Source organism: Mixophyes fleayi, chromosome 8, assembly GCF_038048845.1.
Source record: "Mixophyes fleayi isolate aMixFle1 chromosome 8, aMixFle1.hap1, whole genome shotgun sequence".
Lineage (NCBI taxonomy): Eukaryota > Metazoa > Chordata > Amphibia > Anura > Limnodynastidae > Mixophyes > Mixophyes fleayi.
Genome location: NC_134409.1, coordinates 59,377,372 through 59,857,622, shown reverse-complemented (window position 1 = coordinate 59,857,622; position 480,251 = coordinate 59,377,372). Strand labels below are relative to the sequence as shown.

Here is a 480,251-nt window from a genome sequence, read left to right as displayed (position 1 = left end):
ACAAAGGGTATGTCACCAACCCCTGCAGACTATGCTTTGGAAGATGAAGACGAGGAAATCGCCATCACCCTGAGCACACGGCCGAGACAGTGAAACTGAGAATTGCTCAAGAAATCAGATATGGTTCATTTAATCGCTCCACCTGTTCCTTGGATAACTGTGGTAATTCTACAGCTAATACATGGCAACGAGCGCTGACACCCCCCCAGAAAGCGTGCATTTATCAGACCAAGACCAATCCAGGGTGCTTCGGTGGGTTGGAGATTGTGAACCAAGTGAAAAACAATGTATGTGGTCACCCGTAAGAGAGACAAGCAATTGAAAGAATGATTGAAAGCAAACTTCAGAAGAGTAAATCCGCCAGGTATCCAAAAACTGGCTGTGATCACTCTGACATGAGTTTATCGGATCTTGTTCCAGACAATGCACTAAAAAGAGGCATTGAAATTCACAGCAAAAAGCAAGGTCATCACTGAGCTTCGAATCAGCCCCTGTTCCCCAAAAATTATAATATAGTTAGGTACCTTTGACGTACAGTGCAGATTACAAACACTTTGTGCAATACTGATGAAGAAGCAGCAAAGTGGAACGTTTGAGTAATACATATACACGTCTATTTAGACATCTATACTTATATTACTCCTGCAAACAACGTGGTTCTTTGTTAATAAAACTGTTGTCTTTATACCGTTCAAAAAAATAAAAAATCATCCTCCACCATTCTTTGGATGTTGATAGTTGATAGTAGGATCAGGTGTAGTTACAGCAGAGGTGTCACTAATTTTGTTCAATTCTTTTACAGTAGACAAAACCAGGGGGTAAATGTATCAAGTGTACATCATACTCACACAATATTAATTCATCACCACTGGAATCCACCGTTACAGAAGTCTCAGTATTTTGAAGTAATTGGCGGGAAAGGCATTCCTTGTGGAAATTGTAGTTCATTTTTATGAGCATCAACATTTACACATTTTGAGTAAGTAGCCTCCTACGCCGATCACTGACAAGGGTTCCGGCTGTGCTAAAAACTCTCTTTCCAAGTACACACTGGAGGGTGGGCAGCTTAGTCAGTGCAAAACGAGTTGGTACATGGATCTCCAAATGCCCATTTTTCCTCCCAGTATGTAAAGGGACTGTCTGATGTGTCTATTTCTATGCTTTTGTGAAAATAATCCTCCACCATTCATTGGATGTTAATAGTAAGATCAGGTGGAGTTATGGCAGATGTGTCACGTATTTTGGTTAATTCTTTTAGGCCAGACCATATGTCAAAAAGTTGTGCTGAGTCATCTGAATCATCCCTGGATCTCTTGGGAAAGCTAAGTTTTTTTATAGCAGCAGTTGACTGAGAAATTGAAGGAGGAGACGCCGTCCTGGCACGTAACACTTGAGCTTGCTCACCAGGAGCTCCTTGCATCTCTTCAGATTCGGTTTAGTTGGAAACAAAGAGAAGACATAGCTCTTAAGCCTAGGATCAAGCAAAGTCGCCAAAATGTAGTGATTTGATTTCAAGACTTTGATAACTCTTGGATCCTTGCGAAGCGAATAAAGTACTTGATCTACAAGTCCGACATACTTAGCGTAATTGCTTTGTTTAATCTCCTGCTTCAGTTTCTCAAGCTGCTTTTCCAAAAGTCTATTTAAGGGACTCATTTGGCTTAAGCTACAAGTGTCTGAACTCACTTCACAGGTGACTACTTCGAATGGCTTCAGCACGTTGCACAACAGGGAAAGTATTTACCACTGCGCTTGAGTAAAATACATCCCTCTTCCTTTCCCAATGTCATGGCTTGTGGTAGGCGTGGAAGTCTTTTCGCTGTTCCTCCATCCTCAAAAGCATATACAGGGTGGAATTCCACCTTGTTACCAACTCTTGCTTCAGTTGGTTGCAGGGCAAATTAAATTGCTCTTGTAGCTGCCTCAATCTCCTACATGCTGTTGCCGAATGCTGGAAATGTCCAGATATTTTACAGGCCACAAAGAGCATCTCCTGCATGTCCCTGTCATTTTTTTTTTTTTTTAAAAAGCCCTGCACCACCAAAGTTTATTGTGTTAGCAAAACATGGAATGTGATGGAATTCACCTAGCTGTTATGCTCTCACAATATTGATAGCTTTATCAGAATGACATACCTGAGAAGAGTCCAAGCGGGATAAGCCACGTTGCAATGACATCCCTTAGTTTTTGTAACATATTATCAGCTGTATGCCTACACAGAGTAGCCTGCCCCTTCAAAATTTGACATCCTTGGGTACATGCTGCTGCTGTTCTGGCTGGTGAAGGTGAATCACCAATCCAGTGGGCTGTCACAGTCATATAATCTTTAGTTTGCCCAGTTCTGCTTGTTCACATATCTGTGGTTAAGTGTACTGTGGGTAGAATGGTATTTTGTAGCCCAATAATTACATTTTTACACACCTTCTGTTGGAGGTGAGGAATAGCTTTTCTAGTAAAATGGTGTCACGATCGAATTTGGTAATGGGGACACAAGACCTCAAGTAACTTTTTTAAACCAGCTGCATTGTAGTAGATATTGGACGTAGATCTAATACTAGCATAGTCGCCATGGCGTCTGTCAACCACTTTGTGACTGGGTGACAGCTTTAATACTTGCTTCAACTTGCAAAGGATTATTTAACAGTTAATTGTTGTAAACTACTAGTAGACTTCTTCTTGGTCTGCTTCTGGGATGAAGATCCACCTCCAGCAGCAGCAGCAGCAGCAGCAGAAGTGGGGCTAATGCTCAAAAATTCTTCTGAGGAATCCTGGATAGTTGAGGAGTCATCTAGCTTTATCAACTTGGATGCAGGACTAACTCCGATCGCTACTGAGGATATTGATGAGGAAGTTGTTGTGGGTGTAGATTGCAGGCATCGGGATCTAGCAGAGAGAAGGGACCTAGCTGATGCTGGACTGCTTGTTGTTATTTTTTAGCATAAGTTTACGATTTCCCAAAAACTTGAAATTAACTTGCTTCAAATGGCATAACATGGATTAGGTTCCTTGATGGTTAAGGTCCCTACCTCTACTGACTGTGGATTTACAAATGCAACAAATGGCTAGACAACTGTTGTCAGGATTTAGGTAGTAATAATTCCACACATAAGAGGTGGATTTTTTGGCCTTCTTCCTATCACGTGCAAGAACTGCTTCCACTGGTGCAGGACTTACACAAACAACATCATCCTCATCAACATCCTCATTAGCTCCCTCATCAGCTACACAAATATCCCCCTCATCCCGATACAATTCCAAAGTGGCATCCTTAATTTGTGTATCACCGGTTACACTTGGGCTGATCAAGCACTAATCTGCATAAATGCTGAAAGGGGCCTTCTTTATGGGCATACTAACAGAAAGGTCAGTCTTACACATAGCACTCGTGGATAGGCTCTCCTCGGGGATTTGTGTCATTTCTGAATCTGAACATACATTTTCCTTTAATGCTTACTGTATTCTTCCAGCTCGGCTTTTACACATAAAAGTATTTGAACACCACTTTTGGAGTCAGAATGACAAGGTCTTGCTTGGTCATGACTGACATTACAAGAAGATGCCTCAGTGACAGTTGCAGAACTAGCACTCATAGAGTTAGGCGAAGGCCTCACTCTTTCCTTGCCACTGTGTGTGTGTGTTGAATGGCATGTTGGCAATTTTATTTTTTCTGCACTTAACTTTGCTTGGATTACAGTTTTTCTCTTTACCAAGGTATAAGGTGTTTTTTTACACTTTTGTTTCCCTGACTTAAAAACACTATGCACTTTGACATAGGCTTTAGGAGATGACGTAGAGGGATTACTATCATCATGACTGGTGCCAACAGCTGCTTTGTGCTCCTGGTCCTCTGTGTACAGCTGTGAATCCATTTTGATAACACAGTAAAATGTGACTGCAGATTTTGAAGAACACTGCCAGCCCTTTTATTTCTATTTCAGCAATGACAATTAGCAATGTTGCAATGGAGCTCTCCTGTTTGTGTGTTAGCTTTTTAATACAGTACAATGTGACTGGAGATTAAGAACAAGACTGCCAGCCTTATTATTTCTATTTCAGCAATGAAAATTAGCAATGGAGCTCTCCTGTTTGTGTGTTAGCTTTTTAATACAGTACAATGTGACTGCAGATTTAGAACAAGACTGCCTGTCACGGTTGGCTAACTGGAAATTGATCCTTAGGCTCTGCTGAACGTGGCTAGGCCCAACCAAAGGTGCGGAGTCTAACAGGCAGGTGGTTTTCACCAGGAACCCCTGCAAGGTGGTATGGTCTGAGCGGCAACAAACCTGCAGGTCATGGTTACGCGAGTGAATGAACAGCACAACGATGTGTGGGAGCCAGGTGAAGCAGCTAGGCACAATGGAACCCACAGATAAGTGGTCTAGATACAGGAACAACAATAATATATGCTGATGGTCAGCAGCCAAAGAGTCACTAGGAGAATAGATGCTCTCCAGAATAACAATGAGAGAACAGAAGCTGTCACAATGGTGTACTCAGGAGTAGAGAGTAGAGGTACTGGAACAGTGTAAGTTAAACACTAGACATAAGCTGAGAGCACACTAAAAAAAGCGGAGGTAACTCAGGACAACAGCTGATGAGTCATCGATGTAGTAGCATCTCTTGGAGGTAGCAGTGAGAGAACAGAGTCTGTCATGATGAAGTACTCTGGAGATGGTAATGGAAGTAGTGGAACAGCAATAGTTCAACACGGCAACAGACTGAGAGCAGACTGGAGTAGCGGAGGTAACTCGTAGTAACAGCTGATGAGTCACAAAGTTAGTAGCGGCTCTGAGTGGTAGCGATGAGAGAACTGGAGCTGTCACAATGAAGTACACTGGAGATGGTAATAGAGGTACTGGAGCAGCGATAGTTCAACATGGCCAGAGACTGAGAGCAGACTGGAGTAGCCGAGATAACTTGTGGTAACAGCTGATGAGTCACAGATGTGGTAGCGGCTCTCAGTGGTAGTGATGAGAGAACTGGAGCTATCACAATGAAGTACACTGGAGATGGTAAGGGAGGTACTGGAGCAGCGATGGTTCAAAACAGGCCACGAACTGAGAGCAGGATGGAATAGCGGAGGCCACTCGGAATAACAGCTGATGAGTCACAGGTGTAGTAGTGGTTTTGAGTGGAAGCGATGAGAGAACCGGAGCTGTCATGATGAAGTACACTGGAGATGGTAATAGAGGTACTGGAGCAGCGATGGTTCAACACAGGCCACGAACTGAGAGCAGGCTGGAATTGCGGAGGCAACACGGAATAACAGCTGATAAGTCATAGGTGTACTAGCGGCTCTGAGTGGTAGCAATGAGAGAACCGGAGCTGTCACGATGAAGAACACTGGAGATGATAAGAGAGGTACTGGAGCAGCGATGGTTCAACACAGGCCACGAACTGAGAGCAGGCTGAAATACACGCAAACCACAAGGAGAACCGGAACCAGAACCACAGGCTGCAGGAAGTGAGCTTGAAGAACAGGCATCAGACAGGTGAATTCAGGAGGTTTAAATAGTGCTCCAGAAATGCTTAGCCAATGAAAAGAGGGAGGAGGCCCTGAAGTGCAATAGACTTGCACCTGCGCAGAACTGATAATAGCTGAATGAAAGAATGAAGAGTGTCTGACGCTGAAACATGCCAGTTTCCAGATCAATGGAATGCAGGTAACGAGACAGGCCCTATTTGCGGGATTAGAGCATTACACTTCCAGGCCTATTATTTCTATTTCATCAAAGACAATTAGCAATGGAGTAATGGAGCTCTCCTGTTTGTGTGTTAGCTTTATAACACAGTACAATTTGACCGCAGATTTAGAACAAGACTGCCAGCCCTGTTATTTCTAGCTCTAACACTGCTCAAATGCACTAGAGACTGCAAAGAAGTGTGCTACCCCTTCTGTGAATACAAAACTCGCGAGATCCAACAACGTAACAATGATGTTTTACCTCATCTTCAATTCCGAGGGAGCGAAAGTAACGAGCCAGCCCGGCTCGGTACTTGGATATGCTAAGTTCGAGTGGGCTCCCTTCTCGGAGAACTGAGCCTGAGCAATTTTTATATATATATACACGAAATTGTAAAATATTAATTAATACATAAAACACACTTCATACTGCACTTCATCTCTTTCCTGATCTTGCAGCGTAGACTGTTGTTCTCTTTTGCTTGTTCTTGGAGCATTGTCGGTTGGCTGGCTGCTGGAAACTTGGAGTCCTGCATGTAAAATGTGCTAAAATTGTATTATAGTGCAAAATTTTAAAAAACCCTGAATGATTCAAACACATCATTCCATTTTTACCATATAAAACAACCCCCTAGTACAGATATAGACAATAAAATATATGAAAACTTTTTACAATCATATACTAACATCTACCAGCCCTGACTGTCTAGTATTGAACATTCTAGTCACTGCCACACAATACAGAGATCATGCCCCCCACAAGCTTTTTCATCAGCTTCACCCGCCAGCCACTACATCCCCCCAGCCATTTTTATCATCCCCCACCAGAAAGTTTATGACCTTTACCATCCATTTCATCAACCACCCCCTCATTTGCTCACCCCCAGTGAATTCAGTAACCCTCCCTAGCCAATTCTTCACCCCCCATAGTCAATTCATTAACACCCTCAAAAAAATGATTAACCTCCCCAGTAAATTCATTAACCCTCCCACCAGCCAATTCATCAGGCCCCATAATCAATTCATTAACTCCCCTCAATCACTTCATTAACCCGTTCCAGTCAATTCATTTGCCACCCCTCAGTCACTTCATTAACACCCCCTCAGTTTCTTCATTAACCCCCCTCCCAGTCACTTAATTAGCCCCCCCAATCAAATCATTAAACCCCCTAGTCAAATCATTAACCCCCCAGTAACTTCATTAAACCCCCAGTCCCTTCATTACCCCCCTTCCAGCACTTCATTACCCCCCCGTTAAATCATTAAACCCTCCAGTCACTTAATTACCCCCCTTTACAGTCACTTCATTACCCCCCTTAGTCACTTTATTAACCCTCCCCTTTCAGTCACTTCATTAACCCCCTCCCAGTCACTTAATTAACCCCTACCAGTCACTTCATTAATCCCACTAGTCACTTCATTAACCACCCACTAGATACTTCCTTAACCCCCCCAGTCATCTCCCTCCTCCTCCCCCTGATATTTAACAAATAGGACTTACCTTGAGTCCGGCACTTCTGTCTTCTCGACAGGCAGCTAACAGCACATCCCCTGCTGTTAGCTGCCCTATCAGTGCAGCAAGTGTGATCATGTGATCATTGCACATGACCACACTAAGCTTAGCACCGCAGCTGCACTGACAGGGCAGCTAACAGCATTGGATTTGCTGTCAGTTGCCTGCATCAGTGTAATTAGATATACTGACAGTCGGACCGCCCCCTTAAGGCCAGGGGCGTCCCGATCACGGAAGAGGCAGAGCCAGACATTTTAGATAGTAATGTTTGTTTGTTTTTTTAAAAAAAGCTTGCTAATTGTGCCGGCGCTGCACCCCCTAGGGACCCATGGCCCCAGGCTGCAGTCTGATCAGCCTAATGGTTGATCAGGCCCTGACTGCATATCACCATTTCTGGTAATAGTAGTTTAAACTGGAGACCTTCCAGTCTCATGTCAATACTTATATACACAGTGCAGACCCACATCCTCTGGTGACTAGCAGTATATAATGAAGACTCCATTCACTGGTGATACCACAAGCTGAATAGCATAATGAATCCAGAGAAAGCAACGTTCAACATAAATCGATTAAACTCCAAAGAAAGAATAGAGATATCCCACAACACACCACAAAATATAGTTTATGAGTATTTTCCCGGCATCCACTTCTCCCTATTTTTTCCTCTCATATTGCTATGATCTCTCCCAATGTTTCCATACTTGTTTTAAACATATGAGTGAAACTGGGAAAAATTTATATATTTATATTGTGTATAATAAATAAAGATTGCCCAAAATTACCTTATTAAACATCTTAGTACTTACTGAGCTTCATTGTATGTGCTGATACTCTGGACCTTAATCAACTCTAATCCAAGAAAAATAATAAAGAAAGCATTTGATCACATCTTTATTTCACATTAAATCTCCCACAATATTTCACAACAGTTTCACAATTACAGAATTTTGGTTAGTTGGAACTCAGCCAATCAGATACAAAAGAATTGTTTGACAATGTCTGCCCTTTAATTTATTATAGCTTATAATTCCAGGTAGGGGTAGGTAGGTACTACCCTAGTCTCAAACCACCAGAATGACACCATGTACAGTCATACAGTCATGGACAAAAGTTTTGAGAATGACACAAGTATTGGTTTTCACAAAGTTTGCTGCTTCAGTGTTTTTAGAACTTTTTGTCAGATGTTGCTATGGTATACTGAAATAAACTTACAAGAATTTCATAAGTGTCAAAGGCTTTTATTGACAATTATATTAAGTTTATGCAAAGAGTCAATATTTGCAGGGCTGACCCTTCTTTTTGAAGACCTCTGTAATTCACCCTGGCATGCTGTCAATCAACTTCTGGGACACATACTGAATGATGGCCGCCCATTCTTGACTAATCAATGTTTGGAGTTTGTCAGAATTTGTAGATTTTTGTTTGTCTACCCACCTCTTTAGATTTGACCACATGTTTTCAAATGGGATTAAGGTCTTGCGAGCGAGCTCACTCCCTTGGCTGAGAAGCAACTCCACACATGAAGCATTTTTCCAGATGCCCCAAACAATCTGAAAGAGGATTCAGCAGTCTGTCCCTGATGTTATTACTAGAGAGAAGTGGCTTCTTTGCTGGCCTTCTTGACATCAGGCCATCCTTGAAAAGTTTTCACATCATTGTGCGTGCAGATGCACTTACACCTGCCTGCTGCCATTCCTGAGCAAGCTCTGCACTGGTGGGATTGGGCTCACTCACAATTTTGCCTAAGAACACAACCAAGAATAAAGAATGGCACCAAAACATCCTCCAAGAGCTACTTCTCCCAACCATCCATGTTTGGTGACAAACAATGCCTTTTCCAGCATGATGGAGCACCTTGCCATAAGGAAAAAGTGATAACTAAGTAACTCGGTGATCAAAACATCTACATTTTCAGTCCATGGCCAGAAACTCCCCAGACCTTAATCCCATTGAGAACTTGTGGGCAATCCTCAAGAGGCGAGTGGACAAACAAAAACCCACAAATTCTGTCAAATTCCAAGCATTGATTAGGCAAGAATGGGCGGCCATCAGTCAGTATGTGGAAAAGAAGTTATTTGACAGCATGCCAGGGTGAATTGCAGAGGTCTTCAAAAAGAATGGTCAACACTGCAAATATTGACTCTTTGCATAAACTTGATGTAATTGCCAATAAAAACCTTTCACACTTATGAAATGCTTGTAATTTTACTATAGTATACCATAGCAACATCTGGAAAAAACACTGAAGTAGCGAACTTTGTGAAAACCAATATTTGTGTCATTCTCAAAAATTTTGGCCATGACTATATAGTCGTATATAGGATTGTTTTCATTATAACATTCTGTTGTGCTGAGGTGTTCCTGCAATGGATACAATGTATATGGTGCTGTTTGTGGAAATATAATGTGGTGTCTCTTTTGACCAGTGATCACATTTTAATAAGAGACACAAATCATGTTTAGCAGTCACACAGAGGTTAACCACTTCTGTATTGCAGCTTAGTTAAAAACATCTTAGCATTCCCTTTTTTATTGTTTTCAAAACTTAAAAAATAGTTTCGTACAACACAGATAACTCCTTTAGTATCCAGAATATTGGGAAACACACAATGAAGCAATACTTTTTCAATAATTTGCTTTTTACAAAGACCTGTCTAATAAAATACTTCTTTTTTTTTTTCCTCATTGCACTCTGGAACCTAAAACATGTTTGCAGGTTTTGCAATGCTTCCACAGAAAGGGTAAAAAGAAACAGTCCTTTTCATATTATCACAAAGCAAAGTTTAATTTAAGCAACCCCCTGTTTACCTTGTTGTCCAAACAAAAGAGATGCTATCTCCAGTAGGAGTGTTTAGAAATATTCACTATCCAAATCTTCTATGTGGGATAAGCAGCAGGACTTCAGAGGAAAGAAAGCACCTCCCATTATTTGCATTCCTTAACACAGATTTCGAAATAATTCCCGCAAGGGGGAAGTTAATTCAGAGATTAAAAACAAGTCCAGTCTGTGGTCTAAAACACTTTAGCACAAACTGAATCAGAAGGAGTAACCAGAGCACAGGAACAAATGCACGGTTAATGATATTCTAAAATGTCTTGGATTTTAGTGGAATTTCTCATCCTGCTTACAGCTGCTTTATACTGTACTGCAGCACCAGCAGATGAAGGTAAGACATGCAGAAACATGTGTTTTAATAGCTATTTTATCTTTAGTGAACAATTCTTTTAAAGAACAAAAGTTTCCAACTTTTTAATAACTAATAGATCACAGTCAGTAATCATTTGCAAAGCATATTTCTGGTGGTTAGATAAAAAGTTCCATATGTTTTTGTGTCCTGTTAGAACAACTAGAGTTAGGAAAAATATCTAGTCACTAAATAAAGTGGAGGGGGGGATACTGATAATGGGATTTTGGTGAATACTGGAATCATATGTTCCTCCTATGTCACAACTATTTCACTATATATAAAGAAAGAGAGAGAAAGCGAGAGAGATAGTTATTTGTTGTGTATATGTATTATGCATATATATACAGAGAGAAAGAGAGCTTTTGTGTACACACACAAACACACAGACACAGACACAGACACAGACACACACACACACACACACACACACACACACCATAGCTTTCCATTCTGCCTTCTGCCTGCTCTGAGTACCGGATGCCAGAATGGATATCTAACTATGTTACCATCCATTCTGCTGGAATAGGGCTCTGGGTACCATAGCTATACATTCTGGGTGCCAGAATGGGGGTCTGAGCTACTTAACCATAAAATTTGCCTCTCGGAATGGATGTCCGGGCTACTTAACTATCCATTCTGGGTGCCGGAATGAATGCCTGTGTCCCTAAGCCATCCATTCCCGTTGCTGGAAAGAGGCTCTGAGTACCATAGCTATACATTTGGGGCAGAGGCGGAATTAGCGAGCTGTGGGTCCTGGTGCAGGGAGGAGGGGAGGAGGCAATCAGGGCCCCTGACCCTCTGCGTCTGCCATGCAGCGAGACCCACTATCTCAATGGACACCGGTGCCCTGCACCTGCCGTATCAGTGGTAGTTCTGCCACTGATTCCAGGTGACAGAATGGATGTCTGAGATATTTATTTATCCATTCTGTGTGCCAGAATGGATCTGCGAGTACTTTAACCATCCATTCCGGCTGCCGTATTGGGCCTCTGAGTACCTTTTTCATCTATTCCGGGTGCCGTAGTAAGGTTTTGTGTATATTAATCTTCCATCCTGGGTGCCAGAATATAGTTTTGTTTATATTAACCATACATTCTAACTGACATTTACAGCAAATTAATTTAACTAGAGTGCTTGGAGGAACTGCTTTTGTAACAAATAACCAATATCAGAAATATATCACTTTTATTTAGTAGTAGCTGGAGGTATGGGATATTACAGGGTTACCAAAACTTAAACACAGGAATAAAATACAAACATCAGTACATGTGTAACAATGACATTCTTTGCAGACCAAGAGACTATGCAGTTATTGTAAATTAAGGGGGTCATGCAGAGTTGAATGCAAAAAAAGTGTATCTTATGCTTTTAAAAAACATAGGCAACTTTGGCGTACATTCGCCCCACATTTCAAAGTCAGGGATCTGTTCTGCACTATATAGTACACAAATTGTGTATGTTTTCATTAGATACGCTTAAAGAATATCCTACTTAACAGACGTGGGATGCACTTTTAGCGTATCCTACACCATGGTGATACAACTGGTGGAATAATGTTTTAGTTAACTGCACAACAAAAATTGTATGCTTTTTTGTGTAAATTTGTGTAAGTTTGCTGTTGTCACTATTAGCACTTTTGTGATAAAATTCAGGTATAAATAAAAAAATTGGATGTAGCAATGTGGTCTGGATGGTGTTTGCTCACAGTAGATAACTATATTTCTGTGAAATCACTGACCTGGATGAATTAACAAAAGGCTTTATAATAATGTTTGTGGCAGCTGATTTATAAGTTTATCTACATGTTTCAAATATCAATTTAAAAATATTATAGTTCTTGCATAATGCTTATATTACCACAGAATAGTATATTCCTTTTCCTGTCTAAGGTGAGAAATATCACCAAAGCACTTCCCAGTAAGCAAATGCTGATAATAGTAAAGTAAAGCTTATTAGTGCATATTATTGTTTACATATAGCAGTATGTATAGTGCTACGGAGCATGATGATGCTATATTATATATGAGGGAGGTAGGGGGCTTGAAGTTAAGGGGTCATTCCATGCCAAATCATCACAGTTTCCAACCCGACTATCTCAGATTTTTCTGAAATTTGGTAGGATGGTAGACAACATAAAGTAACTGTCATATGTAAAAATTTTAACCCTCAGTGATACATGGTGTTCAGGTAACAGGGTTGCAAACATGACAAAAAAATTTACATTTATGCTTGCCAGGTCAATAAAACTAATCATAACTTTGCTTCTATTTGTGGTAGAACTTTCATGTTAGTATTGTTTTGAAGCAAAGGGACATTAGTTTTCATAAAAAATAGTTTTATATTTAAATATTGACTTCTACATTTCACATGATTTGAGCTTTGATCTTGAATATCTAAAAAGTGTATGTTTAATTTTTTTGTACATACATTATGTTAAGTAGTTAAATGCAATCTCTCTTTGGTATAAGTTTCATTTTGGGAAGCCTCAAGAGTAGGGCATGGGTGCACCTTGTGGGAACAAGCACAGCAGGAGGTAGAAAGTATAATTATTGAATGAATTAGTGAGATTGTGGACAGTGTGGCTTCAACTACTGTCGGGCAGAAACTGTCTAATGTCAATGACCATTCATAAAGCTTCATGCACATTATGTTCTTGAAGATGGGTACAAAGCATAGTTATCAGACCCAGACTATGACTCAGATCTGTAACATGTCTGAATGTACCTTCACTGTCTCTAATTGTGGTAAGACTGCTGACATTACTGTTGGTTTATAAGTGCCCATTAATGTTTGCACATTACTGCACAGTGCTACTACTGTCTTTTTACTGGACATTACTGTTTGCATGGCATATTATGGGACATTACTGTTTGCATGGCATATTACTGGACATTACTGTTTGCATGGCATATTACTGGACATTACTGTTTGCATGGCATATTACTGGACATTACTGTTTGCATGGCATATTACGGGACATTACTGTTAGAATATTACAGGGCATCTCTATTTTTGGCAAATTATTCCACATAAATGTTAGCATCTTACTGAACATTGACATGGCTAGCATATTACTATTATTATTATTATTATTATTATTATTATTATTATTATTGTTATTATTATTTATTATTTGTTTATAGCCACCAAATCCCACAGGGTCATACAGTGCAGAATTAGAACATGGTACATAAAACATAGAGGTCCAACAAACAAAATACAGGACAAGCAAAAGCAAAATGAAGAACATCCAAAAAGCATACATTACCAAGAAATTAAACATACTATGTTATAGACAAGGTATACAACAAGCATAAAGCATTGTACAAAACTTACAAAAGGCACAATAAAAGGATGCACAGGAAAAGACAAGAGGTGAGAGGGCTCTGCTTATGGAGCTTACAATCTAATGGGGTACAGTAAAGCTAAAGTAAGAGGGGGGTGAAATTAGGTAGGAGATTGGTAGACTTTGATATACAGGGGGATTTTTAAGAAGTGTCTAGAACTTTGGAGGCTATGCGAGATTCTGATTGGTCATGGAAGTATTTTCCATTGGTTTGGAGTGGCGCAGGAGAAGTCTTGGAAGCATGAGTGGGAAGTTGAAACACTAATCATCGACAAAGTGTAGAGGGCAGTGGGGAGTTTGAAGTGGATAAGATCAGTGATGTATTGGAAAATAGGATGAGGGCTTAGTAGGTGAGGGGGCGATGGTGAGTAGTTTCATTTGAATTTGGCAGGGAACAGGCAACCAGTGTAAGGAGGCAGAAGTGGAGCTGCAAAAGAGGATGGATTGAAGTGGGGAGAAATGGGTAAAAAAAAAGGCCAGTCACAAGGAGATTACAATAGTCAAGAGGGGAATGGGAACAAGGGAATTGTTGATAGTTTTGATAGAGGCAAGGATGAGAAGGGGTCATATCCTGGTGAAGTTTCAAAGTTGGAAGCAACTGGCTTGGGAGAGATCTGGATATTAGGGAATGAGAAACAGTGTGAAGTCAACAGCGACATTTAGGCAGTGGATATAAGCAATAGAGAGATTCTAGTTTTGCCCACAGTGAATCTAGAAGGAGGGAAGATAATGAGCTTAGTCCATGCGGTGATGGCAGAGAAACAGCTGGACATGAGGGCAATGTGCTAGAGGAGAGGGTAGTCAATGGTGTCCTAAGCAGTTGAGAGTTCCAGGAATATGAGTATGTTTAATTTATTGGTAATTTATGCTTTTAGGATATACTGCACTTTGCTTTTGTTTGTTCTGTATTTTGTTTGTTGGGCCTCTATGTTTTATGGACCATGCTCTAATTCTGCACTGTATGAACCTGCGGGATTTGGTGGCTACAAATAAATAATAATAATAATAATAATTATTATTATGTAATGCCCCCTAGTGGTGTTCTAGTAAAACCCTGCACTTCAGTGAATACAGGAGGGGTCACCTAGAGGGTAAGCTAGAAGTTTATAAAAAGTTACATAAACTGGTTACCATGGTGATAACCCAGCCCAGCCTGTGAGACTGAGTGAGAGGAAGGAGGGGCTGTGATTAAGGGGGGATAGAGAGAGAGAGAAGAGACAGAGGAGAGAAGAGATGTAGCTGGGGACCTGGGGTGGAAGCTCCCAGGCTCCCCCAGCATTGCCTGGCTGTCTGAGCGTGGTGACTGAGCCAGGGCAAGGAATGTGTGCCCTGGATGAAGGGGAGAACTCCATGCCACTATAGATAACCCAAGAGAGAGGGGGACACTTCGCATGGAAGAGGCCCTGGAGTGAGGGCTGCTACAAGAGGCAAGGTAGCTGTAGTGTCAGATCCTGAGGCTGAGAGTACACAGAGTGACGTGTCAGAGCACAGGAGACATCATTCCCGCAGAGGAGGGATGAGCTGCAGTTGAGAGGTATACAGCGTGTGTCAGAGCTGCATGGAGAAGAAGCTGCCTGCCTATTAGCATCCATGTGAGTGCCCCTGCAGAGGAGGGTGATCTGCAGTGAGTATGGAGTGTAAGAGACCTATGATTTATGTTATTTAACATCTGGATAACATTAAGAACTGTGCAGGAGGAGTAATAAGATATTTGCAACCATATTCGTATTGCTCATTAAGAACTGTGCTGGAGAGAGTAAGGAGATGTATATATTTTTCTTTATTGCTGCAACCATTATGATTATCGTGCTGGAGGAAGAGGAGTGTAAATAAAAGTTCAGTTTATCATAGAGATGGTCTGGCGCCCAAATTATTGTGACTTCTATTACACTGCACCAAAGTGACATCCCCTGTGTCCCACTAACTACAAAGAAACACCTGCATGTGCAGGGACCCCCTGATCATTTACACCCATGCCCATCAGCTAGCCAGGGCTTGAGAAGGAGGTGCACTGTGTACCCTTTGCACCCCACAATACACACAGTGACAGGGGGTTACAATTATAATAAAAATATGTTAGGTGTCGATGTCCAGTAAGATGCTAACATTTATGAAAATAATATGCCAATATAAACAGGCTATTTTATTTGTCTGGAACTGAATGGGATGATGGCAATTGGCTAGTAACTGGAGAAAGAAAGAGACAAGGTTTTTTAAAATATGTAAGATGTGTGTGTGTTTGTGTATGTATGTGCCTGCCAGTGACAGCTTGTTGATTCTCCACCTCACAACTACAGCTGTAAATGACAGACTTCAGGTCCAGGAACAATTTACTCTACATTCAAAGCTGAATGCTGTTTATACAATGCAATATCACTGCAGTGCTCATAGATTGTGCCTGAAACTGATAATATAAAATTCCAGGTCCAGTAAATATTTACATTTCTTTTTTTATTATAGCATAATATTATCAAACATTTCAATAGGTCCTATTTTGGACCCAGATTCTCACCTTGCAGCTCCTAAATGGGATGGGAAAATAAATTAAACCAGAACACACACACAAACATACCTACAGATTAGAGCATACTTGCCCACTCTACTGGAATTGCCGGGAGAGAATTTGGGGAGTCCTCCCGGACTGCCGGAAGAGCAGGCAATCTCCCTGATCCTTGGGAAGGGGGCATGGCGACGTCATTGCGTCACCATAGCCCAGCCCCCTACTATAAAATGGTGAAACTCACGGCATTGAATAGTGCGGGCGACCCTTAATAGTGTGATCACGTCATTAAGTCCCGTCCCCGCTATTCAATGCCACGAATTTAGGCATTTTATAGTAGGAGGCGAAGCTATGGTGACACAATGATGTCACCATGCCCCCTTTTACCCCCTTTCACATGACCTGTCCTCCGGTACTTCCAGAGGAGACAGGTTATAAAAGTTGACAAGTATGGATTAGAGTCAATTTTTGTCAGCAGCTAAATATCTTACCTGGAGGGTGGGAAGTAACCAGAGGAAACCTATGCAAATACAGAGAACATAGAAAAACCAAACAGATAGGGCCCTGGTTGAGAAACAAATTCATGAACCCAGTGTTGTGAGGCAGAAATGCTAACTAATAATAGATGGCACAATATATGTATTTTACATGTAAGCCTACCCTAGCACAAGTCTAGGAGAGCCCTTGTCAACATTCAGTATATAAATCGCTTTATGTTCCTTTTAATTAATTATTTCTTTGAATTTTCTGCAAAAGATCATTTCAGGCAGAGTAATATCAACACATGAGGTACGGAATAATTAACTTGGCAGGATCTAGTATATATGGCCCTATGTTTGTGTACGTATGTTTTTTATAACTGGAACTTATGAAAAGGATACATCCCCATAAAAAGTTTTTCTTTTGTTAGAAAGCCAGGATACATGAATGGCATAGTAATGTACTGAAAATACAAAATAATGAAAGTATGTACTATATAACATATGTAGTATATAATATATATAATAAATTTGTCCGCACGTACATACTGTGGTAGAATTACAACTTATGAATTGGTGTTTTTTTACCACAATTGTGTAAGTGCTTGTACATGAGAACATCCCTATTTTTGTTGTTGTCTGATTGTTTTATTAATTATTAACTACTCATTAAGCCTTATTTCTCTTATTTTGGTTGCTGTTTTCAAGTTATATGTCAAAATAAGAGTATTAAAACAATTATTATGCTCATGTCTACTGCGTATCTGCTGTTGTTTGCAGTGTGTTTCACATGTATCTTGTAGTGATGTATCTGACCACAAAGTGATTCTGGAATCTGATTTTGAACTTAATTAACAGCTATTTGAACACATATGAAATCCAGGGATGGTTTTAACTTTCAGAGACATGTGGTCCTATGCTGCCATCTTGTGGCAATGCATATCTTAACTTCTTAAAGATACCGGTTACTTAGGGCCCTTTCACAAATGCACAAAAAAATGCAGATCTAGGCTAAACATGCAGTTTATAAAGATGCATTAAATACGTGTGATGGGCAGATACATATATTTTGAGATGTATGCTTATTTTTTAAACTCTGTAATGGTAAGTGCCCAAATCCTATTTTTCAAGGACACATTTTAAAACACTCATATTTTACAGTGATGATTAATGCACGTTTTCATTATATAGTCTTCCAGGGGCAACAGAGAGGAGTAAACAAATGAAGAACATTTCTTATAGCAACAAAAAGGGCACTTCTTGGGCACATTTAAGGAGTTGATGCAGTCTCAAAAGGAGTGATGTTGCCATTTAAATAAATGCACCTTTGTTTGCATGACAAATGCACAACATTTACATGCACATAATTTAAAGATAAACATAGAAATGAATGTGGGAATTTTTACCCATGATAACTTTTGCACCTGTTTTAAAATCTTAAATATGTTTTATATGTTTTATTTAACATATAAGTCAAATTTTCTGACACGACTTTTCTTACGACATCCTTAAATGTAGAGAAGGAGAACCCATATAGTGAAGCATTCACATTTGTTAACCAAGAAAAGTCAGCCTTTGCAGCAAAATACACTAATCTTCTATCCACACCAATAACTTCTTTTAAATCACCAAATTTCGGATAAAAAATTAGAGGGCTACCATTAGACATAAATGTAATGTTGTGCCTAGTCCAGGATGCAAAGGATCTATGTTTTTTCTATCCAGCAGGAAAGCTTGGCTATTCCAGAGCGGTTTTATTTTAGCAGGGTTGTTTATCAATTGGTTTACTGCATGTTATAATGTTCAAGGTAAAGTAAGTTGTAGGTGGAAGTTGCAGGCATGGTGGTCTCTGTTTGAGAGAGGCCCAGAATAATGAATATGGTTGGTGGATTCCTTCTAAATTGGCCTTAACATCTACCCATAATCTGGTGTGTGAGATTGAGAAATGAGCACAGATTATATTAAAGAGTCAGTAAGATAGTATTTTATATAGTGATAAGACTTAAGTCACCCTCTTTGTAATGTTTGTGTTATTTTGAATCCTGGCAGCCAAGGCGTCCATCATAAGAACAAAAAAAAGGGGAGACAAATGGCATTCTCTGTAGTACAATTGATGAATTGTTCCATTTGTTAAAACAAATGCTATTGCTATTGCACAGCTATTGCATAAAGGAACTGTCCACTAAAGCCCATTTGTTTCAAAAGGCCATCATATTATATCAAAGGTTTTTTAAGGCAGCTCCATGGCAGGAGTTGTTTTATATTGTAGATAATACATTTATTACATGCCACCATCCTCAAAATGTTCAAACAAGAAAGACATTTTACTCAAATACATAAATAATTTAGCTGAATGGGAAGTTGCTTAAGATGTTAACTATAATAACAACAGGACTCATTTAGAGTTAGGAGCAAAGTAAAATAAAGGTGTACATTTGCTCCTGGACAAACCATGTTGCAATGCAAGGGGTACAAAGCATTTATTGTTTTTGGATGCAGGTAAAATACTGTCTTGTACTTGCATGTAGCACCAGGGCCGGATTTACCGCTAGGCAACCTAGGCACCTGCCTAGGGCCTGGCGGCTCTCGGGGGGCACAGCTGGGGGGGACAGGATCAATTAAAAAAAAAAATGAAAAAAAAAATTCGGCCCCTCCCCCGACTCGCGGCACCCCCCCCCCCCCCCGCACCAGTCGCGGGGGGGGGGATGCCGCGAGTCGGGGGAGGGGGGGGGTCGGGTGCCGTGAATCGGGGGAGGGGGGGTCGGGTGCCGCGAATCGGGTCCCAGCAGCCTCTTCTCCTCTCAGTGTCTCAGTGATAGAGAGAGGAGGAGAGGCTGCCGGGACCCGACGAGCGATCACGTGACTCTTTCTTTTTTTTTTACATCTGGACTGACGGAGGAGGAGCAGCGCGCAATAGAAAGGTAAGTAAAACAAGGGACAGAAGTGGTGATGGTCTTCGGTCGCACTGGTTTTCGTAAAACTGTCAAATTAATCTCTCAAAGTTATTGGTGGCCTACTCTACACTTTGATGTCAAAGATTTTGTAGCCTCATGCAATATATGCACCCAACATAAGTCCTCTCACCAGTCTCCCTCCGCTATTACCGCTACCAACTCCGATTAAACTGTGGACCCATATCAGTATGAAGTTCATTACGGACCTTCCGCCCAGCAAGAAGTTCAACACCAACTGGGTAGTGGTGGACCGATTTTCTCAAATGACCCATCCCTCTCTCCTGTCTTCCTTCCTCTCCAGGTTTGGCGTTGCATTTCATCAAAGAGATTTTCCACCTACATGGCTGTTCAGCTGAAATAGTTTCGGACCGAGAGATTCGATTTGATTCAAAATTTTGTGTAAACTTCTCGGGATTCGGTTAAACCTGTCCTCCTTGCATCATCCTCAATCAAATGGACAAACTGAAAGAGTCAATCAGGACTTGGAGACCTTTCTCAGAATGTTTTCATCGTCCATCAGGATAATTGGACTGATCTTCTACCAACTGGCCGTATTTGGCCATAACAATGCCTTTCACGAATCCACATCTGCTTCAACCCTTCTCAGTTGTCTATGGGCTTCATCCATCTCTTCCCAATTTCTTTGCCTTCATTCCCACCCAGGTGAATGCCATCAATTCCTTGCATCAAAGATTCACTACTATTTGGACCCAAGTGAGGAGTTATCTCAAGAAATCTTCTAACTGCTACAAACTCTGCAGAGACAAGAAGCATCGGGCAGAGCCCGAGTTAAAAGTTGCAGAAATCAGCAAAGGATGATAGAACATATTCCCCCATTATGTGAAGGAACCTGTCCAAACCCACTGTCTGCCAAGGTTGAGCAAAAGCCATAGTATATCCCAAAGGAAATAGAGGATATTTCCAGAGTGGCATAAGTGGGGAAGGATAGGGAGCCAATTCAAACATTTATTTAGTTTATCCCATGTCTCCAAAGTTAAACAAACAGAGGGGACAGTATAAGCTGAGGCTGGTCTCTGATGCTCCTATGAATCCAAGGCAAAAATCTCACCTCCAGGTCTTCTGAAATTGCTTCCTCAATATCAACCCTTTTCTTGACTCTGGATCTGGTCAGTCAATAGATGAGATGACTCAATTGGGTAGTGTTATAATATTCGCTAAACAGTGGTAGGCCTAGACCACCATTACTTTTGGGTTTAGCTGGGCAGTTTCAACTGAGTCTAGGTTTATTGCTGTTCCTAACAAATTTGCTGCATATGGATTGGAGGGAGCAGAGAAACAATTCTGGAACATTCATTGTTAAAGTTTGAAATAGATACAGCAGCCTAGGCAACACATTCATTTTAATAGTGTTAATCCTCCCGAACCACAAATGTACAGGGACTTCCAAGCATGCAGGTCACATTTAATGAGAGACAGCAAAGAAGGATAATTAGCTTGAAAAAGTTGTTCATAAGTTTTGGTAATTGGAACTTCTAGCTATCCTATCGCTAGGGGAGGCCAATGAAAGTCAAAATTGATTTCCAATACCTTCTTAATATTAGGAGGTATGTGGAGGGTAAGCACCTCGTTTGGAGTTGTTCACGTTATAGAGATTGAGCCAAATTTCTGATGTCCCACAATTATTAGGGAGGCAAGGAAAAGATTAATAGAACACCATCTGCAAAAACTGAAATGTTATATTGTCTGCTCTTAATCTGGATTCTCTTCGCATCCCTGTTCAGTTGAACTCTAGCGGCAAGTGGTTCAATGCATAAATAATAGATAAGGTTGGAAAGAGGGCAGCTTTGTATAGTTCCAATTTTTTATACCAAACACTGAGAAATGAAAGCCATTTGTCAAGACTGCAGAGGATGGAGTTTGGTACAAAGCCTGAATAGCTTGAAGACAATTTTCAAACCAAATTTTTTGAATGTCTGGAACATAAAAGACTAGAAGAGCCTATTAAAGGCTTTTTATGTATTTAATACCAGTATCACTGAAGGAATTTTGGCGTGGTTGATGTAAGAAAAGTCAACTATCCAACTATCCTTCTGGTATTGTCAAGAGCTTGTCTTCTGGGGCCAGAACCAACTTGGCCTGGAAAAATAAGATGAGTCAGATGAGTATTCAGACTGTTTGCTAAGATCTTAGCAAATGGCTTGATTGATGTCCATGTTTAGCGAGGAGATGGGACGATAGTTGACATAAACTGTGGGTTCCTTGTTAGATTTGGGGATTAGTATGATGGTGGAGCGCATAGTGTCCTGGAGGAGCTTTCCACCGTGGAGAACCAAATTAAAGTAGAGAGCAGGTGGGGAAGCAAAATATACGAGAAGGTTCTGTAGTACAATATGGTGAAGCCATAAGGAATGGGAGCCTTAGAGGGTGTCTGAGCCTTAAGAGCCTCTTTCACCTCATCTGCAGTTGTATCTGAATTCATTTTAGCTGCCAAAGTTCTATCTAATTTAGGCAAATTGCAACTATTTAGGTACTGTTGTATAACAGCATGTGAGGAATGTGAGAGGCATCTTTTTGTAAATTATATAGAGAGAGATTCATAAAAATGGTGGAAGGATTCGTTACTGACCATTGGATCATAAATAATTTTCCCCCTCGTGTTCCGTACAGCCTTGATAACTTGCACAGCCCGGTTAGCTTTCAAGTTGTTTGCAAGCATAGAATACGATTTATTACCTTTTTTTAATAAAATGTCTGGTTTAACCAGCGGAGAGAACGTTCAGCTTTTTCTGCCAGGAGTGATTGAATTTCACCCCTAACAGAAAGGAGTTGCTTGTAAGCCAAATCCAAGTGAATCTACTTATGTGTATGCTCAAGCTGCTGCATTCATACATGTGTCTGCTGTTTCTTGCAAAACAAAACATATTTAATAATATTTCCCCTACTTGTGGGCTTTCCAAACAGTGGAGAATAAGGAATCAGAATGTCAAAATGTTCTTGAATTTGGGCCGATAACTGCTTTTTAAGTTGAGGAATTTTAAGCAAGGAGTAGTTTAGCCTCCAGGAGTACGACCTCCAAATTTGTTTAAGAAAGCAAATGTAGCCTTTACCATAGAGTGGTCAGACCAAGGGATAGGGAGAATATCAGTTTGTGTAAGTAATTGAATAGTCTTACTGCAGCCCATGAGCATGTCAATTCTAGCGTAAGATGGGAATGTAAAAGAAAAGTATAATCCTGAGACTAGAAATTATGGGTCCTCCAGGAGTCAAATAGACCAGCCCCAACCATATGTTTCAGTAGCGCTTTAGAATGCGCTATAATGGAGGAGCTTTGTCTTAAGCCTAACTTACCCAACTCTGCTGACAAGATAGTATTAAAATCTCCTCCTACCAGGAGAAACCTTTTTGAATTTTATGCAGTACTGTGAATGAATGTGTAAAAAAAAAAACCTGTCCCAAGTTGGGGCGTATAGATTCACCAAAGTAAAAATTTGGTGTCCTACCTGACCCACTAGCATAATGAAGCATCCCTCATGATCCAGAGTACAGGTGGTAAGCTGAATGGGTACTGAATTGCGGATCATGATGGCAACACCATTGCTCTTGGCGGGCAGTGGTATTTTCCACTATAGGAAATCTTTGGGAAGACAAGGAAGGATGGTCTCTGTGTCTAAAATGTGTAGCCTGTAAAAATTGGAATTTAAATTCTTAACAGTTCTATGCAAAAGCAATATTTTTGGGGGAGTGTTAAGTCCCTTGGCATTAAGGGAGACAAAGGTGAGGGACATGGTTCACCATGGGAGAAATTAAGAGTCTTACAAAAGAGAAATAGAGAGAAAAGAGAGACAAACAATGCTATGAGTACAGGGAATGGACTGGAGTGAGGAGGTAGGTAGCGAAAGAAATGGTCAACTAACTTCTCAAAGAAGGAGGAGTGGCCACTGAGGTTGAGTCCACGGATTGAGCAGGGAGCTGGCCTGTTTGAGTAAGTTGGTGTGGGAAGGCAAACTGGTGTAGCTACAATTGTAACTATATAATGAGACGCTGGAGACAAGTCAGTCTCCAATCTCATAGTTCCCAAATTAGAGGGCTCAAGGCCGGGCAAGCAGACTTGGACCAACCCACCTGGAAACACAGAATAAAGTATAGCAAAAGCACCATATAACATAACAGTAAATCAACACAGAATTTTAGAGTGGATAATCACAGCAAATTATACAAAAAATGGAAATATTTCATTACTAACTCAGTTCTTACACTGTCACATCCAGTTTGACTTACTGGTCGTCTCTCGGCGTCCGATTTTCAGTGCTTCTCTGCTGGACACTGCATTCCCAATATGCTGGAACGCACAGACTTCCTTTATGGCATAACATGTGATTCAAAAAAAGTGTGGAATTCAACTAACGCATCCATAAAGGACTTCAAAGGGGACGTGACAGGTTAAGAACTGAGTTAGTTATAGTGAGTAGGGACAACTTGCCCCACATGTTCAGGCAGCATTCTCTGTATCTGGTGTTCCATTGCCAACACTCTGCCTGGTGCACTACCTCTATAGTAAGGGCATTTTTTAATGCTACAACATATCCTAGAGCTTTGCATTTTTTTTATATTCATATTTTACAACCTTCCTATTTACCTTTTCTGTTCCTGCTGCGCATACCTTTTAGGGATTGGTATTCATTGTAATACTGTTTCTATGACATCAATTTTTTTAGGAGTCCACTCTCATATTCTATTATTAGAAGAGATGCTCACTGACCCCCGTGTTTTGGTTTTGTTTTTGTTTTTGGATCTGGATTACTGCCGTGTTTTGGTTTTGCAAAACCGCCATTGCATGTTTTGGTTTTGGTTTTGGTTTTGTTTGGTTTTGTTTTGCTATTTTGTTGGAAAATCAATGTTTTTGGGCCTAAAATAACCAAATTTAGTGCTCCACCTGTTTCTTGGATAAGTAATGTAATTGTAAAGCTAATAAATTATCAAAAAAACATTTTAATTCCTGGTAGGTAGGCCTTCATTAATTCTACACACAAGCCAGATTGTCTTCATCTCAATCTATGCATATTGGCAATGCACCCATCGTCTTTGGGTGTATATTACACCCTACAATTATAGTTAAATATGTATAGAAATGGACAAAGGCAGTTTGGTTTCTGTCTCTGTAGGCCCCCCTCCACTTGTAGAAAATACAAAAAAAATCAGCCGTTATAGACTGTACAATATTAATTGAAATGGACAAAGGCAGTTTGGGGTCAGTCTGTGTATGACACCCTACCCATAATGAGAAATTGCCAAAACAGCAACCTTTCAACACGGTACGTGATATGTAAATGCCTCAAGTCCCTTTCCTCTTTGGGTGTAGATTGCACCCTAGACTTAAATAGAAAGTTTTAAAAAGATGTTATCGTCATCATCTGGAGCTTCATCCTCATCCTCATCAGTGTGTACGTCATCATCACAGACTATCAATTCATCGCCGCTTGAATCCGCCATTAGAGAACAATCAGTGCTTGGATGTCTTGGATGGTGAAGACCTTCCTCGTAGAAGATGTAGTTCATTTTTATAAACATCATTTTCTCCACATTTTTGGGAAGTAACCTTCTGCGGCGATCACTGACTAAGTTCCTGGCTGTGCTGAACACTCATTCAGAGTACACACTGGAGGGTGGGCAGCTTAGGTATTGCAAAGCAAGTTTGCACATGGGTTTCCAAATGGCCTGCTTTTCCTCCCAGTAAGGAAAGAGACTGTCTGACATTTCCATATCAATTACCTCTTGAAAATAATCCTCCACCATCCTTTGCATGTTTATACTCGTATTGGATGGAGTTATGGGCAAGGTGACACATTTTTTTCAAAAAATCTTCAAACCAGCCCAGATGTTAAATTGTTCTGGTCTGCCCCCTGCGTCTTCCCTGCTTCTTTTTGGAATTTAAATTTTTTGCGAGCAGCAGTTGCTTGAGAAAGTGAAGGAGGACACATCGGCAAGCCGAGGCCCAGTTCAGCGTGCCAACTTGCTGAGCAATAGCTCCTTGCAAAAGTTCACATCTCGCTCATTTGCAAGCAAAGACTCAATGTAGGTTTTAAACCTTGGATCAAGCACAGTGGCCAAAACGTACTGATCCGAGTTCAAGATCTTAATAACTCGAGGATCATTGTGAAGGGAATTAAGTACTTGATTGACAAGGCCAACATACTTACCTGAATTGCTTGCTTTCATTTCCTCCTTCAGTTTCTCAAGCTGCTTTTCCAATAGTCTAATTAAAGGAATGACTTGGCTCAAACTAGCAGAATCTGCACTCACTTCACACGTCACAACTTCAAATGGTTTCAGCACCTTGCACAGCACTGAAAGGATTCCCCACTGTGCAAGACTGAAATACATCCACCCTCCTTTCCCAATGTCATGGCTTGTGCAATACGCTTGGATGGCTTTGCGCTGTTCTTCCATCCTCTGAAGCATGTACAGGGTGGAATTCCACTCAGTTACCACCTCTTGCTTAAGTTGGTGGCAGGGCAAGTTAAACTGCTCTTGGAGCTGCTGCAATCTCCTACATGCTGTGGCAGAATGCCTGAAAAGGCTTGAAATTTTACGGCCCACCGAAAGCATCTCCTGCACCTCACGGTTATTTCTTAGGAAGCTCTGCACCACCAAGTTGATGGTGTGAGCAAAACAGGGAATGTGCTGGAAATCACCCAGCTGTAATGCTCGCACTATATTGTTGGCGTTATCAGAAATGACATATCCTGGGGAGAGTCCAAGTGGTATAAGCCATGTATCAATCACATCTCTTAGTTTGCGTAACAAATTGTCAGCTGTATGCCTGTTAGTGAAGCCGGTGATACAAAGAGTGGCCTGCCTGTGACAAATGTTATGTAGTGGTGTAAATGCTGCTGCTGTTCCTGCTGGTGAAGGTGAATGACCAAACCAGGTGGCTGTCACAGTCATATAGTATTTGGTTTGCCCACTTCCACTTGTCCACATATCTGTGGTTAAGTGGACAGTGGGCAGAATGGCATTTTTCAGCGCAATCTCTACATTTATACACACTTTTTGGTATAGTTGTGGAATAGCTTTACGGGAAAAATTGTGTCGCAATGGAATTCTGTAACACGGACACAAATCCTCAATTAACTGTGAAAAACCAGCTGCGTTTTTTGTGGATATTGGACACAGATCTAACACTAACATTGCAGCCATGGCGTCTGTGATTCGCTTGGCGACTGGGTGACTGCTGTCATATTTGGTTCCCCTAGCAAATGATTGTTTCACAGTTAATTGCTGAAATGTAGGACTGCTCATTTTCTTGGCCTGCCTCTGGGCTGACGATTCACCCCCAGCAGCAGCAACAGCAGCAGCAGTGGGACTAACGCTTTCTTCAGAGGAATCAATTATAGTGCAGGAGTCATCAAGCCTTAATAAGTGGGATGCAGAGCTAACTCCGAGCGCCACTTAAGATATTGATGAGGATGGTGTGGTGGGTGTATTTTGTAGCCATCGGGATGTCGGTGACCGGAGGGTCCTAGCTGATGATGGAGTGCTTGTAATTTTTTTGGAAGAACTTTCAGCTTTTTACCAACATTTTGCCATGAACTCTCATTAAATGGCGTAAACTAGACGAGGTTCCAAGATGGTTAAGGTCCCTCCCTCGACTGACTGTGCTACAAATGGCTATACAATTGTTGTCTGGATTTGGGTAGAAATAATTCCACACATAAGAAGTGGATTTTTTTGTTTTATAGCCAGGCATGACAATGGCCTTTTTCTTGCCACGTGCCAGAACTGCTGCCACTGGTGCAGGACTTACACAAACAACCTCATCCTCATCAACATCCTCATTAGCGCCCTCGTCGCCTACACAAATCTCCCCCTCATCATCTTCTAATTCCAAAGTGGTATCCTCAATTTGTGTATCACCAGCTACACTCGGGCTGTTCAGGCACACATCAGCAGAACTGCTGAAAGGAACCTTCTTTATGGGTACACTAATAAAATGCTCACGATTAGACATACCCTGTTGGATGGACTCTCCACAGGGATTGTTGTCATTTCTGATTCAGAGCATACATTATCCTCTAATGCCTTACTGTTTTCTTGCAGCTCGACTTTCACACATAACAGTAGTTGGGCACCACTTTTAGACTGCAAATTACTTGGTCTTGCTTGGTCACGATGAGTGACCGTACAAGAAGAAGGCTCTGTAACATTTTTGGATCTGCCACTAATAGAAAAAGGCGAAGGCCTCATTCTTTCTTTGCCACTGCGTATGTAGAATGTCATGTTGGCAATTTTTTTTTATCAGCAGTTAACTTTTTGGTGTGTGTTTTTTTCCCAGATTTAAAAAGACTATGTACTTTTACATCGCCTTTCCCAGATGATGTACTGGGAACACTACCATCAGGACTGGTGACAGAACCTGGTTGCAGATTCTGCTCATATGTGTACTGCTTTGAATCCATTTTAATGTGCCCAAATCAATTGCAGTGCAAAATAATGTATTAGATAGATATTGCTGACAAAGATGACTTTTTTTGACAGCCCGGAAAGTAGTTATAAAACACTGCGGAGTATTGCACACCCCAAATCAATTGCAGTGCAAAATAATGTATTACATAGATATTGCTGACAAAGATGACTTTTTTTGACTGCCAGAAAAGTAGTTATAAATCACTGCGGAGTATTGCACACCCCAAATCAATTGCAGTGCAAAATAATGTATTAGATAGATGTTGCTGACAAAGATGATTTTTTTTGTGACAGCCAGAACAATTTAGTGTAAAACACGGCAGAATATGAAACACCCCAAAAGCACTCGGAGTACCCACAAAAGAAAAAAAACCTCCTGTATCCTCCTCTATTACTGCTCTAATATTTGCAAATGCTATTAATATTGTAATTGTAGAGATTAGGACAGAAACAGTTATGTGTACACTACTTGCTCTGTCCCTGCGCTAATATAGCCTGTGAGCTAACCCAGCTCTCTCCCTCTGTCAAATGGCGTTGGGTTGCTGTGGAGGCTGCTATTTATGCTTTTCAAATCTCGCGAGAACCGAGCTCCGAAATACGAATATGTCACGATGATGTTTTCCCTCGATTTTGATTCCGAATGGGCGGGAGAGTATCGAGCCTGCTCGGCTCAGTACTCGGATAGGCTAAATTCGGTAGGATTCGGATCTCGGGGAACCGAGTCCGCCCATCTCTAATTATTAGTCTCCTTTTTGGGCTCCTTCTGTGTTTTATGTTTTAATATAATCAATATGCAAACATAAATCACCACGACATATAGGTCGCTGAATAAATATATCTCACTTTGAAGTTGGGCACTGTGCTTTAATTAAATGAGTTTCACTGAATAAATACTTTTGAGAGACAAACAGTTGCTGATGAGTTAATTAGACCATCAAACTAACTGCTGCTGAAACAGATTATCTAGACAAATCAATCACTATAGACTTTTAGTGCAATTATAGGCTCCCGAATTTCGGGGAGTCCTCATACACTCCCGGAAGAATGGGCAAAGCCAAAATTCACAGCAGTGAATGGAGGGACGGGGCTTAATCGCTTCATTAAGCTCCGTCCCTCAATTCAATGCCGTGAATTTTACCCACTGTCACATGACTGAAATCTTAAAAGTTGGCATGTAGGGGTAAATTGTAGTCCACAGGTTAAAGCAAAGTTTTACAATCAGTACTCAATCTCTCCCAGCAATTGTAGAGTTAAACAACTTGCAATTCTCTCCCAAGTCACCATTTTAGGCAGTTTCACAATAGAATCAAACTTCTGATGCAATATAGACAAACTCTTATGACAAATGATTTCACTTAAATGTCCCTTGCAGACTGTGTCAGCTTGCAGATAAACTTTAAATACAGCAGATTTGGCTGGAATAAACTCTTCCTTCAGACATCAGCATCACCTTTCAATAGCAATATTATAGTCCTGGTCAGAGGTTTTAATGACACAGTTTGATGTCCTCTCTCAATAGCAATATTACAGTCCCGGTCAGAAGTTTTAGTGATATAGTTTGATGTCTCACGTAAATAACTTGAACACAGCTAAGCAAAATAAATCATAAACTTATCTGTCTTCATATGAGTCTTGCTGACATCTCATGGGCAGAGGAAGTTAGATCTTTTCCTGTACTCAAAAGATACTTCCTGCTGGGCTGGCTTTTACATCTGGCTTTTACACACTTTAGTTGAAAACATCATTCAGGCAATAGTTCAGCAACAACTCTCAATGGCTCTTTGTGGTAAGATCCTTCATTATCCCAGCTAACAGTCATGCATAACTTCACAGCAAACATCTACGCCTCTAGCAGTCTGTTTTTGGCTCTCCTCCCCTTTCCCCCAAGAATTCCCTGGAGCCTTCTATTACATTCTGGCAACAAAATGCCCATTTTTTTGGGGCTTTTGCAACTTGTTGTGGTATCTAACTGTCTCTGCATTCTTCTAGTGCAGTCTGGGTCTCTAGTAAGCATACTGGGGTTGAAATTTACAGTTTCTCTGCCCCAAAATGGCCAACACAATTTGCATTGAACTTCCCAGAGGCACTATGGGGAACTGTAGCTTTCTGCATGAGTGCATTCAGTAATTTACCTGTGATTTGCAGGGTATTACATCAGGTGTTGGTGATCTACCGACTCAGGAACATTGTGAACTCTGCTGGTCATTCCAGCGCTCCCTATTTTCAAGATCTTCAGCCTTTTCCTTAAAGAACACCAACTCTCTATGTAGGTCGTCAATATCCTGCGTTGCTTCACGCAGCATGTTAGTGTATTAGTCCACTTTGTGCTCTTTAGATGTGTTTCTTTAAGTCAGCAGTGCGATTTCACCTCACAAATCTTTTTTGGAATTCAACGGTGAATGAGTTCTGAAGGGTCACCATCATAGCTTGGATAGCAGCCAATGCATCCGTAATAGCCATTGACGCTGCAGATGATGCATTAGGAGAGGAGGCAGGGGAAGCGATGGGCACAGGAATGTCCTATCTTGTCATATGTTGAAGTATCCCCAGTTGCGTTCCCCTTTTACTTTCGGAATTATTTTTCTGCATGGTGGTGACAGATGAGCAATTGATGCTTTGTAACAAAAGTGTTTCCGGATGGGCTGAGCAAGGTAGAGTTAGCTTCTAAGCATGTACAAAGGATGACATATATTTCTTGTGCTGGGGCTAGTGCAGAAGACAGAAACAAAGGTAGCAGTGTAGGAAAAGTTACATTTCACACATTGAGTTTCCGTTGACACTTGGTGGCGCTGTTACATCAAGGAGCAAGTTGTAATTCCCCTGAATGGAGCACAGTTTAGCAGTTTGTGAGGTTGTCACAGTTTTGTTGGGAAGTTTTGAAGCCCTATATCATCAAAACACTGTGGTAGCAATCAAAGTAGAGTCTATAGTCAGGTGTGTGCTCTGTCCAGTATGAGGCAGAACCAGTGCCATGAAGATAAAGACTAGAAATAGGCCATACAGTCTGGAAAATGGGGCCCACGAGGCAAAAACCAGACATGTCTATGCCACAGGGTGTAGGGGAAAGAATAGTGAAAAGTCATGTTACTCTGTAAATTTACTCATGGCGCACTGGAAGTCCTGGCTCCTGCTATATACAAGTAAGCCTGTTAGGTACAGAAGACTAAATACCACTATGGGACTCTGCTGAGGTTTGTCCCAGGATGCACAGGGGTGGGTAAGTAACCAAGTAGACTGCAGAGAGGGTGATAGAAATGCAACAGTGACACTCCTGGCAGGGGATCACAGTGGTGTAAACATGCCCGGTAGCAGGTTGTCCGCGGGTTAGTGCCCGATGGTGAGGTGGGCAGAAGTATCCCAGTCACAAGTTGTGTGGCCCACAAATGGAGACTCCTGCTGATGAGGCCTGCACCAGAACTCCATCAGAGAGGAGATGTGAAACACAGCTAGCGGAGCGGTGAAACACTAACAGATTGTCTGGGTTCTCGGGACAACCCAGACAATAAGTGAAGTACCGCAGGTAGCAGTTGCAGCGTCAATAAGCGATGTCTATCTGTAGGGAAGGGAGGGCTAACACTGGCGGAGTCCCTGGCATACAAGCCCAAATCCGGATCACCAGAAACAATGGTCACAAGGCCAGAGAGAGGACAAGAACTCCTCACAGGTAGTTCCACAAGCTGGCAGTGCGTCACAAGTGTGTCCAATAGCAGGGACAACATGGTATAACTCATATGGCCTGTCCAAAAGTTAGCAAGCCACTGGGTGCCCAAAGCCATTTGTCTGCTTAAGATGGCTACCAAGTCACACACCCTATGGATTTTATTTTAATCGTTAGGTTAATAAACTCACACAATTGAATTCTCATGGACCTTGGAAAGCAAGGCCTACTGTAGATGCCAACATTTATAAATAATTAGCAGGGTTACTTTGCATTAATGTGTAATTTGCAGTCCAAACAGACCTTGGTGCATCTGGCAAATTCTCCATAATTACATGTTTTCTGAATATAATTGTAACATCATGTCCTTTAATAAATATGAATTTACAAAACTCTGAGTTTAAAAGATACTGAATCCCACACTATAAAATAGGAGACATTTTGTCAGAAATAGGGACATTTCCAATGATGCCACCAATGTTTGGGCTGAATTAAGAAAGTGTTTTTTTTATTTCTAATGGTAATTACTTCAACCTTATTGCACCAGTGTTTGGGCTAAATTAAGATAGTGCTTTTTTATTTCTAATGGTATACTGTCCTTTCACTGTTTGCTTGTTTAAACCTTTTGATGCTAGTGGTTTTTGGGGGAGTTTATTGAGGGCTTGATTGAAGAACACTGATCACATGTGTTTGTTAACCATATATATTCATTGTAGAATGGCTGCAAGCCAGTGATGGCTGCATAGTTAGTGTGTATAGTTCTAAGTGTATAGTTACAAATGTAATAAAATAAAAACATTTAAATAGCATAATTTGGAGTTATACAGGTGGTAAACAGGAAGAAACAGGAGAAGAACATTCTGCCTATTACCACAGCTACACAAGGACAACAGTCAGTATTCACCTTAAACTCCATAACCTACACCTGAGGGTAAATGTATCATAACCCGGTTTTCTCAACTTGATGGATTCGGCGTCTTTGCAGCTTAAATTTAAAGCGGCGCTGCCTTGTAAAGGGAAACTTCCCTTTACAAGGCAGCGCCGCTTTAAATTTAAGCTGCGAAGACGCCGATCTCCCGCGAGTTGAGAAAACCGGGGTATGATACATTTACCCTGATGTTTCCATCTCTCTCTGGCTACAAGCTTCACACTACAAGAACACTGTTTTGAAGTCTGCTCTTATTTACTACTTAGTTCATGAAAGTTTGTTTCATCTGTCAGTTTATTTTCCCTGCAAAATCCCCTCTGTTTAACCAGCCTACTCCAGTTTTTGCTCAGCCACTCCCTACCCATGCTACACCTATTTCAGTCCCCTATCTCATCATTGTACTCTCAATTCTACTCAAGGCTTTGTCTGCCATCACAAGTAAGAAGAAATGATACTGACTTTCAACCACTCTCCTCTCTCATGACTCTGCAAGAACTCAGCCACTCAGTCACCTGTTCTTTATTACTCTCAATTCAACACTTCCACCCACTCCCCCACATGGCTCCCTACATCATCACTCTATACTGTCCAGACATCCATGAATAAACTACATTTGCTGCAGCCTAGCTCTGCATTACTTCTCTGATTACACAGGACATTGCAATTAGGTAATTCCTTTGATTCCCTCATTTTTGCTATTTTACTCATAAATCCCAATGCTGGCCAAAATATTTTTCTTTCTCTCTTTTCATGGCATTATCTTTAGGACTATATCATCCCTCACCCATCCTGCGACACACACCTCTGTCCACATTGACCCTTCATTACTTCATGCACCTCTAGTTAACACTCATGAACTCTTTTCCTATTTAAATTAAATAACTTTAATAGCCTCACCCTGTCGACAGAAACTAAAAGGACACACATCTTACAATCATCTTTCTTACCTTTCTTCCTCCCTGCTTCTATTAGCTGGTGATATATCACCTAATCCAGGTCCCCCTCACTTTTCCCACATGCATATATCTGAACACTACAGAAATCCAGCAAACCTCAAATGCATCACCTGTCTCCCCTCTCTTCCAAAGTCCTTTAAATGTTCCCTTTGGAATGCACGCTCTGTTTGTAACAAACTTACCTCCGTACACGATCTCTTCCTCTCAAACAACCTAAACCTTCTAGCAATAACAGAAACATGGCTCATGCAATCAGACACTGCCTCACCTGCAGCCCTTTCATATGGTGGTTTTCATTTCACCCACACCCCCAGACCGGGAGGCAGACAAGGAGGTGAGGTTGGACTACTTCTCTCCCCACAGTGCAAGTTCACAGTTCTACCAAATGTCCCATCACTCACGTTCACATCTTTTGAAGTACATGAAGTTAGGATTTTTAACCTGTTCTCTATGCGTGTTGCTGTCATCTATCGCCCCCCTGGACCACATCAACAATTTCTTCAACACTTCTCATCGTGGCCCCTCACTTCTTATCCTCTGACATCCCCACCATCATCATGGGTGATTTCAACATCCCTATTTGTAATCCACATTCCAATGCTGCTTCAAAACTACTCTCTCTAACACCCTCACTTGACCTCTCCCAGTGGCTTGAATCCACTACTCATCAGGATGGTTACTGTCTTGATCTTGTTTTCTCTAGACTGTGCTCAGTTTCTAATTTCCTTAACACTCCTTTCCCACTTTTGGATCATCACCTTATTAGCTACTCGCTCACCACCAGTCATTTACCCTCCCTAGTGTCAAACTCTTCCAAGCCTCCTCACAACCACAGGAATATCAACTCTATTGATCTTCAACAGTTTTCCACCTCTCTCAAACACCTTCTCTCCCCAATTTCTACATTCTCCTCCCCTGATTGGACAGTACCCCATTTTCTCCAAACCCTATCAACTGCCCTTGATCAAGTGGCTCCAGTGACACTACATACTCAACATAGACTTTGTTGCCAACCGTGGCACACTAAAGTAACACAAACTCTACAAAAAATTTCTTGGAAAGCAGAACGTCACTGGCGTAAAACTTGTACCTCTAATGATTTCATCACATATACTGGTATCTACCACTCATATATAAATCCTCTGGACACTGCAAAGCAAACATACTTCCAACCTCTCATCTATTCTCAGGCTTCTATCCCCAAATGCTTTTTTAACACATTTAAATCTCTTCTGAATCCTCCCATCCCAAGTCCCATTAGTGCCCAGGATCTTGCTTCCTATTTCAAATACAAAATAGATAAGCTCAGACTTGGAATTATATCATCTCCCTTGACAAGCAATCGGCTCAATTCCTTTGTAGCACCCTCTGACACTCTCTCTTCATTTGATCCCACAAATGAAGAGGAAGTTTCTACTCTCTTCTCATCTTCCTACTCTACCTCCTGTCCTCTTGATCCCATTCCCTAACAAATTAGTAGGTCCCTGTATCCTGTGCTCATTCCCCCTCTAACTAAAATCTGTAATCTATCTCTTTCTACTGATATTTTTCCATCACTATTCAAGCATGCAGTGATTACTCCCATTTTAAAAAAACAAAATTTTGACCCAAACTCTCTCTCAAATTACTGCCCCATCTCTCAGCTCCCATGCCCCTCCAAGTTACTCAAGAGCCTACACTCGCCTCACACACTTTCTTACAGCAAACAACCTATCGGATCCTCTTCAGTCAGGCTTTCGCTCTCAACACTCCACAGAGACTGCGCTGACCAAGGTTGTCAATGATTTGATCACAGCAAAAAGTAACAACCATTACTCTCTTCTAATTCTCCTGAATCTTTCTACTGCATTTGACACTGTTGACTACTCTCTCCTCATACAAATGCTACAATCCCTAGGTCTTGAAGGCACTGTCCTGTCCTGGTTCATATCCTACCTATCTAATTACTCTTTCAGTGTTAATTTCTCCGGAACAACCTCCACTTTGTTTCCTTTATCAGATGGAGTACCACAAGGCTCAGTCCTAAGTCCTCTGCTATTCTCCATCTACACCACTTCTCCAGGAAAACTAATAAGCTCCTTTGGATTCAGTATCATCTCTATGCGGACGATACACAAATTTATCTTTCCTTTCCTGATCTCTCACCATCTATGTTTTCTCGCTATACTGACTGTCTTTCTGCCATTTCATCTTGGATGTCTTTTCGCCAACTCAAACTCAATCTTTCAAAAACAGAATTAATAATATTTCCACCCAAAACAGAAGCTTCCTCTCTGAAATTTCTATTTCTATTGATAACATGACCATAAATCCCACCTCGCAAGCTCGCTGCCTAGGTGTGATCCTTGACTCACAACTATCATTTATTCCCCACATTGACTCTATATCTAAATCATGTTACATACATCTAAAGAACATTTCCAGAATACGCACATATCTCACACAAGACACCGCAAAAACCTTAAGGCGGGGCCAAAATGACCCTATTTGCCACAAATCGCGTCATTAAGGCTCCCATCTTGCCCACTTTACTAGGAAGAGGTACCTGCTCTCCCAGGAGTCCAGGAGACCTACCTGGATTTTGGGAATCTCCTGGACATTCCCCGGAGAGTTGGCAAGTATGAATTAGGGACAGTTGGCACATCATAGGAATATTTGTCTATCTCTTGGGATTGAAATGCACTCTAGTGGCTGCAGAGCAAAGTGGACTCCAAGCAAAACAATGAAATGGTGTGTGATGATGTGGCAGCTGGTAACAGCAAACTCATTATGTACACTCATCATCTCCTGCTAATTTCTACAAGCCCTTAACATGCCAGACTGCAAGCCATACATTTCAGTTATGATATTAACTATTAATAAAAGGTGTTGAATTTAATTATTCATATTGATATGTTAAAAACCTTTACCACTGGAACTTTATGGGAGGCTACTTTCAAGTTTAGTGCACTAATGATTCTATGTACATACCTATATTCTTGCATTGTTTTAATACGAAAACACCCAATTTACTCATCGTTGTTTATTGAAATATGAGTTATGTAATACAAAAATATATTATAAATGAAATCATAAACAAATTATAAAGCAGATGGTCTCCAAAATGACTATTCAGGCCTAAATCACTGGTGTAGAGTTTGCTAAATGCAGTTTAGTAATATTAGTAAGATGTCATATTACATACATATAGCACAAAATATTTTTAGACTAATGGTGTGATCTGGCATCCATTGCCAATTGCATTGGTGTGCTATCTATCTGACAGTATCATGCTCCATCTACACTGCCAATTTCAGTAAATATACTGACTATAGGCCATGGCCAATTTCCTCTGCTCTGGTGGTCTTGTCTAATAAAAGGGAGCCCCTTGATCTGCATACGCACTGCCTATTACCATAGAAAAGGCAGCACACTTCAATATAAACAACACAGATCTCCCCACTTCTGCTCAGGTTAGTGACACATGTCATTTATTTTTTACCAAACCCACCCCTGACTCCTTCTTTCACCCATATTTTCATATCTCACATGTGACTCTTGCCCCCCTTCCTCTGTCTGTTTCGGTCTATCATCTCCCCCAATATCTGTTTCCTCTTTGTGTTTTTTACTCTAATGTTGCATATGTACATCTCCTCTGTCTCCAAGGGCTAGATTTACTAAGCTGCGGGTTTGAAAAAGTGGAGATGTTGCCTATAGCAACCAATCAGATTCTAGCTTTCATTTATTTAGTACCTTCTACAAAATGATAGCTAGAATCTGATTGGTTGCTATAGGCAACATCCCCACTTTTTCAAACCCGCCGCTTAGTAAATCTAGCCCCAAATGTTTGTTTCTTTCTGACCCCTTTGTGTTTGTGTACAGAGGAACACATCTTCTTTTATTTTAAAAAATAGATTACATTTAATTTTTTTTTTTTAAAAAAACAACATGTAAAAATCTGCATTCATTTAAAAAAAATACTTTATTGAATGAATTAAACATTTTTAAATGATACTATATAACAGCACTGAACCCCCCCTTTAGAAATCCTTTGTTTGCCCGGGAATTGGGAATCCAGATCCAAGGGGAGTTCATAACCTATGTCTCCAATTTGAAGTGCAAAACCCTTTTTTGGTTAGCATTGCCCTTTTTTGCACTGAAAACACTGTGGGGCCTATTTATCAACATATTAGCCATCGAAAACTGGAGTTTCCAGGGGATTAAAGCATAGAAATAGTAAAAAGGCTATTTATTAATAAAGGACCACAGATGACATCTAAGACATTGGAGATATCGACTATGGACCCAGCCTCTACAATTGCAAATTGCGATCACTTTACTATAAATTATAAGCTGGGACAGGCTCCCTGGAGCCAATGTTCCAGCTGATCAATTTTAAGAAATTGCCAAATTAATTTGTTTCTTATCATTGCAATAAGAAATGAAAATTAACGTGAGAAATTTAAGTTTGATCATAAATAGACCCCTGTATAGTACATTCTCTCAGGCAGGATCAACAATGAATGTGCTTAACACAGGCTTAGAATCTCTTCTTACTCTATAGCACACAGCAAGCTAGGTGCTATTCTTTATTTCTCAACTTATTAATTTGATTCCTTTTCTTTTCACAAAATTGTGTTCACCCAATAAAAATAAAACAATCAGGACTCCAATTATGAACTAAAATTCAGAACATAAATTATGTACAGTTCACCTAATTACCTTACAAGTTTTAGATATTTGTCCATGGACATTTGGGATTCTGAAAATGTACCTATTTTGCAATATTGATTTGCTACACATTAAGGACCTGATGAATCTTTGAACGCAACCTGCATGCAAGTTGTGTTCTTTAAAACTAGCACAGAACTTGACCGCACGTGTGTCAATATTCAAATCCAAGCAGGTCTCAAGCTACGTCTCCATTTGAATCTGGGCATAGCAGTTCTGTTCCTACACAGTAGTCAGATGTTAACAGATAGCACAAATTGCAGGATATGCACATGCATATGTGCAATATAAATGCATGCAAAATGTTGTAAAAGAAATTAACATATTTGTTTTAAAGACCTTTTTATTACCCTTTTTTTGTTTAACATTAAGTATATAAATCAGCTTGTTCTTAATGAATACTGTACATTCAATGCATTTGTATAGTCAATCTTCCTTGCATACACATTTTCTTTGCTATCTGGTGGCACACATACTTGTAGCTAATAGTTCAAACACTATGCCGTGACAGTCATCATTATCAGTCAATACTTATTCCTGTCCTGCAACAGTTGAAAATGAGAAGGCTAAAAAACATGTGCTTGAGAGAACCACAAACCTTAAATCGTCCACATCTGTGTTGGCACAACCTTATTGTACATTGCCTACGTCCTTCCCGCGTTCAGACTCCAAAGTCATAGGCAGTCAAAGTGTCATTTCAGGGCCATCTTTTCCACTGGGCACGATGGGCAGGTGCCCAGGGGCTCCACGGGCAAGGGGCCACATAGGCAGGGCTCTTAATTAGAATAAATAATATATATATATATATATATATATATATATATATATTTAGTTATATATATATATATATATATATATATATATATATATATATATATATATATATATCTATATCTATATCTATAACTATATCTATATATCTATCTATCTTTCTCTCTCTCTCTCTCTCTCTCTATATATATATATGTATGTATGTATATATATATATATATATATATATATAGGTAGGGGCCCCGGTGCACTGCTTTGTCCGGGGGCTCATAATGTTGTTAAGATGGCCCTATGTCATTTGCTTTCAGATATGAACTGCATGTCATTGCATTCACTGGCGTGAGCTTTCTGAGCATTTCAGAGCTATTTCACGCAAGATACGGCACGCAAAGGATCTTACGTGAATCAGACCAAAAATTTTCTCTTCTATATCATTAGATGCAATTCTTCCATCTATTCTTATATTCTAGACTTTATACATTAATATTTGTTGAAGAACTTTAATTATAAAAAAATATATAATCAAATTGAGAACATAACGTGTCCACACCGACAGTAACTGGAAGCTATTTTTAAATGTTGGAAAATATGCAGAGACCTACTGTTTTATGTGAGACAAATTAAACAAGATCTTGATGTGGTTTGGGCAGATCATGGGAGGAGCTTTATTGTGTCCTGATTTTGTTTCTTGAAAGGATGGGAGATATGCAGCAGCGTAAATGTTCTTGTGGTGGAATGCAGTTTTGTCTTTATTATATTGATGTTATGCATTTTTCGGATATTGATGTTGTCTATATATAGCCTACACATGTTATTGCTGCTATTACCATCTTAGAAGAGTTAAAAAGAAAAAAACTAACTTCATAGATATCAATCAGAGCAGAGGCTCTAACATGCTACAAGTAAGTACTATGCAACATGCTGAAAAGGATGGTCATTCAAGCCATAAAATTAAACCAATGAAATTTGTTCATTCAAATGTTAAGTCATATTTAATTTCAAAACAACTCATGGAAGTGACTGTTATTCTACTTGCTTTCTTACATTTAGGATGTGGACACCCGGGTAGTATGATGGAAGCAGCATTAGATGGTGACTGGACTGCAAACAGATATCCCAGTGGTAAAACTGCAACTTATTCTTGCCGCCCTGGATATAGTCGTCTTGGAACCATTAGAAAGGTGTGCATTGAGGGACAATGGGATTTTGTCGGTACAAAGGGACAATGTAAAAGTAAGTATGTTTGTCAAATACAATGTAACACTATGAATTGTACATATAATAGTTATTGCAATAACAGAAGTGCGCTGAGATAAGACAGGTCAACAAGTCCAGAATCCCTTGTAATATAATTCATAATGACAGTTATCTATGAACTATAGTTAAACAAAGGAGAACTATTTCATCAGAGAATTCTCCTCTTAGCCATTAATGCCTTTCTCCAAGTTAAAGGTGGGGATTCCTCTCTAGGATCTTCCACCATTCCTTGGTAAATGCTCTGGTATCCAAATGCAGCTCAAGCTCTAAAAGTGGTAAAAATACTGTAAATAAAAGTAGCAGCTGATTTAACAGGTGTTCTGTGCATCCAATAAGATGATGCCTTCAGTCACAATGCTTCATTGACAACTGTTCAATCTCTATATGGTTAGCATATCTTCTAGTCTCCTGTTGGTATCAACAACAATAGGTGTTCAAGCAGTCATATAGAGGTAATTGCTGGGTGTTCTGAAACCTCATCTTTTCTGCTATCAGACAGTCATCTTTTTGCTATAGGGCAATAGTGTCATTTTGACAAATTTTTAGTAAACCTTCTTCCTCTAAAGTTTCAGAACTGTTCTGTTAATTGAAAAATCCTTGCATTGTATTTTGATGTATACAAATGATTATAATTTGCATATAATTGTGTTATACAGGACACTGGGAATTATTTTTGATGTGGACATTTGTAACTAGGTGCATTTATTTTTAGTAGGTCGACACCCATATTCTCTATTTTCATGGTCTATTTGATCAGCAAAGAGAAAAACATCACCTCTAAGAACCACCTACAGTTACATTTGGAAATCTAATTTCATTAACTTAAACTTAAACTTAAACTTTTACTTTTTCCCCCCCAAATCCTGCTCATTTGACTCTGATTGAGGTTTTATAATGATCTAGGTATCCTTGTAGATCTTAGACCTCTATATGAGGGAGAAGTATATTTCTGGGTAAACAAGAGAGACAAGTATATTTCCAGTTTCGGAAATATTACATAGTTGCCTACTCTCCCGGAATGTCTGGGAGACTCCTGAATTTCTGGGAGTCCGGGAGAGCAGAGCAACCTCCCTGTTCCTGGCCCGTACGACTAGTTGGCTGGTAGGGACAGGGCATAGTGAGGTGCTACAAAATAATGACAGTAACAATTGGTGACAGAGCTGGCACTAACAGTTCTACAAAAGTCAACCTTGCAAGGTCTCTATATAGTCTCTCTTTTTTTTCCCGAATATGTATCTTCCACAAATTCCAGAAGTTTTGTGACAATCCAAATGGTTGCAAATTTCAGATATTCCTCATCACGATTAAGGTCATATAGGAAACATAGAAAAAAAGAACCATATCATAGCGCAATATGTAACATATAATTTGGCAAATGATCGCTAAAAGGTCCCAAAGGTCCAGTGTGGGTGAGTGATATTAATAACAACACCACGTGATGAGAATCTTTCAATCCCCTATAGGGTATACACTTACAAGATTTCGATCTTTAATCAGCATATAATCATATGATAACATAGATGTCCTCATCGGATCACATCCTTCTGTCGGATCTCTTTATAACTGGTGCTCAAAAGAAAAGTAAGAGTCCATGGTGCATTATCTCACAAAACTAACTTTTATTGCACCAGACAATATAAAAACAAGATACAAATACAATTACAAAATGAAAATACAATTCCAAAATAAAAATAAAAATATCCAGATTATCCCGACCAGACAGAAACACCAGTCAAGCTGGACTCTTACTGGATATCAAATGTAAAAGCGCGTGTAAAAAGGGACTCTCACTTTTCTTTTGAGCACCAGTTATAAAGAGATCCGTCAGAAGAATGTGATCCGATGAGGACATCTATGTTATCATATGATTATATGCTGATTAAAGATCTAAATCTTGTAAGTGTATACCCTATAGGGGATTGAAAGATTCTCATCATGTGGTGTTGTTATTAATATCACTCACCCACACTGGACCTTTGGGACCTTTTAGCAATCATTTGGCAAAATTATATGTTACATATTGCGCTATGATATGGTTCTTTTTTTCTATGTTTCCTATATGACCTTAATCGTGATGAGGAATATCTGAAATTTGCAACCATTTGGATTGTCACAAAACTTCTGGAATTTGTGGAAGATACATATTCGGGAAAAAAAAGAGAGACTATATAGAGACCTTGCAAGGTTGACTTTTGGAGAACTGTTAGCGCCAGCTCTGCCACCAATTGTTACTGTCATTATTTTCTAGCTTTGCACATTATATGTGGAACGTGTGTGTGATTAGAGGGCTGCTTTCAGTTTGCCTGCGCAGTTATACCAATTGCTTTGTTTTATAGTGACGTGCTACACCCGTCATCTCGGCCCCACCCCACTATAAAAGGCCAAACTGACTGTGACACATTAGGGGGCGGGGTCAAGTGACATGTACGGTTTGGCCACGCCACCAAAAATCGCCAGCGAGATCTCCCCTCCCAGAAGAAAGATCTTAAAAGTTGGCATATATGAAATATTATCTTCACTCCCTCCTATTTGGTGTCTGAATGCTACCAAATTTTGTGATCCAGAAGAGAAATCTCTATTCTTCTGAGTAAATGAAATTCAGTAAACCAAGGAGCAGAAAATGTGGATTTTGGGGTTTCCAATCATTTTTTTACCTACCCCTGAGCAGTTGTGTGTGTGTGTGTGCTCTAATATGTTGTATATTTTAGGCAAAAAAAATTGTATAGTTGAGTAATAAACACAGTTTTGGTCTACCTTTCCACCCCTGTTTACATGATATGTACTGCAAGTGGCCTTTCTCTGTTTTAAAGGTGATTTTAATATGCAATAAGATAAAACATAAATATCATTCTTAATTGGTCATTTAATCTTATGCTATAATAAAGAGAGAGAGAGAGAGAGAGTTTCTCTGGATTCTATTAATAAAAAAATACTGTATATAGTTAAGTGTAACCAAATGATGTTGTTGATGACATATATGTATACATTCAGTCATTAATGGAACCTGGCGGTTCGTTAATGATGGTGATGATGTTCGGATCCTACCCAGCACTACCTCGGCACTACCTAGCCCAGAGATGTGGAGTCTAACGAGGCAGATGGTTTTTACCAAGGACCCCCACAAAGGAGGTATGCAATATGCGGCCTCAGCCCCGCAGGTCGCGGTCCTATGGGTGAGTGCCAGATGAGACCCGTAGAGAAAACTCAGAGGCTGGGAAAAGGTGATGATCGAAAAGAGACTGGAGAAGGCCTCATGGAAACCACTGAAGGCAGCTGCAGACCTGCTAGACACAAGGAGCGATAGTCTGTGTCAGTTATGGAGACCACTGGATAGCTGAAGAGTTGCTGGAGACAAGGAACAGTGGTCTGCAGTAGATGTGGAAACCAGTGTGGTTAGCTACAGAGTTGCTGGAGACATTGAGCGATACTCTGTGGTCCAAGGAGCAGGAGAGCAGAGGGAGCCATGTCTGAATGCTGGAATGAGTTGACTCAAAGGACAGGCACCTCACCTGTGGATCAGCTGCCTTAAATATCCTGAGGATAATTAGTCTCCCAATGATTGGGAGGAGGAGGTGATAATAGTCGGATCTGCACATGCACAGACCCGGAAAGCAAACTGACAGCATCAGGGGGAGCTGCCGTGCTATGGACCCGGCAGGAGGTTCAGGAAGCGTAGGCAGGTGAGTGCGCCAGGACCAAGGCATTTGGTCTGTGTGACACAGAGTCAGTTTCAAATAAATTAAGTTTGAGTAAGTAATAAAAAACATTTTAGATGGAGACTCACATGATAAATCGTAGCTTGGTTTGGATAGCAAACAGTTTGAACTCTGTTCTATGTCAAGTCCCATGATTTATATAGGGTTTCAGAGTTCTTGCGATGCTGTATCTCTGTCCACTACGTGTCCTTTAGAAATGGCTACATGTGTGCATTTGTTGTTATTCTTCCGGGAGCATGGATGGCTCTGTACCGGACAAATTGTAACAATGAGTGTGGGATTGCTGTTTTAAAGTCAATTTACATATGCCTGAGGAAGCCAGCAAATTATGGTAAAGAACTTAGTTGGAAAAACATTTCTTCACACATTCAGTATAAGAATAAGCCGCTACTATACATCCACAAAGACGCTACTAATTTCACTGCAATGCATTGCTAAGCAGCATAGACAACACAATAGCTGAATTGCACTCTTTGAAACAGCTATCCCACACTCATTGTTTAAGTTGGTTCAGGTGAGAGACAATGTTTTGCTAACCATGGCAATTTCTGTCAGATGCAACCAAGACAAATTCAATGAAATACTACAGGAACAACTGATCTTTATATCGGATTACGCACAATCACTTTCATAGCTGGCAGGTTAATTAAGTCTGACAATGATTTTAATGTGATTGACTATCTCTGATCACAGCTACAGAACCAATATGAAAGGATGTGCACACTTATGCAACCAGTGCAGGTTTTTATTTTCAAATTTTACTAAAAATTGTCTGTTTCATTTGAATGTTGTTAATTGTAATGTCAGTATAAATTAGAAATGCTCAGGCTTGGTTCTTCGAGAATCGAGCCCACCCAAACATCGCCGATCCAAGTACCGGACCAACCCGGCTCGGTACTTTCGCACTCCCTTGGAACTAAAAATGAGGCAAAATGTCATTGTTGCGTCGTCGGATCTCACGAGTTTTGGATTCTCTTAGTACCACCCTCCACGGCGATCCAGCGTTATTTCATAGAGAGACACGGAAGGGGTAGCACAGTTCTTGGCCGTCTCTAGTGCAGTTGGGCAGCGTCATATCTAAAACAGAAAGACGAGGGGGTAGCAGTTTTCTTAAAAGTCTCCAGTGACATTGTACTATGTTATATAGCTCACACAGAAACAGGAGAGGTCCATTGCTCCATTGCTAATTGTCATTGCTGAAATAGAAATAAACCTGTCAGTGTTATTCAAAATCTGCAGTCACATTGTGCTGTGCCATAGCTCACCCAGAAATAGGAGAGGAGGCGGTGTTTAATGCTGAAACAGAAATTCAAATATTAGGGCTGGCAGTATTTTTAAAAGTCTCCAGTGACAGTTTACTGTGTCATAGCTCATACAGAAACAGGAGAGGTGGCAGTGTCCTTGTCACTCTCTAATCTCCAGTCACATTGTTCTTGTCACTCTCCAGTCTTCAGTAACATTGTTCTTGTCACTCTTCAGTGTCAGTCATGATGATACTAAATCCTCTACGTCATGTGCTAAAGCCTATTTTCAAGTGCACAGTAGTTTTAAGTCATTGAAACAAAAATGTGAAAAAAAATCTTGTACCTTTTTGAAAAGAAAAAAAACACCTCTCAAAGGTGAACGTTTACTGTAGAAAAACATAAAATTGGCAACATGCCATTCTTCCCAAAATATTAATAAGCATACCAGCATCAGCTAGCTCCCTTCTCTCAGCTAGATCCCAGCACCTGCAATCTACACTGTCATCATCCTCACCCTCAGCAGTGTGTACATCATCCTCACACAATACTAATTCATCTCCACTGGAATCCATCATTACAGAAGTCTATGTACTTTGATGTAATTGCCGGTAATGGTCTTCTCCGTGGATTTATAGTTCATTTTACACCATAGTTGTCACAATTTTTGGACATTTCTTTAGACCCGACCAAACGTCAAAATGTTGTGCTGACTCATCTGCATCACCACTGGGTGTTTTGGAAAGCTAAGTTTTTTTCCTAGCAGCTAAAGAAACTGAGGGAGGATGAGTCATTGTCAGTAGCCGCGGCGGCCGCGGGCACCGCCGCGACTCTCACCTCTCTCCTCCGGACGTCACGGCCGTCGCTATGGCGACCGGGACGTCACTTCCGGATTTGACCTGACCGTTGCCAGGGCAACGGCCGGACGCCAACAGGGGTAGCGCTGTGTCCCGGCAGCTGGGGACAGCCGGGCGCATGCGCGGGAGAGCTCTCAAGCCTGCGGGTTAATTACTTGTCTGTATCTGAACTGGCCATATGATTCTAATCTGGGCTCTGATTGGTTGATGCTAGTATTTAGGGCAGTGAGGTCTGCAGCCTCACTGCCGGTTATAGAGTTCTGTCCTCAGTTCTGCTGCCTGCTTGTTCTATCCCTGCTTGGCTTTTGTTACCTTTGATTGACTCCCGTGTATGACCTTTGCTTGTTCCTGGACCATTGAACCTTCGCTTCTGACCCTGACCATTTGCCTAAATTCCGGATTTTGCTCCTTTGCTTGTGCACCTGACCTTTCGCTTGTCCCTGGATTCTGTACCTGTGCTTGTGACCTTTGACCTTGGATCTCCTCCTCACTACTGTCTGCCAATCACTCCACTCCTGGGTTCACCTTTAAGTCAGTATACGTTACTCGACCCTTGGTCGGCCCGCAGCCAAGTCTGTCCCCACCACTAGGGGCTCCAGCGAACACCGGGCCTTCAGAGTAGTCCCCAAGTTTCATTGTACTGGCTTGGGAGTTTCTAACATTATAACTGGCCAAGGAAGATTGGTATTATATGGCCATGGACAACGATGAACCGAACCTGTCTCCAGCCCAGACCCTGGCGAATCAGATACAGGCGATTTCCCAAGTTGTGCAGAATTTATCCCAGCGCTTGGCAGTCCAAGAGGGGGCTTCCAGAGACCTACAGCTTCAGCAAGTCCCTGCTGGTGACACACCAGAGCCTAAAATGAACTTGCCTGACCAATTCTTTGGAAGCAGGTCAACCTTCTGTAATTTTAAAGAGAGCTGCAAGTTGTACTTCCACCTGAAACCACGCTCCTCTGGTTCGGAACAACAAAGGGTAGGCATCATTATCTCTTTACTCCAGGGCGATCCTCAGTCTTGGGCCTTTTCCTTGCCTTCAACAAGCCCAGCCTTGCAGTCCGTGGATGCTTTTTTCCAAGCTCTGGGGTTACTGTACGATGACCCAGACAGGGTGGCCTCAGCTGAGTCTCATCTTCGAGCATTGAGGCAAGGACGTCGCTCCGCAGAAGAATATTGTGCGGAATTCCGGCGATGGTCCACCGATAGTGCCTGGAACGATCCAGCACTGCGAAGTCAATTTCGCTTAGGACTTACCGAGCAGATTAAGGATTCCCTAGTCCAGTATCTGGTATCCGACTTACTGGAGGAGTTGATGCAACTCGTCATAAAAATTGATCGTCGGATCAGAGAAAGGAAGACTGAACGGGAGTCTTCTGTTCCTATGGACTTATTCTCTAGCTCCGGTACCACTTTGTCCGATTCCTCTGAACCCATGCATTTGGGCGCTTACCGCTTGCCTACGGAGGAATGCTCCAGAAGACGCTCACTAGGCCTGTGTATGTATTGTGGTCAACCAGGCCACTTAGTACGTTCTTGTCCCAATAATCCAGGAAACTCCAAAGCCTAAGTGCAGGTGAAGAGGAGCGCTTAGGTCTTCAGATTATCTCTTCAGAAAATTCTTTATTAGTCCCTGGACATCTAGCTTTACGTGGAAAATCCACGGATCTGACAGCTTTTCTTGATAGTGGTGCGACCGGTAATTTCCTGGATATACATTTGGCTCGGACGCTTGATATTCCGCATATCAAGCTAGGATCAAGTATCACCACATGTTGTTTGGATGGTAACCCCTTGCCTGGGGGAAGGATTCTCGCTAGGACTCCAATGGTTCGGTTGTCTGTAGGAGCCCTCCATACGGAGGAACTCTCCTTCTCTCTTATTACCTGTCCCTCTGCTCCTTTGATACTGGGGTATCCCTGGCTTCGCAGTCATAATCCCCTTATTGACTGGAAAAGTGGAGAGATTATCCGCTGGAGTTCCGAGTGTTCTACGTTTTGCTTGACCTTGCCGCTTAGAATCCTACAGCCTAGTTCAGACTTGTTGCCGGTACCCTACCAGGACTTCAGTGATGCGTTCTGCAAAAAGAAAGCTGATTCACTTCCACCACACCGAGAATATGACTGCGCAATTGATTTAGTCCCAGGTTCCAAGTTGCCCAAAGGGCGTTTATACTCCTTGTCCATTCCGGAAACTCAGGCCATGGAGCTGTACGTAGAGGAAAACCTGAAGAAGGGATTCATTCGCCCTTCTAAATCTCCCGTAGGCGCAGGTTGCTTTTTCGTGTCAAAAAAAGATGGCAGTCTTAGACCTTGCATTGATTTCCCTGGACTGAATAACATCACAATTAAGAATATGTACCCGTTAACGTTGATTTCTGTTCTGTTTGATCAATTAAAATCAGCCACTATATTTTCGAAGATTGACCTCAGAGGGGCTTACAATCTTATTCGAATCAAGAAGGGGGATTTGTGGAAGACCGCCTTAAATACTCAGTCGGGACATTACGAATATCTCGTAATGCCATTCGGGCTATGCAACGCTCCGGCGGTCTTCCAGGACCTGATCAACAATGTTTTACGATAGTTCCTGGGTAAAACAGTGGTTGTTTATTTGGACGATATTTTAATCTATTCCGAGTCTTTACCTCAGCACTGTCAGCATGTTCGCCAGGTTCTACTGAAATTACAGGAACATCATCTATATGCAAAGAGGGAGAAATGCGAATTTGAGGTGTCCACAGTGTCGTTCCTGGGGTACATCATCTCCTCATCAGGATTCGCAATGGACCCTGCCAAAGTTCAGGCAATCCAGGATTGGGTCCTCCCTACTAATCTGAAGGCGATCGAGAGATTCCTTGGGTTCGTTAATTATTATGGTAGATTTATTGACTCATTCTCCTCGTTAGTGGCTCCTATCACTGCCCTCACCCGAAAAGGAGCTAACCCAGCAAAGTGGTCTTCGGAAGCATTGGCAAGTTTCTCAGCACTCAAAGCTGCTTTCATTTCTGCTCCAGTGCTGAGACATCCTGACCCAGAACTTCCGTTCATTATAGAGGTGGACGCTTCGGATGTCGGTGCTGGCGCCATCCTTTCACAGAAACACCCACGAAGCAAAAAGTTATATCATTGTGCCTTTTTCTCTAGAAAATTTCTGTCTGCCGAATGTAATTATGATGTCGGAAAATGTGAATTGTTGGCCATTAAGTTGGCATTGGAGGAATGGCGACATTGGTTAGAGGGAGCTACTCATACCATTACCATCTTCACGGACCATAAAAACCTCCAATACATCCAGACCGCTAAAACTCTGAATCCCAGACAGGCCCGCTGGGCTTTATTCTTCACCAGATTCAAGTTCATTATTACATTTCGTCCAGGTTCTAAAAATACTAAGGCCAATTCATTGTCCCGAAGTTTTTGGCCCATCATCCTCAGTCTCCTGACCCATTGCCTATTGTTCCTGCATCTGCTGTTTATCTCGGACTCACCCAGGATCTAGGAGCAACTATCTGAAATTTCCAGAGAATCGCTCCAGTTCAGACACCGGTCAACAGATTATTTGTCCCGGTGCACTTAAGGAAATCTGTCCTCATGGAAGGTCACAACAACCGCTCTTCTGGTCATCCGGGAATTCGTAGGACTATCGAAGTTCTTTCTCGTTGGCTTTGGTGGCCCACCTTATCAGACGATGTGGAGAATTATGTTCGGGCTTGTCCTGAGTGTGCTAGAAATAAATCTGATAGGAACCGTCCTTCTGGGCTATTGTTACCCTTGCCGGCGCCAAGCAGGCCTTGGACCCATCTGTCGATGGATTTCATTGTTGACCTACCAGTATCCGCAGGACATAACACCATCCTGGTAGTCGTGGATCGGTTTAGTAAGATGGCACATTTCATATCATTGCCCAAGTTACCTGATGCCAGAACCTTGGCCACCTTGTTTTTGACGCATATTTTTCGTCTCCATGGGATTCTCGAAGATATCGTCTCAGATCGAGTATCCCAGTTTATTGCCCGGTTTTGGAAAGCCTTTTGTAACTCCATCGGGATCTCTATCAGTCTGTCCTCGGCGTATCACCCCCAGTCGAATGGACAGACAGAGAGGACTAACCAGGCTCTAGAACAGTTTCTGCGCATCTACGTGTCTAAATTCCACGACAACTGGTCCTCTCTCTTGCCCTGGGCAAAATTTGCGTACGACAATTCCTGCCATTCCGCTATACATACATCCCCGTTCTTTTGCTACCTTGGGTTTCACCCGAAATCAAACTTGTTCTCTACTACCATTACCTGTGGGGATTTCGGAACACCAGCTTTTACTGCCAAGTTAAGGTCTGTCTGGAAAAAGGTACACTCTGCATTAGGGCAAGCTTCCCAAAAATCTAAAGTCCTCGCTGACCGCCATCGTAGACCATGTTCATTGAAAGTGGGGGATCGGGTTTTGTTATCCACACGGAACATCAGGTTGCGGCAACCTTGCAGGAAGTTAGGGCCCCGATACATTGGACCATTCCTAATTGAAAAAAAAATGAATCCTGTGGCATTTAGGTTAAAACTACCAACTTCCTTAAAAATACCTGAGACTTTTCATTGTTCGCTTCTGAAGAGAGTCGCTGCTCCCAGCAAGTTTAATCGGCCTCTCCCTAACAGGCCTAGGCCTCTGATGGTGAACGGGGGCCACAAATATATTATCGAAAGAATCCTTGACTCCAAGAAGGTTCAAGGCCAAGTTCAATTCCTCGTACATTGGAAGGGTTATGGTCCTGAGGAGCGTTCTTGGATACCGCAGAGGCGCCTTCACGCTGGAAGGCTCATCAAAGAGTTTTTTAAAAAGTTTCCCACGAAACCTGGATGTCGGGGTTTCTTGACCCCTCCTCAAGGGGGGGTACTGTCAGTAGTCGCGGCGGCCACGGGCACCGCCGCGACTCTCACCTTTCTCCTCCGGACGCCACGGCTGTCGCTATGGCGACCGGGACGTCACTTCCGGATTTGACCTGACCAGGGCAACGGCCGGACTAAGGGACGTCATTGGAGAATGGCTTATCTTGTTTGGACTTTCCTGATGAATTGTCATTTATGAATAGCCACCAATATTGTGAGAGCATTAGAGCTGGGTGAAATCCATCACATTCCCTGTTTTGTTCACACATCCGCTTTTTGAAAAATGACAGGAACGTGCAAGAGGTGCTGTCTGTGGCCCCAAAAATTTCATGACATTCTGCAACAGCATGTAGGAAATTGCAGCAGCTGCAAGACCAATTAATTTTGGCCTGCCACCAACTAAAGCAAGAGGTGGTAACAAGATGGAATTCCACACTTTATATGCTTGTGAGGACGGAGGAACAGCGAAAAGCCATCCGCGCTTACTCCACAAGCAATGACATTGGGAAGTGAGGGGGAATGTATTTTAATCCAGCGCAGTGGAGAATACTTTCTGTGTTGTTCAAGTTGCTGATATGATTGCAAGTTGTAACTTGTGAACGGAGTTCAGACACTGATAGCTTGAGCAAAGTTTTCCCTTAATTAGACTTTTGGAAAAGCACCTTGAAGAAATAAAGGAGATGAAACAAAGAAATTACGCTAAGTATGTCGGTCTTGTAGATGAAGTATTTTAATTGCTTCTAAAGGATCTAAGAGTTATCAACTTCTGGAAATCGTATAACTACATTTTGGTGACTATGCTTGATCCTAGGTTTAAAAGCTATGTCTTCTTCTTATTTCCCACTGTACCAAATCACAAGAGATGCAATGCGCTCTTAGTGAGCAAGTCGACAACTGAAATGGTACCTGACACGACGGCGTCGCCTCCTTCAGTTTCCCAGGCTACTGCTGCTAGAAAAAAACTAAGCTTTTCTAAGAGACCCAAGGATAATGCAGATGACTCAGCAGAACATTCAGAACATTTTGACATTTGGTCTGGTCTATAAGAATTGCCCAAAAATCGTGACAGCTCTGTCGTAAAATGAACTACAAATTCCACGAGGAAGGCCTTTACTGACATTTAGATCGAAGTACATAGACTTCTGTAATGCTGGATTCCAGCAACACACTGATGAGGGTGAGGATGATGACAATGTAGATTGCAGGTGCTGGGATCTGGCTGAGAGAAGAAAGCTAGCTGATGCTGGTGCTGGAATGCTTATTAATATTTGGATATAATGTTGGCAATTTTATGTTTTTCTACAGTAAAATTTCACCTTTATTAAAGATGTGTGTCTTTCTTTAAAAAGGTAAAAGCTTTTTTTTATACAATTTTGTTTTTGACATTTATGTTACAGAAACTTCTGCAATGGGGGTTTCCTGCGTGGTTGAGTTATTATTGTGTTAGGATGAAGTTTGTTTTCATTCATCATTTCAATTGCTTCTCTCTTGTACATGTGACCACATACTTTGTTATTCACTGGGTTCACCATCTCCAACCCGCCAGGGTACCCCGGAATGGTCTTGGTCTGATGAACACACGCACCCCAGGGGGGTTAGCGCTCGTCACCATGTATTAGCTGTAGAATTACCACAGTTATCCAAGGAACGGTTGGAGCAATCAAAGGAACCATAACTGATTTAATAAGCCATTCTCAGTTTCACTGTACCGGCCGTGTGCTCTGGGTAACGGTGATCTCCTTGTCTTCATCTTCCAAAGCTTAGTCTGCAGGGGTCGGTGACACACCCATTTGTTTTATAAGGTCTTAGCTGTTATTTAAACTGGATATATTATCGTCCTGCCTCAGGACCTCCTCTGTACTATTGTTTTGAAGCGCAGTGTATTTCTCGTGTACAAGCTCTCTTAAATCGGCGATCTCATCCGAAGGGTCACATTTTAACTTAAGTACGGTCTAGTCAACTGCGTCTATATATTGGTTTAAATCTCTGTTCAATGCAGCATATTCCAACATGACAGATTCCATGCTGCCCATATGTTCCATGTCACAGTCTGTCTAAAGCAGATCTAATGCCACTCCAGTTGTAATATCCATTTCTGTGTCTACATAATTTTGGCCGTTCTTCAGGGATGAGAAGGAGGTATCAACAGAGAAGAAGGAGATTAAAGATGCAGCACGAGCAGACATGGTTTAATAATGTAGAGTTCATTGACAGCACTGTGGCAGCTAAGCTATTGGTAGCTTGTTTTGTGGGGGCCCAAACAAACCAGGCACTTCAGCCACAAAAGTGGCACTGCTTGTCGCTGGAGTGCTGTCTTTGTTAAACTGCACATGTCCTTTTCAATATCTTACATAAGGGAGGGTGGGAGGGCCCAAGGACAATTCCATCTTGCACCACTTTTCTTTTCTGCCACTGCTGTGTGGTAATGTTTCCTAGCTGTGCTATGAACTGTCGTGTGTTTGTGTCATTTATATGTCGCATAGCATCCAGCCAGGTCGCTGGAGTCTTTGTCTGAAAGTGTATGAAAATAATATTGTGACCTGTGAGGTGATCAAAATTGACTGCAAATGACTGGAAATTAGTGTTATTGAGGTTAATAATAACTTAGAAAGAAAGAAAAGCAAAATTATGTGATAGCATATTTTAGCTATTTTTCTAAAAAATACAAATCCAAAACCAAAACATGCGAGGGGGATTTTGCCAAAAACAAAACACGAACTTAATTCAGATCCAAAACCAAAACCAAATTCAAAACACGGGGGTCAGTGAACATCTCTAGCATGTATAGACTTTTAATATCCACTATGCCACATAAATAGTGAAGCACTAAAAAGATTATTTTCCCAAATGCATTTATTTTCCCAATAGCCAAAAAAGATTGGCCATCCTCAGAGAAGTCGGTCTCCCCATCGATACCCCAACATATTGTCTGTTTAATGTATTCCCAAACATAAAATCCTGTTTCAATACTATTTATTGATTATAAGGATCCTGATAGAATCTTTGTTGAATTGCAAGAAGTGCGACACACAAAGCTCCAATGGGTACGCTTGTTCATCTACTTGTCCATCTAGCAAATTTCAAGGTGCCCACCAACTTCAAAGTTTTTGTAAATGCCCCTGAAAAATCATTCTGCATTTAACTTGGAGAGAAACATCACTTCAAAGTCCAGCCTGCTAACAGTTTAGGACCTCACCATGTGCATCTCAATTTTATTGCATTGCAAAGGTAATGCATTTTTAACATATTTTTTCATGTTACCATAATGTAATTCCTGAAACTATTGATACTTTTTGCTTGTAGTACCAGTACTGGTTGCTTAACAGAATCCTAATGCGCATAAGCAGTGATTGTTTCTTAAGATTCAACGCACAATATAGATGCACCCGAAGCGAAGACAATCATCATCATTAACTTCTTTCTTGGCCAAGTTGAATGAATGGCCCAGGGAATAAGTTGATAATGATGACTTGTGTCTGCATCTGCCTTTTCATTTACGAATTGGACCCAGCCGTGTCACCCCAGGGTTCCAACAGTAATTTAAGTGATTTTTGAAAACCCTTGCAAAGCCTTAATTCTGTGTTGTGTATTAAAAAATAAGACTTATTAAAAATACAATATCACTATAACATTAAGTTGTTCATAATATCTTGGGACACTGCTAGCTTTTAAAGATTTGGAAATTATTTTACAGACCCAGTGATGAAGTGCACAAAAAAAATATATAGAAAGTGTCACGAGCCGCGGTGGTACTCACAGCCGTCGTGGCTTGCTTCCTGCGCTCCATGGCGTCCCGGCCTTCACCTTGACGACCGGGATGTCACTTCCGCCCAGCACCCGAACGTTGCTAAGGCAACGGTCAGACGCTCCTTCAGCGCGGCGTCCCGACAGTATAGAGAGCCGGGCGCGCACGCGCATTCAGTAGATTATTTATTGGATTCAGCCTGTGGGCTGAATTAGCAGGCATTAGCCTGCAAGTGTGTATACTTCAGGGGCAAGCCCTGATTGGCCCCTCTGTGTATTTAAGGCAGTGAGGTCTGCAGCCTCTGGGGATCAGGGCCAGCAGCCTAACAGAAAGTACCAAAACATGGGGCACAGCACTAAATGGGCCAATTCAATTCAGTGCAATGAGGGGGATATTTTGAATATCTGAAAACAGCTTTCCATTTGTTGAGTTTGGCAAGCAGGAATGTTAGACAATAAACTAAAATATTGGATAATATGTCCTCCCAACTCATCCACCAGCCAAGGTGCTTCCTTGTCATAATGAGAACTAGGGCCAATGCACCTACCATGGGAGGGGTCAACCAAAAAACTGACCACCCGCCCACATTGTAAAGTGGTAGGACTCTTCAAATGTTTTCCCACATTGGCTGCTTAAGATTGGCTAATAGTTAAAGGAAATTCCTGTCAATTCAGGTCACAGTCATTTTGTGATAGGCATTCAAGCAGTTGTGTTGGTCTTTATATTTTTTTCCCTCACATTGTATTGCAAACTGACAAAATCATTTCACATTCATTTACAAGGACATAAGCATTTCCCATCATATTATGATGAACCAAAGTGATGATTTTATTTTAGATTCAATTAGTGAACAAGGGGTTTCTTTGAGTATTTTATGCAATAAAGCTGTATTTTAAAAATGTGTTGACAACTCTGACAGTAAGTACAAGCACTTATAACTCACGCATTTCAAACGTGATCATGTGTGTCTATGGAGATTAACACAATGCCAGTGGCAAAGGGTCCTTAATGCTGCATAACCAGTGGGAGAACTAGCACGGAGACAAAAAAACACTATAAATAAAACCTAGCCCATAGATCTTGTACAAACAAAATTATACTCAAAGAAAAGAGTGAAAGCAATATAGGCTAAATAACTGGATTCACGGTGACAGAGCCATGCACATGCAATGATGCCAATAAAATATATCCCTAAATTGTATTTAGTAGAACACATAATCAGTACAATCCATCACATTATACATCTTCAAACAGCAATGAAAGAGTGCTATAACATTTTTTTTTCATTTGTAATGTTTAGAGAAATCTTGTGGACATCCAGGCGATATCCCTTTTGGAACATTTGAGCTGAAAGCCGAAGACGAGTTTGTGTTTGGAGCTATTGTTGAATATTCTTGTGATGAAGGGTGAGTCTATATGGGTCATCTATATAAGTATTCAAAATCTATTTTGAGCAGATAAGCAGCAAAGAGACATAAAATTTGCTTTCCCACTAACTATTCCTACAGACAATCAAAGGCAGTAATTATTACACAACATGGAGAGAAAAACACATAGCAACTCCTCACTTCTTCAAATTTTTCTCCCACTATGTTAATTTAAAGAAAGAAGTGTGAGAATGGTCCGCACAATAGTGTATAAATGTTTTATTACAAATGTAACAAAAATGGTTTAAAAGAGTACATTAAAAGCAAGGTACTGCTTATCTGATAAGACTGCTGGTTGCTGTATGTTTAAACCAGACAATGGCTATGGTAGCCCCAGCTGGCAAGGAAAATAAATGATGGATCCAAGCCTCACTTTAGATTTCATCCAAGCCTTGACCTGAGAAATTTCAAAACCACGCCTGACACTTTGTCACTCAGGATTTCATTAAGGCGAGTTTGAGTCATACTTGCCTACTTTTTGGACATTTGCAGCTTGAATACTTTTAGTTCTTTTGATTTATATGAACAATAGGAAATCACTCAGTTTTAGTCTAAAAAAACTGTGCTCTGCCATATATCACAATAGTTAACTTGTTTTTTTAATCATACTTCTCGCGCAGGATTATGTGCATTCAGCAAAATGTTATTTTGGGGCTGAAGTTATTTTTCCTTTTAGTCATTTATTGATATCCATAAATGTATTTTTGATTTATCATGATTAACTGTACCTTTCAGCACCTATGTTTTCATGAGTATGTGTTGGAGATAGATTTTTTTACATTTGTATATTTTTTCAATATATTTTTTTTCTTTTTTTTAATTAGTTTTTTTTTTTCACATAGATTGCTTATATGATGGAAATCAAGTATATTTCTATATCTTGCAAATAGGAAAACATATATGGTAAGGGGATGTAAAAGGCTAAAACATGCCCTGTGATGTAAAATTTATAGGGCTAAAAGACCTTTTTACGAGTAGAACCCTATTTCGGTGATAAGTTGGATATTTTATAGCCGCTTATCACCAGCATACAACTGTCCAGGCTATACTGGCCCTGCGTGGTAAAGGTAAACATCTTACTTCACTGGGCCAGTCTCTAGGTGAGCCAGGCTCATGCATGCGCAGTGGAACTGAAAGCCCAGATATGGGCTTCAGTTCCACTAATAAAAAAAGCTAAATCATTGTATAATTTGGATTATCTTTATTTTAAAAATTAAAACAATTATTTTTAAATATTTAATTTTAAAAAATGTTTTGTTCTAAGAAAAAAATGTTTTTAAGAATTTTGATCTGTTATTGTCATCATTTGATAACATAACAGGTATTGCACAACATTACCTTTTAAATAGCTCCCTTAAGCAAATTCTTACCACCTGCGGGGGTTATCCAGTAAGAATACTCTTATACAGCCAGCCTGCTTTGCATGGGGAAGCCTTCTCCAGAGAAATCCAGCAAAAGCTATCTTCAGTGTCACTCAGTGATAGCTATCATTAGCCTAAAGACTTTAGGGCCTATTTATTTATGGCCGCATATGTCCCCCGTTAACTATCATTCCTTATCGCAAAGATAATGGATGGCCATGTATTAAAAAATCATTCCGGGACAGCATATCCGATAGGAGGCTGTCCTGGTAATGATTTTCCTTACCTGTTAACAAATAATCCTGACCCAGTGTCTGTATTGCACATGCGCGACCTTAGGATTGCGTATGCCAAAGCCATTTTGCTATAGTAACAGGAGGGGAGAGCAATAAGGCTGCTGTGAGAGATTTGGGGATCCTTCTACTGCTATGTTCTCCCCATAGGGTAGAACAGCCAACGGACTCAAGTTCCAAAAAACTAGCTTTTTTGCAGCTTGTTATATTGCCGCACACCACAGTTCCCATTGACAATTATGGGGACTGCCGTCTAATGCGAAACGTAGCCTAATGCTGGGGAAATTTGTGATATCTCCTTTCTTAGGCATTTGTTAGATAGCTTTGTAACTTAAAAATGCCTAAACCATGCAGAAAAAGCTGTTTCTGCATGGTTTATGGCTTAATAAATAGTGCCCATTGACCTATAGATAGAAGGCCTATCTCCGGAGAGAACACCCTTTTCACTGTTAATAGCCTTTTTCTCCCTGTAATTGAACCCTCAGTCATAATTGCCTGCTTTACTATTTGAGTGAGACCTCGTGGACTCCTGAGAGAGCAACAAATTCTGCCACAAGAGAGCTTGCCTGTCTGCAGGTATGTGATGTTGCACATCACATCATAAAGCCACGCCTACATCAGGGAACATCGAAAGAAAGCAGAAAAAAAATGTACACATTTGCCCCTTAATAATGTAAATGGTATCTTTTTATACCTGCCCTTGGATCTCCCAGAGTACAGATTAAAGGGTCTATTTATCAAGACACAGCTATTTTGAAGATTTTCTATCGCTTCCTATCACATCAATAGAAAATCTTTTATCAATAAAATGTCACGTGGGCAACTAAGCTATGCTCAGCTTCCCGATGACACTAGCTGGCAGTGGTAAGAGGAGTCTTACTGTTCAACAGGCCAGTCTTGGGTCAATCTGCACTTGCATACTGAAACAGGAAGAACACACTTGAGCTTCCAGTTCCAGATTAAAAACAAAAACATAAATAATAATTATGTTCTTCATTTTAAAAAAGGAAAAATACTTTAAATAATAAAGCATATTTTATTGGGGGGAGCGTCTGCTATTGCCATCCTGAGATGAAGATAGCCATAGGAGTTCAGCTACCGCTATCCATGTTAAATAGGGTTTCCCATGTTTTGCATGGGGAAGCTTCACCGGACAGACCCAGTGAAATTAATCGTCAATGAAAGCTATCATAGTGCATAGTGCTTGTTTAATAGGGAGAAGGCCTAAATCTAGAAAAAAAACACTAATTTTCACATATTTACAGTTTTCCCTTACTTGATAAATTTACTCCTTATTTCTATAATGAAAGCTTGTTTTATTTATGCTTATTAGCTTTCTTTATCACAGGGCTTGTCAAATTTCTTCGAATCTAGATGCTAGCCTAGAAAATGTATCAGCCAGGAAAAAATTTTAAACATAAAGACCACAGAAAGAAAATACAGCTCTATTTAACCACTATCAAAAGAAAAAACATAAAAAATACAATCAGTAAGGCTCACTTTTATATAACCAGTTTTAATATAAATCAAAGGCAAAAACAATATATCTTTAAAAATGTAATTCATGGAATATAATAAAACAATGAGCTACAACAATTGCATTATTATTATTCTTTATTTACAGAGGAACAGTTTCTTTGAATTAATGTGTTAATAATTATTAATATCTATGGGTGTTGAGTCTCGGGTCAAATAAATATGTTTTCAAAATTTTCGAATATATTTTATTTTTGTCTTCAGATTCCACAGTAATGCCCAAAGAGCAATTGATCTTAGCAAATAACGATAGAGAATGATTTATTCCTATAGAAGGATGGATTCCTTTACTTGACTCTATTAATATATTGATTTGATTCAACCAGTCACAAGCTACAGGAGTAATTGCAGAGTGTTGAAAAAGAATGAATGAATTACATTCACAGGAAAGGTAGTGGATAAGTGGAATAGTCTCCCATGAGAGGTGGTAGAGGCTGATACAGTAGAGCAATTGAAACATGCTTGGAACAGCAATAAAGATATTCTTAAAATGAAATAAGAATTAGGATGGCCAGTGGTAGAATTAATATAGTTAGTCATTGCTAAAACTAAATAGATGAAGGTGGCCTGCACCTTCATCTATTTACTATGCACTGATCGTTGGGTAAAGTATTCACAGGGAGTCAAGAGTAGTGCATTCAAACAACTTGTTTTACTATAAGTGCTTTTCATGGTACGAGTAGGTAGATTTGACTGAATAGACATTAGTATGTGCCATAATGCTGCTCTTGTGAATCAAACAAGGAGACTCCTTACGCATATATATTTGCAAGTATGTAAATATGTAATGTAAAAAATATGTCATGTATTGGTCATTTGTGGATGGCGTGCTCAGATCGATTTGATTCTCTGGTACATTTTTGAGAGGTATTTCAGCTCTATATCACTCAATTTTGGCAAATGATCTGACCTCGGCACCCTTCTGCATTTCTAACAGCACGTGTTAGGGTTGCCCCCTCTCACCACTCATAATTGTTCTCATAATAGAACACTTGGCCGCCAGGATACATGCTAAGCATGAGATATCTGGCATACACGGAGGCTCCACATAGCACAAAATAGCATTATATGCTGATGATGTAGTCTTGACCATCGCTAACCTGACTACGTATATCACTTCCCTTGAAGCTTGATATACACAGCTTGACCTACAGTCATGGGCAAAAGTTTTGAGAATGACACAAGTATTAGTTTTCACAAAGTTTGCTGCTTCAGTATTTTTAGACCTTTTTGTAAGATGTTGCTATGGTATACTGAAGTAAAATTACAAGCATGTGTCAAAGGCTTTTATTGACAATTACAATAAGTTTATGCAAAGAGTCAATATTTGCAGTGTTGACCCTTCTTTTTGAAGACCACTGCAATTCGCCCTGGCATGCTATCAATTAACTTCTGGGCCACATATTCACTGATGGCTGACCATTCTTGCCTAATCAATACTTGGCGTTTGTCAGAATTTGTAGGTTTTTGTTTGCCCACCCACCTCTTGAGGATTGACCACAAGTTGTCAATGGGGAGTTTCCTGGCCATGGACCCAAATTTCAATGTTTTCATCCCTGAGCCACTTAGTTATCACTTTTGCCTTATGTCAAGGTGCTCCATCATGCTGGAAAAGGCATTGTTCGTCACCAAACTGTTCTTGGATGGTTGGGAGAAGTAGCTCTTGGAGGATGTTTTGGTGTCATTCTTTATTCATGGCTGTGTTCTTATGCTAAATTGTGAGTGAGCCCACTCCCTTGGCTGAGAAACAACACCACACATGAATGGTCTCAGGATGCTTTACTGTTGGCATGACACAGGACTGATTGTAGCGCTCACCTTTCCTTCTCCGGACAAGCATTTTTCCAGATGTCCCAAACAATCAGAAAGGGGATTCAACAGAGAAAATGACTTTATCCCAGTCCTCAGCAGTTCAATCCCTGTACCTTTTGCAGAAGATCAGTCTGTCCCTGATGTTTTTCCAGGAGAGAAGAGGCTCCTTTGCTGGTCTTCTTGACACCAGGCCATCCTCCAAAAGTCTTCGCCTCACTGTGCATGCAGATGCACTCACATCTGCCTGCTGCCATTCCTGACCAAGCTCTGCACTGGTTTTGCCCCGATCCCGCAGCTGAATCAACTTTAGGAGATGGTCCCTGCACTTGCTGGACATTCTTGGGCACCCTGAAGCCTTCTTCACAACTATTGAACCTCTCTCCTTTAAGTTCTTGATGATCCGATAAATTATTGATTTAGGTGCAATCTCACAAGAAACAATATCCTTGCCTGTGAAGCCATTTTCCTGCAAAGCAATGATGACTGCACATGTTTCCTTGCAGGTAACCTTGGTTAACAGAGGAAGAACGTGTTAGGTTTCAAGGTTACCTTAGTCAGTATTTACGCCGGCCTTCCTAGGGCGCGGAGTCTAACGGCCCTCCCGGTCTTCTCCAAGAACCGCCGCAAGGCAGGGTGGGTTTTGCTGCCGGAGAACCGCAGGTCGCGGCCCCCAGGTTACCCTACTGACGTAAGGAGAGAGTTCTATGAGATGGACATGTAGGGGCACGGTCAGATCCACAGAAGAATAGATAACTGAAGTCACTAACCGTATATTCAGAAGGTAGTAGTCTGGAGTAGAGACTGGTGGAATGCAGGAGTCAATCCACGGTACAGCCCCAGGAGCAGAAGCGTAGTCCAGAATAGCCGGTTCGGTACACAGAGATCCGTCCGTTAATGCAGTACCAGGGATAAGGCAGAAGAATGGTCTGGAGAATAGCTGGTTCGGTACACAGAGATCCGTCCGTTAATGCAGTGCCAGGGATAAGGCAGAAGAATAGTCTGGAGAATAGCTGGTTCGGTACACAGAGATCTGTCCGTTATGCAGTACCAGGGATTAGGCAGTAGAATGGTCTGGAGGATAGCCGGTTCGGTACACAGAGATCTGTCCGTTATGCAGTACCAGGGGTTAGGCAGTAGAATGGTCTGAAGGAGAGCTGGTTCGGTACACAGAGATCTGTCCGTTATGCAGTGCCAGGGATTAGGCAGTAGGATGGTCTGAAGGAGAGCTGGTTCGGTACACAGAGATCAACAGTCACAAAGGAGAACACCAGGGAAGTCAAAGCACAGGAAGTGCAGCCAGATACAGGTAACACGTTGCTCTGACACCTACAGTGTGTCAGAGCAGTCCTGAAGTAGGAGTTTGAATTCCCCGCCCAGATCAGCTGACCTGCCGCCGGGACCTACCCGGAAGTGCGGCAGTACAGAACGAAGGAGCGGCGCTGACACAGGTAAGCGCCGTGACAGTACCCCCCCCATTAGGGATGGCCACCGGACAGCCTATAAGGTTTCTGAGGGAATTTGGCATGGAATTTTCTTAACAGTACTGGAGCATGTAGATCACGTGCCGGAATCCATGAATGCTCCTCTGGTCCGTAGCCTTTCCAATCAACCAAGAATTATAGAGAACCTCTGGAAATGCGAGAATTTAGAATTTCCTTGACCTCGAATTCATGATCTTGCGTAGAGACAGCGGCAGGAGGTCTCTTGGAAGAGGAAAATTTATTAATGACAAGTGGCTTGAGGAGGGAAATGTGAAACACGTTGGGAATCCTTAAAGTAGGAGGCAACTTTAATCTGAAAGCTACTGGATTAATAACTTCCAAGATCTTGAAGGGTCCAATGAAACGGGGAGCGAATTTCCTAGAAGGAACCAACAGGCGAAGGTTCCGCGTAGATAGCCATACCTTATCGCCAGGAGAAAGTAATGGGGAAGGTCTTCTTTTCTTATCAAACGCCTTTTTGCTGGTGGCAGTGGCGTGAAGTAGGTTACGTTTGATTATACCCCACCTGGACGAGAAGTCTGACCACATGGAATCTACAGCAGGAATTCCGGATGTAGGCAAATCATTAAAAGGAGGAACTCTAGGATGAAAGCCTTGGAGAGCAAAAAAAGGGGAAACCAATGTAGAGTCATGAGAATTATTATTGTGAGCAAATTCTGCCCAAGGTAACAAATCAACCCAGTCGTCATGTTTAGCTGAAATGAAGCATCTGAGGAATTTTTCGAGCTCTTGATTAGTCCTCTCAGTTAGACCATTGCTTTGGGGGTGGTATGCAGAGGAAAAATTCAGTTTGATTCCACAAACACGAGAAAAGGCTCTCCAAAATCTTGCAACAAACTGTGTTCCACGGTCTGAAACGATGACCTCTGGGCAACCATGGAGACGGAATATTTCCTTTATAAAAAGTTGTGCCAGCACCGGAGCAGATGGAAGGCCTTTTAGAGGTACGAAATGAGCAGCCCGTGAGAAACGGTCTGTGACTACCCAAACCACGGAAAAGCCTCTTGAAGAGGGTAAATCAGTGATAAAGTCCATGGAGAGATGACTCCATGGATGATCCGGAATGGGTAAAGGCTGTAACAATCCATAGGAGGCTTGCCGAGGTACTTTGTTCTGAGCGCAGGTGGAACAAGCCGTAACGAACTCCCGAACATCAGAGTGAATAGATGGCCACCAGTAATTACGGGAGACAAAATCCAGAGTCTTCTTGATCCCAGCATGACCAGAGAACCGAGAGGCGTGAGCCCACTTGAGGAGTCTTGATCGAAGATGAGAAGAAACAAAGGTCTTCCCGGGAGGAATCACTAGATGAGCAGGGGTGGTGGCCAGTATACATTTCGAGCCCAGGATGGGTCTAGGAGTATCCTCTATAGTATCAGTGGCATCAAAGGATCGGGAAAGAGCATCCGCTTTCTTGTTCTTAGATCCTGGTCTAAAGGTGATGATCATATCAAACCGGGAGAAAAACAGGGACCATCTGGCTTGCCGAGGGTTTAAACAAGAAGCTGTTTGTAAATATAGAAGGTTCTTGTGATCTGTAAAAATCGTGATAGGAAACCTAGTTCCTTCCAAATGATGTCTCCATGCTTCTAAGGCTAATTTGATGGCCAGGAGTTCCCTATCTCCGATGCCATAATTCTTCTCGGCAACAGAAAGTTTACGGGAAAAGAAACCACAAGGAGATAATCTTCCACCAGAGTCCTTCTGTGACAAGATAGCCCCCACTCCCACAGAGGATGCATCGACCTCCAGAAAGAAAGGAAAGGTAGGATCTGGTTGATGGAGGATAGGAGCTGTCGTGAATGCTTTCTTTAGGGAAGAGAAGGCCTTTTCTGCCTCAGGAGGCCAAAGTTTAGTATTGATAGCTTTCTTAGTTAGTGCAGTAATGGGTGCGATCACTGAAGAAAAGCCTTTAATAAAATGCAGATAGTAATTGGCAAAGCCTATGAAACGTTGGATTGCTTTCAGACCTATCGGCTGAGGCCATTCAGAAACTGCCTTAACTTTCTCGGAATCCATGCATAGCCCAGATCCAGAGATCACGTGTCCAAGAAAGGGAATATGACTTTTTTCAAAGATGCATTTATCCAAATTACAAAACAGTTGATGTACCCGAAAGCGTTCAAGCACCAAGGAAACATGATGGCGATGCAACACGATGTCAGGAGAGAATATCAGGATATCATCCAGGTAAATCACCACGAACTGGTAGAGAAAATCTTGAAAAATTTCGTTGATGAAGTTTTGAAACACTGCGGGGGCATTACATAACCCGAAGGGCATAACTAAATATTCAAAGTGTCCATCATGGGTATTGAACGCAGTTTTCCATTCATCCCCTTGTTTAATACGGATCAAATTGTAGGCACCCTTCAAGTCTAATTTGGAAAAAATAACTGCGCCTTTTATTCTATCAAATAGCTCTGAAATCAATGGTAACGGGTACTTGTTCTTCACAGTAATGGCATTCAGCCCACGATAATCTATACATGGACGTAGACCCCCGTCTTTCTTTTTAACGAAGAAAAAGCCGGCCCCTGCAGGGGAGGATGATTTCCAAATAAAGCCTCTTTCTAGGTTCTCTTCTATGTATTTAGACATGGAGTTGGACTCTGGTAGTGATAGCGAAAAAACGCGTCCTCTGGGTGGTATTTTGTCGGGTAAAAGCTCAATAGAACAATCCCACGGTCTATGGGGAGGTAATTTGGAGGCAATTTGGAGGCCTCCTTTTCGCAAAACACATCCGAGAATGAACGGTATTGGAGAGGAATACCAGTGGACTTAAATAATGATGCAGCTTCATTCTTGGTGAACTTATTGATTCTGGGAAGGCAACGAGAATGACAGGCCGGACCCCAGGCAAGAACTTCTGGCTTATGCCAATCTAATGTAGGGGAATGAAGTTGGAGCCACGGAAGACCAAGAATGAGAGGATTAATAGCCTCTGGAATGACCAACAAGGAAATAGATTCAGTATGCAGGGCTCCTATGCGAAGAGAGAGCTTGATGGTACGTTTCTTGAGTGATCCTCCACTAATGCGATTTCCATCAATGGCTGTGATAGCAATCGGGGGATCCAGGGGAAGGGTAGGTAAGGACAACTTCTCCACTATGTCAGCTCTTATGAAATTCCCTGCTGCTCCGGAGTCAATGAGTGCTGGAAGAGAAAGCTGTTTGTCAAAGGATTGTAACAGAACCTGAATAGAAAAACTAGAATCAACAGGAGAGGAAATACGTACACCTAACTTGGCCTCTCCATCGTTAGTTAGGTTCGGTCGTTTCCCGGACGCTTAAGACAATTGTTTAGCAAATGACCAGGTTCTCCGCAGAAGAGACATAAACGATTTTTGAACCGTCTTTCCCTCTCTTCTTGAGAAAGGCGAGCTCTTCCCAACTGCATGGGCTCTTCCTCAGACATCACCGGACTCTGAAAACGTGGGACCAGACGAAAAGGAGAACGACGAGAACTCTCTTTCTCCTGAGAGCGCTCATGGAATCTAATGTCAATCTGGTTACATAGAGAGACCAAAGCATCCAGAGAAGTTGGAAGTTCACGACCTGCCAATTCGTCTTTAATGCGGTCGGTCAAACCCTGCCAGAAGGTTGCTACCAGGGCCTCATTATTCCAATGTAACTCAGCCGCCATAGTGCGAAATTAAAGAGCATACTGGCCTATGGTCATAGAGCCTTGACGCAGACGAAGGATGCCAGAGGCAGCGCTGGAAACTCTTCCTGGTTCATCAAAGACATGTCTGAAAGCCTCCAGGAAGGTGGAACAGTTATGTAGCGAAGGATCATTGTGTTCCCATAGGGGAGATGCCCAGGCAAGAGCTTGACCGGTAAGTAACGAAATAATATACGCTACTTTAGCTTTTTCAGTAGGGAAGTTCCCTGGCTGGAGTTCGAACTGGATATCACACTGATTTAAAAATCCACGGCAGGCCTTGGGGTCCCCATCGAATTTCGGGGGATTAGGGATGCGAAGTTGGGAATTCGCCGGGAGAGGAGCGGCACCACCCCCCTGGGCAGGAGCAGGTTGAGGGGGAATCGGTGGTGGATCAGGTACCGCTGCCTGGACTGCCTGAGCTGACACCGCCCCCTGCAGTGTGTCCAGGCGAGCAGACATGCTCTGAAGAAACTGAAGTAACTGTGCCTGGTTCTTGTCCTGTTCCTCTACCCGGGTAGCTAAGTGTTCCATTAACTCCCTGGTTGAGGGGTTCCCGGATCCGTCCATCAGATAGATATATGGGTCAGAGCAAACTGTTAGGTTTCAAGGTTACCTTAGTCAGTATTTACGCCGGCCTTCCTAGGGCGCGGAGTCTAACGGCCCTCCCGGTCTTCTCCAAGAACCGCCGCAAGGCAGGGTGGGTTTTGCTGCCGGAGAACCGCAGGTCGCGGCCCCCAGGTTAGCCTACTGATGTAAGGAGAGAGTTCTATGAGATGGACATGTAGCGGCACGGTCAGATCCACAGAAGAATAGATAACTGAAGTCACTAACCGTATATTCAGAAGGTAGTAGTCTGGAGTAGAGACTGGTGGAATGCAGGAGTCAATCCACGGTACAGCCCCAGGAGCAGAAGCGTAGTCCAGAATAGCCGGTTCGGTACACAGAGATCCGTCCGTTAATGCAGTACCAGGGATAAGGCAGAAGAATGGTCTGGAGAATAGCTGGTTCGGTACACAGAGATCCGTCCGTTAATGCAGTGCCAGGGATAAGGCAGAAGAATAGTCTGGAGAATAGCTGGTTCGGTACACAGAGATCTGTCCGTTATGCAGTACCAGGGATTAGGCAGTAGAATGGTCTGGAGGATAGCCGGTTCGGTACACAGAGATCTGTCCGTTATGCAGTACCAGGGGTTAGGCAGTAGAATGGTCTGAAGGAGAGCTGGTTCGGTACACAGAGATCAACAGTCACAAAGGAGAACACCAGGGAAGTCAAAGCACAGGAAGTGCAGCCAGATACAGGTAACACGTTGCTCTTACACCTACAGTGTGTCAGAGCAGTCCTGAAGTAGGAGTTTGAATTCCCCGCCCAGATCAGCTGACCTGCCGCCGGGACCTACCCGGAAGTGCGGCAGTACAGAACGAAGGAGCGGCGCTGACACAGGTAAGCGCCGTGACAGAACGATGATTTCAAGCGCACCACCCTCCTTTTAAAGCAGGGTTGTCCAGCACGCCTGTAAATGTGGCCCAGAAGGAGTTTTGGTTGTGGCAAGGGGGCAGCACTGTTAATGGAAAAAAGAATCCTGCAAAAAAAAATAAAGAGAAACTACTTACCTTGAGGTCACGCGGTCACGTCAGCTGGTACTCCGGATCCCTCCCTTGTCTCCTCCTCCGTGCGGTACTCGCAGTGAATGTCGGGCGTGATGTCATCACGCCCAACATCCATTGCGGAGCGCAACACAGAGGAGAAACCTGCGCGAGAAGAACAATCAGCAGCACAGAATTGGAGAAAAGAAGTGAAGAGGACAGGAGAACAAGCCAATTAAAAGGTAAGTTAAGGGGGATTTTTTTTTTAGTATTTCAAGGGACGCTGACAAGTGAATAAAAGTCACCTGGTCCTGGAGCATCATGGATCTTATCTCCCTGCTACATACTTCTACTTGTATTACTAATGGGGCATTATATATTATTCTCTTTGGCCCATTATAAGTTGTTATCCCTTAACTAACATAGTGGTGTATTAGCAAAACAGGTCACAATTTAGGGTCACAGTGGTGTATATGTCAGGTACCGCAGGCCTGGTCAGGGCGCCCTGATATACAATGCCTGGCATAAATGCCCTTTATTGATATTGCATCGAAACAATACAAAAAGTGATTATAGTATAATAACTAGAGAGGATTTTTTGAACAGGGCGATTGAAAGGTAAGTATAGGGGGATTTGAAAAAAAGTGATTATATATATATATATATATATATATATATATATATATATATATATATATATCACTTTTTTTCTCATATATATATATGTTAACTATGTTTTCTATGGTTTTTTGGATGATCAGCTATCGTTATTGTTAGTGTATCTTATGTGCGGCCCAAACCAACTCGTCGTATTCCAATGTGGCCCAGGGAAGCTAAAAGGTTGGACACCCCTGTTTTAAAGCTTCCAGCCTGTTATTCTAACTTAATCAGCATGACAGAGTAATCTTCAGCTTTGTCCTCATCAACACTCTCACCTGTGTTAACGAGAGAATCACTGACCTGATGTCAGCTGGTCCTTTTGTGGCAGGGCTGAAATGCAGTGGAAATGTTGTTTTTGGGATAAAGTTCATTGTCATGACAAAGAGGGACTTTGAAATTAATTTCAATTCATCTGATCACTCTTCATGACATTCTGGAGTATATGCGAATTGCCATCATAAAAACTGAGGCAGCAGACTTTGTGAAAAATAATATTTGTGTCATTCTCAAAACGTTTGGCCATGACTGTATATGGCTATTTCTTAGGCTATATAGTGAATCCTGATAAATGGGAGGTACAGGATTTTTATGTCCCCTGTTTGGACAAATCAGTCTGTTCCCATTCATTTGTATTGTCAAAAATTAAATACCTGGGAGTTTACATTACTAAATAATACCATCAGTTTTTCCAAGCTAACATTCCCCGCATTCTCTCCCAAATAATATTGGACCTTACTATGTGGTCACATCACTGTAATCTCCTGGATAGGCCATATCAATATGGTCAAAATGAATATACTTCCCAGACTTTTATACCCTTTCCAGACCTTGCCCATCTACATTCTACCTAATGTTTTCAAATTTCTTCAATTTCATACCTCCCGCTTCATCTCCTCTGGTAAATGGCCTCAGATTCACATTAAGCTTCTTCAGAAGTTTTTACCTGGGATGTGGGCTGGGCATCCCCAAATTTCATTGATACTATCTCTCTGCTCAGCTAGCTCAGTGGGTCTCATGGTGTGGTTCTGAATCCTCTAGAGTTTAGATACGTATTGAGGTTGAGGGTTTGAAATTACTATCAGCGGCCTTATTCTTTGCCCCACACAAGCTTGCCGTCCAAAGCGGAGTACTCCTCTGTATGTAAACCAGACAGTTCCAATTTGGCAATAGTTGGCTTTCCCACACAAGTTAGTATGTAACTCACATTGATGCAGATTTAGCTGACAAACATTTGTCTTGACAAGACAATGCAATTGAATTTGAAAGTCCACATTCTGAGAAATTAAGAGACAGAATTTGGCACATTGGTCATCCAACCAGCAGTCAGTTCACAGTTGGCAGCACTAGCAGTATGCTGAAAAAAGGCATTACAATGAGTTTTAAAAAAAAACCTAAATAAAGGGACATTTAGGCACCAGAATGTCCTAGAATTAAGGTTTCAGAAGATTCTTTGTGAAAAGTGGAGCAGCCAAAATCATGCAAGATAGCATTGTCCTTGGGGCCACTCACCCACCCATCTGTTGAAAAGGACAGGCACATATTTTAACAAACCAAACACTCTAGCGACAGGGCCTGCCACTGTTGTGGCTTAAGTGCTTAATTTGTTTGGGCTCCCACAAAAGCCAACATTTTGCTTGTTGGTTGCTCAACTGGAGAATTGATAGGGATGTTAACAAATGCATCATGGCAAATCATCACCCTCATCATCATCCTCATCAAAGATGACTACATCAATTACATTTTCCCTTGAAAATAGAAGAAACACCATGTAAATATCCATTAGGCAGCATGTGTGACACATTGGAGAGGGTCAGCAGCAAATACATTGGAGAGGGTCAGCGGCACATACATTGTAGAGGGTCAGCAGCAAATACATTGCAGAGGGTCAGCAGCAAGTACATTGCAGAGGGTCAGCAGCAATACATTTCAGAGGGTCAGCAGCAAATACATTGCAGAGGGTCAGCAGCAAATACATTGGAAAGGGTCAGCAGCAAAGCAATAGAGAGGGTCTGCAGCAATATATAGGAGAGGGGACAGCAGCGGCAGTATCTGAGCTCATTAGATGGACAGTGTCGGCATCAATAGATATTATTTAACAGATGATGAGACAATAAGGGCACAACGGTAAATGGTGCAAGATGGCATTGTACTTGCGGCCACCCAAATGGGCGATATATACATGTGTTCGACAGCTATAGGACTGACATAATATGCTTGGTGAGCATCAGAATAGACAGGGTTGTAAAGTCAATAACATAATGACATTGATAGTATTATTAGGAAAACAATTGAAACGTAGACAGTATTTATTAGGTTGACAATTCAAATGTAGACTATATTATCCCTAACACTATCCCTGTACCTAACCCTGTCCCTATCCTTAGACCTGTTCCTATCCCTGCCTCAAACTTTATATCCCTTTCCCTAACCCTGTCCTTATCCATATCCCTAGCCCTATCCCTGTAAAAATACTCTACATTTGAATTGTCCACCTAATCATACTATCTACCATGTGAACTGGCAACCTAATAATACTGATGACACCTGAATTGTCGACTATACAAGCTGATAGACCAAGGCCAAAAAGTAAAATTGTGCAGGATGGATTTGTCCTTGGGCCCACCCATATGTTAAAAAGGACATGCACATAGTTTAACAAACCAAGCCCTTCAGTGACAGGCGCTGCCACTTTTGATTTGTTTGGGCCCCCTACAGAACAGAACATTTTTGTAGATGGTTGATAAACTGGAAAGAATAGATAGTATGTTTTTCCTCTCTTTTCTTTTTTTAACAAATTACTAATGGTCATTTGGCTAGCAGTGGTCATCTTCCTCTATGCTGATGACAATGTCATCACACTCATCATCATCATCCTCATCACTGATGTCAAGATCATCATAAAACAATATTAGTCATCCCCACTGGAATCTAACAATACAGATTCTGTTTGTAAATAGCGGCAAGAATGGTATTACTCATACAATTTATAGTTTTGATGAACACCAATTTTTCTACATTATTGGGAAGTAGTCTCCTCCGACGATCACTCACAACATTCCTACCTGCACTAGACACTCTTTCCGAGTACAGACTGGAGGGTGGGCAGCTTAAGTACACCATAAGCATACAAGGGGCTCCAAATTTTCCTTTTTCTTCCCCAAATTTCGAAGGGACTGTCTATGATTCTAAGTTCTAATTTATCATTAAGGTTATCCTCCACCATTCTACTAAGACAAGGTGTATCCAAATGAAACAAATTAGAGGTGCCAATACATTTGGGGAATGCTTTTAAGCCTGCCAAGATGTCATAAACGTTTACATTTTTGTGCTGCTGTGCTATTGACTCATAATCAGTGTGACTATCAGAAGAGGGAAGTTTATCTGGCAGCTGCATTTGGAGGAGTAGCTGAAGCACAGATCGTGTCAGGTGCGACTGCAGATAACAGCTTGCTCACAAGGAGCTGTTTACATCTGTTAAGATTTGTGTCATTTTGAAAGAAAGACATTACATATGACTTAAACCTAGGATCACCATGGTTGCCAAAATTAGATCCTATTTCAAGATGCTGAAACCCTTGGATCCTGGAGAAGTGAATAAAGTACTTCATCCACAAGGCCATCATACTTTGAGGAATCGCTAAGTTTCATTTCCTCCTTCAGCTTCTCCAGCTTTTTTTCCAGTAGGTTGATTAGGGGTACGGCTTGACACAGGCTGGCATTGTCTGAGCTCACTTAAGTTGTTACCAATTTCAATTTTAAAGGATTTCAGTAGCTTGCATAAAAGAGTAAAGATTCTCCAAATCTGATGGCGTAAGTTAACGTGTCCCCCATCTACCAATCTCATGGTTTGCTGTGTAGGTCTTGATGGCTTGTTGCTGTTCCTCTGGTTGCTGAAGAATATAAAGTGTGGAATTCTACCTTGTAACCTCTTACTTAATTTGGTGGCATGGCAGATGACTTTTTTTTGTAGCCACTACATGCGGTCACTGAATGTCTAAAATGCCCAAAAATGTTATGGGCCATGAACAGCATCTCTCATTTTTTTAAGAAACTCTGCACTACCAAGTTTATTGTGTGTGTAAAGCATGGTACATTTTGAAATTCACCAAGTCGTAATGCATCCACAATGTTGGCTCTGTTATCGGCTATACGGAATCCTGAGGAGAGTCTTAGCAGGGTGAGCCATTTTTTTATGACATTCCTGAGTTTTTTCAAAAGATTGACACCAGTATATTTGGTTGTGAAACCAGCAATACACAGAGTAGCTTGCCTGTGAATGACTTGGCATTAAGTGGTAGGTCTACTATGCAGAAAGAATGAAGTGGATGATGCTGAAGCTACCGGTGCTGCTGCTGCTGATGGCGATACACTGACCCAGTGGGCTGATGCAGTCAAATAGTCTTTGTTTTGACCAGGACCACTTGTCCACATATCCATAGTTAAGTGGACTTTCAGTACAACGGTATTTTTTAGGGACTGAATGACTTTATGCTTAACTCCACAGTACAGCTGATGAATTAATATTCTGGAGAAATGGAATCAAGATGGAATTGGATAATGTGGGCACATGACCTCAACTAATCATCTAAAACCTGATGCATTGATTGCGGAAATTGGACACACATCCAATGTTAACATAACTGTCATGGCTTTAGTGATCTGCTGTGCAACAGGATGCTGGCTGTCATACCTGTTTTCTCTTGCAAACACTTGCTTCACAGACAATTGTGTAAAATGCTTAGTCGACTTGCTCACCTTCTGTATAGATTTCTCACCCAACCCACCCCCAGCAGTAAAAGCTGTAGAGTGCAAGGATGTGTCTTGGGAATCATGGATTGTGTTAGGTGAATCATTTTGAATTTGATAATTGAATGCTGGAATACTAACTAATAATGAGGAGATTGATGATGTAGGTGTTGACACCGGTAATGATTGCAAGTGTCTATCCATTTGGATGGTAGCCTATGGTAGGCTGCTTGCTACTATACATAATATGCCTTGTTTGGAAAAACAACTTTAATTAACCCACTGCAAATGATGTAAGAGGGAGGAGGTGCCTGGATGATCAACATCCCTTCCTTTACTTATTTTGGCCTACAAATGCCTTGACAAATGTTGTATGGGTTTGGATAAAAATAGTTCCAAACAGAAGAGGTGTTTTTTTCATATTATGCCCTAGCATGATAATGCACTTGGGCATCTGCTGATGGTAACACTGGTGGCTGCCTTACTTCAACACAATCATCATCATCCTCCTCATTATCTCATCCATGTACAATACATTAATTTTCATATCCAAAATTATCCCCCTCAGTCTCTTGCACATTTGTAATTTCTATCGTAGCTTCCTCAATTTTTAGGTGTAAATCATCATTAATACTGATACTATTACTACCCGTCTTCACATTTCCAAATGGTTGAAGGCTTTTCGGAGGATGCTGCTCCTTTTTTCTGGAGATTGTTGTTTTTTGGAATTTCCTGAGTACCACCTAATATTATTATTATTGTCATCACAGATTTGTAAGGCGTCACAATGCTCTACAGTGCCGTACAGTAGGGAAAACAGGACATATATAAAACAGGGACATACATAAAACAAGTACATACATGACAGACAAAATAAATACAGACATGAAAACAAAGCGTATGGAGGACCTTTGTGTATTCCGGGTATGTTTTTAAGGTGGAATCTAAAGGACTGGGAGAGAGTCTAGGGGGTAAATGTATCAAGGTACGATTTTTTCAGCATATTACAATTGCGGCAAATAATTTTAGTCAAAATTTTCTCAAATGTATCAAGCTGCGATAACTCAAGAGGCAAAATCCACCGGAGGAATCAGAACTCAGGATTGCTTGGGGAGCAATACACTGCAGTAACACAGAAGAGTCAAAGAAGCCAGGGATCAAAGCACGACAATCCACCATGAGTCAGGGGGTCACAGGAAGCGTTGCCAAAATGGAGGTACAAGTAGAGGTCAAAACCAGGAGATTAATCAAGGATAACACACAGAAGAACCAACAGATGTAAAAGCAACAGATGAACTGGCAAGAGGTGCTGGAGGAAGCAGTTATTAATAAGCCAGGGACAAGTGCTAAGCATCCCAGAGTAACAAGCTTAACTCTGGCAGGTAGGAGAGCAGTCCAAGTGCCACAGTGGCCACTTTGGTGGAACAGTGGTACTGCAGGCTGGATACATATACTGACAAAGCCCAAAAAAATTATTGGCAGACAGGAGCTGCAGGAGGCAAACAGCATCCACAAGGGAGATGCTGCAGAGCAACCAGAGGCAGATTGTGACAGGGTGTCATCAACATAGAGGTGGTACTGGAGGCCGAATGAGCAAATTAGTGCCCCTAGAGAAGAGGTGTACAATAAAAACGTAAAGGGCCAAGAACAGAGCCTTGTGGGACACCTACAGATAGTGGGAGTGGAGGGGAGGATGTGCCAGAGGTGCAGTTCAATAGGTAGGAAGTAAACCAGGAAAAAACTGTGTCATGAAGGCCAATGAAGTGAAGGGTGTGTAGGAGTAGAGGGTGATCAACAGTGTCAAAAGCAGCAGAGGGGTCCAGGAGAATGAGTATAGAGAAATGACCCTTAGACTTTGCAGTAAGTAGATCATCAATCACTTTTGTGAGAGCAAGTTTCTGTAGAATGTTGGGGACGGAAGCCTGATTGCAGAGATTTCAGAATGGAGTGGGAGGAGAGAAAGTGAGACAGGCTTTTGTACACTAATCGCTAAAGTAGTTTTGAGGCAAAGGAGAGGAGAGAAATAGGGTGGTAGTTGGAGAGAGAGGCTGGATTGAGAGAGGTTTCTTTAGAATTGGTGAGATGAGCGCATGTTTAAAGGAGGATGGAAATGTGCCAGTGGAGAGAGACAGGTTGAAGAGGTGAGTAAGAAGTGGGCATCCAGTGGAGGAGAGGGAGCAGAGAAGTTGGAACGGAATAGGGTCGAGGGGTGAGGTTGTAGGGTAAGATAATGAATTGAGTGTAGAGACTTTGTCTTCAGTTTCTGGAGAGAATGAATAAAGGGTGGATTGGGGATTGTATACTTGATAAGCGGCTCTGGGTGACAAAATGCCCAGTGGACTGGTGCCTGATTTTGCTGATGGGAGACTTGGGTGGCAGTACTGAGGGTTTAGCAGGGGACATCCTGGGATGAGAGTCTTTTAGGAAGGGTCTAGCAAAAGCAGGTGAACAGTTCAGTCTCTTATTCTTAGCATTATGATGACTTTGCAGGGCACAGTATTTAAAGTGTCCATCTATTGCAGCAGTGAAGACAGCCCAGAGTCCAACAATGGCACTACAGCATCCGAGCAGAATCCCAGCCCACCTTCTCATCACTTTTCTTCCTCCAGTTCACAGCATCCTGATATCATTGTAATGAATGCAGAGGACCTCAAAGCTGCTGAACCTTCTGGCCCCAATCTATTTTAGGTCAACCCATGTCTGCTTCTTTCAACTGCCTGCACTGGTTGTTTCGCCAGTGAATCAATCTATTGTATTGCTCTTCAGTGTTTCTCTTTCATGCATATATATTTTCAGAGTGCAAGGGAAGTGCATGACATCACTGTTACACATTTTCATCTCTATGAAGGCTTTTCACTAGAGGCCGGCAAAGAGGTTTTACTTCAATATATTATGTCTGTCTGAACTGGGTGTCAACTTTGAAGTATTTTAGAAAGGATTTTCTGAAATTGGGCGAGAAAACATAGCACATCCATTTGCAACATATTGAATATAAGAGCATACAATGGAACTTAATGGCATTTTTATTTATTATATGACAAAATTTGGTCCATTTTCTAGGTATCGGATGGTGAGCAGACAGAAAAAACGAGAATGCACTGCTACTGGCTGGAGCAATTTCCCTCCTCACTGTGAAGGTAAAAATAATACAGAAAACAAAGACTATAAACGGCAAGTGCATAAATGCAGGCTAGCAGCACAAATGTTTTGTGATGGCCCACAAACAAAAAAAGAAACAGGCACCGATCTAAAAAAACAGAATGTGAGGGCACTATTTTCAAGGCAGATAATTTGGTGCATTTCCACCTTTTAAATGACATACAAATACATCAAAATTATGTTAATTACTGTAACACTGAAGAAAGTAATACTTCAATTAGCTTAGCTAATTTGCAATATTCTAAAATGTATACATGAGGTTTGTTACTGATCGGTACATCTCTGTTGTCACAGAATATAGACAACACTTGTTCAAAAGGCACACTAATATGGCATCTTTCATGAATTTCCTCTCAGGAGTATAGATGGATTAATTTCTTCACGAGGTTGTTTGTGCATCAATGATGACAATCATTTTCAAATTTTGCAGGGAAACATCCCTTCTTCTTGTAACCCTAGTGCAGTTTAGAGGAAGTAATATGGTAAAGGTAGATCCACTTACTGACAGTCAGAATTTTCAGTGCCTCCTTTTAGGTATCTTTTCAGAATATCTATTGCCAGGCATCCATTCCCAAACTAGGAATACTCCTGTCTGTCTCACCCAAAATAAGAATAAAAATTTGTATGGGGGATAAAACAGTATGGCACATCTAGGAGTTGTATATCTCTTCTGGAAGTAGTGTGTGTGTGTATATATATATAATATGTAGATTAAATGTATTTTGTTTTTTAGTTCAGCGTTGCCCGCCAGTTGAAGTTACAGACAAGGTTAATGTGTTATCCACTTCATACGATGAGGAGTATTCTGTTGGCCAAGTAGTTAGATTTGAATGCAAGGACCCGAAACAAAAGCTGGAAGGCCCTTCTGAGATTTTCTGCAAATCAGAAGGAGAGTGGAATTTGAATCCACCAATATGCGTAGGTAAGATGCACTTTAAGTGAAGCCGTAAATAGCCTAAAAAAATGCCATATGTTCAAATGTGATAATAGAAAAAAACATCTCTTTATATAAAAGGTATTTATGATAGGTTTTTCATAAGTACTTAACCTTGTGCACACTTGCCCATTTTACATTCTTTGAATTGTTATGAATAATTATACTGTGCAGTTTCAGGATATAAAAAGGCACCAGCTTTTTGTGGGAACAGTTGGTTAGTAAAACTTTAACTATTAATGCCAGTCTGCTTATCAGTTCTCAGAAAACCGTTTTCACTAAGGAGTAAAGCCGTGTGTGGGAAACTTCCAACGGAGCATCAACTGTTAGCTGGTTCTTAACCTTTTATGCAATCATATCAAGGTTCCAGGCATCAGAGCTTTATGCAAATCAGTATTTTTGTGATGATGGCCCCTCCTGATGTGTTTGTCTCATATGTCCTGTCATCTGCTGACCACACTTTACAAAAAAAATCAGTGCAGATGGAAGCCTACTTCACATTTACTTTTTCTATTATTTTTATTTTGGCTATTGGATTGCTTGATAATCTTAGTTATATCATTGTGATGTCATAAAACACTGCCAATATGAGGGGTAGAGCAATATTAGTACAGGACATACTCAATCTAGAGCTTGCATCTCAACTTGTTAATTAACATTATCTGTAGTACCACTATGCTCTTACCCATACTTGCCAACTCTCGCGGAATGTCCGGGAGACTCCACTAAATGACGCGATTCGCGGTGAATCGCATCATTCTTGCCCCGCCCCCGTGACAAAACTGAATTTTCTCCGCAGGGGGCGGGGCCAAAATGACGCGATTTGACCCACCCCGCCCCTCCCGCCCTCCAGTCATGCCCATCTCCCGGAAACAGATTAGAGAAAGTAGGTAAGTATGCTCTTACCAGATCTTGAGTAAGATTTATCTTAGGGGGAAAAGTGTAAATAATTGAGCTTACCTTGGCCAAAATATTTTTTGTAACTTTGTCTCTATATAATGCACATAAAAAATAAAAAATATATAAAATTCAACTGGATAAACTAAAAAACATTGAAACATTAATCCTAGTAAAACAGGCATCTCAAAATTCTAAAATCTGGTCTAGTCAAGAGACTGATCTGGAACAAATAAAGCAAAAATATTTAAAGAGGTCTCTTGGATTCCAATATGCAAAACCCATCTGACATGTCAAAGATAGAAAGTTACTGCTTCCTGTATCTCGGTTACTCTAATGCCTTTTTGCAGTTAAGTTATATGATCTAGCCCAGTGTTGGCTAACCTGTGACACTCCAGGTGTTGTGAAACTACAAGTCCCAGCATGCTTTACCAATATATAGCAGCTTATTGCTGGAAAGGTATACTGGGACTTGTAGTTTCACAACACCTGGAGTGTTACAGGTTAGCCAACACTGATCTAGCCTGACCAAAAATCTATCTAGCACTCACTTTAAAAATATCAAAAACAGGGATGCTGCCACCGCTAGTGGTTAGTTAAAGAGCCAATGCTCTTAAAAGGCTTTCAGTTTATTCCAAGTATGCCAAAATGCAATAAAACCCAATTTAATAAAAAATGTATGGTCAGTGAAACACTACTTGCAAAACTATAATGTTATAAAGACCAAGACTTTATTTTATTAAACAAAACATGTTATTATAATGCAACTTCATATAAGAATAATTTGTCACACTGCTAACTGGTAAAACAGATATGAAAAATTGACATACCTGTTGAAGTCGTATAATTGGATGAACGAAAGTATATTGGTTTAATATTGGTTTGCCGTGCGTATTGCGAAGCGTACGCCACGTGTTACGTGGCATGACGCGATCGCACGGTAAAATACGCACGCACACACTCGCATTACAACAGTTAGTTATTTATATAATTTCATATTGGTTCTGTTACACTGTAATTCAGGAGCAGATAGTATTCGGTTTATTATTAGTCTATATATATATATATATATATATATATATATATATATATATATATATATAGTGATTATATGTACATTGTAGTGTTATTAAAGGTTTAGGTAATAGGAAAGGTGTCATGCCTGATATCATATTGAAGCCCTAATCATCAGCAGCTGTCCGGTGCAGTCGGCGAAGAGATCGCACATTGCATACTTTAGTTATTGATATTAGAGAGTAAACCTTTGTATGATACTGGCTATGAAAAGGAGCAGACCCCCTGGAGAGAAGACCCCCACCTTTGGATTCCTTAGATTGAATCAACCTATTACCTGTCTGGCCTGGACCCACCCAACGTCTGGACCTATAGAAACAATCTACGTCATCTCTATTGTTCACAATGAAACACTGACTGTATATATATTAGCTGCATCTCACTGGGGCCTCAGTCAACTCTGACACAATATTCTATACAGAATATTGTCCATCGGGTCCCGTGGGTGCGCAGCGTGCGCAAGCGATTGCATTGGTATGTACTTATCTTTTGGTATTGGCTGTGCTGTACTGTACTTTATCATAATATAATAATGCATTGAAATTGTTGACTATTTACATCTGCTAAAAATAAATCACTTTGTGCTTTGGACACACATTCAATTGATTGGGCAATGCTTATTTTAAAACGATAGAATCACTTTAATATACCACAGTATTATTATTATTATTATTATTATTATTATTAATAAAAAAAAACATTTATTGGGGAATGGCTTACCGGCCAAGATAGATGCTGCTTCTTTTCGGAACTCCGCTGCTGATCTATGGACATAGTCCACCATCTGCTCCATCCTGGAACTTCATCTCCTGCAATTACTCTCCTGCTGGTGAAGCAATTCAGTTGTATGAAGAGGGGAGTCATGCGACCTTCTAGGGGCCGATTTCCTCTAGGAAGCCTAGAGTGACGCAAACTCACAGTCCTTGTGTCCCCTTTCTCACCACTGTGCCCACCGCTCCAAGCCTCCGACTTCACCTCTCCATAAACTGTAGCTCTACTTACACTGACCATCAACAACTGGGATTGTGAGGCTCCACTCCATTTCGGCGTGAGAGGATCGCACTTCTCTGACCTCGGTCTGCAGCCTGTAAGACGCACTGTTCCACTGACAACCTGCCTGGCACCAGCTCCTCTGTTGCAATAGGACAGTGGTGTGTGCAGGCATGCCGCCTGGCATCCCATCCGGAGCTGTCGTTGAACCTTCGGCAAGTAACTACAGACACATCTACGCAGTGGCTTTATCCGCTTCTTTCCCCTAACATCTGCAGGCTGGTACTGTTACATCTTCTACTATCCAGCTCAGCTGTTTCCCTGCTACCTGCAGAATCCTCATTGCCCTACTCATTGCAGGTACTGTATGATTTTGGTTCCCCCTGACACAAGCTGCTCCCCATTGTCTCTACCTGATACCCCCTGCAGTGGCCCCAAACATCATTAACACTTCCTACCTCTCAGGTTGTATGTGTGGCACTGACCTCTATGACCCACAAGGAGGGGATATCTGGACCCCTGTCCTTACTAACGCCTCTGTGTCACCTGGCATATTAGAACTACTGACTTGCTCATTGACACTGGGGGTCTCCCTAAGCTAGTTCCAACTGAGAGACTGATGAAGTTCTCTATATTTATCCTCTGTGTATTTGTAATCTTCTTCTCAATTTCCTGTGCCTCAGGGGCCCTTTCTCCCATGAGGCCGCCAGAGGTTCTTGGAGATATTCTCACATTTTCCCAAGTTTCCACAAGTTATACATTGCAATACCCAGTGACTTGCCACTTGATGACATGTGATCTGATCGGACATTGTCCCACCACGCCTTGAATGACTTCTTGTTAACTTACCATTGAGCCTGCCTTCCACCAAACTCGTGTTTTGATTCTATTGCATACCTGCTCACCCTACAATACTTCTAATCTCCAGTCATCTAGACGCTTCTTTTCCCAATTGTAAAGCGCAACAGAGTTTTCTGGCGCTATATAAATAAATGATGATGCTGATGATGCACTATCAGACCTTCTACAACTGCGGCTGCCGTGGCTCCTAAAGAAAAATTCAAGCCCTCCAAACCTGCTTCATCTATTCAATTCTTCAAATCACAATTACCCGCTGGACTTTCTAGAGCAAAGTCCTCTGCGAAAATTGTGTTAGTCACTCTCCGAACTCACCCGCATCTTAAGAACTTGCAGCTTATGCTTGCCTCATTTAAATCGGAACATAAGATGCTCCATATGGGAAAACAACTTGGAAATTACTGCTCTTGGTGAAGCACCCACATTAAAGACACATTGGAACTCGACCTGATCACATCTCATGAGAGGCTTGAAAACCAAGTTAATTCATGGACAGATAAGATAGCAGACATGGAGGATCATTCCAAATGGAACAACATTAACATATGTGATATCCCGAAATCTGTCTCCTCCTCTAAACTGTCTGATTTTGTGACGGAGCTCTTACATAAGTTTCTCCATGCAGCTTCAGTTCATAATCTACTTAATGACCATATCCATAGGCTACCTAACCTGACATCTGGCCTTTGAGCAGCTCCTTATAACACGCTCATGTAAATACATTTCTTTCATATTAATGAAAGCATTCTGAGAGCAGCCAGAGCATCAGATTTCCTTTGTGATATTCAAATCTTCACTGATTTTTCTGCTGTCACCAAAGCCAAGCAGAGATCCTATCATGCCATTATGAAGACATTGGGGGGCAATGAGAATGTGTATCCATGGGTTTTTCCAGTTAAACTTATCATCCAACAGAACAACTCTTTTCATATCATGTCATATCTGCAGTGGAGGGTGGTCTTCATCATTTTAAGTCCTGGAACATCATGATCCCCACAATGGATCCAGACCCCTGGCCCATATCCGTAGTGAATGGTCGAGAGTGGCTGGGGACTGAATAAATGGCGTCCGGACTTATTCCACCTGTTTCTTACTCTTACCCTCTTTGTTGACCACTACTTATTTTAAATTTGCTTTCCCCTATAACTTTTATTGTACTAGAAGATGGGACTGCGGTTGTGCATTCTACTGCTGCCTCCAGGTCTGCTGTCATGTTTTTGTGGGGGTTTCTAATCAGCAATCAAACTGTTTCCTGTTCTACATATATGTTCACCTATGTATTTCTAACAATGTTTGTGTTTCATTTGGATTTCTCAGGTATTACATTTACAACATTCCTGTTGTTCTTTATTTTGACTTGTTAGTTCACTATAGAGGTTGTAGATTGATTTACATGGCATAGCTTTTAGCTTTTTGGTTTCATATCTGGTATGATTGACGGCTCTCCATGTTTGAGCCACCCCAGGATACGTATTTTGCTGTTTTTTCCTCATATACTCTAACCCTATGCTTTAGGTTATTTTAGTTTTTCTATCCCTGGTTGCTGTCACCATCAGGCACTCATTCCCTGCATCATGCCCGAGACATTCTATTAGGTATACCATATGCTCTTTTTATTTCCTTCTGACCTCAAGATTGTATGATTAAATTTCTTTCCTTAAATGCAACAGGTTTGAACTCCCCTAACAAATGTTGGTTAGCTCTGGCATCTTTACATCAACATAGAGCAGAATTTTATTGAACCAATTAAAATGATTACAAACAAAGTGTTCCCATGAATTAACCTGAATTTAACTTGTAGCGAAATATTAGAAATAAGTGTTGAAAAAGATAGACTGATAAAAAAAAATGGCATAAAATGGCAGATATGCCGCCAAGCCGCTCTGTGTTGTTAGTTGGTAAATATATTATTTTATATAAACATCAATATGTGACTTCTTATTATGTGTCTATTGAAGTCCTTAAGCTGTAACCAACATGTTAGCACAAATAAAGATGTATAAACCACCTAATTAGTCCATGGTTGTTGTTTTAATTCCAAACATAAATTGTATTAGTGGAATATTGTCAAAATTGTCCCATGGACTATCTTAGAAAGTATGCTCCTAGGAAAATATAAATATATAGGCAATGGCTAGTATCTTATTATCACTGGTAGTAATACATAGTGTTTAGACCTAAATTTACATGGGAGAGTATACAAGACAAAAAATACATTGCTATTGCTCTAAGTGTATAGAATCGCTTGCATATAATTATTGCAAATGTATTCGGGCCACTATAAAAATGATGAGAAAACGTACATTTTCTCATCGCTTTTATAGTGGCCTGAATACATATTGCAATAATCTGCCGTAGAATAGGCATTTGTATGCCTCTTTAATTATATTACCTTATTTGGTGGAATGTTTAACATTTATTAACTAGAGCTTTCTATTTAATATCAGGAATAACTTCTGTGCCAATAATATTCATTATAATATTAATCACATAGTCATATCCGTTTGATGTATGATACTTATTAGGAGCTGATTAATACTGTATTACCTCCATTGTGGTACTTACCTGTTTATTACATACAAACAACAGATTCCTCAATCCTGATTGTTGCTTTTTTCTTTTATTTGGAGTCATTGTTTTGATCTACTTACAAGGGTCTTAGTCTTATCCAATCGGGAGACAGGTTTGTGGGGGAAGATCTTTCCCCAGCCATTGATTGGTCTATCGTTGCATCAATCCTTGGTGATGCCTCTGTATTTGGTGGCATTTGATTGGCTAATTACTGGCTAAAAACAGAACTATGTTTTTTCATCATCTTTATAGTGGCCCGAATACATTTTGCAATAATCTTCCGTAAAATAGGTTAGTATTTGCATCCCTTTTTTAGTTATATTACCTTACTCGGTGGAATGGTCAACATTTATTGACTAGGGCTGTCTAATTTATATTAGGAATAACTTTTGTACCTATAATATTCATTCTAATATTTACCACACATTGACATCTATTTGATGTATGATACTCACTAGGAGCTTATTAATACTGTAATACTCCTATTGTGGTACTGTAACAGATTCTGGATACTTCTACTACTAACCTTGATTAGCGCTGGCTTACCTGAGGTGCGGAGTCTAACGATCTCCCCGGTGTTCACCAAGAACCGCCGCAAGGCGGGGTGGGCTTCGCTGCCAGGAGTCGCAGGTCGCGGTCCTCAGGTTCGCCCCAAAATGTAGTACAGCGGAGTGGAGCGGAGGTAGCGGAGTCAGACAAGCCGGTTCGGTACACAGGAATGGAGTCAGGCAGAATCAGAAGGCAACTCGGAGTCAACAAGCCAGGTTCGGTACACGGGTCACAAGAACAGAAGAATGGTCAGCAAGCCGGGTCGGTACACAGGGATAGGAGAGCCAGGGTAGTCAAACAGGCAGAGATCAGCACACAGGAAGACACAGGAGACTGGAAGACACAGCAATCCACGAAATGCAGGAGCCAGGAACAGGTAAGTGTTGCTCTGACACTCAGCGAGTGTCAGAGTGAGGTTTTTATCCTGACAAGGATTCAAAAATCCCTGCCTCTAGGTTGAGGTCATGTGACCGCCTCCGGGTGCGGTCACGTGGTCCTGAATGCGGAAGTGCGGCTCCCGGAGCGGCGGTTAAGTCCATTACAGGTACTTACCCGTTTGCATAATAATAACAACAGATTGTTGTTTTTTATTTAGAGTCATTGTTCTCATCTATTTACAAGGGTTTTAGCCTTATCCAATCGGGAAACAGGTCTGTGTGGGAGAACCTTTCACCAACTACTGATTGGCCAATCGTTGCATCAATCTTTGGTGATGCCTCCGTATTTGGTGGAATCTAATTGGCTAATTACTGGTGATGTCTTTGTTTGGGGGCGTTCCCACTCTATAAAAGAAAAGTCAGTTCATGCTTTCGGCTTGCCTGGTTAAAGCGAGTATGGGAAACGCATGTCGGCGTTCACCTTGCTGTGTTCTAATTAGATAGCCTGAAGCTGCTACTATTAACATCATATAAATATTAGATGGGGACTGAATCACAATTTATAAAGGGAGATAGAAGCTTTATTTAGAATAAATGTCTTGTAATGTTAATCCTAGATTGCTTCATTGCTATGTAGCTCAGGGAGACAGAGAACTTGCAATTATTATATACAAGACATTCTATACACCTTTGAGCAATAGCAATGTATTTTTTGTCTTGTACACTCTCCTATCTGAATTTCAGTCTAAACCCTATATATTAGGGATAATTAGATACTAGCCATTTCCTATATATTTACATTTTCCTAGGAGCATACTTTCTGAGCTAGTATGTCCATGGGACAATTATGTCAATATTTCACTAATACAATCTATGTTTTGAATTAAAACAACAACCATGGACTAATTAGGTGGTTTATACATCATTAGTTGTGCTAACATGTTTGTTACAGCTTAATGACTTCAATAGACACATAATAAGAAGTCACAAATTGATGTTTATATAACATAATTTATTTACCAACTAACAACACAGCGCGGCTTGGCTGCATATCTGCCATTTTATGACATTTTTTTTTATCAGTTTATCTTTTTCAACACTTATTTTTAATATTTCGCTACAAGTTAAATTCAGGTTAATTCTTGGGAACACTTTGAGTGTAATCATTTTAATTGGTTCAATAAAATTTATGTTTTAATATGAATTCAACCATTATTAATTACAGAGTGTCCCAATTAAACATATTTTTCCTTCTTTGTACTCCTTGTTGTTCATACTCAAAAATCCATCAACAGGCTTTGGCAGAAATGTTATGTGACAGATAACAGTGCTAGCAAGCTACTGGCTAGGAAATTAAGGGGTCAAACAGCCCAAAACTGGATTAAACATCTTATTGACGATAAGGATACGAGTGTCTCTAACCTGCAGAATATAGCAACCGTATTTGCTACCTTGCATTGTGCCACTCAATTAGCTCTTAACACCCAGTGGACACAACTTGAGATCCAAAATGTCATAAAAACACTTCCACAAGATAAGATGCCTGGTTTCGATGGCTATATTAATAACTTCTACCTTCCAAACAGAATGGATCCTGATTCTTGAGCGGGTGTATAATGCTGGTACAGAAAGGGGGAGCTTTCCGCCAGAAATGCTAGAATCATGTATTGTCACTATCCCCAAGGCAGATAAAGACCCAACGTCCTGCAATAATTATAAGCATATTGCCTTTCTTAACTCAGACATAAAGATCTATGCTAAACTCTTAGCGAACAGGCTAAATCCTGTCTTCACTCATTCACTTGTTGCAGGTCGACTTCATGTTGGGTTTGCAAGCATCCTTCAACATGAGACGAGTGACTAATATTATTTAACAAATTACTAAGGATCAAGGGGAAAAACTAGCATTTTGTCTAAATGCAGAAATAGTGTTCAATAGACAAAAATGGGAGCATATGCGGCACATACTGTTCCTTATTGACTTTTGAAATTATTTCCTGAACTCTATTCTAGCCTTGTATGGTGGCCCCTTGGCTAGGGTCTATAACAATGCTTTTTCTGTCCTACAAGTTCCAGATTACCAACGTTACTAAGCAGGGGTGCCCCCTTTCCCCCCTCAGTTTCCATCTTGCTATCGAACCCCTAGAAGAAAAGATAGGCTACCCCACACTTGCCATGTAACAACTTTGGGTATCACCTCACACAAATTATGTTTCTTTGCTGACGATGTTGATTGAAGACTTCTTTCTATAAACTGAACACTACAAACTCTGACGCTCTTTTGATTATTTTCTCAGAGAGACTTTTAACTCGTCTCAAGACCAACTTTACCTACTTATACATGTCTACTGCGCTGTCTTATTTGGGTATAATAATCACGTCCCACCTGGACACACTGTTTGATTCCAAATATTCTCCCTTGCTACTACAACTTTCAAGCCTTACTAAAATATGAATGTACTATAAGGTTGGATAAGCTTGTCACTTGTAAAGCGAGTTTACTTCCTAAAATGGTGCATCTATTTTGGACATTGCCTTTTCTTTTGCTCAAAATTTATTTAAGCAAACATCATACCATCATATGCTCCTATGTTTGGAAAGGCAAAGTCCGTATTGACTATAAACATATGACCCTTGAGAAAAGTTGGGGGGTCTTCTATTCCAGATCTGGCCAAGTACCAGGAGGTTTGTCTCTTATCACAATTGAGAGACTGTTATCTTCCTACTTGCCACAAACTCTAGGTTGACTTAGAGAGAGCTCTTAATTACTCCTTCCGTATTGTACACCTCTTATGGGTTCCCAACACCTGGTCACCTCACAACTCCACTCCTCCAAAGCCTACTAGAGACTCATTAGCTGTTTGGGATAAAGTCACGGATGCCTGTAAGGAAGAATCTCTCCCCACATCCAACCTAAGGTTGAAAGCGCTGACCAAGCTTATCTCAACCTCTCCTTATAGTCCACTAAAGGTGATTTCACTCTCATACATCTTTATAATACCGAGGGTTTTAAGTCTTTCACACAGCTCAGGGACCAGTTGCAACTCCCGGCCCGTGATTTCTTCAAATTCGACATTGGCTTTTCCACCAACTTTGTCTCCATGAAATCCCCCCCTCTTTCCCTGCTCTTAGCTAAATTGACAAAAGGTGACAACAGAGTGTGTGTTACCTTTTACTACAAGTTTCTGACTTCTGTAGATAATTCCCTGAAATCCCCTGACCAACTACAGTGGGAACTAGACCTTTGCCAGGACTTTACTATAGCTCAATTGGAGTCCATATACCTGTCCGCCCTTCGTATGTCTCGATGTTTGAACCACACTGAGATATTGATTAAATTGTTGCTTAGGCTATACTTGACACTTTTACACTCAAAGTTCAACTGGCATAACTGTGGTGGATTGGTGATATTTTCCATATATTTTGGAGTTGCCTAGCTGCTCAGTCTTTATGGACAGAAATTTTTACCCTAGCTGAGGATGTTTTCCACTATACACTTCATCTCTCCCCTGAATCGGCACTCTTCCAACACTTCCCTCCCCATATCCCATCCTGTCACAGATATGTGATTGGCCATAACTTCTTTGCTACTTGAGCCTCCATAGCACAATCATGGAAGGCTTCCACATTCCTATCCCTACACAAAATATCTCCAAGGTCCAGTTTAATGTCAAGCCCTACTCCACTGTTGTGTTTTCTCCGTTAAAGGTAATGTGGTTTAGCTGGCACAAGTACATAACTGACAAAAAGAGATGCCTTCATTATCATTCACCCTTAGGGATATCCCCACCTTAGTTTCAATTGCTTGATTCTCCAACATTTATGCCTGACTATCTTTTCTTGGTCCTAATTTGTGCCTTTTTGTTTTTCTATGTTTCGGTTTTCATTGGTGGAATTGTCTATTATGCATTGTGTGTTTTATTGTATTCATTCACTACTATGTACCCCCATCCCTTGGTCCTTTTTCTGTCCCTTTCTCCTTGTTGTTTTCTATTCCTCCATAATTGAAAAACTTTAATAAAGACCATTGATGACAAAACATTTATATGTGTAAAACTCCTTTTCCCCAGCTAGGGTGTACTAGTTTGTGTGTGTCCTGTTTGCAAATGGACTTTATAACTTGTATTCAGTATCATGGAGTGCCTTCACCTTTGTCTTCGTGGGGTCATGTCCTGGAGTTAGCAACACCAAAGAGAGGCTAAAAAACCCTTCACCCCCCTACACGGGACCACAAGCACACTAAGATTCTAATGTAGAAAATGCTTCAGAATCCTAGTGTTCTAAAATATGTGTAATTGTATATAATTTATAGTTTAAAGGGTCATGTAATGTAAAAAGGTTAATCAAATAGTAAAACATATTTTGTAGCATAAAAAGCTTCGGAATATGTTGCACTATAGGCATAACTGTTATTATTATTATTAATAATAATATAGTACATCTCTTCAATTATCTTATCTCGGGTAACCAAAAGATTTTACCAGAGTACAGTATTTGCTAGCTTATATTGCACGTCTTTTTTCATGGGCAGCAATATATAGTCAGATCAGTAACCTACAGGCTAAAGAAAAATCTGAAAAAACGTCCAGGGGTGGAACACATCATTACTGGGCCCTGCGCATGCTCAGAAGAGCAGAACGGGGCTCTAGGGAGAGGGGGATTGGATTGCCGGGTCCTTTAGCAGCTGCACACCCTGCAGTGGTGGTAGTTCCGTCAGTGAGCACAGCACATTTTGTAATACAAAAATGTGATTATTTGTCCTCATTATTTTTCCTCAGATGCCTACACATTGGAGCACACACCCATTTTGCTTTTTGATGTTCCTATGCACAAGTATATTCCATACCTCCCAGCATTGTCCCTGTGCTAATTGGGACATGTATGTACACCATTGTAAAGCTGTGGTTGGCAGACAAAAAGGGGACATGATCATTCCACATTGGTGTTGTGGCTACAACATGTGATTAGGTGCCACACCCCCCAGGGGTGAAGCTAGTACTCCCAAAGCGCTAGGCTGTATTGAACCCTTACCCTAAAATGATACTTGCCTTGTATATGCAACACCAGCTAACCATGGAGTGGTACATACTTGTCAATAGTCCCAGAAGTTGGAAGAAAGGTCAGTGGTTTGGGACAGTTGTAGGTATTACTTTGCACAGAAATGTGCATGCTGGCAAAGTAAAGATGTCTCCTCAAAGTAAAGCATATTAACACATTTAGCCAACCCCTTAAATTCAATTCTTATTTTTCCACCTAAAATAATTTTCATTGGAACATTATTTATGTTTTAATTTTTACTAAATATGATAATGATACTTAGGGCCCTGTTTCAAGTGTCACAACTATACATTTTCTCATACATATTAATTTATTTTCATTGGTTTCAGAGCCACCAAGATTAATTTGGGGCCCCGCTATAGCGACTTTCTGGACCTCCCTACACACACATAGAAGGAGAAGTGATGTACGGCAGCGCAGTTGAAAGGGGACACATAGTGATGGGGGCATGGCCAACATGGGCTGTGGCTGCGCCTCTTTACACATGACATTATGGGGGAATTCAATTAGCCGCAAAACATCTCCGAAACGTCTGTGAGACCCGTCTCGGCGAAGATTTTGACAGAAATTTCTACCGCAATTGTGGGCAATGTGTGCGGTGCGATGTCTGCGTGCCACATTGCTGTTATTGCAACTTTCACAACCTGGTACTGGCATCTTGTATGAATCCTGGAATGTTGGGACTGGTTTAGAAAATGTACATGAAATATGGAAAACAATTAGTGAGCACAATACACAACACAGATCACACAGTATATATATAGTTAATATAACATGCAAAATATGCTTGTTAAAATTTATCACAGATATCTATATGTTTAGAAATGGTCAGATAATGAAACACAATTGTAGCTGTATTAGAGGTTGTAGAGCCTCTAGGGGCTCTACAACCCCATACAAAGATAAATACACAATAAAATTAAGAGACACTCAAAAAAATATTAAAATCCAAACTAATTAATTCATAAAGTAACAATATCGGGGAGGTTCAATTTCCGGCAAAGTGTCTCGGGGACGTTCCTGAGACAACTAATTGAATCTCCCCCATGTCTCACAATACAAAAAATTATTAATAAATAAATAATATATATATATATATATATATATATACATATATATATATATATATATATATATATATATATATATATATATATGGATTTGCAGTATATAACACATACATTGTAATGATACATGACATTGAACACACCACCCCCACGGCCACATTACAAACCCCCTGGCACATCATACTGCCCAACACATCATAAGCCCCCCCCGACACATCATATTCCTCCCCCAGACAAATCGTATCCCGCCCCAAGACACATCATAAGCCCCCCAGCCCAGCATAGTTACCTTAGCTGAGCTGGAACTCAGTGTGTTGGCAGAGCTGAGGCTCCTCCTCCTCCTTGTTCTCCAGGCTGCTGGGACAGTGTGTGATGTTACACACTGTCCAAGGACTGGGAGCTGCTGACAGCTGTCAGCTCGCTCTCTCTCCCTTATCACCCCTCCCCTTAAAAAAGTCACAGGTGCAGGCGCCACCTGCTGGGGATTTTTTTTTTTTAAATAACTTTACAAAAAATTGTTTACAAGACTGTGCGGGGTCCAGGCCCCTGATTGGCTTACATGTGCATTTTAATGTGCTTCCACTATTAAATGCATCTAGATGGTACAAATTGTACAAAGTAGTTGCTGATTACTGATCATTGACAGCTCTGAAGTTGTGAAATAAAATTCATTCCCCATGATTAGACAAGTTCTATGAATAGCTTACCTGCTAAAAAAGAAGTACCTCAATTAATGTGCAATCCCCACTTCTTGACGTGTCCTTGAATATGGTGTCTTCCAAATCTCTTTTTGTATTATTACTGCAGCTATCCTCTATGACAGTGTTTCCCAACCCTTGTTCTCAAGTACCCCAACAGTACAGGTTTTCTAGGTCACAAGTGAAATAATTATACCACCTGTGGATCTTTCAAAATGTGTCAGTCAGTAATCAGTATACCTGTGCTCCAGAAAAGGGATATGGAAAGCATGCTCTGTTACAGGTACTTGAGGACTAGGGTTGGGAAACACTACTCTATGAGATGCCCATGTTGTGCTAGTTCCTCCTTTAAAATGAAAAATCAATACCATCATAGTATACTGACCTGTATATCTGTCTGTAGAAAGAGGTGAAGCCTTGTAAAGATGGGTGAAAGACATGTTAAAAGAAGGCGAAACATCTTCTGCTGCACCCAACATCTTCTCCTTAATAAATGGTCTCCAACATTGTTATAGCATCCCTATTATTAAACACCTTTAATTTTGGATTAGTATAGGGCAGTGAGGGACAATGTGAAAAAGCTGGAGGCCACACAGAGGAAAGAGGAAGAATACACTCCCTCCTTCTCTGGGTATGCAGCATGACCTCCCTGTACTTTAAAATGATTTGACAAACAACTTCCAGCTTGCTTCAAGGGACATGTAACACAGGTGTTTCTCTGCTTGTTAGCATTAGAGTAACCATTTTGTGTGTTAATGGTTCTCAGTTCTGTATTTATACATAGCGCACAGAGAAGCAGAAACAGTTATCATAAGATGGGTTAAACTATTCTAGGTCTCAATTAAGGACCATACTCTAAAGACCTTGGGCCTGATTCATTAAGGATCTTAAATGAAGAGGTATCTTATTTCAGTCTCCTGGACAAAACCATGTTACTATGCAAGGGGTGCAAACTAGTTTTCTGTTTTGCACATAAGTTAAATACTGACTGTTTTTTCATGTAGCACACAAAAATCAACTTTAAATTTCAGTGTACAAATAAGCTATCAAGTATTTGTGTGTTACATGAAAAAAAAGTCAGTATTTAACTTATGTGCAAAACAGAAAACTAGTTTGCACCCCTTGCATAGTAACATGGTTTTGTCCAGGAGACTGAAATAAGATACCTCTTCATTTAAGATCCTTAATGAATCAGGCCCCTTGTTTGCAAACAAAAAGACTGTTTTAATAACAAGCAATGGAGTAAGGTTTCACACATGCCTAATAGAATCAAAGGTTATAACCTTCTGTGAAAGAGCTGACAGTTAAGAAATCAACAATTAATCAGCAATGGGAAAGAGCAAGGATAGGATAGAAATAGATGTTTTAAGGTATCAATCTCTCTTATCGCTACTGAATGTACTTGTTGCATAGAGGAGTTTTATCTACCAATTTATATACTTTTTTTTTTTTTTTTACAAAGAAATTACTTGTAGTCCACCAGTGATCAATAAAGGAAAGGTGAGCAAACTGAAACTAACTAACTACAAAGAGAATGAACTCATACAATTTACATGCGACAGTGGATACAAAGCATCAAGAAATGGAGAAACTACTTGTACTAAAGCTGGCTGGAGCCCTACACCCTCTTGTGACGGTTGGTATTTCCACATATTTCATCTTCAAAACATCATTTGTTTACTAGTCACTTGTAAACTATAATGTGATCTTATGTTGTATGTGCTGAGCTGTTTCATTTGTACTATTGGTTATGTGCTAAAATGATATAAGTTTTACATTTAATTTGTACATCAGCAGCAGCAGCATAAAAAACAATACAGGGTAAAACAGGCAAAGAGGTAAGTGGACCCTGCTCGCAAGCTTACAATCTATGTCTATATATGAAAGATTGGTACAAATCAAAGTCAGCTATCAAGTTAGATGTACAAACTTTGTTGTTTAGTGTAAAGATGCATTAATCAAATCTATTGCTATATGTACCAGCATTCCCAGTTGGAAAACTGGAATATTTTTGCTGATGTAATGATTCAACCAGACCGTGCACAGGTCTTACCAAGACACAACCCAAATGAGAAGGCTACAGCTTACTGCATTCAAAAGTATGCTGCTATGCATGCACAATACAAAAATGGGTACACATGGACCTCTCTGACCTGAAAACAATTACAATAAATGTTGGCACTGTACTGTATTACAACTAATAAATATATTAATGTGTGCTAAATCTGTTGAGTGGCAAATCATCTTTCACAGCCAGGCTAAATCAATTTTCATAATTTAGCTTTGAATAAAGCAAAATATAATTATTGAAGGAATTTTGTGTAAATTTTTTTGCCGCAGGTTTCATATTCATTGCTCATATAAAGTTAAATATAGTAAACATGGTATAACATGTATTAACCATGTGATATAGGACATTTGATGCATTGTTATCCAAATAAAAAATGAAGATAGGAAAAAAAGAGATTTTTTTTATAATCAAGTTAAATTAAACGTCTGTGGAGCAGGTCATTGGTAAAAAAAAACACATGCGATGTGTTAGGATTATTGGTGGCAAATTATTTAGGTTAAAGATGGGGTTAGCATCTTAATTTGATCTTTAAATGTCCACTATACCCCCTAAAATTTAAATGTTCAGACATGAACATAAATACATTATTTAGCGTTAATCTGATTTTTTTTTCATTGCAGTTTTTAGACAGTTGAAGATCTTTCCACATCTTTAGCACATTGTCCTTATAGATCAAAAAGCTGGAACTATAGACATTTCAGCTGTGGTTATGTTACTGGCCTTGTCTCTGTGTGTGCATCCACCATTCAACACAGTGCACTTTTGTAGTACAAGTCTACAAAGCTGACAATCATTGTCTGATTAGTTATGAAACACCTCCCATCGAATATGCTGCAGAGGGGTGAAAGTGGATATATTTACTTTAATATAAACTCTTGTTTCAGGTATTTTACTTATATTATTCAGTTCAGGAATTTCAAATGTATTGGTGTCAAATAATGGTTTTACTTGCTAGAAAAAAAAATGTAATTTAAAAGTAAGTATATTAAAACATAATTTAAGTCAGTGGTAATGTTTTTTTATTTTAATAATAATTAACATGGTATACAGTCCTGTGCTTCGCCTTCTACATGGTTACAGTGGTCCTGAATGATGTGTTATATCTGTATATTTCACATTAGGGAAAATATTATCTATTGCATTGCAGTTAAAAACATGTCCAACAAAACAAACTGTATACAGATTTGGAGAATATATGTAGAATTCCATGCAACATAAAAACAAGAGCATTAGTTGAATTGATCCATAATAAAGGATAGAAGATATAAAATGAAGATATGAATGTATGGCATCTACTGTATGATGTTTTTACAATCCAATATATCTTATGTCAAGCTCTGAATGTCAAAAAGATGGCCTTCAATCCTTAGCTATGGTACTGAATGAGCCACAGTTAAGAAATTATTACGCATAATTTTCTTTATAAACTGTATTATATATTTAAAAAGTCAGTGTTTTATTCAATTTCATATGTTGTATCCCTCTAGAAATCACTTGCGACCCTTATCAACAAGTGAAAAATGGTAAATTGATAAAAGACAAGGATGTTTACAGAGAGGGAAATACAATTAAATTTGTATGTGATGATTATTATACAATCGAGCATAGCCCAAATGATCCCAGGGTATGCACATCAAATGGCTGGTCTCCACCACTAAGTTGTATTAGTAAGTACATTTACAAATAATTATGCTTTGAATTAATATTTGTGATTTTCATGTTATATATTTCCTATGCTATTTATAATATACCATGCAAAATACCTATCCTACTTCTTCTAGAAACAATTCTTGAATATTTGTTTCTGACTCAAGCGCAATACAATATATGCGGCAAGCTTGCCTAGTTTTACTACTTTGCTTCTGGAAAATCCACCAGCAAGGTAATAAAAGCATACTGAATTGGGCTTGTTGATATGGTTTGTGGTAAAAAATGGGTGGTCTTTGCCCACCTCAGTACACCGCGAGTAGCAAGTGTGTCATGGCCCTACCCAATTTGTGGCAGGTAAGCACTCCCAAGAGAATTGCCTGCTCTCTCAGATGCCCGGGAGTCTCCCCTAATTCAGACATCTCCCAGATATTCTGTGAGAGTAGGCAACTATAATACATACATTATGTGGTAAAAGTTTAATAAAGATCCTGGGAGTTTCTGAAATGCTTTTGTTGTCACACTTGCAATACGGTAAAATATCTAAATATTTGACACCTTGCTGACTACGTTCTTTCAGTGTTGCTTCAAAAGGCAGACCATTCTCATACAATTACTGTTGCTGTGACACAGATCAAAAGGTAGAACTGTTTAGAATCACTGTGTGGGCACTGACAGACATTTCTTCTCTCACTGAAGCAGGAAAAATGACTGGGGACTGACAACATGGTACTTTTATAGAGTTTTGGACATGTAATGGTGTCTATAACAACAACAAAAGGAGAGTTGCGCAAAAATTGCCTGGTAAAACATTTATTAAATCAGATCACGTGAGAGTAACCTATATAAAACCTTCATAGATCAATAGGTATTTGTCTCATAACAGTATTAACATATAAAATTGGTAGAAATATAGATATAAACAATGCTTATGAGGAGTAAGGCATAAAGCATTAACATCACATGGCTTCCAATGAGAAAAACATTTGATCAATTAGCACTTAACCCTTAATAGATAGTATCCAGTTTAAATAAGGGTATCCAATTGCTGAGTCAGTTGAAGTTACAAATACGAGTAACTCTTTGGGAATCCTTAACAGCCGTAGAGAAATCCAATAAAATGTCACTTCCAGTAAATAACCTGTAGGAACAGAAGTTGCCTCTTTTTGTGAAGAGGTATAGCTTCAATGTCACAAAATGCGATTATAAATCATATGTCCGCAAACAAGTTGTAACCATATAACTGGGGTTTGAAAATGATAAGGGTATGTAGTAGATGAAAGCTTCTTACCGCCTGGACGGCTAAACATCGGCAGACATCACGTATCTCCACAAAAAAGCATGTGTTCTTACCACCAGCAGATAATATCCTCACATCAAGGAGCAGTGCTATGTTAGGCTACTGTTTGATGAATCAATCCGGAGACGGACTGGATGTCCTCTTCGGTGCGCACCAATCCGGATAAACTATACAAATCACGTGACCAAGGGTTCCGTTTGTAATACAAACTAACTTATCCCTTTGTTGGGCTCACGATAACTCGGGTAATATAAACAGAGCAAAATAGCAGCTCAAATAGATAGAAGTTCCATCACGGGTAGAGAACAGTTCATTCCCATCGATACATGGACAATGTCTAATCGATAGTACAGGCAGCAAACACAAAGCGTCGCGTTTCATCTGATACACAGACTTTCGCAATGGTGTCTGTTTCCTTTCTATAACTTTACTGTGGTCTGATTTTATATTTGATCATTTTTTATAGATTTGCCATATCTTGTACAAATCAGACGGTTTGTGAATTCATCATGTTTGTCCAAATGTAAAAAAATATTATATATAGATTTCTATAGTACTTAGTATTAGATTTTTGCAGACCCCTTTGTTTTGGTTTTGATTCTAAAACCATCTTCGTGTTTTGGACAAAAATCCTCATGGGTTTTGGTATTAGTTTTGGATCTGGATTTAATTAGAAGTTGTGAAAAATAGGTAAAATCTTGTGATTTTGGGTCGTTTTTGTTCCTACATTACTATGTATAGCATTAACATTTATTTACAGTCATTTACAGTCTATTTTCTAATGATATCTTCACAATTGCCACCCCACAACTGCAATGGTTTGAGATTATCACTGAAACATATAAAATGTGGAATTCCACCTCCTTACTACCTCTTGCTTATTGTGATACATATGTTTGACAGTTACATAATCTATATTTATATTGTCGACACCATAATATAGATATGGTTGGAAAATCAACAGTAATGTCATCATCAGTATTATTAGGTGGGCAATTTGAATGTAGCTAGTATTGTTAGGTGGACAATTCAATTGTAGACAGTATTTTTAAGTTGACAATAATATCCCTAACCCTAACCCCAACCCTAAACAGATAATACTGAATTTGAATTGTCCACCTAATAATACTGTCAATCATGTGAATTAAATAACTAGTTATTAACGGAATGTCTAGTCATCAACTGCAAACCTTCTTGCTTCAGTTGGTGGCATGTCAGGTCATTTTTTTGTTGCTGCAGCAATGATCTACATGCGGTCGCTGAATGGAAAAAGTGCCCAGAAATTTTGCGGGCCACAGACAGCATCTCCTGCACCAACCCCTCATTTGTTAAGAAACTCTGATCAACCAAGTTTTGTGTGCAAAGCAGGGGCGCACGCAGGGGGGTTTCTGGTTCTCCAGAAACCCCTCCCCTCCGCGAACGAACGGCACTAAGTACAGCAGCACTGTACTGTACAGCAGCCGCGGCGCTGTCAATGAAGCGTCCGCGGCGGTGCTGTATTGTAGTATTGTAGTAGTATTGTAGTTTTTTTTTTTTTCTGGAAGTAGCATTTGTAGGAGAAGCTGAAGCAGGAATCGTGACATATGAGGCTTGAACTGACAGCTTGCTCACTAGAAACTGTTTGCATGTGTGAAGATTTGTGTCAGGTAAAAAGAAAGACATTATATATCACTTAAACCTAGGATCAATCATGGTTGCCAAAATGTAGCGATCCAATTTCAAGAAGCTGCACACACTTGCGTCCTGGCAAAGTGAATAAAGAATGTGATCTTCTAGGCCATCATACTTTATAGAATCGCTAAATTTCATCTCCTTCATGTTCTCCTGCTGCTTTACCAGTAGTTTTTTTAGGGGCATGACTTGACTGAGGCTGGCAGTGTCTGAACTCACTTAATTTGTTACAATTTCAAATGGATTCAGTAGCTTGCATAAAACATAGAGGATTCTCAAGTGTGTTGGATTAAGGTAACATGTCCCCCTCTCCCCATCTCATGGCTTTATGTGTAGGTCTTGATGACTTGTTGCTGTTCCACTAGTTGTTGGTGCATATAAAGTGTGGAATTCCACCTTGTTACTCCCTTTTGCTTCAGATGCTGGCATAGCAGATGATATTTTTTTGCAACTGCTGCAATATTGTACATGCGGTCACTAAATGTCAAAAATGCCCAAAAATATCATTGGGACACGGGCAAAATATCTTGCACTGACTTCACATTTTTAAAAGAAATTCTGCACCACCAAGTTTATTACGTGTGCATAACATGGTACTGAAATTCACCCAATCGTAATGCACAAACAATGTTGACTCCGTTATCATCAGTGAGGAATCCTGAGGAGAGTCTTAGTGGGTTCATCCATTTTGCTATGATATTTCTGAGTTTTTCCAACAGACTGACACCAGTATGTTTGTGAAAGCAGCAATACAAGGTGTAGCTTTCCTGTGAATGACCTGGCACTACTATGCTGAAAGGATGAGGAGAATGATGATGAAGCTACTAGCGCTGCTGCTGTTGATGGCAATACACATACCCAGTGGGCTGTCACGGTCATGTAGTCTTTTGTTTGACCAGTACTGTTTGTCTACATATCCAAGGTTTGTGGATAGTCTGTACAATGGTATTTTCTAGGGACTGAATTAGTTTTTCTTCAGTATCCCAGTACAGCTGAGGAATTGCTGTATGGGAGAAATGGAATCAGGATGGAATTTGGTAGCATGGACACATGACCTAAACTAACTGGCTAAAGGCATTGATGGCGGAAATTGGAAGCACATCCAATGATAACATAGCTGTCATGGCTTTAGTGATTCTCTGTGCAACAGTGAGTGCTCAAGTTGCTCTTCAGCCTCAGTGTTCTTTCATGCACTGATGTGAATGTTTTGGAGGTGGCACACAGATGCATGATCTTGCTGTGTACACTGTTTTGCAATGGACATTCTAGTACATGTACCAGCAGTAGAAGTATCACTACTAGCAAAAAAGTGGGCATGGTATGAGCCTCTTCTTGACACTGCAGGAGATGTATGGAATGTTAGCTATTTTTTTTTGGACAAATCACTACATTGATCAGAAAATTTTCCCTTAATCCTTACATTAAGAGTTGATGTTTACTTTGAGATTTACAATCAGTGTTTGGATTTTGAAAAAGCTTTCCAGTTTGTTGCCAAATGACCTTAATTACTAGTGATTAATGGTTGACAATAGGAGTAATGCTACTTGAAGTTGGAGCTACTTGTAGCTATCGCCATACCAGGTGAGTGCCCAAAGACATAAGGAAAGAAGGCAATGTTACCTTACAATTCTTCCGACACTGCTCAACAATGTAATTCAAATGTAAACAATTGGTTATTTTTTTAAAAAAAATCTATTTTTTTGGGACTGTGCTCCTTTATGAGAGTTAACGAGCAGCCTGTTTTTGGCTACTTACTAAAGATGTCACTCATAGTGCCTCTCACACAACTGCTTTCAAATTGAAACATTTGGGATTTTAAATGCATGAAATTGATTTATTTTTTGGGGGTGCTCTGCTGAGCCCCCTGCTTTTTCTCCACTAAATAGTTTAGATGTCTATACTGTATCTACTATGAAATACTATAACAACAAGCATTAGCCACTGCTTCTTCTCTTTTCACTCTTTAACACCAAGTTGACCAGTACACAATTCTAGCAGCCTGATCACTAAATAAACAGCATCAAATCACAGCTATTTCAATATAAATTGCATCTTTACCCTGTCCAACCATCTCCAAGCAATTTTCTTAGCACATAATTGCAGCCAACCTCCTACCCATATGCTATCACTTCTAAAATTGAAGTTAAGAATAAGTTGAGGGCTTTGAATAAAAGCTTTGAGCCAAAATTTGCGAGATCTAACATTTTACCGAAATTTTCAGATCTAAATTTGAGAGAGAAACCGAGTCATGACTCAATTCATGACCTGTAGTTTTACAAACCAAAATGTTTACAAAACCACAACACCCTCTTTAAAACCACTAACATGTATTAAAAATAATAAACCCACAATAAAGACAGTAAACACCCTCATTTACACCATATATTTTTATTAAAAACAATAAATCCCCAATATACTTACCACTGAATTTGGATGCGGTCATCTTATTGTGTAACAAAGTGGATTTATGTTTCAGAGAGAGAGCTATAGAGGAAGAGATAGCTCGCCGATCAATCTATAGGCTAGTTCCGCACTCTGTCTCACTTTCTTCAATACCTGGGGGTAAATGTATTAATGTCCGGATTCTTCAACTCCGGCGTGTTCAGCGTCTTCGGCGATTAAATTTAAAGCGGTGCTGCATTGTAAAGGGAAACTTCTGTACTTCAATGGTCATACACTATGGTGGTGTCACGGGCACTAGGAGTCTTTACCCAGGGATCACCAGGTGATGGGCTTACCAGAGCAGTATAGATGGTAATATGGTACTCTGGTAGCGGGGTGATCACGGAACAGGAGACAGCAGATGATAGAGATGCTCGTGAAAGTCTATGACTAGCAGCACTGGTAATATATATGTAGAAATACACGAGGAACTGAATGGACAAAGGAACGTGAGGGTAGTCAGTGGTCTGCGGTAGCAAGTTGTACCACTGCTATAGTGAGGAGGAATGTCCAACAGCAACAAGGAGGTGATGAGAGTCAGCGGTCTGCGTTAGCAAGTTGTACCGCTGTCTGGGTGAAGGAATGAAATCCAAGTGGAGGTATCCGGGGAGTCAGTGGTCTGCGTTAGCAAGTTGTACCACTGCTATGTGAGGGGATACTGGAACAGGTGACACAGGAAACAGGGATCAGTGGTCTGCCTCTAGCAAGTTGTACCACTGAATATATATGTGAGGAGGAGCACGGGGAGAGACTGCAATACAGAGGATACACGGGCACCTTGAACTTGATCCACAATGACATGCACAATATAGTAATGACTGAACAGCACTGCAATAATACAAAGTCACAGAAAGTATCCGGGCAAAAGATAACACAGTCAATGATGGCAATAGTCTCAGCGGATAGTAAACTCCAGAGGAGAACAACTCAGTCCAGCAAGATATGCAATACACCAGCACAGTCAATGAGAAGTATGCATACCGTGGTTCAGGAGCAGGCTGTCAGACAGGAGTGCAGAGATACCTGAACGGTTGGAGGCCGGCAGGATGCGGAGTCCCTGGAGGGTGAAGCGGTAATCAAGTAGGTGCAGCGCACAGGTAGGTAGACCAGCAGGGAAAGCAACAAATACTCAGGAAGCAGTAGTATGTAGAACTGGACTCCTGGAGGACCCTGAAGAGTAGCGATGGTCTAGCCGAGATGAAAGTAGCGAGGTGTAGGTCCGATGCAGACTGGCGAGTAGACACCGGCAGGAACACTGAGAAGCACGGAGAGCGGATCAGCTGCTGCAGACACGAGAAGAACTGAGGAGTAGCAGCCAGCAGGACTCTGCGGGTACACGGAGGTAGCGGATAGAAATCAGCAGATGCAGTCACAATGAAACACGGGAGAGTAGAGCTGAGCTGGAACTGTTGAGCACGGTGAGCAGCGGATAGGAATCAGCTGTTGCAGACTCGAGGAAACACAGGAGAGTTGAGGTGAGCTGAAGACTGTAGTGCACGGAGGCAGCGGATAGGAATCAGCTAAACAGTCACGATGAAACACAGGAGGGTTGAAGTGAGCTGAAGACTGTAGTGCACGGAGGCAGCGCATAGGAATCAGCTAAACAGTCACGATGAAACACAGGAGGGTTGAAGTGAGCTAAAAACTGTAGTGCACGGAGGCAGCGGATAGGAATCAGCTAAACAGTCACGATGAAACACAGGAGGGTTGAAGTGAGCTGAAGACTGTAGTGCACAGAGGCAGCGGATAGGAATCAGCTAAACAGTCACGATGAAACACAGGAGGGTTGAAGTGAGCTGAAGACTGTAGTGCACGGAGGCAGCGGATAGGAATCAGCTAAACAGTCACGATGAAACACAGGAGGGTTGAAGTGAGCTGAAGACTGTAGTGCACGGAGGCAGCGGATAGGAATCAGCTAAACAGTCACGATGAAACACAGGAGGGTTGAAGTGAGCTGAAGACTGTAGTGCACGGAGGCAGCGGATAGGAATCAGCTAAACAGTCACGATGAAACACAGGAGGGTTGAAGTGGTCTGGAAACCACAGGAGAGTTGAAGTGGTCTGGAAACCACAGGAATCAGCAGCGCTGAATACACGAGGAAACACAGGAACACCTTCAGAGGCTCATGGGGAATGAGACTCCAAGATCAGGCAACGAGGTATGGAACTCAGGTGCTTTAAATAGGGAGTGTTGCCTGATCAGCCAATTAACTAAAAGGAACAGGTACTGAAGGTTTGAAAGGGATGCGCATGCGCAGACCCTCAGGATGATGGACGGCCACGGTTCCTAAACACACGGGAAGAAGCACTCACAGTCTGGTGAGTGACAGGTGGGATATTCCATCAATTTGGGACCACTAGATAGAGATTATATGACCACAACTAGAAGTTAGGGCTCTGAATATCATAGTGGGTCATTTCTAAAATTCTGGACCTCTATATACGGATATTATGACCTTAATGAGATGCTAGGGTGAATAGAGCTCTGCACTATAATTAATTAACAGCAAGGACGTCTCCCCTGCATCACAGGGAACAACACTTTGGGTGTTTACACACTCCGTTGGGGAGATTGGTGGATGTAAGCATTTGAGACTATATACTGTTTAAACATCATTCTTGTAACAAGATATATAAAAATAATAAATAAAAGAATATAAAATAAATAACAACTTAGTCTCGTATTTTATTTCCAACAAGCCTATCCTAATTTTGCCTTTTTTCACGTATAATGAAGGAGATACTAATGATTCCCAATATGTGATATCTGTGCATGTATTATAAGAAGTAATAATAACTTCTAGTAAGTGTGGGGAAATAATACTAACCCCTGATTGATATAATGGTGACTGTACATATTTCAGGATATATCTCGGTGAGACTGAATACATTAGTTAATCTGGTCTAATAATATGAAATCTCCACAATAATTCAATTGGAGATCAGACCAATTATCATAAATTTAGCTATATATTCATTAAATCAAGAAAATGATCAGCAATTGATCCCCTATGGGTCTATTTTGATTTTTTATTTCTTTAACACTTTATTTCTATCTTTTGCGGTACTATATATTTTAAATTCGCCTATTCTGATGACATTCTGGATATTTGTCTAAATTTTAAATAATTCATTAATAAAGTTGATCTTATCTATATATAGTAAATTAGCAATAAAGTTGATTTTGTTTATATAAAATCTCTTTGTGGACAGGAGTGTTTCGGTTGATATTAATTATCGACTGACCCTCTTCTTCTTACTTTCTAGATTTGTCTAGTTTGGAGAGCACCCCCTCACTTTTTATATTTTATGTATTTGAGGTTTGTCCTTACCTTAGAGCGGATTGGAAACTCCCCCTTTTTTCTTTAGGTATACAGAGTGGTCAGGGGGTATATAGAGAGAAATGGGGTATATAGAGATGCATGTATATACAGAGGACAGAGGGTATATAGAGATGTAGGTATATGGAGAGGACAGGGGATATAGAGAGAGATACAGGGGGTATAGAGAGAACAGGGTATATATAGAGAAATACAGGGTGTATAGAGAGAATGGGGTATATACAGAGGACAGGGGGTATATAGAGATGCAGGTATATAGAAATGCAGGTACATAGAGAGGACAGGGGGTATATAGAGATACAGGTTCATAGAGAGGACAGGGGGTATATAGAGAGATGCAGCTATATAAAGAGGACAGGGGGTATATAGAGAGATGCAGGAATTTAGAGAGGACAGGGGGCATACAAAGAGCACACTACAGCACCACACTACACCCATACCAACTCTGCACCTACCCCTTCACACTACACCCATACAGCACTGTGCTACACCCCTCGCACTGCACCTCTACAGCACTGCATCTACCCCCTCACTCTACAACTCTACAGCAATGCACCTACCCCCAGACACTACACCTCTACAGCATTGCACCTACCACCTCACACTACACCTCTACAGCACTGAATTTGCCACCTCACACTACAACTCTACAGCACTGCATCTGCCCCCTCACACTACACCTCTACAGCACTGCACCTACCCCCGGACACTACACTACTACAGGACTGCACCTACCCCCGCACAGTACACCTCTACAGTACTACATCTATCACCTCACACTATAGCAGTGCACCCCTCACACTACACCTCTAGAGCACTTCACTACAACCCTACAGCACTGCGCTGACCTCCTCACACTACATCTCTGCTCTACTGTACTACACCTCTGCATCACTATACATACCTGCTCACACTGCACCCATTTGCTCACACTGCACCAATCCCCTCACACTACTGTAGGCCTCTAGAGCATTGCACTACACCTTTCACACTACACCTCTACAGCACCGCAACTACCTCCTCACACTACACCTTTACAGCACTTCACTACACCCCTCACAAGCCCCTTAATGACACCAAAATATCAGCCTATAACCTTTATCCTTAAACCTAACGAAGACACATGGACTGCAACTAGTATCAGTCTCTTCACACATGAGAACTGTACCCCTAATTATACACCCCTCAGTTAATTCTCTACACTGCATCTCAAGCACCCCTCCCACACTGCATATCTCATTTCACTGCTTCACTTATGCACCCATCAAACTACACTCCGCACAAACTTTCCTGCACTCCTCACCTGCTTCTCTGCTCCCCTCGCACTGCACTCCTCACCCGCTTCTCTGCTCCCCTCGCACTGCACTCCTCACCCGCTTCTCTGCTCCCCTCGCACTGCACTCCTCACCCGCTTCTCTGCTCCCTTCGCACTGCACTCCTCACCCACTTCCAGGGCCTCCTTCAGGGGGAATACGGCCAGACACACTTGTATGTCCGTTCCCTTAGTCTGAACGAACTGTCCCTCGTAAACCTGCAGGTACAAGGTGCCTGTAGGCTGGGAGCTCCCAGTTCATTTGAGAGAAAAGCATTAAAATGCACATTGTGGAAATTCTTAGTGTTTACCATAATACCATAAGGAAAACCAATAAAGACACGGACACCAGATTAACGTTGGAATAAAATATTATTTATTAAATGACTAATATTAAAACTAAAGGGGCTGAAAGGCGGACGAGAGCAGGGCAGTCAGCAAACACAAAACCAATAACGGTGGAAAGGTCAGACCATTGTACCACCAACCCAGGATCATACCTTATCTATTGGCCGGTGCAAAATATCTGTCCAACGGCAAGACTACACCCCCCTTTTAACCGCAAGTAAAACCTTAAACATACTGGCCCAGAGTCCCATTCACTGGACCCAACACATGTGATGACAACACAATCCAAAGGGGGAGTAGTGACCTATGACGAGATAACCCAAGCACCATATGCAAACTTACCGACTGCACTGCTCTCCCACCTAAAAGAAACCAAATATACAAAACCCAATAATTGCTGGGTGGGCGGGAGGAATCCGGAAACAGAGAGGGGGAAATGGTGGAGAACTTTCACCTATATAAATTCCAGACCACCCCCCTCCTCTGCCTTATTGGTTAAAGATAAAAGCAGCCCATAGGCTAAACACCTAATCACTCACCCACGTGATTTTAACTGCGTTTAGGCTGATGGCCACACTTCCCAGAGGCAGGGTGGCATGTGAGATAAAAGTTGGTGGGCAGCTGGGCATGTTAGAGAAAAGCTGTTGGGCATATGATATGGGGTGTGGGTGCACAAGTTTGGGGAGGGCACAGGTAAAAGGGTGCATAAGTGTAATATTATAGTACAGTACATGTAATACACAGCGCAATATGTGATATTATAGTTCAGTACATGTAATACACAGAGCAGTGTTTGGTGTCACAAAGCAGTAAGTGATATTATAGTACAGTACATGTAATACACAGAGCAGTGTATGGTGTCACAGTACAGTATTATAGTATAGTATACGTAATAGACTGAGCATCTTCGGGTGTCAGATTATTGTGGCACGCAGTAGATGGAGCAACACATGTTTTATAAATATAAATACATCTGGGTAAATGTGTACATAGTAAATTAATCTGCTTGGTATGGTCTTATTCTGACGATCTGTATTGTTAATTTACCTGCATATTGCTGGCAGAGCGATGAAGGTGCTATTATACAACTGTCATGGTTACAAGCCCCCAGGAAAGGTCAGACAAAGATTATAGTCAACGTGTGTAGGGTTGTCATAAATAGGTCAGGGTAAAGTCACTGTGAGAGATAATGTATACTAGACCAATACGGCTGACAGGGTAGAATGCACACAGCCCTGTATATGGCTGTGGTTCCTGCTCTCCTCATCTATCTCAGCTGATAGCAGGTACGTAGGTCATGCTTTTCCCTCCCCTCCTTTAGCCAGCACAGCATCAACCCCCCCGCTAGACTCTCAGCTCCACAGGCTGCTCCACCAGGTGCAGTTAAAGCTACCACAGCTGAAGATGTGTACTGCTCACTGTATACATCATCAAACTTCTGCTGGAGTCTATTTCATGCACCTGCATCTGACATTGCAGAACCCCTTGTCCCTGACTGGTGGGGAGAATCCTTCCCTTCCACAGTGCATGACGTCACTTCTGTTATACTCTTTTACCTCCATAAATAATTTTTACTGGGTGCCAGTAAAGAAGTGTCATTTAAAAAACTTTTGGGAATATGAGTTGTCATGGGAAAGGAAAGCTAGTGCGAATATAAGGGTGACATAAGTAAAAAGCTGGTGAGCATATGGGGTGCATGTGATAAAAACTGGGCATATGGGGTGGCATGTTAGAGATAAGCTGGTTTGGCAGAGGAATGTTGAATTCCCCGTGGGGAAAAACATCTACGTCAGGTACGCAATGTACTAAGCCAAATACCTTGCCCAGGGAATTTCAGCCGTTACATTGGCACCTCCTGCCTGCTAATGTGTCTGCTGAACCTTTACAACATACTCTTCCTAAGCTTTAGCTTCTGACTGGCCACTAGACAAAATGATGCTCATCTCCTAGGCTTGGCCCTGGACATACTCTCTTTATCTGACATTATAGGATAAATTAGGGGAGATATAGAGGACAGCTGCAGTGCACAATTAAAGCTTACAGTTGACTATAAAACAGCCACATAGATCAAAGTAAAGTTGGTAGAGCACAATAACAAGCTAAAAGTGGGCTGCAAAACAGACACAAAGTGCAGAGCAAAACTGTATTGCACAGTGATCAGTGTTTCCCCTCTCTCCCCGAGGAAATCCCACACAGGGAGCTTTAGGCAACGCCAGTTATGAGTCCAAGTACAATAAAATTACATCAAAAGTAGAGGCTGCCTATAACAGCCATGGAAGAAATTGCCCAGCTGCAACGGGCACTTAGAAAAAAACCTGAAGTTCATTCTGGACTTCAAAGGTATAGAAGGGGAGGAGCTTGAGTTTTTGGTGCAAATTTAAAGTGCCCAAGCTCCTGCCACAGCATTGAATACCCGTTCACTATCCAGTGTCCTCCATGAACGAAAGAGAAATAAATGCTGATGGGCAGTGGAGCATGTGAGGTAAAAGATGGTGCATTGGAGGGGTTGTATGTGATAGAAAAGGTGGTGGACATGAAGGTGGGGGGATATCTGAGAAAAGAACATATACTGGGAATGGAGGGTACTAGGTTTAGATGATATCCGAGGCAAAAGTAATTTATAAAAAAAAAATGGTACAGGATAGGTGGTATAGCCAGACAAAAGAGGTGGTAGAGGCTTATATAAATATTCTTGGTTATTATGGATATAAAAAAATAGGATAAACTAGATGGTCCATTGGTTCTTATTTGCTGTCAATTTCTGTTTCTAATTTTGAAATCATAAATATTGTAACTTTATAAAAAGCTATGAAATTCCATAGACAAAAAACCTTACGGTTTAACATGTCCGATTAAGGTTTCTTACACCTATACACAATTTGAATATTAAGGAATTATTGAAACTCTTCCACTTAAACTCCAAAAAGCAATGAAATTACGACGATTAAGGCAGAAACCTTAATGGACGTGTTACTTGCGCAATACAGACATGGTATGCCATCACATCCTGTGGTTAGCTGCAGATTCAGCACTATTATGGAGTGAGATTGCTGTCACTCACAAAATGGTGGAGCTGCTAATTCACAGATTTGTGTGTTCACTGGAATACACACATGCAGTACTATTACATTTTCTTAGTTTAGGTTTACCGTAGTTTAGGGCCTGTGTGTCTTAGAAAGAGACAGTAGAGCTTCATAAAAAAGTAGAACTACAAAATAATTTTAGAGTTAAATTACATTAAATTGGTGTATAATCCTCTGCTTAGTTTGGTTTTCAGTGAGCAATGCTTGCTATTACATTCCTTTACAAGCCCTAAGCTAACTTTTAAGGATACATAAAGCCAACAAGACTTTATCGGGAAATATTTTATCAAACTGCACAATAGTGTAGTCCAAACGCACAGAGAGATTCTCTGCAGGGATCTGTCAGCTGCAGGAACCATATTTGGTGAAGAGGCATGTATTGCAGGTATATTTTAGGAGTAGGCACAATATTGGATGGAGGAATGCTCTACAAGGATCTGTCAGGTGGGGTTAGTATGTGGAGTGGAGGGATGCTCTGCAGGGGTCTGTCAGCTGCAGGGAGTGTTTTGGGTGGAGAAATGCTCTGCAGGATTCTTTTGGGAGCAGATACTGTTTGGTGATGAGCTATGTTCTGCAGGTATACTCTAGGAGCAGGCACAGTCTTGGAAGGAGAAATGCTCTATAGGGGTATGTCTGGAGTAAGTATTGTGTTTCGGGAGGAGGGATATTCTGCAGGGATCTGTTGGGAGCAGGTACAGTGTTGGTGGGAGGAATACTATGCAGGGATCTCTCAGGAAGGGTTAGTATGTTGAGTGGAAGGATGCTCTGCAGGGGTCTGTCAGCTGTGGCGATTGTTTTGGGTGGAGGGATGCTTTGCAGGAATCTTTCGGGAGCAGATACTGTTTGGTGATGAGCTATGTTCTGCAGGTATATTCTAGGAGCAGGCACAGTCTTGGATGGAGAAATGCTCTACAGGGTTTTTGTAGTTCTACTTTTTTATGAAGTTGCTCTACTGTCTCTTTTTAAAAAACGCAATAGTTCTGCATGGGTGTATTCCAGTGAACACACAAATCTGTGAATTAGCAGCTCCACCATTTTCTGAGTGACAGCAATCTCACTCCATAATAGTGCTGAATCTGCAGCTAACCACAGGATGTGATGTCATACCATGTCTGTATTGCACAAGTAACACGTCCATTAAGGTTTCTGCCTTAAACGTCGTCATTTCATTGCTTTTGGAGTTTGAGTGGAAGAGTTTCAATCAATTTCTTAAATTTTAAATTACCGGTATGTATAAGTGTAAGAAACCTTAATCGGACATGTTAAACCGTAAGGTTTTTTGTCTATGGAATATATTCTACCTCTTGACAGTTGCCATTGTAATGAGATAATCAATGGTATTCACTTCACCTGTCAGTGGTTTTTAAAGTTGTGGCTGATCAGTGTATATTTTGCAATATCTTTATCAAGTATTGTTTTATCACTTACTTACCATATAGCTTTTCCTTTGCTGTAATTGCAAATTGCACTAACTTAAATTGCATTAAAAAATAATGTGATAAAATATTTTGATTAATTTACAGAATGTTAAAGAATGTTACTAAGATAAGTAACAAGACTATCAGGGGATTTTAGTAAACTAGATATCCCTTAAAATGTGTATATCATTATGGACTTAGGCTAGATACACCTACAGAAAATTTCTCCGATATTGTTAATGATTTTACCAACGCCTGAAAGTCCCGATCAGCTTGCCGATTCAAGTGTACCCACTATACACATTTTACAAGACTTGCCTTCAGATATGTGTTGATCAGCTGAAAAGATCGTGACTCTGTAAACTCTGTAGAGATCTGTCTACACTGCTGGTCGTGAGTGCATACACACTTTGATTTTTAGTCCATTTATAAAATCAAACCAAACAATGTGATGTGCTTGGAAACAATAAAACATGATCGTTGGAGCGTTCATACAAATGTGATATCTGACCTAACACTCATTAATTGTGTAATTGGCACAATAATTGGCTGAAAAACTTGAAGTGTGTACCCAGCTATAGTAATACTTAATCAGTTAAGTATATTAATGGAGCTCTGGTCAGTGCTTCAATCGTGCTTAAACAACACCTGTGCACTCCTGAGCTTTTGAAGCTTAATTAATTTAAGTGAATGATATCTCATAGTTCTGTACAAACACACTTTAAATGTGGAAATACATCAGCCTCGCTGACCTACAAATCTGTTACAAAAGTTTTACCTGATTAAAATGTAGTTATTCATTTTAAGTTCTTCATGACAGATTGGTATTTACATTGAAAACTTACACTATTTCACTGAAAAGCCTGGAACATGCATTTTTCCTAGATAACAAATCTGGTATTTTCTTTTTGCAGATAAAAAATGTGAAAGACCTGAAATAAAAAATGGATGGCTTCATTCTTATTATAGTTTTCCATCACACCCTGGTGCTACTGTGGGTTATAGATGTAATACAAATTTTCTAACACCTAACAGAAGAGAAGATGGATCAATATATTGTGCTGCAACTGGATGGCGTCCTGAACCAAAATGTTCAAGTAAGCATTTGTCAAATCTAAATCAGATTGTTCACCTCTAAGTGTCAGTTTATCAGTTATGAGCTCATTATCTGGAGAGAATTAAATACGCTGCATGGATTGCGTGTACAATTAGCTCTGCTTTATTAGTTACAAGTCCATATCTATATAGCACAAAAATAAGATTTTTACTGACCGTAAAATCCATTGGGAGACACTGCGAGACATTGGGGTATAGTAGTGGGCTCAGAAGTCTTGTCACTTTAACTGCTAAGTCTTTGGACTCCTCCCCTACTTAACCCCTCCTCTCCAGAGAGATCCTCAGTTTTGAACAACCAAGAGTGAACGTAAAGGAGGTAATATAACCTGGCAAGGTCTTAAACTATAAAGAACCATAACCAAAGTTTTCACACACAGAAATACACACAGAGCAAGGGAGGGTGTGCAGTGTCCCCCAATGGAGTCAGCGAAATTAATTTTACCGTGAGTGAAAATCTTATTTTCTCTTCACTGCCATTGAGGGACACTGCGAGACATTGGGGATATACCAAAGCTTCCTCAAGGGTGGGAATGCTCTGGACCAGCTGCACGCAAAACCTTGCAACCAAAGCTTGCATCAGCCGATGCAAAGCCTTGAAGTCTGTAAAATTTAGTGAAAATGTGGACGGAAGACCAAGTTGCCGCTCCACACAACTGCTCCGCCGATGCCCCGTGCCTAGCCGCCCAGGAGGCACCTACTGCCCTAGTAGAATGTGCCTTCAAAATTTTCCAGGACTGACAGAGAAGCTGCAATGTAAGCTTCTCGAATCGTGGATGTGATCCACCAGGCAATTGACTGCTTTGAAGCAGGCCACCTTCTTTTATTGGCGTCCTATAAAACAAAAACTCTTTGTCTTTCTGACCTGAGACGTACGGTCTACATAACCTTGTAGAGCTCGTACCACACCTAAGAACTGCATAGACTCTTCTAAGGGGTCCTTCTTTGTTCGGAATGCAGGGCCAACAATTTCCTTGATTTAGGTGAAACCTAGAAACCACCCTCGGAATGAAAGATGGCTTGGTACGAAGGACTGCCCTATCGGCGTGAAAAATAAGAAAGCTTAAAATTTGAAGAGTGGAATCTCTCAGACTCACACCACAAAATATATGTCTTCCACACTCTGTAATATATGGAAGACGAAGAAGGCTTTCTGGCCCTAATCATGGTAGTTATAACATCCTGAGAGAAACCCCTGGTTTTAAGTATTAGGGTTTCAACAGCCAGGCCGTCAAAGCCAGCTGATCTAAACCTTGGTAAAGGAATGGAGATCTGCCTGCATTGGAAGCCGGAATGGAGGAGCCCCTACTAACAATAGCAGGTCTGAGAACCACGCTCTGCGTGGCCAAAATGGAGGTATTAGAATAGCGGGAACTCCCTCTCTTTTCAACTTCTTTAGAACTCGCGCAATCAATGGTATAGGAGGGAAAATGTATACCATCTGATATGGCCATGGGGTCGACGTGGCATCTACTATTTCCGCCCCTGGGTCTCGAGCTCTTGCACCGTAGCGCGGAACCTGATGGTTCAGTCTGGACGCCAGCAGGACTATGTCCAGGCTGCCCCAACGATCCACCAGAAGGGAGAATATCTGACTGTTCAAAGCCCATTCCCCGGGATGAAGTGAATGTCTGCTGAGGAAGTCTGCTTCCAAATTCCTCACCCTCGGAATGTGAATGGCCGAAATCTTGGGCACCTGATGCTCTGCCCAAGACAAAATGCGCCTGATCTCTCGCATGGCAGCCACACTGCGAGTGCCCCCCTGGTGGTTTATGTATGCAACCGTGGTGGCGTCGTCGGACTGAATCTGAAGCAGTTTTCCTCTTAGGAATTTCTTGGCTCCTATCAGAGCATTGTATACTGCTCTGAGCTCTAGAATATTTATAGGAAGAGAGGCTTCCTGAGGAGATCAGAGACCCTGAAGCCTCAGGGTTCCTGTTACTCCTCCCCACCCCCAACAGACTTGCGTCTGTAGTGACTAGAGTCCAAGACCAGGACTGTAAGGACTGGGCCTTCTCCAGATTGGCCTAGGACAACCACCAGACAAGGGACAGCCTTGCGGGCGTGAACAGACGAATAATCTGCCTGTCTAAATTCTTCTGCAGAGCTAGGACTTTTTCCCTTGGGAGAAAAACTCTCAGAGACTGAGTATCGAAAAGCAGGCCCAGAAAACGCATTTGTTGAGCTGGAACAAGAGATGACTTGGGTAAATTCAACACCCAGCCGTGACTCTGAAGAAACTGTATAACTGTCTGAATATGTTGTGACACAGGAACTGCAGACGGTGCCTTCAACAGAAGGTCGTCTAGATAGGGGATAATTGTTACACCCTTCTGGCGCAGAAGACCGTCCATAATGGCCATAATCTTGGTAAATACTCTGGGAGCAGTAGCCAGGCCGAAGGGGAGAGCCCTAAACTGAAACTGCGCCTCGCCTACTGCAAAACGAAGGAGACTCTGGTGTCCTTCCCATATCGGTACATGTAGGTAGGTATCCTTGATGTCTATGGATGCCAAAAACACCCCTTTCTCTATCCCTGCTATAACCTAGCAAAGGGATTCCATGCAAAATTTTTGAATAGTCAGTTGTTTGTTTAACGACTAAAGATTCAGAATGGGCCGGAAAGACGCATCTGGCTTTGGTACCAGGAAAAGGTTCGAGTAAAAACACTGACCCCTTTCTAGAGGAGGAACCTGAACAACAACCTGCGCTGCTAGAAGCTTTTGAATAGCTTCATGAAGGGCGACACATCTGAGGGGACAAGAGGGGAGAGGGGTGATGAAAAATCTGAGACGGGGGAATGAGCTAGGTCTATAATATAGCCCGTGGACACAATCCCTCGAATCCAGAGATCTGTTGTGGACTTCCACCATTGATCTCTGAACTGAAGAAAGTGTGCTCCCACCTGATGCTCCCCCGAGAAGCTCTGTCACCCTGAGCTCTTCCCTGCTGGGCGAGAAGAACCTCTTGTCGCCGCACCTCTACCTCCTCTGCCTCTACTAGCAGATGGCCTTGAGGCTGAGTACTAGCCTCTATTAAGGGTACCTCCACCACTGGTAAAGCACCGAAAGGAACGAAACCTATCCGGCCAGGGCCTGTTGGAGACAGTAGGGAGAGAAGTGCCCTTTCCCCCCGTAGTCTCTTGAATGACCCTTTCGAGCTCTGCCCAGAATAGGGTTAAGCCGACAAAGGGTAAACACTCTAATGCTCTCTTAGAGTCTGTATTAACTGACCACGTCCATAACCATAGGTTACGACGAGCCGCTACAATAAGAGCGGAGGCCTTAGCATTCACTGACACTGCATCCATGGCTGCATTTGACACATACTCCGAGGTCTCTAGTACATGCTCTGCAAGATTTAAGAGTTCTGTACGAGGAGTATTATCTCTAAGACCCTTAATCAAAGCTTCCATCCATAATTGTACAGCCTTGTTAGTCCAGGGCACAGCCATATTTGGGCTAAACAAGCTTCCCACAGCAGTGTATGCTGAGCGAAGAGCTAAATCACACTTTCTATCTGTATAATCTTTAAGGGGTATCCGTTCTTGGACAAGAATAGCAGAAGATGAAGCTAGATGGGCTACCGAGGTGTCAACCTTAGGTAATGACTCCCATTTTACTGTGTCCTCAGGTGGCAGAGGATAAAGAGATTTAAATTTTCCCGGCATCATAAATTGTTTACTTGGCTTAAGCCAAGCTTCTGAAATAATCTCCAACATCTCTGGAGAATGGGGGAATGTAGTTAACGGAGCCTTAGCTCTTTTAAATAGTGAGACACCCGTGGGCGCTGAGGGTTCAGGATCAGCAAACCCTAATGTATGCCTGATTCCTAGAATTAGACCATCCACACTAGTGGAAACTAAGTCAGAGTCATAACGGCTCTCCCCTTCCGGGTCTAAATCTACCTAACCTTCCTCTGCCGAGGATAGCTGAGAGTACTGATCTAGGTCCAGACTTGTATCAGTAATAGCTCTCTTACCCCTCTGGGAAATAGTTGACAACCTATCTTCCCTGTGGGTAGACCCCGCCTGTGATGTGGAAGCGTTTTCGTCAAACTGACTGCCTGCAAGTGTAACTGGGGTAGTGTTTTCACGTACCTATGTTACCCGCAGCATAACGGTCGTCAGTTTTTCCACACCCGAAGAGAAGGATTGTAGCCAAGGCGAACTGAGCTGTTTTGCCTCTGAACCTACGCAGTACAAGCTGCGCAAAGCACATTTCGGTCTGTGTGTCCAACAGAAAGTTTTATATTACATTTTGCACAGGTAAAATACATTGCAGAAGGCACAGAGTGACCCTTGCGTTTAGCTGTCCCCTTCTCAGCCATTGTCCTGCTTCTTAAAATAATTATTAAAATAAATGCAGATGAAAGAGAGACTGTCAAACTCTGGAGTCTCTCATACCAAAAAAGTCTCTCTTTAAACTACTAGCACATCTCCTAATGCAAAAACCTGTAAGGTACAGTCTGTGAAATTTTACCAAGAAATAACTCACAAAACAAATATAAACCTCCACAAATGACTATAGAATACAAGCCTGTAACACAGCAGGTACCAAAAATCTGTCAGTAGAGGAGAGGCAAAGCAGAGGATCTGGCCAGCACTGACACGCTGCTCACTTCAGTGTCTCCACGAGTAGACTGGGTCCTGCGCGTGGGGAGAACAGCCTGGGAGGAAGGAAGTTATCGTTACCTCTCCTCTCCTTCCTGTTGCTTCTGTCCGCCCTGCTCGCCTCCGCCTTCTGGCCCCATCAAGACCCCGCAAAATGGCCACCATAAAGCGCTGGACTCGCGCTATATAACAAATAATGCCCAGGAGCGCAAGTAATGTAAAGCGGACCAACTCACCTCTCAATGAGTGTGAGTGCTGCTGTGTCCCCTTCTTATTAACTGCTCGTTGCCTAGGGGCGAACGGGGACCTTTCGGCATCTGAAGCAGCGTGGGAGGAGAGGCTGATACGGCTTCATTCCCCTGTCCGCTATTAACAGAGAGACTGTGGCCACTTCTGAGGGCTTCCCCCTCCTTCACACAGCCCCCCCCTACACCTATTTCCAAGGAGAATGCAGACAGAAGGTGTAAGGTAAGTGAGCCCAGGGCTTCACTTACCTGCGCTGGGACCCAGAGTGAGCAGAACTGAGTCCTACTCACTCTCCTGGGTCTTAGGCTGAAGTCCCGCACTGCACCTAAAGGGAGAATAAAATAAAAACATGAAACCTAAAAGACTAACAGAGTATAGGCAGGAGCCCATACTCTAGAGACCTTAGCTTCAAGTGACTAAAAAAAAACTGATGATCTCTCTGGAGAGGAGAGGTTACGTAGGGGAGGAGTCCAAAGATTTAGCAGTTAAAGTGACAAGACTCCTGAGCCCACTACTATACACCAATGTCTCGCAGTGGCAGGGAAGAGAAATCACGTATTACAGAAAACTACGCCCCAAAAGGTTTTAACCACTCACGCTTCCCTTACACAGATCTTGCTACATTCTCACATATTCACACAAAAATACTCCCCAAGGGGGAGTTGTTTATCTCAATCTACTATATCCAAGGTCATAGGCATAGTTTTGTGCAAACAATGAATAACTCCTACATACTAGCTGTATCTAATCTGTCTTTAAGCTATAAGAGAACAAAATAGCTATAAGGCAACAAGATGGCATCAGCTTAGCAAAATCACATATCTCACAGTTTATAATAATTTATATATCCTGATCTTATCTTTTATTATGTGAATGCAAATCTACTATTTAATCTACTATTAGATGAAAACTCAGTTCTCTAATACTACAAATGACAGTTATTGCTATACAGGTTGATTACTGGTTGATTACATTGCTGACTGTGTTCCGGAAAACTAGGCAGCCAATCACTTATGGTAAACAGATTTGTATTCTCTCATGTGCAGAATCTGTGCAAAACTGTTTGTATGTTTCTTTCTGCTTATATAAACAACCTACAATAATCTTTATTGCTTGTGAATACTTGAGCTACAATACATTTCATATCAACATACCTGCAAGTAGTAAAATCTAACTGCCAATTTACTGTTTTAGCTACAAATCAGAATTTCAGGAATGAGGATGGTTGTACTGAGTGATGAACAAAGGGGATCAATAATACTTTTTTACTTCTAACTACTTAATACTTTAAATTTTCCCCCTCTGGGAAATACCAGAGAGTAGGTGAACTGGCAGGGTGTAGGGGGAGATAGTGCCATGATTCGCGTCATTTGGTCCCCCATGGACCCCATCCCACCCACTTCACTATGAAGTAGTCAGTATGAAGGAGAAGTGCCTGCTCCCCCAGGGAGTCTGGGAGACTTTCCCAAAATGTTGGAGTCTCTCCAATATTCTAGTTGAACTACTTACTAATTTATAATCATAGCAAACTGAATGCTTAGTACCAAAATATGTAACTACAATGGAAATGTGGTTATGAACTGTTAAACTGCATAACGTGGATGTCTTTCTTCCCATTCACAATTACCTTCTATTGTAATACTTAAATAACTTATATAAAATAAAGACCTGGAGGCTTTGTAAGGTGGCTAAATAGGTCAGTATATTTTTAATTGAAAATTGGTGGCGAGGAACGTGCACTGCGGGACAACTAACCAACTGATTACCCAAGCCAAGTGTGTGGATGGCCAAATGGCCCTGAATCCACTTAACCAAGGATATAATCCTTTATTGTCTGAACAGTGCTAAATCTGGCATCAGAATGACAATACCCCCTCTAGACTCACATTGTCGTGCCCTAATAAGGCAGGTCAAGACATCCTCCACACGAAAAGATCAAGAGTCACCGTTACCTCAAAGGGGGCAGTGACCTGCGGGCAAAATTCTATAGCGCCATATGTATCAGCCGCTGATCGCAGTGCCTTCCTACCAACTGTGCCTGCTCTGTGACAATGAGAAAAAAACATGGGATAAACAGCGTAAACTATCAAACCTTCAACCCTATCTTGTGAAGAAGAATGAGGCAGCCTGGCAGCCAGGGAGAAACTATTTATTAATCGAGGACACTCTCACCTTTTGATATTGGTCGGCCTGGAACTGAGAAATATTAGCTCGTGCAGGTAAGTGTAAGATTAGAGATACACACGTGTGTATTTAAGTGCTTTCTTCTAAAGTGACACTCTTGTCATAGTTACTGTTAAGGAAATTACTATTTTGCATGGGAAGCAAACTTTATGTATGTGGAGAGACACAAAAGAAGCAATATATCTGTGAACTGCTCAGTGAGTGTTCTTCTTGCAAAGAAAGTAACGTAATAAAATTGGTGAAAGTAAAAATCTGGAAAGAATTTCATCTAATGGCAATTGTAGTGCCACATCTGTTTGATCAACTAAGCTGTTTCAGAAAGTGAAAGTCTAAATAGCATTTTGGGAATAGGCTGGTTGTCGTGAACATAGAAAACGTAGTTATTTATGAGGGTTAACCCATCACATAATTATGGGGAAAAAGACCTAAATCATAACTGCAGTGTATATATGGTATATCAAATTAATCCATTGATAAATTGAGCTACTAAAGTAGCAGTTGTGTGTGTATTCGGTGACCCTGCACATCCCTGTGTCAGAAGATAGCAGTGTCACCTGTGGCAGCTTCAAATACCCCTGTGGTGAGCTATATCCTGGCCTGGGATGTAGTTTTAAAGACTGAATAGACTTTTAGGAACCGCTCCGCATGGTGTCTGGCTCAAGGAGACCATGTGCTGACTTGGCTATATTGTATATAGACAAGAATAATTCAGTTTTAAAATATGCCACTTAAAATCAATAAAAGTAGTGATCAACCACATATTCCTCAATAGCATGATGAAGGGCAGCTCATATGTCAAATTAAGAATTCTGCCATACAAAGTTGAGGAAATGAGTATAAGCTCAACTGATACTGTACACCTAGGCCTGTTTGGCATCAATAGATGGGTAAATTCATAGGGGGTCTATTAATAATAAAATTGGGTCTTTGCAATGCTCCACAGAAAAGTTAGGTCACATAGTAGAATTGAGCAGTAAATCGAGCAACGTGCAGGTGATTGAAAAAAGTGTCACAGACCTGGGGTCAGGTGTGTAAGTGTCTTTAAAAAGCTGAGACCAGTTACAACATATTGTCAGTCTTTTGGTAAATCAATCACTCTTTGATAAGCTGTCCATCTTCAAGCCAATTTCCCTTGGCTCAGAATATACCACTTCACTGAAAGTTATACTCTGAATTTAACCTCTTTATTTTAAACTGTTTTGCTTGTGTATGTTATGTCAATTGTGTATTAACTGTTTTTTTTTATTATTAGCCTGTAAGCATTTTACTTTTTTGATATTAAATCTAAAAATGTAATAGTTCATGTCCTTATTGCTCTAATCAAATACATTGCCTGTTTAGAAGAGAGAGATTGCTTGGCTGGGGTTAACGCTTCCAAAATCAGAAGGTGAAGGGTTAACTGTTTAGCTACCAGAGCACTGAGTGTGTGTAATTGGATAATTGAGTCATAAGTTTGCTATGGGCCTTATACGTAGCTTGTGGCAGTTGGCGGAGAGGTGTGGAAGCGGGTGTCTGTGTTGGGAAAGGGACCAATAAATATGTAGCCTAAGAGAAAGAGGTGAGTGCAAGATTTGGGTTGGAATCCTCTCTGTTCCCCTACAGTAAGCTTCCAAGTCATGTGTGTGCAGAGGGAGCTTGTGACAGATAAAGGGGTTCAGGAGCAGTTTCCTGAGAAAATAGAAGTGATACATTGTAGAACTGTTGGAATATATGATAAGATATTAAATCATGGAGTAGCTAGAGGGACTTGACACTGGTGTTGTTACTGTATATGTGGGTATTGAAAGACATGAAAGACAACTCTCAGGAGTGAATCCTATTGTGTTTACTCAGTATGACCACATAACTAGAATGCAGAACAGAGAACATGAACTTCTCAGAGTGCCTAGCCAATGACCTCACTTCCTGCCAGGCTCTGTCAGGACATACATTTACAGGTATGTCCGTATATGTCTTGGGTAAAAGTGGCTTCAACCTTGCCCACAAAATGGGATCACATGTAGGAACTGATTAAGCAGTTGGTACAGGCAATTGCTAATCATGCACAAACTAATGCAAATCAGGCACAAGCCAATTCCAATAATTTTCAGGAGGCCTTACTACTAATGGCAGGAAAGCTGCAAAGGACCCAAATGCCAGACCCCAACACACGGGAGGTTGTGCAAAAATCTTTACAAAATATTACAAAGACAAATAATGTAGAAGCATACTTGGCAGTATTTGAGAGGTTTACAGAGAGAAGAGTTTCCAGTAGACCAATGAGCAAAGATGCTAGCACCCTTTTTGACAGGTAAGCCCCAACAAGCTTATATTGACGTTGATATACCTGATGCTTTCAAGTACTGCAAGCTAAAGGAGATATTTGGCCCATTTAGTGGGGGTAAGCAGTGCTGTACGGGTCCTAAGAGTGCACCACTGGACCTTTTCGGCAGACCAGCCTGCACAATCACAAATGTACCAATTAATTCGCTGTTGTGGAGGTGCTGCAACTGGAGGATGGTGATAGACAAATATTTTTGTTTTCTGCCACCTAGAATGCAGTGCTGGGTAGAACAGTTAGATCTTCAGGACGCAGAAGAGCTGGTCAACTCAGTGGAAAAGTTTCAGGCTACACGGGTCTTACTTAGGTCCCCTGAACAACTAACTTCCAGGAGCAAATTGCCCAGTGAGACTGTTCCATATTTTCACAGATAGTGGTTTAACAGGGGCTAGTTCTGAGAAGAAACTGACTGTTGAGAGAAAATCCAAAAGACAAATGTACCACACAGGGGTGGGCTGGCCCGGGGGGCAGGGGGACAGCGCACCCCCGGGCCGCTCAGTCAGACCGCTATTAAGGATGCAATATACCCCATTTTTACTGGTGGCCCCCTGGGCTTCCCTCTCCCAGCCCGTGCCTGGTACCACACATTTGGGTATCTTTTCAGGTACCAAAGTGCCACTTTTGAAGATGCCAGGGTCTGGGCCATATTGCGGCTAACTGTCCCCTGACTACTTAACCAATGGACTGTAGAGCAGCCAGGCGAGTGTCCTGGTTTGTCCACCCCATTTGTTCGGCCCAGACTCTCTCAGAGATGGAGCAGATGGTGTGTAAAATGAAAGTAGAAAGATGTGAAATATTATTAAACTAAGACTAAATTTGGTAACTTTAGTGTATGCCAGCCTAAGGGATGTATATTGGGGCCATATGTGTACATGAGGATGTGTAAAAAAAATATGCTATTGCTAATAAAGTTTGAGACACCAAGGGCTAGATTTACTAAGCTGCGGGTTTGAAAAAGTGGGGATGTTGCCTATAGCAACCAATCAGATTCTAGCTTTCATTTATTTAGTACCTTCTACAAAATGACAGCTAGAATCTGATTGGTTGCTATAGGCAACATCCCCACTTTTTCAAACCCGCAGTTTAGTAAATCTAGCCCCAAGTGGCATGGTCTGCCACAAGATTGGGGTAATTAAGTTCCTGATACATAGTGTAATCTTGGGGAGAGTTTTTATGCTATTTTGGAATTAGTGGCAAAATAGAGACATTCCTTCTGGGAAGAATGGTGTTGTTAGCGTACAATCTTCCATCAACTTTGAATAGATAAAAACAGCAGGGGTGACACCTGAGGAGTCTGTTGAATTTCCAGTAGTGGTGTTAGCTGGTGAAAGCAGAGCAGAGACGGAGCGTTAAACATACCTGACTTAGAGGTATCATGTGACTATTTTGTTACATCCCAGTTAAGAGAAGCCTACTACTCAGGTGTCAGTCAGCAGATTTTTACGTCATCGCTACCTGTCTGACTTTAAAGTGGCAATGTCAGGACTTCACAGGTTAAGTGTATAAACACTTAACCCGACATTGCCGCTTTAAATTACAAGTGATACAGGTTGCGATGATGTAAAAATCTGCTGACTGACATCTGAGTAGTCGGAATTACTTCAAGTCACCATCCTGCTGCGATGGGAGATCTACAGCGTCGCTTTGCAGGTAAATCTGATTATATTACAATCGGTTACATTCGAAATTTAACGGTAGTACTCCTCGGTGTCGGAATGGTGGTAATTGTAAAAAATGATTACCACCAGGTCAAACAAATCAATCCCACAGAAATATGGTTAGGAGAAAATACCAGTGGCTTCTATTGTTGCACCATATGCAAAACTACAAAGCAGAATCAAACAAAACCCTCTTCAAATCAAAAAATAATAATAAAGAATACAGTATCCAAGAAAAAAAATCACTTGTGAGACCTATAGAGTTATCTACATGTTAGAATGCCCTTGCGGTTTACAGTACATTGGTAGGACCATAAGATGCCTTAAAACAAGAATAGCAGAACACATCCAAAACATAAAACACAGTCTCAAAATTCATGCACAAGATCCCACAGTTCTGAAATTTATTGGCATAAAAAAGTACAGAAATCCTGGAGAGGAGGAAGCTATTTAGCACTCATAGCGAAAGAAGAAACAGGATGGATCTATAATCTTGACACCCTAAGCCAGTGGTTCCCAAACTGTGCGTCGTGGCTCCCTGGGGTGCCACGACAACCTCACAGGGGTGCCGCGGCCAGGGATGGTGGTAAGCAAGGCGAGGGACTACTTGGTAAATATTTTGGCTTAGGGGTGCCTTGAAAAAATTATTGAGACCCTAGGGATGCCTCGAAGTGAAAAAGTTTGGAATCCACTGCCCTAAGCCCAAAAGTGCTTAGGGTTCATTGATTTTGACTTAGCAACGTTTCTTCATTCATAACTGGGTATATGTAGTTAATCAACAACACCCTTACAAAACCCTATGACCTATAAGTATTTAGTACAACCCTTAAATTGGATTACAATTTTCCCTTCCAGCTGCCACTTCATTGTCACAATCAATCTCAGCAATAGAGCAGTTATAAATATTCCTTGGTGGATCTTCTCCAAAAACCATGTGAGACCCGATCTCAACAATATAAGATCAATATTCTAGCTGTCAACGTTTAAAAACTCCACTAGTTTAGTTGCTTACCATGATTTTCATCCCTTCCCAATTTATTAATTTATCACAGAAAATATCTTTGGCATAGGCGCACCTCTCTCCTTGGCCTTAACTATATAGGAAGATACCTGAAGATAGTCAACTTCAGCGTTACAACATCTTGTTCTTTTGTTCCCTTATTGATACGCATTATGTTACAATTGGAGTATTTTCCATAATTGTATATCCATCAGCTTTTTTCTTCCATCTGATAATATCAAATGGATTTGGTAATTTATTATATAGAGAACTAATTCTGCACATCAGAAAAACACACAACAAGAATGTAATAATCGTGTATTTTCATATCAACAATCATCACTGCTTTAAGTATGGATTCTTTACAGATGAGTAACCTGGACATTAAATGAAATATGAGAGCAACATCTTTTAAATGTAAAGGACACTAAGCCACATCTGACTGATCACAGTGAAAGTATTATCATTCACCAGTCGTCATTACTGAATCAACCAATTGCCAGAGGACTCCTCCTAAAACACATACCCAACAATAAAGAACTAACTATATAGAAGCGTTCTTAAGGTCCCAATCACATTTTCCCTGAGGAAGTCCAGAATCGGGCGAAATGGGTTGGATTTTGACATCCTACATTGAGCTACTGAAAACTAGAGATGGGCGCGCTCGGTTCCCCGAGATCCGAATTCATCCGAATTTCGCCTATCCGAGTACCGAGCCGAGCAGGTTCTGTACTCTCCCGTCCATTCGGAATCGAAATTGAGGCAAAATGTCACCGTGACGTATTCGTATTTCTGAGCTCGGCTATCGCATAACAAAAAGCATAAACACCCGCCTCCACAGCAATCTATCGCCATTTGACAGAACGAGAGAGCAGGGTTAGGTCACAGGCTATATTAGCGCAGGGACAGAGCAATAATTGGACACATTATTGTTTCTATTCTATACAATTCTAATATTAATACCAATTGTTAGAGCAGTAAGAGAGGAGGATAGAGGAGGGTTTTTTTAAAAAATTTCTGGCACTCCAAGTGCTTTTGGGGTGTCCCTTATTCCCCATTGTTTTGCAGTAATTTTTCTGGCTGTCAAAAGTCATATTTGTCAGCAGTAACTAAAACAATATTTTGCACTACAAGTGCTTTTGGCGTGTCCCATATTCCCCAGTGTTTTACAGTAATTTTTCTGGCTGTCAAAAGTCATTTGTCAGCAGTATCTAAAACAATATTTAGCACTACAAGTGCTTTTGGGGTGTCCCATATTCTCCAGTGTTTTACAGCAATTTGTCTGGTTGTCAAAAGTCATATTTATCAGCAGTATCTAAAACAATATTTAGCACTACAAGTGCTTTTGTGGTGTTCCATATTCCCCAGTGTTTTAGATTAATTCTTCTGGCTGTCAAAAGTCATATTTGTCAGCAGTATCTATGTAATACAATATTTTGCACTACAAGTGCTTTGGGGTGTCCCGTATTCCCCAGTGTTTTGCACTAATTTTTCTGGCTGTTAAAAAAAAGGTCATATTTGTCAGCAGTATCTATCTAATATAATTTTTGGCACTACAAGTGCTTTGGGGTGTCCCGTATTCCCCAGTGTTTTGCACTAATTTTTCTGGCTGTCAAAAAAAGGTCATATTTGTCAGCAGTATCTATCTAATACAATTTTTGTCACTACAAGTGCTTTGGGGTGTCCCATATTCCCCAGTGTGAAACAATGATTTTTCTAGCTGTCAAAAAAATGTCATATTTGTCAGCAGTATCTATCTAATACAAGTTTTTGCACTACAAGTGCTTTTGTGGTGTTCCATATTCCCCAGTGTTTTAGACTATTTTTTCTGGCTGTCAAAAGTCATATTTGTCAGCAGTATCTATCTAATATAATATTTTGCACTTCAAGTGCTTTGGGGTGTTCAATAATCCTCAGTGTTTTACACTTATTTTTCTGGCTGTCACAAAAAGTCATATTTGTCAGCAGTATCTATCTAATACAATATTTTGCACTACAAGTGCTTTGGGGTGTCCCGTATTCCCGAGTGTTTTACACTAATTATTCTGGCTGTTCAAAAAAAGTCATATTTGTCAGCATTATCTATCTAATACAATTTTTGGCACTACAAGTGCTTTGGGGTGTCCCATATTCCTCAGTGTGAAACAATAATTTTTCTGGCTGTCAAAAAAAAGTCATATTTGTCAGCAGTGTCTATCTAATACAAATGTTTGCACTACAAGTGGTTTGGACTTATTAAAATGGATTCAAAGCAGTCCACATATGAGCAGTATCAGCAAGCAGGTTCTGGCACCAGTCCTGATGGTAATGTAAAAGTACATAGTCTTTTTAAATCAGGAAAAAAAACACACACCAAAATTTTTTTTACCGTGTTGAAGCGAAAAAGAAGTGTAACTGAGGAAAAGTTAACTGCCGATAAAAAAAAAATTGCCAACATGCCATTCTACAAATGCAGTGGCAAAGAAAGAATGAGGCCTTCGCCTTTTTCTGTTAGTGGCAGATCAAAAATGTTACTGATCCTTCTTCTTGTACAGTCACTCATGACCAAGCATGATCAAGTAATTTGGAGTCTAAAAGTGGTGCAAAACTACTGTTACGCGTCAAAGCCGAGCAGCAAGAAAACAGTAAGGCATTAGAGAATAATGTATGCTCTGAATCAGAAATGACACCAATCCCTGTGGAGAGTCCATCCACCAGTGGTATGTCTAATCGTAAGCATTCTGTTAGTGACAGTGTACCCATAAAGAAGGGTCCTTTCAACAGTTCTACTGATGTGTGCCTTAACAGTCCGAGTGTAGCGGTGATACACCAATTGAGGATGCCACTTTGGAATTAGAAGAGGATGAGGGGGAGATTTGTGTAGGCGACGAGGGCACTAATGATGATGTTGAAGATTATGATCTAGACAGATACCAAATTGCCTTTCTCAATTACTATTTATATTCTAGACTCTATAACGGCTGAATAGTTTTCTATTTTACTCCTAGTGGAGAGGGGGTCTGATGCAGACAGGTACCAAACTGCATTTGTCCATTTATTTTTATATTCTAATTCTACAGTCTATGCAGGCTGCTTTTTTTCTATTTAACTACAAGTGGAGGGGGTGGGGGGCTATAGAGACAGAAACCAAACTGCCTTTGTCCTTTTCAATTTATATTGTACAGTCTATAACGGCTGAATTTTTTTGTATTTTCTACAAGTGGAGGGGGGCCTAGAGAGACAGAAACCAAACTGCCAAAGATGATGGCTGCATTGCCAATAGGCTAAGATGGAGAGGAAAACAATCAGGTTTGTGTGCAGAATTAAGGACGACCTACCTGGGATTAAACTGTTTTCTTCCTAATTTATTATCTTTAGAATTACCTTACTTATCCAAGAATCAGGTGGAGCACTAAATTAGGTTATTTTATGCCCAAAAACATTGATTTTTAATCAAAATTGGAAAACAAAACCAAACAAAACCAAAACCAAAACCAAAACATGCAAGGGCTGTTTGGCAAAACCAAAACCATAACCAAAACACGACGGTAATCCAGATCCAAAATCAAAACCAAAACACGGGGGTCAGTAAGCATCTCTATTGAAAACTGTGTTGTGCTTGTATCTGTCACGATCTGCATCCTGCAGCTCCTGTCTGCAGGTACTTTGTTGGACTTTTGTATATATTGTATCCTGCCTGTAGTACCACTGTCCACCAAAGGGGCCACTGTGGTACTTAGACTGCTCTTACCTGCCTCGTTATTGCTGGAAACTTAAACACCTGCTTCTGGCCTATATAAGCCTGCCTGTCCCAAGCAACCTTTGCCAGATCATCAGGTCAGTAAATCTGATGGGAAGCAAACCTTTGACTCCTGGTCATTCTTACCTGTGTGCCTGACCTTGTGGTTTTGCTGTTCATTCCACTGCTGCAGACACAGCTCATCCTCTATCTGGTTCTTGAGTTATACACCTGTTTGGAGCTGTCTGCTCTCAAGTGTTTCAGCATTACCTGGCTTCTGAGTCTCACCACCTCTTCCAGAGGTATCTAACCCTGCAACCCGCAGGCTACTCCTCTCACCACCTCTCCAGAGTTATCCAACCCTGAAACACGCAGGCTACTCGTCTCACCACCTCTTCCAGAGGTATCCAACTCTGCAACCTGCAGGCTACTCATCTCACCATCTTCATAGAGGTATCTTACCCTGCAACCCGCAGACAACTCATCTCACCACCTTCTCAGAGTTATCCAACCCTGCAACCCGCAGGCTACTCCTCTCACCACCTCTCCAGAGGTATCTAACCCTGCAACTCGCAGGCTACTCGTCTCACTACCTCTCCAGAGGTATCCAACCCTGCAACCCGCAGGCTACACATCTCCCCACACTTCCAGAGGTATTCAACCCTGCATTCCGCAGGCTACTCATCTCACCACCTTTCCAGAGGTATCTAACCCTGCAACCTGCATGCTACTCATCTCACCATCTTCATAGAGGTATCCAACCCTGCAACCCGCAGGCTCCTCGTCTCACCACCTTCCCAGAGTTATCCAACCCTGCAACCCGCAGGCTACTCTTCTCACCACCTCTCCAGAGGTATCCAACCCTGCAACACGCAGGCTACTCGTCTCACCACCTCTTCCAGAGGTATCCAACTTTGCAGCCTGCAGGCTACTCATCTCACCATCTTCATAGAGGTATCTAACCCTGCAAGCCACAGACTACTTATCTCACCACCTTCATAGAGGTATTGTCACGATCTCAAGGAATCCCGAGTCTTTACGATGCGAATCCTAGGATCTGCACAGTTTAGCGTTACACTAACAGGGCGCGGAGTCTAATGAGCAGATGGTGTTCGCCAGGAACTGCCGCAAGGCAGTATAGTCTTAGTTGCGTCTGCTTGCAGGTCGCGGCCCCTGCCTGAGTACTGAGCGAGACCCTCTTGGACAGGCAGGAGAGTAGAGGAACTTTGATAGAATTGTCAGCCTTGCAGACGAATAAAGTAGCCGGACTTGAAATAGAGTGTCAGCTTGCAGACAAGTACATAAGAATAGTCAATACCTGAGTGGAGTGTCAGCTTTGCAGACGAGTAGAGTTGCAGGTACTTGAATAGAATGTCAGCTTTGCAGACAAGTAAATAGAATAGTCGGTACCTGAGTGGAGTGTCAGCTTTGCAGACGAGTAGAGTAGCAGGTACTTGAATAGAGTGTCAGCTTTGCAGACGAGTAGAATAATCGGACTGGAAAAGAGTGTCAGCCTTGCAGATGAGTAGAATAGACGGACTGGAATAGAGTGTCAGCTTTGCAGACGAGTAGAATAGCCAGACTGGAATAGAGTGTCAGCCTTGCAGATGAGTAGAATAGCCGGACTTGAATAGAGTGTCAGCTTTGCAGACAAATAGAATAGCCACTTCTTAGGTACCCAAAAGGCAACTGAGGAACAGGCACTGAAGGTTTGCAGGAAGTGCCTTTTTGTATTAGGCGCCAGGATTGCCTGGCCAATAGGAGAGCAGCCATAGGTGTCATAAGTTGCGCAGACCCGTATCCAAGATGGTGGCGCCCAGGACGGAGCGGACCGCCGGAGCCAGGTAAGCTTGCCGGGGGTCGGGTGAGCTGCCCGATACCCCGGCGGGTGACAAGTATCTAACCCTGCAACCCGCAGGCTACTCATCTCACTACCTCTCCAGAGGTATCCAACCCTGCAACCCGCAGTCTATTGTCTCACCATCTTCATAGAGGTATCCAGCCCTGCAACCCTCAGGCTACTCATCTCACCACCTTTCCAGAGGTATCTAACCTTGCAACCTGCATGCTACTCATCTCACCACCTTCATAGAGGTATCTAACCCTGCAACCTGCATGCTACTCATCTCACCATCTTCATAGAGGTATCCAACCCTGCAACCCGCAGGCTACTTGTCTCACCACCTCTCCAAAGGTATCCAACCCTGCAACCCGCAGGCTACTCGTCTCACCACCTTCCCAGATGTATCCAAATCTGCAACCCACAGGCTACTCGTCTCGCCACCTTTCCAGAGGTATCCAACCCTGCAACCCGCAGGCTACTCATCTCACCACCTTCCCAAAGGTATCCAACCCTGCAACCCGCAGGCTACTCGTCTTACCACCTTCCCAGGGGTATCCAACCCTGCAACCTGAAGGCTACTCTTCTCACCACCTTTCCAGAGATATCCAATCCTACAATCCACAGACTACTCATCTCTCCACCTCTTCCAGAGGTATCCACCCTGCAACCCTCTGACTACTGCATCTCTCCATCGCGTTACAACATTGCCTATTCCACTGTTAAGAACTGTAGTTATATTACTGCCTTATCAGTTTTGCATCTGGAACTGGTGTTACTTGTGTTTCTAATAAACCACTTAATTCACTTACCCTCTCTCCGTGGTCTTACCTTGGGAACCCTGACAGTATCCCTTTGCTGACACACGCCTGCTCCCATGGACACGGCCGCATGCACACGCGCAAAAGGATTCTGGTCACGGCCGTGACCATTACCATCTGTATTACCTTCTAAGACGCTCTCGCACACAGAGGAGACCAGATCATCTGGGCCCTTAACCCTACACACAAGGGGTAAGTTTTCTCTTGAATCTGTTCTGCTACCATTCCTGACATCTGGATTCCAATACATGATCCAGCACGCTTTTGACTCCTACTTAGCATCTACTTTTGAAGGGAAAGGCTAAAACTTTTTTTTTGGACATCATTACAGACTATCAAGTTGGAACTTTATGGCTACCTTCAATTTCCCGATTTGAAACTAACACTCAGTTCTATAGACTGTATCTCATTGATATTGGACCACCATCTTGCCTTTTACTGCAAGCTACCAAGTTTAACTTCTGCATTGGTGTATTGATGTGAACTTTCATTTATTCATTTGTGTGTATTTGACTAACAATCAATGGTATGTCATTACTCTCATATACCACTTTTCTATTCACATAGCCTTATGAATAAACAAATTACATTTTATATTATTGTTCTATTTAGAGTCTTATTCGCTGTATAACCAGTATTCACTGCATTATATTCAATTCCACTAATATTTATGCTGAAAGATACTAATCTTATCTGATTTACACTGTATTATGCAAAGTTGCTATATATTTCTGATACTGACACACACTCCCTCTCTCATACACACTGGCACACACTTCCTCTACTCATACACACACATTTATCATACACACTGACACACACTCCCTTTACTCATACACACACATTTATCAAATGCACACTCTGTCTCATTCACACAATGTAGACACTGGCAGATGACTCCATCTTTCCTCCAGCCTATCACAAATTGTGCAAAGGCTGTCAGAACCTATAAGTAAAGTGATCGCGATTGCAATCAAATTCCTATGTATAGACTATTTGCTTTGGCAGGCTCCTATCGGAGCCACAGCCCTGGCTTAACAATTTTAATAACTAAGTATGTTAAATCACTTACCATTGTGATAAGAAATAATAATTAATGTGAAAAAAATACCATGGTTCCTAAGTAGATCCCCTTGCATTATAATAGTATCTTAGTAACCTAATAGGTACCAGTTGGTGAAAAGCTATACAAAATGTTAAACTGTACAAATATTACAGTATAATGTTGCACAAGACATGTTATCATACAGACAGCTAATTATTTTATATAATATTAATAGTCAACAACACAATTATTTAATAACCAATTACACTGAAAAAAAAATGGTTGCCAACAAATACTTGAAGAATTCTTATACAGTTAGATTCTGTTGTTTTATTGTGTTTGCATAAGATACTTGCCTATTTCTTTTAATGCAGATACAATGAGAGCATTTATACATAATATAATATTATTATAGATGTTTAATTTTATTGGATCACATTTTGTATTACTATTATCTTACATTAGTCACTAGTGCAAACAAATTTTGGATTTATGTACTATTTATAAACTTGCATTTTAAAGAAGCAATCCCACATAGAAGTTTTGTTCCCTTTAAATAGCAAATGAAGTACATTTTAAATTCCCTCTGGAGGTTGTAAACTACATCTGCCAGTTACACAGGCTCACTGTTCTCAGCATGTCATCTTAAGGCAGAGGGGCGAGGAGGATCGGGGGGGTTTTAAAGTAGACAGAGCTAAGAGAGGCATTCAACAACCGCTTTGCTCACCACAATACACATGTGCCATGTGACTGTAGTTGCCATGGTAGGCCATGACACTGTTGTGCACAATTATAAATGATTAATAGAAGCATGAAGAAACAAACCAAGGGAAATGGTAAATAACAACAGTTGTCCTGCAGCCTACCACATTGATTTATATAAAAAAAATAAAAAATCATGGGATTGCTGCTTTAAGCAAACATAAGAAGGTGGAGCAAACATTCATGGGGTATAGTTTATATATGGCATGCTGAGAGGAGAGCCAGATAATGGACTTGCCTCTCTTGAAATTGTGAAATCAGTCCAATTGCAAATCCACTCCCACATCAATGATGTACACAAATATCTTCCAGTAATTATCTTCCTGTAGATGTGCAAGCAAAATTGAGTGTAAAGTCCCGTTACTTAAAGTAAATTTGTGCTTGAGCTTTAAGTGCTTTTTAAAGATATCTTAAGATCACCCTAATTGGGCTTGGTGTTAGCTTTTGAGGTAAAAGTAACAAAAACATAACATGCATACATGCTAGTTTATCATTTTCCACTCTGGGAGAAAATTATTAAAAAATGTATGAAGCACTGATGTTTCACTGATTTTTATTTTGTCTTGTTTTCTTAAAGGAAAATGTAACTATAAGGAAGCTGTATTGGATAATGCTAATACACACCTTTACCCTACGCAACATGCATATGTGGAAGGAGATAAAATACAATTCATATGTAACGGGGATTTTAAAACAGCAGATGGAACAGATCGTGGGTGGATGATATGCCTTCCTAATGGAAAATTTTCACCATCAAAATGCTCTAGTGAGTACATTGTCTTGCCATTTTCACCGTCGTGGATTGCTTGTTTCACTGCATGCAATTTTAAGGCACTACACAGCAGCTATTATACGTGTGTGTGTGTGTGTGTGTGTGTGTGTGTGTGTGTGTGTGTATATATATATATATATATATATATATATATATATATATATATATATATATATATAGTAACCACAATTTGACCCGTCCAGCAGGGAAAGGTACACAGTATGTTGTAAAAATCACCAAATAAGAGACTTCTCACAGCAGTAGCTGTTTTATTTCAGCATAAGCAGAATAAATCAAAAAGTAAAGATTCTCTTGCTTCCTGACACTCTAGCTACACCTACAATTCCTCTCTATTGTTCTGCCACTAACCAACATCGGAAGCCCCTCCCGCCAGATCCCACAATCCTTTTATACACACACACACACACGCACACACACACGCACACACACACACACACACACCACAGCAATCACACCCATGTCGTACACCTGTGTGTGAACTCCTTTCTCCAGGTAACAGCAGGATCATTAACCCTGACTGTACCTTCCCCTGCTGGACAGGTCGCATTGTGGTTACCTTTTAAATAATATATATGTGTGTGTGTGGAGCTCAACATGGAAAATGGGAAAGAGTGATTTACAACAGCAGTGCATTGCAGTGAAGCCCAAATGTAATTTTTTTGTCTTATTTGTAAAACAGGCATATGCGTTCAGGGACAGAAAATGACATTGCCGGATCCCATAGCAAAGTTTTTTGGTGGTGAGGGTTGGAGATGCTGTCTGTGCTTCCACAGTCCCCGCTCTGCACTGTTTCAGCTTAGTAGGCTTGCTCTGTAATTCCCTTTCACTGTTTATGTTTGCACTTTCCATATTTTTCAAAAGAGAAAATGTTTAGGTGACGATAGCTGATGATAGTCTTCACTGGCCAAGGGGGCTTTACTATGTAAGGGAAAACTCTAAATCCGGTGAAAACTCCCATTTTCAAAAATGTACGGTTTTTCTCTCAATAATAAATAGACCCCATGGTCTTGCGTGCTTTATTTGCCATGGCTATTTTTATTTACAATTTGATTACTTCAAGTGTGATCTGTATTATTACATCCACCACAATTTCCAAGGTTATGTACCTATAACTTAGTGAACTATAGTTCCAAAAAACATTAAGATTTCTGTTGGAGACAATGTGGTATTCCACGTGACATAATGCCTTTATTCTGGAATTGTAATCTCATACAGTCGTTCTGGATGCAAGTTTTTAAGCTAGCTAATAAAGTTACTGCCCAGACTCTTACTCCTGTCTCTGAAGTTGCATTATTACATCACTTCCCTCCGCAATTTCCACTCTATGCTAAATATGTGTTTGGTCATATTTTGATTTCTGCAAGGGCTTCAATAGCCCAAAGCTGGAAATCACCACTCCCATCTTCGATAAAGAAGGTAGTGACCATAGTACAATATAACTTTGAAATGGAGACTGTGGGCATGACATATTCTACTGTCCCTTCATCCCCATTAATGAGGTGGTTTAGTTGGCACGACTATAACAGAAGGTGAAGGAGCACCTTCGGCCCAATCAAACTATATTCCACCTCTCAATCCACCCTCGCTTAATGATACTCCTCATCAGTCTCCATAGCTTCCTCCAGGTGGCTAGAACATAGGATAACTTTTTTTTTTGAACAAGTGGCTTATAAGGTTCCTGACTATTCATATTAAGTGTACTACAGATATTGTATTGTTTGTTGTGTTCCTTCCCACTATGTACCCACCTACCCTTCCTTTTTTTTGTCCTTCCCTTCCACCTTCCTTCTTTATTTTCTGTACCCCTTAAATTTTGAAAACTAATAAAAATACTATTGAAGTTAAAAAAATGTTAAGATATGAACTAAAACTACTTTTTTTTTACCTTACAGAGACCTGTAGCATAGCATCACTTCAATATGGAAAGTACCAACCACATAAAAGTGAATTTGATATTGGAGAATATTTGCGATATGAATGTAATGATGGATTTACAACGCCAAATGGAAAATTTGTTGGTAGCTCTCAATGTCTCACAAGTGGATGGTCTAGTGATCTGAAATGCATAGGTTTGGCTGATTTATTTAATTATTTATTTTTTTCTAAAATAACAAATGATCAGTATTCAGATTGTTTTTATATAAATGGCAAATTGTGAAATATGTACATGATTACATATCAGCAAAATCTATGCCCACATTGCAATCATTGCTTGCAGATCTTTTTCTCTTCACTTTTACTATTGGGTCTACAGTTGGATAATTTAAGTTCTGTGAGTGTATATTAAACTTCCGTATCTTTTTTTATGAAATGATCATTTGCCAGTCAGACCATGTTTAGATGCAAGTCAATTGTAATTTTATTAAAAATACATTTTATATAATTACATACCTACTAATTTCTTAGCACAAATAACTTTATAATCTATTAATTATCATGTCTTAAGTCATACCTCCTGTGAAGATATCGGATTTTCTGGCCCAACTCTACCCACTTCATGCTGGCTGGCCACACAGGGGTGCCTCACTATGACAGGGAACTACCTCCTAAAGTTCATATAGTAACTTGGGCAAATGCACTTAGAAAGTAAAACAATTCATTTATTGTAAAAAAAAAACAATCACTAGAATATATACACAGTAAATAAATGCCAGGCAGGCTCACCACATTATCTGTCCCTTACACCACTAGCTTAAGGAGTTAGTTACCTGGCTGTCCTAACTTGATGACCTATGGTTATGCTGATGTATTTCACTGGTAGAGAATGGCAACTTAACACCAGATCTTTCACCTTCCAGGAATCAAATCACAGAATAAACATCCTCTCCCTCCCCTGGAGTGGCTCCTTATATCTAGGTTCAAATTTAAAATGTTTTCCCCATCCCTGGGCAAACCCCTGGCTCTCTCCCTCTTTAAACATTGGTGAGTGCTGGATCAGGGTGTTGGAGTGTTAATGGAGGTGAGCTGTTATTCCACTGAAGCTCCCTTGCGGTTTCACAGACAGAATGTCTCAGGAAGTCCTGTGGAGGACAATGGGTACTAATTGGCCTTCCCCACCTACAAATATCAGATAACAATTAACCCCTCCTGATATTAACCCCTTACATTACTTTGTGATGTCACAGAGTCCCCAGTTGTTCCATGCTTCCTGTAGAGAAAGGAGGAGAGAATAAATGTAGCTACAGCCCCCTTACCTGTATCCTGGAATCTTATCCTTAGCCATAACCCACCTGACTTCACTTTAAGAACAATGAATAACAACTTTATTGCAAGATCAACAATACACATAATTACAATGAGCTACAATCTCCTTAGCCACCTGTAATTAGACACTGCAGTTGTATTCTGAGTTGGGAACAAAAGCAAGGGCTATAAAAAGAACATGATATAATTGTTAGGAACCCCAACAGCCAGCAACACAAAACCTGGAGTCTACTCAGAAGTCTGGTTTTCACTGGAGCCCCTAGTGGTGGGGACAGACTTGGCCGCAGACAGCTGAGGGTCGTGAGTTGTGCGCTGACTGGGGAGAACCCAGCGGTAGCATAAAGGAGTAATTGCAGAGTGAAATCCAGGCAAGGGTCGAGGGCCGGCAGCAGACAGAATAACCGTACACGGAACCGAGGTCAGAGGTCACGGGCAAATCAGCAGCGTAGGAGTCCAGGCAAAAGGGTCAAGGGGCACAGGCAATCAAACAAAGTCAGGGAACAGGCAAAGGTCGGCAACAATAAATAGAATCCAATAGCAACTAGAGCAAAGAACTGTAGCAGGCAAGCAACAGCAAGCTGGAACTATAACCAGCAGGGAAGGCTTGTCCCTTCCTGCCTTTTAAACAAATGATGGCCAATCAGAAGTGGCCTGCCGGGAGGATAATTTGCCCAGCTGGGCTGAATTCCAATAATGCGCATGCGCCCGACTATCATATGCCGGGACTCTGCGCTAGCATCTGAGAGCGTCCCGACCGTTGCTTAGGCAACGGCCGGGACCTGGAGGAAATGACGTCCCAGTTGTCCTGACGACGGCTGGGACGCTGACACAACCCCCGGGAGTGAGTCGCGGCGGTGCCCAGAGCCGCCGCGGCTCATAACAATAATCCACATTTTGTGAGAAACGAGGGACAGGCTGGTTAAGGTGTTATCAAACTCGTTTCTTCACACCTCCCAACATGTTGATCCTCTGCAGTGGGACATGGGGGATGGCCACATCCGGATGGGGGCATGGTCACTCCCCGTGAGGGCTGCCTATCATTTTAAAGCACTAGACAGCCCTTCAGATATCTCCCTTCCCCCAACATTTCCAGCAGCGTGGAAACATGTCCCTGGGCTAGACAGCAGTACAGAGCCCTAAAATCAGGAAAGTCCCACTGAAATCGTGACAATTGGGATTTATGCATAAGTCAACAATTATAAAGTTATTTTGTATGTTAACTGCTTCAAAAACACTTATGCCTAGATGTCAAGGGTTATTGTAGTCACTGAAAGTTATGAATTTTGTTTGAAATGTACCTTATCAGAACTAGGTAGTAGATTAGAAGACATTAAAAATTACAGTATATAAAAAATATAAACATAAAAAGATACCTCCCCTAACTATGATTAGAAAGATGCTTTATTTAAATTAAAAAAAAAAGTATTCTATTAATATGCTCTGCTATCTTTAGATAGTGATGTGAAAAAAAGGATTAGCGTGGTACATGTACCTCTAATCCTTGAGAAACCAGACAAATTTCTTTACCGGAGGGGGCTAACGCTGGCAATACCAGGGTAGTAACCCCTGATAGATCGGGAGAAAGTGGTATGCAGTTGTCTGCTAGAAATTCATTTGGTCGACATCCAGAAAGCCGACAACATTAGGTCGACATTATTATTAGGTCAAAAATCGCATGGTAGAGATATTATTAGTTCGACAATTCAAATGCAGACAGTATTATATGGTTAGGGTTATTGATATTGAATCAAAGCAATATCCCCTTGGCGCACAGTGTATACACTTATTACTAAATAAATGTCTTTTATTGCTCAATAATTCAAACGTTTGATATAAACAATTGAAAAAAATTGCAGTATCGGTTGCAACCTTGTAAACACAAAGTATCACTGATTACATAAATACATTTGCAATAAGGTGTACATGGATAAGTAAAATGTAAAGCAAGTTACAGTGGGCTAGGCTAGTAACCTTCACACACCCATATATAACTGCATTATAAGAGTTCAGTATGAGTCCCAATGGTGAACCCTCTTAGGCACCAAATATCAATGTCCCAATGGTAAAAACAATTAGATGTAGCTCCCATCGGAGTTCAGGGTTACACGGGTGCTAGAGAGGTCCAGTATCCAACCCAACGCGTTTCGCTTCAATGCTTCATCAGGGAAATGGATGGATCCTTATGGAAAGAGCTTTTTCTTAAATACGCCCAGGATGGGATTAAGTGGCATGATTGGTTGTTAGAGGGCCTATCTCCAATTGGCTCAGGGCTATGATGGATTGATAGACAGGCCTATAGGCTTCATAGGCAGGGTTTCTGTGCTTTTTGTATTGACGATAAGGTTACAGATATTCAGCAGTTGCAGGTAAATGGAAGGTGAGGGAAGATTCCAGGCAGTATATACAGGGAAATGCACAGGTAAGTCCCAGGTTCACAAATGAAACAGATCAGCAGAATGAATGATGATATCCTAATGCAGTAGAATTACAGGAACAATGCAGGAGGAAGAATCACAGGGTGTAACCACAGGATATGAAATAAATGACCAGCGAAACGCGTTGGTGTGGATACTGGACCTCAGACCACCACTTGTTCTTAACATAAGAACTTACTGAGGACCGTTTCCTTACACACCGCCGCATGCGCATGCGCAGAACTGACCCAGCCGCGGCCGCGACTGTGGCACACATCGAGGATCCCAGCTGCAGCTACACGCAACAAGGCAGCCTTCGGGAAGAGCACACCAGCCCTGGATAGGGTAAGTGAGTATCCACAGTTTCCTGACCCACTGGCTGGACCTTTGCACTTATCTCCCTGCTATGATTTCAGTGGATGTTATCGGAAACCCGTAGCATTTATCGGGACAGTAGCCAGTCTGCTCTTATGACTTATTAGTCTTTGGACTATCAATACCGATATTTGGGCCTACGCTTTTGGACTATAATATACCATTGAGACCCGCTGGAATTGCCTTATACTCTCTAGCACCCGTGTAACCCTGGACTCCGTTGGGAGCTACATCTAATTGTTTTTACCATTGGGACATTGATATTTGGTGCCTAAGAGGGTTCACCATTGGGACTTATACTGAACTCTTATAATGCAGTTATATATGGGTGTGTGAAGGCTACTAGCCTAGCCCACTGTAACTTGCTTTACATTTTACTTATCCATGTACACCTTATTGCAAATGTATTTATGTAATCAGTGATACTTTGTGTTTACAAGGTTGCAACCTATACTGCAATTTTTTTCAATTGTTTATATCAAACGTTTGAATTATTGAGCAATAAAAGACATTTATTTAGTAATAAGTGTATACACTGTGCGCCAAGGGGATATTGCTTTGATCCACTGTCTATACCTTAAGGGTTGGAACTTCCCTTATCTAATCCGCCAGGCTGCCTACACTACGCCTCAGTAGGGAGCGCTCACCACAACCCCTCTTCCTTAAAAGGGTTATTGATATGGTTAGGGATAGATTTAGGGTTAGAGTTAGTGGTTTAGGGATAGGGATAAGGTGCCACAACTGAGGATCTGTCTGTACCCAGCCTGGGTTGTATTCCAGGAGCTAAGCTGGTAGCTACATGAACAAAGCTGTGTGGCCTAATGATGTTTCTTTGCATGGAAGTAGAAGGACTGGTACAGATGGTGATAGTAGTAGTAGCTTATGACAGTGATCAGACTAGCAAAGAAGACTAGGCAGGAACCGAATTGCCAGACTGGACTGAGACCAGATTGCTGGACCGGCCTGAAACCAGAATGCAGACTGCACTGTCTGAGCAGGAATAACAGAGAAGACTGCAGACTGCTGGGGACCAGGATCACATCTGAAGAATCAATGCTGCACTGGCAACAGGTAGTCCTTCTATACTAACTGTTGTTACCTAATTGGAGACTGTGGTCAGCTGGCCTGAAGCAGCACTCTGAATGGCTAAGATAGATCAGGTAACTAGATCTAAAATGGCAGCACCCATGTACTGGTTTTGGAGCAAACCATGGAGTGGAGACTGCTATCCCTGCATTGGAAGCTGCAGTCAGCAGAGCTGATGCAGTACTCTGGCTGAGGTAGAGCAGGTGAGTGAATCCAAGATGGAAATGCACATGTATTGGTTTTGGAGGGATCTCTGGAGTGAAGTTAGACTGGGCAGAATCCGGCAAATATCTGAGACAGCGGGCAGCTTAGAAAAACAGCAAAGGGGTAAGTAACAGGCCCTGAGAGCCTGGTGCGTAATATAAGGTTAGAGCAAGGGATATTATTGTCAAGCTAATAATATTGTCTACATCTGAATTGTTGCCATAATATTGTGTACATTCGAATTGTCGACTTAATACTGTCTACATTTCAATTGTTGACCTAATAATGCTGTCTGCATTCCAGTTGTCTTTACAAAAACAACTATTGTATCATTTAATCACTTTATTATGTGACGATAATTTAATTAAAAAAAAGATCTGTGCTTTCTATTGGGACTATTTTTTCCACATATGTATTGGATACATCCTGCAGTGTTAACAGAAGCCAGAGAGAAAAAGAGAGGTGCATATAGGGGCACTCTGTGATGTAAATTGAATATTTTAAAAATATAAACTTTATTATGTAAATTTAAAAATGACAAATAATCATAATAAGAAAAAAGCAATGACATTTAAAAGCAAGGGGAGTGCAATGGATGTGAACTAAAAATTACAGATCAACTGCAAAAACCCTGTTGTCACGTAATAAATTTGGATGAATCATCATCATCATCATCATCAGCTATTTATATAGCGCCACTAATTCCAAAGCGCTGTACAGAGAACTCACTTACATCAGTCCCTGCCCCATTTGAGCTTACAGTCTAAATGCCATAACATACACACACAGACAGATTGTCACAAAACGGGATCTTAGCCGCACTTACCTCATCCGCCGCTGTCATATCATGGCTACCTGGGTCCCTTCTGGTCGTCTGCAGCATTCCCGTCCTCCACACCTCCATTTGTAAACAAACACATACTCTTTGTTCTGCTACATGTGCACGGCCATCTTGGATGCAGTCAGGTGATCATACCAGACCAACCAAATTCAGTAGCTGATCAAATGAACTGATCAGCCAATAGTTGTTTGGGACACACTATTTAAACCTGCTGCTGTGATCTGTTCAGAACACACTTCTCTCCAGAGGATAGTTCTTGGCTCCAGGTTCCAGTGTTCCTGTCAGCATTACTAAGTGCTCTGTTCCTGTCAGCATTACCAAGTGCACTGTTCCTGATAGCAATTCCAGACTGCTCATTCCCCTGCGATATTCTACATTCAGCAAGAACATGAGCAGGAAGATCATCCAGGCTGCTAGTTTCTGTTTCAGTCCTGCTCCAGCTATTCCCAAGGGTCCCGAATAGGATCAAGAAATACAGACAGCCGTGACAGTTTGTTCTGGCCCAATGAATCCGCTAGGGGAACATACCCCGAGGGAGGACTCTGTCCAAATATTAGCTGAACGCATTGAGAGACAAGAAACTAACCAGGGGCAAATTTTGAGATTCCTGCAGGATGTTTTTACGCGTATGGATACCTTGTAGTTATTCCACAGTCAATCATCCTATACTCCGCCCTAGTCAGTAAGACCTGCTTCACTTCCTATTAAAACCGGACTCCATCTTCCCACGCCAGCTAAATACGATGGCGATCCGAAGAATTGCAGCGGGTTTCTCAACCAGTGTACTATACACTTTGAATTACAACCCGGGAATTTCCCTACTGCACGTACCAAAACTGCTTATATTGTTTCGCTACTATCAGGGCAAGCTCTGGCGTGGGCATCACCGCTCTGGGAAAAATCTGACCCAATTTTATCTGATTTTGATAGTTTCCTGTCTACCTTCCGCAGAATATTCAACGAGCCTGGAAGAACAACGTCAGCCGCTTTAGATATTCTGCGGCTTCAGCAGAAGCAGCAGTCCGTGGGCCAATATGCCATTCAGTTTCAAACACTTTCCTCTGAACTGTCTTGGAATAATGATGCTCTTGTTGTGGTCTTCTGGCAGGGCCTGTCTGACCACATTAAGGATGTATTAGCGTCTCGGGTCTTACCTACAACGCTAGACCAATTGATTACCATCTGCAATCGGGTTGATCTTCAGTTCAGAGAGAGAGCTCTAGAAAGGAGGAGGCTGAAACACCCCAAAATCTGCCCTATTCGACGGGTCTCCTTTCCCTGAAGGACCCATGCAACTAGGCAAAGCACGTCTTTCACCCACCGAGCGAGAACAGCGAGTTAGAGAGAAACTTTGCTTATACTGTGCAAATTCCGGACATCTGCTACATTATTGTCCTCGCAAGCCGGGTAAACGCACCCTCCTAGCTGACGATGAGGAGGTGAGCCTAGGAGTGGCCCTTCGCTCCCCACAAGGCAGGGACTGTATTATCCCAGTCACCCTGAAACACGCTCAAGGCTCCCAATACATTTCAGCCCTGCTGAATTCTGGAGCAGCTGGGAATTTCATGTCTGCCAAAATTAGCTGCTGAACTAGCCATTCTACTAGTGAAAATTCCCGTGACCATCTTTCTCTCTGTGGTTGATGGTAGCCGTATTCCAGGGGGTACCATTTACGCATCAGACTTCTCCAGTGATGCTCCAAATAGGAGTTCTACATTCCAAGTCTCTTACCTTTTTGGTCATCCCAGAAGCCACTAGTCCTGTGGTTCTCGGGTTTCCATGGCTTCAAACGCATAACCCCCATATCGACTGGTCAACTCCACAAATCTTGGCATGGGCTCCAACTTGTTTCGGGTTCTGTTTACAATGTGTTCTTCCACATTGCTCCACCTCTGATAAAGAAGTTTTGCCAGTTCCTTCTGCCTACCAAGAGTTCACAGACATTTTCATTAAGCAGGCCGCTGAAACTCTACCACCTCATCGGGATTGGGACTGTCCCATTGATCTTGTTCCGAGTAAAACGTCTACGCTCTTTCTATCCCTGAGACAAAATCTATGTCTCAATATATAAAAGAGAACTTGGAAAGGGGCTTCATTCGCCCATCCTCTTCACCGTCAGGAGCCGGGGTCTTTTTTGTAAGGAAAAAGGATGGTGGATTACGTCCCTGCATCGATTACCGAGCTCTCACTGACATTACCATAAGAACGGTATCCTCTGCCCCTCATCACAGAGTTATTTGAGTCAAAGGTGCCGAAATATTTACAAAGTTAGATCTCCGCGGGGCCTACAATTTGATTCGCATCAGGCGTGGCGACGAATGGAAAACCGCCTTTAGCACCAGGGATGGGCACTACGAATATATTGTCATGCCATTCGGTCTGAGCAATGCCCCAGCAGTTTTTCCGAATTTCATAAACGAAATCTTTCGGGACTTACTGTACCATACTATTGTGGTATATTTGGACAATATCCTCGTTTTCTCCTCTGATATCCAGTCCCATCGCAGACATGTTAAAGAGGTTCTCAGCCGTCTCAGAAGGAATAAACTGTATTGCAAGCTTGAAAAATGCACCTTCGAAGTTGAATCCATTCCATTCTTGCGGTATATTATCTCAGGGACTGGTCTCCGTATGGACCCAGAGAGGGTGCAAGCTATTCTTAACTGGCCTCAACCAGTCACTGACCGGACTGTTAGTTCCTCTGGCTCAAGACCTAGGTCTCTCTCTGTCTTACCGGCGCCTGTCTTGCGCCGTGGCCGCCCGTCATCTTGACCAGGGGTCTGCGCATGTGCAGACCTACAGACTGTTAAAACCTTGTTCCTCTCCTCATTGGATGATTAATTACTTCTCACCATTTAAGACACCTGCGGTCCTTCTACCTTTGCCTGTTCTTGGTCCTCATTCTGCTGAGGTACCAAGGAGTTCCCTGTTCCTGTTTATGGTACCTGTTTGCTGTGGACGTTATTTGCACCTGGACAAGTCTCTACTCCATGCCAGTGGTAATACCTGCCAGCCGCAGACCGCTCCCCGCTACCTTGTTTTCTACCTGCTCCTGGACAAGTCTTAACTCCACGTCAGTGGTAATACGTGCCAGCCGCAGACCGCCCCATGCTAATTCGTATCTTACCTGCCCCTGGACAAGTCTTCTCTCCACGCCAGTGGTAATACCTGCCAGCCGCAGTCCGCTCCATGCTACCTCGTATTTTATCTGCACCTCGACAAGTCTCTACTCCACGCCAGTGGTAATGCCTGCCAGCCGCAGACTGTTCCACGCTGCTTTGTATTCTACCTGCTCCTGGACAAGTCTTCACTCTACGCCAGTGGTAATACCTGCCAGCCGCAGACCGCTCCACGCTACCTTGTATTCTACCTGCACCTGGACAAGTCTTCACTCCACGCCAGTGGTAATACCTGCCAGCCGCAGTCCGCTCCATGCTACCTCGTATTTTACCTGTACCTGGACAAGTCTTCACTCCACGCCAGTGGTAATACCTGTCAGCCGCAGCCTACTCCAAGCTACATTGTATTTTATCTATTATCGGGACTAAGTTCTACTGTGCACCAGTAGTGATAGCTGCGAGTCGCTGACTCTTCTACTACACTGTATTATTGGCTGCTCATATAGACTTTTCTTCAGTTGTCAAGCATCTGCCTGTTTTAAGTTACCTGCGTGCTAGGCACTTCGGAACTCTCTCTTCTCATTATTACTGGCCATCATACTTGCCGGGTCATCATTGTTTCTACTACTCAGAGACTATATATATATATCTCTTCTGGCATTCCCTCTTCTATTCAGCTTAAGCAGATCCGTGTACTCATTGTGTATAGCTGTATCCGCATATTCACCATACTCCCCAGAGGGCCGCGACCTGCACAGTGGAAGCCGCTAAAACCCATACTTCCTTGCGGGAGTTCCTGGAGAAGACCAGCCACTGTGTTAGACTCCGCGCTTCTGGTGGGTAAAGCTACATCTGGTGAATTCTGGGTCAAAACTCCTAGTGCCCGTGACACAACCATCTACACTAAAGGCAGTACAGCGATTTCTGGGATTCGCTAACTATTATCAAAAATATATTCGTGGCTACTCTACTGTGGTAGCACCACTCACCGCCCTCACCAGGAAAGAAGCTAATCCTGCCAAGTGGTCTGAAGAAGACCAAACTGCTTTTTAACTTCTGAAACAAGCATTCATTTCTGCTCCCATACTCAGGCAACCAGATTTAACCTGTCCATTCTACTTGGAAGTTGATGCCTCATCTGTCGGAGTAGGGGCAGTTCTTTCCCAAAAAACAGCTGATGAACAATGGCATCCCTGCGGGTTCTTCTCCCGAAAGTTTTTACCAGCGGAACGAAATTATGCCATAGGGGAAAAAGAACTGCTTGCCATCAAATTGGCGCTTGAAGAGTGGAAGCATTTACTTGAGGGAGCTCGTTATCCTGTCACAATATACACAGATCACAAGAATCTGCTCTACCTTAAAACTGCACAGTGCATGAATCCACATCAGGCCCGATTGGGCACTATTCTTTTCTCGATTTGATATACATGTCATTTTCCGTCCCGGTTCCAAAAATTGCAAGGCTGATGCTTTGTCACGTTCTATGGTGAAAGAGGAAGATTCCATCACTGTGGATCCATGACCTATTATCAGCCCACTCAGCATTGCAGTCAGTAGACCTGACAATACACCTCCCCAGGGGAAAACTTTTGTTCCTGAGAATCTGCGTAAAAAATTGCCCCAATGGGCACATTGTTCCAGATTTTCCGGTCATGCAGACATCCGCAAAACTCAATCTTTCATATGGAGAAGCTACTGGTGGCCTACGCTTCATCAGGACGTTCAGCAATTTGTTTCCGCATATGGCAGCTGTGCCCAACATAAAAGTTCAAGACAATCTTCAGCTGGTCAACTTTTACCTCTGCCTATTCTCACCAAACCCTGGACCCATATTTCTATGGACTTTGTTTCTGATTTGCCTAATTCTAATAATTTCAATACGATCTGGGTCATCGTTTACCGATTCTCCAAAATGGCGCATTTTGTTCCTCTCTGTGGCCTCCCATCAGCACCTATACTGGCTCAGCTATTTATAAAGGAGATCTTCCGTTTGCTTGGGTGTTCTGAAGAAATTGTCTCAGATAGAGGAGTTCAGTTTGTGGCGAAATTCTGGAGTTCCTTGTGCCAAGCACTACAGATCAAACTAAACTTCTCTTCGGCCTATCATCCCCAATCCAACGGGCAAACGGAAAGAGTCAATCAGGACTTAGAAACATTTCTCCGTTTGTACATATCCTCTTATCAAGACGACTGGGTAGATCTGCTTCCTTGGGCAGAATTTGCTCATAATAATCACTATTACGAATCCTCTGCTTCCACTCCATTTCATACGGTCTATGGCCTACACCCCAGGGTACCCTTGTTTACTCCACTTCCTACAGCCTCAGTACCTGCCTCTGAAGTTTTCCTAAAGAATTTTGCAGGCCACTGGCACCAGGTACGGGAATCTCTACTTAAAGCGTCCCAACGCTACAAAATTCAGGCCGACAAAAAGTGACGACCCTGTCTAAGCTTGAAACCTGGAGACAGAGTCTGGCTGTCTACTCGCAATCTACGCCTCAGAGTTCCATCTATGAAATTCGCTCCTCGCTTTATTGGACCATTTAACATCTCCCGGGTCATCAATCCAGTGTCCTACAAATTACATTTACCATCTTACCTCAAGGTACCCAACTCCTTCCATATCTCTCTCTTAAAACCACTGGTGCTAAATCGGTTTTATACACCCAAACTGGTTTCTCCTGAAGTGCAGACTGAACATGGTGATGGATATGAAATTAAAGTGATCTTGGACTCTTGGTTTCGACATAAGACCTTACAATATCTAGTCGACTGGAAGGGCTATGGTCCAGAAGAGAGGGCCTGGATCAAAGCTTCTGATGTTCACGCTCCATCTCTCATCAAAAAATTTCACCGCAAGTTTCCAAATAAGCCCCAATCTAAGTGTCCAGTGGCCACTCGTAAGGGAGGGGGTACTGTCACAAATCGGGATCTTAGCCGCAATTACCTCATCCGCCGCTGTCATATCACGGCTACCTGGGTCTCTTCTGGTCGTCTGCAGCATTCCCGTCCTCCACACCTCCGTTTGTAAACAAACAAACACATACTGTTTGTTCTGCTGCATGGGCACGGCAATCTTGGACCATCAGTCAGGTGATCATTCCAGACCAACCAAATTCAGTTGGTTCATTGCCAGAACAACACACTTCTCTCCAGAGGATAGTTCTTGGCTCCAGGTTCCAGTGTTCCTGTCAGCATTACTAAGTGCTCTGTTCCTGTCAGCATTACCAAGTGCTCTGTTCCTGTCAGCATTACCAAGTGCACTGTTCCTATCAGCATTTCCAGACTGCTCATTTCCCTGCAATTTTCTACTTTCAGCAAGAACATGAGCAGGAAGATCATCCAGGCTGCTAGTTTCTGTTTCAGTCCTGCTCCAGCTAGGCCCAAGGGTCCAGAATCAGATCAAGAAATACAGACAACCGTGACACAGATAGAGAGACTAGGGTCTATTTGATAGCAGCCAATTAACCTACTAGTATGTTTTTGGAGTGTGGGAGGAAACCGGAGCACCCAGAGGAAACCCACACAAACAGGGGGAGAACATGCAAACTCCACACAGCTAAGGCCATGGTTGGGAATCAAACTAATGACCCCATTGCTGTGAGGCAGAAGTGCTAACCACTAAGCCACCGAGCTGCCCCATCAATAAGCACATTATTATGTGTCTGGCTTGTTTGTCACTTTATTTTGTATTATTAATGCTAATTTAATGTGGTTGGTATCTCCTCCACATGATAGCAATCATTGCAGGGATATAGTTTGTATAGGTGGTAATTTTATGTAGGTTATAGCTTATAGCACATATATTTTAGCAATAGCCAGTAGTCAAAAGACAACTAAGATGACCTCTATTGGTAAGAAGTGTAATTACAGGTGTTGTTCACAATCTTTATTAAGTTCAAAGAATAGATCTTATCCCTCAAAGTTGGTATAAATTAGTCTGCTATAAATAGCTTATCCTTCCAGTAATATAAGGTATCTGATAATAATATAAAAAACGTAGGATACTGGGTGGCTAATAAATATCTTATTAGCACTTAGTTCAGTATCAAAATAGGTCTGCTGATTCAAATAGAAATAGATAAAGATGTTCACATGTAATGAGGAGTCTATGTACGTAGGTTGTCAGCATATAGTAATAAGGTTAATAAAATGCCTATAATAGAGATTGGGGTGCAGCTGAAGGTGCTAGATTCCAAATGGGAGGACAGAGGTACTATTCCCTACAAGATTATTGTGAGACAACAGGGCGAACGCCAACGCGCATTTCTCATATACAGCTTTTTCAAGGCAACCAGATGAATGGTCCGATTCACTTAATATAATCTGAATGCCACCCCCCCATAAAACGTCAGAGATGTCATCCAATGAGACTGTCTATAGATTTGACAGTGATTGTAACATATCTCCTCCAATTAGAGGCGTCCACATCATGTGGGTCACGCCTCCAAAACGATCTTATTGGTTCCTGATAATGGGCAGGTTTTTATAATAAACAAACTGTAGTGGGTATCAATCGTATTAACACAGTTACCTCTATAATATCTTATTGTATAGATCAGCTATAATTAATAGATTTGCACCTCAGCTGCTAATAATATATAGCAGCTCCCTGTTCTACTAAGCCTTTAACCATAAACAAAATGATCAAAACGGAAAATGTAATAATATCCATATTTAAGAAGTAAGTATAATAAGATATAATATTGATCTTCATAGAAAGGTCATTAATTAGAGGTACATCAATCTATTATAGGTCATATAGTTTCTGAGGCATTATATACCAATGTAAATCATGACCAGGGACTTCATGCAGTTAAATACTTCTTGGATATGAACATCAGAACTGAATTCAATGAATTCTTAATTTAATTTTTGAGATTTGTCCTGATCAAAAATTATTTGTTTTTGATGAGAGGTTCTATTTGCTGGTGCAGGGCAAAGCAATAGGGAAATGCTGTGCCCCAAGCTATGCCAATTTATTTCTTGGCTGGTGGGAGAAAGAGGTTGTATTCACGTATTCACGGAAGAACATGAGATATATATATATATATATATATATATATATATATATATATATATATATATATATATATAATCTATGAGCCTTTTTAGTTTATGGCTTTCGATATATATGTCCTCATTTTGTGGGATGGGGAAGAAGAGCTCTTTCATGAGTTCACGAAAATCCTGAATACCAATACTTTTAATTAAAAACTGAGTTCTGAGATCAATTCAACTACCTTCAATTTCTTGAACCTCACTTTACTTAAAACTGAAGACAGTCATCTTGATACGGATATTTACAGGAAACACACAGCTACAAACAGCATCTTGCATCATTTAAGTGTTCACTTTACTCCAGTTATTAAAGGAATCAGTAAAGGGGAATTCCTTAGCATGTAAAGAAATTACTACAGCAACAAGACATATGATAAGAGATCAGGAGAACTCACGAATAGGTTAAAACAAAGATGCTATGGGAGAAAAATGATACAGAAAGCCAAACCTACAGCTGCACAGAGGGATAGAGAAACATTGATCTACCCTGGAAATGACCCCACTGATATCTCCAAAGTCAGAATGGTGGAGAGTTTTTGTAACGAGTTGCAAGACGTTACGGCAGTCTTTCAGAAGCATTGGCATATTTTACTTTCTGATGAAGACCTACGTAAATATTTAGATGACAAAATTGTCATCAGTTGGAGGAGAGCCAAGATTGTTCAAGATCGACTAGTCCACAGTCATTTATGTCCCATCAAAAAAAGCAGCAGCAAACCTCAAGGATTTTTCAAATGTGGCACCTGCAGGGCTTATTAATATACCAAAAAAGATATACGTAGATAAATATGCAAAAGAATAGAAGATCAGAGACCTTTTAAATTGTAACACTATGGGCGTAATTTACTGTCTGACTAGCCCCTGTAATCTAAACTACATAGGGAAGACAAGTCACCCTTTAAATAAACGTTTATTAGAACATGTTAGGAATGTTAAGAATGCCATCAGAGATTGTGATAACTTCCAAACTCTAACTATGATCGCTAAAAATTTCATTCTGGTTCATGATAGCAACCCTATGAAAATCAATGCCTATGTTATGGAAAAAGTAACTCTCTGTATAAGAGGAGGAGATTTACAGAGATAATTACTTACAAAAAGAGACTAGGAAGATGTTTATTATAGGTAGTATGTCCCCTAATGGCCTTAATGATTATAATAGTTATTCTGTTTTTTGTAATATACTTCATCTTATAGATTATAAATAATACATATTGTCATCAGTCTTATAGATACTAATTACTATTATATTAAATTGTTATTTTGGTCACATACATGTGTTCTTTTTGGATTCTATAATCACTATGTTTCACTTGTTCACTTATACTATTTCTAGTTCACCTAAACAGCACCTTTTATATACACCATTATAATATTTATTAGACCACATAATTAATTTAAATATAATATTATACCCCCCTTTCATCATCAATTTAAATGTTATATATTATAACCATCACATTATTTTAATCACTGCATGTATCTTTATATAGCTACAGTATTGATAACACTGGGCCTGATTCATTAGGGATCTTAAATGAAGAGGTATCTTATTTCAGGCTCCTGGACAAAACCATGTTACAATGGCAGGGGTGCAAACTAGTTTTCTGTTTTGCACATAAGTTAAATACTGACTGTTTTTTCATGTAGCACACAAATATCAACTTTAAATTTCAGTGTGCAAATAAGTTATCAAGTATTTGTGTGCTACATGAAAAAAACAGTCAGTATTTAGCTTATGTGCAAAACAGAAAACTAGTTTGCACCCCTTCCATTGTAACATGGTTTTGTCCAGGAGCCTGAAATAAGATACCTCTTCATTTAAGATCCTTAATGAATCAGGCCCACTGTTTGTACATTAGTAATCGTCATCATTTTTTTTAATTTCACTAATTCTACTACTCTGTAATTTAAAATACCCTTTTCCTTTTGAAAGTTTTATTATCATAGTAATAAAGAAGGACAATTCCTTATGTTAGGAACTTTTAATTATAGACTGTTTCTCGTTTTTCTTCCTTTCCCCAATTATAATAAAACATCAACATTTATGTATGGCATACAGTCGTAATCATTATTTGAGTATTGCTATATTATGATGAGGACTCTTTTTTTCTTCCTCCCCTTTTTTCTCATATTAACAACATTGAGAATTGTTTTTGTTGATCATGATTTATAATAGCTCTTTGTACCTCTAATTAGTGACCCTCCGCTGCTAATGAATAAAATATCTGTGTATACTCACCTCTTAAATCTGGATACCATTACATTAGAGTGTATTGAGAATAATTTTTCTTATGATCAAAACAGTAGAAGGGTAGAGGGCTGCTATATATTACCAGCAGTTGAGATACTATAGAGGTTTAGTTTCTATTAGTTTTATCAACAAGTTTGACATTGTCATTGCAGTTTGTTTATTATAACAAACACTCCTCTTATTAAGAACCAATGAGATTGTATTGGAGGCGTGATTCATATGATAACTTTAATTGGAGGATGGATGTTTCTATCCATTCCAAATTCAGGAACTATATTATTTAAAAAATTGTTAGACTTGATTATTACTACAGTATGACCAATAATAGATCGGTGTACCTCTAATTAATGACTCTCCTATGGAGATCAATAATATCTCTTAGTATACTTTTTAAATCTGGATATTATCTGCTTTGACAACTTCGTTTTATGGTTAAGAACTCAGTAAAACATGGATCTGGAATGTAGCATCAGCAGATGAGGTATTATTATTATTATTATTATTATTATTATTATTATTATTATTATCCTTTATTTGTTAGTCGCCACAAGATTTCCGCAGCGCCGTACACCATACAAACAGTACACTATACAGGGTGAAACAGTACAAAACAATAAACAAAATACCAGTACTTCAGAAACTTCAGGCAGGTAAAGCAATAAACATGGAGCAGAAGAACAGGTAGGGAGACAGGAGGGAAGAGGGCCCTGCTCATGTGAGCTTACATCCTAAGGGAGGGAAAACAGAACAGGCACAAGGGGAGTCAGATGAGGCGAGGGGGAGCGCGGGTGGAGGAGAAGAAGGGGTTATATAAGAGGTACAAATCTATTAACTATAGCCAATCCATCAATCAGATATTATAGAGGTATCAGTGTTACTACGATAGATACCCACTGTAGTTTGTTTACTGCAAAAAACCTTCTCATTATCAGGAACCAATGAGATCGTTTTGGAGGCATGACCCACATGATGTGGACACCCGTAATTGGAGTATATACGTTAGAATCACTGTCAAATCTACAGATCATTTAATTCGATAAAATCTTTGATGTTTTGTGAGGGTGTGGAAAACAGTCTATATTAAGTGAATCAAACCATTCATCTGGTTGCCTTGAAAAATCTGTAAGTGCGAAACACGTGTTTGCTTCGTCCTGTTGTCTCACAATAATCTTGTAGGGAATAGTACTGCTATCCTCCCATTTGGGATCCAGCACCTTCAGCTGCACCCAAATCTCTATTGTAGGCATTTTTTCAGTGTTATTTGCTATACGCTGACAACCTACGTACATAGCCTCAATAGATGTGGACATCTTTATGTCTATTTCTATTTGAATCAGCAGACCTATTTTGATACTGAACTAAGTGCTAATAAGATATTTATTAGCCACCCAGTATTCTATGTTTTTAATGGTATTATCAGGTACCTTATATTACTGGAAGTATAGGCTATTTATAGCAGACTAATTTATACCTACTTTGAGGGATAAGATCTATTCTTTGAACTTAATAATAAAGATTGTGAACAACACCTGCAATTACGTTTCTTACCAAAAGAGGTCCTCTTATTCATCTTTTGACTGCTGACTACTGCTATATGTGCTATAAGCTATAACCTACATAAAATTACCACCTATACAAACTATATCCCTACAATGATTGCTACCATATCGAAGAGATACCAACCACATTATACTAGCATTAATAACACAAAATAAAGTAATAACGAGACAGACACGTAATAATGTGTTTATTCATACAGATTTATTACATTATAACAGGGTTATTGCAGGTGATCTGTAATTTTAATTTCACCTCCATTGCACACTCCCCTTGCTTTTATATTTCACTAGCTTGTTTCTTCTCAGGATTAAATGTCATTATAAATTTACCTAATAAAGTTTATATTTTTAATATATTCAATCTACATCCCAGAGTGCCCCTATAAACACCTCTTTTCTTTTTCTTTTCTCTCTGGCTTCTGTTAACAATTTAGGTGATAGGGTGCACCTCTAAGACTTCTATTTATATTATTTATTCTGAGTTACCTATAAAGCTCTTGTTGCATTGATTTATGGATGTTAAATTAATTACCATGTGTGGTTGCCGTTTATTTCTTTATATCCTGCACGTGTATTGTGTCTGTCAGAGCAGAGGGTACCTAGACCCGCATTCTATAAGTGATATTTCTTCAGATCCCATTGTAGTTGAATATGGACGTGCGTATGCTCGAATTACGTGCATTTAAAAAATTCCCCACAAACAATGCTTTCATTTTGTGTGCCTTAATGAATTAGGCCCAAAATGTTTAAGGGGTCTATTTAACATTGGTGGCTAGTGTGCGGCAGTAAGTATTATCTTGCATCACTGCATAGTGCAGTGATACAAGTATGGTACGGTAACACCTTCTTGAGATGACAGGGAACAGGAAAGCTTTTCTCCGCTAATCAAATTGGGTCACATCGTAGTCTCCGTATAAGTTTATGTGGACTGCAGTGTCAGCGTTACACAGGTTAAGGCAGGAGAAATCTCTGGTTTCCCTTGATTTAACCCCTTTTAAAAATTGAAAGAAGAGCTGTGATGCACATTCTCTGGAGAATACAGCTGTTTTCTCTAGATGTTTTTGGCTCATCACAGCCTAATAAATAGACCCCTTAGTGTTGAGTAACAGACCAGTGGCATGAGCTGACATTTGTAAAATGTGCTGTGTACTGTATGGCAAGGAATAAGCCAAAGCAAGGTCAGATTAAACTGCAGGTCTAAATACTAAATGTTATACTTAATTTTCAAGACGCTATGGTGATCCAACAGAGTTATGCAAACACCAATCAGTATGTGACAAATATAATATTAGAATTGTGCTGCTAGTTAATTTATCAGCTTATAGAAGGAATGTATGTTTATGTTATGATCTGCAGACATACGTAGATGTTATTAAAGTAATTCTATCGTTTTCAAACAAGCATTGTCTAAGTGATTGTGTTGTGTTTCCAAAGCACAAAGTAATTTATTTTAGCAGATGCAAATATTGAAGATAGCAGTTCAATACATACTTATAATACAGTGCAGCCAATACCAAAAGATACATACATACCGCGCTCGCGTGCGTACGCTAAGCTGCGCTCCACTGGTACCAGCGTACAGTACTTCACTCCAGAATACTGTGTTCAGAGAAGACTGACTTGGTACCAGTTAGAGCTGTATTATATACACTCAGAGTTACAGAGAAAACAATGCAGATGATGTGGCTTGCTTCTATTGGTCCAGGTATCAGGAAGGTCCAGTGTGCTGTAGGCCATAGGCTAGTACAAACCAAAATATCCAAAGGTGGGGTCAACCCTCCAGGGGTTGTGCTCTGACTTTCCCGCCAAGACTCCAGTTTCAACTAGTCTATTAGCATTTTATAGTCAGTATCACTTTAAGTATTTATTCCCTAACATCACTAACTAGAGTATGCAATGTGCGATCTCTTCGTCGAAAGAACCGTACTACTGCTGATGAATAGGGGATTAAAATGATACTAAACATGACACTGTTCCTGCAACCTGAATCTCAAATAACACTAAAGTGTACATATAATCATAATATATAAACTAATAATAAACTGAATACTATCTGCTCATAAATCACTGTAGAACGGAACCAATATGGATATGAATTATATAAATAACTAAATGTTAGAGTACGAGTGTCTGTGTGCGTATTTTACCGCGTGATCGCGCCATGCCACGTGTTACGTGGCATACTGATCACAATCACACGGTAAAACAATATTAACCAATATACTTTTGTTCATCCAATTATACGACTTCGACAATGTCCATATCAAGATTTGTGTGCATCTTCGACTTGTGATTGCTTATGCCTGGAAAGGAAGGGGTGGGCTTGATTTTAGGGATTCGTGAAATTTACGATGTATAAAACTTAGGACTTATATGATTAGAAATTATTGGATATTTTTTAAGTAAATATGTATATTCCTTTTAGCGTAATAATCTTCTCTTCTGGCTTTATTCAGTTGAAGTTTCAGGTCTTTATTAGATCTAAGCTGAATTTTATGTAGACTCTTTGTCTAATAGTCTATGGACTTCTTCTATATATTTAATAGTATTTCAAATCACTATTCCTCTGCTTCTATCACTGGGTTTTATAATAATGTTTTCAATAATCATTAGTGATATTAGAATTTCCTTCTTTTTTGTTTTCAATTAGGTTTTATTTTTAAGTGATGCTCACATAAATCTTTATTTACTGCTTATAGAATACACCTATCTTGTGACTAAATGGGATAAGAATTTGACTTCTTAAGTCCTAATTTTGAACTTTATTATTTTATTAGTGTAGATGGTACATTCCTTCTCAGGGCCTGATTCATTTAAAATCTTAAATGAAGAGGTATCTTATTTCAGTCTCCTGGACAAAACCATGTCATATTGCAAGGGGGGCAAACTAGATTTCTGTTTTGCACATAAGTTAAATACTGACTGTTTTTTCATGTAGCACACAAATATGACTAAATTTCAGTGTACAAATAAGCTATCAAGTATTTGTGTACTACATTAAAAAAACTGTCAGTATTTAACTTATGTGCAAAACAAAAATCTAGCTTGCACCCCTTGCAATATGACATGGTTTTGTCCAGGAGACTGAAATAAGATACCTCTTCATTTAAGATCCTTAATGAATCAGGCCCTTAGTGTTTAACTTTTCAAAATACATAATTTAATTTGCACTCAGGTATAAAAATAGCTTTGTTTACAGTTGATATCTGATTTTACTTAATTTTTCTTCTTTTTGGCCTTTCTTCTTCTCTCTTTAATATACTTCCTGCACATGGCTGCTGTTTGCATCAGTTTAAACCATGAACAATTCGAAATGCAGGAAAATCGTACATGCATTGTCTGGCAGATTAAACAGCTTTATGTCAATAGCTGATCAAGGAGCCTGCAGTATTTTTAAAGTGGTTTGATCTTGATGCATTCCATTTGGAATGTAGAGTGATCAAGTTTTGTTCAAATGTTCTGTCGAAGTCATATAATTGAATGAACGAAAGTATATTGGTTAATATTGTTTTACTGTGCGATTGCGATCAGTATGCCACGTAATACGTTATTAATATATTTCATATTATAATGTTTCCATTCCCCAGTGATTTATGAGCAGATGGTATTTAGTTTATATATATATATATATATATATATATATATATATATATATGTATATATATAAATATATATACATATATATATATATATATATATATATATATATATATATATATATATATATATATATATATATATATGTGATATAGGTTATATGTACACTTTAGTGATACTTACGGTTCAGGTTATAGGAAACATGTCATGTTTAGTGTCATTTTTTAATCCCTTATTCATCAGCAGTTGTCCGATTCATTTGCCGAAGAGATCACATATTGAATACTCTAGTTAGCGATGTTAGGGAATAAATGTTTAAATTATTACTGACTGTGTATTGTGAATAGACCAGCTTAAACTGGTTTCTGGGCGAAAGATTCATCTGGAATGTTGACCCTCACTCTTGGAGGGGGTTGTTTAAACTAGCCTATGACCTATTTACACTGGACCCACCTGAAGCCTGGACTTATAGAAGCAAACCACGTCATCTGCATTGTTTTCTCTGTAACACTGAGTGTATATAATATATAGCTGTGCTGGCACTGGCTTCAGACATTCTCTGACCACAGTATTCTGGAGTGAAGTACTGTAAGCTGGTACCAGCGGAGCGCAGCTTAGAGCAGCGAAGGGCGCGGCGTTATGTATGTATATATTTGGTATCGACTGTACTGTATTATAATTATGTATTGAACTGCTAAATTTTGCATCTGCTAAATAAATTACATTTTGTGCTTTGGATTAACACAAGCAATCGCTCAGATAATGCTTATTGAAAAACGATAAAATTACTTTAATAGTTCATCTGAATTAGCCCACATTTATGAATACTAAAGAATACAGGCTTGCATCACAAATGTCAGTTTTTCTTTGTTTATGCAGGGTTTTTTTTTCAAATTTTGTGACCATTTTCAAGGGTAAGCACAGAGAATAAGAGTAGCATGTGCAGATAGCAGTGATTGTGGGGGAGCAACATTTTGATCTTGCTGAAGGGAGGGGCATGCCACCATACAGGGGGATTTTATATTGGTAATTGCATTATATGTCCACATAACTTATTCATTTAGTTAAAATATACAATTTACACATGTGACACATGAAATACTATCTATTTTTTAAAAAAACTGAATAATGCCTGTTCAATATTATCATCTATCAACAGAAGATCAGATTGTAAGATTATCCTAGAATCTAGTGCTGCTTATATATAGACATTGTAAAATAATAAAGGCTGCTGATAGAGGAAACATCTTAATGGTTTTTTTTATATTTTCTTCAGCAATACATTGTAATTTCGATGATAAAGCCTATAGCAATGGACATATATTCACATATAGATGTCCTGGAAAAAATTCACTCACTTCGCATTCATCCCAGTGCTTCCACTATGGCTGGGGTCCACCAGTTACTTGTCCAGGTAAGTTCAAATAAATGTGTTTTGAATGCTATGAGTAAATTGCCAAGGAGAATTTGCAATCAATTATTAGACAGATTAAAATTAATACATTTATTTACACATATTAAAATTATTTTCTAGGACCGTTTTTTTATGATAAAAAAACTGGTGAACTGCCACTATTAAATAGACCAATTCACTGTGTGTAACATAAAATGGAAGTTTAATGTTGGAAAGAGCACCACAGCCACAATTGTTTGCTATTGAAAAAACAAAATGACACACAATATCAAAAGTTACTAACATTTTTTGTGTTACACCCTCATTGTTTAGGTTTTTAAATAACCTCTAATGATGACATAAGTATTATCTAAAAAAACAATCAATCGAAGATAAAGATGAAATATAGAGAAGTAATGTAAATTACAAACTAAAATGCTTTTATAAAACATACTGGAGGAAAAACTGGAAATTTAGGACTTCCTCCTATTTATCCAAGCCCCTGGGCCAATGATTATTGGCGGGTATTGCCAGTGATAGTCTTCACCAGGAACATTTAGCGAAGCTTCCCCTCAGCAAAGGCTAATGCTGACAATACCCGGCAGTAGTCTTCACCAGCCAGATGGTTGAAAAAGAGGGATAGGCTGCGCTTCCTCCAAATATATGAAGCAGCCAAATGCGAACCTGAGAGTGTATGGGGGACCCCTAAACTCCCAACAATGTTAGATATGTATAAAAATAGTCAGGTTCTGGGCGCTTGTAAAGGAAAGATATATCAATTTAATATGGATAGGTCCACAATACGCTCCGGCCGGAACGAGACAGCTTAGATGTGTTAAACAATTAACATGCATCAATTGACACCGCCGAAAACAATGATAATGGTAAAAAACACCACAAACTCAGTGTGATTGCAAATATGGTTAGAGTGCACTTGCAAGCTACTAAAATATGAAATGACAATTGATATGAACCGCAAAAAGAAAATGTAAGGAAATATAATGTCCAGAGTTGTAAAATAAAAATGATGGTGATGATGAAAAATGCAAGCAAAAATGAAATTGGTAGCCGTTACTCACATGAAGCAGGGATGTCTGGCTGTCTATAATGCAGACAGGCACTTAGTAGCGGTCCCAGAGTCTGTGCTGATGAGGTTAGATATAACGTTGATTTCAATGATAAAAAGCACCCAGCAGAATGCCAATTATTAAAACAAGAATGAGGAAGAAAGTTCTTCTAGTTCCTAAAAGGAAATCCTCTCCTTCTTGTTGAAAGAAAAAATGATCCCGCTCAAATAGCGTGTGCACGCTGCGGGATATCTCCGTGTTGAGATTAAATGTATGGATATCAAAAATGCCTCCAATAATAGACAGGTACCCAGCAGAATATAGGTGGTGATGATCCAAATGTAGTCCTCCTAATCCCCAACGTAGTCTCTCTCTTTCTCATAAAGTTGAGGCTAAACAGGGGAAGCGGTAGCGCCGCTGCGGATGAGCGCATACACGCTACAGGCTGGTCTCCGATGTGGATGTAGTCCTCCTAATCCCCAAACGTAGTCTCTCTCTTTCTCATAAAGTTGAGGCTAAACAGGGGAAGCGGTAGTGCCGCTGAGGATGAGCGCATACACGCTACAGGCTGGTCTCCGATGTGGATGTCTGTATATGGTAATGTAAGATGCTAGCATGCTAGTAAGTTGAATAAAACTGAGTTGAGGGACAGTTCACCAATGCGTTTCGCCCGGTGGCAATGGCCAGTGGGCTTCCTCAGGGATAGTAATGTCCAACTGGTCTTCCTAGCCAGTTTTTAAAGAGATCCGGATGTGCCAATCAGCCAAGAGGCAATGAAATAATTAAGTAATTAGTGAATAAATCTGAGTACTGGTGATTGCACAACGATCCAACAGGCATGATGGAAAAAAACACAAAAGAAAACAATAGTGCACTAGTTGCAAAACAAAAAAGAGCATGTTTGAACATATATAGAAAAATATATATAAATAGATCTGGTTGCATAAATAATGGGTGATGTACATGGTATATATATATGAAATGAACAAAAATAAAAAATAAAAATAAAAATAAAAATAAATAGAAATAAAAAAAATTAAAAAAAAAATATAATAATAAAAAAAATAAAAATAAAATAAAAATAAAATAATAATATAATAAGAAAAAAAAAAATATATAAGAAAAAAAAAAAATTAAATAAAAAAAAATATAAAAAATAAATAAAAATAAAAATAAAAAAAATATAAAAAATATAAAAAATATATATAAAAAATAAATAAATAAATAAAAATAAATAAATAAATAAAAATAATTATAAAAATGAAAATAAAAATAAGTATAAAAATAAAAATAAAGTGGGAATATGGTATAGCTGGCATATTATTCCCATTGTATCAATGTGTAGAAGGACAAATATAGTGGATACATTATGAGTGGAGAAAATAACCCAGGTCAAAATCCACATTCAATCCTTTTGGGATCAGGGTTTTAAGATTAAAAATCCATCTCGCCTCTTCTTTTGAAATGAGGGAAATGAAATCTCCACCTCTCCAAGGTTTATGAACTTTACATATTCCTAAAAACTGAAGTTTAGTGTGGTCGTGGTTATGATGTTTAAGAAAATGAGATGATACAGTATGATTATCTAACTGATTGGTGATGTTGCGAAGGTGCTCTGAAATTCTAACATGAAGTTTCCGGATAGTACGCCCTACATATTGTAGTCCACACGGGCACTCCAACAGATAAACCACACCCATAGTATCACAGGTGATTTTGGTTTTGATCTGAAAGGAGTCACCTGTGGTATGAGAGTGGAAGTTGGTGATGGGCTTTGTTCCCTTATGATTAATAGTTTTGCAAGCATGGCACCTATTGCAATAATAAAAGCCCCCACTTTTCTCTTCCAGCCAACTCTGTTGGCATTTTTCTGCAGTTGTTTTTGGAATGCAGCACTTGACGAGCTTAGTGTTAAGCGAATCTGATTTTCTATAAATGATCCTTGGATGTCCGGGAAGGATGTCCTTCAGATGCTCATCCATGCGTAATATGTGCCAATGCTTCCTTACAATTCTTTCAAGTTCTTTATGATTGGAATTGTATTTTGTGATGAGGGCCGGTGGTAAAGGATTTGAAATGTCCTTATTTACTTTTGATGGAAGTAAGGTAGCTCTGTCCGTGTCTCTAACTTGTTCGAATGCTTTATGTATTTCAACATCATTATACTCTCTTTCAAGGAATCTAGTCTTCAAAACCTCAGATTGTTCCTCATATAGTGCCAGATTAGAGCAATTCCGTCTGATTCGAGAGAACTGTCCTTTTGGTATATTAGTGAGCCATCTCTTCAAATGTCCACTAGATGCTGGGATGTACGAATTACAATCTACAGGTTTCAGATAAGTTTTAGTTTGTATACAATTGTCGACAATAGAAATGTCCAAATCTAAAAACTCAACTCTGGTATCACTAAACTGAGCGGTAAATTTGAGGTTGAGATCGTTCGTATTTAGATATTTAAGAAATTCTTGGAGTGTGTCCACATTACCGGTCCATATACATAGCACATCGTCTATGTATCTGTACCATCCAAGAATGTGTGAACTATATGGGTTGTTGTGCCAAATGGTAAGATTTTCCCAATGGGCCATGAACAGGTTTGCGTAACTGGGCGCGAACTTTGCACCCATCGCAGTCCCGCGAACCTGCTCATAGTATCCTCCATTGAACCAAAAATAGTTGTGATGTAATGTAAATTCAATAGCTTGCATGATAAACTGTATCTGATCAGTCGGGATACTTGTTTCTGTTGTGAGAATGTGCTGGACATGCTCACAGCCTGTCTCATGGTCAATGATGTTATAGAGTGAACAGACGTCACATGTCATAAGTAAATATCCAGTTTGCCAAATTATATTTTGTAAAATCTGTAAGACATGACCAGTATCACGGAGGTAACTCCTCTGTGTGATAACTGCGGGTTGTAAAAAAGTGTCAATGTAACTAGAGAGGTGTGTAGTAAGTGAATCAATCCCAGATATGATTGGTCGGCCAGGTGGGTGAGTGATGGATTTGTGGATTTTGGGTATACAGTATATAACCGGTAGTCGTGGATGTTGAGTGCTTAGAAACTGATGTTCTGCTTTGGTCAAAATACCTTGTTGGAGAGCTCTATTGAGAAGTACAGTGAGTTCTGCTTTATACTTCTGAGTGGGATCCCCCAATAATTTTCTATAAGTGGAGGTATCGTTTAGCTGGCTCTCTATCTCCAAAAGATATGAAGATTGATCCAGGAGGGTAATTCCACCCCCCTTATCTGCTGGTTTGATAACCAGATTTTTGTTGGATTGTAGATCTTTTAGAGCTCCTCTTTCCGGTTTGGTGATATTGTAAATTCTGTTCCTTGGCTGAATGTTGAGTTTGTCAAGATCATTCTGCACTAACTTCTGGAAGGTCTCTAAATATGGACCCTTGCAGTGTGTGGGAAAGAAGGTAGACTTAGGTTTTAGTTGAATGTGATGATATAAAGTGGAAATGTCATCTTTGTTAGACAGATTAGTTCCTGAAACAGATGGATGGGCAAGGAAAAACTTCTTTAGTGTGAGATTTCTGATGAATTTATGTAAGTCTATATAAGTCTCAAACTTGTTGAGTGGTCTATTGGGGGCAAATTTAAGGCCTTTACTTAGTAGATCCATTTGAGGTTTGGTTAGTGTTTGACTACTCAGATTAAAAATACCTCTAGCTCCTATATTGGGCTCTGTATTGCATTCCGTGGATTTTTCTGTATTTTGGTTTTGGGCCTTGCTCCTTCTCTCTCTACTGACCTTAGATCCTCCTCGTTTTCCTCTCGTGATGATGATCTTTCCTTTCTCTTTCTGATGCTTTTTGGACTTGGAGGTGTATCCTGGATTCCTTGGGCTAGTTCTAAAAAATGCTCAATGAAATCATCTGCATCAGGTTCTTCAGGTTCAATTTCTCCCTGATGTGGATCGATGTGTTTAAATTTGTCTAACAATGTTGACTGGTCCTTGGATAAAAGGTGCCGCGCTTCCTTAATGCCACTCTTGAAGCCTTCCTTGGCAGCTATATCCTGTCTATCCTGTTTGGTCCTAGGAGTGCCTAGAGGTGGTCCTAAATTCCGTTGGTCTAATGGTTTATAGACCCTATTGTAGGCTCTATATTTAGGTGGATTCCTAATAAGAGGAGATCTAGATACATTCAATCGGTGAGATCTCTTCTTTGGTGTATGATTGGATCTGCCATGTATATTAGGTGTTGCAACTAGTTTCTTGTTTTGAGATTGTGCATATATGTGAGAATGTGATTCTCTATTTGTTGGTAATACATGATAACCATATTCTAGATCTTTGAGATCCCTCTGAAATTTCTTTCTTTTTAGGGCAATAATATCCTCTTCGATGCTTTGGATTTTAGTTGAGGTCAAACTTTCTAGATTTTTAAAATCTTCCAGATGTTCTATGGGTTTAAGTTTTTCCCGTATGAGGTTCAGTTCCTCATCAATCTTGAGGAGGGACGAAGTTCTATTTTCAATGATGAGACTCATCAATGAGTAAGAACATGTATCCAATATACTGTTCCATTTGTTTAGGAAATCCTTATCCTCTGGGATAAAAGTGGGGGCCTTTTTAATTCTAAGGCCTCTGGGAATGATATTGTGTTCTATGTATTTAGTGAGGGTGGTGGATTCCCACCAATACTTAGTTTCTAAAGTGCGAAGTTTCTCATATCTGATATAATAGGAACAAAAATTATCATCCTCGACTTGTGGTTTTTAGGAATATGTAAAGTTCATAAACCTTGGAGAGGTGGAGATTTCATTTCCCTCATTTCAAAAGAAGAGGCGAGATGGATTTTTAATCTTAAAACCCTGATCCCAAAAGGATTGAATGTGGATTTTGACCTGGGTTATTTTCTCCACTCATAATGTATCCACTATATTTGTCCTTCTACACATTGATACAATGGGAATAATATGCCAGCTATACCATATTCCCACTTTATTTTTATTTTTATACTTATACTTATTTTTATTTTCATTTTTATAATTATTTTTATTTATTTATTTATTTTTATTTATTTATTTTTTTATATATATTTTTTATATTTTTTATATTTTTTTTATATTTTTTATTTTTATTTTTATTTATTTTTTATATTTTTTTTTTATTTAATTTTTTTTTTTTTTATTATTTTATTTTTATTTATTTATTTATTTATTTATTTTATTATTATAATTTTTTTTTAATTTTTTTTATTTCTATTTATTTTTATTTTTATTTTTATTTTTGTTCATTTCATATATATATACCATGTACATCACCCATTATTTATGCAACCAGATCTATTTATATATATTTTTCTATATATGTTCAAACATGCTCTTTTTTGTTTTGCAACTAGTGCACTATTGTTTTCTTTTGTGTTTTTTTCCATCATGCCTGTTGGATCGTTGTGCAATCACCAGTACTCAAATTTATTCACTAATTACTTAATTATTTCATTGCCTCTTGGCTGATTGGCACATCCGGATCTCTTTAAAAACTGTCTAGGAAGACCAGTTGGACATTACTATCCCTGAGGAAGCCCACTGGCCATTGCCACCGGGCGAAACGCGTTGGTGAACTGTCCCTCAACTCAGTTTTATTCAACTTACTAGCATGCTAGCATCTTACATTACCATATACAGACATCCACATCGGAGACCAGCCTGTAGCGTGTATGCGCTCATCCGCAGCGGCACTACCGCTTCCCCTGTTTAGCCTCAACTTTATGAGAAAGAGAGAGACTACGTTTGGGGATTAGGAGGACTACATCCACATCGGAGACCAGCCTGTAGCGTGTATGCGCTCATCCGCAGCGGCACTACCGCTTCCCCTGTTTAGCCTCAACTTTATGAGAAAGAGAGAGACTACGTTGGGGATTAGGAGGACTACATTTGGATCATCACCACCTATATTCTGCTGGGTACCTGTCTATTATTGGAGGCATTTTTGATATCCATACATTTAATCTCAACACGGAGATATCCCGCAGCGTGCACACGCTATTTGAGCGGGATCATTTTTTCTTTCAACAAGAAGGAGAGGATTTCCTTTTAGGAACTAGAAGAACTTTCTTCCTCATTCTTGTTTTAATAATTGGCATTCTGCTGGGTGCTTTTTATCATTGAAATCAACGTTATATCTAACCTCATCAGCACAGACTCTGGGACCGCTACTAAGTGCCTGTCTGCATTATAGACAGCCAGACATCCCTGCTTCATGTGAGTAACGGCTACCAATTTCATTTTTGCTTGCATTTTTCATCATCACCATCATTTTTATTTTACAACTCTGGACATTATATTTCCTTACATTTTCTTTTGCGGTTCATATCAATTGTCATTTCATATTTTAGTAGCTTGCAAGTGCACTCTAACCATATTTGCAATCACACTGAGTTTGTGGTGTTTTTTACCATTATCATTGTTTTCGGCGGTGTCAATTGATGCATGTTAATTGTTTAACACATCTAAGCTGTCTCGTTCCGGCCGGAGCGTATTGTGGACCTATCCATATTAAATTGATATATCTTTCCTTTACAAGCGCCCAGAACCTGACTATTTTTATACGTATTCACCAGCCAGATGGCCTTTGTTAAATAGGATTTAGGGCTTTTCTCCCTTTGTCAAATAGATCCTTATGACTGTGTTTAAACTGTTAGGTGTAAGCATTTTAAGTTTATATGTACAATTAGTTTCTAATCAAATGACTGCTATTTCTAGATCTATCTGGTGCTTAGGGGTTTTGGGTGTATCTATGCCTATTAGCTTTACTATTGTGCATTGTGCTAGGTTTTGCAATTACTTATTTTTTCTTTTTTGTTCTATGATTCTTACATTAGTGGTCTTGCTGTATCGCCTACATGTTGTAGTTTGTATGGGCATGTAATTACATCTACCACATTGGTGAATTTTCATGCGCATCTTTTATTTGATTTTATTGTTTCACCTGTTTTCAGTGATCTGAATTTTTAATTTTTGGTTGTGTGGTGTTTTTTTGGGGGTGCTTTACAGTCAACACACCTTATAAACGTTTTGTGATTTTTCGTTTCTCATGGTGTTAATTATTTTAAGGTGGCTATGTACAAGTTGTCCTCTAATTTCTTTTGCTTTTCTGTATGTTATGCATGGTTTATCCAGTAGCATGGGGCCTGTGTATTGGTTGCTTTTAAAAATGTTCCAATGTTTTTGAGGACTTTTTTTGTGTTTATAGCATACTTACCAACTTTTCGGTGTTGGTGTCTGGGAGCCTCCCTGGGGCAGGTGTGGGTGTGGGGGGTGGGGCTGCAAAATTGCATCATTTTGGCCCCCTAAGTGCTGCGATTCCCGGAGAATCACAGTATTTTGCCCCAAATTCAGGCAGATGTGGGAGATTGCCACACTCTCCCGGGAGTCCGGGAGACCCACCCGAAATGCAGGAGTCTCCCGGACATTCCGGGAGAGTTGGCAAGTATGGTTTATACCTCTGCTTACCATACTGTGTTATACATCTGATTTTGTGCTTTTTCAGCTGTTTGGGGTGGTAGGATCTTGTTGTATAAGTCTTGACTTTCCGATTTTTTTTACTTCATTTTTGCATCATTATGGTTTGTGTTCCCTCCAAAATAAAAACTATTCACTCTATATAGTATTTATATAGTAATGTACGAAGTGCTGTGTATACAAACTACAGATAAATATCCAGCGCTAAACACAGGTACATGGAAAGCGATGTGTTGATAATGGAGGTGGTAATCTCAAAAAGAATAAAATAAATGTTTAATGCTAACAATAAAGCAAATCATAATGCAAACCAAATTGTAATGTGACCATTTCAATCAGAGAGCAAATAATATGCAAAACAAACCCAAAAGGAGTTGTAATTATGAATATAATGCAGAGAAATAAAAAGCACAATACAGCATATGGTTATAGTTCCTGTAAAGTCTAGATTTATTCAAAACAACTATGTCCTGAAGATAAATCTAACTTGGAAGGTTCCAATATTTGAGCATGCCAGGTAACAGAGTCTTGATTAGATATCTATATTAGTGTAAACGATGCAGAGATGAAATGGGCGCACTGCCCCCCACTATACTTGCAGCTGGTTTGGGGGCTGGGGTCCTCTAAGTCCAATTCACAACGAATAGATTAGGTCCCAATCCGACTGTGGTGGGAAGATGAGAAAAAAGGGGTTCTTTGTGATCTACCGGCAGCGTACATTCCACCTGATACCTGTCCAATACACGAATGAGGTCCCAACCGAATTCGTTACACTTTTTTTAAAAAAAAAACGTGTAACGAAACCGGTAGCAGTAAGCGGTAAGGTAAGTCCTCCTCCCCGTCACCGGGAACATGTCCTCTAGGGTACTGTCTGCTGACGTGCTGGGCCCTGAGGGGAGGTGTAAAAAAGATCCCTGCACCATATCATTCACCTCCTCCATGACTAATTTCAGCTGTGTTCTAAAGATCATTCTAAACCAGTCACTTTGCCAGCAACCCTGCTGCCTCTTTACCTGCTCTTTTCCTTATGATGGGGATAAAGATAGGCATATGACTGAGTCCTGGGGAGAGGTACAGGTACAAGCATTATAATTTACTCTGCCCCCTCTGACTAATTTCAGGTGTGTACTGAAGATCAGACACTGTAACAATTAGCTATACTCTCCTCTGTTTCTACAGCATCAGGCAATTACTGCTAGCTAGAGTGTGATTGCACTGAGATCGTGTTGTATATTTCTGCACAAATTCTGCTGAGGTTTATTGTCTACTGATACCTAGTTCACTTTTCAATATTGTGTTCTTTCTATCAGCCTTTTTTCCTGCTCTTTATCCTTTCAGGGTGGATAAAGACAGGTATATGACGACTACGTCCTGGGGTGAGGTGAAGATTGGGGCAGCACAATTTGCAGACCCCCTGACTGATTTCAAGTGTGTACTGAATATCAGTCAAGATTAAACACTGTGTCAGCAACTATACACTCTTCTATCTCTCCAGCAGTAGGTATTTACTGCTAGCTAGAGGGTGATTGCATTGGTTTTGTGTGGTATATTTCTGTAGAGTTTTATCTATTGATACCTGTTTCACTTTTTCATATTGTGCACACTATATCTACTGTTTTTTCCTGCTCTTTTTCTCATCAGGTTGGATAAAGAGAGGTTTCTGACTACATGACCCTCAAGGAGGTGTAGGTACAGGTAGCATAATTTGCACACCCCCCTGACTGGTTTTATGTGTGTTCTGAATATCAATATTGTATTACTCACCCGCTCCATGATCCTCGTGGACCGCTGCCACAGCCGCTGCCACAACCCGAAAGTGAGCCTGTCACTTCCGGGTTGTGGCAGCGCCGATCATGTGATCCCTGGCGGGGAATTCAAATCTCCTACTGTCCTCTGTATTTAAATTGCGCTCTGACACAAGCCCTGCGTCAGAGCAACAGGTTGCATTCCTGACACCTGGCACCCTGAATCTGCTCCCTGTTTTCCTTCTTGTGTTCCTCCCTGCATCTCCTGTGACTTCCTGGTGTACCAGACCTGGCTTGTACAGACTTCTTTACTGGATCTTCTGTTGGAATGACAGATATCTGCTATTGTGTACCAAACCCGGCTGTACCTTACCTACTCTCAGAGGAATCTCCGCTGTACATCTGGCCACAGGTGTCTTTCCAGTATTACTTTGTCACTTGTCTATCTATCCCTCACGTTTGTAAGCTTAGTAGGGGCCGCAACCTGCAGTTTCTCAGCAGCCTGCCTTGCATCAGTTCTTGGTGAAGACCTGAGAGACTGTTAGACTCCACACCTTGCTGAGCTGGTGCTAATACTGACTCCCCTGAGCCTAACAGTTTGCTCTGACCCAGAAATTTTTTTAAAAAAAGATGGATGGATGAAGCAGGCAATCCTCCTCCATGGGAACTCCTGGGTCAGATAGTATGTCGACTAGACGAACAGGTGAAAAAATAACCTCAGTTCCTACAATTCCTTAGAGGGCTTTCCACTCGTATGGATACTCTGCAGAACATTCTGGCAGCTCAGGTCAACCCTCTACCTTTTACACTTTCAGTGGCTGGTGCTCCTGTAACTTCCCTACTTCCCCTACTTCCTTGCAACTCCACATACTAAATCCCCCGAAGTTTTGTGATGACCCTAAATCTTGCAGGGGTTTCTTAAGCCAATGTGTGATTCAGGTCGAGTTGCAAGCGGCCAACTTTCCCATTGAGAAGACAAAGGTAGCTTTTATTATTTCCCTATTGTCTGGGCAAGTTCTGGCTTGGGCCTCTCCATTGTGGGAGTGCAATGGTCCCCTACTTCAAAACTATAGTTCATTCCTTGAAACATTTGAAAAAATATTTGACCAGCCCGGTAGAGTCTCTAGCGCAGCCTCTGGGCTTCTTTGCCTGCGACAAGGATCCTTAATCCTAGGTCAATATGCCATCCAATTCTGTACCCTAGATCCAGAGCTGTGGTGGAATGAGTAGGCACTAACAGCTACCTTCTGGCAGGGGTTAACCGTTCGGATAAAAGATGAACTAGCTGGTAGGGAACTTCCTGCAACTTTGAATGCACTCATTACCCTCTGTAATCAAATTGATATCTGCTTAAGAGAGAGGAATCTTGAGAGGGAGGTCTCCCTGCATTCCAATCCCTTGTTTGGTGCCTAGGTTCAAAGTTCCCATTACACGCATTGAGGAACCCATGCAGCTGGGTCAAACAAGGCTTACTCCAGAGGAACGGGACTGACGTTTCAAAAATAACTTATGTCTCTACTGTGACAAACCAGGTCATGTTCTCAATCTCTGCCCTAAGTGCCTGGGAAACAAGAGAGCCTAACCGGTTCTGGAGAAGCCAGGTTAGGTATATCTGAAATCTCTCCGCTGTTACATACTTACCTGTCCCTTGTTCCAGCACCGCGATCTATGCTACTTCCGAGTCTCGGCAGCGCAAAAAACTCTGCTCTGACGCCTGGGCAGCATCAGAGCAACTTCTTCCTGTTCCTGACTAGCGATTCCTGTGATCTCCAGTGTACCTTGCTGACCTTCCATATTCAGCTCCATTGTACCAGACCCAGGCTTGTTTGACCACGATATCTCTCTGCTCCAGTGTACCAGACCCAGGCTTGATTGACTACGTTACCTCTCTGCTCCAGTGTACCAGACCCCGGCTATCCTGACCACAGAGTGGTTCCTATTTACCTTCCAGTTCCAGTGAGACCGTGAGCTATATCCCGCATCCTTACCTCTAGAGGCAGACCAGTGGACCGCGACCTGCGTTCCTCCACAGCAAAGCCCATTCTGCCTTGCGGTGGTTCTTGGTGAACACCAGGGGGTTTGTTAGTCTCCGCACCACTGGCCAGCCAGCGCTGATCTAGAGTAAGGCAAGTACTCCATATTTATTACCTATATTACTGCACGTTACACAAGTGTTACAGTTTGCTCTGACCACAATATGGATACGTCGGAAGACTCTTCTCCTAGGGATTTGCTCCAACACCTATTAGGAAGGGTAGAAAAGCAGGAAGCCAATCAGGATCAGTTGCTTACATTTTAAAAAGGACTGTCAGCCCGAATGGATACCTAGCAGACAACCTTAGTAGCGTCAGGGACGGCATCAGCTTCCATACAGGCTCCTACTGTCACTTCCTTACCTACAGGTACAGCTTCATCTCTACGTATTCCTAACCCACCTAAGTTTCATGGGAACCCTTAGTTATGTAGGGGATTTTTAAATAAATGTGCTATACAATTTGAGCTCCTTCCCGGAAATTTTCCGTCTGAAAAGGCTAAAGTAGCATATATAATATCCCTCTTGACTGGTCAGGCCCTAGCCTGGGCATCCCCGCTCTGGAAGATCCCTTTCTACATAATTACCCCAATTTCCTTTCTACCATCAGGAAGGTTTTTGATGAGCCTGGTCAGGTCGCCAACGCAGCTACCAGTATCCTTCATCTCCGGCAAGGAAGCCTTTCTGTAGGTCAATATGCTGTACAGTTTAGGACAATGGCCTCAGAGGTCCGGTGGAATAACGAAGCCTTAACAGCTGCCTTTTGGCAAGGTCTTACAGACTAAATTAAGGATGAATTAATCTCCCAGGTACTCCCTACCTCTTTGGATGATTTAATTTCCTTGTGCATAAAGATTGACCTTCGCTTCAAGTAGCGATTTCTGGAGAGGGAACAATCCCGTTGTGGTCCTTTTTGTCTCACTCCCAGTTTTCAGACCCCTGTTCAACCTCTGGAGGAACCCATGCAGCTCAGAAGAACCCGCCTTTCAGCTGAGGAGTTGGAAAGAAGGTTCAGGAACAGATTGTGCTTGTACTGTGGCGAGGGGGATCATCTTTTGGGTACCTGTCCTAAGCGCCCGGGAAATGACACAACCTAATGTTTGGTTGGGAGGTTTCGTTAGGTCCCTCTTTTCACATCCTCTCTTCCTCCAACAGTAAAGATTGTCTTATTATTCCCTGTGAAGTAGTTGTAGGTTCTAAGGTCCACCCTGTTTCTGCACTACTGGATTCCGGGGGAAGCAAGCAATTTAATTTCTTCGGCTACCATCTCTCAATTAGGTATTCCTACCCAGTCCCTAGAGAGACCCATCTCCCTCACCGCCATTGATGGAGGCACTATTTCTGGAGGACACATTGTCACGGGCACTAGGAGTCTTTGCCCAGGATATCACCAGATGATGTTCTTACCAGAGTAATATAGCTTGTACTATGGTCCTCTGGTAGCAGGGTGACAACGGAACAGGAGAATCAGCAGATGGTGAGAGAATGCTCAATGAAAGTCTATGGCTAGGAGCAACTGGTAATGACTTAGATGTATGAACACGAGGAACCAGATGGACAAGTAAACGTGAGGAGAGTCAGTGGTCTGCGTACAGCAAGTTATACCACTGCTATAGTGAGGAGGAATGTCCAGGAGTAGTGAGGAGGTAGTAAAAGTCAGTGGTCTGCGTATAGCAAGTTGTACCACTGTCTATAGTGAAGGAATGGGTTCCAGGTGCAAGTAGGTAACGGGGAAGTCAGTGGTCTGCGTACAGCAAGTTGTACCACTGCTTATGTGAGAAGAGTCAGTGGTCTGCGTATAGCAAGTTGTACCACTGTCTATAGTGAAGGAATGGGTTCCAGGTGCAAGTAGGTAACTGGGAAGTCAGTGGTCTGCGTACAGCAAGTTGTACCACTGCTTATGTGAGAGGATACTTGAAACTGGTGCCAATGGGAAACAGGAGTCAGTGGTCTGCGTTCAGCAAGTTGTACCACTGCTATATATATGTGAGGGGGGGCACGAGGAGATGAATGGAATACAGAGGATACACGGGCGGCACACGGAACTTGATCCCACGATGATAACCACAATACAATAATAACTGACAAGCGCTGCTTGAAGTATGCAATGTCACTATAGAGATCCAGCTAATAGGAAACAAAGTCAATAGTAACAATAGCTTCAGTAGATGGAAGACTCCGGAGATGAACACAACACAGTCCAGACGGATATGCAACACAATAGCAAAGTCAATGGAAAGTATGCATACCGTGGTTCAGGAGAGCAGGCTGTCAAGGAGCAGTGCAGGGATACCTGAACGGCTGAACGCCGACACGAGGAGAGACCACTGGAGGATGGAAGCGGTAATCAGGTTGGTGCAGCGCACGAAAGGTAACCGGTAATCAAAGGAGCAATACTCAGGAAGCAGTAGTAAGTAAAACTGGAAACATGATGAACACGGGAGAGTTGAGGCTGTCTGGTATCCGGCAGTAGTAGCGGAGGCAGCGGAGGGGAGACACGCTGAACACAGGAGAGTAGAGGCAGTCTGGAATCCGGCAGTAGTAGCGAAGGCAGCGGAGGGGAGACACGCTGAACACAGGAGAGTAGAGACGGTCTGGAATCCGGCAGCAGTAGCAGATAGGAATCAGTAGAGAGCTGACACGATGAACACAGGAGAGTTGAGACGGTCTGGAACCCGGCAGTAGTAACGGAGGCAGCGGAGAGCAGACACGCTGAACACAGGAGAGTTGAGGCGGTCTGGAATCCGGCAGCAGTAGCAGATAGGAATCAGCTGAGTGCAGACACGATGAACACAGGAGAGTTGAGACGGTCTGAGATCCGACAGCAGTAGCAGATAGGAATCAGCTAAGTGCATACACGATGAACACAGGAGAGTTGAAGTGGTCTGGAAACCACAATAGTAGTAGACAGGAATCAGCTGGAGCTGAATACACGAGGAAACACAGGAACACCTTCAGAGGCTCATGGGGAATGAGACTCCAAGATCAGGCAACTAGGTAATGATCACAGGTGGTTTAAATAGGGAGGGTTGCCTGATCATCCAATTAATTAAAAGCAACAAGTACTGAAGGTTTCATAAGAGCTGCACATGTGCAGACCCTCAGGATGGCGGACGGCCACGGTTCCTGAACACAGGAGAAATGGCACTCACAGTCCGGTGAGTGACACACATTCTGTTAAGAACCATACCTTTAACCTTCAGAGTGGGAGCGCTACATATTGAGACCATCTCTTTTTTAGTAATTCCTAAGGCCATTAATTCCTTGATCCTGGGCCTGCCATGGCTTCGTCTTCACTCTCCTGGGATAGACTGGCATTCTGGTGAGGTACTTTTTTGGAGTTCTGCTTGTTTGACTAAAATAACCCCTATTTTATCCAAAATTAATGCTCAACTGGGCATTCCCCAATTATTGCCAATTCAATATCGAAGTTATTCAGATGTCTTCTGTGAACAGGAGGCCACTAAACTTCCACCTCATAGAAGCTGGGACTGTGCTATTAATCTCCAACCTGGTAAACCCATTCCCCGTGGACTTATTTTTGCCTTATCTGTTCCTGAGACCAACGCAATATCTGAATATATTCAAGAAAATCTCAAGAGAGGATTCATACGAAAATCATCATCCTCAGCAGGGGCAGGTCTCTTCTTTGTAAAAAATAAGGATGGGGGCCTTCGACCTTGTATTCATTACCGTGCCATCAATTCTATCACGGTGACGAACAGATATCCCCTACCTTTGATCGCAGAGATCTTTGACCAAATAAAGGGGGCCTCCATTTTCCAAGTTGGACCAAAGACGGGCATACAACCTAATTAGAATAAAAGAAGGGGATGAGTGGAAAACAGCTTTTAATACGCGAGATGGACACTTTGAGTACTTGGTAATGCCCTTTGGGCTATGTAATGCTCCTGCTGTTTTCCAAAACTTTATGAACGAGATCTTCCAAGATTTACTCTATCAATTTGTAGTTATCTACCTAGATGACATCCTTATCTTTTCCCCAGACCTTTTATCTCATCACAGACATGTAAGAGAAGTATTGCGTAGGCTTCGAAGATATCAATTATATTGCAAACTCGAAAAATGTGTGTTCGAACAGAAGAGACTTCCCTTCCTAGGATATATTATATCCGAAACTGGCTTTCAAATGGACCCATCCAAGCTTAAAGCCATCCTAAATTGGCCACAACCATCAGGCCTTAAGGCTACTCAGTGGTTTCTAGGATTCTCTAATTATTATCAACAGTTTATTAAGAGTTACTCTTCATTAGTAGCTCCCATTAAAGCCCTCACTTGTAAATCCGCCAATTCTAAAGTCTGGAATTCTGAAGCAGTTCAAGCCTTCAAAGATCTCAAGACGTTATTCTGGACAGCTCCAATTCTTCTTCAACCAGACTGTCAAAGGCCCTTTTTCGTAGAGGTGGACGCATCCTCCATGGGGGTCAGAGCGGTACTATCTCAGAAAGACTCAAGTGGTAAATATCATCCTTGTGGGTTCTTTTCTCGTCGGTTTCTCCCTGCAGAAAATAATTATGGAATCGGCGATAAGGAACTCTTGGCGATCAAATTGGCTCTTTCGGAATGGAGACATCTACTTGAGAGTGCTCAGTCTCCGGTTACAGTATACACTGATCACAAGAATTTACTGTATCTGCGGTCTGCACATTGTCTAAACCCCGTCAAGTCAGATGGGCCATCTTCTTTTCAAGTTTCAATGTCAATATTACTTTCCGCCCAGGCTCTAAAAATGTTAAAGCAGATGCCCTCTCTCGTTCATTTGACGCTGCTGATATCGAAGCTCCAGAGAGAGACAAACCAATCTTGGATACCAACTGTATATTGGCTTTGTCCCCCTTGACTGAGAGAAGTTTTCCTCCGGGTAAAACCTTTGTAACTCCACCTCTTCATGCCAAATTACAGCATTGGGCTCATTGTTCCCTGTTTTCCGGACATGCTGGGATGCGGAAGACTTGGGAATTAATCTCCCGAAATTATTTGTGGCATACCATACGTAAGGATGTCAAGTCTTTTGTCTCTGCCTGCTCAAGATGTGCCCGGCATAAAATTCCCAGACAGAAGCCGACTGGTCTGCTTATGCCATTGCCAATTCCTGATATTCCAAGGTGTCACATTTCAATGGACTTTATCACGGACCCTACCGAATTCTCAAGGATGCACCATCATCTGGATCATCACTGACCAGTTTTCTAAGGTAGCACATTTTGTTTCTTTGAAGAAACTCCCTTTGTCTCCTTCTCCTTTGTCTCCTGTCTTAGCGGATCTTTTTATTAAGGAGATTTTTCGTCTTCATGGATGTCCTAAACTCATAATCTGATTTGGGGTCACAATTTGTGTCTAGTTTTTGGAGAGCCTTTTGCCAAAAACTAGGAACCAAACTGGATCTTTCATCTGCATATCATCCCCAGACTAATGGGTTGACTGAGAAGACTAATCAAGAATTGGAGAAGTTTGTAAAGTTTTACATCTCTGCCAATCAAGATAATTGGGTTGACCTTCTTCCCTGGGCAGAGTTCGCTCACAACTACCATTACCATGAAGCAGCCTCCAATTCCCCCGTCTTTATCTTGTATGGTTGTCATCCCAGGCTACCAGCCTTCTCTTCTCTTCCTCACTCAGAGGTGCCAGCGGTGGATTCTCGGTTTCGCAGGTTTTCTACCATCTGGGATCTAGTGAAAACCAGCCTGAGGAGATCCGCTAATCATGCTAAGAAGGCGTATGACAAGAAGAAGAGGGTAGCTCCTCAATTCATCCCAGGTGACAAGGTATGGCTATTCACCCGTGACATCCATTTGAAAGTTCCTATCAAGAAGTTGGCTCCTAGATTTATCGGTCCTTTTGAAATATCCCAAGTTATCAATCCGGAGGCTTTTAGATTGAAGCTTCCTTCTTCATTACGTATTCCTAATGTCTTCCATGTTTCTCTCCTTAAACCTGTTATTACTAATCAATTCTCCACTACAGAGAGACCTCCACCTCCTGTGGTAATTCAAGAACAGCCTGAGTTTGAAGTCAAGCAAATTCTGGATTCCCGTTGCTCTAGAGGAGTTCTGCAGTTCCTGGTGGACTGGAAAGGGTACGGCCCTGAGGAACGTTCATGGGTCCCTGCTACCGATGTACGTGCCCCAAGACTCCTGCGAGCTTTCCATAAGAAGTTTCCCTCCAAGCCAGTATAGGTGTCCGAGTCCACCTTTTTTGGAGGGGGGTACTGTTACACACTTACCTGTCCCCCGTTCCAGCGCCACGATCTCCGCTACTTCCGGGTATTGGCAGCGCTGTCACATGACCCTGCAAGGCGGGGAATTCAAAGCTGCACTACAAAAACTCTGCTCTCACGCCTGGCAGCGTCAGAGCAACTTCTTTCTGTTCCTGACTAGCGATTCCTGTGATCTCCTGTGTACCTTGCTGGCCTTCCATATTCTGCTCGGCTTATTTGACCACGATATCTCTCTGCTCCAGTGTACCAGACCCAGGCTTGATTGGTGTCAGGTTCTTTTTGATTAAAAAAAAGATGGGGGTCTTCGCCCCTGCATCAATTATCGGGGTTTGAATGCAATAACTTTAAAAATCTCTGAACTCTTCAATAGAATTAAAGGAGTTTCTGTGTTCACGAAACTAGACCTTCGAGGAGCCTATAATTTAATTCTAATCAAGAAAGAGGACGACTGGAAGACTGCCTTTAATATGCATGATGATCACTTTGAATACAATGTAATGCCTTTTGGCTTGTGTAATGCCCCAGCAGTGTTCCAACACTTCAAGAACGAGATCTTCCGAGGTCTTCTTTATCACTCCGTAGTAATCTATTTGAATGACATCCTTATATTTTCCTCTGACCTAAAAACCCACCGTGAACATGTTTCTACTGTCCTGAGGCGACTGCAGCAGAATCAATTATTCTGCAAGTTAGAGAAATGTATTTTTGAATCCCATCAGCTTCTTTTCCTGGGTTGAATATTATTTCCGGCTCAGGACTCCAAATGGATCTTGAGAAACTTAAGGCTATCATGGACTGGCCTCAGCCTTGTGGCCTAAAAGCAACCCAAAGATTTTTAGGCTTTACCAATTATTATAGACAGTTTATTCAGGGATTCTCGTCTCTAGTTGCTTCTATAACAGCCTTGACCAAACGGTCCGCTAACTCCAAGGTTTGACCACATGAAGCAGTGGAAGCCTTTCTACAACTTAAAAAAGCCTTTACCTCTGCTCCTGTTCTTCAACAACCAGATACTTCTCGACCATTTATTCTGGAAGTAGATACCTCTTCTGTTGGGGTCGGGGCTGTCCGGTCCCAGAAATCTTCTACTGGAAGGAGCTTCCTTTCCTATAACTATTTTCACCATCCATAAGAGTCTGTTATACCTCCAAACTGCTACTTGTTTAAACCCACGACAAGCAAGATGGCCTCTATTTTCACTCATTTTGATATTCAGATCACTTTTAGACAAGGAGGTAAGAAAACCAAGGCAGATGCTCTCTCACGTTCCTTTGACACCAACGATCAAGTAAATCCAGATACTTTACAACCCACTCTTGATCCTAAATGTATTCTGGCAACTTCACCCACCAGCCAAGCTATTCCCAAGGGGAAAACCGTTGTGCCTCTTCATCTTTGGAACAACCTTCTTAAATGAGCCTCACGCTTCGCTGGTCACGCTGGCATAAAAAACCCCCCAAGAACTCATCCTCCGCAACTATTGGTGGCCAACCTTACTCTATCATGTACGGCTATATGTCTCTTCCTGCACCATCTGTGCACAGAATAAAATTCTCAGACAAGGCCAGTACGAGTTCCTTCACCCTCTTCCTGTGTCTGATCGTCCTTGGAGCCATTTGTCTATGGACTTTATTACTGACCTTCCATTATCCAAAGGATATTCTGTGGTTTGGGAAGATACAGACCGTCTCTTACGAGCAGTCCACTTTGTACCTCTAATTGCTCTTCCATCAGCATCTTCCCTAGCCCAACTCTTCATTTAAGAGATTTTCCGGTTGCACGGATGTCCTGATGAGATCGTTTCAGACCGTGGCCAAATCCTTCTGTCATCTCTGTGGAATTATGCTAAACTTTTTCTCAGCTTACCACCCTCAGATCAATGGTCTAACTGAAAGAACAAATCAAGATTTGGAGAAATTCCTAAGATGTTATGTATCACCAGCACACAATAATTGGGTCGACTTATTACCATGGGCCGAATTCACCCACAACAATCTAGCTCACGAATCAGCTTCAATGTCACCCTTTTTCACCCTCCAGGGCTTCCACCCATGACTCCCTCCATTTGCTGAACACCTACCTTCCGGAAATTCCTGCTGTAGATACCTTACTTCAATACTGTTCCTCTCACTGGGCATGAGTTAAACAAAATCTATTTAGAGCCTCCCTTTCCAGTAAAAAAAGAAAAATTGACAGGACGTGACGGCCTGCACCTCTCCTTAAAACTGGATATATGGTATAATTGTCTACACAAAATCTTTGAATACGAGCGCCCTTTAGGAAGTTCTCTCCTAGATTCATTGGCCCATTCAAGATCTCGGAGGTTATCAACCCTGTAGCATTCAGACTTGAACTTCCACCTACTTTAAAGATTCTATATGTATTCCATATCTCCTTACTCAAGCCTGTGGTCATTAAAAAATATACCTTTTTTAGGAAAAAACCTTCTTCCAACTCTGTACAAAATCAGGAATTCGAAGTCAAAGAGATTATTAATTCTCACATTTTCAAAGGGACTCTGCAATTCTTGGTTGATTGGAAAGGATCGTTTTTGTATTCCGGCTTGGGATATTCACACACCCCTTCTTCTAAATCGTTTCCACAAGAGATTTCACGATAAGTCATTTAGGGTGTCCAGAGTCCACCCCTAAAAGGGGGGGGTTCAGCAATACTCACCCGCTCAACGATCCTTGCGCAGCCAGCCGCCTGTCACTTCCGGGTTGCGGCAGCGCCGATCATGTGAACCCCAGCAGGGAATTCAAAACTCTCCCTGTTCTCTGTATTTAAATCACACTCTGACACAAGCCCTGTGTCAGAGCAAGAGGTTAAACTCCTGACTCCTGACTCCCTGTATTCGCTCCCTGTGTTACTTCCTGTGTTCCTCCCTGCTTCTCCTGGGACTTCCTGGAGTAGCAGACCCGACTTGTACAGACTTCTCTACTGGATCATCCTTTAGTGTGACAGACATCTACTATTGTGTACCAGACCCGACTGTACCTTACATACCCTCGGTGGAATCTCCGCTGTACATCTGACTATGGCCCATGAACCGTTCCAGTATTACTTTTGCGCTTGTCTATCTATCCCTCACATTTGTAAGCTTAGTAGGGTCCACAACCTGCAGTTTCTCAGCAGCCAAGCCCACCCTGCCTTGCAGAAGTTCTTGGTGAAGACCTGAGGGCTGTTAGACTCCACGCCCTGTTGAGATGGTGCTAATACTGACTGAGGGATTCCTCTGAGCATAACAAATATACTGTAGATCAGACACTGTGCAAGCAATGCAACTCTCCTTTGTCTCCCCAGCAGCAGGTATTTATTTATACCTGGAGCAGGATTGCATTGGGGATTGTATGTTCTATATCTGCTGAATTAAAATTGTGTATTTTGATACCTGGTCCACTTTTCCATATTGTTTACTGTGTATCTGTCTTTTGTTACTGCTATTTTTGTTTTTAGGTTGGATAAAGATAGGTTTATGAATACTGCATGTTGGGGGTAGGTACAGATAACATAATGTGCTCTCCGCCCTGACTGGTTTCAGGAGTATACTGAATATCAACTCTCCTCTGTTTCCCCAACAACAGGTAGTTACTTCTAGTTGGAGTAAGACTGCATTGGGAATGGTGTGGTATATTTCTGCACAATTTACTGATGGGTTTATTGCTGTCTGTTGATACCTGGTTCTCCTTTTCTATATTATGTACTCTGTATCTGCCTTGGTTTATCTTCCTTGCCTGTCCTGCCAAATAGAGGGAAGTCTAGGATGGCGGGGCTTCATCTGTGACTATGTAAAAATCAGACAGAGATGCCTTTGGTGGGAGGCCAGCTGGCGTACACGCTGGATTGAATTACCTCTGGTTGGGTGCAACCAGCCTGGACTAAGGCACTAACGCAGTCTAGTTCTCTGTTTACCCATCAGTTCGCTTCACATCCACTGGTTGTAGGAGAAGAGACCTGTCCTTCTATTAATTTCACTGAATCTTCAGCCAATTGCCCCATGCTTCTCTAAGCAATGTCACAAGATGAGACTGTTTGGACGATATGCCTGCTTAAAACTGCACAGGGATTTATAAGAGTTTCCTTCTCCTTAGAAAATATTCTACACTTCACTGACTAAGTTGCGGAAAAAACAGTCCTGTTATACTCGGATCCTGGAGAGTTTTCGTTTCTGAGTGCTGTTCTCAAGAAGAGGGTAAGGTAGCAGAGCAATCCAACAAGGAGAATTCCTTGATTTTTACAAGGACTCTACAAGACTGCCATCTTGTAGAGTCCTTGTGGTGTGGATGATTTAGTGTGGACAGTTCTCAGGTACTATACATCTAGGACAGCAGGTGGTCAGCAGGGTCTGCAGAACGCTGTTTAGATCTTATTCTCTGCAAAAAAATTGCTGTGGGAGTCGGTGACCCAACCTGTACATAGGTTTAGGTTATATGCATATATCAGATCCTTTATCGCTTACCAGAGTGGGTTACAAGGAAATTCCACCTAGGGGGTTGCCTCGATAGCGTGATTGTCTAATGCCACGCCTATTCTTATCCACAAATACCACAGCACTTAAGAATGGTACAGACAGAAAGTTGAAACCATTCTTAAAACTTTTAGTTAGTGGCTAGTGATTTACGGAGACCCATTTTTACATTGGGTCAACTACACCACAGAAAAAGGTACCAGAGCAACTCTTGGCAGGCTTTCAGTCTGGGTGGCATAGGTCTGTAATGGCAGAATGGCAACCATGTTGGTACATATCCAGAAGGAATATGTATATCTGGGGACACAGCCCTGGATGCTGGTTAAACTGGGGGCCAGAATTTTAACTTGATGGTCTCAGCTTGCCGAGCCAATTGGCTCCATGCTTGGGCAGATGCAGAGTCAATAACTCTGGTGTCCTTGTCTTTTATGGTGATATCTATTTGAGGTTGACCTGTATAAGATTATTAGCCAGGTGACAGAGTTCCTAGTGGTATATCTGCCAAGAGCTCAGGTCTCTTGGCTTCAGGCCTTTTCGTGTAGTGTAAAGACACAGCGGTCAGGAATCGCTTCGGCAGTTCCTGATTCCTTGTGGAGGACAGCAGGCATGTTTCACTAAGATGCCATTGAAATAACATGCTGCATGATGGACAGCGTGCCCACCCACAGAAGCAGTTGTGTGTGCCTGTCTGCTGATTTATAGGGGTCAGTGGTTCAGTTCCAGTTCACATTCATGTATGAGGGGATAAATTGATCTTCTACCTTGTCACTACCTGTCTCCCTGTGAACCAGCTTTAATTGCCATGCAGTTAGCCAATCCCACATAACTTACAGCAGGTGTGATTGTCTTCCAGTGTTAGTATAACACAGTGGGAGTGGTTATCTTCCCAAAAACTGATTGTTTTAAGGTATCAGATGGATCAATTTGGCAGGATGATCCTCAGGACACTCAGCACTCATGTTCAGGAGGACATACTCAGATTAATAGGGTGTCTGGTGGCTCTCAGATGGACGCTGCTCCTCGGGAGGCTTAGATGGTAGCATTAACAGGGCCTGTCCCCTGGCTATATTCGATTGGACAGTTGTGACGACAGATGCTTGCCCCTAGTTCTGAGAGGCTCTCTCCTTTCACTGCCATTCCAAAGCTTCCAATAAGTGTTCTAGAATTAAGAGCGTTGCTAAACTGGTATATCCCATACAGATTCAACTTGACAATGCCACCCCACTGGCATGCATCATTATCAGGGATATAAAACTGACTCTATTGCAATAGGCTTCTAGCGCTATTACTGGTTCCCCTCTAATGATGATGCTTCCCAAACCCTAAAAGGGTAAAACAGGAAGGAGTCTAGGTGCAGTTGTGGTACCAGACTGGCGAAACCGGTCATGTAAGAGATTAGCCCAGCTGGCTTTAATGGTGTAATCAGTGAGCGTCTTGTGGATGGCGCAGCATGGGACTTCGGATGCTCAGTTTGGTCGGGCAGCCCCGTGCGGCTCTGTACATACCTTTACAAGTCTAAGAACGTTAGGTTTGGGTATAGGCTGCTGCGCGCTACAAATTTGTAATCTTACCCACCCAAATGGAGTAGCTTTGGTACATCCCCATGGACCAGTGTACCCAGTGGATAATAGAGAAAATGAGATTTTATACTTGCGTTAAATCCTTTTCTCTTAATCCATGGGGGAACGCTGAGCGCCCACCCAATTACGCTCTAGTTCTTTAGTTATGCTGGGAAGAAGTTTACCAAAGTTAAATGTTTCTTTTTTTAGGAATAAAGTTGTTTCTCTCTCTTATTGTTTGTTTCCGTTTCTGTCCTGTGGGGCTGGGTTCGTAAAATAACTAACTTCCCTGCAGGATGGGAAGGTATAAGAGGGAATTAAATTTTTAGAATTATTTAAAGTGCCCATGTCCGGAAGGAGGCTCTGGACCCATGGTCCAGTGCCCCCCATGGACTAAGATGACAGTATTTAACGTAAGTATAAACTATAATTTTGACTGAATGATCCTTTACAAATTGACATGTATTGATAAATAGAAAAAAATAGAATATATAGCGTTTATTTGGGGTGTGCAGCTGCGTTTACATTCACACGCAAACACTCTTTTTTTAAATATAGATGTCATTGAATGACCGTTTACAAATTGGCAAGTGTTTCGAAATGGTAAAGAGTTTAAAATATAAATTTTTTGGAGGGCTTTTACTGCAGTGACGCTCACAAGCAAACACCCATTTCTTTTTCAAATGTATTTCAGATGTCACTGCCCCACCCAAGATTACTTACTCGAAAAACGTTAAATTTTAAAAGAAATCTGTTTGTTTTTTGGATTCTACTGCTAATAGTCATTTAGCAAATGCACACTGTTTTGTCCACTACTAGCTCAGAATGATATCCAACTCTATATACTAGTACTTTTATATATGCATTAATAACAATTACTTGCCACTACTCTGTCTAAACTCTCTGACAGATTGAAATTAAAACCAATTGCTCAGCAAATTATTGTAGTTGATTGATGTCTACAGAACTGCTATACAATAATCACAACTATTCTATTGTTTTCTCTGTCCCTCTTTTACCCTGAATGCTATTTTCAGAACAGAGCACTGCAGCTAACATCCTCCCTACACGCTGCCTGCTCTAAAATGGCAAATTTGCTACATCCTCTTGTGCTATATTGGTGTTGAACCTTGGTTTGCCCCTTCTGTGTAGGACCTCTACCTGTTCCTACACTCTGAACCTTTGCCTGTGACCCTAACCTTCTGCCTGTACCTGTACTCTGAACTTTTGCCTGTGACCCTGACCCTGCTTGTACCTGACATCTCTGTCGGTGCTCTGTCAGGCCAGTCGGACTTTATGAACTTCATGAGCATAACCAGTCTCTACGGTGTTATGGCTGACAGGGAGCACCATAAACTTGTAGAACAGACTGTAGAGGTCTTCACCCATAGCAAGCCGCCTTTCCCGTAGAGCTGGACGCGCTCACAGGTACTTAGATGCCCCCAGGACTTGAACTCAAAGTAGTACAAGTTTATGATGTCACCACAGCACTGGTGAGGGCCAGATAGGAGGCAGAAACTAAGTCCAGTAATCAGGCCGAGGTCAGAGGGTAACAGCAGACAGCAGCGTGAAGTCCAGGCAAGGGTCGGGGGCCGGCAGCAGGCAACATATCCAGAGAACAAACCAAGGTCAGAGGTCACAGGCAATCCAACGAGGTCCGTAAACAAGCCAGGGGTCATACACGGGAAATCAGGTCTAGCAAAACAGCAGAGGAGCTGGGAACAGGGAGCCTAGCTACACTGAGAGCTATAACTGGTAGTGAGGCTCTGTCCTCACTGCCTTAAGTAGTGAGGGGAACCAATAGGAGCAGAGTGCCAGCGAGACTCCTCCCCAATACACTAATCACAAATACTTAAGGCCATCACTAGCAAATCTACGCCCTGTATACACAAACAATATAAATGTATATGTGTAATTAGTGCAGATAACCCATGGTTAAAAAATGTTTAATTTCTTCTGCACGCATACGGGAAAGGCGACTGCTATAGGTGAAGACCCCTTCTGCTAGTTATACAAGTTTATGCCGCACTGATGGCCATAACATTATAACCGTCCTAAGAAGATTGGAGGTAATTCTGTCATGGACGACAGCGAGCCGAACCTTTCTCCAGTGCAGGTCCTGACGAATCAGATCCAGGCTTTGTCACAAGTTGTACAGAGTTTATCTCATCACTTATTAGCACAAGAAGAGTCCTCCAGAAATCCGGAGGTTCCACAGGCCTCCTTTGGCGTCTTTACAGAACCAAATCTGAACCTGCCTGATTGATTCTCTGGAAGCAGAGCTGCCTTCTGTAACTTTAAGGAGAATTGCAAGCTATATTTTCGTCTGAGACCACGCTCCTCTAGCTCTGAACAGCAAAGAATCTGTATCAATATCTTCTTACTCCAGGGTGATCCCCAGTCCTGGGGCTTGGCAGTCAGTTCTGCTTAGGCCTTACGGAACAAATCAAGGACTCATCATGGAGACGTCCGTCTCCATGATGACCGGGGCGTCAATTCCGGCCCTCACGTCCCGGTTGCCCGTGCAACAACCAAAACGCTCTGTCTCGCCTGTTGCAGCACCCAGCCAGCTGTCCTACAGCCGGGCGCATGCACGCAGAAGAAATTAAACAAAATCATAACTGGTGCAACTGCCAGAGACTATTGTGGGAGGCAGGATGTGAAGTATGTAAATACATGGAAACACACACTACTCAGCATTCCTGAGTGCTGGGCACTTATGCCTAGAGCTACCACTGTTCATTCAGGCCAGATAGTCTGTTTAACATGGAATTGGCTGATATGTATTGGGAGGAGTCTCACTGCACACTGCTCTCATTGGTTCCTCTCACTACTTAAGGCAGTGAGGACAGAGCCTTACTGCCAGTTATAGCTCTCAGTGTAGCTAGGCTCCCTGTTCCCTGTTTCCTGCACCTGTGTTGTGTTCTAGATCTGATTTCCCGTGTATGACCCCTGGCTTGTTTCTGGACCCTCTTGTATTGCCTGTGACCTCTGATCTCGACTTGTTCTCTGGATACGTTGTCTGCTGCCGGCCCTAGACCCTTGCCTGGATTTCACTCTGCTGTCTGCTATTACACTCTATTCCTGGGTTCTCCCCAGCCGGTACACATATCACGACCCTCTGTTAGTCTGCAGGCAAATCTGACCCCACCACTAGAGGCAACAGTGAACACCAGACTTTCGGAGTAGACTACGGGTTTTGCTCTACTGGCTGGAGGGGTTCCTAACAGCTAGCCATGAGAAGAGGTGCAAAACATAGGGACAGGCAGGAGTCAAAATGAAAGAGCGGTTCTGGATGAATTTATAGGATTTGACAGAGAGACCAGCAGCAGTGACATTTGATGAACTGCAAGGAGCAATTTTTGGGGAAGGTATATAAGTCAGTGGGACAAATGCAGGTGATGATCAGGGAAGGAGGTTAACTTCTGCAGGCAAGGTGAGAATGTCTAATGAAAAAACAGCAGCATCTCTGGTAGCATATAGGTACTGCAGGCCAGATATAAAATAGCATCAGTCATATCAGCCATGACTCAGCTTAACCCAGTACCCCAAAACTCACATCTATCTGATTTCTCAGAATCTGAATAGCTAATCTCTAATTAAAACATTCATATTGTTCATATAGTTAAAACCCATGTTTATTTTCCAACCATGCAAACCTCCAAATTCAAATCAATATAAATTCCTGCTTGATGCATCAAGTACACAACACCTTTTAATTCATATAGATAAAGGTCAGCTTGATCCAATCGCAAAGTTCTGCACTAATGTAACGCCCCCTGTGGGGAAAGACAGGGACAGACGCAACACAAAAGAACTCACCTTGAAAACGATGGTCACCTCCAGTCCGCTTCCGATTTCCCAGCTGCGATCCAATCCCAGCAGATCCGCAGCCGCAGTCACCTCCAATCACGTCCCTCTAAGATAGAGGCAGAGATTACGGCCGTGCCTACCAGGTAAGGGCTGTCCGAGACTACGGCAAAGCACAAGGACACGGTCAGTCCAAGCTCCTTGCCGCCTCCTCACTTTATTCTTGCCAAGACGCGGGGGACTACAGGCACTGAAGGCCAAGACTAATCCGAGGACTAATCCCGCCTCAAGTACCTCACACACCTGCCGGTGAGGGCCTAACCGAAAGGGGGAATCGAGCGTGATACTCACCGGGACACTCCCACTTCCGATCCGGTTCTCCTGCACCTTCCCGACTCCTGCGGATGACAAGAACACACAGCCTCCCTCTACGCTCTCCGTGAGACTAAGATGGCACCCACAAAACTGGACTGACTACAACAGCGACCCGACCCTACCAACGTTCTAATGGTCGGCAACGCAACTAAGTCAAACACTATGACTAACTAAGTGTGGTGCACTAACGGAACTACTCACTTACACGCTACGGGGAACACCAGCCGGTGTTCACAGCCTAGACCGGAGGGCGGTTCCTAACCCCCTCACCCAGGTCGTACCAAGAAGCTGCCTCCTTGCTATGGAGTCACACACAGGCCCTAAGTACGGGTTCTTTAAGCCCGGCTGAGGCTCAGTAGAACAGCACACTAACCCGCGGGTCGACTGCCGCACGGAACAGCCGATCGAACTGAACCGCCCGACTGCCTGTACTCGGGTATCTCACACGTGTCCCTACGTCCGGAACCACAGGTCCACCTGCACGGAACCGGCTTTGAGGACCCTTGATCAGAACCACGGCCGCCCCCTGGAACTGCCTCAAGGTGTGCTGCACTGCCACCAACTCACTCAGCCACCCCCTCTGGGTACCAGTGTGACCCCGGGGACCTAAGGGACAGGAAAACTACGTGTGTTCTCCCCTGACTATGTGTATGCTGGTAACTTACACTTGTCCCCCCACAGCACGGGTTAGCACAGGAAAACCACAGGAACAAGAGCCTACCTTTAATGGGGGCCTGATGTCTTGCCCCTGGACACAGTTATATAGTACACCAAAATACTGTAATGTAAACTACCCTCGCCACACAGACAGAATAAATACAGTCTACAGTACTTTGCCCGCTACTTACCCGAGCACACCGCTGCTAGCCAACCAGCTGGTTGCTACAGCACCACAGGAGCCTTCGCTCTACTGTACCTCCTAACCACGTGTGCTCACCTCACACAGGACCGCGCCTACACTCACAAGGCTCTCACGCCTCTACCTCACACCACCAGGGCCTTATGCCCTACACACCATGGGTCTCTGCCCAGCTACACACAGAGCCTTGTGCTCTGATTAATGGGCCTCAGCCCCCTCTCTACCTCAGGGCTCTGAGCCCACTAACTAGGGCCTTGTGCCCTACTACCTAGGGGTCCTAGCCCCTGCCTGAGGCCTGTGGCCTCCCTAACTAACTGAGGGCCTTGTGCCCTTAATAACCTACAGGCTACCAGCCTCTAACCAGGCCCTCCGGCCTTCCTATGGCCTCTAGGCCACTAACTACCTAAGGGCCTTGTGCCCTTGTACACCTGGGGCTCTGAGTCCCCCTCACTGACTAACAGGGGCTTGTCCCCTTTTATATCAATATACTAATGGCCTACTGGCCCACTACTTCGTTGGGGCCTAGTGCCCAGGTCCCTGGGCCTTGTGCCCCTACTTTACAGTGCCAACGGGCCTTGTGCCCGACTGTGCCACGAGCCTAGTGCCCGAATTAACGCTGAGTATACTTACCTGCTCTGCGCAGGAGTCTCAGCTTGCCACGCCGTCTTCTTCCGCCTTCTCCGGGTCTTCCAGACCCTCCAACCGGCGGCGCCTCTTCTCCGGTTCGGCGCTGTTGAGGGGTGCTTGGCGGGGGCGCTCTCAGCCCTGACAAGGGCTCCCCGCCGACGATCTCCGCTCCGGCGGCTTGCTTGGAGTCTTCTGGCGGCAGGGTAGCTCACGGCCCTCACAAGGGCCCCCTGCCGCCGCTGCCGCTGGTCTTGTTGCTGGACGTCTTGCAGAGACGTCCTCTCTCCTCTCCGCCGACGGACTTCTCGCAAAATGGCGCCACCCGGCGACTTATATAGTCGCCGGCGTGACGTCATCAGCCGGCGCGAGCGCTGATTGGCTCGCGTCGGCGCCAATCTTTTGAATGGCCGGGCGCGAGCCGCGATTGGCTCGCGCATCCGGCCGCTGATTGGCCAGCGGGGAAAGATGAGCCCTGATTGGCTCATCCTTCCCCCGCGCACAGGACCTGCAAGAAAGAAGTTATACTCACCGCCGCTGGATCGATGGACGGGTGAGTACTTCTCCTCTTCTGTCTTCACCCACTTGCAGGGCTCAGCTGCCGGGGGACTCTTCATCCCCTTCCCGGGCACCAGGCGCATCTTCAGCCCCTCCAGGGGCATAGCGATGGCGGGCACCTTCGCCCGCTTCTCGGGCACCATCTCCACACTAACAACCGCTATATGTAAGGACACAGTCCTCTCCTTCTAGTTCATGCCAGCATGTATAGGATAAGAATCTCTGTAAGATCCAAAATACAGATGCTATGCACCTGAAATCAGTCTACTTTTCATATTATAGGACACCGAGTTGAACAGCCACTCAGATAATCAGAACGTATAGCAACTAATTAACAAATAATTGCAGATTTATTCGTGTGGCCTGTTCAGTTTTCTATCTGGGTCTGGCGCCTGCAATCCCCTGTGTCCAATAGAGAATCCTGATATATTAGCAAAGAAATACTTGTGTTTAAAATCTTTTAACGTGGTTAGACCCCACTCACGCAATGCACAGTAATGTCCCAAATATTCTTTGTAATGCACCAGTCGGGTAAAGAGTTACAAATCTTTTTGACATGTTTCATTGCCATTCAGCGATTTCCTCAGGGGAAGGTAAAGATTTTTTAGGAAAACCCTAATAGCTTCCACATGGATGCTCACACTGATAAAAGCTGTTGCTATAGAATTTCTCAGGAATCAGTAGCTGTGGCATTAGTGTGGCAATTTTTTCTCACCCTATAATATGACACACGTGAACACAATTGAGTAGGTGGAGTGGACACAATATTCTAGGAAGCAGTGTGTTTTCTATACACAATTAAACACCACACTGTACCATTTGTCTTTTATAAACGTGGCACATATATAATATTCTAAATGGAGGAAAATAATAAAGAGAGAAAATATAAAACTAGAATACTTTTTCTGGAATATGAATGTATATGAAGTATATATTAGGACCCATGGACCCCACGCTGTGAGGTTGCAATGCTAACCACTGTGCAATATTGCTGCCCTAGTGCAGTCAATGGGGTAATATGTCTTCCATTTAATTTAGCTAGTAAACCTCAGCATGAAGATCAGTGCACCCATTATCTTGGTGATGTGGGACTAATGTTGGACTGTAGTTTTATCTGTTACTTGATTTATGTTCTTCAATTCGATATCAAGGAATTTTTCTAGCTAAAGGCATCACAGTTCAATTTCATAGACCACTCTCTGTACAAATCTTAGGGTACATATTGCCTTAAATGTTTCTTTTGGTGCACAGCCAAAAAAACAAGTTACTCAGTGGATGATAGGGGGATGCTGTAAACATGTCTTCAACAGCAGTGAAATACATTCCATGCGCCCTTTCCTACCATGACAGTGTCAGGAACTTTGTTTCTGAAAGAGTAGTCAGGTGAGATCTTCATTAAAGGTGTAGGATGCATTGCTTGCTGCATAGGGGCGCTTAATGTCATCAGGCTGGTTACCTGATAACATCAGGGTTTAATGTTGCCATGCTCGCCTATCAAATTGGAGGAAATATATATCCTCTACCATCTAGGAATATAATAATGGTGTCTAGTAATGGACCTCTTTCATCAAAATGTCAACCTTGCATCCACATCCACAGCATCCTAGGGGTTTGTGCTTGGGACCAGTCTGCCTAAATCTGAGTGTTTTTTGTTGAATCTTCAACAAAAAACAAATGTTGAAGCAAACATTAAAGGCTGTAGGTTTTCATGCCACTGATGGATTGGGCTGTCATGTGCAAAGCTTATATTAAATTGTCCATACTTGTGGCATTATTTGGAGAGGTCATGAAAGGAAAACCGTGTATTGAGATATGTGACTGTGTTGAATTCCTTTCAATGTATTTTGCTGATTGCATCCCATTTTCCATGTATTGTAATGCCATAGCAATATTCTTGTTACTATTCACCAGAGTGATTCTCCAAGTCTACAGTTGCTTTTGGGTAATAGTATTAAGGAGAGAAACATCTGGTTCAAGCTGCTTCCACTTGGGTACATCGCTATAGTGTGTCATTCTGCTTACAATATATTGCAACTGGCCAACCTTTGCTGTAGAAACCTTTTAGAGGTTTACATTATATTGCATATTTTCCCATGACTAGTTTCCTTTCCTCATTGTAGATTATTTTTTTTTTCCATTTTATTTTACCTTTTTTACTTTACCCATTATAAAGTAAGACCTGATTAGGGTAAACCGATACAGAGAAGCCACTAAAAAGTCTATTAGGTAGTGAATCTTCTCCTTCCATGTTGCTTCATTATCTACACTTAAGAAGCATGTGCATTTTAAAACATGTTGTTTTTATAGCTTTACAGCCATAATGCCATTACACTTTCATTGCAATAGAGGGAAAAAGCAATTCTTTATAGGCATACTTTTAACGCCTACTCAATAAATACATTTTGTTACATGGTCCACTAAGTTTTTTATAAATGGTGGGGTGTGTCACGTTGCTCTGTTATACCTCAGTAATAGCAATGTAGAAGAATAAGACTCCACACCAGCAAATTAGATAATAAATGTTTTACTTAGCTGTATGTATAAAACTAGCACAAATGCCAACAGTAACAAAGGCAGTGGACCTCCCACTTCAGCATGAGAGATCCTGCAGAAGGGTGGGAGCAGCTATTTCATACAATAAGGGCACATACACATACACCCACACATAGGTCCTGATTCAGAGTAAGATGTATGCCCATTTTATTGTACATGCATGCTTAGCAAGTGAATGTACACTAATGCGGCTATTCAGACCTGCAACTTTTTTGTCACTTGTGACTACTTACACTCGAAGAGAAGTGATGGATGAGGGAGAGGATGTACTAACGTAGGTGACGTACAGTAATGGCGTGTTTGAGAAATTGTGTATGGATTCAGACTGGGACGTAGTAGCAAATACGGCCTGAAAAAGCTGTTTTATTTATGGATGCTTAGATGCAGGTGTAAATATCAAATGATGATGACAAATGCCCAAACTAGTGAACCGCTTGTAATTAGATGTTTGAGAATACTTCACAGATAGTTATTGAGACTTTAGTAGTTGCTCAGCTATAGATTACAATTTGCCAAACATGTTGTAGCAAAGATAATTTTTTTGTGCGAGTGTCGGGAAGTTGCTCCTGCTGTATTAGCTAGGCTATTCATGTTTAAGCATGCTTGCCAACTTTCCCTGAATGTCAGGGAGACTCCCTGAAATGGGGGTGATCTCCCTCACTCCCTGAAGAGTCTGGCATTCTCCCTGATGCTGAGCCAGTACAAGAAGTGGTTGGTTTTGTCATCTGTGGCATGATGACACAGTTCAGAAATTGTGTCCTATGTCCATGTATTGATACCTATGGAGGTGGCCATTTTCATGGAGACCAAGATTGAATCAAAGACTGACAGGTAAGACTACATGACTTCAGTAATGGAGACAGAAATGTAAAAGACACTTCAGTCTCTAGAGATTCATTTGCTGCTTTTCTTTAACGCATAGTTGACTACTCTCCTGGAATGTCTGGGAGACTCCTGCATTTCTGGGAGAGCAGGGCAACCTCCCGGTTCTCGCCCCCAAAATAGATAAGTGTCAGGGGGTGGGGCATAATTATGCAAATATCGTGTCAATCATTAAGAGGGCGGGGCCAAAATGATGTGATTCATCAAGCCCCGACACCGCATGCCCACCTCCCCCAGGATCTCCCTGAAGCAAACGAGGAAAAGTTGGCAAGTATGTGTTTGAGTGATGCATTTGTGACATATTAAGTAAACAATTTTTGTTTGCAAGTTGGACATAAGTGTCTGAGGGGTGTGTTTTTTGTTAAGTGGATTCATCTGCTATTCATTCAGACATGGATGCATCTTAAAAGTCTGAATACAGCGTTCATACTCATAGACTTGTGTGTGTGCGACTTGCCATAGCTAATTACTCTTAAACTTAACATTCTACTCTGAATAAGGCCCAAAATGTTTGGTGAATTTCTTTCTCTAACAATGGGTCTCCCTTCTTATATACATGTTACTTATCTCAAATCAGCTTAATATTGCCAGTCATCACTAATGGAACAGTAAGAAATCCACTGCTTAGCAAGCAAGTGGTTATTATCTTTTAAATCCCTTCTCTAAAAAGATTAACCCTGTGTCTATAAGGGAAAAAGCACATATTGCTTATCTTAGCATAAAAGTTGTACTGTTTTAAACAAAGGTGCACAAAGCATGAATCACTGTTATATATTTTTTTCACACCTTTCATAGTGTTATCAGAATACATTTCTTACACATATAGTGGTGTTAAGGTGGAAAGAAGAGAGAGAATAAATGATGAACAATATTTTGCAAAATTTTTCAGGAAATATGCAGCAGAATTGCTTTATTTTATGACTTGGAAGAGTAAATTGTAGAGCACTCAAAGAAAATATGATAAATTTAAAGAAGCTGGCATTATGTAAATTACTGCAATGGTAAGAATGTTACTTAGCTGTCCTTTCTCAATTAAATGTAACTATTTTCACAGCATGTTAAACTTTAATGCCCTTAAAATATGGAATGTAAAATAGCTTTTTAAATCCATATGTATTACACTGTGTAGTTACTATCAGAATGACATTTACTGACAATCTGTGTGTTTCAGATAAAAAGCCTATCCAACCCACTGAGTCTCCTGACACTGAGTCTGCCGGTATGTTGAAAACCTGTGCTACCATTAATCCAGTTGTGCTGGAGCGAGTTTAGGGAACTTCATATTACATAAACTGATACACAATTGCTCATTTCAGATCCTCAAATTCTACATGTTTTTCAAACACGAAATATGTCAATACATTTTTCAACAGGGCACCAGAGAGCAGGCTCGGTCTGGGACAGGCTCTGGCAGTCAAACAGCACCAGCCCATCTTCCAAGCAGGGGCTGACTGGTAGACATTTTTTGTGCGAGTATCGGGAAGTTGTTCCTGCTGTATTAGCTAGGTTATTCAACTTTAAATGATGCATTTGTAACATATAAAAGAAAAGATTTTTGTCCACAAGTTGAACATAAGCGTCTGAGGGGGGGTGTTTTTTGTTAAGTGGATAAATCTGCTATTCATTCAAACATGGACACATTTTAAAACTCTGAATACAGCATTCATATGCATAGATTTGTGTGCGACTTGCCATAGCTAATTACTCTTACACTTACATTCCACTCTGAATAAGGCCCAAAATGTTTGGTGAATTTCTTTCTGGGACAATGGGTCTCCCTTCTTATATACATGTTACTTATCTCAATTCAGCTTAATATTGCCAGTCATCACTAAAGGTACAGAAAGAAATCCACTGCTTAGCAAGCAATTAATTATTATCTTTTATATCCCTTCTCTAAAAAGATTAACCCTGTGTCTATAAGAGAAAAAATGCATGTTGCTTATCTTAGCATAAAAGTTTTACAGTTTTAAACAAAGGTGCACAAAGCATAAATCACTGTTATATTTTTTTTCCACACCTTTTCATAGTGTTATCAGAAGACATTTCTTACACATATAGTGGCGATAAGGTGGAGAGAAGAGAAAGAATAAATGATGAACAATATTTTGCAAAAATTTTCAGGAAATATGCAGCAGAATTGCTTTTCTTTATGACTTGGAAGAGTAAATTGTAGAGCACTCAAAGAAAATATGATAAAATTTAAAGACACTGGCATTATGTAAATTACAGAAAATTAGTCAATAGTGCAATAGTAAGAGTGTTACTTCACTGTCCTTTCTCAATTAAATGTAACTATTTTTACAGCATGTTAAACTTTAATGACCTAAAAATATTGAATGTAAAATATTTTTTTTAAATCCATATATATTACACTGTGTAGTTACTATTAGAATGACATTTATTGACAATCTGTGTGTTTCAGATAAAAAGTCTATCCAACCCACTGAGTCTCCTGACACCGAGGCTCCAGGTATGTTGAAAACCTGTGCTACCCATCTACCATTAATCCAGTTGTGCTGGAGCGAGTTTAGGTAACTTTATATTACAGAAACTGATACACAACTGCTCATTTCAGACATTCAAACTCTACATGTTTGTCAAACAAGAAATATGTAAACATATTTTTAAATAGGGCACCGGAGAGCAGACTCTGGGAAAGGTTCTGGCAGTTAAACAGCTCCAGCCCACCTTCCAAGTAGTGGCTGGCTGGTAGACTTTAGCCCAGGGGACAAGCACACAGCACTGGGCTCATAAGTAGCGACCCTTCCTTAAAGGGTGGTTTTCGGTACCGGTGGTAGTCATATTAATGACTACCACTATACTGACATCGACTTAACCTATACAAAAAGGGCGATTTGAAGAAAGCCTATAAAAAGAAAATGATGACGTACAATAAAAATTACACTGTATATCCTCAACATTCTTCTGCTACATACCGATTGTTGTCATTGCTGGCACTTTCAATTTTCAATCTCAACCACACTACTGGGGAGGGTGTTGGGATCGCGACCAGACTGGTAGGGGGGATTCAGAATCGCATCCACACTAATGTGGGGGGAACAGTTCAGGATCGCAAACACACTGCTGGTGCAGGGGGGGATCGGGATCGCAAGCACACACTCCTGGGGTAGTGGAGGTCAGGAACGCTAACACTTCTGGGTCGGGGGGATGGGATCGCAAACACATTGATGGGGTAGTGGGGGTCGGGATCGCTAACAGACTGCTGGGACAGGGGGGGATCGGGATCACAAACACACTGCTGGGGCAGGGCGGGTCAGGATCACCAACACAGTGCTGGGGCGGGAGGTGTTGGGATTGTAAACGCTAGAGTAGTGGGGGTCGGGATCGCAAACATTGCTGCCGTAGTGGGGGTCGGGATCGCCAACACACTACTGGGGTAGTGGGGGTCGGGATCACAGACACATTGTTGGGGTAGTGGGGGTCAGGATTGTAAACACACTGCTAAAATAGTGGGGGTCGGGATTAAAAACACACTGCTGGGGTACTGGGGGTCGGGATCGCAAACACACAGCTGGGGTACTGGGGGTCGGGATCGCAAACACACTGCTGGGGTAGGGGGGTCGGGATCGCAAACACTGCTGGGGTAGTGGAGGTCGGGATCGTTAACACTGCTGGGGTGGGGGGAGTCGGGATTGCAAACACACTGCTTGGGTAGTGATGGTTAGGATCCCAAACACACTGCTGGGGCAAGGTGGGGTCAGGATTGCAAACACACTGCTGGGGCAGGGGGGAGACGGGATCACAAACACACTGCTGGTGTAGTGGGGCTTGTGATCACTAACACTGCTGGGGCGGGGGGGTCGGGATTGCAAACACACTGCGGGAATGGGGGGGGTTGAGATTTTGGGATTGCAAACACACTGCTGGGGCAGAACTACAGTAACTACTCTACCCACTACAGCATGTACAAGGTTTTTATTTGCATTATATACAATGCAAATTGTTACCTACCTCGCAATTGTTCTCTGTTTTCGTTAATTTCATGATGCCTCCAATGCCATTCATTGGTCCTACTAATATGGAGTGTGGAATACTGGTCAGTTGGTGTAGATTTCTTTCCCATGCCCCTGCTGTGCATATAGGTGTTATTCCCTATGAATGACACTGACTAAGACTTCAGTCTATAGAGAGGGGCTTTTCCTAGGGGGAGGGGGTTCTATGAACTGGGATGACATTTGGTAGTGTGTAGAGTTACTTAGGTCTGGGGTAGATATATATGTGTATATAGTAAGAACACCACTATTATTAATGCCTCGGCTGTTAGTTCTTGTGCGCTGCAGCATAAATCCAATTTCTTCAGATCCAGCCGCAGCACGGAGCAGTTTCATATCTCCCGTTGCCAGCTCAGTGCATTGAATAAATTAACTGGCGTCACTCAGGGGGAGGGTAGATTAAAATGGGCTCTGTAACAGCCGCCTCTCACAATGACCCATTAAACTTTATAATGAGTGCGGTGCCAGAGCTAAAAATGCTAGTGTGTCCCCCCGAAAGCCCATAACCCCAGTCATCCTCCCTGTACCCTACAAAATATGGCTAATTTCTCCAGCAAACAGAAGGAAATTCCTTAGTGAGAGGGGTCAACCATATTCGCACTCGCAAGTGAAGCCATTCTGAGTACACCCAGCACACACCTCTATATGACATGCGCAACATTATGACATTCCGTGAAATCCTTTATCTTTAAAATGGTGCATACTTTACCAAATTTTTTAAAAAACTATAACTTTCTCAAAATTTTAAACCCTTAAAGGCACTCCTCAGCCCTAATAGCTTTCTAACAAAACAAAGCCCATGTCTTAAAACCTCCTGTACACTGAGTTACGCTCTCCCAAAAAAACAGAAAAACTGACTTATGTAAAACAAGGAAGTGGAAAAAAACGGTGATATTTTGAACTTTATATTATTACTTATTTGTCATTTTTTATTCTTTTTATCTGAAATTTGGCATGCGGCACCTATGGACAGTTCTACATTCACATCCCAAATTTCAGCTTAATAGTTTTAAAACTTTTTAAAATGTAGCCCCTCAAATACCATGCCCCCCCCTCTCACAGATTTAATAACATGGCAGAATGCCGTTTATTAAATGCAACATTTTAAGGGAACAAATGGGTCACAAATGTGGATACCATAAGAATAGAAAGCAGGTATAACAAAGTAATGCATAGCAATATCCGTTCTCTGTAACAGAGGCAGGAAAAGCCAAATTAACCACTCAAATTACCAAGCTTATTCTACAGCATTAAATGGCAATTTTACATGACCGTGTTTTATAGTGGATAATCGAATTATCCCTCATAGTTGTGCCACCGGTTTATGTTATTCCTCATAGTTGTGCCACCAATTTATGTTCTTCCTCTGTTATACCCCCAGCTAATATTATCACTCACAGTTGTTCCCCTGTCTAATGTTATACCTCCATATTTACTTTGTGAACTTAAGTGTGAACCTACATCATAATTTGGTTGAACAGGGGTGTTCATTTACACTAACCACTGAATATTAATGTATACCTATACAATGCACCCAAATATCTGTACAATACTCTGTGAATAAATGTAATATCCACACAATATAATATGTTGAAAAAATGTCTTGAATTAAATCATTGCAAATGTATTAATGAATATTGAATCTTTATATAATATGTTTGAGATTTTACAAATAAAGTCCTTAATGCATACAGTCTATTTAATAATTTTGGATGGTAGATTTGGAAAGATGTCTGCATAATGATGTTGAAATTTTGTGCCACTAAAAATTCTTGAGGCGGAGATTCATTCTATGCCATGCCATGTTATTTTCTGCAAGGACAATGGGTGTTTGAATGTTGTAGATTGTTAATTGACATCTGTAACAAAAGAGAAATCACCATAAGTGAATAGTTACATATTGCATTGTAGAAATGTATAAAACAGATTTGAGTTTTATTGGTAGATAAAGTACAGATAATTTATAAACGATATGTAAGATATATGTAAATTAGAAAAGTACACAATTACTTGCCGTACCAAGACTAAAATTATTTTTAATTAAGATTTACTTACATTTACACATTCTGATTAATTCAGTAGGCTGCTGTCTGGATCTTAATAATGATACATGTTATCTTCTGAAGACTGTCAACACCCTTGACTTTAATCACAAGACTCTACAAATAGATGAAGAATATTTAGAACAATACAAGGCCAGTAAATCTATCAGAGCGAGAGTCAGAGTGAGGACACACACACACACACACACACACACACACTCAGTAAATGCAGTGGAAAAAAGGACATAGAGAGAGTGAGAGACATTTCAAGGTGCAAAAGCTACTTGCCTGATTTTGGTTTGTTGGTTGGTTGGTTAAATAGGATCCAAAACCAAAACACAGGGGTCAGTGAACATCTCTAAGTAAAAGCAGTGGAAAAAAGGACACTGAGAGAGTGAGAGAGATTTCAAGATGCAAAAGCTACTTACCCGATGCGACTGAGCTTTGTACAACAGATGGTTGGGATGTTGTTGGAGCACTCTGTTGGGCATTTCTGTGCATCATGTCATTTACGATGAGTGGCAGAGAGGTGGAAAATGCAAGGCTCGCAGCAGCCGCCTGTTGCTGGGCGGTCAAAATTTCATTCAAAGTGGACCACATTTGATGATGTTCTACTTGGACATTTTGAATTGCAGCTGAATGTTCCATTTTAAGCATTCCCTGTTGCAGCAGTGTTTGGCCCAAGATTTCCTGATTGTCCAAAATTTGCCTGAGATTGTTGAGAACCATGCCAATCAAAGAGGAGCCTGTGACTGACTCCTGATCACATGCACCATGATGAAATTGTTGCTCATGCTATATTGGTTCAGGTGACATTTGAAGTTCATGTGAAGGTGTGTTCGCCGCTTCTGGTGTTGGCACTGTGTATTCCATGACCTCAATTGTCTCTGAGTCCAACAACAACGATGTCATGGGCCTGAGTTGTGCTTGTATCAGAATCAGGTTGCGTACTGTCGTGGGCCTCAATTGTGGCTGTGTGTGCTTCCCTTTCCACTGTAAAGACATCTTCACTTGTAGTTACTTCTAGGGACACAGCCTCCAAATTGATCACAGTGTCTTCAGTACTTCCATGCTCTATGAGTTCTTCCACAAACGGTCTTCTTCGTTTAACTGAGGAGATAAAGGAAATAATTTTCATGCAATTGAAGATTTGTGCAATGACATTTGGTAACATGAGTGGTTTCTTGGTAGTATGCTGTAACTGTAATACCTCTGACAGATACAGTTGAGGACCCAGAAAATTATTCATTTACAATGACAGGACTACTTTCTTCTGTGTCATGTACAGATTCGTCAATGAACATTGAGGTTGGCGTATCTGAAATGATAGATTGTCATTCTTAATTCTATGTTACATTTCTTCTGTCTGTGGAAATTTATTGCAAAGTAATTTATACATTTTAGACAACAATAATTAGTATTTTTTAAAATATATCATACAGCTGTTATGGATAAGAATATGCCAAAATTCACACAAATAAAAAAAAATGTTTGATTAGACCCAATATTATAGTACATTTTTACAGCTATGTGAATGGATTGGTTCTGCTAATGTTTTGGGACAGTATGTTTTGCACTTTAAAAATTATTATTGCAAAGTTTACCATGAGACTTGGAGACATCCTTCAGGGTTTTCACTGGCGAAATATCTTAATCCGATATGTTCAGGTCATCACGCAACTTCACTTGTCATTGATCCAAATGGACCTTGGACCTCTTCCTACCAATGGAAACTCTGCCTGTCTTCACTATTTGCACCTTGGTTCTCTTACGGTAGTCACTGAACTGCTTCTTACAGGTTTCTTGACTTTGAGGGGTGCCGTTTCATCAGAGGAAACCTCTGATGGAACGGCGGTCTAACGCCGAGAAACGTGTCAGGACACTTGAGCTGCATTATTTGGAAACCAGGATTTTATGGACCACTTTACAAACCCCGGGGTTTGATTTTTTTCACCCTCGCTTATCTTACTACACGGAACAAAGTGCCGTGGGCGGATTCCAGCAGGACAATATTGGCGATACTAACAGGTTGGAACATCTTCTCAAACATACTATTGAGCTCACTGCTTTTTTACATATACCTGTTGTACTAATTGACATAGATATGCACAATATATTGTGCGGACTATCGCCTTAGCGTAGTTGCTATCAATCAGCCTTTTACAACTACGTTATAAGTTTTTATTTTTAACATACACCATGTAATTGCAATTACAAGTGGATATGCACATATCATTGTGCGGACTGTCATCATAGCCAGCCAACAGGCAATCTATTACTATACTATATTGTGCTGGATCATATTCTTACTGAATTTTACATCTTCTAGCATACAATTGGCACTCTAATCGAAGATTGTGTTAACAATATCGCTATAACTGGTCTTTTCAATAGATATCATTGCAGTCTCAGTTTTTATATATGTACTATTAAGTTTTATAATAGCTATTAAACTGTTTTACAGAAGATCTCAAGCTTTGCGCTATTTATGTATCTTTCTTTATCTGCATTGTTGTGATTTAGCAGGATCCAGAACCTGCACTTAATAGCTGCAGCTTGATTTCAGCATCTAAATTTTATTAGCGCCCGCACATTTTGTTGTTTATATTTAGGGATGTGCACCGGCGACTTTTGAGGTCTCGTGTTTTGTGTTTTGGATCCGGATTTTCGTTATTTTTGAGGTTCGGATTTGTCTCGCAAAACACTTGACGAAAGGTCTCGGTTCGGATTTAAGGTATTGGATTCGGATTTTTTTTGAAAAAAACATAAAAAGTTTAAAAATCAAGTTTTTGGGCTTATTTTCACTCCTAGGCTATTATTAACCTCAATAACATTCAATAACAAGCATTTCCACTAATTTACAGTGTATTCTGAACACCTCACAATATAGTTATTAGTCCAAAACGTTGCAACAAGGTATCTTTCTGGACTGCGTAGAGGAGTGGGTCACCACAATATATATTAAAAACCCTGAACTTTTATGAATCGCACCAATAAATGTACCTGGACTGCGTAAAGGAGTGGGTCACCACAATATATATTAAAAACCCTGAACTTTTATGATTCGCACCAATAAATGTACCTGGACTGCGTAGAGGAGTGGGTCACCACAATATATATTAAAAACCCTGAACTTTTATGAATCGCACCAATAAATGTACCTGGACTGCGTAGAGGAGTGGGTCACCACAATATATATTAAAAACCCTGAACTTTTATGATTCGCACCAATAATTGTACCTGGACTGCGTAGAGGAGTGGGTCACCACAATATATATTAAAAACCCTGAACTTTTATGAATCGCACCAATAAATGTACCTGGACTGCGTAGAGGAGTGGGTCACCACAATATATTAAAAACCCTGAACTTTTATGATTCGCACCAATAATTGTACCTGGACTGCGTAGAGGAGTGGGTCACCACAATATATTAAAAACCCTGAACTTTTATGATTCGCACCAATAATTGTACCTGGACTGCGTAGAGGAGTGGGTCACCACAATATCTTAAAAACCCTGAACTTTTATGATTTGCACCAATAATTGTACCTGGACTGCGTAGAGGAGTGGGTCACCACAATATCTTAAAAACCCTGAACTTTTATGATTCGCACCAATAATTGTACCTGGACTGCGTAGAGGAGTGGGTCACCACAATATATTAAAAACCCTGAACTTTTATGATTCGCACCAATAATTGTACCTGGACTGCGTAGAGGAGTGGGTCACCACAATATATATTAAAAACCCTGAACTTTTATGAATCGCACCAATAAATGTACCTGGACTGCGTAGAGGAGTGGGTCACCACAATATATTAAAAACCCTGAACTTTTATGATTCGCACCAATAATTGTGCCTGGACTGCGTAGAGGAGTGGGTCACCACAATATATTAAAAACCCTGAACTTTTATGATTCGCACCAATAATTGTACCTGGACTGCGTAGAGGAGTGGGTCACCACAATATATTGAAAACCCTGAACTTTTATGATTCGCACCAATAATTGTACCCCGACTGCGTAGAGGAGTGGGTCACCACAATATCTTAAAAACCCTGAACTTTTATGATTTGCACCAATAAATGTACCTGGACTGCGTAGAGGAGTGGGTCACCACAATATATATTAAAAACCCTGAACTTTTATGATTCGCACCAATAATTGTACCTGGACTGTGTAGAGGAGTGGGTCACCACAATATATATTAAAAACCCTGAACTTTTATGAATCGCACCAATAAATGTACCTGGACTGCGTAGAGGAGTGGGTCACCACAATATATTAAAAACCCTGAACTTTTATGATTCGCACCAATAATTGTACCTGGACTGCGTAGAGGAGTGGGTCACCACAATATATTAAAAACCCTGAACTTTTATGATTCGCACCAATAATTGTACCTGGACTGCGTAGAGGAGTGGGTCACCACAATATCTTAAAAACCCTGAACTTTTATGATTTGCACCAATAATTGTACCTGGACTGCGTAGAGGAGTGGGTCACCACAATATCTTAAAAACCCTGAACTTTTATGATTCGCACCAATAATTGTACCTGGACTGCGTAGAGGAGTGGGTCACCACAATATATTAAAAACCCTGAACTTTTATGATTCGCACCAATAATTGTACCTGGACAGCGTAGAGGAGTGGGTCACCACAATATATATTAAAAACCCTGAACTTTTATGATTCGCACCAATAATTGTACCTGGACTGCGTAGAGGAGTGGGTCACCACAATATCTTAAAAACCCTGAACTTTTATGATTCGCACCAATAATTGTACCTGGACTGCGTAGAGGAGTGGGCACTGGGCACCAAAATAAAATATATAAAAAACCTTCAACAGATCTGCATTACACTACACATACGGCTGCTCCTCCATCCTCTGCAGCATATAGAGGGTGGAGTTCCAGCGCGTCACAACCTCTTGTTTGAGGTGATGGCAGGGCAGGTTCAAGCTTTTTTGATGTGCCTCTAGTCTGCGGTAGGCACTGGCTGAATGCCGAAAGTGTCCAGCAATTTTGCGGGCCACCGCAAGCATCTCCTGCACACCCCTGTCACTCTTGAGGTAATGCTGCACCACCAAATTAATGGTGTGGGCAAAACATGGGACGTGCTGGAAATTGCCCATATTTAATGCCCGCACAATGTTACTGGCATTGTCTGACACCACAAATCCCCATGAGAGTCTAAGTGGGGTAAGCCACTGGGAGATAATTTCCCTCATTTTCTCTAATATGTTGTCAGCATTGTGCCTCTTATTAAAGCCTGTAATGCACAATGTTGCCTGCCTTTGCATGAGCAGCCATTTTGTAGATGCTGCTACTGATGCAGCTGTTGCTGTTGCTGCGGAAGGGGATGCATCAACCCAGTGGGCTGTCACAGTCATATAGTCCTTCGTTTGCCCAGAACCACTTGTCCACATGTCCGTGGTTAAGTGGACAGTGGGTACAACCGCATTTTTAAGAGCACTGAGGACACTTGATCGTACTTCTCTGTACATTTTTGGTATCGCCTGCCTAGTGAAGTGGAATCTCGAGGGGATTTGGTACCGGGGACACAATACCTCCATCAACCCTCTAAATCCCACTCCACTGATGGCGGACACCGGGCGCACGTCTAACACCAACATTGCAGTTACAGCCGCAGTTATACGCTTTGCAATAGGGTGACTACTATCGTATTTGGTGGTCATGGCAAACGACTGTTGGACGGTCAATTGTTTGGTGAAAGACTTAGCGGTCTTACGACTTCCCCTCTGGGAAGATGACCGACTAACAGCAGCAACAGCAGCAGTGGCAGTAGTAGGCGTACCGCTGCAGGATTCCTCGGATGAATCCCGTATTGAGGAGGACTCAGTCTGGCTGCTGACTTGGGCTGCAGGACTGAATCTGATGGAGATTGTGGAGGAAGTTGACGAGGAGGGTGTTGCTGGTGTGTATCCAACTGGACCACGGGATTTAGGTGTCCCTGTACCGATGAGGGTCCTAGCCCCAGTTCCTGAACTAACCACTGAACTATGAAGGTTATTCAGGTGACGTATAAGGGAGGATGTTCCTAGGTGGGCAAGATCCTTACCCCTGCTTATTTGAGCTTTACATAAGCTACATATTGCCATACATTGGTTGTCTGGATTTGGATAAAAATAACTCCAGACCGAAGAGGTGCATTTTTTGGTCTTCTGACCTGGCATGACGATGGGCTTTTTCATCCCATGGACATCAGCTGTTTCCCCCCCTGGTGCCTCATTTACAATAACCACATCACCATCCTCATCATCAAGTTCCTCCACAGCGCCAGCTACATCATCAATAGCCTCCTCCCGAGCCACCTCTTCCCGTACAGTGATGGGAAGTACAGTGATGGGAAGGTCAGGCTTGACAACCACCAACACGCTTGGACTCGCCTTGGGGATTTGTGATAATTTCTCTTTAGAAGGCAGAGTTGTTTGCTGTTTTGTTGCTGACAGCATAACTCTCTTCAATTTTTTGTAGGGGGGGGGGGAGGAGGAGGAGGGCTAAGATCCGTGGGTGAAGCTGAACCACTAGTCATGAACACGGGCCAGGGCCTAAGCCGTTCCTTGCCACTCCGTGTCGTAAATGGCATATTGGCAACTTTACGTTTCTCCTCAGATGATTTTAAGTTTCTCTTTTTGCTACTTTTTCTTAACTTGGGCTTTTTGGATTTTACATGCCCGGTACTACGAGATTGGGCATCGGGCTTGGAAGACGACGTTGATGGCATTTCATCGTCTATGTCATGACTAGTGGCAGCAGCTTCAGCATTAGGAGGAAGTGGGTCTTGATCTTTCCCTACTTTATCCTCCAAATTTTTGGTCTCCATTATATGTAGCACAAGATACTGCAGAATGTGTGAACTTGGTAATATTGCAGTACCAATGGACTTATACTGCTGGATTGGTTTTACAAATTTGGTTATAATTATTATATATTTTTTTTTTTTTTAATTTTTTTTTTTTTTTTACTTTTTTCTTATTTTTAAAAAACTTGGGATTAGTGGGGAAATAACTATGCCCTTAGAAGCACAGAGCACAGGACACAGCACCACTGGACTGAACAGGACACGGCACAGGATCCAGCAGCACTACGGAACTCAGCAGGACAGAGCACAGGACACAGCACCACTGGACTGATACTGCAGAATGTGTAAACTTTGTAATATTGCAGTACCACTGGACTTTTACTGTTGAATGTGTGAACTTGGTAATATTGCAGTACCAATGGGCTTATACTGCAGGATTGGTTTTGCAAATTTGGTGGTAATTAAAAAATATTAAAGTAGTTTTTGGTATTTTTTAAAAAAACTTTTTTTTATTTTTTTAAACACAGGGGAATATTGGGGAAATAACTATGCCCTTAGAAGCACAGAGCACAGGACACAGCACCACTGGACTGAACAGGACACGGCACAGGACCCAGCAGCACTACGGAACTCAGCAGGACAGAGCACAGGACACAGCACCACTGGACTGATACTGCAGAATGTGTAAACTTTGTAATATTGCAGTACCACTGGACTTTTACTGCTGAATGTGTGAACTTGGTAATATTGCAGTACCAATGGGCTTATACTGCAGGATTGGTTGTGCAAATTTTGTGGTAATTAAAAAATATTAAAGTAGTTTTTGGTATTTTTTAAAAAAACTTTTTTTTATTTTTTTAAACACAGGGGAATATTGGGGAAATAACTATGCCCTTAGAAGCACAGAGCACAGGACACAGCACCACTGGACTGAACAGGACACAGCACAGGACCCAGCAGCACCACTGACCTCAGAAGGACAGAGCACAGCACACAGCACCACTGGACTGATACTGCAGAACACAGCACAGCACAGCACAGCACAGCACAGAACTAAACAGCACAGAACTAAACAGCACAGAACTAAACAGCACAGAACTAAACAGCACAGAACTAAACAGCACAGAACTAAACAGCACAGAGGACCACCTAACACACCCTCCCTCTACCCTGATCAATGCCCGAGTGAAGATGGCGGCGACTAGCGGGGAATTTATAGGATCCGAGTATCGCGAGATCCGACAACGGGATTATGAGTCAGAGCCTCAGTTTCACTTTTGAATTTGGCGCCAATACCCGGATCTGTCTCGGATCCGACTCGGATCCGCAACGTTCGGGTGGGCTCGGATTCAGGAAATCCGAGTGCGCTCATCCCTATTTATATTACACATTGCATACAGTAACTATGCAGTAACTTAAATTGTAATATACAGTTTACATGTCACTGAAAGTATAGCTATAAATTATGCAATTATAATTATTTAAAATAACCTTAAAATGTGATATGGACAAAATTGTAGACCGTGATTTGCGCTGCTTGATTCCTCACCTGGATCTTTCTCATTTGTTGAATCCTGGTGACCCATGTACTGTTCCTCTTCTTCCTCGGGTATGGCGGCTGCTGAAGCAGATGGAAGTTGTTCTGTCCCAATAATGATCTTGAGCACGTCGCTCTTCCTCACTCGAGTCCTGTGGGGAAACAAATCTCCTACGCTTCCTAGACTTACTGGAGAATATAATTTTTAATGTAATAAAAAAAGAAAAAAAGCTCTGCTTTAAAAAAAGCAGTTATTTATTTACGGTATCCTGGCGCGAATAGAACAATTTAAAAAGAACAATCAGCTGCAACAAAACACAATTTCTGGAACCAGGAACGGGGTCAGCAAAGGCAAATCCACCACAATAATCAGCAAGTTCGACAAAATCGGAGAAATGGCTGTGGGCAAATTGGCACCTAAAATTTTTATAGGAGCTGTTCTGAGGCGCAAAATGTATCAATATTATGCTAATCATTTACATCTGATAGGATAGAATTAATATATTCATATTTCTGTGACATGATCAATGTGTTCTGAGTACAAGTACCAGGTCGTGATGTTTAATTTGATTTATGTGAGACATAGGCCTAGATTTACTAAACTGCGGGTTTGAAAAGGTGGGGTTGTTGTCTATAGCAACCAATCAGATTCTAGCTGTCATTTTGTAGAATGTGCTAAATAAAAGATAGCTGGAATCTGATTGGTTGCTATAGGCAACATCTCTACTTTTTCAAACAGGCACTTTAGTAAATATACCCCATGGTGTGCTTACTGTTAAAATTAAGGGTGTGCACCGGCCACTTTTGGTGTTTTGGGTTTTGGGTTCTAAATAGCTTGAGGTTTTGGGTTCTGATTTGTTTTGCCAAAACACCCCACGAAAGGTTTTGGTTCTGATTTTGGGTTTTGGGTTCTGATTTTTTTTAAAAAAAGCATAAAAAGTGCTAAAATCCATTATTTTGGTTTTTTTTCACTCCTACACTATTAACCTCAATAACATTCATTTCCACTAATTTCCAGTCTATTCTGAACACCTCACAATATTGTTTTTAGTCCAAAAGGTTGCACCGAGGTAGCTGGATGACTAAGCTAAGCGACACAAGTTTAATGTAGTGAGCAAGAAAAATCATCCTAAATAACTGGAACCCTTGTTTGCTTTGTGTAGGAGGAAGAATATTCATAAACTATGCTCACACCGCACCTTTTTGACCCACAGGAAGTTATTTTCTTATTTGTTACCTGGTTCTTTCTCCCCACCCCACTACGTGTCAAAAAGCTGAACCCCATATTTATTTAGTATTATTTAGTATTTATTTCCCATTTTTATATCTGAAACAATGATGTATAACAGTGCAGCCAAACGTCAGCATAACATCTCATACTACCATATACAGTCTGATGCCCAATAAAATAGCTGTGTGTCTACCCATGTCCTGTATAGCTGTAGCAAAATACGACCCCATGGTAACCATGTATAATCACATGCCCATCATATACAGCATAATAGCATCATATCCACAAACGTCCCAAGCAACCACATACCATATATCCCCATATCTTGCATATCCACCACAGTCCTGTCAACCACATACAGTTCTGTGCATCATGCCCAACGCAGTATAAGAGCATCATGCCCATCTCTGCACCCAGGATAAAAGCCTCATGCCAGCCACATGTGTGCTAGACACAACAGCCTTATTTCTACCACATATAACATCTTGTCCACCATATCTAACCCTATGCCTTATCACATTTAGTCCTATGCAAAATACATTTTCCAGTGCATGGCAGCCTCATGCCCATTACAGCACTATCCACTATACACTGCCCAGTGCATCACCCATGTAAGTACTATACCACACCTCCCATCTGTCTTGCTTGATCCTCCTCTCTTCGGACTTGGATAGTGGTCGGAGTCGGATCTCGCGAGATCCGACGGCGTGATGACCAGGTTTTGCCTCGTTCTGAGGTTCGTGATCGGTGGGAACCCCCGAACAGTGCTTGGATCCGGGCTCGGAACGGCACTGTTCAGGGGGGTTCTGATTTAATAATTCCAGACCCGCTCATCTCTAGTTAAAATATGTGCACATTAATAACACAGGTCTGCAACCAAAAATCTGTTTTCATAATTTTATCTGATTCTTATGTTTTTTGGTGCGCTGAATTAAAAAATTACCACCGTTTTTTCCTAGGACGTCAGGTTTTTTCACAATCGAAATGCGCCTTGGTCAAACAGGTAGCTGGAAATCGCTAAATTTCAAATTCATCGTACTTGGGGGAAAAAAACTAAACATGGAAAAACAAATTTATTTTCACTGCCAGTGCTCCCAAAAACATGAATATACATGTTTTTTGGTCCTGATAGTGATCACTGCATTGTTGAGTGTGCTTGCTAGGGCTTGCCCGGACATGTTCTTTCATGCATTAACTTGTTCTCTGATTCCTCCACAATCTTGTATTTCATTTCAGTCGTCATCCTGCTATTGTCTGTGTGGTTCAAAATTAGTGCAATGCCTCCAAGAAAGTGTGTAACAGTGCCTGTGTCACGGGCACTAGGAGTCTTTACCCAGGGATCACCAGGTGATAAGCTTACCAGAGCAGTATACTCCAAAAAACATACTAGTAGGTTAATTGGCTACTATCAAAATTGACCCTAGTCTCTACCTGTCTGTCTGTCTCCCTCTCTGTCTGTGTGTGTGTGTGTGTCTATATTAGGGAATTTAGATTGTAAGCTCCAATGGGGCAGGGATAGATGTGAATGAGTTCTCTGTACAGCGCTGCGGAATCAGTGGCGCTATATAAATAAATGGTGATGATGATGATGATGATGATAGGTGGTAATATGGTACTCTGGTAGCGGGGTGATCACAGAACAGGAGACAGCAGATGATAGAGATGCTCGGGAAAGTCTATGACTAGCAGCACTGGTAATATATATGTAGTAATACACGAGGAACTGAATGGACAAAGGACACGTGAGGGTAGTCAGTGGTCTGCGGTAGCAAGTTGTACCACTGCTATAGTGAGGAGGAATGTCCAACAGGAACGAGGAGGTGATGAGAGTCAGCGGTCTGCGTTTAGCAAGTTGTACCGCTGTCTGGGTGAAGGAATGGGATCCAGGTGAAGGTATCCGGGAAGTCAGTGGTCTGCGTTAGCAAGTTGTACCACTGCTATGTGAGAGGACACTGGAACAGGTGACACTGGAAACAGGAATCAGTGGTCTGCCTCTAGCAAGTTGTACCACTGAATATATATGTGAGGAGGAGCACGGGGAGAGACTGCAATACAGAGGATACACGGGCACCTTGAACTTGATCCACAATGACATGCACAATATAGTAATGACGAACAGCACTGCAATAATATAAAGTCACAGAAACTATCCGGGCAAAAGATAACACAGTCTATGATGGCAAAAGTCTCAGCGGATAGTAAGCTCCAGAGGAGAACAACTCAGTCCAGCAAGATATGCAATACACCAGCACAGTCAATGAGAAGTATGCATACCGTGGTTCAGGAGCAGGCTGTCAGACAGGAGTGCAGAGATACCTGAACGGCTGGAGGACGGCAGGATGCGAAGTCCCTGGAGGGTGAAGCGGTAATCAAGTAGGTGCAGCGCTCAGGTAGGTAGACCAGCAGGGGAACAAATACTCAGGAAGCAGTAGTATGTAGAACTGGACTCCTGGAGGACCCTGAAGAGTAGCGATGGTCTAGACGAGATGAAAGCAGTGAGGCGCAGATCCGATGCAGACTGGCGAGTAGAGACCAGCAGGAACACTGAGAAGCACGGAGAGTGGATCAGCTGCTGCAGACACGATTAGAACTGAGGAGTAGCAGCCAGCAGGACTCTGCAGGTACACGGAGGTAGCGGATAGCAACCAGCAGGTGCAGCCACGATGAAACACGGGAGAGCAGAGCTGAGCTGGAACTGTTGAGCACGGAGAGCAGCGGATAGGAATCAGTTGTAGCAGTCTCGAGGAAACACGGGAGAGTTGAGATGAGCTGAAGACTGTAGCGCACGGAGGCAGCAGATAGGAATCAGCCAAACAGTCACGATGAAACACAGGAGAGTTGAAGTGGTCTGAAGACTGTAGTGCACGGAGGCAGCGGATAGGAATCAGCTAACAGTCACGATGAAACACAGGAGAGTTGAAGTGGTCTGAAGACTGTAGTGCACGGAGGCAGCGGATAGGAATCAGCTAACAGTCACGATGAAACACAGCAGAGTTGAAGTGGTCTGAAGACTGTAGTGCACGGAGGCAGCGGATAGGAATCAGCTAACAGTCACGATGAAACACAGGAGAGTTGAAGTGGTCTGGAAACCACAGGAGTAGAAGTGGTCTGGAAACCACAGGAATCAGCAGCGCTGAATACACGAGGAAACACGGGAACACCTTCAGAGGCTCATGGGGAATGAGACTCCAAGATCAGGCAACGAGGTATGGACAGCAGGTGCTTTAAATAGGGAGTGTTGCCTGATCAGCCAATTAAGTTAAAGGAACAGGTACTGAAGGTTTTGAAAGGGCTGCGCATGCGCAGACCCTCAGGATGGTGGACGGCCACGGTTCCTAAACACACGGGAAGAAGCACTAACAGTCTGGTGAGTGACAGCCTGACAGTTTCTGTTTCATATGTGGAGAGTTCATGGTGAAAAAGCAGCACAAACTAAAACTGGCTGGTATGTGGGGATTTAAAAGTATTGTGTATGCTGCTGGGAAAAAAGGCTGGGTACACCAAATACCCTTGTTTTCTATATTTATGGGACAGTAGAGACCGACAAAATCACTGGAAGCAAAAAAATTGGCCACCAACAAGTCTAGTTGTTGGTGAAAAGAATGTACTCAGAGATACATTTGTACCCCCTGAGAAGGTTTTATTACCACCACTCCATATAAAATTAGGATTAATGAAGCAATTTGTTAAGGCACTTCCCAAAGATAGCGAATGCTTCAAGTACTTGGGATCCAAGTTTCCAGGTTTAACGGAGGCAAAACTGAAAGAGGGGGTTTTTGTTGGCCCGGATATTAGAAAACTCAAATCCGACAAAGACTTCATCAGTTCAATGACTCCAACCCAAAAAGAAGCGTGGGTTGCCTTTACTGTGGTCATAAAAAACTTTTTGGGAAACCAAAAGGACCCAAATTACAAGGAAATGGTGGAAACAATGTTGAAAGCGTTCCACAAGCTTGCTTGCTACATGAGCTTAAAAGTCCATTTTCTCAACTCACACCTTGACGATTTTCCTGAAAATTTGGGAGCAGTGAGTAAAGAGCAGGGAGAACGTTTCCATAAGGATATAAAAGAAATGGAAAGTAGGTATCAAGGGAAATGGAGTGTTACGATGATGGCTGACTACTGAACTGAAATGAACACTGAACAGAACAGACGTTGGAGCCCAGCTGGATCCTCCTCTGGGCCCCGCATTTTCCACCCGGAGATGCCCTTCTCATGCCTGCTGCCTCTCGCTGCTGTGGCTTGGGGGCTCTACATTCCTCTTTCAGCCCCCTGAACCAGCCTTCCACCTGGGTACACCTCTACAGCATTTCTGCTGTCTCTTACCCTGATCGTCTGTGATGCCTCCGTTCCCAGCTCCGCTGATCCTGACGCCGTCCGCTGCTACTTTCTCCGCCTGAAGTTCTTCCTGTGTTCTCCGCTGTTCTGCTCTGAGGACCCTGATGACGACCGCTGCTGATCTCTCTGCTGATCTCCACATGTGGCACTGACTCCGGCTCCACGTGCTGCTCCGTCTTCCTGATGCTGTCTTCGGTCACCGGCCTCCTTGCTGCAACGTCTGGTCTCCGACCTCCACGCCACCATCCCTTACCAACGGTGTGCTGCTCTTTCTCCTCCGCCTGCACTGGTGCCGCTGCTGTCTCCGACTGTCCCGGTCCGGACGCCTGCTGCTCCAGTTCCAGCCCCTGATCATGCTCCTCCAGTTCCTGATGCTGTCTCCAGCTGCCCTTGTAGCTGCCCTCCACGCGGCACTGCTCCGGTCCTGATGCTCTCTCCTGCTGCCGAACTGAAGCATCTCAACGCTGCCTTACTCTCCACAACCATCTCACCGTCTCCCCGGGCCTGTGACTCTGCCTCACCGCCTCAGCGTGGCTCTTGTCCTCACCGTGACTCTCCTGATTCTCTGGTCTCCCTGGACTTTCCTGCCTTGGACCCTGTACCTCCCTGGACTCCCGGTCTCCCTGGACTTTCCTGCCCTGGACCCGGTACCAGCCTTTCTGCAGCCCTATATCATTTTCGCCACCTTGTTTTCATTTCTAACTTACCTTAAGCTTATTTTATCCTTAGTTTAACCTTATTTTACTGCTATTTAATTTTTGTGTTTTCATTTCTATTTAATTAATTTTTTGTGTTTTCATTTCTAACTTACCGTTAGCTCATTTTAACCTTAGTTTAACCTTATTTTACTGCAATTTATTTTATTGTATTGTACTGTATTTTATATTAATTATTCTATCTTAATTATTGTACTTTATCTTAATTATTGTATTTTACTTGCATTTTTAACTTTCTCCATTTTATTTTAATTCTTTACGGCACTTTATATTGCTTCTGCGACCGCCTTTTGTTCTTGCTCCATTCCTTTGTCTCTTACAGTCTTATCTTTGTCTTTGTCCTACTTTGTTCTGTCAATCCCTATTCTAATTTAGCTTAATCTAACTAGTTTAATTTTACTAAGTCTTTGTTTTACTTTACTCCGTCTATCCTTAATCTAACTAAGCCTCTTATCTGCTCTGGTCCATTTCTGTCTCCCTTTGCTGCCCTCACCTCTGTGTTAATTACCCTTGCCCCTTCTATTATTCCCCGTCCATCCCTGTCCCTCACCATGCCACCCCACTTCTTTCCTATACCCATCCTCTCCCCCAGCCCCCTTCTCTCGCCCATCTCTCGCTGCCCCACCCCTCACCCTCCCCCTAACTCTATCAACCCTGACAATCTCATCCGTATCTCCCCTCTTCCCTCCCTCCCCTTCTCATGTGCCCTCTGGAACTCCAGGTCCATCCGTAACAAACTGGCCTCCATCCATGACCTCTTCATCTCCAACTCTCTAAATCTTCTTGCCATCACTGAAACCTGGCTTACTTCTTCTGACACTGCCTCACCTGCCGCCCTCTCCTATGGGGGCCTCTCCTTCACCCACTCCACCAGACCGGATGAGCTTCCAGGAGGTGGAGTGGGTCTCCTCCTTTCCCCCAACTGCACTTTTCGGGTCATTCCCACTTTACCTTCCCTCTCCTTCTCTTCCTTTGAAGTACACTCCATCCGGCTCTTCTCCCCCATCCACCTCCGTGTCTCAGTCATCTACCATCCCCCAGGCCCCTCCTCCCTTTTCCTTGACAACTTCGCTTCATGGCTCCCCCACTACCTTTCCTCTGACCTTCCCTCCATCATACTTGGTGGCTTTAATATTCCTATTGACAACTGTTCTGACCCCGCCACCATCAAACTTCTCGCCCTCTCCCCCTCCCTAGGCCTCACTCAGTGGACCTCTTCCCCCACCCACTGTCTTGGTCACTCCCTTGACCTTGTCTTCTCTCACCTCTGTGATCTCTCTGACTTCTCCAACTCTCCCTTCCCACTCTCTGACCACCATCTCCTCTCCTTCACTCTGTCCTCCTCCCCTGCTCCTGCCTCGCCCAAAGCCACCACACCAGGCGCAACCTTGACGCTATTGACCATACCTCCTTGTCCTCCTCTCTTGAAACTCTCCTATCACCCCTTCCCTCCCTGGTCTGTCTTGACCAGGCGTCCTCCCTCTACAATCTCTCCCTCTCTACTGCCCTGGACGCTGTTGCCCCGGCCTCTACTATCAGTAGACGCCGCATTATTCCCCAGCCCTGGCACTCGAAACTCAGCCGCTTCCTCCAAAAGTGCTCTCGCACTGCTGAAGGCCTCTGGAGGAAATCTCGTTCCCTGGCCGACTTCCTTCACTTTAAATTCATCCTCTCTTCTTTCTGCTCCGCCCTCTCCCTCGCCAAACAATCCTTCTTTAAGTCCCTCATTTTTTCTCAGTCCTCCAAATCCCGCCACCTCTTTGCCACCTTCAACTCCCTACTCTCCCCCCCACCTCCTTCTGTCCCGTCTTCCCTGTCCGCTTCTGACTTTGCCACCTTTTTCTCTTCCAAAATTGAGGCCATCAGACTGAACATCTCCTCCTCCCCTTCTCCAGCCTCCCTCTTCGCTTCACCTCCCACCAACACCCAACTCTGGTGCTCCTTCGGCCCTACAACAGGTGAAGAAGTTCGCTCTCTCATTCTTTCCTCTCCACCCTCTACCTGCCCTCTCGATCCCATCCCATCTCACCTCCTTCGCTCTCTTTCTCCCACTGCCTGCTCTTACCTCGCACACCTTTTCAACCTATCCCTCTCCTCTGGTGTAGTACCCCTCTCATTTAAACATGACCCCACATCTCTTGTCAACTATCGCCCTATCTCTCTTCTCCCCTATGCCTCTAAATTACTTGAGCGAATTGTCTGCAGCCGCCTAACAAGGCACATCTCGGACAATTCCCTCCTTGACCCTCTCCAATCCGGCTACCGCCTCCTCCACTCTACCGAAACTGCCCTGGCCAAGGTTACTAATGATCTCCTATCGGCCAAATCCAAGGGTCATTTCTCCCTACTCATCCTCCTTGACCTTTCCGCAGCCTTTGACACCGTGGATCACCCCCTCCTGCTGCAAACTCTTCTCTCTCTCGGCCTCTCTGGTTCTGTCCACGCCTGGTTCACCTCATACCTCGCTAACTGCTCCTTCTCTGTATCCATGTCTGGTTCTTCCTCCTCCCCCTACCCTCTAGCTGTAGGAGTCCCACAGGGCTCTGTTCTCGGCCCTCTACTCTTTTCGCTCTATACTTCCTCCCTTGGTGCTCTCATCTCCTCCTTTGGCCTTCAGTAGCACCTTTATGCTGATGACATTCAACTTTACATCTCTTCATCTGATCTTTCCTCCACCCTCCTCGCTCAGGTATCTGACTGCCTCTCCGCCATCTCCTCCTGGATGTCGGAGCGCTTTCTCAAAATCAACATTTCCAAAACTGAACTCATTGTCTTTCCTCCTCCCAGCCTCCCATCCCACCATGACCTATACATTGTCGTTAACAACACCACCATCTCCTCTGTCACCCAACTCCGCTGCTTGGGTGTCACACTTGACTTCTCTCTCTCTTTTGCCCCCCACATTCATTCTCTTGCCAAAGCCTGTCGCTTCCAACTACGCAACATCGCCCGCATCCGTCCCTTTCTCTCTCAGGAGGCCACCAAAACCATCATACACGCACTCATCATCTCCCGTCTGGATTACTGCAACCTCCTCCTCACCGGCCTCCCCCACTCCCGTCTCTCCCCCCTCCGCTCTATACTCAATGCGGCCGCAAGACTCATCTACCTCTCACGTCGCTCCTCCTCTGCCTCCCCTCTCTGCCTTGCCCTACACTGGCTCCCCTTCCCCTACAGAATTATTTTCAAACTCCTCACCACCACTTACAAGGCTCTCTTCCACTCTACTGCCCCTTATATCTCTAACCTCCTCTCCATTCACACTCCCACCCGCTCCCTGCGCTCGGCCAATGACCACCGCCTCTCCTCCACTCTGATCACCTCTTCCCATTCCAGAATCCAGGACTTTTCCCGTGCAGCCCCCCTTCACTGGAATGACCTCCCTCGCTCCATCCGCCTCTCTCCTACTCTGTGCTCCTTCAAACGTGCACTCAAAACTCACCTCTTTCTCAAAGCCTACCAACCATCCACTTAACCCCCATCTCCTCCACTCATTCTCCCCTCTCTCCCATTTCCTCAACTGGCTCCTCTTGTGCCTGGTCTGTTTAACCCTCCCTTAGGATGTAAGCTCGCTTGAGCAGGGCCCTCTTCCCTCCTGTCTCCTTACCCGTTCTTCTGCTCCATGTCTATTGCATCTGCCTGCCTGGAGTTTCTGAAGTATTGGTACTTTTGTTTATTGTTCTGTACATTTATACCCTGTGTTATGTGCGTATTGTCGCTAACCAATAACGATTGTCGAACCTCGATTTGTGTTTCCAAAGCACAAAGATTTATTCGCAAATAAGTAGAATAATATGCTCAAGCGAAGTAATAGTAAATACAGCCGTTACTTATCGCAGGCGCTCTGGATCCAGTGCAGTCATTCAATCCTGAAGTCTGGGGACAAGATGTCTGCACTCTGGATCACAAGCTGCTGCTTATATACACAATCAAATACAGTAATACAATGAAGATGGTATGGCTTGCATCTATTGGTCCGGGTCTCAGGAATGTCCAAGGGGTCGTCAATCATTGGCTGGCTCATCCTAAGGAATCCAAAGGAGGGGGTCATCTCTGCAGGGGGTATGCTCTGCTCTTCCCGCCAGGATGCCTTAGTCTTAAGTAGTTCATAATTCCCTATCATTCATAACTTGCGTATGCACTCTGCGATTCCCTCGCAGAGTGAACCAAACAGTAGGATATGTAACAAGGTTCATTATGATATCACTCATGATGTTATTCCTTTAACCCGTTCCGTGTATTTCACTAATATGCATGTAACTCTGATATAACATATAAATACTACTATATTTCGACATAACTGACTATGTGTTGCAACTACCATTAATGTGTACTATTTTATAAGAAAACGTGTTTGTGCGAATGTATGGTAAAAGACCAATTACTGTTGCTGCCACGTGTAGTGGATGCGTACGCCCTTTCACGCCGTAGCGTGCCCTTGTACGTCGATGCGTACCGTACGCATCTTTTAAGACAAAGACAACCAAGTTTGCTAGACTTTAATTGAAATGACTTTATCCAATTTACTGACTTCGACACCTGTATAGTCTACTGTTTGTACTATGTGCGGCGCTGCGGAAACCTTGTGACGCTTAACAAATAAATGATAATAATAATAATAATAATAATAATGTTGTACAGGGATCTTCCGGAAGCCACCTACAAGAGGAAAAGCTCAAAAAGAAGTTTAGAGTTTAAAAAAAGACGATTTCACAAGCAATCTACTTTAGTGTGTGTTAATTTTGTCGTTACCTGTGCAAATGAGTTAATATTTTTCATGTTAATAAAATATTTGCGTTAAGAGATTTTTTTAAACAATGACCACCCATTTGTTCGAAAACCTGACGTGCCAGGACACAGCCGCTGTCATTTTTGGATTCAGCGCACCAAAAAAACGTAAGAGTCAGTCAACTAAAGCAAAACAGCTGTCCAAAACTTTTTTTTTGCAGACCTATGTAATTAGCCCACAATATTTAAAAATATATTAGTTGACTTGGCTAAGTACCTTCATATGATTAGTTAAGTTGCGGGGAGCTATGGAAAAAACATGGATGCAAATTTATTTATTTTTATTCGTTTAGGGGGAAAATAGTGTAAAGATCAATGAAAGTATATTATTTTACATTCCAGTTATGGCAAAGTACAGTAAATCCATTACAAAGGACGCGGGGGGGCTATTGAAAACAAAAGGCTGAGAACAAAAAAGTCTGTAATGTTATTATTTACTTAGGTGGGGGGCATTACAAATGGTGGCAAGATCACTTAAAGTATTTTATTCAGTGTAATGTCGGTATGTCAAATCTGTCATCTTTCACATCTGTCATGTTCGTCACAATGGTGATATTTTGTGACGTAGAGACATAAGTTAAATACTAATTGTTTTTTCATGTAGCACACAGATATCAACTTTAAATTCCAGTGTACAAATGAGCTATCAAGTATTTGTGTGCTACATGAAAAAACAGTCAGTATTTAACTAATGTGCAAAACAGAAAACTAATTTTCACCCCTTGCATTGGATCATGGTTTTGTCCAGGAGACTTAAATAAGAAACTTCTTAATTTAAGTTCCTTAATGAATCAGGCCCTTAGTGTTTTCGGTATTGCATGTTTCGTTTTTATGGTTGTGTGGGACTTATGTGTGTCAGTATATTAAGACTGTCATCTTTACAGAGATGTAGGTATTTAGAGTTGTACACATTATAGTGGTTGGGATTTCATGTATGTCGCTATTGAGAATATGTCTATCATTGTCAGTCTCGCAATATCACGTGTCAGTTTTTTACATTGATCGGAATTATATGCGTCGGGTATTAATGCTGTTGGTGTATGCATGTTGTCAACATTATAGTTGTGGATATTATGTTAGCGACGATTCTTTGGTTATCAGTATTTAAGTGTAGGATTTTAGAGCGCCGGTTTTGTAAGCTTTGGGAATGTGACTATCACCGTTGTAGCGAGGAACAGAGAATCACAATGCACTGCACTGACAACAGGAATACTTTCCTGTTGCTCCCATGCCTAACTCTTGATTTAAAAAAAAGTGATAATATTAAAAATGTATTGGGAATGGAATAAGTGAATGGAATTTGATCGTTTTTACAATGAAGGCAGTAGGAAAAAAGATTGTATGACATAGCACCTTATAAACCCCCACTTTGACTACTCTGCAAAAATGTATTTTTTATTGCTGCAATGAGAGGCAATAAAAAATATTAATTATCACCAAAATCAGGTAGACTAATAAATAGACTCAGTTGCATATTCTATCTGTTCTGCAAGTACAGTACAATTGGCGCTTTAAATCTAAACATGTTTAGTGTAATTGGTGTTTATACCTTTGTAAGCAAAGATTCAGAGTCCTTATACTCTTTTATTTTTTTAATTATTTAGAAAACAATAGCATGTGTTAAAGTCTTACATTGTGATAACAGCATAAAAAATATTCACTGATAATCATTTTTTTTTTAAGATGCAGTGCCTGCCCAACCAGATTCACCAAAAGTTCCTGTCCAAAAACCAGGTATATTCTGAATATGTGATTCACATCTATCAATAAACCTGGTGTGTGATATGCCTACAGTATGCAGGCAGCAATAATAGAGACTAGTAATAATCCACAATTGAGGTAATACTGTATTTGAGGTGGGATCATTTTTCTTAAAGGATGTTTTGCATAATTCCACATTTTTGTAGGTTCATGATTTAAGCATTTCTACAAACACAAGTGGGTCCCCAATTTATATGGGGGAATTTAACTCACAGCATTATGCTTGAGAATAACGTTGCCCAAGCACTATTACCGTTACTACTGTAATTTCATCACTGATTTTTGCTCGCAGCTCTGTGAGCAGATTGAATTTCCCCCATATAGTGCCTAATTTTCATATTTCTCTCACTGATGGTGTGGTTGAAACTGAAGGTTTAAAATGTTCATTGTACATAGCGAAATGTCATAAAACTGCCCTATTACTATGGAATGTGTTATTTACAAATGAAAATGTTGGAATCTGGCAAACTATTATGTCTGACTGAGAAATGATGATATCTAATATGATTTGGATCTTTTACTTTCATAAATTATGCTGCCCTAAATTGGACACTACATATCTTTTATACACTTATCTTTGAGTGTATATAGTATATTAAAATCATTTAAATTGGATAATATTGAATGATATTATACATGACTTACATGCACTTCAATCCAGACTATGTGTAAATCATTTATACTTTTTCTAGATTCAAGAAAAGAATGTCCCCCTGCACACAGTCCAACAAATGTTAAAATTATAGATAGAAAGTTAAAATATTATAGTGGTGAAACAATGAAGATGAAGTGTGACAAGGGATATACAATGCATGGTTCTGCATCAGTTCAGTGTAAGAATGGAGTATGGGATTCTCCTCCTCAATGCATCCGTAAGTGATTATTGTTTATTACTTTATGTATAATATATGAAATGTTAAGGCCTACACATTCCTGCATGGTACTGAGAGTCTAAAAATTATATGGGAAACACCAAACAATTATTCTGTCAGTTGTATGTTTTTATATATCAATATGAACCTTATCTCCATGTAGATGCTTCTCACTCCGGAACCTGATCGTTTGTTTTTTTCATCACACCCTTTTTTCGCATTTGTCAATAATAATAATAATAATAATAATAATTATAATAATTATTGATGTAAAAAATATATTTTTTTCATATTTTGATTATTTTTTCATTTTCCTTTAATGTTTTGTACAAATATGTAATTATTTTCAGAACTGGAATTCTGTAAGATGTTCAGGTTCAAGGAGTGCAAACAATGCCCCATTTGTATAGATGTATACACAATGCATATTGCATTAAGTTTCCTATTTATGTTTTCTAGTTTATGGAGGTGTTTAGCTTAAAAGGGGGATATAAATAAAAATGTATTTTAGAAAGTAAAAAAACTTGCAGGATGGTTTTAGAATGGACAAAATTTGGTTTAATAAATATACAAAAGAAGAATTTGTAATATTAGAAACTAAAAATGTATATCTTTTATATTATTATTTTAATTTCCTTTAACTTTTTTTGTGGTACCTGTGACTGTATGTAGAGTTCTCTAGATAATGCAGTGATAGATCCATAAGGGGCCTAACTACTACCTATACACACTACAAATGGAGTGTTCCATTAGATTTTGTTGATAAGTCACCCTAAAATCCTTTTTTATTAGTGTATCATGTTGAAGGACAATTTGACCAAGATGTTGTAAAAGTTAATAACTAAGCAATTAATTGTACTTTTATGTGACATTACCAACAAGAAGTAGCCCATGATTGAGTGAGTTCTCCCTAGATTTTATTATTACTATTATCTTTTATTTATAAAGCACCACATTATCTTTTATTTATAAAGCGCCACATTGCATAACATAATGGGTCTGATTCATGCTCAGACATACAGCCATTTTCGTAGCATATCTTGCGTGAAATAAGTCTGCGTATGATCAAAAATAGACCTTATGCCAATGAATGCAATTGCACGCAATTAATGTAAATGTAAACGACAATTAATACTGCCTATGACTTGAAGAGCAGAAAGGGGTTGGGAAGGGGCCGATGGGCTCCGCCACCCCCCAATGACACAAATTCCACGTCATTAGTTGGGAGTGTGGCCACCGATGCCGCACACCGGGAGACGGACGTGGTCAGGTGGGAGCCAGAGTCTATAAAAACTCTGGCTTCCCGCCATTCGTGGAGAGATCTTGCAGCTGGGACCTGGGAGGGAGGTAGTGATCCTGGGTCCCTGGCAAATTAGGGGGGGGAGGCACACGCCAAATAAATACAAGACTCCGTAAGGGGACAGTGCCCCCAGCAAATAGTGCCTGGAAGTAGAGGGTGGTGCGGTAAGTGCCGTGAGGTGGCACTAACAGGTCTCCCTGAGGGGAGTAATAGCTCTCATTGATGAAGGGCAGCAAGGGAGCCCTAAAATGGGGAATAGGTATGCAGAGGGAGATTCCCACCATTATGGGTACCCCGGAAGAGGCACCAATGCAGAGAGAGTGCCTGCAGTGAAGAGACACTTTTATGACCGTGGGCAAGAGGGGGAGATTCCCCCACTACAAAGACGAGCAGAAAGTTAGAACCTTTGGAGGAGAAGCTGATGAAAAAGTGTGCCTGAGAGAGAAAGGCCTGGATGGATGGCAACCAGAGACCCTGGATAGGGGTGGGTGAGTGGCAATTGCCAAGGAAGCATGTCTGTAAGACAGCAGGTGGGAAAGAATGCCCCTGGATAGAGTCCCGATGAGTGTTAACACCCGGGGAGAGAGTTCATGGTCAGATGCTCTGTTAGACTGATTCAAGTGTCCTAAGAGGAGGGAAAGGGCCATGTGGAACAGTAAGGTTGGACCCTGCAGGGGTGTACTGTGAGTCACAAGACAGTATATGTCTAAAAGAAAGTGATGCAGAGCTCCCTGACAACTGGGATGTGCAGCAGCTATAAAATGTTCTGAAAGTGTTCCCCAAGTAGTTAAATGTAGCTTCAGCAGAGAGATGAGGGGAGGTCCCTGAAAATGGGGAATAACTCTGTACAGCGCCAGTGGGAGCCCCCTTGGAAAGAGCCCCCATACTTGAGGGGGGGGTCACTGCATGAAGGCAGTGTGGCAACAAGTTGAGAAGGAAGGTCCCCGACATAGGGGATGGTGTGCACGAGTGTAGTGTTAGAACCTCTGGACCATGCCTACAGTCTGTTTGTGTATATGATTGGACCTACTGATGCTGTGTAATTACTGTTTCTACAATATCGGATGCGTGAACTGTCAGAAATATTTTACTGCTGCAAAGTGTATGCTGTAGGTATCAAAGTAGTCGTATAATCTATATCTGCAACCGTTATGCTGTTTTGTGCTGGAGAAGAGAAGTTCAATAAAGTGTTTTCCTGTTTTGAACTGAGATGGCCTGGCGCCCAGTATTTCATTACAGTGCACCACACCACTGCACTAGAGTTTGTCCACAGGTGATTGTGTTAAACATCTGTGTATACGGGAGGGGGAGGGTCATTTGGTATTGGTTGCTCGTACCCACTACCTAGCCGGAGAAAAACGTACTGACTGAGTATTGTATTATGGCCTGCAGATCGACCCTTCACATTTAGGCAATGTAAAGGGGTGTGCCGATGCAGATGCGGGCTTCTCGTAAGTATGCTTGTTTCATCTGTAATATTTGCAGTTGAAAAGAATTCAATTGATAATAGACATCAACTGAAGAAAGTAGTGTGTGGGGCACTCCTGTCCATGGAAATTTTATTTATAAAATCGATTTTATTGATAATTTTCTTAAAAATTCTGACAAATATCAGATGTCATCAAATTAGGCAAATTTATTAAAAAATAGAAGTGCAAAAGATTGAAAAAAGTGTAAGAAAGATAAATAAAAGTAGACCCCTAGAGAGAGCCGGTCATAATTATTGGTCAATTACTTCATTCATTGAGTGTATGGCTGAGTCAATAGTAATTGGTCTATTCCCTGATTAAATTGTTGTCAAAATCGTGCACCATAAGACCAAGTTAGCTCATGTGTTCCATCTTATTCAAATACTTCTTACAGTGTATGCAGATACTGTTGAGACAATCAGGGGTTAATGTCAACTCCCCACAAAACTGGATGTTGGTATATGTGCATGTATAACATTCATTCATACATTATTACTACATCCTTCATTAGGTGGGGAGAAAATAGGGAAGAATAGGCTTATTACAAATAGAGCATGGTATAAGATTTTAATTATCAAATAATCTCCAGTTAGGGCATAATTCAACCTTTACAGGGATGAACCCAGCCAGAATATGATTGAACAAGGAAAGTCAGTCTATCTTTCTTGTATGAAAATGCACTGGCTTTGGTCTCTTACCCCCTATGTGTGTTTTGGTTATTTAAACTGATTCTTCATTGTTCTGTCACACCAAAGAAACACAAAGCACAAATAAAATGTGTAATATTATATAATATTTGTAATATGTAATATAAATAATATTTACACCAACTACAGGGCAGGTATAAGTGCCAACTGGTAGTGATGACTGGCATGGCATAGTCTTTGTTTGCTATCTTGTAGCACGTATGCATGCTACTAGATAGCACAGAACATGTGTGTGCAACTAAAATAGACCATAAAAACATGTTGTATACAGTACACATTAAGAACATGATGATTTATTTATTAAATGTAAAAATATAATTGTAAATAAATATATTTTTTGACCATCCATGTTTTTATTAATAATTATACTGTTTAGAATTGTTGATTTATTTTATGATATAATTGTCTCTATATATGTTGTGTTGTGACATATGCTTGTTCATTTACTGCACTCTTTTCTGTCTGTTTGCACACGGCATGTAACGTTTAGGCAGAGCATACTTAAACACAGATTCAAATCGAAAAGCATCTTGAGATCCGCTTGTATTTGAATACGTGTGGAGCTACGCTAAAGGTTCATGCTTTTTTTTAAAACTGCAATTTGCGTGCAAGTAGCATCTGAACCTGAATCAGGCTCAATGTGTCCATAGCACATTACATAATACATAAAAAATCGAAATAATACAAAGACTTGATATCAACTAATTAGCAAATTATACACTTTTAACTTGGTAATGCAGATCAAGTTATTTACAGGACAGTGAGTGAGAGTGATGGTAATGTCCAGCATGAAGTCGGCCTTAGCTCAAGAAAACAGGGCTAGAGAATCAGGTCTAGAGATACAGAGGGGGATGCAATATAAGATGGAGAACACAAGGAAAGAGAGCCCTGCTCGTGAGCGCTAACATCCTGAAGGGATATTGGAGCACACAAGTGTTGGCATATAGCTTTAGCTGGCAATGAAACCTCACCTAAAAGAGACTGCTTTTTGATCTTATAGATAGATAGCCATCTTGGCTAAACTAATTATTAAGCAAAAAAATATAGTGAAAAGATACCCAGGATAAAAATGAGCAAAATCTGATGCCTAAACAGTTGTGAGGTAAAATCTCTTAATGTAGAGCACATGGGGAACAACTGGGAAATTAAAAACATTTAATTTATCAGTAGTTTGATAGGGCATACAAATTCATGACCCCAGTGCTAAACACTGTTACCATTATATATAGTACATTTGAATATACATAGTACATTAAAGGTTTAAATAATAAGGGGCTTATTCAGAGTGGACTATAAAACATGAGTAGCTTACTCAACTTAATTTAAAAACAAGATGAAAAACTGGTGTATTTACACCCATATGCAGAGCCATAAGCACATTCGGCCTGATTCATTAAGGAAAGAAAACCAGTAAGTTTTCTCCTGGACAAAACCATGTTACAATGCAAGGGGTGAATATTATTTTATTATTTTGCACATAAGTTAAATACTGGCTGTTTTTTAATGAAGCACACAAATGCTTGATAGCTTATTTGTACACTAAAATTTAAAGTTGATCTAGGACATGCCCTTCCCCGACTGTAAATCTGTCCCCACATTTTAAATTTCGCTACCCCCCTCCAATGCAACATTATTTTGCCAAGGTGCAAAGTTACTCATTTATTTGCTTTACTTTCCTTAATGAATCAGGCTCATTATGTTTTTTGACTTATGTTTGAGAAGTTGACTCTAATTTTTCCCTGTTTCTGGAATAAAGGGTTTCACCTATGTACTCCTCCCATCTAAGTTAATGTTAATCTTTAAGCGGTAATTTATGGTTCAACAATAAATTATAGATAATAAGGGATAATAAGGGGTGATATGTGACATTTCAAAACGCCTATCCCACTGGCTAGGTTTAGTCAAAATTGCCGAAAAATAGCTGTTTTTTTCAGACCTGCTTCTGATAGGCTAGATAACTCTAATAGCATGATCCCGGAAGGGAGGTCATGTAACAAGAGTTTGAGGGGATGTGGTGATGCCATCGCATCGCCATAACCACGCCTCTCTACTATGAAATGCCGAAATTAACGGCATTTCAATGCGGGGGGCAGGGCTTGATTACGAGAAACCATGACATTAAGCTCCACCTTCACACTTGCCAGGAGGTTACCTACTCTTTCAGGAGTTTCATCCTGGAAATTTTGAGAGAGTAAGTAAGTATGCAGTAAACTAAAGGCAAATGTGTGGATTTTCTTTCTAAACACCAGCACATTTTTTGCAGTTTTTCCCAATAAAATCTGCATTTGAAAATTATGCTTTTTTTGTTGTTGCTATTTTGCACAATCTGGAATGAAAGGTATAAAATGTGTAGGAACAATAGAACCCAAATAAGCATACCATTTTGATGACAAGACAAGTTACCATATCAAGTGAGGGTACCCTGAGTTTATTAAAGCCAGGACCAGGAGATCTGGGCACTATATAGTCTTCTCTGAAATTGGGCTCTCCTTTGTGGGTGCCTGATTTCATAACAGCACCTAACTGAACAAAAGGTAGGGGGTCAAGGGGAGGACCTCAAAATTCAGGTATATAGGATAGCCTCTATGTTTTTAGCATTTTCTTTCTAATTGTTGCTATTGTTTTTTTATATATCACTATATGAAAAATAAGTTTTTCAAAACTTAGAATCTAAAATAAATGTCAGCAGTCCCTTGCTACAGTGATGTATGTTTATAGGCAGGTTGTTAATATGTTTTTGTTTATTTTCAAGAATCAAAACAATGTAAAAATCCACTCACTATAAAACATGGTGAATTAACTGAAGATTCTAAACAAAAATCCTATATAACTGACAACATTGTGAGATACAGATGCAATCTTGGATTCCAAATTAGTGAGTCAGACCAAAGTATTTGTGTGGATGGACAGTGGACGGCACCACCTATATGTACAGGTAAGAGTTTCAAGTTGTTTACAAATCTAATGAAAGCTTTATTTTTTTAATGGATTATTGAGAAACATGGTATTATATCAGTTATAGAGAAGACTTAATTAGAATTGTATTTATACATACGCACCTTTATTGGGTATATTCTCTAAAAAGTGGAGATAAGGCTGGTTTTCTTTTGCCATTAGTAGCAAAGATAGAAAATTTGCAAGAAAATATCGCCGGAACAGCTGAGTGATACTTAGTTGCCCAGCTATTCTGGCTAGCTTGCGATAAGAGAAGTCTTACAGCTTCACATGGCCAGTCTTAGTGCATATGCCCGTGAGGATTGCTGCAGTACAACACAGTTTTTGCTGGACATTGGGTTTTTCTGAGCATAATAAATAGAGCTATATATCTGAGACAGGATCTTTTGTAGAGGTGATGTTTTTTGCCATGTTTGATGGGTAGGTCTGGATAGATTTGAGCATACTTTATGGACAGTCTGCTATTGGCCATTGTGGTCTTGTGTAACCATTGAAATGACTAAAATTATTATATTTTGTTTTGTCAATTGCTAATTTGAATGAGCTTTAAATAAAGCACACCATAGATGTTTGAAGGTTTTCCTGATTGTATGGCAGTATAATTCATGTGAAACCACTTGTTGTGGAAATATCCACTAAGCACATATTTAAATAATGCACACATAAACAATTTGTTTGAAAGTATAAAACAAAAATTGTAGTTTGACAATCAAAATATGAGTAAAAGCCTAAAAGATGTACTTTGTTTTATATGTACATTGTGGTTCAATAAAAAGTAAGCCAAACTTTAATAATAATATTATTAAAATAAAAATATCCATTTACTTACTTTTTTATTTTAATTATTTCCGGATTTTATTTCCCATCCAATAAAGCAGACGATATTATGATAGAAAACAAAAATAAAAAAGTTGTAATTTCCATAAAAATGCCTTTTAGTAAAGAAGATTTGCACATGATAAAAGGTTTGAGGGAATCCAAGAATTATAGCAATTTCTACAAGAGTTTCCAGAAAAACATTGGGCCAGAAGCGGATTAGATAAATTGCTTAGAAAAGTTAGGGTAATAGGGTCAGTCGACCGTGTCATTGGTAGTTGCAGACGAAGGTAATCGTGCACTGAAGAAAACGCTGCCCTTGTCGGAGATCTTATTCTAAGTCGAGAGGATGCTTCAAATACTTATAGAAGAACACATCAAATATCCAGAGAAACTGGAATTCATTAGTCTATTGTTGATCAAATAATTCATAAAGATATTCAACTAAAGTGCCTTAAGAAGCAGCCAGCACAGAAACCGACAGAAGCTAATCGACTGTCACATTTGAACAGATCAAGAGAACTGCTGAGAAAATATCCTCGTCTTATGGTTGACTTCATCTTCTTTTTGATTAGAAGTTGTTCACCGCTGCATGACCAAGTAACACACAGAATGATCACCAATACGCTACGCGTGGCACTAAGAAAAAAGCAGGTTGCTGCAAACAGACTGTTGCATACGCGTACCAATTTCAGCAAGTCTGTTATGGTGTCCGTTGCGGTTTCGACGCTTGGTCGTTCACATTTGGTCCTCATTGATCCTGGAGTAAAAATCAACAGTGACTATTATTGTGACATTCTGCTGTCACAGCATCTTCTACTTGTTGTCATAAATCTGGCCCCAGAAGGCTATTTTGTTTTTCAACAGGACAGTGCGCCAGCCCACAGAGCCAGGGACACCATCAACATGTTAACAAGGGAGACACCAGACTTCATTCCTCCCACATTATGGCGACCGAACAGTCCAGATTTGAATCCTGTCGACAATAAAGTGTGGAGCCTGATGCAAGAGAAAGTCTACCAGACAGCAATCCATGATGTAAGCAATCTGAAACAACATTTGTTGGAAGTGTGGATGGGTCTGGATCAAAGGATTATGGATGATGCTGTTGCCCAATGGCGCTAGCGCCTCCAGGCTTGCGTGCAAGCCGAAGGAGGACATTTTGAACATCTTCTTTAATTAATCAAACCATGCTACTGAGAGTTTCTTCACAAAAATATTAAGGACTATTTCCATGTAAAAAGTACTTTGTTACAAAATCTAAAAAAATATTGTTCTTAAAATTAAACTTCAGCAGATAATGTTTAAACACTCATATCTTTTTATGGGTTGAAGAAATTTTTAGGACATGTTGGAATCATATTGTTGTTTCAATTCTCTAAACATCAGGAAAGTTTTAGTATGATATGATCAGGCATTAGAGATATATGAAATAAGCTGTTTGATAGTCAAAGAAAAAACCCAGCACTGTCTAACTGTAGTTGGTGAAATATCTAAGCACAAAAACAGTGGTACTGCCTTTGGAAAGTGAAAGGTATCCCTGCCATCAAAAGATCCAGATTGTGTACAATAGCCCCTGGCGCTCTACTGATTCCGTTCTTAAATGCAATATAGTCTATGAATGTTGTAGTTTCACATTGTTTATTACAAACATGATTGTACTGCAGTATATAAACCATGTAACACAAATCATATGTGATTCTGGCCAGATTGTTATTTACATCACTAAAGGTTTTGAAAAAAAGACAAGTTAATAAAGGAAAATAAGTCCAGATAAAATAAATAGTTGACCAATTCATCATTATGGGTGGGGTAAGATAGGCATTCTCCCCGGGGCCAACACTCCACAGGTGGTCCCCATAAACTACTATTGGTGCAGTGCACCAGGGCAGAGGAAGTGAAGGAATGGCCTTCACCACTCTGTAATATTGATCAATTTCCTGCTTAAGCAGAAAATCCTTAGCAGTCTCTGCTGTTCTTTGATTACCTGAATGACATCACACTGTCACTCAACCAATCGGAGCACAGAGAGTTTTAGTGGGTGTTTGTGTGTCAGTGTGTGTATGAAAGATAATGTGAGTGAGTGTGCTTGTGAGAGGCATACAGGGCTTGAATCTTTGTGAGGCACAAAGATGTTTTACTGGCAGGTGCCCCAACAAATTGATGATGAGTAGGGCCTCCAATTAAAAAAATCTTGCTCTGAGCCTAAACTGTTATCCACCAGGCATATCTTGACACTGCCCCACAACTTCCTTCGTCCTCTGCAAAATTCAGGTCATCTGCAAATGCTGCCATCCTGTTCTGCAAATCCATGTGCCCTGCCCTGAAAAAAAAACCCAGAAAGGGCTGAAATTTGGTATACTAAGATGTTTTTAATTTGTTAATTTAATTTGTTAATTGTTAAAAGTGTTTATAAAGATTTTAAAAAAATATATATATATTTCTTGAAGGAGAAGTGACAGTTGGGAGTGGTTGGTGGTTGCGGGGGGTGACAGTTGGGAGTGGTTGGTGGTTGCCGGGGGTGACAGTTGGGAGTGGTTGGTGGTTGCCGGGGGTGACAGAGCGAGAGGAGTGTGATACTCAGGACCGCTGAGAGAGATCCCTGTGTCTGGATAGACATCTGGATAGATGTGGCGATAAAGATGAAGGATGAGGTGATGGAAAAAAATGATGAGGTGGTGACATGTGGACAAAACCACGTTAAAAAGGGCGCTTGCATCGGGAAGTAACGCTCTTCCCCTGAGGAGGCCTGGGCTATGGCCCAAATGCATGACAAGAACCTTTTTAACACCTTAAGTAGCTTGATTTGACTAGAATGCATGAGTATCATGCACGGGTAAACTTGTATATATATATATATATATATATATATATAAATTAAATCTAATTTCTGCACCGCTTCACAAAATGAGGAGCACTGGTGCTACACTCCAAATATATATTACGACCGTTATGACCATCTCCACCTTTTTACTGACGTTTGGAATGTTGAGAGGTATCTCACATTCACAGCTGCTCTGCATAGTGGAGCATCTGTGAACAGGTGTCAATGAAAGGGTGTTTTGAGTGGAGGGCAGTAGAGTAAGGGGTGGCCTAGTGCTTCAGAAGTATTAGATACACGCTCATTTTGATTTGACTATTGCCCCTTTCACAGTCTGCCCCAATTCAAAGGTCTGAAAAGTTGGGAGGTATGCTTAAATGTCTAGTTTCAAATGCCTTCATGATTTTAACCTCTCTAATTTCAAATTCTTAGAAGGTCTGGAGGAGTGAGGACTACAGACAAATAATAAACAATAAGCTACAAAATGAATCTATATATTGAAAATATTAACACCAGCCAGTAGTAATATTAACTTTGAAGTCAGTTACTTTATGTATATATCACCACATTTAGGAAGAGAATATTCAAACTAGAGATGCTCACTGACCCCTGTGTTTTGGTTTTGGATGTGGATTACCTTCAGGTTTTGGTTTTGCCAAAACCGCCCTTGCGTGTTTCGGTTTTGGATCTATATATTTTTAGTAAAAAAATATGTTAAAATTACATAATTTTGCTGTTTTTTGATCCTACATTATTATTAATCTCACTAACACTAATTTCAAGTAATTTGCAGTCAGTTTTGACCACCTCACAGGTCTTATTATTATTTTCATACACTTTATGACCAATACAGCAGCGACCCGGCTGGATGGTAAGCGACAGAGCAATGACTCAAACACATGGCAGTTCCTAGCACATCTAGGATACATTGGCAAACAGCAGTGGCAGAAAATAAAAGTGGTGCAAGATGGAATTGTCCTTGGATCATGAAACCAGTTATGGTTCATTTGATCGCTCCACCTGTTTTTTGGATAAGTGAGGTAATTCTACAGCTAATACATGGCAACGATCGCTCCATCTGTTTCTTGGATAAGTGAGGTAATTCTACAGCTAATACATGACAACGAGCGCTGACTTCCCCCCCCCCCGGGATGCGTGCTTTTATCAGACACACACCAATCCAGGGTACCAGACAATGCACTAAAAAGAGCCATTGTAATTCCCAGCAAAAAGCCAGTTCATCAGTGAGCTCCAATTTCCCCAAAATTATAATCTAGTTAGGTACCTTTCATGTAAAGTGCAGTTTACAACCACAACAAAACACGTGTCACATGCCGGACTCCCACTGTCTCCCCGGGAGCCGGCGTGTGTATCCGCTGACCGAGGTCTCCTCCTCCAGGACCTTTCTTTTCCCTACTTACCTGGGTCCACGCTGCTGCACCATCCAGCGCTGTCTGTCTCCTTCTTCCGTTCGGCGCCAGTGGTTCTGCGCATGCGCAGAACTGTCTAACTCTTTTCTGTGCTCTCACTGCCCTCTATTGGCTGACTAATTGGAACTGCACTATATTTACCCTCACTAATCAGAATTCAATGCTGGTTCTTTCAGTCAGTCCCTGACTTTAGTACTGGAAACAGCTCCTGTGTTTTCTGCTATTCTCCAAGCTTCCAAGCTGCATCTCTCCGGGAAAAACTCCTCTAGTGGTTACGCTACTCAAGTTCCGGTAAAGCACTTCCAAGTGGCGACACTATTGTATTTCTGCAAATCAGCTCCCAAGTGACTACGTTGCAGAACATCCCTGCTATTCCCACTCCCAAGTGGTAACGCTGCCGAACATCCCGTCTTATCGTCATCAGCGAGTGACAAGACTATTCCTACCTGATTCTACGCTCCTTCTGTTGTGGTTCGCTGGGGATTTCTCTAGGGGGCCGCGACCTGAAAGTGGAAGCCACAAAGCCCATATTCCCTTGCGGGAATCACTGGTAAACACCTTTCACTTGTTGAAGTAACGCCAATTTCGGCTGAACTACCAGAAACCAGTTAAAGCCTCTCTGGTAACGTGACAACACGTGTGGGAGAATGTGGCCTCTAAGAGGCTGACTAATAGACACAAATACATTGCATAGATGGCTATTCAGGATTGTCTGCCTCTCAGTACATTCATGCACTGTCACTCACCGGACCGTGAGTGCCTCTTCACTGGTGCGTGGCTCCCCAGTATTCCTGCCAGCACCTATCCTGAACCGTGGCCACCCGCCATCCTGATGGTCTGCACATGCGCAGTTCCTAAGAACTCTTCTGACCTTTGCTTTTAGTTAATTGGTTGATCAGGCAACGCTCCCTATTTAAAGCACCTGTGTTCATTACCTCGTTGCCTGATCTTGGAGTCTCATTCCCTGTGAGTCTCTGAAGGTGTCCCTGTGTACTTCTCCGTGTCTTCAGCTTCCTGCTGATTCCTGCTCAACTCATTGCCGGTTTCCAGAGCGCTTCAAGTCTCCTGTGTTCTACTATGTCTTCAGTTCCCTGCTGATTCCTGCCGGTTTCCAGACCGCTACAAGTCTCCCATGTTCTACTGTGTCTTCAGTTCCCTGCTGATTCCTGCTCTAATCATCTGCGGCTTCCAGTCCGCTATTACCTCCAGTGTTCTACTCATGTTCGCTATCTCCAGTGATTCCTGCATTGCTCATCGATGTTCTATCCTTGTCAAGTTCTCTGCCTGTGTGCTGACCCGGACTCTGATTACCGCTACCACTCACCTGTGGTTTCTTTACTCGTGCTGGCGTGCAGCCGCTCAGCTGTTCCTGTATCCTCTCATGGACAGCCTGCTCAACTGAACCGCGGTATGCTTACTTTCTATTGACTGTATTCGTTTACTGCATATCCGCTTGGACTGTTCTCCACTTACCCACGGAATCCTCTATCTCCCTGAGACTGTGTTATTACTCCACATATCTGCTGGGAAGTTTACCTCTTTGTTCAGTCGTGAGATACATATGCTAATTGACCTTCTGCTATTAGCCTGGATTCCAGTAGTGAATTTGTCTCTGTCAAGCAGCGCCTGCCACACCAACATAGACTTGTGCATATTGTTTGGAATCAAGTTCCTTGTGCTCTCAGTGTCTACATTCTATGTTTCCACTCATCAACACTTGTACACCTCCTCACCTATTAAGCAGTGGTACAACTTGCAATACGCAGACCACTGACTTCCCCGCTACCTACCTGCACCTGGACAAGTCTCTTCACCATAAGCAGTGGTACAACTTGCTATACGCAGACCACTGACTTCCCCGCTACCTACCTGCACCTGGACAAGTCCTCTCACCATAAGCAGTGGTACAACTTGCTATACGCAGACCACTGACTTCCCCGCTACCTACCTTCACCTGGACAAGTCTCTTCACCTTAAGCAGTGGTACAACTTGCTGTACGCAGACCACTGACTTCCCTGTTACCTTCCTGCACTTCTTCACGTCCATCAAGATCCTCGTGTTCATATCTACCTAATCATTAACCAGATTGCTGCTAGTCATTGACTTTTCTATTTGCATCCTCTCACCATCTGCTGAGTCATATGTTCCGCTAGTCACCCTGCTACCAGAGGACCATGGTGTAACCCACACTACTCTGGTAAGATCATCATCTGGTGATATCCTGGGCAAAGACTCCTAGTGCCCGTGACATGCACTCCCGGAAACTGTGCCGATATGTCCACTGCCCCTTCTGCATCACCAGAGGGGAAACAGCACAGCATATTTTTTGGGACTGCCCCACTGCACAGGCACCTTTTGGATGCCTTGGAACATGAACATAAGGACATTGTGCCCAGAACTTGCCTTTCATACCATTCAGTATTTTATGGATTATTTCCTGGGACCCACATCATTGGGGCAATCCAGGAGACCTGGAGCCTAATGAGCTGCTTTAAGGACGCTATTTGGCTTGCCAGGAATCGCCTCATCTTGAAAAGGGAGAATATGACCATCCAGGACTGTCGCAGGCTGATCCACAGCTACTAAGAGACTATAACACCCTTGACATTCCTGAGGAAGAGTAAGATAAATCATTTTCTGTCTCCCTCTTCTCCTTCTCCCCCTATGTGTCGGTTTATTCCATATAACACTGCTGAATTTGCCTGCAAAGTCAGAAGACAAGCCTGCTTGTCTTCCTATTCATCAATGACTCTTAGCAATGGAGCACTCGTCTTTGGGTGTATATTAGACCCTTCACTAATTAGTGCAGATTAAAAAAAAGCCTGCAAGGACTTGTATGTAACTGTATATTAGACCCTACACTTATCAGTGGAAATTAAGAAAAAAAACCTGCAAGGACTTGTAGATTACTATTTCAGCAATGACAAAATTGCCATGGCAGCTCTTTTATTTGGGTGTATAACTGTATATTAGACCCTACACTTATTAGTGCAAATTAAGAAAAAAAGCCTGCAAGGACTTGTATATAACTGTATATTAGACCCTATACTTATCAGTGGAAATTAAGAAAAAAAAGCCTGCAAGGACTTGTATATAACTGTATATTAGACCCTATACTTATCAGTGGAAATTAAGAAAAAAAAGCCTGCAAGGACTTGTAGATTACTATTTCAGCAATGACCAAATGACCAAGGCAGCTCTTCTATAAGGGTATATATTAGACCCTACACTTAGTAGTGCAAATTCAGAAAAAAAGCCTGCAAGGACTTGTATATTTATAATTTGTATTTCAGCAATCACAAGTTCAACAATAGAGCTTTCTCTAACACTGCTACCACCCTCCTCTTTCTCTTCTATCACTTTGCCTACCTGCTCTATACTCTGTCCTACCCCTTCTCTGTCCCTCTCTCAAATGGCGCTAGATCGCCGTGGAGGGCAGTATTTACAGATTCCAAAACTCCCGAGAATTGGCGATGTTACGATGATGGTTTGCCTCATTTTGGAATCCGAATAGGTGCGAGAGTACTCGGCTCGGTACTCGGAACCCCAAAGTTCGGGTGGTTTCGGTTTTCACAAAACCGAGCCTGCCCATCTCTAATTCAAACTATTAAAAGATAATCACATATATAAGTACCCTTGTTACATACTATCTATTTCTTAGCTTTTGTTCACTTCCTTAGGTTTGTTTTATTACCCTCCATTTAAAATTTACAGACAAACATAAGACCATGCACTGTTGTGTCTTTCATTATCTAAAACGTGTCTGTGCAGATAATACAACAAGACCCTTTCCACTCAGTACATAATGCTCTGCTCCACAATTTACCACATAATTAACATTGCAGTCACCTGGGCTGGATTAATTAATGAGAATGGTGTTTTTACAAAAAAAGATAAGTTAATTAATCATTATGAAACTATGAGGTAAATTAGACAGTGGACCATTTTGTACTGGGTGAAAAAGGTCATGTTGGAGAGTTTGTCTATGCGGCACTGGAAGTTGCACTTTTAAATAGGAGAATATTTTACTACAGTGCTTCCTTCCCCTAGACCCACCCTGCTACATAAAGCCATTTCTCTTGAGACTTATTTTTAAATAGTGGCAAAGGGGGCAGGGGGGTGGGGGGAGGGGTGTGAGGATCTAAGACAAACCACAACCCTTCCACCCCGTTTTGGCTGGGCTGTTTTCACTTATATGGTATGACAGCTTTAAATACAATTGTATAAATTATCTCAACCTGCAAATGTATATATTTTTCTATGCAATTGTTTTTTTTTAACAACTGTATTGTTTTTAAACACATCATGAAAATGACCATTGTTCTGGTCACAGATAAGTAAGGACCTGGAAGATATGCAGTCTAGTCCAGGGGTTCCCAAACTTTCTCAGTTCAAGGCTCCCTTAGGGTCACCATAATTTTTCCAAGGCACCCTAAGCAAAAATAATTACTGGGTAGTCCCGTTGTTTAAGTAGTTACTTCAAAATGACGTAAGGTGTATTTAGACCCCTTCACCATCACATTGTGCCCCTTCATCAAATCACTGCGCCCCTTCACCATATCACTCTGAATCCCCTTTGCCATCTTACACTCTGTGTCCCCCTCATTCAGCATCTCCCTGACGCTGTCGGACGTGATGACATCACGCCCAGCAGTCAGTGAGAACTGTGAGGTGGAGGATCCGGCGCTTGGTAAGCTTTTGTTTAGTTTTTTGTTTTGTTTTTTTTAATTCTTTTTTTTGGAGGGCAAACGCGGCACCCCTGTGACAGCGTCGCGGCACCCCAGGGAGCCACGGCGCACACTTTGGTAACCGCTGGTCTAGTCTGTCAGCCTGTGGGTCTTTGGACTCTGTCATTTTGCAGGATTGGTCATCGAACAGTGAATCAGGAAAGATTGAGAAAGATCCCAGGTCATTTAACCCTGATATAGTGGAGGCAGATTAATAAATCTATGCGTATAGATGATACTCCAGTAAACACTTATCTGCAAGAGTCTCTACTTCAGGGCCAACAGAAACAGGGCAGTGTATTTGTGGTACATGTGATTAAAGAGCTTCTCAGAAAAGTGTGGGAGCACCTGGACAAATACCAGATTAATATCAAGCGAATTAACTGTATGTAATCTTTTAAGGATGACGCCTCCAAGTGGTTTTCAGTACAAAATGTTGATGCAGCCATGGATAATATCTCAGCCAAAAATTTCCTTGGGTACAGTTCTTATTCTGGTGTGGCTATAGGTTGGCATAAATCCTGATTCGAGTTAACTTCTCACAGTAAGAATCTTACACAAAATGCTCACTACTCTCAGTGTGGATTTATCATTTGAAATGTCAGACATCACGCAGATTGGAAAGCGCATAGAGCACCTTGAGACCAAAATGGAGGAGCTAGTTTCCTTGCATAACAACACTCTTCGAACTGAGTGACAAATTGACTGATCTGGAGGACCGCTCGATATGTAGTAATATTAAATTTCATAGTATACCTGAGGTGGACTTCAACACTGAGCTGCAAGATTTTTTTTGGCTCTCTTCAGCAAACTCTACCTGATGCAGATGACAAAGATCTTCTCATTTACTGGATTCTTTGCCTCCATAAACCTCAAGCTGCTATGGGAACCTATCTACAGAACACCCCCAGAATAATTTCTTCCACATTAACGAGCAATTACTTAAGACGTTAAGACTGGATGAGATCACTGATATACTGGAAGGATTGCAACTTTTCCCTGACTTCTCTGCTGCCACTTTAATCAATAGGAGATCTTTTCAACCTATTACCCTTGCATTGAGAGCCAAGGACATATCATATTGTTCGAATCTTCCTGTTAAATTGCTTGTTGGCTATATTGATCATTGCAAATCTATCATTTGTGCTTAAAACTAAACTGGAAGATGAGAAAGGCAGTTACCTGTTGAAAACTGGTTTGCTTGAGGATTACAGTTGTCTTTTTATATGCTCCAAATTCCAGACATGTACCATTCCTTAAGAACATTTGTGAAACAATTCAAAAACATAAGAAAATCTGATTATCCTAGGTGACTTCAATTTGAGACCTGATCATATACTTGATAAATCACATCCCTCCCCTACTCATTTCTACTTTGGATAATACTGCCCTCCCTTTCAGACAAATGGACTATGCAACAATGTGAATATCTACTGGCCTCCCCCACTCCCGTCTCTCCCCTCTCCGCTCTATACTCAATGCGGCCGCAATACTCATCTTCCTCTCACACTGCTCCTTCTCTGCCTCCCCTCTCTGCCTTGCCTTACACTGGCTCCCCTTCCCCTACAGAATCCTTTTCAAACTCCTCACCACCACTTACAAGGCTCTCTCCAACTCTTCTGCCCCTTATATCTCTAACCTCCTCTCCATTCACACTCCTGCCCGCTCCCTGCGATCGGCCAATGTCCGCCGCCTCTCCTCCACTCTTATCACCTCTTCCCACTCCAGAATCCAAGACTTTTCCCGTGCAGCCCCCCTTCACTGGAACGACCTCCCTCGTTCCATCCATCTCTCTCCTACTCTGTGCTCCTTCAAACGTGCACTCAAAACTCACCTCTTCCTCAAAGCCTCCCAACCATCTACTTAACCCCCATATCCTCCCTTTAGCTCGTCCTCCCTTCTCTCCTCTTGCCTCAACTGGCTCCTCTTGTGCCTGGTCTGTTTACCCTCCCTTAGGATGTAAGCTCGTATGAGCAGGGCCCCCTCCCCTCCTGTCTCCATACCTGTTCTTCCGCTCCGTCTTTACTGCATATGACTGGCCGGAGTTTCTGAAGTATTGGTACTTTTTGTTCATTGTTCTGTATGGTTTCACCATGTATAGTCTACTGTTAGTACTGTGTGCGGCGCTGCGGATACCTTGTGGCGCCTAACAAATAAATGATAATAATAATAATATTAATAATAATATCTTAAAATAAATTCCGATTACATGGTTGGACCATACCCCTCTGCTCGTGGTTTGGGACATTCACCAAGCTAGTATTCCTCCTAGGCCACAGAGACTTCTTGATTGCCTATTGACTTATCTGAAGGCTAAAAAGATATTGTTGGATGGCCTAACATTGTTCCTTAAAACAAACAATCTTACAGACACATCTGTTTAAGCTCATTGGTGCACTTTAAAAGCAGTTATTAAAGGAATTGCGATCCAAACTGGATCTAATCTTAAAAAACAACAGATCCAGACTCAGATTTAGGGATTAAGCTTACTCAGTTGCAAGAGCAAAACATAAAGCAGCCTTCTAAGACCCTTAAGAAGGAACTAGATTCAATAAGAAGCCAATTACAAAAGCTCTTAATGTCATACACACAGTCAGCCTCAGCTAGATTAAGATAAAATTTATATATAGCAGGAAATAGGGCTGGTAAACTTTTGGCCAGCAAGCCTAGAACTAAACAAGCCCAAAATAGAATTAAACATATTATTACATGTAAAGGTGCCAACATTATTAAGCCTGTTCGATAGGTACTCTGCTGAGTAGCATGCTCAGCTATATAATGTGAATGAGGATGTACACACTTTCCAGTCCATTTAGTCTTTTCTGAGCGACCTCAGGCTTCCTAAATTAGATGACACAGACTTAGCTGGTCTTAATGTCCCATGGTCTATACACGAAATCAAATCTGTCATTAAAAATCTTCCTAAGTTAAAGAGTACTGATTATTACTATTCCAAAACCCTGGAAAGATCTAGCGGAGTGCGAAAACTGCAGACCTATTGCTTTGTTAAATACGAACTTAGGATATATGCTAAAGTGATAGTTAATCATATTAATCCCCTTATCCCACATCTGTTCCACCTGGATCAGGTGGGTTTTGTGGTAGATTGTCAGGCACCCGCCGAGTACTCCATATGATAGAAATGGTCTTGAGAATCACACAGTTTGTTCTGTTCTCTTTAGATGCAGAAAAAACCTTCGATAGGCTACATTGGCTATTTTTCGCTTAGGACTCATTCCAAATTCGGCTTCAATAACCGGATACTATACTCTATTCTTGCAGATGGGTCTCTATATAAAGCAAAATTTATCACTAATGGCTTTTTATCTGGCCCGTTTGACGTCACTATTGGCATTAGGCAGGGCTGCCAACTTTCTCCTCTCATTTTTGTGATTGCGATTGAACTTCTAGCAGCAAAAATAAGCTATTCATTATCCTTTCTGGGTTTAGTTTGTGGGGGAATATCTTATATACGCTGCATGTTTGCAGACAATGTCTTGATTTTTGTTACCAATTTGGAGACTTCATGTTAAACTGCCGGGTCTTCTCATAAACTTACAGAACAGGTGGTAGAGGTCATCACCTATAGCAGCCACCTTTCCCGTGTAACTTGATATGCTCACAGGTACTCGGATGCCCCCAGGACTTAATTTTAAAGTTTATGAGCAACACCACAGCGGATGGGAGATGGAGGGTATCAAGATGGTAGCGGGAAGTCGGAAGGCGGGCCGAGGTCAAGGGGTCTGTAGCAGATAGGAAGGTCAGAGCCAGGCAATAAGATCAGGGCTGGTGGCAAACAGGAGAATCCAACAAACAGGTCCAGAGGTCAGGGCAATCAGCAAACAGGCAAGGTCTGAAAACAAGCAAGAGGTCAAAATGATAGATCAATCCACGGTATTAGCAGCATACACCAGGTACTAAACACAGCAAATCCTCAAGAGACGCTATAACCGGCAGGGAGGCTAAGCCCTCCATGCCTTAAAATACAGACAGTAGCTAATCAGACCCCTGCCCGAAAAGTACCCCCAGGGGCTGCCTAATTGCCTAAATAAATGAATAGATTAATTATCCCCCAGGCTGCTATTTTACTAAATGTGCATGCGCCTGGCTGCTCAGTGTTGCTGGGACATGGCGCTATTTAGAATGCGTCCTGGTCGTTAACCTGGTGACGATCGGAACTGAGGTAGTGACTGTCACTCACCGGACTGTGAGTGCCATTTCTCCTGTGTTCAGGAACCGTAGCCGTCCGCCATCCTGAGGGTCTGCGCATGTGCAGCCCTTATGAAACCTTCAGTACCTGTTGCTTTTAATTAATTGGATGATCAGGCAACCCTCCCTATTTAAACCACCTGTGATCATTACCTAGTTGCCTGATCTTGGAGTCTCATTCCCCATGAGCCTCTGAAGGTGTTCCTGTGTTTCCTCGTGTTCATACATCTAAGTCATTACCAGTTGCCGCTAGTCATAGACTTTCCTTGAGCATTCTCTCACTATCTGCTGATTCTCCTGTTCCGTTGTCACCCTGCTACCAGAGGACCATAGTACCAGCTATATTACTCTGGTAAGAACATCATCTGGTGATATCCTGGGCAAAGACTCCTAGTGCCCGTGACAGTAAGATCAGGCCATGACAGACCCAGGATCGGAACCTACAGCTAAAGAGATGCTGCAGTATCTGTTTACCCGTATTGAACAACAGGATGTTCGCCAACAACAATTGCTGCAATGTTGCCAGGCGTTAGCCTCCCAAGGAACTTCTGCGCAAAATATCACAGCTACTGTTGATGCTCCTGTGCCTTCATCCGTTTCCACAGTGCCATCCCAGGTGTCTACTGCTTCCACGCTACACCTGCCTACTCCTTCAAAATATGATGGAGACCCCAAAACATGCAGGGGTTTTCTAAATCAATGCTCAGTTTATTTTGAGCTTCAACCTCACAATTTCTCTACTCATCGTTCCAGAGTGGCCTATCTCATTTCTTTGTTTTCCGGACAAGCTCTCGCATGGGCTTCCCCTCTGTGGGAAAGAAATGATCCATTATTACAAGACAGTGCCAAATTTATTTCCACGTTTCGAAGTGTATTTGATAAGCCTGGTCGTGTTATTTCCGCTGCATCCAGCATCCTCCGTCTACGTCAGGGTTCTCGTACTGTAGGCCAGTACGTCATTCAATTTTGGATATTAGCCTCTGAACTTCAGTGGAACACTGAAGCTTTAATTGCCGCCTTCTGGCAGGGGCTTTCTGATAAAATTAAAGATGCACTGGCTACTCAAGAATTACCTACTTCTCTAGAAGATTTGATTTCTCTTTGCCATCGTGTAGACATGAGATTTCGTGAAAGAGAGTCTGAAAAAACAACTTCATATAAAGCACCTCTTCGCTCAAGTCCTCAAGTTCGCCAAGTTTCATCTCCGGTAGTACCTATGGAGATAGGTCGCTCCAAATTAACTTCAGAGGAGAGGGACCGAAGAGTAAAAAATAGACTTTGTATCTATTGTGCTGATTCTACTCATATGCTCAATTCATGCCCTAAAAAATCGGGAAATGCCAGGCCCTAACCAGTTCTGGAGAGGTGAAGTTAGGGTCCCTGGAGTCCTCTCCATGTTCTACGAAATTAAAAGTTTGTGCTTTTGATGTTACTGTTTCCTTTGCTACCAAATCTTTTGAGTCCCAAGCACTTATTGACTCTGGAGCTGCAGGAAATTTTATTTCTAAATCTCTTGTGAATAAATGGTCCCTACCAGTGATTACTTTGAAAATACCAATTACTGTGACTGCTATCTATGGATCACGCATTATTAATGGTCTCATCACCCAGAGTACGTCTTCAGTAACCCTTCAAATTGGTGTATTACACCAGGAGGAAATTTCATTTTTAATTCTTCCTGTTACTACCAGTCCGATTGTATTAGGCCTTCCATGGCTTCAACGTCATTCTCCCCAGATTGACTGGCACACCCCTCAAGTTACGTCTTGGGGGTCTGAGTGTCATCATCGTTGCCTCTCTTAAGTCGTTCCTCTCAAGATACAGCAATCCTCCATTTCACCTTGTTCACCGGGACTTTCTCCTCAGTATGCTTCTTTTGCCGATGTATTTGATAAACTTCAGTCTGAACGTCTTCCTCCTCATCGTTCGTGGGACTGTCCAATTGATCTTCAACCTGGCAAGACTCCTCCCAGGGGTCGTGTGTATCCACTTTCGTTACCTGAAACTCAAGCCACATCTGAGTACATTAAAGAGAATCTCCAGCGAGGATTTATTCGACCTTCTACCTCTCCCGCTGGAGCAGGTTTTTTCTTCATAAAAAAGAAGGATGGGTCATTACGTCCTTGCATAGATTTCCGTGGACTTAACGCCATAACTATCAAAAATCGGTATCCCATTCCATTAATTACTGAGTTATTTGATCGTATCAAGGGAGCCAGGATCTTTACCAAGTTGGATCTTCGTGGTGCCTATAATTTAATTTGAATCAGGTCCGGTGACGAATGGAAGACAGCTTTCAACACCAGAGACGGGCATTATGAATATTTAGTAATGCCCTTCGGGTTATGTAACGCCCCCGCTGTTTTCCAGGGTTTCATTAATGAGATCTTCCGGGACTTGTTATATGTTTGTGTCGTCGTCTATCTGGATGACATATTAATCTTTTCTCAGGACCTGCCTTCTCATCATCAACATGTGGCAGAGGTCCTTTCCAGACTCCAAAAAAATTCATTATTCTGCAAGCTAGAAAAATGTTCATTCGAGTTGCCCCAGATTCCATTTCTGGGATATATTGTCTCCGGAGTTGGTCTTCAGATGGATCCAGAAAAGGTGAATGCTGTATTACATTGGCCTCAGCCAACTACTCTTCGTGCAATTCAGCGTTTTTTAGGTTTTGCCAATTACTATAGACGCTTCATTCAAGATTTTTCCTCGATTGCATCTCCTATTGTGGCCCTAACTGGTAAAGGGGCCAATACTAAACAATGGTCCTCTGAGGCCCTTCAAGCTTTCCAGTTTCTCAAAGAGTCCTTCTCCTCCGCTCCTGTTCTTCGACAGCCTGATGTGACGCTTCCCTTCTTCCTAGAGGTAGATGCCTCTAATGTTGGCTTAGGAGCCATTCTCTCCCAAAGATCGGAGCAACAAAAATTCCATCCTTGTGCCTTTTACTCTCGGGGTCTTCTGCCTGCAGAGAAGAATTATATCATATGGGACAAGGAGTTGCTGGCTATAAAAGTAGCATTAGAGGAATGGAGATATTTGTTGGAAGGAGCTCGTCATCCTGTGACAATTTTTACTGATCATAAAAATTTGTCATATTTACAGTCTGCTCAATGTTTGAATCCTCGTCAAGCAAGATGGTTCCTTTTCTTTTCTCATTTTGAACTTATCATAACCTTCAAACCAGCTGCAAAAAATAAAAAAGCAGACGCCCTAACTCGAGCTTTTGTGACGTCCTCAAATGTTGAAGATGGTCCTAACCACTCTATATTAGACCCCAAATGTGTTTCTCTGGCTGCTTCTTCCACTAAGGTGCTACCATTTGGGAGAACCCTCGTGCCTCCTGCTCTTAGGAAGAAAATCCTTTCGTGGTTTCACTCTTCTCGTTTTTCTGGACATTCTGGTGAACGCAAGACTTTTGAAATTCTTTCTCGAAGTTACTGGTGGCCTTCTATGAGGAGAGATGTCAAAGATTTTGTGGCTGCTTGTGAATTGTGTTCCCAGTTTAAGACTCCCCGCAGAACTCCAGCGGGTTTGCTTCAACCACTACCCATTCCTTCCAAGCCGTGGACCCATATTAGTATGGACTTTGTTACTGATCTTCCTCCTAGTAAAAAGTGCAATACTATTTGGGTAGTGGTGGAAAGATTTTCGAAGATGGCACATTTCGTTCCTTTGACCGGTTTACCTTCTTCATCTACTCTGGCTGATTATTTCATCAAAGAAATCTTCCGTATTCATGGATGTCCTTCCGAGATTGTTTCAGATAGAGGAGTGCAATTCGTTTCCAGATTCTGGCAGGCCCTTTGTAAGACCTTGGGTATCCGATTATCACTCTCATCCTCCTACCATCCTCAATCAAACGGACAAACCGAAAGGGTCAATCAAGATCTTGAGACTTTTATAAGGATGTTCTCTTCAGCCAACCAAGACAACTGGGTAGATTTGCTTCCATGGGCTGAATTCGCTCATAACAACATGTATCATGAATCATCTTCTAAAACTCCATTCTTTGTGGTTTACGGTCACCATCCGTCTTTTCCGGAATTTCCTGCCCTCCCTCCCACCCAAGTTCCTGCTGCAGAGACTGTTTGTCAGACCTTCAAAAATATTTGGTCTCAGGTCAAAACCTGTTTAAAGAAGACATCTGCCAGATATAAGTCTTTTGCAGATAAAAAGAGACGGGTTATTCCACCACTTAAAATCGGAGATCGTGTATGGTTATCAACCAAAAATATTCGTTTGAAGGTCCCATCTATGAAGTTCGCTCCTCGTTTTATTGGTCCATATAGGATCATTCAAGTGATAAATCCAGTTTGTTTCAAACTTCTACTACCTAAGAACCTTCGTATTTCCAATGCCTTCCATATGTCTTTGCTCAAACCTCTTATCATCAACCGTTTCTCGGTCCCTCCTTCAGCACCTCGGCCAGTTCAAGCTCATCAAGTGGAGGACTTTGAGATTACTCACATTAGATGCAAAAATTTCACGAGGAGTTCTTCGTTTCCTCATTCATTGGAGGGGCTTTGGTCCTGAAGAGCGTTCATGGATTAAAGCAGAAGATCTCAACGCTCCAGCTCTTCTTAAGAAGTTTTATTCCAAGTTTCCGGACAAACCCGGTTCCATGTGTTCTGTGCCCACCTTTAAAAGGGGGGGTACTGTCACTCACCGGACTGTGAGTGCCATTTCTCCTGTGTTCAGGAACCGTGACCGTCCGCCATCCTGAGGGTCTGCGCATGTGCAGCCCTTATGAAACCTTCAGTACCTGTTGCTTTTAATTAATTGGATGATCAGGCAACCCTCCCTATTTAAACCACCTGTGATCATTACCTAGTTGCCTGATCTTGGAGTCTCATTCCCCATGAGCCTCTGAAGGTGTTCCTGTGTTTCCTCGTGTTCATACATCTAAGTCATTACCAGTTGTCACCCTGCTACCAGAGGACCATAGTACCAGCTATATTACTCTGGTAAGAACATCATCTGGTGATATCCTGGGAAAAGACTCCTAGTGCCCGTGACAGTGACATTCGGGATGCAGCTGGGAGAAGCGAGCCACGGTTCGCAGTGGCTCTTTATGATACCCCACTTAATGAGTGGTTAAGGAACCCTGATATCCTAGTTTCCTAGGGAATTGTTTGAAGAACTCCTTGATAACTCTATCAGCATGTAGAAGCTTCTGCGGAACCCAAGAACGTTCCCCCAGGCCACGGCCCCTTCCCTGGATCAAGAAGTGAATCTGACCTTGGACCCTCTTGGAATCAAGTATCTATTCTATCAAAAATTCACGATGTCCTTCCACAGTAATTGAGTGAGTTCTCCGAGGTTGATGACGTTTAAACTTGCTTGAAAAAACAACAGGCTTGAGAAGAGAACAATAAAATGTGTTTGGGATTTTCAAAGAGCGAGGAAGCTTCAGTCTGAAGGCCACAGAGTTAATTTGCTTAATAATAGAAAAATGTCCAATGAACCTAGGCCCAAATTTTTTACAGGGTTGTCTGAGTCTAATGTTACGAGTGGAAAGCCAGACTTTCTGACCTACTTTGAAGGTGCCGATTCCACAGTGTTGGTCTGCAAACATTTTAGAACGAAATGAGGCCTGCCTCAAAGCAGAGTGAACTTTTTTCCAAATGATTCTAAGCCTAGAAGCCATAGAACGCATGCCTGGGAAACCAGAAGAGTTGAGAGTGGCCAACGAGTTGGATCTAGGATGAAAATCTAGGTTACAGCAAAATGGGGAGGGACGAGTAGAAAAATAACATGAATTATTATATGCAAACTCTGCCAATGAGTAGTAGAGTTGACCAGTTGTCATGAAATTCCGAGGCGTACAAACGTATTTTTTTTTTCAGGGATTGATTAACCCTTTCAGCTTGCCCTTTGGATTGTGGATGGTACGCTAATGAAATTTTGATGAAATGTTGGTTCCGAGGAGTGCACAAAAAGAATTCCAGAATTGGGCAACAAATTGAAAGCCACAATCAGAGACAATATCTGAAGGCCATGAAGTTGGAAGATGTGTTGGATAAAAAGTGATACTAGACTCGGGAGTTTAGTTAAGTCAATAAAATGAGACATTTTGCTAAATCGATCCACCACCACCCATATAGTGTTATGCCCTGGTGAACACAGAAGATCCACAATAAATCCATAGATAAGTGTGTCCAGGGTCTGGTAGGGGCAGAAAACAGCATGAACTGGCCCAAAGGGCAGTTCCTGGGGGCTTTTTTCTAGCACAAGTTTCACAGGGCAGAACAAAGTCTTTGACATCAGAAGACATGATGGGTCACAAAACGGATCATGAGAGAGTCTCTGTGGTCTTAAAGATACTGGGATGTCCGGCGGTTTTGTTTTCATGAGCTTCAGTGAGGACAGTCTTCCTAAGGTGGACTGGTACAAACAAGCGGTTTGCGAGTGTTTCTGAGCGATCCAACTTTTGAAATCTACGAAGAGTAATATCCAAGTCTTGGTCCAACCCAGCAAGAATAGCAGAAGACGGTATAATAGGCAGCAATTCTGGAGCAGGTACAAGGTGTGAAACAAAGCTTCTGGATAATGCGTCTGCCTTGACATTCTTGCATCCAGGTCAAAAAGTGATAGCAAAGTGAAAGCGGGTGCTAGAATTCTTCACCTATAGCAGTGGGGAAAAAAACAGTGACCACTGCGACTGCCTAGGATTCAACCATTTTGCAGATTCTATGTACTGTAGATTTTTATGTTCAGTGATAACTGAGATGACATGAGTCCCTTCCAGCCAGTGATGCCATTCTTCAAATGCCCATTTGATGGCCAAAAGTTCGAGATTGCCTACCTCATAGTTAATTTCTGCAGCAGAGAATTTGTGGGAGAAGAAAGCACAGGGATACAGTTGCAATGGTCCTTCTGAGACAAAACAGCACCAACACCTATATCAGAGGTGTCAACTTCCAGAACAAAGGGTAAATCAGGATTAGGATGCCTCAAAACAGGAGATAAATGCTCTTTTAAGGGCCTCAAAAGAACTAATAGCCTCTGGAGACCAATTTCTAGGCTCCGCCCCATTTCGGATAAGGGCAACAATGGGAGCCACCAGATCCGAAAAAGCAAGGATAACCTTTGGATAGCTTTCAGATTAAAGGGTCATACCCAATCCAAGATGTCCTAAACGTTGCTTGGATCCATAGAGAATCCGGAAGAAGAGATTATATAACCCAGGAATGATACTGCTCGTTACACTTCTTTGTTCCCATTGCACTCTTTATTAGCCAGGCTTCCTTATATAAACTTAATGTGACAAACCCTGAAGCCCTTCCCATTAATATACCAACTCCCTTCCTGCATATTTTACAAAGTAAATTTCAGTACATTTGGAAGGAACACTCTCTTTAATATCTTGACATTCAAGTCCTGTCCACTGTAGCCAATGTATTTGAAGTTAATATTGACCAAAGAGTGGTTGAACCGTGAGGTCTCCTAGTTGGGCCGCCTAGCGGTGTTTATGATGATGTTACTGCCTAAAATCATGTATATTTATCACACTATTCCATACCTGATTCCTAGGAAATACATGGCTAAACTACACTAGGGGTTAAATGTATGAACCTCCAGATTCTTCAACTCCGGCGAGTTCAGCGTCTTCAGCGCTTAAATTTAAAGCGGCTTTGCCTTGTAAAGGAAAGTAGAATGACTTTAGCTAGGAGACTGGGAGTAGCTCTTCCGCACCTAGTTAAATACCAAGAAGCCTTTACATTAGCACAATTATGAGATAGGGCCCCCAAATACATAACAAACCTTGGGTGGACTTGGAGTGGGCCTTAAATCTGGATTATCCTCTAGCAGCTCTTATTGGACCTTCAAATTATTTTTTATAATGTAAAAAACTTCCAAATAGACAGGATAGACAGGATATCCCGTGCCGGCACGGGATATCCTGCTTTTTTCTGCAGTGGATGCACACCACCTGGAGAAACAGCTGATCATTCGGATGTCTGTACCCGGGACTTTATACTGACACGCTGACTCGTCTCCTGCTTTCTGGTAGGAGTGCATTAGCTGCTTTAATATCAGGATTCCATTTGTATTTGTCTATTTGGAAGTTTTTTACATTATATGTTTTAAATAAATCTCTGAGGTAATACACCAGGGGGTAAATGTATGAAGCTCCGGCTTCTTCAACACCCGCAGGTTTGGCTTCTTCAGCGCTCAAATTAGGGAAGTTTCCCTTTACAAGTCAGCGCTCCTTTAAATTTAAGTGTTGAAGACGCCGAACTCGCGGGTGTTGAAGAACCCCGAGTTTCATACATTTCCCCCCAGATGCGGTTCTATTTTTCTCCTATTTATATTGGTCGAATAAACGGACTAGTGGAAGAAATGTTTATGAAAGAACACCATACCATCAGAGGGATTTTTTATATTGGCATGTAAGTGTGGTTATAAAACTTGTTGTTATTTGAATACCATCTTCACTTACTGGTGATATTTATATACTATTCGACACAAATCCTTGGTGATATTTCTGGGTGTATATTATAGGTGATTATTCAATCACTTACCCAGCTTTTCTCCATTTCTTTTTCCACATATAAATATCTCTGACACCGCTTGGAGAGAAAAAGTATTCATGACAAAGACTTTTAAGCCTTACAAGGGAACATTACATTGATAGAAGATTTAAGGATAAAGAGAGAAGAGAAAAATAACTCTATGTTGGACTATATGATCATATATTTTAGGTGATGAGAACCTAAGCAATTTGCTCATTTTTTCAAGTGCTTGATGCACCTTATGTATATTATGGTTATCAGATTGTGTTGAATGTAGTGGCATTTAATGTATATTCAGGCAGTCATCAAGCAGGGAGCGCTGATTTGGGATATCATTCTTTTTGCCTTTAGCATCTCCTACATGTCATTGTAATTTTTTAAACAGTTCTGTACCACCAAATTGATTGTGTGAGCAAAACAGGAAATGTGATGGAATTCCCCCCGCTGTTTTGCTCCAACAATATTGGTGGCGTTATCAGAAATCACATATCTTCAGGAGTCTCCAAGCTAGTCCTGCATCCGAGTTTCTAAGGCGAGATGACTCCTCCCCTATCCAGGACTCCTCAGAAGAATCCTTGAGCGTTAGGCCCGCTGTTCCTGCTGCTGGGGGTGGATCTCCAACCCAGAAGTAGACCAAGAAGAAGACTACTAGTAGTTTACAACAATTGACTGTTAAAAAATCCTTTGCAAGAGGAAGCAAGTATGAATGCTATCACCCAGTCGCTAAGCGAATCACAGATGCCATGGTGACTATGCTAGTATTAGATCTGCGTCCAATATCCACTATTAATGCAGCTGGTGTTAGACAATTACTTGAGGTCTTGTGTCCCCGTTACCAAATTCCACCATTTTACTAGAAAAGCTATTTCTCACCTCTACCAGAAGGTTCGTAAAAATGTAGTTTTTGGGCTACAAAATGCCATTCTACCCATTGTACACTTAACCACAGATATGGGCACAAGCGGAATTGGGCAAACTAAAGATTATATGACTGTGACAGCCCACTTTGTCGGGAATTCGCCTTCACCAGCAGGAACAGCAGCAGCATGTACCCAAGTATGTCACATTTTTCTGAGGCAGGCTACTCTGTGTATCATCTGCTTCACTAAAAGTCATACTATTGTTATTATATATATATATATATATATATATATATATATATATATATATATATATATTATTATTATTATTAGTGTCAATAGTGTTATCAGGATAAGGTCACCTCTAAAAAAGAGATGGGGTTTTAAAAAGCGTCTAAAGATTTGAACGCCGTGGGAAAGTCTGATTGAGCATGGTAGGGAACTCCATAAGTGGGGGGCAGCACTGGAGAAGTCTTGAAGGCGGGGGTGAGAGGTGGTTATCAGAGATGAGACGAGGTGCAGGTCAGAGGTAATACCGCTGACAATCAGTTTAAAAACTAAGGGATGTCATTGCAACATGGCTTATCCTGCTTGGACTCTTCTGAGGATATGTGATTTCTGATAATGGCACCAATATTGTTAGAGCATTACAGCAGGGGGAATTCCATCACATTTCCTGTTTTGCTCACACAATCAACTTGGTGGCACAGAACTTTTTAAAAAATGACAATGACATGCAGAAGATGCTGCATGTCATTCTGCAACAGCATTTAGGAGAATGCAGCAGCTGCAAGAAGAATAGAATTTAGGGGAAATGTACTTTAGTCCAGCGCAGTGGAGAATACTTTCTGTGTTGTGCAAGGTGCTGAAACCACTCTAAGTAGACACCTGTGAAGAGAGTGCAACACTGTTAGATTGAGTCAAGTAATTCCCCTAATTAGACTTTTGAAAAGCAGCCAGAGAAATTGAAGGAGGAAATGAAACAAAGCAAGTCCACTAATTATGATGGACTTGTAGATTAAGTACTTTATTCACTTCACCAGGATCTAAGAGTTATCAACATCTTGAAATCGGATCATTACATTTTGGCAACTTTGCTTGATCCTAGGTTTAAGAGCTATGTCTTTTCTTTCTATTCAACTGACCCAGATCACAAGAGATGCAATAAGCTCCTGGTCAGCAACCTGACAGCTCAAGTGGTACATGACACAATGATGTCTCCTCCTTCAGTTTCTCTGGAAATTGCTTTTAGGAAAAAACTTAGCTTTCCCAAGACACTCAGTAGTTATGCAGATGAGTCTGCACAACATTTTGACATTTGGCCTGGTCTAAAAGAATTGCCCAAAAATCGTGACACCTCTTCCTTAAAAGGAACTACAAGAAGCTATATTACTGTAAATTAAAATATATGTTTGTGATAAATGTAAGTGAAAACATATGTTGTCATACTGGTCCGACTGGACAGTATTGTCATAGAAATCGGAATGTTGTAAGTTATGTCCCTGGTCAATGCTGCTCAGTGGAACAGAGGTGAAAAGGTTTTGTGAACACTTGTCCTTGGTGCACATTATAGTGAATAGGCATTTTGAGGGGAGGGGATTACGGGGCTGCCTAGCACTTTAGAAGCGGTAGTTACATCTACTGGGTAAGTGGTAACACCTCTCACTGTGACATCAGAGTGATGTCACCATGTTCCCTTTAATCCACGATTTTATCCACAGAAAAGTTTGTAGGTATTGATATCTGTTTAATGTAAAGCATTGTGTAGGTGATAGGATTGCTTTAAGCACGTCACAGTGGTTTTATGAGCAGGTTTACTTCACAAAAAACCTTCTGTCATGCTTCAACATGGATCTATCTCAAATTATAAAATATATTACAAAATAAATTTCGATTTGATCTAAACGAAACTTTGCAGAATAAATACATACCTCCAAACCATCCCATTGTCTGTTCACCGCTGCTCTACATGGCAGAGCCGTGAAGGGGAGGAAAGAATGGGACAGCAGCGATAGGCACGCCACTAGGGTGGGATCATACCCCCATCATGCCATGACCATGCCCCTGTCCTGATGCTGCCTACTCAATTGTTGGGAGGTATGTAAATATTACATTACTTTCATTCACTGATCCCCCAAGTTCAATTATCTGAACTGGTTTTAATAATAATAATAACAATATATTGATAATATAAAAATGGTCATGAATAATAGAGTTTAAACCACTAGGCCGTATTACTGTAATTCCAAATGTATTTCTAGAGGTTTCATAATACCTGTGTGTGAAAATTATTCTTTATTTATTCAGAAAAGTCATGTGGAGAAGCTCCATCTGTTGAAAATGCAGTTATTCGAGGGACAAAGACAGACTACGAGCATGGTGAAAATGCAAACTATCAGTGTAATAAAGACTTCGCTTTTGCTGGAGGCAGCTCAGCTGAATGCATAGAAGGAAAATGGTTGAATATTCCAACTTGTACAAGTAAGTATTGATTTCATGCAAAGTAGAAAATGTAATTTGTACACCTAAATTTCAGTGCAATGTATGGTAAATAAGTAAATTGAATTTATTGATCAACAAATGATATTGATATACTTAAAATGCCTGCAAATTATATTTTCGTAAGTGGACTTGTAAAGTAGCAGAAGCTCAAAATATTTAACTTGTATAATTTTCCTTAATGGACCTCTATAATATTCCTCACCTGTACATATACACTATAAATATATATAGTTATAAAGATTATTGAACATTCTGCTAAAACAATTAACAGAGTAATTGAGTATTCCAAGCTACACCACCTAGGAATAGAATGCAAATATGCTAAAAGGAGAATACATTGAGATGAGCAAAATCTTTAAAACTAATCCACTGAATATTTGCCTCTTTCTGCATTATGCACAACTTCAAATGGTTCAATCAACAGAATTTGGCCTTAAATTGGTCCACGTGGAATTTCTTCTAACATTTTAATTCCAACTGAAATTCCCCTATTGCCTTATCTTTATTGTTCTGCCCGAAGTTCTCATTTGTTATACCTCAACCACAACACATAGCAGAATGAATTTACATTGTTGCTCAAGCTTAAATTATAGACTATAATTCCATAAAATGCAGAATGAAAATTTACAATTACAGCACACTATTGTGCATGAAGGAACGGAACTCACAGAAGGTGTAGCTGGAATTCTCACCTCAAACAAAACGTTCTGTCCCACAGCAAAACTCAGATTTGTGTAAAATTTTGCAGCAAGTTTACTTATCCCTAGTTCTAACTAGCTTCAACATTCTCATGCACTTGCTCTTCACGTCTGTCTCTGTTATGTCATCTGATATGAAATTAAATTCCTTTCTCAATCTAAACCATTGTAGTTTGTCATATTGTCATTTTACTACATTTCCTCTAAAGATGTATGACCCTCTAAATGGAATGTGAAAGGCAATGTAAGTATTCATTTCCAAATTTAAAACTGCAGTGATTTTAATATTAACATTTATTAACATTATTGCAGCCATTACTGAAAGTATTGTATAAACATTATTGACATTTCTAGTTCATATAGGAATTATTGATGTTTACAACATATCCATTTTATTATAAGGGCTATATACGATTATTCCTTTAAATGTTAATCACTGTTTTTGACAATTATCTACCCAGATAAATTCTAAAGTGTGTATGAAAAGTTTCCAGACTAGAAGGATCATCATTTGATTGGCTGTGAGCGGGAGAAGGTGGTGGTACCTGTTTGCTGGCATTACCTTACAAGCAATCAGTTGTTTTCAGATATCTCCCAAAATAATGCCTCCTCTTACATTGGCCTAGTTATTATGGTGTGGAAAATACTATTACTTTGTTACCATATTGATAATAAATATAGTATCATTGCAAGTTATCAATTTTACTTCGACCAGGACAACGCCAGCAAGACGTCTGGATCTGCGATTTGTATCTCCTGCAGAGATAACTTCCTCTATTGATTTAACTTAGCATGTGCAATGAAAGGTCTGCACATGTTCTGTATATTTTTTCCTCTGTACTCAACTCCTTCCCGTATTAATACTAACAGCACACATTACAGAAAAATAATTTCATGAAATTTTTATGTATTGATGACCAATGAATCTCACAAACTATTAAAACCAATACATAAATAATTGTATTAAAAGTTTGTAATATTCTGTTATGTGTGCTGTTAGTATTAATATGAGGAGGAGCCAAGCATGCACAGACACTGTAGAACAGGAACCAAGAAGAGGGAAGCTGCTTCTTCACTGATGTTGTTCCACTGGGGCAGATCTTTGTACTATTTTCCAAGTTAACACCATCCAATTTGGATACCCTCAATCCACCTCTATAGGCAAAAGGGGCCTCAATTGCAAGTTACTCAAAACTCTATATGCATTTTATGCACAGTGTGGCAAAGCATATTTTTATTGGCTGCAATTGAACTTAACATCCAACTCTAAGGTCTATTGGTCAATAGGAGAAAATACCTAGATTTGGCGAAAACTGGAGTTCTCAATGATATTGGGGATTTTTCCTATTTATCAAAGTCCCAGGCAATTAAACCTATTTATCATGGGCAGCACAAGTGTCAACTCTGTCATCTCAGGATGACATCAGCCAGGGGTCACTACAGGAAAAATGCCTTGTTGGTAAAATAAAGCATTTTTTTATTTTTTTAAATACATACACTATATATTTTTTCTAATGGAATCTGGAACTAGAAGCACAAGTCAAGTTGTATGTTACAGTATTATAATGTTTGTGCACTCCTTGATCCAGAAAAGGGTACTCAGATTTTTATTTGACAGTATTAATCATTATTTGTCTAATCTAAGAATATCCATGTTTTTTCAATACAATCCACATTTCTGTTGCTATCTATTGCATATGTACTATTGTGAGTTGAAGACAACCAGGCATTTTATAGAATTATACTTCTGCATATTTTTAGGGAGTGGCTGGCTCGTTTTCCTACAAGTTGGCAACCCATATTGTAAATTGAACTTTAATTTTCTAGTAGCGAAATATTAGAACATTGTATCCATTATTTTCATGTTGCCTATAAAATATTGTCAATTTCACCGAGTTGGCAGAAGATGTTTAAATCACTTAATTTCTGAGAGAAAAGGACCAATTGTGGTATGGAACTCTAGCGTTCATTTGTAAGCATACATTTTTAATGCAAATATTGACAAATTTTAATATACAATATTACATATTTGAAAAATGCTTGGACCTGGGTTAAGTTTTAGAAAAATCTAATTTCCTGTATTCCAGGAATGACTGCATCTACAGTTTGGTTTGGTAGCTCGACATATCCCTTCTGGCTGTTGGTCACATCCCTTTGGCAGAGCTCCTCAGCTACGTGGCTGCACACACATAATTTAATAGGTTTTCTACAGTCCTAAGCCTAACAGATAAAGAATGTAGGGTAAGAACTGTTTAGTATGAATTGACGCTTGACATGGAGCAGGAATCCACATTAAACAGTTTCTTTTTTTTGGGTTTTTTTCTTCAATTTTTTTTACCTGGAATAACTGGTATAATTAGAACACTTTATCCACACACTGGATAATAAATTAACTGTTGGAAACATATAATCAGATTAAACTGAGGGCAATAAAAACACATATAAGGGAGAAATCACAATTGGTTTTATCTGTTTCACATCTTCACAATCTTGACACATTTAGCTATGTTCTTAAACAGGCACATTCATGCAAAAATAAGCAAATTATGTCACAAATAGCATTGTTGCTGTGGACCCACATTTTCACTTATTTTTGTAAAACAATTTCTGACTTGTCATTTCATTGAGTATTCAATGGGTGAATCACACTTGCCCTGTGGCTATTGTTGGGCTAGCCTGAAGCGTGATATACAAATTTAACTTCTAACAGTTAATGCATTTAGAACAAAAAGAATGCACAAAAGAAGATAAAAATCTAAAACATTTATGCAATGTTTTTCTAATTTTTACTTGAAGCTACATCTTGTGGACCGGCTCCAGAAGTGCCTAATGCCAATATCATAACAAAGAAAAATAAGTTTGCATCCGGCGAAAAGGCAATGTATCAGTGTGTTATTGGTTATTCTCTTGAACAATTAGGAGCGGTTTGTGAGAATACACAATGGGAGGATATACCAGTGTGCAGAAGTAAGTAATATCATAAGACATACTCTTTCAATGTACTAATTGGTTTCATTCTAAAAAATTGTAATATACTACTTCCAGTGTACACAATGAACATAGCTGCATAACTGTGAGATATCCTGTAAATGGAATATGTACTGTGGTATCAAAGGCTAGATTTTAAATTACTAAAGTACTATCAATATTTTTAAGATATAGGGGGCCTTTTTATCACGTTTTAAACTATGCAGAAACAGCTGTTTTCACATGGTTTAGGCCTTTTTAAAGTTTAGTAGCTATTTAACAAATGCCTTATGCAGGAGATATTGGAGATATCTCCTGCTTTAGACAAAGTATTGCATAATACTGCACTCCCCATAATTTCCAATGGGGACTGCGGTCTGGTTAAATTTATCAATGTCACGGGCACTAGGAGTTGCTACCCGAGTTTCACCAGATGGTACTCTGCTGGAGAGGCGGGGATATGGCACACACCTCAAAGCAGGCAGGTGAATGATTGGAGCGACACAACAGCAGGAGAGTAGAGATAGTCTGAGGCAATCAACGACTTGGAGTTGTAAACTGGAAACTGGAGATAATGTAGACACGAGGAGTGAACGTGGATTGGTGATGATAGGTAGAGGAGGAGTCAGTGGTGTGCGTACAGCAAGTTGTACCACTGCTCTGATGGGAAGAATAGGATGGGTGCAGGTAGGTAGCAGGGTAGTCGGTGGTCTGCGTGCAGCAAGTTGTACCACTGCTATGGTGAGGAAACGGGTCCAGGTGTAGGTAGGTAATAGGAAAGTCAGTAGTCTGCGAGTAGCAAGTTGTACCACCGCTGTGATAGAAGAACTTGTCCAGGTGCAGGTATGTAGCAGGGAAGTCAGTGGTCTGCGTGCAGCAAGTTGTACCACTGCTGTGGAGGGAGTGAGGACTTGTCCAGGTGCAGGAGAGTGAAGTTGAAAGGCAAACTGTGGCTGTATAGGAACAGCGCGAGTAGAGCAATGTCTTGGAAGGCACAATGAATAGTCTGTATATATAGTTGGTGCCTTGCAGAGGAGAGAAGCTGATCACAGCAGTTTATGCACAATGACGCCAAGTAGTAGCGTGAGTAGGTAACGAGCTTGAGTGTCAGCAAGTCCTAACTGGAGCAATGCGGAAACACAGTCTATATGGGTACCTGTACCCTGCGCAATAACCAACAGTGGATGCAACTGGTATGCGAGTAGAATAGATAATAGTCAATAGTTAGTAACGCATACCCAGTTGTGTAGATCCGGAATCAGCTGGGAGATAAAGCGTTGTAGCGGTATGGGAACCGCCGCTGAGTTAAGCAGGGAAGCAGCGTGGAAGCTGTAACACGATCAGCAGGATGTCAGCGTTGGAACGGTCAGAGGACCGCTGCTGAGTGGAGTCAGGAGCAGCGTGGAAGCTGTGACATGATCAGCAGGATGATAGTGTTGTAGCGGTGTGGGAACTGCCGCTGAGTTGAACAAGGGAGCAGCGTGGAAGCTGTAATAAGAACAATCTGCACACAGTTTGGAAGCTGTATAACGAGTAAAGCTGGAAGCAGTTTGGGATCTGCACACACCTAGAGAAGTTCACTGGGAATGAGACTTCAAGATCAGGCCCCTACCTAGGGTTGCAGGTGCCTTAAGTAGGGTGAGGTAATTGATCTGTCAATGACCTCCATGGACAGGTAAAGCTACTAGCGAGACCTGCGCATGCGCAGATGGCAGGATAGCGAGCGGCCACGATTCCACACAGGTGTAGAGAGAAACGATGGAGGACCTCGCACCAGAGTAGAGGCACTCACGGTCTGGTGAGTGACAATCAAGCTCCGAATGTTTAGCTTTTTGGATCTTGGCCCATCTGAAGATGGCATTAGCTATTCAATCCTATGGGGAGAGCATAGCAGGAGAGGGATCTTCGAGTCACCAAATAAAAGAGAAGGTATATATACATAGTAACATAGTTGATGAGGTTGAAAAAAGACACCAGTCCATCAAGTTCAACCTATTTTGGATCTCCTGCTATCCTGCACTTATATTTGAAATTAATCCAGAGTAAGCAACCGCCAATCTGTTTCAATTGTGAAAATCCCCCCAGACTCAATATTGCAGTCCTATTTTTACCCTATATCCACTACTATCCTTCATTTTAAATTAACGGTCATATCCCTGGATACACCTTTCCGCTAAAAATTTGTCTAACCCTTTCTTAAACATATCTATTGAATCTGCCATCACAACCTTCCCTGGCAATGAATTCCATATCTTGACTGCCCTTATTGTAAAGAACCCCTTCCTTTGCTGGTTGTGAAATTTCCTCTCCTCTAACCTTAGGGGATGACCACGTGTCCTGTGTATGGTCCTTGGGGTAAAAAGTTCCCATGAAAGCTCTCTGTATTGACCCCTAATGTATTTGTACATAGTAATCATATCTCCCCTTAGACGCCTCTTTTCTAAAGTAAACATGCCTAAACTGGCTAACCTTTCCTTAACCATAACTTAATGACTCCATACCCTTTATCAATTTTGTCGCCCTTCTCTGAACCCTTTCTAGTTCCAAATTATCTTTTTTATAGAGTGGTGCCCAGAACTGTACTGCATATTCAAGATGAGGTCTTACCAACGATTTATACAGTGGCAAAATTACACTGTCTTCCCTTGTATCTATGCCCCTTTTTATGCATGCCAAAACTTTGTTTGCCCTTGCAGCTGCTGCTTGACATTGAGCACTATTGCTAAGTCTACTGTCTACGAGCACTCCCAAATCCTTTTCCATTATAGATTCTCCTAAATTAATTCCATTTAATTTATAGATTGCGTTCTTGTTTTTGATCCCTGAATGCATAACCTTACATTTATCTGTGTTAAACCTCATATTCCATTTGGCCGCCCAATCCTTCAGTTTATTTAAGTCCCTCTGTAGAGAAGCTACATCTTGCTCTGATTTTATTACCTTACTGAGTTTAGTGTCATCTGCAAAAATAGAAACTTTACTCTCTAAACCATCACCAAGGTCATTAATAAATATATTAAAAAGGAGTGGTCCCAGCACGGAACCTTGAGGTACTCCACTTAAAACTTTTGACCAATTAGAAAATGTTCCATTTATCACAACTCTCTGTTCCCTATTCTATAACCAGTTTTCGATCCAAGTACAAATGTTGATTCCTAGACCCAGTTCCCTTATTTTGTAAACCAACCTCTTGTGTGGCAATGTATCAAAGGCCTTTGCAAAATCTAAGTAGACCACATCTACTGTCCTGCCCTGGTCTAAGTTCCCACTAACTTCCTCGTAGAAACTAATTAGATTAGATTGACATGACCTATCCCTCACAAATCCATGTTAATTCCCACTAATAATTTTATTGCGTACCACGTAATTCTGAATACTGTCCCTTAAAATACTTTCCAGTAGTTTCCCCACTATTGATGTCAGGCTTACAGGTCTATAATTCTCTGGTTGTGATCTCGTCCCCTTTTTAAACAACGGCACCACATCTGCTATTCGCCAATCCCTTGGTACTGAGCCTGATGAGATTGAATCTCTGAAAATTAAGAATAGCGGTCTAGTTATTTCCGAGTTTAACTCCATAAGGACCCTTGGGTGTATGCCATCTGGACCTGGAGCTTTATTTATCTTAATATTCTTCAGTCGCCTTTGGACTTCTTCCTCTGACAACAAAGTATTAATTAATGGCATGGTTTCATTTCCATTTTTATGTATTACTCCTGCCATTTGTTCCTCTCTGGTAAATGCTGAAGAAAAGAACGTGTTTAATACCTCTGCTTTTTCCTTAGTATCATTTATCAATTCACCCATCTCACTTCTTAGGGGTCCTATAATACCTTTTTTAATCCTTTTGCCATTTATATACTTAAAAAACTTTTAGGGGTTTGTCTTACTTTCTTTTGCAACGTGCCTTTCATTTTCTAATTTAGCCAATCTAATTTCCTTTTTGCATGTTTTATTACATTCCTTGTACCTACGGAAGGACTCCTCTGACACTTCAGACTTAAACAATTTAAATGCACGCTTCATCCTTTGCATTTCTTCCCTTACCTTTTTATTTAGCCACATTGGTTTCGACTTAATTCTTTTACATTTATTTCCCATAGGAATGAACTTATGCGTGTATGTTTCCAACAACATTTTAAAGACAGCCCACATTTCTTCCGTATTTTTTCCTTCAAAGGCTTTGTCCCAGTCTATGCTCTTTATAGACTCCTTTAGCATATTAAAATTTGCCTTTCTAAAGTTTAAAGTCCTAGTTGATCCCTTATACCGTTGTTTCTGGAAACTGATTTCAAATGAGACCATATTATGATCACTGTTTCCCAAGTGCTCCTTTACTTGAATATTTGATATTACGTCTACATTGTTTGTTATTACTAGGTCCAGTATAGTCCGGTTCCTAGTTGGTTCCTCTACTAATTGGGACATGTAATGGTCTTCTAGCGTACTCCGAAACCTATTTCCCCTAGCTGTACCGCAGGTCTCAGTACGCCAATCAATGTCCGGATAATTAAAATCCCCCATAATTAAAATGTGTCCTAGTTGTGTAGCCTTTTCAATTTGCTGTAGAAGTTGGGCTTCCTCAATCGTACTAATATCTGGTGGTTTATAGCATATCCCTATCAGCAACTTCTCTGTACTTTTTCGTCCGCTGGATATTTCCACCCACAATGCCTCTATATTATCACCAATATTCTCGTATATAACTTCCTGAATACTTGGTTTTAATTCTGGCTTAATATAAAGACATACTCATCCTCCCCTTTTATTTACTCTATCCCTTCTGAAGAGAGAATAGCCTTTCAAGTTGACTGCCCAGTCATGTGTATCATCCCACCAGGTCTCCGTAATACCTATAATATCATACTGCTCATTCATTGCTACTAGTTCTAATTCCCCAATTTTACCTGTCAGGCTTATTGCATTTGCAAGCATACACTTAAGTCTATTGCCCCCCTTAGGTATTTCTTTTTGCTTTAAAAAGGGCCACTCCTTATCGGCTATGCTTCCCTTTCCCCCCTCTCCACCCCCTTGACTCTTGTTAAATTCCTTCTTACTACTCTCAATGTCTATCCCATGAATACTTGCTTGCCCCTCCCCCCCCCCGGAGCCTAGTTTAAAATCTCCTCCAACCTTCTAACCATCCTCTTCCCTAGCACTGCAGCCCCCTCCTCGTTCAGGTGCAATCCATCACGACAATAAAGATGGCAACTGACCGAGAAATCAGCCCAGTGCTCTAAGAATCCAAAACCCTCCTTCCTACACCAATCTTTTAGCCACGCATTAACCTCTCTAATCTCCCGCTGCCTCCCTGTACTAGCGCGTGGCACAGGTAGTATTTCCGAAAATACTACCTTGGATGTCCTTGCTTTAAGTTTGCGACCTATGTCCCTGAAATCATTCTTTAGGACACCCCTTCTTCCTCTAACTCGGTCATTTTTGCCAACATGCACCAAAACCGCTGGGTCATTCCCAGCCCCTCCCAACAATCTGTCCACCTGATCCGCAATATGCCGAGCCCGAGCACCCGGGAGACAACACACTGTTCGGCATGCACGGTCCCGGTAACAGATTGCCCTATGTACCTTCCTAATAATTGAATCCCCTACCACCACAATCTGCCTGGGTCCCTGAGTAACTTTGGTCCCCTCTATGCTGGAGAGACCATTCCCCTGGTTGCTAGAGGAAGCAGTCTCATCCAACTCTACCAATTCTGAACTGCCTTCCACAGTATCTTCATCCAATCTGGCAAATCTGCTGGGATTGCTTAGCTCAGAACTGGCCTGCCTCTTCCTCCCTCTGCTACCCCTAGTAACTGTTACCCAGCTGCCTACCTGTGCATCCTCTTCTGTCTCTGCTCCACCCTGCTCAGCTAACGCATCAACGGTGAGCTGTAAACTCTGCTCCAGGTTGGCAATGTCTCTCAATGTTGCAATGGTCTGCTTTAGATCAGTTACCTGGGCTTCCAAAGAGACCAATTGCTCACATTTCTCACAGAGGTATAAACCTTGGAACACTTGCTCCAAGTGTGCATACATATGACAAGATATGCATTGAGTGAGATCATCAAGCCTGCAACTACTCATCTTATTATGGCTAACCTAACTTCTTATAGCCTACAGTGAACTTGAGTACTAGCCTTTCATAGCCACCTACCAGATTAAACCCCTTCCTGGATTCAACTCCTTATTGGATCTAACTCCACACTTTAAACAAAAACAGCACTTGAAATCAAAAAAGCAGTGAAATCACAAGCTCAATGAAATCGCTTGCTACCTCCTGTTAAGTAGAGCTTGCACTAACCAGCTGTATCAACTATGCAATTAAACCACACCCACTAGCTCTAACAGAGAGAGAAGGAAAAAGATATAAAGGGTTTTACTACTGTTTTTTTGGTTTGTACTGATCCCACCATACAATACTGGCTGCTTTTCATGTAGCACACAAATACTTGATAGCTTTTTTGTACACTGAAATTTAAGGTTGATCTAGGACATGCCCTACCCAAACTATAAATCTGACCCCACATTTTAAACTTATCTCCCCCTCCAATGCAACATGGTTTTACCAAGGTGCAAAGTTTCTCATTTTTTTGCTTTACTTTTCTTAATGACTTAATGAATTAGGCCCTAAGAGTCCATACCGTCCTTCGGCCATTAATAAAAAAATGTTTTTCTTGTCTATGTAAAAGTCAGTGGGGCTAAGGAAGAAGGTCACACAAACCACAATTCCCTTCCCAGCCCACCCTCCCCCCTCAGTTACTCACCTGATCCCGAGAGATAGCTATGATACGCACCGTATCTTGTTCACGATGGACCCCCTACTGTTCACCTCATCACAGGCTTTGATGGGGAACTGACTCTTGGATCCTTTTTACTGTTCTGATTCACCAGTATCGGCCGACACCTCATTGCACTGCAGGCCTCTGACTGCTGCCTGGAACCTCAGCCTCTAAGCGTGCCCTTTAGGAATTCACGACTTTGTGGCCTTCCGGACCTATAAAAAGGCCACTTGCCTCTGCACTCACAAAGGGTCTCTAGTGTCTCCACCTTCACACAGGTTCCCTAGTGCCTCTGCACTCACACAGGTTCCCTAGTGCCTCTGCACTCACACAGGGTCCCTAGTGCCTCTGCATTCACACAGGGTCCCTAGTGCCGTCCTGCTTCAAAGGCATTTTGCCCTCCCTATGTGTCCTGGTGTAATACTAACAAAAATGCTTTACGCCTGCTTTTAAAAAGGACCAAGTGCCTTGGCAACTCAAGGGCATAGTGCCCTACCAAACTCAAGGGCAAAGCTCCCCGCTAAAACTAAACCTAAGGGCCTTGTACCCTAAATACACTAAGGGCCTAGTGCCCCCTCCAAATAAACTAAGGGCATAGAAATCACTATGTCTTGGAGGCATAACTGTCATGGCTGTTTTCTTCTGAGTGCAAGATCTGGTACGGTCTAAATCGACAGGACATCGCAAAATGAACAATATCAGCACTAGGTTATGCCAGCCATGGCTGGTGGCACTATAGCAAGGAAACCCAAAGCATGGGATCCCCCTGCCATTGTGACAACCATCTCTAGGCTGATCAGCATAACCTGGATTCCCTACGGAGATCAGACCTGAGAAAAATACAGGCCCCTTCTCAAGGTTTAACCAGCCCCATGCTGAATATAGCACTTGGGCTACTCCCACACCCCTGTAGCAGTGACTGTGGGTAAATATGTTAAAAATAGATTTAATTAAGCATTTTGTCTGGCTACCAGGTCAAGCAGGCACTTGGTGCTTTTTTTGGGGGGAGTGTGCACACTTTTTTATTTACTTTATTTATTAGCTTTATGTGTAATTGCATATAATATTCTTAAAGACTATATTCTAATTATGTATGCACATAGCAAACACCATGATGCAATTTATACTTATATATTATATACTTGTATATAATACACCTTGATGGTGTAATATTATATATACTTTAAGACATTCATCCATTAGTGTAAGTCTTCTCAAAGAGATATGCATATAGCATAATATCACTGCCATGAATTACATTAGTTGCAAGAATATAATTTTTATTGAATATTTCCAGCTAAATAGTAAATTTTAATCATCAGTGTCTCCCCCAAGTAGCAGTACTATAGTACAGAAGAATGAAACTCCACCAACGAGATTACTGTCCACCTTCACAACCTAGAAGATGTGAAATCCAAACAGATTCTGCACCACCCACCCAGCCTGGTGTCGATTCAGACAAAAGACACAGTGCAGGATTGGCTGGGGCAATTTCTACCAAACTGTGGGGGGTCCCTGGAATTGAGCTGTCTCAGTTCTTCTAGTTGAGGAGGGTTTTGTTTCAAATCTACTTTTTAGCAGTGAATATTTTAAATCAATACAAAACTGTTATTCCCTATAATGTCATCTAGTCCGGTCTACTATTTCAAGGTTAATATACCACATCAAATCTGGACTATTTTAATGTTCTTCCTGAAAGTAATTAATAATGAAATCTTTGATTAGCAACTGATTTATAATACGTTTCCATATATATTTTAAAATGAGATTAGTGGTTCGGATTTGGATTAAATATTGTTATTTTTATTATTATGGTAGATTTGTAAGGTGCCACAGGTGCTCCGCAGTGTCATACAGTAGGGAAAACAGTACATACATAAAACAGGGACATAGAAGGTAGACAAAATAATTGCAGACATGAAAACAAAGGGTATGAAGGACCCTGCTCATTAGAGAGCTTACATTTTAAGTGGAAGAGGGCACAGCTGAAACAAGAGGAGCAAATGTGAAGATTGGGACAATTGTGAGGGTGCATTAGTGTGAATAGTGTTATTGGGATAAGGTCACCTCTAAAAAAAAGTGATGGGTTTTCAAAGAGCGTCTAAAGATTTGAAGGCTGTTGGAAAGTCTGATTGCACATGGTAGGGGATTCCATAAGTAGGGAGCAGCACGGTAGAAGTCTTGTAGGCGGGAGTGAAAGGTAGTTACTAGAGATGAAACAAGAAGAAGGTCAGAAGTAGATCTAACAGTGCAGGAGGGAGAGTATTTTGATATGAGATTTGAGATATATGCAGGGGTAGCGTTGTTGAGGGCTTTGTAGATAAGGGTGAGTAACTTGAATTGGATTATGGAGGACACAGGGAGCCAGTGTAGGGATTTGCAAATTGGTGCAGCAGATGTGGAGTGGTGAGAGAGGCAGATCAGTTTTGCAGCATGGATATAGGGTGTTAGGAATGCCAGATAGCAAGAGGTTGCAATAGTCAAGGCAGGAGATGATGAGAGAATGGATAATAGTTTTGGTGGCATGTTGAGTGAGAAAAGAGCATATTCTGGCAATGTTTTTAAGGTACAGTCGAGAGCACTGGGAGAGAGTCTGTATGTGAGGAATAAAGCAGAGGGTGGAGTCAATTGTGACACCAAGGCAGTGGGATTGGTAGACTGAGGAAATTGTGGTGTTATTGACAGTGAGGGAGATTTGAGGGCAGGTGGTGACTCTGGCAGGTGGGACGATAATAAGCTCTGTTTTGGACATGTTGAGCTTTATGCAGCATTCAGATATACATGTGGAGATAGCAAAAGACCGTTTGGTACACAAGATAGTACAGAAGGGGAGAGGTCAGAGGAAGATATATAGATTTGGGTGTCATCCACATAGAGGTTATATTGGAGGCCAAATGCCCAAATTTGTGCCCCAAGAGAAGAGGTGTATAATGAAAAAAGTAAAGGACCAAGAACAGAGCCTTGTGGGACCCCAACAGATAGTGGGAGTGGATAGGTGGATGTGCTAGAGGTAGAAACACTAAAGGAGTGGTTCGATAGGTGGGAAGTGAACCAGGAATGAACTGTGTCACAAAGGTAAATAGGGTGAAGGGTGTGTAGGAGAAGAGGGTAAGACGGGCATATGTACACTGATTGCTCCAGTAGTTTGAAAGCAAAGGGGAGGAGAGAAATAGGGCGGTAGTTGGAGAGAGAGGCTGGATCGAGATGGTTTCTTTAAAATTGGTGAGATGAGCACATGTTTAAAGGAAAATGAAAATGTGCCAATGGAGAGAGACAAGTTGAAGAGGTGAGATAGAGGTGGACATGCAGTTGAGAAGAAGGAGCAGAGAAGTTGGGAGGGAATAGGATCGAGGGGACAGGTTGTAGGGTGAGATGAAGAGAGGAGTGCAGAGACTTTGTCTTCAGTTACTTTTAATCCGACAGATACAAGATTTGTAGATCTGAGTATAAAACTCTCGCGATTTCTGGATCGATATCTTCTATATATATATAGCCCTTCCCCTGTACTCATCTGCCATTTTAGAACTGACAGCATGAAGGAAGGAAGGTGACTTGCAGGCTGTACTCCTAAAATAGTGTATAAAGAGTGACTAGAGCATTAGACAGGGTGATATAGAGATTTTTAAATAGAAAACAATAGCTGTGATTATTTTAATGCAGTTTATTTCTATACTAAACAGTCAGCTAGAATAGTTTGCTGTTCAATTGGGTGTCAGTCTGTCAGAGCATTTAGCATTAGCATTTAGTACTGGCTACTGTGTATGGGTAGCAGCACACCCAAAAAAAATGATTAGATCTAGTTAATTTAAAAACCAAAGTGAAGGAAGCATTCTTCTGAGGGTCAGTTGTAGTGACATCTTTATGAAAGAGGCAAAAAAGAGGGTTTGACTGTGATCCACCAAAAAACAAATTTATTTATTTATTTTTAGATCATTTCTCTTTTCTAGTCAAAGTAGTTTTAAATTTGGTGAGGGGCAGTCTCAGTGACATCTTAATGAGCAGGCAAAAAACAGGGTGCTATGCTTGAGTGTCAGCAGCAGTACCCCCAAAAAACAATATATACCTTTCTTCTAAAATCTAAAGTTTTCAACAAATTTAGAAGTATATTGTGGAGCTGTGTCATAAGAATTGTCACCTTTCCCTATCTCATAGGAAAAGGTGTGGTGGAAAGCAGCTACAAGTAGTTCCAATTTGTTCAAATAGCATTACTCCTCTTGGCAACAATGGATCACTGTACAGATCAATATATATATATATATATATATATATATATATATATATATATATATATATATATTTATATATATATATATATATATATATATATATATATATCAAACTATACTCAAATTGCTAGTTTTTGGCACAAAACTAATGCATAGCAGTGCAAACCCAGAGTATGAGAATGTATAGTATTATGTGTTGTAGATAGTGAAATAAATATGATTGCTCTTTCAAATGGTCCTTTCAAATGGAGGTTTAAATGCAGTATTAAAGCAGCTATCCTAAATGGCCAGTTCAGATCTCTGGAGGCAAATCTGTAGGATAGTAAGAGTAGCACTCTGTATAAGAACATTCTCCAGAAAGAGCAAGGACACCTAGCGACATCTAGCGACTCCTTCAGTTCATATCTATAACGCTTTCAAACTGTACAGGTTAGTAAACACTTTGTTTCAAATTTAAATGCTGAGCCCTTTTATTTATAAGTAGATGCTAATATGGAATGAGTGGCTTTGATGATGTGCTAAAAGTTTAAAGGTTGCAAGAAATTCCACGTCTGTTCAGCATATATATGTAAACAGCATTATAACATTATTGTCACGTACATATTCAAGTAAAATAGGCCCGCCACAGCATACATACATACCGCCAGTGCCGTAACTAGACATTTTAGTGCCCTGGGCGAGACAGGGCATCGACATCTAAATGGGAGTGACATTTGCTGAGTGGGTGTGGCCAACCTAATGTGGGAGTGTGGTTGGCACTGTACTGAAAGAATTCTGTTACACATATTTAGATATATATAGATAGATAGATAGATATAGATAATGTATAATTATATAAATCTATATAGTATAGATAATAATATATAGATCAAATGCTGTCTGTATTTTTACTTATATTTACCTTACCTTATACTTATACTTATATTAAATACCTAACTCACTATTTCTTTAGATAGGCTGTCACAGTATACCTACAGCAGGCTTGTGGACTATAGGAGGGCTAACTAAACTATTCTCCCTTGTAAAACACATCTCCCTCTCAATCTTATTGATACATACATTATAATTTGCCTACCAAAATCCTCAATTTCCATATTTGAAATGGGACTTGGCCTGCTTTCCAACAGCTGCCGGGTGTTGAACAGCGGTGCAAGACAGGGAACATGGAGCGTAGGAATTTGGCACACAGAGAGCCCTGGCCCCTCTGTGCCCGGACTAAGAGGATGTAACTGAAAACTTGAATGGAGAGACGTGAAAGGCTACAATGCTGACCAATCAGAGCGTGCCTATCACACTGTTGAATGCGATCACGCCAGTGAGGTTGCTTAGAGTAATGCTCTTTACTTAGTGATCGGGATCAGAAGGTTGTATCCAGGAGGTTACAACTCATTCCCAAAATCAGAACCTAATGCTTGTGGGGGATATAGCTGGCAAGATTAGAGTTGTGGTTCACATAGGGAGTTGTGTGGAGTGATTGAGCCTGGCCACAGAGTCCAACAACATAAATACAATCATTTCCTCACATATTGAAAGTTATTCTACAAAACATGTAAGTTATACAACAAAACTACCTACCAAAACTATACAAACTAATACAGAAATATATATTTTTTAAAACACATACACACAACACAACTGCAGTCAAAGTGTGATTACATTTAACCTTGCTGGTGTACTAATAATAATTTGCAATGGTTATTTGTTTAACAATACATACGGATGACATACAAATATGTAGGAGATATTTTATAATACTGGTGATATAGTTATTAGCGTATTTGTTAAATACAATGCATAGACCACATAATCCAGGTCTTACAAAAATCAGTATAAGACTGTACAACATGAGGGCTGAAAAAAATAGATTTTCACTTCCTGTTTATGTTATATACACCCATGGGGGGTGGGAGCATGAAAATGTATTGGGTGTAAACACTGGAAGAGATCTCTCAAAGAGATGTACAGTACATCAACAAAATATATAGTGCCCACTAAAGGAGGAGGGGAGAATCAAGTCACTGTATATAAAAAAAAACACCCACCACTTAAGTGGCTTCTATCTATTAAAGATGTAGCACAATTCCTGTCTTACACGCCTTAGGATGTCTAATATTACTGATCACGAAGGAATCCAGTATTGTAAAAAGTAACACTCGATCCTTCCTCAGACAGTACTGCTCTTTATGCAAACATTTTCTTGGGTTACGCACCTTCCCGGTACACTAGAGACGTTTGTCTTCCAGAATTGTTTTCTACCTGTGGCGCTAGACATCCTCCCTCCACATCACTGAATTTCCATGGTTATTAAACAAATCGCTACCGGCTGATTTATTTTGCCGAAACCTTTATCCACTGCAACTGGGAGCCGCCATGTTTAGCACAGCAAGAATCGACACTGAATGCAATTTTGTATTCCAAATGCCGAACTTCCTGCTTTCGGTGACTGCTTCTGATGCGCACTGCGTGGAGTGATTGAGCCTGGGCAAACAGGCAGGTATCGGGCAGCTGTGCCCTCGACGACGGAACCACCCACACCTGCCCAGATTCGGCTTTGCATGCCGCACCACTGCCTGCAGAGCATACATACATAAATACATACCCCACTGCTGTCTGCCAGAGCATACATACATACCCCACCGCTGTCTGCCAGAGCATACATACATACCCCACCACGGTCTGCCAGAGCATACATACATACATACCCCACCACCGTCTGCCAGAGCATACATACATACATATATACCCCACCATTGTCTGCCAGAGCATACATACATACTGAACCACTCAGTGTGGCACATACAGGGTAGCATGTGAGAGAATATCTTGTGGGCATGTGGGGCGGCACATGACAATAAAAACAGTTGAACATATTTGATGGAATGTGTGAGAAATGTTGGTGGGCATATAGAGTGACGTGTGACAAAAGTTGGTACACAGAGGGTGACATTTGGGAGAAACGTTGGTGGAAAGGGGGTGAGAAGTGAAAATAAAGCTGGTGCACAGTGATGTTAGATGTGAAAGTAAAGCTGGTAAGAATGGGGTGTCATGTGAGAGAGACTGGTACACAGGAGGTGACGAGAGAAAAAAAGCTGGTGCAATTGGTGGTAGCATGTGTGCATTCGATCACACAGCTGATGGGCAGTGGGATATGTGAGAGAAAAAGACATGCACTGGAAATTGAGGGTGCTAGGTTTAGAGGAAATCTGAGAAAAAATTACTTTGCCAAAACGGTAGTGGATAGTTGGAATAGACATCCAACAGAGGTAGTAGAGGTTAATATAATAGAACAATTTAAACACGCTTGTTTATAAGGGATTAAAAAAAATTGTGGAAACTAGATGGGCCAAGTGATTCTTATATGACGTCAAATTACGGTTTAATATTTCCGATCAAGGTTCCTTACACTTATACACAATTTCAAATTTAAGAAAACTATTGAAACTCTTCCACTCAAACTCCAAAAAGCAATGAAATACGATGATTAAGCCAGAAACCTTAATGGACGTTTTCCTTGCGCAATACAGACATGGTATGCCATCATATCCTGTGGTTACCTGCAGATTCAGCACTATCATGGTGTTGCTGTCGCTCACAACATGGTGGTGCTGCTAATTTACAGATTTGTTTGTTCACTGGAATAGAGAGATGATATTCCCCACAGCCATCCTCCTCAGTCCTGATTTATGAATGGTTATTTATATAAGCGCTTATCCAAATTTGGAGCAACATACTAGAGCCTGGTTTCTGAATATACCGAGCTTTGGCTGAACAGAACCCCATAATGAAGATTTAGTATTTAATACACACACACATAAATATATATATATATATATATATATATATATATACATATATACAAAACAAAAAGACAATTGTCAGCACTTATCCTTTGCACTGCATATCTGTGTGTGTCTAGCAAAATGAAACATGAGGTATTAATTCATATTTTGATCAAAACATTTAAGCCTGCAGCCCATCATCAAGGGCACCTCATTATATGCAGGTCCTACACTGACCTATATGCTTTAAACACCATTAAAGTGCAGTTAAAATCAGATGCACTCACCTCCCAGGTATAGGGGTTTACATCTAGCAAGGGCTGGCTTGTGAGCCACACCCAAATGTGCCTTCAATAGGCTTGATGGATAGCTGCTATGACAATAAGGCAATAGTTAGAAACAAAACCAGAGAAAAAACAAGCCCGCGCTCGGTATATCCCACATTATATATGGTACCAACTGCTTAGCAATAAGCCCGCGCTCGGTATATCCCATATTGTATATGGTACTAGCTGCGTGGCACTATAAATGCATATATATATATATATATATATATATATATATATATATATATTATATCCACACATATACATAGAGAATCCCACAGAGTTGAGATTTTGGTTTCTGAACGAAACCGAGTCATGACTGGTAGGGTACTTTGATACTTTGCAGATCAATGTTTCCATATATAGTACTATATGGGTTAGACATGATTCAGAACTAATTTATATTTTGTAGAGCTTTTACTGTATGACTGTTAGCAGCAGAAACCAGAAAAAAATAGTTTTTTTATTTTAAAATTTTAAGCAGTATCTACCAACTAATTTTTATCACTCCCAAGTGCTTTTGGGGTGGCCTCCCTAATTGTGCATAAATATTTCTGGCTGTCAAAATTACTATCTGTCAGCAGTATCTACCAACTAATTTTTAGCACTCCCCAGTGCTTTTGGGGTGTCCTCCCTAATTGTGCATAAATATTTCTGGCTGTCAAAAGTCATATCTGTCAGCAGTATCTACCAACTAATTTTTAGCACTCCCCAGTGCTTTGCGATCAGAATGGATTCAAAGCAGTCCACATATGATCAGAATGAGCAACCAGGTTCTGTCAACAGTCCTGATGTTAGTGTTCCCAGTACGTCATCTGGCCAAGGCGATGTCAAACTACAGAGTGTTTCCAAATCAGTGCAAATAAAGAAAACCCCAAAAAAATTTACTGTATTGAAGCGAAAAAGAAGTGTTACTGAGTAAAAGTTAAGTGCCGATAAAAATTTTTTTGCAAAATTGCCATTCTACACACTCAGTGGCAAAGAGAGAATGAGGCCTTCACCTTTGGCTTTTAGTGGTAGATCCAAAAAAGTTACCCAACCTACAATTGGTGCACAACTACTGTTACGCGTCAAAGCCGAGCTGCAAGATAACAGTAAGGCATTAGAGGACAATGTTTGCTCTGATTCACAAATGACAACAATCCCTGTGGAGAGTCCATCCAACAGTGGGATGTCTAATAGTGAGCATTCTGCTGATGTGTGCCTTAATAGCCCGAGTGTAGCCGGTGATACCCAAATTGAGGATGCCACTTTGAAATTAGAAGAGGATGAGGGGGAGATTTGTGTAGGCGACGAGGGCGCTAATGAGGATGTTGATGAGGATGAGGTTGTTTGTGTAAGTCCTGCACCAGTGGCAGCAGTTCTGGCATGTGACAGAAAAAAGGCCATTGTCATGCCTCGATATAAAACAAAAAATTCCACTTCTTATGTGTGGAATTATTTCTACCCAAATCCAGACAACAATTGTATAGCCATTTGTAGTGTATGTCAAGCCACAGTCAGTCGAGGGAGGGACCTTAACCATCTTGGAACCTCGTCTATGTTACGCCATTTAACGAGAGTTCATGGCAAAGTGTTGGGAAAAGCTGAAAGTTCTTCCCAAAAAAATTCAAGCACTCCATCATCAGCTAAGACCCTCCGCTCACCGACATCCCGATGGCTACAAAATACACCCACCACACCATCCTCATCAATATCCTCAGTAGCGCTCGGAGTTATCCCGGCATACCACTTAAGGCTGGATGACTTCTGCACTATTATTGATTCCTCTGAAGAAAGCATTAGTCCCACTGCTGCTGCTGTTGCTGCTGCTGGGGGTGAATTGTCATCCCAGAGGCAGGTCAAGAAAATGAGCAGTCCTACATTTCAGCAATTAACTGTGAAACAATCATTTGCGAGGGGAAGCAAATATGACAGCAGTCACCCAGTCGCCAAGCGAACCACAGACGCCATGGCTGCAATGTTGGTGTTAGATCTGCGTCCAATCTCCACAATAAACGCAGCTGGTTTTTCACAGTTAATTGAGGTTTTGTGTCCGCGTTACAGAATTCCATCGCGACACCATTTCTCCTGTAAAGCAATTCCACAACTATACCAAAAAGTGTGTAAAAATGTAGAGATTGCACTGAAAAATGCCATTCTGCCCACTGTCCACTTAACCACAGATATGTGGACAAGTGGAAGTGGCCAAACCAAAGACTATATGACTGTGACAGTCCACTGGGTTGGTCATTCACCTTCACCAGCAGGAACAGCAGCAGCATGTACACCACTACATAACATTTGTCACAGTCAGGCCACTCTTTGTATCACTGGCTTCCCTAACAGGCATACAGCTGACAATTTGTTACGCAAACTGAGAGATGTGATTGATGCATGGCTTATACCACTCGGACTCTCCCAAGGGTATGTCATTTCTGATAACGCCAACAATATAGTGCGAGCATTACAGCTGGGTGATTTCCAACATATTCCCTGTTTTGCTCACACCATCAACTTGGTGGTGCAGAGCTTCCTACGAAATAACCGTGAGGTGCAGGAGATGCTTTCGGTGGCCCGTAAAATTTCAGGCCATTTCAGGCATTCAGCCACAGCATGTAGGAGATTACAGCAGCTCCAAGAGCAGTTTAACTTGCCCTGCCACCAACTTAAACAAGAGGTGGTAACTAGGTGAAATTCCACCCTGTACATGCTTCAGAGGATGGAGGAACAGCGCAAAGCCATTCAAGCATAATGCACAAGCCATGACATTGGGAAAGGAGGGGGGATGTATTTCACTCTTGCACAGTGGGAATCCTTTCAGTCCTGTGCAAGGTGCTGAAACCATTTGAAGTTGTGACGTGTGAGGTGAGTGCAGACTCTGCTAGTTTGAGCCAAGTCATTCCTTTAATTAGACTATTGGAAAAGCAGCTTGAGAAAATGAAGGAGGAGCTGAAAGCAAGCAATTCAGCAAAGTATGTTGGCCTTGTCGATCAAGTACTTAATTCGCTTCACAATGATACTCGAGTTATTAAGATCTTGAACGCGGATCAGTATGTTTTGGCCACTGTGCTTGATCCAAGGTTTAAAACCTACATTGAATCTTTACTTGTAAATGAGCGAGATGTGAACTTTTGCAAGGAGCTATTGCTCAGCAAGTTGGCCGCTGAACTGGGCCTCGGCTTGACGACGTGTCCTCCTTCACTTTCTCAAGCTGCTGCTGCTCGTAAAAAATTAAATTTCCCAAAAAGAAGCAGGGAAGACGCAGGGGGCAGACCAGAACAATTTAACATCTGGGGGTAAATGTATGAATCTCCGGATTCTTTAAAGCGGCGCTGCATTGTAAAGGGAAACTTACCTTTACAATGCAGCGCCGCTTTAAATTTAAGCGCTGAAGAGGCTGAACACATGGGAGATGAAGAATCTGGAGATTCATACATTTACCCCCTGGGCTGGTTTGAATGATTTTTCAAAAAAATGTGTCACTTTGCCCATAACTCCATCCAATACGAGTATAAACATGCAAAGCATGGTGGAGGATTACTTTCAAGAGGTAGTTGATATGGAAATGTCAGACAGTCCCTTTCCTTACTGGGAAGAAAAGCAGGCCATTTGGAAACCCATGTGCAAACTTGCTTTGCAATACCTAAGCTGCCCACCCTCCAGTGTGTACTCTGAACGAGTGTTCAGCACAGTAGGGAACTTAGTCAGTGATCGCCGTAGAAGGTTACTTCCCAAAAATGTGGAGAAAATGATGTTTATAAAAATTAACTACATCTTCCACGAGGAAGGCCTTCACCATCCAAGACATCCAAGCACTGACTGTTCTCTAATGGCGGATTCAAGCGGCGATGAATTGATAGTCTGTGATGATGACGTACACACTGATGAGGGTAAGGATGAAGCTGAAGATGATGACGATAACATCTTTTTAAAACTTTCTATGTAAGTGTAGGGTGCAATCTACCCCCAAAGAGGAAAGAAACTTCTGGCATTTCCATATCACGTACCGTCTTGAAAGGCTGCTGTCTGGGAAATTTATCCTTAAGGGTAGGGTGTCATAGACAGAGTGACCCCAAACTGGCTTTGTCCATTTCTCTTAATATTGTACAGTCTATAACGGCTGAATTTTTTGGTATTTTATACAAGTGGAGGGGGGCCTAGAGAGACAGAAACCAAACTTGCTTTCTCCATGTCAGTTAATATTGTACAGTTTATAACAGCTGAATTTTTGGGTATTTTATACAAGTGGAGGGGGGCCTAGAAAGCCAGAAATCAAACTGGCTTTGTCCATTTTAATTAATATTGTACAGTCTATAATGGCTGAATTTTTTGGTTTTTTAAACAAGTGGAGGGGGGTCTATAGAGACAGAAAGCAAACTGCCTTTTTCCATTTCTTTACATATTTAACTATAAGTGTAGGGTGTAATATACATCCAAAGACGATGGCTGCATTGACAATATGCATAGATGGAGAGGAAGACAATCTGTTTTGTGTGTAGAATAAATGATGGCCTACCAACGAAGAATTAAACTGTTTTTTGGATGATTTATTACCTCTACAATTAGATTACTTATCTCTAAAACAGTTGGAGCACTAAATTGGGTTATTTTAGGCCCAAAAACATTGATTTTCCAACAAAATAGCAAAACAAAACCAAACAAAACCAAAACCAAAACCAAAACACGCAATGGCGGTTTTGCAAAACCAAAACCAAAACACGACGGTAATCCAGATCCAAAACCGTATCCAAAACCAAAACATGGGGGTCAGTGACCATCTCTAATATTAAGTGTTAAAAAACTGGGTGTTTGTGTGAAAGGGTCAGCAGCAGAACCCCTCCAAAAAATTTTTTATATTCTAAACTTTTCTTGTTAAGGGTCATTCAGTGACATCTATATTAAGTGGGAAAAAAGGGTATTTGCGTGTGAGGGTTTTTTCTAGGCATTTTGATATTCAGCGGCCACATGTAGAACATCGCAGTGGCTGCAAAAAAAAAATGTCATCTGCCATGCCACCAACTGAAGCAAGCCCATTAGATAAATGAATAAACAAAAACTGTAGAGTAGGGATGGTAAGGTGCAAAAGATAAAAATGTTGAAACACTACACACACTAAATTTGGAACGTTAGACAGCATGCATCATGGAGAGTGAAGAGGCAATAAGAAGCATAGTTTATTAGATAGTCAGCAGTCAGTAGATATTTAGACAAGAAGAGAGATACTCAATTGTAAAGTGTTACATAATTTGTTGGCGCTATATAAATGATGATGATAATAAACGAAGTTGGCCTGCACCCATAGCACAAAACTTCAAAGATTACGTACACAGTACATTTGGAACATAATAGGGCATCCATCATAGATGGCTACAGAAACAGGCAGAGGTCAATTGATGGAGAGTGGTATGAATGAATAGAGTTAGACATTTTGTTAGAAACTTAACTGATCCACGCTCAATCACTGCCACCCACGCTGTCGCTTCCAGACGGGCAGCTCTGATGACTACAGCCATGTGACCGCAGGCAGGGATTTTGAATCTCTTTTCTCTATATAAGAACTGCTCTGACACTGAATTTGTGTCATAGCAATAGGATTTCTACCTCAGTGTCTGACTTCTGTGTTCCTTGCCTCTGAGCAAGTCTCACTGTGCATGATCTTTGGCTACCTTGACCTCGTCCTAGGATTTCCCTTTGTACCATGCTGATATTGTGTACCAGACCTCTGCTAACTCATTCTGACCACAGCTCCAGATTCTCCTATGTACCGCACTGATTACTGTGTAGCAGACCTCTGCAAACACTCTCTGACTACACTTCCGAATTCTTCCTTGTACCACACAGTCAGTTGTGTACAAGTCCCAGGCTATCCCTCTGACCACAACTCTGCTCACTCCATCTGTTCTTCTGCCTCTGAACATCTATTTACCTCAGTCCCCAGACTCTGTTTCAAGCCACAGCCTCTCATCCCTTCATCTATCACGTCAATGGGCTAACCCCGCCCAGCCAAGACACTTTTGCTAATAGGGTGGTCCTAACTCTAAACAGTGAGGGTCCCTATTTTGGGCCATAAATATGTGTTTTTAAGTTTAGCACCAACTTACCAAGAGGTACCCCAAAGTCCTCCAAATGGCAAAACAGCAACAACACTCTTCATCAGCTACTGTTGCCAAACATGCCACTCAAACAAACAAAACAGAAGTGGAAGTTGCTCAATCAATTTATAGGTTCATAGCAGGCGCCGGAAAGGGTGAAAATCCCCCAGCGCACTGCTATAATCAGCAAAGGAGCAGCTATTTCTATTTGTACATAAAAATGTAGAATTCTCAGTTGCACACATTTTCAAATGTATGGTAACCCCGACCTTTCAAGAACCTGTTATGAACCTATAAATTTGAGCAACGTCCACTTCTGTTTTAAACAGAGGATATGTTGCTGGGAAAAAAACAAATAAAACAAACTTTCATGTGCTGTGAAGGAAATAAGATCAGAGTCCAAAACAGACTTCTTGTGGTGTGAAACTTGCAGAGAAGGACAGATGGAAACATCATGTGAAGAATATGGAGTTTCAGGTGAATGTTGACTGTTGTTCCTCTATAGCTGTAGTAATGGGTAGAATGTTCTTCTCCTGTTTCCCTTTGGCATAACTCCGAATTATGCTATTTAAATCTTAATACACTTGTAACTACACACTTAGAACTATACACATTGACTAAGCAGCCATCACAGGCTTGCAGCCATTCTACAATGATTATATATGGTTAACCAACACATTTGATTAGTGTCTTCAATCAAACCCCCAATAAAGTCCTCCAGCAAAGAACAGCAATAAAATTGTAAACAAGCAGTGAGAGAACAGCATACCATGGAGTTAGAAATAAAAATGCACTTCCGTAATACAGCTCTGACACTGGTGTAACTAAGATAGGAATAATTACCTGTTGATAAAAAAGAGGATACAGAGATTAGTCACTACTCATAAACTGGTATAGAGATAACTAATAACTAAAATGAAGTTCGGTATAACTCTGAATTATGATATATATGTATTTGTTATTTCTTACGATTTGAAATTAAATATATTTGTCTGTTGGCTCTAAAACTTCTGTTGAAATATTTTATTGGCTTACTAAGTTTACTCATTTTTTTTTTCCTTTTTTAGGAATTGGCGAGAGCTGTGGTCCAGCACCAATAGTACAATTTGGAGACACTAAAGATGTTAGAAAAACTTTCTATGACTCAGGTTCAACTGTGGAATATAAATGTCCAAATTTTCATGTACTTACTGGAAACAAAACTGTTACATGTTGGAATGGAGTGTGGGAAAACGCACCAGTATGTCTAGGTATGTTCATGGTTGTTCAGTCTTCTTCCATGTACAGTATAACCACATTCAGGATATATAAACATTTATTGATCATGTGAATTATTATTATTACTTTAGTGCTTGATCACACTATAATAACTGTGTTTATTCCTGTTTATTCTCAAGAAAGTCAGTATTTCCTGTTTTAATTGGTACTTCTAAAGCATCCAAACTCCATTTGTTCCATCTGTACTTCTGGATTATCACTTGTGCCTTCAACTAGTGTGTAAAAGTCCTTGTCAGGACTATTGAGCGATAAAACTTCACTGTTTGAAGATTCTGCCTGAGACTATTACCTGCTGTATTCTGTGACCAAATAAATCCTGTAACTAAATAAATGATGATGATGAAACTGTTACTCCTTTCATCCATATCTATTACATTTCAAAACCTCAATTATCCCCTGAAGACTTACTGTATCCTATTCAAAGTGGCAGCTTGTTTTCAAACTGTAGCTGCAATATAATGTCTTCTTTGAGGCAACACCCTTTTTGAATCAGCATCTTTACTAATCATTTCCACCCCTTTCGTTGTCCATGACTCCAATGTCATTTGCTAAAACCTCAGCCAGTATAAATCTTCTCATATTGAATATTGTTGTCTTGAGCATATGCTACATTTTGTTCCTGTACACTAGTTCATTAATAGTCATGATTGTGTGTGATTTCTGATTTAAAGCTTTGTGGAATATGTTGGCACTTCTTAGCTTAATAATGGATATAAGGACTCATTGAATTTCTTTTGACAAATTAATTTGAGTTTTTTTAATTGCTTCTATTTTTGTTAAATCATACACCAAAATATTTATTTTTTTACTCAAATTGTGACACTGAGTTTTTTTAATTCATATGTGATAGTTGTTATATATATAATCTGTAAACACATCTCATTATTATCACTTGTACTACCCATACTAATGGACTCTCAGAACTGTCCCAGTCTCCACTCTGAACCACACTTGCTCCTCTTGCATCAGCTGTGCCCTCTTTCAATTAGAATGTAAGCTCTCTCATGAGCGGGGCTCTCACTACCCTTTATTTTCATGTCTGCATTTATTTTGTCTACCTTGTACACCTTTAAATTTTAAGGTGAAGAAACTATTGTCTTTATTTTGATTCAGTCCTTAAATTGGACCTTTATTTAAAGACATACAGATAACAACAAGTACATAGGCCTTATATACCCACATTACCCGTAATCTCTCAGTGACAACACCTGGTACAAATAAAGTCCAAGCTACATAAAAAAAAATGTAGTGTTAAAAAGTTACTATTAAAAAGGGAAGTTAAAATCAACATATCATCAGAGAACATTAAAATTTTCGGTGTCATAAATCATATAGTAGAAATAAAGCATAAGATTAGCATATACTGTATATAACGCGTATGCTAGTTAATTAAGGGGAGGAGGTAGTGTTCCCATTTTTCATAAGTATACCCAGAATAAAGCAAATGTTTTACTGCATATAAATCTGCAAACAAACAAAGTTAACCTTTGCTGGCTATTGCAGTGTGCGGGGGGATTTTTCTCTGTCTTTGTTCCTTTTGGGATAACCCCAACCTTTCAAGCACCTGTTATGAGCCTATAAATTGATTGAGCAAGTTCCACTTCTGTTTTGTTTGTTTGAGTGGGATGCTTGGCATCAGTAGCTGATGAAGAGTGCTGTTGCTGTATTGCCACTTGGAGGACTTTGGGGTACTTTGGGGACTCTTGGTAAGTTAGCGGTCAATTTAAAAACACATATATGTATGGCCCAAATATATGGGACTCTCACTGTGTAGAGTTAGGACCACCCTATTAGCAAAAGTGCCGTGGAGTGGCAGGTTCCTTTAACATACATTTGCAAATGTGGGCAACTGAGACTTTTGCATTTTTATGTACAAGTAGAAATGGGAGCTCCTTTGCTGGCTATAGCAATGTGCTGGGGGATTTTTCTCTGTGTTTGTTCCTTTTCGGATAACCCCACCCTTTCAAGTACCTGCTATGAGCCTATAAATTGATTGAGAAACTTTCACTTCTGTATTAACCTGAATATAACCACATGAAGTCATAAGTACTTGGCCAGCTAATTAACAAAAGGAGGGAGTATTTTCATATTTCAAAAAAATACCACAAACAATTGCATCATAGCATATAGATATACAAACAATCTGCATTAAATTACACCAATCCAAATGAAAATCTGATTGACAAATACATAATAAAGCATAGTTTAATATTGTGCACTATAATTAAATAGCTGCTAGTTATTTAATGAAAGGAGGGAGTATTTTTATGTTTCAATATTATACCCCAAACAAAACAAATACATCACAGCATTTAAATCTGCAACCAAACAGACATTCCACATTTATATTGACCTAAGACAAACTAGCATCTATATATTGTCATCATAGTAAAAAGTATATTGCATAAAATTAATGCAGTACACATGTTGAGAAGTAATCGTACTCCATGGTTCATACAGCGCAACAATTAAACATAGGGGTCGACTTATCATTACCCTGCTAAATTGATGATTTGTTATGCAGCGCTAGAAAATCATTGTCCGCCCAATTTATCATTAAAATGTCACCAGGGCAAATGAGCAATGTGTTAAGAGCAGTCCTACCGCTCACTACGCAAGAGTAGGTTCCCTCTGTGCATGCTGCTGTTCAGGATAAATAGTCTACCCTGTGCTTTGCATTGGAAGCTTCTCCGGACAGACCCGGAGATAACCAATGAAAGCTATCATCCAGTGGAAGGGTTTTATAAATAGGGAGACGCTTCAAATCTGGTGAAAACTGCAGTGTTCGCTGGATTTAAGCCTTTTCCCCATTTGATAAATAGACCCATTAGTTTGATTGTGTGCAGCATAAGTAAACAGCTGTTAGTTAATAAGTGAAAGAAGGGAGCATTTCCGTGTTTCAAAGTTATGCCCTAAACAAAACAAATGCATCACAGTATATAAATCTGCAAACAAAGAAACATTCCACAAATATATTGAACCAGGACAAACTAACATTAGTCTTTTGTTAACATAGGGCATTATTTATGAAAGATCAATTATTTTTTTTTAAATCAACAATTTTCGGCGATTTTTCCTGTGGCATTTGAAACTCCAATTTTATTACAGTCAAAACACTGTAGTGCCTTGCCATTACTTGCCTTTATGTATTTTATGTGACGTATGTCCCTACAGGTATCCATGTGCTCCATTCAATTTTTGGATTTTATCTTATTTATTATGTAGTGTAGAGCACGTGTGATGGCATTTTTAAGATCCTTTCTTTCACTTCTACTGCCTACTCTATGGGCTTTAGACTCCGCTCTACTTTTACCCCTGATAAATAATTTAATTATCAGTATTCTGGAGGTTTTATTACATCTAATCATATGTATGGAGTTAATCACCTCTTTCTACCCCATATATTCATTATATACAGCTCTAAGAATATTTGCACATAGAGCAGACATTGTTGTAATTTTTAATGAATAAGTTAGTTAACATATCTAGCTCCGCTTCTCAACTCCATGACTTCCCCCCTTGTTTGACTATGTCAACTGATTTAAATTACAATTTCCTCATCCTTTTTAAGGGTGATTAACTGTTCATTATTTTGTAGACATCTATTGCAATGTTTTGTAACATGCAAAACATTAACATTACACATATTGGAGCCAATGTAGAGTTTGTAGCAAATTCTGCAATTAGGTGCAAAATTTGTACTTGGACAAAACATTTGTGCTGCATGGGGGAAAATGTAATATGGACACCGTGATTTGGAGATGGACGGGGTCATGACCTAGCCCAACTCTGACATGTACTGCAAAAATAGAGCAGACCGGAATGTGTGCAGCATGTAAGAGGATATGTCCTGCCTGCAGCACAATGTTTGCCCGTGTACCCCTTGCAGTGCAACATGGTTTGTTTGGCTGCAAATTCTGCACTTTTACACAAAATTTGCACTTAACTCTAAATCAGCCTATCACATACATTTGTGTCCTTGTAGCCATTTATTATTGTCACAAATGCAGATGGAACAAAATATACTGTACAAAAATACACACATTATTTGGACAAAGAACAGGTGAATTGGACATCAATAGCAGAGGTCTAATACACATTACATCAAATAACAGCTTAACAAACATCTCAGAAACTGAAGACTCTCTTGTGTAAACACAGGAAACCTTGATAGATGCAATAATACAGATGTGAGTAAATGCAGAAATACTGTATATAAAAGAAGTTTCCACAGATTGCAGATGTTTAACAGTTAGAGGGTAAGTCCAGGGTTTACTAAGTACCAGCAAACACAGACTACTGGAAATGAGCAATAGCCACAGCCCAAGGAGAGAAAACATTGTAACTAGAGATGGGCGGGCTCGGTTTCCCGAGATCCAAACCCACTAGAACTTCACCTATCCGAGTATCGAGCCAAGCAGGCTCGGTACTCTCGCGCCAATTTGGATTCAAAATTGAGGCAAAACGTCATCGTGAAGTCGTCGGATCTCGGAGCTCGGTTCTCGCGATATTTGAAATCCATAAATACCTGCCTCCACAGCAATCCATCGCCATTTGACAGAGGGAGAGAGCAGGATTAGGTCGCAGGCAACATTAGAGCAGGGAACATTAGAGCAGGGACAGAGCAATTATTCTTGCAATTCTTATTGCAATTCTTCTAGCAATTGTTATAGCAGTAAGAGAGCAGGATAGAGGCATTTTTGCAAACATTACCAACTGTTTGGGGTCATATTCCCTTCTACAGAAACTATTTTGTGGCTGCAGAAAGTATTATCTAGCAGCACTATCTATTGAATATTTTGCACTACAAGTGCTTTGGGGTGTCCCATATTCCCCAGTGTGAAACAACATTTTTTCAGGCTGCAGAAAGCCTTATCTAGCAGCACTATCTATTTAATATTTTGCACTACAAGTGCTTTGGGGTGTCCCATATTCCCCAGTGTGAAACAACAATTTTTCTGGTGCTGAAAGTCTTATCTAGCAGCACTATCTATCTAATATTTTGCACTACAAGTGCTTTGGGGTATCCCATATTCCCCAGTGTGAGACAACAATTTTTCTGGTGCTGAAAGTTTTATCTAGCAGCACTATCTATTTAATATTTTGCACTACAAGTGCTTTGGGGTGTCCCATATTCCCCAGTGTGAAACAACAATTTTTCTGGTGCTGAAAGTCTTATCTAGCAGCACTATCTATTTAATATTTTGCACTACAAGTGCTTTGGGGTATCCCATATTCCCCTGTAAGAGACAACAATTTTTATGGTGCTGAAAGTTTTATCTAGCAGCACTATCTATTTAATATTTTACACTTTAAGTGCTTTGGCCTTATTAAAAGGGATTCAAAGCAGTCCACATATGAGCAGGATCAGCAAGCCGGTGCTGGCACCAGTCCTGATGGTAGTGTTCCCAGTACGTCATCTGGTAAAGCCTATATAAAAGTACATAGTCTTTTTAAATCAGAGAAAAAAAACACACCCCAAAATTTTCTTTACCGTGTTGAAGCGAAAAACAACTGTAACTGAGGAAAAGTTAACTGCCGATAATTTTTTTTTTTCCAACATGCCATTCTACACACGCAGTGGCAAAGAAAGAATGAGGCCTTCGCCTTTCTCTATTAGTGCCAGATCAAAAAATGTTACTGAGCCTTCTTATACGGTCACTTGTGACCAAGCAAAACAAAGTAATTTGCAGTCCAAAGGTGGTGCACAACTACTGTTACGCGTAAAAGCCGAGCTGCAAGAAAACAGTAAGACAGTAGAGGAAAATATATGCTCAGAATCAGAAATTACACCAATCCCTGTGGAGAGTCCATCCAACAGTAGTTTGTGTAATCGTGAGCATTTTGATAGTGTACCCATAAAGAAGGGCCCTTTCAGCATTTCTGTTGATGTGTGCCTGAACAGCCCGAGTGTAGCCAGTGATACACCAATTGAGGATGCCACTTTGGAATTAGAAGAGGATGAGGGGGAGATTTGTGTAGGCATGTGACAAGAAAAAGGCCATTGTCATGCCTGGGCATAAAACAAAAAATTCCACTTCTTGTGTGTGGAATTATTTCTACCCAAATCCAAACAACAGTTGTATAGCCATTTGTAGTGTATGTCAAGTCACAGTCAGTCGAGGGAGGGACCTTTACCATCTTGGAACCTCATCCATGTTACACCATTTGACCAGACTTCATGACAAAGTGTTGGGAAAAGCTGAAAGTTCTTCCAAAAAAATTACAAGCACTCCATCATCAGCTAGGACCCTTCGGTCACCGACATACCGACGGCTACAAAATACACCCACAACACCATCCTCATCAATGTCCTCAGTAACGCTCGGAGTTAGCCCTGCATACCACTTAAGGCTGGATGACTCCTGCACTATAATTGATTCCTCTGAAGAAAGTGTTAGTCCCACTGCTGCTGCTGCTGCTGGGGGTGAATCTTCATCTCAGAAGAAGGCTAAGAAGAAGAGCAGTCCTACATTACAACAATTAACTGTGAAACAATCATTTGCTAGGGGAAGCAAATATGACAGCAGTCACCCAGTCGCCAAGAGAATCACAGACGCCATGGCTACCATGTTAGTGTTAGATCTGCATCCAATATCCACAATAAACGCAGTTGGTTTTTCACAGTTAATTGAGGTTTTGTGTCCGCGTTACAAAATTCCATCGTGACAACATTGTTCCCGTAAAGCTATTCCACAACTATACAAAAAAGTATGTAAAAGTGTAGAGATTGCGCTGAAAAATGCCATTCTGCCCACTGTACACTTAACCCCAGATATGTGGACAAGTGGAAGTGGGCAAACCAAAGACTATATGACTGTGACAGGCAACTGGGTTGGTCATTCGCCTTCACCAGCAGGAACAGCAACAGCATGTACCCCACTACGTAACATTTGTCACAGGCAGGCCACTCTTTGTATCGCCGGCTTCACTAACAGGCATACAGCTGACAATTTGTTACGAAAACTAAGAGATGTGATTGATGCATGGCTTATACCACTAACGCCTGATTGATGCATGGCTTATACCACTAACGCCAACAATATAGTGCGAGCATTACAGCTGGGTGAATTCCATCACATTCCCTGTTTTGCTCACACCATCAACTTGGTGGTGCAGAGCTTCCTAAGAACTAACCGTGAGGTGCAGGAGATGCTTCATGCCATTTCAGTCATTCTGCCACAGCATGTAGGAGATTGCAGCAGCTCCAAGCACAATTTAACTTGTCCTGCCACCAACTTAAGCAAGAGATGTTAACAAGGTGGAATTCCACCCTGTACATGCTTCAGAGGATGGAGGAACAGCGCAAAGCCATCCAAGCGTATTGCACAAGCCATGACATTGGGAAATGTGAATGAGTTCTCTGTACAGCGCTGCGGAATTAGTGGCGCTTTATAAATAAATGATGATGATGATGATGATGAAAGAGGGGGGATGTATTTCACTCTTGCACAGTGGGGAATCCTTTCTGTACTGTACAGGGTGCTGAAACCATTTGAAGTTGTGACATGTGAAGTGAATTCAGACTCTGCTAGCTTGAGCCAAGTCATTCCTTTAATTAGACTATTGGAAAACCAGCTTGAGAAACTGAAGGAGGAGATGAAAGCAAGGAATTCCACAAAGTATGTTGGCCTTGTAGATCAAGTACTTAATTTGCATCACATTGATCCTCAAGTTATTAAAATCTTTAACTCGGATCACTATGTTTTGGCCGCTGTGCTTGATCCAAGGTTTAACACCTACATTGAGTCTTTGCTTAAAAAAGAGCGAGATGTGAACTTTTGCAAGGAGCTATTGCTCAGCACGTTGTCCGCTGAACTGGGCGTTAGCTCCACGATGTGTCCTCCTTCAGTTTCTCAAGCAGCTGCTGCTCGTAAAAAATTACATTTTTCTAAGCGATGCAGGGAAGACGCAGTGGGCAGACCAGAACAGTTTAACATCTGGGCTGGTTTGAAAGATTTATCAAAAAAATGTGTGACCTTGCCCATAACTCCATCCAATACGAGTATAAACATGCAAAGGATGGTGGAGAATTTTTTCAAGAGGTAATTGATATGGAAATGTCAGACAGTCCCTTTCCTTACTAGGAGGAACAGCAGGCCATTTGGAAACCCATGTACAAACTTGCTTTGCAATACCTAAGCTACCCATCCTCCAGTGTGTACTCTGAACGAGTATTCAGCACAGCCGGGATCCTAGTCAGTGATCGACGTAGGAGGTTACTTCCAAAAAATTTGGAGAAAATGATGTTCCTAAAAATGAACTACATCTTCCACGAGGAAGGCCTTTACCTTTAAAGACATCCAAGCACTGACAGTTCTCTAATGGCGGATTCAAGCGGAGATGAATTGATAGTCTGGGATGATGACGTACACACTGATGAGGGTGAGGATGATGCTGAAGATGATGACGATAACATCTTTTTAAAACTTTCTATATAAGTGTAGGGTGTAATCTACCCCCAAATAGGAAAGGGACTTGGGGCATTTCTCTATCACGTACAGTCTTGAAACGCTGCTGTTTTTTCAATTTCACGATAAGGGTACGGTGTCATACACAGAAAGACACCAAACAGCCTTTGTCCATTTTTATTTATATTGTACATTCTATACTGGCTGAATTGTTTTCTATTTAACTACAAGTGGAGGGGGGGATCTGATACAGACTGACACCAAACTGCCTTTGTCCATTTCTGTTTATATTCTACAGTCTATACCAGCTGAATTGTTTTCTTTTTAACTACAAGTGGAGGGGGGGGGGTCTTATACAGACTTACCCCAAACTGCCTTTGTCCATTTCTATTTATATTCTACAGTCTATACCGGCTGAATTGTTTTCTATTTAACTACAAGTGGATGGGGGGTCTGTTGCAGACAGAAACCAAACTGCCTTTGTCCATTTCTTTTTATATTGTTCAGTCTATGCAGGCTGCTTTTTTTCTATTTAACTAAAAGTGGAGAGTGTAATATACAGACAGATACCAAACTGCCTTTGTCCATTTCAATTTTATATTGTACAGTCTATGCAGGCTGCTTTTTTTCTATTTAACTACAATTGGAGGGTGTAATATACAGACAGATACCCACTGTCTTTGTCCATTTCAATTTTATATTGTACAGTCTATGCAGACTGCTTCTTTTCTATTTAACTACAAGTGGAGGGGTGGGCTGATGCAGACAGAAACCAAACTGCCTTTGTCCATTTCTTTATATATTTAATTATAAGTGTAGGGTGTAATATACACCCAAAGACGATGGCTGCATTGCCAATAGGCTAAGATGGAGAGGAAGACAATCAGGTTTGTGTGCAGAATTAAGGACGGCCTACCAGGGATTAAACTGTTTTTTTCCTAATTTATTAGCTTTAGAATTACTTATCCAAGAAACAGGTGGAGCACTAAATTAGGTTAATTTAGGCCCAAAAAATAGATTTTTAAACAAAATTGCAAAACAAAACCAAAACCAAAACACACAAGGGCGGTTTTGCCAAAACCAAAACCCCCAGTAAGCACCCCCTAATTTATTCCGGGTCTGCTGCATCCTGCGAAGGTATTCCAGATCCAAAACAAAAACACGGGGGTCAGTGACCATCTCTAATTGTAAGGGAGTGAAGAAATCTGCAACGTCATAAAGAGACAGACAGGTTAATACACAGAGCCTGCGGTACATTGGCAAAATCACAGGTTGCAGCAGACCCAGAATAAATAAGGGGGTGCTTACTGGGGGCCCCTGGAGCAACTGTGTCTTGTAATGTGACATGACATAGATTTGTAGCTTGTGCTCAGCATCCAACTTCAACATGTTGAAGGGATAAGACAGGTGCCACTTGACATTGTACTGGATTGCACAAGGTAGGACTTTAGTCTTATCCCCCAGCAATTAATAATGTCACAACACTGCCAGTGTAGGGGAGCCAGGATAAAATAGTGAGTGCTTGGTTAAATTCTGTAGATTACACTGCTGCTCTTATGTCTGGTAAAAATAATAGTTTGTTAAACCAAAAGGATTGTTAGGGTCCATCTAGTATTGCAAATCCCATGAAAGAAATAACAATAAAAAATATTTACCAGTCAGAAAATATTATTAGGTCTTCAAGGTCTGATGCATACTGTCCATTAAGTATAATGTAGATATGAGCTGTGAGTTAGAATTTAGAAATATCTTCATTACATATCAGGGCCGGAGTAAGGGAATGGAGGCCCCTGGGCTAAGGGGGCCCCCATTTCCCCGTGAGGCGCCCCCCCCACTGTTAGTGTATTTATGCTGTGGAGCAAATGAAAAATGGAATAACAATGTAAAGCAAATAAGTATAAAACAGCACAGAGATTCCATAGGGCTCTACATTTCATGATATAATACAGCCTGTAATCGGATTTCAAATGGCTAAATTGTCTGTTTTTGTATCTTGTTTTAAAAATCACAATTAAGAAATCTCAACTGAAAGCTACTATACTTTTGTTATTGTCTCAGAACCATGTACTGCAAAGGAAACCGACATGAAGCAAAATAATATACAGCTGAGATATGGAAGGAATCAGAAGCTGTACAGTGAACATGGTAACACAATTGAATTTTCTTGTTTAAATGGATATGATTCTCCTTCTGGCACTAATATGAGAATAACGTGTGACAAGGGAGTTCTGCAGTATCCTAAATGCTTCAAAAAAGGCAAGTACCATTGAAAGGGAATGAAAGGGGAGAAGATGCATAAACATGAACATGCTCCAGTACCACTGAGAGGTACCAATAATCTCACAGACCTACAATACTTACTATCTTGGTGCAAATAGCACCCATGTGCTGTAAGTATCAATTAATCAGAAATCTTTCAACAGTCTAGTGCAAGAATATGCAATATCATGTGGTTATGGTTATAGCCAGTTGTAAAAGTGGAAATTTAGAAGTGGGGTATGATAAATGTAAGTGAATATAAGTTGATAGTTTTACAAACAAATCAGTAGGAGAAGTGGCGGTATGGCATTCCACCATATACTGGCCCACTTCAATCACTGTTTATAGCATATTTCTGCTATTTGCAGCTAGTTATTAAGCAAGTGTTCTAGTAAGTGTATGAAGTGCCCCACATGCTTTTCACATTAATCTACATTTGCTCTTTTGAGGGTGATAGCCTGGAGGCAATTTATAAGTATAAGTTCCACCACTTTTCACATGAGAGAATACTACTGGCAAGATACCAGCCAGTCTGAGTTATTTTACATTCATGGAATTTTTTGTTTTATTTTTACACTTTATTTACACATTGTACATGTTCAGGAATCATAAGCGACCACATAAGGTATGTGGGAAATGCCTCATTGGAAGTTCAGCAGCTGTAGATTATGGTAATCATACTTTCTCTAAGCTGCAGTTTTCTGCAATGTGAATTTCTGTAGGATTTTGCAGAAATAACCACACTAATCATCGAGGCGAGTTCAGACACTCAAGTGTCCCTGTGTCCGACTTAATATCCAGCATACAGCTGTGCAGCACACACCAGCCAAAGAGGATGATGGAGAGTTCATTATTGTGGAAAGCTGTCAATTTTTTATATCTGGATGCAAAGTAAATTCCCCCTCAAACAGAAAGTACTAGTTTTGCCTAAAAAGTTTGAACTGTATAGAGAGGAAAATAGTGTTTTCAAAATGTTTTGATTTTCACCAAAGCCACTTAAGCAAAACTGATAATAAACCCTAAAACAAACAAAACGTTACACCTGAACATTGAAAATTGACCCCTGCCTGCTAAACCAAAGAATAATGAACAGTAAAATACCTAATAGTAATAGAATGCCAAATAATGCTTAGCTGTAGAAATGTGCACAATAATTGCCCAGCTAGATATAATGGGGCTCATTTAGAGGTGGATGTAAACGAAATAAACACTTAAAGAAAAAAAACATGTGTATGAGCATTTCCACATTGCAATTTTAACACTGCTGTATGCAATATTAGATCATACTTTTTTTCTCTCCCGAATTTCGGGGAGCCCTCCAGGACTCATGAAAGAGTAGGCATCCTTCCGGACATGGCTGAGGTGGGGCTTAAAGATGCGAATTTGCATCATTAAACCCCGCCCCTTATTATGAAATGCTGTGATTATTGGCATTTCCTGGCAGGGGGCATCCTAGCATCACCACGCCCCTGCCTACCCCCTGTCACATGACCTCTCCTCAAGTAGCAGTTAATTTTCCTATTTGAACTGAATTCATTTGTTTGGTCAAATTTGTACCAAAATACAAGTTTGGGAATTTAGAAAAAAGTCCCCAGGTGTTATGACGTAATGAACCATTATAATTTCACACATCTTTGGTAGGCACAATCCTGGTGCTAATAAATCTCATTGTCATATAGAAAATATAAATAAAATGCATTTTTTTTGTGTATGTTGTCATGCAGCTAGTGTATATATGTGTAATATTGACTAGCACTACAAGTTATTTTATTTTCATGTATCCACGCTTCTCGTTGTACTTATTAGGAAAGCAATGGTTTTGGAGTGCCACATACATTAGGTGAATGTGGTAGTAAATGAGAGGCTTACTATTGGTAGGAGGTAGGGAATGTGTTTATCTATCAAGTCTGTCCATTGATTTTGGATTCCTCAGAGAAATATTATCTTAGTATATTGAGATAATCTCCAGACCAATTTCCTATGCATCTTCCATCCTGTCACATCAATAATAACATTTTAAATGTTACTAAAATTGATGGTGCCCATGTCGTTACAACACCTAAACCTATACTTCCAAAAGACATCTTCCCACATAAAATACACAAAATGAAGGTTTATTGTGTTACACATCAGGTAAATCCTGAGCTGGAGTACGAGGAATTGACTAGAATTTGTAAGCCAAATCCAAGTAAACTAGTAGAAGTATGTGAAGCGTTTCACAAGTACAAAACATAATGGGCCTGATTCATAAAGGAAAGTAAAACAAAAAAAATGAACTTTGCACCTTAGCAAACCCATGTTGGAGGGGGATCTAAATGTAAAATATCATTACAGATTTATAGATGGGATACTGCACATCCTAGATCAACGTCAAATTTCAGTGTAAAAATAAAGCTATCAAGTATTTGTGTGCTACCTGAAAAAACAGCCAGTATTTAACTTATGTTCAAAATAATAACCTAATTTGCACTCATTGCATTGTAACATGATTTAGTCCAGAAGAAAACTTGCCCATTTTTTTTGCCTTACTTTCCTTAATGAATCAGGCCCAATGTGTTGTGGCTTTTTAGAAGTCACTGACCTATTTTCCACTACTACCATATACATTGTTGCATTAAGTGATGCTGTTTAACAGGTTGTCATTATTACAGGTTCTTGCATATTACAATCAACAATAATGATTAGCAGTAACATCTATTACAATAAAAGCACAGTAGTTGAACTTGGAGAAACTATTGCATTTGAATGCAATGAAGGAATGTTTCCAGAAAATGGTCTACGAGCCACATGTACACAGAACGGCATAAAATACCCTAAATGTATTGCTACAAGTAAGTGTTTGTTTGCACCATAGTGGCTGTATAATGCATACTGAACAAGGGAATTGTGGCCAATAGACTACATGTGTTATTTCTTTCCCTAATAATCCACCTATTTAATTTATAATCACTCTCTTATTTCATGTTTAACTCTTGTAAATGTAATGCAAATCTTGGATCTATTGATACATCATTTGTTTATTTTTTGTTTAAGTGTTGATATACTATTATTACTACTAATAATATTAGTCATAATAATAAATGTCAATGCTTTAGGTCCTTGAAATAATGCCTACATACCTGAAAGCTAGCTCAAGAGTCATGGCTATGACATTTTGTTGCCTTTTTAAATACATATCTCACAAGCTCCTTTATCACTCTATTGAGAAATGAACTACTATGACAAGAATATCCAACAATGTTTGAACTTTGGTATATTCATGTGCATGCCGGGTAGTCTGTAACATAAAATGCTCCACCATTTCAAAGCTTTATTGGTTCTTTATTTAAGCATACAGGACCTGATTGATTATAGCATGAAAAAATAACATATTGTTTTCAGGGTTTTATTAAACGCACGTAAGTCAGGTATACGTCCGTCATTATTCAACTGGAAGCGGATCTGAAGAAATGTCTCTTGTTTAATATGGGTCTAGTATTCTCTGAGTATACGACACTTTCCGTATACAGACAGACACCATACACCACAGGATACATACAATATATATGTGGAATATAAAGACCTATCAGAAAAAAATATTCAATTATTGTCACCTGTTAATAATAGTCATTAATGAAAAAACATTTTTTTTCATGAAATACATTTATCATGATATTATTAATGTCTACTGTGAAAAAAATGCATTTTTACAGTTGCTCTTGATTGCAAAAACATGTTCCAGCATGCATGCGCGACTGTCATCACTATCATTCGGCACTGATACCTGACCTCTAGCTGGTGCAAGTGATATGACAGCAAAACAAGTGAGAGTTTCCCAAAGCTTAATTCAGACACTACTATGTGCGCTCAAGCTTGGCATGCCTTTACTGTACATTGACTATGTGCATTTGCCCTTTTGCCTTTCCGTTCCACCCATGACATCGTAGGATGTCATAAATATCTTTTGCGCTCGTAGATGAATTGAATACACTTGCATTTACTGGTGTATAGTTCGTTTCTGGGCATGTGCAGAGCATTGTAACACAAAATACTGCACGTAACAATATTTATGTTCCTTAATGAATGAGGCCGACATTGTCTGCAAGAGTTTTTTTATTACATTTACGGGTGCTTAGCAAGGTCAAAGTTAGATGAATAGAAACATTTTGACTCTTTTGTTTTAACTTTATAGCAAGAATACACAGTATTCAAATATTTAAGGAAACACAAAGCATCTATATAAATAGCACATAGTTGCCTACTCTCCCGGAATGTCCGGGAGACTCCCGAATTTTTCTCAGTTCTCCCGGACTCCCGAGAGAGCAGGCAAAAATCCCGGATCCAGCGTCTCCCCGTTGTTGTAGATGGTGGGGGCGGGGCTAACCGCGGCATCGTGGTCCCGCCCCCTGCTGCGATTGGCCAGAATGTCTCATGATTGACAGGGGGCGGAGCCAAACGGCGCATCCCCGCGTGACCACGCCCCCTCAACGGACCCCCTCCCGGACGGCTGTCTTTAAAAGTTGGTAAGTATGAAATAGCATACACTAATTACATATACATATTTCAATGAGTCAAAAGAACTAAGATCCAAGATATATTAATACAAAATACATTTCTCCTAAAATAATAAACTTTACAAGCACTATTGTTCGTTTATTATGCTTTTAAACTCCAATTTTGTGGCTTTATATACTGCATCATATATTGTGATAATCACAATTGTTAAATATCAACTGTATTCTATCACCATGATGTCACAAGGGATGCCTGTTAGGAACTTTTTTGGAGCCCCAACAGAATTAGACCCCAGTTGCTGTTAACTTCTACCTCTGGCACCAAGTAATCCAATACTTAGATGACACATAGCAAAGTGTCATGTTACTAGTAAGAGAACCAGAATCACATGAGAAAAGAATGATATTTGCTCATTACTCTTAACAGGAAGAAATCTCTATTTTGGATATTGAAGCGGCTATAGAGGATGTCCAGACTCCTTAAATTGTATATTGTTATTCAAAATTAGCGCTACACCCTGTGTAACACCAATGTGTCTAGTGATGGAATTAGGAACATTACCTTGTGTCTAAATGAACCAGAAAAGATATGTAGACTTATTGTAACTGTTCAAATTTGTTATTAGCTCTAAATATCCAGAATTTTAATATTCCTTTAGAGACCTAATCATATCAATCATACACCAAAAATAGTAACATTTTGCCAAGAACCTTTAATATTACAGTCAGTTCATAGATTCCTACAACAACTCTCCATACAAGCCATAAAATGGAAAGCAATGAATAAAGCAAAGCTCTTGCTTAGTATTAACAGTTCTTCAAAATGATTAAATATGGATAGTCTGATCTTATCCTGCTTGCTGTTGTTCCTGACTTGGCAGAGGCTTACTCTGGAAATTCTGGAGTTCTTTAAATTTCTGCATGGTGTTCAATTCTGTCTTTTGGAAATGTTGTCCTAGCTGTGTCATATGGCCCTCTTGGCTCGCGTGCATTTTGTATTTGGTGCTTTCATTTCCTTTCAGGTTTCCCCTTTAAAAGGCTGCTGTCCGTGTGTCAATGCACTCCACTGCAGACCGCAGTCTCCTTCGGACATACAGAGTATTGTCCTAAACCATTTTTATCAGCAGAGTGTAAGGTGATCCTGATTAGATTGAGTAATCACCTCCATCCAGTGTTGATGTACTGTCTGCTTCAGTGTCCTTTGCTAAAATGGTGTTATTACACTGTGCTTGTTATTTTTACACTTAGTGCTTCAAATCACTCTTAGCAGCCAAGAAATGCTTCTTGCCTCTTTTCTAATCCACCAATATAAGCTTCTGAATAGCTGGCTCTTTGAGGCAGAGTTTTCAGAACTGTAATAGTTCAAATGTTTGATGGCTTTACAGTACAGTAATAGACCAGTCCACCCAGAGGTTGAAGTTCTGATCTCAGCCACTGACAAGATCAATCTCTTTACTGTGAGCACCAGGAATCACAGGAGAATCATATGCTGAGCTCAACCAATCAGGTTTGCTGGTAAGTTTGGTGCAGTGATTCATTCAAAAGATAACAATATGTGTAAAATGTTTGTGTATTAAAATTAGAGCTGCTCGGGTTCTTTTTTCGGAAAACAAGCCTAGCAGATCCGAGTACCGAGCCGAAGCAGCTCTGTACTTTTGCATGCCCTTGGAACTGAAAATGAGGCAAAAACTTCATTGTTGCGTCGTCGGATCTTGCGAGTTTTGGATTCTATACGTACTGCCCTCCACGGAGATCCGGTGCCATTTCATAGAGACACACAGAAGGGGTAGCAGGGTTGTTGGCAGTCTCCAGTGCAGTTGGGCAGCATCATAGCTAAAACAGAAAAAAGAGGGGTGGCAGTGTTCTTCAAATTCTCCAGTGACATTCTAAAGAGATATAGTTCATCCAGAAACAGGAGAGGTGGCAGTGTTCAGTGCTAAAAGACAAATTATAGGGCTGGCAGTGTTCTTAAAAAGCTCCAGTGACATTCTACATAGATATAACTCACCCAGAGGTGGCAGTGTTCAGTGCCGAAACAGCTTTTCATATAAGAGGGTTGTTTGTGTAAGTCCTGCACCAGTGGAAGCAGTTCTTGCAAGTGATAAGAAGAAGGCCATTGTCATGCCTGAGCATCAGACCAAAAAAATCCACCTCTTATGTGTGGAATTATTTTTACCCAAATCCTGACAACAGTTGTCTAACCATTTGTGGCATTGTAAATCCACAGTCAGTAGAAGTAGGGACCTCAGCCATCTAGGAACCTCATCCATGTTACACCATTTAAAGCAAGTTCATTGCAAGCTGTTGTCAAAATATGAAACGTATGCTAAAAAATAACATCAATCAGTCCAGCATCAGCTACCTCCCTTCTCTCAGCTAGATCCCAGCACCTGCAATCTACACCCATAACACCTTCCTCATCAATATCCTCAGTAGCGATCAGAGTTAGTACTGCATCCAAGTTGCTAAGGCTAGATGACTCCACTGTCCAAGATTCCTCAGATGGATTCTTGAGCATTAGTCCCGCTGCTGCTTCTGCTGGGGGTGGATCTTCATCCCAGATGCAGACCAAGAAGATGTCTACTAGTAGTTTACAACAATATCCAATATTAATGCAGCTGGTTTTAGACAGTTAATAGGGGTCTTGTGTCTCCCCATTATCAAATTCCATCACAACACTATTTTAATAGAAAATCTATTCCTCACCTGTACCAGAAGGATCAAAAAAAAAATATTTTTAGGATAAAAAATGCCATTCTACCCACTGTACACTTAGCCACAGATATGTTGACGAGCGGATCTGGGCAAACTAAAGATTATATGACTGTGACAGCCCACGGGGTTTGTGACTTGCCTTCAGAAGCAGGAACAGCAGCAGCATGCACCCAGTTACATCAGAGCTACTCTGTGTATCACCGGCTTCACTAAGAGGCATAGAGCTGACAATCTGTTACAAAAACTAAGGGATGTCATTGCAACAAGGCTTATCCCGCTTGGACTCTCCTCAGGATATGTCATTTCTGACAATGCCACCAATATTGTGAGAGCATTACAGCTGGGTGAATTCCATCACATCCCCTGTTTGCTTCATTCAATAAACTTAGTGGTGCAGAGGTTTTCGAAAAATGACAGGGACGTGCAGGAGATGCTGTCTGTGCCCATAAAAAATCTGAACATTTCCGACATTCGGCAACAGCATGTAGGAGATTGCAGCAGCTCCAAAAACAATTTAATTTGCCCTGCCACCAACTGAAGCAAGAGGTGGTAAGAAGGTGAAATTCCACCCTGTATATGTTTCTGAGAATCGAGGAACAGCAAAAAGCCATCCACACTTACTCCACAAGCCATGACATTGGGAAACACGGGGGAATGTATTTTACTCAAGCGCAGTGGAGAACAGTTTCCGTGTTGTGCAAGGTGCTGAAACGATTCAAAGTAGTCACCTGTGAAGTGAGTTCAGACACAGCTTGAGTCAAGTGATTCCCTTAATTAGACTTTTGGAAAAGCAGTTTGAGAAACTGAAGGAGGAGCTGAAGCAAAGCAATTATGCTAAGTATGTTGGACTTGTAGATCAAGTACTTTATTCGCTTCGCCAGGATCCAAGAGTTATCAAAATCTGGAAATCGGATCACTACATGTTGGCGACTGTGCTTGATTCTAGTTTTAAGAGCTATGTCTTCTCTTTGTTTCCAAGTGACCCAGATCTCAAGAGATGTAAAGAGCTCCTGGTGAGCAAGTTGACAGCTCAAGTGGTACATGACACAACAACGTTTCCTCCTTCAGTTTCACAGGCAACTTCTGCTAGAAAAAAATGTAGCTTTCCCTATAGACCCAGTGGTGATGCAGATGAGTGGGCACAACAGTTTTACATCTGGTTTAAAAGAATTGATTAAAAATTGTGAAAGCTCTGCTGTAAAATGAACTTCAAATTCCACGAGGACTGAGTTTACTGGCAATACATCAAAGTACAGAAACTTTCCTAATGGTGGAATCCAGCGGGGATGAATTAATATTATATGAGGGTGAGGATTAGATTGAGGATAATGACAGTGTAGGTTGCAGGTGCTGGGATCTAGCTGAGAGAAGGGAGCTAGCTGGTGCCGTACTGCGTGTTGTTATTTTGGGTAGAATGGCATTTTGGCATTTTTATGTTTTTCTGCAAAAATCTTTCCCTTTATTTGAGAGGTATTTTTTCTTTACCAAAGTAAAAGCTTGATTTTTGTATTTCAGTTTCCTGACTTAAACCCGCTATGCCCTTGAGTGTGGGCTTTAGTAGATGATGTTTACATCTGTAAGTAGATGATGATGACTAGAAATGGTATCCTCTTCCTCGACAAGCAACTGGTTGAATTCCTTCCCACCATCCTCTGACACCCTCTCTTCATTTGACCCCACAAATGAAGAGGAAATTTCTACTCTCTTCTTATCCTCCTACTCTACCTCCTGTCCTCTTAATCCTATTCCCTCACAAATTGGTAGATACCTGTCTCCTGTGCTCATCTCACCTCTAACTAAAATCTGTAATCTCTCGCTCTCTACTGGCATCTTTCCATCACTTTACAAGCATGCAGTGATTACTCCTATTCTAAAAAAAACAAGATTCTGACCCAAACTCTCTCTCAAATTACCGTCCCATCTCTCAGCTGCAGTGCCCCTCCAAGCTTCTAGAGAGATTTGCCTACACTCGCCTCACACGCTTCCTTTCCACAAACAGCCTGTTGGATCCACTTCAGTCTGGCTTTCGTTCTCAACACTCCACAGAGACTGCGTTGACAAAGGTTGTTAATGATCTGATCACTGCTAAAACTAAATGCCATTACTCTCTCCTAATTCTCCTGGATCTCTCGGCTGCATTTGACACCGTTACCACTCTCTTCTCATACAAACACTGCAATCCCTAGGGCTTCAAGACACTGTTCTATCCTGGTGCTCACCCTACCTTTCTAATCGCTCTTTCACTGTTAATTTCTCTGGGGCAACCTCTTCTCTGCTTCCTTTATCAGTTGGAGTACCGCAAGGTTCAGTGCTAGGTCCTCTGCTGTTCTCTATCTATACCACTTCTCTTGGAAATCTAATAAGTTCCTTTGGATTTCAGTATCATCTCTATGCGGATGATACCCAAATTTATCTATCCTCTCCTGATCTCTCGACATCTGTGTTGTCCCGTGTAACTGACTGTCTTTCTGCCATTTAGTCTTGGATGTCCTCTCGCCAACTCAAACTTAATCTTTCTAAAACAGAGCTAATAATATTCCCACCCACCAACAAGAGCATACCTGACATTTCTATCTCTGTTGATAACATGACCATAAATCCCACCCCACAAGCTCGCTGCCTAGGTGTAATCTTGACTCACACCTATCCTTTGTTCCCCACATTGACTCTATATCTAAATCATGTTACGTACATCTAAAAAACATTTCCAGAATTCGCACATATCTCACACAAGACACTGGAAAAACCTCAATTCATGCACTTATCATCTCCCGCATTGACTATTGCAATTCCCTCCTTACTGGCCTTCCCAAAAACAGACTCAAACCCCTACAATCTATTTTGCATGCTGCGGCAAGATTGATTTTCCTTGCAAATTGTTATTCCTCTGTTGAATCACTCTGTATGTCTCTACACTGGTTGCCTGTTTTCTACCGAATCTAATATAAAATACTCTTACTAACCTACAAAGCCATCAACAAAGCTGCAACAACATACATCTCCTCTCTTGTCACAAAATATCTCCCAACTCTGCATCTCCGTTCTGCACAAGATCTGCGTCTCTCATCCACACTCATTACATCCTCCCATTCCCGATTACAGGACTTCTTCCGGGCTGCACCCACTCTATGGAATTCTCTCCCTTGCACATTAAGACTCTCCTCTAGTCTACAAGCTTTCAAGCGTTCTCTGAAAACCCACCTCTTCAGATAAGCTTATGATATTCCTCAACCACCCTCTTAACCTGAGTACATTACCCTATTGCCACCTGTTATACAACTACCCCTTGATCACCATTGTTGTGTGACAGGATCATTTAGCTTATAAGTCACTTTTACCTTTACAGTCTGGCTGGGCCGACTGCAATTGTAGACTTAACCTCATGTGTCAAACTCCCATTGTCCAAAAGATTGTGAGCTTGCGAGCAGGGCCTTCTCACCTCTTTGTCTGTTTTACCCAGTTTGTTTATTAGTTTACTATGTTTGTCCCCAATTGTAAAGCACTACGGAATATGCTGGTGCTATATAAATAAATGATGATGATGATGATGATGATGTAGAAGGACTAGAATCATCATTTTTGGTGCCAGCAGGTGGTTGGTGTGCCTGCTCTTCTGTTGACTGATCATGTTCCATATCCATGGCACATTGCAATAACACTGGAGACTGGAGAGTGCCAATAACACTGCAATCACTGTTTCTGTGTGAGCACTGATCAATGGCACTGGAGTCTGGAGAGTGACAAGAACACTGCTACCTCTGTTTCTGTGAGTGCATTGATCAATCACACTGGACACTGGAGAGTGACAAGAATACTGCTTCCACTGTTTCTGTGTGAGCAATGGCACTGAACTGGTGAGTAAGATGACAGCTCAAGTGTTACGTGACAGGATGGCGTCTCCTCCTTCAATTTTTCACTCAACTGCTGCTAGGAAAAAACTTAGCTTTCCTAAGAGACCCAGCGAGGATGCAGATGACTCAGCACAACATTTTGACATCTGGTCTGGTCTAAAAGAATTGACCAAAAACCGTGACACCTCTGCTGTAAGTCCACCTGATCCTACTAACAAAGGATGGTTGAGGATTATTTTAACGACAACATAGAAGCAGACAGTCCCTTTACATACTGGGAGGAAAATAAGGGAATTTGGAGACCCATGTACCAACTTGCTTTGCACTACCTATGCTGCCCACCCTCCAGTGTGTACTCTGAGTTTTCAGCACAGCCGGGAACCTTGTCAGTGATCGGTGTAGGAGGCTACTTCCTAAAAATGTGGAAAACAGGATGTTCATAAATATTTCCACAAGGAAGGCCTTCCCAGCCAATTACATCAAAGTACAAAGTCTACTGTAGTGAAGGATTCCAGTGGTGATGAATTAATATTGTGTGAGGATGATGTACACACTAATAAGGGTGAGGATGAGGCTGAGGATGATGACAACAACATCTTGCCACAGTAGAGTTCCATAACAGCACTGTTAACTTAGGTGCCTTAAGCCCATTGTTAACTTGTCTTGTGGGGGCCCAAACAAACCAAGCACTTCAGCGACAAAAGAGGCATGCCTTGTTGCTGAAGTGCTTGGTTTGTTATAGTGTGCATGTCCTTTTTAAGATCCAACATAAGGATGGGTGGGAGGTCCCAAGGACAATTCCTTATTGCACCACTTTTCCATTCAGCTACTGCTGTGTGCCAATGTTAAGGGTGGTTGGGAGAGCCCAATTCCATTTTGCACCACTTTTATTTTTTTCCTGCCTCTTCTGTGTGGCAATGTTCCTGTTAAGAACCCCTCCAGCCAGTACATCAAAACCCGGAGTCTGCTCTGAAAGTCTGGTCTAGGACTAGGAGCCCCTAGTGGTGGGGAGAGACTTGGCACCAGACAAAAAGAGGGTCGTGAGATGTGCACTGACTGGGGAGAACCCAGCAATAGGGTGTAGAAGCAAACAGCAGAGTGAAATCCAGGCAAGGGTCGAGGGCCAGCAGCAGACAACGAATCCAGGACAAGCCAAGGTCAGAGGTCACAGGCAATACTACAGAGCCCAGAAACAAGCCAGGGGTCATACACGGGAGATCAGGTCAAGCAAACAATCAAGGAGCAGAGAACAGGAACAGGGAGCCTAGCTACACTGGGAGCTATAACTGGCAGTGAGGCTCTGTCCTCACTGCCTTAAGTAGTGAGAGGAACCAATAGGAGCAGAGTGCAGCGATACTCCTCCCAATTACAACAAACAGTGTAGATAAGGCCATGACTAATAAATCTATGCCCAATAATTGCAAATCAGATAAGAGCACAAGTGAAATGCTGCAAGTGCACTTGAAACATAAAAATGTTTAATTTCTTCTGCGCGCATGCGCCCGGCTGTAGGACACCTGGCTGGGCACTGCGGCAGAAGAGGCAGAGCGTCCCGGTTGTTGCCCAGGCAACCAGGACGCGCATGGCGGAATTGATTTTAAGAAGACGGCTGGGGCGTCTGGGAGAACCAAACGTGAACCGCGGCGGCCCGTCGGGGAGCCGCGGCTCGTAACAGTTCCTGCATGTGCTGTATACTGTTGTGTGCTTTGCAAAACTCAAAGACATCCATTGATGATGCAGATGACTCAGCACAACATTTTGACGTCTGGTCTACTGTAAAAGAATTGATCAAAATTTTTGACACCTCTGCCGTAACTCCACTTGATCCTATTATCAACTTTCAATATCCAAAGAACTCTGGAGGATTTTGATTAATTTATTTGAACAGTATAAAGACAACAGTTTTATTAACAAAGAACAATGTTGATTGCAGAAGTCATGTAAGCATAGATGTCTAAATATTCATCTTTATGTATTTCTCTAACCTTGCACTTTGCTGGTATTGCACAAAGTGTCTGTAATCTGCACTTTACGTCAAAGGTACCTAGCTATATTTTAATTTTTTGGCAATTGGGACCGATTCGAAGCTCAGTGATGACCTTGCTTTTTGCTGTGAATTTCAATGTCTCTTTTTAGTGCATTGTCTGGAACAAGATCCGATATACTCATGTCAGAGTGATCACAGACAATTTTTGGACACCTGGCAGATTTACCCTTCTGAAGTTTGTCTTCAATCATCCTTTCAATTGCTTCTCTCTCGTACGTGGGATCACATACTTTGTTTTTCACTGGGTTCATCATATCCAACTGTGTTATAGGAGAGCTCTGGGTGAAGTCAATCTCCTTGGGGTAAATGTATCAATCTGCGGGTTCTTCAACACCCGCATGTTCAGCCTCTTCCGCGATTAAATTTCAAGCGGCGCTGCATTGTAAAGGGTTAACTTCCCTTTACAATGCAGCGCCGCTTGAAATTTTAACGCGGAAGAGGCTGAACACGCAGGTGTTGAAGAACCCGCAGATTTATACATTTACCCCCTTGTCTTCATTTTCCAAAGATTTGTCAGCATGAGCTGGGGCCACACCCATTTGATTTCTCAGGTATCTTAGCTCTTCTTTAAACTGTTCTTTGAACTAGACATATTTAGCATCCAGCCAGCTCGTTGCAGTCTTTGTCCGAAAGTGTATGAAAATAATATTGTGACCTGTGAGGTGGTCAAAATTGACTGGAAATAACTGGAAATTAGTGTTATTGAGATTAAAACCGCCAGAGTTTTGGTTAAAACTACCATCAAAACTGCCATCCAAAAGACAGGACAGAATGGCTGTTTGAGCTAATTTGCCATCCAGAACATAAGTGGAATCACCATTGACATTTTAATAAAGTGTATACATTTTAATGCTAATAGCATTTGAACTACATGCAAACACTAAGGATTAGATTTACTAAAGGGTGATTTGGCTTGTTAAAGCCCAAACCGCCTTTAAAACAGCCAGAATTAACATTTTACAAAACCACCACTTTACAAAACGCCATCCTCATTTTAACAATGATGAACATACAATCCGCCAGATTTAGTAAGCTCGAGTTTGCAAAACCACAGCAGAAATCGCCATCCTAACCAGCAAAATAAAAAAGGTGGTTGTGAGTTGTGAGATCGCTTAAACTGTATGCTACTTTGCCATTTAGAACATAAGAGGAAGCACCATTGAGATTTAATTATTGGGGCAATCATTATTTATTGTTTAAGGGGAAAAATTATTTTAAAATTAACTTAAAATTAACAGATGGATCATAAATTATAAGAAGTCCAGCTTAATCCCTCCCAGCACATGGTATTTCTGGGACTTCTTTTCGACACCAAGCTTCAGAGAACATTTCTTCTACAGAAAAAGGTGTTATCCATTCAGAGACTGGTAAGACTGGTTTTGAGCTACAGGAAACCATCTGTTCTCGTGTGAGTGAGATTAGTAAGAAAGATGGTTTCCTCTTTCGAAGCTGTGCAGTTTGCTTGTTTCCATTCCAGGATTTTTCAGAATGTGCTGAGGAAGAGGACCAGATCCAACTTACATTTAGCCAACCAGCTTATCAGACTGTAACCGCAGTCTCATCTGTCGCACTTGTGGTGGCTTTGGGGAGATCATCTAAGCAGGGGACATCCATTATGCATCTGGAACTGGACCATGGTAACAGCAAATGTCAGCCATAAGGGTTGGATCGCTGTGACATTTGTTCTGTGGGCGGCTGCAGAGTCTCTTGTCCAGGAAAGACTCAGAGCTCCCAATAAATGCGTTAGAGCTCAGGGCTATAAGGAATACCTTAGTTCATACTCAGCCTCTGCTGATAGGCAGACTAGTTGGTATTCAGTCAGACAATGCCATGGCTGTGGCATTTATAAATCATCAGGGAGCACACAAAGCCCCCCAGAAATGAGGGAGTCAGCCAGGATTCTGACTTGGGTGGAACGTCATGTTCCGGTAATTTCAGCAGTCTACATCCCAGGATTGAAAATTGGGAGGCGTATTTCTAAGCAGAAATACATTCTTCATCATCATCATCATCACCATTTATAATATAGAGCCACTAATTCCACAGCACTGTACAGAGAACTCACTCACATCAGTCCCTGCCCCATTGGGGCTTACAGTCTAAATTCCCTAACACACACACACAGACAGACTAGGGTCAATTTGATAGCAGCCAATTAACCTACTAGTATGTTTTTGGAGTGTGGGAGGAAACCGGAGCACCCTGATTAAACCCACGCAAACACGGGGAGAACATACAAACTCCTCACAGATAAGGCCATGGTCGGGAATTGAACTCATGACCCCAGTGCTGTAAGGCAGAAATGCTAACCACTACGCCACCGTGCTGCCCAAAGGAGACTTCCCAGGAGACTGGTCTCTCCATCCAGTGGTCTTCTAACACATTGTAGAATGATAGGGATGACCAGAGGTTGATGTGATGGTGTTATACTTGAATGCAAAAATCACAGCTAAGGAGCCCGGAATATGGTGAAACACACAATGTTTATTGCAGGAAGGTACAACCGGATTGTGTAGGAATGAGGATTGCAGGGAGATGCAGAAAGCAAATACCAGGAACACAACTGATGCAGGTAAGCAGGTATTATGAAGAAATTCCAGGGAACGGGTGAACCAGGAGCACAGCAGGGAACAACAGGGAACAGTACAGCAACATGGAACATGGACAGCAACAGCAACAACAATGACCAGCACGGGAAAGAGAAATAGGCAGGTATAAATAGGGAACACCCAGGTGCAGGAGATAATTGGTGCAGCAAGGTTAACTCCTAAAAGACAGAGAAGCAAAGCACAATAGCAGCACCTCTGGTGGATCAGAAGTACTGCTGATAATACATTCAGAGAAACAACACTAAAGTCCAATCCAATCCTAGAGGCAGGAGCTGCCGAGATGAAGCAGTATCTTGACACGATGGTGCATAGAAAGAGAGGCAGACCCGGACAGATGTCCTCACGCTTCAATCACAAAGTAGAGAGGTTTTGCTCAAGGACCTGGGACCTTCAGGCAATCCTGGTGGATGCTCTCACAGTGTCTTGAGATTTCCATCTAATATATGTCTTCTTCCAATAGCCATGTTGCCTTGGGATTTTGGGAAAGCCAGGAAAGAAAGAGCTCAGGTGATCTTGATGGCTCCAGATTGGTCAAAATGAATTTGGAATGGGGACATCCTAAGAATGGTAGCTGAACTAGGGTGGTAACTTCCAAAAAGAGAAGTCACCACCCTGACTGGTTGGTATGATGGCAGGGAGACCCCCTGGTGGGGGTTCCGCTGCTATAGTGCCATCAGTCTTGGCTGGCTAAGCCTAGGGTTGGTCAAAGGAGAATCCTGGGGGACCGCATGCTGTTTGTCCCCCCGATTTTCATCCGACCAGCACTAGGCTGACTGCACTAGGGCTAATATGACTGAGGAGGGATGGGAATTTTTTATTTTTTATTTATTTCACTGTTTACTGCCGCCAGACCCGCTGACATTGCTGCTTTACTGCATTGTGACTGTCTGAAATCACAATGTCAGCATTTTATCTGTGACACGAACATTTACTTATCGGTATTTAGCCTGTATGTATTTTCATGTCGGTATTATTTCCATCAGTAGTTCTACCGTCAGAAATTTATCTATCCATCTATCTGTCTGTTTATCTATCTATTTTTTCTTAAGACAATGGTAATTTACACTTACATGTGGTCTTATGGCAGGTATTCAGATATACCTATCCATTTCATACATAACTTTGGCTACTACAAGTACATTATGTACTTGCATTCTGCACTGATAGGTTCTGAAGAAGTGTGATGATTTTTAACTAGGACTTGCTTGAGGTGAAATAGTATAAACTGGACCAATGGTCAAGTCATATACAAAGGGATGACACCAGACCCACATGTCTAAAATCTGGATACTTATAATTAGAGATGCTCAGGCTCAGTTCCCTGAGAACCAAACACACCCGAACTTAGCAGATCCGAGTACCGAGCCTACTCGGCTCTGTACTTTCACGAGCCCCTGGAATTGAAAACAAGGCAAAACGTCATTGCTATGTCGTCGGATCTCGGATCTTGTGAGCTTTGGATTCTATAAGCACCGACCTCCATGGCGATCCAGCGCCATTTCACAAAGGGACACAGAAGGGGTAGCACAGTTCTTGGCAGTCTCTAGTGCAGTTGGGCAGCGTCATAGGTAGAAAAGAAAGAGGAGGGGTAGCAGTGTTCTTCAAAGTCTCCAGTGACATTCAGGAGAGCTCCATTGTTGCATTGCTAATTGTCATTGCTGAAATAGAAATAATAGGTCTGGCAGGCTTGGTCTTCTAAATCTGCAGTCTTTGTTTGAAAGTGTAATGAAATAATATTGTGACCTGTGAGGTGGTCAAAATTGACTGCAAATGACTTGAAATTAGTGTTATTGAGGTTAATAATAATGTAGGGTAAAAAAAAGCAAAAATATGTGATTTTAGCAAAAAAAAAAAAGGGATTTTAGAGACAATCGGGATCTAAAACCAAAACATGCAAGGGCGGTTTTGAAGTTAAATCCAGATCCAAAACCAGAAAACGGGAGCCAGTGAACATCTCTACTTATAATATAGTTTCAGGTTTTTAATCAGATAAATCTGTGAAATATTTGGTTTCTAATCAGGAGAGGATTCCATAGAAAAATAATGTAGCTGACTGTTGTAAAGATGTTAAGTTGGTTTTAAAGTGGTTGGCAACTGACATTATTCACAAGCATAATACATAGGTCTGGTATATATTCATGTTTCAAGGACAGTCACATATAATATATTTGTTTGTTGCTACAGATCCTTAATGTTTTTCTAAAATTAATCTTCTTTCCTTTGTTTTCTAGAAAGTTGCAGTGATCCTATCATCCAACATGGAAACCTTAAAACTGAACAGCAAGGCAACTATGACTCTGGTTCCTCTGTGGAATTTCAGTGCAACGAGAACTATGTACTGAGTGGGAATATAAATGTCAAATGTGACAATGGTCAGTGGATTGATCCACCGCAGTGTCTCCGTAAGTGCAGCAATAAGCTATCTGAATATATACAACATTTAACATGTAGCTCTGAAAATAAAGAGATATCTTTTTTTTTGTTTCTTTCAGGGCCATGTCAGATTTCCATAGAAGATGTCAACAAAAATAATATTCAGCTGCCATCATCTGATGCCCTTCGTATAATTTATGAACATGGCACAGGGGTAGATTTTACCTGCAAGCCAAAATTTAAACATCCAAATCTAGCATATTTAAAGAGTGTATGTTATGATGGAAACATGAAATATCACAGGTGTTTTGCTGGAAGTAAGCATAATTTATTTTTTTCCTAAAGTGATAAGGGAACATAAAAGTACTACTGTCCCCTTTTGAAAGTTAAATTTTACTTAAATTAAACATTTATATTCCTTGATATCTAACAGTGTTTTTCAGGTTAAGTAAAATACAATATAGCATTTGCACCAGGTAGTAGAACCTACGTAGTGAATAATGGGTTGTACTGGCTAATCTGGAGCACAGTCATATAAATACCATGATATGCACCTGCAGCATCCCCACAGCAGACCTCTGTCACGGTCACTAGGAGTCTCAACCCAGAATTTACCAAAAGTTGACTTCTACTCACCAGAGTCGCGGAGTCTAACACAGCGGCTGGTCTTCTCCAGGAACTCCCGCAACGAAGTATGGGTTTTAGCGGCGTTCACTGTGCAGGTCGCGGCCCTCTGGAGAGAATGGTAAACTGACGGATTACAACTATACACGATAGGATCAGGAGCCTCCCTAAGCTGGGTAGAAGGAGGAACACTAAAAGAATAGGAAAGTCTCTGGAGAGTAGGAGCTGTACGGTAACAGCGGGTACTGAATGTAATGACAAGTAGTAGATGGAGATGGGTAGTTCAAGGGCAAATAGTATACGGATGAACTGTGACGGATAGATACACCACTAGCGTGGAGTAAAGACTTGTCCAGGCTACAGATGCAATACAAGGTTGTAGAGTAGTCTGCGGCTGACCGGTTTTACCACTGGCGTGGAGTAGAGACTTGTCCAGATTGCAGGTATGATACAAGGTAGCATGGTGCGGTCTGCGGCTGACAGGTATTACCACTGGCGTGGAGTAGACACTTGTCCAGGTAGTAGGTACGATACAAGGTAGCGTGAAGCGGTCTGCGGCTGACAGGTATTACCACTGGCATGGAGTAGAGATTTGTCCAGGTAGCAGGTACGATACAAGGTAGCGTGGAGCGGTCTGCGGCTGACAGGTATTACCACTGGCGTGGAGTAGAGACTTGTCCAGGTAGCAGGTACGATGCAAGGTAGAGTGAAGAGGTCTGCTGCTGACAGATATTACCACTGGCGTCGAGTAGAGACTTGTCCAGGTTGCAGGTACGGTACAAGGTAGTGTGAAGCGGTCTGCGGCTGACAGGTATTACCACTGGCGCACAGGAGGTATTCCACGGCAGGCAGGTAACACAATCCAGGAGCACTGGACTCCTTGGTTACCTCAGAGGAATGAATTCCAAGAACAGGCAAAGGTAGTAAGGCAGAGGGTGTCTTAAATAGTGAGAGGCAATTAATCATCCAATGAGGAGAGGGAGAAAGTTTTACCAGTCCTCAGGTCTGTACATGCGCAGGCACATAGCTAAAATGGTGGACAGCCGCGGCGCAACATGGGCGCCGGCAGGGCAGAGAGAGACCCAGATCTTGAGCCAGAGGAACCAGTGATCCGGTGAGTGACAACCTCTGAATTGGCTATAAAATGTCTACAATGCTTGAACCACTAGGCAGCTGCTGACTAAACAGAGCAGATAGAGTATTAGAATTAAGGACTGGAAATTTTAGCTTAGTCAGTAGTAACCTGATAAATAACAAGTAATCAGTCAGTTAAAAGGTCAGGGTTATTTTCACACAAAGAAACTCTTTTGCTCCTGCAAAGAACTAGTGAATGTCAAAACTTTAAGGGAAACCATGGCATCAGGATGGATGTGTCTGGTCATGCAAACACACCACTGACATATGGTCAGACAGATTCCTATATAAAAAGCAAATCTAGATCCATTTCAGCACCTAAGGAGAAAAGCAAACAGATGGGTTCACACCCAGTGAGTGGAATCCCTGGGTCTCTGGAAACAGGCCCGAAAATCAGCACACAGGTTTCTAACAGTACACCATTACTCCAAATAGTACACCTATACTTTAAAGAATCACACACAACTTTGTGCCTAATTCAAGTCAGAACACAAAATTTGCATATTTTACTTGTTGAAAAACAGTATTCAAATTTTGTATATTTTAACCCACATTAAAATCCAAATGTTTATTCGGAAATGTTATAATGTGAATAGGGGTGGAAATACCAGTGCATACTTCTGCCATAAGCATAGGCACACATACAGGTGGATGTACTTTTTAAAGCAAGTGCACTATGGTTGCTACATGTATATTTACAATGAATTCACGTCAGAATAAAGATTTTCTCAGTTATAACTTTTATATAATCATAAAATCAATTAACTGGTAAGAATATAGCAAAACAATAATATGATTCGTATATTTGAGAAATTTGTATTTTAATTCAACTATTTGTTTTAAAATTACTCAATGGATAACAAACTTTAAATGCGAACATATGGTACTTGTCAGAAAATGATCTTAGATGTGCACAGTTTTTCTGTTCTAGCTACTGAGATCCATACATGATAACCGAAGACAAACTTTTCGTAAGTCTCGTAAATAGTGAATAAACGGTATCGCAAACATCCAATTATAATCAGAGAGGTAATGGTGTGTAGGTCATCACTACCATCCTTCATTTGTAACTGCTCTGTAGCAGGTGAAAAAGATACGTCTTAAAATATGCATACTTATCCTAAAGACAGGATTTGAATAAGCCGCATTTGTATATGGCCTACATTAGTCTGCCCCTTCCCTCCCTCATTCTGCCTCTCAAGTTGTAACGGGTTGTGTTAGAATGTGCGGATATGAATTCCGTGCAATTTTGTAGGTTTGTTTTCTGTACATGCGCAGTGCAATTTCACACAAGATATGCTACACAAATGGGTATACATCCAGACTTGAATGAGGACCTTTGTTTTTTAATGTGGCTAGCAATTCATTGTAATTCATTGAATACACTCAGTTAATGATACCACACTCAAGCTTTATTAACGATTATTTCATCCACTAGACACAGAGGTTTTGATGGCTAGTAAGAGAATATTTCCTTCAGAGTCACTTTTTATATGGTAACATTTGTAAGCACTCTCTCTTTCTCTCTCTCGCTCTCTTTTTCGCTCGCTCTTTCTTTCTCACGCTCTCTTTTCTCTCCTTTTCCTTCCTGGAGTCACCATTACCACCAACACTTTTACAAGAATTATTTATTATTCTTATTGTGCAAAAAGTTTATTTAAAAAAATAAAATTCTGGACAGAAGGACATGACCCTCATAAGCCTTTTCACTAGCATAGCATGAGTTTAACTTCCCATTTGGCTTTTATTTCATGGGAGCCTTTTTCCTTATGAAAATAGAGGTAATTTTATTCTGACCAGTGAGGTCATTACCTATGTGCATTTTGTATGTTTTCCCTGTTGAGTCTACTAAAAAAAAAAAAAAAAGCCTCTCCCAAGCTGTAAACAGATCTAGATAAAAAAGGAAAAAAAAGTTGCTTCCTTGTGAGGTACTGTAAGAACAATGGGATAAATTTATAACCACGACACAACTCATGTGGTTTTTAGCTCCAAACAGCAAGACTTACTATCTTGTGCTTTGGAGGCTGAAATCTCAAACAGCTCTCACTGATACCTTGATAAACTTTTAAAACAGAACAAGAGAGATCTTCACCTACAGCAAACCAGTAAAGTGAGATGTTCTCACAGGTACACAGATGCCCTCAGGACTCGGGAGAGTTGAAACTTGCCCATGTATTAACCTGAGATTTAATGTAAAATCACCAGAGATGTGTTTTTGTGAAAATCGCTATTTCAAAAATCGATAGAGATTAAAATTAAAATCCCAACTGTTTGACCCTCTAGCTATACAAGTGTCACGGGCACTAGGAGTCTTTACCCAGGGATCACCAGGTGATAGGCTTACCAGAGCAGTATAGGTGGTAATATGGTACTCTGGTAGCAGGGTGATCACGGAACAGGAAATAGCAGATGATGAGATGCTCAGGAAAGTCTATGACTAGCAGCACTGGCAATATGGAGGTAGTAATACACGAGGAACTGTATGGACAAAGGACACGTGAAGGTAGTCAGTGGTCTGCGGTAGCAAGTTGTACCACTGCTATAGTGAGGAGGAATGTCCAACAGAAACGAGGAGGTGATGAGAGTCAGCGGTCTGCGGATAGCAAGTTGTACCGCTGTCTGAGTGAAGGAATGGAATCCAAGTGGAGGTATCCGGGGAGTCAGTGGTCTGCGTTAGCAAGTTGTACCACTGCTATGTGAGAGGATACTGGAACAGGTGAAACTGTAAACAGGAGTCAGTGGTCTGCCACTAGCAAGTGGTACTACTGAATATATATGTGAGGAGGTGCACGGGGAGAGGCTGCAACACAATATATACACGGGCACCTTGACTTTGATCCACAGTAATATGCACAATATAAATGTATAAATGACTGAACAACACTGCCAATATAGAAAGTCTCTTGAAGCAATCCGGCATGAGATAACACAGTCAATGATGGCAATAGACTCAGCGGATAGTACACTCCAGAGGAGAACCAACACAGTCCAGCAAGGTATGCAATACACAGCACAGTCAATGGGAAGTATGCATACCGTGGTTCAGGAGAAGGCAGTCAGACAGGAGTGCAGAGATACCTGAAGGGCAGGAGGCCCGCAGGATACAAGTCCCTGGATGGGTGAAGCAGGGGTCTAGCAGGTGCAGCGCACAGGTAGGTAGACCAGCAGGGAACACAGGAAGGCGTGGAGAGCGGATCAACAGTAGATGGATGAGTAGCGCTGAGAAGTAACAGCAGCGGGTCTCTGCGGGAACACGGAGGTAACCAATAGCAACCAGCAGGTGCAGTAACGATGGGACACCGGAGCAGAGTAGAACTGGAACAGATGATCACGGAGAGTAGCGGGTAGCAATAGTGGCAGCAGACTCAAGGAAACACGGTAGAGTTGACAAGGACTGAAGACTGAAGCGCACAGAGGCAGCGGATAGGAATCAGTTAAACAGTCACGATGAAACACAGATGGGTTGCAGGTTGAAGACTGTAGTGCACGGAGGCAGCGGATAGGAATCAGCTAACAGTCACGATGATGAAACACAGACGAGTTGCAGGTTGAAGACTGTAGTGCACGGAGGCAGCGGATAGGAATCAGCTAGCAGTCACGATGATGAAACACAGACGAGTTGCAGGTTGAAGACTGTAGTGCACAGAGGCAGCGGATAGGAATCAGCTAACAGTCACAATCATGAACAGGTGAGTGGATGTGGATGAAAGACTGTAGTGCACGGAGGCAGCGGATAGGCATCAGCTAACAGTCCCAATAATACATGGTAGAGTTGAAGTGGTTAGAAGACTGTAGTGCACGGAGGCAGCGGATAGGAATCAGCTCACAGTCACGATGATACAGTAGATGGTAGAAGTGGTATGGGAACCACAGTAGTAGAAGTGGTTTGGAAATCACAGGAATCAGCAGGGCTGAATAAACAAGGAAACACAGGAACACCTTCAGAGACTCATGGGGAATGAGACTCCAAGATCAGGCAACGTGGTGTTGACCACAGGTGCTTAATATAGGGAGGTTGCCTGATCGCCAATTAAGTTAAAGGAACATACACTGGAGGTATAGAAAGGGCTGCGCATGCGCAGTCCCTCAAGATGGAGGACGGCCACGGTTCCTAAATGTCCGGGAAGAAGCACTCACAGTCCGGTGAGTGACAGTACCCCCCCTTTTAAAGGTGGGCACAGAACGCCTGGAACCGGGCTTGTCCGGATTTTTGGAATAAAACTTCTTCAGAAGGGCAGGAGCATTAAGATCTTCAGCTTTGATCCATGAACGCTCTTCAGGACCAAAGCCCTTCCAATGAACGAGGAAACGGAGGACTCCTCGCGAAATTTTTGCATCCAATACCTCAGTAATCTCGAAATCCTCCTCCTGATGAACTTGAACTGGCTGCGGTGCTGAGGAAGGAGTCGAGAAACGGTTGATGATGAGAGGTTTGAGCAAGGACACATGGAAGGCATTGGAAATCCGAAGATTCTTAGGAAGAAGAAGTTTAACACATACTGGATTGATAACTTGAATGATCCTATATGGACCAATAAAACGAGGGGCGAATTTCATAGATGGAACCTTCAAACGAATATTTTTGGTAGATAACCAGACACGATCTCCAATTTTTAGTGGTGGAATAGCCCGCCTCTTCTTATCTGCGAAAGACTTATATTTGTTAGATGTCTTCTTTAAACAGGTTCTGACCTGAGACCAGATATTTTTGAAGGTCTGACAAGCAGTCTCCACAGCAGGAACTTGGGTGGGCGGGAGGGCAGGAAATTCCGGAAAAGACGGATGGTGACCGTAGACCACAAAGAATGGAGTTTTGGATGATGACTCATGGTACATGTTGTTATGGGCGAATTCAGCCCAAGGGAGCAATTCTACCCAGTTGTCTTGGTTGGCTGAAGAGAACATCCTAATAAAAGTCTCAAGATCTTGATTGACTCGTTCCGTCTGTCCGTTAGATTGCGGATGGTAAGACGATGAGAGTGCTAATCGTATGCCCAAGGTTTTACAAAGGGCCCGCCAGAATCTGGAAACGAATTGTACTCCTCTATCTGACACAATCTCAGACGGACATCCATGGATGCGGAAGATTTCTTTAATGAAATGTTCAGCCAGAGTAGACGAGGAAGGTAAACCGGACAGAGGGACGAAATGAGCCATCTTCGAAAATCTGTCTACCACTACCCAAATAGTATTGTGATTCTTACTTGGTGGCAAATCAGTAACGAAATCCATACTAATATGGGTCCAAGGCTTGGACGGAATGGGTAGTGGTCGCAGCAACCCTGCTGGAGTTCTGCGGGAGGATTTGAACTGAGAACATAAATCACAGGAAGCAATAAACTCTTTGACGTCTCTCCTCATTGAAGGCCACCAGTAACTACGAGAGAGAATCTCAAAGGTCTTATGTTCACCGGCGTGTCCAGAAAAACGAGAGGCATGGAACCACGAAAGGATTTTCCTCCTCAGAGTAGGAGGCACGAGGGTCTTCCCAAATGGTAGCATTTTGGTGGATGAAGCAGCCAGAGAAATACATTTGGGGTCTAGAATAGCATGGTTGGGAACCTCTTCTACATCAGAGGACGTCACAAAAGCTCGAGATAGAGCGTCAGCTTTCTTGTTCTTAGCAGCTGGTTTGAAGGTTATAATTAATTCAAAACGGGAAAAGAAAAGAGACCATCTTGCTTGACGAGGGTTCAAGCATTGAGCAGATTGCAAATATGACAAGTTCTTATGATCCGTGAAGATCGTCACCGGATGGCGAGCTCCTTCCAACAAGTATCTCCATTCCTCTAATGCAGCTTTGATGGCCAGCAACTCCTTGTCCCCGATAGTATAGTTTTTCTCTGCGGGCAGAAGACCCCGAGAGTAGAAGGCACAAGGATGTAATTTTTGTTGCTCCGAGCGTTGGGAGAGAATAGCTCCTAAGCCCACATTAGAGGCATCTACTTCTAGGAAGAAGGGGAGTGTCACATCAGGTTGTCGCAGAATGGGAGCAGACGAGAAGGACTCTTTGAGGATTTGAAAGGCTTGGAGAGCCTCAGATGACCATTGCTTAGTATTAGCCCCTTTCCGAGTTAAGGCCACAATGGGAGATGCAATGGATGAGAAGTCTTGAATGAAGCGTCTATAGTAATTGGCAAAACCTAAAAAACGCTGGATGGCACGAAGAGTAGTTGGCTGAGGCCAATGTAGTACAGCATTTACTTTGTCTGGATCCATCTTCAGGCCAACTCCGGAAACTATATACCCCAAGAATGGAATCTGGGGTAACTCGAATGAACATTTTTCCAATTTACAGAACAACGAGTTTTTCCGTAGTCTGGAGAGGACCTCTGCCACATGTTGGTGATGAGAAGGCAGGTCCTGTGAGAAGATCAATATGTCGTCCAGGTAGACAACGACACATACATATAATAAGTCCCGAAAGATCTCATTGATGAAACCCTGGAAAACCGCGGGGGCATTACACAGCCCGAAGGGCATTACTAAATATTCGTAATGCCCATCTCTGGTGTTAAACGCGGTCTTCCATTCGTCACCGGAACGGATTCTAATTAAATTGTAGGCACCATGAAGATCCAACTTAGTAAATATCCGAGCTCCCTTGATGCGATCAAATAGCTCAGTGATCAGCGGAATGGGATACCGATTCTTGATAGTAATGGCGTTGAGTCCACGAAAATCTATACAAGGGCGTAATGATCCATCCTTCTTTTTGACGAAGAAGAACCCAGCTCCAGCGGGAGAGGTGGAAGGTCGAATGAACCCACGCTGGAGATTCTCCTGTATGTACTCAGATGTGGCTTGAGTTTCAGGTAACGAGAGAGGATAGACCCGACCCCTGGGAGGAGTCTTGCCAGGTAGAAGGTCGATCGGACAATCCCAAGAACGATGAGGAGGAAGACGTTCAGACTGAGCTTTATCAAACACCTCGGCAAATGAAGCATACTGAGGAGGGAGTCCCGGGGAGGAAGATGAGATGGAAGATTGCTGTACTTTAAGAGGAATAACTTGAGAGAGACAACGATGGTGACATTCAGGCCCCCAAGACGTAACTTGAGGGGTGCGCCAGTCAATCTGGGGAGAGTGACATTGAAGCCATGGAAGGCCTAAGACAATCGGACTTGTCGTAACAGGAAGAATTAAAAACGAAATTTCTTCATGGTGTAGTACACCAATCTGAAGGGTTACTGGAGACGTACTCTGGGTGATGAGACCATTGATGAGACGTGATCCATCTATAGCCGTCACAGTAATGGGTGTTTTTAAAGTGATCACTGGTAGGGACCATTGATTCACTAGTGATTTAGAAATGAAATTTCCTGCTGCTCCGGAATCAATCAATGCCTGTGACTCAAAGGATTTGGTAGCAAAGGAAATCGTAACATCGAAAGCGCAGACTTTAGATTTCATAGACAATGGAGAGGACTCCAGGGACCCTAACTTCACCTCTCCAGAACTAGTTAGGGCCTGGCATTTCCCGATTTCTTAGGGCAAGAACTGAGCATATGTGTGGAATCAGCACAATAGATACAGAGTCTATTCTTTACTCTTCGTTTCCTCTCTTCTAAAGATAATTTGGAACGTCCTATCTCCATGGGAATCACAGAAGGTGAAACTGGACGAAATTGAGGGTTTAAACGAAGAGGTGCTTTAGCAGAAGTTGTTTTCTCAGATTCTCTTTCACGAAATCTCATGTCTACACGATGGCAAAGAGAGATCAAATCTTCTAGTGACGAAGGAAGCTCTTGGGTAGTCAGTGCATCTTTAATTTTATCGGAGAGCCCCTGCCAGAAGGCGGCAACTAATGCTTCAGTGTTCCACTGAAGTTCAGAGGCTAAGATCCTAAATTGAATGACATACTGTCCTACTGTATGGGAGCCTTGTCGCAAACGAAGAATGCTGGAAGCAGCGGAGGTCACACGACCTGGTTCATCGAACACACTTCGGAACGTGGAAATGAATTTGGCACTATCTTGTAGAATTGGATCGTTTCTCTCCCACAGAGGGGAGGCCCAAGCCAGGGCTTGTCCAGAAAACAATGAGATAAGATAGGCCACTCTGGAACGATGGGTAGAAAAATTTTGAGGTTGGAGTTCAAAATGGACTGAACATTGGTTAAGGAAACCTCTACAAGTTTTGGGGTCCCCGTCATATTTTGCCGGAGTAGGCAGGTGAAGCGTAGGAGCTGTAGACACCTGGGATGGCACTGGGGAAACGGAGGAAAGCACAGGAGCTTCAATACTAGCTGTAACAGTCTGTCCAGATGTTCCTTGGGAGGTTAACGATTGGTAACATTGAAGTAACAGCTGTTGGCGAGCATCCTGTTGCTCCACACGGCTGACCAGATGCTGCAGCATCTCTTTAGCAGTAGGTTCCGTATCTGGGTCTGTCATGGCCTGATCTTACTGTCACGGGCACTAGGAGTCTTTACCCAGGGATCACCAGGTGATAGGCTTACCAGAGCAGTATAGGTGGTAATATGGTACTCTGGTAGCAGGGTGATCACGGAACAGGAAATAGCAGATGATGAGATGCTCAGGAAAGTCTATGACTAGCAGCACTGGCAATATGGAGGTAGTAATACACGAGGAACTGTATGGACAAAGGACACGTGAAGGTAGTCAGTGGTCTGCGGTAGCAAGTTGTACCACTGCTATAGTGAGGAGGAATGTCCAACAGAAACGAGGAGGTGATGAGAGTCAGCGGTCTGCGGATAGCAAGTTGTACCGCTGTCTGAGTGAAGGAATGGAATCCAAGTGGAGGTATCCGGGGAGTCAGTGGTCTGCGTTAGCAAGTTGTACCACTGCTATGTGAGAGGATACTGGAACAGGTGAAACTGTAAACAGGAGTCAGTGGTCTGCCACTAGCAAGTGGTACTACTGAATATATATGTGAGGAGGTGCACGGGGAGAGGCTGCAACACAATATATACACGGGCACCTTGACTTTGATCCACAGTAATATGCACAATATAAATGTATAAATGACTGAACAACACTGCCAATATAGAAAGTCTCTTGAAGCAATCCGGCATGAGATAACACAGTCAATGATGGCAATAGACTCAGCGGATAGTACACTCCAGAGGAGAACCAACACAGTCCAGCAAGGTATGCAATACACAGCACAGTCAATGGGAAGTATGCATACCGTGGTTCAGGAGAAGGCAGTCAGACAGGAGTGCAGAGATACCTGAAGGGCAGGAGGCCCGCAGGATACAAGTCCCTGGATGGGTGAAGCAGGGGTCTAGCAGGTGCAGCGCACAGGTAGGTAGACCAGCAGGGAACACAGGAAGGCGTGGAGAGCGGATCAACAGTAGATGGATGAGTAGCGCTGAGAAGTAACAGCAGCGGGTCTCTGCGGGAACACGGAGGTAACCAATAGCAACCAGCAGGTGCAGTAACGATGGGACACCGGAGCAGAGTAGAACTGGAACAGATGATCACGGAGAGTAGCGGGTAGCAATAGTGGCAGCAGACTCAGGGAAACACGGTAGAGTTGACAAGGACTGAAGACTGAAGCGCACAGAGGCAGCGGATAGGAATCAGTTAAACAGTCACGATGAAACACAGATGGGTTGCAGGTTGAAGACTGTAGTGCACGGAGGCAGCGGATAGGAATCAGCTAACAGTCACGATGATGAAACACAGACGAGTTGCAGGTTGAAGACTGTAGTGCACGGAGGCAGCGGATAGGAATCAGCTAGCAGTCACGATGATGAAACACAGACGAGTTGCAGGTTGAAGACTGTAGTGCACAGAGGCAGCGGATAGGAATCAGCTAACAGTCACAATCATGAACAGGTGAGTGGATGTGGATGAAAGACTGTAGTGCACGGAGGCAGCGGATAGGCATCAGCTAACAGTCCCAATAATACATGGTAGAGTTGAAGTGGTTAGAAGACTGTAGTGCACGGAGGCAGCGGATAGGAATCAGCTCACAGTCACGATGATACAGTAGATGGTAGAAGTGGTATGGGAACCACAGTAGTAGAAGTGGTTTGGAAATCACAGGAATCAGCAGGGCTGAATAAACAAGGAAACACAGGAACACCTTCAGAGACTCATGGGGAATGAGACTCCAAGATCAGGCAACGTGGTGTTGACCACAGGTGCTTAATATAGGGAGGTTGCCTGATCGCCAATTAAGTTAAAGGAACATACACTGGAGGTATAGAAAGGGCTGCGCATGCGCAGTCCCTCAAGATGGAGGACGGCCACGGTTCCTAAATGTCCGGGAAGAAGCACTCACAGTCCGGTGAGTGACAACAAGTTTCCAAATGTGTGAAGTTGCGATTAAGCAAACTCTCCCGAGTTGGCTTTAAAAATCACTAGATATAATAGGCTGCTTCCTAGCTTTGAGATTAAACACATCACTGCAACACTGCCTATCTATAAAGCCGCAGGTCCCGTCAGCTGTCAAAAGTTTAATATAGATAAATATTGAAAAAAAAAATTTGGGGTCCTCCCGTCTAAGCACTATTAACCCTAGTGCTGCCAGCCTACTGTTGGTTGCGCGAAAGTCAGAAAAAAAATTGCATGGGGTACCCCCGATGTTCAAGCAACCAACACTGGGCAAACCAGACGGGGTAGTTAGCACTATAGCAGGGGGACACGCGGCAGAGGTCCACCTGCCATATTGACATACCAACCCCAAGCTGTTCAGCGCTTGACTGGATTCCCTAGTGAGTGGGGTCTGCAAGAAAAAACGTACGGGCCCCCCTCTAGAAATAACCAGTCCAGTGCTGAAAGCAGTGGTGCTCTTCCTACACCTTGGGCGGTGGGTTTAGGATAACTTTTGACAGCCGTTGGGACTGTATAGGCAGGCCAGTGTAACAGTGATGTGCATACTAATCTCGCAGCTAGGAAGCAGCATGTTGTCTATGGCAATTTTAACCTAAACACAGGAGAGTTGGCTAAAAACACAGACATGTGTGAAATCCCAGCAAATCTTCAAAATTGCTGGTCGTCTCTCACGATCAGAGAGCACGCAGCTTAATGCATTTCACGATTTGGGGACTAAAATAGCAGATTATCACCCGCGGTTTGGTGCAATTTTAAATCTTTGAAAAAATCAGAGGTTGATACATTTACCCCTAAGAATTAAAATTTAATCAGAGGTTAAAGATACAGCAGAAAGGAGCGCTCAGAGACTCTCGTCTCAAAGCTGAATTACTCGATATCCATAACAAATTGCAATCTAATTGTGCCAGGTTCAAGCTGCGGTATCTCGGTGTTAGAATTTTTTTTATATACTTAGGATATATTAGGACAATCAGACTTTTAGCTCGTAAGTTACGGGATAAAAATGCTATCAACTGTTTTAAACACCTGTCTGACTCTAAAGGCTGAAGGGTCTCAAATCCCATAGATATTTCAAACAAATTTGCTAGCTACTACTTGAAGATGTACAATTTTCACACAGACCCCTCAGCTTCGCAAGCCACACCTGATTCTATCTGTAGTTTCCTGGAACCCCTGGCTCTCCCATCTCTCTTCTCTGAATTGCTAGATGCCCTGTCCTCTCCATGCACTACAGATGAGCTAGAACTGGCCATTAATACCTTAAAAAGAGAAAAGGCGCCTGGTCCAGATGGCTTTACCAGCAATTTCTATCCCAAGTTTAGGACCGATTTGGTCCCGTCTCTTACTGCACTATTTAACCATGTTACTTTGACTTCTGCTTTCCCTAACGAAATGCTGGAATCCCAAATTATTACTATCATTAAACCGGGAAAAGACCTCACCAGATGCAAAAATTATCAGCCCATCGCGTTATTAAATTTGGACATTAAAATATTTGCTAAATTCATTGCGTTTAAACCCGATCCTCCCCCGATTGATCAATCCTGACCAAGTGGAATTTGTTCTTGGCAGACTGACCCCGGGCAATGTCAGACGGGTGTTTAATTTAACGGAATATCACTCTCTCCATAATCGCCCCTTGTAGTTACTCTCTGTAGATGCAGAAAAAGCATTTGACAGGCTCGATTGTGGGTATATGTCCTCAGTATTATCCAAATTTGGGTTCACTGGCTTTTTCTGCACTATACATAGGGCCTTAGACACGCAACTTTAGTAATGACTTTTTATCCGCTCGATTTGCTATATCTAACGTGACCAGGCAATGGTGCCCTTTATTGCCCATTTTAGTTGCGCTAGCGATTGAACCCTTAGCAGAAAAATTATGGCAAAGTCCTTTGGTAGTGGGCCCTGTTATTGGTGAAGTGTCATAAACTCTGCCTTTTTGCTGATGATGTTTTATTATTCGTGTCCGACCCCGAGACCTTTTTACCAGCTATTCATCTTATTTTTGAACAATATTCTGAGACGTCCCTTTGCAAACTTAATTTGTTGAAAAGTGAACTTCTAGCCATTGCCACCTTCCCCTGACATCAGGGAGTTCTCAAGGTGAAATTTAATTATTCTTGGCAAACTTCTTCAGTGACGTACATGGGTATACAAATTTGTCCACTTCCTTCTGACTCCCTAACAACTAACTATTCTTTGTTTTTGATCCACTTTATTTCGTTGATGAAAATGTGGGCTAATTATGAGGTTTCGTGCTTGGGCAGGGTAACAGCTGTAAAAATTATGCTTCTTCCAAAAATCCTATATCTCTTTAAGTCTATCCCATACCTTTACCCCCATCATTTACTGGCCAAATTTTACAAAGTGTCATTGGAGTTCGTTTGGAGAGGTAAATGCCCTTGAGTATTGAATGTTAAAATGATGAGATCTAAACTAAAAGGAGGCTTGGCCTCTCCCAACCTGGAGTTCTGCCAACTGGCATGCTTCTTAGACCAACTCTGAGATTGCTTGGCCTCCAAACCACCCAAGCCTTGGGTATCCATTGAGAAAAACTCTTCCTTCGTATTACCTCTGACAGATCTATTGTAGTTGGATTCTAAAATGAGGCTTTTAGAGGCCTCTACTTTGACAATCATCTGTGACTCACTTAGGGCATAGAATACATTGATAAAGGTATACCCTGATTTTGTTTTCTCCTCCGCTAACCTGTCAATAATGGGCTTATCTGAATTTATCCTCAACTTGAGTTTGGTGTCATGGCAAGAGTTGGGTATTGTTAATCTAAGCCTCATCATGGATGATATCTCCCTCTTTCCGTTCGCATACTTGCGAGGCCACTTTAAGATTTCCTGAAGGGATTTCTAGAAGTACTCACAGGTCAGACACTGGTTTTAGTCCCAAGTAAGAAGCCCTGCTGCTCCTGCTCCCCCACCCCCCTATATAATTGAGGTTATCCTCATCCAACTGAGCTGGTGAATCTCTTCCTGGTACCTACTCCTTCTCTCTTTCAGTGAGGATAGCATATTGCCAGTTCAGGCTCTGTTGGAAGTGGACCTTCAATGTCTATTACTGATGAGGACTGGGAAAGTATATTTTTAAACGAGTATAAGATGTCAAAATGCATTAATCACTCGGAAATGCTTCTCAAGATTTTACACAGAATTTACTTGACTCCAGAGAAACTTCATAAATTTATGCCCAATGTGTCAAAGTTTTGCTGGAGGAACTGTGGTTACGTAGGGAGTAGGGATATTCACTAATCCCCGTGTTTTGGTTTTGGTTTAGGTTTTGGTTTCGATTTCTGATCTGTATTTTTTAGAAAAATTGCTAAAATATGCTAAAATCACTTCATTTTGCTCTTTTTTTGTTCCTACTTATTATTAAATTCAATAACCCTAATTTCCATTTATTTCCAATCAATTTTGAACACCTCACAGGTCACAATATTATTTTCATCCACTTTCGGCCAGAGACTGCAGCATGCTTGCTGGATACTAAGCGACAATGCAATGGCACAAACACATGGCAGCTCACAGCACATCTAGGTAACATTGCCATACAGCAGTGGCAGAAAGAAATGGTACAAGATGGAATTGTCATTGTGCCATCCCACCCACCCATATATTAAAAAGGTTAAAACTCACACAGAAACAGGAGTGCTATCAGGTACAGTTTAACAAACCAAGCACTTCAGCAACAGGGAATACCACTTTTGTGGCTGAAGTGCTTGGTTTGTTTGAGCCCCCACAAATCAATCTACCAGTGGGCTTAAGGCAGCAAAGCTAACAGTGCTGTCAATGAACTGTAACACTGCAGTGAGTTGACTGGATACTAATCGCCAGAACAGTGCCACAAACACACGGCAGTTCAGAGCACATGTAGGAAACATTGTCACACAGCAGTGGTAGGAAAGAAAAGTGTTGCAAGATGGAATTGCCCTTGGACCCTCCCAACCACCCTCCCACTCACCCTTATGTTAGATATTAAAAAGGAAATGTACAGTTTAACAAACCAAGTACTCCAGCTACAAGGAGTGCCACTTTTGTGGCTGAAGTGCTTGGTTTGTTTCTGCCCTTCAAAACAAGCTACCAATGGCTTATCTGCCTTACACCCAACAGTGGCGTAAGCTAGATAAGCATCCCCCCTGGCGCATCCCCCCTCTGCCTTGCTCCCTTTGTGCCTGAGTCTTGTTCACCCTCCCTTAGGATGTAAGCTCATTTGAGCAGGGCCCTCTTCCCTCTTGTATCCATACCTGTTCTTCTGCTCTGTACTTACTGCATTAGCCTGCCTGGAGCCTCTGAAGTTTGGTATTTATTGTTCATTGTTCAGTAATGTCTTACCCTGTATAGTCAACAGTTTGTACAGTGTACGGCGCTGCGGAACCCTAGTGGCGCCAAACAAATAAAGGATAATAATAATAATAACAGTGCTGTCAATGAACACTACAGTGGCAAGATGTTGTTGTCATGATCCTCACCCTCATCGGTGTGTCCATCATCCCCACACAATATTTAATCATCCCCGATGGAATCCCCCATTACAGAAGTCCCTGTACTATGATGCAATTGCTGGTAATGGCCTTCCTCATAGAATTTGTAGTTCATTTTGATGAACATCATCTTTTACACATTTCGCTGACAAGGTTCCATGCTGTTTTAGAAAATTCTTTCTGAGTACACACTGGAGGGTGGGCAGCTTAGGTATTGCAAAGTGAGTTTGTACATGGGTCTAAAAATTGCCTTTTTTTGCTCCCAGTATGTAAAGGTTCTGTCTGATGTGTCTATTTGTATACTGTTGCTAAAATAAATCTCTACCATCCTTTGGATGTTGATAGTAGGACCAGATGGTGTCACGGTTTTTGGACAGAGGTGTCAAGGTTTTTGGACAATTCTTTTAGACCAGACCAGATGTCAAAATGTTGTGCTGAGTCATCTGCATCATTCCTGGATATCTTGGGAAAGGTAAGTTTTTTCCTAGCAGTAGTTGCCTGAGAATCTGAAGGAGGGGACGCTGTCATGTCACGTAACACTTGAGCTGTCATCTTGATTATCAGGAGCTCCTTTCTTCTCTTGAGATCTGGGTCAGTAGGAAACAAAGAGAAGATATAGCTCTTAAACCAAGCACAGTTGCCAAAATGTAGTGATCCCATTTCAAGATCTTAATAACTCTTGGATCCTAGCTAAGCGAAAAAAGTTGTTGATGTACAAGTGTGACATACTTGGCGTAATTGCTTTGTTTCATCTCCTACTTCAGTTTCTCAAGCTGCTTTTCCAGAAGTCTAATTAAGGTAATCACTTGACTCAAGCTAGCAGTGTCTGAACTCACTTCACATGTGACTACTTTGAATGGTTTCAGCACCTTGCACAACACGGAAAGTATTCTCCACTGTGCTTGACTAAAATACACCCTCCCTCCTTTCCCAATGTCATGGCTTGTTGAGTAAGCGTGGATGGCTTTTCGCTGTTCCCCCATCCACAGAAGCATATAAAATTCCACCTTGTCACCTCCTCTTGCTTCAGTTGGTGGCAGGGCAAATTTAATTGCTCTTGCAGCTGCTGCAATCTCCTACATGATGTTGCCGAATGCCGGAAATGTTCAGATATTTTACAATTCGCAGACAGCATCTCCTGCACGTCACTGTCATTTTTCAAAAAGCTCTGCACCACCAAGTTTATTGTGTGAGCAAAACAGGGAATGTGACGGAATTTACCCAGCTTTAATGCTCTCAGAATATTGGTGGAGTTATCAGAAATGACATATCCTGAGGAGAGTCCAAGCGGGATAAGCCATGTTGCTGTTAGTTTGTCAGCTGTATGCCTCTTTGTGAAGCCGGTGATACACAGAGTAGCCTGCCTTAGACAAATGTAACGTACTTGGGTACATGCTGCTGCTATTCCTGCTGGTGAAGGCGAATCACCAACCCAGTGGGCTTGCACAGTCATATAATCTTTAGTTTTCCCAGTTTCGCTTGTCCACAAATCTGTGGTTAAGTGTACAGTGGGTAGAATGCCATTTTGCAGCCCAATAATAACATTTTTACGAACCTTCTGGTAAAGGTGAGGAATAGCTTTTCTAGTGAAATGGTGTTGTGATGGAATTTGGTAACGGGTACACAAGACCTCAATTAACTGTCTAAGACCAGCTGCATTAATAGTGGATTTTGGATGCAGATCTAATACTAGTATAGTCACCATGGCTTCTGTGATCCGCTTTGCAACTGAGTGACAGCTTTCATACTTGCTTCCTCTTGCAAAGGATTGTTTAACAGTCAATTGTTGTAAACTACTACTAGTCTTCTTCTTGATCTGCTTCTGGGATGAAGATTCACCCCCAGTAGCAGCAACAGCAGTGGACTAACGCTCAAGAATTCTTCTGAGGAATCCAGGATATTGGAAGTGTCATCTAGCCTTAGCAACTTGGATGCAGGACTAACTCCAATCGCTACTGAGGATATTGACGAGGACGGTGTTGTGGGTGTAGAGAACAGGCGTCAGGATGTAGGTGAGAGAAGGGACCTAGCTGGTGATCGACTGCTTGTTGTTATTTTTTTACCATAACTTTCTGATTTTCCCAACACCTTGCCATGAACTCATATCAAATGGCGTAATATGGATGAGGTTCCTAGATGGTTAAGGTTCCTTCCTCGACTGACTGTAACTTTACATATGTTACAAATGGATAGACAACTGTTGTCAGGATTCGGCATGACAATGGCTTTTTTTCTTATCACGTGCCAGAACTGCATCCACCAGTGCAGGACTTACACAGACAACATCATCCTCATCAACATCCTCATTAGCGCCCTAATCGGCTACACAAATATCCCCCTCATCCTGTTGCAATACCAAAGGGGCATCCTCATTTGGTGTATCACCGGCTACACTCGGGCTGTTCAGGAACACATCTGCAGATATGCTGAAAGGGGCCTTCTTTATGGGTACACTATAAGAATGGTCACGATTACACATAGCACTCATGGATGGTCTCTTCTCAGGGATTTGTGTTATTTCTGAATCTGAACATACATTTTCCTCTAATGCCTCATAGAGAGAGGCGAAGTCCTCATTCTTTCTTTGCCACTGCGTGTGTAGAATGGCATGTTGGCAATTTTATTTTTTTCTGCAGATACCTTTTACCTTGGTCAAGAAAGAAAGAGCTGTAATCCAGGAAAAGGTGTTTTTTACATTTTTGTTTCTCTGACTTAAAAACACTATGTACTTTTTCATAGGCTTTACCAGATTATGTACAGAGATTACTATCTTCATGACTGGTGGCAGCAGCTGCTTGGTGCTCCTGCTCTTCTGTGTACTGTTGTGAATCCATTTTGGTAACACCATACACTTTGACTGCGAATTCAGAAGAAAGGCTTGCCAGGCCTAGTATTTGTATTTCAGCAATGACAATTATCAATGGAGTTCTCCTCTTTGTGTGTTACCTACATAACACAGTAGAATGTGACTGCAAAATTACACTAAGCCTGCCATCACTAGTATTTGTATTTTTCAGCAACTAGAATTAGCAATGGAGCTCTCCTGAATGTCACTGTAGACTTTGTTGAACACTGCTACCCCCTCCTCTTTCAATTCTATCTATGTTGCTGCCCAACTGCTCTACACACTGTGCTACCCCTTCTGTGTCCTTCTTTAAAATGGCGCTATATCGCCATGGAGGGCATTATTTATAGATTTCAAAACTTGCGAGATCTGGGATCCGAGGACTTGACGATGACGTTTTGTCTCGTTTTCGATTTGATTCCGAAAAAGCGCAAAAGTAGCAAGCCAGCTCGTGTCAGTATTCGAATATGCTAAGTTCGGGTGTGTTCGGTTCTCGAGGAACCGAGCCTGAGCTTTTCTAGTAATTATATACTGTGATCTGTGTTCTCGAATTATTTCCCTTATTTCATGTACCTATACAATGTTCAACAGTTCCCAATATTTCAGGAATCGATTCAAGAATCCAGTACAAGGTTGTGAAAGCTGCAATAACAGGTATGTGAGAGCAACCCCATTTTAATACACAATGGGGGGCATTCAATTTCTGGTGATGTGGCGCACACATTGGCGGCAATTTCAGTAGATATCTCTGCAGAAATTTCTGTCAAAATCTCCACCACGAAGTGTCTCACCGAAGTTCTGGAGACACTTTGCGGCTAACTGAATTTTCCCCATAGTGTCATGTGTAAAGAGGCGCAGCCACAGCCCATGTTAGTTATGTCCCCATCATTATGTGACCATGCCGCCTTCAGCACCAGTGCACTGTGGCATCCCTTTTCCTTCTATATGGGAGGCTAAGAAAGTTGTTCTGAGGCCCCAAATTCCCCTTGGTAGCCCTGCTAATGTTATATGTCAAATTGAACTTTATGTGGCCCAATGCAGAAGCAAAACTTCTCCTTTGAATTTGTTAGGTAGAGGGGCAATCTGAAAGTCTAACAATGGCCTGTTGTGCCAGCTACTAAATTGATCAGAGTTATTATTATTATTATTAATATTTATTTATAAGGCGCTACAAGGCATCCGCAGCGCCGTACAGAGACAAACAAAATCACAATACAATGGGAGACAGCACAGTACAGTAAACACAGCAACTCAGTACGCTCAATGCACAGCTAGAGAGGGCGGGGAAAGGGGAGGGAGGATCCAAAAACGACGGGGCCCAAGAAGGGGGGCGCGGAAGACAGGGAGACCCCCAGGGGGGAGGAGGGAGCGAAAGTGGACGTGGGGTGGAGGACCTTTGAGGAGGAGGGCTAAGTAGCTGGAGAGCAGAGTTAGAAGTGGTGGAAACAGGACGAGAGATGGCCCTGCTCAGAGGAGCGTACAATCTAAGGGGAGGGGTGGACAGACAGAGAGACGGAGGGGAGAGAGGGAGAGTGGGGGAACAGAGGCAGAAGATAAGGTAGGAAGTTAAGTGGGAGACAGAAAGGCTTTAAGAAAAAGGTGGGTTTTTAGGGCCCGTTTGAAGCTGGACAGATTAGGGGAAGTTCTGATGGAGGGAGGGAGCTTGTTCCAGTGGAGGGGGGCAGCGCGGGCGAAGTCTTGGATACGCGCGTGGGAGGAGGTTATAAGGGGGGAAGAGAGGCGACGGTCAGAGGCAGAACGGAGAGGGCGGGATGGAGCATGAATAGAGAGGAGGGTGGAGATGTAGGGCGCAGTGGAGTTGGCGAGGGCCTTGTAGGTGAGTGTGAGGAGCTTAAAGAGGATTCTGAAGGGGAATGGGAGCCAGTGAAGGGCTAGGTAGAGGGGGGAGACAAAAGAGGAGCGGCGAGAGAGGAAAATAAGCCTAGCTGCAGCGTTAAGGACGGATCGAAGGGGATCGAGATGAGAGTGGGGGAGGCCAGTGAGGAGGAGGTTGCAGTAGTCCAGGCGGGAGATGATCAGAGAGTGGATAAGGCATTTGGTGGCATCTTGGGAGAGGAAGGGCCGGATGCGAGCGATGTTGCGCAGCTGGAAGCGGCAGGATTTAGCAAGAGAGAGGATGTGGGGGCCAAAGGAGAGAGAGGAGTCGAGGATGACACCAAGGCAGCGAAGTTGGGGGACAGGTGAGATAGAGGTGTTGTCGACAGTGATGGAGAGGTCAGAAGGGGATGGGGTATGAGAGGGAGGAAAAACTATGAGCTCAGTTTTGGCAAGGTTAAGTTTGAGGAATCGAGAGGACATCCAGGAGGAGATGGCAGAGAGGCAGGCGGACACCCTAGAGAGGAGGGAGGGAGAGAGATCAGGAGAGGAGAGGTATAGTTGAGTGTCGTCAGCGTAAAGGTGATAGCTGAAGTCGAAGGAGCTGATGAGTTCACCCAGGGAGGAGGTGTATAGAGAGAAGAGTAAGGGTCCCAGAACAGAGCCCTGAGGGACCCCAACTGGAAGGGTGGATGGGGGGGAGAGAGACCCAGAGGTGGTGACAGAGAAGGAACGGTGAGTAAGGTAAGAGGTGAACCAGGACAGGACTGGGCCGGAGAGGCCGAAAGACTGGAGGGTGTGAAGGAGGAGGGGGTGGTCAACGGTGTCAAAGGCTGAAGAGAGGTCAAGGAGGATGAGAAGGGAGAAGTGGCCCCTGGCTTTTGCAGAGAGGAGGTCATTGGTGACTTTAGCCAGGGCAGTTTCAGTGGAGTGGAGGGGGCGGAAATCAGACTGGAGAGGATCAAGGAGGGAGTATTCAGAAAGGTAGGAGGTGAGACGGCTGCAGACGAGCCTCTCAAGAATTTTGGAGGCAAAAGGGAGAAGAGATATGGGGCGATAGTTCGAGAGAGAAGTGGGGTCGAGATTAGGTTTCTTAAGAATGGGGGATACGAGAGCATGTTTGAAGGAGGAGGGGAAGATGCCAGTGGAGAGGGAGAGATTAAAGAGGTGAGCGAGGTGGGAGCAGGTGGTGGGGGAAAGGGAGCGAAGAAGGTGGGAGGGGATGGGATCCATGGGGCAGGTAGTGGGGGGGAGGATAAAATGAGAGAGTGGACTTCCTCGCCGGTGGTGGGACGGAAGGAGTGGAGGGGAAGGTGGTTGGGGGGGGGAGGACAGAAGAGTGGGAGAGGTGGAAGAGAGAGTGGAGGAGGAGATTTCAAGTCGGATGGCCTCGATTTTAGAGGAGAAGAAGGAGGCGAAATCAGAGGCAGTCAGGGAGGAGGGGGTGGGGGGAGGGGAGGGGGCCAGGAGAGTGCTGAAGGTGGCAAAGAGGCGGCAGGGGTTAGAGGACTGGGAAGAGATGAGGGATTTAAAGAAAGATTGTTTAGCGAGTGAGAGGGCAGAGCTGTAGGATGAAAGGATGAATTTAAAGTGGAGGAAGTCAGCCAGGGAGCGGGATTTTCTCCAGTGACGTTCGGCGGAACGGGAGCATTTTTGGAGGAAGCGGGTAAATTTGGAGTGCCAGGGTTGGGGTTTGGAGCAGCGGGGGTGGACGGAGTGGGCAGGGGCGACCGCGTCCAGAGCGGAGGTGAGGGTGTGATTGTAGAGGGAGACCGCCTGGTTGGGGCAGGCCTGGGAGGAAAGGGGAGAAAGGAGGGTATCGAGAGAGGAGGACAGAGAGGCAGGGTCAAGAGCATCGAGGTTGCGTATGGACAGAGTAGGTTTGGGCAGGGGGGGGGGGAGCAGGAGAAGAGGAGAGAGAGAAGGAGAGGAGATGGTGGTCGGATAGAGGAAAGGGAGAGATGGAGAAGTCGGAGAGATTACATAGGTAGGAGAAGACAAGATCAAGGGAGTGACCAAGGCAGTGGGTAGAGGAGGAGGTCCATTGGGTGAGACCAAGGGAGGAAGAGAGGGTGAGCAGTTTGCTGGAAGCAGGGTAGGTGGGGTTGTCGATGGGGATATTAAAGTCACCGAGAATGATCGAGGGGAGATCGGAGGAGAGGTAGTGAGGAAGCCAGCTAGCAAAGTTGTCAAGGAAGAGGGAGGTGGGGCCAGGAGGGCGGTAGATGACAGTGACGCGGAGATGGATGGGGTAGAAGAGGCGGATGGAGTGAGCTTCAAAAGAGGAGAAGGAGAGGGAGGGTTCAGGGGGAATGACACGAAAAGTACAGGTGGAGGAGAGGAGGAGGCCAACTCCACCGCCAGGGCGGGCACCAGGCCTGGCGGAGTGGGTGAAGGAGAGGCCACCATAGGAGAGGGCAGCGGGGGAAGTAGTATCAGAATCGGAGAGCCAGGTTTCAGTAACGGCAAGAAGGTTAAAGGAGTTGGATAGAAAGAGGTCGTGGATAGCAGTCAGCTTGTTGCGGACGGATCTGGCATTCCAGAGGGCACAGAAGAAAGGGGGAGAGGAGAGGGGGGAAATGGGGATGAGGTTAGCAAGCTGAGCAGCGCGCGGGGGATGGCGGGGAGGAACGGGAGAGGTAGGGCGGGGGGAGAGTATGGGTATGGAGTGAGAGCGGGGAGGCATAGTAGGGAGAGAGAGTAACAGAACAGTGAGATAGTGGGGACAGTGAAAAACAGGTAAGAACAAAGGCAGGAAGACAATGAAAAGGTGGAAGATAATAACGAATTAGGGCGTGGAGGGCATGGAACAACAGTACAGTGAGATAATAAGGACAATGAAGACAGGTAAGAATGATAGCAGAACAGTAAGATAATAAGGACAGCGGATAACAGGTAAGAATAAGCAGGGAGACAATAGCAAGATGGACGACAATAACCAATTAGGGCGTGGAAGGCAAAGAATAATAGAAGGAGAGGTAATAAGGACAATGGAAATAGGCAAGAATAATAACAGGTAAAACTATAAAATCTGGTAAATATAAAATCAGGAAAAACAAGATAAAGGCATATAAATAGTAGAATAATAACAGGTAAAAAGTAGAAACTTGTAAATGTACAATCAGGAAAAACAAAATAATGGCATATAAAATAATGTTTTATATGCAGTTGATGCAGCTAAGCCAGGGACTCAGCAGGAGAAGGGCCAACCGACAAGCCGGGTCGGCACACAGCAGACCAGCCGCCGCAGACAAGCCAGGGACCCAGCAGGAGAAGGGCCAACCGACAAGCCGGGCCGGTACACAGCAGACCAGCCGGTGCAGACAAGCCAGGGACCCAGCAGGAGAAGGGCCAACCGACAAGCCGGGTCGGCACACAGCAGACCAGTTGATGCAGACAAGCCAGGGACCCAGCAGAAGGGCCAATTGACAAGCCGGGTCGGCACACAGCAGATCAGCCGGTGCAGACAAGCCAGGGATTCAGCAGAAGAAGGGCCAACCGACAAGCCGGGCCGGCACACAGCAGACCAGCCGATGCAGACAAGCCAGGGACCCAGCAGGAGAAGGGCCAACCGACAAGCCGGGTCGGCACACAGCAGACCAGCCGGTGCAGACAAGCCAGGGAATCAGCAGGAGAAGGGCCAACCGACAAGCCGGGCCGGCACACAGCAGACCAGCCGATACAGACAAGCCAGGGACCCAGCAGGAGAAGGGCCAATCGACAAGCCGGGTCGGCACACAGCAGATCAGCCGACGCAGACAAGCCAGGGACCCAGCAGGAGAAGGGCCAACCGACAAGCCGGGTCGGCACACAACAGATCAGCCGATGCAGACAAGCCAGGGACCCAGCAGGAGAAGGGCCAACCGAAAAGCCGGGCCGGCACACAGCAGACCAGCCGATGCAGACAAGCCAGGGACCCAGCAGGAGAAGGGCCAACCGACAAGCCGGGCCGGCACACAGCAGACCAGCCGGTGCAGACAAGCCAGGGACCCAGCAGGAGAAGGGCCAACCGACAAGCCGGGCCGGCACACAGCAGACCAGCCGATGCAGACAAGCCAGGGACCCAGCAGGAGAAGGGCCAACTTTACAGAGTTACAAAAGACCTTACAATGCTGAGATGCCAGGGAGATTTGGATCAAGTTCCTCTGCAGCCCTAGTAATACAAATAAAAGTGCACTTAAAAATGCCCTTCTCACTCCCCAACACCTAGGGCCTCATTCATCAAAGGATGCATACTGAGCGCAACCTATGTTTGGTATTAAACAAACATATTTAGGCTTTGTGCACTCCCAAATTCATCAGGGCACGGATCTCAAAATATGTGTGTTGTTGAAATCGGGTATAGGTCTGCTGTGTTCTACTACAAAAGATGCTGCAGGACACATCCAATACCTATGTGGGTTATAAATTCGCAAAAGAACGCACAGAAATAAAAATGAATTAATGTTACCTGTTAATAATATCGATACATTAAGATTTTCTTAACATCTACTGAGCTTAAAATACATTTTTACATTTGCTTGTAAGTGCAAAACACATGTTCTAGCATGTATACAAGACTCTCATCACTACTGATCAGGTCTTAGACTAGCCCTGTAGCTGAAGCATGAGATACGGCAGAAAAACAAGTAACTTTGATGGCCAGAACTGGATTCGGACGTGGCTGCGTGCTCTTGAGTTTGGCATGCTCTTACTGTGCAGTGACTAATGCAAAACGCCCTTTCTCCGCTCTGTTCACTTGTAGGCTGTAGTAATCGTCCTTTGCATTTGAAGCCAGAGCAGAGAGGGCTGTGCTAACAAACGTATCTTATGGTTTTGGGCATGTGTAGAGTGATTTTGCGTACCATATGCTCAAAATCGTCAGACTTTGATGAATCAGACCCCTAACGTAGGCATTGCTCATTCTGTGAGATAGTGATGCATTTTTTATAAGTCTCATGCATTCATGCAAAAATGAACGAATGTCAAATAGGAAAATTATCATCTAAACTCCTCATAAACAAGGTCATGACTGCGAAAATTGCCTCCACCCACCACCAGTCCTCTCACCTTACTGCAACCATGTGTGTGCTACATTACATTGTTATATTTAGGAATAACCAAATTACTTCTGATCTGGCCCCAAAACTTGTGTATTATTATTATTATTATTGATTTATATGGTTCCACAAGGTTTCCGCAGCGCAATACTAAATACAGTACAAACAGTAGACCAGACAGGGTACAACAGTACAGAGCATACCCAAGCGAGTATACCCAAGTCTCCAATTAGCTCCAAGCATAGCAAGTAAAGTGATATAGGAAAAGAAGAAATGGTACTGAGACAGAAGGGTAGAAGCCCTGCTCGTAAGAGCTTTCCTTCTAGAAGGAGGGAAAACAGACAGCAGGCATGAGAGGAGTCAGTGGAGGGGATCAAGCGCAAGAGGAGATGGGAAAGTGGGAGGTGAGTAGAACAAGAATGGAGAAGGATAGGTGGATGGTTGCTAGTCCTTGAGGAACAGATGGGTTTTGAGAGCCCATTTGAAGGTGCTAAGATTAGGGAATGGACGGATGGAGCGAGAGAAGACCTTCCAATGGAGGTGGGCAGCACGGGAGAAATCTTGAATTCTGGCTTGCAATGAGGTAATCAGTGCGTTGGAGAGGCGACGGTCATTGGCCGAACCCAGGGAACAGGTGGGAGTGTTGATGGAGAGGAGGTTAGAGATATAAGGGGCAGTGGAATGGGAAAGGGCCTTGTAGGTGATGATGAGGAGTTTAAAGAGGATTCTGTAGGGGAAAAGGAGTCAGTGTAATGCAGGACAGGTGGAGTAAGCAGAGGTAGAGCGGTGTGAAAGAAAGATAAGTCTTGCAGCCGCATTGAGAATAGAGCGAAGGAGAGCGAGATGGAAGTGGGGGAGGCCGGTGAGGAGAAGATTACAGTAATGGAGACGGGAATTGATGAGAGTGTGGATGATGGTGTTGGTGGCATCTTGAGTAATAAAAGGCAATAATCCATAGTTGGAAGCGACAGGATTGGACAAGAGATTAAATGTGTGGGGCAAAAGAGAGGAAGATGTCGAGGATGACACCCAGTCAGCAGAGTTGGGGAACAGGAGAGATGGTGGTGTTATTAACAGTGAGCGAGAGAGCAAGGTGGGGTGAAGATTTAGAAGGAGGTGTAAAGTGCATCTGTTTGGTCTCCCTAAATGTGGAAGAGAAAGCAGCACAAATGTTAGTACAACTAAGAAACTCCTTGGCAAGATTGTGAGATAAATGCAGTTTGTGACAAACAGTGTGGTATTAATAGTGTAAAGAAAATGGATATAAGCACTTAGAAATGGTGGCATATAAATGAGGAGTAGGATACTTCTAAATCAAGTACATAATAGGTATGGTGTGATCACAATTTATTAAACACATTTGTCAGCACAATGTAAAAACCTTTACACCATTAATACCACACTGTTTGTTACAAATTGCATTTATCTCACACTTCAGTCATCTGCATGCGAATATGCTTTCAACATTCTGGTGCCAAGAAGTTTCCTATATAATGCCCATAAATGCCTGGAATTACAGATAAGCTGTTCGGATTTGGAGAAATCCATCAATATCAGACGTTGGGGATACTAGTAGAATCTGAAACTGTCTGAAAACGAGACAAAACGTAATTTTCGGGACAGTTATAAATCTTGCGAGTTTGGATCGATATCTGTCATATATATCCCTACCTCATGTTCTCATCTGTCATTTTAGAAGAGATAGTGTAGAGAGGAGGTTGTCTGCAATTGCATTTAGACTAGAGATTACAATGTTAGACAGGGTGAAAGAGGTAATTTACATAGAAAACAATAGAAGAGTTGTGTGTTGATTTCTGTAGAGATCAGTCAGCTAGTTTTCTGATCAATCGGCTTCCACTCTGTCAAAGAGTTTAGAGTAGTGGCTACTGGTTGCTATTAATGCATATATATATATATATATATATATATATATATATATATATATATAGTATGGTACTATAGATTTCATTTTGAACTAGTATTTGATGGAGAAAAATAGCAGAACCCAAAACGCCAATATATTTTGTTTCTGTAAAATCTACAGTGTTTTTCTACCAGTAAAAGTAATATTTCTAAGTGGCAGAGACATCTTATTTAATGCAAAAACCAGGGTGTTAGTGAAGTGTGAGCAGCAGCACCCCCCAAAAACCCAAAAAAACAAATATATGTTTTTTATTTTTCTATGAAGCAACCGTGTGCGTGTAATATATATATATATATATATATATATATATATATATATATATATATATATACAAGTTAACCCGTGCATGATACTCATGCATTCTAGTCAAATCAAGCTACTTAAGGTGTTAAAAAGGTTCTTGTCATGCATTTGGGGCTAGGCCAGGCCTCCTCAGGGGAAGAGCGTTACTTCCCGACGTAAGCGCCCTCTTTTAACGTGGTTTTGTCCACATGTCACCACCTCATCATTTATCTTCATTGCCACATCCTTAATCCCCATCGTCTTACTGTTCTAAAACCTCTCGATACACAAAGTTTCTGCTAAACACCTTATCACTGTGCTCAATCAGTCTTCCTTGAAGGGCAGTATTCATAACCTGCACTTTCACATCCCTGCTTCTCCGTACTCGTGAAAATGTGACATACAATTTTCCATGACCAAAGACAGGCTCTGGTAAATAAATACCCACACGGTCAAGTGTTTGACCCTGTGACTTGCTAATGGTCATAGCAAATGCCGCCTTCAAAGGGAACTGCCACCGTCTTAGCTTAAACGGCAGTCCTGATTCGGATGGACATAAGTCAATCCAAGGTATTATTACCTTCTCTCCTTCAGCAGAGCCAGTCAAAACTTCTGCTTGTATCACATTCGTTTTCAGTGCTGTCACTACTAATCGAGTGCCATTGCACAGTCCTCTCTTAACATTCAGATTTCTCAATAGCATAATAATGCTTCCAACTTTCAATCTTAATCTGTGCCTTGGCATTCCGGAAGGAGTCAAGAGTTTGAGCCCTCAACTTGTAAATTTAGCCTTTACTACCCCTCCCACTGGAGGAAGGGGGGATGATGGAAGTTAACTGACTTCACTATTATAATTTTTTTTTCAAATAATGTCAGTATACCAAATTTCTGGTCCATTGGATGAGCCCTTTCTGAGAAAATATTTTTTTCCACACACACACACACACTAACACACGCCACTAGGCTTATATATATATAATATATATATATATATATATATATATATATACATATATATATATATTATAAGGGCACGGTTGTGCCCTAATATTAAACTTACATCTAAAAAATGACATTCTGCCATTGGAAATCTGTGAGAGGGGGGGCAAGGTGTTTGAGGGTCTACATCTTAAAATGTATTAAAGCTATTAAGCTTAAATTTGGCATGTGAATGGAGAACTGTCCACAGGTGCCGTATGCCAAATTTCAGAAAAAAAGAATAAAAAATGACAATTTAGGAACAATGTAAAGTTCAAAATCTTGCAGTTTTGTTTCCACTTCCTGCTTTGCAAAATTTGCAGTTTTTCTGGTTTTCTTGGGAGAGCGTAACTCGGTGTACAGGGCGCTTAAAGACATGTGGTAAGTTTTGTTAGAAAGCTATTAGGGCTTAAGGAGTGCCTTTGAGGGTTCACAAGTTTGACAGAGTTACAGTTTTTTTACAGTTTGGTAAATTATGAACCATTTTAAAGATAGGGGATTTCATAACGTTGCGCATGTCAGATAGAGGTGTGTGCTGGGTGTACTGAAAGTGACTTCACTTGAGAGCACAAACATGGCTGACTGACCTCTTGCTAAGATAAAATTTCTGTGAGCAGGAGAAATAAGCCACATTTGAGGGCTAGAGGGAGGATGGCTGGTGTTTTGGGACTGAGGGGGGGGGAAACATTATATTATCAGTTTTTCAATTTCTTTTCTTCCGTTAACCACAGTATAAGGATCTCATTAAACAATGTAGATATTAATTGTATCCATAACTCACGGTTCACATTTGGTAATCTCCAGAATGTTATTGGATAACCTGGGAATAGGTACATTTGAACACTCATGTTCTCTTTAGTAGTCCATCTATACAACACTCTGTGTCCTGGAGTCTCCACCTATTGCCGACGGCATTGCCAACGGCATAAGCAAACACTTATAAGTAAAACAAGGTATTTGTCTATTATATTTAACAATTATTTGTATAGCGCCACCTTACCACTCTACAATTGGTTATCTACTTGAACTCTACTTCTTTCTGCCATTTCACTTTTCATGAGGCATGCTGTCTACCATTTAAAATTTATTGTGTGTGTAGTCTTTCAACATTTTTATTATAAGTTCAGTCCACCTTCATCTATCTACTTATCTAACTGTCTAAAGATGCTGCTGTCAGTTTTTTTTACCTGCTCAGGTCTTCTAGCATCTGTATTTAGTATGGATGCCCTCTAACTTTCAATCTTTGTTGTGTGCGTGGTATTTCAACATTTTTATTATGGATGCAGGCCAACTTCATCTATCTACCTGTTGAAATGTCCACTGATGCCACTCTCCAACTAATGACCTCTTCTATATTATGTAAATCTGTTGGAAAAACTCAGGAATGTCATTTGCATCATTCAGCGACTGCATGTGGATACTTTATGCACACTGCTGTGCCACTAGGGATTGTATCTTTTATTAACATGCCATGTATTTATGCCGCTAGTATGTCACTAATTTTAGCCTGCCAGCTCGCAAAATTGGTGAAAATTTGGACAGTTGTGAAGAGATCATTAGAAAATAGACTACAAAAGAATGTTAATGCTATAAATAGTAATATAGGAACAAAAAACGCTCAAAATCACAAAATTGTACCTATTTTTCACAATTTTTAATTAATTCCACATCCAAAACCAAAACTTTTCAGGATTTTTGGGCAACACCAGTACCAAATTACGAAAAAGTTTTAGAACCAAAACCAAATACAAAACATGGGAGTCTGTGTCCCATGATCTTCCACTTGCATCTTTACATCTCTCCCTCATATCTCCATTGTCACTCGACCAGTCAAAATTTAAGTGAATGACTAGGTGCTGCCTAGGGAATATTTTAGATCATTTTTCTAACACTCCCCCTGCTCAAATTGATTATCTCCCAAATTTGTGTCTGCATATTCCCAACCACACCTTATTCCTGCCTGTGTCTTGTCTGTGGTCCCTTTCTTCGGGTGGGGAACTTTATCACAATACTGAGAAAACCGACTGTGAAGAGGGCAATATGATAACACTGTAGGTGTAATCCATGACAGACTGATAACAGTGACAGGTTGAAAACTATACTTGAAATAGCTCCAATGAAGAAAGATCCCGGCAGGCTACAATGACGTCAGTTTCAAGTTCCCCACTGTCATAGGGGCTGTTAAGGTGGCAATTTAAGGAAGCGCTGGCTGTACAATCTTGTAGGCTTTGCAAAAAGCAATGTACAGCCAGCGCCTCCTTAAATAAGCAGTGAATGACAGTGGGGAAATTGAAACGGGACTTCATCATAGCCTGCCGGGATGTTCCTTCATTGGATCTGTTTCCAGTGTCTTTTTCAACCTGTCAGTGTTATCAGGTTGTCGCTTAAACCTTTGGTGTAATCATATTGGCATCTTCACAGTCGGTGTCATCAGTATCGTTATACTGACTACCACCACTTTCTTCTCTCCTACTGTTTCTGACCCTTGTGTTGTCTTTACAAAAAAATATGGTTCCCACAGAACAAACTTTTGTATTTGCAATACAAGAATGAGTATAAATAAAATGTTTACTGACTCAGGATGGCATGACATCTCCCACTAAGTGGTTATATTGCCTTTAGCTGATCAGAATGTAAGCATAGTCAAAAACGGATACCATGGAAAAACTGAGTACTTCTGATCTTGACCCAGGATGATCTAAAAATGCTAGTACCTGCCGGTAGCCATAGCTTCCAATATACAACTTGCAAACTAAAAGCAAGTATACATATGTACCTTTAAAGTTAACTTCTTAGTTGACCCTGACTTGATGTTGGCAAAACTGAATACAGCGGAGACTTTATTGAGACAATTGTCATGATGAAACAGGGAACTTTGGAGGGACACAGGAAACAGTGAAAGAGAAATGAGAGCTGGTGGACACAGATGCAATATTTAATGTTTTTGTGTTTTTCTATATAGTGTTATAAAGCATCTAAGCTGAATTCAAATATCAAATTCCTTGTAGCTTCCTGGGACCTCAGTAGCCACTTTAGTAGGTACACCTGAAGAAATGTGATCTCCTGGGATTTTCACTGTTCAATTAATGATTGTTCAGAAAAAAGAGGATGTTGTCGCACTACTTAGACACACCAACTACACATCTCTTTATACATTGTATCGGTATCATATATATTCTCATCATTTGTAGGTATATGTTGTGATCATTTTTGTATTGAGGTGCTGCCATCCAGTAACCAAATAATCAGAAGCAAAAAAGAGAAAAAAACTGAATCTTAAAGGTGCACTATGTAGTATTGGGTCTCTTATTTTAATGTACCAAGTAATTGGAATAAAACATAACTTTTATTAGTAAAAGATAAAAAGTTTGATTCTAAAAAGCAGCGAAATACAAATGTGCACAAGTGAAAATAAAGTGTTTTAAAACTTGACGTGCATGATTACTTATTCCTTACTTATATGTAATAATAGAACACCTTGGGTCTGAGTCATTAAGGAAAGTAAGACAAAAAAAGGAGTAAATGTTCTCCGGGACAAAACATGTTACAATGCAAGGGGTGCAAGTTAATGTATTATTTTACACATAACTTAAATATGGCTGGTTTTTCATCTAGCTCACAAATAGATGATAGTTTTATTTTTACACTGAAATGTAAAGTTGATCTAGGACATGCCCTACCCCAAATATAAATCTATCCCCACATTTTAAATTTACCTCCCCCTCCAATGCAACATGGTTTTGCCCAGGTGCAAAATAACTCCTTTTTTTATGTTTTACTCTTCTTAATGACTCAGGTCCCTTATCTTAAATAATCAGCTTAGGGGAAGCTCCAAATTGTCCTCCAAATTAGCAATAATTTACATAAATATGTTCATATTTCATTAATATTGTCCCATATCTGTAATTGCTTGAAAAAATATATTGGTTTAAATCGATTATAATCCTTTTATGATATTGTTGCTACAGCAAAATGTCAGTCACACTGGTTAATTATAGCCGTTTGGTTTCAGATCCAGCTGACATGACAAATTGTTTAAGTCATAATAGAGCTACTATTGCTTAGTTCTCCTATCATAATACTGTTTGAAATAAACAAATAGTATCCACAGGATGCAGTTAGATAATCAGTGCTGTGGCATAGCTTAGTTGCTATTATAATATGATGGAAACATGTATTTATTTGTTTTATTTTTTTTCTCTTCTTTTCTTTTTGTATTAATCACTTTTTTTTATCACTTTGAATTACTATAGATAAGGAATAAGGGCCTGATTCATTAAGGAACTTAAATTAAAAAGTTTATTTTTTAAGTCTCCTGGACAACACAATGTTACAATGCAAGGGGTGAAAATTAGCTTTCTGTTTTAAATACTGACTATTTTTCATGCAGCACACAAATCCTTGATAGCTTATTTGTACACTGAAATTTAAAATTTATATTTGTGTGCTACATGAAAAAACAGTCAGTATTTAACTTATGTGCAAAACAGAAAACTAATTTTCACCCCTTGCATTGTAACATGGTTTTGTCCAGGAGACTTAAATAAGAAACTTCTTAATTTAAGTTCCTTAATGAACTTAATGAATCAGGCCCATAATGATGTACAATCTGTCAATGAAAAAATGAAAAAATGTTTACTATTGCTGTTATTTCTAAAAGCTTTTTGTCCCTTGCTTCCCTCTTTATTTTAATTTAAGTTCCTTAATGAATCAGGCCCTAAGAGTCATGCACGGCAAGTTTTAAAACACTTTATTTTCTCTTGTTCACATTTGTATTTCGCTGCTTTTTAGAATAAAACTTTTTATCTTTTACTAATAAAAGATATGCTTTATTCCAATTACTTGGTACATGTGCATTTAAAATAAGTGCACCTTTATGATCCAGTTCTTTTTTCTCTTTATGGATTACTTCAAATTAATTATTGTGCCAGATGGATTGGTTTGATCTCAGAAACTGCTGATCTCCTGGGATTTACTACCTTGCAATTTGGAGTCTGAAATGTTTATGTTTAGAGGTTTTAAAACCCCTAAAATACATGTGGTCTAGTATAAACTGCATGGTAAATCTGGTTGGAAAACATCTGGTTTTACCATACAATAGCTACTAGGATAGTGCTATTCAGTATCTAGCTACTCCTCTAGGGGAGGGGACCAGAAAAAATTATTAGTTCTGAGCCTTTCTTATAAGAACTGGTATTTATAGCTATAACTATTACCAGGGGCAAACACAGGATTTGAGGAGGGGGATTTCCACGGCACACCACCAGTGGGCGTGACCAGCATGCATGGGGACGTGACTATAATTTTAAACAGTGCTAGGTAGCTCTCCAACTCTGCATGCAGTTCGCCCTTCATGAGCAGAGCAGTGTGAAGTGGGACATACCTCCCAACTGTCCCTGTAGTCGGGACAAAGTCCTAACTGAGTGGGTCAGTCCCCAAACTCAGGACTGCCCCACCAGAATAAGGACGGTTGGCAGACTGTCCTGCATTCTCTCCTACCTGTTCTTCCTGCTTTCAATACTTGTTGCTGCTGCTCGTGTCCTAAGCTCAGTTATGCTTGTCTGGATCCTGGAATGTTGGGTCTCTGTTTGGAAACAGAATAGGTACATGAGATATAGAAATACCAGCAATGAGTGAAGACGCTAGGCCTCCCTGTCTCTATGCAGTCCGATATTAAATCAAAACAACTCATGTTTTATTATTAGTGCCCCTTTCTTGTAACTAGCCCGACTGTAAAATAATTTTATTCACCTTTAATAAATAGTCCTATTTCCCCCAAACAACCCCAACATTAAATGAATCATCCCACCCTATCTTAATAAGTCTGCACAAACCCCACTATTAAATTTAATTGCCCCACCATAACCACACAAACAAAATAACACCCATTAATTAGACACCACCTCCCTCACACATTACATTGTCACATGCCCCCTGTGCCATCACATACACTACATTGCCACAAGCCCCCTGTGACATCACAAACACACTACATTGCCACAAGCCCCCTGTGCCATCACACACACACTACATTGCCACAAGCCCCATGCCATCACACACACACTACATTTCTACAAGTCCCCTGTGCCAACACACACATTACACTGCCACAAGCCCCTTGTAACTACACAAACACTACATTGCCACAACCCCCCTGTGCCATCACAAACACACTATATTTCCACAAGCCCCTTGTGCCATCACAAACACACATTACATTGCCACAAGCCGTGTGCCATCACACACACACACACATTACATTACCACAAGCCCCGTGTCATCACACGCATTACACTGCCACAAGCCCCCTTGTTAACACACAGACACACATTGACATCAAAACACACACACCACTGACATCAGAACCTCTCACTTACCTTTAGGTGCACTTCTGCTGCATCCCTCCTCATCCCTCCTCACTGCTCAGACAGGAAGTGAAATAAGCACTTCCTGTCTGAGGCCAACAGATTGGCTGCCTGTTGCTGCCACTGACTACCAATGACTTGATTGTCACCCCCCACTCGCAACACCGCCACCCCTCTCCCTCGCGGCACCCCCCTGGGGGGTGGGGAAGAAAGAAAAAAAAGAGTCAGCACACCATGCAGGACAGGGGACTTGAACCCCCCCCTGTATGCGCCCCTGATTGCAGAACATTATTGGGTTGATTGATCCATGGATTTTATTAGACTGGCATGTGTGGGGTCAGGAAGATTTTTTGAGGCTAAATTGGGTAGCATGGTGGTTCACTGGTTAGCATTTCTGCCTCACAGCTTGTATGTTCTTCCTGTGTTTACATGAGTATTCTTTGGGTTTCCTCCCACACTCCAACAACATACTGGTAGGTAAATTGGCTGCTGACAAATTTAAGTTTCAATGGGGCAGGGACTGATGTGAATAAAAATGTTCTCTATACAGCTATGTGTATTTGGTGGTGCTACATAAATAAATAATATGCATAATAAAATGTCATATTATGATTTTGTTTTTCCTTCCTCTGGATCAATACAATTAAAATTTATGAAAGTTTGCATTCTATGTACCTGTGACTTTTTTTCAAATTTACTATGAAAGCATAATATGTTGAGCTATATCTGGTGCAAAACATACTAAGTTGAGTCTTATCAGGTGCCCAGCCTAGTATGCAGAACCTTATCTGGGTCATAGTCTAAAATACAGAGCCTCATCTGCTGTCCAATCTAATATTAAGAACATCATCAGGTGCAAAGTCTGATAATATATTTCATTTGACTGTGGATGTTCCGCAGACAGGCGCTGCTATTGAAACATCAAAGAGGCTCTCTTAGCAGAGTCTACCTTTAGAAATAGCGTATAGTTAGCTGACATGCAAAGGTTCTTGGACAGTAAAATAGAGCCACTAAAGCATGCCCTTATGCTTCCCTGCACAATGGAAGTGTTGTATATTGTTCTGTGTTATTTAAAAATGAAACATGACTTTTATCAATAAGTGATTTTCATAACCCCTTCTTCATAGACCTTACTCATATGTGCGTGTTTAATTATTTTCTCTTCTAGAGACGTGTCGTATAGATCAGGACAAAGTTGATGAAAATAACTTAGAGCTGCATGAAGTACATGATAATGAAGTATATTATGAGGAAGATGAAATTATCCTTTTTAAATGTAAGGGAGGATTCCAGGGTGACAATAAGCCGACTGGAAATTGTTCAAAGCAAACAATAAGTTATCCTAAATGTACACGTAAGTAAATTATTATAATCATCACAACATGTTTTGTATGTTTGAAAATGAAATATTGCAGCATATTTTCCTTTCAAAAATAAGAAAATAAAGAGGGAAGCAAGGGACAAAAAGCTTTTAGAAATAACAGCAATAGTAAACATTTTTTCATTTTTTCATTGACAGATTGTACATCATTATGGGCCTGATTCATTAAGTTCATTAAGGAACTTAAATTAAGAAGTTTCTTATTTAAGTATCTGGACAAAACCATGTTACAATACAAGGGTTAAAAAATTAGTTTTCTGTTTTGCACATAAGTTAAATACTGACTGTTTTTTCATGTAGCACACAAATATCAATTTTAAATTTCAGTGTACAAATAAGCTATCAAGTATTTGTGTGCTACATGAAAATACAATCAGTAATTTAATTTAAGTTCCTTAATGAATCAGGCCCCATGTGTGCAAATCAGGCGTGTAAATATATGTATATATGTGTACATATATATATATATATATATACACATATATATAAATATATATATATATATATATATGTGTGTGTGTGTGTGTGTGTGTGTGTGTGTGTGTGTGTGTGTGTATATATTGTGGCAAGAGCCCGCTACTGCTGAAGCACATGCAAACAACTTCTTCTTTTTATGCAGCTTTATTGTCAGGATGGAAAAATGTATTTGACACCATATGAATTTCACAGCAATTCTGGAGACCCTACACACTAGCTAGACATAGACCAGCTCTCTAAGGAGCCAGCTTCCCTAGCGTTGGTCTCGCTGAACAATGAAACAAGCAGGGTTTTAATCCTGACACTCCTCCCACAGGCCTAACTTGATGGGCAGGCGACACACCCACCTTCCCTTTAAGAGGAATCTCCCATCAATGCTTCTGTTTGCACTAACAGAAACACCCTGTCTGTTTGCTGTAAAGAAGTAGCTTACAAACGATGTGAGTTAACCAAACTTTAAACTATTGTTTGTTACACAAGTCTTTGCCTGGTTTATCATCAATCTAGGTGCATAACTGCACCAATATATTACTCTGTTTGCACGCTTTCTCAGCATATTGTCAGCTAAATGCCTCCCTTTGTTACATATCCCTCCCCCTAGCGTCTCCAAGTAGGGGGACGCGGACTTCGCGAGGAGCGCATATTTTCGTGACAATGCAACTGCATTCTTGTTCAGAATTCCAGGTCTATGTTCTACTGAGAACTCGAAAGGTTGCAGTGCCAAGAACCAGCGGGTTACCTTGGCATTTACCTCCCGGTTGTTCTGCATCCATCACAATGGTGCATGATCTGTTATTAAGGTGAACTCTCTGTCTAGGAGATAATAGCACAGAGCTTCTGTAGCCCATTTTATGGCGAGACATTCTTTCTCCACAGTGGCATATTTTTGTTCCCTCAAAAACAACTTACGACTTAGGTACAGGACAGGGTTTTCTACTCCATTCTTCTCCTGTGACAAGACTGCACCTAAACCAACACCAGAAGCATCAGTTTGGAGGAAGAACCTCCGGGTAAAATCCAGTGCTTGTAGAACTGAAGAGGAACAAAGAGCTAACCGAAGATCAGACCAGGCGGCTTCAGCAGAGACAGACCAGGTTAATCTATCCGGACAACTTATTTTTTTAACATGTCCGCAAGTGGAGCAGCTCTAGTGGCGAAGTGGCTTACAAACCGCCTGTAGTAACCTACTAAGCCTAGAAACGTTCTTAACTGCGATTTTTTTTCTTATCATTCCCAATTTTTGACTGCCTCCACTTTGTCTAGCTGGGGTTTTACACGCCCTTGACCAACAACGTACCCCAAATATTTGGCGTCTCTCATGGCTATGGCACATTTCTCTGGGAAAATGTCGTTTTTGGCTTGGCCGCGGAAGTCAGGGGAACTTGCCAATAACCCTTTGTTAAATCAAGAGCTGTCAAATAGTTACTACCAGCAAGATTTTCTACCAGTTCCTTCACATGTGGCATCGGATAGGCATCAAACTGGGACACACTGTTTAGGCATTTAAAATCATTGCAAAACCTAATTGTCCCATTGGGTTTCAGAACAAGCACAATGGGACTATTCCACTCACTAGTGGACTCTTCAATCACATCTAAATGGAGCATTTTCTCGATCTCCTTTCTCACGTCTGGCCTCTGGAATGTGATACGGATTGTGTTTTACAATGACTCTTGGCGGAGTGACAATATTGTGTTCGATTAAGGTAGTGCGCCCAGGAATGGAAGAGGAGAAATACCTGTTTCGGAATGCAGAACCCCAATACGGAGAGTAAGTGGTTTAGTTTGGTAGTGAACCATACTTCCCGGGAGTTGAGACCCATCAATGGCAGTGATGGTAACAGGTGCCTCTAAGGGTAATACAGGAATAGAACACTGAGATACTAGAGACCAAGAAATAAAATTCCCCGCAGCACCCGAATCCAATAGTGCTTGAGAGAATTCTTCAGAGGAACCCCATAATACGGAGACTGTGAGAAGACAAGCGGAGGATGGGAAGGATTTACATGTCCCTAGTCTGACCTCCCGGAGCAAACTAGGGCCTGGAATTTCCCAACCTCTTTGGAGAGGAATTCAGAAAGTGGCCCGGCTCGCCACAATAAATACATAACTTGTTAAGATGTCTCCTATCCCTCTCCTTGGATGTTAAGCGAGTCCTCCCAGTCTGCATAGGCTCTTCAGGAGTAGGAGAGGTTGAGTGGGAACGAAGAGCGGATTTGAAGGATGAACAGTTAGGATGTTGTTTCTCCGCTGACCTTTCGCGGAAGCGAAGCTCCACTTTATTACAAAGAGAGATTATCGCATACAGAGTGGTATGAAGTTCTTGGGGTGCCAGTACGTCCTTAATTTTGTCCGATAGCCCTTCCTAGAATGCTGCTACCAAGGTGTCATTATTCCAGGACAGTTCTGAGGAAAGGGGACGAAATTCAATGACATACTGGGCAACTGTGTTAGCACCTTGACGAAGCCTGAGAATGCTGGCAGAGGCTGAAGAAACTCGTCCGGGCTCATCAAAGATCCGCCGGAAAATAGCTAAGAAGATTAAGTAGTTGCTGAGTAAAGGATCCTCTCGCTCCCATAGGGGAGAGACCCATGCCAAGGCCTGACAGGACAACAAGGAGATAATGTTAGCTATTTTAGACCTATCTGAAAGAAAATTTTGGGGCTGCAGTTCAAACTGTATGGAGCATTGGTTAATGAAACCACGACAGAGTTTGGGGTCCCCATCAAATTTTGCCGGTGTAGGTAGTCTCAGAGAAGAGGACGGACTCTGCGGAGTAGAGCGCTGGTCTTGAGGAGAGACAGCAACAGATGGCTGAGCAGCCTGTATAATGTCCAGGTGACCGGTCAGAGTCTTGAAACACTGCAACAGTTGCCGTTGGATGCTATCCTGTTGCTCGATGTGTGAAACTAGATGCTGTAGCAAGTCTTTTGCTGAAGGCTCCACCGGGGGACCAGACATTTGGCTTGTTCTTACTGTTACGGTTGACTTACAGGAAATTGATCCCTAGACTCTGCTGAACATTGCTAAGCCCACCCACGGGCGTGGAGTCTGACAGACAGGTGGTTTTCACCAGGAACCCCTGCAACAAGGTTTGGTCTTAGCTGCACCAAATCTGCAGGTCGCGGTCCCATGAGTGAGTGTACAGCAGAACGATGTGGGGGAGCCAGGTGAAGTGGATGGAGATGATGGAGTCTACAGACGAGTGGTATAAATACAGGCACAACAATAATATAGGCTGATGGTCAGCAGCCAATGAGTCACTAGAATAATAGGTGCTCTGTGGTATACAATGAGAGGACAGAGGCTGTCACTATGAAGTACTCTGGAGATGGTAATGGAAGTACTAGAGCAGTAATAGTTCAACAAAGCCTGAAGCTGAATGCTGACTGGAGTGGTGGAGGTAACTCGTAGTAACAGCTGATGAGTCCCAGATGAAATAGCAGCTCTGAACGGTAGTGATGAGAGAACTGGAGCTGTCACAATAGAGTACACTGGAGATGGTAATAGAGGTACTGGAACAGCGATAGTTCAACACGGCCGCAGGCTGGGAGCAAACTGGAGTTGTGGAGGTAACTCGTAGTAACAGCTGATGAGTCACAGATGTACACACACACAACATTTTTTTCACAGATGTAGTAGCGGCTCTGAGTGGTAGTGATGAGAGAACTGAAGCTGTGCGATGATGTACACTGGAGATGGTAATAGAGGTACTGGAGCAGCAACAGTTCAACACGGTCAGAGACTGAGAGCAGGCTGGAGCAGCGGATTTAACCTGTGGTAACAACTGATGAGTCACAGATGTAGTAGCGGCTCTGAGTGGTAGTGATAAGAGAACTGAAGATGTCACGATGATGTACACTGGAGATGGTAAGAGAGGTACTGGAGCAGCGATGGTTCAGCGCTGACCATGAACTGAGAGCAGACTGGAACACAGGCAAACCACAAGGAGAACCAGAACCACAGGCTGCAGGAAGTGAGCTTGTAGAACAGGCATCAGACAGGTGAATCCAGGAGGTTTAAATAGTGCTCCAGAAGTGCTTAGCCAATAAAAAAGAGGAAGGAGGTCCTGAAGTGCAATAGGCTTGCACCTGCACAGATCTGAATATAGCTAAATGAATGAACTGGAGAATGTCTGATGCTGGGACATGGCAGTTTCCAGAAGAATGGACTGCAGGTAACGAGACAGGTACTATCTGTGGGACCGGAGCGTTACAAAAACCTAAGCAGAACTCGTTCCCGTGTTTTATCCTCCCCTAGGTGTCCCCCACAGACATGTGTGTGCGCTGCTTTTAACACTAGGGGTACATGGACCTGAGGAACCACTTTTTCACCCTGTACAATAGCAACTCTATACAGGAAATTATTTTTGACAACAAAATATGGTATACCTTCTGATAGACTGGGCGGCTTTCGCAACCCCATTTACCTCAGTTACACTTTTAAAGGCATGTTCCAAGGTGGCATCATTAAGTTGCTCCCGAGAGTCCTGCAGAGGAAACAAAATTGGTATTGCGGACCAGCCCGTATCCTCACTGACAGGCGGGATGGACTCATCCACGACATCACCAGCCAATGCTAGTTTGGACTGTCCATGTTTTCTCGCAGGTGGATGCTTTTGTGGAACTCCTGCTGTGACTCCCAGGATGGCATTCCGGTTTGGTGGTTCCCAAAGATCGATGTCCAGATGTTGTGGATTCTAAGGCGGCTCCTTTAAGACCGGGCTTCCGACCGTTGCATCAGTTGCCGGCATGTCCGGCCGGATCCGCTCAACGAGGACCTCAATTAACAGTGGGAAGTCTCGCCCCAAAATGAGTGGATATGGGAGTTTAGGTGCTATGACAGCTACCACCATAACGGTTTTGTTTTTGAGTGTGACTAGTAGTAGTGTTCTTTCATACTCTTCTGTTGTCCCATGTACGCAAAGAACCTTCACCTTGGGCAACTGCAAAGTTATGGTTTCGGGTAAGGCAGAGCTGGAAACCAATGTAAGTTCACTCTCTGAGTCAACCAAGGCAAGGACAAATTTTTGGTTGATTTGCACCGTCACCCGGAACAAACAAGGACTTCCTGACGTGGGACTCATGGTAAAACAGCTTGGGAAAGCAGGCCCAAAATGTGCCACGGAACCGTCCATGGGTTCCGGTAGTTTAGGACACTCTACCTTGAAGTGGCCTGGCTCACCACATTCGAATCACTTCAGATAAGATACCTTTGTAGCTGGCAATTGCGCTTTGACTGGCTTATCTTTATCATAGCACCATTGGTGATATCGCTGGGCTATATATATATATATATATATATATATATATATATATATATATATATGTGTGTGTGTGTGTTTATATATGTGTGTGTATATATATATATATATATATATATATATATATATATATATATATGTTTATTTATATAGCGCCAACATATTCCGTAGCGCTTTTGAATTTTTTGCCGGGGCTTAGCTACCTTGCGATACTGACTGGCAGTGGTATCAGGACTTTAATCACTTGCCAGGCCAATACAAGGTCCCTCTATGCATGTGTGACCTGGTATTGGTTCAAACATGTGCATTGAAATAGGAAGCAAGTGTGATGTAATGTTTATAGTTTCATTATTTTATATGTTAAATATTATAAATACATTTTTGAGAGCAGAACTGGGGCCACAGGGTAAAGTGGGGGCCTCAGAGGGGGAAGGATGGAGGGGGCAGCTCTGCATTTCCTGGCCCCCTCACATACAGGCTCCATAGCTTTCACACTCCCTATTGATACACCCCAGCATTTGTTTTTAACCCAGTTTAACAACACCTAAGTAACTCTGCTTAATTCCTCTTTTCCTCTTTCTTACTTATCTCTGACAGGGTTTTCACTGCCAACAACATCTGCACCACCTCTCCACCCAGTCCTCATGGGCCGGCTGACATGGGGGGCAGTGGGCCGCTAAGTCTGACCGCTATTAGGGCCGGAGGCTAGGCCGCATCTGATGACATGAGAGGGGATGCAGCCGTGTCATCAATGACGCAGTGCATCCCTTTTCATGTGATGCGGCCGTCTGTGTGGCCCCCCGGCTTCCCTTTCCCAGCCCGCACCTGCCAGTCCTACTCCATGGAATTATACAAGTATCGTTATTGAATGTCTGTCACAGAACACTATGTCATGCCACATACTTCAAGCTGTGTATATGAGAGTGGGCAGGGTGGACAGAGCAAATGCAGCATGTCACTTCACATTCTAGTACTTCATTACTTTAGTTTTCCAACTATTGGCGTTGGGCCAGTTTTAATGTAGCTAGAACGCCATCCTTTCTGAACACATATTTAATTGAAAACCACATTATAAATATACTTCTATAAGCCACTACTAATGTTCACAAAATAAGCTTGTGTGATTGTTTTGCCTTTCATTCCAGATTAATATTTACAGTTAAACAAAATACATGTACAGTTCTGGTTACAAATGTGGTTGGAGATGCAGTACTTTAGAATTGCAAGTTGAATTGTTTGGTTTCCACATTATGTGTATATTTTGCAACAATTTGTCTATATTCCCACTACTACAGGTAGACTACCTTATAAAATGTATTTTTAATTTTAAATTCATTGTAACAAAGAGTCTGTATCTGAATATAATGTTTTGACTTATGTGATAATTATCATATTAATTTTTTCATTGCAGTTAATAACATCTATTTGAAATATACTTTTTACACAATGTTAGTTAATTTGTAGGATTTGGAGGATACATATAGTTTCTTTAGATACAAAATTATGATTTGTTCTTAAACTTTATTGAATGGAAATTGTTTTCTTAATATTACTGCAAAAATGCATACTACAAAATACTACAATAATTCACTGCTCTTCATTTTTTCCAGCTCGAGTATGAAGATGTAATAACCACACACAATATACCACATTTCAGAGAGATGCTTCCCTGCATTTTTACGACTTTCCTTGCAAAATATATTTACAGAATGCTATGACTTACATAAATGACACTTTATATTCTGATTTCCTGTGGTAGATGCACAGTAATAATACAGACTGATGATGCCCTCATTAAAAAAAAGTGACATGCTTTATTGTTTTAATAAATGCCATGCTCTTATATAAAGTACCATATTTGCTGTGTATTGTATCCATTACTTTTGTGTGCCGTGTTATTTGTGAAGATTATGAAAATGTAGAGTCCTTTGGGTGGATATTTTTATGGGGAACCAGCATATTACTATTTGGGTTTGTTATAGGCCACCTAGCATAAACAATTGTACTGAAATGCAGTTATTATCACAAATTAAATGTGCAGCAGAAACTTGTACTCGTGGGCAATTACAACTCTCCATATCTAAATTGTGACACTTAAACTGGGGGTTCTAGTATAGGAAGCTGATGTTTATTGATTTTATAAAACAATTATCTTTCACAACTGCTAACGAAACTAAGTTCGGTAATTGATAGTTCCTATATTTATAAAATACCAGTCTATTTCATAACGAGGTCACTACCACAAGAATGGAGGAAAGCAGATATGATACCAATATTTAAGAAAAGAAAACAACTATATAAGTATCAGACAATTATAGACATATGAGTCTGATAACTGTTGTGTGGAAAATATTTAAAGGCATTCTGAAGGATATGATTCTGTAATACATTGTACAAAATAATTTTTATCAGTGTCAGCATTGTTTAAAGAAGGGTAGTCAAGGGCAGGAGGAAGTAGGTTGCAAACTTAATTTGGTAGTGCAACTGATGTTTGATACTGTTCCACATAAATCTGGTACATGAGAGTACTAGGTTTTCATGGGAATAATATGTACATAGGTAAAGATCTAGTGGATGGAAAGAAGACCACAGGTAGAGAGCTGTCTGTCTGGAAAGTAGTTGGCTTTGATGACTGTTTAAAATATATAAAAATAATGTAGCACTATTTAATGATAGTTTTCCTTTAGCATGGATTACTAGACTATATTTGAGGTCAGTACAAAAAGGTATCTAATAAATGTTTTCTTCTTTACCACATGAGATTGTGATGACAATATACAAACACAATTTAAAATGGATTGGTTACCTTCCTTACTATAAATTGAATCTGTAGCTATAATTAGTAGATGACATTATGGGAGTGATTGATCCAGGAAATAGATGTTTATGGGTTTTATGGATTTTTCCCTGTGTGAGGTTAAATTAGCAGTTGTCACACTATGGGAGATTGAGTGTCTTTTTTGAACCATACTAAACATGCAACTACTAAATACTAGTGACTTTAAAGTTCTTCATTGACCATACAGGCGATAGAAAGACAGCTGAAATCTACTGCAATGTGTCATGTTCCTGAAAGGAAAATTTCACAATTATTGATGTCCATGTTATAGATTTATCATCCTCATTTATATGAAAAAAGATACAAAACACAAACTGTATACTATTCTATTTACTATAATCTTTCATAACAGAAGTAATGTAAGATTGTTCAGTGAACTGATTCTTAAATCTTAGGGAGTATCACAATTTAAGGGAATGAGAAATAAAGTTGCTGCAACTGTTAAATGAGACCTACGAACATTTAACAACCATAGAAAACCAATACTTCTCTGTCGAAGAATCCTACCTTAAGCACTAGTTAGTGGAGGACCAAAACCACAGTTCCATGGTGCACAAATTATGCATGTTTCTTGCTGAAGCACCACAAAATGCCATAAAATCATACCTTTTGTCAGGAACCAGGTTTTTAAAGCCAGTGTCCTAGTATAGCACGTCATCACAAGATCAACCCAGGGTCTATCAGAGTCCTTTCTTCTAGGGAGCTAACTTCCCACGTTCTCTAAACTTCTCCTATGTTGGCCTTAGATAATGGAGTTGTTGGTGGTCCCGAGACTTTGTTGATCCACAGTCAGCTAGAACTCCTGCTAACTTCCCACAGTCTCTGAACCGCCCTGGGTTGATCTTAGATAACTGAGCCACCAGGTTTGGTTTCTGGTCCCGAATGGGCTGATACTTTGCTGATCCACAGTCACCTGGAACTCTTGTCTAGTTAGCTCCAGGATGACTACCTGTCTATTTTTGGAAAAATGGGTACCCACTTAGCTAAATGAGGAGGAGTGGCTTTCTTGATAAAGAGAACCTCCTATAATTAACCTCTTACATGTTTTTTAAGTTTAGCTGGGCTTGCAGCTGAGTAGGGCTTACTGTTTGAGAGAAGGAAGTGGTGTTATGTGGGATACAGCTTTCATACCTGTAGTCTACACATCAGACTCTGTCAGATTTTCCCACAGCTCACCTATCTCCATTTAAGGACAATAGATGCAGGTAGCCAATATTAACATAAATGCCCACAGCATTGTAACATTATCATGCATTAAAGAATAATGCCCACTTCTTTCATATTAATTAAAAGTAACACACTTGCGCACAGAGTACATAGTCTATGGAGACCGCAAACAAGTTTCATGAGGTGATGCTGTTTTTTTCCACTCTTACTTCAGGACCATGTCATTCACATCTGTACCAGTTAGCTGTGATGTTAATAGTAAGTCTGTTCAAGACCCAGATCATGTACATTACGTCTATAAAGTTCACAACCTGTTGTTCACCTGGAAACATACTGAATTAACAGGGGAGGACCAAAACATTGCACAGATAGATAAAGGTTTGCTGGGAGTTGTAGGTATCTCTGTTTTGTCACACCTTTGTCCCTTGTAATTGATGTCCTTATGACCAAAATACAGTATATTGCAAAATCAGTATACGGTGCTGCCACGTGACCTGTGCTTAGTGCACTCTTCATTCACTGCAACTCCAAAACATATCAATATTGCAGCCATACTACATGTTTACTATACAGAGTAATGTCTTCTATGTAGTCTACTCCAACAGCTACAAAGATTTTCCGCTGCCAATCAGAGCTCACTGAAATAGAAAAATTCAAGCACAGAAAATAATAGAACTGATTGTTTCAAATTAGTAATTATGACCCAGGTGCAGGTTTGGATAATGTGATTTGAGCTGGCTTTAAGTTTTGGAAACAAATAGGCACCATTTCTTTGAAAGGTCATTCCACAAGCCAAAGAAATAAAGCACATACACAATTTTAAAACAAACTTTAATAAAATAAACTACGTCCACAATCCATCTTTACCAATTTATTGACTAGAAATAAAACCATAAAAATATCCTCTCCTGTGTACAAAATATAAAATATAATGAGCTTGTCTTCATACAGGGTTTTCCTCACAAAACTCCTTGGAAATGAAACAGTTCTTCACAGATATGTATTAGAACTATGAGTGAATAAGCAAAAAGTAAAAAAAATACATTGTGTAGTACTTAAAATATCAATTTATGGTTTAATTGGCTTATTTTCTAGGTTTTTTACCTTCCCCTTGTTAGGTCCAAGAGTTTATTACTCTTCTTTGCCCCAAGGAGCAGACTGTCCTACAATGGGAGAGAGGAGCTAAGCAATTCAAACGGTTCTCCCCTTGTAATGATAGTTAATCAGAGCTGCCAATTGAAAAAAAAAGAAGTTTCCAAGAATTGCATGCCTGTTGTTTCATATTGTTGGAACTTCTACTAATGGTGTTTGTATAGTCCAATTCCATAAATAATAGTACATATGCACATGTGCCGGTATCTATCTAAATTGTCGAAGTCAAATAACTGGATGTAGTCGTTTCAATTTAATATCCATCAATTTGTTTGTCTTTGTCTGAAAATATGCGAATAGCACACTATGGCGTGGAAGGTCGTATTTAACCACAACACATGCAAACACTTCTACACACATGTACACTCACACATTCACTTGTAAATAGTTCACCTTAAAATAGTTCCAACACACAGTCATTAATAAACAAATTTGATAGAGTTTATAGTTAAATATAATAATGTTAAATGCACTTTAGTGAGATCTAAGGTTCAGGATACAGGGAACATATCATGTTTGGTATCATTCTAATCTCCTATTTATCCTCAGAGATCTGTAACCATCGGCCAAGAGATCGCACCTTACGTATGAGAGTTATGGATGATAGGGAATTAATAATCAGAATGGTATTGTGTGTGTAATGCAAATAGATCAGTTTGAACTAGTTTTTCAGCGGGAAGATACGTATGAAGCTGTTGGAGAGCTGACACCCACCCTTGGAGGGCATCGCTTGAACTGACCTATGTCCTGCATTATACCAGACTGACCTGAAGCCTGAACCAATGGAAACATGCCAAATCATCTCTACTGTTTTCAATGTAACACCAACTGTATATAAACTGAGTTCTGGGACCATCATACAGTTTTCTTGACCACAGACTTCAGGATTGAATGACTATATGCTGGATTCAGAGCGTCTGCGTATCTAATCGGCTGTACTTATTTTATTCATTGTTACTCTTCTACTTTTTGCTATTAAATGGTTTTGTGAGTTGGAACCACACTATTCGAATTGGACAATTTTCATTGAAAAGCGACTAGACAGACATATCAAAACTGACAGTGCATGTGTAAAGGAAATATATCCTAATATCAAAGGTCGAAATCCTATGGTCACCAAAATGTCCACATGGGTATGGTGTGCATGTGTGCCTTGTAATAAAAAGTTTATATGAATTCAATGCACGTATACACCTCATCAAAATTCCTGTATGGGTCTAACATTTACACTCACCACCTCTTCTACTTTAGTCCATAAATATAGTTGTGCACCCACAGGTTAGGTCAGCAGTGTGGATGAGCCATCCACCCCTGCATGCTCCAGAATAGACACAGCAGTCACACAGGCAATGAGCCTCCATAGGGCTATAAACAAATACATATATATCACACTCATTAAAGTCATAATAAGCTATTTAACTAGATTTAAATTTATTGAAATACATTTATTAAACAATCCACATATATAATTTTATAATAATGTATAAGTATATATAATAAATAATTAAAATATGAAAATTAATAGAAGAGAAAAATTGGAAAATTGTAAATAAATGGAGCAATCTCATGACTTTCATTCAACTCCTGGGGTAAAAGTGATTCCAGCTTAAAAATCCAACATGTCCATTTATGAGAACCACTTTTCAATGTCATGAACATGTACAACTTGGAGGTGTGGTTCAGGGATCAGGATGCTTCTACACATTCGGTGGGACTGTCCTAGACTAGCCTCCTTCTGCCGTAAGGTAAAAGTGTTATCAGCATCACTCTGGGCTGTCCTGTTCCTCTTGGCTTCTGTCTGTTGGACCATACAAGTATGTCGAGGTATGAGGTGAATTGCCTTAAAAGAAAAATCCATGATCTGACACATGCATTTTTTAAGTGCATGAAGTGTTTATTTCTAATATGCCTAATATGTTCATGAACCCTCACTAGAAGCTCCAGACACAGAGGTTGTACGCAGGGCTCGGGAGTTAGGAGGCAATCCCCTGTTACCAGCAACTGCATGCAGTCATAGGTAACAGGCTTCAGAGCTGGTAGCCATGCTGCCTAGCTCCGGAGCCCCTCCACTCTCCCTCTGGCTCAGCCTGCTGGCATTACTCTGTCGCACAGCATCAATGCACTGACAGTCTCTGTCGGACCCTCCAAACTTTGCTCACACAGTAGGGGGCACACAGGGTTTAACCCTCCCTTGTCCAGTACCTGTCCTGGGGATAATAATAACCACATCACCCACCCCGCCCTCACACTCACAACCCAGCCAATATTATTCCAGCGACAGGAGTCATTCTACCTCTCCGCATCTCAGCATCCCCTCTGCCCTCCATAAACTTATTCCCCCCTCCACTACTCCTCAAGCACCTTCCATAGTGCACCTTCCCCACATAGCCATAAATTCCAGCCTCTCTCCCCCATTTGCCCCAGCGGCTGCCCCACCAGACTCTAGATAGCCCCCTCACCTTCACTGTTTTCCCAGGATTACCTGGGTCCCCTGCATTGTTTTTCCCAGTACAACAGACAACCTGCACCCTCCCCTGGGCACCCCCCCCACAGGGGGCCATTAACCCCAGGCCACCCCTCAGCTTGACCTAACATGTCTGTATGGGGTTCCTTACCTTGCAATCCCTCCCGGCCTACCCTCCTCTTGTCCCTTCCCCGGGGGTTTTCAGAGAAGCTTCCCCCTACCCCCTGGCCTATCCCAGCTTCCTCCTGCCACTTTGCAGCCTCATTGCAATGGTCCCCGCCTTACCCCCTCTCAGGTGTCCAACCCCTCATCTCGTATCCCACTCCCTATAAATCTTTTCATAGATGGGTTTCAGGCTTCTGTTCCTCCGCAAAATCTTTCCTTGAGTCCAGTCCTGGCGCCGCCAATGCCATATGGCGCTACCTACAGTTAATCAAAGATATGGCACACATATGATGAGCATTTCAGGCGCAAGGTGTCAAGACAGCACTTTATCTCATTTAATTGTAAGGATGTGAAGATATGTTTGAAATGGTGTGTTCAGTTGCCACTGCAGCACTACAAGGCACCAGCGTGAGGTTTCCTACTCAGGGAAGGCTCAGCGCTCCCCAGCCACCTAGGAAAAGATGTTTCACTTTTAATAGCGGGGTGTGCACCCTTGGAGCAGCCTGTAAATTCAGACATGCCTAATCTCATTGTCGCGGTCCCCACCTAGCTAAGGATTGCCCAAGACAATACAACCGCCCCTTTCTAAAGCCCATTCCCTGATAGATCTGGGGAAGCTGGCTCATTGGCTTCATCTTTTCCCAGATCCTGAGCTGGTTTTCTTATTGTATTACAGTTTTCAGTTTGGTTTTAGGCTCTCTGTGAGCGGTGAAGTTAAGGTGGTTGCCAATAGAAATTTACACTCTGCATACGAGTCACCTGACATAGTGACAGGAAAGTGCGCAAAAAAGGGCTTCTGGGATGCATGGTCGGCCCTTTCCCTTCATCTTCTTGATGGAACTGATATCCCCAGTCCACGTCGTACCTAAAAAAGCGGATAGCAGAATCGGCTCTGCACTAAGTGAGAACCTTTGAGGAGGGTGCGTTGTTGGCTTAGCTGGACATCGAGTCCGCCTTTCGCCTCCTGCCCCTGCATCCAGATCCCTTACAATTTATTGATTGATGCCCCACCATGGGTTGTTCAGTCTCATGCGTTTATTTAGAGAAGTTTAGCTCCTTCCTGCACTGTTGTGTACTGGCAGGAATAGGTCATGAGGGTAACACCCATTACATGGATGATTTCTTGTTTATAGGCCCGGCAGACTCCTTGTCCTGCACGGACACGCTCTGGTCAGTACTGTTTGAGGTCATACCGGTGATGCAGCATAAGACAGAAAATCCCTACCATTACCTTTCATTCCTGGGAGTCAAAATTTACATGGAAGCCTGTTGCTGTTGTCTGCCTGGGGATAAAGTGGCCAAATTACTAAGTTTGATAGGCAGTGCACAAGTGGCACGTAAACTCCTTCTGTGGCAAGTGCAGGCACTACTATGGTCCTTTAATTTTGCATGTCAAGTTATCCCTATGGGCAAGGTTGGCTACTTCAGGCTATATGTAACCTCATGCTCGCGTGCCCTTGACGGACGAGATTAGGGGGGACCTGCGAGTGTGGCCTAGATTCTTAGAGTCTTTTAACGGTGTGCATATTTGTCCGACTTCCCCCATATCCAGTAAAACTTTAGATCTTGATACCAATGCCTCAAGAACCTGTGGTTTCGGGTCTCACTTCCAAGGGGACTGGTGCACAACACGGTGGCCTGATGGCTGGTTCAACAGCGGTTTAGTGAACTTTTTGTTAGTTCTGGAATTATTCCCTTAATAGTGTCAGTAGAATTGTGTGTGCCCCGGCTCTGAGGGCGTGACATTTGTTGTTGATGTGACAACTTACTAGTCATACAGTGCATCAATAAACAGGCTATATATCTTCTTAGGCACATAGTCTACGTTGTTTAGAGGAAGAGATTTCCTTCAAAGTGCTTCATGTCCTTGGCACTGATAACTAATTAGCTCATGTGCTTTCTCTATGCCAATGGTGTTAACTCCAGGAGTTGGCAACTAAAGCACACCTCACGGGTACTTCTTGTCTTTCTTACTTTTGGCAGATCATCGAGCCGGCATAGAAGGACTGGGGAAGACTTCCTTAGCCCCTCCACCAGGAGAGCCTACCGGGCAGCCTGGCAGCAATGGGTTCACTTCCTGGGTACCCAGGGGAATCTGAACTTGGGTCAAAATGACAACATGACAGCTTTTGTATGGGACAGATATCAGAATGGTGCCTCAAAGATATCACTGGCTGCCTTGCTGGCGGATATTTGTTTTATGGCTCATATGCAAAGTAAACCAGATCTCACAAAGAGCTTCATTATTCCTAAGTCCCTTAAAGGGGGGAGTAGGGTGCACTTTTCTGGGGGAAGATCTTGAAGGCCAGTCATTATTACAATGCTGCACCAGCTGCTTGAGGCACTTGATCAGATTGCTGATGATGCTTTCAAAGTACTATTATTCACCACTGTCTTTTCACTGGCTTATTTTTGGGCTTTCTAGTGGCTCAGTCCCAACATACTGCGGAAGAGGCTTTCCTGGCTAGTTGCATCAACATTACTTATTCACAGGTGTCTTGTAAATGTCTCCACTCTAAGATGAATCAGTTTGGTAGAGGCTGGTGGATAACATTACCCATACATGGGGACACCACTATATGCCCGGTAGCTATGTGTATCCGATTTGATGGGGGTTCGGCTACATGAGGTACTCTATGGTTGGTACATGGTGATGGATCCTTTTTCAATAACTTTCAATTTAACTCTCTATTTAGATGATCATTAGTATACAAAGGTCTAGATCCGTCCCTTTACGGCACCCAGTCATTTAGGATTGGCGTGGCTATTGCCGCAGCCAAGGTGGGAGCTTCTATCGCAGCCATTAAATCACTGGGTAGATGGAAGTGCAATGCCTATAAGACCTACATATGACCAAGGAAAGGGAAGGTTATTTGCTTGTCAAATTCCCACCCCCGTGATGTGGGGAGTGATTAAATAATTCAACAGGTCCATGGGACAAGTGGCCTGGGCTTTAGGAGGTGTGTCCATTAATAACTTATTGATAACCTCAGAACAGAAACACCTATACAGGGCACATGAGGTCCACATCATGAGAGGGTTTATACTTTTTTATAAAACAGTTATACTGGAGTTTGGGGGTGGTTTTTCGGTCACTTGATGGCTGGCTGTAGGCCATTATAGGGCTGTAGGTTTAGCAGGAAGGCATTTGGGAGTTGGCAACAAATTCATACAATGCTTCTGCTGAATGGTCACAGATCGCTGCCCTCTTCGAAGTACTTTGGTTCTTGTTCCCTTTGGGAAGGGGATCCCTTGACCTGCTTTGTGAGAGCACGTCTTTGTGAGTCCAGAGGAGGAGTAGTCACGCTGATGCCAGATTTAGCACCAGCCAATCGTAAAGGATTATATCCTGGGTCCAGTGGTTATTGCCGGATTGCCATACACTGTTTGGTTACTGCTATTAGTTGTAGATGACTCACAGTATGTCTTCTCTGCCACCATATCTTGTTTTTAATAGACTCTGACCTATGAATTAGCCAACAAATTCAGGTGTCAGTGTCGTTATTTTAGTATAAGTATAGTTTAAGACCTGTTATGTGAGTGGGGTTTGGTGTAGTGAAAGTAAAGCATTTTAAATCTGTAGTTTATGACAAGTGAGACCATAAACCGAACAACCTTAAATGCAGGTGTTAGGGCAAGCGTCAGGTACTTACCCATTTGAGGTTAAGTCCACTGCAGGTCCCAAACAATTGGAATAATATGGGAGTGTTCTCAGCTCTGGTATAAAGGATGCTCCCAAAGGTTGCTGGGCCTTTTCACTGCAGGAAATCCCTCCCTCCCCCATCATATGTCCTTGCCATGGGTTGATAGTTTACATGGTTAATCAATTTTTCTCCCTCTGCACAGAGCAAGCACAATTCGGCTCAAAGGCATTTATTATGCGTTCAGCATTTTTGCTTTACATAAGCTCCATCTAGTGGCCAGCCTAGTATCAGCATAAACTGAACTCTCAGGGCCTCCATAGTTTCCAATGCACCAATGATTATGACAGGATGTCTCCATTTTAGATATTACATGCTAAAAAGTAAGAGGTACAGTATATATCTCCCCTTAGCAAAGCATCAATGGTAATATATTCCATCAAGTTATGCATTTATCCCATATTTTCATGTTTGCATTGCATTATATCTGTAAATATTGTGATTGTATTCTATAATTTCTGTATTACAGTTTTACCACTTGATCTACCATGTTCTTACATACTTGAATAAACTCTATTCATCAGATTTACATATCTAGACTGGATTATATAAGAAGGAGTGGTTATGCTGTCTCTCTGATTATACTCAGGCAAAAGGGAAGTTATAGTGAAGACAGAACATTAAAATATCGTCTGTCAGCAAGTGGGACACATATATTCTAATTAACTGACCTGCTACACTGCCAGCTCAATTATCTGCATATGACAACAGTTTCTACACAGTCTGCAACAGTGGCCACTCAGCAATAGGAGTACTGACATCTGACTTCACAGAAACCCACACAGTGTCAGTGCAGCGATCCTGATACGGCAATACAGCAGTCCCTGCATAGTCAAGCACCTCCTTAAAGGAGCCAACACCCTGACTTTCAAGAAACTGGCACTCTGTAAATGCAATTACCTATGTACAGCAATACAGCAGTTTCTGTACAGTCAAATACCTCTACCTCAACATCATGTCACAGAAAACAACATCTTCATTCAAAACAAGGTCTCAGACCTGTGGTTCCTCAAAATCTTCATCTGTCAGCAACGCAGCGATCATTGCCCGTGCAAAAATGAAGCCACGAAAGTACACAACAACTTTGCAGAGCAAGAAATGCAATTGAAAGTAGAGTAATCATGGTTGGAGGCAGAAATGACAATAGAGAAATCATGTCAAGAGGTATAGAAAAATCGATTAGAGGCAATTATGCAGATGCTCGCTGCAGAATAGGAAGCAGCTGCTGCCATAGCTGAAGCAGAATTCTTGGAGGCTACACCTCACCCCGATATAACAGAAACCATCAATGTACTTGACTCAGACCTCGGATCCCAAGATCCTCTGCATTACATGTCAGAATACGTCCATCAAGTCTAGAAAATGAGTAGCAACCTTTCAGAAGTGAAAGGTATGTGACCAGACTTTGTCAGTGAAAAAAGTCAAACACACAAAACCAGTGCCTCCTGCATGCAAAAGTGGTATAACATAGGCCAGCTAGAAATAGACAAACCTAGCAGGTATGACCACACAAAACTTACTATGTTCATATACCAACAGCATATCCTAGAGCCAACCAAGACACACTAGACTTTGCTAAGTTTCTTGCATGACAAGAGCTAGTAACGCAAGGGATTTCAAAGTTTAATGATTGCCCTGAGAGCTTCAGAGCTTGGCGATCTTCCTTCTAAAATGCAGACAGAGGCTTAGACCTTTCATATAGTGAGGAGATAGACCTCAATTTAAAGGCTTGAAAATGAGTCTGTTGAACATGCTAAAAGAATCAGAGCGACCAAGAGTGTGGCCTTAAAATGATCTGGAATAGACTTGATGAATGTTATGGCTCACCAGAAGCAATAGAAAGTGCACTTTTCAAAAGAATTGATGATTTCCCTAAATTAACTAACAAAGGTTATCAGAGATTTAGAAAACTGAATGACTTATTAATGGAGCTTCAAGTAGCCAAGTCTGAAGGAGACTTACCAGGACTTGCCTACCTTGACACAGCCAGATGCATTAACCCCATAGTGCAAAAGCTAGCTTACAATCTACAGGGACACTGGGTCACCCATGGCTCCAAATGCAAATCGCGAAAAACAATGTGTAATTTCCTCCATTCTCTGTTTTCATAGACTTCGTACACCAGATAGCTGAGACCCAGAGCGATCCTAGTTTTGCCTTTACCCTATCAGGTGCTACCCTGATGCTTTTTCAGAAAGTTACCACCGCACCAAGCAATCGCTAATCCGAATTATGGAGTGATATCAAAGGAATATTAATCCAGACTATAATGTATTATATTGGACGGGGCACCCACACAGACATATACATTAGTACAGATCAAGGAGAGAGGAAAGAGGAGAATGTGCTTATTTGGGGCGATTGGAATTCTTAATAAAATGTAATTCCTTTATTAAAACAATTAAAAATAAAATTTTATTGAACACCTACTAAATTCCTACCTATATAATGAATAGCTAGCAAAGTGTTAAAAACAAATGTAAGTGACTATAGAGTGCATTGTGATTTAAAATAGCAATATACAATTGCTATTCCTCACTTCTTGTATAGAATAAATAGCTGTCAATTTCCTCCAGTATTGTATCTCTGGTATTTATTTAGTATGTATTCAACTGTTCAGATGTTGGTTAACTCCAATTATGATAGAAAGGAAATATGTGTTGAATTGATGCCTCATAACAGATATAATTTATAAATTTGTTAATAATCCATTTATAATAATTTAGGAAATTCTTATTAATTCATTAGCATATAGTATATTAGTTGTTTTCCTAATCTGAGAAACAGCTCTCACAACATTTCTCTCAGGATAAGGTAAATAATACACCTAAGCCTTCTAAGTAATGCAGGAACCTGGTGTTATGGCTGACAGGGAGCACCATAAACTTGTAGAACAGACTGTAGAGGTCTTCACCTATAGCAAGCCGCCTTTCCCGTAGAGCTGTACGCGCTCACAGGTACTTAAATACCCCCAGGACTTGAACTCAAAGTAGTACAAGTTTATGATGTCACCACAGCACTGGGGAGGGCCAGATAGGAGGCAGAAGCGGAGTCCAGTAATCACCCCGAGGTCAGAGGGAAACAGCAGACAGCAGCATGGAGTCCAGGCAAGGGTCGGGGGCCGGCAGCAGACAACGTATCCAGAGAACAAACCAAGGTCAGAGGTCACAGGCAATCCAACGGGGTCCAGAAACAAGCCAGGGGTCATACACGGGAAATCAGGTCTAGCAAAATAGCAGAGGAGCAGGGATCAAGTACAGGAGCCTAGCTACACTGAGAGCTATAACTGGCAGTGAGGCTCTGTCCTCACTGCCTTAAGTAGTGGGAGGAACCAATAGGAGCAGAGTGCCAGCGAGACTCCTCCCAATTACATTAATCACAGTATGTAATGCCATGACTAGTAAATCTATGCCCAGTATATACCGATAATGTTAGGGTATATGTGTAAATGCTGCAAGCACTGGTAAATAAAAATTTATTCTCCGTGCATGCGCCCAGCTGTAGTACAGCTGGCCAGGCGCTGCTGCATGCAAGACAGAGCGTCCCGCTGACCTCCGCTGATCGCTTCCACTCCCCACTAATAACAGCCGTGGTTTATCGTCTGCTGCCTACTCTGTTCTCCTTTGGCATACATGTTCCACTCCTTAGTGGCATTTGCTCTGATCAACGCCCGCTATCTATTTGGCATGTACCATTGACCTCCGCTGATTCATTCCACTTCCCAGTGGCATAGCCGTAATTCTTCCTGTGCTGCATACTCTCTACTCCATTGAACTTTGCATACATGTTCCACTTCTTAGTGGTAATTGCTATGATCATCATTTGCTATTAGAACTGTATTTCTCTGAATGCTGCCAAACCACTTCTCTAATCTGTCTCACTGGGAAATTCCCTTGAGGGCCACGACCTGCAGAGTGGAAGCCGCTGAAGCCCAAATCTCCTTGCGGGGATCCCTGGTGAATACCTTACAGTCTGTTAGACTTCGCGCCTCTGGGGAAGTCTAGCCAATACCAGCTGAGACAGCAGGATCTCACTCATCCTTCATGTACAGACCTGACAGTAAGAACCATCCATGACAGATCCTGAAAGAGAACCCTCTGCTAAAGATTTACTCCAACACCTGGTTGGTAGATTAGAATGCCAGGATGCCATGCAGATTCAATTGCTTCAGTGCCTTTGTTGCTGGCTATCCATGTGGACAATTTTCAAGCTTCTCCATCTCCGCCTACTACGGTACAGGCAGCAGTTCCACCAGAAGTCCTGGAGACGTCTCTAGCTCCCTTTGCTTTACGCCTGCCAACACCATCTAAGTTCGATGGTAACCCAAAGTCTTGCAGGTGCTTCCTGAATCAATGTATTATTCAATTTGAACTTCTTCCACAGAACTTTCCTTCATCAAGGTCCAAAGTTTCATATATCATTTCCCTTTTATCTGGGCAAGCGTTGGCCTTGGCCTCTCCTCTATGGGAGCGAAATGATAATCTTTTAAATGATTGCTCTGCCTTCATTGCCACCTTCTGAAGGATTTTTGATGAGCCAGTGCGAGTTATCTCCTCAACCTCTAGTATCCTCCGGTTACGCCAGGGTTCACGCTCTGTGGCCCAATATGTAATCGAATTTCAGACTCTATCCTCTGAATTACAATGGAAATATGAAGCTCTGGTAGCTACCTTCTGGCAAGGCCTCTCCGATGTAAAGGATGCCTTGTCCTCTCAAGAATTACAAGCAACCTTGGACTCCCTAATTTCATTATGTAATAGAGTGGACATCAGATTCCGTGGAAGGTCTTCTGAGAAGGAGAATCCTAGAAATTCATCTTTTTGGCTAGCTCCCCAATTCCAACTTCCTGGTTCATCGGATGAACCTATGCAATTGGGTCATTCTCAATTCTCGATAAGAAAATCAAGAATAAACTATGTCTTTATTGCGGGGATGCTGAACATGTTCTTAAACTTTGTCTTAAACGGTCGGGAAACACCAGACTTTAGCCTGTTCAGGAAAGGTCAGGTTAAAGGCGTTTCACCACTATCCAGATTTTTTTTTTTACCAAATTAGTTTGTTTCCTGTCAGCTTACACTGGGCCTCTGAGACTGCTCATACTACTGCCCTGTTGGATTCAGGGGCTGCGGGAAATTTCATCTCTCTACACCTCGTCAAGCAATTTGCCCTTCATACAGTGCCACTGGAGAAATCTATCATAATTAACGGTATTGATGGAGCTTGCCTCACTAACGGTCTTTTTCAGCATCGCACTAGTCTACTCTCTTTACAAGTAGGAGCGGTCCATTGGGAAAAAAATATTTTCTTGTTCTTCCTCTTACCACCAGTCCACTTATCGTGGGTCTACATTGGCTTCACCTCCACTCGCCACAGTTGGACTGGCCTTCTTTTCAGATTACAGTTTGGGGTAAAGCCTGCTCAGGTAGATGTCTTACTCAAGTCAAGCCTTTAAGGACTATTCTTGCTTCTTCAGACTCAACCACCTCACAGTGGCTTAGTGGTTAGCACTTCTGCCTCACAGCACTGGGGTCATGAGTTCGATTCCCAGCCAGGGCCTTATCTGTGTGGAGTTTGTATGTTCTCCCTGTGTCTGCGTGGGTTTCCTCCGGGTGCTCTGGTTTCCTCCCACACTCCAAAAAAAAAACATACTGGTAGGTTAATTGTCTGCTATCAAAAATTGACACTAGTCCCTGTCTGTCTATCTCCCTCTTTGTCTGTCTGTGTCTGTGTGAGTGTGTGGCTATATTAGGGAATTTAGACTGTAAGCTCCAATGGGGCAGGGACTGATGTGAATGAGTTCTCTGTACAGCGCTGCGGAATTAGTGGCGCTATATAAATAAATGATGATGATGATGACCTTCACAGTATTCCTCCTTTGCTGATGTTTTTAATAAATCCTATGCTGAACGTTTGCCTCCTCATCCTCCATGGGACTGCCCCATTGATCTAATCCCGGGATAAGTGTCTACCCTCTATCGTTGCCTGAGACTGAGGCTACCACAAATTATATTAAGGAGAATCTACAAAGAGGTTTTATTAGACCTATCACCTTTCCAGCCTGTGCTGGCTTCTTTTGTGTAAAGAAAAAAGATGTAACCCTTCGCCCCTGCATTGTATTGCATTATAGAGGCTTAAATACCATCACGGTGAAGAACCGCTTCCCCATTCCATTAATCACGGAATTATTTGATCGCATCAAGGGTGCAAAAAAAATTTTGGGAACCGCCGGTCTACAGCATACATCCGCAAATTCCAGAGTTTTCGGCTTCACCATCTACCCAGGTTCAAGCAGATAATTCCTTGAGACAGGATTTTCTTTCTACTAGGGCACAGATTCGAAGGGCAGTGAAGAAATTCCCCTCTCGGTAAAAATTGTTTGCAGATAGGAAACACAGAGCTATGCCTCCTCTGAAGGTTGGTAGATGGTGGCTCACCGTCTGATGCATACCTGGATACCGCTGATCTCTGCTCACCTATTCCACTTGTTAGTGTTAATCGCTGTGACCAACGCCCACTACCTACTCTGCATGCACCTCTGACCTCCACTGATCCTTTCCACATCCATGTGGTAATAGCTGTGGCTTATCATCTGCTGACGGTGAGCCACAGCTATTACCACAGGAATGTGAAACGGATCAGTGGAGGTCAGCGGTGCATGCAGAGTAGATAGCAGGGGTAGATACAACGGAGAGTAGGAAGCTGATACAGGCCAGGTGTAGACTCGAAGAACCATCAGTGAAAAGGTGAAGGGAGGAGCCTTATAAAGGAGAACTAACCAATGGCTAGACAGGCCAAACACAGGAGAAGCAAGCACAGGTGCAAGCCGCTGCTGACAGCCTGCACAAAGGGTGTACTGAGGCTTGGGTGGAGATACCCGGAGAGTGGTGTGTGACAAACAGGAGTTCAGCTACCTATAATTTCCACATTGGTATCTGTGTTGAGTGGACTTAAACAGTAAATGAACTGGCTATCATTTGGCTGCCCAATTGTTAGTCATCTGCAGCAACATAGTTATGGCTAGGGCTGTTAAACAGGCTTGTGAATGCTTTAGATATCAGCCCCTTTATATGGAAACAAACGTGTATTCCTGACTACTAACAAACAGCTTATCTCTGGCCATAAATCACTATTGTAGAGAGTTTTGATGGTACTACCTAATCAAATCTAATTTCCACAATAGGATTAGTGGCTGAACGTGAAATAAATAAAGCAAACGTCGACATACATTTCGCTAGTATGGTTTCTCAAGGAGGGCGAGTTACTGAAATGACAAGTTCTTTATACCATGTAGATCCAGCCTTCATCATGACATCATTCAATACAACCAATCAGGGGATTAAGCTTCTTAGCATGATAGACAGTTGAAGCTACCAATCTAAGCAAAAGTCCCTCCCATTCCGGATTACTATTGATCCAAATATCTCTGATTCATTACACAGGAATAAGGGTATATTCTACTACTGCATGTTGGTTTTAACAATCAATAAAGATTGTTCTATTATAATAGCATTGCCAGTACAGTGGGAGAAGTAACATATTTCAAATACTAGTATCTATAATAAAGATATAGCTAAAGATTTAATGCCTGGAATTTTTTTAATTAATCTTTTAAAATTTGAATATAAATATACAAAAAAGAAAGGGTAATTATTAATTCCAAATATTATTTTAACATTTGAATTATAGAATAGAGTAGGTTAATGCAATCAATGGATACCATGATAATAAGAAAATACAACCATATACAGAATATGTCTGATTATAATCAGATAATTTCTTATTATAAAAGTGAAGTGACATTATATCAGACAAATACATTGGTATGAATTGGCATTATTGCTTGTAAACCATTATATTCAAGAATGGTATAACATTAACCTTAACAGTATATATCTCAATGGTGTAATATAAGCCATATATGAAAACACAACCAATATTCATAATCGATCTGAATTTTAATTACATGAGGTGATTTATTGTTATTGTATTATATCTATATATAAAATTAGCAATTAACATTGGTTGATTGGTCTTATTAATAAAGTAATAATTAGGTGTGAATGTTTATTAAATGTGCTGAATATTTTTTTAATAGTTACCGTGTAAAAATATTTTTAATACATAATAGGAATGATTTTAAATATAATGTTGAATAAAAATTGATTAATGTGGTAGTAATGGTAAGTAATTAAAAATAAAAATGAAAAATAATGAAGTGAGTGATAATTCAATTAAGTTATGATCATCAGTCATACAAGGTGAGTGTTAAAGTTATGAGTGAATACGATTGTACAAAGATATAATATAACAACCAATAAAAAAACCACATAATTATAATACAGGTAACTATAATCTGAAAATATTTACTCTCCATATAACAATTTGACCATACAGTCATATTAAATTTGTATACAATTAGTAGATGACTTATCTCCTAATATAATACTATGTCACCTCATAACATTATGTTATAAAGATCTTGACCCATGTCTAATTAGACATGGATAAATACAATGTTTTAATAACCAATTGTAACATACAGAGACAAATCTATGTATGATAAAACCCCAAAATAACATTCTCCAAGATGAATCCACAATGGATATAACTTGAAAAAAGGGGAGATTTTCATGGTTTTAATCTCTTATATGAGCTCATAACCATCACATTAACAGATATATCATAGAATTATTGTGGTCATTCAGCTGAAAAAGAGGTAAGGCTATCCATCAAAAATATTTTTTCAATTTCTCGCTTGAGAAATTCTCGTTGGAGATCTCCCCCCTTAATTGCTAATATAACCTTCTCCATAGTGATGGCTTGTAATAGTTTGGGGTTACAGTTATGATGTGTTAAGAAATGCTTGGCCACAGTTGTTAAGGGTTCGAATCTTTCCTTGTCCCGAGATGCATTATTAATATTTCCCACATGCTCCAGGAGACATTTCTTAAATGGTCTACTTGTCATCCTGATGTATTTTAATCCACAAAGACAAGATAACCTAACCTATAATCTATGGAATTACAGTTCAAAAATTCTCTGATTTGCCAGGTTTTGGAATATTGATCAGTATATTCTTTAGTCTGGATACTGGCATGCCTTACATGTGTCCCATTTATAACACCCATTGATTGTCTGGCAAATCTTTTTTTGTTAGTAAAATGGCTATGAACAAGGCAGTCCTTTAGACTTTTGAATCTTATCAAAGTTATGGAGATTCTTTTATCCAAAACCTTCTTTAAATCATTATCCAATAGGAGGATATTCCAATGTTTCTGACAAATTTCTGATATTTCCTTCTAAACAGCACAGAAGGAACCTATCATGCTGACTTCAGTGTCCATAGTTTTAACTGTTGTACTTGGATAAATTAAGAAATCCCTAGTTCTTTTCTGGACTAAATGTGCTGCTTTCCATATAAGTTTATCACTGTAACCATGTTGTTGTAATCTTATTTTTAATTCTTGAGATATTTCCTCAAACATCGGTATTTCAGAGCAGTTGCATTTGGTCCTTATAAATTCACCCTTAGATACGCATTTAATGACAGAGGGAAAATGTGAGTTTGTATAATGCAAAAGGCTATTGGTGGCTATAGCCTTCCTATACATATCTGTGCTCAATTTACCTTCCCCGTTCATTGAGGAACATATTTAAATCAGTATGGACCCCCATCTCCAAAAAATAACAGACTTCTTTAATCCCATTTTGATGTAAAATATTGGTATAGAGGTATCCGTACAACGCCAATTTTGTATCTTGAGTTACTGAAATATCATTAATTTTAGATAATACATTAAGTGTATCTCTCGTGTAAGATGGTAGATCAGTTACATATTGTTGTAGATGTTGGTCTACGCATCTGCTGGCATTTTCAGTAAAACTTCCTATTCCAAAGACTATTGGTCTCACTGGTGGAACTTTTTTCATTTTTGTGAATCTTTGGTAATGCATATAAAGTAGGAATTTTTGGATTCTTAATCTGAAGGCATTCATAATCTGTCCTTGATATTACCCCATTGTCAAATCCTTGTTTAATCAGGTTTTTATATGTTGATAAGAAGTTGGCGTTGTGATTAAAAATGAGTCTTTTATAGCAATGATCCTTACTGAGCTGGCAATATATCTCTGCTTTATAAATCTCAATTGGCCATAAGATGATGTTGCCACCTTTATCAGACGGTTTGATTATTAGAAGGTCCCATGTTTCCAGTTTCCTAAGTGTAATCAATTCCTCTTTTGATAAATTGTGTTTAAAGCTCCGAAACCAAGATTTTTCCAATAATTTATAATACTTTAGAAACAAAATTAGATAGGAAGGATCAACTAATCATTTGCTATGTATCAATGTGAAAGCTAAGAATGAATAATTAAGACTAGTCTAGAGGCAATTATTATAGTGTCCTCACATAGAGACCTGATTGCAATAACTACAGAGCAATTACAAGGTAGTCCAGGCTCCTGCATTACTTAGAATGTTTCTCAGATTAGGAGAACAACTAATTTACTATATGGGTCATTCCACGTCAGTTCAACCAGGGTTGTCCACCACCCATCTTCGATTTCTACGAAAAATTTTTAGTTAAGAGAGGAAGTCAAAACAACTAATTCTGACAAATATCTCAACTGTCTGACAATTAGTTGATTATATATTGATTTTTCAATTTATTAAATAATTTACTAATCGCTGCTTCTTTATCCAGTTTATTTGAAGTATTACGGGTGTATATTAAGGAATCGACACAAAATTTGGACCCCTAAGGTAACTCTTCCTCCCGAATCCAAAAATCCAAACCAAATTACTTTATCTGCCTCATGTTTTGCGTTACGGCAAAAACGCACGTTTTTCGAATATCATTAAAAATGCTAGATTCAATTGAAATTAGGGATCCCATTTTTTGGGGTGTGTTTAAAAAAGGTATAAATTACTACCACAAAAAAAATCAGCCGGGTACTCTCTTTCATAGTGGAGAAAAAAAATAATGAAGTTGATGCTCGATTAATGCTGTACAGCATACATAATTTACACATTGTTAAAAACCATACCAAAAAAGTGAACTAAGCTGAGGCAATGGGATAAAACTCCCATACAAGGAAATGAAACAAACAGAATCTGATGGGTAGTAATTTATACTTTTTATAAACACCCCCCAAAAAATCAGGCAGCTTGTAGGAGGAGTCTTCCAGCATGGATTAGTATTCTGATTGCATATATCTAGAGTCAATAAAGCCACTGCTGATGTGATTTGCGAGCAGTTTGAAACGTCACACTGAAATACCATACTGATGGTATTTAACAGCTTTCAGTCTAGTGTTTGTCTTGCCACAACTAAGCATACAGCGAAACGCGCATCGGCGTTCCGCTGGCTGTATCTTTATCTATACCACTATTAAGAGGAATCTAAGAATCTGTTTTGCTCTATTAGCTCCAAAGATTAGCAGGAGCAACAGATAGGCAGTTAGCAAGACACGTTATATTCTTTAAGAACTGAGCTAATATAAATAGGCAAGAATCTATTTTGCTCCATTAGCTCCTAAGATTAGCACGAGCAATAGATAGGCAGACAGCAAGACACATTATAACACTACTATATGAGCAAATGCTAATAGGTGTTCTACTGGCTGTAACCTTATTCAACTAACAAAAGGGTTTTAAGAATCTGTTTCGCTCCAACAATTCTAAAGATAAGCAGGGGCAACAGATAGGCAGTCAGTAAGATACGTTATATCTATATTGCACTATAGTATATGCTATCAAAACATTTACTCCAGAAAATCCATAGCTAGATGGAGCAATGATCAGTCAGTTAGCAATACACTCAATTACACCTATTAGGTTTATGACTCACAGCTAGCCATGAGTGATTGCTAATCGGTGACCTCTATTTTTTCATGTAATCAGACTACTATTACAGTTTGGATATAGCCTTTGCAGTAATTGCAGCTAGCAATACATTATTCAATCATCCTATGTATGAATGTGCCTATTACTAGTCATTTTTAGTGACTGCTCTATTTGGGAAGCAATTTATATACATATGGAGTTTAATTTTTCTTGTCTTGCTAACAGTGTATTCCTCATAAAAATAAATTAGATGGTCCAGTTTATTTATATAGCACCAACAGATTCTGTAACGCTTTACAATTGGGAACAAACAGTAATAAAACAATACTGGGTAATACATACATACGTAGAGGTAAGAGGGCGCTGCTCGCAAGCTTACAATCTATGGGACAATAGTTTGATACACAAGGGTAAATGCTACATCATATAGAATATTTTTCCACCTAGAGTGCAAAGGTTACAAAATATTTAGTGGGCTATATGCTCAGTCACACAACTATGTTGATCAGAGGGTTGTTGTCTTGTGTTAGCTGTGTAGAGGGTGGTAATAGGGTAACCTAGTGTAACAACCTGCCTCCTGGACTTTTGGACTCTATGATTTGTATTGCTATTCTGTGTTGTCCAGCAGTACCTCTTTTCACCAGAGGTGCTGCTATTGTGCTTTATTCTTGTGCTTAAGGAGTTAACCTGTATGTTCACTAATTATCTCATGCACCTGGGTGTGTCTCATTCCCCTTATATATACCTGTTCCTCCCAGCAGTCATTGCTGGTTATTGTTGTCCTAATCCTGATGTCATTTCCTGTTGTCCTTACCTGATTGTTTCTGGACATTTCATGCTACTTGCTGGAACCTGGTATTTATCACTGCTCCTTATTACCTGTTATCACCTCTCTGCAAATAAACACAGTGTTTTTCACCGAATTCATGACTCCTAGCTGTACTTCTGTTTGAGAACCGTGACAGTATAACCAGCCCAAAAAACAGCTTTGGAGTCAGGTGAAAGTTTTGTTTTATTCTGGGACCTTTTTGCTGCAATCAAGTTTTCATTTGTCTTTTGCAACATGTCTGTTTTACCTATCATGGAATTACCCCTGCTACAAACCTTACAAATGGACATTATATTGTTGCGCTCCCAGCTGGCCGGATTTTCCGCTTTGCTTTTGGACCCACTCAGGAGACTATCAGAGACGGTTTCACTGAAATCTAATGCTGTTGATTTGACCCAGCCAACTCTGTCTGCTGCTGAATCCGTGCCGCCAACACCTTGCAATAATACCATGTCAAATTTGCATTTAACTAACAACTGCAGTTTAACTAATGCCCGGTTCACAAGTGGGCCACGCCCCCATCTGACCGAAGTGGAGCGACAGCGCAGAGTAACCAACAAACTGTGTCTCTACTGTGCCAGCAATGCACATTTCTTGCAGGACTGTCCTGTCCGTAGACCACGTCAGCTTACTGAACCATCTCCTGTTGTTTCCTCTCGGCACTCCAAATCTGTTTATGCTCCAGCATTCCTGTTCTCTGCGAAGAGACCCAATCTGCCAGCTCCAGCCGCCTGTCCTGAGGCACCCATTCCCTCTGTCTCCTGTGCCGAGGTGCCAGCCCCTGTCTCCTGTGCCGAGGTGCCAGCCCCTGTCTCCTGTGCCGAGGTGCCAGCCTCTCTCTCCTGTGCCGAGGTGCCAGCCTCTGTCTCCTGTGCCGAGGTGCCAGCCTCTGTCTCCTGTGCCGAGGTGCCAGCCTCTGTCTCCTGTGCCGAGGTGCCAGCCTCTGTCTCCTGTGCCGAGGTCACATCATCTGCCTCCAGCTCTGAGGTCACATCATCTGCCTCCAGCTTGGAGCCTGCTGCCACTGTGTCCGGTTCCGAGTCTCCTGCCACTGTGTCCGGTTCCGAGTCTCCTGCCACTGTGTCCGGTTCCGAGTCTCCTGCCACTGTGTCCGGTTCCGAGTCTCCTGCCACTGTGTCCGGTTCCGAGTCTCCTGCCACTGTGTCCGGTTCCGAGTCTCCTGCCACTGTGTCCGGTTCCGAGTCTCCTGCCACTGTGTCCGGTTCCGAGTCTCCTGCCACTGTGTCCGGTTCCGAGTCTCCTGCCACTGTGTCCGGTTCCGAGTCTCCTGCCACTGTGTCCGGTTCCGAGTCTCCTGCCACTGTGTCCGGTTCCGAGTCTCCTGCCACTGTGTCCGGTTCCGAGTCTCCTGCCACTGTGTCCGGTTCCGAGTCTCCTGCCACTGTGTCCGGTTCCGAGTCTCCTGCCACTGTGTCCGGTTCCGAGTCTCCTGCCACTGTGTCCAGTTCCGAGTCTCCTGCCACTGTGTCCGGTTCCGAGTCTTCTGTTCCTGAGCTCCAGTCTGCTCCAGAGGGGGCGCTGCCCTTCCAGTCTGCTCCAGAGGGGGCGCTGCCCTTCCAGTCTGCTCCAGAGGGGGCGCTGCCCTTCCAGTCTGCTCCAGAGGGGGCGCTGCCCTTCCAGTCTGCTCCAGAGGGGGCGCTGCCCTTCCAGTCTGCTCCAGAGGGGGCGCTGCCCTTCCGGTCTGCTCCAGAGGGGGCGCTGCCCTTCCGGTCTGCTCCAGAGGGGGCGCTGCCCTTCCGGTCTGCTCCAGAGGGGGCGCTGCCCTTCCAGTCTGCTCCAGAGGGGGCGCTGCCCTTCCAGTCTTCTCCAGAGGGGGCGCTGCCCTTCCAGTCTTCTCCAGAGGGGGCGCTGCCCTTCCAGTCTTCTCCAGAGGGGGCGCTGCCCTTCCAGTCTTCTCCAGAGGGGGCGCTGCCCTTCCACTCTGCTCCAGAGGGGGCGCTGCCCTTCCACTCTGCTCCAGAGGGGGCGCTGCCCTCCCACTCTGCTCCAGAGGGGGCGCTGCCCTTACCGTCTGCTCCAGAGGGGGCGCTGCCCTTACCGTCTGCTCCAGAGGGGGCGCTGCCCTTAAAGACTTCTCCAGAGGGGGTCCTGTCCCTCCAGTCTGCTCCAGAAGAGTTGCCAGTCCATGCGGTCCAGCCCGAGTTGCCAGTCCATGCGGTCCAGCCCGAGTTGCCAGTCCATGCGGTCCAGCCCGAGTTGCCAGTCCATGCGGTCCAGCCCGAGTTGCCAGTCCATGCGGTCCAGCCCGAGTTGCCAGTCCATGCGGTCCAGCCCGAGTTGCCAGTCCATGCGGTCCAGCCTGAGTTGCCAGTCCATGCGGTCCAGCCTGAGTTGCCAGTCCATGCGGTCCAGCCCGAGTTGCCAGTCCATGCGGTCCAGCCCGAGTTACCACTTGTTGCTGTCTGCCCTCAGGCTTCTCAAAGTGCTGTCTGCCCTCAGGCTTCTCAAAGTGCTGTCTGCCCTCAGGCTTCTCAAAGTGCTGTCTGCCCTCAGGCTTCTCAAAGTGCTGTCTGCCCTCAGGCTTCTCAAAGTGCTGTCTGCCCTCAGGCTTCTCAAAGTGCTGTCTGCCCTCAGGCTTCTCAAAGTGCTGTCTGCCCTCAGGCTTCTCAAAGTGCTGTCTGCCCTCAGGCTTCTCAAAGTGCTGTCTGCCCTCAGGCTTCTCAAAGTGCTGTCAAGTCTGCCGCCCAGTCCGGGCCTGCTGGCAAGTCTGCCGCCCAGTCCGGGCCTGCTGGCAAGTCTGCCGCCCAGTCCGGGCCTGCTGGCAAGTCTGCCGCCCAGTCCGGGCCTGCACCCAAGCCTGCCGCCCATTCCGGGTCTCCTGTCAAGCCTGCTGCCCAGTCCGGGCCTGCTGTCAAGTCTGCCGCCCAGTCCGGGCCTGCTGTCAAGTCTGCCGCCCAGTCCGGGCCTGCTGTCAAGTCTGCCGCCCAGTCCGGGCCTGCTGTCAAGTCTGCCGCCCAGTCCGGGCCTGCTGTCAAGTCTGCCGCCCAGTCCGGGCCTGCACCCAAGCCTGCCGCCCATTCCGGGTCTCCTGTCAAGCCTGCTGCCCAGTCCGGGCCTGCCACCAAGTCTGATCTACCACCTACCTTCAATGGGGATATGCAGCAATTTAATGCTCTGATTAAATTTTTTATATCCTATTTACCATCAGTACCTGACCTCCTAGATAGCCAACGGAAGCAAGTATATTACCTGTTGTCCAATTTTACAGGGAAAGCTCTGGAATGGGCCAGCCCCTTTGTTGAGACCAGAGATCCCATCCTTTCCGATTTACAACTTTTTTGTGAGGCAGTGTGCAAAGAATTTGTTCCAGCACTTGTCAGTTTTACTCCTTACATGTCTGTTGTGCCAACTTCGTTGTCTCCAGTTGCCCACCCTTTGAGGCTACCTGCATGTTCTATTCAGTTTGAGCAATCCTGTGTCCCTAAAAAGAAAGCAAAGAAAAAGAAATGTAAAAAGAAGAGAGGTGAGACTTCGGGATTCCCGCATTCCTTGGACATGGTTTCCGTACCTTCTCTGTCCATGGATGAGGATTTCTCCACCACATGCCCGATAGTGGACTATGACTCGGACACTTTCAAACACTTTTGGTGATATGGGCGTCTGGAATCCGCCCTTTAGGGAGGGGGTACTGTAACAACCTGCCTCCTGGACTTTTGGACTCTATGATTTGTATTGCTATTCTGTGTTGTCCAGCAGTACCTCTTTTCACCAGAGGTGCTGCTATTGTGCTTTATTCTTGTGCTTAAGGAGTTAACCTGTATGTTCACTAATTATCTCATGCACCTGGGTGTGTCTCATTCCCCTTATATATACCTGTTCCTCCCAGCAGTCATTGCTGGTTATTGTTGTCCTAATCCTGATGTCATTTCCTGTTGTCCTTACCTGATTGTTTCTGGACATTTCATGCTACTTGCTGGAACCTGGTATTTATCACTGCTCCTTATTACCTGTTATCACCTCTCTGCAAATAAACACAGTGTTTTTCACCGAATTCATGACTCCTAGCTGTACTTCTGTTTGAGAACCGTGACACCTAGGGAGATTAAGAGGGTGGTAGGGGAATATTATAAGCTTGTCTGAAGAGGTGGGTTCTCATAGAACAATTGAAGGTTTAAAGACTAGAGGAAAGTCTTGTGGTGCGAGGGAGTAATTCCATAAAGTGGGTGCAACCTGAAAAAAGTCCTGTAACTGGGAATGGGAGGAAGTGATGAGAGTAGAAGAGAGACGCAGATCTTGCACAGAATGGAGGTGTTGAGTTGGGAGATATTTTGAGACAAGTGAGAAGATGTATATTGGTGCAATTTTGTTGATCGTCTTGTATGTTAGTAGAAGAATTTTTTATTGAATTCGTTGAAAAACAGGCAACCAGTGTAGAGACTGACAGAGTGACTCAGCAGATGTAAAACGAATTGCAACAAAAATCAATATAGCTGCTGCGTGCAAAATAGATTGCAGGCACACGAGTCTGATTTTGGGAAGACTTGTAAGGAGGGAATTAAAATATTCAAGAGATGATGAGTGCATGAATTAAAGTTTTTGTAGTGTCTTGTGTGACATATGTAAGTATTCTAGAAATGTTTTTTAGATGTATGCAGTATGATGTAAATATAGAGTTGATGTGGGGAACAAAGGATAGTTGTGAGTCAAGGATTACACCTAGGCAGCGAGCGGGTGGGATTTATGGTCATGTTGTCAACAGAAATTGAAATGTCAGGCAGTGAACTTCTACTGTTGGATGGGAATATTATTAATTCTGTTTTTGAAAGACTTGAGTTTGAGTTGGTGAGGGGACATCCAAGATGAAATGGCAGAAAGACAGTCAGTAACACGAGACAACACAGATGATGAGAGATCAGGAGAGGATAGATACATTTGTGTATCTTCCGCATAGAGATGATACTGAAATCCAAAGGAGCTTATTAGTTTTCCTGGAGAAGTGGTGTAGATAGAGAATAGCAGAGAACCTAGGTCTGAGCCTTGTGGTACTCCATCTGATAAAGGAAACGAAGTTGAGGTTGTTCCAGAGAAATTTACACTGAAAGAGTGATTTGATAGGTAGGATAAGAACCAGGATAGGACAGTGTCTTGAAGACCTAGGGATTGTAGCGTCTGTATGAGGAGAGAGTGGTCAGCAGTTTTGAATGCAGCAGAGAAATCCAGGAGAATTAGAAGAGAGTAATCACCATTAGTTTTAGCTGTGATCAAATCATTGACTACCTTGGTCAGTGCAGTCTCTGTGGTGTGTTGAGAGTGAAAGCCTGATTGAAGAGGATCCAATAGGTTGTTTACAGAAAGGAAACGTGTGAGTGTAGGAGATTCGCTCGAGAAGTTTGGAGGGGCATGGGAGTTGAGAGATGGGGCAATAATTTTAGAGAGAGTTTGGGTCAGAATTTTGTTTTTTAGAATAGGAGTAATCACAGCGTGCTTGAATAGTGATGGAAAGACACCAGTAGAGAAAGAGAGATTACAGATTTTTAGTTATAGGTGGAATGAGCACATGAAACAAGGACCTACCAATTTGTGAGAGTATGGGATCAAGAGGACAGGAGGTAGAGTAAGAGGATAAGAATAGAGTATAAACTTCCTCATCATTTGTGGGATCAAATGAAGAGAGGGTATCAGAGGATGCTTGGAAGGAATTGAGCTGATTGCTAGTCAAAGGAGATGATACCATCTCAAGTCTGATGTTATCAATCTTGTCCTTGAATTAGGAAGCAATATCCTGGGCACTAATGGTAGTCAGAAAGGTTTAGGGTGGGAGGATTGAGAAGAGATTAAAATGTGTTAAAAAGGCGTTAGGGTTAAAAGCATGAGCATAGATGAGCGATTGGAAGTATGCTTGTTTAGCAGTGTCCAGAGCACGTTGATAGGGGTGGTAGATAGCAGTATATGTGCTGAAATTATTAGAGGTAAAAGATTTACGCCAGAGACGTTCAGCTTTTTGTCGATTTCGTGTTACTTTAATGTGCCATGGTTGACAACTAAGACACGGAGTATGAAGAGTCGCTGCTGGAGACACTTGATCAAGGGCAGTTGCTAGGGTATGGTGAAAATGAGGAACTGCCATATCAGGGGAGGAGAATGTAGAAATTGGGGATAGAAGGTGTTGGAGAGAGGTGGAAGACTGTTGAAAATCAATAGAGTTAATATTTATGCAGGTATGAGGAGGCTTGGAAGAGTTTGACAGCAGGGTAGTTAAAGAACTGGAAGTGAGTGAGTAACTAATCAAGTGATGATCCAAGAGGGGGAAAGGAAATTAGTAACTGAGCATAGTCTAGCGAAACAAGATAAAGTCAGTGACCATCCTTTTGAGTAGTGGATTCAATCCACTGGGACAGGTCAAGTGAGGAGGTTAGAGAGAGCAGTTTAGGAGCAGCATTGGAATGTTGATTAGCAATAGGGATGTTGAAATAACCCATGATGATGGTAGGGATGTCAGAAGATAAGAAGTGAGGGAGCCATGCAGAGAAATGTTCAAAAAATTGTTTGTGGTTTCCAGGGTGGCGATAGATCACAGCAACATGCATAGAGAATGGGTTAAAAATCCTAACAGTTTGTACTTCAAAAGATGTGAACGTGATTGATGGGACATTTGGTAGAACTGTGAATGTGCACTGTGGGGAGAGAAGTAGTCCAACCCCACCTCCTTGTCTGCCTTTATGTCTGGGAGTGTGGGTTAAATGGAGACCACCATGTGAAAGGGCTGCAGGTGAGGCAGTGACTGATTGGGTGAGCCATGTTTTTGTTATTGCCATAAAGTTGAGGTTGTTTGAGAGGAAGAGGTCATGTATGGAGGTAAGTTTGTTATAAACAGAGCGTGCATTCCAAAGGGCACATTTAAAGGACTTTGGAAGAGAGGGGGGACAGGTGATGCATTTGAGGTTTGCTGGATTTCTGTAGCGTTCAGATATATGCATGTGGGAGAAGTGTGGGTGACCTGGATTAAGTGACATATCACCAACTAATAGAAACAGAGAGGAAGAAAGATAGGAAAGATGATTGCAAGATGTGTGTCCTTTTAGTTTCTGGTGACAGGGTAATATAACTATTAAATTTAAGTTCATGAGTGTTAACTAGAGGTGAGTAAAGTAATGAAGAGGTAATATTTACAGAGGTAACAGAGTAAAAAGTCTCTAGTCAGATCAAATTTTTTTGAGATTTTTTTGTATTAAAGTTCTAGACCAGAGGTGGGCAAACCAGTCCTCAAGGGCCATCAACAGTTCATGTTTTAGGATTTCTTTAATCATGCACAGCTGAGTTAATCTATTTGGCTGGGTCAGTAATTATCCCAGCTGTTTCTACAGACAGAAATCCTAAAAACATGAACTGTTAATGGACCTTGAGGACTGGTTTGCCCACCTCTGTTCTAGACACTCCTTACTCCTTAAAGACATTTGCAGGGAATTTTAAGACAGCAGTGAGGAGAGCTACTGGCTATCAAGTCGAGTTCATGGACGCAAGCACTTGTCTTCCCTTACCAACTATCACTGAATGCAACCATATCCCAGATAATAGGTCTGAAATTCCTACACCAGCTATTCATTATGGACATTTGAAACATATAGCATATCTGATACCAGAACTGGACCCCTAAGCCCAGATAATTCTACTAATAGGGAGAGATATGTTAAGGGTCCACAAAGTCAAAAGTCAGATCAATGGTCTGCACAATGCATTTTACGCTCAACAACTAGATCTAGGATGGATCATACTAGGAGATGTATGTTTATGAGACGCTCACAGTCCAACTTCTGTTAACAGCATGCTTACCCATACTTTGGAAAATGGAGCTCCATCACTCTTCCAGCCATGTCACAATCACTTTCTCATAAAGGAACTGCCATACTGTCCTGTTATAGACTCCTCTAGTGAGAACAACGTCTGTGACAATTACCAAGATCAGCTATGGTGCACAGTCTTCCAAAGAACACAGATGGATGCTCAGGTGGCAATGTCCAACTAGGACAAACTATTCTTAGAAATAATGCAGAATGGACTAGTCAAAGATGACGCAAACAGCTGGGTTGCACCTCTACCCTTTAGAATTCATAGACCTTACTTACCTAATAACAGTGGACAAGTACTTAAACACTTCTCTTCACTTAAATGTAGCTTTCACAGGAAACCAGAGATGAGAGATCATTTTTTCTCTTTCATGAACAAAATATTTGAGAAAGGTTATGTCGAGATAGCTGCCATCATCAAAGATACAGAGGAATGCTGGTACCTACTTATGTTTGGATTATATCACCCAAAGAAACAGGGTGGAATCAGAGTACTATTTCATTCCAGTGCCAAGTTTGAAGGTATCTCCTTAAATGATGTTCTGTTGACAGGACCAGATATTAACAACAAACTTCTTGGAGTGCTCATCCGCTTCAGGAATGACGCTATCGCGGTCACTGCTAATATTCAGTAAATGTTCCATTGCTTCCATGCAAGAGAAAAAGACAGGAATTTCTTACGATTCCTTTGGTTCAGACAATGACCCCTATAAAGACATTGCAGAGTACCGCATGAAGGTATACCCCTTCTCCTGCAGTTGCCATCTATGGACTCAGACATTCAGCTCAAGAGGGTGAGAAAGAGTATGGTTCAGATGTTAGACAACTCATAGGAAAAGATTTCTATCTGGATGACTGCTTAAAATCTTTAACAACAGACGAGACTGCAATCAGCCTTCTAAAGAGAGCTCAGGAAATGCGTCACTGCTCAAATCTCAGGCTTCACAAAATAGCTTCTGACAGCAGAGGAGTGATGGAAGCCTTTCCTTCTCAAGATCATTCTAGTGATTTAAAGGATTTAGATTCTTCAACAGCTCAATATAGCCTTGAATAGAAGGTATAGTGCAGAACATCTTAAGTAAGTGAAGCTGTGAGAGGAAAAATAGGGAACCCCCTATCCTACATAACTAATCAATATAGCTGTTATGGGAATTAAAATCTGACTCCTTTACCTTCCAATTGAACAGTGAAGAAAAGCCCTTCACTCGCAGAGGTGTCTGGTCTGCTATAAACAACTTGTATGACCCCTTAGGATTTGCAGTTCCTGTCACTATGCAAGGTAAAACCCTGCTCAGATATCTAACCTGTGAGCCATCTGACTGGGATGCCCCACTGCCTATACAGAAAAGGGATCAGTGGGAACAGTGGAAGAACTCTCTATGTACCTTAACTAACCTTTATATTATGCGTCCATATGCTCCTGTGCCTTCTACAGAGGTACAGAACCAGAGACTTTGTGTATTCTCTAATGCTTTAGTTAAGGCAATAGCTGCTGTTGCATATCTTAAAACTGTGGACATAAAAAGACAATGTCATATTGGATTTGCTATGGGCAAAGCAAAGTTAGCACCACATCCAGAGCACACCATACCCAGACTGAAATTTTGTGCCGCAGTACTAGCTGTTGAATTAGCTGAACTTATTTCATCCTAGTTTCCCACTGAGCTCGCATAAGCAGAATTCTACACAGACAGTAAAGTAATGTTAGGCTACATTTACAATGAGACCAGGGGGTAAATGTATTAACATCTGGTTTCTTCAACTCCCGCGAGATCGGCGTCTTCGGCGCTTAAATTTAAAGCGGCGCTGCTTTGCAAAGGGAAGTTTCCCTTTACAAGGCAGCGCCGCTTTAAATTTAAGCGCCGAAGATGCCGAACTCGAGGGAGTTGAAGATTCCGGAGGTTAATACATTTACCCCCAGATGGTTTTCCGTTCGTGCTAGCAATTGGGTGCTACGGATCAGGAGATCCACCAATCCAAAGCAGTGGAACTATGTATCTACTGTTCACAATGCTGCGAACCACCCTACAAGAGCTGTCACAGCCAGTCTCCTTAAAGCAAATTTGAACATTCCAGAAAGCGACACATTTGAGTTAGTAGATGCACACTCAGATGTCGAAGTCCATACACAAATGACTACAATCCACCCTACAATTATAGATTGTCAATTGGAGTCTCAGTGATTTCAAACATTCTCAACTTGGAAATCATTTGTCAGAGCCATTACTTGCCTAACCCAAATAGCTCGGACATTTAAAAATGCCACACCTGGAAATGTGGATGCAAATGGATGTAAATGCAAATGGATGTAAGGGTTGGCATCACTGTCAAAATACTTACATAGTAGCAGAGACACAACATTCCATGAACCTCATTATCCAAGGTGTGCAACGTCAAGCCTATACTAGAGAGATTGACAGTATTACCAGTGGGAAACCTATTCTTAAAGGAAGCATCCTGAAAAATCTAGACCCATTCCTCGGCAAAAATAAATTGCTAAGAGTAGGAGGTCGTCTTGAAGAAGCAAACTTAGGGCCTGATTCATTAAGAAACTTAGACAAGAAATTTCTTACTTAAGTCTCCTTGACAAAACCATAATAATGTTACAGCCACGGCGGTGCCCAGCCGCCGCAACTCTCACCTGCGTCCTGTCACTTCCGAGGGTTATCCCTGCCATTGCCTAGGCAACGGTCCGGACGCTGCCATCTCAGTGCGCCGCGTCCCGGCATTAGCAGCAGCCGGAAGCGCGCTAACCTACAGCCACACACCTGAACCTTGTCATGACATAATTTAGGACTGATTATAGTCTGACTTCCATTGGTCACTGCCTGTTTATAAGGCAGGGATTGCTTAGCCTCCCTGCCGGTTATAGTTCTGTCTGCCAGTCTGTAGCTTGCTCCTTTACTGTTTGGTGAAGAACCTTGGATATTGACTACCTGTGTATGACTCCCTGCCTGTTCTTGGAATTTGAGCCTTTGCCTGTGAGCCTTGACCTCTGCCTGTGTACCGATTCTGAACCTTTGCCTGTGATCCTGATCTGTTGCCTGTCCCTGGATTCCGAACCATTGCCTGTGACCCTGACCGTGCTGTTTCCTGACACCTCCTTCAGTCTTTACAGGAAAGGCGTCTGCTATAGGTGAAGACCTCCTATACCTGTTCTATAAGTATATGTTGCACTGGCTGTTGTAACAATTAAAATGCAAGGGGTGCAAATTAGTTTTTTGCACATAAGTTAAATACTATCTGCTTTTTCATGTAGCACATAAATAGCAACTTTAAATTTCAGTGTACAAGTAAGCTGTCAAGTAATTGTGTGCTACATGAAAAAACAGACATTATTTAACTTATGTACAAAATAGAAAACTAATTTCCACCCCTTGCATTTTAAGATGGTTTTGTCCAGGAGACTTAAGTAAGAAATTTCTTGCCTAAGTTTCTTAATAAATCAGGCCCTTAGAATCCAATGAGAAAATCATTCCTGGAAATCACCATGTTACTTCTTTATGTCACGGGCACTAGGAGTTTTACCCAGAATTCACCAGGTGTAGCTACACTTACCAGAGGTACGGACCTCTGGATAGTGTGGTGAATCGGTGGAACCATACAAGAGAATAGAGGAAAGGATTGTCAATAGTATAAATACTGAGTCTTGGCACCGTGCAACTGTAATGGTACAGCAGTTTATTAAACAGGATAAAATAAGGAAAGAGTCCAAGGGCTAGATTTACTATCAGGCGTGATGCATCGCGGCGGTTTTCCGGCGTGTTTGCATTGCAAACAGCCGGATTTACTAATGGGCGCATTTCAGCTTCAATTTGAAGCCACCGGCGATGTAACGGCGGGATGTAATGCTCAAAGCCACCGGCGGCTTTGAATAGAACATGGCGCTTTTGCTTTAAATGACGGCGCTTTTGTGTAAAGGCGGTTTTTTTGAAAATTACACCTGTCTCCTGGCCTGTTACTATTGGCTATTTTCAAACTCAGGAGATTTGACATTACAAGCCCTATATAAACCACTGGCCTGACACTTTTTTCTCTGATAGGGTTTAGAGGAGTTTTGTGAGAGGAGTTTGGAGGATAGTGGTTTGCTGAGAGTTGGTGAGAGTTGGAGTTTGGTGGATTGGTGGAGCGATATCTGATTGAAGTGTGAGTAGTCCTGTGGTTTTTTCCTGTTTTGTACATTTATTTTCTCATTTATTTTCTGTCTTGTATTTTTGTATTTGACTTGTCCTTTGTCTGTGTTACTTGTGTGTGACTGTGTGGAGAGTGTGTCTGTAGGTAGTGTAGTTTGTTCTTTGTGTTTGTAAGTCCTTCAGTGTTTTGTGTTTTTCTGTCTTCTGGGTAAAAATGTCCAGAGATAGGAGGGGAGAACAGGCTGAGGAGAGGGAGATGGAGGTTGAGGGGTCAGAGGAGGGAGAGGGAGAGGTTGAGGAGACAGGTCAGGGCAAGAAGACCAAGACAGGGAGGAATGTACGCTTCTCACATGATGAGAATTGTGTGTTGGTGCACAATATCGTTCCCTGTTATGAGGTCATACTAGGCAACCTGGCAGCCCGGACTCCTCTAAGGCGGCGGCACCAATTGTGGGGGCGTGTCTATGATGCCGTGAACGCAGTGGGCCCACTAAAGAGGACAGTGGCGCACTGCCGCAAGCGGTTTTCGGATATAAAAAGGAGGCTGAAAGAGAAGATGGCCCAGGAAAAGAGGGCAACCAGGCGCACGGGTGGTGGCCCCCCTCTTCTTATTGAGTACACAACGTACAAGGAGGAGCTGCGACAGATAATGCCGGCAGAGATTGTCGAGGGGATAAACGTCCAAGACACGAATTCGCCCTCTTTAGGACAAGTAGTTGGTGAGTTATTTGCATATTTTACTCTAACAGTATTTATATTTTTTTTCTCTTTTTAAAACTGCTTTTCTCTTTTTAAAACTGCTTTTCTCTTTGCAAAACTGCTTTTCTGTTTTTAAAACTGCTTTTCTCTTTGCAAACGTTTTTTCTTAATTTTTTTTTTTTTTTTTTTTTCAAAAGTTTATTTTTGCCTCTAATAGTTTGTAAATGTTTTTTTTTTTCATAGAAAAAAAAAAAAATTGCAAACACATTTGTGCAATAAACAGTATATTTGGAAATTGTTTTTTTCTGGAAATACATTGTATGCTTTTTCTAATACATCCAGAATCGCCAGGACCGCAGTTCAGTCCCAGTGCCAGACCTACACCTCCACCTTCAGCGAGAGATTCGGGCACAGACGAGCAAGCAGGTGCGTGATTTCTGTTTAGGAGAGAAATAATGGAGTTACTTGATTTTCTGTGCAAATGTTGCTGTCAATGTTTTTTTTTTTTTCTTTTTATTGTTTGCAATGAGAAGTTAGGGCTACATTTTACTAAACTGATATGTTGCCTATAGAAACCCATCAGAATATACCTTTACTTTATTTATTGCATTCAACAAAATGACAGCTAAAATCTGATAGGTTTCTATAGGCAACATCTCCACTTTTTATAGCATGCAGTTTAGTCAAAATAACCCAGCATGTACTACACAGTCCAAATGATAATGGGTATTAAAAGGATAATAAGTGCATACGTAAGCAGGTAGCATAGGACTAGAAATCAGGAATGCAAACATTGTGAAAGAATCTGTAGTTGCTAAAGAATATTCTTTCCTATCCAGTGTTCAGAATGCAATATACAAACATATTATATACTATATACTTACCGTCATTTTTCATACACAGGGCCCTCTTCATACCAGCCACCTCAGGCGGAGTCCCTGGGAAATGTCCCCTGAGCCAGAGGATCTAACGACCATCACCCTGGTAACAGTGGATGCCCCTGTGTCTGGCCTCCAGGAAGTTTCACCTGGCCCTGCTGAACCATCACACCACCAACCTGCACCTGAAACTATGGACCCAGCCAGAGAAATGGCGCTGTCTATTGGCGCATTCCAGCAGCAACAGACATTGTTCATGGACAGGCAAACTGGCCACATGTCACAAATTGCGGCCCAGTTGAGGCGAATACACCGCTCCACTAGCCAAATCCCTGCTGCAATAAACCGGCTGGCAAGCGCTTTGGAGCAGACGAATGTGCAGCTGGCCCAAATGTCTGGGTCTGTGGACGCCATGCATTCCTCCGTTCGTGAGGGGAATGCCAATGTTATCCGTCTGGCAGGCCAACTCCAGCAGGAACTGATTACCCGCTTGCCGGCCCCTTTTTCATCGGCCTCCACCAGTACTGATAGTACGCCGAGCAGATCCACACATAGCACTCCTCCAAGGAGAGGTGCTCGCAACAGGGGTGGGCGAGGGAGGGTAGAGAGTGGGGCTAAGCACAGTGATATGCCAGCGAAAAGACGACGCTAGGGCAAAAAATGTATTCTTGGGGAATGTGTTGTGTAAGCGTTATACTTTTTCTTTTATTATGTTGTAATGCAATAAATGCAGTTATATTTCATTCATATCATTCTTTCTTTTCTTCCCATTAAACAAGAGTATACTGTTTTCTTTAAAACTATGCACTAATTTCACGTACACATTGACCTCTAACTGTCACTTTACAGGGATTTTAACAATTACAACATTCACAGTACACACTATCCTCTGTTTAAAGGGTCCAATTTTATTAAAATATTCCATTAATAAAACCATTGCACTGACATAAAATCAAAAACCAATATATGTTTTTTTATTGTATGCACTTACATTTAAAGTAGTTTGTAATGAGACGGTCTCAAATCTGCCTCCCCCCTGTGTGCTCTGCACATCACCAAATGGGACACGGGCCCCTACTTGTTCACTGTGTACTGCAATAATCGGTGGGGTAAGTTGATGTAAAGCTAGATTATGTATCAGACAGCAAGCCAGGATAATATCAGACACCTTAACAGGTGCATACATAAGCACCCCACCAAATATATCTAGGAACCTGGTTTACATGAGTACAAACATTGGTACTACGTCCACATCAGGCAAAGATTCCAGATTCATACGCACTTTAAATGCATGTGGAGTGGCCGGTAAACCTTTACATCAGTAAATAGGATTCAATAATACAGGATGGGAAAAAAAACCAAAAAACCTCAAATTACATGCCAGTTTGCCCATTTCCCATATACAATCCTAAAGGAGGAAACTTTGCACAAAATGGCTCTTTCTCTTATGTTAGAAATGGCTAAATAGTTCAAACAGCACACTGTTTGAACAATCTCGCTGCTCACAAGCAGCGCTTTCATTTTGGTCTATTGAATGGCGGTTTTCCGGTGGCTTTATAAACCCCCTAATAGTAAATCCGGCTGTTTGTATGTAGAACATTGTTGAAACCGTCATGGCGCTTTAGAAACATCATTTTTGTCTGTTTGGACGGCGGGTTTAGCCTTAGTAAATCCGGCGATGGCTAAACCGCCGCCAAACCCGCCAAAAGTCGGCGGGTTTACAAACACGCCTGATAGTAAATCTAGCCCCAAGTGCCTTAGCACACAGGTAGCGTATAGCAGGCCAGTACTTGATAACCGGATAACGTTAGGCAAAGACCTATCAACAATATAGTAGAAGAGTCAGCAACTTGCAGCTACAATACAGAGGCATTTGTAGACTTTAGTCCAGCTAATAGGTACCATACAGAGTAGTAGCAATATCACAAGCAAACATGAATGGTCTACTGCTGGTAAGTTTCACCACGGATATGTAGAGAAGACTTGTCCAGCGCAGGCGTGGAACGGAATAACGTGGGTGGTCTGCAATAGGCAAGTTGTACCACTGATGTGAAGGGAAGACTTGTCCAGCTGCAGGCATGTAACGGAGCAACGTAAGTGGTCTGCAATAGACAAGTTGTACCACTGATGTGAAGGGAAGACTTGTCCAGGTGCAGGCATGTAACGGAGCAACGTGAGTGGTCTGCAATAGGCAAGTTGTACTACTGTTGTATAGAGGAAACTTGTCCAGGAGCAGGCAGGTAACGGAGGTAGCGAGAGTAGTCTGCAGCGGGTAAGTTCTACTACCGATGTGGAGAGGAGACTAGCCCAGAAGCAGGCAAGTAATGGAGGTAGCGAGAGTAGTCGGCAGCGGGTAAGTTCTACTACCGATGTGGAGAGGAGACTTGTCCAGAAGCAGGCAGGTAACGGATAACACGAGCAGAAACAGGAAACACCTCAGAGTCTCAAGGAATGAGAACCAAGAACAGGCAAAGGTAATAGGGCAACAGGTGCCATAAATACTGAGAGGTGATCAATTAGCCAATGAGACTAGAGGCGAGGTATAAACAGTTCAGGGTTTCTGCACATGCGCAATCTTAGTCAAGATGGCGGACGGCCGCGGCTCAGGAGAGGCGCCGGCAGGAGCGAGAGAGACCCATGTTCCAAACTAGAGGCACTAACAGTCTGGTGAGTGACACTTTAATTGTGCAACTCTATCACAATGAAGTCAAACATTAGGGACGATTATTTAAAAAAGGCGGCCTTCCATCAGCTGGGGTCTGGATTATTGGAGCAAAATGTATCACTTGTCGCAGACTTCGTGGCACTTCTCAAACTCAGAAGATGGCCAGTCTTCCAGCAGACAGGTTTAGTACAGAACCTTAACTTTTCTAATGTTGGTCTTAATGTATTTGATCACTGGACTGTGATCACCCAACATAGTAGAGGAACAATGTCATGGGCACTAGGAGTTTTTACCCAGAATTTACCAGATGTAGCTTTGCTCACCAGAGGCGCGGAGTCTAACACAGTGGCTGGTCTTCTCCAAGAACTCCTGCAAGGAAGTATGGGTTTTAGCGGCTTCCACTGTGCAGGTCGCGGCCCTCTGGGGAGTATGGTAAATATGCGGATACAGCTATACACAATGAGAACACGGATCTCTTTGAGCTGGATAGGAGAAAGAATGCCAGAAGATATATAGTCTCTGAGTAGTAGAAACAATAATGACACAGCGAGTCTGATGACCAGTAGTAACTGGAAATAAGAAGTTCCGGAGTGCTTAGCATGCAGGTAAACTTAAAACAGACAGATGCTTGACAACTGAAGGAAAGTCTATACGAGCAGCCAATAATACAGTGTAGTAGAGAAGTCAGCGATTAGCGGCTATTGCTACAGATGCACAGTAGAAACTTAGTCCCGATAAGAGATAACATACAATGCAACTAGAGTGGACTGCGGCTGACAGGTATTACCAGTGGTGTGAAGTAGAGACTTATCCAGGAGCAGGTAGAATACCAGGTAGCGTGGAGCGGTCTGCAGCGGACAGGTATTACCACTGGTGTGGAATGAAGACTTGTCCAGGTGCAGGTAAAATATGAGATAGCATAAAGCAGTCTGCGGCTGACGGGTATTACCACTGACTTGGAGAAGAAACTTGTCCGGATGCAGGTAAGATACGAGGTAGTAGGGAGCGGTCTGCTCTGACAGGTATTACCACTGACATGGAGTAGAGACTTGTCCAGGTGCAGGAAAGATATGAGGTAGCATGGAGCGATCTGTGGCTGACAGGTATTACCACTGGCGTGGAGTAGAGACTTGTCCAGGTGCAGGTAATTATGGAGCAGTCTGCGGCTGACAGGTATTACCACTGGCATGGAGTAGAGACTTGTCCAGGAGCAGGTAAGATACGAGGTAGCATGGAGCGGTCTGCGGCTGACAGGTATTACCAGTGGTGTGAAGTAGAGACTTATCCAGGAGCAGGTAGAATACCAGGTAGCGTGGAGCGGTCTGCAGGGGACAGGTATTACCACTGGTGTGGAATGAAGACTTGTCCAGGTGCAGGTAAAATATGAGATAGCATAAAGCAGTCTGCGGCTGACGGGTATTACCACTGACATGGAGAAGAAACTTGTCCGGATGCAGGTAAGATACGAGGTAGTAGGGAGCGGTCTGCTCTGACAGGTATTACCACTGACATGGAGTAGAGACTTGTCCAGGTGCAGGAAAGATATGAGGTAGCATGGACCGATCTGTGGCTGACAGGTATTACCACTGGCGTGGAGTAGAGACTTGTCCAGGTGCAGGTAATTATGGAGCAGTCTGCGGCTGACAGGTATTACCACTGGCATGGAGTAGAGACTTGTCCAGGAGCAGGTAAGATACGAGGTAGCATGGAGCGATCTGCGGCTGACAGGTATTACCACTGGCGTCGAATAGAGACTTGTCCAGGAGCAGGTAGAATACAAGGTAGCGTCCACAGCATACAGGTACCATAAACAGGAACAGAGAACTCCTTGGTATCTCAGCAGAATGAGGACCAAGAACAGGCAAAGGTAGTAGGATTGCAGGTGTCTTCAATAGTGGGAAGTAATTAATCATCCAATGAGGAGAGGAACAAGGTTTTAACAGTCTGTTGGTCTGCACATGCGCAGACCCCTGGTAAAGATGGTGGGCGGCCGCGGCGCAAGACAGGCGCCAGTAAGGCAGGGAGAGACCTAGGTCTTAAGCCAGAGGAACTAACAGTCTGGTGAGTAACAGTACTCCCCCCCCCCTTTTAAAGGTGGGCTCAGAACACTTGGAACCGGGATTGCCCGGATATTTGGTATAAAACTTTTTCAAAAGTGCTGGGGCATTGAGATCATCCGCACGGATCCAAGAGCGTTCCTCCGGACCAAAGCCTTTCCAATGGAAAAAAAGGGAAGAACTCCTCTGGAAATATTTGAATCAAGGATGTGAGTAATCTCGAACTCCTCCTCCTGTTGAAGTTGGACTGGACGAGGTGTTAATGAAGGAACTGAAAATCGGTTGATGATGAGAGGCTTGAGTAATAAAGCGTGGAAAGAGTTGGAGATACGAAGGTTCTTGGGCAATAACAGTTTGAAACAGACAGGATTTATCACCTGGATGATTTTATATATACAAATAAAACGTGGAGCAAACTTCATGGAAACTTCAGGCGGATATTCCCGGTAGAAAGCCATACACGATCTCCAACTTTGAATGCCGGAATAGCTCGCCTCTTTTTATCAGCAAAGAATTTATATCTCAAGGATGCCTTCTTCAGGCAGGATCTAACCTGACCCAAATGGAAGTAAATCTTTGGCATAATACATTAACAGCAGGAACTTGGGTGGGAGGGAGGGAAGGAAATTCTGGGAGAGACGGATGGTGACCGTATACCACAAAGAATGGTGTTCTGGAAGATGATTCATGATACATGTTATTATGGGCAAATTCAGCCCATGGAAGTAAGTCTACCCAATTGTCCTGATTGGCTGAAGAAAAAATCCTCAAGAAAGTCTCTAGATCTTGGTTGACTCTCTCGGTCTGTCCATTTGATTGAGGGTGGTATAAGGACGAAAATGACAACCGGATACCCAAGGTCTTACAAAGGGCTCGCCAAAATCTGGAGACAAACTGCACTCCCCTATCCGAAACAATTTCAGACGGACATCCATGGATTCAAAATATTTCCTTAATAAAATGGTCAGCCAATGTAGAGGAAGAAGGCAAGCCTATCAAAGGGACAAAATGAGCCATCTTAGAGAACCTATCGACGATTACCCAAATGGTATTACATTTCTTTCTGGGAGGAAGGTCAGTAACGAAATCCATACTTACATGGGTCCATGGTTTGGAAGGAATGGGTAGAGGTCGAAGTAGCCCCGCTGGTGCTCTACGGGAAGACTTGAATTGAGAACAAATATCACAAGCAGCAACAAATTCTTTGACATCCCTTTTAATGGAAGGCCACCAATAACTTCGAGAAAGAATTTCCAATGTTTTCCGTACTCCAGAATGGCCGGCAAAATGAGAGGAATGATACCATGAGAGAATCTTTTTCCGAAGAAGTGGTGGCACAAAGGTTTTCCCAAAAGGTGGACCATTGGTAGAAGAAGCAGCTAGACTCACACATTTAGGATCAAGTATAGGACGATCCATATAATCTTCAAGGTCAGAGGAAGGAGCAACCGCCCGAGATAGTGCATCCACTTTTTTATTCTTAGAAGCTGGTTTGAAGGTAATAATTAGATCAAAGCGAGAGAAAAAGAGTGACCATCTTGCTTGTCGGGGGTTCATACATTGAGCTGACTGAAGATAGAGAAGATTTTTGTGGTCAGTAAATATAGTTAACGGATGACGAGCACCCTCCAGCAGGTATCTCCATTCTTCCAAGGCTACTTTAATGGCCAATAGCTCCTTATCCCCAATAGTATAATTTTTTTCTTCAGGCAATAGACTTCGAGAATAAAAAGCACAAGGATGGAATTTCCTTTGTACCGACTTCTGAGACAGAATGGCCCCTAGTCCGACATTAGAGGCATCCACTTCGAGGAAGAATGGGAGGGTTACATCAGGTTGATGAAGAACAGGAGCGGTAGAGAACGCCTTTTTAAGGAACTGAAATGCTTGGAGAGCCTCGGGAGGCCATTGTTTGGTTTTAACACCCTTGCGGATAAGAGCAACTATAGGAGAAACAATGGAAGAAAATCCTTGAATAAAACGTCGATAATAGTTAGCAAAACCTAAAAAGCGTTGGCTAGCTCTGAGTGTAGTTGGCAGAGGCCAATGTAAAACTGCATTCGCTTTCTCCGGATCCATCTCCAAGCCTACTCCAGACACAATATATCCTAAAAAAGGAATTTGGGATAATTTGAAGGAACATTTTTCCAGCTTACAGAATAGTACATTTTTCCGAAGCCTTAAGAGAACCTCTACAATGTGCTGTCGATGAGACGAAAGATTCTGGGAGAAAATCAATATGTCGTCTAGATAGACAACGACACATACATACAGCAGGTCCCAGAAGATCTCATTCACAAATCCCTGGAAGATAGTTGGGGCATTACACAACCCAAATGGCATGACAATATATTCATAGTGTCCATCCCTGGTGTTAAAAGCTGTCTTCCATTCATCTCCGGCCTTGATCCGGATTAACTTGTATGCACCACGGAGGTCTATCTTGGTGAATATCCGAGCTCCCTTGATGCGGTCAAAGAGTTCAGTAATCAAAGGGATAGGGTAACGGTTTTTGATGGTTATGGCATTAAGACCTCGATAGTCTATACAAGGTCTTAACGAACCGTCTTTTTTCTTAACGAAAAAGAAGCCCGCTCCTGCGGGAGAAGTAGATGGCCGAATAAAACCACGCTGGAGATTTTCCTTGACATAATCGGACTTCGCCTGGGTATCAGGTAACGAGAGAGGATATACACAACCCCGAGGATTCTTGCCAGGTGGTAAATCTATTGGGCAATCCCAGGCCCAATGAGGCGGAAGATGTTCCGACTGAACTTTATCAAATACATCAGCAAAAGGAGCATACTGTGGAGGAAGACCAGGCAAAAAAGGTTCTATAGAAGATTTATTCACTTTCACAGGAAGAACTTGAGTCAGACATCTATGATGACAAGCTGGACCCCAGGAGACAACTTGCGGAACGTTCCAGTCAATTTATGGGGAATGGAGCTGAAGCCATGCAAGGCCAAGTACGATAGGACTAGTGGTAACAGGAAGGACCAACAGGGAAATTTGCTCTTTATGTAAGGCCCCGATTTGAAGGGATAGAGGAATGGTACGTTGAGTAATAGTTCCACTGGTAATTTTCAACCCATCAATAGCCGTGATAACAATGGCTTTTCTTAAAGGGATCACTGGTAAGGACCACTGATGTACTAGGGAATTCGAGATGAAACTTCCAGCCGCTCCCAAGTCCAGAAGTGCTTGAGACGTGAAAGAATTAGAAGAAGTTGAGACAGTGACAGCGAAAGAGCAAGTTTTAGAACCCATATGATATAACAAAGTAAAAGGGGGTCTGCGCTTTCCTAAAGAAAAGGATAGTAAGGCAGCCAAGGGGAGAGAAACTGGAGATGGTCTAAGTCTCCTAATTGGAAAGTTGTATAATATTATCCCCAGCGCAAGAAGAGGAAAAGAAAGGAAAAAATGGATGAGAAGAAATATAAGCTGGGTTTTGATTGTGAAAATATTGTGTATTAATAAATGGTCACAAAGTTAAACATATGACATATAATGTAAGTGGCTGATAAACAAATAAGATAAAATAGGCTCACAGTATCGCATGAAAGTGTGTCCTAAAACTAAAACAAAAACAAAAGTATCTTAATGCCAAAAAACTCCTATACCTGGCATGAGGAGATCTTGTGCCAGGAAAAATAGATAAACAAAGGTTTAATCCACAGTGCAAATCCGTTTTCAAGACTGGGAAGGGTAGGTAGTGCACTTACCTTCCTCCCCAGATGATCCAGCCGAATCTCCTGTTCTCCAGTCAATTGAGTGAGTCAGAGTCCCGCTCGCTGCCGCTCTCTGCCTGTCGCAAGTTCTCCGTCCGGATATTGCTGCTGCAGGGTCAGCCAAATCTGAAAGAGTTACACGCTGACAGTCTGTATAGATCACTGTCAGCCTGCCTCGGCCAGTAGCTTCTCCTCGAGGCCCGCTGAAAAATAGTAGTAAGTATGGTATCCTACGCGTTTCACCCCAATAGGGGCTTCCTCAGGGATAGTGTTTAAGGTAGTAGATGGGGAGTAGTATCTGTTGCCTTAAATAGTGTTCTCCTATCTAATAGGATATCTCCTATTGGTCAGATTTCCATCTGTCAGGTCCTAGAGCCCTCCTCATAGCCTCCTCTTGAAAATCATAGATGAAGCAGATCGTGAGTCAATTAATCCAATGTTGGTGTATCTAAATCCGTATTTAAAGTAAAAGACTCTAGTGGATAAAGCAGGTGGTATTTGAATAAATGAGTCAGAGGTTAACTAGATAAATGCCCAATAGAAAGAAACAAGCTCTGCTCCTATTACTGAACTTGGACACTTAAGCAGATATACATCTGTTTGTAACATAGGAATAAAGATTATAAAAAGTGATTGAGGTCAAAGTCAATGTTTAGACCTTGTGGAAATAGGGTCTTAAGAGAATATATGAAACGGGTTTCATGTTGGGAGATCAGTCTAACAAAGTCTCCTCCCCTCCATGGTTTTTTAACTTTGAAAATGCCTATAAAACTAAGGACTGAGGGATCATGTTCATGGCAAACTGAAAAATGCTCCGGAACGCTGTGCGTTTTAATCTCATGTAGAATGTTACGTTGGTGTTCTGCTATCCTTACTGAAAGTTTTCTGATTGTGCGGCCTATGTATTGTTTGCCACATGGGCAAGACAGAAGGTAGATGACCCCAGACGTGTCACATGTTATTTTCTCCTTAATTGGAAAAACTTCTCCTGTAATAGTGGAAGCATATGATGTAACAGGTTTGGTTTGTTTAATTTTACATCTTCTGCAGGCCACACATCTATTACAGTAGTAGAAACCTGAGGTTTTCTCATTCAGCCATGTTCCTTTAGTCGTATTTGCTGGGGCGTCTCCACTGTGGACCAGTGTAGTTTTCAGATTATCTGCTTTCTTGTAGACAAAGGAAGGTTTTTGTGGTAAAATTTGCTGGAGATCTTTGTCTCCTAATAGTATATGCCAGTGTCTTTTAAAAATATGTTCCAGTTTCCTGTGGTCCCTGCTGTACTTGGTGATAAAAGGAAGAACTGGTCCCTTCTTGCGATCCTGTTTAGTAAGTATGTCCTTGTTCTCAAATAGGACACTTCTATCTGTTGTTTTTAGTTGTTCGTATGCCGCTTCAACTACATCTTGGTTATAGTCTTTCTCCAGAAACCTTTCTTTCAGAATGGATGCTTGTTGTTCATAATGTTCTACATTTGTACAGTTGCGTCTAAGCCTGGTGAATTGTCCCTTTGGAATGTTGTTTAGCCAGTTGGGATGGTGGCTGCTAGACGTTTGGATAAACGAGTTGCAATCCACCTTCTTAAAATAGTTTTTAGTCAGGATTGTGTTATCTTGCACAAAAATTTCTAGGTCCAGAAACTCAATTTTTTGTTCACTGATGTTATGAGTGAATTTGAGGTTCAGTTGGTTTTGATTTATATACAAAAGGAAAGCGTCCAACTGTGTCCGTTCCCCCTTCCATATACAGAACACGTCATCTATAAATCTTCGCCACATCACAATGTGGTCCAGGAAGGGGTTGTTTTCCCAAATGTGCTGTTTTTCCCAGTGGGCTACAAACAGGTTCGCGTAACTGGGCGCAAATTTTGCGCCCATTGCTGTCCCGCGAACCTGTTTGTAGTACGTCCCACTGGAGCAGAAGTAGTTATGATTAAGAACAAATGACATCCCTTCTATAAGAAACTCTGTCTGTTCATGAGGAAGATCTGAAAGATCATTCAGAATATGCCTTGTGTGGTCACAACCAGCTTGATGTTCAATCACTGTATAGAGTGAGACCACATCACATGTAAACAGAATGTAATTTGGTTCCCAGTTTGTCTTTGCAAGTATTTCTAAAAGATGACTAGTATCTTTCAAGTAGCTCTTCTGCATTACAACCAGCGGCTGGAGGAAGTGGTCTATATAGCTGGAAAGATTGGTTGTAAGAGAACCGATACCAGAAACTATTGGTCGACCAGGTGGATTATGCAAAGTTTTATGAATTTTAGGCATGTGGTAAATTACGGGAATCCTAGGATTTTGTATGGACAAGTATTGATACTCTTCCTTATTGATAATGCCTCTAAGGGCAGCTCTACTAAGGAGTGACTGAAGGTCCTTGAGAAACATAATAGTTGGGTCTCCTACAAGTGGTTGATATGTAGTATCATCTGACAGTTGTCTTTGTAGTTCTTGTTGATAGTCTGTGGTATTAAGTATAGTGATACCTCCCCCCTTGTCAGCTGGTTTAATAGTGATCTCAGGGTTGCTAGCCAGTTGTTTAATGGCCAATCTTTCCGCTGGAGTAATGTTTGAATGGTAGCCAATCTTGTGGATTCTAAGATCTTCCAGGTCTTTTTCCACAAGTTGTTCAAATGTTTTTATGAACGGGCCCTTTACATACCGCGGATAAAAGGTAGAATTATTCTTCAATTCCGTGTGTACAAAGGAATCATTTTTGTCTTTGTTTGACACATTACTTGCTATAGATCTAGAGGGGTCTGCAAAGAACTTTTTAAGGGTGATCTTCCTAATGTATTTGTGGATGTCGATAAAGGTATCGAACTTGTTAAGTCCTTTGTCGGGAGCAAATTTCAAACCTTTGCCCAATACCTGCTTTTGTGGAGCAGTGAGTTGGGTCTGACTAAGGTTGAAAATTCCACTTTGAATTAGGTCTGTTTCCTTGTTTTTGGTCGTGCCCCTATGTCTTTGACCTCCTCTGCATCTTCTTGATTTATAGAGTCCCTTCTTCTTTTCAGGCATGGTTGTATGGGTGCAGTCAACAAGCTCGATGGAGCTAGGGGTGAGGTGTTCTTGGCTAGTTCTAAAAAAATGTCTATGTTTTGTTCAGTATCTGTGACATCTAAAGACTGTCGCAGGAGTAGCTGATCATCTGCTTCCTTAGTGCTCAAAGTTGTAAGCTTATGTAAAAATTCTTGTTTAGTATTATCAAGCTCACTAAATGCTTTCTCTGATCCTTTATGGAAGCCTCTTCTTGCTACATCTTCATACTTTGCTCTTGGCAAGTCTCGGGTTAAGGCATCACACTCCCAACTGTTGGGATTAAGGGGTTTATACACCCTCTTCTTGTTGGTATGTGGAGGTGGATATTTGATTAGAGGTGACTTGGCTCTATGGTAGGTACCGCTTGAGCTGGTATTGTCACACGAATATTTTGTGTTATACACTTGCTTATAGTGGTGTTTGGAGTTTACCTTGAAATTTGTATTAGGTGGGCCTAATTTAGGATTAGTAGGCTGTTTCCTGGGATCTGTTGGGTGGTGTTGTGTGTCTTGCCCCACAGTACAGTTTGTGTCGTAGTCTTTTAGATCTCTAAGAAATTTCTTTTCTTTAGTTTTAATAATATTGTCCTCTATTCGTTGTAATTTATCTTTGGTTAGTGTTTCAAGGTTAATAAAATCTTCAAGATCTTTCATAGGTTTAAATCTTTCTTCGATAAGTAGGATTTCTTCCTCTATTTTCCTGAGGGATTGCTCTCTATTATCTATAATGAGTTGTATGAGTGAACATGAGCATATCTCCAGTATGTCATTCCACTTAGAAAGAAAACCTGGGTCATCTAGATTAAGGGTAGGTATTTTCGAAATACGTAAACCCCTAGGAACTATTTTATTTTCCAAATACTTTGTCAATGTGGTATGCTCCCACCATTGTTTGATTTCCAGTATCAATAGTTTCTCATACCTCAAGAAATTATCACAGAATGTATTCGCGTGAACCTCAGGTTCTAGGATTCTCTCTTTGGTAGAGAATATGTTCCCTATCTTGAGTAGCCTATTCTGTCTCTGAATGTGGAGCATGATAGATACAGAAAAAGCCGGAATATGGCAGCGGACTCACCCCTGGGACCAAACAGATAATATAACAAAGTAAAAGGGGGTCTGCGCTTTCCTAAAGAAAAGGATAGTAAGGCAGCCAAGGGGAGAGAAACTGGAGATGGTCTAAGTCTCCTAATTGGAAAGTTGTATAATATTATCCCTAGCGCAAGAAGAGGAAAAGAAAGGAAAAAATGGATGAGAAGAAATATAAGCTGGGTTTTGATTGTGAAAATATTGTGTATTAATAAATGGTCACAAAGTTAAACATATGACATATAATGTAAGTGGCTGATAAACAAATAAGATAAAATAGGCTCACAGTATCGCATGAAAGTGTGTCCTAAAACTAAAACAAAAACAAAAGTATCTTAATGCCAAAAAACTCCTATACCTGGCATGAGGAGATCTTGTGCCAGGAAAAATAGATAAACAAAGGTTTAATCCACAGTGCAAATCCGTTTTCAAGACTGGGAAGGGTAGGTAGTGCACTTACCTTCCTCCCCAGATGATCCAGCCGAATCTCCTGTTCTCCAGTCAATTGAGTGAGTCAGAGTCCCGCTCGCTGCCGCTCTCTGCCTGTCGCAAGTTCTCCGTCCGGATATTGCTGCTGCAGGGTCAGCCAAATCTGAAAGAGTTACACGCTGACAGTCTGTATAGATCACTGTCAGCCTGCCTCGGCCAGTAGCTTCTCCTCGAGGCCCGCTGAAAAATAGTAGTAAGTATGGTATCCTACGCGTTTCACCCCAATAGGGGCTTCCTCAGGGATAGTGTTTAAGGTAGTAGATGGGGAGTAGTATCTGTTGCCTTAAATAGTGTTCTCCTATCTAATAGGATATCTCCTATTGGTCAGATTTCCATCTGTCAGGTCCTAGAGCCCTCCTCATAGCCTCCTCTTGAAAATCATAGATGAAGCAGATCGTGAGTCAATTAATCCAATGTTGGTGTATCTAAATCCGTATTTAAAGTAAAAGACTCTAGTGGATAAAGCAGGTGGTATTTGAATAAATGAGTCAGAGGTTAACTAGATAAATGCCCAATAGAAAGAAACAAGCTCTGCTCCTATTACTGAACTTGGACACTTAAGCAGATATACATCTGTTTGTAACATAGGAAAAAAGATTATAAAAAGTGATTGAGGTCAAAGTCAATGTTTAGACCTTGTGGAAATAGGGTCTTAAGAGAATATATGAAACGGGTTTCATGTTGGGAGATCAGTCTAACAAAGTCTCCTCCCCTCCATGGTTTTTTAACTTTGAAAATGCCTATAAAACTAAGGACTGAGGGATCATGTTCATGGCAAACTGAAAAATGCTCCGGAACGCTGTGCGTTTTAATCTCATGTAGAATGTTACGTTGGTGTTCTGCTATCCTTACTGAAAGTTTTCTGATTGTGCGGCCTATGTATTGTTTGCCACATGGGCAAGACAGAAGGTAGATGACCCCAGACGTGTCACATGTTATTTTCTCCTTAATTGGAAAAACTTCTCCTGTAATAGTGGAAGCATATGATGTAACAGGTTTGGTTTGTTTAATTTTACATCTTCTGCAGGCCACACATCTATTACAGTAGTAGAAACCTGAGGTTTTCTCATTCAGCCATGTTCCTTTAGTCGTATTTGCTGGGGCGTCTCCACTGTGGACCAGTGTAGTTTTCAGATTATCTGCTTTCTTGTAGACAAAGGAAGGTTTTTGTGGTAAAATTTGCTGGAGATCTTTGTCTCCTAATAGTATATGCCAGTGTCTTTTAAAAATATGTTCCAGTTTCCTGTGGTCCCTGCTGTACTTGGTGATAAAAGGAAGAACTGGTCCCTTCTTGCGATCCTGTTTAGTAAGTATGTCCTTGTTCTCAAATAGGACACTTCTATCTGTTGTTTTTAGTTGTTCGTATGCCGCTTCAACTACATCTTGGTTATAGTCTTTCTCCAGAAACCTTTCTTTCAGAATGGATGCTTGTTGTTCATAATGTTCTACATTTGTACAGTTGCGTCTAAGCCTGGTGAATTGTCCCTTTGGAATGTTGTTTAGCCAGTTGGGATGGTGGCTGCTAGACGTTTGGATAAACGAGTTGCAATCCACCTTCTTAAAATAGTTTTTAGTCAGGATTGTGTTATCTTGCACAAAAATTTCTAGGTCCAGAAACTCAATTTTTTGTTCACTGATGTTATGAGTGAATTTGAGGTTCAGTTGGTTTTGATTTATATACAAAAGGAAAGCGTCCAACTGTGTCCGTTCCCCCTTCCATATACAGAACACGTCATCTATAAATCTTCGCCACATCACAATGTGGTCCAGGAAGGGGTTGTTTTCCCAAATGTGCTGTTTTTCCCAGTGGGCTACAAACAGGTTCGCGTAACTGGGCGCAAATTTTGCGCCCATTGCTGTCCCGCGAACCTGTTTGTAGTACGTCCCACTGGAGCAGAAGTAGTTATGATTAAGAACAAATGACATCCCTTCTATAAGAAACTCTGTCTGTTCATGAGGAAGATCTGAAAGATCATTCAGAATATGCCTTGTGTGGTCACAACCAGCTTGATGTTCAATCACTGTATAGAGTGAGACCACATCACATGTAAACAGAATGTAATTTGGTTCCCAGTTTGTCTTTGCAAGTATTTCTAAAAGATGACTAGTATCTTTCAAGTAGCTCTTCTGCATTACAACCAGCGGCTGGAGGAAGTGGTCTATATAGCTGGAAAGATTGGTTGTAAGAGAACCAATACCAGAAACTATTGGTCGACCAGGTGGATTATGCAAAGTTTTATGAATTTTAGGCATGTGGTAAATTACGGGAATCCTAGGATTTTGTATGGACAAGTATTGATACTCTTCCTTATTGATAATGCCTCTAAGGGCAGCTCTACTAAGGAGTGACTGAAGGTCCTTGAGAAACATAATAGTTGGGTCTCCTACAAGTGGTTGATATGTAGTATCATCTGACAGTTGTCTTTGTAGTTCTTGTTGATAGTCTGTGGTATTAAGTATAGTGATACCTCCCCCCTTGTCAGCTGGTTTAATAGTGATCTCAGGGTTGCTAGCCAGTTGTTTAATGGCCAATCTTTCCGCTGGAGTAATGTTTGAATGGTAGCCAATCTTGTGGATTCTAAGATCTTCCAGGTCTTTTTCCACAAGTTGTTCAAATGTTTTTATGAACGGGCCCTTTACATACCGCGGATAAAAGGTAGAATTATTCTTCAATTCCGTGTGTACAAAGGAATCATTTTTGTCTTTGTTTGACACATTACTTGCTATAGATCTAGAGGGGTCTGCAAAGAACTTTTTAAGGGTGATCTTCCTAATGTATTTGTGGATGTCGATAAAGGTATCGAACTTGTTAAGTCCTTTGTCGGGAGCAAATTTCAAACCTTTGCCCAATACCTGCTTTTGTGGAGCAGTGAGTTGGGTCTGACTAAGGTTGAAAATTCCACTTTGAATTAGGTCTGTTTCCTTGTTTTTGGTCTTGCCCCTATGTCTTTGACCTCCTCTGCATCTTCTTGATTTATAGAGTCCCTTCTTCTTTTCAGGCATGGTTGTATGGGTGCAGTCAACAAGCTCGATGGAGCTAGGGGTGAGGTGTTCTTGGCTAGTTCTAAAAAAATGTCTATGTTTTGTTCAGTATCTGTGACATCTAAAGACTGCCGCAGGAGTAGCTGATCATCTGCTTCCTTAGTGCTCAAAGTTGTAAGCTTATGTAAAAATTCTTGTTTAGTATTATCAAGCTCACTAAATGCTTTCTCTGATCCTTTATGGAAGCCTCTTCTTGCTACATCTTCATACTTTGCTCTTGGCAAGTCTCGGGTTAAGGCATCACACTCCCAACTGTTGGGATTAAGGGGTTTATACACCCTCTTCTTGTTGGTATGTGGAGGTGGATATTTGATTAGAGGTGACTTGGCTCTATGGTAGGTACCGCTTGAGCTGGTATTGTCACACGAATATTTTGTGTTATACACTTGCTTATAGTGGTGTTTGGAGTTTACCTTGAAATTTGTATTAGGTGGGCCTAATTTAGGATTAGTAGGCTGTTTCCTGGGATCTGTTGGGTGGTGTTGTGTGTCTTGCCCCACAGTACAGTTTGTGTCGTAGTCTTTTAGATCTCTAAGAAATTTCTTTTCTTTAGTTTTAATAATATTGTCCTCTATTCGTTGTAATTTATCTTTGGTTAGTGTTTCAAGGTTAATAAAATCTTCAAGATCTTTCATAGGTTTAAATCTTTCTTCGATAAGTAGGATTTCTTCCTCTATTTTCCTGAGGGATTGCTCTCTATTATCTATAATGAGTTGTATGAGTGAACATGAGCATATCTCCAGTATGTCATTCCACTTAGAAAGAAAACCTGGGTCATCTAGATTAAGGGTAGGTATTTTCGAAATACGTAAACCCCTAGGAACTATTTTATTTTCCAAATACTTTGTCAATGTGGTATGCTCCCACCATTGTTTGATTTCCAGTATCAATAGTTTCTCATACCTCAAGAAATTATCACAGAATGTATTCGCGTGAACCTCAGGTTCTAGGATTCTCTCTTTGGTAGAGAATATGTTCCCTATCTTGAGTAGCCTATTCTGTCTCTGAATGTGGAGCATGATAGATACAGAAAAAGCCGGAATATGGCAGCGGACTCACCCCTGGGACCAAACAGATAATATAACAAAGTAAAAGGGGGTCTGCGCTTTCCTAAAGAAAAGGATAGTAAGGCAGCCAAGGGGAGAGAAACTGGAGATGGTCTAAGTCTCCTAATTGGAAAGTTGTATAATATTATCCCCAGCGCAAGAAGAGGAAAAGAAAGGAAAAAATGGATGAGAAGAAATATAAGCTGGGTTTTGATTGTGAAAATATTGTGTATTAATAAATGGTCACAAAGTTAAACATATGACATATAATGTAAGTGGCTGATAAACAAATAAGATAAAATAGGCTCACAGTATCGCATGAAAGTGTGTCCTAAAACTAAAACAAAAACAAAAGTATCTTAATGCCAAAAAACTCCTATACCTGGCATGAGGAGATCTTGTGCCAGGAAAAATAGATAAACAAAGGTTTAATCCACAGTGCAAATCCGTTTTCAAGACTGGGAAGGGTAGGTAGTGCACTTACCTTCCTCCCCAGATGATCCAGCCGAATCTCCTGTTCTCCAGTCAATTGAGTGAGTCAGAGTCCCGCTCGCTGCCGCTCTCTGCCTGTCGCAAGTTCTCCGTCCGGATATTGCTGCTGCAGGGTCAGCCAAATCTGAAAGAGTTACACGCTGACAGTCTGTATAGATCACTGTCAGCCTGCCTCGGCCAGTAGCTTCTCCTCGAGGCCCGCTGAAAAATAGTAGTAAGTATGGTATCCTACGCGTTTCACCCCAATAGGGGCTTCCTCAGGGATAGTGTTTAAGGTAGTAGATGGGGAGTAGTATCTGTTGCCTTAAATAGTGTTCTCCTATCTAATAGGATATCTCCTATTGGTCAGATTTCCATCTGTCAGGTCCTAGAGCCCTCCTCATAGCCTCCTCTTGAAAATCATAGATGAAGCAGATCGTGAGTCAATTAATCCAATGTTGGTGTATCTAAATCCGTATTTAAAGTAAAAGACTCTAGTGGATAAAGCAGGTGGTATTTGAATAAATGAGTCAGAGGTTAACTAGATAAATGCCCAATAGAAAGAAACAAGCTCTGCTCCTATTACTGAACTTGGACACTTAAGCAGATATACATCTGTTTGTAACACTTTTTATAACACTTTTTATAATCTTTTTTCCTATGTTACAAACAGATGTATATCTGCTTAAGTGTCCAAGTTCAGTAATAGGAGCAGAGCTTGTTTCTTTCTATTGGGCATTTATCTAGTTAACCTCTGACTCATTTATTCAAATACCACCTACTTTATCCACTAGAGTCTTTTACTTTAAATACGGATTTAGATACACCAACATTGGATTAATTGACTCACGATCTGCTTCATCTATGATTTTCAAGAGGAGGCTATGAGGAGGGCTCTAGGACCTGACAGATGGAAATCTGACCAATAGGAGATATCCTATTAGATAGGAGAACACTATTTAAGGCAACAGATACTACTCCCCATCTACTACCTTAAACACTATCCCTGAGGAAGCCCCTATTGGGGTGAAACGCGTAGGATACCATACTTACTACTATTTTTCAGCGGGCCTCGAGGAGAAGCTACTGGCCGAGGCAGGCTGACAGTGATCTATACAGACTGTCAGCGTGTAACTCTTTCAGATTTGGCTGACCCTGCAGCAGCAATATCCGGACGGAGAACTTGCGACAGGCAGAGAGCGGCAGCGAGCGGGACTCTGACTCACTCAATTGACTGGAGAACAGGAGATTCGGCTGGATCATCTGGGGAGGAAGGTAAGTGCACTACCTACCCTTCCCAGTCTTGAAAACGGATTTGCACTGTGGATTAAACCTTTGTTTATCTATTTTTCCTGGCACAAGATCTCCTCATGCCAGGTATAGGAGTTTTTTGGCATTAAGATACTTTTGTTTTTGTTTTAGTTTTAGGACACACTTTCATGCGATACTGTGAGCCTATTTTATCTTATTTGTTTATCAGCCACTTACATTATATGTCATATGTTTAACTTTGTGACCATTTATTAATACACAATATTTTCACAATCAAAACCCAGCTTATATTTCTTCTCATCCATTTTTTCCTTTCTTTTCCTCTTCTTGCGCTGGGGATAATATTATACAACTTTAGAACCCATATGACACAGAGAGGATTCCAGGGACCCCAAACTTACCTCTCCAGAACAGGTTAGGGACTTGCATTTCCCGACTTTTTGAGGCACAAATTCAGCATATGATTTGGATCAGCACAATAGATACAGAGTTTATTATTTAACCGTCATTCCCTTTCTTCCGGGGTTAGTCTGGAACGTCCCACCTCCATGGGTTCTATCGGCGGAGAAGGATGACGAAATTGGGATGCCAAGCGGACAGGTGTTTTACACGAGGACTCCCTTTCAGAGTTTCTTTCTTGGAATCTCATGTCCACTCGGTTGCACAAAGATATTAAAGCATCCAAGGAAGAAGGTCTTGCGAAGCCAAGACATCTTTAATTTTATCGGAAAGACCCTGCCAGAAGGCAGCTATTAACGCCTCATTATTCCATTGGAGTTCAGAGGCCAGTGTGCAAAATTGGATTACATACTGTGTTACTGAACGAGATCCCTGGTGCAACCGAAGGATGCTAGATGCAGCAGAAAGGACACGGTTGGGTTAATCGAAGATTCTTCGAAAAGTTGCAATGAACATGGCACTAACCTCCAGGAGAGGGTCATCTCTTTCCCAAAGAGGGGAGGCCCATGCCAGAGCCTGTCCAGAAAACAACGAAATCATGTAAGCCACTTTAGAACGATGAGTAGGGAAATTTTGAGGTTGGAGTTCGAAATGAATGGAGCACTGATTGAGAAAGCCCCTGCAAGCTCTGGGAGAGAAGAAGTCACCGGACGATTCAAAATAGGAGGTGCGGTTTGCAAAGGATCTCCCCGAGACTAGGGACTGAAAACATTGAAGTAATTGTTGCTGATGAATATCTTGTTGTTCCATCCAAGTAACCAGGTGTTGCAACAAATCCTTAACTGTTGGTTCCGAGCCTGGGTCCGTCATGGCCTGTTCTTACTGTCATGGGCACTAGGAGTTTTTACCCAGAATTTACCAGATGTAGCTTTGCTCACCAGAGGCGCGGAGTCTAACACAGTGGCTGGTCTTCTCCAAGAACTCCCGCAAGGAAGTATGGGTTTTAGCTGCTTCCACTGTGCAGGTCACAGCCCTCTGGGGAGTATGGTAAATATGCGGATACAGCTATACACAATGAGAACACGGATCTCCTAGAGCTGGATAGGAGAAAGAATGCCAGAAGATAAATAGTCTCTGAGTAGTAGAAACAATAATGACACAGCGAGTCTGATGACCAGTAGTAACTGGGAATAAAAAGTTCCGGAGTGCTTAGCATGCAGGTAAACTTGAAACAGACAGATGCTTGACAACTGAAGGAAAGTCTATACGAGGAGCCAATAATACAGTGTAGTAGAGAAGTCAGCGACTAGCGGCTATTACTACAGATGCACAGTAGAAACTTCGTCCCGATAAGAGATAACATACAATGCAACTAGAGTGGACTGCGGCTGACAGGTATTACCACTGGTGTGGAGTGAAGACTTGTCCAGGTGCAGATAAGATATGAGGTAGCATAAAGTGGTCTGCGGCTGACGGGTATTATCACTGACGTGGAGAAGAAACTTGTCCAGTGCAGGTAAGATACGGGGTAGTATGGAGTGGTCTGCTGTGGAGTAGAGACTTGTCCATTTGCAGATAAAATATGAGGTAGCATGGAGCGATCTGCGGCTGACAGGTATTACCACTGGCGTGGAATAGAGACTTGTCCAGGAGCAGGTAGAATACAAAGTAGTGTCCACAGCAAACAGGTACCATAAACAGGAACAGAGGACTCCTTGGTATCTCAGCAGAATGAGGACCAAGAACAGGCAAAGGTAGTAGGACCACAGGTGTCTTAAATAGTGGGAAGTAATTAATCATCCAATGAGGAGAGGAACAAGGTTTTAACAGTCTGTAGGTCTGCACATGCGCAGACCCCTGGTCAAAATGGCAGGCAACTGCGGCGCAAGACAAGCGCCCACAAGACAGGGAGAGACCTACGTCTTGAGCCAGAGGAACTAACAGTCCGGTGAGTGACAAACAAACACAAACGGTAAGCGCTGGACGGTTGTATTCACCTTTATGGCCATCAGGGCTGTTCATATTGAAGTCATAGAACAAATGGACACTTCAAGCTTTATTAATGCTCTTAGATGTTTTATTGCAATCCGTGGTCCTTTAAAACACATCCGTTCTGACAGGCACTAACTTCGTTGGAGCAGCCAAAAAACTACAAATTTGCTTGAACCTTGACACTAAAGGTGTACAGAGATACCTTAGTGAACAGGGTTGTGCATGGACCTTCAACCCACCTCATTTTTCTCATGGGAGGGATTGGGAAAGAATGTTTGCACAATTTGCAGAATTCTTGATTCCATCTTCCTACAAGTAGGCACTGCAAGACTCACTCATGAGCGTTTAACAACCTTCATGGCTGAAGTCTCAGCTATTGTCAATGCTAAACCTCTGTCTTCTAACATCTTCAATAACAATCCATACCTTGGCTACATTCTTAAATGGTGTAGATTCATAGATGATGTGTTTTGTGTCTGGACAGGAAACCAGACACAGCTCAATAAATGTATAACATATATCAACTAAGGGTGTGCACCGGCCACTTTTGGTGTTTTGGGTTTTGTGTTCTGATTAGCTTGAGGTTTTGGGTTCTGATTTGTTTTGCCAAAACACCCCACGAAAGGTTTGGGTTCTGATTTTTTTTTAAAAAAGCATAAAAAGTTCTAAAATCCATATTTTGTTTTTTTTCCACTCCTACACTATTATTAACCTCAATAACATTCATTTCCACTAATTTCCAGTCTATTCTGAACACCTCACACCTCACAATATTGTTTTTAGTCCAAAAGGTTGCACCGAGGTAGCTGGATGTCTAAGCTAAGCGACACAAGTGGGCGGCACAAACACATGGCCCATCGTAGGTGGCTGTGTAGGCTTGAATGGCCTTTTGCTGCTCCTCCATCCTCTGCAGCATATAGAGGGTGGAGTTCAAGCGCGTCACTACCTCTTGTTTTAGTTGATGGCAGGGCAGGTTCATGCTTTTTTGATGTAGCAGGAACAGTGAACGTAGTTTAATATCTGATACTAATATTTCTGCACTGCAGGAACAGTGAACAAAGTTTAATATCTGATACTAATATTTCTGGACTGCAAGAACAGTGAACGTAGGTAAACATTGCAGTACTAATATTTCTGGACTGTAAGAACAGTGAACGTAGGTAAATATTGCAGTACTAATATTTCTGGACTGCAAGAACAGTGAACGTAGGTAAATATTGCAGTACTAATATTTCTGGACTGCAAGAACAGTGAACGTAGGTAAATATAGCAGTACTAATATTTCTGGACTGCAAGAACAGTGAACGTAGGTAAATATAGCAGTACTAATATTTCTGGACTGCAAGAACAGTAAACGTATTTTAATTTAGCAGTACTAATATTTCTGGACTGCAAGAATATATTGCTCCAGAATTTTTTTTATACTTTTTAAATTATTTTTTTATATATTTTTTAATTATTTTTGCATATTTTTTTTTTTTATGATTTGTTAATAATTATAAAATTACTATGGACTTATCAGAACAAAGCACAGGACAAAAGCACTACTGGACTCAGCAGGACAGACACTGGCCAAAGCACCACTGGACTCAGCAGGACAGAGCACAGGACAAAAGCACCACTGGACTCAGCAGGACAGAGCACAGGACAAAAGCACCACTGGACTCAGCAGGACAGAGCACAGGACAAAAAAATAAAGCACCACTGGACTGATCACGCAGAAGCACCACTACCCTACAACCTCCCTCTTCCCTGATCACAGCCCAAATGAAGATGGCGGCCGCAAGCGCCGAATTTATGACATCCGAGTCTCGCGAGATCCGACGCTAGACTTGGATGTCATAGCCTCGTTTCGGATTTTTTGCCCGTCGGAAATACCCGAACAGTGCTCAGATCCCGTCGGATCCGCACTGTTCGGGTGGGCTCGGATTAGCGGAATCCGAGCCCGCTCATCCTTAATATCAACACTAATAATCTGAATATTACATTTACAAGCAATATTAGTAACCAGAAGTTTGAATTCCTTGATTTGGAAATATTTATTGAGGATGGTCAACTTGCCACCAAAGCTTTTTCAAACAAGTGGACCGTAACTCCTTTATACATATCTCAAGCAGTCACCATCAAAATTGGTTAACCAATATTCCTAAGGGGCAATTTACCAGACTGAGAAGAAATTGTACCCATCTATCGCATTATGATGAACAAGCAAATACCTTAAAGGAGAGGTTTCTAGAAAAAGATTACAAGAAAGAATTAATTAAGAAGGCCTATCTACAACTGAGGGAAACGGACAGAGATAATATTTTGGTGGAAAAAGTAATAAATGATGATAACTCCAACACTATGCAAGCACCAAACATTCCATTTATTTCTAAGTATAGTAGGGATTCAAAAAAGTTTGTGCATATTATACAAAAAACATTGGAATGTCCTCTTGGGTGACAGTGATCTAAAGAAATTTTTACCTTTAAAGCCAAAATTTGTCTATAAAAAATTGAACAATCTCAAAACCAGACTGGTTAAAAGTACCATAGCCCCTAAGAGAAATAACAATGCAAGCACCTGGTTAAATGAGAAAACGAAAGGATATTTCTATTGTAATAAATGTGTGGCTTGCAAAACAAGTAAAGTTAAGGATACTAAACTGGTACCTCATTTACCTCCAATGTTACTGGGGAATATTTTGATATTAAAGATAGGTTAACCTGTGATACATTCGGAATTGTGTATTTGTTAGAGTGCCCATGTGGCAAACAATACGTGGGGAGGACAATTCTGATGTTAAATATAATAATAAGCTAGTTAATTAATGTAATGCACTAATAGACATATATCAAGAGAATCGCAATTATATATAATAATATTGGTATAGATATTATCACCAAATGTTAAATATAAGGAAGGAGATATAGGCTGTATTTAAAAAAAAAAAGGAATTAACTGAAACTCATACTGAAAAGCACTAAGCTTACAGTTTTAATTTAAATAAACTTCATGTTTCATATGACTTTAACAATATTTTTAACAATAAGATGATTGGATATTTTAAAAAATACAATAAAGGTTATGATTTTAATGAATAAAATATGAATACGAATAAGCATGATTAATCTGAACTAACTTCTTGTTCTTTAGCATTGTCTTGAGTGTTTATTGTTAAGTTGTAGCACCTTCCTGTATTATAGAATCACTATTAGCATTACAAAAGGGTTATGAATCTTTGATGTATTCATCATCATAGATGCAGTTTACCCTTTGCAGCGATGATTGATGAATGGCTTCACAGAGCAACATCAACTATCATTAACGAACAATTGGGTAACACAAACCATCAGCTCTGCTGGGTCTTTCAAAATGCTTTAGGATGTTTGTGGAATTACTTGAAGCACAATGACATTGAGAGCAAACTTGTGCAACATATATTTGCTGCTTGCTGTATTATACCTTAAATTTGTACAATACATAATACGCAGTTTGTAACAGAGTGGAACGTACAGACTCGGAACTTTGTGTTCGATCTGTGGATTTGACGACTTAGGAGTCCGAACGTCTAAATGGATCTGCCGAACACATTCAAACCACCAATCTGTCATCCATTATTGAGTAGAGCAAACAAGGGTTAACTGACAAAAAAATATTTAATTAAATGGTGATTTATTGGTGTAAATGGTATATATTGTTGTATATGTAACAATAGAAATATGACAGGAATGAAAAAAATGTGCTTAGAATTTTTTTTTACTAAAATTTGCAAAAAATGTACTGTGAAAAAATTTCTTTCAGTGCTTAGCTTACAAAACATTTTAAAATAAGAACAATATAAATATTTTTGTCTTAAACACAGTCAATTCAAGCATTATAAGTATATGACACATTAATCATAAGCTAAAACTGATGGTAATGTTGTTAGTCTTGGTTATGTGAATTAGCCAGGTACTCAGGGTTATCTTCAGTAGATAAGAAGTCAGGGTTAAATTGAGCCATTTGTGGCGGATGATGTGGACAGGGTAGTGGTGGCAAATGTTAGGCCGGGGACAATGCTGGACTCAGCAGTCTATTTGTAACATTATCTAAAAAACAAATGCATGCGGCCCAGTGAATCTGGCCAAGGTATGCCACTATGGCACCGGCACATGGGGCAGAAGCCCACCTGCCTCCCAGCCCAGCCTACCCCTGGATGTGGGGTGTTTGATGTTGTACCTGAGTTTGGGTGCAGCATTTGTTGAGCTAGGATATATAAGGGGTAAGGCCACTCAACATGGTATGGTGGTTGTGCATGTCCTTGCATTCATGGCATGAAGCAATCTAGGTAAGCCATCATACATTTGCAGTTTTCCAATATAATTCGCTCCTGCATACCCATGATTTGCATTATAAACACGTCATGTAGCTTGCACTTATTATCCATGAAGCATTGGGGACGTGCTTCTTCTTGGTCCGCCATAGCCATATCCATTTCTTTTAGCTGTTCAAACATCACTGTGTTCATGGTTTTTGTGGGTTGTTCCATTTTATTTAGCTTAACGATTTCCACTTGAAAGCTATCGACATGAAACTTAATTTTAGGAACATTGTCAACTACAGATGTGTAAAATCAAGGAAATACATTATGGCAACTAAGGACGAAATAATATTGTTGCTAAATTAAATAGCAGTGTTGTAAGCATATATGTGCTTAAGGCCTCCTCCTCCTGCTCACTAGCTTCACGCTGCAACATGTGATGTTTGATTATGATTTTATGTTTGTTAGTTTAGTAATGAAAAAGTTTTATAAATTTATGTAATTTACTCTAAAATGTTTAAACTTACTGTTTGAACGTTACATTGTGCTGTGCGTTTATTGTGAAGGTTTGTTAGCTGCTAACGGTTGTCACTTGCAATGAATGTACATTATTTTACAATTGTAATCAGAGCAGTCAATCCACATTTTGAGTAACTCCCAAACACACATATGATGGGCCTCACCCATCATATAGTTTTCAACCATGATGGGCGTAACAAAAATGTATGATAATTCCAGGAAACCTCACACCCCGTGAACCACAGAAATGTGTACATCTACCATGTCACTTTTCCCACAATGTAAAGTTATGTAACACTTCATGCGTCTGCTGATGCCGGCAAATGGGTTAAACAAAGTACACCCTCTATAAGTAATATATATTTGAACAATTAGCTTTTTTTTTAATTTGGGCCAAACACCTCAAAAAGACACTCATGGGGGTGCAGTTCCAGTAACAAATCATGCAAAAGATCATGCCTGATCTTTTTAAATACAAAGGCAAACTCTTTTTTTAATTATTGTTTTCCAAAAATGTTTGAACAATTTTAAAAAACAAAAATAGTACTTTGGTTATTTATCTTAATGTTTTATAAATCCCTATAAAAAAATTATTTTTTTTCCCCAAAAAATTGTGGTGTGTGTCTTTTGTAATTTAATTACACTAAATGTGTTGAGCTTATTTTAGCCAATAATGGATGTACAATTCAAACATACCTTAACAGTTATTTAACATTGGTCCCTTTGCACTGCATAATAATTTCTTAAATCATTTATGATTGCGCCAGCTAATATGAGGCGCTGTACAGAGAACACAGTCCCTGGCTCTATCGAGCTTACAGTCTAACAATCCCCAAACACACACACACATTAATTTGATATCAGCAAATGTAACAACTAGTATGTATTTTTATTGATTAACTCAAATGGAGTTCTGGGAGGATAAACCCAAACATGTCCAGAACATACAGGGCAAGATTTGTTAAGAAAAGTTAGTCAATAAAAGGAGTAACTAGGTCAAAGCATGTTTGGTTGCAGGTATATATATAAAACGTAGGTATATATTTAGAATGGGGGTAAGGAATGTCCTCGAACAACTTTTATATGTATCTGTGTTGTACCAGAAAAGAAAAACATTAGTTTACTTTGGTGGCTATAACTTTTTTAATTGTACAAATATGTGATGATTCAAAGTTCATAAAATTTTGCCTTTACTTAGCTTAAGGGGCCACAAAGTCCTTGCAGATAAAAGCATGTTTGGGATACAAACTCAGGACCCCGGAGCTGTAAGGCAGAAATACTAAACACTAACCCACTGTGCTGCTGAAGTGTTGTGTGCATTGATTTGTAGGGAAGATGAGTGCATAACAGACAACTGTGAGATGAATAACAAATAAAAGGTTTAACAACTATACTTGCATTATACCATACGGAGCATGTCCCCTCCAAATCAACCCCCTCCCCCTCAAAAGTCAAAGGACATTTGTAGGAATAGATAGCAGCATGCAGCATACAAAGATGCATTTGATGGGGAGGTAAATATAAAATATGAGGACAGATTTATAACTTGGAATGTCAGAGTACATACCAGAAATATGTCCTGCCAACACCAAATTTTCAGAGTGTATCTCCAAGGGAAAATCATCAAGTAGCAGGACTGAATGAACAAAACAGGTGACCCCTTCAGTTACTCATCCAGGTGTACACGTCTGTTCTCTAATTCGCCACAACCCCCTGTGCTAAGAAAGGAACAATGAAGGACAGGCAATTTGTTTGGGGGGAGAAGCATGAGGGACATGACCTCACTCAGCTGTTCCTTTCCTTAATTAATTTGGCCCACAAACTGCACACAGATGCTAAGGACATGTTTGGTATTCAAACTCGATACACCAGTGATCTGAGGCAGAGGTGCTAACCGATATGGTACAGGAGCAGATCTGAACTCTGTACAGGTTGTATGTACTCTCCTATGTATAGATAATGGAAGAGTACACTACGCTCTTTCGGAACGCCAATAATGCAATACACTCATGTTTCTTCAAAGATGCATGTTTAGTTATGCTAGCGGTTTCTATGACATGCATTTACAGAAATTTCAGCTCAAAACAAACTCAATACACGATTATTCATGTAAGTGAATATAAAGGTGTGTTTATTTAGCTCATTAACAATTTAAAGTTATTTCTCCCAAAAGTTATTTTAAGTGTTAAAAGGACTGATTAGGTACTAAAAGTTATGCATAATACACTTCGATTGTGTTTTTTGAAATGTAAACAAACCCTTCGCACCTCCCATATTTGCCGTTACGTAATACCTTCTTATCTTAAAATAAGAAGTGGATCGTAAGAAGCGGATTTTAAGATCTGCAGATACCTTAAGATCCGATGTGTATTGTTTTCTGTCACTTAACTGGCGTTTGGTGGGTGTGTTTGTAAAGTTCAGTGACTTATGTAAGTTCCTCTCTTCTTATCTCCTCATTTGTTCTTAAAATACGCATCGTAACTTCCACAAAAGATCCGTTCCTTGATGAATCAGTACCATTATTTTTTACCAGAAATTGAAGTCAACTATAGCCTGTAGAATAATTGAATGCCAGCCTCTTTTGGGTTGTAGTAGTCTGTCTGGTTGTCTTTTGGGGCAATATTTGGGATGTGTGTCCCATATATCGCTCCAGCATGCTGCGGATATCCACGTTGTTTGAAACCTTTAATGGTGTCAACTAGGCACTGTCCAAGTGGCATGCAGATAAAATGGTGGTACAGGGTTTTTACCAATGCTGCAGTCACTTCATGCACTAGAGTACAATCAGGGGATATCCCTACTTCCAGCAAACACAATATTGTGCGGTATTCTCCCGGGGTTGCATACCACCATATCACAATGGCTAGTCTTCTACTTGGTTCAATGGGTTTTCAGTAGTATGTCATTGGTTTTTCTAGAGCTGGGGTGATTAAGCATAGCAAATAGTCTGTCAGGCCCTGTCCCTCTCTCCCCTCACAGGGACGGCTGTCTGCCTCTGCTGTTCTGCTTGCGTCTGGTTGCTCGGCAACCAAACATGCAGCTTCCAGGCATGCATGCACTTTCTATTGCCCAGCAACGGGATGCGAGTCTAGATCTGGCAACGGCGGGTGACGTCTCCTCCACCAGTAATTAGCTTGGATCCTTTATTTAATTAGCTTGGATCCTTTATTTAAAGCTGGCTCTGGTACCAGTAGGGTGCCAGAATATTTGGTTTACCCAAATCAAGTGCTACTACTCCCTGTGACCTCCCTGTTCCTGCTTCCTGCATTGTGTCTCCCTGATTTCAGACTTGGCTTGTTCCTAACTTCGCTTCTCAGATTTTGATTTAGCTTGGTATTTCCATTACTGGTTTGACCTTTGGCTGCTTGACTATTCTTCTGGATCACGTTTTGGTACCTCTTATCCCGGTTGGCTTGAACTTAAACTATTTGACACCTCTCCTTCACCTACTGATTCGCTGTAAGTTGTTCAGGAGAACCTCCACCTGCGTATCTAAGTTCATACTTCTTTGAGGGGTTTCCTGGTGAAAACTAAGGTGTCCCGGGCAACTAGGAATCACAGACCCTGATCCTGCCAATTTAGCTGTTACTCACCAGAGGCGCAGAGTCTAACGCAGCAGCTGGTCTTCTCCAGGGACCTCGCAAGAGGGTATGGTTTTAGCAGCTTCCGTTGCACAGGTTGCGGCCCTCTGGAGAGTGTGGTGGGATCAGCGGAATTTAACAACACAGGTATGGCGGAGTGATGATTTGCAGACAATGGAGAAAACACAAGGAGGGAGGTGCAATGGTCTGAGCAGTGCAAACAATTACCACTGAAAAGGTGGAGAGATGACCTGCGGATAGTAGGATTGAACACTAGGAGGTTGAAGCGATGGTCTGCAAACTGCAGGCTATTACCACTGGAATGGTGGAGGATGATCTGCCGACAGCAGGACAGAATGCCGGCAGGTTGAAGTGATGGTCTGCGGATAGCAGAATATTACCACTGGAATGGTGGAGATAGATCTGCGGACAGCAGGAGAGAACGCCAGGAGGTTGTAGTGATGGTTTGCGGATTGCAGGATATTACCACTGGAATGGTGGAGGTAGATCTGCGTACAGCAGGACAGAACGCCAGGGAGTTGTAGCGATGGTCTGCGAATTGCAGGATATTACCACTGGAATGGTGGAGGAAGATCTGCGGACAGCAGGACAAGACATCAGGAGGTTTATCCACAGGTAGTTTCAAAGGGAATGAGTACCAAGAACAGGCACTGAAGGTAGGAGGAAGGTGCCTTAAGTAGTGGGAGGCAATCAGGGGACCAATAGGGAAAGAGAGGAGGTGTTAAAGAAGAAGTCGGGTCGCAGACCCGGACATAAGATGATGCCAGACCGTGGTGGAGTAAGGACGCCGGCGGGGAAGTAAGTGAGACGAATCTCAGTTTAGCAGAACCGAAGACCCGGTGAATGACATAAGGGCGCGCACCTCCTTGGTCAGTTGCGTTTATGCACAAATCCAAAAGAAGAAAAATATGACCAGAGAAGCGCTCCAGATATAGGAAATTAATTACATTATTACAGTAAAGTTTATTGGTATTCATTAAAAATAATTATAAACAGCCAAGATGAGAAAGGAGCGAAATGTTAAAAAAATAGTGTTGAATAAAGAAAGAGTTTTAAAATAATATGACTCGGTAGTAGGGCTGATCAAATATTGGCTTAAACCTGAATTAGCCAGTAATGGTATCCTTATGGAAGTGTGAGCAGATATAAATAACCTACATGAGAAACAAAGGCTGCTGACGAGTAGCTCCTAGGATATTGTTGGAATGTTAATAGGATGCAATTGGTCTCTTTTAAATCCTCTTTACTGAGTGAATTATGCTCAAAGCACCAATATTGTGCTCATTATATTGCTTATTTTGTTTGCATAATAATAGGGTTCAGAATATCCCTTTTAAATCCTCTTAGAAAACTGCATAACACACAAAGCAACAATGTTGTACCTATTTCATTGTTAGTAATTCCATTACCTAGAAACGGACTCTAGATGGCAGCAGTAGAGGTTAATTTAAACTAAATCATATTTCTCATCGATCTGGTTATGTTATGTGATGTGTATTACCCATACATGCCAACTCTCCGGGAAAGTCCGGGAGACTCCCGAAATTCGGGTCAGTCTCCCGGGCTCCCGGGCAAGCCCAATCTCACACCGAGAATCGCGTCATTTGACGCGATTCTCAGTGAATCACGCCATTGAATCGCGTCATTTTGGCCCCTCCCCCCGCGACGGAAATTACAGTTCCTGCCCTCCAGTCACGCCCCCTCTCCCGGAAAGTTTCCAGGAGTTGGTAAGTATGGTATTACCATTGGCAGTGTATAATAAACATCTACTATCTCATCGCTGTTTGCTCACATAATAGGTTACTGCTATTCAATGGTTATAGTTGTCCTATATCTTAATAGATTCTCCGATTATAAGTTAGTTTAAAGCGGAGCTACCTCTCTGTCTAAGCAGCACTAATTGTATGGAACGTTCCCCAGTAAGTAATATGCTGCCGATAGAAGAGTAGTTGGTGTCAAAACATTCCCGTGCAGTATTAAATAGAGTAATGCACTACAATCAGAGATAGTTATTGAGGACAAACTCAGTCTAGCGGTTCAAACGCCCGATCGAGTCCCTACTTCCGGGTCTGAAATCACATTAACGTGACGTCCGCCCGACGTACGTTTCGCCCTTGAGGCTTAATCATGGGAATTACTGGGCTGCTGGAGGGGGCTCAGTTTTAAACCACACTCAACCAATCAGTATGTTTCCATTGTAAACGTTTATGCTAAACACTAATGGATCTTTTTGCTGGACTATATAATGTGATAATGTTGTGCCAGTATAATACAAACTAATTACAAGTGATGGTGTTGTTAAACTTTATAAATACACCACATATGTTGATTATATTGGTGCAGAATATAAGAATGAATTGCCATTATTTAGAATACAAGCATTTATTAGGATCTTCATATTAGTATGTTTTTTTAATAAAGAAAATACATCATACATAAGTTTTTTATAGAATTTTTAAACATAGTAGTATAAGTATTAGATATTAAGTGGTTTATTATTGGTTTATTGTTAGTACGATTTTTCTATATATATTTATTTATATTTATCTGTGTATACATATTATTTTTATATTTATATTGATTATTTTCTGTTTTTTATTGTTTTTTATTATTTTTTATATTTTCGTTATTTATTGTTATTTAATATTTTATTTTATTTGTTTTTTCTATTTCTTATTTTATATTTTTTTATATTTTATTTTTTAATTTATGTTGATTTAGAATTTTTGTTTTTCTATTTCCATCAATTACTATATATATCTATCTAATTTATTATTGATCATGGGTGATTGATTTATATGTGGTAAGTATACTATAAAGGTAAGTATATACATAAAATATATGAATTTACAAATTCCACTTATGCTCTGAGAAGTGTTTATTTATAATAAAGTGACTGTATATGTGTTACGTGTAATATATATGTATGGTTAGGTCAAAAAATGAAAACAGGTGAAAAATATAAAGTGATAAAATATAAATATGTGAACAAACCTTAGTAAACAGGGTGACTGTAAAAGTAGAATAAATTAGGAGTTTTAGAGACCTATAGGATAGATATAAAGTGAAAATACCTTATATATGACATGATTATTAAGTGAATGTTAGGGTGAAAAATATAAATATTAAAAATATAAATATAAAGCTGAGCAGGGGAACAGTTATCCTAGAAGATCTCATATCATTGGATTAATTAATTATATATATTGAACAAGTTCATCTAATAATTCATCTAAAAAAAGGAGAGACCATTAATTAATGTATCTCAAAAAATTTTTTACTAAATATTTTATCTATTGTATCAAATATGCACAAAAATATATATACAGAAATATACGTAATAGTACCTAAAACCATCATATATTGGGAAGGTATTATCGATGATACTATTATTGATTACAAGTGTATTTGTTACCTTAGTAATGGTAATCAAATTAAATCAAAATTCTGTTGGTTCAAGAAACTAAAATATACATACTGTTCATAGTATGTTTAATATGCTGGTTAGTTAAACATGTATTAAGGTAATAATCTAAGAAGAGTATATTTATAAGAAGCTGGCAGAACTGGTATTCTCATTCAGGCCAGAAGGTATCATGGAGTTAAATAAAAAAATCCATTTACTTTCTCTTTGTAGAAGTTGTTTGACAAGGTCACCTCCCCTGATGCCCATCTTTACTTGTTCGATACCAAAAGCTTTCACACCTTATGGATTTCCTCCATGTTTGTATAGAAAATGGCGTGCAACTGATGTAAGTTGTTTGAATCTACTTTTATCTAAACTGGCATTTCAGATTCTACCAATGTATTCCAATACTCTATTCTTCAGCATTCTGCTGGTCATGCCCGCATAAATCATTCCACATGGGCATGTTAAGGCATATACTACACATTTAGTAGAACAATTAATGAAGTGGTCAATCTGATGTTTCTGACCATATCTATCAAGAAAGTCCATAGTCTTTACCATATGTGGACATGCCTTGCAATGTCCACATTTAGGAGATCCTTTTACTGATGTCGTTATACTGCTCGTTGAAAAGTGGCTTCTTACCAATTTGTCTCCTAAGTTGGGCGACCTACGCCAAATAAAATCCGGTCTTACCCCCAAACTTTTAGAAAGATCAATGTCTGATAGAAGAATGGGCCAATGTCGTTCTATTATACTTCATATTTCCTTCCATTCTTGGCAAAAATCACCAACTATTCTGATCTTATTGTCACTCTTGGGTTTGCTTTTGCTATACATTAGTTCACCTCTACTTTTCGTATTTGCCTGATTGCAGGCTTTTTTGATAAGCCTTTTGCTATAACCTCGCTGCAGAAGCCTCATACTCAATTCTTCAGATCTCTTTTCAAAATCCGAAATATTCGAACAATTCGTTTTAATCTCAAGAATTCTCCTTTGGGGATATTGTTAATTATTGACGGGAAGTGGGAACTGTCACTGTGAAGTATATTGTTAGTAGCTGTCTTCTTGCAGAATAAGTCCGTAATAGTCTTACCATCTTGCATCTTCTTAATGGTCAGATATAAAAAAAAAATCATTTTCTTGATGCATTTCATAGGTTAATTGATTATTATTAGGGTTGTCATTGAGAGTTTTGACAAACTCTTCAAAAGTTGTCTGATTGCCTTTCCACACTATAAAGATGTCGTCAATGTAACGCATCCAAATAATGATGTCATCAGTATATTTACTCAGCTCATCACAATAAACAGTTTCCCTCTCCCACCTGCCCAGGTAGAGGATGGCAAAGGTGGGGGCACAAGCTGCCCCATTGCCATTCCTCTTACCTGTAAATAAAATCTATTCTCGAAAACGAAGAAATTCTTCTTTAATTTAAATTCTAAAAGTTCAATCGGAAGGAACTAAATGTAGGTGTCACGGGCACTAGGAGTCTTTACCCAGGGATCACCAGGTGATAGGCTTACCAGAGCAGTATAGGTGGTAATATGGTACTCTGGTAGCAGGGTGATCACGGAACAGGAAATAGCAGATGATGAGATGCTCAGGAAAGTCTATGACTAGCAGCACTGGCAATATGGAGGTAGTAATACACGAGGAACTGTATGGACAAAGGACACGTGAAGGTAGTCAGTGGTCTGCGGTAGCAAGTTGTACCACTGCTATAGTGAGGAGGAATGTCCAACAGAAACGAGGAGGTGATGAGAGTCAGCGGTCTGCGGATAGCATGTTGTACCGCTGAATATATATGTGAGGAGGTGCACGGGGAGAGACTGCAACACAAGATATACACGGGCACCTTGACTTTGATCCACAGTAATATGCACAATATAAATGTATATATGACTGAACAACACTGCCAATATAGAAAGTCTCTTGAAGTAATCCAGCACGAGATAACACAGTCAATGATGGCAATAGACTCAGCGGATAGCAAACTCCAGAGGAGAACCAACACAGTCCAGCAAGGTATGCAATACACAGCACAGTCAATGAGAAGTATGCATACCGTGGTTCAGGAGAAGGCAGTCAGACAGGAGTGCAGAGATACCTGAACGGCAGGAGGCCGGCAGGATGCAAAGTCCCTGGATGGGTGAAGAGGTGGTCTAGTAGGTGCAGCGCACCGGTAGGTAGACCAGCAGGGAACACAGGAAAGCGTGGAGAGCGGATCAGCAGCAGATGGATGAGTAGCGCTGAGGAGTAGCAGCAGCGGGTCTCTGCGGGAACACGGAGGTAGCCAATAGCAACCAGCAGGTGCAGTAACGATGGAACACGGGAGAGCAGAGTTGAACTGGAACTGTTGATCACGGAGAGTAGCGGGTAGCAATAGTGGCAGCAGACTCAAGGAAACCCGGGAGAGTAGACAAGAACTGAAGACTGAAGCGCACAGAGGCAGCGGATAGGAATCAGCCAAACAGTCACGATGAAACACAGACGGATTGCAGGTTGAAGACTGTAGTGCACGGAGGCAGCGGATAGGAATCAGCTAACAGTCACGATGATGAAACACAGACGAGTTGCAGGTTGAAGACTGTAGTGCACGGAGGCAGCGGATAGGAATCAGCTAGCAGTCACGATGATGAAACACAGACGAGTTGCAGGTTGAAGACTGTAGTGCACAGAGGCAGCGGATAGGAATCAGCTAACAGTCACAATCATGAACAGGTGAGTGGATGTGGATGAAAGACTGTAGTGCACGAAGGCAGCGGATAGGCATCAGCTAACAGTCCCAATAATACATGGTAGAGTTGAAGTGGTTAGAAGACTGTAGTGCACGGAGGCAGCGGATAGGAATCAGCTCACAGTCACGATGATACAGTAGATGGTAGAAGTGGTATGGGAACCACAGTAGTAGAAGTGGTTTGGAAACCACAGAGGTAGAAGTGGTTTGGAAACCACAGGAATCAGCTGGGCTGAATAAACGAGGAAACACAGGAACACCTTCAGAGACTCATGGGGAATGAGACTCCAAGATCAGGCCACGTGGTGTTGACCACAGGTGCTTAATATAGGGAGGTTGCCTGATCTGCCAATTAAGTTAAAGGAACATACACTTAAGGTTTAGAAAGGGCTGCGCATGCGCAGTCCCTCAGGATGGAGGACGGCCACGGTTCCTAAATGTCCGGGAAGAAGCACTCACAGTCCGGTGAGTGACAGTACCCCCCCTTTTAAAGGTGGGCACAGAACGCCTGGAACCGGGCTTGTCCGGATTTTTGGAATAAAACTTCTTCAGAAGGGCAGGAGCATTAAGATCTTCAGCTTTGATCCATGAACGCTCTTCAGGACCAAAGCCCTTCCAATGAACGAGGAAACGGAGGACTCCTCGCGAAATTTTTGCATCCAATACCTCAGTAATCTCGAAATCCTCCTCCTGATGAACTTGAACTGGCTGCGGTGCTGAGGGAGGAGTCGAGAAACGGTTGATGATGAGAGGTTTGAGCAAGGACACATGGAAGGCATTGGAAATCCGAAGATTCTTAGGAAGAAGAAGTTTAACACATACTGGATTGATAACTTGAATGATCCTATATGGACCAATAAAACGAGAGGCGAATTTCATAGATGGAACCTTCAAACGAATATTTTTGGTAGATAACCAGACACGATCTCCAATTTTTAGTGGTGGAATAGCCCGCCTCTTCTTATCTGCGAAAGACTTATATTTGTTAGATGTCTTCTTTAAACAGGTTTTGACCTGAGACCAGATATTTTTGAAGGTCTGACAAGCAGTCTCCACAGCAGGAACTTGGGTGGGCGGGAGGGCAGGAAATTCCGGAAAAGACGGATGGTGACCGTAGACCACAAAGAATGGAGTTTTGGATGATGACTCATGGTACATGTTGTTATGGGCGAATTCAGCCCAAGGGAGCAATTCTACCCAGTTGTCTTGGTTGGCTGAAGAGAACATCCTAATAAAAGTCTCAAGATCTTGATTGACTCGTTCCGTTTGTCCGTTAGATTGCGGATGGTAAGACGATGAGAGTGCTAATCGTATGCCCAAGGTTTTACAAAGGGCCCGCCAGAATCTGGAAACGAATTGTACTCCTCTATCTGACACAATCTCAGACGGACATCCATGGATGCGGAAGATTTCTTTAATGAAATGTTCAGCCAGAGTAGACGAGGAAGGTAAACCGGACAGAGGGACGAAATGAGCCATCTTCGAAAATCTGTCTACCACTACCCAAATAGTATTGTGATTCTTACTTGGTGGCAAATCAGTAACGAAATCCATACTAATATGGGTCCAAGGCTTGGACGGAATGGGTAGTGGTCGCAGCAACCCTGCTGGAGTTCTGCGGGAGGATTTGAACTGAGAACATAAATCACAGGAAGCAATAAACTCTTTGACGTCTCTCCTCATTGAAGGCCACCAGTAACTACGAGAGAGAATCTCAAAGGTCTTATGTTCACCGGCGTGTCCAGAAAAACGAGAGTAATGGAACCACGAAAGGATTTTCCTCCTCAGAGTAGGAGGCACGAGGGTCTTCCCAAATGGTAGCATTTTGGTGGATGAAGCAGCCAGAGAAATACATTTGGGGTCTAGAATAGCATGGTTGGGAACCTCTTCTACATCAGAGGACGTCACAAAAGCTCGAGATAGAGCGTCAGCTTTCTTGTTCTTAGCGGCTGGTTTGAAGGTTATAATTAATTCAAAACGGGAAAAGAAAAGAGACCATCTTGCTTGACGAGGGTTCAAGCATTGAGCAGATTGCAAATATGACAAGTTCTTATGATCCGTGAAGATCGTCACCGGATGGCGAGCTCCTTCCAACAAGTATCTCCATTCCTCTAATGCAGCTTTGATGGCCAGCAACTCCTTGTCCCCGATAGTATAATTTTTTTCTGCGGGCAGAAGACCCCGAGAGTAGAAGGCACAAGGATGTAATTTTTGTTGCTCCGAGCGTTGGGAGAGAATAGCTCCTAAGCCCACATTAGAGGCATCTACTTCTAGGAAGAAGGGGAGTGTCACATCAGGCTGTCGCAGAATGGGAGCAGACGAGAAGGACTCTTTGAGGATTTGAAAGGCTTGGAGAGCCTCAGATGACCATTGCTTAGTATTAGCCCCTTTCCGAGTTAGGGCCACAATAGGAGATGCAATGGATGAAAAGTCTTGAATGAAGCGTCTATAGTAATTGGCAAAACCTAAAAAACGCTGGATGGCACGAAGAGTAGTTGGCTGAGGCCAATGTAGTACAGCATTTACTTTGTCTGGATCCATCTTCAGGCCAACTCCGGAAACTATATACCCCAAGAATGGAATCTGGGGTAACTCGAATGAACATTTTTCCAATTTACAGAACAATGAGTTTTTCCGTAGTCTGGAGAGGACCTCTGCCACATGTTGGTGATGAGCAGGCAGGTCCTGTGAGAAGATCAATATGTCGTCCAAGTAGACGACGACACATACATATAATAAGTCCCGAAAGATCTCATTGATGAAACCCTGGAAAACAGCGGGGGCATTACACAGCCCGAAGGGCATTACTAAATATTCGTAATGCCCATCTCTGGTGTTAAACGCGGTCTTCCATTCGTCACCGGAACGGATTCTAATTAAATTGTAGGCACCACGAAGATCCAACTTAGTAAATATCCGAGCTCCCTTGATGCGATCAAATAGCTCAGTGATCAGCGGAATGGGATACCGATTCTTGATAGTAATGGCATTGAGTCCACGAAAATCTATACAAGGGCGTAATGATCCATCCTTCTTTTTGACGAAGAAGAACCCAGCTCCAGCGGGAGAGGTGGAAGGTCGAATGAACCCACGCTGGAGATTCTCCTGTATGTACTCAGAGGTGGCTTGAGTTTCAGGTAACGAGAGAGGATAGACCCGACCCCTGGGAGGAGTCTTGCCAGGTAGAAGGTCGATCGGACAATCCCAAGAACGATGAGGAGGAAGACGTTCAGACTGAGCTTTATCAAACACATCGGCAAATGAAGCATACTGAGGAGGGAGTCCCGGGGAGGAAGATGAGATGGAAGATTGCTGTACTTTAAGAGGAATAACTTGAGAGAGACAACGATGGTGACATTCAGACCCCCAAGACGTAACTTGAGGGGTGCGCCAGTCAATCTGGGGAGAGTGACACTGAAGCCATGGAAGGCCTAAGACAATCGGACTTGTCGTAACTGGAAGAATTAAAAACGAAATTTCTTCATGGTGTAGTACACCAATCTGAAGGGTTACTGGAGACGTACTCTGGGTGATGAGACCATTGATGAGGCGTGATCCATCTATAGCCGTCACAGTAATGGGTGTTTTTAAAGTGATCACTGGTAGGGACCATTGATTCACTAGTGATTTAGAAATGAAATTTCCTGCTGCTCCGGAATCAATCAATGCCTGTGACTCAAAGGATTTGGTAGCAAAGGAGATCGTAACATCAAAAGCGCAGACTTTAGATTTCATAGACAATGGAGAGGACTCCAGGGACCCTAACTTCACCTCTCCAGAACTAGTTAGGGCCTGGCATTTCCCGATCTCTTAGGGCAAGAGCTGAGCATATGCGTGGAATCAGCACAATAGATACAGAGTCTATTCTTTACTCTTCGTTTCCTCTCCTCTGAAGATAACTTGGAACGTCCTATCTCCATGGGAATCACAGAGGATGGAGCTGGACGAAATTGAGGGTTTGAACGAAGAGGTGCTTTGACAGCCGTTGTTTTCTCAGACTCTCTTTCACGAAATCTCATATCTACACGATGGCAAAGAGAGATCAAATCTTCTAGTGACGAAGGAAGCTCTTGGGTAGTCAGTGCATCTTTAATTTTATCGGAGAGCCCCTGCCAGAAGGCGGCAACTAATGCTTCAGTGTTCCACTGAAGTTCAGAGGCTAAGATCCTAAATTGAATGACATACTGTCCTACTGTATGGGAGCCTTGTCGCAAACGAAGAATGCTGGAAGCAGCGGAGGTCACACGACCTGGTTCATCGAACACACTTCGAAATGTAGCAATGAATTTGGCACTATCTTGCAATATTGGGTCGTTTCTTTCCCACAGAGGGGAGGCCCAAGCCAGGGCTTGTCCAGAAAACAAAGAGATAAGATAGGCCACTCTGGAACGATGGGTAGAAAAATTTTGAGGTTGGAGCTCAAAATGGACTGAACATTGGTTAAGGAAACCCCTACAAGTTTTGGGGTCCCCATCGTACTTTGACGGAGTAGGCAGGTGAAGCGTAGAAGCTGTAGACACCTGGGATGGCACTGGGGAAACGGAGGAAAGCACAGGAGCCTCAGTAGTAGCTGTCACTGTCTGTCCAGATGTTCCTTGGGAGGTTAACAATTGATAACACTGAAGTAACAGCTGTTGGCGGGCATCCTGTTGCTCTACACGGCTGACCAGATGCTGCAGCATCTCTTTAGCGGTAGGTTCCGTATCTGGGTCTGTCATGGCCTGATCTTACTGTCACGGGCACTAGGAGTCTTTACCCAGGGATCACCAGGTGATAGGCTTACCAGAGCAGTATAGGTGGTAATATGGTACTCTGGTAGCAGGGTGATCACGGAACAGGAAATAGCAGATGATGAGATGCTCAGGAAAGTCTATGACTAGCAGCACTGGCAATATGGAGGTAGTAATACACGAGGAACTGTATGGACAAAGGACACGTGAAGGTAGTCAGTGGTCTGCGGTAGCAAGTTGTACCACTGCTATAGTGAGGAGGAATGTCCAACAGAAACGAGGAGGTGATGAGAGTCAGCGGTCTGCGGATAGCAAGTTGTACCGCTGAATATATATGTGAGGAGGTGCACGGGGAGAGACTGCAACACAAGATATACACGGGCACCTTGACTTTGATCCACAGTAATATGCACAATATAAATGTATATATGACTGAACAACACTGCCAATATAGAAAGTCTCTTGAAGTAATCCAGCACGAGATAACACAGTCAATGATGGCAATAGACTCAGCGGATAGCAAACTCCAGAGGAGAACCAACACAGTCCAGCAAGGTATGCAATACACAGCACAGTCAATGAGAAGTATGCATACCGTGGTTCAGGAGAAGGCAGTCAGACAGGAGTGCAGAGATACCTGAACGGCAGGAGGCCGGCAGGATGCAAAGTCCCTGGATGGGTGAAGAGGTGGTCTAGTAGGTGCAGCGCACCGGTAGGTAGACCAGCAGGGAACACAGGAAAGCGTGGAGAGCGGATCAGCAGCAGATGGATGAGTAGCGCTGAGGAGTAGCAGCAGCGGGTCTCTGCGGGAACACGGAGGTAGCCAATAGCAACCAGCAGGTGCAGTAACGATGGAACACGGGAGAGCAGAGTTGAACTGGAACTGTTGATCACGGAGAGTAGCGGGTAGCAATAGTGGCAGCAGACTCAAGGAAACCCGGGAGAGTAGACAAGAACTGAAGACTGAAGCGCACAGAGGCAGCGGATAGGAATCAGCCAAACAGTCACGATGAAACACAGACGGATTGCAGGTTGAAGACTGTAGTGCACGGAGGCAGCGGATAGGAATCAGCTAACAGTCACGATGATGAAACACAGACGAGTTGCAGGTTGAAGACTGTAGTGCACGGAGGCAGCGGATAGGAATCAGCTAGCAGTCACGATGATGAAACACAGACGAGTTGCAGGTTGAAGACTGTAGTGCACAGAGGCAGCGGATAGGAATCAGCTAACAGTCACAATCATGAACAGGTGAGTGGATGTGGATGAAAGACTGTAGTGCACGAAGGCAGCGGATAGGCATCAGCTAACAGTCCCAATAATACATGGTAGAGTTGAAGTGGTTAGAAGACTGTAGTGCACGGAGGCAGCGGATAGGAATCAGCTCACAGTCACGATGATACAGTAGATGGTAGAAGTGGTATGGGAACCACAGTAGTAGAAGTGGTTTGGAAACCACAGAGGTAGAAGTGGTTTGGGAACCACAGGAATCAGCTGGGCTGAATAAACGAGGAAACACAGGAACACCTTCAGAGACTCATGGGGAATGAGACTCCAAGATCAGGCCACGTGGTGTTGACCACAGGTGCTTAATATAGGGAGGTTGCCTGATCTGCCAATTAAGTTAAAGGAACATACACTGAAGGTTTAGAAAGGGCTGCGCATGCGCAGTCCCTCAGGATGGAGGACGGCCACGGTTCCTAAATGTCCGGGAAGAAGCACTCACAGTCCGGTGAGTGACAGTAGGATTGTCACCGGCCTGTAGAAAAAATTTAGCCGCTTCAATACCAACTTCATGTTGAATACTCGTATAGAGTGACTCAACACCCATTGTTACAAGCCAAACATGTTGTTCCAATGACAAACTGTCCAAAAGTTTTAAGATGTCTATAGTGTATCTTACATAAGAAGGTAGCGAGGTTACATAGTCATGCAAATGAACGTCCACAAAAATGCTAGCTTGTTCAGTCAGGCCTCCTATTCCTGACAGAGTTGGTCTTCCGGGTGGTCTTCTAGCATTTTTGTGGACTTTAGGTAATAAGTAAATGGTTGGTATTTTAGGATTGTCAATATGCAGAAATTCGAACTCCGATTTGGAAATCACCCCATTATCAAAAGCTCTTTTGATAATTCGATCATATGACGATTTATAAGCATCCAGGGGATTAGAGAAGAGCAATCTATAGCATTTTTTTTTATCTCCTAGTTGTTTATACATTTCTTCTTAATATAAGGTAGTAGGCCATATTACTATATTCCCACCCTTATCGGATGGTTTTATAATCACGTCTTGCCAAGACTGTATCTCTTTAATTGCTCTTCTTTCATATTTTTTCAAATTGTCCAATTTCCTACTTCTTTTATTCCTAGATTTTAGTTTAAGAATATCTAAATCTTGTGATATCAACTCTTCAAAAACTTTTATTTGCGGACATGTATTGTCACTGGGGCCAAAAGTGGATCTCTTTTTACAGATAGGTCTAGAGGTTTTGGTTGGTATTCTTTCACTGTAAGTTTGTTCATCCAAGAGTTCTTCTAGAATAGATATTGGTATATTATCTCCTTCATCTAAATTTATGTTTTCTGCAGGGGTTATCAAGCCAGTATCAGTTACAGTGGTGACAAATTCAACCATAGTAGATCTCAAATTAGATGGAAATCTGATAGTATCCCCACTGATATTTCCATTAGATGGTAAGGTATCTAGAATGGTTTGTTGTAGATTGATTGAATCATTTCTACTAAAAAAATTGTTGAGACATAATTTTCTCGTTAAAAGATCCCTCTGCCATCTAAAATGATCGAAATTATTGGATGGTGAGAAGGTAAGACCGTGGCTTAGTAATCTCATATGTGACTCATTCAAAATTCAGACAGATTGATTATCTGTAATGAGTCATTTATTTGCCCCAATACTTCTGTCCACGTTGGTGAGTCTCCTTCCAAGGAATTCGAGATTGATCGCAAAGATTTCTTATACCCCCTCCTGGTACGTTTGTTCCACTGATGTTTTCTCTCAGGGGTCTCTCAATTTCCCCTAAAAAATTCATTTTATTGGCATTTCTTCTAGTTCTAGATGGGAACCTATCCTTATTAAAGGAGTCTTCATTATCATTATCTGAAGATTCCATCTCTAATGAATCAAGACTGATAGATGTATCAGTTGTGTTTATACCAGCAGGTATTCTCCATCCACCAACAGTTCCATACATCTGCATCGGATTGTGACATAGTCAAACGTTGCATGGGACATGCAAAAGTGTGCCACACTCTGCTACTCATCAAAACCTTCCATGGTACACCAGAAAGCTTGTTCATAATGTTGTTTTCTGATCTACATCTTCTGTTTGTTGCAGTGCTGAATTTGACTATGGTGTCAAATGTGGACAACAAAAAGCTCTCCTCCTGTGTAAGAATTGGTGTCAAGTTTTAGCCCTCTCAGCCAAAAAATCCACCCTTCTCTTCAGGAAATAACACTGGGCCAGATGACAGACTGTAACCAGATGCATTAATCTGTCATTTGCATCCAGAAACATAAGCATTCCACTATAATACAGGAAGTCCATTCTGCAGAGTAACTGCTTATATCTCTCGTCGGCCATGATTATAGCGATGCAGTCAGTGTTCACTTTTTATGACTCATCTATAAGAGCCTCTGCTATGTCATGTATATGAGCCTCTGCTCTCCCCTTTTAATGACTCAACTTGTTAATACAGAGCAGACACGGGTGCAGTGTGAAAGGCGACGACCCAGGAATTACCTGTGACCAAAGTGCGGTGTGAAGAGAAGCAACACGGCTAAAATCATGTTCATTATTCCGTTGACCCGAGATTTGGTGAGAGAAGGGTATTAGAGAACCAATGAAGTGGCCAATAACCGTTAAACTGCATATTGTTGATGACCTCTTTTCACTGCACTATCCCCTTCTAACATGATTTAACTTTATTCTGTAATTGAAATAAAAACTCGGACACATATTTAACTTTGGCAAAATAGGTCACAGTTTAATAAAGTAAATTGATGGCATAGAAAGCAAAATGCAAGACAGCTAAAACAACTGAATACTGAACCAAACGAGTGGATGGCCAAATAGTCTTGAATCCACTAAACCAAGGATATCCTCTCTTACTGAATGGCTGGCGCTAAATCTGGTGTCAGAGTGACTACACCCCTCTAGGCTCACAATGACGTGCCCACACAGAGCACCTCAAGGGGTCCCTCACACAAGAGCCACCTTTACCTCGAATAGGGCAGTGACCTACGGCCAGTTATTGATAGCGCCTTATGATCAGTCGTTGATCGCAGTGCATTTTCACCACCGCTGCCGTCCTTTAATAGAGTAAACAACAACGATAAAACTTCAATGGTGAGGTCAACCCCATCCCGTCTGAACAAATAAACCTGATCCAGTGAAATTAAAGGGTGGTTGATAACTAACCCCCCCCAAGGGACCGGATCACATGATTGGAGAGTGATTAAGCTTTTTAACAATAACTATGGAAGAAATACCACCTGACCAATAGAGGCATCCAACAACATCCAACCAAAACAACATCTGAATTTCACCTTCTTCAAATTCTCCTGAATGCTAATAATTAAATCTAACGATTTCCCCTTGCCAAAATCATTTCCTCCAAGGTGTACGACAAGGTGTGCCCTTATTTTGTTATCTCCTGGGTCAAAAATGAAGAAAGGCTGGCCAACAAAGCCACCATCTACCCAACCAATGCACCTCCACAGGGCAGGACAAGAAGGACCAATTAGAGGCCATCCTGTGACTAGACGCTCTGAACACATATGAGTGGACAACCACCCATATTTGAATCTTCCTCCTCGGTCGACCTATGAACAAGATTATTTATTGTAAGCTTACACGTAAATCAAAACCAACCAATACATATCAAAAGTATACCAGGTGCCCAAAATGCTGACGGAGAGCTTGGTGGAGATGCGAGTGGGATCGGTAACCCATATGAAGGTATAAAACCTAAAAACTCCGGAGGCACATAGTTAATAATTCCTTGATCCAAGGAAAAAATGGAAAAATTCCCTTCATGCCCTCGCTAAAAGCAACAAGCAGCAAAGCCCTGGGTTACCGAAGGAGTTAGATTTGCCTATCATTTATTTGGTCTAATATTTTTGTAGGCTTTGGACTTCCATCTGCCCAGGAATTTAGTTGCGACAATGGAAGAGCCTGACAAGCAGATGTAGCCGCCCCAATCGGAAATGAATAGGTGCCATAGAGAGACGGATCTAATCTTATGAATTCTAATGTTCTCTTTAAGTGTACGTTAAATTGTTATTTGGTGAGAGGGGAACCATCAATGTGCACAAGGAATAATTTTCTCAAGGGGTCTAACCCCTGAGAATTTTTTGCATCAAGCAAGTGGGCAAACCTCTATATCTATGTGAGCTGGTATAGTAACCCAGCAACCTTTACCTGCTTGGTACATCTTAGACCTGGCTATTTTACAAGAGATATTTCTATTGTGTATAAACATAAGTCGAGCTAGCAAACCTGAGGCTGCGCTTAGCTTAGACTGCGCTAGTAATTTGCATGTTCTAAAGGCTCCAAAGAAGGCAAAAACAAATGTGGTGCGAAACAACAGTAACTCATAAACGTCTGATGCAATAAATTTCATGACTAATTTAGGCTATTAGTCATATTTGCTAGACTAATGGCCTCCTAGTATCCTCAGACACCAGTCTATCGCATGCCAAACCCCTAAGGGCCTTGGAGATCCGGAAGCTCTTCTGCTCCATGTAACTATATCATAAATGAAATGTCCACTAGATTGGCAGACATAGATGTCTTGGAGGCACCGGACTTATATCCAGACCACACAAAATCTAGGATATCGCTGCTCTGACCTGCATCCTGATGTCCACGAGAACACAGGAATTGAACTCAATGGTTCCACTCTGCCGACAAGTCCTGCTCTGCCGGCTTGATGATCTGCCAAACATGAGAAGGACAATAGGTGCTCACAGGGTTAGCGTTTGGAGCAAGGACTCTTAAGCGCCACCATTTAAAGCAGTAGAGAGCATTCATTGTCTACCCCCGGTACATGCCGCGCCTTAAAGGAGATATCAAATTTCAGGCAGAGTAAGACCACATGTCGCAGCTGAGCAATGGCAGGAGGGACAATGTGTTGTTTGTTGATCGATTGGACAAACCAAGATTGTCACACCAAAAAGCAATTTGGCATCCGCGCAATCGCAAGGCTTAAAGCTCTATAGCCACGATTATGGGAAAAAGCAAGGAGATTGGACACCACGCCGCATTGCAGCGAGGTGTAATGCCAATGACTGTGATAATGACAATCACCATTCAGGTAGGTCCCAAAACTTGTTGCAGTTTTCAACGAAAAACCCTGCTCATGACAATAATCCGACATGCATAATTAAATGAACATAAAAGAAAATTAACTTTACACAAAGGAACGGAAGGGGCTCCCTGTATGCATAAAATGCAATCCTCCATTTTACACACCTTATCGAGGGGGATGACAACAGCCTGCCTGTATGTTGAATTTGATCCCAAAAATGAGAAACATGTGGGTAGGACCCTCTTTCTTCTTGTTTGTGCCGGGAATCCCTAAAACGAAAAAGCAAAGCTTTGGCTGCAAATATGGTGTCTGCACACTGGGGAAAACTTGTAGAAACCCGCTATCAAAATGACGTCCAGGTAATGGGTTATCCCATGATGTCCGGTCCCTGCTCGAATGCACCAGTGGAGAAATTAACTAAACCTCTCAAAGTATGCACAGGAAATCGAACAACCCATAGGCAGACAACGGTCAATGTGTAAACCATCATGGAGCCTAGAACCCATGTATCGAAACAAGTTTGCCAGTTTGGAAAAGATTTGTACACATCCTCCGCTATTCAGTTTCTCTCACAAGTCATGGCTAGGCATTTCTTTGCGATATCAGTAATTGTGAACATTTCCACGAAAAGACCCTTCTCAAACTTATCTATGGTGCTAGGCTTAATACCCCATGTAAGAGCAGTGTTAGAGCATTTTACCATTTCCACGCCTTTCACTATCACTTGTGACACTTGCATCTGAGCTGTTTGCACAGGTTTTTTACCTAGAAACTGTATCTCCAGTAATTTTATGAGCTTGTGTGGGCCCTGATCAATGTCAGTGGATTAATTGCAGGTGTTGTCTATAGGAGGGCTAATTTCTTGTGTAAAATGTGCAACAGACAAACATACTCACTGGATGTGGTGACCTCCAATCCTTTGCACCGATCTCCGGACAGATCTTTCCTCCCCACCAAAATATCGCTGCACCCACCTGTCGTCACCTGGCTTTTCAACTGGAAAGCATGGATATTCGATATCTCTTCTGGGAAAATAGAGAAAGTGACATGTTAAGAGCTGTTACTTCTTTACTTGACAATGTAGGTTTTTCATTTAGAGCCAGATGGGCCTTAAGGGTTGGCTCCATGCGACTGGCATCTAGCATGAAACCCAGGGCCTAGGAGAGAAACTGCACCTGAAATTGGTAGGGAGGACTGTACCCCATGCAATTGATGTGGAGACTTGGAGAAACTAGGGGTTACCGTAAAATGCAGAAGGTTAGGGGAATGACCACGCTGCGGCAGAACCCCAATGTTATCCAAGATCAGAAATCCTGGACACCATGGGAGTCATTGCAGAGGAATAACTGTGCGGGCTCCTGTCTAAACTGCGGGTGCAAAAGGCCATTGGGATGAATGGGATGGAGGTTGCCTGCTGTCAGCCCCGTCAGTCGTGTATGGATTAATATGACAGACCCACCTGGCTAAAAATTTGTAGGTACCTTAACGGGTAAGTGGAGTAATTAATGATATGTGTGCCCTGACCACAGGGTGGGGCGCTGTTAGGGAAACCCCCAGACTCCAGGTAAAAAGGCATAGGGACCATTTATACATGTTTGGGTGTCTTGATGACCTTGACCCCTGCAAGGGTCCCATCCTCGGCTGTTTGAACCTGGGATGGGTTGGACAGGTGATGGGGTGGCCAATTGGGGGGGGCCTGTGCTCACGCATGGGAAGGGGTGTCACATATAAGCCAATGTAAAGTGTGTGGGGCGTTAAAATGTGTTCCCCCATAATCAATCATGGCCTTTCTGTTCTTGGGGTAGGTGGGCATAGTTAATTGATGTGATATTGGTCTGCTCCCCACTTGTGGCAGCACCATATCTGATCATGCAAGGGGATGAAGGTAACACATAAAATGGAGAAACCCCTGCTGCATACTCTTATGACTTATTTAAGACATAAATTAAACTCACACAAGCAATGTGTAGGTGAAGAAAACAAGTTGAAATAAATAAATGGCAGTTGGCAGCCTGTTCACTTCCATCTGAGCCACAATCCAACAAATTGTCGTGCAAGGCTAAAAGTGTGAATACAAAGGTCAGCTTGTTCACAATGACTAAATGTAGCAAATCACAGAAAACATTATTAATCATAATGCTAATAATATAGGGCCTGATTCATCAAGGTACGCAAACGCAAACGCATCTGGGTTGCATACTTTGAGTGACGGAAACCGATTTGCGAGTGAAATAAGCACCTCAAACAGCAAAAACACACCCCCTTGTGGTCCATTACAACTAAGTGACACAAATAAGCAGTGCAAACGTTAGAAAACACACCCACCTGCGGATCTTTAAACATGCTACACGCGTAAGCGACGGCTCTCAACTGATTGACGGCAAGCTAAACAATGCATACTTCACGCCCACTGTGGGAGGGGCCAACAGTTTATTTATATACAACACAACAAACATGCTTGAGGCTTATTTTTACGAGATAACTCTTTACTCATTAATCACTGTCAATTAAAAATAATCTGGAACACTCTCAACCTTGTTTTTCCTTTGCTACTAATTAGCGTAATACACACTGTTAACAACAAACACATTCTTCACGATCTTTCACTGTTTAGGATTTCAAGTCGCCGTATAGTGCGCAAAATGCATGGACATGGCTACATTAAAAACACATGAAAAACAAATGTATCAAAATGTATATGGTGTAAATACATCTTTCAGCAAAATGCATAGCACACTCTTCAATAAAGGATACACAGAAGAGTGTATAAAACCGCCCCACAGATGAAGGGTTTCTGTCTGGATTAGAACTCAGGAATGACTGTATGCAAAGTTGGACAGCTACCCACTACCCCAACCTCAGATGCAATAATACACAGACAGCACCAAAAAAACAGCATGCGTGCTACACAGACACCTCACACTTAATACTACTCTTCATTATTCACACAAATTTCTTAAAAAATACCTATCTCACAGGTAGCTCACTAGTTAGCACTTTGGACTCACAGCACAGCAGACATGAGTTCAAATACCAAGCATACCCATAACTAATGTGTGGACTGGAATCATTATCCTAACAAGAAATGTGACACAATGATTTTTTTTTTTATTTTGGATTTGTTATACACGCTCAACCATATTGTAAAATATGCCCTCTGATTTATACTGTATTGAAAGTAAATCTTTATTTGGAGGGAAAATCCGAGAAGCCTCACGGCCTACACTTCACATGCACATTATTAGGTGCATGTTGACATTGAGTATTCTGAATGGACTAAGAGGGGGGAGTATTGTAGGTGACAGTTTCCTTGGAGTTAAATGCAACATTGTCAGCAAATAGACTTTCATCTGGATCCATGGCGTACACGTTATATCATGTACTCAGCTTTATCCAAACAGGCCGCTCTCCACACTCCAGTACCATGGTCCTTTGCCTCGCTTGCACTTCTGCCTTACACCACTGACGCCACTTCTGGGTACACTTTCGAGGCTCTCTTCAATGTGTGACTGGCTTTGCTCTGTTACTTGAATGTAACCTTGGACTATCACTACAATGACATATGTATTTGGGGAAATTGGTAACTAGCTAGGGCATTTGATTTTGGGGAATTTATCTTGCACACAGGGCCTACAGATGCAATACCTCTTATAGGGGTGGCTTGTTCGTGGAGGGCACATGTTACTTTTGGATTACATACAAACAGCTAAAGAAATCCTTGTGTGCTATAGAAATGATGTTATAAGCAAATCATCTTTCTTCCTTACTCTTTTCGGATTATTATATATACCCACATGTTGTGTAATGAGATGAATAAAGACACACACACCAAGGTTTTTTTTTTATAAACGTATATTAGAGTTTTAAAATGGAACAATGTTTGGAAACTATTTACATACAAATATGTACACTAAAAAAAAGTAAAAAAAAAAAATGAAGGTTGAAATGAGGCCCAATAGGCCAATTTGAACCGAATATTGGCGATAATAGTGCCAATATGTTGGTGGAGGCCTTCCAGGTCCTCCACAATTTGACCCATGTGGGCCATAAGTTCTGCTGCGGTGGGTGGTGGTGGAGGCCAATTGGCAGCTTCCTCCGTGGGTGCTGAAAGAAATCAGAAAATAAACATTACATACATGTATACATATTTCATCAAACAGACAGGATTTACTAGAGATGTTTACTGTTATGTTACTTTCAAATGTTAGGCCTCTGGCAACACAACCATTTGCACGCACATTAGACGTTGAGAAGGCATTTGAATCAATGTGCTAAATTCTGGTGAGCCACGGGGAGAGGGCCATGGACAGGGTTGTCTTATCCAGCATTATTGGCCCCAGGTCAAAGCACTACCATGGGCCACTACCTACACAATCACTCACAGGAATTCCAAAGAATTTGGTGGATATTTGAATTTTCTAAACAAGTCATTAATATACTGACAAGTTGACCAGGCTAGCGGCCACATTTTTTTGGCCAATGCCCTGCGTGGCCATGTGTTAAGATGGCTATGGCTGTGGTTTGAGTGTTTAAATGGGCCTAAAATTTAAAGGCAGATATTATAAGTGTTCAACCTGTGGCATTTAAGGCACCATTTAATCAACATGTCACAGCAGGGATTATGTACAAGTATAATGCACATCTCAATATTATCAAAATATGTCCATCACTTACTGCAAATACTTACTATCATCAAACTCCACTGACTCTTGGCTGCCCGATGTGGAGTTAGACAATTGCTGCCCCTCCAGGTCAGCCAGCTCCTCCTCTTGCACCGCTGCCACTGGCACTCCCACCGCCTCCTCCTCCTGCGGCTGCGGCTGGCGCTGCTGGTTGGATACCTCCTCCTCCTCTGCTGCCACTGGCACTCCCACCGCCTCCTCCTCCTGCGGCTGCGGCTGGCGCTGCTGGTTGGACACCTCCTCCTCCTCTGCTGCCACTGGAACCCCCACCGCCTCCTCCTCCTGCGGCTGTGGCTGGCGCTGCTGGTTGGACACCTCCTCCTCCTCTGCTGCCACTGTCACCCCCACAGCCTCCTCCTGCTCCTGCTCCTCCTCCTCCTCTTCTGCCACTGGCACCCCCACCGCCTCCTCCTCCTCCTCCTCTGCTGCCTGGGCCTCCACCACTGCTCGGCGGCGTTGCCGCCGTTCCCAGCGTGCCCGGTCTGTTGGAAAAAAGGAAATTAAACAAAAAGGACATGTTAACACAATCACCAGCTTAAGAAACTGATAGGGTGGTATTCAATTGTTAGCGAGTTTGGAAGTTCGACCGCGTTAAGTCTTTTTTTTGCTATTTTTCCCTATTTTCGAGCGTGAAAACTTCTCCCCCAATTCTAATCTTTTTTTTTTTTTACCGAAACGGTGTTATCGCGCTCCAAGCATTTGTCAATGTAAAAGTATAGGCTGGCTGCGAACCCTTAGCGGAAAAAGCTATTCAATTGTTTTTTAACGCGCAGTGTGAAACAGGCAAATCTGCTGTTTCATCTCGCACCTCCTTGGTCTGCTCAAAGAAAAAAATTTTTTTTGTAAGTTAATAAAAAAGAAATTAAACTGAGAAAATAGGTGTAAAAGTTCATAAAAATAACCTAAAAAAAGAAAAATACTAAAAAAAGTGTATAATAATTAATAATTTTTGGAAATTTCCCCCTTTAGAAATAACCATAGTGCTGCATGTATTTAAAACTTTTTTATATTATTTTTTTTAAGGGGGGGGGGAGGTTGTGCCAAAAAGTATCATGTTTTTTAATTTATATTTTAAAAGCAAAATCGTTTGCTCCTCCACAAAGCAAAATGTTAAATAAAAGCACAACACCCTCATTCTAACCACAAATCTTTATTAAAAATAATAAAACCCCAAGAAATACAGTAAACACCCTCATGTACACCATAGATTTTAATAAAAAAAAAAAATACAAAATACTCACCATGGACGAAATCCTCAGTTTTATGATGCTTTACTTACACACACTCATTTATGCAAAGTCCCAACAAATATTTTTACCTTCGAAGAAAGGTCCGGCTTGCCCACTGTCCCACAAATATTTGTACCTTACAAATGTCCATGCTTGGCCAGTGTTCAAATGTTTGTAAATTTCAAAAAATGTACCTCCTTGTAAAATCTTTAATTCTGCTGTACAGGGGGGGCCATTGTTGCTTGCAGTGCTGGGGCCCTTCTTCATTGCAGTGTGGGGGCCCATTCTCTTGTGCAGTGCTGGGGCCCTTCTTGATTGCAGTGTAGGGGCCCAATCTCCTTTGCAGTGCTGGGGCCATTCTTGATTGCATTAATTTACTTTTATTTTTTAATAGTAAAATGAGTGCCTTAACCATTTCAAACTCGCTATGACCAATAATAGAGCGCGAGGGGGTGCATGCAAAAAAACAATTGAATTGAGGGTTTTTTTTTTTTTAAACGCGCGTTCGAACAGGAAAAAACGAGCGCAGGTTTTTTGTTTTTTTTCGAGCGCAAAATTTTATCGCGTCTCGCAAACAATTAAATACCCCCCATAGTATTCTCACAATCAGGTGATCATACATGTTTAATAAACTTTGCATTGCCAGCTACTAACAAAGCAAGGAGATAAACATGATGAACACAAACCATTTCACATGACCTGTCACAAATTTTTATATTTTCCATAGAGATGTGGAAATTTGCAGTGGCCTCGTGGTCAGCACTTTGCTCTCACAGCACTGGGGTCATGAGTTCAAGTCCCTGATTATTGTTTAATATGTGTGTAGTTTGCCGGCTTGCTCCATATTTGCATGTCTTGTCTACCACACTCCCCAAACATACTACTGGCCGGGTAATTTGTTTTTTTTACAAATTGCCAGTAGTATTTTTCTTAATGTTGGTAAATTTATGTCAGCAAACTCCCATGGGGCTGGTAATGATGTCAATTAGTTCTCTCTTTACAGGACCACTGAATTAGTGTATGGATCTCAAAATATTTGAACGTTGAGTATACTTTGGAAATCACCCTTTGTTGGGACTACCTCACAGTCTAAAAATCTCTAAATAGGCAGGTAAATAAAGATTGTTTTGCTATATCTAGTACACTCTGTAATCTGTTTGCATCTTATGGGAGTTTTTAAAAATGAGTCTATATACTAAGGTGTTTGGAATTTGAAACCTCTGCCTTTTAAATCTTTGCCGAATAATGACAACACATCTGCCACTACAATTTTTTTTTAAGGTTAGACCAGCAAGTTACAGCACACGGGTCAAGAGTTAGAATGGCTGATTCCAAAACCCACCCTTAATGGTGAGATTTTTCACAGTAAAACATTTAGGTCAGTAAATTGTCAGCAGACAAATGTAGGAGACAGGAGGCAAAGCATTTTGGGTGCACTGGAAGGGGCATGTCCTTTATAGTGTGCTTGCACATTGTTATGTAGGCCATGTCAGGTGATTAGGGTGAACATATTTACAAACATATAGCAAATATATATGTGTACACATGGTTTTTGCGATTAATACAGAACTCAATTCTTATAATCTCCTGCCGGAGTTCAGCAAGGAGCCTTGGTTGACGGCGCCGGAGATCGCTCCAGCGCCTCTGGAGCTGGACAACGCTCCTCCGTATCCCATACCGCAGGCGGAGGTGTCTGCGGACTCTTTTATAGGCCTCCAGCTTCACCTCATTTGAAATATAGCGCCCTGAGGGCACGTTGTCCATGGTCTCTGTGAGGACACGGAGCTCACGCCTCGCGAAAATGTTGGCCCTCATTTTTGCAAACAGAAACCAACCCTCCAGTATTCTGCGCTCCGATTGGTTCTCAGAGCACGTATGAGCGTAACTCACGTCACACGCGGATCTGTCACACACATGCGTGTGTAATGGGTGCCTCTCCCACCAAGAACATGGCGCCCCCCCCCTACGATGAGACGAGTACTCTGTGCGTTGCAATTAGGAAGAAGAGTGTACACCTGGTTTATTAATCCAAACCTCCATTTAAACCCACCTGTGCTTAGCCTTAATGCCTGTTTTGACTGGACAGGACACATTGAACAGTGAAATCATTTACATGCTTTGCCTAATAAGCAAACAACAAACAGTAAGAACAAAAGTAAGCCAGAGATTGTAATATATGCAATGTGTTTGTCTCTTCTAATGTAGCCTTCTGTTTTGTATTAAATATGTGTGTCCTAGCTGTCTTAAAACTGCTATAAAAAGGGGCCTTGACATCACATTTTAACATGGCAATAATGGTATATTCGCCTACAATAAGCTAAGTTATTTGACCTTATCAATCTTGCACTCAATAATATTTGGATGTTAGCATTGTTGATAACATAACATAACCTTACCTTGCATTTTAATCAACTTAATTTTTTGTATTGCAGGCCACCACAAACATTACACACTCAAAATTTTTTGCTTTTTTTCTTTGTGTGCAAATATATAAAAGTAAGTATAAATAGGTCAGATATATTGTATTATATACCAATAGTTTGTATCTGCTCATTTAGCCATCTGTGTATGCACAAATATGTGTTTCATAGCTGTAATGAGAGTGTGACCAGAAGTGGCCTTGGCCTCACATTTAACTGTAAAATAATGCATTAGTAGCTTACACTATGCTAAGTACTGTTAGATTATCCATATCCCACACACTAATAACTGACTTATTGCATTGAGGGACACATGCATCCAAATGTTTAAATGTATTGGAATGCTTACATAACAAATAGCATTTGTAGTACACATTTAAGTGTGTTGCTGGCTGATTTGATTTACAAAAGTAATATTGCAAGCACCATATAGGGCTTGCTACTCCGACAAACTTAATGTGATATCATTAAGTTAGGTATGTGGCTAACCTGTTAACCAAGGTTAGGCTTTTAAAAGTGGCAACTGGTAGTAGTAGCTGAATGTTTAAGTAGTATTTGTCGACCATTAATGTAAAAATACAGTGGACAAAGTCAATGTTGGTTCAATATAGAAGCAACAATGTTGATTAGAATAAGGCCCATGTGTTTTATACCTAGGTAGTAGTTTCCCAAATTAAACCTTTTAAGGCGGTGGATGGCCATACAATCTGTATTGGCACCTGATTGTTTGCATTGCCAAAACCTAATTTAATTATCTTTCCAATAGGAATATGTCTGAGCCAGGCCCCAGTGGCGAACAGGCACCCGGGCGCCCAAGTATGCGCAAGAAAATTTTTTCAAATGAAGAATTAGAGGTTTTAGTCTCTGAGGTTTTACAGAGATTCCATTCGGAGGAGCGGCAGATTACTGGGCCGGAGCGTCACCGCCATTGGGAGCTAATAACGCAAGCTATTAATGACATATCGCCCCATGGGCGAAAAGTGCATGAGGTCCAGAAACGGTACAAAGCCAATGTTTGTTAAAAAGGGCTATAGAATGTGACTGACTGTGTTGAGTAGTATTTATTTGCTTTTGTTTCTCTCTCTATATAGATATATCCATAGATATAGATATATCTATAGATATGTATGTAGATTGTGTGTTAGTATTACTTAGGCAACTGTGATGTAAAACCAGCCTTGTGTGTATAATCTTTTTTTTCTATCAGGGCCTTAGGTGATGGTTCAAAGCAGCATGGCCCTTGGCCACATTTACATAATCAGTTGTGCACATTAACCACGATTGTAAATCCCAAGTCATTAGTGTACAATGTGCCATTAATAAATGTGGTGTAATTTGTATAATGTTTTTAACCTTTACAAAAGGCAGATATTTGAGACCATAATGTTTGTCTATTCCGCAGCTGGGCAGACTATAAAGCTAGACTGAAAAACAAACTGGCACGGCAACACCGGCATGCGCAAGGAACTGGGGGTGGCCCGCCAATGGACATTTCATTGAACCCCCTTGAGGATCGGGCAAGGGCAGCAATTTCTCTTGTGGAGATTGTTGGGGTGGGCGACATAGACACTGGCTATAGCCCACCCCGAACACGAGATTAGGTACAATGATGAGTGTGCTTAGTTAATGTCTGTAAATGTTTCTATATGTCTGAGCAAATGTGTAAACTCTCTGGATGTGTCTGAAGGATAACTTTGATTGCACAATATCTTAGCCTATCAGATTGGACGAAATGTTATGTAGACAGTGAAGAAAAAATCCTCTATATATACAGTTTTGTGCATAATTAATAAACACAAAAAGTGATAAAGTCTGATTTTGGTGACTGTAAAGGGCTGCAAGGACATTAAATGTAATTTCAGACTTGAACAATGCTACATCAGGCATACCTCAATAAGTTCAAAAAAAACATTATTGTTCCCAAATGTTTTTATCTAATATCTTAGTGTTTGTTTTTATTCTCTCTACAGATTCCGAGCAGCAGGCCACTGCAGCCGTTCCCGAAGTTTCCCGTGATGTGGAGGGGGATCAGGTGGATCCAGCTGAAGATGCATGGGAGCGGGCACTCTCGGACGCATCACAAAGACTTACCAGCGCCACAGAAGCACAGAATGTTCACCTGGTACTTATAGCGAGCACTGTCCAACACACGGATCAGCAACTTAACAGTCTCATAAGCACACTCTCCACTTTCATGAGCACACACACCTCTTTAATGACCACACACAACTCTTTAATGTCCGCACACAACACCCAAATGGAAAATTTCAATCAAACAATGTCACATATCGAAACACTCCTGGGTGATCTCTTGCATGCCCACTCCCAACGCACCTCCGCCACATTCCCTTCACCCAGGTCTGAATTTTTGTTCCCCAGCCCCCATACCCAGTTGCCTGGTGGCTCCAACCTCCCTGTTGTGTCTGACTCCTCCCTCCCTGTTGGTTCTGTTGCGTCCCCCCTCCCTGTTGGTTCTGTTGCGTCCCCCCTCCCTGTTGGTTCTGTTGCGTCCCCCCTCCCTGTTGGTTCTGTTGCGTCCCCCTTCCCTGTTGGTTCTGTTGAGTCCCCCCTCCCCGTTGGTTCTGTTGCATCCTCCCTCCCTGTTGGTTCTGTTGCGTCCTCCCTCCCTCTTTGACCCAACCCTCTGTCATCTTATGTGTTTTGCTTTTGCCCGTGGCTTCGGCCAATCCGCTGTCGTGGTCCCTTCCCAAGTGTACAAGACATTAACTACAAAGCAACCAAACACACATACACACCTCCAAACTAACCTCATTTCCTATAACTGAACATAAACACCATAGAGTGTGTTTGTAGGCTATGGTGTGTATGTGGCAAAGGACAAAAGAACCACACATAATAATATTATATTTTCAAAGTATACTTGTTACACAATAGTTAGGAAAGCAATTCACAAGGATTTATGTGTATTCAAAGAGAAATCACTGCACTATAGTAATGGTACAAAATGGCATGACAACAGATTGCAGAGTCATTTGCAGGATAAGATATATTTATTACATATATGAATCCAAACGGCCTAACAAAAACATAGCAAACAAGTTAACGGTCTGTGTGTGGCAAAGATGCTTGGATGAAGAGATGCCAATGTGGCCAGACTGAAGAGAGACATAAGCAGCCTTGGAGCTCTGGAGAAATACTTCAACATGTAGTGAGACATGAATTGCACCACTCCAAAAAGCAAACAAAATAAAAAGTTTAATGCCACAAAGACCACCACTCCAGGCCAGGTGTTATATACAGGCATTAGATATAAGAAAATAAAAACACAGTTAGAAAAATTACCACTACAACACACTATATGTGCCAAACAATTACCTATAAACCTCGCATGGATAAATAACCAGAGTTAGGCCACATTTACATGGTCACAATTTAGCTACCACATTATGACACTAGGGGACATCTACATACTACACTATTAATGCCTTTTGTGACTTAGCAAATACAAGCATCAAGTGTGCAAAGTCTGGACTGGCCAAAGTGTAGCAAACATTAAAAAAAAACAAAAAAAAACAAACGACATTAGCCTGTAGATGAAATCTAACACACTAAGGTACATTTAGCAAAAGACATTGAGGCAAAACCTACAGACATGAATATATACTTTCTACACACATTGTAAAGGTTGAAAACAGGTAGCAAATATTTGAAATACAAATTATTACACATATTAGACATTTCACTATCACACCAGTCCATGTAGATTCATATTGACATTTGAACTTAACATACCTTATATCATCTAACCTTGCCGATGATTTTAACACACAGCTTTGAAATGTTAAGGTTGAACAAGTGCATTAAAAATTATTACCTCAAAAATAACGATCGACAACATAGCTCCTGAAGTTTGAGCCACGCACTGCTTCACTCCGCCTCCTCCGCCTTGTCCACCCCAGCAACCTCGTCCATGACCCCTGGTGCCCCACTCCTGATGGCAATATTATGGAACACCACACACAGAGCGATGATCCTACAAACCTACCTCGGCTCATACATCAGGGCGCCACCAGACCGGCCCAGGCATCTAAATCGAGCCTTGAGAACTCCAAAAGCCCTTTCTATGACCGATCTGGTGGCCCTATGAGCCGAGTTATAGGCCTCCTCCTGCTCTGTGTGTGGGTTCAATATAGGAGTGAGGAGCCAAGAGCAGGAGGGATACGCATTGTCTCCTATGTAGGAAGAGAGGAAAGAAAAAAAAAAAAAATTAAAACTTTTAAGGCTACAACTATACGTGATATAAATTTAATGCTAACATTCTAATATATGAGGGCAAACTACAATCTAGGCCAAATAGTAAGGTTACTACGTCTTAATACTGTATCATTAGCCTCCAAACAAAACTAGCCATATCCATTAATGCCTCAACAACAAAGGTAAATCAACATTACAGATTGGCAAAGTGCACCTAACTAATATTTTTACACCTGCCAGAGTCCACTATTCTCAAGACACATACCTATTACTAATAGGTGACTTTCAGTTATACGGCTACATGAGCATTATATCTCTTAATAGTCAAAAGATTGATACAATCGCTCTATAGTAGGGAAATCTATAAATACAAGGCACATGTGTAACAGTAAAATATCAATTACTATATTAAACTTTAACAATCTATGTCTGCCATACAATATGACTAAACATTTATAGTTGAGGGAACCATTATTTGCACATAATGACCAAGAAGCCACGCATCTCTGTGTGGTGTCACACCCCCTTGCCTCTGTTGCAATCTAGGCCACAACCATGAGTTACGAAATGCATAGGAGTCATGGGTACTCCCAGGCCATTTCGCAACCAGGATTCGAAACAGGAGAGACGGGTCACATATGGCCTGGACGTTTATTGAGTGGAAATGCTTCCGGTTAATGTAAACAAAAGCATCTCCACTCAAGGGCACCAGTGCCACATGAGTCCCATCTACAGCCCCTATGACGTTTGAAAAGCCAGCTATGGTGACAAACTGCTGCTTGATCCGCACAAGAGACTCCTCTTCGAGTGGCAGATGTATAAACTGCCGGAGTCATGACTCAAATGCCCTCAGGACAACCTCCAGCACACGGCTGAAGGTCGCCTGGGACATTCCTGCAGCGACCCCGACTGTGAACTGGAAGGATCCAGTTGCACAGAAGTGCAGTACTGCCACAAGTTTGGTCAAAGACAGTACTGCTGTCGGGATGACGCGCATTGGCTCAAGGTCACGCTCCACAATGCGCAGGGTGTCCAAGATTAGATATGGAGGAAGCCGATAGCGACGGACAACCTCCGCATCTGACATCCCAAAGAGGCTGACACGTGGCCTGAAGATGCGCTCCCTCGGACGGCGACGTCGGCGTAGTTGCTGGTTAGGACGGGCCACAGGAGCACGCCCCTCTTGACGCATAATGTACTCAAATTCCAGGAGTGCCTGTATGTGTTTCAAAAGGAAGAGGTCACAAACCAGCACTTAGGTGAAATGTTTAGACTTTGCATTGTCTGACTTTGGCACAAATTACACAACCAATACTTACAATGATGTCGTTATTCATGCTTTCGCTTAATGGTGTAAAAGGACAGTCCATAAGTAGATGAAAGTAATGTGGGAGGCGAGTTTGTATAAAAAAAAAAATAAAAAAAAAATATTTTTAAACATAATTACATCAACAAACCCTATTCATTGTCCAAACACCATATAGTCATATAGAACCACCACCAAAGTGCTTGCAAACGTGATACTTACCATCGCCATAGACCCTTTCACAAATCAGATTAGTTAGATTGAACTTTATGTGCCATACAAATGTGAAGGGAGTGAAACACTAAATACAGAGTGCTACTGTGTTTTTAAGGTAGGGGCACAAAACACCACTCTAATAAAAGTGATTATAGCACAATAAAATAAATCGTAAAAACCATGGCCAATCTTACTGCAAGGTGTTTTAACAAGGGGTATGTAAGAAACAATATCTGGTTTCTACTTGCCACACACACAGACAAGATTGTCTTTAAATGCCACAGAACCCAAACAATTACAGAACTAAACGCGGCAGCAGAACCGATATTTGTGGGGGAGGGTAAACAGGTAAAAAAATTCTTGTAACATAGCACAAGATACGCAACAAGGTTTTTTTTTTTTTATAATTATTAAAATGGTCAAGTCTTTCCAGGTCCTGATGCGTTGGACAAGCAATTTTTTTTTTTATGTGTGTGTATGTAGGGTTATGTTTTTAATAGCACCTTATCCGTCATTCCGTTAACAATAAATGCAACCTGCCAGATTTGTCAGACCTAAGACAGCGATTCAGCTGACCGAAAAAGTTATTGTGGAGTTTGGTGTGTGTTTTTCTATCTGAAGTATACCTTAGTGGATAAAGAACTAACCTTGCAATGATAAGGTAATGAGTTTGACCCCCGATTCATGTGTGTATGTGGCTTACCTTTGTTTATGTAAATGTTTGAGTGCATTTATTGCACTCTGTGACTTCTGTAAGAGTGCTTTTGTATATGGTTTGGTGTTTAATCTGCCTATCTGTCATGTTGAACATTGTGATCACTTACAACACATCAAAGGAGTAGTAGCAAAAGACTTTATTGCAAAGACATAGTCAAGCTATACTCTCAAAAGTAGAAAAAGAGAACATAAAAATGGTAGCAATATTAATATACTTTTTTTATTTGTATTAATGAACATGGATATATTTCAATATGCATACATTTTTACTCACCATATACCAATTCTTACAGTGTATAATATGTGAAAATATTTGGAGTTTTCTACATCTTTTAAGGACACCAACTTATTATATACGTTGGTGCTCATCTTTCATTGTTATTCTATTCTGTTCTCATCACCACTTGTACAGTGGCGTAGCAGATAGGCAAGGCACCTTTAAAGCTTGCAAACGTGTGTTCAAGACCTCACCAATTGACTTGTGTCTTAGGGATCCTTAATATCCTTACAATAATTGTGTTGCTGTCCAAACTTACCCTGTGGTAATCGAACACTTCGTTTACAATAGCTACTAAAATGCGTGTAAATTCCTTAAAAAAGTGTACAGTTATTATATGTGTATTTTTCTTTTATTAGATTGAAAAGCCACCATCAACAAGTGTCAAATCATGCATGTTGCATATTGAGACTAATGATAATTGTTAGTTGATGAGAATCAAAAGAGATTTGTAATCATTATTTATGATGAAGCTGAATGTTTGGCCAACACTTTAACACAATTTATAAAATTAGCCATGCACTGTGCACTCGATTCCAGCAGCCGTCATGAATGGGGAATGGAGTGTGCACTCCATTTTGGAAACTGTCATGAATGGGGAATGGAGTGTGCACTCCATTTTGGAAACTGTCATGAATGGGGAATGGAGTGTGCACTCCATTCCGGAAACTGTCATGAATGGGGAATGGAGTGTGTACTCCATTTTGGAAACTGTCATGAATGGGGAATGGAGTGTGCACTCCATTTTGGAAACTGTCATGAATGGGGAATGGACTGTGCACTCCATTCCGGAAACTGTCATGAATGGGGAATGGAGTGTGCACTCCATTTTGGAAACTGTCATGAATGGGGAATGGAGTGTGCACTCCATTTTGGAAACTGTCATGAATGGGGAATAGAGTGTGCACTCCATTCCGGAAACTGTCATGAATGGGGAATGGAGTGTGCACTCCATTTTGGAAACTGTCATGAATGGGGAATGGAGTGTGCACTCCATTTTGGAAACTGTCATGAATAGGGAATGGAGTGTGCACTCCATTCCGGAAACTGTCATGAATGGGGAATGGAGTATGCACTCTATTTTGGAAGCCACAATGGATAGGGAGTGATAATAGAAAATATATCTGCCTAGCATACCAAACTGCAGTGTAGAGGCCCATAAAAGCCAGCAAGCAGCATAGTGCGCTATATTACAATAATTTTTTTTTTTTTTAATAAAAAAAACAAATATTAATATGTGTGTTTGTTTAGCATATTTTTTTTTTTTTTTCATACGCAGAGTATGCTTCTAAAGGCTTTTAACAGTTGTTTGCGCTAGGTATTTTGGATTTAAACATGACCCTGGCCATTATTAACTTTTGTGAAAGATTTGAGACAGGAGTGACGTCAGTTTCACTCAACTGGAAAGAGGGAACGCCTACTGTTCTCAAGTGAAAATGCATAACGCCTACTTTACTCAAATGGTGTCTCATCTCCGCCCAGTCCGCGCTTACTCTCCGCCCATTCCCACCCCTTTGTTCTCAAGTGGTCAGCAGCCATCTCAAATCGATTTGCGTTGGACTTTTGGATTGCGTTGACTTTGCGAGTAGTATCTGCCGTGATTGCGTAGCGCAAGTGTCGTTTTGCGCCTCTCAAGTGTCATTTTCCGCATCTCAAGTCTCGTTTCGCGCATGTGCAGAATAAATTAGCAGATGCGTATGCATTTGCGTACCTTGGTGAATCGGGCCCATAGTTAATACATTTCAAAGACAAAAAAACCTTACGGTTTAAAATGTCCGATTAAGGTTCCTTGCACTTACACACCATCTAAAATGTAAGAAAACTATTGAAACTCTTCCACTCAAACTCCAATCCAAAAAGCAATGAAATTATGATGATTAAGGCAGAAACCTTAATGGACGTGTTACTTGCGCAATACAGACATGACATGCCTTCACGTCCTGTGGTTAGCTGCAGATTCAGCACTATCATGGAGTGAGATTGCTGTCACTCACAAAATAGTGGAGCTGCTAATTCACAGATTTGTGTGTTCACTGGAATACACTCATGCAGCACTATTACATTTTCTTAGTTTAGCTTTATCGTAGTTTAAGGCCTGCGTGTCTTAGAAAGAGACAGTAGAGCAACTTCATAAAAAGGTAAAACTACAAAAACCCTGCAGAGCATTTCTCCATCCAAGACTGTGTCTGCTCCTAAAAGATACCTGCAGAACATAGCTCATCACCAAACAGTATCTGCTCCCAAAAGAATCTTGCAGAGCATTTCTCCACCCAAACTATTCCCCACAGCTGACAGACCCCTGCAGAGTATTCTTCCACTTAACATACTAAACCCTCTTGACAGATCCTTGTAGAACATTCCTCCCTCCAATATTGTGCCTGCTCCTAAAGATACCTGCGATACATGCCTCCTCACCAAATATGTTTCCTGCAGCTGACAGATTCCTGCATAGTATTTCTCCCACCTACACTGTACCTGCTGCCAACAGATCCCTGAAGAATATCCCTCCTCCCGAAACACAATACTGGCTCCTGACATAACCCTGCAGAGCATGCCTCCCTCCAAGACTATGCCTCCTCCTAGAAGATACCTGCAGAACATAACTCATCACCAAACAGTATCTTCTTCCGAAAGAATCCTGCAGAGCATTCCTCCACCCAAAACACTTTGTGCAGCTGGCAGACCCCTGCAGAGCATCCCTCCACTCTTCATACTAACCCCTCCTGACAGATCCTAGTAGAGCATTCCTCCCTCCAATATTGTGCTTGCTCCTAAAAGAAACCTGCAATACATGCCTCCTCACCAAATATGGTTCCTACAGTCGACAGATCCCTGCAGATAATCTCTCTGTGCGTTTGGATTACACTATTGTGCAGTTTGCTAAATATTTCCTGATAAAGTTTTGTTGGCTTTATGTATCCTTAAAAGTTAGCTTAGGGTTTGTAAAAGAATGTAATGGCAAACATTGCTCACTGAAAACCAAACTAAGCAAAGGCTTATACACCAATTTAATGTAATTTAACGCTAATGTTATATTGTAGTTCTACTTTTTTATGAAATTGCACTACTGTCTCCTTCTAAGACACGCAGGCCCTAAAGTACGATAAAGCTAAACTAATAAAATGTAATAGTACTGGTTGAGTGTTTTCCAGTGAGCACACAAATCTGTGAATTAGCAGCTCCACCATTTTGTGAGTGACAGCAATTTCACTCCATTATAGTGCTTAATCTGCAGTTAACCACAGGATGTGATGACATACCATGTCTGTATTGCGCAAGTAACACGTCCATTAAGGTTTCTGCCTTAATTGTCTTAATTTCACAGTGGAAGAGTTTCAATAGTTTTCTTACATTTTAGATGGTGTGTACATGTAAGGAACCTTAATCAGACATGTTAAACCGTAAGGTTTTTTGTCTATGGAATTTCATGGCTTTCTGTAAAGTGAAAATATTGATAATACATTTATAAACCTAGAATTTTAGAGCAGTTAAGAATCACTTGGCCCATCTAATATCCAGTATTTTTCTTAATCCCTAAAAAACAAGAGTTTTAATATTGCTTTATTATACTACTAACCTCTACCACCTTTGATGGATGACTATACCACCTATCCACTACCGTTTTGATAAAGTAATTTTTCCTAAGATTTCCTCTAAACCTAGTACCCTCCATTTCCAGTGCATTGCTTTCTCTCACACATACCCCACTGCCCACCAGCTTTGTGATCGCATGTACACATTCCATCGCCAAGTGCACCAGCTTTATTCTCATCTCACCCCCTGCGCACGAGCTTTTCTATCACGTCACTCCTATGTGCACAAACTTTTTAGCACGTCACACCCTCTGGAACAGATTTTCTCTCACTTGTAACTAGAGATGGGCGGGCTCGGTTCCCTGAGATCCGAACCTGCACGAACGTCACCTATCTGAGTACCGGTACTCTCACGCCAATTCGGATTTGAAATCGAGGCAAAACATCATTGTGATGTCGTTGGATCTCGGAGCTCGGTTTTAGCGATATTTGAAATCCATAAATACCTGCCTCCACAGCAATCCATCGCCATTTGACAGAGGGAGCAGCACTATCTTTTTAATATTTTACACTACAAGTGTTTTAGGGTGTCCCATATTCCCCAGTGTGAAACTACAATTTTTCTGGTGTTGAAAGTCTTATCTAGCAGCACTATCTATTTAATATTTTGCACTACAAATGCGCTCATGGGCTCATTAAAATGGATTCAAAGCAGTCCACATATGAGCAGGATCAGCAAGAAGGTGCTGGCACCAGTCCTGATTTTAGTCTTCCCTGTACGTCATCTGGTAAAGCCTATGTAAAAGTACATAGTCTTTTTTGAATCAGGGAAAAACACACCCCAAAAAAATAAGTATAAGTATAAGTGTAGGGTGCAATCTACCCCCAAATAGGAAAGGGACTTGGTCATTTCTATATCACGTACAGTCTTGAAAGGCTGCTGTTTTGTCAATTTCACGATAAGGGTAGGGTGTCATACACAGACAGACACCAAACTGCCTTTGTCCATTTCTATTTATATTCTACAGTCTATAACAGCTGCATTTTTTCTATTTTACTACTAGTGGAGAGGGGGTCTGATACAGACTGCCACCAGACTTCCTTTGTCCATTTCTATTTCTATTCTACAGTCTACAACGGCTGAATTGTTTTCTATTTTACTACTAGTGGAGGTCTGATACAGACTGCCACCAAACTGCCTTTGTCCATTTCTATTTATATTCTACAGTCTATAACGGCTGAATAGCTTTCTATTTTACTACTAGCGGAGAGGGGGTCTGATGCAGACAGATACCAAACTGCCTTTGTCGATTTCTATTTATATTCTACAGTCTATAAGTGCTGAATTGTTTTCTATTTTACTACTAGTGGAGAGGGGGTCTGATGCAGACAGATACCAAACTGCCTTTGTTCATTCCTATTTAACGTACAGTCAATGCAGGCTGATTTTTTTCTATTTAACTTGGAGGGTGTAATATACATCCAAAGACGATGGCTACATTGCCAATAGTCAAAGATGGAGGGGAAGACAACCAGGTTTGTCTGTATAATTTGCAGGCAAGTGTTAGAATTAAGGACGGCCTACCAGGGATTAAACTGTTTTTTCATAATTTATTAGCTTTAGAATTACCTCACTTATCCAAGAAACTGGTGGAGCACTAAATTAGGTTATTTTAGACTAAAAAATGGTATTTTTTACAAAAATAGCAAAATGAAACCAAACAAAGCCAAAACCAAAACACGCAAGGGCGGTTTTGCCAAAACCAAAACCAAAACACGAAGGCAATCCAGATCCAAAACCAAAACCAAAACACGGGGGTCAATGACCATCTCTACTTGTAACCACCATTTGCACTAGGTTTTCTCTCACTTGTCACCCACTGCACACTGGATTTTCTCAAAAAAAAAACACTGCGCACCTGCTTTTCTATCACGTCACCACCTGCGCACCAGCTTTTCTATCACGTCACCACCTGCGCACCAGCTTTTCTCTCACGTCAACTCCATTCACACTAGCTTTTCTCTCACTTGTCACTGCCTATGCATCAAATTTTATCTCCAATCACCACTTGTGCACCAGAATTTCTTTACAAATCATCCCTTGCACACCAGCTTTTATTTCATGTCACCCTGTGCACCAATTTTTCTCTCATGTCACTCCTATGTGCTCAAGTTTTTTTTAACACATCACTCCCTGTGCCCTTGCTTTTCTCTCAATTGTCACCGCTGCACATAAGCTTTTCTTTTTCATATCACACCATGCCCCAGCTTTTCTTTCACGTTATCCCTTGTGTACCAGCTTTTCTTTCAAATGTCACCCCTTGCGTACCAGCTTTTCTTTCAATTGTCACAGCCTATGCAGCAGTATAATTTTCTCTCACATTACTCATATGTGCCCAAGCTTTTTTATCACGTCACACCTTGTGCCCCAGCTTTGATCACACATCACCCCCTGTCCACCAGCTTTTCTCTCAATTGTCACAGCCTATGTACCAGTATCCAGCATCCTTGATCACAACAACTATAAAGAAAACAAATTAGCTCTGCACTCTGTGTGTTTGGTAAGAAATCCAGAGAGATATTCAGTCGTGTGTCTGAGGGGAGTTGGTAAATATAGACAAGGTGAGTATGAAATAGAAATAATAATAAGTGTACACAAATATAAGTGAATAATGTCACTATGTATGTTCGCTTTTCCCTATGGGCTATAATAATACCAGAACAAACAAGTGCCACTCACCTATGGATACAAATTAGTATCCCAAAGGTAGAAAAGTTCTTGTCAATATGAACAATCTGAATAGAATCATCTCAGAGACTCTCCATGGAAACAAGTGAATTAATGGATCTGAATCATACAATCTGACTTCTTTTAGTCCCTTAAATTGTAAATGTAAATTGTGTTGTCTTACCCAAAGTCCAGCTATTGGTGGTTTTCCTAGTGAACAGAAGTTTATCTCGTGGTTTCCAATAGAGATCTCCCATTAGTGTTCTCTGTGTCCACACGCTGTCATGTTGTCTCCACTATCAGGTGATCACAGCCAACTTGCTGTCTCTCCCTCATGCGTGCTACAACTTACTTCTGCATGTCACTGGCAGAGTGCATCTCTCTATGTCCTATGCGTTCCACTGAGAACCATTACTTCCAGATATTGCAGTGAATGAGATGGGCACTTGGCTAGATATACATGCGCTCTGCAGTTATATAGTGCAATGCACTGTGATTGACAGTACGTTAGTATGTTAGAAGAAATGTATCCGCAGTGAAGTGGACTAGATAGAGATTTATACTGCGCATTGTAGTATACTGCACACTATCTGACACATCGCTCCAGAGTGCAGCAAGTGTGACAACTTGAAGTGTATGTCCATCTATAGAAACCAGACTTTCCCATCTCCTAGCATAAATGTAAATGGGCTCGAGAACAGAAGAATCCCCAGTTCATAGAGCCATACAACTCAAACAAAAGCATCATATCTTTGCAAAAACAAAGTCAAAATCAAGCACACATACTTCGATTCCTTTCAGCCCAAGTCCACCCACAAAGACAAAATAGATATACTACCACTGAGCCTTTCATATAACGCAGACACAGCAAGACGTTTTGTGAATATAATAAGCGTGAGACAGGATATAGTAAATATATGTAAACATGTCTACACCTGTGCATCTATTGACGTACAGTTAAACAAGGTCCGACATGAAAGAGAATATTTTGTTATTATAGTATTTGTAAAACAGTGCAATTTCCAGGGCAGTGAGTGACAGGTAGTGCAGTATGAGAACAGCAAGTGTGTGACATGTTAGTGAGCCATGCAATGGGATACAACAAGTGGCTCATGTTTTCCAGCTGTGAAGCGAAGCTTGTGAATATTGTGTGCTCCCCAAATTCAGGTTCTGAGGCAGGCAGAAGGAAAGCGTGTGGGCTGCTATAAGGAGAGCTGTGTTATGTTACTCGCTACATACCTTGTTGGCTTTCAGTACAGAACACAGATGATAGATATGTTATCACAGCAGGAACCTCAGAGCACTTTTAAATCTCCCACCCCCAGCTCAGTGCAGTGAATAAATTAACTGACATCACTGAGGGGTGTGAAGTTTCAATGGCTCTGTTACAGCCGCTCTGGCACCACTCAGAGTGATTAAACTTTGAAATGAGAGCAGTACCAAGGCTGATAATACTACAGAGTGCCCTCTCTCAGCCCCAAAACACTAACCAGCCCCTCTGTGGATAGAAAATATGGTTAATTTCTCCAGCTCAGAAATGAAAATCTCTTAGCGAAAAAAGTCAACCATATTTGTATTCTCATGTGATGCCAGGCTGAATGCACCCACTCTATTTGACATGTACCATAGGTATGGCTCTGTGTTTTCAGCTTAGCTGAGATGAAATGACCAAACAGCAGTTGGAAGCATCAGAATCAAAAAGCTCTGTTTGCCTGAAGTCGCCATCACCAAAACCACAGCACCCAGGGTCTGGGGGTGGGGTACGGCCTAACGGTGCCGAGTACACTGACTCTTACCCCAACATCTTCAGTCCGGACGGCTGCTTCCTGACGAGGATCCATGACGACTCTTCTGTGAACCGTCTTCAGCCGACTTCAGCCAAGGGAAATGCCGGCGCAACTTGATAGCGTCAGTGAGATAGGTGACGCTGGTAACCCTGCTCTTAAGGGGGTTATGTAAGTATGCGGCTATGTACAATGTACAACCCTTTCTAAAGGGCAGTCTCTGATTGTTTGTGTCTCTACAGCACTTAATGCTCCCCACCGGCCGTGTGCTATCACAACAGTGCCCGGCATAAATGCACAAATCCCTTAAAATGCAAAGCAGGTGAATAATTAAAAAAACAACAATCTATGTTTCAGTGAGTGTTATATTTAATTCTTAAGAACTGCTAATGTACTGCATTTAACACAACGTGAGAATCTCTGGTCCCTCCCTATCATAGTAAATGCCCTCTCATCATTCCATCATTCCATCACAGCAAATGCTCTGCTCCCCCCTCACCATCCCATTACCGTAAATATTCCACTCCCCTCCTCATTATCCCATCACAGAAAATGCTCAGCTCCCCCCCCCTTCCCTATCATAATAAATGCCCCCATCATAATAAATGCTCAATAAACTTACCTTGTACTTGAAGCGATGCTACGGCTCCTGGTCACTTATAGAAAGGGAGCTCGACGCACAGTGATGGCATTACCGCACACTTCCAGTCTAACGGTGTCTTGGAGTCGCAGCACCCCGAGGGACAGATTGGTCAAACTAAGGGGCCCAGACAGTTCAGGGTGCCCGGACAGACAATTCTGTCTGTCAGGGCCCCCTTACAGCTGTACTAGCCGTACCCCCCCCCCTCCCCACACTGATGGCGGCCCTGGAAGTGGGTGAAAGAGCAGAGAAGTGGGTGCGGTGTGTAGTGCGAGAAGAGCAGAGAAGTGGGTGAGGAGTGAAGGGAAATTTGTGAGGAGTGTAGTGTTATAAATGTAAATGGGCTCGAGAACAGAAGAATCCCCAGTTCATAGAGCCATACAACTCAAACAAAAGCATCATATCTTTGCAAAAACAAAGTCAAAATCAAGCACACATACTTCGATTCCTTTCAGCCCAAGTCCACCCACAAAGACAAAATAGATATACTACCACTGAGCCTTTCATATAACGCAGACACAGCAAGACGTTTTGTGAATATAATAAGCGTGAGACAGGATATAGTAAATATATGTAAACATGTCTACACCTGTGCATCTATTGACGTACAGTTAAACAAGGTCCGACATGAAAGAGAATATTTTGTTATTATAGTATTTGTAAAACAGTGCAATTTCCAGGGCAGTGAGTGACAGGTAGTGCAGTATGAGAACAGCAAGTGTGTGACATGTTAGTGAGCCATGCAATGGGATACAACAAGTGGCTCATGTTTTCCAGCTGTGAAGCGAAGCTTGTGAATATTGTGTGCTCCCCAAATTCAGGTTCTGAGGCAGGCAGAAGGAAAGCGTGTGGGCTGCTATAAGGAGAGCTGTGTTATGTTACTCGCTACATACCTTGTTGGCTTTCAGTACAGAACACAGATGATAGATATGTTATCACAGCAGGAACCTCAGAGCACTTTTAAATCTCCCACCCCCAGCTCAGTGCAGTGAATAAATTAACTGACATCACTGAGGGGTGTGAAGTTTCAATGGCTCTGTTACAGCCGCTCTGGCACCACTCAGAGTGATTAAACTTTGAAATGAGAGCAGTACCAAGGCTGATAATACTACAGAGTGCCCTCTCTCAGCCCCAAAACACTAACCAGCCCCTCTGTGGATAGAAAATATGGTTAATTTCTCCAGCTCAGAAATGAAAATCTCTTAGCGAAAAAAGTCAACCATATTTGTATTCTCATGTGATGCCAGGCTGAATGCACCCACTCTATTTGACATGTACCATAGGTATGGCTCTGTGTTTTCAGCTTAGCTGAGATGAAATGACCAAACAGCAGTTGGAAGCATCAGAATCAAAAAGCTCTGTTTGCCTGAAGTCGCCATCACCAAAACCACAGCACCCAGGGTCTGGGGGTGGGGTACGGCCTAACGGTGCCGAGTACACTGACTCTTACCCCAACATCTTCAGTCCGGACGGCTGCTTCCTGACGAGGATCCATGACGACTCTTCTGTGAACCGTCTTCAGCCGACTTCAGCCAAGGGAAATGCCGGCGCAACTTGATAGCGTCAGTGAGATAGGTGACGCTGGTAACCCTGCTCTTAAGGGGGTTATGTAAGTATGCGGCTATGTACAATGTACAACCCTTTCTAAAGGGCAGTCTCTGATTGTTTGTGTCTCTACAGCACTTAATGCTCCCCACCGGCCGTGTGCTATCACAACAGTGCCCGGCATAAATGCACAAATCCCTTAAAATGCAAAGCAGGTGAATAATTAAAAAAACAACAATCTATGTTTCAGTGAGTGTTATATTTAATTCTTAAGAACTGCTAATGTACTGCATTTAACACAACGTGAGAATCTCTGGTCCCTCCCTATCATAGTAAATGCCCTCTCATCATTCCATCATTCCATCACAGCAAATGCTCTGCTCCCCCCTCACCATCCCATTACCGTAAATATTCCACTCCCCTCCTCATTATCCCATCACAGAAAATGCTCAGCTCCCCCCCCCTTCCCTATCATAATAAATGCCCCCATCATAATAAATGCTCAATAAACTTACCTTGTACTTGAAGCGATGCTACGGCTCCTGGTCACTTATAGAAAGGGAGCTCGACGCACAGTGATGGCATTACCGCACACTTCCAGTCTAACGGTGTCTTGGAGTCGCAGCACCCCGAGGGACAGATTGGTCAAACTAAGGGGCCCAGACAGTTCAGGGTGCCCGGACAGACAATTCTGTCTGTCAGGGCCCCCTTACAGCTGTACTAGCCGTACCCCCCCCCCTCCCCACACTGATGGCGGCCCTGGAAGTGGGTGAAAGAGCAGAGAAGTGGGTGCGGTGTGTAGTGCGAGAAGAGCAGAGAAGTGGGTGAGGAGTGAAGGGAAATTTGTGAGGAGTGTAGTGTTATGGGTGCAGAGGTGGAACAGTGAAATGAGAGTGAGGTGTATGATGGGTGCATGTGATGCAGTGTAGGAGGGATACAGTGAAATCAGATATGCAGTGAGGGAGGGGTGCTTTAGATGCAGCGTAGAGAATTAACTGAGTGGTGTATACTTAGGGGTACAGTTCACATGTGTGAGGAGAGGGATACTAGTTGCAGTTCATGTCTCTTGGGTGGGTTTAAGGATCAAGGTTATGGGCTGCTACTTTGGTATTATTAAGGGGTCCAATGGGGATACATAGACTGTTAGAATTGTGAGAGGTGAAATATTATAGAGGTGCAGTGAGAATGGGGCAGTACAGTGCTGTAGTGTGAGAGGGTATATGCAGTGCTGTAGAGGTGTAGTGTGAGGGGTAGGTGTAGTGCTGTAGAGGTGTAGTGTGAAGGGGGGTACATGCAGTGCTATAGTGGTGTAGTGTGAAGGGGGGTACATGCAGTGCTATAGTGGTGTAGTGTGAGGCAGGTACATGCAGTGCTGTAGATGTGTAGGGAGGGGGTAAGTACAGTGCTGTAGAGGTGTAGTGTGAAGGGGTAGGTGCAGTGCTATAGAGGTGTAGATTGAGGGGGTGTTGTGCTGTAGTCTAAGGGGGTAGGTGCACTGCTGTATATATGTAGTGTGAGGGGGTAGGAGCAGTGTGAGTGGGTAAGTGCAATACTCAAGAGGTGCAGTGTGATAGGGTAAGTGCAGTGCTGTAGGGGTGTAGTGTGTGGAGGTAAGTGCAGTGCTGTAGAGGTGTAGTGTTTGGACTGTAGTGTGAGTGGGTAGCTGCAGTACTGTAGAGGAGTAGTGTGAGGAGGAAGGTGCAGTGCTGAAGAGGTGTAATGTGAGGGGGTAGGTGTATTGCTGTAGAGCAGTAGTGGAGTGCTGTAGGGGACATGGGCAGTGCTGTAGAGGTGTAGTATGAGGGGGATAGGAGTGCTGTAGATTTGTAGTGAGAGGGTGTAAGTGAAGTGCTGAGTAGTGTGTGGGGGGGTAGGTGCAGTGCTGTTGGGGTAGGGGCAGTGCTGTAGAGGTGTAGAGGGAGGGGATAGGTATAATAATGTGGGTAGTTGTAATGGAGCACTGTAGGGTTGTGCTGCACACTGCACTCTCTCCTTCTCCGCTTGTGCCGTGTTACCTTCCTGCATTTTGGAAGGAGGTCATGACGCCAAAGTCAGCTGCCGCTCAGGGCCATCTTAACAACATTATGGGCCCCCGGGCAAAGCAGTGCACCGGGGCCCCTAGATATAGATATATAGATGTATACAGAGACAGATATAGATATATAGAGATAGATAGATGTACTTGGTCAGTGACCCTTGTAGGTTTTTTTTGCACGTTTTTTTCTTTTGCAGGATTATTTATTCTCATTAAGAGCCGTGCATATGGGGCCCCCTTGCCCGTGGGGCCCCCGGGCAGCTGCCCATCGCGCCCAATGGAAAATGCTGCCGCTGTTCCGATAAGCTGTGCAGGCTATTGACAGCATCAGTTATGTCTACAGATGCTCACTGACCTCCGTGTTTTGGTTTTGGTTTTAGATCTGGATTAGCTTTGGGTTTTGGTTTTGATTTTGGTTTTTCCAAAACCGCCCTTGCGTGTTTTTGTTTTGGTTTTGTGTAGCTATTTTTTTAACAAAATTTCATTTTTTGTGGTAAAATCACATAATTTAGGTATTATTTTATACCTACATTATTATTAACCTCACTAACACTACATTCCAGTGGTTTCCATTAAATTTTTACCATCTCACAGGTCACAATATGCTTTTCATACACTTTCAGCCAAATACTGCAGCGATCTGGCTGGATTGTAAGTAGAGATGGTCACTGACCCCCGTGTTTTGGTTTTGTATTCGGTTTTGTATCTGGATTACCGTCGTGTTTTGGTTTTGGTTTTGCAAAGCCGCCCTTGCGTGTTTTGGTTTTGGTTTTGGTTGGTTTGGTTTTGCAATTTGTTAAAAAAATTACATTTATTGGTGCTAAAATAACATAATTTAGGTATTATTTTGTAGCTACATTATTATTAATCTCAGTAACACTAATTTCCAGTCATTTTTTATTAGATTTTGACAACCTCCTATGTCACAATATGTTTTTTATACACTTGAAACGAAAAATTGCTGCAGTTCTTGCCAGTGATAACAAAAAGGCCATTGTCATGCCTGGGCATAAGACCAAAAATCCACCTCTTAAGTGTGGAATTATTGTTCCACAAATCCTGGCAAGAGTTGTCTATTCATTTGTAGCGTTTTTAAAGCCACACTCAGTAGAGGTAGGGACCTTAACCATCTGGGATCCTCATGCATGTTTCGTAATTTTTCAGCGAGTTCTTGGAAAACTGTTGGGAAAATCAGAAACTTTGGTTAAAAAAAATAACAACAAGCAGTCCAGCATAATCTACCTCCCTTCTCTCATCTACATCCCAGCACCTGCAATCTTCCCTCCTAACACCTTCATAATCAATATCCCCTGAACCAACAATTGGCAGTTAAACAATCTACTGCAAGAGGAAGCAAGAATGAAAGACATTTAATTGAGGTGTTCTGTCCCTGTTAGCAAATGTCATCACTATACCATTTTACTAGAAAAGCTAATTCTCTCCTGTACCGGAAAGTTCCTAAAAATTTAATAATTGGGCGACAAAATGGCATTCTACCCACTGTACACTTAACCACAGATATGTGGACAAGCGGAACTGGGCAAACTAAAGATTATATGACTGTGAAAGCCCACTGGGTTGGTCATTCGCCTTCCCCAGCATGGACAGCAGCAGCATGTACCCAGGTACGTCACATTTTTGAGAAGTAGGCTACTCTGTGTATCAGCTGCTTCAGTAAGAGGCTTACAGCTAACAAACTGTTCCAAAAACTAAGGGATGTCATTGAAAGATGGCTAATCCTGCTTTGACTCTCCTGAGGATATGTAATTTCTGATTACGACCCCAATATTGGTGAAACATTAAAGCGGGGTTGAATTCCATCACATTTCCTGTTTTGCACACACTATCAACTTGGTGTTACAGAACTATTTAAAAATGACATGCAGGAGATGCTGTTTGTGTCCATAAACATTTATGGTCAATATCTGGTTTCTGCAGTAGGAGAATCCGGGAAAGTTGGCAAGTATGTGCTAGAGCCATCTGTTTAAATTAGCGATGAGCGGGCTCGGATTCTCTTAATCAGAACACCCCCGAACAGTGCCGATCCGAGCCTAATCCGAGCACTGTTTGGGTATTCCCGCTGATCGCAAAACTGAAAACAAGGCTTAACGTCATAATCCCGGCGTCGGATCTCGCGAGATCCGGATTAATATTAGTCCCTGCTGCCCGTCGCCATCTTCACTCGGGCATTGGAGCTTGGATTGAAAACAGCTTTCAGATTTTTGCCTTGAAAAAGCCAAGAAGCGTTAGCGTTTTGTTTCTCCTATCCTCATTGCCTCTTATTTCAATCAAGAATCGCTCCCCAGTTTTTACTAGGTAGGGTATTTCACATAACCCCAGCGATTCTTGTTGCTCAGTTTCCTCCAATAAGTCCATTGGTACTGCTATATAACAAAGTTCACTTATCCTGCAGTATAAGTCCATTGGTTCTGCTATATAACAAAGTTCACTGATCCTGCAGTATAAGTCCAGTGGTACTGCTAGTCTGCTATATAACAAAGTTCACTGATCCTGCAGTATAAGTCCATTGGTACTGCTATATAACAAAGTTCACTGATCCTGCAGTATAAGTCCATTGGTACTGCTATATAACAAAGTTCACTGATCCTGCAGTATAAGTCTAGTGGTACTGCTAGTCTGCTATATAACAAAGTTCACTGATCCTGCAGTATAAGTCCATTTATACTGCTATATAACAAAGTTCACTGATCCTGCAGTATAAGTCCAGTGGTACTGCTATATAACAAAGTTCACTGATCCTGCAGTATAAGTCCATTGGTACTGCTATATAACAAAGTTCACTGATCCTGCAGTATAAGTCCAGTGGTACTGCTAGTCTGCTATAAAACAAAGTTCACTGATCCTGCAGTATAAGTCCATTGGTACTGCTATATAACAAAGCTCACTGATCCTGCAGTATAAGTCCATTGGTACAGCTATATAACAAAGTTCACTGATCCTGCAGTATAAGTCCATTGGTACTGCTATATAACAAAGTTCACTGATCCTGCAGTATAAGTCCATTGGTACTGCTATATAACAAAGTTCACTGATCCTGCAGTATAAGTCCAGTGGTACTGCTAGTCTGCTATATAACAAAGTTCACTGATCCTGCAGTATAAGTCCAGTGGTACTGCTATATAACAAAGTTCACTGATCCTGCAGTATAAGTCCATTGGTACTGCTATATAACAAAGTTCACTGATCCTGCAGTATAAGTCTAGTGGTACTGCTAGTCTGCTATATAACAAAGTTCACTGATCCTGCAGTATAAGTCCATTTATACTGCTATATAACAAAGTTCACTGATCCTGCAGTATAAGTCCAGTGGTACTGCTATATAACAAAGTTCACTGATCCTGCAGTATAAGTCCATTGGTACTGCTATATAACAAAGTTCACTGATCCTGCAGTATAAGTCCAGTGGTACTGCTAGTCTGCTATAAAACAAAGTTCACTGATCCTGCAGTATAAGTCCATTGGTACTGCTATATAACAAAGCTCACTGATCCTGCAGTATAAGTCCATTGGTACAGCTATATAACAAAGTTCACTGATCCTGCAGTATAAGTCCATTGGTACTGCTATATAACAAAGTTCACTGATCCTGCAGTATAAGTCCATTGGTACAGCTATATAACAAAGTTCACTGATCCTGCAGTATAAGTCCAGTGGTACTGCTAGTCTGCTATATAACAAAGTTCACTGATCCTGCAGTATAAGTCCAGTGGTACTGCTATATAACAAAGTTCACTGATCCTGCAGTATAAGTCCATTGGTACTGCTAGTCTGCTATATAACAAAGTTCACTGATCCTGCAGTATAAGTCCATTGGTACTGCTATATAACTCCAGTCCAGTGGCACTGTCCTGTGCCGCATGTAATTTTTAAAGCCTTTGCCGGGTGTGTGTGGTTTAGGGGTACGCTCTCTTGTGCTGCATATAATGGAGTACAAAAATTTAGAGGATAAAGTAGGGTAAGATCAAGAACCACTTCCTCCTAATGCTGAAGCTGCTGCCACTAGTCATGACATAGACGATGAAATGCCATCAACGTCGTCTGCCAAGGCCGATGCCCAATGTCATAGTAGAGGGTATGTAAAATCCAAAAAGCCAAAGGTCACTAAAATGATGAAAAAAAAGAAATTAAAATCATCTGAGGAGAAACGTAAACTTGCCAATATGCCATTTACTGCACGGAGTGGCATGGAACGGCTTAGGCCCTGGCCCGTGTTCATGACTAGTGGTTCAGCTTCACACAACGATCAAAGCCCTCCTCCTACCCCCCTCTAAAAAATTTAAGAGATAAGCTGTCATCAAAAACACAGCAAACAACTCTGCCTTCTAAAGACATGGCATCACAAATCCCCAAGGCGAGTCCAAGGGTGTTGGTGGTTGCGAAGCCTGACCTTCCTATCACTGTACGGGAAGAGGTGGCTTCTTCCACCATTTGCAGCACGCCCTCTGCATATGCTGGAAAGATCACCCACAGTGCAGTTACAGATTTGGCTAATGAAGGTGTCAATGTTGTACACCAGGAGGAGGATATTGATGTAGCTGGCGCTGAGGAGGGACTTGACGAGGAGGATGCTGATGTGGTTTTCTTAAATGAGGCACCAGGGGGGGAAACAGTTGTTGTCCATGGGATGAAAAAGCCCATCGTCATGCCTGGCCAGAAGACCAATAAATCCACCTCTTTGTTCTGGAATTATTTCTATCCCAATCCGGACAACAAATGTATTGCCATATGTACCTTATGCAAAGCTGCAATAAGCAGGGGTAAGGATCTTGGCCACCTAGGGACATCCTCCCTTATACGTAACCTGAAGAACCTTCATAATTCAGTGTTTAGTTCAGGAACTGTGGCTAGGACCGTCAGCAGTCCAGGGACACCTAAATCCCCTGGTGCCGTTGTATACACACCAGCAACACCCTCCTCATCAATTTCCTCCTCGATCTGGATGGGAGATAGTCCTGCAGGCCATTTCACCGGCATGACTGAGTCCTCTTCAATCCGGGATTCTTCCGGAGGATCCTACAGCGGTACGCCTACTACTGCCGCTGCTGCTGTTGCTGCTGGGAGTCGGTCATCTTCCCAGAGGGGAAGCCGTAAGACCGCTATGTCTTTCACTAAGCAATTGACCGTACAACAGTCGTTTGCCATGAGCACGAAGTACGACAGCAGTCATCCTATGGCAAAGCGGATAACTGCGGCCTTGACAGCTATGTTGGTGTTAGACGTGCGTCCGGTGTCCGCCTTCAGTGGAGTGGGATTTAGACGGTTGATGGAGGTATTGTGTCCCCGGTACCAAATCCCATCTAGATTCCACTTCACTAGGCAGGCGATACCCGGGATGTACAGAGAAGTACGAAAAAGTGTCCTCAGTGCTCTGAAAAATGCGGTTGTACCCACTGTCCACTTAACCACGGACATGTGGACAAGTGGTTCAGGGAAAACTAAGGACTATATGACTGTGACAGCCCACTGGGTAGATGCATCGCCTTCCGCAGCAACAGCAGCAGCAGCATCAGTAGCAGCATCTCCGAAACATCTGCTCGTTCCAAGGCAGGCAACGTTGTGTATCACCGGTTTCAGTAAGAGGCACAACGCTGACAATCTCTTAGAGAAACTGAGGGAAATTATCTCGCAGTGGCTTACTCCACTTACACTCTCCTAGGGATTTGTGGTGTCGGACAACGCCAGTAACATTGTGCGGGCATTACATATGGGCAATTTCCAACACGTGCCATGTTTTGCCCACACAATAAATTTGGTGGTGCAGCATTATCTGAAAAGTGACAGGGGTGTGCAGGATATGATTGCGGTGGCCCGCAAAATTGTGGGACAATTTCGCCATTCTGCCACTGCCTACCGGAGACTGGAGCACCATCAAAAAAGCCTGAATCTGCCCTGCCATCACCTCAAACAAGAGGTTGTGACGCGCTGGAACTCCACCCTCTATATGCTGCAGACGATGGAGGAGCAGCAAAAGGCCATTCAAGCCTACACAGCCACCTACGACATAGGCAAAGGAGTGGGGATGTGCCTGAGTCAAGCGCAGTGGAGACTGATTTCCGTGTTGTGCAAGGTTCTCCAGCCATTTGAACTTGCCACACGAGAAGTCAGTTCCGACACTGCCAGCTTGAGTCAGGTGATTCCCCTGATCAGGCTGTTGCAGAAGCAGCTGGAGAAAGTGAGGGAGGAGCTGTTAAAGAATTGCGATTCCACAAAGCATGTAGCTCTTGTGGATGAAGCCCTTCGTACGCTTTGCCAGGATCCGAGGGTGGTCAGTCTTTTAAAGTCAGAGGAATACATTCTCGCCACCGTGCTCGATCCTTGGTTTAAAGCGTATGTTGTGTCTCTGTTTACAGCGGTGCAAAGACCTGCTGATCAGCAGATTGTCATCTGAAGAGGACCGTGACATGGCAACAGCTCCTCCTTCATTTTCTTCCACACCTGTGGCTGTGAGGAAACAGCTGAGATTTCCTAAACGACCCGCTGGCGGGGATGCAGAGAACATCTGGTCCGGACTGAAGGACCTGCCAACGATTGCTGACATGTCTACTGTTGCTGCATTGGATTCTGTCACCATTGAAAACATGGTGGAGGATTACTTTGCTGAAAGCATCCAAGTAGACATGTCAGACAGTCCTTACTTGAACTGGCAGGAAAAAAGGCAGTTTGGAAGCCCCTGTACAAATTGGCTCTATTTTACCTGAGTTGTCCCCCCTCCAGTGTATACTCTGAAAGAGTTTTTAGTGCAGCGGAGAACCTGGTCAGTGAGCGGCGAAGGAGGTTGCTTCCGCAAAATGTGGAGAAGATGATGTTCATTAAAATGAATTATCAATTCCTTAATGAAGACCAGCAATGGCCTCCAGAGACTACAGAGGGACCTGTGATTGTGGAGTCCACCGGGGACGAATTGATAATGTGTGAGGATGAGGAAGTACACACTGAAAGGGGTGAGGAATCAGAGGATGAGGATGAGGACAACATATTGCCTCAGTAGAGCCAGTTTACTTTGTACAGGGAGAGATGAATAGCTTTTTTGTGTGGGGGCCCAAACAAACCAATCATTTCAGCCACAGTAGTTTGGTAGGCCCTGTCGCTGAAATGATTGGTTTGTTAAAGTGTGCATGTCCTTTTTCCGCAACAGAAGAGTGGTTGGGAGGGCCCAAGGACAATTCCATCTTGCACCTCTTTTTTTGGCATTATGTGCTCTTTGGGGCCTAGCTTTTCAAACTGCCATCCTGTCTGCCACTGCAGTGACACTCTTAGATGGGCAATGTGATTGTGCCGCCCACTTGTGTCGCTTAGCTTAGTCATCCAGCTACCTCGGTGCAACCTTTTGGCTTAAAAACAATATTGTGAGGTGTGAGGTGTTCAGAATAGAATGGAAATGAGTGGAAATGTTATTGAGGTTGATAATAGCGTAGGAGTGAAAAAAAAAAAATAAATCTGGATTTTAGCAGTTTTTATGCTTTTTAAAAAAAAAATCAGAACCCAAAACCCAAAACCCAAAACCTTGAGGAGGGTGTTTTGGCAAAACCCATTAGAACCCAAAACCTGAAGGTAATCAGAACCCAAAACCCAAAACCCAAAACACGAAAAGTGGCCGGTGCACATCCCTAGTTTAAATGAAGTAACCTGAGCCAGTGAATTATTGCTTTTTTCAGCCGGGGTGCAATTCCGTTACTTGAGATCTCTTCCTTTGCCCCTGGTAGAGTGACACTGTGCATGGAACTTACACATTGCTACAGACGCAGGTCTGAGTGCTGTATACAGTTATATCAGCTTATCCTGTATACCAATATCAGTAAAAGTAATGCAGATAATTCAGATGGAGGGACCTTTAGTGCAAGCTTGCTCTAGATAGTGTTGGGTTAACTAGGACAATAAATACACTGGACAGAATCTATGCAGTCACACCATATATATTTACAGCTGTGCGATCAAAGTGTCTGCAGAAATAATAATTAACAGTGTGTAAAAGAGAAACAGGCAAGCAGCCAATTATCTTTGGGATGTGGAGAAACAGCTGCCGCATGGGATTAGGGTTATGTACTTTTTAGCACTGGGGAAAACTCTGAATGATGCAATTGCTTCCAATCAGGACATTTTATCATACTAACTGCTTCTGACAGTTCGTTCCTCTTCCTGTCCACTGACATGTTTTGATGTCAGGGACTCTGTTACGCAGCAGGGGTTCTCTGTCAAGTAGCTGGTCTGAGACCAGCAAGAAAGAGGTGCTTTTCTTGTGGGTGACACCACATGCGGGGGGGGGGGGGAAGCTGAGGCTGGAGCAATTGACAGGTAGCAGTTGTGCAAATGGCAGACAGCCCTGCCTGTCAGGTTCCACTGTACTCCTGTTCCTCTCGGCTCCAGCGCACTGGAGCCATGGTTAGAATGGTGACTGCTCCTGGCCGCAATCTAACAAGTCCCGAAAAAATATTTTTTTCGGGAACTTGTTGTGTTAATGTACGTCAGCTGAGGCTGGCATACATCATAGGAATTACTTGTAAAAGTTGTGCTCTTCGGTATGTCCAGCTCTGCTCCGGAGAGCAGAGCTGGACAGCGCATGCGCAGGGAGTGATCTTGTGATCCCTCCCTGTCACAGCCTCAAGTTCTCCGGTCGGCACATGCGCAGTAGCATGAAGAAGATAAAGTAAGCCGAAGAGGAGGAGATCCGGAGCCAGCGCGACCGAAGAGGCAGTGGTGAGTATGTTTTTTTTTATCACAGAAACAGCAGTTTTTCTGAACTGCTCTTTCTGTGTTCCATTTTTAATAAATTTGAGAAATACATCAATCCTTATCCATGCGATAAGGATTGATAAGTATTTCTCGTTTTGTCCGATAAATGATAAATGTGCCCCACAGTCTTTAACTATAATTCAGGAAAGTCTGATCACTGGGCATACTAAAACCCACTCCATTTGATTTTATTGTGGCAACTACGATTTATCTGCCACACTTATATCAAAAAACATTTTGAGTTTATATGAGTACTCTAATCCCCCCAGTGAGTGTTTTTTAAATACACGTCTTTTGTGTTTATGTTTTTGATTTTAATATTTCACATTTTCTTTGTCAAGATGATGTTCCATTATTTTTATTTCATAATTAATAAAAGTTACGTTTTAGGGTGGAGTGCTGTTTAGCCTTTTCTTATTAAGCTCTATTTTGTTTATTTTTTCCCATAACTGCTCACTACCAAGCCATGCCCTCTCCCACTCGCAGCATTTGCAATTCAAACCCCTCCTCCCCCCCTCCCCCGCAGGAGCTTTCTTTCGGCATCCAGTTCAAACAATTTGTTTGCTACCGCGACAGGTGGATCATGGACACAGGCAGCCCTTCTGCCCGGGCATACGGATCAAGCACTGCCTGAGGTTGTGGCAGATACAGCACTTCCCCTGCAGTCTGAAGTACGGAAACTGACGTTCTATGTCCTAGTGACAGCTGCTTATCCTCCTGCAATAGCGCGATCAGAGCCACTTAGGAATAAGTCGGGCTCTCCGCCAGTGTTACGGCACCACCTATCCCTGATCCTCCTCCTGCTCCATCACATAGCGGAAGTCCACTTTGCCCCTTTCACTGAACATGAAGATGTGTCATTTTAATCCACCGAGTGGGTGCTGCAGTCCAGGACATTGCATCCATTCTTATTGTAGCCAGGCTACGCATATAGCTAAACACAAAACTCCTCTGATGTATTTCCATACTGTTTAATACATTGTCTGATCCTATTCCCCTCAGTGATCACTGCAGGAACCTCAGAGCACTTTTGAATTTCTCGCCCCAGCTCAGTGCAGTGAATAAATTAACTGACAGCACTAAGGGGGCGGGAAGTTTGTAATGGTTTCTGTAACGGCAGTCTCTGGCACTGCTTAGACTGTTAAACTTCCTAATGAGAGCAGTGCCAGGGCTATTAATACTGCAGGATGCCCCCCTCAGTCCCAAAACAACAAGCAACCCCCCTATACTCAGCAAATATGGCTAATTTCTCCTACTGACAGAAGGAAATTTCATAGCGAGGGAGGTCAGCCATATTTCTATTCTCAAGTGAAGCAACTCTGAGTACACCCAGCACACACCTCTATCTGACATGTGCAATGTTATGAAATCCCTTATCTTTAAAATGGGGTATATTTTACCAAATTGTAAAAAAACTGTAAACTTCTCAAAATTTTAAACCCTCAAAAAGGTACTCCTCAGCTCTAAAAGCTTTCTTATAAAACAAACCCCAAGTCATTAAACACTCTGTACACCGAGTTATGCTCCCCCACAAAACCCAGAAAACCGGTGACTTTTGCAAAACGGGAAGTAGAAAAAACCGGTGAGATTTTGAATTTTAGATTATTCCTAATTAGTCATTTTTTTATTATTTTTTTCTGAAAATTGGCGTGCGGCACCTTTGGACAGTTCTCCATTTGCATGCCAAATTAATATCTGTAATACTTTTTAAAATGTAGCCCCTCAAACACCATGCCCCCCTCTCACAGATCTAACATGGTGGAATGTGATTCATTAGATGCAACCTTAATATAAGGGCATGACTTTGCCCTTATAACATGACATATGTAAGCAGCTCTGTACATTGAGGGAATCTTGACACAAGCAAGTTACACAAAATGATATGAGTTTTAATTGAAAACCTCCGGTGACACATAAATGAAAATAAATGATGACAATAGTGTGTAACCTTCTATTGGGATGTACACTAGTTTAAAAGTGTACAATCAAAATGTCAACATTAAAAATTTCTACACTAAAATGTCTACAGTCATAGGGCCTGATCATCCAGGCACGTATCTGCTGATTTTGAGCATATCATGCTCAAAATCACCCTGCTCATTCCCAGAACTAACAGATACGACCAGGAATGCAGCCCTGTTCCATGCACGGAAAGGGCACTTACTACCCCGTACGATTTCGGGGAGTGACCTGTATGGGGAACAAGCGTTCTGTCCTTGTCAATGTACAATGCTGGCGTGCCACACTTGAGCACACACAGCTTTGGCTGTAGCAAGCTCTATGGCCATGGAGGAAGTATCCTTGTTTTTTTAGCCATATCTCTTGCTTCAACTATGGGCATTACAGCCGGCCGACCCGCAGGCTCTATACAGTGGTTAAAAAAATAATCTAAAAAAGCTGCATGGGCTCCTCCTCTACTAGTGATATTAACACTAGTGCTGAGGGCCTAATGCTAGTTATCACGCGGGGGGGAGCATGTGGTTCCCCCGATTTCATAAAAAAACAAGCAATAAGCATGCCAGCCGGGGCTGGTGGCACTATAGCAGGGGATCTCCCTGCCATAATGACACTCATCTGCACACTGTTCAGCATGAGGCCGAATTTCCTAGAGGAAAAAACATGTGCTGGCCCCCCCTTCTCAAGGGACACCAGGAACCATGCTGAAAGCACCTAGACTCTTCTTATACTTCTGGACGGTGGTTGTGGAGTAAAAAGAATGGTTAACTTATGTGTAAAACCATTTTACTTTGTGGAATTACCAGTCCCAGCCGGCCAGTCATTACCAGTATGGGCATGCTGGTGTTTGTAAAACTACAAGCACCAACATACCCATGGCACCAAGGGCATGTTAACACTTGGAGAAACACAAGTGCCACAACGCCCTGACACACAGGGCCCACTGAGCCATGTAGACCCACAAAATAAAATTTAAATAAATCATAGCCCTCGTTGTCACCACACTAGTTTAATAAAAATAAAAAAATCTCAACCCCATCGAAAATGTAAATAAATGTAAACAAATCACACACCTCTTTGTTACCACATATTTTTATTAAAAATAATAAATCCTCATATACGTACTGTAACAAAAGGAGGCATTTAGATGGCAATATGCAGAGAAAGCAGGGAAGTAAAGTAAAACATTTGTGCAGCAATGCACCTAGATTGAATGTAAAGACCTATGTGTAACAAACATTAGTTTAAGTTTGGTTAACTTACATGCAGAGAAATCCTTCTTCTCAGGAAACAGACAGGGTGTGTCTCTTTAGTGCAAAACAGAGCCAGTGATGGGGCGTTTCCTTTTAAAGAGAAGGTGGGTGTGTCACCTGTCCATCAAGCTAAGGCTGAGAGAGCTGAGCTATGTCTAGCTAGCGTTTAGGGTCTCCAAGTATTGCTGTGAAATCTGTACGGTGTCAAAACATTTACCATACTGACAATAAAACTACATAAAAAGGAAGAAGTTGTTCGCGTGTGCTTCAGCAGTAGCGGGCTCTTGCCACAAGTGGTGTCAGGAGCGGGATACTCTGGGAAGCAAGTTTCCGCTACCCAACCCGTGCAGACGTCAACATGGAGGAAGTACTGAGACCCCTCGTGAATGTGGCCGCTGTGCAGCAACAGCAGCAAGCTCAGATGCTACAAGTTGCCGAGGCACAGGTGGAAAACACAAGGCTCTTAAGAGAAGAGTTAAGCCAGGTGAGACATGACAGAAATTAACCACCTGGTCCTGTTCTCCAGAAAATGTCGCCAGGTGATGACATAGAAGCATATCTGGTGTCCTTTGAGAGACTTGCAAAAAGTGCAAAATGGCCTCCTAAAGATTGGGCTGAGAGGCTGGCGACATATCTGACTGGTGAAGCTCAGCGAGCGTATATGGATCTAGATGAGGAACGAGCCTCTGATTATTTGTGCCTAAAGTCTGAGATATTGGCTCACATTGGAGTTTCCGGGCCAGGCCGAGCCCAGCGCTATCACCAATGGCGCTATGTTAAAGAAAAACTGGTCAGAGCGCAAGTGGCTGAGCTTTCTAAAATTTTAAAGAAATGGCTGCAGCCTGAGGAGAATTCGCCTTCTCGGATTATTGAAGTTCTGGCGATAGATCACTGCATCCAGGGGCTGAACCGCGATTTGCAAAGGTGGGTTCTGCAATCAGAGCCACAAACTTATGAAGAGCTTGCCATCGTGGTAGAAAGGTTTTGTGCGCTACAGCAAATGACTAAAGAACCTGCATTTGTGCCAAAGCTGCTGCCACGCCAAAAGCAAGGTTTGACAATCCTTGCTACGGACAGAGGGCCAGGTGCAAAGCCGTCTAATCTGAAGTGTTTCGAATGTGGTGAGCCAGGCCACTTTAAGGCAGAGTGTCCTAAACTACCAGAACCCATGGACTGTTCCATGGCACATATTGGGCCTGCTTTTCCAAGCTGTTTTACCATGAGTCCCACATCAGGAAGTCCTTGTTTGTTCCGTGTGACTGTGCTAATCAACCAGAACCTTGTTCTGGCCTTGGTTGACTCGGGGAGTGAACTCTCATTGGTTTCCAGCTCTGCCTTACCCGAAACCAAAACTTCTTGTTTGCCCAAGGTGAAGTTTCTTTGCGTACATGGCACGAGAGAGGAGTATGAAAGAACAATACTACCAGTCACACTCAAAGACAAAACTGTTATGGTGGTAGCTGCCATAACACCTAAACTCCCATATCCACTCATTTTGGGGCAAGACTTCCCACTGTTTAATGATGTCCTCGGTGAGCGGATCCGGCCGAACATGCCAGCAACTAATGCAACGGTCGGAAGCCCGGTCTTAAAGGAACCGCCAAAGATCCACAACATCTGGACATCGATCTTTGGGAACCACCAAACCGGAATGCCATCCTGGGAGTCACAGCAGGAGTTCCACAAAAGCATCCACCTGCGGGGAAACATGGACAGTCCAAACTAGCATGGGTCGGTGATATCGCAGATGAGCCCAACCCGCCTGTCGGTGAGGATATGGACTGGTCCGCAATACCAATTTCTGGCTTAAATACTTTGATGGACAAATCAGGAAGGAGGAGGACAGGGCTGACAATCAGCTTCAGGAGACTGCTAATTAATTACTAGTTTAGAACTAGCAAAGGTCATATCACAAACCAGGAACATGTATGAAAATATAAATGACAGATTAGAATCATGCGAGAGCTCTCCCTGGAGTTGAAGGATGTCCCTACACCCTCCTACTCTATGCCACAAAGATAGTAGTGCATTGTAACTAATGCACGTGCACGGCTGCTACCTCACGCCAGGATGAGGCGTACCGCCGCGGCTTGTGACAGATACATTATGCAAGACTAGCTCCTAAGTGCTCCGCCACAAAATAAGATCTTAGAAGCAGTAGTCAGATTTATAACGTGGGGATTTCCCATGAACATCATGCACCCCCCCCTCCCAGCACACTGGGACAAATTGTCCTGCTCTCTCCTCACTCCTCAGACGTGCTGTCGTAATCACATCCTGATGATGGGAGACAGTGTGAAATGGGCAGCAGTGCAAAAGGGGGCACCATGTGAAAAGGGGCACAGTCTGAAATGGGGGCACGGTGTGATAAGGTGCAGCAGTGTGAAAAGTGGCAGCAGTCTGATAGGAGGGCACAGTGCAAAAAGATGGCACTGTGTGAAATGGGGCAGCAGTGTGATAGGAGAGCATACTGTTAAAAAGGAACACAGTGGGAAAAGGGGCATGGAGTTGTAGGAGGCACAGTGTGAAAAGGGGCACAGTATGAAAAAGAGCAGCAGTAAATTAGGAGGGCACAGTGTGAAAAGGGGACATAATAAAGCGGCACAGTGTGAAAAGGAGCAGCAGTATGATAAGGAACAGCAGTGTGATGAGGGCAGCCGTGTGATAGGAGGGCAGGGCTGCCAAGAAAAATTCAGGGCCCCAATAAAATTTCATGGGGCCCCCCTACAGTTGAGCGTTTAAAAAAAATCATTTTTTTTGTTAATGTGGTCATGCCATTAGGGGCATGGCTATGCTTCATTGCACGCAGCTAGCAGGTGAAAAGTGCTAGGCCACCCTCCTATACATAAAAAACCCTGCATTGTTGTGAACACCATTGACACAAGGGTGCAGTGCCCACTTGCCGGAGCGTGACATATGTCCCAGCACTCCTGACTTTCAGGACATCTAGCAGCATAGTGTAGTATAGAAAGAATGCAGTGTGTACATAAACAGTTCACAGTCTTGGCTTGCCCCTTACATTGGGCAGGAAAATCGGAATTGTCCCACTAGAATCACAGCATTTCACAGACTGTCCTACCTGTTCTTCTCATTTTCACCACCTGTGGCTGCTGCTTTCTTTAGTTGCGGCTTGCCTGGGTCCTGGAATGTTGGGGGCCCTATTTGGAAAAAAACATGGGTACATTTAGAAAATTACAACCAGCCCCGGCGTTAAATCAATATCACCCACAAGTAATAATTAGGCCTTCCTCCAGCCCCATTAAAATAATAGTACACATTTAATAAATAAAGCTATTGCACTCCCTGCAAACAGCCCCAGCAATAAATTAATGGTATTTAAATTTCAGAAATATACGTATTTTCCGCAACCATCACTGCCATTAAATAGATCATACTCACATTTAATAAAGAGACCTCCTTCTCCCCAAACTCACCCCTGCATTGAATATCCCCCGAACCATTCCATCTTAAATTAATAGTCCCCTCTATTAAATTGCTCCACCATCACCCCACAAACAAAATAGCACCAATTAATTAGCCACCACCTACCTCACACACACTATATTTCCACAAGCCCCCTGTACCATCACATACACATTACTGTTCCCCTTCATCACAACTACACTGTGCCCCCTTATGATCACACTACACCCTCCATGCTGCTTCCCCCCCTTCTTCATCACACTGTGGCCCCCCTCTTCTTCATCACTTCCTCTCTCCCCCCCTTTCTTTACCACTCTGTGCCTCTCCCCCCCCCTTTATCACTCTCTGCCCCCCCTTTATCACTCTGTGCCTCTCTCCCCCCCTTTATCACTCTGTGCCTCTCTCCCCCCCCTTTATCACTCTGTGCCTCTCCCTCTCCCCTTTATCAGTCTGTGCTCTCTCCCCCTTTATCACTATGTGTCCCCCCTTTCTGTATCACTCTATGCCTCTCTCCCCCCTTTCTGTAGCACTCTGTGCCTCTCCCCCGCCCTTTCTGTAGCACTGTGCCTCTCTCCCTCCCTTTCTGTAGCACTCTGTGCCTCTCACCCCCCTTTCTGTAGCACTCTGTGCCTCTCTCACCTCTTTCTGTTTCATACTGTCCCTTTCTGTTTCACACTGTCCCTTTCTGCTTTTCCCCCCTTGCCTCCCTGCTCCTTTACTTACCCCCTATTAGCTTCTTTCATCTTCTCTCTTCATTTGTCTCTCTTCTGTCTTCTTTCTTATTTCTTGGTTGTCTCTGCGCCGCTCCTCACCACTTAATTTCGGGCGTGACTTGATGACATCACGCCCGACAACGTATGTAAACGGAGCAGAGAGGAGGGATGCCGGCGCCGCGATCAGGTGAGTTGTTTGTTTGTTTTTTCTTACACTATACAGCTCCCCCTACCAACGAGCGAGTGGAAGCTCCTACCCCCCCTTCCCCTGGCAGAATATATATATATATATATCAGATAAAAAAAAATTGGGGGTTAAAAACAAAAGAATAAAAAAAAAATTATAGGCAGTGCGAGCTCGGACCCCCTGGCATGTCTGGAACTGGGTAAATAGCACTAGCTCACCCCCCCTCTCGGTGGCCCTGTAGGAGGGCACAATGTGAAACGGGGGCACAGTATGATAAGGGTCACAGTGTGATAAGGGGCTGCAGTGTGATAAGAGGGCACAATGTGAAAAGGGGGCTAAATATGCTAAGGGGGCCCAGTATGATGAAACAGGCCCAGTGTGATGAAACGGGCCCAGTGTGATGAAGTGGAAACTGTGTGATGAAAGAGGAACTGTATGATGAAGGGGAATCTGTGTGATGAAGGGGCACAGTGTGATAAAGCAGGCACAGTTTGATGTAGGGGGAACAGTGTACTGAAGAGAGAACAGTTTGATGATGGGGGAACTGTGTAATGATGGGGCAGACATATCTGTTATGTGTTGCTCTTTTTGTTGTGATTTTATAGCTGTATAGTGTTTTACTTAAAATAATTCAAAGCACAAACCTGACTGACTTGTATCCTAAAATACATTAATCTGTGTAACACATAGTATGTAGGGCACATGGCCTACAGGAGTTGGGCCTGGAGAGAGGTAGAAGTTGGGACTGGAAATGCTTCCCCCTAAACGAAAAATCTAGATCCACCCCTGGTACTAGCAATGCAACAATTTTTTCAACAGTATTCATTATTTCCAAAGTGTGTCTCTTCAACCAGTTCTTTGAATTCCTTATAAGTATCACAGTTTTATGTGGTTTTAAAATAATCAGTGTAGTCTTCACAGATCATATCACAACACACATTGTTCTAAATAAAATATACAAATTTTTACACATACGGATAAATCCAATATATAAAATGCACTCACTTATTGCCCCCAGACTGAATTGCCAATATGGAATATAGAAAGCAATCTCATCTGCAGTCGGGGAGTATCAGTCTCCAAGTAGGTCATTCTGGGAAAGTTTAATAGTGTCTTATATTACCACCTTTAACCTATTTAATGGGCATCCAGACCACTTCTTCAGAAAGTGGTGGTATACGTTTGTCCATCAATGTTAAAAACTTTACCTCTCATCCCATTGGATGACCTCAGACCCTTCCAGGAATAGTGTTGAAATATTATTAAATTACCTGGTTCTGCATAAGCATATTAGTTAAAATATTTTTAACATGCCTATTATGCGTCCAATTTCTCCTGTATGTAACAAACTAGTTGAATTTGCTGTATAGTAACACTAAAATAACATCTACAATAAATAATGGATGGTTTAAAATATACACTAAGTTTAAGAAGCCTAAAGCTAGGAACACACTACAGAAAATTTCTTCCAATGCAATATCTGTAGCGATTTTACCAAAGACTGAAAGTCCCAATTAGAATGTTGATTCATGCGTACACACTTACATGATTCAGATCTGTCATAACCATCTGCTGAAAAGTTTGTTACTCTGTAAACTCTACAGAGATCTGACTACACCGCTGGTCGTGAGTCCATACACACTTCAGAATTGGAAACAATAAGAAAGGTGCGACAAAAGCAAAAAAAAAATCTTCAGAAATATGACGGAAATAGTGTGCTTCTATATAATAAAAATATTTTTTATGTCACAAATAAAATAATTGTTAAAAAAAATTGTTAACAGGTATTGTTTTTATTTAGGGATTGGCACCTCTAAGATAGGTAGCGACAATAGATCCTTATACTATGTAGTGTGAGTGCCTGATAGACTATTCTTATTTACACTTAAGAATTTGCCTGAAATCGTTCCATCGTTCTTAGAGATTTTTGGTCAGTTTATAAAACCAAATCAAATGATACAATGTGTTTTGGTATGATATAACATGATCGTGGGAGCATACACAATTATTCAATATCAGACCTAACAGTCGTTTA

At 41.7% G+C, this 480,251-nt stretch overlaps 1 protein-coding gene and 1 long non-coding RNA gene across 4 annotated transcripts; one reads left to right on the top strand and one right to left on the bottom strand.

Moving 5' to 3' along the window:
• The first annotated feature begins 10,127 nt into the window (after positions 1-10,127).
• Positions 10,128-351,872, top strand: LOC142099296 (coagulation factor XIII B chain-like). Of its 3 annotated transcripts, none has more exons than XM_075182612.1 (25): positions 10,128-10,363; positions 40,161-40,343; positions 56,109-56,214; positions 76,456-76,532; positions 77,288-77,476; positions 93,090-93,263; positions 95,186-95,365; positions 111,175-111,357; positions 132,157-132,345; positions 134,265-134,441; positions 157,363-157,500; positions 192,904-192,951; positions 194,158-194,205; positions 218,919-218,963; positions 219,683-219,862; positions 226,091-226,273; positions 251,984-252,157; positions 255,673-255,843; positions 278,097-278,279; positions 288,777-288,974; positions 291,629-291,808; positions 306,924-307,094; positions 307,185-307,382; positions 344,063-344,248; positions 351,626-351,872. In XM_075182612.1, the coding sequence occupies exons 1-25, from the start codon at positions 10,288-10,290 to the stop codon at positions 351,634-351,636; spliced, it is 3,648 nt and encodes a 1,215-aa protein (XP_075038713.1). In that variant the 5' UTR covers positions 10,128-10,287; the 3' UTR covers positions 351,637-351,872. The 3 variants fall into 3 exon arrangements, with proteins under 3 accessions (XP_075038713.1, XP_075038712.1, XP_075038714.1); XM_075182611.1 differs by having other exon boundaries at positions 10,129-10,363; positions 218,913-218,963; XM_075182613.1 differs by lacking the exons at positions 56,109-56,214; positions 76,456-76,532; positions 77,288-77,476; positions 93,090-93,263; positions 95,186-95,365 and having other exon boundaries at positions 10,131-10,363; positions 218,913-218,963.
• Positions 351,873-434,776: 82,904 nt separating this feature from the next.
• LOC142100084 (uncharacterized) lies at positions 434,777-436,716 on the bottom strand. Its single transcript, XR_012678692.1, has 3 exons — positions 436,562-436,716; positions 435,503-435,631; positions 434,777-434,875 (listed from the first exon to the last, which is right to left on the bottom strand). It is a non-coding gene; the product is annotated as an uncharacterized LOC142100084 (long non-coding RNA).
• Between the last annotated feature and the right edge of the window lie 43,535 nt (positions 436,717-480,251).

Bases quoted from the DNA above. Each gene is read 5' to 3' on its own strand.
- LOC142099296 (XM_075182611.1), top strand. From the start codon at position 10,288: ATGTCTTGGATTTTAGTGGAATTTCTCATCCTGCTTACAGCTGCTTTA. The intron at 95,366-111,174 runs GTAAGTACATTT...TTCTTTTTGCAG, and splicing joins TCCACCACTAAGTTGTATTA to ATAAAAAATGTGAAAGACCT. The intron at 219,863-226,090 runs GTAAGTGATTAT...TTTATTTTCAAG, and splicing joins TTCTCCTCCTCAATGCATCC to AATCAAAACAATGTAAAAAT.